The following is a 509399-nucleotide window of genomic DNA, read 5'->3' on the forward strand; positions in this document are numbered from 1 at the left end:
ACTTTTTTTTTCTGAATATAAAAATAAAAATTTGATCACAAAAAAACAAACAATGGACGGATAGAGTCTTGAAACGCTTCAGATGTAAAGTTATTCGCTGTCAAAGTGATGCCAAAATGAATGGCAGTCAATGGGATGCTAATGGCGGGTGATGGCTTTGCAGCATTAAAATGGCGCCATGGGAGCTATGCTTAGAGAGGACAGGCTGACCCCCTTGGGAACAATTGCCCCATATCGTCGTATGGTTGTTTTCTGAAATGTAATTGGTTAATATGGTTTTGACAGGCAGATTCTCTGAGCAGCCTAGAGCCAGCTATCTTAGATTAGATTAGATTAGATTAGATCATACTTTATTCATCCAACAGCGGGGAATTTCATTATTACAGCAGCAGCATTTTCTACAATAAGAGCAAAAACAAACAAATACACAGGTAAACACACAACAAGCAAACAGCAGACAGTGAGCAGAAGGCATGGCTAAAAAAGTGACATTAAATAAAAGGTTTCGTAAAGTGCGGTTGCAATGGTACAGAAAAACAATATTGCAGTGTAAGTAAGATCACGTGACGTTAAATTAAATTAAATATGTAATTAAAATAGTTTAGCAAAGTAGGTAACCATAAATAATATTGAAAAAGTAAGTACTTGTAACTGAAAAAATATATAAATATAGATAGTAAAGATATCCAGAGTGTGTGGAGTAAATGAAACACAGGAACAGAAACTCCAACATTATCATGTAGTGCAGGTGTTGTAGAGTCTGACAGAGGCCGGGATGAAGGACCTGCGGTACCTCTCCTTCTCACACCGGGGGTGTATCAGTCTGCTGCTGAAGGAGCACCTCAGGGACCCCACGGTGTTGTGCAGGGGGTGGGAGGTGTTGTCCATGATGGATGTCATCTTAGCTAACATCCTCCTCTCCCCTACTTTCTCTATGGGGTCCAGAGGACAGTCCAGGACAGAGCTCGCTCTCCTGATCAGTCTCTTTAGTCTGCTCCTGTCCCTGTCCGAGCTGCCCCCCCTCCAGCAGACCACAGCATAACGGATGGCAGAGGCCACCACAGAATCATAAAAAGCCCTGAGGAGAGTCCTGCACACGCCGAAGAACCTGAGTCTCCTCAGCAGATGGAGGCGACTCTGGCCCTTCTTGTAGAGTGCATTGGTGTTATCAGTCCAATCAGTTATTCAGTTCATTGTTTAGGTGAACACCCAGGAATCTGTAGCTCTACACTGCATCAATGTCCGATCCCCGGATGCTCACTGGTGAGAAATGGGATGTTTTCCTCCTAAAGTTGACAATCATCTCCTAAGTCTTGTTGGTGTTAAGCTGAAGCTGGTTGAGCTCACACCAGCTGACAAAGTCTAGCTAGCTGGCTGCTCAGCCAATGTGACGTTACCGCCACAGCAATGGCTAAACAGACGTTTACCCAGCAAAGCTAACAGTCCATTTGCATTTTTTTTAGTGTGTTGTTGTTTCTTAATTCAAAGAAAACAAAAACTCCCGCACTCACCGATATGGAATCTTCTTATTTAATTAGAAGACTAATTAAGACATGAACACTAATGGCAACTTCTAGCTGCAACGCGTTCGTGAAATAAGACATATCTGAGATTGACAGGGTATTTGTTTTTTTTTCTTGTTGTCACTGCCACGCACCTGATACGCTGTGCGGGCTACTGGAATATCTTTCCTAATTCAAACAATGCTCAAGTGGGTATTTTCAATTTTAGATTTAATTTTACTGTTACGCATGGAGGTAACAAATGCACAAGGGATATGTTAGAACTGTAATTTCCGTCTACGCTGTAAAACCACGAGGTACGGCGCATAACATATAGCAAGCACAGAGGTAAAGCGCGGCGTAGGTGTACTGCATCGTTGCTTCTGGCTTTGTTTCTGCCTTAGAAGGTCAGCGGCATGGCCGGGTTAGTTCTGTTGGTAGAGGAAGCGCCCATATGTGGAGGTTTTCTCCTTGACGCAGCAGTCGCGGGTTCAACTCCAACCTGCCGCCCTCTGCTGCATGTCATTCCTCCTCTCATTCCTTCATCTGTCCGGTGAATATAAAGGCCTAAAAATCAATTCCCCCCCAAAATTAAAAAAAAAATAAAGGCCAGCGGCAACAAGGTCAAAATTATATAAATCTTCACCTTTTTTTTCTGTTTGTCTAGGTTTGTCCTTTTTTCTACTTTTTTTTTTTTCTGGGAAAAGATGGCCCACTCACCGGCCACTAAAATACAATGTCTGCCTCCACCACTGGTTGGCTGTAGTCTATGAGGTGTGTTCAAGAGCAACGTCACAGGCGACGTGAGGCGACGGATCAGTCAGCATGTTGATGTCGGTTTGGTGTGTCTGGGCCTTTATATTCCAGGGGGTCCATGTCGTAATCTTTCAGTGTACGACTTCTCACTTCTTCTGTGTTCATTCAATCATTTATTGATCGATCCCAACCACGAGTGAGTTGCATCAGCATATGCTGTTTTACTGTATGAAAAACAAATTGAAGTTCTGTCTAAAAAAGGCTTTGTGCTAAATCAATTATTTAGTTTACCATGATACCAATGAAAGGGTTTTCTTACAGAAATCACAACCGTAATAGGTCTTCAGTCGGATCACTTCCATGCTTCATGAACTATTCTGTTATGGCAGGTTCCAGTTGTTCAGGTTCCGGGGCGGCTGTGGCTCAGTGGTAGAGCGGTTGCCTGCCAATTGGAAGGTTGGTGGTTCGATCCCCGCCCCTGCAGTCATTGTCGAAGTGTCCTTGGGCAAGACACTGAACCCCGGTGCTGCGCATCGGAGTGTGAATGTGTGTGAGTGTTTATCTGATGAGCAGGTGGCACCTTGTACGGCAGCCCCAGCCACAGTGTATGAATGTGTGTGAACGGTGAATGTTTCCTGTATGATGTAAAAGCGCTTTGAGCAGTTGTTAAGACTGGAAAAGCGCTATATAAATACAGCACATTTACATTCAGTGAAACAAGTTGACAACCTGTTGCTTTTTTACAAGGCAGCTGCTTAAGTAATTTCTGTAAAGGACACTGGTTTTACCCTCGTACTTTGTTTGTATTAGAGTACAAATTTGCCTTGAATTTGACGAACAGATGGGTCTTTTCCCAAGGAACAATAAATTAAATTGGGGTGGTGATCTTGTTTTGGGATTTCCAGCACTAGATGCTTTTTTAATGAAACCAATAGGGATAGAAACTTGATTAAAAGCATCCAATTTCGAAGCAGATATTGTGAAAGAAAAGCTTAAATACAAGAGATATGTTGCTGTTGTGTATCTCAGTAATTGGAAGAATATTTAATGAAGTGCCCTATGCTTTTAAATGTGTCAACCGGTAAAATACTGAAACAAATGTTATTCTTTGGGTCAGTTTTAAGAGCTAATTCTCAGTCTAGACTGCAGTAAAATAAGCCTGGAAACATGAGAGGTCATCCTATACCGAGTTATTGACAAGCACTTTATTCCAAGCTGTAACATACCAAAGTTGTTATGGCATCACTGATTTTTAAATTAGAATGCTTTAATGAGTTTCCGTGGCAGGCTATTGATAGTGGAGGATATGCAGAGGGAGTGATAATTACCCCATCATTTTGACACCATTAAAGAAGCCTGTAATAAGTTTGGTGTGACATGCACATGTTAATGTATTTTAAGGGGTTGCTAGTTGTCCTGCCTTTATTTCAAAGGCATGAAGCAAAACTGAATTTCATATATAATTTTTTATGTTTTGTGTTTAGAGATTTACTCCAAAACACACGAACAAAAAATCATTTCTGCCGGTATGACATTATCATAAATCATGAAGTTGTGGCAAACTCCCCACAATGACACATTTCAAGTGCTCTGATTTGGTTCTGGGGGTGATTGACAGTGCTCTGTGGCTCTTTCAACCAATGACGGACGGTCGAGGGCGGGAACGTCTATACTGTAATCAATCCTCTGATCAGCCCGTGAGCGTCTGCGTGTGTTTGTGTACTGTTGTAGCTGTCCAGTGTGTTCGCTCCCACTGAACCGCAGAGGTAAGCCGCAGGGTGTTTTTCCTCCATTAAAAGTGCGACAAGAGGGGAGAAGACGGACATGGGCGAAAGATTTGTGGTAGTCCCCGTTGACGGAGGAGTTGGGGTCGCCAGGGAGGGGGAGCACTTGGACGCGGTTGTCGCTGACCCGGCACCAGACACCGGCGGCGGCGGCGGCAGCAGCAGCAGCAGCGGCGGTGGAACCGTGGGAGAAAAAGAGGCGGGGGAGGACAGCGTGTTCGAGCCGCAGGACCCCAACGCTGTGGTGCCTATCTTAGAGTACAACAGGGAGCCCAACAAGTACGGTAAGTAAGACAGCTAGCCGTCACAAACTCCGTGTTCCACTTCTTATCTCATCTGTCTAACAGAGGATTAACTTTAGCCGTCACATTTCACTTGTTGTCTGGCTGTTGGTCCTCCCGGTTATGTAGGCTAATAAAGCCGGGGGGGGGGCGTCAGTAGGCTACCCGAAAAAACCGAAGCTGTGGCAACAGAAAAGATAACGTTACACCTAGCGTTAAAAGAGCCACGACACGTTTTGAACACTGCTTTAAACATTATTTGGTTAGGTTATTGTGAAAATGTCATTTGTCACCGAACGGTCCACTGAGAAGATAACCGACTCAGCTCAAATGTTGCTTCGCCTAAATGAGCTGCCTATGTTGAACTCCCTGTCCATTTCCTTTCTCTTCTTCTTATCAGAAGCGTGAGTAGAGGTTTAGCACTTGTTGTACTTCTTTTTTTTTTTTTAAATGTAGATTACCAATTTGAGTGTTCCAAAATTGAACACAAAAGAAACTTGAGGTAGGTTTAAAAGTTAGTTGTGCCTGTGGACATGTTGTGTGTTCATGAATGAGTTACGTAGTTATAAGAAATCTTTTGAAATGTATATAAACTAAACGAGCAGTGGATGTGTTACAGATCATAGCCTACAACCAAGTATTCGTTGTGGACTAGACCACTATTTGTTTATTTATTATTTATTTTAATCAAGTTTTTTATAATTCAGTTGTCTCTCTGTTATAGTCGGATATTAGTCTGTATTTGGTAATGCATGTATTAATCTTTAAATGAAGATTGTAATGGGCTGGATTTGCTAAATAAAGGTTGGATTGAAAAAGGGGGAAAAAAAGAAAAAAAGGTGTGCCTTTTTCACCTTGTCATTCTGAATGGTAACCTATTATTAGCTCAACAGGGGGTTTTATTTCTAAAGGAAATTTTAACTTGATATATGACGAGATATTTCCATTTCATCTTTTTTTATTTAGCATATTGAATATATCTTGTGCTCTGAACCATAATTTGGCTGCAGTCTTCATTCTCAATTCTTGTTTGACCAGTTGCTCACAAACAAGGTGCTCCTATAGCAACATGCTGAGGGCTAGAAGGTGCTGGAATAATTGCCTGGCACACAAGACAAGCAAGCATGCTGACTTCCAGTGTGCTGATGGCTAAGTGTGCGCACATCTGTTGTTGTGTAATGATTGTTGGTCGTCAACTGTTTAGTTAAATTGTACTGAGCTGCTGAAATAGGTCTCTTTTTAGAATATATAGAATCGTCTTTTTTAGAACACATTTGAATATTGTTTGCTTTGATGAACATGGGCCACTTCTTCACACTCGCCTTTAAATGTCACAATAATAATAATGATACCAATTGTAATAAAAAGGAAGACTTTTATATCACAAAACAAACAGAGGGTTTGAGCAATAAAAAAATCTGCATGGGAAAATGAGAAAGATCCCTCTGGTGATCATGTTGTACTGCTGCTTAATCAGGGCAACAGAACAGGGCGTTGTATCAGGGTGTCTCACAAGATACAGTGATTGGGATTTAGAGTCCTGTAAGAGTACTAATGTTTTCCATGTTTCGTAAAGACTCAGAACAATATTTGACATTAGGCTACACGAAATACAGATTATATTTTAATGCCTCTGTTTGTGTGACATGTAAAGTACTAGGGCTGGATGAGTAATCGGACATTTATTGACATAAAAGTTCTGAAGCTGTTTAGTAACGATAATTTTGAGTTTATTCCTGTTGATAGGGCTACTTTCTTACGTGTGTAGTCACGTGACTTCTGCGTGGAAAGCATAATGGAGGATAACTCAAACACCGAGTCAGCTGAGCAACTTGTGCCCAACGTGCAGCGTCCGTTGTCTGGGAACATTTTATTTTCAGAATCGATGATTTTAGAACAACGTGATTAATTATTGATCATTTGTCGTTAGCGAGGTACAATGTGCAATTAATTGTAATTTGGATTTTAGGTCATATTGTGCAGCCTTAAAAGCCTTAAATACAGACCTCCATGACTTGTGATTTTAGGGTTAAGGAAATAATTTTGACCCTGCTTGTATATGCAGTGTAATATCCAGCATGGGCATTAACGCTGGTGTAATCTCGACCTTATCTTAATTTAGAGTGTAGAAATGTTTTAAATCAAATCAATACTTCCACCTGAGAGTAGAAGAATCATATCCACATGATTTCCTCCTCTATGATACAAGGAGAGGTTGGCCTATTCAGCTTTAATTCATGGATTGAATTTAACTCTAAATCAGATTAAGTTACTTAGAAGAAGGTGGGTGTGCACGTGCACCACGCACTGGGAGCAGCTTGTGTCTGCACTGCTCGGGCTGGTTATGGCCTTCGCTTTGCATTTCTCTCAGCTACACAATGACAGAGAATATTGTTTGTGAGCCGTCATCAGCAAACAGTATGTTTCCACCCACACGTTTGTATGCAAATTAAGTTATATTAAGTGAAAAATGCCTTATGGAAACAGTAAAATTCGATTGAATTTCATGAATATCGACACAAAGTTTGTACACTCAACATCAACGGATTTTTTCCCTTAATTGGTAAAGATCTTATGGGATAAATGCTGATGGAAAAGTTATTTGCCGAAAAAAATGATGAATTGCGATTACGTTTGAGGTCTTGTTATGGTTGCAACCCACCGTTAAACAAAGCCGAGGAAGTTTTAGGTAATTTAGACTGTCTTTCCAGACATGGCGGATGTCAACAAGGACAGATATAAGTGGACGAACAAGAAGACGAGAGACTTTTTAAATTTAATTCACCAGCAAAATATATTGGTTATTGAGATTTCAAAAACCTAAGAAATGCCATAATTTACTAAGAACTCACCACTGAAATGGCCTCGTCTTATTATAGCTTAATAGGTCGCTATCAGCTGGCACATATTGGCACTGTTACAACTTAGCAATATTGATCATTTGTTGGTAAACGGTGCGATACATGAATGGAAAAACCTTAAAATGTCTAAAATCAATACGACATACAAATTTGATTTCAAAACAGCATGTGACGTCATTACACACAGGTTTTAATTTGCTTTAAAGCCGTGGGATGGAAACACACTTTCACCAGCTTTATTCGCATTAATGTTTTTAGCGTACTACAGATGAGTCGATTGACAAGTGGTTGGAACAAAGCAACAATAATCTTCGGAGTACATGTTACATATCCGTTCTGTGGACACAAACTTAAGTAGGTGGAGGCACAATGAAAGAATGTGGCTTTGTCATATGATTAGAATAATGGTGTCATGGTATTATTTGTTTTTGTTAATAGTTAGTTAATTAGGCTAAGTTAAGCTAATTCATACCTGCCGGGAATTTTGGCCCACCCTATCCGGACTATACTGAAGCAGAAGACACCATATCCCTTTCAAACGATGATCATTTGCTCTTTTTGATATTTTTATCTTTGGGTTTTGGACTGTTGAAGCTGTCACTGGGAAGTTGTGTTGGATATTTGACTACATTTTGACATTTAATAGACTGAACAGAGAAAAGTGAAATTGAAACCATCCTCTCCTTGCACTTGAACCTGAACTTATTTGAACACATTTTAGTCCTGGTTAAACTGTTAAAGTTAGGAAGATTTGGATGTTGGACAGTAAGGTTGATACTCAACAGATGGTGGAAGCCAGGTGGAGGACTGTTTCAAGCTTGTCAGCAACTCGTTCTATAGGTGGACCGATGCCGATCTTTCGACATCAGGGTAGGGCGGTAATCGGGTATACCGCGGGGTCTTCAAAATAGCAACGGTATCAGTGTCAATACCGTCATTAAAAAAATGCAATGCACTTATATAGGAGGCGAGGATTAAGTATTAAATATCTTTTATTTAATGCCTAAAAATGTGTATGTGTGGTTGTCATCGAGAGAGAGAGAGAGAGAGAGAGAGAGAGAGAGAGAGGGGACAAACAGCTTCCTTTTTTATTAGAGGAAGACAAAAACACAGCATGCCTAGCAGCTTCATAAGTCTTCTCCTGCCACAATACAAGGCAAAATAAATAGAGAATTTTATATATTATCATTTTTATTTTTCTATGATTTTTTTATTGTTTCAAAGTACACTTTGAGGGACATGCACGTTATTAGTTCAGTATCTACAATTATATCATAAGTATCCTGTTTACTTGTATTATTATATCAGATGGATTTGCTCATTGTTGTTGTTTATATGTATGTTTGTTCTTATGCTTTGGCAACACAGATGGATGTTTTGTCAAGCCAATAAAGCAACATGAAATTGAAAAATTTAAACTGTGTGAGAAAGAGAGAGAGATAGAAAGATGGCAAGTCTGTGCACCTGCGTGACCTGGTCTGGAAGAAGAACAGGACTTCTGCAGTTTGGCAGCCTTTGGGGTTCCTCCCTAACGAGAAGGGAGAGGTGCTACAGTATCAGGGTTCGGTATTCACGGTCTGAACGCTGGAGGCACAAGCCAACAGTTTGGGGACGCCGTCTTAGACTAACGCCGTCATTTTTAATTAGTCGCGGTAATACTGTGGTAGAATAAGGAGGAGGGTTTGACGGGATCAAAGTTTGTCTAAACATTTATTGAACACTTCACCAATCTACACTTGTATACTTAAATTAAAAAGGTATAATGTAAAAACATATATTGTACATATAATGTATAAAAAAATGAAATTATAAAACGGGTAAGAAGACAATAAGTTTAGTCAACTTTTCAATGAAAAAAATCATAAACAAATCTAAAACAAATCACACAAATCATAAAAAATAAATTAACAATTTTAACAATAGTAGTGGTGCACACAGTAGCAACCAGCAGCATTTCTTTGATTTAGGGCTGAAGAAAATGTATGTAATGATTGAACACAAACAGTCTTAGTGGATCTTCACTTCTGCCCTGAATACAGAACAAAACATGAATAAATAAATAAAAAAAAAATTTAAAAGAAAATTGGCTGATTATGAAAAAAATGCCAAATATCGGTTCACCGGTCAACCTCTACTCTTCATGGGAAATGCTGACATTAAAAGAAACCTGGACTGTGTTATCACTTGATAATGAAAACTGGACCACTTCAGCATCTTATTGACTATTGATTGACCCTTTGTTTTGTGAGTTATCCTGGATTTCAATTTCCTCAGTTCCTTCCTCTAGGCAAGGCAAGGCAAGGCAGCTTTATTTGTATAGCACATTTCAGCAACAAGGCAATTCAAAGTGCTTTACACAAAAATCAGTTAAACAGATAAAACACAAGTAAAAACAGTTAAAAATCACAAGCATTAAAAACCGGTTTAAACCACAGAATAGACAGTTAAAAACAAAGAGAAACATAAAACACAAGAATAAAATTTACAGTGCAGCATAAGAAATTTAAAAGAAAGATTAGTCATTTAAAGAAAGGCAGCATCAAATAGAAAGGTCTTCAGCCTTGATTTAAAAGAACTGAGAGTAGCAGCGGATCTACAGGTTTCTGGGAGTTTATTCCAGATATGAGGAGCATAGAAACTGAAAGCTGCTTCACCCTGTTTTGTTCTGACTCTGGGGACAGAAAGCAGACCTGTCCCAGAGACCTGAGAGGTCTGGGTGGTTCATAGTGTAGTAGCAGATCAGCAATATATTTTGGACCTAAAACCCTTAAGTGATTATAAACTAGCAAGAGTACTTTGAAATCAATTCTTTGAGACACAGGAAGCCAGTGTAAAGACTTCAGAACTGGAGTGATGTGATCCAGTTCTTGGTCTAGTGAGGACTCGAGAGCAGCGTTCTGAATCAGCTGCAGCTGTCTGATTGTTTTTTTTAGGGAGACCTGTAAAGACCGTTCCCGTAGTCAAGTTACTGAAATAAAGGATGGACAAGTTTTCCAAATCCTGTGACCACATAAGTCTTTAACCGTGAATTTCTTAAAGGTGATGGGAGGCTGATTTGTATTGTCTTAATGTGGCTGTTAAAGTTCAGGTCTGAGTCCAGGGACTTACACCAAGATTCTGGCTTGTCTGTTGTTTTTAACATTGTTGTTTAAAGCTGAGCGCAGATTTTTAATCTTTCCTCTCTTGCTCCAAAACAACCACCTCATTTTTTCCTCATTTAATTCAGGAAAGTTCGGCACATCCAGCTTAATTGTTCGAGCACTTAGTCATTTTTGATTGGACTATAGTCCCCTGGCGATAAGGTTATGTAAATTTGTGTGTCGTCCCCCATAACTATGGATTTTTTTGGGTTTTTCTCCTAATCGGCCAGTGGAAGCATGTAGATGTTAAACAGAAGAGGCCCCAGAATGGAGCCTTGCGGAACTCCGCACGTATATTTGTACGTCAGATGATAATTACCTATAGACACAAAGTAATCCCCATTCTTTAGGTAGGATTCAAACCAGTTTAGTACTGGCAGGAAAGGCCAACGCGTTTTCCAATCGGTCTAGTAGATATCGTGGTCGACCGTTGTCAAATGCCGCACTGAGATCAAGTAATACTAAGATTGAATTTTGCCATTTCTGTGTTAAGGTGGATGTCATTAAAGACTTTGACAAAGCCGTTTCAGTGCTGTGGTGTGGTCGGAAACCCGACTGAAAGGTATCAAAACTGTTGTTAGTGACAAAAATGGTTTAGTTGTTGAAAGATACTTTTTCAATGATTTTACTTAAAACGGAAAGGTTTGATATTGGCCTATAGTTGCTCATTAGTGACTTGTCTAGGTTGTTTTTTTAAGAGTGGCTTGATTACTGCAGTTTTCAGGGCCTGTGGAAAGATACCTGAAAGAAGAGATGTGTTCACAATCTGTAGAAGATCAGATCCTCTACTGCAATCATTGTACTACAATCAGTACATGACTCATAGCAGGGGATGCCTATTGTTTTGCTGTAATCTAGTTACTGATAGGCTACTGAATGCGTCTGTTAAATTGAATTCCTGGATGATGAAGTTGATAACCATAGCAGATAATGAGTGGCAATAATGTTAAGATTAGATACTGGATGGTCAGCCATTTTCCTTTGGAGAGGCACCCCCTATTTTTAGCACCACAGAGCCACTTCTACGTCCAAATAGGCTGTTGGAAAACATTGTTCTTCTGGCTCATGACAGAGTGTTATCAAATGGTAGATTGTGTTAAAAGAAGCACCTAAAGGTTCCTGATAAAGCAGACTGAGTGATGCCAGTTATCTAAAACGTACAGAAAGACGGTTTTCTTGACATTCGTAGGTCACTGATAAACAATCTAAGGTTTTCTTATGTGAATGTAGAGTTATCTTTTTGTCTAACTGGACTGGGAAACTGTGTCACACTTGTCGTTGAGGTTACACAACAGGGAAGATTAAGTAACATATTGTAAAGAGGAAGTAGCGGTTCATGAAAAAATGTCAATTACAGAAAAGACAGCTGTGTGAATCATAGTGGCTGTTTGTTTCACTGCCTTGTCCTAAATGTATAAATGTATTCTTGTTCCATGTTCAGTCTGTGTGAAGCCGAGTCTTAACAAGTGTTGTAATGAATATATATATACAGTATGTCAAGAGTTGAAATCACATGAAGAGGTTTCAGGGAATAGCAGATGATGCACTCTGCCGCCTGCCTCAGATACGTAGGGTGACTAAGATTACATTTGGATTTATGAGAGATTAAGCAGGCACTGAAATTTAAATGAGCTTCTACAGGGATAAGAGTCTCCAAAAGGTGTTGGATTTAAACTTCGAAAGAGCCAGACTGTCAGTCTACTGCTCTGGCAGTTCACACACTGGCAAATGTTTGGGGCTGGGAAACCCTATTGAGGCTTGTTGCAGAACAGTAGCACAGCAGACTTCATACTAATGCACGCCTCTTCTCCTCAGTGCTGTTATCATCAGATTTTCCTTATCTTGGACTGGGAAATTCAATGAATTCAGTGATGCTTATATGAATTATTTGTGTGAATGAACACAGTGATGCAGCTGTTTTTGTTTTTTTGTCAACTTTGTTTATTGGATACCATTAAATTGCAATGCCTGATCCAGAAAGACTTGAACTGACTATCCCTGATTTTTGCAGTTAGTTTGCTTCTCATGTCCAGTACAACTCAACAGTGGAATTTGGTCTTCTGTTGCTATGGAGAAGCTTTGTCAGATGGAAATGACCCTGGCGATGTCATCAGGGTTATTATGGCTCGGGCTTGGAGACTGCACATTTTAAATAGACAGCCTGCGTTACTAACAGGGGGTGTGGAATTTGAACGATGTTTGACAGGCAAGAAGGGTCTTATGAAAAGGTGCTATTAACTGCATTATGGGAAATGTAGGTGCCTGAGTTTCTGGAGCTTTAACCATATTAGGGAGTGCAAGTAGGAATGTCTGCTTTGATTTTAACTTTTAAAGATGTGTCTCTTGCAAGTCCCCCACCTTTATTGAAGTGGAATTGCCAGAGTAGCCCTATAACATTGGGGGTCATTGATGAACTACTTAAAAGCTGGACAAAACCAATCAAATCCAAAAGCTAGGCCTATGTTCTGCTTTACACATACTAATTTGGTAGGTTCATTTTATTAAAATTTAAAACTGTTTAAAGGTCCCATGACATGGTGCTCTTTGGATGATTTTATATAGACCTTGGTGGTCCCCTAATACTGTATCTGAAGTCTCTTTTATATAGACCTTAGTGGTCCCCTAATACTGTATCTGAAGTCTCTTTTATATAGACCTTAGTGGTCCCCTAATACTGTATCTGAAGTCTCTTTTATATAGACCTTAGTGGTCCCCTAATACTGTATCTGAAGTCTCTTTTAGATAGACCTTAGTGGTCCCCTAATACTGTATCTGAAGTCTCTTTTATATAGACCTTAGTGGTCCCCTTATACTGTATCTGAAGTCTCTTTTATATAGACCTTAGTGGTCCCCTAATACTGTATCTGAAGTCTCTTTTCCAAAATTCTGCCTTGGTGCAGAATTTCAGCCACTAGACCACTGGAGCCAATCCCACAATGAGCTTTTCTTAGTATGTGGCATTTGTTAGAGAAAGGGGAGGTAACCTTGCCCCTTATGACCTCATAAGGAGCAAGAATCCAGATCGGCCCATATGAGCTTTCATTTTTAAAATGCAGAGCAGTATACCCAGGGCTCGGTTTACACCTATCACTATTTCAAGCCACTGAGGGGGAACACATTTTAATGTTAAAAAACCTCATAAAGTGACATTTTCATGCCATGAGACCTTTTAAACATTTTTTTTACTGTAATAATTTCTGTTATACCTAGACCGCCTGTTAGTGTGACAGATGTGTCAAGGTCTTAGGGTCTCCTTCAGGTTAAGACATACAGATTTGGGTCTGTGATTGTTTTATGTCTGGACAGTGGACGGTAGTGATTTACTACCGTCCACGGTCCAGATGTATTGCAAAAAGAAAAAGAAAATATTTTTCAGATGGAGCCTGAGGTGACATAAAGCATAGATATTGTTAATGATTTGAGGAGGGTGCTATATAAATGGGTTAGGTTTGTTAAATGAATGTGAGTCTTCAGAATGTCCTCACTACACAGCAATATGTGTGTGTGTGCATTCATGTTTAAATAGGCATGCACCTTTGGCTATCATGTGCTGCCCTCTGCTTTATTTGGAGCCCTGCAGTCAGCACATGGACACCAACGGGGCCCTGCCGTCCATAATATGTGCTCCTGCTGCTGTGTGGTGCCACTTAGTCCACTGCGCTGGCTTCCCTGCCAATCCTGGGTGGGATGTTTGTTTCAGTTGCTCCGCATTTATACGCAACACTCAGGAGAAGGGGTGTGTCCCTCTCCAGTCAAACAGAAGGGTTTTCAGAGAACTTACCTTCTGTTTTGGAAAATGCAAACAGGCACAACAACTATCAATACCGAATTCAATCTAATTGGATGGGAATAGACGTTGCACTTGACGCACCATTACAAGACAACTCAACAGATTCAGCGGCATTCCCTCACGGCAAATCATAGCAGCTTGATGGTGGTAACGTTAGCACGTAGTAGTAGGATGGCGACATGATTGAAAATGAAGAAAACAGAGATCCCAGAGATTCAGCACACAAGCAGCAAGACATTCCCAATCATCCTTGTCCTTATGTGAGAGAGATGTTTGAGACAGTAGGCATCAAGAAGGACTCTTGGCCAATGTGCTGAGGAACTTCTTAATTAATGTCTAGTAATTCATATTTTATCCTTTATTTTCTTTCTGGAAGCCTTATTTGAACACACACACATATATTACTTTAAATGTTAAGGGGGAGATTAAGAGTTAAGAGTCACAACTGAATTCATATCTTGCTACTCAGTCAGAATCTTATTAACTTGGAGTCCCAGTCTTTGTCATAATAATCATATATGGGATGTTTTAGGCTTATTGGCAGACATCCATTTAAGGCTTTTCTCAGCGTGCTCTCTAGGAACATGTGTGGGGTCCAGGTAGCTTTGTATAAAAAATGGTTGTCATTCACAAGGCTACAGTACTTTTACTTTTATACTTTAAGTGAATTTTAAGCCTGTAATTTGTCATTTTTACTTAAGTAAAGAAATTAAATCAGAATTTCTACTTTTACCAGAGTATTTTTTTAACACACGTATCTGTACTTCTACTTGAGTACGGGAAGTAAGCACTTTTACCATCTCTGGCGAGACTATCCCGGAGCTGACTGGACAAAGACAGCAGATTTCATCAGACTCACGCTGGGTCTGTTAATGCAGTGTGCTGCTAACTAATACCATTACCATTGGCAAAATAGCCCCGCAGTTAAATCCATACTTTAACATTAGCAAGCCACTAAGCCTGTTTGGACATTTCATGAACACCTCTGCTGAAGTGTTAAATTCGTCAACGATAATATTGACGAGACAACACTGCCGTCAAAACGCTGACTGTGGCCAAATCAACATGCAATATCGTTGACGAAAAGACAACACTAAAATATAGTTGAACAAAAACTCTTTAATTGCATTGCCTTCCACCTTTTCTTCCACCCCGTGTCTCTCTCTCTCTCTTCCCCCCCCCCCCCCCCCACACACACACACACGCACACACGCACACAGTCCGGAGCCCGGTTGATGAATGCGTCTCTCTCTGTACACGATCCGGTTCTGGTCATTGGTTAACGCAGCTTACTGCTGATTGGCTCTCATAACGGGCCAGGTGGGTGGCACACTACCATGGGTCCATGAGGCTAATATCTGATTACTCCACATTTTTATTGGGATTTTTTGTGATTCAATTCTAAACCTGCAACCTTCTCTGTCAGGTAAATGTAGTAGTACAATGTCTTCGTTTTTGATGTAGAAGTACGCTGCGAGTCAGTTGTAGGCTATACAGTGGAGTTGCATATTAAGTGGTTTGGGGTCCTTCTGTATGTAATTTTGGGGTACAATTTAGTTCTGGAGAATGCTACAAGCAGTAATACCACAGGCCAAGTAACCTGCCAGTTCCAAACAGGCACATTTTGATAGGCACTGTACTAGTTTAACGTAACACACAATAAAGTACAGTAAAGTATACAGACACTTCAGTGAGTGAGTAATGAGTGACAGGCCAAAATGTAGCCTATATTTGGAGGGTTACTTAACCCCCTTCCCAACGTGTGTGTGCGTGTGCGTGCGTGAGTGAGTGTGTGTGTGTGCGTGTGTGTTTGTGTGTGTGTGTGTGTGTGTAATATTTAATATATACATATATATATATATATATATTATATATATATATATATATATATATATATATATATATATTAACAATATGGATTTTTTTGATTTTATTTTAAATACACTGGACAAAATTATAAACGTAGCACTTTTGTTTTTGACCCCATTTTTCCTGAGCTAACTCAAAGACCTAAGACTTTTACGACACAAAAGGCTTATTTCTCTCAAATATTGGTCACAAATGTGTCTAAATCTGCGTTAGTGAGCACTTCTCCTTTGCCGAGATAATCCATCCACCTCACAGGTGTTGCATAGCAAGATGCTGATTAGACAGCATGATTATTGCCCAGGTGTGCCTTAGGCTGGCCACAATGAAAGGCCACTCTAAAATGTGCAGTTTACTATTTAGTGTTTTATAATTTTGTTCCGTATACATAGCGAGACAGTGTAAAAATCAACTTGTCAGTGCTCTTTCTTAAATGGAACGGTGACACAAATTACCTACTGCATTTCTGTACTGCAATTTCTTGTTACTTATTGGCCGACATACACTATTATAATAAGCTAATATAGGCCTAGCAATTTTTTTGGTCTAGTTCTAGCTTGAGTATTTTTTTTGAGAAAAATGAGAAGCAGCTTCTCATTTTTAGCATCAAGTCACGGCACTGACCATCACACCTGGCTGTTAAAATGACAAATGTCGCGAATTATTCTTAATTCCGTATGAAACTTGCTCTGTCAATCCGGTGTCTGAATGGCCAAAGATCAGTGTTTCTGTAGTTCCAACAAATTGATTTGTCTTCTTTCTAGATGATTGTGTCACCTTTCAGTCACATTCCCCAGTAAAACTTTTATTCCCATCAATAATTTAAGCTTATATAGCTGATATAGTTTTGAACCAGGACCCTTGGTATTTGGATCAGATAGATCCAATCAGATCAGATAGGTGTGTGACATTTAGACGCTACAGCTGTGTCAGATACTTAATCTAAAGATTGTTGCACTCAGAATGGGCAGATACCTAATATTAAAGGGCTCGAATGGAGATCAGGCCCTAACTTGATTGGGTCATCCCTAAATAATATTATTGTGCACAATATCTGCTAATCAATGTGCCAGATGTACTGGATGTGGAACTGTAGTCAACCTGAAATCCTGTTGCTATCTCTTATTTCAGACACACAAAGCATGTGGCCAGACTGATAACAGTAACAATTTTCCAGCAGCTAAAAACCCCTGCTACTGAATAGACATTGAACAGACGTGGGGGAAAAAGACTACTTAACATGTTTTTCCCCTGGACGTTCTCTATATTTACTGTTGGTAGTCTTGGGGTTTTCCAGTTCTTGGTCAACATAATGCGTATGGCTAAGTAAGGCATTTACAGTGAGTCATTTTGGCCTTATTACCTTTGCTACTGCAATAAATACTGTTGTAGGGCAAAAATAATGTCATTTTGGCCTTATTACCTTTGCTACTGCAATAAATACTGTTGTAGGGCAAAAATAATGCCAAATGAGGCACGTTAAAACCGACCTTTAAAATTACAGCAGGAGCTGGCAAGGAATTTTTCAAATCAACATGCACATACAGGGATTGGACACATAAACATGAACAGATTATATTATACCTTTCCAGTACAATAGCCATGCAATTTTTGTAATTTTTTTGTAATTAAATAGAGTTGAATCATTGTCTCTGTTACTTTCTCAACAGAAATCAGGCATTCGTTTTATGTTTAATACCTGCCTTAGACTGTGTAGGTGTTCATGTTTTTGTGTCCACCCTAGGTATAGGCAAGAGGAAAAGACAGCTAGGTACAGTTGGTTGTGGTGCTAGTGGATATCAGATGTCAGAAATGTGAAGGCCAACATGTGAGTATCTTGTTCTGCTGGTAACTGAATGAAGGATAACTTTCTTAACCCGTCCCCTGTCACAAGCAACATAGTCTGGCATAGCCAGACCTAATTTCACTCTGTTTTAGCACTGGAAAAGGTCTAATTGAAGCTCCAAGTTAAAGAAAAAACACGCTGTTGTTATTTCTTGAAAACAAATCAGTCTTTTTGGGCAGCTGGGCGCTAAGGCCAGGGTGCAGCGGCGTCCTTCTAAAATTGTGTCGAGAGACATCTTGTTTTGGTGGAAAATCTGTACGCGGGGAGGCAAGCCCTGGCATTAAAAACGCCACATAAAATGTGTAGTCATAAAAGACGATGTTGACTATGTGATACAATGTTTACTGATAAAAAAATATCATTCATCATTGGTGCCCTAGAGAGGTGAAGCCTGTATATACTTTTTAGCTCTGGACTAGAAAATCATTTTTTACAGTGTGCCGACCACTTGGAGCACATCACAATAACATTGGCTAAGTATTAATAGCAGTAGCTGTACGTAGGCCACACATTCTGTCTGTGTGTCACTGAGACAACTTACAAGACACCAAAAATGCATACAGGTCAGTACCAGAGTGCAGCGTGTCTGGTAAGCACCACGTACCGATATTTTACAGAATGCATACTTCCATACTTTGAAAATATATTTTTGCAGTGCTGGAAAAAAACTGTAGCACCTAAAGTAATGTAAGAAATTATGGACTTAACGTGTAGGCGGATGTATCGACATGCAAAAGGGTGATTAGGGGTCTTTCTACATCCGTCTATGGCGAACAATTACAGGAGAAGATCACCTTACTTGCTCTTAAGACAATTCCTGGAGCCAAAACATAAAACTCAAGTTTCATCCATAATGTATAAGCACTAAGCGTATTATCTATTTTAAAGTAACTCTAAACTGGAAATGGAATCATGGTTTGAAATTAGCCCTGATCACAGAAGACCCAGCATCCATAGAAAAAGGTTTTAAAAAATGATACGAGGTACATGCCTTCGTCTACAAAAGGGTGTCACCTGAGCCCGTTGTGTCAAAAGCAGTTTAATGAAAGACTGGCAGGCAAGTGTGTTGTTACCTGAGATGGTCGAGGTGGGGCTGCCCATGTGTACAGTAAAGTTCTTACAGACTTCATGTTGCCCCATATCATGCAGTGAGTGGCGTTCACCTTTCCCTGGCTAATTCACTGGAGTGTACCTTGACTTTGAATAGCTGATTGTGAGTAGTGGGATTTTTCCATCATTGGATCATCATAGAATTTATGTCTGACTGCAGACTGCAGTTCACCTTCAACAGCCGGCTGAGGTCTCCTTTACAGACCAATAAAGAAAAGTCATGGAAATGTTTCAGAAAGGAAACTAAAAGGTTCAGTCTAACATTAGGAAAATCTGACTGAATATGATGGCTGGCATTGTTTCCCCTCAGTTTCACTTGAGTCAGTGCTTGTAAAAGAAAATAACCGTTGCATTTGCCAGTTTACCTGATTAATCAGGTTACTGTTAACACTGCTGTGACATGTTTTGTCTAGGTGTACAAATTATAGAACAAATAGTTTATCATTCCATAGCATGTCGTGATGGTGTTAAGTGGTGGGTGTATTTCCGGATGTGATCAAATGGGGGCAACAGAGGGTCATTATTAGTCTTCAGCTTTGTGTTGCATAATGAGGGGAGTCTAGTCAAATTTAAAAGCAGTCGCCAGTCAAAGATGAGCCTTTGCAAAGGTGTGAGTTTTTAGTTTTCTCTACTTTAACTGCCAACAGTTACGGCAACAGACATGTTGCATAGTAAATCAGGCTTATTCACTGGATGTGACTGTTCCAGCTTTCAAACTCCTGTGTTATCTTATTTACACACACTGTAAGTTCTATTCAAACGGCTTGTAGAAACACAGACTCTCACACAGACCAGTTGTACACCATCGGCCCTGCTCCAAAAAGCTTAGAGCTGAAGTAAACAGGCCTCTGGTTAACAGAGAGTAAAACGACCCAGAACATGTTATCAGAAGTTGTTGGAGTTAGTGGACCAATCCGGAGCTAGAATACTACAGAATATTAGTTTTTGCATCCATCAAGTGGCAAGAAAAACTACTCCAGTTAGATGCCCCAAGTGCAGGGCACTGCATTTGTGTTGGCTGTGTAAATGATGGTTATTATCTGAACCATAACGGCTTATAATCTCTTAGGAAAAAAGTAATGTAATGCAGTTTTAAGAGCAAGAGGAAGTAATAGAGAGACGAGTAGATGTGACAAAGGCCCAAACTCACATGACATGATAAAGAGATGATATTCTAGCTTGTTAACCACCACGATTTCCTTTGTGTTTTACAGTCATTCAGTATAATGATCTCAAGGGAAGGTTGACCTTCCTCATGGCAACTCCAGAGGGCGCTATCTCATACTAGTGAGGATTTAGTGTATCACTTAAAATCTTGAGTAGGGCAGATGATAATGTCCCAGACATATGGAGTGGCGTTTTCTGACTGTGTTACCTTGCTGATGTCAAACAGGTAGTTTTAACTTTTGCTCTGTCCTAGTCTTGCAGAACAATGTGTTCCACATGTTTTAAAACTGACAGTATGGGTCTTTTTTACTTCTGCATTTACTAAAGCAATCAAATCTTTTGCACAGGACTGGTATTACCAGGGATCGCCTCACGTCTGTATACTATCAGTACAGGATCATCTGTATTTACTGACATTATCCCACCCATATGATGTCAAGGCTCTGTTAAAACTTTCATATATGTAATTGCCAACACAGCCAACACAACTGTAAATCACAGAAATGTTGATTCACACGGGACTAATATTAATACACAACCTCTGTGTTTGGCGGGGTAGAATATTTAGTAGACAAATTGCAGACCTGGCAGATTGGCACGGGATTAATATTACCGTCGACTTCCGCAATTATTACAGACGTCTAGGTCCCCAGGTAATACTAGTCCTGTGCGAATAACGGCAACAAAACCCCTTTTTCCCCATTTTTGGCCCAAAACATCTCTTCACAGTTCATAAGAAGTGGATAGAAATCAGGGAGTTGAGAAAAAAACAGTGGAAAAAAACAGTGGAATTATTTTTTGGTTTGAAAGAAAGGAAGCATCCATGGGAAAAAAGAGCTGTGTCCTTGAGCTGTACTTGGTTTATCTGTTACAAATCCAGTCTCCTCCCATCTTCCCTTGTAGAATCAATCAATACATATATTTTGGGATGAGAAATCTGAGCCTACTGAGAAGAGGTTCAACTCAGTTGAACTGTTCTTTGCTGGGCACAGAAATCCATCGGGGAGTAGGAGGGGCTGATTGGCGATCGGATTGTATATTGATGATTTAAGGCTTGATTGTTTTTTCTCGGGCCGCATCATTAATGTAATCGCAAGTGCAATCACAATGTTGCTCTGTGCGATTACATAACCGCAAAAAAACACACGTTGTTACACCTTTCCTGTTTCACTGCGGTCAAGCAGCCGTCGCTCAGATGCTGTTTGAATGCATTTACCAGGAGTATCATGGGTGCACTGTAATTATAGCGTCAGCGGATTTGTCCACGGAGATCCAAGCAACGGCTGCCTTGACTGCAGTCCTGTATTAGGCTCCCCGATTGTGGTCGGTAGCACATGGGAGCCATTCCCTCCAGGGCCGATGCTCTGTTGGGGGCAACACCCTTCCCTTTACCGGCAGTACTCACTCAACGCACCTGCCACTCTCGCTCTCACTTACACTACCCTCGTCCACAAAGATATGACCAGTCAGTAGTCTCTGTTTAGACAGTGGTGTGTGTGTTGTGGATGGTCATATGAGTATCAGAAGTTTTATTTTGAATCTTCTTTTACTTTAAGAAGAGATTGTACAAAGTATATTTTGTTACTGAAACACTAGTTATCATATTACACCCATCTTAAATGTCATTGTTCATAAGGGCGTACAAAAACAATATACAGAATGTATGCAGGATAAAACATTACATTTTTCTTTGACACTAAGACTAAGTCGTCCGTGCTGGCGTTTCATCGGTGCCCTGTGTAACTCCCCTCATACTCCCAGCACCCACTGGCGATCTGATCGTCAATCATCGATCTTGAGAAATCACGATTGGACAATATGAAAATAGAAATGTTTGCCCAACCCTACTTTGGAGCTAGTTCAATCCAAAGACACAAATAATGTGTATGTCTCCTACCCCCCAATACGGAAGCTCCATTAACCTGTGTTTTTCCACGCCTTAGTGATCAGCTGTTTCTTGTTTAGAGTTTATAAATGGATTATTTCCTCCTCCTATGAATATTTTGGAGCAACAGATGAGTCTATAATGAAGTTATATAATAACTACCCTTGTGTTCCTGTGTTTTTATGTTGTGCTTTGGCTGGGAGACATTGAATCAAGCATGGCATGGTGAAAAATTGTCTGAGAACTGATTATATCACTACATTTTAGCCTAGTTTACAGTCCCCACTGTGGATCATTGTAAACTCTCTCATAAAAGGGGCATTGTCCTCCTGGCCTGGATGCACTGACTGTCCCTGAGAAGCAGTCTGACTGTCTGACCACTTAATCAACGGATGCCACATCACTGCTCATCCACTGAGCAGGAAGTAGATAAGTGCTCTCTTTGTTACCTTAGTAGCACCATAATGCTTTTGAACATTGAGTTGTCAGATCACAGTATTGATTGCTTTCCTTTCCCTATGCACAGGAACATTCCCTATGATTCTAGGAGCTGCCTCGGACAGTGTATTAGCTCTCAGACTTATTCACTAAACACTTGATTTGCCTGTAGCATGGAGCCAGTCCCATATCTGCAACCACACCAACTTAATGGACATGTTTCAATGAAACCTGACCTGCCATCTCCATAGCAGAAGGTTTCCAAGTATTTCTGAAATACCTGATTGCATGGTGCTTTATTGATGTGATATGTGAACATTGTTCTGGTAAGTTGAATTCTCCATGTCTCTCTCTCTCTCTCTCTCTCTCTCTCTCTCTCTCTCTCTCTCTCTTATAGAAAGAGACAGGATGAGTGGGGAAACTGGTAATTGTTGTGTGTGAGTGTGTGTTTGTGTCACTCTTTCTATCCGTCCCTTTCTCTCTCTCTCTCTCTCTCTCTCTGTGTGCCTGATCTTGTGTCTCACTGTGAGAAGTCAAGACAGACAAAATGACCATGAACGTAGATGTTTTATTTTGAAATGCTTTATTTCTGTAAAGTATCCAGCTGCACTGTGGTCTTCCTGTATGTGATTACCTGCCTGGTTTGACAAATACTCAATAGAACTAAAGGAGACGCTGAAACTATCGCTTCAGGACGCAGGCTGACGCGTATGCTTCGCGCATGCTACATGTCCGGGATGAATGGACAGATAGCATAACATGGGCGCCGAAATAAAAAGAGCTGCGCTACTCTGCTCTACCCGACGCTTACGCGCCTGGTGTGCTTTGGCTGTTAAAAGCAAGTCTTTCCTAGCCACTGTCGCACTAAATGCATGCTCTTGTGGAAATTGTTGGGTCTGTTTAAATTACAGAGTGTAGACCTACTCTATTTCATTTCAATTCAATTTTTATTTATAGTATCAAATCATAACAAGAGTTATATCAAGATACTTTACACATTGGTCTAGACCACACTAGACCACATATTTAACAAGGACCCAACAGTTCTAGTAGTTCCCTCCGGAGCAAGCAACAGTGCGACGGTGGGGAGGAAAAACTCCTATTTGAGGAAGAAACCTGGGACAGACCCAGGCTCCAAGTAGGCTGTGTCTGAAGACCGGTTGGGTTGAAATGAACAGTGGCAATAACAGTCACAATAAAAGATAATGGAACAGTGACTAAAAAAAATAGTAGTTTGTAGTAGTTATTGGCAAAGCAGGTCACGGTGCAGCATTACAAGGCACAGCAGAGTGTAGCAGGGCACCACAGAGCATAGCAGGATGTAGCAAGATGTAGCAGGATGTAGCAGGGCATTACAGGACGTGGAGCAGGACTAAGGCGACAGCTGCAGCCATGATTTTGGAGCCTCCCTGATCCAAGGAAACATGCTGGGGGGAAAAGAACATAAGCCCTCCGGGGAATGACTCCCCAAAGCTAGTAACAAGCATTACTGGTACATGGATGCACACAAATGGAAAAATAAAGGAGCTCAGTCTGTCAAAGGAAGTCCCCCGGCAGTCTAAAACTATTACAGCATAACTAAGAGGGATAGGGTAAAGAGAGGAGGCTGGTCGGGCCATTTAATCTGGTGGTGATCAGCCTCGATGCTGCGGTGAGTTCATTTTTAGACATTTAAGATGCAAACAAATACCATTAACACAATTTGATGGGAAAAAGAGAATTCCTTCCCCGTGACATTCAGAAACCCGTCCTTCCTCTCTCTCTTTAGTCTGTCCATAACAACTAGCATCTGTGACGCAGGTAAGCCACACCCACCTCAGCCTGGTAAGCCAATAGGAAAGATTTTGCTGTGACATAGGGGAAACGCATCTTAACTGGGAAACGGTCATTACACCGGCAGGACGAATAGTATTATAATCTTTACTATTCAAATGCTGAAATTTTTTAATAAATAGATTGGCTAACGTTAGCTAACCTCCCTCTTCTCATGTCACGTCTGATGAACAATAAGTTACGGGAGTGAGAAACACAAGGCGTTGTAAGCTAACTAACGTTATGTACCGACTAACATAAGTACAGGAGGGAGTGACAGGCTATGGCTGGAAATCAAAAGAAGGTTGGGAAATAGTTTCTTTAAAATTGACATCCACCAAGACAAAATGCTTATGATATCAATAGTCCTAACTGCGTCACATGTTATAGGAGCTTAGCTGGGAGCTTCATGGAGACAGCTAAAGTTAATGTTAGCTGCCCTACAGCTGTCAAAGTTAGCTTAGCTTCGTTGAGACAGCTAAAGTTAATGTTAGCTGCCCTACAGCTGTCAAAGTTAGCTTAGCTTCGTGGAGACAGCTAAAGTTAATGTTAGCTGCCCTACAGCTGTCAAAGTTAGCTTAGCCTCATGGAGACAGCTAAAGTTAATGTTAGCTGCCCTACAGCTGTCAAATTAAGCTTAGCTTGGAGCTTCATGGAGACAGCTAAAGTTAATGTTAGCTGTCTTACAGCTGTCAGACTTAGCTTAGCTTCATGGAGACTAGCTAAAGTTAATGTTAGCATCATGGCTAGCAGTATGAGAAATTGTTTTTGGCTGTGCTTACCAACATGATGTCATTGTGCTAACCAAGCACCGTTAGCCTCTACAACAGCTGTTTTAAGACAGTTATTTGTTGATTCATGTTTGTTGCTGCATGCTTGTGGTGGAAAATAATGTAAGTAATAATAAGGCTGCAACACATCTTTAAATTACTATTAGTATTAGTACTATTAGTATTAGTCCTTTTGGTGCCTTATCCCTGTTTTTGTCTGTTAAATATGGCTTACTTTAAAGACAGCCAAAAGTGAACGGTGGGGGGCTGTAATGATAGTGGCTGACTGCTAGCTGACTGGGGGCTGCCTTTCGATGTGTCCCAGAGGCTGTAATGATAGTTGCTGGCTGCTAGCTGACTGTGGATCATTACAGCCTTGGGGATACATCCGATGTATCCCCAAGGCTGTAATGATAGTTGCTGGCTGCTAGCTGTCTGTGGATGTATCCCAGAGGCTGTATTGATAGTTGATGGCTGCTGTGGATGGGACCCCGGGGCTGTAATGATAGCGGCTGACTGCTAGCTGGCAGGGGACTGCCTTTCAATGTGTCCCCGAGGCTGTAGTGATAGTTAAATGTAAATGTGCTATATTTATATAGCGCTTTTCTAGTCTTAACGACTACTCAAAGCGCTTTTTACATCATACAGGAAACATTCGCCATTCACACACATTCATACACTGTGGCCGAGGCTGCCGTACAAGGTGCCACCTGCTCATCAGATAAACACTCACGTACATTCACACTCCGATGCGCAACTCAGGGTTCAGTGTCTTGCCCAAGGACACTTTGACATGGGACTGCAGGGCCAGGGATTGAACCCCCAACCTTCTGATTGGCAGACAACCGCTCTACCACTGAGCCACAGCCACAGTTGCTGGCTGCTAGCTAACTGGGGTCTAAGGGCTGACTGTGGAATGGATTTGTCCCTGCGCCGGGGGTGTAATGATAGTGGATGGTTGCTATCTGGCTGGGGGCTGACTGGGGAAAGGATGTGCCCCCGGGGTTGTTGTCAGCTCTAATCCCAACAGAAGCTTTGCAGGGCCGGGAGAATGAGGCAGACAGACAGGAGTGTTTTATCTAGCTAGCTAAATTACCATTAGATTAGTCGTCTATCTATACAGTTAATGTTACTGATGAATTAGTGGGTTAGCCCAGAGTTATTAACTGTGGTCAAAACAATAATACTAAAAATAACTGAGCGTGTTGACTGATGTCTTAATCTTATGTTACCCACCAAGAATTTGCTAACGTTATAGACCAAGCATTAGCATTAGCTACTTGTCAACCAGCACCTTTTAATGTAGGCACCAAAGCACTTTTCCTTTTTGTTCCCCCTACAAGTAGGGAGTGGAATTGTCCATTACTGTTACCATTACCATTATTCTTGTGTCTCATTCCAACAAGTTAATGAACCACTTAAACGATTTTGGAAATATTATTTTAAGGTACAAAAGATTATTTGGTGTTATTGAATATTGATCGATTTCAATGTATTAGTGTTGCAAAGTCAGATGTAATCAAGGACAAAACGATGCAATGTGGCCGAAAAAAAGTTGTATTACGTTTACTGAGTGTATTTGCTTGGTCTTTAGCAAACTAAGGTGCAGTCTAGCTAGCCTCCTTGTGTCCCCGCCTGGAGCTATGCTAATTAACACCGAGACACCTGTCACTAGGCTACATTTATTTGTGTTGTATACACTGCGTGTGTGCAAGAAGACCTGTCACTAATTCACACTTCTGACATTCCTTAGAGATGATTCATCTAAGGGGTGCTATTTGGACAGACCTGTCCCCACTGCTAAAACAATATCCTAAAGGAAACACTGCACAGTATTGCCAAAGCACACTTACTCACTCAGTGATAGACTTTTAGGTTTATAGCGCTGGCTTCTGCGGTCCAGTGAAAAAAATGCAATGGCAATGCATTTTCTGTAATTTGGTCACTTTGTCTGCCCGTCTCTGTCTTTTTTCTTGCGTTCTTCTGCTCCACCTCCTGCCTTTCCTACACTACCAGTCCAAAGTTTGGACACACTTTCCAGTTCAAATGAATGAAGAGGCGGGTCCAAACTTTTGACTGTACTGTATATCCTGCCGCCCCCAACCTTCCCATGTTGGGGAACAAAAGGGGGAGAGGTGTGTTCTGGGTGGACCTTAATGACCTTTAATGTGGCTGTAGCATTATGAAAGAATGAAACATTTGCTGCTGTGGCTTTTTCCTTAAGCAGGCTTCCTTTCAGCATGTCCAGGTGAACCCATGGAGGTCAATACCATATGCTAGCTGTGTGGTGATGCTGGGCTTCAAAGCAGCGGGCTGTGGACCAGAAGACTGACGTTTTCTCCACATTAACATGTAAATCACGCTCCACACCAAAACAGTGTTAAAAAGATATGACACTGAAAAAATAGGGACGTGACACTGTCCCGAAAAATCTTTTTGCCACTGCACACATTTTCTTATAATTCTCCTGCTGTTTGTCTCTGTTGTCAACACTGCACCTCGTATTTCAGAGGTTGCTCTGAAGAGATAAAAGCATGAAGTTGACACATGCATTGATTTACTTCCCTCCCAACTCTTTGCCTCCCTCAGTCCCCCCCCCCCTCTTCCTGTGTGTTTAAGTTTTTTTTTACAGTAACATACATTACACTTTTAATGACATGTACATGCAGTGCAGAGGTTGAATGTGTGTGTTAGCATGTCCATGCATGTGTGCTAACCCTCTTCGGGGGTGTGTGTCTGAATGGCCAGTATGCATCTTTAAATCAGCCCTGCCCACTTCTGGTTATGCACATGGGCTCAAATAACACTGCATAGGAAGTGAGGAAATATAAATGTGTTTCTGGGTGCGCAGACCTTCCTCATTAGAACAACTCTGGAGTTCCTCCTCTCTTTGAACAAAGGCAGAGGCTCTGCCCTCAGGCACAGAAAGTGTACTCTCACACATACTCACAAGCACAAATGCATGTCATGTTTTTTTGCTAGTCTGTATCTTTGAGGGTACTGCCCCCATTGGGCGGGACAGTCGTGCTCTTCCTTATTTGGATAGTTGGTGCGTCGGGGCTCGGGGTCACATGGGTGAACAGCAGAATCCTAGCGATAGGGACAAAAACTCAGAAGTACGCCCTGACGTCTGCACACAGGAGTAAAGTAAACCAGGGCAGTAAGTCTCGCTGATAAAGCAAACAACTGAGAGGAGAGCATAAAAAGGAGAGGAGTGACAGCTGTTGGACAGAAGAAGAGAGAGAGGTGCAGCAGAACTGAGAGGGAGGGAGGGAAAGAGGAGAGAGGAGAAAGAGATAAGAGTGCGGCAAACAGGAGACGTTGAGAGGAAGCACATGGTGTAGAAAATGCCTACCAACTTCACTGTTGTCCCAGTGAAGGACAACACTAAAAAGGCGAAAAAGGGGAACGAGGAGGAGGATGTGGATGACAACAATGTGCTGAAAGAGGAAGAGGAAGACGCCACAGGTGAGATGTAGTCGTTTTTTTTTAGCTCCGTCAGGTGGGTGATTAACGCAGATGAGATATGTAATGCTAATTCAAAGTTCAAAACTTTTTAAGCTCACCTAAATGCACAGATCTCTATTCTGAAGTGAGACTTTACCAGCCCTGGCTCCTTTTGAAAGTTTGAAACGCATCTTTGGTTTTCTGTGACAGTAGATAGAGAAGCAGTCCCAGAAAGTTCCAGACTTTGCCGACAGTATCCAGGGACGCTGATAATGTGGCTTTATTTCAAGGGTTACTGTTTCCTATGTTTTTAAGAAAGAACTGTTTATGGGCTGTGTGTGGGTGGATAATGTGTAGGGAAGAGAGTGGATTTCAGGGAAGGCTTGTTCAGTTTCCAGCAACTGCGTGAGATGACGGTTTCCCCTCACACGCCACTGCCGATCAATGGAGTCGCATGTGAATTTTTGTTTCAAGCCAGTGTTTCCCATTTGGCCCAAATCTCTTTCCTAATTCCCTTTTATTTACCCCATTCCATACAATAGGTTGCCTTTCTTTTCTATACGTGTTTCTCTACAAACCATTTATTATTATTCTTTTGTTTTTCTATTTCTTATTGTTTCAATATACTGCCAGGTTGCCAGGTAGTGACAAAGCACATATACCAGCACATATGCTCTAATTGGGACACCCATGACTTTTGCATATCCTAACATCTCTCTGTGTTGGTTACCTTGCAACCTCAGACATGACTCACCCTCTGAAGACCTTTCTGTGAACTTTAGTGCGCAACAAACAACATGATAACCTTAGTCCATATCGACAACATTCCAATTCCGGGATTGTTCAGATTCCTGCCGGAAATTCCACCAGATGTCCCTCTTTTTAGGCCGTATGTCCGTCACTTTCCGCTTTGTTTGTATTGGCATTCTAAACTCTGGTGGATTTCTGAGGACTCCTGTTAACTGCTCCTCAGATCTCTGCAGGGTAAATCCAGACAGCTAGCTAGACTATCTGTCCAACATAAATGTTCTCTGTTGAACGTACACATTGTTCCACCAAAACCAATTCCCTCCTGAGGCTATTGCAGCTGCATTGTTGTGCCACCACCCATGACAATTGTGATTGGTTTAAAGAAATGCCAATAAACCAGAGCACGTTTTCCTCCCATCACGGAATGTGTGAACTAACCAGACCCTTATCCACAGCGCTGTGGGGGAAGGTCAGGCAATGCAAGACTAAGATAACCTTAACAAAGTGCCATTTGTCTCAAGCATGATACATATTCCTATGTGAACCTTCCTGAACAAGACAAAATACATCCATTAACATGAATAGCACTTGTGTATTATATGTGAAGTTCAGCAAATCTGCCCCCGTTACCAATTTGAAAACCTTTAAAAACCTTGCGAAGCCTGATATATTACCTGTTTTTAATGGTAGAAGGCCAGCTTTCTGGACTTTGCCCCTCTAATACCTTTTTCTTGACACGTAATTAATTCTACCTGGACATCAGTGTAACATTAGATATTTGGTGTTAGAACAAAATAGTTTCCCTTCTCTTTGGCTTCTGCCAAGAGCATCAGCCTAATACTTACCTGTTTTCCCCAGAGTATTGAGCAGGGAGAGGTCACGGAGTGCATATTTAACAAACTCCTCTCTAACACTCCATGTTTTGCCAGACTGTTGTTAGTGAAGTCTCTTCTTTTACAGCACTTCACGTTGCACTGAGCAAGTCAGTTGCCAGTATTTCATTTCTGCCGTGGAGCTGCAATTACAGCTGCATGCTGGGTAAGATTTTGCAGACAGTTGGAGTGAGAATGAGATTTTTATTATGATGGTAATGCAAGATATCCTACTGCGGCGTGCTTTGGTTTCCCACTGTGCATGTTTGTGTGCATGCAGCCATAACCAACATAATGTAACATAGCTACAGTGCAAGAACAACAAATACTTAAGTAGAAGTAAAGTGAGATCAGGTTAAAAAGTAAGAGTAGGTTAAAAGAATTGTGTTGCTAAAACAATGGATTGTACAAATGCTATTGTAGTGCAATGTGAACATTAAGTACAACATCAACATAGAGCAGGAACATAAAGTACAGGGTGAGCGTATGTAGCAGCAGTTCAAGAGAATGGTTCAGAATGGTTGAAGGGTTACTAGGGAGGGACCTTGATAGTGTAGTGTCATGTTGTGTTGGGAGGGCTGGGTCAAATAGCAGTCACTGTTATTGATTATCCCTCTGGCTCGCTTCCTGTTGGCTGAGTGTGGGGAGGTGAGACCCCACCCCCGTGCTGTAATGTAATGTCCAGTTATTCTCCTTCACTCTGAATTCATTGTTTGTCTTACCCTCCCTTTCTGTTCTGTCTCTATTCCCGTTGCCTTTTTCCTTCTATAAATGAGGTTTGTGCCCTAGCTATCTCTGCATCTAACCCACTATTTACAGGGCTTAAAAAGTCTAGTACTTTTGTGGCTCTTCATTTCTTTGTACTTTAATGTCGTGCTATAGCTCTTAAATTTTATTCATAACGATCTTAAAAGGGTCTCAAAAAGTCTTATTTGACTTTGTAAAACCTGCAGGAGCCTCAATTTAGGAAATCCAGTTTTGACTTCTGAGACATTTGTTTAGTGTCCTGGTAAAGTGAACGCATAGGGCAAACAATGTCAGACTTCGATCCGTTTTGGGCTGTTTTGTGTCACCCTCTTCTACTTTATGTCTGACAGTTAGCCATTCTTCTAACAAGAAAAAAGGTAAAATCTTAGAGTTTTGCTTTAATTGAAATAGAAGCCAATTTCACTTCTGCGTCAGCCATATAAATGTAAACTTTAACCAAATATCACCAGCTCAAGCTTCCTGGCCTGGCCCTTAGCTTTCACCTAAACTTTCCCTTTCCTCACCAAATGTACCTACACAAAGACAAACAACTACATCTTTTAGAAAACCATCAGCTGGTTCGGCGTTGTGTAGTGAAAGTGATTGTGGCGAGGCTGTCCACAACACAAGTTCATTGTAGCTGTGGCGGAAGGAAGGAAGTAACAAGTGTTCAAAAAAGAAAACAAGACTGTGTATGCCAACTTCAAATCTCGGCCAATTCAGTGCTATTTGTTCCCCTCTTCTATGTGGAGCCACATTAAAACACTTTTGCCAATGAAACACACATAAACAGTGTTATTGACTGTGCTTTTTAAAACATTTAAAAAGCAGTTCATTGTTGTTGGTGAGGCCTAACAGTGTCTGTGCACTGTAGGTTTCGCTGTGTGGAACTGAACTGAAAGTCTCTGACTATGTTTTGCTGAGTTGATGGTTCTATTATCCTGAGAATTCTTTGGCTTAAAAATCCTTCATCACCCTATTATTACCCCTCTTCTCGTTGGGGATTCCACCAGACTCTGGTTTATTGTTAATATGAGGGCCCAAATCTATAAGTTCACACTGGCTTTTGCTGAAGTTGTTTCTTTTTGGTTTCTAGTTATTTATAAAGGCGTACCTTCAGTTCATCTTCAGTTATCCAAAGCTGACATATTAGGCAACTGTATTTGTAATGGTTTAGATGAATAAAATCCATAAGGGTTTCATGTGTCTTATTTTCTCTGCCACATAGGGCAGACAGATTTTCGTGAGAACACAGGGTTGCATAGAGGCCACAATCAGACTCTCCATGGCAGTGGGACAGTGTGTGAGCAGGAGCGTACGTAATTGTCAGACATTCTGTGGCCAGCGTGGGATAAAAAAAAACAAACAGCCTTGTGTGGACCTCTAGTACTGACGCCCCAAGAGTGAATGTATGTTATAGTAGTATGTAGGCTCTATGCAGAGCCTTTGCCGTAGGAATTATACTTGTGTGCTGGTGTGTCTGCGTCGTTCTAGCGAATCTCGATAGGATATCTGTAGCAGGAAAAGTTAACCCTCTCCTTTGATTTTAATGTTGTTTATGGAGAAAGAGAACCCAAAAATGAGTAGGGGGAAATGCAACGCTACCAAGCTTAGCAAATCTGACTAACTGCAGTCAGGCTTTTTCCTGGCTCACTATGGGCATTTGGGGGGACAGATATTAAGCGGGAGGTCTGGGGGTCTTTCCTCCAAGTCATTTTGGGCATCAAAAGAGTATTTTCGGCAGTCTGATACATTTATAGGCACAAATTTAAGTTGGAAACTTCTTTATTTACATCAAGGAAAACACAAAATGTTGGTGGCAGGTAATAAATCTAAATATAAAAATAAAGAAGCTTTCGCACCCGACTCCACTTGACCACAAAGTCCAGTTCATTTGATTAATGTGAACAGGCCTTGAAGGCACATTTTGCTCCTAAGTTAGAGAGTGACTTGCATAAGGGGACTGCAATTACAGTTGGAGCTAATGTGTACCATAATACAATCGTGTTATGAATACAAAATGTGATGAAGTGTTATGTTTTGTGTTTTTTTAAATACATCCTATTGATCTAGAAGTTATTAGTGATGTTGAATATACAGTAGTAGTGTTAACCGCCCCTACTGTTCTGCATGCATATGGACTGCTGATTCATTGCAAGGTTTAATTTTCATAGGTGGTTGTGATGGAGCAGTGGACATAACATATGCCTTTGGTGTGGGAGAGAAGGGTTCGATTCCCACTGCGATACATCAACCAATGTGTCTCTGAACAAGACTCTTAGCCCCTAGTTGCTTATTATATAGCAAGTGTAAGTCGCTTTGGATGAAAGCGTCAGCTAAATGACTGTAATGTTATGTCATAGTGTCAAACACAGTTTAACTGCTGTTACGTAAACAGGGCCCAGCAGAAAGACTGCCTCTGCAGCTCGTTAAGATTTAGGCTTGAACCTGACGTTTTTCATGCATGCTATCGTACAGCTTGCATTAGGTGTTAAAACTAACTGTACCTAAACACGTAATTTAAATAAAAAAAACCCTGACAGTTGTTGCGGTCTGCGTCGCCGCGATGTGTGGATTTCTGGGGAGGTGCATGTCAGGCTACGGCATAGGCGGAGGGTTCGTATCTACGTGTACCTACGGCGTAGATTTCACGCAGAAACATGAGTCGGGCTTTAGTCTGTTGCGTTACAAAGGGTATATATTCACTATGCTGCTCAAAGTCACGCCTTTTGAATAAATGACACATAGTATGTGGAGCTTTTGGCTTTAGTAGCAGTACTTGTGTTTAAAGTGGTTGGTTGTGACCCAATAAAACCCTTGTTTACAAAGCTAAATGCAAAGCTGCTTTAGTAAAATGCAACTTTATTGTAGTGTTTAAGCTGAATAAAAGCAGGTGATTGGACTAAGTGCATGCGGGGGTGCTGCCTCTGTCCGTTGGTCCATCTGCCCATCTGTCCCAGTCATGTGTTTCCTGTTTTTTTCCCAAGCAGGTCGGGTTCTGTTCAAAGCTGCTGTCTGTATGTGGCTGTTTGTATTTTCTGTTTCTCCTTCTCTCCCTATTATGTCATTTAGTCTCTATGCTTTCTCATTCTGCCCACATCACTAGCTGTATTTTACAAGCGTCCTATGTTTTTAGCAAGCTACCATGCAATCATGATGGCAGCCTGATGTTGGGGTTTGAATCACATGTCTTAAACTAGTTTCTTACAATCTATGTCAGTGATGCATGTTCATCTGTAGTGTGAGAACCTAGATCATTTGTTTGGGTGACTTATCCCTTTTCAGTCGAATAGTTTACCCAATAATATTTCAGTCATTAGCATCAACTTTCTCACCGTGTACCATTGCATCAGAACTCACACGTTTGATTATCCTTGAATAATCCTTTAATCTCTAACCTAATCTTTTTTCACGTGTATATTTTTCCTCCTAGACAGTTGTTGTCCTTTTTTGGATCAAAACTTGCATTGAATCCTTGTGCAAATAATGTTCCTTTGCGTTGCATTAGCCTGCCAAGCTACCATCAGTGTGTAGAAATAAAGCAACAGGTTGCCAAAGGCGAGCTTCTCAAAATCCCCAACGGTCCAGGGAGGGCTCCTTCAGTGTGGGAACATAATGACCTGTGTTCATGCCTCTACATTCTGCTTCGGGTTATGAGTCCTATAGTCTTGCATTGCCAGACCGTCCTCCACAGCGCTGCGGAGGAGGGTCTGGTTGGTCCACACAACATTCTGTGACAGGAGGAAACTCTGGTTTATTGGCATTTCTTTAACCCTCATGTTCTCCTCGGGTCAAATTGACCCGTTTTCCTATATCAATGTTCTTTTTAATTCCCCAAAATAACATGATTGATTTCACACAACGCTCTTTGCCAAGTACACATCTCTACTTTCATTAATTTTGGGGCGTCTTATTCAATTTTATAGCATTTGAAAATATATTGAAGGGGTTTTGAAATAGTATTGAGTAAAAGTTGACATATTCCAGTCTGTGATTATCCATCAACATCCATTCCTTTAATTTTTTGTCTAAATAATTCCTAATTTCTGCTTTTCTAACTCAAACATTAGCTATAATTTCCTAAAAATAAGGTTTACTGAACATAAATTCCAAAAATAACTGTAAAACTAAAGTTAATAAGCGTTGTGGCAAAAAGTGACAAACATTGAAAAGAAAGCGTCAATTTTGAAGGGAAGACAACACAAGGGTTAAACCAATCAAAATTGTCATGGGCGGCACTAAGCGGTGGACAGAGGTACGGTGCCGCTGCAGAACAGCCCAAGTTGAAAATTCCAACACGAAGAAAGCAGACATCCGGCCTAAATCAGGGAAATCCGGTGGAATTTCCGCTGGCACCGGAGCAATCCCGGAAGTGGAACGTTGTGGACATAGACTATGACTGGTACGACTGTTTGAACTGTAAAGTTTGGAAAGAAGCTTTGAGACTGAGTTGAGGTTGATAATGACAGGTAAGGAAATGCATCATGGGATGTAAGAGGATTGGCTTATTAGCTATGTACTTTAGTTCCCAGTTTGGTTTGAGGGACGGGGGAGTCTTCCTGTGTCCTTGTGCAAGCATACCGTGTCTTTTTTTCTCTGTAAAGATGGTGTTCTAAAGTAACATTGGTTTCACTCAGGTCAATATACCTTTTGCAATCAATAAACACATTCAGATTTATTTATTACATATTATATAATACCCCACAATACTCACAATTATGCACAATCTATTCTGTATTACCATAGCCATAGTCATAGCCTGTTCATAACCTGCACATACCTGTAGTAATAGACACTCATATAGACACATATATTTATTTATCATTGCATACCTTGTACTCTGTATATACTAGCGTATGTTATTTAATCACTGCTTAAAGCACTTCTTGTTAGACGCTTACTACATTCCCTTGCTATGTCCTTGTGACATGTGCAATGACAATAAAGTTGAGTATTAGTCAAGGCTGCCCCTTGTCTCTATGGTGTAGTATGCTGACTGGTGTGTGTTGGATGTGAGTGGAGAATGAATGCAGGGAGGAGAAAAGGGGAGAGAGGGAAGATAGTTACTTTAGAAATGTAGGATGTGAGAGAAGGACCGGGACATGACACAATGTGCCGTGACATATAAGCCCACAGAATATTTGATTTAGCGAGGCCAGCCTTGAAACGTAATGTGTGTGTGTCTGTGCGTGTGCGTGTGTTACATGTTTAAAAAGAAATACAGCAGTTACAGCCATCTCTGTTAGACCTCAAGCATTTGCTTAAATACATATCAAACTAAAATGTAAACTTCACTGAGATATGGCCAAAAATGGGAGGTTCTCAAAGCTACATAACCAGTGTGAACACGTGGTTTGAGGTTTTGTTTTGAGGCTTGCAAAGATAAGTACAGGAACAATATTCAGGTTGAGACTCATCACTTGGCCTGTACCTGGGAAACAAAGTCCTACATATGATGTACATACATCAAATTGGGTCCAGATGTCAAAATTTGTATTGGAGAAATCCCTTCATAAAGCTATTGTCTCTTTCAGGCCTTCAACCTGGATACATTCCAAGGTAATGCTAAAAAGGAGTTAACAATCTTGAACCTTTCAGCTAAGAGAACATTTTAATTCCTAATTGGAGGGTTTAGAGCCAAGTTCTTTTCCAGGTTTTTGCCTTTAAAAGGACACCGTCGCACCAAGTGCCTGCTCATTGTGAAATGTTGGGTTTCTGTAAGACATAGTGTGCTCTATATGAAAAGTGTCCTGAAATAACTTCCGATTAGACACTATAAATAACATAAAATGGAATTGAGTTTAGTCAGACAGTCCTACCTGACAGCTGCTTCCTGCTTCCTGTTCAGTGATCTCCTCCCCACCGGTTCCCAGCTCTCAATATGGTGTCTCTGATAAGCCCTTAACCAATAAGCACACACATTTCTGTGGCTGTAGCTTTTCTCTAGATATACTCTGTAGCTACTGGCTGTAGTTTGTGTGAGGCCCTCAGGGGTCAAATGGCTTCCGTTCACATCGGTATATTGGCTGTACAAACATGGTGAACTCCAGTTCCTTTCACTTGACTAGGCTTGAACAAGCCAAACATTTCAAGTCTGTTTAGTTAGAAACTGGTCATTGCTCCCCCCAAACAGAAGCAAACCAACGACATGGTTTTCCTTTTTTTTGGGGCCCCAAAAAATGATGGGAACAAAAATATTTGCTGGTCCAGTTAAACAAAATCTAGTAAAAAAGTTTTGGCAAACAAGTACAATGTAATTTAAAAGGTCAATTGCGAGTTTTTTTTTTTATTCATAAGGCTTGGGTTTAGCTGCTAACACCCCAATTAATTTCTAATGTTTGACAACTTAAAAAGGATTTCAAAGGGGGGTCGACCTTTTCTGTTAAAAAATAAGATCCTTTTGAACATAACAACACCCCGAAAATTGCGTTCACTAAACCCCCCGCCCCCTTTTAAATAAAAACGTCATTTTTAGCACCCAAAACACTTTTCCCAAAGTCAACAGAAACAAAATAAAAATTGTTTGGGGTTTTTTTTTCCCATTTACCAACCATCAAAACTATTTTTTGGTTGAAAAAAACACAGTTTACCGTTTGCATGTGAAAAGACTTTGGCTCTATCACACTAAAAGTACTGTTTGGAATTTTGGGGGGTTTAGCGTTAGGGACTTCAGAGCTGTTTCTGGTTAAACAGAAAGGTCTTTGTGAGCTTTATTAACGGTGTATCTCTGTAGAGATCCTTTCCATAATGTTGTCAGACACTTAGAATAATAATCTGAGCTTTTCAGTGGCAAAAACAGCCCTTTTCATGGACAAACTATAGCTGAGCATTCGCCCCATAGGGTTACATTGCAGTCTGGTCTGTGACCAATGTCAAAGATTGTTGTTCCCATCAGTCACTTACACAATAAAACATAGGAAAAAACAGGTTGAAAAAAAGAGTAGTTACCCTCTTAAGTAGTTCTTTGGTTAAAGTCTTGTTAGAAGTAAATGTCCCCTTCCTTGAATGTAAACATAACAACATCCACGAAATTGCGTTTACTAAACCCACCAGACTTCATGTAAATCAACAGTTCACCAACAGCTTTTAGCAGTCTTACTTTCCACAGCTAAGTGCTGGGTCAGTGCTATGATGTCCCTACATTTCCCTTATCAAATGTGAGGGTACACTAGGCATTATAACACAATGATATTTATTTATAGTGGTGATTTTGGACAGTTGTTTAATGTGACGGTGAGTGCTTTTATATCTGTTTTACAAAGAGTAAATCTTCAGCAAATTACTAGGACATGATTGGTTTTGTACTAATGGTTTACCAGCCACAAAGCTGGCGGGGAGCCAAGACTTTTAGAAGAGTAGAGGTACAAGTTAGATGTCTCGTCAAGATTTGCATCATAGATGAGAGGCCAAAAAACCATGTCGGAGCAAGATGCAAACCTGCTCTCACTTGACATGAAATGTCTGACAACTTTAGAGACGCTATAGTATAGCTGACAACATCGTCACGTAGCTGAGCTTTGGTGTCGACGGCTTCTCGCAGCGCTGCAGGCCTGACTGATTTAGCTCCCTGACAAACAAAAAACATAATTTGGACATTGTACATTTACACTTAATCCAAAATAGATAGCATTTTTGGGAGCACTGAAAGGGCGACATCCCCCTCTTCCAAAGGCCATCATATCCCGCTAAATTGGCTTTGCTACACTTGAAGAAGACACTGGGAGTAATTAGAGAAGGGTTAGAGAAAGGTCTAATGTGATTCAGGATGAAATCCTAAGTTGTATTGTGAGATGTGTGTGTGTGTGTGTGTGTGTGTGTGTGTGCTTGTTTGCGTGTGATTTCCATAGTCCATTTCAAGTCCAGCTGTCAGATGATTTTGTTATCACATGACTGTGATTCATTTGCACTTTTGGCCAGAACAATTGGGAAGGACTCGGTGATACAACCAGATGCTGTTTCACTCGCTTATGATGACTTTGCAATGTAGAAGTACAGATGAATGTCAGCTGTCTAGAATTACATTGCTTCTGTGTGCCAACCAATATGTTTCCAGTTTCTGTTGCATTGATAATAATCTAAATGCTTTTGATGCTCTTGATTTGTAGTACCTTGAACTGCGAAAGATTCATTTCCATTTGATGTCTTTAGTACATGTCACTAGCTATAGCTATAGAAATGCAAGCGAAACGCAGACAAAAACCCAGATGCTCTATATCAAAACGGAACGGGAAACACAAAGTCTCAGGCTCTGTATCCATCTCAGCTCAAAAACAGGACTATTGTGTTACTAAGTATTTAGCATTGACAGTGGAGAGACATTTTTCAAAGCACCTAATCTGTGCCAACAATCACTATCTGTCATTGTGCGACCGATCTCATGCAGTGTTTACACAGGGGAGCGAGGATTCAGGTGTAAGCGGCGCTAAGTAACCTTGATCTTACAAGCCCTGGCAGACCCTTATTCTCTCACTCTTTCTCTCTCTTTTTCTTTCTGACATACTCCCACACTGTCTCAGCCGCGTCCACATATGTTTCCTCTTCTTATATACCTATACAAGTTCAATAAGTTCAATATAAAGTAGCTCCAGGATGAAAAGTTGACTTGAACATAGTCCTTATTCTGAAAGGTTTTGCACATCCCCTGCTACTATATTTTTGCACATGCTGCACTAAAGCTGTACATCTTCCAATTTTTAAACCGCTACGGTATATTGGCTCATGTTATAATATCTGTAATAGTATTTGCTTTAGTTCAATATGTGTATTGTATGCACCAAACAACAAAGCAAGTTCCTCGTATGTGATGATCTGATTCTCTTACTCAGCAGTTGAGCGAGTGTAACAGATCAATTTTCAGTGATTTCCCCAGTATGGATGTTTTAAAGTATGCAATAAACCCATAGCCCTAGACACTAGTACACACTGTCTGTAACCCCCCTCTCTGTCCCTTCACTCCTGCCCAAACTGTGTATTGCATAACAGATAACAGACAGTGTTGTTTACCTGAAGGGTTTAAAGGCTTAGAACGTCATTAAGTGCAACACAGACACTTGTGCGCATGCACACACACCCACACACACACACACACACAGACTCAAACGCCCACACACACACACACACACACACAAAGTAACAGACAGCCGCCATCTGACATCAGACCAAGTGGAAGTTGATACTACTAAATCCTTCTTACTGTGTTTTGAAAGTCCCTCTTTAAGCTCTGCTTTCTACACATCTGTCAATATAAGATGCAGACTTTGGATGTTCAGACGAGTGGAAGCTGGGTGGACATTTTTTTTAATTTAACTTGTCAGCAAATGTTATTTCTAGTAATATATCAGTTTTATTAAATTATTATTTATACATTGTTCTCCTGAGTCAAAACAGTTTATTCCCCAGCCCCAGGCTATCGTTCAAAAATATTCAATACCGATACCAATACTGGGACTCTGATACCGGTTCCTAAATAATACTTTTTTTTCGATTTTATAAATAAAAATTGAAGGCACACTTTTTTCAGCTACTACGTGAGCCCTGTCTGTGTTTGTAACGTAAAGTTTTGCCTGCGTGTCTCTTCGACGTGTAACGTTAGACAGCCAGTCACAGACATGATCAGATCTTGGTAGTAGCATGCTGCGTGCTGATTGGCTCACTGACACTAATGAGATTTACTCCTTAGGTTTTGAAATTGGGTATTGAATGACAAGGCATTTTTTGTGATATGAAACAACCAGAAACACAGTAAAAATGATTTGACGTGTAGCGTTAGTTTGGACCACGTCCCAACCACCAACATGGAGGGGGCGGGATTTTACTTGAAAGTTGACTTGACTTAGTTATAACCTATACTGGAGCCAGCCACCAGGGGGCGATCAGGTTTTACAGTCCATGCAGCGACCCGTGCACCTGACCGACGGTTGGCCAGAGGACGGCAGCAGAAACTGTCCGTGGCTTTAAAGCCGTGTCTTCCTTAACCCTGGAGCCTTGGCGTGGCTTCTGTGTTTTATAAAAAGTTCAGGATAAGCCTAATCTGGTTAAGTGATTACTGACCCCTTCACATGCTTTTAGACAGGAAGATCAATGGGTAGCCAAGACAAAGGTAGAGATCAGAGTGCTAGGTTCACGAAAGCTTTGGTGTAATAGCTGGGGCAGAGGCCGATCAGCCATTGTCTAGCCTAGATTGTGGGGCTGCAACACATCCTTAGCTCCTTTTAGCTATCCTCTAGCTCAGTCTATCTCACATACGTTCAAATTAGGGTTACATGAAATCAATCACCAACTATTTTGTTAATGGAGAAATGGGTTTGATTCCATTCTCTGATTCCAGCTTCCTACATGTTACAGTAAACTAAATATATTTGCCATTTGATTTGCAAAAACACTGATTGACAGTTTTCCCCATTTTATAGACCAAACAACTATTTGATTAATCGAGACAATAATGGACAGATTTAATGACTGTGAAAATAAGCGATAGTTGCAGCCTTAGACCAAAGGATGAACCAAAAGATTAATCTGAGAAATAGTCTACAGACTTATAGATAATGAAAACAATCCTTATTTGCAACCCTATTATTACCTTTATGGGGTTACCCAGGCCTACCCTAGTTAAGTTTACTATAATTATATTATAGCCTATATAATTGCCGTCTGTTGACATTAAAACGGTTGTAAAGATGCCTGTGATTGCATGGCTCCATACCAGTATCCTATAAAATCTAGTATACAATAGGGTTATTCAATTTAAATATCCTCCCAGCGAAGATCCATACCTTGTGATGTCTAAATTCTGTTCTAAAGCCTACTCCTACGTCTATTAAACAAACTTAACAACATACATTTCTATATCATTTCAACAATATTCATTGTCAATTTTCAAATGAGTGTCATATATTGAACTTGTATGTGATTGGCAAACAAATAAATATTTTAACCATAAATAAAAGTATTTTGAGCACAATAAACGTAAGGCCTACATTGCAAGTAGCAAGGAAGACAGAATTTTCCAAATAAATAAATAAAAAGTGCCTTTTTTTTTTAAAGTTCAAACAGAGCCCCTTTTTTCTTTATTTAATTTCATTTTAAATGTTGTTTCTAATTCCTTTCAGAGAGAGAGAGAGAAAGAGAGAGAGAGAGAATCCTGTGTCAGCCCTGCCACCGACGATGAATGTTGTATGTATGTTGTCGTAGCCTCCAGCTGTGTTGTCCTGTGCGCTCCCTGTGCTGTGCCGATTGATTGGCCATCTCCACACATGGCACCTCCACCCTGGAGGTCAGGCAGAAGGAGGTCTGATTGTAAATTACACCGCTCGCTGAGGCAGCAAAGGATTATTGATTCAAAAGATATACTGCACAGCTTTTACTTTGGATGACAAGCGTTTTCTCTGCTTTGTCAGTGCCACAATCTCACAAATGATTTCTGTAGAAAAGAAAATACATTATTGCATTGTTTGTGCGCTTCCATCCATCCTTCTCTGTCCTGCCACTGTCCCGTAAGGATGTCTGTCTGTTATACTGCTGCTTTCTGCTTCCCTCGCTGACTTTGCTCCTCCCTCTTTGTGTGTGTGTGTGTGTGTGTGTGTGTGTGTGTGTGTGTGTGTGTGTGTGTGGTGTGTGTTGTGTGTGTGTGTGTGTGTGTGTGTGTGTGTGTGTGTGTGTGTGTGTGTGTGTGTGTGTGTGTGTGTTCCAACACGCACATGCATGTGTGTGCTTGTATGTGTAGCAGGAATCAGAAGCTCAAGGAGGTTGAGGAAAGGGAGGTTTTGTGTGTGTGGTGTGTGTGTGTGTGTGTGTGTGTGTGTGTGTGTGTGTGTGTGTGTTTTGTGTGTGTGTGGTGTGTGTGGGTGGGTGCGTGCAGGTCTGTTGGTGCGAGGGTGCTTTGTGATGCATGGCTGATGTCACTGACATCATCGTCACAGGCCACTTTTCACTCTCACACACACACACACACACACACACACACACACACACACATGCTGTCACAGAAATAGCTGATCCTCACATTATCCACACAGCACAGGCAGTATTCCTGACTTCTGCACCTTACTAGCAGTATCTTTATACTTTGGACCCCCATAACTGGAGTTCCCCAGGGACCACTACTAGAACCCCCCTTCCTTCTGCCCCCTTTTTCAGCCCCGCTCCTTAGAATGGAGCAGAGGCGAGGCTCTCGACGGAAGGGTAAGTTTTTCAGAACTACAGTGCTCCTTCAGTTGCCCTTTAGTACTACCACTATATTTCGACTTTATTGGGGTTATTTGTAAGGATTTTTTTCTCTATTGAGGATTGATATTTAAGGGTTATTGTTTTATTATTGGGCTCTCTGTTGTGCACACATTTCTTTTTCGTCTTGTGTTATGATTCTCCTCAAGATCAATTGTTCCCCCAAAGACAAGTCTGGGTTAAAATGAGTTGTTGGTGTGTGAGTTTTGTGTCCCGATACTAGATTAGGTGTAAATTGTTCAATGATAAAAAGTATGATCAGCATGTAGGTTTGCAGTGCTTCTGTTGTTAGGTGCTCACTAAGTTAAAATCCTGTATGGATCACTGGGCAAAGCATTGCACTAACTCTGCCAATAAGAGTTGAGAAATTCATCCTAAACATGTATGCAATGTGCTGTCACGTAGTCTGCACTAAAGTACCTGTGAAGGAATTTGTTTGCTGCTGTGTGCTGCTTCTTTATCGTGAAGCTGAAACGTGTATCCTTTTTATGTTAACCTCGAGCTAAAGAAACTGATTTTTGACTTGCACTGTCTAGACCTCCTAAAGCTAACCCTTTTTTGTCTCCTATCCTTTTTTTTTTCTTGGTACAATGAGCCATGGGCTAACTCCGGCTGCGTTAGGCAGATTACAGTGTCGTCACAGTGTGCAGCTTAGTGGTTATAAATAGGATGCATGCTCATTTATTACCACAGTGACCATAGAGGCTGAGCCTGACCGTTAGCACATCCTCTGTACCCGCTGGTGAATCTGTACCAATCAGTAAGCAGAGCGCTGATGAAGTGTGGTTTAGCCCACGCAGCTTCTTTAGCCGGGGATGTGATTACACATGGAAAAAGCGCCGAGAAAAAACGGCACACATGACATGCAACATTAAGTCTTTCGTTAACAACAGATGACAGCTTGACAACTGTCCTGACTAATGACTTCTTTCAACTATGCAGGGGCAGGAAATCCCACTCCCTTATGCAACATCACTGACAGCACTGTAAATGTCAGATGTTGGGGCAGTCTAGCATGCGTCAGTAGTGAGGAGTTTCAAAACCCCATAATGCACCCATAATTGCTTTATCTTGCAATAAAACCATGACTTTGACCAAACACATTGTAATGGTGTGGAATGGTTCACTCTGGTACTTATATATTTCTATATGTGTGTACCTATTTTAAGTAAATTTAAGTTGAGGCAAGTTGATTGGCGTTGTGTGCTGGAATAAATTAAAAACAGTTTTTCCCCTAAAAGGCAGGAAATCACTTTAAAAATGTTTTGGAAAATGATTAACAGTATTGTAAAATATAGGTAATTTGACTAAAGCAACAGTAGTATGAGTTATTACCTCCTACTTGGTGGCAGTGGCTCAGCGGTAAAGTGGGCACCTGCCAATCGGAAGGTTAGGGGCTCGATCCCTGGTCCTGAAGTTCAATGGCAAAGTGTTCTTGGACAAGAAATTGCGGGTAAATGTGTGTGAGTGTTTATCTGATGATCAGGTGGCACCTTGCACAGCAGCCTCGGCCACAGTTTATGAATGTGTGTGAATGGTTTCTGTACTATGTGAAACCGCTTTGTGTAGTCGATGTAGTAACACTTTTCACTCTAAATGTTTTACTCATTTCCTGACTATGCTCAGAGCATAACAGTCTTGGCCAAAAGCTTGTGCTGTCCTTGGCAACAAGCTCTTTCATTAATTATAATTTATTAAGTGTGCAACCACTTCTCGCTAGAGTGCTCAACTAGAATACATAGTGATGGGCCACATCATAATTAGTTCCTGTCTAATGGCTTGTCCGTTGTTGTTTCTCTTCAGAATTATGCTGTGCTGTTTGTGTATAACTACTTTGAAATGTCTGCTCTAAATGGATCTTGTTTTTTTTTATATAAAACTTAACAAAAATAATTAAATGAATGTAATCAACAAAATATTGAACTGAAATGTCTCCAACTAAACTGACACAAATTTAGTTTGCCAGTTTGCATAGCTGACATATTTTTTGTCGTATCACGGCGTTCTACCACACTAGCCTTTGGTTTTACGGGAGAAGACAATGTTTATGTTTATCTAGTCCATATCCACAGCGTTCCACTTCCGGGATTGCTCCGGTGCCTCAGGAAATTCCGCCGGCTGTCTTTTTGCCGATGTCTGTTTCCTTCTGCTTTCTTTGTGTTGTAATTCTAACCTCTGGTGGGTTTCTGAGGACTATGGTTACCTGGTCCTCCGATCTCTGCAGGGTAACTCCAGACAGCTAGCTAGACTATCTGTCCAATCAGAGTTTTCTGTCGCACGACTAAAACAACCTTTGAACGTACACGTTCCACCAAAACAAGATCCTTCCTGAGGCTGTTTTGCAATGGCTCCGTGCGGAGCTTAGCATCGCCCATGACAGTTGTGATTGGTTTAAAGCAATGCCAATAAACCAGAGTGCGTTTTTCTCCTATCCCTGAATGCTGTGTGGACTAGCTGACCTTCCTCCGCAGCGCTGTGGAGGAAGGTCTGGTGAAGCAAGACTATGTTTTAACCAGAGAGGGGGTGATTTAATTTGCGTATGGTCATCGCCACTTACTGACTGGATCTCCTCTCACAAAGTGCGCTATAGCGCACCACACACACACACATGCACACACATACACACAAACCCACACACACACACACACCACTTCATGAATGACAGACCAACTGTTAATTGCAAAATTGCACAAATTATATATATATATATATATATATATATATATATATATATAAGGTAACATACTCTATAATGGTGCCACCTGCTAATCAAGAGCATGCAGAGCTGACTGTTGTACAGTTAGTGAATCACCTCTTACATACAGTAGGTGTAGGTAGTGTACATTTGGTTTGTCAGAGGTTGTTAAGAGATGAGAGTATTTGATACAAAATACAAATGTTGGCCTTGTTTGGCGCAGGCCTGGATTGTTGGATTAGCTTTGCTGACCACAGTGATGACACGGTGGGTAGTGGAGTTTTGTGTTCAGACATCAGTATGTTTATATGCGTGCAGAATGCAGAATAAGAAGGGGAAGTGTGGAGAAGAGGGCAAACACAATAAAATTAGAGATGCCCCAGTGAGGACATTTCCTCACCTTGCCTCTAGCTCACCCAGTCAGAGCGGGCTCCCCATGTAGGCAGAGTCCTTTGCAACGACCCGGGGTAGAGTCCGACCTTTGCTGTGTGTGTGTCCCCCCCCCCCATCTCACTCCCACCTATCCTGTTTATCCACTGTCACTATCAAATAAAGAAAAAAGCCCCAGACATAATCTTTTATCGGAGTTTACAGTTTACCAATTGCCTCATTAAAGTTATCAGGTTCCTCATAAGCATTGGGTTTAAATCTGAAGTGCATGTTCCCCAGGAAAGGGCCTCTCTGCTGTAGACTTATCCTGTTTTTTGAAAACTTGTCTTTAATTGGCGTATATGCACCTTTAGTTTTATTGTAGAACTAGATTGCCTAGTTCGACAGCTAAGTCCAAGTTTTGTGAGTCAGCTGCATCGCACTGGACAGACTTATTCTTCTTCTAATCAACAGTTGACTACACCTGAACTTTAATTAATGGGGATGCATAAATGGGTTTACAGTGTGATGTGATTCAACCATTGCAGCTGTAATGGAATATTGTCTTTGATGCTGTGCCACTTATTAATATATATAAATGTCTACATGCTTCGCGAGGGACGTCACTACGCCTGCTCTGCTTGGCCCTACTTGGCTCCCCTGTGTATTTCTGTGACAGAAACATTGCAAGCTGCTACAGTTTGCATCTTGTGATGCATAGCAGATTGCAAAGCACACCTGACTAGGAGCCGTTTAGCTCAAACTTGCGGAGTACGCCTGGTGGTTGGGTTGAATCAAGGTCAGATTACGTTCTCATCACCGAAGCATATCAGTGCTGGTTTGGAACTGGTTGTTTTGGTCTGCATCTGAGTGTGAGTGCTGTTTTCACACCTGACCAAACAAACCGCAACAAGGGGGTAAATGCTCCAGGGTTTGAACCAGACAGGTTTGAAAATGCCCTAAGATCCCTTTAGCTGGAGACAATGCTGGATTTTAGAGCTAGGACATCCTTTGCATTCATTCGGTTTCCCTTGAACACCTTCCTTGACATTATTCGCTCCTTACATGAACGACTTTGCTTGTGCAGTGCACTTTCAGCATTCCTGAACTCACATGAGAACAGCTGATGTCAGGACTTTTTTATGCCATGCGGGATAGCTAATAATATCAAACAGCAGGCTGACATCTTTGCAGTATGTACCTGTGCAGCCCTTATTATTGTGCTGGTTTTCTCAGGGGACAGCTGGACACGGTTGTGGTAAATTCAGCTCCTCAAAAAAAAAATGTATCCCAATTTGCAGCCTAAACCATACTTCTAATCATTCAGTTATTATTTTGTGATGCTGTAGCAATTATTCCGGGTTGTTCAGTTAACAGTCAGTCCTCCTGTACCTTTGTGTTGCCCCATAAGATAATGCTCAGGTATGTGTGTGTCATTTTTTGGTAAGAGGAAAAAAACATAAATTTCCAGGTAACAGAGTGAATTAGTCCAAGATAAATGGGTTTTATGCACAGAGACTAACATCTGTTAACTAGGCCAGGGTCTTGTCATTGCTACTGTATATGTATCTGGACCATGTCCCCGAGGACTGTTCAACGTCACACCGGAGCACACTCATTCACTAACTCACACACATGCAAACAAACACACACACACACACACACACACACACACACACACACACACACACACCACACACACTTTAACTTTTGGATAATATGTAGACAGAGTGACAGACAGACATGTACATACACCTTCTTCATCTTCCATAGAATCCCCCTATGTTCTTTTTCCATTTTTGCTTTTTGTTTTGTACACGACCTACAACATTTACTGCAGGAATTGCAGTATTTGGCATCTTCTGGGATTTGTAGCAGCTGGCACGTTTGTTAAGAATGGTGATGTGCAAGTGCAACTTAAGGTCATTGGAGGATTTAATGACATGGAGGTGGGACACAATCTGTTGCCACACATCACCATTTGATTTTAGGCCTTTCTAGCTTAAAGGGGCATGAGATCCCATAACATTTTAATTCCACATTAGGCAAACAAAAACAGGGATGCATAAAATGAAGCAGAGAAAAATATAAAAGCATAATAGCAGTATGATGTTTTTTTCAGTTGTCATGAATGACCATGAAAAGTCTTAGTTTGCTAATGTATTTACAACAGTCAGAAACTGCTGTTATCCTGGGGCGGCCTCTAGCTCACCCAGTAGCTGCAGCAGCCCGGGTTCGAATCAGATCTGTGACCCTTTGGTGCGTGTCATCCCCCATCTCTCTCCCCCTTTCATGTCTATCCTATACTACTACAGGGAAAAGTCCCCCCCCCCCCCCCAAATTTCCTATGACCTGTAGTAAATAATAGCTGTTTTGTGTTTCACAGTTGTAAACACACACATTCTAAATGGCCCCAAGTTGACTTCCTGTTGAAGTCTATATGAATGACATCAACTGACAGGAAGTTATCAAGGGGCAGGCTGTTGCCCAGAAATGGAATTCTATTGAAAGGGTCTCTAAAAATACTAGACATTTGTAACCAGAAATGTCCAAAACAAATTCTCAGAGCCCAAAATAACATATTTATCTGACCAATCATCCAAAACTCATAGATACTTTAAAATGTTCTCTCTTGTTCTGCATTACACATGAGAATTAACTTTAAAAAAACCGACAATCACGTGATTATGTGATGTACAACATTATAGATCGTGTTTGGCAATGCAGAATTGTTTTTTTCTGTCTTTTTTGGTGAAACAATGGGAGCCTTTGAGTTCCAGAGGCATTCTGTACCTCCAGTAATATTTTTATCGTGGCATTGTTTTCAAGAGTAACTAGAGAGACTCATCGTGGCAGATGTAATCTAACCCATACACTTGGTCGGTGACTCGTCATAGCTGAGTTAACGTTAACCGTTAGCTAATCTTAGATGAGTCAGTCTGACTGTATTATCAGTAACGTTACCCCAGGGTCATCAAACACTCTATTGTTATCCCACGTTCATTAAAGCTACTGTATATTAAGTGGATTGAACACTGGCTCCCTCTGTCTATTCGGCAGTATATAAAACTCAAAGCGTAACTCTCGTCAAAATGCAACCTAGGGTCTTTTTGTGAATGTACTTGAGTCAAAGTTTTGTTTAAGAGCATAATTAGGAGGGAACTTTAGGACTTTTAAGAATGTCCGTATTTTCGGTCAAATGGCCTTTTGAATGGGAGTCCTAGTTGCACTATTATGATAGTGTCAAAATCACTCATTTTAAAACCCACAAGCTCCTAAAGCTTAGTTCCAGATAAATACAGGGATAATTTGTTGTTTTGTCGTTAGTGAAAACCAATTTTGACCTTATGACATTTCCTCCTATGGAGTCCGTTCATTCACATCCGGAGATCGACACTTTTTAACTGGCGAGATGTCAGCAAGCGGAAAATCCAACAGCTACAGTGAGTTGTTAAAACCTTTCTTTTTAGGAAACTCTGTGAACACAAACAATGTTTTCAGTACTTGAGTTCATGTGTAACGCCCCTGGTGATACCTGGAGCAAAGTCTCATGTTGTGTCGAGCCTTCTTAGTGTTTTAAAAATAGTGATTTGGATGCGATCACAGTAGTGCCCTTAGCACTCCCATTCAAAAGGCCAATAGACCAAAAATACGGTCAATCTTTAGAGTGGCGCTTCCGTCCTAATTATGCTTTCAAACGCAAGTTTGAATTGGGTACATTCAGAAAAAGACCCTAGGTTGCATTTTGGCGAGAGTTACGCTTTAAGATCAGGATTTTTCATTTAGTTATTAGAGGCCCTGAAAGCCACACAGCAACTTTTTGGAATTGTACCAAGCAAAAAAAAAGCCAATCGTAAATATGACAAAGGGTAAAGATTAACCGCTAACAAGGGTGACACTCAGTAATTCTAATGGTTTGTTTTCCCCCACGGTATCAACGGAAATGAGATTTTAGTGGGCGTTCCCAGTAATGCCGACCAAGTCTATTACTATTCAACGATTCTGTTCACTCCCTGACTGACGTCTAAACCACCTTACACGTCGGCACATTCTAAAAGCAGAAACCTCACCTGATTTGGAAACAGTACTGCCAGTTTTATCCTGCCACCGGACCTCAAAGAGGATTTAGCTAGTATCATTTAAGACAATGATTACCTGTGGTGTGGCGCGTCCTACCAAGCTAAGCAGTGACTGACGGCATGATTTTACCATAGGCTGCATCCTTGCAGCACAATGACCGTTATCTTTAATTCATTCCCCATTATCCCAGCTTATTGAAACATTGTGCTCTCACCTAATATGATCTGCTATCAGACTGTGTTTTAAAGAGCTACACAGTACAAGGACATAGCGACTTTCCCTGTGATTACCACCGGGCTAAGCCACGCTACAAGCCTCTTATTCCCTCTGCAGCTGGATCAAGCAGTAAAAGTTCCCCATGAAATCTCCACTGTGGCCACAGCTCCATTGATGAATGAAGAAGACCCGGCAGAGAGCCTCGGTCAACAATGGACTCTCAAGAATGTGAGATAGTGGAACACTAAGATATTAGTCTATGGTTGTCGATGTTTCTTACTTGAGGCACTGCAGTGTTAAATTGTAGGGAACAATTAGCTTTAAACAAAACAGTTTAACTCTTCATGTCTGATAAAAGTCATAAATATGATAATAACAACATTAGATATGATCTTATTACTCTTTTAACATAAATCTAATGCCTAATATTCTCACGTATTAGATGCTCAAATTTGAGGATTTGGCAGTTTTCTTTGTACATTGATCTTTAGTGTTTTAACGGTTCATCATAAAAAAACAAACAATTTGAATAAGCCAGTAGGTCAACCTGCTCTGGGAAATAATTTTTCTGACATTTTACAGATGATTCTTTAATCACGCCTTCCATTTATCTCAGAACTCTGAAGTGAGAGCTGGGAATGACATCACACCCGAGTTGAATGCGTTCCATTAAAAAGTCTGATATTTATTGTGGGGTTAGCTCTAGCCAAGTTAGCCATTGTTACGTTACATTACATTTAGCTGACGCTTTTGTCCAAAGCAACTTACAATTGCTATATATGTCAGAGGTTGGAGCAACTAGGGGTTAGGTGTCTTGCTCTGGGACACATTGGTTGAAGTATCGCAGTGGGAATGGCACCCAGATCGAGACTCACCCAGATTGTTAGCAATCCCAGTTGATAACAACGCATTGCGTAGTTTTTTTGTGCGGATGGTAAGACAGTTAGACAGGACTGCGTTTACGACTTACGATTTAGTGAAACACAAATAAGACAGACGTGCTAATAACTGCATGTTACTACAGCTTTTACTACTGTCGGTGTACGAGGCAGCCATGTTGAATTTTTAGCTTGGGGTACTGCAAGGCTGTCAGAGTTCCGACCTCGGAAATCCGAGGTCAGGGGGGTGCGTTTCCAACTTTGACCTGGGAAAATCCGACTTCTGAGTGCAAACGAAACGCAACAATAGTTTAATTTTCTTAATTTTCTGAGTTCTTTGTTGGTGCTCCGGCAGTGGACTGCCATGTTATCCAGTTTATGACATTTATAGTCTCTCTGTTTTGTTTCCTGTTGTAGTTTTACTCTTTTATTCCTTTTGAACATAATGTTCATTGTTTTATTGTGTGTCGTATTGGCTTTAATTTTATAGTGTTTTCTTGTCTATGAAGCACAATGGACCATTTTGAAGAACCCATAATCTTTTGGAGTTCACTTTCGTTAACAATGCAACATAGGGCGTTTGGCCTTGGCGGAGCTCTGTGCTCTCCGACTGCCCTGCTGTTGTCTGTTTGGCTAAGGTTCATCCAGCAGAGTTTTATTATCACTCGTGTTGCTTTAAAGAAATGGATCTCTTCAACTGCTGACACTTTTTCTCACTCCTCCTTACTCAGAATCATAGCGTTGAGACAGCTTGTTATTTTGACTTATTTTGAACCCCTCAGATGGAACCGGCAAAATCTGGTAAAGCTGATTATGGAGAAGAAATGAGTGGATCTTCCCCCTGCTCAATTTGGATATTTTTTCTTCCTAAAACAAACAATTTATTTAAGTGTATAGAAAACTTTTCCGTTATAGTTATTCACATGTAGGTATCGTTTTGATTTTAACATATCTGATTCCAATTCTGATTCTTCCTTTTAATTCCGGTTCTTATCGATTACGATTCTTTGAGGTGTGGAGTTAAAACGGGTCTCATGGTTATTTCACAGATTATAAGAAGATCTTATTTTGCTTCAGATACAGCTTCAATGTTAAATAAAGCACCCCTTTAGAGAGCTTGTTGATGTGCTCTGTGGCTGAAACCCAACAAGTGCATGTACAGCAACCGCCACGGAAACCAAAACGTGCACGTGTTTAATTTGGAACCGATGATCAGATTCTAAACCAGATTCTACAAGCAATTCTAATAAAAAATGGAATTAAATGGAATTTTTGGAACAATTTTAAGTTGGAACCAGTTCTCGATGCCCAATCCTAATCACATGTGTAAATGCATATGGCATGATCACATGTATATTAAAAACCAAGAGAAACTTTTCCATCTTTCATATGATGGAGGAAAAGGAAGGCCACAGATAATCTTTACATGTTTAAGGTTATTTTGGGGCATTTTAGGCCATTAATGAGAGGACAGCTAAAGAAGTGAAAGGGGAGAGAGAGAGGGAAGGACATGCAGCAAAGGGCCGCAGGTTGGAGTTAAACCCGGGCCTGCTGCGTCGAGGTGTAAACCTCTACACACGGGCACCCGCTCTACCAACTGAGCCACCCACGCGCCCCCACAGGTAACCTGTAGCTCACGCATTGGTCTGGAAAAAGATCCCTCCCTGTTAACACTTGACTGCAGCATGTTGGGTATCTTAGCCCCTACACTCTGCTCACTCTGCTCACTCAAAACAGTTGCTCAGTCGGTTGCTGTGTAGGCTACCGGCCCCAGCAGCAAACACAGAATGTGGTTCACAGTTTGATGCTAGAATGTTGTCTCCGAAGATGACTCGGCGGCTGTGTGTGACGAAGGTCGGCTGTGTGGTTCTAAACAAAGCTACAACATCCGTGTGAACCAATTAAATGATCTTTATTGTGTCATTAGGCCTGTAACAATTAGTACATAACTTTCTATATTTTTTATATATATAATTGTGGCGTCTTTGTTTAACTGCAATGAGTTTGCTAACATAAGGTAAGGTCTTGAGACATATGACTGGTAATTGTTGATTTTGTTTAGATATGTCATATTGTAATTCTATAATTGATTTGTCAGACTATATCTATTCATTATTATTTCAAATGTTGGGACTTGAACCTAAGCAAACCTAAACAAAGGGGGGGGGGTACAGTTAGAAAATATGTTGTAATGTTATAATAATAATAACTGTTATAACAAAGAGGTGTAGTTTACGTCATAGGCTATGTCTTTGTGCTATTACATTATCTGGGTCACATGACACTGATAGTCCCAAAAGATGTATCCTGAGATTCATTCAAAACTTTAACTTGTTTAAAAAAGTAATAAATACATAAATAAATATTGTTAAATTTGACTGAAAGAGACAATTCATTTTAATTAGTTAATCACATTTTTTTCTCAGAATTTAATTACACAGCCAAATTCGGAAATGTTTCTGTTCTATGCGTCATATGGAGTTTTCGGTTCTTTAGGAAGACAAAATACATCATACATACATCAAAGCTAGAAAAATGACAACCACGCACCACAACAGTGATGATGCGTGGCTCTGTTAACCCTCTTTTCGACACGCAGTAGTTGACTCAGTTATGGAAATGATACGTAAGTTGTCAAAGCCACCTTGTACTATTGTTGCTCTGTCAGGCTCAAAAAAATGCCTTCTCATTTCCATTATTTTTATCAATGCGCTGTGTGATTGTCCACACATTGCTTGCTATTTGTTGACCAGTAGGAAAAGACAGATTATCAGCTGTTTTTAGGTAGTTTGCAGATGATCTGTATCGGCATTGGATCTGCCCTGGGCAGAGCAGGCTTGCCTCTACAAACATCAGTGTGATTCCTCCTGTCCACACTACAGAGAGCCAAACAGCCTTAAACATGGGGTCAGAGAGAGACACCACACTGGGAGAAGAAGAAACATTTTGCCGGAGAGTGTGGAAAAACACGAGAGATAGTTTTGTCTAGGGCTGCAGCTATATATTATTTAAGTAATCGAGTAATTGGATGAGAAATGCTTTTGCTTTATAGTAAATACCAATAGTAAATGTATAAAAGAGAGGTTTCATTTTTTAGAAAAAGCCAAAAAATCTATTGCTTAAATTACATACTGTAACCATAATAGGTGCTAATATTTTTAAGCACCAGCATCGTGGGCCACCCTGCTCCTAAATCAGGTTGCCAAAGTATGTTTTTGGTGGCCTGAATGTAATTCTTTTTTGCCCTTCTTCTCCTTCATGCCTCTGGTTTTTTACACTGCTTATACAAAAAAAGCTGTTCACTAGGCCCAGGTACATGCAGCTGTACGAAGATTACAGCAGGGCTATTCTGGGGGACACATTTTCAACAGGCTGATCTGAGTGAAGTTTAGAAAGCAGCTAAGTTTACCCACAGCTTTCATTTGAGCTTGTTTTCTAAAAAATAAAATCGCTACTGGCACAGTAGCATGCTGTAGTTGTGTAAAACGCTGGACGAGAGACTGCATGCAGACGTTCTTTGTCTGCTCCGTAGCACTCTGTCCAGAGTATTTTCAGCTTAAAGTGATCCTAAACCTTCCGCTGTCTTCTCCGCCTGTCTCGTCTCTTAGCCCTCACTATTTTCCTCTCTTCCTTCATTTTGTAATCTGCGGCATCAGTCTTCGCAGCTTGTGTTTACAGCGGTATACAACATTAGATAGATTGCTTTAAATTACGCTTTCGCATGGAGGATTTTTAGTAATCAAATTATTCGAGTAACTCGAGGAATCGTTTCAGTCCCAGTTTTGTCAAAGCTTTCATGGAAAGAGTGTTCTTTAACAGTGCTACAGGCAGACAGTCATTTGGATCTGGAGATAAACAACAGTTACGCTAATGATTAGAGGAGATAAATGTAACGTTTGGTGCGTCTGTGTTTAACATAGACCTGCTTACTACTGTTGCCAGGCAGCCTGCTTTCTTTTACTTCAGCTCTCTTCCTCTCTAATACTTCTTTTTCATTTTTATTTTATTTTGATTGTACGCCTTCTGGTGTTTCAGAGAATACCGCAACAAGTCAATGCGTTGAGCATTAACGTCTCCGTGCATGCTTGTAGCGCGCGCCATCTATGGAGGCCCTCACGTTGCCCTGGCGATTTAGCCAGGTCACAAGAGAGCCACCTATCAGATGTGCATAACCCTGGCTTTAGACTCAACATTAGGAGTGGGGTTGAAAATCGATACATCATAGTATTGCGATATTTTCAGTGGCAATACTGTCTCGATACACAGGTTCCAAGTATGGCTCTTTTATTATATATGTGTTGTCAGTTTGTCTGCTTGACAATCCCATTTTGCTGCAATATAATTAAAGTGAGATGAACAAACAGAGAGATGTTTCATTTTAGATGAAACATAAGTGACAAAGTTTCCTTTTGGGTACATCATTTGAAATTTGGAAAAATTTGAAGTTCAAAAGAAAGGTTATAAATTGCAGTATATCGCAAAATATTGCAATATGTTTAAAATCGCAATAATATCGTATGGTGGCAGAAGTACCGTGATGATGTTGTATCGGGAGGCGTCCGCTGATTCCCACCCCTACTCAGCATACCTCGCTAACCCACTAATCCCACTTGGTGGTACCCCCCTTGGGTCATAACAGGGCCTTTGATTCATAAGTAATGTGAAACAACGAAAGCACCTGCAGACTTCAGACCTGCACTACATTTGTAGTCTCAACTGTGTTATGTTTCCACAGGTGATGGCGTCCCAAAGGAAAACAGTCCTTTTATCAACAACACAGACAATGACAAAGGCAACAGCTACGATGGGACCAACTTGGCTCTTTTTGAGGTAACAATTTTGTCATTAGCTTGATATAACCCTTATACACAGGGCAGAGAGAGGTTGAATTGCACAAGGGAACTTGACAGTGAGATTTGTTTTGGCAAGAAGATAGAAAGAGAAACCCTTAAACTGTGGGGTAGAAGCTGCAAATACATCAATATCTTTTTCAAGTAAAGATTCACTGCCAGAACTATTTCTGCATTTGAAATTAGAACTGACCCATCAAAGCATTCATGAATGCGCAGTATGCTAAAGCATCGGGGTAAGCTGTGGGGGAAGTAAATAAATACACCAGGAGCTTTTCTTAGCTCAACAATGCGTCAAAGAGTTTATTTGCCATAAAAAGTTGGTGCGTTCCTTCAAGAGAATTCAGCTGAACTCTTTCCAGGTGCTTTGCTCTGCCATTTGGCCAACCCCGCCACTCTGTGGTTACTGGCCTTTGTGAAGAATCAATTAGACACTGCGGCTTCTGCGTTCCCCACTCTGCATGAAGCTGACCCTGCCATGTTATTCTAAGAATGCTTTGAACAGTTAATTAAATATTGCACTGTTCAATTTGGTCCTGGAAGAGTTTGTACCTTGTTAAGCATATGGTAACTGACCACTCAAAGGCCAAGTTTAAAGTTTAAATATGATTTTTAAAAATCCAAGTTTATTTTTATCTTGACGGAGGAACATGAAGTAAAAAAAAAAAAGATAAGTTGAAAAAAATGAAGTGTGTGATCCAGCTCTTGTAAAAAAAAAAGAAAGAAAATTCATTCACATTTTCTCTATTGCAGGAGGAGATGGACAGCAACCCCATGGTGTCATCTCTCCTCAATAAACTGGCAAACTACACCAACCTCACCCAGGGGGCCCAGGAGCATGAGGAGGCTGATGATGATGAAGGGGCCAAGAAGAAAGCTGTTAAGGTACGGCAGAGAGCCTTCTTCAATGCAATGTTCGTACCAGAGTTCTAAGGTGAAGGACAATAAGGTACTGTAGAGTTGCATATAAACTGTTGGGAATTATCTAGTCCATATCGACGACGTTTCGTTTACTGATCTAACAGCTGATTGGTTCAGAATCGACTCAACACGATGAAGTTTGATAAAAACGTTAATGTTTTTGTCTGAGATGAAGGTTTATTCCGTTAACAGAACGTGTTGTGTGGCCGATGGTGACCTTCACTAGTTAGAGAGACTACATCTGTTCCGATTACAGATCATCTGCAGTCATTTTGAAACAGGAAGTTGGAACTCAAATGTACATTGTCTCTAAATGTCTCATGCTTGGTAAGTGTCCTGGCGTCACAACATCTACAGGCTGGCATTGAGTCATAGTCATAGCGCCACCTAATGGCAGTAGTAAATCATGGGAAATGATGTGACAAAACAAATCACTGTATGTGACAAACATCCTCCTGTTTACATGAAATTTGCATTGAGTGGTCTACACTTGATATGGAGCAACATAATGCATGTTTAGTGCGTGTTAAATGCCACACAGTGGACACAGGAAGTGATCTGAAAATTTGCATCAAACCATGACATCATCTTTAGCTCCTCACACTCTGCGCGGCGTCCAGTGTTGCAGAAATGCACGGCCACGCCGACCACGATTGAGCTTCCCTGATGTGCATCGAGGTGCAGCGTTCATTGCTGCTTGCAGCTTTAGTTAAGTTCGTATTGTGTTTTGTTTGCACTGCAGAAAGCATGGTTTGGGATGGACAATAATACTTCCAAATCTGAAACAGTTGTCAACTTCACTTTAATTTGAGAACCTCAGGCGGTTACCTAAGCGTCCAGAAGATGAGAACAGTTTAATATTAACCATTGTTCTTTTAAACCCCCTGAACTATTATAACATAACAGGGTCTTTGCCCCTTGAAGCCCTGCTGTTTGTTTTATTCTCCAATCTTTCTGAGGTTATGCAAACCTAAGCACCCACTTTTTTTGTCCATAGCATTGTGTGTCCTTGCTCACCCTTCACGCTTACCGTAAAACTTTATCAGTGTTTGGCAAAAGATCTAAAGGTCAAACCATTGTAGAAATAGAAATATTAGAATTTGTACCATTTGTAAGTGTATAATAGTTATCCAGTTATTTTCTGCAAGTTGGTTACTGCAAAGGAGTTATTACGAAATCCAGTCATTAGGCTTTTTGTGCTTGAAAGTAAGACCTGAAAAAGTGGACTCTGGAATGGTATTTTATTCAGAAACAATGCTTTTTTACTCTATTACCAATAAACAGATACAATCTGTAGTTATCAAACAACAAGCTGCCTCAGAGGCATCAGTCTTATCTTAAAAACTATATTTCAAATAGAGCACATTATTTTTTTTACAAAATACATGTAGGTCTGTTATGTTAGACAGTTGTTGGTTGAGTCACAGAACAATGGTAAAAGTAAATGTAATAAAAAAAAAAAAAGTGCCGCTGGCTGCCCAGCAGCTACTTTCTCCTCTTTATGAGTCAGCACAGCCTACATGCTCTACATGCTCTACAGTGCATTCATGATGTTTCTCCTTTAGGATCCTTCAATGCTCATGTTGTGGTTTCTTTCAAAATAAATATTAAAAGTAGCCACAGTGCTGCCATGCGGCACATAGATGCCTGTGTAACCGCAGCTTGAGTCCCATGCCAGTTGCTCCATCTTGTCCCTTACATGGAAATAGGCCTGGGGCACCTCCCACTGGCTTGAAGGAACATCTTGGTAAAGAATTGTCGCCCCTCTTTCTCTGGACCAGTGGGACTAGGGCTGTACATTTGGAGATAGATGGCTCAAAAGGTCGCTGCTTGTCAATACGAGGGGATTGATTGAAAACGTTGGGTTTTTGTCAGAAACATTTTAATATGTTGCTGTTGCCTGCGCCTTCTTACATGCTGTTGGGAAACGAATGCTTTCTTTTGGGGTGGAAGCCTTGAAGGATTTTCCACACGCTCTGTTACTGGTTACTGGATAGTATAGTGGTTTATAAAAATGATGCCTGTGTCACTCAGATGTAAGTCTTAAATCCATATTAAATTTGTGTCGAACATTTATGTTGGGTTAAACATCGCTCCATCTTTATATTGCTAAGAGTAGGAGCTTATGCTTTTAGGAACTGGATTTCCCTGTTCACGTGTGATGCTGAGTAAAACCACAGCTTATAAATTACTAAGCATAGGAAAATAAATGCGGATCCTCACCAGTGTCTCAGATTAGAACACTATGTATATACAGTATGTATGTAGAACAGATGCAGTGTTGATTCAAGTTATGGACTGCATTGTAGTTAGTGGTTTGTTTTATCTTTAATCTTTAATTAACAACACTAACAATTAAACTGTATAGTCATGCTTTGTCCATTTTGTTGCAACTCTGAAAAGACATTTTGATTCATGATTTTATTTTATTTTTTACTAATAACTGAGTTGACTCATGCCACGTATTACCATGTCGGCGCAATTTCTTCTTCCCATTTCACTTCCCCTTTAGATATTCATTAGTTCCCCATTAATACGTCTTCTTTGGTCTTATTTTTATTTAGTTTTCCTTATTTTGTCTGACTTATCTTTTGCTAGCCTGTTGTTGCTGTCATTCTCTCACACTCATGCACATTCATAAATCTCATTTCTACTCTACTGTCTTTTCCCCTCTCCCCCACCCCCTCCCCTACTGTACATCCCAACCTCTCTACAGAGCCCTCAGATGGGGACCTTCATGGGTGTCTACCTCCCCTGCCTCCAGAATATACTGGGGGTCATCCTGTTTCTGCGTCTTACCTGGATTGTCGGCACTGCCGGCATCTTGGAGTCCCTGGCTATTGTCTGCTTGTGCTGCTCTTGTGTGAGTACTCAACCCCTATAACCTACATGTTTTTTTCTTCTTTTTACTCTTGTCCATCTTAGCATTAAAATGAAAGGACAAGTACAAACTGAAAAGATCTGTTGTCCTATATATAGGTTTTATAGTTTAATCCATTAGAGGATTCACGATTATGTAAGTGTACTTAATGTACACTTCCAGCGCTTTAATGCATTACCAATACATAAGAGTGGATATGTGCTCGAGTGTTGAGGTGACACTGGGCACTGTCACCTTAACTCTTAATGGCAGTCAGGTGCAAATGTTGGATTGACAGCAGTAATGAATGACAGGCAAGTTGACTTAGTGGTCATTGATCCCTCCTATATTTAGGCACTGTGACTGTCCATTTCCCATACACTTCTAGCTTCTAATAGTACCTGGCAAGCAGCTCCCGTGTAATCCCCCCCTTTCCAAAGTGTCAGAAACATAGCGACATGCACACCCACACAGTGGCTATATTTGCCAGGGCAGACAATGGATTACTTCAACTTAATCAGGGAAAGTACAAACAAAAACCTTGAATTCTATCTCAGTTGAATGCTTTTTGGTTTATAATGGAATGCTCTGATGGTATAACATGATCAATTAACAAAGCAACCACATTCCAGAATGCAAAAAAAAAAATGAAACCTGAAATTTAAGTTCATCCCCGTAAACTGAAAGAAGCAATCAAACCCATAACTCTGTTTGTTGTGTGTTTTATTTAATGAAACAAATGAATGAAACAAATGTAACCCAGAATACTGCATCTTTAAAGCTATGAATAAAAAAAAAAAATCAGATTTTGTTACTGTACAAACTGTTTGCCAAGAAAGATGGGGACGGCATTTCATATATTATAATCTAGCTAAAGTGCGTTTGGAGGGTTTACCATCCCCTGCATCACATCTGTTACATAATAAGAGACGCTTAGTCAAACAGATTAAGGTTTTCTCTGCTTAGACCACGTCTGACTTTGCACTGATGGTTCCACATCCGCTACCTGTTTATAGGTCATGTTTTGTGTGCTCTAAACCCAATATTGAAAATGTCTAAAAATAAACTTCAAAAAAATCCAGATGACTGGAATTTAGAGCCGTACTATTTACTGTGTGCACTTCAGAATATTTTACAGTATTTAAAATGTTCTCATAATCTCTTATTGTTCATCACTCACCTCCCTCCTTTTACTGTTGACATGGAAGCCATTGCAAACCGTTTTCTGTTTTATTGATTCACCAATAAAGAACTACAAATGGAGCAACACATCACATGAAAACAAAGAGGCTCAGTGAGTCAGAATGGGTCTAATGAGACCAGGGATGACGCTGACATACTGAGAGTACAAACACCCGTTTTCTTTAATTCAGCACACAGCACAGCATGCTAAATATTTTCCATCATGTAATGATTAGTCTGTTCTTTGAGCTGTGTATTGCTCAACAACATGTGTACATGTTGTGTTTTAAAGGTCACTGGCAGCACCTGGTTTTCTAAAATGTATCCACATCAGCATGATATCCACTCCAAAACAAACAAAAGAACAACTTTCAATGAAAGGGTAGGAACTGGATGATTTTGTTTTGGATTCTTGAGGACTTGATTTAATTCAAAGTTGACCACTGATTCTCGAGCAGCGCTGCCCCTTTTTTACTGTTCAAGGATTTTGGATGAAAAGTAACTATTTTTTGTATCATGACTGCCTCGTTCACTTGTCGACCAGTTATACTGGATATTTCCAACGATTGCAGTCACCTCAGCATAAGTTACTCTTTGTTTTATTATTTCATTTATCGTAAGATACAGTTGTGCTCATAAGTTTACATGCCCATGCTTAAGTTGACTAAAAAGAAGAATAAAAAAATCATGTTTTGGAAATTGATCTTAATGCCTTAATTAAAAAATGAGGTAAAATCCAACCTTTAAGGACACCAATTTTCTTTGTGAGTGAATAATGTATTGTAAATAAATTAATGTTCTTCCTTAAAATAAGGGGCATAAGTATACACACCCCTATGTTAAATTCCCATAGAGTCAGGCAGATTTTTATTATTACAGGCCAGTTATTTCATGGATCAGGATACTATGCATCCTGATAAAGTTCCTTTAGCCTTTGGAATTAAAATACCCCCCCCCCATCATCACGTACCCTTCACCAGATTGGCATGGGATACTTATAAATAACCCATAAAATCATCTCTCTATCCAAATCAAGAGAGGGAGAATGATTGACCCACGGGACAGCCCTCCGTTAGGAACTACAATGAACTTGAATTTGATTTTACCTAATATTATATGAAATGCATTTAGGGGATTATCAACATTAATTTTCCCCCGGCCATTATTTGAGGCCGGCCTTTATGTGTCCGTGTTGACCACGCCCCCGGCCACTATCAGAGGCCCAGCTTTTAATTACGGAATTACCGTAGCACATTTCAATAAATCCACTGACACTTTACACAAGTAAGGTTACAGGGGGACAAGGGGAAATAAAATAGTAATCTGCCACAAATCATTCTGTGATTTTGCAGGAGAGATCCCCAGGCAGAGGCCGTACTAAAAACTAAAAATAGCGTTCTTTTCACTGTTAGTTTCATTTACTGTTACAGGCCATTAATGATCATTGTTTGACAAATGACAGAGCTTTAGAAACATTAGAAAGTTACATATTGTCATATAAATTAACGTATAAAGTAACCACACAATAAATACAGAAACAAATATTTACATATAACTGTTTAGGCTTAAGTGTGTAGATTTTTGATATTTTCTATGTTACATTCTATCCATTGCCAAATGACTTGCTCCGAAGCTAATTAAGACAATCAGTTCCACGCAACTCTCTTTGTATTTCTCAGTATGACTATGTTCAGAAGATTGTGGCGTCTTTTTCACGCACAGAAAATCCAGTGAAGATAATGACATCATGGATTTTTAATCCTCCGTGTCTTCCTTGGCTACTAGCAACTGCGTGGAGGAGGGTTTGGGGTTGTGCGCTATCACGGAAGGCTTGTATGATGTGGATGCAACGATAGTTTTGTTGTCATAACTTAGAATTCCTTATGGGGGGGGACAGAAACTATGCGCTATAGCTTTAACCTTGAGATAAAAAGAAAAGGAAATTAGTCCTGTCAGAATTGTGTCCACATGACTTATAGAAAATGTCTGGTCATTTTAAACAGTGAGGACAGGCCTCCCAGTTGTTTCACTTGCTGTTAACATCTTTTGATTTATTTGTGGTCAAGACAAGCTAGTGTGTGCTTCCGTTTTCAGCGTAACTGGGAGGTCACATTTTCACTTAATTGGCTTTACTCCAGCTTGTCTGCCACTTTAAACCGGGCGTCCAGCACGAGGTCTATCTTGGTCTTGTCCTTGTCATTCCTCCTCCTTTTTCCTCCTCTTGCCTTTGTCTCCTATTCTCTCACCTTCACACGTTCTCCTCTCCCTCTTTCTTCTTTTAGCACGTCTTTCTTTCTTTTCTTTGTACCTCTTATCTTGTCTCGCTGCCTTTCTCTCTGCTCTGTCCTTTTCTCTCATCCAGAAGCACTATTAGGTAACAGGCTGATGTAAATTTCCTGGACTTCACCGAAAGATTTCATGGAAAAGCCGCGATCCATTACCAATCGGAACGATTTAGAGCCTAAGCCCCTAAGAAGTATTTGAAAAGGCTAAAATGCCACATTAAGCCCTCCAAGTATCCAGCCTAGGCAAAAAGAAATGTGTTAGAACGGTCACGTACTGTAGCTGGATTCTGCACACTGCCCCTTTATTCCAAACCCTGGAGTTATTAAACATATTTGACATCAACAAACTTCACATAGGTACCTTTTGTGTTTCATATCACTTTCCATTTCCTTTCACAGTTTCTTTGTAACTAGGTCTCAGATCCATTGTCATCACACCAGATGTGTTGATCTTCTATATAGTCAGTTCCACAGAACTAACCGTGGCCAGTTTTCAATCAGGTACAGAGGTCTACTTATACAGAACCGTTTTTCCGCTTCCCTTCGCAGTCACTCCTCATTTATGATTTATGTTAAAAAAAATGTATATATATCTTAAACAACTTCTGTTGGTGGTGTAAATTTAGTTATGATACAGTGTATGAACGCAGTGCATATATGTGTTGTATTTTTACTTTTTCTTCCTTGTTTTTTTTTTTTTTTAATCTGCAGTACCCCCAGTCTGGAATTTGTATTCTTTTCTTTCCTTTGAATATTGGTTTCTTTCCTTTAAGTATTTTTAAAATATTTCCTTATTTGTACATTTGTGGCAAGCATGTACAGCTGTCCCACCTGTGCATTGGTTTATGTTATTGTAGATTTCAGTTTTTTTGTTACAAAAAGAAAGAAGAATGAACTAAACAGTAAATACTCGCTATAAAAAAGAACTGACACTTCAAAGGAATATGAGGTGTGTTTAGATTTGAGTTTTGATGTCTGATGTCGTTTGTGTGGCTCTTCTCTTCATAGACCATGCTGACAGCCATATCCATGAGTGCAATCGCTACCAATGGTGTTGTTCCAGGTAAGTCCCTTTGGCACTCTGAGTCAGATATTCACAAACTTAAAGAAGGAATGTCCAGGGAAGAATATAAATGCACTAAAAAAAACACTTTCCTTTTTTATTTTTTATTGTAGTTTGATATGGGGATAAAAGGGAGTCAAAGGAATAGGCTGATCTTTTTTTTTTTTCAACATTTTGGTTGTGTTTTTCAAAACTTGTGTTGCCTTCACCCCCCTGATGTTTTTGTACCTTTTTTTTTCAGTGTTTTATGTAAATTTCTCTTATTGAAGCTTTTGCAGCTTTTGCGGCTGATCATTTATGATTATTTACTTATTTTTATGACAATTTGGTTAAAAGAAACACACTTTTCCTATTTTACTTTTTAGAAATTGGTCAAATTTGACCCGAGGACAAAAAATTCAAAGGCCTTAAAAAGTCTTAAATTGGCTGAAGTAATGTGTTCTATGCCTTAAATCATAAGAAACAGGTCTTAATTCCCCTACGTCCATGCAATGCTACCTCATTAGGCTAATTATTTATTTTAATTCTATGGTGCAGTATATATATATATATTATAATTTATACTGTATATATTATAATATATTATAACAACTACAAATTAGACCAGCATGCTACTTAAATTGCAGCCAATCAGCTTTCGTGTTGTTGGTGCGAGTCTCTTTTAGATTTTTCCACAGACATAAAACCGATTTTATTTTCCAGTTATGGGGAAGTTCAAATTTAGCGATACTTATTCAGGGCTTAGTTGATGTTGTGACACAGGTCTTAAATTTCATTCATAATGGTCTTAAAAATGTCTTTAAAAGTCTTAAATTTGTCTTAATGAAACCTTCAGAATCCCTGCATTTAATGTCTTTATGGATCTTTTATAAAATTCACAATTTCTTTCCACAAGTTCCTGAGAAGCTGACTTAAGAGAAGATTGTTTTCTTTTTCTCATATAACCCGTTCCCGCTACGCTCCCTCCTTTCTCCCCCAGCTGGAGGCTCCTACTATATGATTTCCAGATCTCTGGGGCCAGAGTTCGGTGGAGCTGTAGGTCTCTGTTTCTACCTGGGCACTACCTTCGCTGGCTCCATGTATATTCTTGGTACTATAGAGATTCTGCTGGTGAGTAAACATTGTGAGCCTACTACTTCTATAAAGTGGCTATCCTCCTTATGAATGTTATTCAGGCGCAGTGTTCTACGCAGAGATGTTCCGATACTGGTAGAGTTTATGTACCGATCACATACCACGTAATTAAGACCCGTAGAAAATGTAAATGAGTTTAATGATGTTCTTTTCCTGTTATGACTGAATGTCAAACTTGATAATAAAATAAAATTCTACAGCGTTCGTTGTTTCTGCTTCACAAAAAGTTAAACCTGCGCCAGAACATACAACAAAGATAGAAATCATACTACAACCATACAGGGATAGTAGTACACAGCTGTTAAAACATAATACAATCTATGAGACACTGGTATCGAGTCAGTACTCGGTATTGGCCGATACACAAGTTGAGGGATTGGTATCAGGAAGATTAAATTTAATCGGACCATCTCTAGTGTAGAAAAACCTAAAATAAGTTTTTTGTTTTTTTGGACTTGCCCTTCCCCATTCAGACCTACATTGTGCCTAAAGCAGCCATCTTTGTGGCTGAGAGAAAGGAGGACGAGGTGGATGCCCTGCTGAATAACATGCGTGTTTACGGCACCTGCTGTCTAGCGCTGATGTCCGTGGTCGTCTTCGTAGGGGTGAAATATGTCAACAAGCTGGCGCTAGTCTTCCTGGCCTGTGTCATCCTCTCCATCATCGCCATCTATGCTGGAGTCATCAAGACCATCTTTGAGCCGCCAGACTTTCCGTGAGTCCATGCAATGACCTCCAATGTTCTGTTGAACCATACGATGTAGAAATAGCATCAGACTAGATTTGTCAGCCTGCCATAGTGAAGACTATGAAGACGGCATTTCAATGCCGCCTACACATGAGAAGCGATTTGCTCTCTGTATTCGTCATCAAGGGTGGCAAGGAAGCTTCCTGTTGCTAGGTAACGGCAGCTGTTATTGGTTCTCATTGGTTGCACTTTCAAAAGGTCAGCAGTAGCGATATTATCGGCCAATATTACGCATTTCCCAAACTATCGGTATTGGCTTTTATAAACTTCAATAAATAATACTGATAAATGAATATTTAAAAAATAAAATTAAACGATGTTATGAGTTTCCACCAGAAGACACTCTACAACGTCCCAGTTGGCAACACTGATTTTTTTTTTTGTTATTGTGTCTTTGTTCAAAGGAGTTTTATTTTCATATCTTAAGTTTGTAGTTTTATACATTTTATTTATCAGAACATATTTTGATGTTCCTCTGTTCTGTTGTGACAATAAAATAAAATAATTATCATATTATTTGGTGAGAACTCATAAATACAACTACAAATAATTCATGTTAGGGACATCTGTTTATGTTTTGTTACGCATTTCTGGATATAAAATATTTAGATATATCGGAATATTCGATTTTTAAATAACCAAATATTTGTGTCGGTATCGGCCTTAAAAATCCTTTATAGGTCGGGCTCTAGTCAGCAGCAAGTGGGTCAAAGTTGAGAGTTGAGCGCAGTGCAAAGCGGCAAATCCGCGCGGTGTGCAACGCCAGGGGTAGAGCAGCGCGCAGTCAGCCCATAGGAAATCAATGGAACAGCCGGCGCAAAGCAGCTTTGCTGCCTATCATATGCAGGCGGCTCAATGAAGAAAAGAAAAAGTCAGGAGTGCTCAGAAGTTTAAGAAAATCATGAAGGCGCTTTTTGGAAGGGAAACACAAAAAAGAAAAAAGGTCCAAGGCACTTTTCTTGCAAATAACATAAAAACCCTTTGGCTATTTCATATCAAAGTCTTAGCAAAAATAGAACTGGCAGCAGCCCATGCATAGCGACACAAACGCCCTTCCTCAGAGTCTGTGTGTTACTCTTATCTTCTCTTCCTCCACACAGTGTTTGCATGTTGGGGAATCGCACTCTGCAGAACCACAACTTTGACAGTTGTCTCAAGACGGTGGATATAGGCAACGTGACCGTCACTACCAAGCTGTGGAAGCTGTTCTGTGACGGACCCGAGCTCAATGCCACCTGCAACGACTATTTTGTCCAAAACAATTTGACGGAGGTGCAGGGCATCCCAGGCCTGGCCAGCGGAGTCATTTCAGGTTGGAACCATAGGCCGTTAATAGTAATATATATATACACAGTCTATGGTTGGAACACAGTGTTTCCTCTGGAGGTCTGACTAGCAGTGGGTAGAGCTGGAACAATTCCAAATTTGGCTTTACAAACAGTTGTCTCAGAAATAAATAAGATTGGACGCCCGGATAGCTCAGCTGGTAGAGCGGGCGCACATATGTAGAGGTTTACTCCTTGACACAGCGTGCCCGGGTTTGACTCTGACCTGTGGCCCTTTGCTGGATGTCATTCCCCCCCTCTCTCTCCCCTTTCATGTCTTCAGCTGTCCTGTCAAACAAAGGCCTTAAAATGCCCAAAAAATATTTTTAAAATAAATGAGATTAACTGTATAATTCTCTTTCAGTCAAATTTACAAATATTTATTGATTTATTACTTATTAAACAAATTCAAGTTTTGGAAGAGATTATTTTGGGGCATTTCCGCCTTTATTTATCAGGACAGCGTAGATATGAACGGGGAGAGGGGGGGAAGACATGCAGGATATAGCCGCTGAGCTACCCTGGTGCCCCAGAGTACATATTTTGGGTATATCACAGCCTATGAAGTAAACCACGCCTCTTTATTGTTGTAAAACATCTAACTGCACACACACACACACACACACACACCATTGTCATTTATGTTGCCATGAACGTGTTGGTCAAGTGGCAACAACTAACAATTGAAAGTCTGACCAACACTCACTTATATAATTATAATTAACATATTTAAACAAAAACAACAATTACCAGTCATTTGTCATGTTATCAATTAATTGTGATTATACAAAGAAACCGCGATTATGTAAACAAATAATAATAATAATGTATTAATTGTTACAGGCCTAGCAGTGGGCAAATGGGGTGAAATTGGAAAGCGATCCATTTCCTCTACAATACTTTCAATTTTTTCAAATTCATCACACACAATTCACTTGCATATTTTTGTCAAAAATTGACCAGCATTTGTTTGTCACCTATCATACTGACATCAAATTTAATTATGACAAAAGAGATAAATGGAGAGGTTTCAGACAGTGTTTGTTAAATACTAACATCTCAGTAGGAATGTAGCCTTCATGGCCTGAAGTGCTTCATTAAGTACAGTGCAAACTCGGAACATTCCTCATGTTATGGAACTGTTGGCCATGACGAACTAGATTTACTCCAAACCTTCAGTGCGAATGCATTCCTGTCATATTTCTTTCTGATTGATTTTATATGTGATTATTGTACTCGCTTTGCTTTTCTCCTATCTCCATTTGCTTTCATTTTACTATATTAATTATAGTTCTGTTCCTCAACAGTCTCTCTCAAATATCCCCTTGACCATACTGTCATTATGACATTTGATCATCTGATCCTCTTTCTCTGAAATATAATTCCCCCTCTTCTGATTTAAAATAGTTTTACTTTTTGACTGTTTAGAAGTCTGGACTAGTGGAAACATGAGCTGCAATCAGTTTGCCTCCCTCACCTCCTTTAACTGTCAGTTCTCTCTTAGCACCAACTGTTGGATCAGTCTAATTCTATGGACACTGCTGCTGGATCGGCTGTCCAGTAGTTGTTTAGAAGTATTTCATTATGTGTAACGCAAACAGTGTGGTTGTCATTACTTAGAATTCCTCCTGAGGGCAATGTAAACTACATACTACAGCTTTAAGGCTAAAATGGCACAAAAATGGCTTTCTCGCTGCAACCGGTTTCTTGACTACCGCCACATTGTCAGTCAAGTGTATGTTACATATGTTACATGTCATTTAGCTGACGCTTTAATCCAAAGCAACTCAGGTCTTATTGACTCAGGTTTACAAAACTGAATGAACCTCTTGAAAACATGTTTGAGTCAGTGGCTGTTCCACAGCTACTAATTACTCTCTTTCTGTCTCTATTGTAGACAATTTGTGGTCAGAATATGGCCCTCTGGGTATGTTGGTAGAAAACAAGAAGTTGCAATCTATTGGGGAAGGTGACTCTTCCCAGGACATCTACATGCCCTATGTTGTCAATGACATCACCACCTTCTTCACACTGCTGGTCGGCATCTACTTCCCCTCAGTCACTGGTGAGACTGACACACCCACACACACAGTATGGTACAAAACCGGAGAATAGAGTTGTGTTTTGTTAAGACTCCATGTTTAATCTTCTGTTGTGACCCCCCCTTCCCAAACCCCACCCCCTTCCAGGTATCATGGCTGGTTCAAACCGGTCAGGTGACTTGCGGGATGCCCAGAAGTCTATCCCTATTGGGACCATCCTGGCTATCGCAACCACCTCCTTCATCTGTATCCTTAACCCTCATGTAGTCCTCAGGTTTTCAGATTTTAGAAATATGAAACAGAAATATGGGTTTCTTTTTAACCAAAATACACACAAATAAGATCCCACGTCCCCTTCGCAAATACAATTAATGATAACTATTTTCATTGAATTTGGAGTGTTTTATTCAATTTTATAGCATTTAGAAAAAAATTGAAATGGTTTCAAAACAGTACCCTGAAACTTTGACATACACTAGTCTCTGATTATCCATCAACATACGTTCTAATATTTGTCAAGATAATTCATGATTTCTGCTTTTTTAACTCAAACATTATGTATAATTTTATTTAAATTCATGGTCAATGAGTATTGACCATTAATTCCCCCCCCAAAAAGTGTAAAACTAGTGGTAATAGGTTGGTGTTAGTGGCTAATATACTGGTGGTATTAAAAAAGTGTCAAATGTCAAAAAAAGCAACAAAACATTAGAAAGGTGTAAAATAAAAGTCACAAAAAATTTCAAAATCACTGAAAAAAAAAGCATCAAAAAGTGTTAATATTTCTATTTTGACCTGTGAGGACATGTTGGGTGGGAAGACAACACAAGGGTTAAACCTTTTTGTGACACTGATACCAGAACACCTTCCCTTCACATGGATTACACATGTTGTTCTAGCTTAAACAGCTGGGCCTTCAGGTGCCTTGTATATAGCTTCTAAATCACAACTAATGTCGCCAAATATGGAATATTATCTTTTAGTTGCCACAGCTGGTAGGTGTATAGGTTGTAGGCAGGAATGGAACAATAATCCAAGCCGGCCAAAGGCCCAATGCAACAGAGCAGCAACCACCAGTTAAACTGTGGCTAGTGTGTGCACTGTGTCTAGCTTTACAGCAACATGGAAAGGAGAAGACTTTATCCAAGGATTCCCTTTACCCTTCCTGAACCGTGCTCCAGACATCACCTGTGTGATTCTATTCGGTGGCTGCATTGAGGGAGTTCTGCTGCGAGACAAGTGAGATTTCAACACAAAGCACATACTGTAAAATACTGTACACATGAACATGAAAAAATAGTGTCTGTTCAACTTCATGATTTTCTTACCCTTAACTGTCTTTATGAACCTTTCCAGTCTGGTTTTCGCCCCTCCCATAGTACTGAAACTGCCCTTATAACAATCACCAATGATCTCCTTACAGCTGCTGATTCCGGACTCATCTCTATTCTCATCCTCCTCGATCTCAGTGCGGCCTTTGATACCATTTCTCATTCCATTCTCCTCAATAGACTATCTTCTCTCGGCATCTCTCACACCCCTCTTGACTGGTTACGCTCATATCTCTCCGAACGCACTCAGTTTATTCAACTCAAATCTTTCACATCCCACCCTTCCCCTGTTACTACTGGCGTCCCTCAAGGTTCAGTTCTTGGCCCCCTTCTTTTCATCACCTACCTACTTCCCCTTGGCAATATCTTCCGCAAATTCAACATTCATTTTCATTGTTACGCAGACGACACCCAGCTCTACTTATCCAGCAAACCCACCTCCTCGCTCCCCCCCTTGTCCCTTACTAACTGCTTACTTGAAATAAAAGACTGGTTCACCTCAAATTTCCTTAAACTAAACAGTGATAAAACCGAACTCCTCCTCGTAGCCACCAAATCCACCCTATCCAAAATCAATAGTTTCTCTCTACCAATCGACAACTCCTTGGTCTCCCCTTCCCCTCAGGTCAAGAGTCTGGGCGTCATCCTCGATTCCTCCCTCTCCTTTCAGTCACACATAAATAATATCTGCCGGTCTGCATACTTCCACCTACGCAACCTTAACCGCCTCCGTCCGTCCCTTACCACTCACACTGCCTCCATCCTTATCCACAGCCTCATCACCTCCCGCCTTGACTACTGTAACTCTCTCCTTTTTGGCCTTCCTCAAAAATCCCTCCATAAACTTCAACTTCTTCAGAACTCAGCAGCTCGTGTCATCACCAGAACCCCCTCATTTCATCATATAACCCCGGTTCTTCAGCAGCTCCATTGGCTTCCAGTTCAATTCAGAATACAATTTAAAATCCTTCTCCATACTTTCAAAGCCATCCATAACCTTGCTCCTCCATATCTATCAGAACTCCTACACATTGCCGTCCCCTCCCGCTCCCTCAGATCTTCCTCCTCCCTCCACCTCACTGTCCCCCATGCTCGACTCATCACCGTGGGGAGCAGAGCCTTCAGCCGCTCTGCTCCCCAGCTCTGGAACTCACTCCCACCCGACCTCCGCAATATCAACTCTCTCCCCCTGTTCAAAACTAGACTAAAAACCCATCTGTTCCAGCTCGCTTATCTGTAAATACACTGTTCCTGTTCCTGTTTTGTTTTTGTTTGTTTTGTTTTTTGTTTTATTTGTTTTGTTATAACTACTTACACTTTTCTGTTCCCTGTATCTGTCTTTTATTGTCTGTAAAGCGTCCTTGAGTGTTAGAAAGGCGCTGTTAAATAAAATGTATTATTATTATTATTATGTTTTTATAAAAGACGTTTTTATAAAAAACTAGTTTAAAGAACTAAACATATTTTGTATCATTAAGGGTTTTGTTCCCCCTCTTCTCTTTTAATATTACCTCCTGAGGGCAGATGGATATAATTTCCCAGTCACTTAGCGCCCTCATCAAGAGGCTCAGATTTAGTGTTTGTTAGGAGTGACCCCGAATAGTCGAATATTCATTGCTTCGGTTGAAAGAGCCTGATTTGACTGCCGGTCTCACAGTCGAATCTTCGCAGCACCGTAAAGTCCAGCTCGAAATGCGAGGACCGAAGTACTTGCAATGCGTCCGTCAGCAATGTTCTGAAATCTTCCAGTTTACACCAATGAGACAAAATGAGACAATGTATCGTCTTTATAGCACACCTCTTTGTACTTTCAATCTTACTTCTGACTTTCAGGCTTTTTTGTAGATGGATATCATCCATTGCATCTAAATATGAATGTTCCTAACATTAGTGATAGTGAGATAGCATGAGGAATTAGATTTGTTTGATTCGCTGCCTTGTATTAACAACGCTCGCTCTCTTCAGTCACTCTATGTCGCTGGACCATAAACCTATGTACCTCCAAGCCAGTTCTGGCTTCTGCAACTTATCCCTGCATTGTTCTAAATCGGTTTTGTTGCGCCACAAATCTTTTTTAAGTTAATAAATAAATCCAACTCCCCAATGCCAGATTTAAGTTTCTCTTTCAATGATTAGCGATGTTCTGTTAAAATACCTACATGGTATCCATGTACTGTATGTTGCTATGTGCATGAAACCAACTGTTAAAAATCTGTCTGTCTATCTGGCTGGCTGTCTGCCTGCCTGTCTTCTATCTATGCGATATTATTAAAAGCATATGGTGAAATGAATGTACATGATTGTTTTTGCATTGCAGATTTGGTGACGCAGTGAAAGGGAACCTTGTCATAGGCACACTATCATGGCCCTCACCCTGGGTTATTGTGATTGGCTCGTTCTTCTCCTGCTGTGGGGCGGGGCTACAGAGTTTGACTGGCGCCCCGCGCCTGCTGCAGGCCATCGCACGAGATGGCATCGTGCCTTTCTTGCAGGTTAGACACACACACAGTCAACACAAATACAGTCAAAGCAGTCTTCATCCTCATCTGCTTAGTTTCTAACTTTGATACTGCACTGTGTGTGTTAGGTGTTTGGTCATGGGAAAGCTAATGGAGAACCTACCTGGGCTCTGCTGTTGACTGCTGGGATCTGTGAGATCGGTATCCTCATCGCCTCCCTGGACGCCGTGGCTCCCATTCTCTCCATGTCAGTATCTGTTTGCGTAGTACTATTACATGCTCTCTTTCCATAAAATCGGATTACCAGATAAAGTCTATGATCCCTCAAGTATTTGACTCCTTAATGCCACTTAAGGTCGGTCATAAAATGGAGATTTAGATGACAAGTGAGTAGTATTTTTCTTTCTTCCACAGGTTTTTCCTCATGTGCTACTTGTTTGTCAACCTGGCCTGTGCAGTTCAGACCCTGCTACGGACGCCGAACTGGAGACCACGTTTTAACTACTACCACTGGTGGGTGATGAATTATTCAGTGTGTACACTGTGTGTATATATATATATATATATATATATATATATATATATATATATATATATGTGTATATGTGTTTGTGTGTGTGTGGTGTGTGTGTGTGTGTGTGTGTGTTATTTTCTCATAACGGTCACACAATTACCTAGACAAATCAGCACTCAAAAAAAGAGAGCAGAAACATATGGGAAACAAAGAAAAAAGCACACACAGGTGGAGGGCCGCCAGAGTATCAGTAGCAGATTAAGGTAGTAGTGTATTAGCAAACATACAAATCAGGCGTTTAGGTATCAAAACAATTCTCTGCAGTTCACTCTTTACTTACTTACAGTGAAAGAAGGGGTAATTGAAAGTCTCGAAAGGTTAATCTGAGGACCAATTTGTCAGGCTTACAGTATGTGACCTGTCAGGGACCGACTGTCAAGATGATTTTAAGACCCATGCCAATAATCACACATAAACACAACCACTGAGCCCCATGTTCAGTGTGATGATAGCCTTTACTGAGTTCAGTTCCATGACAAAAGTTAAGCACAATAAAGAACAGCACTAGCGGACCAATCTGAACTGGTTTCCTTCATTAGGACATTCCCATGAACATGCAAAGAAACTGAAACAGTTCTGTAAATGGCTGGGTATATAGTTAAGAGGAGTGTGTGTTTTCTCCTACAGGGCTCTGTCCTTCCTGGGAATGAGCTTGTGTCTTGCTCTCATGTTCATCTGTTCCTGGTATTATGCTATTGTGGCCATGGCGATCGCTACCTGCATCTACAAATACATTGAATACAGAGGGTAAGATTTACTTTGTGTGCGATCATTTCTTTCTAGTCAATTCAGTAGTCTTGCATTGCCAGACCTTCCTCCACAGCCCTGCGGAGGAAGATCTGGCTAGTCCACACAGCATTCCTGGATAAGAGAATAATATGCTCTGGTTTATTGGCATTTCTTTAAACCAATCACAATAGTCTTGGAAGGGCGCTAAGCACCGCAATAACGGGGACTCTGCAAAATAGTCTCAGGAAGGAACTTGTTTTGCTGCAACGTGTGTATGTTCAAAAGTAGTTTTAGTCGAATGAGAGAAAACTCCGATTGGACAGATAGGCCAGCTAGCTGTCTGGAGTTACCCTGCAGAGATCTGAGGTAACCATAGTCCTCAGAAATCCACCACAGTTTAAAATTCCAACACAAAGAAAGCGAAAGGTAATGGACATCCCGCCAAAAAAGAGGGACGTCTGGCGTATCTTCTGGCGGCACCGGAACAATCCTGTAAATGAAACGTCGTCAATGAAGACTAGGCATACAGTAAATCCTTTACAAGGGAAGTTCATATATGACAGAAATTAGACTGTGCTTACAGAAAATGAACTGAATCAAAGTGGAATAAAGGTAAATGTACCAAACTGATACATTATACTTAAAGTGTACTTTAAGTGATCAGACATCTTGACACTGTCGTGGGTAAATAAGTGAGCATTTTAGGATCCTTTGCCTAATTCTAAAACGAGCTATGTGTTGTACAGTTTTTCTCAGCCAGCGAGGACAGTGTGTTCCTTCCGAATAAGATGTTGAAATCTAAAAATGTAGCAGTGAGATTAAGGCCTGCTAAGATTAACAAGAAAGGTACTTGTAGGAAGATGTTTTTGTACTGATATATGTTGAAACACAAAATGTTCTCACAGATGTAAAGGAACTAGACTTAATCAGCAAAACACACATTTAAACCACACCCACCCAACATGTGTGATAACATTTTTAGACTTTGTAAGAAATCCCACACTGGCTTTAGTTGTTTTATTTATCATACTGTGTGTTCTCATCTTTTTTGCTTCTTGGTAATGTTGATAATTCCTGGTCAATCATTTGTTGGCTTCAGGGCAGAGAAGGAGTGGGGAGATGGCATCCGGGGCCTGTCTCTCAATGCAGCACGTTATGCCCTCATTCGCCTCGAGGAGGCGCCACCACACACTAAGAACTGGAGGTACTGTGTGTGTGTGTGTGTGTGTGTGTGTGTGTGTGTTGTGTGTGTGTGTGTGTGTGTGTGTGTGTGTGTGTGTGTGTGTGTCTGTGTGTGTGTGTGTGTGTGTGTGTGTTAGTGTTAGGGCTGAACAATATATTGTTTTTTATCGTCATTGCAATATAAAATTAAACAATACACTGTACATATGGGGAACGGCTACATCATATCGCGATACACTCAGAGATTCTTTTTTGTTAGTAGAAAGAAAATATCAGTAGAAATCTCTCCTTCAGAATGGAACTTTCAATCTTTTTTAGTGCACTGTTCAATTTGTTCAAAAAAGAATGTTAGAAATGATTTTCTTTCATTTGTTTTAAATTCAACAAGCAATTTGTTTGTTTTTTAGAAGATTACGAAAAGCAGCAGAAATAGTAAACTGTGTACAATTGTACTGTTTATTTATCTCAAGTAATATTGCTATCGTGATATTCAACCCATCGCATACGTCCTTAATGTGTGTGTGTGCGTGCCTACGTGCGTGCGTGCATGCATGCCTGTGTTTCATATGGATGTGGTCCCAGTTGTCATAGTGCCACCTGTCACAGTTGCGGTGGACAATAGAGAGACAGGAATAGACCCGCAGGGTGACTTTGATTAATCTCGTGGTCCTCTACCTAATCTGACAGAAGAGGTTGATGAGCCTTTATACTGTACAGAGGCCTCCCCCGGCTGACCTTGTAGACTGCCTGTCCAAAAACCAAACTGTAGTGTACTCTCTTGGTATGTCCAGTGTGGATACTGGATGTTGTACAGATGGTTCTAATTGAAGGCAACTGTTTTCTGCCCCTCTTATGTAAGTCTTCTGCCAAACACATGTTTGTGTGTATTGGAGCATTGAAGCTGTTACAAGTAAAAATCCTGCATTGAAAATTTTACTTAAGTAAAAGTTTGTGAGTATCATCAGGAAAAAAAAGTGTTAAAAGTAAAAGTACTCAATGCAGAAACATCCTCCCATTTTAGAAACTGGAAACAATCCAAACTGTTGTGTTTAATGGTCTAATCATTTCAGATGACTTGTAGGCCGTCATATTGTCGGGTAGTTTACTTTACAATAAAACATCAGATTTTATAAACTACATATGTTTTGTGTGCTAAAATCGGAATTTGTAAATTACCTAGTAAGTAGAGCTGTCAGAAGTGGAGTAAAAAGTACAATATTTCTCTCTGAAATGTAGCAGAGTAGAAGTATTGGCATTAAAAGAAAATACTCAAGTAAAGTACAAGTACCTCAACATTTGTACTTAAGTACACTACTTGAGTAAATGTATTTAGTTACATTCCACCACTGCTATTCAACTCCAATTAAGGTCTCCCTTCATAGCTAGGTAAGAACCAATACTACTGTAATAATGTTGACACGCCTCTGTTGGTGTTACTTTACAAGCTAGTTGTATTAAATTATGACAGGCATTGAACATGTGTGACCACAAAGTAGTACATTTGTTTAGAGTTGTACACATAAAAACATATGTGTTGCTCTTCATGTACCTTCTGAGACGTAAAGATGAAGCATTTTTTCCCGCCCCCCGCCCCCTGCCCCCTTCTTTTTCTCTTCTTGTATCCAGGCCTCAGTTGCTGGTGCTCCTGAATGTTGACTCAGATCAAGGAGTCAAACACCCCCGCCTGCTGTCCCTCACCACTCAGCTGAAGGCGGGGAAAGGCCTCACGATAGCGGGGAATGTTTTAGAGGGAACCTATCTCACCAAAGATGCCGAGGCCAAGAAGGCTGAGCAGGTATATTGGAAAAGCATACACCAGCATGCAGCGTATGCATGCACTGTATTTTAGTGCACAAGCACACATGGGAAAAGCAAATGCGGGCACAAGTATATTGTCATTAATGTTGATGTTGCCTTTGCCCTCAACTCTGCACTCCACATGCAACTGTTTTCTACCAAAAGTGGAATGTCAGGTTTCACAGTTACTGATAAATCGCCAATTGTGTTTCATGCTGCTTCATGTATTATCTGTCCATCCATTGCTAAGCATTACATTCAGATCAACAGAATGGTATATTTCTTTTTCAGCAGTGTTTCATATGAGCCGCACGAGCAAATATGTTGTGTCAGTCAGGATTTACAAAATTAGGAAGCATTTTACACCCAAACTGCAGATGAACTCTGCCATCTACTGGCCAAATATAGTAGGTCATGTGATTTTTTTATTTTTTTGCAACCTGATTTGACAGGGTCCTCAAAGGCATTTTTAATCCTTGGATTACACTTTCTGCAAAAGCAATCATGTGCAGAAGCTGACTTCCAGATTACATAAACGTCTGTATTCGTGGGCGTTGTTGAGACCCACCATTATGAATTGTCCTGAATGGATACTAATGAGAGTGCTGAAGGTTAATTTGGAGTTAGTGGTCATAATGAAATAGGGAATATTTTGCCATCGAGTAGCCTTGGCATCTCTTTTTTTTTTTAAAGATGGGTTTTTCTCAATAATCAGTGCTGTATCAATAATGTCTGCTGTAGCTGCTCACCTCCAACAGCTTATCTTAGCACAAGACTAGCAAAGTGCAATAAATACACCAGCACGTTTTGCACTTTAGTTATTACAGTCACTTCTTAAGATGTCATATTGTTTGTACAGTCATAGGTGTCCTTCCTTTATGTCCTAAGATGCTTTTTTGACCTTGTGTTTAGGTTTTTCTGTTACATGTTTGTGTTGTGAAGCAACAGGTTGTAGCACTATGCCCCCAATTAATTTCCCCTCAGGGACAATAAAGTTTATTCTATCCATCTGTCAATTTCTATGACCTTCATACTTCATGTTTGCATGTGATTTTGTCTTTCCCTGTCCAGAACATCAAGTCTGCCATGTCAGCAGAGCGAACAAAGGGTTTCTGCCATGTCGTGGTGTCTTCCAACCTCAGAGATGGTGTCTCCCACCTCATCCAGTCTGCGGGACTGGGAGGAATGAAGCACAACACGGTCCTAATGGCTTGGCCTGGGAACTGGAGGCAGTCCAATGACCAGCAGTCATGGAAGAATTTCATAGGTACAGAACGGTGGACAGTTCAAAATAAAATGAATTGCATATGTATTTATAGAAATGCATAATCAGACATATAGTTATATTTTTATTTTGTAATATTGTCGTTACTGAAAATGACATTACTAATTGATTGTAAAGAAATGCATAGAAAGTATTGATAATACAGCTTACATTGCATATTATCACAACTGCGTATGCAATCTTTCAAATGAGATGCCAATAACGTCATGTCTCATAGACAACACATACTGAAGGATTAGTCTCGCTTGGCCAGACCTTCCTCCACAGCGCTGCGAAGGAGGGTCTGGCTAGTACACACAGCACAATGGGATGTGAGATTATTATTATAATTATTATTATTTAAACCAATCACAATAAGAATATATTACATTACATGTCATTTAGATGACACTTTTATCCAAAGCAATTTACAATTGTTAAATTGTTATATATGCCAAATGTTAGAGGTCACACGCTTCTGGAGCAACTAGGGGTTAAGTGTCCCGTTCAGGGATACATTGGTAGATATATTGCAGTGGGAATTGAACCCTGATCTCCCACACCAAAGGCATGTGTCATATCCATTGCGCCATCACCAATATGTAAAATTCTCTAAATATTTTGCCTTATATTTTGGCAGGAGAAGACATATGTAGCTGCTAGCCATCCAGTGCTTTATCTTCCCCTTATACAAAAGGGAGCTTTTTGTCCTCAGTGTAGGTAGTGAAGTCTGGTATGCATTTTTCAAATTGATTTTTTAAAAGATTTTTTCGGGCATTTAAGGCCTTTATTTATATAGGACAGCTGAAGACATGAAAAGGGAGAAAGAGGTGGAATGACATGCAGCAAAGGGCCGCGTGTCAGAGTCAAACCTGCGGCTGCTGCATCGAGGAATAAACCTCTATATTTGGGTCAGACACCCTTGTTTTAAATTTTTGGAAATATTTGGTTCTTAAGTCTTCATATTTGGGGACAAATACATAAGATGTGCAATTCTGATGTCCTGGCAACCTCTTTCAATTTTCAATTCTCTCTCTCTTTGTCTCTCTCTCTCTTTCTCTCTCACCTTCTATTCATCCAGAGACGGTGCGGGAGACCACAGCAACCCATCATGCCTTGCTTGTGGCCAAGAATGTGGACAGTTTCCCCACCAACCAAGAGCGCTTAGGGGAGGGCACCATCGACGTGTGGTGGGTGGTTCACGATGGAGGCATGCTGATGCTGCTGCCCTTCCTGCTGCGACAGCACAAGGTTGGTGTATCTTAGGTTGTGTTTATCTCTGAGATTGAACTCCTGGAAATCATTTTTATACATATTTTTCATGTCCATGCTTTTTCATACTCACCTATCTATCTGTCTGTCCAAGAATTCTCCATCTACAACTGACTGACTGACGGTCCTTTTTTCTGTCTTTCCATCCTCCAGGTGTGGAGGAAGTGTAAGATGCGTATCTTCACCGTGGCCCAGATGGATGACAACAGCATCCAAATGAAGAAAGATCTCCAGGTGTTCCTTTACCACCTGCGACTGGATGCAGAAGTGGAAGTGGTGGAGATGGTGAGACTTTGTTTGATAAAATTAGTGCATCTGCATCAGATCCTGTAATGGTAATGATGCATCCCTAAATTGGAATCTGGCTCATAGTCCTCTAATACAGTGGCTTCATATGTTGAGGATGTACTTTTAAATTCACAACTCAAATTTATATCCAGAAGCTGAAATGCATTCAGTTTGCCAATACTCTACTCTAACTTCATGTTACAGAACCTATCTCCACAGCGCTGTGGAGTACAACAAGTATGGGATAGGAAGAAAAAAAACGTTCCGGGTTGTTTCCATTTCTTTAACTCACTCACAATCGGCTCGGGCGGCGCTAAGACTTAATATCGCATAATATCGCAAATTTTCTGTGGCAATAGGGCATCGATACACAGACGCCAAGTATCGATCTTTTATTGTATATGCGTTGGTCAGTTTGTCTGCTTGACAATTTTTGCAGCAATAAAATTTAAGTGAGATGAAACAACAGAGAAATGTATCTTTTAGATAAAACAGATGTTGACACAATTTTGTTTTGGGGATGTCATTTGAAATTGTTAAAAAAAAGAAAAGGTAATACATTGCAATATATCGCAGAATATTGCAATATGTTAAAATCGCAATAATATTGTATTGTGAAATAAGTATTTGGACAATATCGTGAGGCCTCTGGTAAGTCCCACCCCTACTGTGAGCTATTTAAATTAGCTGATACATGGTTCAAACTCATTTGCCTCTCACCAGTGTATCTGGGTGTGTACTTCGTCCACAGCAATCCCACCAAAACGTCCCACTTAGAGAGGAAAGGCCGTAAACATAATCTCTGTAAATCTTTACCATCGTTACCGGAAGAACCAAGCAGGCCTGCCTTGTTGCACAATCCACACTTTCTTCAAATCTTGCCATTTTCAGCGAGAAGCTTGCTAGCTCGAAGTTTGTTGTTGTTCCCCGAAGTGAAGGGACAGGGCCTGACAGGGCCTACCATCCGGTGCGTAGCTCACACGTCCAATTTTAGTCAATTATCCTGGAAATGGACTACCATTGATCCAGACTACATATACTGTAGCATGAAGTAGGTAATTTATCAGTTTCAATACAAGCACCTGAAGACTTCCACAGTCAGATAAATCTCATATATTTTGTACTCTTAAAGGGCCAAGAACTTCCATCTGTGATTGTTGTGCAAATGAACAATATTTCTTGTACAGTAATTATTTATGTTGTCTTTTCTCTACACAATCTGGAAGTACTGTATGACAACCCTGTACCAGGGCACCCAGATAGCTCTGTTGGTAGAGCGGGTGACCATATATAGAGGTTTACTCCTCGACGCAGTGGGCCAGGGTTTAACTCCGGCTTGCGGCCCTTTGCTGCATGTCATTCCCCCTCTCTCTTCCCTTTCATGTCTTCATCTGTCCTGTCAAAAATAAAGGCTAAAATAATCTTAAAAATACATCCCTGTACCAAGGATCAGTAAATAGATGTGATTAATTCCAGACCTAGGACTTTTATTCTTTAGTTTGGATGCCAAACCGCAAGAGAAACCTGAAAGAGAAACAAGCAGTAACAAGCTGCCATGAGGAGTTGGCGTTGACATTGGAGAACTGTTCAGCATCAGCAGAGGTTTTGCACCAGGAGGTTTCCTGTTGCTCCAAAGTGCATTGAAAACTTTCTGTCCTCTCCTGTGCAGCATGATAACGACATCTCAGCCTTCACCTATGAGAAGACACTGGTGATGGAGCAGAGGTCTCAGATGCTGAAACAGATGCAACTTTCCAGGACGGAGAGGGAGAGAGAGGTAATGTTGGTCAACCTGAACACAACCCGCCAATCTCAGTCACTTTGTCTCCGTAGTTTCATTCTAATTCAACACAAGTGAATGCAGTATTTTCATCGTTGTCTTGACGATGGCATTGATTGTTACTGTATGCCGTTTGCAATTTGCGTCTTAAGCTTGATTTATGGTTCTGCGGGTTCCACACAGAATTTACACCGTAGCCTACGTTACGTGGCCTGAGGTTTATACTTGTGCGCTGGTGTCAGCGTCGTTCTAGCGTATCTCTTTAAGGGAATAGCAAAGCCGGCATGTGTGTATGTGTGGGGAATGTGTGGTTGAGCGAGTGACAGGGATTAGCTTCGAAACAAGTACCAACTTTGCAAGCACAGACGGTACTACGTTCGAAAATTTGGCGCAAGAAAATGTAACCCTCCCCTTAATTGGATGTTGTTTACGGAGGAGGACAACCTGGAAATGAGTAAAAGGAACCAAGCCCCGGCCGAGCAGATCCTATCACAGTTTTTGCGTTCATGACGTGTAGTCACGTCTATGAGAGGTGCACGTCAGGCTACGCGTAGGGTCCGTATCTACCCGTACCTACGACTTATTGTAGGTTTAACACAGGACCATAAATTGGGCTTTAGTGTGTTAGTTTTAACAGAATAGACATGTGAGTAGCTTTAATATCATACAGGTCTGATTATATAATCTGTAAAATGAGCTCTTTCTTTCCATAAATAACATCACCGTTAAATCCAACTAGTATTTTAGTAAATCTGGCCTACCGCTACGTTACATGACAATTGGCTCCTCTCCTTGTTCATCTGCCATCGCCTGTCTGGGCCACGCCTCCCCGCTCAGATTCAGAGTATCACTGACGAATCGCGTAGCTCGATCCGGAGGAAGAACCAGGGCGCTGCCCCGAGCACAGAACTCAGCACGCAGTCCTCAGCGGCGGAGGACACTCACGAGGACGAGGTAGCCAATGTTGTCAACCCCACTGTCCCTCCCTGTTAGACACCCAAACCTGCCTTCACAAAGCTGGATCTATGGCTACAGTTTTTGCTTGGCCTTTGACAGTTTGTATATATAATGACTTTTATCATCATGGTTTAAAATCTGGACTAAGAAATTAAACTTGTACGCCCATATTAGCACATAGTCAAAAATAGATGTGCAAGTGGTCAGTCATACATAAAGTAGATTCCACGTGCTAGTGTGGGCATCAGACTGTGATGTATACAGTATAATTAACCCACAGAGGGTAAAGGAAGGATGGAGGAGTAGGAATACCGCTATGGTTAAAAATGTGTGTGGATTTCAATTTACACTGTATGACATTTTTACTCAATTTGATTATGTCCTCCAAACTATTCCATGATTACAGATTGCATCCATCTTGTACATCTGACAATTAAAAAACCCCAAACCCCAAAAAGTCCAGACTGGCCCGACAGCAGTCCTACCTACTGTATAGTCACTAAGAGCTGCTTTGTGAACACCAGCACCATTGCACCTTGAAACTGCAGCCCGCCCTCCCAACACCTCCATAATCCCACCCCGTTCCCACGTGAGAGGAAGGAGTGGACAGAATTGTCTCAAATAGGCCTGTAACAATTATTACATTATTGTCAATTTTTTTTTTTTTTTTTTACTTAATCGCTGTTTCTTTGTTTAACCGCGATGAATTGCTAACATTAGCTAAGGTACAATAAGAGACAATTATATTGGTAATAACTATTTCTGAGACTATTAATTGTACAGCAAAATGTGGAATTGTTACAGCTCTGGCCTCAGAAACCTAACCTAACTTAAAGTTTGCATGTTTGCTGCTGTTGATTGAGCCAAACAGCCTGACAGGGCTGCGACCCAGGCTGATTTTACTCACCATTCTGCCTTGACAATACTGTACTCTCTTTGTGCACGTTAGCTTAACCCCCTGTCATCTCCCACCCTCCGGCCACTCATACCTGTAACCTATGTGCATACTGTAGAATAACAGTCGCAGCTGGTAGTCCACATGCATAACGGAAATGGTGTCTGTTCCAGAAACTAGCACATAGCCTCCCTTTCTCCGTGTACTGAAGGACAATAAAGACATTGAAAACTGAGTATTTGAATCAGTAAGCTCTATGTTTTCATAGTCAGCCTGTTTTATGAGCACTGCCTGCATTCTATGAAGATTTATTATGCCTTTATCAAATCTGGACTGGTACCAAGGAGCACAGAGGCCATAATCCATATCTTTTATGATGACAGAGAATAATAACACCATCATTTATTGTTATCCTTTGTACTCTGTAACACAGGCACAGTACCAGAAGAGAATAAAGTTGTGACCAGTGTAATGAATTATACGTTATATAATAATGATGTACAGTACGGTAATCCTAATCTGCCATGCTACTGCTGTGCTGTATTACCGCTGCACTATCCCTGCATTATAGGCTTCTTTATATTTGTTTGAGTAACATATTTTAAACATGTGTAGTAATCTTTGAAATCCCTGTATCACTTTTAAACACTTGGAATACATCATTTTGTACCTTAGTGGTGGAATGTAACTAAGCACATTTACACTAGTACTGTAGAAAAAGTACAAATGTTGAGGTACTTGTACTTTACTTGAGTCTTTTGTTTTCATGCCACATTCCACTTCTACTCTACTACATTTCAGAGAGGAATATTGTACTTTTTACTATTCATCTGACAGCTTTAAGTACTACTTACTTTACAAATTAAGATTTTTGCACATAAAATGCTTTGGTTTATAAAATATGATATATTATAAACTAAACAACTGATTTGATGAACCCATTAAACACTTAGTTGATGAGTTGAACTCTTTTCGTTTCCAGTTTCTAAAACTCAGCATTCAGTACTTTAAGATCATTTTTCTGATGATACCTTCAGACTTTTACCTAAGTAACATATTCAATGCATGACTTTTTCTTGTAACAGAGTATTTTTCCAGTGTGGTATTAGTACTTTTAAGTAAAGGATCTGAATTCTGAATTCCTCCACCACTGCTGTCCCTTCCCAGCCGGATCGTTCTCCCCTCCACTGCTCTGTTCCTGTCAGTCACCCATAAACGTTGTGTTTCAACCCTTAGCTTGGGCCTTCAGTCTGCCCACAGAAACTTTATCTTGTAATGTCCAATGTATATTTGTTCTTTTATGGTCCATGTGTGTTGTAATTGTTGTAACAGCTGAACAGGTTTGTAATTATTCTCATTCTCTAGCATGGTTTCACCCAACGTGCATCAACTTGTAGAAAAATAGTCGGTTGCATGTTGGTTTCCCTTCTTCCTAGGTCCCTGTTTTCTTTCTCACTGGCCAATTTGTAACTTTTTTTGCACCATTCATCCACTTCTTTTTTTATTTCTTACTCCTATTTCTGTCCATTAATTCCTTTGTGGTTCTGTGATTATCTTGGACTCCCTCCTTGCTATCCTCATTACTTCATTCATTAGAGTTCTGGATATTGTTTTGTACGGAAGAGGATAAGGGCCACATGTAAAAGAAATGTATTTGAGTTCTGAGTTTAATCTCAGAATTAATCTCAGAGTTCTGACTTTTTTTAAAGTCTTAAAACAAATTATTTGAAGTTTAATCTCAGAACTCAATACATTTATTCACATGTGGCCCTAATCCTATTCCGTAGTTTTGTTACCACCTTTCTGTTTCTTCTTCCATTCTGTCATCTCCCCTAAAATGTCTCCTGGTTAATTCTCGATTTCCTCATCCTTCTCTCTAGGCGCAGCTCATCCATGACAGAAACACAGCGTCTCACGCTGCCCTAAATGACAAGGCCGACGCTGGGCCCGATCGGGTTCACATGACCTGGACCAAGGACAAGCTCTTCACAGAGCGGAACCGCAACCGCGAGTGCAATGCCAACGTGGCTGTACGCGACATGTTCAACATGAAACCGTAAGTATGTTGTTAGTTTAAACACCACCCAAAAGACAACCTCTGTACATTCATAGCTTAGGGGGCTAAAAAGAAGGAAAAGTGAAGGGTTTTGCCTTGTGGATCTATAACTTTAAGTAGAGTGTCAAGTCTACTGTATGCTACTGAAAACTAATGAGACATTTGCACCATTTTGAATACCGTTTCACAAGTTTAAAATGTCAAAATATTTAGTATGTGTAAGTATTAAAAGGATGATAAAGTAGGGATGCTAAAACAATCCTAATCACACATCATTTTGGTCAGTATTGAAATCACGATTATTTAACACGATTACTCATTGCCTTTTGGGAATATGTTGCATTTATTGAACTCAGGGGGCTTTCACACCTACTTTTTATTATTATGGTTTTTTTTGTATTAACCTTTATTTTACCAGGAAATAAATCCATTGAGATCTCTTTTTCAAGGAAGTCCAAGACAGCAGTATAATAGTTCCATATTAAAATATACAGTAAAAACAAACAGTTGGCAATTTAACGTCATCTCAACATAATCACCAGCAGCGCTCAGCAACAGCACTTATGTGCATTTAGTACTCAAATAGTCCTTTAACCTAATTTTATACTGTGTCATTGTTGGTAGGTAGTCTAATTTAAGCTTATTTTGCAATGTGTACCTAGAGGAGGGTGCAAAAACTTTAAAGGCACTTCATTTGGTCCAGAATTTCTGACTTTTCAGTTTGATCCGCATCAAAATTCTAGGCGTGAAACCTCCCCCGGACCAAAAGAAGTGGTCTTGGTCCGGATTAAGCTGAACCAGGGTCTGGTTTGTTTCTAGTGTCAAAGATTTTTTGGGATGGTTCGGACTTTTGGACCAAATACAGGAAGCTCTGGCAGGGTAACACCATCGCGCCATAAGACCGGGGAATAGCTCAGTGCTTAGTGTCTACGTGAGGGAGAGACGGAAAATGTGGTCAGAGCAGACAGCTGAGAAGAAATCAACAGTTTACCTGTTAAGTGGTAGTAAATGCACAGCGAATGTTTCAGTTTGTCTCTGAATAAATGCTGCCGCTCCTCAAACACTGAGTAAAGTTCCCGTGTCTGGCTTCTCAACGCAACAAAACAGAAAGAGCCTCCAAAAACTCTGACACAGAGAGAGGATACGAGAGGACGGGGAAGGCCGTCTACAAACCAATCAGTTACAACTGACGGGAGAAGCCCGCATGTGTGTGACGACGACAGGACGTAGTTTTGTATAGATTTTTAGCGCGCTTGCATAACTGCAGTGTCAGAGTCGACTTGACCCTCTGAGTAACAACCGCACAATAGTTCAATAATGTGTGAAAACACAAATGGCAAATAAAGTTCTTGAATCTCTTGAATCTCTTGAATCGGGTGTGAAACCAAAACTTACCGGATCAGATGTATACAATGTAACATAAACATGAACCCTGGTCCGGACGTTCAGGTGTGAAAGCCCCCTTAAAAACAAGTGAAATATTCAAACAAATCAACATCTTAAGCTATGAAATCTCCCTTAATATTCTTGCCGTTTAAACTTTTTTCTACAAGTCAAAATAAGAGTTTACTTGTAAAATGTAATGTGCAAATGAATTGTCTTTTTTCTCGACTACTTGTGTTTTTTTGTGATTGATAGGAAATCGTACGTGCACGTGTAACATTTTCTTAAATACACAGTGCATAGTACTTCCCTAATGTGTAGAGTAAACCACATCACACTGAGTACTGCCAGTGCTTCAGGATGGTGCCGGAGCTTCTGAGCCTGACAGGCTGAAATGGGAGGACTCACTGCATGCCGTGTGCAATCAGGCTGCATTTGGCGTGGGGGGGCATGTGTGTACACTTTCAGCCATCTCAGTGTTGCGTGCCCAGACCACATGCACACCTCTTTGCTGTTCAGACTAACACCTTCTCATCCCATACTGTCCATACTACCAATGTGTGGACTTCATCAGGTGTCCCAGTCCACTTATATTGGCTCATAAAGTTTGTAACGTAAATTAGCAATAGTAAACACATTGTAGACTCTCACAGGACTAAGGCTGTAACAATTCCAGATCTTGTACAATTAATTGTCTCAGAAATAATTGCAGTTAACAATATAATTGTCTTATTCAGTCAAATAAAAAAAGAAATTCACTTATATATTAGTTTTATTTAAAGAATGAAGTTTTGAAGGAATCCCAGATATGTCTTTTGGTTAAATCACTGTTATGTGGCCCAGATACTGTAACAACACAAGTACCCAGCTTTAGAATCTTTATTATCATAAAACATTTTTCCGACCAATAATTACTGATATAATTACAATTTGGCACATCTAAACAAAATCAACAATTGCCATCAGCAGTCATACCCTTTAGGACCTTAGCTAATGTTAGCAATTAATTGGGGTTAAACGAAGAAACAGCGATTTATATAAATGAAATAAAAAAAGAAATTGACAATTATGTAATACTTGTTACAGGCCTAACACAGGACAGAAAGAAATGGAGGCTACTTTTTCATAAAGCCTCACCACACACATCAAACACTTCCATGTCACTTTTGAGAGGTTTCATGGGTCGCTCTTTGGTGTCACAACGACCCGCCTGGGACAGTTGGTAGCATGCGGTGTGGTGGAGGGACCTGGAGAGCTCATCTAGGAAGCATCTAAGCCTGTTTCTGTTGTTCTGTCCCATTTTCCTCCTTCTAGAGAGTGGGAGAGTCTGTAAGTCTCAGTTTTTTTGTTTTTTCTCTTGGCCGTATGTGTGTACTGCTTCTGTGGTGACTGTTGCTTTGTTCAGTGTCCTCCAGCTCGTGCTCGCACTTCTCTCTGTGTGTGTGTGTGTGTGTGTGTGTGTGTGTGTGTGTGTGTGTGTGGTGTGTGTGTGGTGTGTGGTGTGTGTGTGTGTGTGTGTGGTGTGTGTGTGTGTGTGTGTGTCGTTGTGTTGCGTGTGTGGCGTGCGTGGTGCGTGACTGAGTGCGTATGCGTCCTTGTTTGTGTGTCCTAATATGCATGGACTTCCGGTTCAAACAGTATGTTGGTGGGAAAGTCTTCATTTCCTTACTTTGCATGTACTGTTGAAGACATTGCATGTGTGCATGAACAACTTTGTGCTTTCCAGTTTCCTTTTTTATAAAGTGATGAGCAAAATACAAAAAAAAAACATTTTTAATTTGGTGTTGACATGAAAATCTACATATGTTTTTTTCTCATTCAGTAGCATGGAAAGCAGAATTTTGTGAATTAGTTTTCCTCCTAATGTAAGGTGGCTTCTGGCAGTCAACGTCATGTGCTTTTACGGCTTTTGCTTTAACAATGTGAAGGTGACGATAAAGAGGCAACATTTAAAGAGATAGGAGATGGGGGATGTTATTTTTGACAGTGGTAACTATTAACAGGATTTAATTCATTTAAAGGACTACAGCATGGACACTGACTATGACACACTCAGCAATAAGAAACACCAAACGACTGATAGCAGGGTGTGATGCTGCATGTCCCTTTTGTCTTAAAATGCTGCCTCTTTATTTGGAATTCAATACGCTTCAGTCTCTGTGCCTTGTGTTCTCATTTGTGTCTTTGGCTAACGTACAGAATGCTTAACTAAAATGTGGTTATGTGTATACTGGTTTTCTCTAGAAGTACACAGTGTGTTGGTGATGTTTTAATTCATAAGCAGGTCAGAAAAACATGTAGTTAGATTAGTTTTTCCGTTATATACGTAAGACTCCTGAGAAGCAGAGCTCGGTCTCGCTGAGTTTTCCAGGTGCTCGGTAAATGAAGGTATTATTCATTTAAAGAGGAAAGAATAATCAAGTACTGGCTTAAAGGTTTATGATTTTTAAAATGATTTTTTCCCAGTGCGCAGCTCCTGTCTTTTCCAGGAAAGCTGCCATAGTGCCACAATAGGCCATTGTCACAGAAGATATTTTGACATGCATGTAGGTAAGGCACAGGTGTAATCGGCAAAATAAATCGAGGCTGAATTCCATTTAACAGCTTCAGTTTCAGGGTCCTGGTATTTTTATCTTTTTTTATTTCACCTATTTCTTTTTTTCACATGCCAGTCAGGTTCTCATTTACGATGGCGGCCTGACAAGTGGCAAAGCCATTAGGGGAGGGGAAGGGGGGCTCGGAAATAAAGTACATCAGACACACATACAGTTTCAAAATGGCATTAATACAAATTCAAAATACAACACAGAGAGGAGTCAACACGTATAAAAAGAGAAGCACACATGGGTGAGTAATTGTACATGCCATAGGCATAATTTGGGGTGGGGTGTGCTCAATGTTTTTTTGTGGACCCTTTTTTGACGTTTTTGTCCCCTTTCTGTAGGTTTTTGTCACTTTGTCTGATACTTGTCACCTTTAGATTTACATGCATACGTGTCTCTCCCTAGATAGTTGGGGGAATCCCTCTGCCGCCCCCCCCAAAAAACACAAGAAAATTAAAAAGTTACGCTCTTGGTTCCTGCACTGTCACTCTGTCATAACTTACTGGGACACTTGAATAAAACCGAGCCATAGCTAATGTTATTAGCATCACCTGTGCTTTTCCTACTATGACAAGTCAAAAGCTGTGTGCCAAATCCATACTACTTCTATACAATGTGTATTACATACCAATCATCATATATACTTTATCTTTATATTTTTATATTTATATTAACAGTAGATGATACAACATATGTTAGATTTTTTAGTTTTCCAAGATGTTTTTGGAGCCGTTTCACCACCACCAAAAAGTATTGACTGAAGATAGAGTGACTTTTGTCACTTTTCTATTGTGAACACACTATAGACTCAAGCCCTCCTCCTAATCAGTAGGTAGTATGGAACTGAAAAAGGTATGGTATGGTCTAGGTATGCCATGAAAAAGGGCCTTTGTAGTTTTATATGATTTCCGAATCAAAGTCTTTCCAAACCTTCAGTGCACAGAGAGAAATGTCTAGTGTCACATTTTGATGGACCCCTGAAGGCTATAGTACAGCAGGACACATTCTCATGAGAACTGAAGTAGTCCCAGCAAACGCCTGCCACCACTGTTTCCCACCTTATGCCTAATGAGATGTAGGGTTTAGTTTAGTCATTAAAGTATTCTTCAGTGCTTTCCTTTCCCACTGTGACCTTCTCGTCAAAACTAGGAACCAGTCCAACGTTCGCCGGATGCACACAGCTGTCAAGATGAACGAGGTGGTGGTCAACAAGTCACAGGGGGCTCACCTGGTTCTGCTCAACATGCCCGGACCCCCGAGGAACAGGGGAGGAGACGAAAACTGTATCCTTTAGAGCAGCTATACTACATGCTTTTATAATAAAAACTGTATCAAATGAGTTTAACACCCCTGGTGTAGGGAATGCTCACAGGACAGTAGGAATGCTGCTGGGGGGGGGGGTAGAGGATGAAATTGTGCTTCTCACTGGAACTTCTCTGGACGTTTTTATTTCTTGACCTCTCTTCTCAGACATGGAGTTCCTGGAGGTTCTCCTCGAGGGTCTGAACCGGGTCCTCCTGGTGCGAGGCGGCGGCCGTGAAGTCATCACCATCTACTCTTAACAAAACAAAACAAAAACTCTCACGCCCCACCCTGCACACATGGGCTGCTGCCATGGATACCAGTCACCAGGCATTTTTGGGGGAAGAAGCCTAATTTGTTTTGTTTTTACGAAGGGCGGGATTGTTGGAAGGCGGGACCACTTGTGATTGACAGATGGTTTAAAGGACCCCAGGATGAAGGAAACAGCGTTGAATCGGTTGACTGGCTGAGAGAGCCGCCACAGTGTGTGTCCACGCTGGCTCACAGCAGCCCTGCATGTGGAAGATAGAGCATAGAGACACTTTATATTGTTTGTTTAACTCTGAAAAACCTTATGTCCTGTTACATGTTCATGTTCTTTCCCTCTTGTGTCGATGTTGTCATGCTACTGGCACTCACTCTTTAAAGAAAAGCAAAGAAGTGCGTGCTGATGATATGAACCTCGTAGTCTTTATCTTGTCCGGTGCACAGAGACGTTTACTGGGCCTGAGAAAAAAACATGCACAGACAGAACAAGTTACATAACAACTCGTACTGGATTTTTAATATTACAGTTTGGTGGTCTGTACGTTCTGCATCACCATTTGTGCTAAATGTTTCCATTTTAAATAATTAGGAAACTGGCTTCAGTCTGAACTAGCGAGAGGGCGGGCAGTCTGTTTAGAAGCTTCTGGAGCATCCTGGTTGGGGTTGCCGAGCCGTCAACGTCGTTCCTAAAGCGGCATTTGTAGTCGGAGTGTCCTGTAGTCGTTCGCCTTTTTAATGCTGTAGTGAAGGCCGGGGAGTCCGGAAGGATCCTGAACGTGCACCACATGTTGGACCACCTTCTGTTAAATGGATGGGAGCATTTTTAGATATCCGGTACCGATACGTGATCTTGAACATCTCCCACCCTCAAAGGACACTTCCATTAGGAAAAACAGCCATAGTTAATATTCTAGGGCCCTTTGTAAGCTTTATAGAATGGCATATTAAACGCACATGTATACATATTTATGGTGACTCAAGTAGTGTTCAGTTGGGAGTAACTATAGATGTTTTTTTTGTTGTTTTTTTTAATCCAAGGGCTGTTTGACAGCATGCAGTAACTTAATGAAATAGTCGATTGGCTAATTGGTTCGAACATGAAATGTTTATTTTGCCCTCAGAATTATTGTTGGCATTTAACAAATTGCTAAATGTAAAAGCACAAATCACACGTCTGTTAGTGTAGTTCTTCACCTACCGGCGTAGTTACAGCACTGTTGACTTTGCACTATCGATCGTTTAGGATTTAATTCATCGTGGACTCTCACCTGGTTCTATCGCCTACACTTGACCCTGGTCAAGACCCCGCGACGTTCTTCTTACATAGGCGGAGCGAGAGACTGATACAGGAGCTCCTGAAAAGAGGATGCACACCGCAAGTTATTCCATTCTACCTAATGCTTGTGTTGTTTTTATAATGTTTTACCGAACAACACTCTTTAGGCTTTGAGTCCCAGACTGAGTAGACTAATTATAATGAGCATGTGTAGAATTACAAGTGCCAAACATGACGTGACAACAACAAAAAAGAAACTGTGGGAGTATTATGCAGAAGCCACCGCTTTTTACATTGACAATCTTTAAAAGAAATTAAAAGCACAAGTTTTTTTTTAAATATTTTGATAGAGCTCATCCTTGCCTGCATTCTTTTAAAATTCAGCAAAGTATTAACTGAGTCAAAGGAACTCATAGTTAAATTCCCAGGGCATTTATACCCATCTCACATGGGCTAAATGCTGTAAAAAGATTTTGTTTAAGAATAAAAGAGCAAAAGCAAATTGTCTTTCTCGTGTAACCCCACAGTCTCTTTTTTTTTTAATTAGCTGTGCAGTATTTTGTAAAGCAGAAAGTTGTGTTATCCTGCGCTTCTTTGCAGGGAAATGAGGACTTCTGATTGTCAGTTATGCAACATCAGTGTTTTATTGTGTGTTGTTCAGTTTTTCATGTATGCCTGTGTCACTATATAGTTGTGGTCTATGTGGTATTTTTGTTACATTATAATTGATCCTCTGTAACTTTGTGTTGTTAATTTTCTGTGTGATTTTTACGGATGGAGACAGAGTGAGGCGGTATGTGTGAAGACGGCAGCAAATGTCAAGTGTTTTGTGTTTTGTTTCAATCTATCAGAAACACAGCATGCATAACACACAGGACTGGAACCCTGGACCGAAAGCATTAAGACACCAGGGTACAAATGAATGGTTTAAATAACTCTCACTATATGAAGTTCAAACTATTTCAGATTTCTTGTTCAGTTTTATATTTTTAGCCACCAAAGATAAAACCTAGTCCTGTATAAATCAACTTGACATTGTCTAGTTTTAATAAGTTTGAAAACATTGAAAGTTGTCAAGATAAATTATTAAAGAAGTTTCTTTGCTCTTGAATTTGGTGACTGAGCTGAATAGCAGTAGCTGGGCTTAAAGAAAACAAAGAAGACATGAAACCATGAAAAAGATGCTAAATAATAACCAAAACAAATGTTTATGGCGGTAAATAAGGATTGTCAGTAGTGCTGTCAAACGATAAAAATATTTAATCGCAATTAATCCCATTAATGTTATAGTTATCTCACAATTAATTGCACATTTTTATGTCCCTTAATTTATTTTTGTCTTATTATTTTTTCTCATTTTATTGCTCTTATCAACATGGAAAAGTGGATCCGCTTGCTTTGTGCAAATGTTTTTTTTTATTGAAAACAACATTGACATATAGCCTACTGTTGTGTTAAATTTCACACTAACATTCTCACTTGGAGCAACTAACCTCACACAATGTAACACCGGGGGGGGGGGGGGAGAACTGGCTTCAGCTGTGTGCTTGGCCACCAGGTGGTATTTCAGACTGGCCCTGCTGCAATGATAGCTCAGTTCACAACGACAAACACACAGATCACTTTGTTCTGGTCAATGGAACATTTGGTAACTTTTTACTAGGTAAACTTTCCATCCAGAATCCTATTGTCGTCCATTTCGGCGTCTCACGCTCGCCATCCACTCAAAACGGAACGTTACTACTCTTTGGCCGACTCACAAGCCCAAACGGCGTGTGTGCGGCGTGCCTGTAGTTTGGTTTCCGGTCCAACTAGATCCGGTGTGGCATGTGAAAAACTACAAAGTTTGCTAGGCCAAAAAGAATGTTAATCTTGCGATAAAAAAAATTGACGCCGTTAAAATGGGTGTGAGTTAACGCCGTTAATAACACGTTTAACTGACAGCACTAATTGTCGTCAGTTTGTGCTTCTCAGCTCTACTGTTCGAGGTGACTGGAGAACGTTATCTACCTCAAGGTGTCACTGAGGCTCGGCTGAAGAAACAAAAACGTGTTCAATCACATCTCCCTTTCAGAACTGATGTTATGGATTCATGAAAGGGAAAAAAAGCCTCTGTGATGTGAGAGGACTAGCAGAATTCTGTGTGTGTGTGCGTGTGTGTGTGTGTATGCTGTGTTCCCCGTGCACACTGTTGTGAGGTGAAGCTGTTTGTGTTTCTGCTGTTTTTTCTCAGCTGGCAGGCCTCACAGGCTGGAACAGGAAGTCACTTGTGGGCACACAGATAGAGGAAGGTAGCCCTGTAAATTGTATTTGTGCCTCTGAGTAATTATTAAAAGCGATGACATAAACCAAAATGTGTCTGATTCCTGATTCACAATTAAGTCACACTGGTTGAAGGAAAACCTCATTATTCGAGGTGCATGTTAGTTTTAACATGAATAATATGTCCTAATTATATGTCCTAATTATTTTATTAATGATTTCATTTTAAAGCTTAAGTGCGTAACTTTTTTATAATAATGAACGTCCATTTCAATCCATCCATCCACACATTATGACTATGTTCAGAAGACTGTGGCGTCCGGCGCCTTTCCCGTGCCCGTGCGAGTCCTCCTTGGCTACTAGCCAACGTGTGGAGGAGGGGTGGGGGCGCTTGTATCATGTCAACACGCCGACAGCTTTGTTGTCATTACTAAGAATTCCTCATAGGGGGGCAGAAGCGACGCACTATATCGTTAAGCCATTAAGGGCTAGTGGCCTTACCAAGGTTGCAGTGACACAAGACATGGTTTACTCAGCAGGTTAGAACTGTGTTTACTGTAGTCTACAGTCATGCTAGCAGCATGTGGCTGTACTCTGTGGTTTAAGCTAAATGCTAACCTGCTCAAAATGTCAGTGTTAACATAATGATGTGTAATAGGTAAGTTTACTTTGTTTACCATTTTAGTTTGGCATGTTAGCATGCTAACATTAGCCAACATCATCTTAGTTTGGCATGTTAGCATGCTAACATTAGCCAACATCATCTTAGTTTGGCATGTTAGCATGCTAACATTAGCCAACTATCACTATACACAAAGTACAGCTGAGACTAATGGTAATTTCATTAGTTTAACATGTCATAAACCAAATAAGTACACTTTTGTATTCCCTACTTGTATATATTCAAACATTTGTTCTTTTATTTTATCCTATTATTATTTTGTGTATATTGTATGTATGAATATTGTATCCTAGTATTTAATTTATAGTCTGTGCTGTGTGACTGAGTTTTCTGCTGTAACACTGTAATTTTCCATTTGATTGGGATCAGTATCTATCTATCTATCTATCTATCTATCTATCTATCTATCTATCTATCTATCTATCTATCTATCTATCTAATGAATTAATTTAAATCGAGAGGAAAAGCCAAGTTATCAGGATTCATTTTAACAGCCAGCACCATTAAATGGCAATCCAACCAATCCTGTTACCACTACTATTCCAGTCTGAGCCAAAGTGATGGACCAACATTGCAATCCAATAGCCGCTGCTAAACTGTTTTTGCATTCAATGATCTTCTCACATTTATCTTATTGTTCTACAAGCTGGTCCCAGGCAAGTGGGACTACACTAAAACCCTTTATGTACCCTTTACAAACAAGCTGTGAAAGCTCTTGACAAAAAACAACAAGAAATTACCATCACTGTACAATCATAAAAATTGAGCCATGATCTTGTAACAACCTCACTCACGCAAAGTGTGTTATTTTCAGAAATAATGTAAGTGTCTCCAGGGCCTCTGTAAGAGGTTACACTCATTTTAGGAAGACTACATTTGTTGCTATGTCGATTTAGCTTAATAAGGCTTACTCTCCATAGGTTAGCTGGACCACTGCTAGCCTAGAGTTTAGTTTCCTTTCCATTTGCTTGCTATTTTGTGCTTTTTTCAACACAGCAAAATAGAAAGAAAAGAGAAAATCCAGGCAGAGGGCCGGGTCTCTGAGGATACAGACTCCACCACACACTTCTAGTGGCTCATCAGTTCAGACTGAGAGGGATATTATTGGCCTGTATGTAACATAGTTAAAAAGGTTCAGGTTAAATCCTACTAAATGGGACTACTGTGCCACTTGCTGTTGTAAAGTTGTACCTGCAGCGAACGCTAGAAATGACAAAGGATTATGGGTAATCCTCAAAAGCAACAGAGGATTTACCCTTAGGTAATGTGTCTGTGAATGTCTGTGGACTAAACAATGCTAACTTATTTGAAATAGCACGTAAAAGTTCAGCTAGATTTATTTGGGTAAATATTATGTGTCTTTTATTAATTTTGCCATGTTTTTATGAAGTTAACCATCCGTTTATGTGTTTTATAGCCAGTAGAAAATCTCTCTCTGCACTATTTTTCTTGCTGTTACCCCAAACCTGACGGGCTCCGAGAGATTCAGTCGGGGATAAGAGACATATCACAGAGGTTACATATACAGGGTTTTTTATATATACCTTTAAACTAATTTGTGTTTAAACATGGGGGGTGCACGTAGCAGATTAATCCAGTGATAGATAGAATAAATTAGACTGACTTGCAGATTTTTTAGGATTTGTGAAATCTATCTGGGGGTGGTCTTTTCCCTCCTTCTGACAAACGTATTGCCACATTTAGATTAGACTGTTCATACAGAGAGGTTTCCAACCTGGGGATCAGGACCCTACAAGGGGTCACGAGATGAATCAGAAAAACTTAGCTTTCAATACACAAAATTATGCTTTTTTTTTTTTTATTTGGACTTTCCTCAAATCATTGCTTCTTTCTTGTGAAACACTAGTTTTAACCTTTCACTAAAATGATTCATATGAAACAATATGAGAAGGGAAATTAACTCTTCAGTTGCCCTGCTCACATAGATATGCAAAATATGATAGGTAGTCACAAGGAGATATAATTTAGATTGAGGGGTCACATGCAAAAAAAAAACCATATTGGTATTGGTGCTTTTACGTTAAGGATCTGGACAGTGGTGAATGTGCAGACTCATAGTCGCGTTGGTGGATCAGCTTTTATCCACCAGAGGGGGGCCTTCCCTTCCCTTTAAACCACCTTCAATCTGCAGCTCGATGCCTGACACCGATACAGAGATTTATCTCCGAGCCAAATCAAGCATGGGCACATTTTTTGTATCAGACGACGTCCAGAGAGATAGCACCACGTGCTTGTCAACACAGCGATGCGTTCACAGGCCTGTACTAGTCCACTCACAGCATCTCTGTTTGCAGCAGGCTGTCAGGTTATGGGGCAGCCCCTTTGCTGTGGGAGGTGTCGGCCCGCTCCTCCCCTCCTATCTAACTGGCTGATCAGCTATCCAGCGCCCACAGGCCTGACCCCGACTGGTGACACAATCCGTCTCACACAAACAAACTAACATCTGATTCAATTAGAGCGTGACAGAGGGAAAAAAAGAGGGACACTGTGTTGGAACATGATGATGTTTACAGAAGTTGTTGTTCATCCTTTAGTCACATCAGCTGGCCTGTCCCATTACTATTTTTGCATTTATTATGTATGGTGCAGGAAGAGGCATCGACTTCTTTTGAAAGCTAATAGTTGCTCTCTGGCTCGTCGTAAGTCATATTGCTGTAACGTGAGGAGGAAGTTATGTATAGCTGATTGCAACAACACCCTGAATCCTGTTACCAAATAATCCCCAGTTCAATAAGGCTCAGCTGCCAGGATTTTAAAGCAGAGAAATGCACAGTCACACATTCTGCCAAATAGTCTCTGATAAGAACACCCTTGAGCTTTGGTCTTTGCTGACCTTTCACCTCTTGCAGCCTGTGGTTGTCTTTTACCAAAGTACTGTCCCTCTCGTCTGTCTGTCCCGCTCTTTGTTGACCAGATCAATAGGAGAGGCTGGATGTTGACAGCGCGACCTGGTGTGTGTTAAAAAGCGTACAGATGTGTGTGTGTGTGTGAGACTAAGACTCCTCGATGATTCTCAGCAGCAGCACTGCACCATGGACAAAAACTAACAGTTACGTGACGGGTGCACTTCAGTGTCATGTTGTGTGCTTGTGCCCGTATTGATTCCAGCTATGACGCTCATTATTTTTCCATCCATTGAAATGTTGTTGATAATTCCATCACTATAGGTCAACAGAGGTCAACAGGCTGCCATTTGGATGTTTTGTGTGATATATGACAATGTGTAGCAGTATTTTCAGGTCAATTTGTACTAAACCACTGAGTCCTGAGTGAGACCACAGCGTGGGAGTTGGCTGCTTTATAAATGCGGAAGAAAGTGATGTGTGTTAGAAGGGGGGCACGCACCCCCACCCACCCCACCCTAATCTGTTGGGCTGTCACTCTGACAATTGTGATTTCCATTGGATCAGAGTACTGTCATTTGGCTGCCTTTTCTGTCAGGTTTCCCGGCCCTCGTCACATGACCAATTATTGTTTCCATGACGACTATCCAAAATTCTGATACCATGGAACCAGCACTGGAATTTTTTTTTGAAGTGGCAGACTGAGCCCATAGAGCATGTGTATTGTATTCAGATAATTCAGATAATAATATTCAGAAAACAAGTCAAACTAATAAATAAACTAATTAGCAGAATTACATTGGGTTGTTTTATCCTATCCAATATTTCCTATATTTCTAAGAAGAAGTTAATTATTGTATTCTGACAAACTGTTTCATTTGGACTTCTGGAACCACTGCCAATGATAAAATAGCACCTTTAAAAAAATGGCTCTGGTGTCACTTTCCCTTAAGGACAACAACACTATGACATTAACACACATGCTGAGATAAAGAGAAACATAAAGAGAAACAAGTGCACTTTAACTTTAACAGAACTATTATAAAAAAGCAGTGGTGGAATAAGTATAGTCCTGCATTAAAAATGTTACTTTAGTAAAAAGTATGCAAGTATCACAGGAAGATGTACTCAAAGTATTAAAAGTAAAAGTAGCCTACTCAATGCAGAAACATCCTCTCACTGTAGAAAGTGTAAAGGATCCAACCAGCTGTGTGTTTAATGGTCTGATCATACAGCTGGACCGGTAGGACCTTATACTGTTGGCTAGTTTACTTTATACTCTAATAAAACATTGTGTTTTATGAACTGCATGTGTTGTGTGTGCAAAAGCCTTCATTTATAAAGTAACTAAAGCTGTCCGATGAATGTAGAGGAGTAAAAAGTAGAATATTCCTCTCTGAAATGTAGCGGAGTAGAAATGATAAGAAAAGACTCAAGTGAAGTACAAGTACCTTTGTACACTTGTAGACCTATCTAAGTACAGTACTTGATTAAATGTTCTAACTAACAGTACACCCCTGATAGTGAAGGAGTATTAGAGTTATTGTTATTAAGAGAGATTATTAATTATTTCTCTACAGCAGCCGAAGGGTTAAACTGGGGAGTAAGCGCGGTAAAAGCGACGTAATTCGATACAAAGATCGATAGAAAAAGACCGGAAATTGTCCAAAGTTGTCAATAAAATAAAAGTGTAACATTTGTTGCCTAATTTATTTGTTATAATAATAATAACAATAATAATAACAATAATAATAATAACAATAATGATAATAATAATAATAACAATACTACTACTACTAATAATAATAATATTATTATTGATAATAACAATTATAACAACAACAACAATACTACTACTACTAATAGTAATAATTATTAATAATAATAACAACAATACTACTACTATAATAATAATAATTATTATTAATACTATTAATAATATTACTATTATAACAAAAACAAGTAGCTCACTGACTGTTTGGAAAGCCAAGGGCAATGCCGAATAACCAAAAAACGTCACTAAATAAATATGCACAGGAATAACAATGATAACAGGCAAAACATAACCAACACAATCTAAACTGTCCTCTCGTGATAATTAAAGAGACAATGCTAATAATTAAAGCAACAACAAAAAATGCAGTGTATTCTTATTGAATATATTCGTGTCATTGACGCTTTTATTTTGAAAAGCCTTTGCACGTAGCGCTTCCTGTTGCTGTGTCTAACTTGACAGCTCGGAGCTGTTTCGAAAGCTGCAACATCAACAGCAGCTCGGAGCCTCGTAGCGCCGCTGCAGCCGGGTCCCGCGGACAGAAAGCGGCGAGCCGGCTGATAAAGGTAAAGCCCCTTTCTGCCTCTCATTTTATTCCTTCTCCCTTTACCTGAAGAGGGGGGTGGGGGGGGGGGGGACCGCTCGAAAAGGAATACCAAACCCAGGAAGGAGTTGACATGCCCTTTGCCGCTTGGTGCAGTCAGTGCGCTGATCGCTGTCAGACGCGGACGAGGTAAAGGACCCGGAATGGTGCATTTAAATAGTTCTTTTTAACGCGGAGGAAGCCTGTCCCGGCTTTCAATCTGTTTTGGGATTATTTCCCGTGGGGTAATAACGACAGTACATGCCCGATCGCGGAGCCGGAGCGACGTGGGGAATGCAGAAGAGCGGGTGTTTGGCTGCAGGTGGATGGCCAACCTGACGGTCCCATCCGCGGCGTCGCTCCCGCTCATCCAGAGCTGTTTAGACAAACTGAAAACAGAGAAAACCAGATCAAGACACGCACACGAAACCCGAGCCATGCTTCCAGGGGTCGGCGTGTTCGGCACCAGCCTGACCACCAGGGTGATCATCCCGCTGCTGAAGAACGAGGGCTTCGCCGTCAAAGCGCTGTGGGGCCGCACGCAGGAGGAGGCGGAGGAGCTGGCCAAGGAGATGAACGTTCCGTTTTACACCAACCGGATCGACGACGTGCTGCTGCATCAGGATGTGGATCTGGTCTGCATCAACCTGCCGCCGCCTCTGACGCGGCAGATCGCAGTCAAAACGCTGGGTGAGTCCGGCAGCTGAGGGATGGATGCTGCGGCCCTGGTGCGGTGTGGTGGGGGTGTGGTGGGGCCGGGGTGGATGGTTTAATGCTGCTTGGAGCTGACAGCCAGTCGCATGGCAACTTTGGGGGTTTATTGTCCTGCAGTGGAGCAGACTTGAAGTCCAGTGAGTTTGGAGTTTAGGTCATGGGGGCATGGAGCTGGAGGTTAGGGCAGGTTGGTGCCATGAGCAGCCCCCCCCCTCCCCGTACTGATGAAGCTGCCCTCTTGGCTGACTTATGAGTTCTGCTGCTGTTGGCCTCAGGATTGCAGCTACAGTGCTCTTGAGCAATGCCCTGCCCTGGACTCAGGGCTGGGCAATATATCGATATATTGTGATCTGTAACTAAATATCGTCTACCATTTTGAATATTGTTATTACGCTTGTAATAGATAATCTAAAAGTAGAGCCTTACTTACCCAACGTGATAGCCAAAGAGGGCTTAAGTCTTGTCTTTTCCTGTTTTTTTAAAGGCTACTGACTTTAAGAGACTGTCCTAGCTTTCTATTATTTGCCTTTACCCACTTTAAAACATAATTGATGACTATTTATCTTGAATCCAATTTTGAGGAAATTTGGTTAAAGCACCATTTGTCAACCTTACAATATTGTCAACATCGAGGTATTTGTTTTACAATATCGTGATATTTGATTTCCTCCATATGGCCCAGCTCTACCTGGACTCGTCTTCAGGTGCAGCAGTGTGTGCAGTAGAACTGTCGAGTAGAGGCAAGAACGTCACTGGGACTTTATTGGGATTTATAGAGTCATCCTGCCACTTTTTTAGATACGTTTAGTTATTGATGTTATGCTTTGTACACTGGGAAATGTGAAAGTCGGTCACTAGTGACTATTGTTGGTCTTCTAGCCCACTGATATTTAATCACCTGCCATCTCCTTCTCTATTAGACAGATAGACAGACAGACAGACAGACTGACAGACAGACAGACAGACAGACAGACAGACAGATAGATATTGATCCCAATAAAATGGGAAATTACAGTGTTACAGCAGGAAAATCAGTCACACAGCACAGAATATATAAATATACATGAAATACAAGGATACAATGGACATACATACAATATACAGGAAATAATAATCCGAAAAAATTACAAGAACAAATATTTGAATATATACAAGTTGGGAATACAAAAATGTGCAAATGCTTAAATAGTATGATAATATATAAATAGACCAATTGTGCAGGTTGCACTGCAGTGCAGTATTGCGGTGTAGTATTGGGTGTAGTATTGTGGTGTAGTATTGTGGTGCAGTATTGCGATGTAGTATTGTGGTGCAGTATTGCGTGTAGTATTGTGGTGTAGTATTGTGGTGTAGTATTGTGGTGTAGTATTGTGGTGCAGTATTGCGGTGTAGTATTGTGGTGTAGTATTGTGGTGCAGTATTGTGGTGCAGTATTGTGGTGCAAGTATTGTGGTGTAGTATTGTGGTGTAGTATTGTGGTGCATTGTGGTATTGTGGTGTAGTATTGTGGTGTAGTATTGTGGTGTAGTGTTGTGGTGCAGTATTGTGGTGCAGTGTTGTGGTGCAGTGTTGTGGTGTAGTATTGTGGTGAGTGTTGTGGGTGTAGTTGTGGTGCAGTGTTGGGTGTAGTATTGTGGTGTAGTATTGTGGTGCAGTATTGTGGTGTAGTGTTGGTGAGTGTTGGTGCGTTTGGGTGTGTGTAGTATTGTGGTGTAGTATTGTGGTGCAGTATTGTGGTGTAGTATTGTGGTGCGTATTGTGGTTGCAGTATGTGTGGTGTAGTATTGTGGTGAGTATTGTGGTGCAGTATTGTGGTTAGTTGTTGTGTGGTGAGTATTGTGGTGTAGTATTGTGGTGCAGTATTGTGGTGCAGTATTGTGGTGCAGTATTGTGGTGTAGTATTGTGGTGTAGTATTGTGGTGCAGTATTGTGGTGCAGTATTGTGGTGCAGTATTGTGGTGTAGTATTGTGGTGCAGTATTGTGGTGTAGTATTGTGGTGTAGTATTGTGGTGCAGTATTGTGGTGCAGTATTGTGGTGCAGTATTGTGGTGCAGTATTGTGGTGTAGTATTGTGGTGTAGTATTGTGGTGTAGTATTGTGGTGCAGTATTGGGGTGCAGTATTGTGGTGCAGTATTGTGGTGTAGTATTGTGGTGTAGTATTGTGGTGTCTCAGAGCATTATATGTTGTTTTTGCTTTGCTGTAATTGCCCACAGGGGACAAAATAAAGTTGAATTTGTAATTCCCTCCCTTGAGCACAGGATTTAAATATTGTGACCTTCTCTGAAAGGATAGGCTACAGTTTCTCTCCCAGCACATCAAACATGTCCTGAGTGTGATGCTAATGTGTTTAAAGAGGCCTGATCGTCTTCACCCCACAGCACAACTGGATGTGGGTGGGGGGGACTCCCCGTGAAACAAAGCCTGTGGTTAAATGCTAAACTTGACCTGTGTTTGTGAAACTGGCAGCCACAGAAGAAGAACAGAGAGACGCACAAAGAGAGGTTGTTCTAGTTTAGATCTGGAGCAACGCAGCTTATTTTGGAGATCCCGTTCGGGAGCTGTGGAGCCGCTGTGAAAGAACGGAGGCAAGGACTTTATTTACCCCTCCGTTTGGCAGCAGAGCTCAGCTGGCAGGAAGCTTGAATAGGTCAGGGTTGTGGCTGAAAACCAAATGGGTCCAAAGATACTCAGCACCCGGGGAGTAACTGGGTGAGACACATTGGATCTTAGCTACACACCAGTTTGCTGGGGGAGGACAGCAGGGCTGCAAGTAGTGAGGATTTTCATTATTGATTCATCTGTGAATTTTTATGATTAACACATTTATAAAACACATCTCCCAGAGCCCAACTGTCTTAAAACCAGCCAACGGAGCCATTGTAGTTGTTCTGGAGCTTTCAATCATAACACGTGATTTTCATCACTAGATAGAAAAAACAATGGGAATTTTATCTGCAATCTAGGCTTTTGATTGCGGTTCTTTCATTTTTTTTTTAAAGATTGTGTTTTGGGGCATTTTGGCCTTTATTTTGACAGGACAGCTGAAGAAATGAAAAGGGGGAGAGAGGAGGGAATGACATGCGGCCAAGGGTCGAGGAGTAAACCTCTATATATGGGCGCCCGCTCTACCAACTGAGCCCTCCGGGCGCCCCTGATTCTGGTTCTTATTGATTCTCAATTCTTTGAGGTTTGGTGTTGAATCAGGTCACATGCTTACTTCACAGATTTTATTTGTAATCAAAGGTGATTTACAGTTTTACTGGGGCTTTTCAGCCACATGTTAGAGCGTTGCTTACTGTGCTCCATGTGCTACGGAGACCAAATGTTACGCATGTTAAATTTGAAACCAATGATCAGATTCAGAACCAAATTTTACAAATAATTCCAAATGATTCCAATTGTACTTTTTTAAATGATTCCAATATGGAACTGGTTCTCGATGCCCAATCTTACTGCAATCCCATGACTACTCTGCAAACCCCGTCTTCTGGTGAAGCCCATGTGAGATTTAAAGCACCAGAGTGGCTAAATGGACCTTGTAAACTACAGTTAGGGGCACTTTTGTCAACTGCAGTTTCCAAAGTAAAGTCCAAACTTTGAATCTCAATAATAGACTCATATTGCAGCCGCAGCATCTGTATTGCAACATATGCCTTCACAATCTATAAACCTGAATATAAGAAACCAAATATTACAAAAGAATAGATGTGTATGAATCCTGTTGCAGTGAGAACATGCTATGGACCTCACCTTTTTTATCCTGTCATGTACAGACAGAGCATGTGTGACAGAGACTGGGATCCACCAACCAAACTGCTGTGACTATAGAAGAAGTCTCGCACTGACAGACCTTCCTCCACAGCGCTGCTGAGGAGGGTCTGGGTAGTCCTCACAACATTCAGGGATGGGAGTGCTCTGGTTTATTGGCATTTCTTTAAACCAATCACAATCACCACGGGTGGCCCTAAGCATTGGACGGAGCCACGGCGCCTCTGCAAAATAGCCTCTGGAAGGATCTTGTTTTGGTGGAAAGTGTGTACGTTCAAAAGTAGTTTTAGTCGTGCGAGAGAAAATCTCAGCGGCATCGGAGCAATTCCGGAAGCGGAATGTGGGGAATATATACTACTATCAAAGCGATGCTCCCACTGTCAGTGGCCATCAGAGTGCCGGCATTAGCACTATCTCTGAAGTGTGTGAGGGACGGCGATGGAGAGGGAAGAGCTGCGGAGTGTGAGCTGCAGAGGGACTCTTATGGAGAAGGTCTTGTGACTGGACTCGGCTGACCTTAGCTGATTGTCATGGTTGGTCATCCAACTTCTTGATGCATAGCACGGGATGTTTTTCAATGTCATAAATGTCAAAAAAATTACTCTTAATAAGCATGCAGAGTTTGAATTAAAAGAGCCAGATCGTGATTACGCTTCCTAATCCTAACTATCACAAGACTAATTGAGAAAAAATATTCTTGTCTTTTGGTCTGAATGAAAAAAACAAGTTTATAGGGAAAAGTATAAAGGGAAATTTCTTAGTTCAAGGTCTTTTCACTGTTGATTTGTTCAACTTTTACGCTGTTTTTTTAGATTCAATAATTGCATCTTTCCAAAAGTCGTTAATCATGCTAAGTAATAGAGTAATCTTGTTAAAAAATTGTGATTTCAATGTTGACCAAAATAATAGAGGGATTATGATTTTTCCCATAATAGAGCAGAACTAGTTGAATCGGGTGTGTTTCTAAAGGGCTTCCGCATATTGCCGTGGTTGAAAAAGTGTCCATAAAGTATCCTGTGACTCCCAGTGCAAAGGTGTGACTTCTGCCCCGGCATCCCTGCGCTGAGATAAGACCTCTGTGGCTCCACTCACTCTGACACTGCTGCTACTGTTTGCTCTTTGGCTTCAGTTACATTCTGCGGAGCTAACAGGAGGGACAGGCCCTGAAGTACAGTAGACGGTGTTTGTTTATACCGTGACCACGCTAATGTCAATAGATACACCCGCTACACCATACTGCAGACACCCACTTTACTGTTGGGGAAAGAAATCTCTTTCCTAATCCCGTCAGTATGCATGCAGGGTTTTCTTTAACATTATGAGGTTTAATGTGTACGTTCAAAAGTAGTTGTAGCCGTGAAAACTCGACAGAAAACTCAGATTGGATTTACCCTGCAGAGATCTGAGGAGCATCTAACCATAGTCCCCATGTATCCACCAGAGTTTATAATGCCAACGCGAAGGCGGATTTCCAGCCCAAAATGAGTGAAATCCAGGCGGAATTTCCGTCGGCAACGGAGCAATCCCAGAAGTGGAACGACAAGGATATAGACTAGTCTCCACCTAAGCCGAATGAATCAGTCCCGAGGATCAAAACCTACTAAAAGACTTCTCTCAGATCTGATGATTGTAGTCGGTCCCCAGTGGACTTCTTTAGCAGGTTTTGTCTTTAAACTTAGTGTTTTTATTCATTATCTTCTCTAAGTTTTAGACACAAATACGATAATAATAATGGTCCAAAATAACGTGAAATTACATATTTCATTCATTGGAAATATGTACTGTAAGTACCTAAGTTTTCTACAAACCTAGGGAAGTGGGCACGTGTCAATGCTTGTGAAGTCCAGTTGTAACCCCGTCTGAACGTTGCACAAGCCAGCTGATCCTGAGTCAGAATCCCTAATCATGTTCCAGTGAACTTGACTCAACCTGCACCCCAGCCGCCGCAAACCAGCCAACGACCGTTCTTTCTCTCCTTCCTCTCAGCTCATTTCCTCACAGCTCATTGTTCCTTTCCCAACCTCCTCTCCCCCCCCCCCCCCCCCCCCCCCCAGCCAAGTCTGGTATCCAATCTTATTTATGTTCTGGTGGATTACAAACATAAAAACAGTATTTGCATATTCTGTTCAACCCGGTTTCAATTATCAGACAAGAAGTCAAAATTGGAGTCCACTGTGTACTCTACTGGCCGATATATTTGTCAGTATTTATATTATAATATGTTAACTAATCATTTATGATTATTTTTCAGTATGGATTGACTTGTTTATTTTTGATTAATCTATTGATTATTGTACCTATAAAGTGAAAAATGCTGCTCAAGTTGCCATCTTTATCAGATTAACAGAAAACTCAAAGTTCCTTTTTAATGATATAAAACTGAGGAAAGCATCGAATCATCACGTCGTAGAAGCTGAAATCAGAGAAAGTTTGACATTTCTGCTTAGCCTAATAAATGACCTTAAAGCTTCAGTGCGGAACTGTTTTATGTTAATGAGCGTCCGTTACATTCAAGCCATTGCTAAATGAGTTGCTCCAAAGCTAATGAAGACTATCAGCCCCACCCATCTCTCTCTGTGTTTCTCAGTTTGACTATGTTCAGAAGATTGTGGCGTCCGGCGACTTTCCCGCGCAGAAACTCAATTAAATGAAAATAATTCACCTTTTAAAATTTTTTTAACTCCGTGTCCTTCTTGTAACTGTGCGGAGGAGATGTGGGGGTGGTGCGCGATCACGGAAGGCTTGTATCATGTGGACACGCTGACATGTTTTGTTGTCATTACTTAGACACTTCCTCCCGGGGGGGAGACAGAAACTACGCGCTATAGCTTTAAGAACTCAGCGATTCAGCGGTATAAAGATATCCGTTCCCTCCCGAGGCTATTTTCACAGCAGCACTGTTGCGCCGTCCGGCCAGGACGATTGTGATTGGTTTAAAGAAACGTCAGTAAACCAGAGCATGTTTTTCTCCCATCCCAGAATGCTGTGTTGACTAGCCAAACCCTCTGGCAATGCGAGACTACTTCGGGGCTAACTCTTTTTCAGTTTACCTAACAATTGGGAAGCAAGACACTTTGCTGGGTCTTGATGGGCTGCAGCATTTAGTCATGAACAGATTGAAACCATGCATTTACTACCACAACGTTACCGTTAATTAGTTCTCAGCTCCTGTCTGCTCTGATCCGCCATCTTTCTCTAGCTGGCTCTGCCACACACTCACTACGTACACACTACGCATTGAGTAGGGCTGCACAATTAATCGAATTTTAATCGCGATCACGATTTGGACTTCCCACGATCAAATTTGCGTGATCAAGCGATTATTTTTTATAAAGCGTCATTTCATAGAACGCTCCGGGTTTTTTGCAAAGCCAATCTCCCGCTCCATAAAGCCGTCTGCTCATGAGGCAGTCAGAGTAGTTCACTGCACCCCGTGCAGCTAAGTTTCTAGATGTAGACAGTCCCAGAGGACAGAGTAGCGTGAGGAAAACTCAACAGATAGCAGTCGGTAATACGTCAGTCTCAAGGTTTACCAGTTTACCAGTAAACGCAACACTTTGTCCCATTTGTTGTTTTTCAGACAACAGCAGTGACCAGTGCTAGTTAGCGTCTGTTAGCTGTTAGCTCTTCTAGGACGCACCGGTGCTAATGTCCTCGCATCCGCTGCAATGCTGTTTATATGGATATGGTTTAATTTTGCGTTACATGACCCATTTCGTCTGTAAAGCCGTGCCTGTGTGCTCTCTCGTCCTACTCTCTCTCCTCTTACTCTCCGCGCCCCGCCACACAGCGGCCGCCGGTCCACACTTCTGATGTATGTCTACAGTTTTAATTTTTCATTAACACAGCTGTATATTGTTAAGTATGAGCAAACCTGTATTTGTACCAGTGTTTCCGCGGGTAACTCTGTTATCGCGGCCGCTACGGCGAAGAACACAGAAGAAGTTTTTGAATGCAGCTAACTTCAGTTGGTAGAGTAACAGCGTGGGAGACGGAGCTGCTGCACCGAAGCCTAGACCAGGACCAGAGATGTGACCCATGGCCAGAATATCATAGTTCATAAAAATGCAGCGCAGTGAAGATACAGACGTTTAATACACACGACGTGTGTATCCGCCGTTCGACCCGTGCTGGACCCGTTCATAATGATCAGCCGTCTCTCTGTGAGTAGCGTCCATCACACTCCCTCTCGCAGTTATAAATAGCCTATGTGACAATAAAATTAGTTTTGGTTAAAATCAACAAATAATCGTGAGAATAATCGCGATCAAAATTTTGATCAAAATAATCGCGATTATCATTTTGGCCATAATCGTGCAGCCCTAGCATTGAGCTATTTTTTAAAGGAGCCACGCTACTCTTACAAAAATCTTATGTGAGAACAAGTGGATTGCACTTAAATCCAGATCTCAGTCAAATCTCAGTAATACTGCTAGCCATAAACTTGCCATTTTACAAGTTTTTTTTTTCAGTTATCAGTTCTCATTCATATACTGTATGCCAGGTGTTTCCGACCCTGTTGTGGGTTAGATTGTGTAGCAAAGACAATCCAAACAATGCTTCTTTTTTGTTTTGTTTTATCGAAGCTTTTGCGGTTTGACAGTCTCGTTCTATTATATCGCAATGTCAGTTTGAATTAGATGAATCATTCAGAACTAGCAAAGACGTTTGCCAACACCGTTGATATACCAAACATATGTATTTAAATGCGTTCTTTTAAGGGTCCTACTTCTGATAAGATAAATAAACCAGTATAAAGTGAAACAAGCATTGTCAGAAAGCTGAAAACATGGCTGTTAGTCTGAGCTCATGAATATTTAAATCATAGATGTTTTAGAGAAACATGGTTTTCACAGGACAACAAGAATGTTACATGCATGTAACTGCATACGCTCTCAATAACAGTGTTTTAAAAGTCCAATAAAACCATTGTTTACAAAGTAGACACATAAGAAATAAATGCCATCTATATGAGTGTCAGGGGAAATGGCCAGTGTAATTATTCCCATAAACTGCAGTATGTATATTACATCACCGCAATGCATGACACCTCCAGGAAAAAGTCTCCCGCACTGGGAGTGAGAATGCAAAACTAACTTCCTCCTCTGTCAGAGTGTGTGAGCTGATATAATCTGCCCGTGGCTGGCTCATTGCTTACCCCGTGAGCTGAGTTAATAAGTGTGATCAGACTTTTTCAACAGAAGAATGTGAACACTGGCTCTGAAAACAGTTTTGTGTTATTTTCTGTCTTAAAGGTCTCATATAATGCTCATGTTATGGTTCATAGTTTGGTGGGTTTTTACTAGAACAATTTGAAATGCTACAAACACCAAAGATTCTTTTGTACTCTTTTTAAATAATTTTAATAATAATGTTTTCCTGTAAATCGTTTCAGTGGTTCATCAACTCGTAACAGGGGGAACTTCTGCATTCGCGGCTCTCTATCAGCTATAACCGCACTATGCAAGTCTGCCAGATCGCATAGTGATCTGTAGTTCCAATGAGACAATTCCGCTTCTAACCTGTAGGGGGACCAAAGAGAAAGAGTGCTTTGGTGTTGCTTTAATGTTAAAAAAAAACTTTATTTTTCTCATACTGTCTGTCTGAATATACTTCACCTGTGTTCCCTCTCTGTCTAAACTGCTCTGTTTTAGCGCCTGCCTTTTTAAGTCCCCTTCCTGAAAAAGCCCAGTCTGCTCTGATTGGTCAGCATTTCCAAGTCTTCACACCTGTGCTCTCAGAGTCTGCACTCACCCGTCATTGTAGCTGGGAATGACTGTAACGCCACTGTAGCATCACTTTCCACCTATATATATATATATATATATATATATATATATATATATATATATATATATATATATATAGTATACTTGTGACATCACAACTGTACAGAAGTCCTGACGGCTCATTTAAAGGCACAGTTTCTGAATACGGGCTGTGTACATTTGTCAGTGAAATGAGCATTTTTATACTTTGACAGTATTTAAATAGTACCTCAACCTGATTTATTATCTTATAAAAAAAGACATGGTTCAGGCGCTCAGATGGCTCAGTTGGTAGAGCGGGCCCATATACAGAGGTTTACTCCTCGATGCAGCGGGCCCATGTTCGATTCCGACCTGTGGCCCTTTGCTGCATGTCATCCCCCCCCCCCTTTCATTTCTTCACCTGTCCTGTCAAATAAATGCCCAAAATGATCTTAACTAAAAAAAAAAAACATGGAAATTTCACCTTTTACAATATGGGACCTTTAATTTTTCTTTTAGCCCATTTTAATTTTACACGACATATATATCCGGCCTTGAAGTCAATTATATTTATATTTTGCAAGTGAAATGCAAATGTCTCAGGTAATTTGGAATGTCCTTGTATTTGTATTATACCAACAACTCTAACAGAAAAGGTAAACTAAAAATCATCGCCCATAATATTAATGGATCAAAATGTGTTATTTGGCTTGTCTCTAGACCATATGATGCCCTATTCTTACTGAACTCCTCCATGTTGTTGGACACAGAGGGGTGGAATCTGGTCGGCCACTCCTGCCCCCCACCACCAGAACCAGAAGGGGATATTTAGTAGGTATACAAGTGTCATGGAGTATTGAGCTGGCCTACTGGGTAGAAACCCACGGGCCCTGGAACAGAACCTCTGAATGAACGACTGTCACCATTTAAATGACTTCAAAGAGCAAGCAGGCAAAACAGGATGAACAAGAAATGACGGAATAGAGACGTAAAATGACTAAAAGAAGTTAAGATGGCTAAAAAAGAGCCGTTAACCACTAAAACTTGACGCAGAACTACTAAAAGAGTGTACAATGACTAAAGAAAGGTAAAAAATGACAAAACAAAGAAACACAAAACTGGAAAAAAAGAGATGTCGCTTAAACGGGTTCCACAGGTTGTTCAGCTTTGACCAGAGTAGGCTCGCCCCCCCCCCCCCCCCCCCCAATCCATCATACCAGTCCGTCTTGTTGGGCCGCATCTCTCCTTCCATACTTTCTTTTCTTCCATTCTCTTTCTCACCACTATGGCATTCCTGAGGCGTCTCATGTCAAATCAGGCTTTCGTGGTGTGTTGGGAAGGCAGGGAACCTTACACACACACGCCACACACACACACACAAAGACAGACTTGTGTGAGGCAGAAGGATTGAAGGAAAGTAGGATTTCTTAAACCAGAGGATTTTGAAGGATGAAGGATTCTTTGGTCTGTTTTTTTTCAGATCCATTTGAATTCATTAGCATTTCCGACATACTGCAGCCTGATGAATTCAGACACCGTGTGTGTGTGTGTGTCAGAGCCTTAAGATACATTTTAGTATGGCCGATTGGAAGTTTCTCAGTAGAATTAGTTATTAACTATATTTAATGTCGCTTGAAGCAGTGGATCTTTAATGTACCAGAGCTGTTGTTTATTCATGGGATCAAGGCTTGTAAAAATTAGAAAAATGGGAACGCTGGTGCCCCAGTTTTTGGTCTTTTAGGTTTAGAGTACAGTTTTTGTTTTTAGGCATCATTTTAATGTCTTTAAAAAAATGTACAAAGTATCCAGCTTTAAAGTTACAATGAGTGGACAGATGCTTATGAACTCACAATACAGAAAGTATACTTTCTATACTGGAAGATAAAGTAACTCCAGACCCATTTTATATCTTTAGACAGAGCTTTTAACAACACCTTATGGTCTTCCTCTGCAGATGAAGTTTGCTTTGTCTCCTGAGGAAGACCATGCAATATGTCTGAAAGTTCCGGGCTGTAACTAATATTTCCTTTTCCAATTAATCAGGGGATTATTTTCTCAATTAACATTTGATCTATTGAATCTTAGCAACTAACATTTGATAGCCAACACTAAAAATATTCAGTTTAGTAGCACTTAAGACAAAAAATCAAGCCATCATCACAATCAAGAAGCTATAGGGAGTGTAAATTGATTAAAAGAATTAGTCATTTATTAGTCATTTGACTGATAGTTTCAGCTTCTTATTTTTGTTGACATCACTTTTTAACATTGGGCTCTAGTCGGGGTGCGTTTTCCTCCTGCTGTGTGTGAGCGGGGCGGCAGCTCTTGTGCCGGCCGCATGCTGAGAGGCAATCTGAGAGCTGAACTGAAAACGTTACACGAGCAAGAGTTTCATTTGCACTTTCTGTCCCTTTGTGCAGTTTAGGTTTGGCAGTGGGAGGAGGAAGTGGTGGGAGACATGCCCCGCAGCACCGTGCGACCTCTGGAGGGTTTTACACTGATGAGCAACAGGCACGGAAGTGTATCTTTTTATAGCAGTTCACCATACTTTATGACGTTTATGTAAAATCCCCTTCATCACGTTGCTCCGGTATTCATCATTTTGGAAAATAAAACAAATTCCGTCATCACATCAAGTGTAAATGTAACCACACCCACTCCCAGTGAAATCCAAAGAGCTGCCGAAAGGCTTCCCCAAACCTTTTCAGAGTATATCCAATGTGTGTGTGATCTCTCTCTCTCATGTCAGTGATAGAAACTATCAGGTATCAGGTCTGAGCCACTCGCCCCACCCACCCGGACTGTGCTGCTGTCTAAGAATAGCCTCTAATACTCATCACGCTCTGATAATATTTAGAAGCAAAGTACATGGGCAGTTTGGGTAATTACAGCCTGAATTACGTCGTACGAGGGCAATATCCTCTATGTTGATATACAGTAGGTAGTTTCATATCTCGATGACGATATGCATCACGATATAATGTGATTTGATAAATAATTATATTTATCTAGTGCAGATGCAGTAACCAACGTTGTAAAGCATGTTTTTGTATATTCCAGTGTGAATTACATATTTGACAAATGAAAGATTAAGAGTATTTTTCTCATTTTATTAATAACTTTAGTGCAAAATGGAAATAACAGAAGATCAGAACGTAAAGTGTCATCCAAATGACGTAAACATTGTAAACATTGCTGTATCCCAGTTAGGCTGCTTGTTGTTCGACATTGCGATAGAAACGGTTTAGAAAAATATGCACAATAAATATATACGACAGACATTGTTTTGACCAGATACTGTCATATTGTGCAGCCCCACTTTGTAAAGTTTCCCATTTCCTCTTAAAGCTATCAGCTAAAAGGTAAGAAATTCCCCTAAGGAGTAAGTGGAGACCAAAACAAAGCTGAAATGCGTGTGGATGTTGGCTTTACATTTGACCACGAGCAGATAGAAACAGGACTTTGAATGCTAATGCAGTCTGCTGGATGTGGAAAATATAAAAAACTGTTTGCTGACACTTTCACCTTAACACCTTTATAAAAGTTCTGCATTGAAAATGTTACGTAAGTAAAAGTACGTCGCTCAAGTCAAAGTATCATCAGAAAAATGTAATTAAAGTAGTATTCAATGCAGAAAAACTATCTTTAATGGTCTGATCATCCAGCCGGACTTGTAGGCCCTTTATATTGTTGGCTAGTTTCATTTAGAATAAAACATAGTATTTTAAGATTTAAAGTAACTAATACTGTCAGATGAATAGCGGAGTAAAAAGTAGAATATTTCTCTCTGAAATGTAGCGGAGTAGAAGTAGAAAGTGACGAGAAATGAAAAGACTCAAGTAAAGTACAAGTACCTCAACATTTGGAAGTACAGTACTTGAGTAAATGTTCTCAGTTACATTCCACCTGTTTTTTTTGGTTGTTGTGCTGTCCCCAATTGTCCAAAAAATTGATTGATACAAGGTTAAAGCTCTACCAGATTTTGTTAAGGCGCCTACTAGTGTTCCCCAGTTGTTAACCAGCTCACTGTCTGTGTTCTGAAACTTAACCTGAACTCTTTTGGGTAGCTGTAACACAATCAGGGCGCGTATCTTTAAGTTGCCTCAAGTGTTGCTGTAGCACAATAGTATACTGCATGTCCCAGGTTACTTGGTTATTTCACACAAAAGACAACATGAAAGAATTTAATGAAAGCAGTGCCAGTATTAATTAGATGAAGCTGAGAAAAGGGATTAAGATGTCAAATGCTATGAGGTTGATTAATGGCTGGGCTTTCTCACTAGGAGCTTATCTTGACAGCTGGGTTGTCATGGAAACTTTAAATTTGGTTATAATGACACCCAGTATTTTACCACATGTCCACATTGGGTGGACAGCAAGTGCGTAAGGGCACGTCGTCATACTCTGCTTCTGACTGGCTAGTTGTCTTTACCTAGCTACTGCTCATGTGAGACTCCCAACAAAGATGGAATAGAAGTGAGATGTCTCACTCTGTAGCTAAAACAAACCTATTGTGGTACAACCTCTAAATACAAATATTAGCATAATAGGAGCACTTTCAGGCCTATGAGTAAAGATGCATTGTTAACTTCATAGGCTGTGTATTTGTGTTACTACATTATCTGGGTCACATGACATGACATAAGAAAAGATGTTACCTGGAATTCATTCAAAACTTTATTTTGTTTAATAAAGTAATACAGTAATACATGGTTTGAAGTTTGACTGAAAGAGACAGTTTCATATTGTTAATCGAAATTATTTCTGAGAAAATGAATTGTACAGATACATTTGCAATTGTCACAGCTCTAACAATGAGATAATAGTAAGTCATTTATCAAAGCCTTAAATTGACTGATATATGGGGGCAAGACCAATTTTAAGTTGCTTTGTGTCACAGTCCATGAACGTGGAGCAGCACAAAAAGTGTGCGTTTATACCAAGTATTAGGGATTTTTTTCAGGTGTCTCATCATCCAGATGAGAGCTAGCCTGAGTGAGAGTAAGACGCATGTGACGTCTGAATGTTTTTTTTATTGACATGCATTGAATGGCAGCGATGGTTGATCCGCACTCTGATGAGCACACAGCCACCTGCTCTGAAGGGCCACCCAAAGGCAAAGAGCTATTTATAACCTGACTGCAAAGGGCACGCAGGCGTCATCATAAATACATGTTCCAACCGCCGATGCTCTTATGCAACTGCACTACCGACCGGTGATGAGCTCTTCAACAGCCAACTCAACTCTTTTTAGAAGGGCTAGTAGACCCAAAATGCACACTTTCTGGGTAACAAAATATGAAATATAATGCTCCAGCTGTTTTCCCATTTTCAGAAAAGGATAAAAACTATTTTGGACATATATTTGTGGAGCCTCTGGGTGGCCGTTTGTCATGACAGCAGATATTCAGTTTTTTTTTACTTGCAGCATGCAAGACTTTTTCTGCCATTTCTAACTCATTGAAAAGCAATTATTTTTCCCACTTATCAAAAACAGATGCCTTAGAATCTACCGACCAATTAAAGTATGTTTCATCCAACTTAATGTAACCAGGCTTGAAAAGACTTCCCGAGCCCCGAAAGGCTCCAATTTTTTTTGGGTTTGATTTTTCTGTGTGGTTAGGTCTTTCGGGTTGAGCGGGTTTTTTCCACAGGTTTAAAAAAAGAAAATGAACGCAGCCTAAGACATCACCAAAGAAAAACGCCGGGTAGAGGGGTACCTCCCTTTCCCCGGCCCTTCTTCCATTTGCTGCTCCTTTTTTTTTTTACCACCATTTCCCACTGGTTCCGTTTAGTTCCCCGGACTCCATCCCATGCAAATAAATGTGGTGAGTTGGGGTGTGAATCACCCGCGCGAGAAGGAGGGAAAGGTGAACGCGGGGAAATGAGAAAAAAAGGGGAGAAAAAAGCTTTTTTCCTTAAAATTGCCTTTGTTGGGGAAAAATGCAATGGGGGGGCTCTTCGCCCCCGCCACGCTCGCTGACAAGTGAGCTTCCCGAAGAAACAGTCAAAGTAGAAAACTCCCCGCCCCCCTTTCAAAGTGAGCTTTTTTTTCTGCATGAACCAAAAAGGAACTGCTGTGTGGCGGTGAACTTGGGTTTTGCAGGTTTTGGAGGGAGATCCGTTATATTTAAACCCCAAAGGGCAAGCGAGGGGGCAACTTTTGTTTGGGGAAATTTTTCCCAAATAAAAAAAAAGGGTGGGATTGGCGCGGGCTTTAAATAATAGGTGATTTTCTTTTTAAAACCGAGTTTAATAAAAATTCTTTTTTTTTGTTTTTAAAATTTTGAGAAAGGGAAAAGACGCTTTGGGCCCTTTGGGGCCTTTTTTTTCTTTTGCAACTTTTCCTTTATATTCAAAGTGGACAGGAAATGAGGGGAGAAAGAGAAAGGATGGCTGAAACAAAAACCTGAAAAAAAGATTTGAACGGGGGACTTGGGTTTTTTCAGGGACGTACGTTAAACCTTAGCCATCAGGGGAAGGTTTTGACATAACAAGTCCTTTTCAGTCTAATTTAATTTTGACCATGACGTCTGAACCTGAACCCTAACCCATTTAGATTGCAGTTATCCCCAGGACCAATATGGTGGAAATTTGTTTCAGAATAATAATTAAAAACAGAATCAGGGTGATTTGTAAAAAAAAAATACTTTTGTCCCCACCCAATTTTTTTTTATTTTATTGGTTATTTTTTAAGGGACAAAGCAATTTAGGAACATTGTTGTAAAAAAAACACCATGAAAAGTCCAGAAATTGTAAAAAAAACTAATTTTCCTCTGTGTCCCCGGCAGTGCTAGGATTAACAAAAGAACCAGCCTTAAAACACCCATTACTAAATTAAAAGGTACACATATTGGGGAATTTCTTTATAATTTTGACAAAACAACAGAAAAAAAATACTGATGACAAAGACATCTTCAACCCCCCTAACGCTTCATTTAACATGAAAGTGTATGTATGGGTTTATAAGTGTGTGCAGTTTAAAATGTAGAAAGAGTATAAGTTTTCCAGAAAGGGGGGGAAAACCCCCCAACCCCCCCGGCAAAATTGCACCCTGCAAAAGTGATTGGGAGAAATGAAATGAACCCAACTACTGTACTTTTTAGTAAGGGGGGTGGCTACCAAACCCAGAACTTTCATGCTACATCTAGGTCCTTTCACAGTACCCCTTGGGCCGTTTTAAAAAAAACCCCGGGAGCAATTTTGGTCAATAGGGGTTAGCTCTAGCTAATGTTCCTGTTCAGGGAGCTTGCGTCTGACTATGTTCTCCTGAGTCAGGTAGAGTAGCACGACTAATGTCTCCGGGTTTTCAGGTATTGGTCTGAGCTAATGTCTCCTGTACTCAGGTAGTTACAGCTGAGCAATGTTCCGTATCAGGTAGTTTGCAGTCTGAGCTAATGTTTCCCTTGTCCGGAGCTTGCATCGAGCTAATGTCTCCGGTTTTCAGTACTTACAGTCTGAGCTAATTCTCCGGACTCAGTACCTAGCGTCTAGAATTTCCCTGAGTTAGACTTAGCAGCTGACTAATGTTCCCCGTATCAGTACTTATAGTCTGACTAATGCTCCGGATCAGGTACCTAGCAGTCGAGTAAGCTCCTTGTCAGGTAGTTTGCATCTGAGTAAAGTCCCCAAGAGCAGGGAGCTTAGCTTGAGTATTCTCCCTGAGTCATAGTTGCATTTAGCTAAGTCCCTGCGTCAGGGAGCTTGCAGTCGATAATGTCTCCTGTTGGAGCTTTGCGTTGAGCTAAGTCCCGGGGTCGGAGCTTACAGTCGAGCAATGTCCCTGTATCAGGACTTAGCTCGAGAAGTTCCGGTTTTTTTAGGAGCTTGCATTGACTAAGTCTCCTTATCAGGTGCCTAGCAGTCTGAGTAATGTTCATAGTCGGGACTTACAGCTGAGAATTTTTCCTTCCCGAGCTTGGGGCTGACTAAGTTCCTGTATCGATAGCTTTGCCCGTCGACTAATTTCGGTTGTGGAGATATTTGTAGAAAATTGTCAAAAAACTTTAGGGTAGAACCACCCTTTTTTAATTAAAAATCTGTAAAATTATGCTTTATTTCAACTAAAAGAGTAGGATTTTTTGGGAAAAAAAAGGAAAAGTAAACCAAAAAAGGCTTTTATAGTTTTTTTTTTTTTGTGTTGTTGTTTTAAGAAAGGGTTTTTTCCCATGATGAAATAGTGTTTGTTTACATGTGTCGGTGGGTTTACGATACAATTTTTAGAATTTTTTTTTAAAAAAAAAAAAAATTTTTCTTTAAAAGAAGGTTGACCTCTTAGGAAAACCTTTTTTTTAAGTTTTCAACGCAAAACAAGCACTTTTTCAAAAAAAATATGAAGGTCCAATTTCCCTGAATTGTGGGTTTTTTCGTTTTTCAGATAAAAAATCATTTTTAAAAAATTGCTTGAGCCCAAATAATAAAAAAATTTTTTTATTTTAAGGGTAATTATTTTAGTAAGGGAAACCAACGTTTTGCTTCAACCTTGTAAATATTATTCCTGTTTTTACTGCAAGAAGGTTAAGCTGTCAAATTAAAAAACTTCCATGAACATAAAACAACCCCCTATATGGGTTGTGGGTTTGGGGTGTGGTGGTTGGGTGGTGTGGGTGTGTGTGTGTTTTGGGGGGTTTGTGGTGTTGTGACTGGCTGAGCCCAAATTGGGGCAGCCAAAAAAAACCGCAATCACTGTGGTATTGGAATTGGTTGTGAAATTTCCTCTTTCACAAAATTGCGTATGTGTGTTCCCATGAATTACTGTCCCCTCCCACAACTTTTGTCATTTTCTATTGTTTAAATGAGGGGCCTTGTAGAACTTTACTCTCTTTATTTCGTCCGGCTTATCCCTTTATTCCCAAGGGGAAGCCTTCCATTATTTAAAGGGGTTTTCAAGCCCCTTTTGCGCCCGTGTTTTGGAAAAGGCCTTCTTTTCTTAATAGCCCTTGGGGGCTGAGGACAAAGCAGCTGCAACTGAGAGCATGGGGGCGACACTACTGTCTTAGACTCCAACCAGGGTCTTGTTTCCCTTCTCCTGGCCGCCTTTTACTACAGTGTTTTTGTTTTTTTTTTTTTTTAGTATTTGTGCTTTTTAGATGGAAACACAAAACCTTACCATGGGTCAAGAATGAATTAACAGTTAAAGTTTTGAACTGCACAATAAAAATCTCAGCCTTCAGAAACCCACAGCAAAAGGAAGGGTTTTTGGATCTACCCAGGAAATTTTTTTGTTTTCCGTTACTGCTAAGGTGGGAAAAATTGTTTTGGGACATTAAGGTTCTTTTCCCTCTGTTCCTGCTAACAAAATGTAATGTTTCAGCATTATTGTTGCTCCCCGAGTTGGAATATAATCCGCCCAATTAGAGATGGAAGGATGTAAAGATGGAGTGAGCTGGAGTGAGCTACTGTAGCTCTCCATTTCTAAAATATACTCTTGGTTTCAGGTTCATGTTACTGAATGGTTCATAGCTCCGTCCATCCTTCTTAGTTTTGCCACAAAGAGCATCCAGCTTGTTCTCGTGCATGACTCAGTCATTCTGTAGCATCGGGCTAAGTATATTCCTGCTGTTTTCTACTGACTCAACTGTCGGTTAGTCAGTCACATGGGATAGCCAATCACAAACAGCAGCGTGTGCATCTCCCAGTAGAAATGAATGATAGTGATGTATCGGAGAGAAGAAGACTTTTCTGCAGGTGCAAGAAGCAGCCAGCTAAATTAAAATCTTGTGATTGAAGTGATTAAATGAAAGTTAAAAATACTGAGAAATACGTGCATTGATTTTCTTTCAGAAAATGCGATTACATGATCAATATTAATCTCGTGTCTACGAGATTAGGCAGAAAGAGTGACTCATCTCACATTACACATAGTCATTTAATCCACTGGTAATATAAAAATATTGTTTAGTGCAGTTTAAGTATGGAGCTGGAGGACTTGGAAGCAGGAGGGGAATTTTAAAAGGCCTGAAGTGAAAACAGACAAACACATTATTATGTTGTAACAACATTGTGGAAATATGAAATTTGTGTTTTAAAGGGGAGTTATGTGCAGGAACTGTTTATTGATGACAGGCAGGTGCAGGCAGACTGAGCTTGCCAAAGTCTTGCAATCAGGCCCTTTCATACATGCATTGTATCCCCAAAATATTTCAGGGCCTTTTTATGTGGAGTTTGCATGTTCTCCCAGTGTTTGCGTGGGTATCCTCTGGGTGCTCCTCCCACCATAAGGACATGCATGCTAAGTAGCTGTCCGGCTAATACTGGCACATTTACAAAAATGTGGAATATTGGGCATTGTCCTAATAAAAAAGAATATATAATAATAATACAACCTGTACTGGACATTAACAGACTTTACCCTGTCAGCTTACTAGTACAAAGTTTGTGTAATGTCCAGTTGAGCCCATGTGTAAATAGATTAGTTCAAGCGTGTGTTGAGGACGTTTTTATCACAGCTCACGCAAAACCGGGAGAAAACAAACATTGGAGGGCGAAGAAGTAGGGTCTCTTACACAAAGACGTCAACGTCAAGAGACATGATCAAATTACGAACCGGCTTCGTGGCCACAGTGTATTCCACGTCATGTCCTGCATCCTGCACGCCACCATTCTCATAAACAAAATGTACAACCATAATGTATAACCAGTTGAGAAAGTCTGAAACGGACAATCTTCTGTCGTGTGCTACATGTGTGAAAGGGCAACTTTAGACAATGTCTGGACCTGATTTGTCGGCCATTCTCTGTAGTTCACATGAGAGAATGGCTACAGTGACGTTTCAAGGTGTGGTACCATCATGTCTGTACAGGCGGAGAGCCAAAATCTGCTTTCACCGTATCTGGCAACCCACAGATACCTATCCACAATTCTTAATAAAGTAATTCTTAGTACATGGCAGATGGATACATTGTTGTTAGCCAAGAAATAGTTTCAGTGTGCAACTCAACTTAAAACCACTATTTTTTTGACATCTCTGTTGGAGTACATAAGAAACACACAAAGTACAATGTGTTAGTAAGTGAGCTTTAGATGAGTAAGCAATTTTTGAACTTTGAACAGAGCCAGGCTAGCGGTTTCCCCTGCTTAGCTAGGCTAACAACTAGGCTAGCTAGGCTATCTAGGTTAGCTGGGCTAACAACGTCCTAACTCCAGCTCCGTATTGAAAACACATGAAAACTTACTTATAATTATTCTTTAGAGACAGTACGGTAGTTCAGTTCACCTGCATCTGCCTGGTCTGTCTAGTCTCAGTACAAAGCTGCAGAGAGATGGAACCTGCATTTTAGACAGATGTGCTTCGTTCAGGAAAAATGAAAAAAAAAAAAAATGTATTTTAAGGAAAAAAAAATATTGAGGGCAAAGGTCACAAAAGAAAGACTCCTCATAAAAAACCCGAGGAAACCCAATCAGAAGTTAGAAATGAAACTAGGTAAATCCTCGGTCACATGAAAAATTTGCGGTTAAAAATTTGAACATGGAAAAAGCCAAAAAAATTTTGCAACCCGTTAAAGCAAGGGTTTTCTGTACGACTCAGGGTATTCAAATCCCCACAGGGGCCCACAACCCCTTTGGGGGGAGGAGGGGGAAGGGGGGGGCACAATACAGCATAGAAAAAACTGTTTTTTAAATTTAAATAAGGAAAGATTAAAATTTAACGTAATTTCATTGTCAGGGGTAAAAAAAACGAAACCAAATTTTAAAAAAAAAGCCCGGTTTTTGCGGGGGCCAACCAAAAAATTGGGCAAAAAAGGCAGGAAAAAAAATGCGGGGAACCTGTGATAAAATTCAAGGGGGTATAAAACCGGGTTTTTTGGGCCAAAAAGGGGCCAGGAAAAAAAGAAAATATTTAAAATTGCAAAGGGGAAAAAAGAAAGCAAAAAAAAAAAATATGGCATAAAATACTGTATGGCAGTGTCCCCAACAACATGGGGAAATGAAAAGCTATTTTTAAAAAAAAATGTGTCCACACACACAAAGAGCATAAACGGGCCCAGTTTTGGGAATCGTTTGGAGGGGGTTTTGGTGTTAAAAGTGAAATAAAGTCAAGGAAAAAGCATTCCCCCTACGGGGTGTTGCTTAGTCAAGGGGGGACCGGGCAGAAATTAAAGTGGGGAGAAAATGCCTTCCCCGTGCTCCTTTTTGGAGGGGAAATTGGGAAAGGGGGGGATGAAGGGGGGTAACCCCCGTTGGCCCCCGGGCACATGGGCCTTTGACATACATTAAATTTTAAGGAAAAATAAATTTTAACATTTGGTATTCCCAAACATTTCAAAAATTTTTTAGGGCTCTTTTTGGCAAAAATTTGGGAAAAATTCATTGGGAAAAATGAATTTTGGGCCGTGACAAGGGCTTGGGGAAAATTTTTTTTTTCCCTGAACCGCAAAAAATAAAGGCAATACACACAATAAATTTTGCCTCAAACTTCAACAAAAAAAACCCTTTGCTCTGCCCATTTTACCAAATAGGAAACTCAAAAATAAGGGCATAACCCACATCTTTATCTCTGGGGATATTTGTGAGTTCACAAAAAGCGGGTGGGATGAACCTCCACTACTTTTTTTTTGCTGTATTGGTTTTTTGTTTGCGCCCGTCTTGCCCGCTTTGTTTTTTTTCACCTTGCTTATCTCCCCCCCCAAAAAGGGGGCCGCCCCTAAACGATCATTGTGTTGGGCCCGTTGCTTACCCCCAAAAGGGTTATACCCGAAAACCCGCCAGGGCAGGCTGCCAAACCAATTGTGGCAAAAAAAACAAATAAAAAAAAGCTATGAAAGGCAGTATTTCAAACATCACGGGGAAAGTGTAAAAGTAAAGGGGGTATTCCCGGGTTTTTTATGTAACGTCATGGTTATTTAGTCCATGTTTGTGATGCAGGCCTCAAAATGAGGCCTTTTACACTGGGAATGTGTCAGTCCAGTAATACTGGGGAAATTTGGGCGGCGTTCCGGCTTACTTGTTTTTAAAAGACAGGAAACACTGTTCCCCTACTAGTGCAGGACCCCTAGGCTTAAAAAATTGGGAGTTTTAAGAGATATTCCTGTCACACTGATGTGTGTGAAATGATGTAAAACTGGTCGCGAGCTCTTTGTACTGTAAATTCAAACCAAACATAAGTGTTACAGAGTGAAGATTTTCACTTACTGAGTTACACAGATTGCACCATCGCAACTGAGCTTAACACTGAATGGCAGTTTCATAACATGTATGTGGGCGTCTTTAGTGCCATTTGTTACAGACAGGTTAAACTTGTTCTAGTTAGATAGCAGTGTCAAGGCAGTAACATAGTTGCTTAGTACTTCACACTGTTATGTGGTGTGGGTAAAGCGCAGTCATGTACTGATATTCACTACCAATGTGAGTCATCAATGTAGATTAGTCAACGCATTGCCCACTTTGTGACAATACTAAGATGTACAAAAGACTTCTGTATGTCATACAGTACAAATGGACTTACGTTCAGACTAGAGTTTACTTCACTTGCGTAGCCACAGCTTAGCAAGTCAACCAACAGAAGAGCCGCTGCGCCTTTGAATGACGTTTTGAGCTACGTAGCAAAAACCTTCTAGTTAGCTAAAAACGTTTTGAAAGATTGTATGCTTAGCTACAAGTAGCAATCAAACACAACACAGGCTGTCTCTTGAATGACGTTTTGAGCTAACGTTAGCAATAAACCAATCATAGTTAGCTAAAACGTTTTTGAAATGACTGCTAGCTTAGCTACAAGTTAGCAATCAAACACAACACAGGCTGTCTCTTGAATGACGTTTTGAGCTAACGTTAGCAATAAACCAATCATAGATAGCTAAAACGTTTTTGAAATGACTGCTAGCTTAGCTACAAGCTAGCAATCAAACACAACAAAGGCTGTCACTGTAATGGCGTTTTGAGCTAATGTTAGCAATCAAACAATCATAGATAGCTAAAACGTTTTTGAAATGATTTCCCTCTTCTGTTATTGTTTGTAATGAGAAGTTTATTGTTTTATGGATTTCACAAATTTCAGGATGACACATTACGCTGTAAACCGTTTAAACCAGAGCATGCGCGACTCATATCTGACTCGACTCACATCAGGTAGTGACAAGGGCACTTACTGTATTCACTTCATACTAAATCTAAATTAATACATAATACACTCCAACAATTAGTAGGCTTCACATTCCTGGATTCACACGATATAGAAATTACACACAATCACCAACTGAACAAATGATATCAATCAGTCAGCTACAGTATGTATACTGTATACAGTTGTGTATGTATATGACATACATGAATATATGTTCATGCTTGCTTCTTTATCGTGGCGATCTACAGATGTTTCTAGCTGGCACTACAGATGTTCCTAGCAACCGTTTTAAGTAGCAAATTTTTTAGGTTTTGCATGGTGTCCCAGTCCAGCAGTGTTCAGTACGTATATGCTTTCCTCCTCCATACTGATATTTATCCTCAACTGTCCTCCTATTACCTCAATCATCTCCTTTCCCTCTGCTCCACTTCTTCTTCTCTTGACCTCGGTGGCAGACAGAGAGCGCAAGGTGTCATCACAAAGCCAAACAATTGAGATTCAACCAAGCATCAATGAGCTTTCTCTCCTCTTCCCCTCCCCCTCTCTTTTTACCGAATTAAAAAGGGAAGTTCATCTGTCTCCTTTTCAGCGCTGCACTGACAGCGTGTTGGATAGCAGCGGTGCCTCACTGGCACACAGCTGTTCAGGAGGAGCATCCTCGCCCCGTGGCGAATGGGATTCAGTGAAAATGTCTCTATCCATTAGTTTGTGCCTGAAGTCACTCGGCTGCCTGTGCGCCTCAGGACAGTAATGGTTATTAATGAGAGCTTGCTGCTTTTTTTTGTTTTTACAATGTCAGCTTATGCCAAGTGTTTTCTCCCCCGTTCATGCCAGAGTTGGTTCTTGAGGCTCTGCTCAACATCCTAAATCAAAATATGGAATTCTTCTTCTTTTTTCTTCTTGTGCTCTCTGTCAGCACATAGTATGGAGCAGTGTTGTAGTTCTCGAGATTGGTCTTCTTTCCGATGGTCTCGGGGCTCGTCTCAGAACCGACCGCATTTTTGTCTTGGTCTCAGATAAGGAGGACTCTGGATTTTTATTTTAAGACCGGTCATAATCACAACTGCCTTTTGATTATTTTATCAAGGCATTTCTAATGATACACTGTAGAAATCATAGAAAAACAAGGCCAGTAGATTCTCTTTGGCTAATTAGGGCAATAAAAGAGGTGAATGAAGAAGAATCTTATTTTGTTTTCTGTGGGTTTTTTTATGGAAATGTGGATTTTTCGATCACTGCCTATGGTTAGCATTTTCCACATGTTATGGTGTTGTGTGGTGTGGGACTGGCACTGGTCTGCTCTTGGTCTTGACTCTAGGGCTGAAACAATTCCTCAAAGCAAAGTTCTTTGCCTCAAAGCTTTGTTTAATCAATGTAACTGAAGTGCTGCGCTGTTTTACACAACTACAGCATGTTACTCTGCAAATAGTGGTGTTTTACAAACAAGCTAAAACAATGAGTCTAACTGTTTATTAGGTTGCTACAAATCTAGAAATTTGGTGAAAAAAAAAATACATTTGGGCCACCAAACATGTACTTTTTTTTAAGGGTCCATTAATCGATGAAATAATAATAATAATAAAAATAATCTATACCTGCAGCCCTTGTCTCAACCCTTCAACGTCTTGGTCTTGTCTTGGTCTTGATACACTTTGGTCTTGATGATGACATAGTCTCGGTTTCGGTGGTCTTGACTACAACACTGGTATGGAGGTAATAAGCTCAAGAGGCATCTTAATAACGATCACGTGCAGTGAGTCGTGTGCTCGGTGTGTAGATGTGTATTAGTGCTCACAGCTGCGCCTATGAAAAAAAAAGTGCATAACTTTTAAGTGCCCAGTAACCGTTAACTCGCTGCTGCTAGTTAGCATTCAGAGCTTGGTCCCACCTCCTTCTTTCAGCCCTCAGCAGCCTCGCCGGACACAAAGATGTCCTTCATGGTCCCCGACAGAAGCCAACCAGAAAACAGGGGTCCAGCTCACCACTTGTTTGTCAGAGCCTGACTTTACCCATTGGGATCAACTGAAACAGAGTCCACTTTTCCTTTTATTGCTTCTGGATTCAGATATACATAGAGAAGTACAATGCAGGGTTTTCCCTACTGAATGAATCAATGATAATTTATTAACATGTCATGCCACTAAGTGGCCCAACCCACACGGAATTACAGTACATGACACCAATACAAAAGTAATTTAATCCACAGCTTCCGGTCCAATGTCCACACACAACATAGGCTACTCTACTGTTATAAAGGGCTTTTCACACGGGAAACAATTGTCGCGCTTTGTAATTGGTAAAAAAAACTATCTACATCTATCTACTAACTACATGCTGTTTTGAGTGAGATACGGGTTTCAGAATGTCCTCTGCCTTCAGTCTCCGGTTGAGCTGTTCAAACTCTCCACGGCTTTCTACGTCACTAGCCGAGACGAGGTGGCTAATTGTAGCATATGCTAGCCCTAGCATAACTCAATGTCTCACGCTGTAGCTAAAACAGACTTCTAGCTTCTACAGAAAGTTCCGTTTCACAGTCAAGTAGCTTGTGGTCAGTCTACCTCGGATGGTTTAGACATTATGGCTGATAAATAAATCAATGGCATTTTTACTACACTTTGGAGCTCTATGGTGTAGAACCTTTCCCTACGCGAGCGACGTGCCGTGCAAGTCGTGCCTGGTGTTTAATTGCACATAGCCAATTCGGTCTTTATTATTGTAGTTAGTCTTGATGTTGATTATGGTCAAGAAGGACTTACCGACGTCTTTTACCCTTTGTCTGTCTTGCATCCCCGGGGGCAAAGCATCACACGTCAGATTAGTTTTAGAGCTTCAGACATTTCAAAGCTTCCTACACTTTAGCTATACACTTTTCTTTAAATACATTGATATGATATTGATACTCCTTGGTGCAAAATCAATCATTTATTATTTACAACCTCCCCTCTCTGCCACTATTAACATATCTTACCGTGGCCAAACTCTGTCACCAGAACATAGGAGCAGTCTGGGCATGGTTTCTACGGGATAAAGAATCACTTACCTATATAATATTGATGAGGGCAGTCTCAGTAGGTGTTAACTGCAGCTTTCCTCAGGCGTGAGCAGTCTTGTTGTGAACACATTTCCAAGCTCTATCAATTAGGGCTGCACAGTAAATTGTTTTATTTTGTTGTCATTGCAACATAAACTGCCGCAGTAAACACATCGCGAAAGACATAAAGATTTTTATGTGTTAGTTGAAAGAAAATATCAGGAGAAAGCTGCATTAAAATGTAACTGTCATTCTTTTTTAGTGGTGCCTTTTTATATTCAATTAAAGGTTCAATTTGTTTAATAAAAGATTGTTAGAAATGATTTCCTTTTATTAGTTTTAAATTCACCGAGCAATTTGTTGCATTTCAGCACAATACTGAAAGCAAGTAAAGCAAATATCCCAGCCAGTTGCCATATTTTATCAGCATTTCGCTGGTGGATGGTGCTAATTTTGAACCCTGCCGCATATACACATGTTCACTTGTAACCCGCCGCAACCAGTCCGTATGGAAACTAGCTGAACTGCTCCTTTAATCATCATAATTTGGCAATTACACAACAAAAACAAGACCTCTTTCTAGACCGTCTTTCTGTTTGACCTGTACCTGACGAAGGCAAATAAAGGCTGTTCTGGTAGTAAAATGCAAATTGGAACAGGGAGGTGTGAGATGGGTCTTTGTGTAGAGCCAGACAGCTCTCTTTGGCAGCCATGTTTTCTTTCTCTCAGTTGTGTGTGTTATAGCGACGAGGCGAAGTGAGCTGATTAGGATGCTTTGTGTGTGTGTGTGTGTGTGTGTGTGTGGTGTGTGTGTGTGTGTGTGTGTGTGTGGTGTGTGGGTGGTGGTGTTGTGATTAGAAAGGAGGGGTAGCAGTTCAGCTCAGCAGTTAATTAGACCCCGGAGGAGCACAGGGGGTGCAGGTGGAGGCCTGATCCCACACAGACACACTCACATTTGCCTTTGAATGAGGTGTGTTTAAAAAGCAGCAGAATGTAAGTTTTTTTTTGTATTAAGTGTTTTTGTTGCTCCAATACAAAACCCGAAATCTAAATCCAGTTATATTGCTAGATACCACTAGAAGTAAAATAGCTTTCATGTAATTTGGATTAACTGACCCTTAAAATTGACTATGTTTTCATAAGAATAGTCTACACAACATTGCAATAAACCCTATACTGTAGCCTGTCTCTAGCACGGTTACTAATGTTAGAAGGTACAATGGGTCAAAGCTACTTCAGGAAGTTTTTACTGAATCAAACCTAAAATGATAATTCCCTAAAATCCATCAACAGTTTGTGGAGAAATTGAATCTGGTAAAAAGTCACAAATGAGTGTTTTGACAGCCTGTGCTAGAGTGGCTGTGCTGATGCAGCCGTCTCAGTGCACAATCATCATTAACATGTGCTTTTAGTGAATGCATTAGGAATCACATATCCAAAAGCCACTCTTTTGGATACTATTCATCTCCATAGTAGTCAGCGAGCCACTCTGGTGAAGGGGTTAATTGCAGCACTTAAACACACTTAGGAATGCTAAACTCTATGCTAGTCAATGGCATTAGCTGAAGGGGAAAGCCAGCTGAGTGAGACTAATGCTTATCATCATTCATAGTTCTGCTGTGCCCTAATGGATGTGAAGCTGCAACACAGACAATACAGACGTTGAATTCAATCTGCAGTAGTTTTTATTATTCCCATCGGTGGGTTAGTCCATTTGGTTGCTTTTCTTTCAAAGCCTACTGCTTTATGTGAACAAAAGGAAATCCAGAACACCACCAAAACCCATCTGCCTTATAGCTTTCAAGTCGGGCTGAACTATTGGAGGGAAACATCTAACTGTGATTGTTCTGACAAATATTGCGATTGTGAGTTAAATGGCAAGCATTTCCTAGTAAATTTCATTAGATACCTGTTTGTGTAGCTGACATTGTATTATGGCATGAAACGTTTGTACCAAGCATCATCATCAATATATCTTGTGTCTACATGTGGGTTTTGTTTAACTGGTCAGTCTGAGAAAAGTTAACTTCCACAAATTCTTATCTAGTTTTCTAGAGATAAATGGACCAATTAAGCCTTCATTTATCAGGATGTTACATTTGTGGTCAGGACTTTTCCTGACTCTGAATTGGCCTTTTGGGGGTGGTGATGGGGGAGGGGACTGCACACAACAGTGAGTATGATCGGTTCGCAGACAGTAGCAAATAGATAGATAGATAGATAGATAGATAGATAGATAGATAGATAGATAGATACTTTAGTCATTGCAAAGGAAAGTTCAGGCATCCATTAGCTTAGACAACCATAACACAACAAACACATACATGCACATATATCACACATACATAAGAATAAAAATAAAAATCACTCACAGAAATGCAATGACCATGATAATGTATGGTACTATGGTAGACTGTGTGCAAAAGTGAACAGTGCACGGGTTGAACAGTGTAGGAGATCATAATTAAATATTAACTATGACTATGACATATTAACATAATAACCTATAAACTGACAGATTTGAATAAGAATAAGAAAAACATATGACAAGGAATACGTTACAAGATGTAAGATGTAGATGTTATGACCACAGTCCAGATTGTGTAGGTGGGCTTGTTGACTGTGTTACCTTACTTGACAGAAATCTATATGCCTTTACCTGTCACAATTGACAATTTAATAAACATAAATATCTATTATGCTTGAGAAAATTAAACCACAATCAACAAAACTGCTTTGAAAAATAATATTAATATTAAAATACTGACTCTGAACGGTAAAACTGCAATAAGTGCTCCTATTCATGTTTCGGTTCTGCTTTTTCAATTGTTGTTTAGTGATTTGACACTTTTAATAAAATTGAATTGAATTGAATAGAAAATGTCACTCTTTGAAATTGTGATTTAGATAAAGAAACAAACATTCAGCACTTGTAAGCTGTTTGGATGTGACTTTTCTGACTAAAAGGGCCCCTTCAATCCTTAGTACAGTCCTATGTTACAGTGATAACAGATTAAGGTTAATTCATATAAAAAAATTTAAAAAAAAAAGATGTTAAAGTCCAACTGAAATTGCAATGCATTTGTGCTCTGTAAATCACTTGTCCTGTGTTCTCCTTGGAGACAAACCCCAGGCATTTATACATTGACTGTGTGTTCCTGCATAACAGTAGAGGGTTGTGCCTCTGCTTTTGCTTCAGCTGCAGGAGAAGGCAAACACGTTTCTGTGTTCATCCATCACCTCTATCAAGGTTGTTATTTACATGCTAATTTCAGACTGGGAACGCATGCCAGTCACACAAAAAGAGCAAATTAGTCAGCATGAAGCTTGTTTTCTCTGATTTACATCCAGCAGGAGACTACACGCTGATGAGATATGTTTGGATGTATAGCTCAACATGTCTCTCTGTTCCACTCCATCCTCCTTTTCTAATTGCTTTAAATTTAATTAGGTATAATCAGAAGAAAGATGGGCTTGTCCTCTGTACCAAGGCCAGTGTATACAATGCTTTTTTACATTGTTCCAACCAATGTTTTCTGCTCTAACAAGTACGAGACATCATAAACATTGTATCAAAACCATTAGCTATACCATACCGTATTATTACTATGATGATACAAGCTATTCCAATCTTAAATTCTAATGACATTTTATGGTAAACACTCTATTGGTCCAGTCTTGAGATTATTTGAGCTTCTAGTTTTATCAAGCAGACCACACAGAGCAGGCCCATTCTGCGAGGATGAGTCAGTTGACTGTCTTTGAGCATTTGTGAATGCCTCACTTGATTACACCCTTACTGTGTGTGTGTGTGTGTGTGTGTGTGTGTGTGTGTGTGTGTGTGTGTGTGTGTGTGTGTGGTGTGTGTGTGTGTGTGTTTTGTGTGTTTGTGTGTGTATGTGTGTGTTATGTGGGTCCGTGGGATTTCCAGAGCTTTTTCACCTTCACAGGATTACTAGACAAGCTAATTACTTTTCCAGTGCTTTGGTGGTGGAGGATGCTTTGTGATTCTGATTGCAGAGCTGCCACACACAGTATTTAACACTTGTTTAATCGTGCACACATTTCAACACAAACAAACAAACACACAACACACACACACACACACACACACACACACACACACACACACACACACTTACAACTGTAATGAAGTTGTTATAGTTGCCCATTAACACACGCAGCATTTACAGCGCAACATTAGTCGAGTTTGTGTCCACCTGACAAATATTGCACAATATTTACTCTGCTTTTGGCTCTGCTTTGGTCTCCACCAACTCTTGTAAAAAAATTCTCCACTTGTTCAATAGATAGTAGCATACTGTGTCTGTCTGCTGTTTGCTGCTGGGCCGGTGGTGCACAGTACAGGTAGCTGAAAACCGCTGCTTGTTGCTGCTGAAAAGAGAGTTGATGAGAGGAGCGAGAGATCTAAAAATTCAAAGTTGCACGTTGATAAATCAAATCAGTTAGCTAAAAGAAGCTAAATGCTGCGGAGGGCTCAGGGGAACTTTAGATCCAGGTGATAAGTCTTTGTGGTTTTGTCACATTACTTTTGATTCTTTAGCCTATCAATCAGTGCAGATTTAAAGTTTGTTTGTTTCTTTGGGGGCATACATGTAATTTGGCAGAGATGGAAAGTACTAAAATATTGTACTCAAGTAAAAGTACCAATACTTTGATAAGATATTACTCAAGTACCAGTGAAATTATCTATCTTAAAAATATGTAAAAGTAATAAGTAGTTAATTTAAAATGTCCTAGATGCTGATCCTTCTCCTACAGCAGGGGTTCTCAACCTTTTGCAAGCTGGGCCCCCCCAAAGCTGGTTCATTGTAGTTGGGGCCCTAGTGCCCAACGCCCCACACACCACGAACGATAGAACGATAGATAGATAGAACGATAGATAGATAGAACGATAGATAGATAGAACGATAGATAGATAGAACGATAGATAGATAGATAGATAGATAGATAGATAGATAGGCTATTATTTTTAGGCCCACATTATTATTATTAATATTATTATCATCATCAGTAGCGGTAGGTATGCCTATTATCATTACTAGGCTATTTTTATAATTGGCAGTAGTACCAGACTTCTAATGTGAGCTTGCAGATATTATATTAGTAGTAGTAGTATTATTATTAGTATTATTATGAGTAGTATTAGGCCTATCATCATTACTAGGCTATTGCTATATATTTATAGAGGTTACTGCTTATTGTTATTATTATTATTATTATTCATCATCATCATCATCATCATCATCATCATCATCAGTAGGCCTATTATCATTACTAGGCTATGCTATAATTGGGAATTGGCACCAGACCTCTGATATTATTTATGCTTTATATTGTTATTATCACTAGGTCTAATAGTAGGCATCATCTGCATTTGTAAAGAAGCTTGCAGGTGGTGATATTAATGTGAGACCTGAGCCTGCTTTGCCTTGCAAAGATCCTCAATTCTGTGGCTCAATGTTTGATAAACATAGCCTCAAATCATCCTCGATTTGTGCACGATTACGGAATTTAGTTGTTTTTTTAAAGTTGTTTTTCGTTTTTTTTTTCCCTTTATTAGATAGCGTGACAGTGAGTGTGTGAAAGGGGGAGAGAGGGGGGAGTGACATGCAGCAAAGGGGCCACCGGGTCCGCTGCGTCGAGGAGCAAGCCTCTGTACATGGGCACCGCTCTACCCACTGAGCTATCTGGGTGCCGGTATTTAGTTTTGAGTGCAGTCATTTTTGAGATCCTGCCTCACACAAATATGTTGACGCGAAAGGAAGGAGAATCTTCAAGGCGACGTCACAGAGTTCAGCGTATTCCTGCATCAATGATGCCAGAAGGACGAAAGAGGGCAGGAGCTAAAGAGTTCCTTCAGTCGACTGTCACTCTTCAGCTCAATAAGCTGTTCCTGCATATCCATTGATAGCTCGTTTGCTGTGCACGCAAACGGATCTCGAACCCACGCAAAAGATCAATAATCCTCTTTAAAGTACGTCGCAAATTGTTTTAAAATAGTTTGACTCACCAATCGGTAGATTTGTACATAAAATCCATCCGACGCTTTCTCGTGAAGACGTCGATCCCAGCGTTGTAAAACTCGTCTTTACGGCGCTTTAGTTTGCACGTCTCTGATCGGCGAGGGCTGAAGAGTGCTGGCCCGGTCCGGTTCCGACTGGATGTTTGATCCGTTTCAGGGGGAAAATGTGCGAAGCTGTAGTTGCCGGTATTATATGAGCTGACGGTTTTTCCTGCTTGGTTAAAGCTGCAGGCAGGTTGTTCGATCCAGGACCCCGTAGAGGTCCCGCCGCTCACTGTTAGCACGGCCACATAGCCACAGCTTTTCTTCCATACCAGTCAGTTTGAAACAATGCGCGAGTATTTGTCCCTTTTGCTGCAGGAGTCCATTTAAGGCTGGCGTAGACTCCATCTTGCTATCAGTTTTTTTTGAATTAAAATCGAGTTTAGAGAAATTCCTCACCGCTGTGATATCGGCGGACTCCGCTGCTGTCATTTCGACTTGTATTTCGCGGGGATTGCGCTTACAACGTAGCTGGTGTAATGACGTCAGCTACGCAAAGGGACAGTAAGATCTAGATTTTAATTGGTTCATGTTTGATATCTAACGGAGACGATTACTGGCATAACACATTTACGTACAAAGGCACGGCAGAGTTGTGCCTTTTGACGTACAGGTTAAAGAATACAGGATCGAAGTGCGCATGCGGAGGGGTGTGTGTCTTCTCTCTGCTCGACTGCAGGCTGTGCCTGCTGCGCGAGGCTACTGTGACTGTGAGTGCTTTTGGACGGGAGAGGGGCTCACGCATCTCCCGTGGTTGAGAACAGTAGGCTAACTGCAGAGTGATTCGTGCTTTCGAGTCTACAAACACTACAAAAGTCTCCAAAAACACCATTAAAAGTCGCTAGATTTTTAGCTTTTGAAGAAAAAAATAAAATAAATTATTAGTTATTTATTTTTTTCAGTTTTTTCCCCCCATCCTGTATTCTCCGCGCCCACCGTGAGAACCACTACAGAAAGACTTGGCTCCTGGTAGACAGCCTAGATGCTGATCCTTCTCCGACAGAAAGACTTGGCTCCTGGTAGACAGCCTAGATGCTGATCCTTCTCCTACAGAAAGACTTGGTGCCTGGTAGACAGCCTAGATGCTGATCCTTCTCCTACAGAAAGAGTTGGTGCCTGGTAGGCAGTCTAGATCCTGATCCTTCTCCTACAAAAAGACTTGGTGCCTGGTAGGCAGCCTAGATGCTGATCCTTCTCCTACAGAAAGACTTGGTTCTGGTAGGCAGTCTAGATGCTGAGTAGTGAGTAGTGACTACCTTACCCATAGGCCAGTAAGCTGCATAGACTCTGAGGACCACCTAGGGGTCCCAGACCCCCTGTTGAAGATCCTTGCTTTAGATGTAAAGATGCTGATGTAAGCATAAAAAACATAAAAAAAGGGTTTTTAAATCCATAGACTCCCTGACATCCCTGAGTGTACTTAAACACAAGATGATTCACTACTGCATGTAAATCATGAATGATGTGTTGACAGTGTTTCTCAGCCGCAACACTTCAAATGATTTTCATCAGTATGGAGGAATCTAAAAAGCTCCTCCCTGACTCCGCTCCTCCTCCTGACCCTCGGCCTACAGGAGCATGTGCACGGCACAGCGTGGCAGATGGCTGTCACTCCCAACCGGTTTCCCTTGCTTTTCTATTTCTGGCATCTTTATGAGGAGAGTCTATTGTGCGGGCGGCCATGATGCAGCATCCCTGCTAATCCACCTGGTTTTCCTCTGTGGTGATTTACAGCTTCCAGATTTTCCATCTGTTGCCACTGGGCCGCTTTAAAGTCAAGGTGGATTTAATATTAATTTTAGCATGAAAGCACATGGTCTTGTATTCATCTGTGAACATTGGTGATTTGTTTCCCAATGAAAAAAGAAGGGGAAAGGTGTGCGCCTCTATTATTTTTAACCCTTGTGTTGTCCTCAGGTCAAAATCAGCCCGCTTTCATAGTTTTTTTACATCAAATATTTGGGTTTCTTACAACTAAATTGCCCCAAAATAACATGGATGCATGGATGTACATTGTAGGAACCTATACAACATTCTTTGCAGGTAAAATGAATGATTACTTCCATTGAATTTTGGGTGTTTTATTCAATTTCATTCTATTTGGAGAAAAAAAAACAACGTTTAAATGGTTTTAAAACAGTATTCTGAAACTGAACTTTGACACAAATTAACTTCTTAGCTATTAGTCAAAATACTTCATAATAACTTAATTTGGTTTTTTTACTAAAAACTTTTGTATAATGTCATTTAAATTAGTTTTATTGACTATGAATTTAAAAAAGCGTTGAAAAAAAGCACCAAAAGCAAATGACAAAAATGTTTGAAAGGCACCAAATATTACATTTTGACTCAAGAGAACTAGTACATGATTGACAGGAAGACAACGCAAGGGTTAAAGCATTTATTTTTATTTCTCCATTGTCACGTCAAGTGTACCGTATCCCAGTTGCCGTGGAATGTTTCCATGTTGCCGTGATAAAATGTCCAACAACAAACAAGAAGTAATTGCACACTACGCAGGTCAGCTCTGCTGTCAAGAACAAATGTGTCAGCCGCGCCCTCGCTCACACCCACCGTGACCTTCCTGCACGTCCAGCCTTTCCTTCCTCAGCATTACTGCTCCTGCACACACTCACTGGAGGTGTGGACGCACAAAACGTCATGCAATGATGACGTTCCCTCTGCCGCACGCACACCTAAAGCCCTACCTTGCTCTATTGAGGCCATGTCGTGTGTGGTGTGTGGTGTGTGTGTGTGTGTGTGTGGTGTGTGTGTGTGTGTATTGCAGTCAATGTTGGTGTTCAGTAGAATACGCTGGAGCCATGCAGCGATGCCCAGATGATGTGTGTGGCAGTGAGCCGAGAGGAGCGTTGGACTGGAGAGGGTTGGCCTTCACTCGTAATGATGCAGCTGCTCTCTCTCACTCTCTACTCTCTTCTCTCTCTCTCTCTCTCTCTCTCTCTCTCTCTCTCTCTCTCTTCTCGGGCTTTCTTTATCTCTGCATGTCTCTCTCTCTCTCTCTCTTTCTCTTTCTCTCTCTCTCTCTCTTTCGGCCTTTCTTTATCTCTGCATGTCTCTCTCTCTCTCTCTTTCTCTTTCTCTCTCTCTCTCTCGGCCTTTCTTTATCTCTGCATGTCTCTCTCTGTCTCTCTCCCTCTCTTTCTCTTTCTCTCTCTCTCTCTCTTTCGGCCTGTCTTTATCTGTGCATGTCTCTCGCTGTCCCTGTCTCTGTTCCTTTCTCGGTAACTGTTTGCATTTTTTCTAAAAGAAGTGAAACCTGTTCTTCCTGCAGCAGTCTTAAAAAGATGGTAAAAATGTTTAAAAATAGACATACTGTACGTGCCTCTTAAACGCCCTAAAGTATTAGTTCATACACATGTTGTTTATTTAAGTTCAGTTCGCAATAATTAATTATCAGTAATATTATGCTTTAATCAAAGGCGCTCACTATAGCTTTTTCAACAACCAACATCAGTAATAGAATGTAACTAAGTACTGCACTTAAATACAAATTTAAGGTACTTGTACTTTAATTAAGTCTTTCCTTTAATGCCACTTTCTACTTTTACTCCGCTACATCTCAGAGAGAAATAATGTACTTTATAATCCACTACATTCATCTGACTGCCTTTAGTTACTTTACACATTAAGATTTTTGCACACAAAACACATGTAGTTTATAAAATCTGATGTTTTATTATAAACTAGCCAACAATATAGGGGCCTACCAGTCCAGCTCTATGATGAGACCATTAAACACACAGCTGGTAGTATCCTTTACACTTTCTACAATGGGAGGATTTTTCTGCATTGAGTACTTTTACTTTTAATACTTTAAGTACATTTTCCTGATGATACTTAAGTATAATTCTCAATGCAGGACTTTTACTTGTAACAGGGTATTTTACAACCTTAATTTGTTTGAGAAGTAATAAAAAGAAGTATATATATATGTATATTTCTTTTTTTTTTATTTGACTGAAAGAGACAATTATATTGTTAATCCCAATTATTTCTGAGACAATTAATATACAGCAAAATTTGGAATTGTTACAGCTCCATCATAAGACATGTACCACATTGATAGCATAGTGGAGACTAGTGATCTCTATCTCATAATATCATCAGTGGGGGCCAGATACACAGGTCTTTGTGTACATTTGGCCCCCAGCAAAGCTTTGTTTGTTTCAAGAGCAAATGAATTATGTATAATTATATATAATGTAATTTTTTGCCTTCATAAATGTCACTCCTTCCACTGTCTGCCACTGCCGGAATGGGCTGTTCCTAGAAGAACAGCGCCCTCTGCTTGTGCTGTAACCCTTTCAGCAGATTTCCTGCCCAATCAATCCTAGTTGCCCCAGTATAACAGGCTGCTATTGTGGCAGTGGTGTCATTTCTTATTTATTTTTAAGTGAATGTATGATAGCTGATACTTAAAACTGTAATGATGTGAAAATGCTGCACATGGCACATTTAATGAAGACTCAGTGAGTCATCTGATCAATCCTATTAATTAAAATGTCTCTCTTTCTCGTCTCTCTTTGATGAGATTAAAGAATTAACATTTGTTTTTCAGTGGGTGATCGTGAGCTGAATACGTGTTAGTATATTATCAAACAGCAGTCATGAGAAATGAGAAAAAGATTGTTTAGTTTGGGCGCTTTTTTGAAGAAAAAAGGGCCTCACTGCGAGCCACAATACACCGCTTTTTAACCACTTACCCTTGGATGTGTTGGAGGAGTTTTAGACCTCGGGTCTGTGGGACGGTAGGATGGGATTTCAGTCTGTGAGGTTAGCTGATTCTCTCTGACAGGACGTCAGTATTCTGCACGTCAAAGGCACCTGAAAGCAAGCAGGCTGCCACCATGCGCTGCTGCTGGTCTTAGAGCAGAGTGATGTGGTCGGGTACCACCTGTTCTGCAAAGTGTCCGTGATGTCCTTCATGCTGTACAACAGGGGTCTTCAATGTCTTTTAGCCCAAGGACCCCTAACCTGAAAGAGAGACAAGCAGGGACACCCCACTACATACATTGTATAAAATTGAGTTGCATATTGAACGGGGCCTACAATAACCTAACTACAATACTAAACTAATAATTATTTACATATTCATTTATCATTATGTTTTAATGTCAAACAGGCATGTGGAAGGCACAGTAAATCCATAAGCTTACCTGTATCTGTGGATTGCTACCATAGTGGCTACCATGCAGACCAGTCAGTGGATCCAGAGACAGTTTAGAATGGAGACGCCCCATCTCAGAGTAGTTTCCTGTCTCTGTGTCCCGGGGGCTCCGCCACGGCCACGCCTCTTTAGGACACTAGTGGCAGGTCTTGAGTGTATTGATTCCAACGGGAGATGTGAACGTGAACACAGATTTTGAGCGATTCTTTGAATTCCATAGTCACCAAAGTAGATATTGGAGCTAACATTCAAAAGCCACATATCTCCAGAACATTCTGGCACTAAAATGACATTTTTCAGATGGACACATCCGGAGGAAATTAATTTTTTTGAGATTTGTTTCTGTCTCAGGAACCAATTCTCGCGAGATCTGGCAACACAGAGAAGCTAACGTCCGCTAACAATAGCTAACGTTCGTGAACAAAACTAATCTCCGTGATGCTAAATATTAATGGTGGGGGAAAAATCAATACAGCATAGCATTGAGATAATACTGTATCGATACGCAGACGCCAAGTATTAATCTATTATTATACATACTGGATGTGTTGGTCAGTTTGTCCGCTTGACAATCCCATTTGTGCAGTAATAAAATTAAAGTGAGATGAACAAACAGCTAAATCAAACCTTTAAGATAAAACAGATGTTGACAAAGTTTCGGAAACAGAATTTGAATTTGGGAAATATTTAAAGTTGGAAAAAAGGTGATAAATTGCAATATATCGCAAAATATTGCGATATGTTTAAAAATCGCAACAATATCGTATCGCGACATACGTATCGTGACGATATCGTATCATGAGGCCTCTGGTGATTCCCACCCCTGACTAAAGCTGTGTCAATATCTAACGTTAGAAAAAGAACATATTGATACATTATTTAAATATAACTTTTCATCCATCCACACTACGCTCACTACACGTTCAAACGAGGCCACGCCCCTTTAGGAGAAAGGAAGTTTGTACCGTTTCATACCATTGGTATCTGTAGTGTAGAGACGATCTTTGATGTATGATGTTGTTGAGGTTGTTGCTAATATAATAATGGATTTGTTTTTTATTATTTTCAGACATATTTTAATGTAATGGCTCTGAAGATCCCTGTGAAGATCAATGCTTTACAAGATCCTCCATGCTTGCTGTTTTGCTTCTTCTTACTGTAAAAAAACAATATTTCTGCTTCAATAAGGAGTTTATAGTGACCTTTTAGTACCAAACCATGCTTCATTCTTTAAGTGAATCTGATTTTATCCATATTACCTTTTGTAACCTATATTTTTGCTGTACTTTACAATCTATAGGACAGCTGTTGTCTCTCTTTCTCTCCGTCTTTAAACTCTCTTGGTTAGATATGTCCTGCGTATGAATTATTGATGTTGAGGCACTGAGCTGCGGTGCAGTGAGGTTGTTCTGCTCCATTACTGTTCTCCCACTGGGCCAAGAGCTCTACCTGTCAGCAGACCTCCACTTCGCCCCGGCCATCACAGTGTCCCGTAGCTATTTCACTAGTCTATAACCACGACGTTCCACTTCCGGAATTGTTCAGGTGCGGTTGCAAATTCTGTCGGATGCCCGAATGTTCGTTACCTTCAGTGGATTTATGAGGACTATGAGGACTTTTTCTCCCATCTCGGAATGCTTCTTTGAGAAATACTGATGTCATCCTGTCTCTCAATTCCATGGGAATTGTTAGTGACAGATGCTCTTTCTGTCTCTCGGTTCCGTCTCCTCTAATGCCCTTTTTTTTGTTTCACTATCATCTCTCTGTTCTCAACTAGAGCCCAATTTTAATATTCATGCAATATTAAAATAATTAATAAATGAAATTAATATTCATTCATAGGAATACTTTAGAATGACAAATAAATGATTCTGATTAAGGAATATTTAAAAAATAAATTAAAAACGGACGGTCAACCATGTTATGAGTGTTGGCGTTGCATAGTTTGTCCACCAGAGGACGCTGTACAACGTCCCTGTTTGCAACACTGAGTTGTTGTTTTTTTATTGTGTTTTTGTTCAACGGACTTTAAGTTTCATATCTTAAGTTGGTATTTTTATAAATTTTATTTATCAGAACTTTAATATATTTTGATGTTTCTGTGATCTGTTGTGACAATAAAACAGATTATTGTCATATTATTTTAGTGAGAACTCATGAATAACTTCAAATAACTAATGTTAGGGAAATGTGTTTTTTTACGCATTTCTGGATTTTTGCCGGTATCGCCCTTAAAATCCTTTATCGGTCGGGCTCTTGTCCTCTCTACCAATGAAATTGTATTCCCCAGCTGTCAGTTTACTGCAGTAGCTGCTGGGATTTTACCTCGTGGTCAGGTGCATTTATTATCTGTTGGACACATGCACACACGCTGCATCATCTGACTGTATGAGGGAGGCTGTGGCTGAAGCTGATGACTCACCAGTGTGATCTGCAGAGGAGCTGTTTTTATCTCTGTGTAGGCCCAGGTCCAGTAGCAGTGAGTTGGAATGACACTGCATAAAAGGCCTTGAATTGGCTATAACTCAAATCAACTGGCGGCCAGGGGCCCACATATGGCCCGTCAAGGCGTATTCCACGTCAGCAGTTTTCCATATCAACTTTTCACTACAGGCTCTTTGATAATGACGTTCTTTGAGCGTTTTCTACCTCCACTGCAATAACGTTTCCGTATTCACCGATTTTGGCCATTACTCCTCAGTGAACTGCCTTCTTGGCAGAGACCTGAGAGCATTTTTTTTGTTAAGTAGTTAGTTAAAAATAACTAATTTAGGAAAAAAAAAAAAATCAAGCCATATTTGATCCAGACAGCTACCCACAACTTATGCAACAGCCAATATTCTCTGCCGGGTCATATTTGGCCCACATCAAGACATCAAGAAGTTACAAAAATGTTGACATATTTTGTTGTAAGATAAGATAACCTAAGATATGATAAGAAAACCTTTATTTGTCCCACAGTGGGGAAATTGCGGTTTGCAACAGCAAAGATAAGAGCAAAGATAGGTTAGTGTACAAAGATAGATAAGTGTCCAGAGATAGATAAGTGTCCAGAGATAGATAAGTGTCCAGAGATAGATAAGTGTCCAGAGATAGATAAGAGCAGAGATAGATAGGTGTCCAGAGATAGATAAATGTCCAGAGATAGATAAATGTCCAGAGATAGATAAGTGTCCAGAGATAGATAAGTGTCCAGAGATAGATAAGTGTCCAGAGATAGATAAGAGCAGAGATAGATAAGTGTCCAGAGATAGATAAGTGTCCAGAGATAGATAAGAGCAGAGATAGATAAGTGTCCAGAGATAGATAAGTGTCCAGAGATAGATAAGTGTCCAGAGATAGATAAGTGTCCAGAGATAGATAAGTGTCCAGAGATAGATAAGTGTCCAGAGATAGATAAGTGTCCAGAGATAGATAAGTGTCCAGAGATAGTACACTGTTGTGTTAGAATAGCTGTTTCTGAGGATATCATGAAGCCTTGTTCCAATCAAAACAAGTAAATAGTAAATAATACTTTTTACATATCTGAACTTGAAAACAGTGTCTACTTAGAAAAATTCTAGTTTATGATGCCTGGCTTAAATGATTTCACTCTTGGACCTTCCTGAAACATATATGTACTTTGGCCAACTCATGAAGAGAATCGCTTTTGGAAAGTAAAATCTGCCTTTAGGCATTTTAGTAGCTGGCCAAGCTTCGGCTCTGTACCGACATTGGATTCAAAATGAGCATTTAGGTTTCACCCAGAATGCCTAACCCAGGACAATGCATCTTTCCATCTTTCCAGGATCTATTGGTGTGTGCTTCTGCCAAAAAGAAGGGCACAGGGGTGCACTGTCGTTGCTTGGCTTTGTGTGTCTGCAAGGGTTGGGTGACGGGTGCCCCCCCCCCGTACGCTCCTTAGAACTGGGTCAGAGGGATTAATTTCCTGGCTAATGGCAGATTAACATGGGAAGTTTCACTTCCAAAACAGCCCCTCCACCCACAAGCCTCGGCCAGGACTGGAAGCAAAGCAGCATGGTGCTTTTCACACTCCCGTGTCACAAGGAATGTGTGTCTAGTCTAGAGTGTACACTAGATTTGGACATTTTCAGCCTTTAGTTCTGACAGGACAGCTGAAGAAAAGGGAGAGAGGGGGGGAATGACATGCAGCAAAGGGCCGCAGGTCGAACCCGGGCCCGCTGCGTTGTGGAGTAAACCTCCATATTTAGATGGCCGCTCTACCAACTGAGCTATCTGGCCGCCCATCATGCCCCTTTTAATGTGTGTACATTAGGAGTGTGAATCTTAACTGGTATCACAATCTGATTATGATTATCATATCCACGACTCAAATCAATTTGGTATCACAATGCATCCCCAATATTATTACATATTGCTACATGCGTATTGATCATGGTTTTCCATCAACAAATTCAAGCAGTCCAACACACATGAATTCCCCTTTTTATTGTATCTGCTGTTAAAAAGGAGTTTGAACACCGCAAACAACAGACAAAATGAAAAAATAACCCAAAAAGCAGCTGGAAAATTTAAAATTGACATCTTTAGGCAATAATCAATAAAGGTCTGCTGATGCAGAATCGTCTAGGTCCGCATCGCGATGCAGTGATTGATTTCAACACCTCTAGTGTACATGTGCTTTCTGTCTGACTCCCTGCTGACCGCGTGTGGCCATCGCAATGAAAGTCAATATAATATAATAACAGCAGCAGTGGCCACAAGACCATTTCAAAGTGACATTTATCAAAATGAATCCTTTATAGTAATAATCTCACACAGCTAAAACCTTTAGCCAACCAATAGTTTGCTTGCTTTTTCCTACTTACAGTACATTCATTGTTTTTTTTCTGCTACAGCCTTATTGGTTTGGTATGCCCAGTGGATGATGGTGGCTAATGCTAGATGCTAGAATGGGGAAGTTAACGATACATTTGACAAATCGACCAACCTGTTGACACATTCTTTTTCATGAAACCCAAACGGCCAGCGCAGCCAGCGTTCTCAGCTACCATAAACGCCCATCTTGCAGTTTTACAAGGGAAAAACTTCCAGGTGTGGACTAAGATGTTGATAATCCAAATGCATGTCTGGTTAACCTCCCCACCTTTGACAATAAGCAGTGAATAGCTGCTTTCCAAAGCTTTTCAATTGAGATTGTCTGCAATGGACAGGCTCAAACAGGACTAGGCTAATATTATCTTATGTTAGCATGGTGTAGATGTTGCTGTAAAATGGCCATTACTGAGTCAGTATGCTGACTTTACAACTCTTCACTCATTGTGCTACTATTGCATTGCATTTTTGCATTGTCCAGTCCCATAAATGTCACTTGTGGCCACAGTTCACTTCACACTTCAGGCACTCATAACATTGTTTTTTGGGAGAAAAGGCTGTATTGTTAACCAAGTAACCGACACATATTTACATACTAGTTTGCATATTGTACTCCTTCCTTTTGAAGATTCTAAGAATTGCTCAATTGGTAAGCGTTGATTGGAACATTTTTTTGTATATTCTGAAAATCTACATCTTGAATGATTCGTCCGTTAAATAAAAGAATAATCAACAGATGAATCATTAAGGTAAAGGATTGCTAGTTGCAGAACCAATCCTAAGGAACAGACTGTGCTCCTGTGAAATTGGAGGGTCAAGTTCAATTCCAGTTAATGATGCATTCTGCATGCCATTCACTGGCTCCCGTCTGTCTCCTTCGAGTCAACTGTCCAGTAAAAAGGAAGAATAGAAAAGACGATATGTTTCTGTCTGTCTGTCTCTCTCTCTTCACGTTACTGTCTAACCTCTTCTTGTTCTAGTGCTTGGGTGTTGCTGGCCCCAGTGGACCTTTTAATGGACAGGAAGTCATTTTAATTTGGTTTCATACAGTGGCTACAGAATCTTTATTTCTTCCCTTCTCCCTCTATCTCCTGGTTCTCTATTTTAATTGTAAAAATAGGTCTGAATGTTATTATTCTGGTTATTTTAGCATTGTTCCAGCAACTCAACAAGGAGTCTCCCTCATATGTTATTATATGTTCCCTGTGGACAATACATATACGTTGGGTCTTTTTGCAAGAACTCTCCTTTGTCTTAAAGTTCCCATGACTCGGAGATGAAAGCCCAGAAAGTTCTGGAATTCTTGAGTCAGCTTTTCTGGGAGTTGCCACATTTTGCAGCAATCTATTGTTTCTTCAGGGGATGTTTTCATGCTCAGGAGGATATTGTGTCTGCTAGTGTAGCAGAAGCTGACTACATTCCTTCTCTCTCTCTTCCTTTCTTGTTGAATACCTACTCATTCATCTCAACAAAGACGGTATCGAGGAAAACAGTACTGTCAAAACAAGGAAATTCTACAGCGAAACAGAAAGGCTCAGTTGGCTCAAACCTCAAACTCTCTCTCTCTCTCCTCTCTTTTGTAAGGTATTGGAAAGAACGTCATCTGCGACCGGACTGCAACGCCTCTGGATGCCTTCCGAATGATGTCGGCGGCCCAGTACTACCCCAAGTTGCTGAGCATTATGGGGAATGTGTTACGTTTCTTGCCTGCCTTTGTGCGAATGAAGGAGCTGGTAGAGGAGGGCTACATTGGTGAGCTTCTGGTCTGTGAGGCCCAGGTATGACAAAAACTCTGAGTGCTTCTCTTTTCAGTTCAAATAATGTTTGACTTAATGTCCTCCCCCCCCCCACAACACTATCTGATTCTCTGTTACTGGGTATTATGTTGAAAGTATTAAATAATTGCTTAAAGCATTTAAACAAAGTTCTGTGTTGGAGTTTGGTATATTCCAAAATCTAAATTTTGACTTAAAGGTTTTAATTTTCACTATAAATGCATATTGGTTCCAAATATTGGAACTACTATTGGTTTCCTAAACTACTAATAATCTGTATTGACCTTTAAAAAAAAAAAAAGTATCAGTCCATCCCTGGTCTTGATCACATTCAAGTGAAATAAGACCTAATACTGCATGACATTTAAAGTTTTAAGTTGAAGTTCTCCTATTTGCCTAAAGGTCCACAGCGGTAGTCTGTTGGGGAAAAAATACAACTGGAGCTGCGATGACCTGATGGGAGGCGGGGGTCTGCATTCGGTGGGCAGCTACATCATCGACCTGCTCACGTTTCTGACCGGTCAGCGTGCACTAAAGGTGCACGGCTTCCTCAAGACCTTTGTCAAACAAACGGATCACATTCGGGGCATCCGTCAGATCACCAGCGATGACTTCTGCACGTTCCAGATGGCACTGGAGGGGGGCGCCTGCTGCACCGTCACGCTCAACTTCAACGTTCCCGGGGAGTTTCGGCAGGAGGTGATCGTCGTGGGGACCGTCGGGAGGTTGACGGTCACAGGGACCGACCTGTACGGACAGAAGAACAACGGGAGTGGAGGAAGCAGCGGCGGAGGACCTGAACTCCTGCTCAAAGACACCACACCTCTTGAGAAGAGCTCTTTACCGGAGAAGGCTTTCAGTGACATTCCATCCCCGTATCTCACAGGAACCATCCGCATGATCCAGGCTGTGCGGCAGGCCTTTCAGGACCAGGACGACAGGCGGACGTGGGACGGGAGGCCTCTGACAATGGCCGCTACCTTTGAGGACTGTCTCTATGCTCTTTGCGTGGTGGATACCATCAAGAAATCTAACCAGAGCGGAGAGTGGCAGAACATTGAGGTGATGACTGAGGAACCTGAGATCAGCCCGGCCTATTTGATCAGCGAGGCCATGCGGCGGAGTAGGATGTCACTCTACTGTTAGCATCAGCTGATGTGCTGACCCCTTAAAAAATGGCTTTACTGGAGGCGGCACCGGAAAAGGCCTGGGTGTTGTTGAAATGTTATTCACACAGCTTCCGGGTTCAGCTCTTTAATTCAACACCTGTTTATTTAAATACTGTCAAAATTATGTTGCTACTGTTACAGAAAGAGAGGCTACGCCACTATGACACAGAGAGTTATAGTTTCCTGAAACCCTGCCTCAGGAGTAGGGAAAAAGCAATGTGACCAATAATCAAACCTTTATTTATAAGGAAACCTTTTTCTGTTTTTATCCTTTTGACACAAGACTTGAGTCCTTCTTGGGAGACGCACTTGTAACTCAAACCGATTCATACAACAGAAAGATATAGTTCTACAGCGGAGGCAGATCAGGGAATAAAAACTAATGCTACTGTGTTCGGCTCGACCATAAGGGTATCGCGCCTCTCATCTCTGCTTCTGCTTCTCTGCTATTTGACTGGGTCTGGAAGACAACACCTCACACTGTGGGTCCAAACGAGGACAGCCAAGGAAGAACGATAGTCCTCTGGGTTGAAACGGTGCCGCTGTATTGTTGCTGTAGTCCGAAGCACTCGCTAGTTTTACCAAGTGAATGTTAAAAACAAATCAGTATGCTTGATAGCTTCAGTCTCTGTCTGCTCTGTATGCTTCCTCTATGTGTGTGAGAAACAAAGAGAGAAAAGAAATCAATAGTTTGGCTGGTGGGTTTTTTAGAAGGGTTTACCTTCTGGTTTATGTATGCAATATATCCAGGCTGTAGTCCGCAGCAGGAACACTTTAATCTTCCAGCTTGGAGTTAAGGGTTAAAATACACTATGGTATGCCTTTATGCAAATACAGTAACCTGTGTATCCGTTTGCGAGTTCTGTATAAGTGGCCAGTGCAGTGATACTTTGTAGTGTCCGTTTCAAAGTGGGCCGATTGCGTGGCCCCCCCGAAGCCCTGCTTGCAGCTATCTCAAAAACTACTAACCCGATCACCTTCACACTCGACACTGCCCTTCCGTGGATCCTCAGCAATACACCTGCCAAGTGTTAGGTTGATTGGATGAATGTTTTTTTAGATAAATGGGCAGTCATATAGGGCTGGGCAATACGGAGAAAATCAAATATCACGATATCTTTGACCAAATACCTTGAAATCGATACCGCAACGGTATTGTAGTGTTGACTATTGGTGCTTTTAACAAAATATTTACACAATGAGATTTTATAAATAATCATCAGTAATGTGGATATAATGACTCAGTTGGGTAAAGGCAAATAATAGAACCGTTACAACAGTCTGGTAAGTCCAGAAAAGGACATCACTTTACTGTAATGCAGCCTTTAAAACCAGGAAAAGACAACACTTATGCCATATTACAACATTACAATATCCAAAAATGAAGATATTGATATGACATTGATATATTGCCCAGCTCTACAGTCATATCTGCATACATACAAAGATAGAGATTCCTTCCTTTGTAGTTAGATGGTGCTAAGACAGCGCCACCTATTGGCCAAATGGCACCAGGTTTGTCATGGCCGTTCAGATATCATATCTACAAACATCCACTAAATGTGGTGGCAATCGCACAAAGCATCCAGGAGATATGACATTTTCTTTTAATGTAAGCCCTGCCCACTGCATTTGAGTAAATGTTGGGGACCTGTATGGAATATCACAAATCCGACAAAGTAACTTTTTGTCTGGCTTGGTTTCAGAGAGGTTCATTTGGTGACGATTGCTAAAACTTTGTAGAAGGAGTAGAGAAAAAAAACAGATGGCGGAAAATCCTACAGAATCCAGGGAAGGAATAATTTTGCTCCTGAGACTTCAGTTCATATTTTACTGGCCAAAACTTAAAGTTTGTTGTTATAGCATTTCCAAGTTGCACCACATTAGACACTGCCCTCCATTGGGTCCCCGGCATTACCCGAGCCGAGTGTGTATTAGACCGGATGAACAGTCCTCGAGATATTCAAACAACACACTCACACAGATTCATCGCTTTACAGTTAGATGCTGTTTCCATTGTCGTGAAACATGGCCATGGAATAGATGGAATTCTGTGTGGTGTGCTTATGTCTGTACTGAGCCTTAACTGTGGATACTAATACAGTCTTGCACTAAGTTGCGAGTAAATACCGAGCAACGTGGCTTTTTTTAATTTTTTAAATAATTGAATGAAATGCAACGGGTTACACTTGCATCGAGCTACCGCCATTTAGCATTTAGCATGCTTTATAAAGCTTCTTTAACGTGCACAGTGAAATGCAGGTTTGTCAGTATACATCACATGCCAGTTCAATTTGGACCCACGGCCACAGTAAGACTGGAAACATGCAGCTAACTGGGTAGCACAGTGGGGTTGATAGTGGAGTAGAGGTGTTAAATGTGAAGGCTGCTGTCAAGGTTTTTTTTTTTGGAAATGTAAATCTTTAAAGCTTCACCAATCAATATTTGTTTTCATTGGCAATAGGTCGGATGGCTATGTGATGATGTGGGTTTAATGTGTAAAGTGTCCCTAGTAGGAATCAGCCTACAGATTGTTATCACCTGACAGTTCCCCACTCTACGTTGTGTTCTAGCCTATTTCAGATCATTGTTTAGGTTCACTCTCAGTGCTCTATATAACCCTGTTTCCCGCCATGGCAGAAAGTTGTAATTCATTTTTTTAGATCATTTTTTGGGCATTTTCAGGCATTTATTTTGACAGGACAGCTGAAGACATGAAAGGGGAGAGAGAGGGGAATGACATGCAGCAAAAGGCCGCAGGTCGGAGTCCAACCCGCGGCCGCTGCATCCGAGGAGTAAACCTCTACATGTCTACCAGTTGAGCTAACCCGCCACAGGCAGCTTTTTTAAACAAAAAATGTCTGATACACCCACGGGTGCTACTTTACAGCACCATAGACTGACAAAATTTAGCAGGAAAAACAGAGCTAAAAAAAGAATGAATGTTGGACTTACAACACATTACTAACATGTTAAAAACAGCTCACAAATATATAATGTCATCTTTTTTTGTAAAGACTTATTTCCCAAAACAATTAAGTACTTTCATTTTTTTGCTCATGTTCCCCATCAGGGGTGAATAAAGCACATGCTGGGGGGGGGCTAGTCCTTCCAGAAAAAGTTTTTTTTGTGATTGTTGCAAGCAAAAATCCTTGATTATGCGGCACGTTTTCTTAAAAAATGCAATGGAATATGCAGGATATTTATGCAGTTTTATGCAATGAAATTGCGGGAACCTGCAAAAATTATGGTTTGGGTATGGGATATGGGTATGGGGTATGGGAAAATGGCTGCTCTTGTGTGAAGTAAATGCAACATTTTTCAACTTTCTGCTAAGAGATTTGTGGATTTGATATTTGGGTATTATGAAATCATGTTAACCCTGCAATATTGTGCGGAAATTGGCTATATTTGCAGCGAAAGTGCGGCGTATTTGAAAAAATGCGGCTCATGCATAAATATGCAGACTTTGGCTCATGATGCTTGAATAATGCGATCGCATAATCACGTTTTTCTGGAGGGACTGGCTAGTTGCCACTCTTAAGTAATCCAGATGGTGCTCCAGTAAGAAACTAAAGAATATCACCACCTTATCTTTTAAGCATACATCACATGCATGCACTGTTACGAGTGCAGCCGGCCTTCAGACCTTCTGTGCAACAGGATCCAAATAGAAGAATATAATAAAAGAAAGGCAATTAAGAAGAATATGAGCAAGAGTGAGAACAAAAGAAGGGATTTGACACAAGCATCACAGTTTTTGACCCTTGTACTGTCTTCGCTTTCGGGACCCTCTCGTATCCCTCGGGTCATATTGACCCGTAACTTATTTGTGGTTTTTTAAAACAATTCTGAAAGAAAATTGTACTTCATAATCTATTAACAAATATTGTCTTTATCTCAATTTCAAACAATTGAGATAACATATACTGTATGTTTAGGGAATGCAATCAGTCTCTACTAGAACACAGTTAAAAATGGAAGTGGGGTTCGTCTTTTGTCGTAAGGTTATAATTCATGTTCTGAATTGAGTCAGAATACATGTTTATCACAGAAAATAAGGTAAGGCCATGGATTTTCAGGTACAAAAAATGTATACTCAAATGGGAACACCATACAAGGGTTAAAATCGTGATACCAATTGAAAGGGATGTTTCGTGTGATTTTTATGACACATACAAAATCCCACCTGACTCTCAACAGTGTTCGGATCCACACATTCTCACTCTCATCGCGGCAAAAAGCGACCCCTGGTCAGGTGCCTATGGCGTTTGTTATTGATGCAAAAAGTCCCCTTTAGCGTCATATATAGACGCGCTCGGTCATCACTTTTTGTCTCTCCGGGTCGGGACTATAGGCGTCACTATTAGATACTCTCGGGACTGGCGTCTAGACCATTGGCGTCACTATTTGACGCTCTGGCTCGGGACGGAGGTTTAGCTGACATGAGAGTGGGACAGTTAGGTTTAGGAAAAGATGGTGGGTGGGGTAACAAAATGTACATTTCAGTGACACGCGGGACAACAACTGAACATGAACCCTGGTCTCCTGGGTGAAATTCCTGTATTTTAGGTCTTTCGTACTACTCGCTACCGTCGTCTCTTAATACTACGTCGTCTTACAGCGCTGCGACCACGCTGCTGCTCCGCCCGGTACGTCCCGTACAGTTTTTTTGAAGAATCTAAAACAAACTGTCAGAGAGTATTGCAAATACAGTCTGACTCAACGTTTGGTACCAGTGAATCCAGGTGAAAGAAACAACAGCGCCGACCTACAAGCCAAAAGATTGATTTTTTTGATGCGTCTCTGTGTAGTTTGAAGTTCTTAAACTGTGCTGAAATACTATCTATGTAATGACTACTGAAAACGTAAAATATTATATAACAACAATATGGGTTTGTCTAAAGAAACAAATACTGTATGTATTTTATTTGTAAAAAAAAAAAAAAAAAAAAAAAAGAAACTGGACATGTTTCGGTGAGCGTTAAAGGTATTTATTCGTTGTTTTTGCTGTTTACGGGCTGACCTGCAGTGTATTTGGGAGATGAACAGTAGACTGAGGCCTTGGAGCATTCACCTTCTTATCCCTTATCTGTAAATTATTGACCATAATACTCTTCTTTTAACACTGTTATGAAAAAGCTTTATGTTTGCTCTTAAGATGCATCATAAATCGTCCCAGTCCCAATCCAACAGAGCTACGATGTAGCTGTTTCAGTACTGTCTGAGCTCTTTTCATGTTCAGTGTTTTGTGTATTTGATGTGTCACACCATGGTTTATTAATGTCAGGACACTGCTGGGGTGCGATCAGCCACACAAAACTAACCCAAGTCACACATTTTACTAAACGAAAACCACTCATGTTAACGAGTCTGTGTGGAAACGCTCCCAGGTCAACACTGATAAGCTATCACTCTAAGATAACCCAGGTTTTAGTATTGTGTACCCATGCCTTATCAAATCTGCTTATAGACTTTCCCCTCCTTGTCTGATAACAGTTTTCAAAATATGAATGATTTAAACATAGACACCGGAACTCCCTGTTCTTGTTTAATCATAGTTTTTTATCTCTTTTCATGATCAAGCTGGATATTTATGATTTATGAGACCTGAATGACCTGAATTAATGCTATGATTTAAACCGGAATTCAGGTTAGGCAACCTCGACAGGCCATCGCTGTGGGGGGAAAGAAAAGAAAGAAAAAAGAAAGAAAAGAAAGGGAAAGAATTGATCCAGGATCCATATTACAGTGCTACAGTAGAGGATTAGGGCCGAACATTTTATTTCAGTTCTGAGAATAAAATAAAAATTCAGATTTTTAAAGTCTGAATTCTGAGAATAAAGTCGTAATTCTACTGAATTCTGCATATTTAAACAGTTTATTATTTACATTATTGACATTACAGAGCTGCTTGATTTCTGTCTGTTGTCTGTTATGAACATTGTAGTTACTACCGCATTGCATTGTGGTATATTTATGCTGGCGTAGTGTCGATTATTGCATACCTTTAATATTTTACCGGAAATAGTATGCAATTGCGTACTATTGGTTTTAATACTAAGGTTTTGGACATACTAAAAAAAATCCTACATACTGTTTTAGCTACTAAATAAAATGTTAATGTGGAATTTTGGACGTAGCCTGACATTAATCTCAGAATCTTTATTTCAGAATTCTGAGATTAAAGTCCGAATTCTGACTTTAAATTCAGAATTGAAATCAACTGTTCACCTGGCCCTAATCCTCTACCATACAGTTCCTACGTTCGACTGTCACAAGACGGTTTCCTCTCCCTCATTTAGTACTGTCTGATTTAAAGCTCTGTGCTGGAATAGCTTCGGCTGATGTCTGAGTCTGAATTGGATGGAAATGACCTCCCACTGGCTAACTGATAGATATGGACAGGGAATCTAAGGCGAGACACCGCAGTCGGAAAGCCTATCAAGTCTTTACCCTGAATCCCCCTAAGCTTGGTCTCATGCTAAGAATTAACTATAATTAGCTTCCCAGGGGAGAAAATGTGACAGCGACTAACAAGCGACTCACAACATTAGCTCTAGCAGACCTCCTTGAGTCCTTTTTCAGTGTCTGGAACATGGATTTCCTCTGTTTGTGTAGTCCTGCTGTCCACACAGACCCGTCCTCCTCCAGGGAGATGCAAACAGCAGACACACATCCGCAGCCACATGTGTCGGCTTCTGCTTCAAATCTAGAACATCACGAGACCAGAGGGATTTTTCATTTTAAGCAGATATTTGGCCAAACACTGAAACACAAGGGCAGAAGTTCAATTGAAACGGCGTGGGACGACATGCTTTTGTCCCGATTCGATTCTTACATGATACGGGAGTGCCGATTGGATTTGTGTTGTTGCAGTTTTCATTTATTGGGATTCTAGAAGTATCGGGATACGATAGTATTGGGTATTGGGATTTTTTTTTCCTTCTTTAACAAAAAAATATATATATACTGACAATATATCATGAGACATAAATTGTTTTCTAAGAAGAATGCACATTACACATCAGTCAGTCATGACATTTATTATTTCATTTGTAAAGAACAATATTACATGGATAATCGGCATGTTCTGCTTTCGGTCTGCGATACAATTCAATTCAATTTTATTTATAGTATCAATTCATAACAAGAGTTATCTCAAGACACTTTACAGATAGACCACACTCCAGAATTTACAAGGACCCAACAGTTCTAGTAGTCTCCTCCAGAGCAAGCAACAGTGCGACAGTGGCGAGGAAAAACTTCCTTTTAGGCAGAAACCTCGGACAGACCCAGGCTCTTGGTAGGCGGTGTCTGACGGGCCGGTTGGGGTTAGAATGAAGAGTGGCAATAACAAAATAGAAAAAATTAGTAGTTTGTAGCAGTTCTTTGTAGCGTAATAGATACACAGGAACTATTACGCTCCATTTAAAAATGGTCGCAAAAAAAATCTCTATACGTACATTAATTCCTTTATTAATTTATTTATTAATTTAGCGTTTTATTGATGCTATTCCAATGATAGTAATGCAATATTCTCACATCCCAACCTCAATCCTTAGAGTATAACCCTTAACTGCATACTAGTGAAGCATCTGCAAAGGCTTTTTAGCAACATCAGCCCCAAGTATGCATAGACTCACACTCATCTTAGCGTGGAGCGGCAGTCTGAACCAGATGAGCCAACATCTGGGTTTGAAGCACTGCATGTTTAATGAGTGGAATTTGAATGAGATGATACAGTACAGCACGGGGTAAGGATTCCATACTCGACACAGTTCTTCTGTTTTCTTTGAAATGTCCAATCACTGAATATTTCATTTTATGTCTACTGAAAAGTTGTCCCATGTCATAGCTCATCTTCATGCGTCAGTGCATGTGTCGCCAGTGCAAAAGAGAACTGTGGACAATTCAGGTTATGTTTCGCCATAATAAAGATGTTGTGCTGTGATTTTTTGTTGTTTTGTTTTTTTTTGCCACTGACTTTGTCATTGAGCTTGCTGCTTGTGGCCTGTTGAGGATGCACCAACTGCAGCAAAAAAAGGACATTGCAGAAACAAAATAGCCCAGTTCCAACTTTGCACTTTGACTGCGTTGCCGGTCGGGACTAGGAATGGCTTGGCCGTGCTTTGCCGGCATTCACTAACAGTTGAGGAAAGGCTTTCCCTTCACTGGGAGAGAGAGGGCTGAAGGGAGGTGGGACGGGTTGCAAATTGTTCATTTTGGAGACGAACGACCTCAAAGAGGCACTTCTTCTGCCCTTGGAGACCGTTTCTTAGCAACCGGAAGCCACGTTGCCAAAACTAGGTCCTTTTTTCTTGTTCACTTTCACTCACACAGTCACACGCTACCCTCACTTCCTCTCTCCACGTCTACACACCTCTTTCACACATTCTTCTTCCATTTCTCGCCATCTTTCTGTCCCTGACCTGTGAAAGGGGGAAGGCTTTCACAATCGGAGAGAAAGGTAACGGCTTTTGATCTGCTGGTCGTTTCACATTTCTCACAGTGCAATCTTTGTTTTTTTTTTACCTCCACTCTCTCCCCGTTTTTTTCTATTGTGAGTCAGGTTGAAGCCTGGAGGACAAGCTCACTGGTGCTTCTTCAGACCCCCACCACCTCCACCAAACACTTTCTCTTTCTTCTTTTCTTGTCTCTTCTTCTCTTCAGTGGCAGCTCTAGACCATTTCAAATGGAGATTTTAGGGATACCAGATACATTAAGAAGAAGTGTTACATACCTCAAACCCTCGATAGGTCTGGTTCTCCAAAAGACTAACGATACGCATACGGTAGGGACGTAGCACGCATGCATGGTGGTGTTAGAGCGTAGCCCCCACCCTCTGAAGCGCTTTGAGTGTCTATGGTAAAGCGCTATGTAAATTTAATTATTATTATAACAATAAACACAATAATACTCATTCAGTTTGAACCTACATTTTATCCATCACTGCACGTGAATAATACCCCCTCTGAGGATAAAGGTGGGGTTAAAAATGTAGAAAAGGCTTAATATTAAGGGGGGCACTGGCCATCTTCCCCCCCCCCCCCCCCCCAGAACTGCCCCTGCTTCTCTCCTTTTCTCTGCTCTACTCTTCTTTTCATCTGTTCTTTCATCTTCTCTTCTCGCATGTTCTCTTATCTCCTCTTCTCATGTTCTCTCATCTTCTCTTCTTCTCTTCTCTCCTCTCATCTTCTCTTCTCTCATCTTCTCTTCTCCTCTTCTCTCCTCTCGTCTTCTCTTCTCTCGTCTTCTCTTTTCTCGTCATAGCTTCTCTCCTGTTCTCTTCTATCATGTTCTCTTCTCTCACCTTCTCTTCTCTCATCTTCTCCCCTCTTCTCTCATTTTCCCTTTTCCTATCATCTTCTCTTCTCTCATCTTCTCCCCTCTTCTCTCATTTTCCCTTTTCCTATCATCTTGTCTTCTCTCATCTTCTCTTCTCCTCTGATATTCTCTTCTCTTCTTTTTTCTTCTTCTCTTCTCATGCTTTAGTAGCCAAGACAGGGGTTTCCAAGGCAACCCCTTTATGATAAAAACTAATCTGTCTACCAGACAGGTACAGGTTGTGAATGTCTTTCCTCAGCTGGTTTATGAATGTTGACCCCTGCAGTGTCTTGCTGTACCTGTAACTTGTTCAAAGAAAAAAAACAATATCCATCTTAATGCTGTATTGTGACTATATCTGATATTTATTGTTATGTACGTATATTGTGGACTCATGGACCTCTGTAGATAGAGTAATTTGAGCTCTCAAACGCATATTGATGGGTCTCAATCTAGAGAATGTACTTACTGTAGGAATAATTTATATTTTCTATCCGTTAAGGACAATATGCCGTTTTTAGGAGGTCTGTGTGTCACATGAAATAAAAGCCCCTCGGGGTTCTCTGCGTGCTGTACAGTGTGACGTGCACTTCTGTTGAATGGCTCCCTCCCTCTTTTTTGTGTGTGACTCCAACTTTAGTGTTTTACTGTCTCATCTCCCTGCACCAGTGCTCTACATTGATTGTTTGTGTGTGTGTGTGTGTGTGTGTGTGTGTGTGTGTGTGTGTGTGTGTGTGTGTGTGTGTGTGTGTGTGTGTCTGCAACATGGTTTACGGCTTCAGCACTTGTCCTATGCTGCAGTTTCTATGGAATAAAAAAAATGTGTACATCCATAATGACTCTGATTTCATTTTCTTATTAAATATATTTTCATTACAGGATTGATGTCACAGCTAAAATGAGTTTCTCATCCTCATGCATAGGGTTTTGATGAGAGTAATGTATATTATACATTAATGATATAATAATCATAGATCTTTATTGTCATTGCATATATTTACACAACAGAACTTAGTTGGAGTAATCCAGTTGGCAGCATTAAAATAAATACACCCAAATAAATACAATATGAAATATATGCACACACCTCACACCACCACATACATTACTCATACTATACAAAACGCCTCCTATTTTTAGATTTCTTTTGTTTCATGTTACTAAAGGAATACTTTTTTCAGGGGAGTCCTTATATGCACTCAGCGTATGGAAAGCTTCTGCTGACCTCTGCTGGCTGCTGTACACACTGCACAGTATATCATTCTGCTGCATGTTGTTGCCCTGGGAAACAGAAAGGCACACACCATCCCATTAACAAATGGAACACCTGTCCCATGTAGCTCTATAGTCTCTAGTGTAGTAGTACTATGGGAAGGCGCCTGGGTTGTTGGTGTTGTTTTACCTTAGATGGCGCTATTACCGATACTAACTAATGTTTGTTAGCAATCTGATTCTCAATAACATTAAATTAACTAGCGGGAATAGGAATAGGAATTAGGTAACTTTTGTGTTAACCTTGAACAAAAATCTAGACCCAAAAAGTATACTTTAAGTACAATAAACCCAGATAAGGAAATTGATTTAGTTAAAGTACAAAAATAATATCAAAACTACGGAAGAGGATTAGGGCCACTAGTGAAAAATGTATGTGAGTTCTGACTTTATTCTCAGAATTCAAATTCAGACTTTATTCTCAGAATTCAGACTTTATTCTCAGAATTCTGACTTTAATCTCAGAATTCTGACTTTATTCTCAGAATTCAAATTCAGACTTTATTCTCAGAATTCTGACTTTAATCTCAGAATTCTGACTTTATTCTTAGAATTCTGACTTTAATCTCAGAATTCTGACTTTATTCTCAGAATTCTGACTTTAATCTCAGAATTCTGACTTTATTCTCAGAATTCAAATTCTGACTTTATTCTCAGAATTCTGACTTTAATCTCAGAATTCTGACTTTAATCTCAGAATTCTGACTTTATTCTCAGAATTCTAAGAATTGAACACACATACATTTTTCACCAGTGGCCCTGATCCTCTTCCACTCGCAAAACCAAAGTTGCAAGTGTACAAACCACTTTATTGATTGAAGCACACAGTTTGTAGAACTTTAAACACTTCTCATGTGGTTAGACACAGCTAGCAAATCGGAATCGCTCTTTGTGCAAAACTGTAAACACATTGTCATTCAAAAAGCACATGTAGCATTTTGGTGCACTTCAACTCAGAATGGCACAACACAGCCCCAAAAGTGAAATACAAGTAACACACTGTTGTCATCAGTAACACACAAGCACTCAAAATTTAACACACCTGTTTCAAATCAGTAATGTGTTGCACCCAATCAGTAATGGGGATATAAAGCCAGGTCAAATCCAAATGGGATGTGTGATTTTCACAATGGAGGGCAGGAGAGAAGGTGGAAGTAGAAGTGGACGTGGACGTGGACGTGGACGTGGACGTGGACGTGGACGTGGACGTGGATGAGAAGGAAGAGGAAGAGAAGGAAGAGGAAGAGGAGGAGGAGGAGGAAGAAGAGACGGAGGAGGAGGAGGAGGAGGAGGAAGAAGAGACGGAGGAGGAAGAGGAGGAGGAGGAGGAAGAGGAGGAGGAGGAGGAGGAGGAGGAGGAGGAGGAGGAGGAGGAAGAACAAGAGCCATCATTTCCAATGAAATTAGAGCAACAATCATGCACCATGTTCTGGTTCATGGAATGAGTATGAGGGAAGCAGGACTACATGTTCAACCAAATATAAGCAGGTTCTCTGTGGCCTCCATTGTCAGGACATTCAGAGAACACAACCGGTAAGTGTACTATCATTTGTGGTCCCTCAAACTTACAGTACAGTATGTACAGTTGTGGAATGTCTCAGTAAATTACTGTAACATCTCTAAAAATTGGCCCTTTTCTTGCAGTATTACAGTAAAACTAATAATAGTATTACATAAAAATATATATTTTATGTATTTTACATATTTGGTTACATTGCATTAGGTCTGTCTGTACAATTCTAACAAGATGTTTTATTTGCTAGAATTGAAAGACTGCCACATGCCGGTGGAAGGAGAGGTATATTCTCACAAGAGCAGGAGACCATTACAGTTTTTTCCATTTGCTAACACACTAAAATGACATGCACAGCACAATTATTTAAACTGACACACAGAGAGCAAAACTTCCTCTCAAGTCTCCGAAAGTCTAAACACATTTTCTGCTTTACACACATTTTGCATTTTAAAATGGCACTTTTTAAAATGAACTGAACACAGTTTCCTGCATAAGACACAAAAATCTGACACAAAGTCACATGTTTGCCATTTCAAAACACTGCCATTCAAAATGACACTACATGAGCTATTTGGCTAATTACATGTGCCACCTGGCCAAACACCTCATTGGTTAATTGCCAACACTCCAATCAAGACGACACCATGGTGGAGGAAGGGGCCGAATGTTCACCGGGGTACAGGAAGCTGGAATTGTAAACTTGGTTTTGGAACATAATGAAATCAGATTACGAGAAATTCAAAGCCACATCATCCAAGACAACACCTTGTTCCACAACATTCAACGAGTCAGTCTGTCCACATTGGCTCGCATTCTCAAGCGAAACCAAATTAGAATGAAACAACTTTATACAGGTGCCGTTTGAGAGAAACTCTCAAGAAACAAAGAGGTCAGACGAGCATATGTGGATGTAAGTACTGTATTGACTGTTATCCAGTAGAACGGATAACACCATATTGACAGATTTTGGTTATTTGTTTTCAGGGAGTACTGGAAATGGATGCTCATGCAATCCCACATGAGTTCATCTTTATAGATGAGGCTGGGTTTAACCTGGGAAAGACCAGAAGAAGGGGAGAAACGTCATTGGCCACAGAGCCACTATAAATGTTCCTGGCCACGTGGTGGGAACATCCACAATGTGCGCTGCCATCTCCAGTATGCTGTGTCCTTCACCGTCATGCCAACCTTGGACCTTACAACACAGCCCATATTCTCACATTTCTGGACAGACTTCACAACATTCTCATACCACCAGAGCGTATGAATGATGCAGACCCTCAGGAAACCGGTACGTTGTAGTATGGGACACGTGAGCTTTCATCGTGCCGCCGCAGTCCAAAACTGGTTTGCTGACCACCCACCATTTCTCATGCAATACCTGCCACCATACTCACCATTTCTGAACCCCTAGAAAGAGTTCTTTTCGGCATGGCGGTGGAAGGTATACGACCGGCAGCCCTTTGTAAATGTAAATGTGCTGTATTTATATAGCGCTTTTCCAGTCTTAACAACTGCTCAAAGCGCTTTTACATCTACAGGAAACATTCACCATTCACACACATTCATACACTGTGGCCGGGGCTGCCATACAAGGTGCCACCTGCTCATCAGATAAACATTCATACACATTTACACTCCGATGCGCAGCACCGGGGGCAACTCGGGGTTCAGTGTCTTGCCCAAGGACACTTCGACAATAACTGCAGGGGGCAGGGATCGAACCACCAACCTTCTGATTGGCAGGCAACCACTCTACCACTGAGCCACAGCCGCCCCTTTGTGCGCGTGCCTCTTGTGCAGGCGATGGAAGAGGCATGTGATGACATTGATGTCATTTTTGAATGCCTTATCAAGGATGGATAAGGCATTCAAGGCGCTTCTTCCCTCAATGTCTGGCAGGAGAAGATATTGCCTGTGATGTTGACGAGGCGTTTGTGGCCAGACCCGGCTGTGCGGCAAATGCTGCCTAATTATTTTTTGTGCCTCTGTTTTTTTACTGTAATATTTTTTCTGAATTTTCTTTTCTACGAATATTTTTGTTTGGTCCCATGTGAATATATCCGCTGTGCATATGTTGAATTGACTTGTTTACTGTAGTGAAACAATAAAATGTTCTAACAGCGTGTGTGTGTAAATATTTCTGTGCATGTGAACAATCTGATACATATTTTAGTATTATGGCAATGCATAGTAAAGATGAGGGTGCTTTTCATTATGCCCAACAGTGTGTAGTTGGTTAGGCAAAACTCTGGTAATATGAATGAAGTGTGTGTCGTTTCATGCAAAAGTTTGATTTTGATAATGCTATGTGTAGTTTTGGTTGCAGTGCTTCATTTTGCAGGATATATGAGGTATTTTGCAGTTTGGGTGTGTGGTTTTGTGAATTGTGTTAAGTATTTTGATAAAACCAGACTAGTTTGCAAAATTGTGTGTTAGCAATAGGAAAAAACTGTATTGTCAATATGGTCCTTCAAAATAATCTCATTCGTCTGCGAGAAATACAACAGCGAGTTGAGGAAGACAACGAGAACTTTGAAGGAATCAACAGTGTGAGTCTCTCCACAATTGACCGTGTCCTGAAACGCAACCTGATAAGTCTCAAACAAGTCTACAGAGTACCATTTGAGAGAAATTCTGAGAGGGTAAAAGAGCTACGATATCAATATGTACAAGTAAGTAATACGTAATGTCCAGAGATTATAAAGCACTATTGAGTTACTGTACATCTTTACTGTGTTGAATGTAATGCAGCACATGTATACAGAGTCATGAAGCCTGGAATGCTATGTCATTTACGTTATATCAAAAATGAACTTTTTCTCATTTCTATAGAGAATGTTTCAACTGGATTCCATGGAGAGGCCTCATGAGTGCATCTTCTTGGATGAAGCTGGCTTCAATCTCACCAAGAGGAGAAGGAGAGGCCGCAATATTATTGGTCAACGAGCCATTGTAGAGTTGCCAGGGCAGCGTGGTGGCAACGTGACCATATGTGCTGCCATCAGCAGCTACGGGGTTATTCACCGCCATGTGACTTTAGGACCTTACAACACTGCCCATCTTATAACGTTTCTGTATGCTCTACAGGAAGCATTACTGAGACGTGAAGAGAGAGGTGATGAGCAGGCAGAGCATCCCATGTACGTGGTAATCTGGGACAATGTGAACTTTCACCGTGGTCCTAGAATCCGTGAGTGGTTTGAAAATAACCCACGTTTTATAAATGTGTGCCTCCCACCATACTCGCCCTTCCTTAATCCCATTGAAGAATTTTTTTCTGCATGGAGGTGGAAGGTCTATGACAGAACTCCTTATGCACAGGAAAATCTCCTTCAGTCAATGGATGCAGCATGTGACAACATTGGAGTGGAATCGATTCAAGGTTGGATTCGTCATGCTAAAGGATTCTTTCCCCGTTGTTTAGCAAGGGACAGGATTGCCTGTGACGTTGATGAGGTCCTGTGGCCTGACCATGCCCAGAGGCATGATGCTGAGGCAGAATGATTCCAAGACATTGCTATCGATCTGCTGCATATTTTGTTTGTGACTATTTGTGTGCAGGATTGTGCAAGCACTTCATAATATATCAAATTTTTCCCCTGCTCTGCTTTGAGTGCAGTGTTTTGCATTTATCTCTGTAGTGTGTAATGACTGCTGTGTAGTGTTTATGCATTAGCTGGATGTGTGTGATATCTGAAAACAGTGTTTGGTTTTGGGTAAAGATAACATAGTTCTGAAGCAATTGTTTGATATAGCAAGACAAGTCAAAGGTTTTGACAGTGTAGCTTAAGTTTGGTGATTTGTGTTTAAGGTTTTGGGAAAGCGAGAGAAATGTTCAAAAAATGTGTTTTAGCAACTCAGAAATACTGTAAATTAACACAAAAATGGATTGGATACTATACAACGCTCTTTGAAACTACAATTGATCACTTTCATTCCTGACTAAGCTCATCTGTACGTTCCTCTGATCTTAACTATTAGTCAAAAAAAATAATGACTAATTTCTGCTTTTTTTTAAACTCAAATATAATTCTATATAAATGAGGGTTATTGACCATGAATTCCAAAAAGTAGGCCTACTGTGAAACTAGTGGTAGTAAAGTGGTGTTAGTGAAAACTAACAAACAAGTCTGGAAAAGGGACACAAATGTCAACTTTTTGTCCCTTTTGGGAGGACAACACAAGGGTTGAGGTGTTCTAACTGTACCCCTGTACCTGGTCTACCCTACTGTCAGGTTGGTGCACCAACCATTTGGAAATGAATCTTTTGCCTGTAAATAATGTAACGTTACTCCAACACAGTTAGTCCACTGGAATAGCAGCTGGGTAGGCTACACCTTCTCTGTGGGGGCGCGGCATCCTCTTTGGCTCCCTGTGTTTGTCTCTGTAGCCTATCTGGCAGAGAGAGTGTACCGGGAGGACGGAGGGTCTGGGTCACGGAGCACACCCCCATCCACAGCGGCGGAGATGGCGGACCCCGCAGCGCAGACCACCATCAAGGTTGTATGCCGTTTCAGGCCGCTGAACAAATCGGAGTTGGCTCGGGGGGACAAGTACATCCCGACATTTCAAGGGGACGACTGTGTGCAGATTGCGGTGAGTGTTTTTCTCTATGTCACAGCTCTGGGGTCAGAAGCTTATCAGCCTTTATTCTTCCACCTTTCATTTCGGCTAGTGAAAGTCAGAACATTTTCAATAAAAAATATGCTTAAGTGTCCTTAAGGCTAGCCTAATTATAATGCAGATATATATGTTTCCTTACTTATATATCTTTAGTTCTGGTTTTAAAATGACTCTTTTGGTGTTGTAAATAGCCTGCAAAACACTGCTTTAAAATTAAGTTAAACCTCTAAATCCTCTTTGCCAACATGGACCAAACTTTATTCAAAATTTTAGCAATTTAATCTGACTTTGGTAATCAACAATAGCTACTCCAAATACATATGGTTAAACATTTTCTGAATTAGTTAGAGTTATTTTAGCTTATTTGCCTTGCTTGTTACAATGTTTGCTCTAAATACATCCACTGTTTTAGTAGTGTGCTTGTAGTGAGTTTAACGTTAGCTCCGCATTAGCATTAGTTTCCAGGGGATTTTTAGGAAGGGACTTTTTTTCCGATAGTTGGCAGATATATTGTTGATTTAAAGACGTCTCAGTCAACGTCAGACTTTTTTCAACACGAACCAGTCTTTACTTGAATCAGTAAAGATAAAATGTGTCAGTTTTATCTAAATTTAATCAGTTTCACCTGCGCCTATCGGCCTCTGCAGTACACTAACGCTAGCTACTTTGAGGTTAATGCTAACCTTAGCATGCTAATGTCTTGGCAGAGTCATGATAATGCTAGCGTGCTATGTTAGCTATAAAAGCTAACTAGACACAGCTTAGGTTGGATATTGAGCTGAGCATTTAAAAGAAACGCTTATAGTCTGATGAAAGTGGTCCTTTGATGATTCTGACCAATGTTGCCAGATCTTGCGAGACAAATAAGCAACCAGACCTGTGAAAACAAGCCCAAAACAAGCCACTTGTTCTACAGAGCCCCCTAAGATCCTGGAAGAGATAAATAAATAAACTGTGTGCACAGTTTTACAATCTATGTGGACAGATTGGTAAACTGTAGACACGTTAGAGTTTTATTTTCTTCCACTGAGCTTCAGGACAATGACAACAGAGGGAGTTATACCACCTTTTAACATTATTTAACATTAGAAAACTGATGGGACATCAAATATACACTTTTTCACAGTGATTTTGAGTTGATCCCCACGACGGGTTGGATCCATTCTTTTCCTCCTTTCTCTTTCTCCCAGTCTTTGCTACATTTCTTCCCGTATTTCCCCCTCTTTATTCCGGGCATTTATGCCTCCAAAACCTCTCCTACAGTCCAGTCACCTTCACATCATCGTTACTCACGCATTTTCCTAACCAGAAAAAAAAACACGACTGCCCTGCTCTGCCTCTGATTGGCTGGTAGCCTACTCGATGCCATCTGGGTCAGAGTCAATTAGAAGCAGAGGTGGGTGGAAAATAACTCCGTTGTCTCCGGTGTGTATGGGGAAAGGGCGGGACCGATGGAACAGGCAAGACAAACTCTACGTTAAATAACATATAAATACCCGCTTGACTACTTATTATGGAGCTGGGAACAAGCCCAAATAAGCAACTACACTTTAGTAACAAGCCAAGAAAACCGCAACCCGCGACTACCAATATTTGTACGCGACTTTACGGAAAAACAAGCCCAAAGTCGCTTAGAATAAGCGGACTTGGCAACACTGATTCTGACAAGATGAATTTAAAAAGTTTCAAAATGGACACTGTACAGCCCTGTGACTAAAAGACTAAATTAATGAATGTGTGAAAAGCTCGATAGTGAGGCCATACATTGGTAACAAAAACTTAAAAATAAATGTGTAGAGGAACCTAACAAATGCAGTCTTCCACACAGGGCACAATGTGAATGGTTCAATGAGTATGAATAATGAGAATCATATTCATGGATTTCACAGTAAAAACACCTATACTATGGGAGCTCTTTGCACTATACATCACATTAAATATCACAACATGTTTGACCAAATTCCTCAATATCGATATTACAATACTAATACAGGGTTGATAGTGCTTTCACAAATTATTTACACAATGAGATTGGCCTTTAAAAACCAGGAAAAGACAACACTTGACATATAACGATATTACGATATCTAAAATCTAAGAAATCTAGTCTCATATCACGATAACGATTCATATCAAATTATAGTCCAGCTCTATTTCACACTCTCCATTACTGTCATCAAAACATTAATGAGTGAATATATTTTTTAGAAGAATGGTGCTTAAACCTCCACTACACTGATACGACACTATGCTCTGAAGGCTCGTGATGGAACAACACCTTACTAACATACTTTATGTTGGTTTTTCCTTTCATTTTTCACCCTGAAGTTTAATTGCTGTATGCATTTAGACTCAGCTTTTATAGGACATATGGCAGGGGTTGCAGTAGCCTTTTTTTCAGCCTGATGTTCATAACCATTGCAAAATAAAAAAAATAAAAAGATGAATGGTTGCTTTGTTTAGAGGTAATCGACTCCCAGTCATAGGCCAACAAATAACCAATTATGTCATGTGGAAAAGTGTTGTACTGTTTTACTGCTATTTGTAGTGCAGATCATATCTAAAGCAGCATAAGGCCAGGCCTCAGATATGCGTTGCTTTCTTTCCCCTCCACTATTTAAATAATGTAACATATGAACAGCTGTGACAAAAAGATTCAGAATGTGATCCAGATTTTTGGGTATTGCTATCTGCCAATAAGAAAACTGTACGTTTGTTGCTGATTAGCCAGAAAACTTTTTATTTTGACAAAGAAATGTAACTCAACGTCTACTAGCTTTTTCCAGAGCTCAGCAGAAGGATTTTACTCAGTTGTCATGGCAATAGCTCATTTGTCATCACACACCTTTTTTCCAAGGTCAAGAAATACATTTCGTTATTTTGATATTGCTATAATCTAAAAATCTTAGTTTGTGAAATATGTGCGCCTTGTTCATGTGCCAAGCTAGGTATTGACTCAGTCAGACAAAATAACAATTATAATATGACAACATTTACCACAATTATCAGTACTGTTAAAAATGACAGTCAGCCTGTCATCTTTATATTTAATTATTAGGATTGATTGTTTATTGCACATAATCAAATACTGACCCTGATGAACAAATTTGGGAGATCAGCATGTGTGTGTATGTAGTGGTTCTCTATAATGTGACATACTGTAATATATATATATATTTTTTTCACCTTTATTTCTAGAGGCAAGTCATTAAGAACAAGTTATTATTTACAATGGCGGCCTGACAAGTGGCTTAGCCACTTAGCGAAAGGGAAGGAGGGCTAGAAAACAAATACATTAGAAATGAATGGAGTTTATAAATTACATAAAACACTTTTTGAAATAGTACACAGTAAAGAGTAAACACTTATACGAGTGCCCAGGTTCATGGCTGAGTAAGAGAGGGAGAATCCATTACCATATTTAGCTAGGGAAAGTATTATGTAGAGAAGCAACTACATATATCAGTGAACAAGGGTGATATGATGGTTTTGTGTGAAATGGAAATGAGTTTGTCTAGTTTGACAATCTTTTGCAGAGCGCGAGCGGCGGCAGATTGAAAAGATGCGAGAGCAGAGTTGTTTTGGGAATGCTTGAAATAAAAAAAAGATGAAGATGAAGATGAAGTGAGGACCGGGTGTTGTATGTGACAGACTTTGACTGCAGCTAAGCTGACCTAAGTTAGAAGGTGATCGGCCAAGAGGGGTCTTGTAAATTAAAGTGAACCAGTAAATCTTACGTCAAATGTGAAGGGAGGGCCTGTTGACAGATGCAGTGGTGTGTATAAATACATAATAACGCAGTACAGTATTATACAGTAATGAATCCATTCCTGGTTTTTCACTTCAGTGCCATGAACAAGCTTGATGACTTGGCTGTACAGGGACAGACTCTGAAGACCTTTACTCGGCAGCCATTAGAACATTAGGCCACACCGTAAGGATGACTCATTTATTAAAGATGGGCCTGACAATCACAGACTCTACTTCTGTGTCATTTTTCTCCATCTACGACATTCCACTTCCGGGAATGCTACGGTGCCGGCGTACATTCTGCCGGATCATGCTCTTTTCGCCTTCCAATCTCTGCAGGGTAAATCCAGACAGCTATCTAGACTTTCTGTCAAATCTGAGTTTTCTGTTTCACGACTAAAACAGCTTTTGAACGTGCTTATGTTGAGCTATGTCGGCCTATCATCTTGTAGCAATATGAAAATTCCTTCAAATTCACTCCCCCTCCCCCTCCTCTTCACTTCACAGGGTAAACCGTACTACTTTGACCGTGTGTTCCAGTCCAATACAACTCAGGTGCAGTTCTACAACGCTGTGGCTCAGCAGATTGTCAAAGGTAAGGTGTACAGCAGAATGCAGATGTAGTCTCAGAGGCAGTGATACACTAAAACCCTGGCAATTTCTTATTTCCTTGTCTGGCTGTGTACAGATGTGCTAGGGGGCTACAATGGCACAATATTTGCCTACGGGCAGACATCCTCTGGTAAAACACACACAATGGAGGTAACATTTTAACTGTTGCTTTTACCCTTGAGCAAAAATACAAAACATAGTGACTGAAAAGCCTAAAGATCAGTGCTGTGCTGTCTTGTTCACACTTTTTTTTTTATATCCATACTGTATATATGTAATCGTGTGCTAAAGGGAGATCTCCACGACCCAGAGATGATGGGAATCATTCCCAGAATTGTTCAAGACATCTTTAACTACATTTATTCCATGGATGAGAACCTGGAGTTTCACATCAAAGTACGTTCCTCTCCGGGAATCAGGGGCTTTTAAACATCAAGCAGGGTTTCCCCGGGGTCTTAAAATTAAAATTAAAAAAATTTCAAAATTTAAATTTTAGTCCTTAAAAATTCTTACATTTGCTCAAGTATGTGTTCTAGGTCTTAAATAATTAAAAATGTATTTTCTCTACGTCCATGCAACGCAAACTCTAACGCAAATTTTTTGTTGTAGTTCTTTGCCTACTACAAATATAATTTTGCTGTATTACGACTACAAATGAGACCAACATGCTACTTATATTGCAGCCAATCAGCTTTCGTGGTATTGGGGCGAGTCTCTTTTAGATGGTACCACAGGCATAAAACTGATTTTATTCTTCAGCCTCGGGGAAGTGCAAATTTAGATACTTGGATACTTGAATAAAAGGGCTCAGTTGATTTTGTGATAAATATCTTACATTTCATTCATAATGGTCTTAAAATGGTCTAAAAAAAGTCTTAAATTTAATTTGGCGAAACTTGCAGAAACTCTGTCAAGTGCACGCCGTAACGTTGGTCAAGTCTCACTGGAAGCTTTTCTTTGCAGGTTTCATATTTTGAAATCTATTTGGACAAAATCAAGGACTGCTTGGATGGTATGTTTCAAGTCTCTCGTGGCTCCTTATCATTGTCATTCCGGCCCTGATGCAGACAACATCATCGACCTGATGTGCACTTTCCTTCTCCTCCACAGTGTCAAAGATCAACCTGTCTGTACACGAAGATAAAAACAGGGTGCCCTATGTCAAGGTGAGACAAATGGTGATTTATTTCTGTGTTGAGAATGTTATTTGAAGTTGCAACACTGATTCGGATGCAGTCACACAGTCACAAGTTTGTCCCCGCCAGTTGTAATGCATTAGCTACGAATGACATAAGAGATAAGATATGATGTAGAAAACATTGGCACATCTGTGATCTGCACGATAAGAAGAGGGTGTATGTCAGCCTTTCTCCAGTCTATAGTCTCGACGTTCCACTTATGCATGTCTTTTTGCCGATGTTGGTTTCCTTCCGCTTTCTCTGTGTTGGAAAACTCCGGTGGATTTCTGAGGACTATCGTTACCTGGTCCTCAGATCTCTGCAGGGTAAATCCACACAGCTAGCTAAACTATCTGTCCAATCAGAGATTTCTGTCGCACAACTAAAACAACCTTTGAACGTACACACGTTCCACCAAAACAAGTTCCTACCCGAGGCTATTTTGCAGAGTCCCCTTGGCTCCGTGCAGAGTGGAGTGGATTGGTTTAAAGAAATGCCAGTAAACCAGAGCACTGTCTCCTATCCTGGAATGCTGTGTGGACTAGCCAAACCTTCCTCTGTAGTGCTGTGGAGGAAGGTCTGGCAAAGCAAGACTAGCCTTTTCTCAAACTGTGGGCGCCAGGCCGCGGAGCAATGCCTATTGGGTTGCGGGACCCTACCAGAAAATAAAATAGGCTCCATAACCGGGCATGGGCTGCTGTGGCACCACTTTATTAGAAGATAAGGGCGACACATTAATGGGCCTTTGCACAAAAAAGTTTGACTATTATATGTTATTATTATGTAATCTGCTCAATATAGACATTTACAATAATTGTTTTTAGTGGAATGAGTATAAGATAATAAAATCTTCTATATTGCTTTAAAGTGTGAGTTTTATTTAAGTAGATGGGGGAATGAAGATAGAGTATAAAATACACTGAGAAAACAAGGTAATAGGATCCCTCTCTCTTCATAACTTTCCCACTGAAAGCATCAGCCTAATTTAGTATGTCCTTCTCCTCAGCTCTATAATTGTCTGACTGTGAAGCCGGGCCGCTGCAGGGCTGTTGAACACAGCTTTTCTTTGTGACTGCATGTGTCTCCAGGGGTGTACCGAGCGTTTTGTGAGCACTCCTGAGGAGGTCATGGACGCCATAGACGAAGGCAAAAACAACAGGCATGTGGCGGTCACAAGTGAGTTGGTACACTGAGAGCCTTCAGGGGCTGCAGCCTCTCATGGGTTCAACATCAAGTCTCCTGACTGCAGTGAGACTCATCCGCCGAGGCGCGATGTTTCTGTCTCATTACCACGCACTGTACTGAGACAGAAAAGTTCAAACAGGCATGGTTTGTAAAACACACAATTAGATCTGTAACAATTCCACTTTTTGTTGTGCAATTAATTGTCTAAGAAATAATTGCAAATAATAATATAATTGCCTCAGTCAAATTTAAAAATATGTATTTATTTATTACTTTTGTAAAAAAATTTAAGTTTTAAATGAATCCCAGCATACGTCATTTACGTTATATATCACATCATATGACTTAGATAATGCACTAACAGCAGCCTATGAAGTTAACAATGCCCCTTATTGCTACAAAAAGAATTGTAACTGAACCCCCCCCCCCCCTTGTCATTTTTGTTGCTATGAACTTGTATAGGGTCAAGTGCCAACAACTAACAATTGAAATAATAAAACAAATATATTGTCCGACTGATACTCATCTAACTTATCTAATTACAATTTGGCATATCTAAACAAAATCAGCAGTTACCAATCATACCTTGGCACCTCAGCTAATTTGAGCAATTCATTGCGGTTAAACAAAGAAATCGTGATTACCTAAAAAATATTGACAATTAGACAGTTATGTAATAATTGTTACAGGCCTAGTGACACGATGTGATGTCATGTGTTTCTATTCCTGGACACTGGCCCTAAACTGTAGTTACACTGTGTTTAATTTTACTCTTTGGTGCATCTTCTGAGAATCTTTGATTTCACATGACTTTTGTTTTACATTTAATATTTTCTAAAATAAAAGGTTTAGTTATCTAATCACTAAACATCAGACTGTCACTGCGTGGATACAATTGTAAAACTATTATATTTATTTTTCATGAACTATGTGTTCCCACACAAGTAAATAGTATGTGGAAAAAGTAGACAATAACATGCACATAATATTTTGGTTTTTGCCCTTAATCCCGAAAAAGACATATTCCGACCAACTGTTTACATGGCTAATGAAAGGGAGTTCTCCATTAATATTCCTATTTACATGTAGCCGTGCAAAACAGAATTCTTTCAAAGGTTACTTGCGGTGGCGGACTTGTTGGACCATGTAAACACAGGGTCTCTCTTTCATTTCTTAAACCAAATGCTTTAAAAAGTCGGCGTAGCGATGTGTATGCATATCCAAAAACCTGTTGATATTCAAGTGATGATGTTTAAAAGTAGCAGTTTTTCGGGTCTGCAGCCTTACAAACTGTTGGCTGGTTGGTTTGTGTACAGAAACCATAGCAATGCACAGATCTGACCATTAAGCCTGCAGTGAAAACCCTGATTGAGAAGCATATTGCTAATGCATTGTATACATGTCCAAACAATGCCTGTCAGTGCCAGAACAATACCGGAATATCCCACATGTCTTAATCGAAAAATGCTATATTCAGAAAAAAGGCCTTGGAATACCCAACCGGAATATGCTGTGTACATGACGTGTATCAAATTCAGAATATTGTCATATTCGGAATAATAAGTGGAATATTGGTGTGCATGTAAACATACCGAGTGTCGTTCTCTAGATCTCCAGATCGCGGGTATTATCGGCCCCTCGCAAGTTGCAGTGTAGATGTAAGAGGAAACCAGGAAATCAGTAATTAAAAAGCAGACACTGTGAAATGGGCTAATTACCCATAATTCTGTTAGCTTTAGCTGAGTTTTCTACAGGAGCCTATAGCCTAAATATTACACATGACGTGTATGGGTACTCCCCTGATTTAGTATTTCACCTCCATAACGTTGTTTGTTTTGTGAGAGATGGATTCAGAAATAAATAAAAAAAAGCATGGCCAAAATTGAGGCAGAACAGGTCCAGTTATCCTGACTTTTAGTCCCTAAATTCTACCTTTCCCCCAATTCCCCTGGACAGCGTTAATAGTAGACCTTCCCACACCCATGTCTTTAAAGTTCTACACCTTCCAACCTGTTCCTCACAAAAAACTGTTTTTTGTTAATCAATTTTTGTATTTCTTGATTCTAGTGCGGTGACCTGCCTTAATCTTTTTTTTTTTTTACAAACACTAATTGGCAAGATGGCACCGTGTTCCACGTTGTAAAAAGAAAAGGTTTTAGGACGCAGTTGTACACAGAAAGGATTTGATTAGCAGAAATCAGACTGCATGTTAATGGGGCTTGGAGAGTTAGAACCATTGCAAAATAGTGTGTCAATGTGTTTTATTTTACTCATAGCATACTAAATATTAATATTAATAATATTCTTACTTTCACTATTATAAATAATTGCTATTATTCATAGATAATTCTAATAATGCATGGTTAGCACATTGCTACTTATGCTTCTCTGTTTCTTAGTGTTTCTGTGTGTGTGTGTGTGTGTGTCAGACATGAATGAACACAGTTCCAGGAGTCACAGCATCTTCCTCATCAACATCAAGCAGGAAAACTCTCAGACTGGACAGAAATTCACCGGCAAGCTCTACCTCGTCGATCTGGCTGGGAGTGAAAAAGTACGTTTCCATCCTGCACCTGTCCTCCACCTCTCTCCATCTCCTCTCTGCCTCTGGGGCTTCCCAGTTTCTCCATCTGCATTTTTATATATCTGTCCTATCTGAAATTTCTCTGAGATTTCTCTCGCATGACTATTTTGCAGTGGCTCTGTGCGGAGCGTAGCACCGCCCAACACGATTCTGATTGGTTTAAAGAAATGCCAATAAACCAGAGCATGTTTAATAGCTGTCTTTTTGCAATATTCAACAACATTCTCACATACTGCCTATTTTCCTCATATCGTGCAGCCCTAACTCAAAGCGCTTTATACACTCCAGGCACCATTCACACACTTTCATGCACTGTTGGAAGAGGCTGTCATACAAGGTGCAACGTGCTCATCAGATAAACATTCACCCACTGATAGCGCATTATTTGGGTTTCAGTATCTTGCCCAAATGACGGTGCTGTGACTCTGAGAAACATTGACCAATCAGAGCCGACTGTGCTAAAACTGAGTTTTTCAGACTGAGGGTGAAAACCATAGACAGTTAAAGATCCCGTTGTTCTGGACGGAGACCAGTGAAGTCTGTTAGAAGCACTTTTCCGGTGATGGCTGAGCGTTACTGCGCAGCCTCCAACTGAGCTTGACGACGTAGATGTGACGTGAGCAACCTGTCTGAAAGTTGTAAGTCTTCTGGTAGCTGTGTAAGACAAATGTCAATCATTCCCAATCAGCAGAGACGGAGAGTGTAGCTATATGTTAGGAGATAACATAGGCACAGGGTAATTACTGCTAACTAACATGCTAGTTAACATTAGTAATTAAACCTAAACAGCTAATGGAAATCCAAACTGTCTGTGAGCTTACCCTGTACTATACGGTGATTCCTCTACTGTGCGACAGTTAGTTGCGTGGTTATGACACAATCGCTAGCCTATTTTTACAAAAACGTCTGCTATGGAGCCATAACGTGAGCTACAAGGTAATACAATGTAATGGAGCCTTTTATATATTGTCGTGTTTCTTTAGAAATAAACAATGGACAAATGGAGTCTTTAAACACTTCACATGTAAAGTTATTTGCTGTCAAAGTGGCGCCAAAATGAATGGCAGTCAATGGGATGCTAACGGCTGGTGATGGCTTGGTAGCATTAAAATGGCGCCATGGGAGCTACGCTTAGAGAGGAGAGGCTTAGCCCCTTGGTCAAAACAGGTATACTGAGATAGACAGTATGAGAAAAAAAAAAGATATATCGTGTAAACCTGTTGTAGTAGAAACACAAAATACAAGTGAGCATAGTATTGTACCTTTTTAAACCAATAACATGATTAAAAAAAGAGAAACTTTTTTTCTGATACCTTCTTTAAACTTGATAGTTTGACTTTTACTCTTATCTCTAAAGTTGCTCTTGAAGGGAATTTGCGATTGTGTCATAACCACGCGACTTACTGTTGCATAGTCAACAAATTACCGTATTGTCAGGAGAAGTACGCAGATAGATGTTTAGGTTTAATTACTAATGTTAACTACCTTTTTATTTAGCAGTAATTAGCCTGTGCGCACGCTTCTGGGACGCCAGCATTGACTTGAATGGCTGAGATTGCTCGCGGGGTCCACGGGGCCTCCGCTCAGTGGAGAATAGGGGTTATGCTTTTAGTTGTACAGAATAATCCTGTCAAATAATATTGGGGCTTTCTAATGCTACAGTCTGGTTCCAGCCTGATTAAGAGAGCTCATTGTGTGTTTCCCAGGTGGGTAAAACGGGAGCGGAGGGCACAGTGCTGGATGAAGCCAAGATGATCAACAAGTCCCTGTCTTCACTGGGAAATGTCATTTCAGCTCTGGCAGAGGGCTCGGTGAGGCAGGCAGCACTTCCTGGTGGATGTTTGGTCCTATTAGTGTTAATAAATAAACAATGTGTGTGTTAAAATGGAACTCATAGTTTATGATAAGGATCCCTAGAAGAAAGAATGATGTAAACACTGTCTGCATTTCTTTAGGCCAATGGCTGAGGTTCTTGTATATATGCATATTCACAGGGTTTTCCTGCATAGAGAAAGTTTTCGCGCCCCCCCCCCAATGAGATTTTAGCCAGCGGAAAAGGAAAATCATGGCAAAAAGTTTTTTTTAGGGAAAAAAATACTGTTATGCTGTTGATACTAGTCTAATGAACTGGACTTTGTGTAGTCGTATGGAAAAACTCCCTACTGCATTTATTCCATTGTATTTTATATTTTAAATTGTTACCTGCCACCAGAGTTTTGCGTTTTCTTTGACATTAATTAGGATGTTTTCACCATAGATTTCCGCCTGACAATGTGTCAAAATGCAGGCAATGAAGTCTTTGACGCTCAAATTTCCCAAAAATGATGGCTGTGAAAATGACTCTTACAAACACAGTATACCTAGGAATTAAATATGAACTTGATGTCAGTAGGAACCCATGTGTGTGCTGTGGATTCTAATTTGTGTCCTCTGTCAGAGCTATGTGCCGTACAGAGACAGTAAGATGACCAGGATCCTGCAGGACTCCCTGGGAGGGAACTGTCGGACCACCATGGTCATCTGCTGCTCCCCCTCCGCTTTTAACGACGCTGAGACCAGGTCCACCCTGCTGTTCGGACAGAGGTACCACACACACACACACACACCACACACACACACACCCACACACACACACACACACACACACACACACACAACACCACACACACACACACCCACACACACACACACACACACACCACACACACACACACACACACACACAACCACACACACACACACAACACACCACACACACACCACACACACACACACACACCACACACACACACACACACACACACACACACACACACGGGTGGCTCAGTGGTAGAGCGTTGCCTGCCAATCGAAGGTTGGTGGTTCGATCCCTGGCCCTAATCGAAGGGTCGTTGGGCAAGACACTGAAGCCTGAGTTGCCCCGGTGCTGCGCATCGGAGTGTGAATGTGTGTGAGTGTTTATCTGATGAGCGGGTGGCACCTTGTACGGCAGCCCCGGCCACAGAGTATAAATGCGTGTGAATGGTGAATGTTTCCTGTAGATGTAAAAGTGTTTTGAGTAGTTGTTAAGACTGGAAAAGCACTATATAAATACAGCACATTTACATACTGGGAGGCAATACAATCTCTGAACCATGGGAATCATTTTCATGGACGGCAACATGAGGACAATCCAGCAGATCTGGCTGATGCATCGCTACTTTTTGGGAAAAAAATAGTAAAGATTCTGTTGTATCCAACAACCCATTTGTGTTTTAACCAGTACAATAATAAAAAGCACTTATAGTTGTGCTTTCATGTGGCTCTTTGTAGTTTGCCTTTTTTGAAACTCATGCACTTACTTCTTGCTTGTCCTGTTTGTTCCTTTTAGGTAGCTTTAAGCTCTTAATGTTGCTTTGGATAAAAGCATCAGCTAAATGACATGTAATGTAATGTATACAAAAGTAACGGTTTAAAGTACAAATGCTACCTCTAATGCATATTAGCACATTACATTTCCATTGCAATGTTCACAATTAAAAATTGGGTTGAGGGTAAAATTAAACATGTTCACAACCATACCACTTTCCTGAAATGACCAGGCACATACAGATAAAGACCTAAAGACCTTGCTTACCACAGCAGAGGTTTCCACAATTGGCCTGTTCACGTGGGAAGCCAGTGAGGGATCATGTTCTTGTTGCTGCACAAGTCAGTACCATGAAACCCACAGACACTTTACACATGTACAAAGGGACAAGGGAAAAAAGAATAGTAGGGGAACTCAAACATGGACTAAAAGGAATAAAATGGCCGCGCTAAATTGAAGGGGGGGGCATAATTTAATGTTGACTCCTGACGTACAACCACATGGCGCATTGTAAAGTTATCTATGTAATAAAGCAAGATGTATCTGTATGTACTGTATGTACCGTATGTGTGTCTGGGGAAGTGCGTGGGGGGAAGGTAACCAGCACGTCACACACAGACGCCAAATGCAGAACCCTTTACAACAGCGTCTGAGCGGATAGCTGACAGGAACATCGCGACTGTTGTGTTGAATAAGGTTGGTGAAAAAAATGGTGTCAGTGTCTATTATTTTGCTGAGGGGAAACTCAATAAAAAGCCATTTGCCAACACTAAATATCAAACAAAAGCCAGACACTATATCGTATTAAGTTGCTGTGAGCTGTACTTTCACCACTTTTAAACTGAAACTGAACATAACCTAATCTCAGAGATTATTCCTTCACAGCACAGACTATCTCAGAGTTGAACCGGCCTGCCCCAGCAGTTTACATCAGACTCGCCCTGTGTCCGGTTAATTAAGTCTACTGCTAACTTACAAGACTACACGTGACCGTCGCCCGCCCCGTTTGGCTTACAATTTGGTTTTGAAGAATTCTACAAGCAGCACTGCCAAAGGCCAAGCAGTCGGCCCGTTCCAAACTGGAACATTTTCAGCAAGCACTGTAGGCTACTAGTTTTATGAATGAAGTACACATATTACCTGAGGGCCAACTCGGGGTGGGTTTTGAATCATTTACAATCCCGTAATTGTCTCCATCTGTTGAAAAAAGAGTGACTTGGTTTTGCCAAATGTCTTTTAGTTTCCCTTTTAGCTTTTAGTTGTTCTTCTATTCATTTCCCTCTTTCCTGTGGAGGTCCTGCCCCAGTATCAGCTATAACTACAACTATTCTAAAATAACATTAAAATACAATTAGGTCTATATAAATACATATCCTGCTGCCTTGTACCTGGCTGGATACACAAACACAGGCATTTCTGGTGTTCAGGCCGATCTGAATGTGTTACTGTAGCGCCGTCTACCTGCCGTGAATCATTCTGTGACTTTGCGGGGAAAATCTGACCCAGGCAGAGACATTGATAAAAACTATATAAAACTAGCGTTCTTTTCACTGTTGGTCTCGTTTGCTGTTACAGGACATTTATGATCATTAGATGGAACAACACACAGTTTCAGAAACATGGAAAAGTTACATACCACACTGTAAAAATACTCTGTTACAAGTAAAAGTCCTGCATAGAGAATGCTACTTAAGTAAAAGTATGTAAATATCATCAGGAACATTTACTAAAAGTATTAGTAAAAGTAATTAATGCAGAAACCCATCCTCCCATTTCAGAAAGTGTGAAGGATCCAACCAGTTGTGTGTTTAATGATCTAATCATATTATATACTATACTATATACTATATATTAACAGTTATACTGTTGGCTAGTTTCGATAAAATAAGATAAGATAAGATGAGATAAGATAGACTTTATTAATTCCACATTGGGGACATTCCTGTGCTACAGCAGCTCAAAAGAAAAAAAATGTACACACATCAGAAAAACACAAATACACATTAAATAGACATGGGAGACAAATATACAGAATGTATTAGAAGAAATAGAGTTAGTTATAATAATGGTAATAATACAAACATATTTACACAATAAACACCTTTATATGAACATACAGTATATATACACACACACACACGAGTAAGGTGCAGATCAATAGAAATTACACATTGCAAGTTGGAGGGGACACAGTAGTTTATTATAAAACATTGTATTTTATTAACCAATTTTAATTTGTAAAGTAACTAATAACTAAAGCTGTCAGATGAATGTAGGGGAGTAAAAAGTACAGTATTTCTCTTTGAAATGTAGGGGAGTAGAAGTAGAAACATTTGTACTTAAGTACAGTACTTGAGTAAATGTACTTAGTTACATTCCACCACTGCATTCTTGTGATGGAATGCTTACACATAAAGTTGTTAAAAATAAGAAATCCATTCCTTTAATGCCCTACTGGAAAATCTAGCTGGCAACTCCAAATCTATCAGAGAAAACCCACGTTTTTAAATATAAAATCCTTTCCACTTGACAGCCACAGGGGGCCGTTTCAGTGTGTTCTGCAGTGAAAGCAAGTGGCTGGGCTGCTGATGCTAGCGTCCTGTCTCCCCAGGGCAAAGACCATCAAGAACACGGTGAGTCTGAATGTGGAGCTGACGGCAGAGCAGTGGAAAAAAAAGTGGGAGAAGGAGAAGGAGAGGAACAAGACGCTGAAAAACACCGTCACCTGGCTGGAGGCCGAGCTCAACCGCTGGAGGAGTGGTGAGGACTATCGTCAGATAACATCTCTTTTTATGTGCTCCATAGTAGGGCTTAGGATTTAAATCTAATTATAGTACAAGCAATATAACGTCAAGATGTAATATTATGCATACCATTTTTTAAGTTGTTATTTAAATGTTGTCATTATTTTTAGCATTAAAGAAGAATTACAGACAATTTTTACCCGAATCTTGATTGCTAGATGTCTAGCAGGCCGAGCTAGCTACTTGTTTTCTTCACAGTGTCTGAGTTTAAAACGCATCTTGTTGTCACGTAAGGATCCTGCTCATGTTCCACAGAAATTTTAATAAGTTAAGAGGCACAAAGGCACTCTTTAGAACATGCCCCCACAACTGGCATTGTAGCTAACCGGGAGCTCTGGTCATTAGCTGCTGTAACTCCAGTTTGCTAGCACCGATTTTGGTCATTTATTTTCCTATTTACAGTTCTCAGTGACGTCTAACAATCAAGATTCAAGTAAAAAATCGGCCGCAATTCTCCTTTAATTTTGATTGGAAAGTTTGTAAGTACACCAGGAGTTTATGTAAATAACACTTTCCTGCTGGCTTCTGCTCTCTGCTGCTACCATCACCTGCAGATAGACGAGTGCTGAGGGACGGCTACAAATTAGCACACCGAAAAGACATACAACAAACATATTTATCAATTTAATCATTAAATAACGTAGCGTCTCCAAACTTACCTTACTTATAACCTGTCTCCTGGTAGTTGTACTACAGCATTAACTTTTTAAAAATAAATTAAAATTTCGGTGTTGTAATTCGTAGTCATCCCTTAGCCCTCGTCTTACTGCCGGTAGCAGTAGCAGCAGAGAGCAGAAGCCAGCAGGCAAGTGTTATTTAAATAAACTCCTGGTGTACTTACTAACTTTCCAATCCATCGTTTTATGAGTACAGAACCTATTTGTACGACTGTAGAACTTTGGTATAATTTTGGGCATTATTAGTGGGGTAATTCACAAGATACACAGTTGGTTCCTTTAGCGCCTGTGCTAAGCTAACCAGCTGATAATGCTAACTCGCCCAATGTTTGACCAAGGTGAAAAAAGCTTCTGGGGGGTTGGTTTGGCTCGAGATCATGGTGCAAAGGACCCTAGGGTGAAATTACTCCTAACCATCACTTTAACTTACTTTGGTCCTTCTTACATGAAGTATTTCTATTGGCCGGCAGCTGGCGTGATTGGCTGCTGTTCAGTATTGCCTGTTGCTGCCGTGGAAATAAATGAGTAATATGTTATATTTCTGATCTGCCTTAGTTTAACAGCAGCGTCTACATATTGCACCTTCTATCATCATGTTAAATAAAGTTAAAAATAAAAATAAATCAAAAATCCACTGAAAATAGGACATTTCTGTTAACAATCTGTGATATGTAACATTATTCCAGCATTTATCTTGTGAAAAAACATAAATATAATAATTAAAAGAGGAATAAAAAATGTTAAAACCAAATGTTACAACCAACATTCACATTTGATTGAGCTTCTTTCTATTAACCATTCAATCCTACTACATATGCTGCACTATGACATTTAAACAAGGGCAGATGAGCTTGAAGGGACCGTACACTTGACACCCATCCCGGAAGTGGAAGGTCGTCCATATAGACTAGGGTTGTGTTGGTCGACAAGGGGTGACAGACACCCACAGAGACTGGAGCTGATGTCCCTTTTGCTTCTGCCCCCTGCAGGAGAGAGTGTGCCAGTGGAGGAACAGTTTAATAAAGAAACGGCCAAAGCAGAGGTCCAGGCCCTGGACAGTGCGCTCAACAATGACAAGACAGCACCCACACCTGCCCTCAGCACCCTCCCTGGAGTCAAACTCACAGATGCAGAGAAAGAGAAGTATGTTGCAGAAATGGCCAAGCTTTACAAAGAGATGGATGACAAGGTGAGGAAAGTGTTCCCATAAACAAAAAAAACAAAAAGAATAAGATCTCTCATTTGCGTCTTTGCATGAAGTATTGCTATTGGCCAGCAGATGGCGAGATTGGCTGCTGTTCAGGATCGTCTGTCGCTGTTGTGGAAATAAATGAGTGATATCTTACATGTCTCCCCCACCCTACCCTCCACCCCCCCCCCCCCCCACCACACACACACACACACACCACCACCACCACCATCCTCCCCCTCCGTCAGGACGAGGAGATCACCAGCAGTCTCAAATGATGGAGTCGCTGAAGCAACAGATGTTGGACCAGGAGGAGGTGAGACTTCCACCCCTTTCCTCTCCCTCTCCTCCCTTCCCTTCCCTTCCCTTCCCTTCCCTTCCCTTCCCTTCCCTTCCCTTCCCTTCCCTTCCCTTCCTTCCCTTCCCCACTGCGTCTCAGCCCTCCAGCCGTTCCTGTTAGCACAAACCCAGTCTGACAGCTGACAGCAGACCATTAGTAGCACGTAGTGGTCACCACGAGAAAGCAACAGTGGATACTTACAGACTGAACGCGTTTTTTTAGCTACAGAAAGGTAGTACAGAAATAAGATAAGATAGATTATATTGTTTCCAGAGGGAAGTTTGTATATCTGCTTATTAAAGCAGAGATCTTTGACAGGGGTCCTCAGAGTTACTGTAGGGGTGGGGGACAAAAATGTCTTAACATGAAATATTAATCAGACTATTTGTAAAAAAAAAAAACTATTGATGATAGGCGAACGGGCCCGTAGCATGAATCTAACATATTAGCAAATAAAAATCTGCCTATATAGGGGAAAAACATGAATTATAGTCTTACTGGCCCACAGGTTGCCATCCACAAACACAGTTACTCCTGAGGATTCACTGGGCCACATGTATGTTTAACATTAGGAGATGATTAATAAAATCATGCCAACAATTAATATTTTAATAGCTTGGTATTCTTTGCATCATTCTGTCATTAAAGTATTTCTCAACATATAAACATTTACAAATAACAAAAAAAAAACCACAAAGCAAAAAGCAGTAACAGCTAAACTTAAAGGAGAACACCCCTTGCACCACTACATTGTTTGTGATTATATTGACAGTGTTATGTTTAAGCATGTGTCAACACAGGAATGTGCTCTTCCAATTCGTCAATATCAGCCTTGCTGCAGTGATGAGGCCTGCATGTTGTCCTTTGTTGGTTCCCTGCGGCAAAAGTGTGCAATCTCCCAAGAGACAGAACAGTGGAGATTCCGATAACCTTTTTCCCAAACAATCTCCCAATTTACTTAATCCTGCTTTCCAGAATGGTAATACCACAGGACATTCCCAAAAGGCATGCAAAAATGTACTATTTTCTCCCTTACACTTCCAACACCTTTTGTCTTCTACAGTTCATTCTGAAAAGCTTCATAGGAGTATAGTAGCATCAATGAATGATTTTGTAATGAGTAAATTTGCTTCGAACATCCCTAGTGGCCCAGCCAACCTTGGAAACTATATTACGCCATTTCTCCTTATCTACTTCACACCCTAAATCACTTTGCCATATTAATCTAAGATTCTCAGTGCTCACAATTTGTAATTCCAATATATTTTTGTAAAATGTTGAAGCGCTATGCATTGTATTTGGCAAGAATCCCAACAAAAGGAGTGTTTACCTATCGCCATACGTGGATTATCCCATATGCTGGAGGACCCCTGTTTGTAATGTGATTTCCCCATCAACCTATGCACCTCAGACCACACCCATTGAGAGTGCTTCAGAATGGGATTCCCCCCCCCCCCCCCCCCCCCCCACCTAAGTCTGAGACAGAGCCTGTATGGTTCTGGAGGGAGCCACCACGGCCATTTCTATCTTTACCCAATCCGGTTGAGAACCATAGTCAGCCCAATGCCTCACCAATTAAGCCAATTCAAAAGCTAAGTTATATATTTCTACATTTGGAAGGGCCAAGCCTCCATTTTCCCTATTAGTCTTTGCATCATTCTGCATGGACATGCTCATGTTGCATGCAGAGACTGCCACTGGGGAACACAATTGCACTCTTCCCATTGAACAACACATCATAATAGTCATCATAGTTTGTGCAGTAAAGGTTTGACGCCTTATCAACATAAAAGAAAAGAAATGTATTTTGTAGATCCTGTTAGGAACTTGACTCCCATTTCACCTCCCCCCTTCCCTTCCTAGGCTGAGCATCAACTGTCTTCTTCTTCCCTCCCTATCCACACCCGTAGCTCTTAGCGTCCTCCCGCCGGGACCACGACACCCTGCAGACGGAACTCAACCGGCTGCTGTCGGAGAACGAAGCCTCCAAGGAGGAGGTGAAGGAGGTGCTGCAGGCCCTGGAGGAGCTGGCGCTCAACTACGACCTGAAGAGCCAGGAAGTCGAGGACAAGGCGCAAGAGTTTGAGGCTCTCAGTGAGGAACTGAACGAGAAATCGGTACTTTTAAATTTTTCACATCTCAATCCATTGGAAACGATAGCGCCGATTACACATGATCAGCTTGTCAGGCGTGTCTTTCTTCATGTCACCATCCCCCACCAGAGCTCCTTGGCCTCCATTGACTCGGAACTCCAGAAGCTGAAGGAGATGACCAACCACCAGAAGAAGAGGTTCACTGAGATGATGTCATCACTACTCAAAGACCTGGCCGAGATCGGCATCGCCGTGGGGAGCAACGACATTAAGGTTACCAGCCGTGGGGATGACCACTGTTTCAAATTCAGAAATATACTATAAACTAAGAGTCATTTCACACATTGGCATAGCCAACCGTGGCCTGTTGAAAGAAGGATTTTTGTGACATTACCATAGCAGCTGAAACATCCACTGTCTGCCTTACATGTGTCCTTTGGGCCACATGTTTCCAGTTGATAGTTATTGTTTGCATCATGCTCCTTTAATTTAAAATCGTATGCACTTGGGATGAATAATTTTCTTAAGTATCCAGGCAATAATAATAATAATGATAATAAAAAAATGGGGATGGATTTATGTAGGGCTGCAGCATACATTTATGTCTCTTGTCAGTTAATCTGTCATTCAGGCCATTATCGCCTGGAGGGGGTCATGCATTCGGTGTGTGTGTGTGTGTGTGTGTGTGTGTGTGTGTGTTGTGTGTGTGATTATGTCTGTGTCTGTCTTGAGATGAATAATCCCCATTTTTGTTATTTTCGCTGCCATTTTAACTGTTAAGCGTGATTAATATATATATACGTGGAGACACGGACCTCTGCCTCACTCTCTCACTCGCTCTACCACACACTCCCCACGCACACACACACGCCGGCCCTGCTATTCTCATAAAGAGATCAACGCTCACCTCAACGCTCAATTATAAACTTCAGGCCGCTTACGTAGGCTACGGCTAAAGCTCTGCGTGCAGCCTCCGCAGGACCTTAAATCACACTTAAGGGAACCAGGTGCAACAATTGAGTGAGAACCAACTCTTCTTCGTTTGACACACATTTTGCCTTTAACAAATATTGCACTAGTCCTTTTTTTCATTTAAATTTCAAGTTGTAGCACTTTATTGTCACTGTGTAGCACAGCGAGATTACTTTGTGACAGTCCAAGGGTCAGCTACAAGTGATAAAATATGTACGATAGTACTGGAACAATTTAAATGAATATAAATAAATCTAATAATAAAAGAAATGTCAGTATGTCTATCTAGAATAACATAAACTGTAACATAAAAGCGCAGCGGCGGTGGGTTTGACTCCTCCCTGCGGCCCTTTGCTGCACATTAAAAATATTGGAATTGTTACAGCTCTACAAGAGACACATACAGTACTTTTTTAATTATATTTTTAAGATTTTTGGGGGGCATTTCTAGGCCTTTATGGATGGACAGGACAGCTGATGAAATGAAAGGAGAGAGAGGGGGGATGACATGCAGTAAAGGGCCGTATGTCAGCGTCAAACCCAGACCCGCTGCATCGAGGAGGAAACCTCTATACACGGGCGCCCGCCCTACCAACTGAGCTATCCGGGCGCACATACAGTACATTTCAAAGAAAACATCATTTACTGTTACTTTGCCTTCTGCCCTCCCAGCAACAAGAGAGCAGTGGTCTAATTGACGAAGAGTTCACGATGGCGCGTCTCTACATCAGCAAGATGAAGTCGGAGGTGAAGAGCATGGTGAAGCGCAGCAAGCAGCTGGAGAGCTCCAAGGCCGAGAGCAGCCAGAAGATGGACGAGACGGAGATGGAGCTCGTTGCCTGCCAGCTCCGCGTCTCCCAGGTAACCGCTGCTTACCACTGCTGCCTCTGCCGCCATGGATACTGTCACCCTAGTGACAAATAGTGGTGGTTAGTTGTGGTTATATGAGGTTATCAATCAATCAAGCAGCTCAACAAGTTGACGGGTTTCTGCATATATATTTTTTTGTTTTGATGGGATTAACATGTTGTTGTTTTTTTAAACGTACAATTCGCAACATGAACATATCTTCCCCCCCCCGCCCCTTTGTCATCACCACCCACCCAAACACAAATGAAGAAAAGAGAACATAGTAACTACAATATTCAAGATTATACAGCAAAATGTTAACAAGATAGACACTAAACCAAATAAACCTATGTTTTTATGACAAAACCAGACGTTTTTTTGAATTCACACACGTCTCTCCCCAGCACAAAGCTTCTTAGGAGCCCTCCAGAAAGTTCAGGCCCTTTCCTCATTTTCTCTTATAGACATCCAATCTGGCAAAACCTTTTCAACATTTTTTTCAAACGCCGCCACCTTAGCCATGTCACAAGCCCACTCCTGGATAGACGGCCGCCCTTCATTCTTCCATCTCCTTAGTTTAACTAGTCTGGACCCAGCTTCTTATGTGCTCATCCATCCTGTTTAGGATAGACCCATCTCCCAGAACAAACAATGTTGGACTGAGTGGAACCTGGGTCCCTGCAATCAAACATAGGTTATCATGTATCCCAGTCCAAAATAGTTTTTATTTTTTGCATATTCATGCACATCTTTGTTCTGCGTTTGTGTGGGTTTTACAGTATAAAATCATTTTCCAGCATGAAGCTAAAATCAAGTCCCTGACGGACACCCTCCAGAATGTGGAGCAGAAGAAAAGACAGCTGGAGGAAACGGTGGACTCTCTCAATGAGGAAATACTCAGGATCAAAGCCCAAGGTGAGCATAACTCACTGTGCTGTTGTATAACAAATCCAGAGCGCATTTTTAAGTTGTGATGTCATGTTGAAAACGAGTCGGACTGAGCCCACACAATCCCCCGGGTGCACTCAATTTTCAGTGCTAGACCTGTCAGATGTCTGTCACCCTTGGCATGTTTATGGTGTAGATTTATATTTTTGCTTTGTAATATTGTTGAATTTTGTAATGTTTTATTAATATTTTTTTGAAACATCCAGCAATGTTTAAAAAAAAATCCGTTATTGGTAAAGGTGTTATTTTTAATGTCTTTTTAGCTAATAGCTAAGTTCTATAATAATCTGTATCAGTTTCACGTAATGTTATTCCATTTGATATTTGTTTAAATTATTACAGTATATCCGTGTCACTTGGTGGCTGTTGAATGAAAATAGTCATTGGTGAGGTAAATCCAGGAAGCTACAGACTTATTTAAACATAACAACAATTGTTGACTTTGACATCTTCACTGAAAGTGCGAGGGAAACTATTGTTGTGGTACAGATTATCATCATTATTATTATAGTCCTTCGTCACATTTTTGAGGGAATTAGAATGCACGAAAACTCACAAAAATGTGCACACGCGTGAGACCTGGTAAAAGTTCTGTTGTGATTGGTCTCGGGCGTACGCCATGATCCGGAAAAAATGAGATGTTAACATACCAAATTTTGAGGGAACATAGGTCTCATCTTGAAACCATGTAGCATTTTTTGGTTTATTTTTCCACCTGACAGGAAGTCGGACATCTTGTTTTTTTGTGCAGAGTTTTTCATTTTATGAACAGGTGTTTTAGGACTTTAGGATGCACCAAAACACTCAAAAGTTGGCGCCCACATAAACACCTGGGAGCTTTGTGAGGCTGTACAGCGATTTGGACCATACCTGTAAGCGGGCTCCATAGCGCCCCCTAATGTGTGGAAGCCCTTAATGTGGACATAGTTGCTCTGGTCTTCACCAGATTAAGTACACACATTGCTCTCATCACCTATTTCCTATTTACTTTTATTAGTTCCGCCCAACCAGAAGTCTGCCATTTTGAATTGTATGCATTTTCCATGTGTTTACATTCTGTTGAATTTTGATAGTTAAACAAATGTGCACGTGTGAAGGTGACAGTCTAAACAGGAAGAGTTGCATGTCTTGGCAACAATTATTCTGAATCAGAGGAAACTTGGCACAGCTATTCCCAGTGCTACGCTGTTCCATGTGCATGTGTCCCAACATTTTAATTTAATGGACCTGGCGTCCCGCCGGTACCCCCGACGTGCTGGGAGGGGCGAGGGCCCGTTCAATGCTGCTTGCAGCTTTAATTTTTCTTTTTGGAAATAAATCTCAGCACTCTACTGTTTGATAGATAAACATAGTTGGGACTATTACAGTAAATGTCGCAGCAGCTGTAGCAGTATTCGCAGAATGATAGTGATACCTTATCAGTTTGTCTCCTTCCAGAGAAAGTCAACACCATGGAGAAGGAGAATGAGATCCAGTCTGCCCATGAAGTCAAGGTACTGTAAGGCAGTGTTGAAGCTGCCAGCATCTGTTTTACATTATAATCCTATGGAGTAAACCATGTTTTCCAAAACGTCCTGAGCTCTTTTTTTCTATGCCCTGCTACACCCTGAACTACTATTTCTATACTACTAATTCCATTATCTTTATTGTCACAATAATTGCTGTGTGTGTGTGTGTGTGTGTGGGGGGGGGGGGTGTGGGTGTGTGTGTGTATACATGCTCGTGTGTATGTGCACGTGCGTACGTGTGTGTGTTTGTCTGTGTGTGCGTGTGTGTCTGTGCGTGCATGAGTGTGTATGTATGTATGCGTTCGTGTGTGTGTGTCTGTGCGTGCGTGTGTTTGTGAGTGTATGTATGTATGCGTATGTGTGTCTGCGTGCGTGCGTCCGTGTGTGTGTGTGTGTGTGTGTGTGTGTGTGTGTGTGTGTGTGTGTGTCTTCAGGAAGCTGTGGAGATGCAGATCCAGTCTCACAGGGAGAACCATCAGAAACAGATCAGCAGCCTGAGAGACGAGCTGGACAACAAGGATAAACTCATGACAGAGCTACAGGAGTGAGACACAACATTGGCAAACACCTCTCTCTCTGAATGTTGAATATAAGGAGTTACATACTGATACTGATACTGTTACCATTACCAACATGTGTGCAGTCTGAACCAGAAGATCATGCTGGAGCAGGAGAGGCTGAGGGTGGAGCACGAGAAGCTCAAGGCTGCCGACCAGGAGAAGAGCCGCCAGCTGCAGGAGCTCACGTAATGGCTCTGCGTTGAGTTAGGGGGCATGGTTTCCCATCATGCTTCCTACATTAACGTACATCTATTTTACATTGTGCAGGGTGATGCAGGACAGGCGGGAGCAGGCCAAACAAGACCTGAAGGGACTGGAAGAGACCGTGGTCAGTTATTGGCATGTCCATTTAAATCTGTATTTAATTGAAGGGTAACTTTGTTTTTTTTCATCCTATTTTTTTTGTGTCTCAGTGACTGATGTTAGCAACAATCTTTGACATTGGTTTAATATTAAGCGAGACCGCTGCTGATGACCTTTTAGAAAGGATTTCTAAGGAGGTCAACCTTTCTGTTAAAGAGTAAGGTCCTTCTTTTAAACATGACAACCTCCCTGAGATCGCTATCGCTAAATCCACCAGACTCCATGTAGATGAACAACCATTTTATCTTTATAAAATATGCATTTTTCTTTTTTTTAATTCAAAGACAACAGGTACAAAATAAAACTATGAAAAGCTGTTTTGGTTCATCTCTCCACTTTTTAACAGTCACAACTCTAGTTTTGGTTGAAATAAACACATAATTTATCAATTTACATGTGAAAATATGCTGGCTCTATTCACACTAAAAGTGTTGTTATCTTTAAATGGAATCTGGTGGGTTAGCAAAAGCAATCTTGGAGCTGTTTCTGGTTAAACAAAGAGGATTTTACTCTTTAAAAAAGGACTATCTCCGTAGGGATCCTTTTCATAAAGTTGTCAGTGGCAAAGATAGCACTTTTAGTGGACAAAATTGTCAATGCACATTTCCCTTATAGGGTTACATTGCAGCTTGATTTGTTGCTGCTGATCGCAGAGTTCTCCCTTATAACTGGAGCAGTTTCAAAGATTTTTGTTCCCATCAGTCACTTTCTCACAAAAACATAGGAAAATAGGGTCTAGGTTGAAATAGTAACCCTTTAAATTAGGAAAAAGAAAGAAGGATTTGATTAATTTCTTCAATTTAAGAATTGACTAAGTGACATATTAAAAAATTCAGTTGGAAGAACTCGATCCAGAAACAGTGTCCCATTTACTCTGAAAAACTGACATAGTAGAGTATACTAAAAACAGTAAAACAATGAGTCAGTACCAAAAACAGCACTTTTAGTCAACATAAGTGAGTGCGTATTTGCCCTATAGGCTTACATTGTATCCTGTTCGCAGCAGCAATGCCACAGGCGAGGATATCTCAAACCTGGACAGAATCTGGGTGTAATTGTACCAACCCTTTAATATCTCTAAGCATTTGTTGTCTTCTTCTATGAATTGGGTTTGCTTGCTGTCACTCAGGCCCGAGAGCTGCAGACACTCCACAACCTCAGGAGGCTTTTTGTCCAAGACTTGGTCACTCGAGTCAAAAAGGTAAAAACCCCGACAGTGTGTACATATCCTCCTGTACTCTGGACGCTACTCACGGCACACTACTGCTGTAACTATCCATCTGTTTAATGTGTGATTTAATCTCCTAGCTAGTGCAATATCACATGAGCTTGTGTTGTCCCGACCACAACATTTACCAGGAATGAGACAAACCGAAGCATTGCACCGGCTGCACCATGATGAAATTTTAATGAATCCAGGGAACACAACAGAAAGTGTGTGTAATAAGTAGGCCATCTGATTCTTCAAAAGGTAGCAGCTGTAAATTAGGGACCCGGGCTCTCAGCGTGGCGCTCATCTCCAGCCCTCAGGCTGAGGCTTGATGAGCTCAACAAAGGCAAAGCAGGAGGACAGAGACTATGCCACGGTGTGGTACACGTCCCAAATCTGCTGATTATCATCTCATTAATCCACAAATAGAAGGCTTTGGATTCAGGCGTTTTGGTTACAGCCTTTCTTTTAAGACACTGGGTTGGACTAAATGCAACAAATCAGTTGTGCACAGGTAAATGGATGGATGAAGGATGGATGGATGGATGGATGGATGGATGGATGTGTTCTCAGTTCTGCCTTGATTCTGCTAAAATACAGCAAATTGCTTGTTGAATTTATAAACCAAAAATAAATAATTTCCAACATTCTTTTATTTAACAAATTTAACATTGAACTAAACACAAAATGCACCTCTAAAAAAGGACAGTTACATTTTTAAGTTGTCTACTGTTACTCTCTTTAACTAACTCACAAAATCTCTAAGGGTCTTTTGGGATACGTTGCAACCAGGGCTTGACATTCATTTTTTATTCACCAGCCACTGTGGCTAGTTGTTTTCCAAAGCTACTAGCCCTTGAGCATCTTAACAAGCCGCTATTTTGTGGAAAATTATGTTTCATTAGATTTTATTTAATTAGACTTGTCTACGGTGCGCTATAATTAACTAGAAGAACCAAATTAACAACCCTCTTAAATGGAAATGAGCAATGAAAACACCGAAATCAAGACTACACAAAATATAACAATGCACTCATCAAATATTCAGCTCTCATTATATGTGTAAAGCTCCTTTTTATATGAAAACATGCCACTGAATACTTAACAGACATAAAAATAGGAGCTTCTCATTGCATAGGCAAGGTGGTGCGAGGGGAGATTAGCGTAAAGTGAAAGTAGCTAAGATTCTATCCACTTGTCAACCAAATTATCTGAAGTTCGGTAAAGGAACTCATGCGAATAAAGCCGGTGAAAGCGAACAAAAACCTGTGTATAATGACGCCACATGCTGTTTTGAAATCAAATTGGTATATTGTATTAATTCGAGACATTTTATGGTGTTTCCATTCATTTTCGTACTAAATTGCACAACACTCAAGCAAAAACATTTGCGAACAAAGTTTTTCAAGACAAAATGGATCGCGCCGTCTACCAACACATGAACAAATTTGGACAAGTTGGAATAGTGCTAACGTAGCAGCTGATAGCGACACACTGTATCAAGCTATAATGACAAAATAACAACACTATCAACACATCGCTATGATGATGCAGATGCAACTTGGCTTTAATTTTCCCTCCGGCACCGAGACAATTTTCTGTTTTGAGACATGTCCCGCAGTTTGAGTGCCTTCCATTTACTCCGGAGGACGTCCCACGGCTTGTCCTAACCTTTGTTGACCATCGTCCATCCACTTCCATCTGTCTTTGTTGACGTCCGCCATGTGTGCAAACAGATCGGAAACACTGGACGGAAATGAACTAAAACTTCTTCTTTTTCGTTTTGTGGCGGGTTGTAACCATAAAATTACCTAAAAATTACGAATTTTACTCTTTCCATAAGGTATTTTTCATTCAATATCACTTAATTCGGATAAAAACGTGTGGATGGAAGCATAGCTAAAGATAGAATGTGCAGCCATAAACAGCAGAGATCTGCCACATTATTGTTCAATTTTTTGAAGATTTGAAGAAAATGTAAACAACTTAATATGAATCCAATATATTATTAGCAAATGTAAGTCAGAGTTACAATTTGTAAAAAAATAAATAAAAGAAAAGTCTTACTGGCCCATAAGTAAGATCGTCACTAAGATCCACAGATACAGTTCATCCCAAAGATTCTCTCTGACACAGAGATGACACATATTTTACATTAAAACATGATTTTATAAAATCAACAATTATTATTTTATTAGCTTAGTATTCTTTACACTAAAGATGTGTGTATAAAGGCTTAGGCCGCCAACACGTTATTGAAGGCACAGTATGAAATGCAACTCAGTTTAATACAAAGTATGTAGTAGGGGCTCCCTGCTCCGTCTGTCTTTCAGTAAAGGGGTCCTTGGCTCAAAAACCGTTGACGACCTTTGCTATACCGATAAAGCTGTGTGTTCTTCATTAGAAGGCTCAGGTGGACTCAGATGACATAGAAGGCAGCGCAGCCCAGAAACAGAAGATCTGCTTCCTGGAGAGCAACCTCGCGCAGCTCACCAAAGTTCACAAGCAGGTAAAAAAAGAAAAGTGAAAACACACAATTACCACAGTGCTTCCTACTGTACCTGAAATAACCCTATAGGTGGTTTTCAACAGATTCTGTGTCTAAATGTTCTACTCCCTTTCCTCTCACGCTCACGCTCTTTCTTCTAAAGAGTAAGGTCCTTCTTTTGAACTTAACAACATCCCTGAGATCACTATCTCTAAATGCACCAGACTCCATGTAAATAGACAGCCATTTTATCTTCATAAAATACAAGTTTTGACTTTTTGACAAAATGAAAAGTTGCTTTGGTTCATCTTTCCACTTTATCAACAATCAACTCTAGTTCTAGTTCTGAGAAATTAACACATAATTTATCGATTTACTTGTGAAAATATGCTGGCAAAGAGGATTTTACTCACTAGTGGACAAATCTGACAATGCACATTTGCGCCATAGAGTTACATAGCAACTCTTGTGTTTTTCTGCTTTGTGTAGCTGCTACGGGACAACGCTGACCTCCGCGGCGAGCTGCCTAAACTGGAGAAGCGCCTGCGGGCCACCGCTGAGCGGGTCAAAGCCCTGGAGGCGGCTCTGCGGGAGGCCAAAGAGAACGCAGCCCACGACCGAAAGCGCTACGAGGAGGAGATGGGGCGCATTAAGGACGCTGTCAAGCCCAAAAACATGGGCAGGAGAGCCTCCATAGGTAGGCGAACACACATATGGTATCTTGCAGAGGATTAAAAAACTTGACAACGTTTAGAATTATATGTGTGCATTGCCAGACCTTCCGTCACAGCGCTGCGGAGGAGGGTCTGACAGCGTTACAGGATGGGAGCTTATTGGCATTTCTTTAAACCAATCACAATCGTCTTGTTCAGCGCTAAGCTCCATACACGATGGCGGTGCCTCTGCAAAAGCAAGGAACTTGTTTTGATGGAACATGTGTACGTTCAAAAGTAGTTTTAGTCGTGCGAGAGAAAACTCCGATTGGACAGATAGTCTAGCTAGCTGTCTGGATTTACCCTGCAGAGATCTGGGGAGCAGTTAACCACAGTCCTCAGAAACCCACCGGAGGTTAGAACACCAACACAAAGAAAGTGGAAGGAAGCAGACATCCAACCTAAAAAGAGGGACATGGGCACCTAAGCAATCCCGGAAGTGGAACGTCGTCGATATAGACTAGGAAACATCTGGCTTTGCTTTGTCTAAATTTCAAACATACATCTACCTTTAAAGTTCAAGCTAACGTCTTCTAGGTCTTTTGTTTCCTTTAAATTCAAATGAAGAAATATAACTGTATGTGCACTCTGGATAACATGTGACGCCTCAACTTGCTCTCTGTATGTGGCTCATGTTACCTCTCTGTGTCCGACCCAGCCAAGCCCATCCGGCCAGGCCAGCTGCCGGGAGCCTCTCCCTTGAACCCCAGCGTCAACAGGTCCAACCTCATCCAGAACATCCTGCCAGCCGGCATCAAGGGAGGAGGGAACAACAGGTGAGAGGAGAATACACACTCTTCAGAGCGGCTGCTCCATTGTAGCTGGATAAGGCTACATTAGCATTGCTACATTTTGGTTTAAAAAACAATATCTTTTGCTACGTTGACACCTTGCATTCCCACTGCTTTGGCATTTCCGAGCCCCTGAAACCAGAGACATCTGAAAACTCTTCGGGACATTGGTTTGGAATCTGCGGAGTTGTGTTGCTGCAAACTGACCTTTAGCAACAGCGACACAGACCCCAACCTTTCTCCGCCTCATTGGGTCGTGACATCTCGTTCTCTGAGACTAAGCTAATAACGATGCCATGGCAACTACCAGCAACGGGCGGAGTAAATATTGCTGCCTCCGGTTTAACCCGGCATGTGCATGCCCAGTATGCCAGAATGTTGATGAGATATTCTGGTTTGGGCGTGTTAGTTTGAACGGAAATTAGTTTTGGGCTCAAAACTTGGCTTAAAAACCAAAACGTAGCGGTGTAAATGTAGCCTCAGTACACAGAATTACTCCCTTATGATTGGCTAAAGACCTGAGATTTTTTAATTTGTATTCTTACAGTATGTACTCCTTATTGAGGTAAGATAACATGTACATTCCTCTCCATTCCTTTTCTCTTCTGCTTTCCCCTACAGCCCCTGAGGATGAAGCACAACAAACTGCTAGCCAAAGTTCCAAAACCCAGAGACCTTCTCATTCCTAAATACTAAACTTACACATGGAACCACTGCACCATTCTGCCAACATCTAAGTGTGTATTTATAAGTGTGTATATATAAGTGTGTATATAAGTATGGCATGTACTGTTCAGTCCTTCAAGCCTCTGGCTCTATGAGACAACCGGACCTTAGTGCCTCGCAAATTTAACACATTATGTCACAGGGGATGGATGGGTGGAGGGAGGGAGGGAGGGATGGATGAAGGTAGGGATGGATGGGTGGAGGGAGGGAGGGAGGGATGGATAAAGGTAGGGATGGATGGGTGGAGGGAGGGAGGGAGGGATGGATGGAGGTAGGGATGGATGGAGGGAGGGATGGATGATAGAGTTCGGGATGGATGGGTGTAGGGATGGGTGGACGGGTGGAGGGAGGGAGGGAGGGATGGATGAATGTAGGGATGAGCGGAGGGAGGGATGGATATATAGAGTTAGGGATGGATGAGTGGACAGGTGGAGGTAGGAAGGGATGGATGAATGGAGGGATAGATGGGTAAAAAGGAGGGAGGGAGGGATGGATAGAGGTAAGGATGGATAGGTGTAGGGAGGGAGGGAGGGATGGGTGGACAGGTGGAGGTAGGGAGGGATGGGCGGATGGAGAGAGGGATGGGTGTAGGGAGGGAGGGAGGGATGGTGGACAGGTGGAGGTAGGGAGGGATGGGCGGATGGAGAGAGGATGGGTGTAGGGAGGGAGGGAGGGATGGGTGGACAGGTGGAGGTAGGGAGGGATGGGCGGATGGAGAGAGGGATGGGTGTAGGGAGGGAGGGAGGGATGGGTGGACAGGTGGAGGCAGGGAGGGATGGGCGGATGGATGTAATTTATTGATCCCAAATTGGGAAATTCTTCTGTTGCAGCAGAAGATTATCCAGGCATTGCATGGAAAAATATTTATCAACAGAAAGTAAACACAAAAAATATTCTAAATTAAAACAGCAATTCAATGCAGATTACAAGAAAAAATATGGTTTACCACAAAATATAATACAGCACTTTACATGTACAGTGTCTAGAAAACGTAGGTGGATTTCTCAGCATTTTTGCATAATTTGGTTTTAAAATGTGTCCCGATATTGTCTAAAGTCACAATATTAACGGAGGAATTGCTTGAAGATTCAAAGTCAGGTTGGAAGAAGAATGGGAACCATGTGTTTTAGGTCAACCTTGATGTGTTGATCACATCTCCACATTGGTCAGGTGGAATTTTAGACAACTTCCCCGTACAAAATGGTTTTATTATAATGATATTTCAGGAATGTCTTTCACAAATGACACTCTTCAGTTCATTTGAGGATTTCAGCATTGATCAAATCCATTCTGAAACATTTCTTTTCTAATGTCTCACTTTGTAGTTTGACTGTGTTTAGGAGCTTTTTCGTGTTAGATCTACGGACAGCTACCCTGAAACTTCTGAAACATGTAAAAAGGATTTTCATACATTTGAGTGCCCAGTTTTCTCAATGAGTAATGTTTGTTCAGGCCCAGGGGCATCCTGGTGATTCCTACTCTATGCCTCACTTTAAGGATGTTGGGTTATATATACGTTCCAAACAAAGTGTAACAAAATAAAATAAAATTCAAGTTTTCACAGAACATTGTCCCAGCACCAAATTAGAACATTCACGTTGCCAATTTAATTTTACGATGTCATCAGTTTATTCTAAGGGAGAACCTCCGTGGTGCCCTTCCTTTATTTTTCTTCTTGCTGAAGCTTAATGGTTGTTGAGATATTTTGACAGATCCATAACTGTAACCATGTAAGGCAGGGGTGTCCAACTCAATTTCACTAAAGGCCACACATGGAAAATGAAAATCCTAAAGGACAAGTGTAATGTTTGGTAATTGACATGCTTTTATTTACTGGAAGAAGTAAGCCTTATTTTTGACTGTGTTATTGCAGCTCTCATATAGCTTTCTCACTGATAGTTTGGGCCACACAAAGCCCTCAAAAAGTCCCCAAAAACGTTCATTAGCCATCAAAGACTTCAGCAAATAGCAAAACAATGAATTTTTTTACATTTTTGAATGCAGACAACAACACAGACAACTCACGACAACCTTATTTTACAGGCTTGAATGTGCAAACTCCCTGGTTGTGTGAAAATGTCTGGGTCTCAAAGTTGGCAAATCTGCCAAATTCTGCTCTGAGTGTCGCACAATTACAGTGTCTTTTTGGTCTGGCACACATGTAGGCGAGTCTGAATTATGATTTTTCTGATTTCTGATTGTGAAACTGAATTGTTATGTGGGCCAGATCAAAATGTGCGTGGGGCTGGATTTGGCCCGCGGGCCTTGAGTTTGACACCTGTGCTGTAAGGGTTTACTTACTCTTTAAACCTTTCTTTGTCTCCTTGAGTGTCAGTTACCAATGTGTTTCATGTGTTTGGTACAGAACAAGGTTCACCGAACCACAAACCACATTTTCAACTCACGCATGAGGAAATCTGACTCAGTCTTTTTAGAGCTCAAAGTGAAGGTGTTACATACTTTTTTCCTATTTGTTTTTATTATATATTAATATTATTTAATAAACATGCCAATCCGGAAAACATTTATTTCAACGTTAGTAGTTTAAATGGAGTGTATTTGTCTCTATAGTGACTTTAATGAAGATCAGACCACATTTTATGTATGAATTATGCATAAATGTAGGTCATTCCAAAGAGTACCTTACAAACCCAGCAGCCTGTTTCCACAAGAGCTTTCTGTAGACTTGGATGTCAAGTTAAGTCTTTTCTATGCAGCTAATAAACAGCTGGACAGCTGTTTGTCCACATCAATATGAGTTTTTGGGTCTAAAGTAGGCTATTGTCTAAAGAAACACTGCATGCTAAACACAAGTTTGAGCTTTTAGAGTAAGCACGGTTTTTTGCTAACCGGTAGAAATGAAACGCTGTGTATGAAAATGAATGGAAAGCCCTGAAACTGCCAATTAAAAAGAATTATTTTGAATGAAAATGAAAGAATTCCCTTTGTTATCTTGACAAAAAAAAAGTTAGTGGGTTGAGATCAGTGTGGTGTTAAATTACGATCATTTACATACCACAAAACATTCACGTTATCAGTCGTTGCATCTCAAAACAATACTTAAATCCACATGTCTGTCATTTCCCTGCTTACACCAACAGGGTGTGCTTTCACACACACATGCTAATACGCACTGAGAAGGGATGCACAGTGCAGACATTCATATATATATATATATATATATATATATATATATATTATTCTGAAATAATGTAAATGTTGAGTTTTATTGCCTATGACTATTCAATTCAACGCTATTTCAGGCACAAATGTCCATTCGGTATAAAAATATGATAAACACAACAACACAGACAAGACCTAAAAGTTACATAAATTGAAGTTTATAAGAACACACACAGACATTTGTTCCAATGTTTCCCGAAGCAAGACGTGTACCTTGTGTCACTCTGTGTGGGGTCAGTCAAAGACCTTATAATTACATTTTTGGAATGACAACACAGCATGAAAGGGAACATGACTAGTCACAAACATATGACTCGCTCTTGTCCTTATTGGCAGTTTGAGAAAGATCCTACAAACTGTAATTATAGTATCTGGTTTTTAAGAATAGGACAAACGGGCGCCTGGACTGCTCACCTGGTGGAGCGCGCGCCCCATGTGCAAAGGCTTAGTCCTTGTCGCAGCGGCCGCAGGTTCAACTCTGACCTGCGGCCCTGTGGTGCATGTCATTCCCCCCCCCCCTCTTTCTCCCCTTTCACATCTTCAGCTGTCCTATATAATAAAGGCCTAAAATACACAAACATATCTTAATACATAGGATGTTGAATAGGACAATAAAAATCATGTATCTGTAATTTATTTTCTTGTAAAACACTTTTTTAAAAAGGGCTATAAAAAAAGGCCTAATGTATTATTAATATTATTATTATTAATATTATTATCATCAAATAATGAAACCAATGACATGACTCTGAGGGTAAAGACTTATACTAAGTTCCAATGTTGTTTTTAAATTTCTTTTTCGGAAGTAAAGTTTGAACTGTTCCAGATTTCCCTCCCCTGACAGGGGGGCGGGGATCTGGGCCGCCGTCGATCAGCGCTGACAGACGGGTGGGGTGGGAGCGACAGACCCGCGTCTCTGGGGTTAAAGACCCCGACTGCATCACGCTGAACGGAAACACACAGATTGGAACCGGGATTTAGCAGAATTCGCCTTCAAAATAAAATAAACTTTGGTCAAAATAAAATGTAGCCCAACAAAAATAAAACAAAGACCTACCGTTGCATGGACACAATGTATTCAATAGTGGCAAAATTTGATCACATATAGAGTCAAGAACTTGTCTCCAAAATAACTTGTCTCCATATGTACATAAAATGTAATATAGCACAATTTATAATACTGAATGAAGCTTTATGTTACATGCAGGCCTATTATAAAGTTGTAAACGCCTTTTAAATTGCCTTTTGACAACAGATTGTACAAAATAGGTTTTGACATGTAAATAAAACTATAATTCTTGTGATAAATATGAGCATTTTCAAAAGCTTACTTATGACTTCGGGACATTTCAGTGTTTAAAATAACAGAAAGGTATATACATAATTAGTTGTGATTGTTTGGTTGTACCTTCTGTGACACTTTTAGACTTATTAATGTTTAAATTAAATTGAAAAAGTATCACCAATATTAGCAACACACCTCACCCAACCAACAAAGTTTCCTACATTCCCTTAATCAAACTTTAGAAAGACTTTAGGGGAATGAAACCCTTAAAAATGCTTTCAAACAACATAACTGAAAATAATTTAATGTAATACACAACATTTTTTTTAACATTTTAAAGCTGCTATTATGCTTCATTATTTTTTTACAAAACAAATAATACAAATTCAGTACAAGCAGATCGAAATTAATGAACAATACAGATGAACTTGAGACTTAATGTTTGAAAAATATTGATAAAAAGGTACAGTACACTAGATTATAAGTAGACAGAGTAAAAAAAACACAAATAAATTCCATAAATAAGAGTGTGAAAGATTGACAAGGGTTTAAAATGGTAACAAACATAAGTTTATAAACAAGGATAACTAAAATAAATTAGCTTTTTATTAGTTATTAAATATTTAAGCTGCTTTACTTTGATGGTTTGGACCGGATATGGCGTTTGTTACCGCAGCGCGCTTGACAGCGTGCAGAGAGGCGGGGGATTGCGAACACACTCCGACTGACTGGAGCTCCGCTGCGGTATACGGCGGAGCACCCGACGCTGAAGTAGGTGGCAAAAAGTTGCTCCTAACTAACTTTTCGGTCGACGCATAACACCGAGAGACGCCACTGGAGTTTGTAAAGGTTAGTGAGCTGTGTTTCATTTTAGTGTGGAGCTTTTCCGTCGCCTGGTCAGCGAGAGGCTATTGGCTTCTGTCGGAGTTACTTTGTTGCTATGCACGCTGTTGCAGATCTGAGTATCCGAGTGAACCTGCAGTGCTTTAGTCCAAGCCCGAAGCTTCTGGAAATTGTCACTAAAATGTCTCCCACGGGTAAAATAACCACAAATGCCAACCTTGGTTTTGTTCGGCTTTGTTTAAGATATTTAAACGGCTGTGTAATTATACATTCCACGTGATGGCATCATTCTGTGTGGCACGCACCTACAGATTTGCTGAGCTTATTTTCTCGCAGTGTTTGGCTGTTTGTCCCCGTTAGAGGGGGGCTTTCTCCGGCAGCCACGTCCCTGCCCTCCCCCTGGTCATGGGAATCCTTGGTGATGTCGAGTCAAATTCCTTTGTTACGAATGCACATGGATTAAACTCCTTTGTGTGGCATTTCTGCAGTCTGTGGGGCTGGAAGGGACCCTGCCCCCCACCTATGGTGTGTCCCTCCCCTCATCCCCTAACCACCTCCACCCGCCCAGGCGTGCTCTGGCCGCTCAGCCCCCAACGATTTATAGACCCAAAGTGCATGTTGTCAGGGCTTTTGCAGTGCATAATTACTAAAGAACAGCGTTTTGGTGCGATGCATAGGCGACACATTCATCAAATAACCCGCCTAGATGGAGAGAAATGCAGCAGCACATGTTGGAGTGGATGCTGCTCGGCCACATCTGTTTTTAATGAAGCCCAGGGACAAAGGCAGTCCGAGTCTCAGGGTGTTTTGCAGCTACAGTGGCTGGTCTGCAGATGTATACAGACAAAAACACAGCTGCCAGCTACACCCCTGATTGAGTGCTGTGTTCCAGTGCTTTGCCACTATGCCATTCATACAAGTGTTATCTAAATGACACTGATTTGTAGATGTCCCTGTCATACAACCTGAAAAAAAACCCATTTCAGTAGGGGCTCAACATTATATTGTATTCAATCGGAACAGTCACCCTTACGATTATTCCCAAGGAAACCTGTCTGTCATCCGATTTCTGCTATTTGTTAAGGTTTTCTATAGAATTACATATCTGTCTACAGATCAAATAGAATCACACCTGTAAACTCTGGTCTGGTCAGCAGCACCATCTACATAATCATAATCATAATAATCATGTCATGAAAACATCGGGTAGCCTAAAGTTTTAAGAAGTTGCTTAATTAATTTAAGATGATCTAATAGTTGGGCTATGTTGGAGGGTAATAATGTAGTAGTCTACATACAGCAAAAATAGTCTTAAGACACGCTGTTATTGTCGCCTTGGGCCCCACTTTGAAAACTGACAATCGATTCCTAAATAGTAGCAAAACAACAACAGTGAGGCTTTGTTCCAAATAGACAGATGGACCATAGTCTTTCAGTCATTGTTGTGCTGAGCTGTGCCAACATGTTTCTAAACCGGGGCAATTTCCATAAAGTCTCCATGGAGCAACAAGTTGGCTAGTGCACTCCTCTGAGACTTCACTTTACTCTGACACCATGCGGGGACGGGGTATCTATTGCAGCAAAATTTACTCTCTCTGGTCCTCTGCCAAAATTCTGAGACACAGCAGCAGTAGAGAGAGAGAGAGGGAGGGAGGGAGGGAGGGAGGGGGTTGTACATTTCTGCTGTATTGTGCCCATGGAGCCAGTTTTCGTTTATTACCGTTAAGTTTTTGTCATAGTGACTCGGTTGTGGGGCACTGCAAAGGTGAGTAATGTCATGCTTGATCTGTCGCCAGCTTCTGTTTCTTCAGACATTTCATATGTTTCTCCTTCTGGCTCTTCGACCCTGTGTGGGACGTGGTTTGGCTCTCTTGGTGCAGATTTGGGAGCCTTAATCTTTTGGATAAGTGTCTCCAACTTCAGATGCTAATGGTCTGAAGAGGTTGCTGCTAATCCAACAGACAGTTATCTTTGGACAAACCAACAGCATGACATGCTCACTCTGTGGCACCGTCATGTCACTTATTGCAGTTTTTTTAATCTTTTATCTTAGAACACCGTACACACCAGTAACCCAATCCGTATTTGCGTCAGTGCAGCAGCACAGTGGAGCCAGTGTGAGGAGGTCCCGACAGTGGCTGTCGTGCAACATCAGCGATAGCGCTGTTATCTTGTGCGTGACTCGAAGCTCTGACAGACGCCTGCCTACATCTCTGGCACCTCTGGTGATGGTGTCAATTGTAGCTTGTGTCTGTGTGGTGTTAGAGGTGGGGTTACATGAGGATTTGGGTCTGATTCCCAACACTCCATCTAATTCACACACCAATTAAAACAGACATTGACTGTTCCTTGAGAGACAGTCATTCATAAAGGCTTGGACATGTGCGTGTTGACATCATGGCTGAAGCTCGTCAGACTGGGCTGCTGTCAGGCGCGCGCGCACACACAAACACACACACACACCACACACACACACTCACTAAACGCCCTGGCATGATGCAACACTGCGTGTGTGCTCCGTGGTGTTGAAACAGATGAAACAAACAATTTACGCCCATTATGAACACACCACTCATGGGCTCCTGCTCTGGCCCAGACGGCTCTCACCACTGTAAATCTATTCCTGGGTGCGTAGCTGTCAGTCTGAGCCTCAGAGTGTGTGTACGTATTCCTTTACATAAGGATGAGCTCCTTATAGATTCACTGGCGTGTTCTCACGCCTCACTAAAAGCCCCTGCTTTTACTGCTTTCACTTCCAGGATGTCTCGGTCCACGGTGGCTGCTATTTCAGGGAGGAAGAGGGAGAATTTGATATGAGGGGAGCCGCGGCTGGGTAGCCGCTCCTCTGCTATGGGAGCACCCTGTTATTTATTTAGGTTAACCGACGAAGGGAGACTCTCTGACAGACGGATCAATGACAGGCCTCATCCCAAAACAAACCCTACAGGAATGGCGAGAGCCCAGCTGTCCTCTGACTCACACCCAGTGTATATCGAGAAGATCACCCCGAGCTTTTTAAAGGTTTCTGACTGCGTTGTGTAGCTGCATTAATGAGTAATGATTCCAAACTGCAGAGCTGATCTCTATGAAACGACGCACACTTTATTTCTGGATGCAGACTCTGAGGGAATGTAAGCTCCAGGGAGTCACTGTAGTCATTGGATCGCATGAGCGTGTGGGGGGGTCATGTTGTCATCGCCTTTACCTCCGCAGAGGGTGATAAGGTGACCGGGCTGGATACCCGTAGCAGTGGTATCGGTTAGCAGAGCAATCAGTGGGACTGTCTGTTGTGGTTTTCGATGATCAGAGGGAGGAGTTGTCATGTGGTGTTCTTTTCTTGCCTTGCTAACTGAGTATGTCTGCCTGGTGGTAATAGATCAAGTCAGAATGTGAGTGTGGTACAGCAGTAACACTTTGTGGTTGTGGAGTAATCAGGTGAGTAATATTGCAGGGTGTGACAGGCTGGGAGGGTTACACGGCTAAGTAGGAGCATGTCTGTGTGTGATTTGGTGGGTGTATGTTCATGTCTCTGAGTTTGCTAAAAGTCTCGTGCCTCGTAAATGTAGCTTGTGACATTCAACTGAAAAAGCCTTTCCCTTTCTTATCTCCTGCAGCCAAAAGTCCCCCCCCCCCCCCCCAGTCGGACATGAGGAGCCCTCCAGGCTCGGGCCACTGAGCTGCTGAGGTCAGAGTTCAAGTGCTTGTTCCAGCAGTCATGGCTGACACGGAGGGGCTGCCCATGGCCCCGGGCCAGATCTACATTGAGGTGGAGTACGACTACGAGTATAAGGCAAAGGACAAGACGGTGATCATCCGCCAGGGAGAGTGCTACATGCTGGTGAAGAAGACCAATGAGGACTGGTGGCAGGTCAGGAAGGAGGAGGGCATGAAGGCCTTTTACGTGCCGGCGCAGTACGTCAGGGAGGTGCGCCGGGCGCTCTTGCCCCCCCAGAAGCCCACCTTGAGGGCCAAGCCCACCGTTTTGGATATCTGCCAGGCATCCGATGAAAACCTCAACAGACCCCAGCCGGAAATGTCCAGCTTCGGGCGGCCGTCGCCTTCCTCTACCCCGTCGCCGTCCTCTGATCGCGTCGCGCCGCCGGTTCTATCCAAGGACGCCAACCAGAACCCGGGGAGTCCACATCACTGCAAGTTGGTAGCTGAACTGGTACTTCTTCACAACAACAACAACCATCACCACGCCAACAATTCCACATTGCCAAGGACACGGGCAGACTCGCCTCCGCTCAAAGTGGGGAACAACCACAACAAAAGCCCAGACAGTGACAAGGCGTCCCCACCGAGCGACCTGCCGGGGGATCGCCTGAACAAGCTCCACAATGACTCGGAGTCTGGGGACGAGCTGAGCAGCAGCTCAACAGAACACATGCAGGTAAGTTGCTACTGTACTCTTTTTTTTTTTTTTTTTTCTTAGAAATGGCTTCCTTCCGGTGATCAGATTCATTTTAAAGCATTTGGGAGCTTTCTTCTTGTGCATTCTTTGCTATATGGTTTTTAGTAGTTTCTTGGTAGTGTAGAATATAATACTTAAAATATCTGTCGCCATGTCAGATTTTATAGGGACACTGAACACAATGCATGGTAGCTTCCACAGTCCTGTCTCTGCTGGCTTCCAGACAGGACATTTGGAGTGCTGACTCTCTTGAGCAGCATTGCTTTTATTCTTCTTTGTACTCTCAATTGTTCCTTGTGTTCCTTTTGCTTTTCCCACCAATGTGCTCATATTTGTCTCTTGGGCTGGCTGCAAATAAGATCCCTTGTCCAGTTCAGATTCATCAGAATTGAATTGGGTGCGCGTTGGGTTGCCGATTTTATAAAAAAGTGGCAACAGTTGCAGGTCCCTATTAAAATTCTACTGTTGCCTTAGAAGCATAATTTGTCTGGCTTGGTCAGCTGTTTTTTGGGGGGGGGGGGGGCGGGGCTGTTGCATTTGGATCAATACACTAAACGGCCTGTTCACAGCATCACTGTTTAATGGAGGGTCATGTAATTGAGAGTCTGCTTGGATGTGTAGTAGTTTTGTAGCGCTGCTGTCATTTGTGCTTCATAAACCTGCTGATTGTCTTTGTACTACAGGAATGTGTGCAAAGGTATTATTATCACACCCAAAACTAATACTCTGAGGCAGATAATCTCTGCAAGGATTCTGGTAGAGGGGTAGCCCTACGTAGGGATCCATTCCTGATGCAAGGATCCAAACTTCCTGATGTCCCCCGTTGAAAACATCAAATATATTCTCTCCCTCCCCATGTTCCTGCAGTCCCTAGTTTGATAACACTTCCCACTTCCATGATACGCGTCTTCATCATGAGATGGGAGAATGGGTGGAAGGCTACAGGAACTGGGGCCTATCCTCCCTCGTCTGCAGCGGAGCTCGATCAAAGTAGAAAACGGAGGCGCTTTCCAGACAGTGGGAGCAGTGCTCTTAGTGAGCCCTTTTTGGGGTGGCTGCTTCTTTGGCAGGGTCGGCCTGTTTGAAGGCTCCAAGTGCTGCTTGTGTTCTTTGTTCCACAGGATGCTGCAGCCTCCTCCACCATGGAGTGAACAAAGAGAGACGGGCTTGACTAGAAACTAGGTCATATCAGCGGAGGATCAGTCTGTACCCCCCCTAGTTGCCTCGCCATGGGGACTACTGTGTGAGTGTGAATACCACGTGTGATGTGCCATATCAAGGAAATGAAAGTGAGAATGGAAGCACACTTACACATTTCACAACTTCAGAGCCCCACATATAGAAATGGCTAAATGGTTTGTGGGTCAGAATTGACACAACTCAAAAGCCCCCATCAAGGCAAGAAAAGGGTTGTTTTCTGTGTTGCTGCCTGCCTTCACCCACCCTGTTTGAATTAATTTCACGCTGGTAAAATCACACGGGGCAAAAATAAACACACATTATATGTTGATCATTTGCATTTGCATGGGCGGATTTTTGGAGTGCTTTTTGTCAGGCTACAGTAGTGCTGGAGGGGCGGATAAGAAACAGACAGCAGACAGGATTCAGCCAAAACTCCCTGTGAAGCTCTGTAGTCGCCGGGGCAGGTGGAACCCACACCCTCGCTCTTTGTGCCTTTTGTGGCGTGGTGTTATTTTGGCCTGTTGCCACGCAAGCAAGAATGACCCTGCAAAATAAAAAACAATTCTTCCAGCTCCTCTACTTCCCCTGCTTCCTGTCACTGCTCGGGCGCAGGCAAGCTGTGCCTTTGGGAGAGAGTTGTTAGGGCTCACGAGAGCCTGGCCGATACTAGATTTGTTTAGGCGGATGCTGATATTTGAGTTAAGAAAATCTGACTTTTTTGTTGTCTTCATAACTGTTCAAAATTTTAATGATTAATAAATGCTGCTAAGTGCACTAAACGTTTACACGTTTTTCCATTATACCTTTTTAATTTAAGTGTAGATTGGCGAAGTGTTCAATAAATGTTTTTGAGAAATTTTGTGTATATTAGTGTTACATTTTATCTTTCAAAAAGAAAAGTACATACCGGCCAAAATGAATCGGCGGCATTTATCAACCATCGGCTGACCCTGATGTCTAAAGAGACCGAGACCTCTAATGTAGGGCTGTCCAATAGGAAACGCCGTGGTGCGGTGTTGACACGCAGCTCTAGGCCATCAGTGTGTTTTGCCCTTTAGGGTAACACTTTACTTGAAGGTATCTACACAAGCGTGACATGACACTGTAATGAACACATGACGCTGCCATGACACGTGAACCCTAACCATCCAACCAACCAACTTGTCATGACAAAAACCGAAGGACACAAAAGAAACGTTATGTGATAAAGTTTTAGCACTTGTTTATATTTATGACACGTATATGACAGTGTCATGTCACTCTTATGTAGATACCTTTTTATGTTGACTACTCAACTAGCTGATCGACATATCGGTAAAACTGAGTTTCATGTAAACGCGCCACTTTCAATCTTTAAATGAGGCCATAAGGTTCTTGGTAATAAGTTATTGTGCATGAAAAAGCATAACAAATTACGAATAAACTATAAAAATCTTAGTTGACTAAGACCAAAATGACCGAATAGCTGCCTAATTAGTCTAATTAAGCCTTACCTAATTGGGCAAAGGGGAATGTGCCACTGTCGCACCATGCTTGCTCTTGGGGGAATTTCTTGAAATGTTGGAGCTTTATAAATTATTCAGTGTGGTTTACACCTACTCTATCTTTAAAGTGTCTTAAATAACTCTTGTTATGATTTGATACTATAATTAAAATTGAATTGAAAAAGAAGGCATGGCAAAACATTGTTTCACCCTCATTTCTACTCACCACTACAATGCTTTCAAATGGGATTTTATTACTGAATTAGGATTAAAACGGTCCTTTTATTTATTTGACTGTACGCATCATGTTAGATGCCAGAAAACAGTTGTTTTTTTACCGGCTGCTTTGCAGGTGCACTGTACGGCAAAGCAATTAGGCCGATGAACAATAGTTAAGGTACTGCTCATAATTAAGGATGTATCGGTATGAAAATTCAACCTCACTCTCATAGTGACCAAAATTATCACGGTTTGTGGTATTCTCCCGCTATTTTAAAAAGTGTGTTCAACATGTTCAGAAAGCACTGAAAGGCCTACTCAAGCTGAAATAGTTTCAAAAAGTTTAACAGTGTTTTTTACACTACAAAATATAGGCAAAACCTTATCAAAAGTGCAACTTTTAACATCAAAGCAACAAGGGTGCAGCATGTAAACAGCTTATTTGTCAGGAACATTTCCAGTAGTGCAGGTTTAAATGATACAGACAGTGTATATATATATATATATATATATATATATATATATATATATATATATATATATATATATATAATATTACACCACACGCACAAACATTCAAGCTAAGACCTAAAGAACACCACTAATTATTAGGGGTGTACCATTCAAAAAATGTTGCGATTCCAATTTTTAGGCTCACAATTCGATAACAACTTTTGGGATTGAATCCAGAATCTATACCAAAAACCACACACACACCACTATCTGGCTCTCTGTTACTGTTTTTTTGTTGTTGAAAGATTGTCATTTATTAAATAATTGCCTAAAGCGTATTACCTGGTTTATTAACTACTGCTGATCTGTATCGGCCTTGAACAGCCAGCATCGGTCCATCCCCAGCTGTAGTGCTTTCATGCTATTTTCCTGTTAGCCATCCACCATAGCAGTTCACCTTCAGCCTCCCCTCCCTCCCACATCCACTCCGTAAAGGAGAGAATGAGCTGCTGGATGATTGGGCGGATGCCGGGCTAGATGGATGGATCTGTTAGAAGGATTTGTCGCTGACATGCCTCCGCTCGAGTGCCAGCTGGCCACCTCTAATTGATTAGATTTGATCTCGGGGTGACGATTAACGCCCATTGTGTCTCTCCATGCGTTCCATATGGAATTTGCTCATCTTCAGGGCTCTCCCGGTGGCAAGCCCAGACTATCCACTCCCCTGACTCCTCAGCACCTTAAGGGGTTGCTTAGGTTTGTGGTCACACCGCCATCCTACTGAATCCTACTTACCAAGTTGTCCCCCCCTTCCCCTCTCCTCTAAAATCACAGCTCCAATGCTCTTAAGGGATTGGCATAGTAAACCTCTTTTCCTCACTTCTCAAGAGCCTGGCAACAGGATAGATATAGTGGTTATTTTCTTTAAAGAATGTGGTAAAAGCCTGTTTTCTACTTAAACATGTTGTGTTTCTCTACATCTACTCCTCTGTTTATAAGACACTGGTGTTTGTTGCCTATTTTGTCGCTCTGTTGAACTATGCTTGCTCTTGGGGGAATTACTAGAATTGTTGTGACTTTATAAATTATAGAGTGTGGTCTAGACCTACTCTATCTGTGTTGCGAGATAACCCTTGTTATGATACTTTGAAACTATAAATAAAATTGAATTGTAAAATTTCAGCAGAAAAACATGACCACACAAAGCCTCTACGGCCACAAAGGAAGTTATTTTGAGTCGGGTTGTTTTGGAATACTTTGCAATATCTGCTATTGAATGGGGAAAGCTGAGAATCATACATTTTATGGGGGAAGGCTCCGTTTTCTTTCCAAAGCCCAGTGGCTTTATGAGCGGAGGAAGGGTGCTCCGTGGGACTGTCTGCGAGGCCACATGGTTGTTTTCTTCTTCTGAGATGTGTCACCGAGGGGAAGATGTGGTGGCCATGGATGTGTTTGTGTCTGTGGCTTTGCTGCCCTGCGCTCGCTTCCTGTCGGATTGGAAAGACCTTGAGAGCCCCCCCCCCCCCGCCTATTATACCCTTTCACACAATCACACACCACACAAGGGATCAGCCCCTCCCTTTTTTTTACAATTCCGACACATTTATCTGGTAAGTAATGCTGCGTGTTATTGATTAAAAACTAGTAATTCCCAGAGAATACAAGCTGGATCAGTCACTCCACTAAAGTAAGCAGCCTTCTATCACATGTCTTTGAAAGGACCGCTTTAGGGTCATTACAAAGAAATTATGCCTAGAGTCATTACATTACATGTCATTTAGCTTTACACAACTTATACTATCTATCTATCTATCTATCTATCTATCTATCTATCTATCTATCTATCTATCTATCTATCTATCTATCTATCTATCAGAGCACCGCCTCTGGAGCAACTAGGGGTTCAGTGTCTCGCTCAGGGACACATTGGCTGATGTATTGCAGTGGGAATCGAACCCTGGTCTCCCACACCAAAGGCATGTGACATATCTAATCCCCCATCACCACCCACCCAATCACAATGACACAGGTTTTTTTTTGCAAATAGGACTCTTTGCACCCCCCAAAGAGGTTTTAGCAAGCACCAAAGGACCACCAGTGCTAAAATTATAAGAATTGTGAAAAGATAGCTATTCAAATTCATCTCTAAGTGTGTCTGTCAGCAATTTACATTAGAGCAGTGCTAATCTCAGTTTTATATCCAGAGTCAGACTGTACCACACTCTGGATGATTCCCCCCTCTCAAAAAAAAAAAAACCCACATTTTTTTGAGTAAGGTAAAACCCTGTGACATAACTGGCTAGTAAATTTATTTGTATTGTATTACAGCAAACTCAAGGCCAGAGTTTGTCTGCCTTCAACCTGCTGTGTGGTCTTCTTGCTAGTGAGGAGGAGGAGGAGGAGGAGGAGTTTGCAGGCGTAGCAAGACGGGGACAAAGTGCCATGGCCCTGGGCCCTGACTGAGCCGCTGTAACCCCCTGTGCGATGGCAGAGACCTGGGGACAGAAAGCCAGACAGATGTTTTTTGGGTGAATCTGAAGATTAGTTGATTAGTCGTAGCCTGTGAGCCGTAAAACCTCCGGACCGCTGCCATGGCGAGAATGAACGAGCAACTGTACAAGGCCTCCATTAGAGATGGAGAAGAACATTTAAAACGGGATGTCTGTTGAAAGGTTCTTGAATGCAGAGGGATTGTTCATTGTTTCCTTCAACATGCTCTTTTGGCTTCTGCTAAGTTATATGTTTACTCACTTGTGCAACAGAGCAAAGGCTGAGAATGAGTGTACCAGGGGCCTAGCAGTGCATTGAAATAGACTGCTATGTGGGGGTGGCTGGGACTCCTAGGGGCACTTTGAAAATGTATTCAGTCCTAGAAAGGTTTGACCAATTTACTGCTGCTATTTTGGGGCAGGGAATTGGATCATTACTGTCTAGTGACGTGAGCTGTCTCCCACGTGAAGCAGAATGTGTGTGTGTTGTTCGTATGAAGGACAGCATGGTGGCTGTGGAGAGAGCCTTTGTGTCGCACTCGAGGGTCCTGGGAAGCGCTTCAGTTTACTGTTCAGAAAGGACCTGTTCCTAAACATCCCAAAGCCACAATAACCTGCTAATTACATGTTGGGTTAAATGGGTTCATTGCCTGTGGAGTCTGAAATTGGCTGCAGAGCACACACTCCTTCTCCAAATGAGCTGAGCTATTCTGATGCAAGTACAAGAAGGCCTGTGCTCAGGCTGACACTAACAACCATTTTCACTGTCGGTTAATCTGTCGGATAAACCGATGGGTTGTTTGGTCTTTAAAATGTCAGAATATGGCAACCTGTGTTTTCCAAAGCCCAAGACGATGCCTTGTTTTGATTCACAACTCAAAGATATTCATTTTCATCACAGAGGAGTAAAGAAACTAGAACATATTCACATTTAACATGCTGGAATCAGAGAATGTTGGCTTTAATAAAAGGGACTAAAAAAAGAGCGATGAGTTGATTATTAGTTAGTTAATCAAAGAATCTTTGCAGTTGTAATCAGTGCTCCTATTATATAATGACCCAGTAAATACCAAAAAAATGGAGTGCAAGCTGTGATGTGCAACCATCTTCTGCCTGTTGTGCCCTGTAATCTGGAGCTGTGCTCAGAGTCTTACTTTCGGACCGGCTGAAAAGGAGGCCACTGCTTGTTTTCCAGTGCATACTTGACATTCCTCAGTGCCTTCGCACACAGACACACACACAACACACACACACACACACACACACATACTTGGATACAGGGAGGCAACAGGCTAGCTAAGTCAATGAATGTCTGCTTTACCCCTCTACAGCAATGCACTGTGGACTTTTTGGTAATTTAATATTAAACTCAAGCAAATTATACATCCGCCGTGTTCATGTGAGAGTCTTCCCCTCTCTGCTTATCTGCCTGCTGGCAGTCCTCTATCCTACTGCTCTTCTCTTTCCTGTCTGGGCCTTTTACTTTCTCTTCTACTTTTCCCAGCTCCCTCCGTCTCCATCCTCTTCTGCTGTCAGCCTCGCATCCCCCCGCAACTCTCACCTGTCTGTCCCTTCAACCTTTCTCCTGAATCGTGTTGTCAGATGAGCTCTCAGTGAAGGGTGAGGAAACTCACAGCTCCTGGTCCAAACTGGGACTGAGCTGGGACGATTCCACATTTTGCTGAACAATAAATTGTCTTAGATATAATTGTGATTAACAATATAATAGAATTTATTAATGTAATACTTTTGAAAAAATATTGAATGAATTCCTGGCTATATCTTTTTGTTATATCACTGTTATGTGATCCAGATAATACAATATAACACAGGTGCATGGCCTATAAGTAAACATGCCTGTTTATTATCATAGGTTTTTTCCTATTTGTACACCCCCCCCCCTTCATTTTTGTTGCTATGAATGTGTTTAGGGTCAAGTGCCAACAACTAATGATTGAAATAATAATAAAAATATATAGTCCGACCAATATTCACTTATATTACAATATGATATATCTAATCAAAATCAACCAGCCAGCCACACAGCTTAAGATCGTAGCTAATGTTAGCAATTAATTTAGACAAAGGACAATTATGTAATAATTGTTACAGCCCTACCTGTAACCCCCGATTTTTGTCTTCCCCACATCCACCCTGAACCCCGCCTTCCGTGACACAACAATAGGATTACAGCCCCAAGCCCCCAGGGTGGAGGTTGACAAATCCGGCTAGGGGTTACTGGGAATCATGTCTGTTGTGTAAGGTGCAGGATTGAACCTGTTTAATTCTTTCCATGGGGTGTTTGCTAAAGGTGAGCCAGACAGAATGGTTTACTTACATTTAGGGCAATAGATTCAGATTATATAGATACCGAGATATGAGGCTAGATACCACCTTAAAATTGATTAAAAAATCAGAATAAGGCCTATTGTCTAAGTGTCAATTATTTGACATAATTGCGGTGTCTTTGTTTACAACAACATTAGGGAAGGTCTTAAAACGTATGACTGGTAGTTGTGATATAAGTGATTATTTGCCAGACTACATATTCTTACTATTCTTTCTTACTATTTTGTACTATTGTTAGTTGATGGAACTTAAGTCTACACACATTCATAGCAACTAAAATCTCTGGAACGATTAGAGAATACGTTTTATGTTAATAAAGAGAAGTAGTAGTTTACTTCATAGGCAATGCATCTGTGTTGTTACATTATCTGGGTCACATGACACTGATATACCCAAAAGATGTAACCTGGAATTAATTTAATAAAGTGATAAAATTAAAAAAAGTAATACATAAATACATATATATTTTTTTAAATACTTGACATAAAGAGACACTTTATATTTTGAATCTCAATTTTTTCTGAGACAATTAATTGTACAGCAAAATTTGGAATCGTTACAGCTCTAATGGTGATATGACACGAGTGTTGTCTTGTCCTGGTTTTAAAGGCGGCATTACAGTAAAGTGATGTCATTCTCTCAACTTACCAAACTGTTCTAACTGTTCTGTGTTTGCCTTTACCCGCCTAGTCATTAAATCCACATTACTGACAATTACAGAAGTCTCATTGTGTAAATATTTTGTGAAAGCACCAATAGTCAGTATCACGGCATGTCGGCATCAATGTATTTGGGCCAAAATATCGTGATATTTGATTTTCTCCATTTCGCCCAGCTTTACTTACATTCTATTTTTTTCTTTGTTTAGATTTAGGTTCCAGGCATAGGCATCTAAGACCAAAAGTTTTGGAATGAAGCTGCCAGTTATGACAAGAAAGCCATCAAATATTCAGCGTTTGGCACACAGTTTTGACACAGATGATCATTTGATACTCCCATGCCAATGAAACTGTTGACGCTGGAGTAGCAGCTACTTAATGCTGCATCAGGCAGGCCACTGCACGCTGTCAGTGCTGATAAAATCTCCTCCTAACTGCAAGGATTACTCCTACCTTTGGAAATGAAACTAATGAAAAGCATATTAGCTGTGGATGACTCTATTGTCTCAGCTTAGATAAAAGGCTAAAATCTGCCAGAGATATCTGTTTAAGGGCTCGGTCACACCAGAATTAATGCAGAAGATATTAGGCTGAAATCAGGTAATTTCAACGGAATCCCAGTGATGACAGGATCAGCGTGGGGAGATTAAAGGTGCGCTGTAAACAAGCAAACCGCTGTTACTCACTAAAGTACATTGTGTGCATTAGAGCCTGACCGAAATAAGGATTTTTAAGGTCAATACCGATACGAATGTTTGGTTATTTAAAAATCAAAAATGCCGATTTACCGACTGATATACTGTATATATTTAAAAAAATAATAATCCAGGAACGCGTTATAAAACAGATTTCCCTAACATTAGTTATTTGTAGTTATTTATGAGTTCTCACTAAAATATTTTTTTTTAATGTCACAACAGAACGGAGAAACATCAAAATATATTAAAGTTCGGATAAATAAAATGTATAAAAATACAAACTTTACATATGAAACTTAAAGTCCTTTTGAACAAAAACGCAGAAACCAAAAAAATCGGTGTTGCCAACAGGGACGTCGTAGAGCGTCCTCTGGTGGACAAACTATGCTACGCCAACACTCAGAACATGGTTGACTCTCCGTTTTCAGTTTTGAAATATTCTTTTATCAGAATCATTTATTTGTCGTTATAATGATTCTGATGAAAACGGCCATTGTAAATGCCGATGCCTAATAGCTGCCAAAAATATCGGCCAGCCGATATATCGGTCGGGTTCTAGTCTGCGTCCAACAGATGTATTGAATGCATTTCCTATCTCCATTAAACATGTGCAAAGCTTTATGCTTTTAATAGAGCCCGATCGATATATTGGCGGGCCAATATTGGGAATTTCAAGAGCTATCTGTATTTTTTTACTTTTTTTATATTCATGATTCTGATAAATATTTAAAAAATAAAATAAAAACGGACTGTCAACCATGTTATGAGTGTTGGCGTTGCATAGTTTGTCCACCAGAGGGCGCTTTACAAGTTTTATGTTTTTTTTATTGTGTTTTTGTTCAAAGGACTTTAAGTTTCATATCTTAAGTTTGTATTTTTATGCATTTTATTTATTAGAACTCTCATATATTTAAAAGTGCCTCTGTACTGTTGTAACAAAACAAGTTCTTATTCCATTTCAGTAAGAACTCGTAAATAACTACAAATAACTAATGTTAGGAAAATCTATTTGCTTTGTTACGTGTTTCTGGATTTTTTTTTATATATATCGGATTTTTAAATAACCAAATATTTGTACTGGTATCAGCCTTAAAAATCGGTTGGGCTCTAATTTTTTAATCTAGCTTTGTTTGCATCCATGTTTGCAGTCTTTTTCTTCACTGTCTGCAGCATATCTTGGCATGGTATTGCCACCTGTTGGAATAGTGCTTCCTCTTGATCATGCATGAGATAAACAAAACAGGGACCCACTCATTCAAACCCAGCTCCATAGCACCACACCACCAAGCTTCCAGCACCACCATTTTTGCGAAGACAAATTAATAGACTTTTTGACTGTTATGGTATGTCTAGGGGACTCGAGTTGTCAAGATTTTGATCTCAAATCGAAAATTAATCTAAATGACATTTCAGTTATCGAAACTATTGAAATCAAAAGCAAGATCGGGGATTCTCACAATATTTTTTTTTTTCTCCACCCCCGCCTACTTGCACCTGTCCATAAAAAAACCAGTAGCATGCAGCTAAAGACACTGGGTAATGCTAGCTTACCAGTAGCCTGCAGCGGCTCTCCTTCGGACACCATGGCCACTGCCGGAGTCTGAGATGACGGAGAAACAACAGAACTGGAAAATCTTCCTACTCCTAAACTAATGGTGCTTTTAATTGCACTTTGTTAATTTTAAGAAAAGGACAAATCAAAAATCAAATTGACCTTTAAAATTTAGTCTAATCGTGGATTTGGAGTATCGAGACACCGCCTGGGCACTACCTGTTAGACTCAGAGTGTCCCCAAAATACACCGTTGTCTAGACAAAACATTAAGGTAGAATTAAGGTGTACAAGCATATCACCTGACTTCTTTGGCTTCTTTGCAGCTCTATCAATGTGAGATAATAAATGTTATTATGAGCATTAACTATAGACATGATTGTTCAGACCAAACTGGGAACGTGTTCATGGTTCATGTAATCAAAGAACACAGCTGACAGTGGAGAGACTTTGTGATTGGAAGCTTTCTCGCACTCTGTAGTTCTCTCTACTACTCTGTCCATAAAGCCGCTCTGCCTGTCAGCCTGTGATGCAGCGTGGCATTTAGAGCGGATGACGGGGACACATCACCTATTTAATTTGCTCGCTTTTTCCTCTCTCTCTTTCCCTCTTCACTACATTGCTCTCTGTGGTTTATTCAGTCCCTCCCACGTCGTTCACTGCCCCTCTCTCTGGGCTTCAGTGCTGTGGCTTGGTGCACCGGGACAGCATGCACCCAGAGAAGGTAAGAACCTCTAGCTGACCGGCTCTTGATAGCACTGTTCTTAATTTCCCTCTGCTCCTCTCTCTATCTTTCAACCAGCACCCTCCCAACATCTTTCCCTGCCCTGGCTGTTCTGGATGCAGTGTGTTTCCTTTCTAACCACCAGAGCCCCTTCCCAGAGTTTTTTTTACTGGCTCAGAGTGGGCATTTGGGGGGGGGTTACTACACGGCACTAAGCATGATGGGTCCTCGTACAGTAAAGGCAATAAGTCTGTGTTACTTTATTTGACAGAAATATAATGCATTTTCCTGTTATTTCTGACAAGTTGATAAACAGAACTGCATGTTATGCTAGAGTTAATAAAACTAAAAAATTAATATATAAACAAATAATCGCTACATTCTGATTCTGGAGAAAAAACTAAGATTAACACTCTTAAGTTTATGGTAAATTGCTCTTAAACACATTTAGAGGATTTGAATTGCTACTTTTATTGTCAGTTCTTAACATTTTGGTGCTGGTGATTTACCTTTGGGGCTGGAATAAAACCTCTTGGGGGGGGGGGGGGGGGGGCATTGAAACATTCAGACTGACGGCACCAACTGTTGTGCGCACTATTGTGTGTTTTGATATGGCGTCGGGCACGTGTGGTCGTTGTTGTGTGGGATGTATTTAGCTAGTAACTTGACCGCCCCCCCCCCTTCCCGCTGGGTTCTTGTGTTTTGCATACAAGTGATGTTGCTCCGTGCACTGGGCTCTCAATGCACGCTTACATAACTGAGGCAGGCGGTGTCCAGAGACTTGAACAGCTGCTTGTCATTTCTTATGCTTATTTTTTAATGTTTACACTCAACCCTCTGAGAACAGTGATCACGGTCTAAGGATCTGTTTCCCTTTTGGTATCTTTTATGAAGCGGCCTGTGTTAGCTTTAAGTGGCTATTAGCACGATGCAGGTGAAGTCATTTAGACAGCACTTTCCAGGTATAAAAGGCCCTGGCTGCGTTATACAGTTTTTTTTGTTTTTTTTTGCGTGGTGTTTCTGATTTCTCCCATTAAATCCGAATCCACCTTGGGACTCCGAGTCAGCACAGCGCTGAAGTGGAGTGCTGTCACTGTCGTTCCCCACAGTGCTCGTTTTCGTGTTTCTTTCATTTTCCTTTTTTCCGCCCACACTGCTGTTTCTTTGTCTGCCTAGGACATCACTGAAATATGAAAATTTCATCAAACCATACATAGTTAGCATAGAATTCTTGTTGTCTGTGCAAGAACTGTTGTCTTTTGTTTCACATATTTTCCAAGAGACACAGACACAAGTTATGTGATTGAGGATGTTGCGTGTGACATGGGGCAGGGGGGGGCTCCTTCTCACCCACAACAGCTTGACTCCCAAAGTGATTTAGTGTAACAGTACAGCCCGTTGCTGCAGATCAGAGCCATATTAGCGAGCCATCCAGTGTTTCTCTGCTCTCACTGCTGTCCTCAGGGGAGGGGCAGCTGCTGCTGGTTGCCAGTGGGTGGGAGGGCAGGTGGAAGCATCTTAGCGTGGGCGTCTTGAGCATCACGGGGCAGGTACTGTCTCGGTCATATGCCACTGCTAACAATAATTGCTTGGCGTGGCTGGCAAAGAGACAAAGGATGAGATGTGAATCCATCAGTGCTGAAATGGTCCCGCTATGGTGGTCCCGGTATCGAATTCAATACTTTTTTAGGCACTGACCGAATTGCCTCTAAAGTATTAAGAAACAAAAAATGCCTTATCAATCAATACCCAATTTCAGTACTTAAGGAGTCAAATCGCGCAGTGTGCTTGGTCTGCACGATTCAAGGGAAAATATGAAGCACGATATACATATTTTTAGCTTAGAATTGATCACTATTCTCTGCCAAGATTTTTTTTTTTCTCACAAAGTTGAATGTTTATTGCACACATGAACCATAACAAAACCAATTGGCTGTACCAAACAGATTTAGTTTGACACCTGTAGCACATTGCTCATCACCACAAGCCTGTGAACACAGAGGCTTCAATGAAGAGAAGGGAGAGCACTGCAGAGCTTGGTAACGCTTTAAAACCTATTTTAAACAGTCTATGTTTAAAACTCCCAGAAGAAAGCAGAAGCATTTTGGATGCAGTCAGCAGTCAGCATTCTAAATGGCGATTTTTATAACGATTCATTGTGCAGGCCTACAGCATGCTTCCACCAAGATCTCATAATGTTTATGGTTGGCGGTCTAACGTTACACGTCTTAGAGACACTAAGGAAAAAAATCTACGTTACACAGAGACTGGGCTCAAGTAGTCAAAGCTGAACCATAAATAAAAAGATTTGTGTCAAAATGTGTTCTGTTGTAATTTCTTTTTGCTCCATACAATTTGTTTGGAATCGTTTAGGAACCGTTATCGAAGTCTCGGTATTGGAAGTCTTTCTGTGCATTCTGTGGAAGCCACTTTGCTGCTCAGATGGATCTTCAATAAGTGGAGTTTGTTTTACTGTTGTGTTTTATCACCAGTCTGGGCTTTGGTATAGGAAAACATGCGACAACAGTGTTCAGTATTGCGATAACACAAACCGATCTTGTGTGTAAAGTGTGCTCAGTTCTGCATTTCTGCTGCTTTCAGCATTCTGCTAGAATACAACAAACTGCTGGTTGAATATAAAACAAATGACAGGAAATAATTTCCAACATTCTTTTAATTGAACAAATTGAACATTGAATTGACATTTTTAAAAGGCAGTTTTCTACTGGCGTTTTCTTTCGACTAACACAAGAAAATGTCGGACTGTCTTTAGCGATATTGCGCAGCCTTTCGCAATGTGTTTATTGCGGTGGTTGATATTGCGGTAATGTTAAAAAAAATACAGATTTTGCGGCCCAAGTTTTGTAGGTCACTTGTGAGCCAGTAGTTAAAGATGTGCCACTCCTACAGCCTTGTGATATGTTTTGTTTTGTATTTGTCCTTAGAACTTTCCACTAGCATCTGTTGCTGAACAGACACACTACAGTGATAAACAAAAGGGGATATACAGAGAGAGAGAGAGCGAGAGAGCGCTGTGGATCAGTCTGGATCCTTCTGCCGGCTTAACAGCTCTGTACCCAAACAACCCAAAGTCATTTCAAACAGCAAATCCCACAAACATTTAACACAACATCTAAACACTCCGATTGGCTTTCAGCTCAGTAGCGAGCGTGCCAACCCAGCTCTACCTTTTGGGGATACAGTACTTGTCTCAGTGCATTTCCTCAAAGCTGGACAGAAATAGCTCCCAGATTAAACCGAGACACTAGGAGGCGGTTCAGTGGTATTTCTAGTAAACGGGAGAGACTTCCAAGGTCAGCAGACTTTCCGTGCCCTTGTATTTGGTTGGCAGAGAGGCACTGCCGTGTCCATTAGTGAAATGGATATGCCGCTTGGTAACGGATGTCTCAGTGTTCCCGTCGTACGCCGCTGGCTCTGCAACGTGATTGGCTGGTTTGAACCCACTCTCTGTATAGTTGCCTGACAGCTTTTTGATTTTTCTGTCAGAAAGGGATTACAAAGTTCCAGTCTTAAATGCATAGAACAGCTAGCATCGAATGTGGAATGTGTGAGAAACGAGGAACGTTGAAAATCTTTCAGAATTGAACTATGTGCTGTCGATCTGGTTTCCTTTTATTCGGGATGGACCTTGGTCGGGTTAGCGTTATCTTGTCAGAGTGGAAGCTAAACAAACATGTATCTGGGAGTGTGAGTGTTAGTGCTGGCTTCCATTCTCTTTCTGTAGACTCTAGTTTCCCTTTTCCACTTCTTTTGAAGCGTTAACACACCAGTTCATCATATAGAGTTCCAATGGTGACACTCATATTTTGACATGAATTTAATTGTGTAACTTAATGAGGAAAACCTTGAAATGGTGTCTTTTTAAGCATGAGGCTGGTCTCAGATAAACACACATACATTGGATAGTCTTAAAGGCAAACATTTCAAAATTAAAATTTTAAGCCTTAAAAAGTCTTCAATTTGCTGAAATATTGTCTTCTATTCTGATCTTAAATCCTTTTAAACAGGTCTTAATTTTCCTACGTCCATGCAACGCTACCTCGTTGTGCAAATTTTTTTTAAAATCCCATGGTGTTGTGGTTCTTTCTTTCCCTTCTCCAATTATAATCTTTCTGTATTACAACTACAAAGACCAACATGCTACTGATATTGCAGCCAATCAGCTTTCGTGATGCGAGTCTCTTTTAGATTTCACCACAGACATAAAACAGATTTCATTTTAAAGCTATGGGGAAGTTCAAGTTTAAAGATAATTGGCATGAAATAACTGAATTTAGGGCATCGTGGATGTGATAAAGGTCTTAAATTCATGGTCTTAAAAAGTCTTAAATTTGACTGGTGAAACCTGCAGAAACCCTGGCCCATCTTTACACAACCTACTTACAGAAAGACAAACCTCTCCATGCAATCGATATGCATACAAAAAAAGTACTAATGAAACATATTTAATAATGACTTGATTATAATATAATTGACCAAGCCTGTCTCACTTGTCCTGCAGTTTCTCTTCGTTTTGTCTCCGTTGTCGACCACACAGTGGGTGTTCACCGCTGACGGAGGTTACATGGACTAAATACATTGTGCTCATGTTTCCACAGTGAAGGGACACCAGATAGTTGAGGTTATTTGACCACAGTCCTGATAACCATCTGCTTAGTGCTCACACAAGCAGACCTCATTAATGCTGGTTTACATGTGAGCAGTTCATTTCCTTGTTATAAGAGCATAACTAGTTTTGTCACTGACTGATATGTTTATGCCCGCTGTATACAGCGTAGACATAGACCCGGATAGCTCAAAATGCGTGCAGGTGTCACGCCACTTGGCTTTAGAAAGTTGGCGTGTATGTACGCAAAGTCATGCTGTCAAGTTGTTTTATCAGTATGTGGAGTCTCTGACTCTCCTAAGTTTTCATTGAGCTAATTTTTCCGGGTCACCTTTTAGATTTGTTCAGTATGTGACTGAGGTGGGAAACCTTACCTAGTGTATACACAGATGTAATGCTATTTTTGGATTCAACAATAACCAATTTTAAGGTCCTATGGAATGAATTTTCACTTTTTTAACATTTAATATGAGTTCCCCCAGCCTGCCTATGGTCCCCCAGTGGCTACAAATGGTGATAGGTGTAAACCGAGCCCTGGGTATCCTGCTCTGCCTTTGAGAAAATGAAAGTTCAGATGGGCTGATCTGGATTCTTCTCCCTATGATGTCATAAGGGGCAAGGTTACCTCTCCTTTCTCTGCTTTGCCCGCCCATGAGAGAGAGACATTGTGGATTTCAAACAAGCAAAGTGGCAGTTGGTCGAGGCCACACCCCCATCCTTCACCTTGCCCCCTCTCTCTCCTCCTCAAAAACTACAGACTCAGAAATGGCACATACTAAGGAAAGCTCATTGTGGGACTGGCTGTAGTGGCTGTAATGCTGCACCAAAGCTGAATTTTAGGAAAGGGACTTCAGATACAGTATTAGGGGACCACTAAGGTCTATATAAAAGAGACTTCAGATACAGTATTAGAGGACCACTAAGGTCTATATAAAAGAGACTTCAGATACAGTATTAGGGGACCACTAAGGTCTATATAAAAGAGACTTCAGATACAGTATTAGGGGACCACTAAGGTCTATATAAAAGAGACTTCAGATACAGTATTAGAGGACCAAAGCATCCAAAGAGCACCATGTGATGGGACCTTTTAAGATATGAATGATTAAGAAAATTATTCTGGGCAACCCTAGTCATGACAAAGGCCAGTTGTCTGAGTACACTAGATTCCACTCCCCTGTTGTACTTTCTGTATGAGAGTCTGTTGTTTTGGGCGCATCAGCGAATAAGCCCGTACATATGTATGGTACTCTGAAGTGTGTTTTATTTTTTGCTCCTAAAACATTGTTTTGTATGGATCAAACCACCAAAGCAGACCAGCCCAGAGTGCCACAATCCTCCAAAAAGTGTTAGAGGCTTCGCTGGCTAAGCTTTATGCACCAGCAACTGTGGGACAGAGGGGCTTACAGGTCAAACCCCATCCCCCCCATCCTCCCCCCCCCCCCCCCCCCACAATGCAATCTTCTTACATATCTGGATTTAGATGTTGTTTACAGTACATTCCTGGGTTAAACCCCTTCCGTGCCCACCCCCCCAAACGCATGTTCATCCCGAACCAACATGTTCCAGCGTTTCTCATCTTGTTGAACAATGGGCTTATTTGCTGTGCTATTGGTCCTGACCCTGATTGTAGTGCTGGAGGTGTCCAGCACCACGTGTGCCATACTGTTGACTCCCTAAGACCGCTCGGGGGATCGAGAGGTTCGCTGCTTAGCTCAATGTCTTCATTGTTGCCTAATTCACAAATTCATTCTCCTTACTTGTGTCTCTCACTTGAAGGCCCTGGTGTTAATTGAAAGGCGAGTAATCGGTCTTTCGTTGAGTTTTTTGGTTGTGCTGCTGCTCCGTGGCCCGGGCCAGGACCCCCTCTCGATTGGCAGTAGAGAGGTTTGTTGTTGATCTGCCAGCCAATCCTCAGGCCCTTGAGCCCCTGTTGATCTAAAATGAGTGGGTGTTTGCAACCATGGTGACAATTTCAAATGAGACTGCAGCCACTCCAGTGCCAATTGGGTTTGCGGTGCTTTGCATATGGTTAACATGCTCTGTTTGAGATGATGTCAAAGAGAGAACCGCTACTTCACACAAAGATCCTTAAATTAGTGAATAATTAAAAAAGGGGATGAAAGGAGAATCGTTTTTATTCCTTATCTAAGAAATTCTCAGGGAAGATCTACATTAGAATAGATTTGCATACATGCTAAATGTGCACAATGTAAGGCGTACCTGCTTCTTAAAATGATATGGTAAATGTAGGTAAAATCTATAAATTCTAATTGATTTGGGCCCTGATCCAGTATCCCTCTGTTACCGTGAAGCAAACCCACTGACCCTGTTTTCCACTCCCATCCAACCCAGCAGCACCATCGCTCCAGGACCCTGTCAGCACCACTCAGCAGGAGAGGACCACCTCGTGGTTCTAGGTTACCTAGGGCCCCGTGCCCTGTCCCGCCTGATGCACATTCTGTCAGTGGACCGTGGACAATTTGGCGGACAGAGTTGCCTTTACGTGCCATTGCTGGCTCGACAAAACAATAGCACCATTCTTGCTAATGTGGCAAGATGTGCCCAGTGGAAATTGCATTGCTTTCCACAAACTCTCTCTGTGATGATCAATTACCCAACCAAGAGCCTCTTACGGGTCACTCAGAGGGCAAACAGGGGACAAGGCCGTTCGCTTGGATGAATCAAAGCCTGGGAAAGTACGGCTCTATGTGACAGTTGGTTCTGACGTGGTACTTTGGTGCGGCATGATTCATTTTTTGGGGAAAAAACATACATAAGATCCAGTTAAATAAAGCATAGGATGTTTTATCTTATTTCTTGACCCAAATGCAGGAAGTGGGTCAAGTTGATTGAGTTTGTTGAATCTGAGATCTCACGCTTCATGCAGCAGGTGGGTGTCAGGTCGCCAAGAACATGTTGGAAAATCAGGAGGTTGTAGGCTGTCCAGAGTTCAGCATGTGGTCATGTTTTCAGTGTGACATGCAGAACCGGGGGCCAGCTGATGATGCAGTTTGTTTTTCTAAAGACCCCAATCATGTGACTGGGCAGTATAGATGACAAGGCAGCCCTCTCTCTGACAGGAGCAGTACACAACAATGGCTTTACAGTGGCTGGTCCGCTACTGGAACTTTTCTCTGGATGGATATAGAGAGGGAAGGGGCACGAAGAGGGGGGGGGGGGGGGGGCTGGCTGGTTTGGCAGTCTCTGGGTAGTGGGCCGTGTGACCCATGACCCATACCAATGGGACACAATGCACCTTTCTGTCACTGCACACACACACACACACACACACACACACACACACACACACACACACACACACACACACACACACACACACAACACACACACTCTGAGTCATGGTATGTGGGCCAATGGGTAGATGGGCTGGAGATTTAAATGTGCCCTTTTAATTGTTTGTAGCCCACTTTCCCATGTGTCATTGCTCTGTCAACACAAGGCTGTAGTCATTATTATTCATTAATCCACTATGACAAATGCCCGTCACAAGTAACCAGTTCCCAAAGTAATGTCCACTTATAGCCAAATAACACAGTGTGTTTTGACAAGCAAGCATCTTCTCACCCACGGCCCCTGCCGCGGCTTTGGCCTCTGGTCCTTGTAGCAGGTCAGTGCTGCCATCCACTCATGGAGACGCTAGAGGCCGTGTGAGAGGAAACGTAAACATGGCAAACGGGCACATGTGCTAGGCTAAAGGCTAACCCCCAGCAGACCAGCTCTCCTGACTGTTGTCACAGCCAATGTCCACTCCTTGGACAATAAACTTTTTTTTGTTTTTGTTTTTACAAAATGTCTTTCTGTATTTAGAGTATGTAGATGAATTACAATAAAGTATCTCTTATCGAATAGTTTGGCTGAAGGCCTAAATTAGCTGAAGGCCTGTGCCTTGGGTCACGGTTAGCAGCTTTTTCACCAGAGGGATGCACTTGTGCATCTGCATTTGTGGAACTAATGGCTTGTGATTGGCCCCCCGCCACAGGCTACTTCTTCATGAATTAAGTTAATTATATACATGATTGCAGTCTTGTTCTTCCTTGCCTTTGTTGGAGCATTTCAGCATTTCTTTGGTTGTAACCACAACCAACAATAATGCATGCAGCAATAATATATATATCTCCCGCCATGTGAATAGTCATACAACCACTGCTTTTTTCTTTTTTGTGGCTAATCGCAGGTATGTCTTCCAAAGGTCGGTCTCCTCTCTCCTCTTCTCTCTCTCTCTCTCTCTCCCTCTCTCTCTCTCTCTCTCTCTCTCCTCTCTCTCTCTCCTCTCTCTCTCTCTCTTCTACTCTCTATATATATATATATATATAATATATATATATATATAGATATATATATATAATATATATATATATATATACACACACACACCACACAACACACGGGGGAAGGGGATTGCTTTGCGGTTAGAGCACCAGGTTAATGATGCTACTGATTTGCAGTTGCTGGGGCTGAAATAACCAGTCAGAACTGATCCTAAAGAAGCAGTGCTGACCCTACTGAATGATACTACTGCATTCCTAACCGTTTTCTATTAATTATTGCATACCCTGTACCAACGCCAGCATCCCATCCACTAAATTTGTTCTGCTAGGCCTCAGTCAGCAGTGATTAGCAAATACATCATCATTTGTTTCTGCCAGAACAGAAATCTGCGTTGTTGTAGATATGCAGTTTTCTCGTTCCTCCAAGTCTCCTCCTGCGCTGTGCCCGAGGCAGAGGAAGAGAATGAGTTGTCCAAACCACCCGCTGTGCTTTTGGTTCTCTCTCGGCTCAGGTAATTCCATTTCCTCATTGTAGATGTGCTGGGAATGCAGCCGTCCCCTCTGTAGGAGCCCCCCACTGTCAGTCGGTCTCAGCCCAGATGGGACGTTGCTGCCTGCTGGGCCCAAAACGTCCCACCCCCCTTCATCCTCTCTCCTTTTACCTTTCTTTCTTCTCTCTCTAGGGGAGAGCCGGGACAGTTGAAACACTTTTTAATTAAACGTAATTTACAAAGCGGTCGTATCGTACTGAAAGCTGATATTTTGTCACTAGCAACCTACACTTGTCATCTGTCAAATACAGTTGTATTTTCAGCTTTGGACAAAACCGTTCAGGAGTTATTGCAGCAAGAGTGGGACGTGCGTAATGTTTCATCTGTCCCTCCTGGACGGGACAAATGAAACAGCATGCGGGGACAAATGAAACATACAGTTTAAGCCATGTAAACTTCTCCTTCCACTACTTTAATAGTTTACTGTATATCATGGATGGTACTTCCAAAATGTGTTGTTATAGATAGATTGTTGCAGGACTATGCGTCTTTGTGAATGTCTGTTAATAACTAATTGCCGTCATCCTGAAGCGCGTATGAAGCGGTTATTGAAATATCATGCACTGTGAATGACTGTGCTATATTTATAGCTAGAACAGTAAGTTTTTCTATTTATATCATGTTTCTATTGTGGGAAATGTTGTTTCACTAGGTTTTTACATGGGTTAGACCACTGGAAATCCAAAAAAACGCCCCCCAACCCGTCCGTCTCCATAGGATAACATGGGAAAACTCGACCCCCCCCCTACCTGGTGGGCTCAAATATATTTTCATCTTTCTAAAACTGCTTTTCCATGTCTCGCCTCCATAAATAATTGTATGAACACAGATATTTGTGCATTTACTTAAAATCCATGGAGTTCCAGCCAGGTCGGGGACGGTTGAAACAGCTCTACGACACGGACATATGACATTACAGCCTGTTTTGCTTCTCATGTAAACAAGCATGAAATATGAAAGTCTGGGATTGTGGAGAACACTAACTGGTCTACTGAATAAGCATGTAGTCAAACCTTTAAATGAAAAACACTCGTTAATAATCAAAAAAATGTGACCGCTAATGAAGTTTACTTTTGACCATCAAAACGCGTTTATCGGCTGTAACTCCGTGATGAAAGGAAATAACAGGAAGATATTTGGCTGATAGGAGGAGGTTAACATGCTCTATGTTCAGACCTGAGGAAGTCTGTCTATCATCATTACACTCGGAGAAAACTGGAATGTTTCATCCGTCCCGCGTTTCAATCGTCCCGGCTCTCCCCTACTCTTCACCCTCATTCCCTTACCTGACATTAAATGTCCTATGGCGTGAAAATTTAACTTGGAGGTTTTTTAACGTTAATGTGCGTTCCCCCAACCTGCCTATGGTCCCCCATTGACGATCTGGATTCTAATAATGATCTAATCTTACCTCCCCTTTCTTGGCTTTGCCCGCCCAGAGAATTTGGCCCACCCATGAGAGAGAGACATCATGTCTTTCAATGGAACATAGTTGCAGTTGGTCAAGCCCCCCCCCCCCCCCCCCCATTGTGGGACTGGCTCTAGTGGCTGTAATTCTGCACCTAGGCTGAATTTTGGGAAAAAGTCTTAGGGGACCACTAAGGTCTAGATAAAAGAGACTTCAGATACAGTAATACCGGACATTCACACCCCCACCAACTGGTGCGTCTAAAGTTACCGGAAGTCATTAATTTTCAATGGAAGCCGGCTTCTCTCAGCTGTGAGTAGGGGCAAATCTGTCGGCGTCGCGTTTTGGGCATTTTGAGCATGTTGAGTGTCAATCAGAAAGTTGAAATTTTATGGTAATGAGCTATGACGCGGCTTAGCGGCAAGCAGCGGCAATATAGACGTCCTTCGCGCTGGCTGATCCCGGAGAAACATACAATGTAAACTTTCGTTCCCACCAAAACATTAATTCTGAGGACAAGCTCATAATGGCAGTTGCTAGGTTACCTATCGGTCCCATCGTCTCTAATGGTCCTCTCACAGTGACGTCCTGCACGGGTCACTAGATTAATCCGACGGCTGCTCGCTCTGCCTGGACGCCGCTACGGCTCAGCGGCTAACGAGCAAGCTAACTGCTAACAGACCCCGCTGCGACCAATTAACAATACAACTTCTGTCATTACATATGTAATTTATAAGGGTTTCTAGTGTCCGTGTATTGACCGTGGCTGTGTGAGCTTCTCCCGGCCGAACAGAGAACGCCGCCATGTCAGAGGCCAAAGCGTCAAAAAGCGTCCCCGTACTTTTTGACAAGCGTCCTTGTCGGAGCGGCCAGAGCTTTTTTGCAGCTCAAGTTAGTGGCGGTGTGTACGTACGGTTAGGGGACCACTAAGGTCTATATTAAAGAGACTTCAGACACAGTATTAGGGGACCACTACGGTCTATATAAAAGAGACTTCAGATACAGTATTAGGGGACCACTAAGGTCTATATTAAAGAGACTTCAGACACAGTATTAGGGGACCACTACGGTCTATATAAAAGAGACTTCAGATACAGTATTAGGGGACCACTACGGTCTATATAAAAGAGACTTCAGATACAGTATTAGGGGACCACTAAGGTCTATAAAAGAGACTTCAGACACAGTATTAGGGGACCACTAGCCTACAGTCTATATAAAAGAGACTTCAGATACAGTATTAGGGGACCACTAAGGTCTATATAAAAGAGACTTCAGATACAGTATTAGGGGACCACTAAGGTCTATATAAAAGAGACTTCAGATACAGTATTAGGGGACCTCTAAGGTCTATATAAAAGAGACTTCAGATACAGTATTAGGGGACCACTAAGGTCTATATAAAAGAATCCAAAGAACACCATGTCATGGGACCTTTAAACGGATCCATTGTTTCTGCTCTTGGAGTACGATGATTAGTTAACTCTGGGTATCCTAAAGGTCCTGTGTTGTCCTTTAATGGAAATTAAGATGCCTTATAGGCAGAATTTAATTTGCTGCCCTCCGGTTTCCGTTTCAGTCAGCCACCAGCCAAAACTAATAGGTACAAATTCTCCTTTGTCCCCTCTGCTATCTCTCTACTTAACTCTGGAAAGACTAGGTAACGTTGGCACATAAGGTACACTGGGATTTGAACTTTTAATGTTGTGGTATTTATTTTCTCTGTTTGGGTTGATACTGTATTTTAATTGATGTTGCCGTCTTTGTTGTCATGTACTGTGTGTCAATTTCCTGCTACTGCAGCAAAATGGGGGTGGGGGTCGGTGGTTTGAGGGTTTCGGCTGTGAGGAAGTTTTCATTTCCCTTGTGGGTGTCTATTGCCTGTTGAAGTGGTACGCGTTGTCCCTCAGCACTATGTTCCACCACAGATTCAGCCTGAGTATTTCAGCCAGGGTTTGCATGCTAACGTGCACGGCTGCGCACACACACTGTTGAATCTCTTGAAACAGCACCCTAAAGCACTCCACCAAGGGTTAAAGGGTTATGTTGGAGTGTGGCAGCAGAGGAGGAAAGAGTGAGAGATGTGTGAAACTATGCCACTTGAACCTCCAGGGCGTCAGGATGGCGCTTATCTGGGTCACATTCTGGAGAGGAGGATCATTAAATTTGGAGCTTTAGAAATCAGCTACATGAGAGCAAACACACACTAATGCATATGCATGGTTCACACACAAATTACACAGTAACACAAAGTGCAAGCTACACTCTGCCTGAGCGTGCCATCCTTTTTTTATTTTGCTGCTGTACCTGAAGCTGAAATTGGCATTGTGAGATAAAAGCACCCCTCACTGTGTTTGGTTTCTGATTAACCCGGTCCACTGGGGTTAATACCCCGATGCACCACAGCCAGCGAGCTCGGCGGCTCCAAGGCACTCCCACTCCGTTCTCACCAGTAATGAGTCATCCTCTGTTTGCGCACATACTGAGACACCCGTCTTTGTCTCTGCCATGGGAAATAAAGCAGGACTAATGCGCAGACATGAAGATAAATAAAAACTCAGTTTTTTAATTTAAACTCAAAGTTGACTTTGTCGTCAGGCTCGGTGTTCTGGTAAACTGAATCATAGCCGGGCCATCTCCTTCCATGCAAGATGATGATTACAAGGATGTTCCCATGTGGGTGCAGCACAATTTAACAGTAGAAATTATATCTTTGGGACTAAGAAGTTGAAAGGGTGACTCATCCATAATTAATTATTTGCCAGCTCCTGTAAGCAGCCTGAAGCTATTGTTAGGGATTCATTATTGATTTCAAAGCTGCATTGATGCATCAGCATGCTCTGGTAAGCCATATATTATATATATATATATATATATATATATATATATATATATATATATATATATATATATATATTAGTGTGTGTGTATATATATATATATTAGTATTGATGTTCAGTATACAGCGCTAGTCTATACTGAAGTGGTTTTTAAAGTGGGGTCAGGGGACCCCCAGGGATCCTTGAGGGTGTTTCAGGGGGGGGTCACCAGCAAAAAGAGGAACCACTTATTTTCACTATAATTCCATCCATAAGTGATAACTAAATGCATATGAATATTTTAGTCATGGGTTTCATACACTTAATGTAATGAAAAATCTAAAAGCAAACTCCTATCAGATGGGGGGGCGAGAGCTCTAATATGTGACAGTTTAGTTTGGAAACCACTGCTATGCTCCACCTCTTGTCCTGTACCGTCTGTGTGTGTGACTGTGCGTGTGAGACTGTGTGTGTAGAAGTAGAGTCTAGGTTTACGACCACTCTCACCTGGCTCAGCACAGCAAAGTTGTGACGTTCCCATGACGGACAACTCCTCCCACCAATCTGCCACTCCACTAACGAGGTAGCTGATGGCTGTAATGTGTCATCCTTGTATGTTTTGGCTGACCTTTCCACTGACAGACTGGGAGGAAGCTGGGGTGTCGGGATCAGCTGTGATCACTTTGTTTTCACACGCAGCTGGTGGTCAGACTTAACCACAACTCCAAAAATCTAATCTCGATAATCTCCTTCCCGCGCTCGGCAGCGGAGAGAAAACGCAGCGGAGGTTGGAAAAGTTGGTGATTGCAGCCTGGTTGGAAGTTGTTTGCTGGGTAAAATTGGGCTGTCAAATGGCTTTTGTTGAGCTGTTTTTGTGTTGCTCACACATCGCTGTGATTAGGGCCCCCAGAGTTCTTTTTGGCTGGGCTCCTGGGTAGCTCACCTGGTAGATCACGCGCCCCCATATAGAGGTTTACCCCTCGTCGCAGCGGGCATGAGTTTGACTCCGACCTGCGGCCCTTTACTGCATGTTGTTCCCCCTCTCTCGCCCCTTTCATGTGTTCAGCTGTCCTGTATAAATAAAGCCCTAAAATGCCCAAAATATAACATTTAAAAAACAACAACAAAGAAGACAAAAAGAGAGTTGATTTTGGCTAATATCTCGGTTACATTCACAACAGTTTTTCACTGCAGCGTCTGTTGGTGAGACTGGAGCGTGTGAATCACAGACTTAATGACCCCAGGGTCGTGAACTCATGGCCCTATAGGGGAACTATAAGCATGGCCACCCGTCAAGTAATCCACTCCGTCTTTCTTGTCCTTCATCTGCTGTCTCTCTCCCTCCCTCTCTCTCTCAGCCCCCGCCCCCCGTGTCTCTGAGAGGCTCAGGCCATTCAACTAATGAGTGCTCCTATTGGAGGTGAGCAACATGGCCCTAAATAGATCTTAAGATCCTTTAATCGGCGGCTGAGGCCTCTTCTGTTCTTGTGTGACAACAGTGTGAAGGCAGTGAGGCAGACACAGAAGCCATCGCCTGCCACATACACATCCTGTACCGCTGGGGACACCCCGGTCCTGATTGGACTCCTCTCTCCCTCTCTTTTTGGACCATGTTTTCATACCTGAGGACCCCCCACTACATTGTGAGTAGCTGTCGTGTAGTGAATGTGACCGGCCGTGTTAAGGCTCAGGCTACTTGGCTGAGGGACAAGTAGATAAGGTGGTCTTGGTTCTTGTTGTGGTCTCTGGTAGTGACTGTAGAGCTTCACTGAAGAGCTGTGTTTCTGATTGACCCGTGTGTATTCCAAGAGATTTTTTATTTGGACATCAATAGTGGTGGAAATGTGCAAAGTACATTTATTCAAGTTCTGTTCAATGTTGACATTCTTGTGTTAAGTCCATTTAATGCTACTTCACATTTGCACTCCACTACATTTCAGAGGACAGTGTATACATGTTTCTCCACTAGAGTTGTGTAGGTTACCGTTACTAGCATTTCAGATTAAAATGTCAACAATGGCATGATTGCTTATTTAGGGACATTTTCAGTATGTAAAAAGACTTGCTGGAAAGAAGTAAAATTACATATTTGATGTACATTTTTATAAGGCCCTCACTCATTTTCACACTTGTGAAAATGACACATGGAATTCAAGGGAGAAAGCAGATTATGCAACGTTCTTGCAGGTAGCGAGAAATGATTAAACATAGAGCCCGACAAACTTTGACACTATTCGTTAAACACCAACAAGAACATTAACACTGTGTAATCTTAAATTGTGCATATTGAGCTAAAACGAAAATGTTATTAGTTAATTGACAGAAAATGAATCTACAGTATGGATTTTTGGACTGGTAATCAGACAAAACAAGCGATTGGAAGACGTTGCCTCGGGCTCTGAGAAATTATAATATAGATGATTCTACAACTTTTCCACATTCAAAGATGAAGCGAGAATTTTAAATGCAAATGAATTGAGTTCATAGAGAAAACATTGAGCATTTTCTCATTTCTTATAATATTGAACATGATATTTGTGGTTCATGCACATGGCACAAAAGCAACTCCTCGTGTTGATCTTCCAATAAGCTCTCAGTGATTCTGGTTTTTCTCACTCAGAAACGCGTCTGTAGCTTATCATAATTAGCACCACCTTAACCAGCTGCACCATTAATATGCTTTCAATATATAATCATATATAGTTTTCTGGAAGAGGCCATTGGGCGTAATGACAATGAATTGCTTTTTATTCTCATGTAGGGCTGCATGATATTTTGTTTCGTTGTCGACATCGCAGGGCGTTGCGATGTTGACGCTAAAGCTTTCTTGCTGCTTGATAGATGCGTGTGAATGCGACGTTGGTCCGAGCGAGTTTATTGTTCTGGGAAGTGAGGCTCTCCGTGTGTAGAAGGGTGCCGCAGGCGGCAGCTGCTGCTGACGCAGTGATGCGCATACTTTTCCGTGGGTAGTGAAGCAACAGTGGTCAGTGTGTTGTGTTCCCACTGACTGGCCCACAGGTAAGGTAGTCACTAAGGTCGCCCTCCACAGACACCGTTACTCCTGAGGATTCACTGGGCCACATGTATGTTTAACATTAAAACATGATTTATAAAATCATGCCAACAATTATTATTTTAATAGATTAGTATTCTATTCACTAAAAGGCATGCGTAAAAGCTTTAGTCCGCCCTATTCTTTTTGGTGCAACATCATTTTATACAATGTATGTATACTCCATCTCTCTTTCATTTAAGGGGTCCTTAGCTTTAAAACGTTGAAGACCCCTGGTCTAAATACATATTCTGACTTTCATTCTCTTCTAGGGACACACACATTGTAGGAGCTCTTTTGTTAAAGGATTCTGGTTGAATAAGGTGTACTTTGGACAGGGTTGGTGGATATTGCCCTCAGGAGTACTAGCAAACCTTGGCTGTGTGTTGTAAAGGGTTTTGTGTTGCATAAGAGAGCAGAGGCTGCTGCTTGTTTGTAGTGTTCTCTTTCAGCATCAAAAGGAGTCCATAACTGGTTCACAGAGAGAGGATAAAGCGGATCTGACCTTCACTTGACCGCAGGGCGAATGCTGTTCAACTTGAATGGCTTGCTGACGTGGATCGAGTCCGTCAGTGCAACACAGCTGATATTGGGAGATGTGACAGTGCCTCGAGGTTTTGCCTGGGCGCTCGTGTCGGAGCACGCAGGTGATTGTATTCGTGATTGAAGCTTTTCTTTAACATATAAAAGGTTAAAGGCTCCTTTCTCCTCAGCCCTGACACACCTGTCCTCCTCAGAGAACAGTAACAACTAGGGAAGGATTTAAGCCATGTTGGCTTAAAGCCTCTACCCACCCACTCACCACTGTAACCACGGCTGTCACTTCTACCTACTGTGGCTTCATCATTCTCTATAGAGCTCAACAGTGTGGTTCCAGAAGTGAAAATCCTGTTAATTTTCTCCTTTTAAGGATGTAGATTATCAGCCGTAACGTGTCAAACTCAATGTATGGTTTATTGAAGTGCTGTTATGTCATTGGAAAAGTCAAATATTTTTGTTTGCATTGTTGCGTGTCTCACATAGTATATTCACTTAATTTGGTCGGCACAACCCTCTGGAAAAGTCAACAAAAGGTCCTTCACCGAGTTTAGCAAATCAAGCAAAACAATGATTTCATTTTTAAAAGAAGGCTACGTCTCACAGCAACCTGTTTCACAGCCAGAATATGCATGGCGTTGTGGCCTCTACTCCTGTCATTGTCAGCTGCTCAGCTGTTCTGACTGAAGGCTGACTGGCCATTGTTTTCCTCTGTACCAAGAGCCCTTCTGTCCCACGCTGTGTCTGCACTTCATGTGGCTCGGCATCAATAGACCTCAGGCTTCTGCCACCGGGCCCCCTGGGCCTGCTTCGTCATGCCCGGGGGTCAGCAACCTTTACTATCAAAAGAGAAATTCTCTCCCCACAAGAAATATCTGTAAATGTACAGCACGTATGTAATATTGAGGTTCTGGGCCATAGACATACGTAGGCCATATTGTAGTTAAGTGAAATGTTATCTAAATGGAGAATGTAGGAACCGTGTTTCCTTTCTGATTTTTTTATTGCAGTTGGGGCAGGTCTGTCTGCTCAGAAAATAGTTAAAATGATAACCGCGACTACAACTTTGCCATGCCCTATTTCTGATACTGTGGCGGCAGAAGGTTTGCCATGGCGGGCCCCTACTACAAAATCAACATAGAGGAAACACTGAAGAATCACTTCAGACCTACAACAATGACTTTCAGGTTTATGAAAGTGTCATAAACCTGGCTCTAGGTCATGGCAAAAGATGGAAAAGCAACACAAGATACCAATAGTGTTAACAGTTGATTACAGAAAAGATGCATCTGTGGTTTAACTAAATATTTACCAACCGAGGCTCCTAGTAAAGCAAAGAAATGAAGCACCCAAAGTCCAGGAAGCTGGGCTTTCATCTCACGTGGAGGCCTGAGCCCAGCTGCCCCAAATCAGGCTGCATCAGCTGATATCCTGAACACAATCACACCGAGTTAGAGCCAACAAACGCACAGCTAGCAACAGCTAAAAGCTAAAATCATTTCCATATACTTTTTTGTCCAAGCCACTGGGAGGGGCTAAGGAGCCGCTGGTTGCAGACCAACAGTCAGGATTCAAATAAATTAGGACACCTTCCAATAAAGGGTCACTTCACCCAAATACAGTAATTATCATGCATGCTAACTGTTTTCTGTGGAATAACGGCGTCTCTAGTGGAAGTAGTATAGTAATATACATGTAGAAGGCTGTAGAAGAGCCATGCAGGGATGCTGATGTAAAACCACAGCTGTTTTGCCAGAGTTACCATGTGTTTTACGACCAAATGGCAAACATGACATGACACATACTAGGGATGTTCTGCAAGGGCTGCAACTAATTAATTTCACCCCCCCTCAGTTAATTATTTTCTCAATTAATTAGTTAATCATTTAGTCCAAAACATGTCAGAAAAAGCCCAAGTGTAATTTCCCAGAGGCCAAAGTGTGTTCTTCATTCTATTTTTATCGGAATAATAATCCGACATAATAATATTTCCTCTGTCATACATGACAAAGAAACAATTGATAGCATTGACATGTTGACGTGGCGTGTCCGTTTTTATTTTGACTCCCATGTTAACAGGTTAGAGCTTGCACACTGCCCGCGTGACACGCACGCCTCAGGTGTGCCAAACACGCGTGCATGCTAGGAATAGAACCACCGCCTATTTATCACGCGACACGCAAGCGTTTCTATGTATTCCAGATGTCATTTTGATACAAATACAATAAATGACATTTTGATGTTTGTAAGGTTTTGACATAAATGCAGATATTATGTAATTTAAAAAAAAGGATAAGTATTTCCAAATATTGCACCTGTCAATACAGAACAAAATATCCTGTAGTCTATTTTGCTGTCAATACTGCCGGCATTGTCTTTGCTATTAGTAAATCGGTATACATACCATATATTTAGTAAGTGTACTACTGCTCTCTCTCCCCGTATGTTGAACAAGGTTGATCCAAATCACATGACTTTTTTTCCAGCAGCAGCGCCCCAGGAGACCCGTTTCTGATGTGCAAAGACATGGAAAACGCCACGCATTAGAAACGCCACGCAGGCAGTGTGCAGGAGGCCAAAGGCTACAACTAGTAATTATCAATATCAATAATCACTCTAGAAAATGTTTAAAATTCCCATCACAATTTACAATGCTCCAGTGTTATCTCTCAGATTGCTTGTTTTGTCTGACCAACAGTCCAAACCCCCCAAAATTCTCACATTGCTATAATTTCAAACTAGAAAAAACCTGCAAATCCTCACATTTGAGAAGCTGGAAGCATTAAAATGCTGTTCTTTCTGCTTTAGTCATATTGGTAAGTAGGGGTGTCCCGATTCTCCAAATCCTCGATTACATTTTCGATTCTAAGGTCACAATTTGATGATCGATTTTTTCTTTTTTTTTCCTTTTTTTTTTTTAAAGCACAGGTTGAATACCATTTTTAGACTAGACTTGTATGTAATGTAATGTCTGACCTTTGTTTGCAATGTACCACACTACATTGTCAAATTTAAAACATTTATTAAAAACATAATGTAGCAATAACATAGCTTCAGTCAATTGGAACTTGACACCCTTATCGGTTATTGATTATCAAAATAGTTGTCTGTGGCCACCGCTGAACAGATCCGCTGCTTTTACCTCTGCCCCACCCCTCCGACCAGCCACTCAGCACCCAGGGAAAGGAGCTAGTGTAATTAGCTTGAACCAATCACGGCCAAGGCATGAGGACAGGATTAGTCGTTAATGGAGGGCTTAGCTGTCAGCTGTCAGCCACAGGAATGCTGCTAAGTCTCTGCTTCAGCCCTGTGCTCCAAGCCACCAAGAAACAGAGAAAAATAATAATTGTGGGAGCCAAGTAGAGTAAAATACAGCGGCACGTCTGCTGTCTGTCTGTTAATAGCCAGAGCCACGGGTGGATGGATCAGATACCAGCAGCTGTAAATGTCTCTGTCGCATGTGTAGCCTGGGTGTTTCCCTTTTCATGTTCCTGAACATGATATTGCTGTAGTTATTCTACACTCTCCCCCCCCCAACCTGTTTGCGACTAAACAGAAGAAATTGATGCTGTCAGGGCGCTGGCAGGTCATTTGACTTCTGCAGCCGGAATTCATAAATCAGGCCCTTTCTCTCAAGAACGTATGCAGCATCCATCACATCCTGTTCTTCCCTTTTGGATGGTTGGACGGTAACAGATTGCAGTGCTGCTTCGTCACCCCGTCCCACAAGTCTGGCTGTCCGTCTCGCACTTTGATCAGAGAGTACAGACGCTGGCTCGCGGCTGTTGTGCAGCTTTAGAGAAGTGGTGTATCGGATGCTAGGGTTGGCACAAAGGGAAGAGGAGGAGGAGGAGGAAGGAGGAGTGCAGCACCCAAACTGGACAGACTGCTGGGGGTCTGGGGGTCACTCCTGCTGCGTGGATCCCCCCCCCGGAGAGAAAAGTAGGAGTCTCTGCAAAGCATGCACATGTGCTCAAGCAGTCTCTTTGTCTCTGTTTCACCCTGTCACCCACACACTCCCTTTCTCTCTGTGTCTCAGAGGAACGGCCTGGTCAGGCCAGTATTTGAAGTCTCCAAATGTCATGGCAAAGTCAGTCAATTCCAATGGAATTGCAGTGATAGTGGGATTTCATCCTCACAGATGTTTTACATCAAATTCAAATATGGTGAAGTTTGACACTGCTAACTTTTAAAGGGACAGAGTCCAAAATAGAGGCGTCTATTGTAGCTGACCTGATTGTATCTTATTCGCCGTGTTGACCTTTTCTGACGGATTATAAGATGCTCCACAAAAGAGGAATGGCTCCAGACAGGAGAGTGTTGAGAAGACAGCAGATGATGGTATACGTTAAATTAGGGCTGCATGATATGAGGAAAATATGCAATATGCAATAACATTGTGGTAACAAATGGTGTGCAATGGTACGTGCAGAGCGAAGTGAACAGTAGAGAGGAAGTAAAGAGAGAAGCCCAAGAGCTATTGTGATTGACTAGTGCTAGCCCAGCTAGCTAGCTAGCTGTAGCGAATATAGTCTCTACGTCACAAAGCTTCAAGAGCCAAATATTTTCTCCATCGTGGATTAGTTTCTCCCTCCCACTTTGGGTGTGCCCAGAAGCTGCGTGTGCCCAGGCTGCACAATCCGATCCAGTAATGCTCCATGATTAAAATAATAACTATCATAATTATAATTTACTCCTGCATACTTTGCACTCTTCATTGCACTATAATCTCAACCTGTCCATATTGTTTCTGTTTATATTGCGTGTATATATTGTTTGTTTTGCATGTGTAAGTGCATTGTGAGCACAATTTTTGCTTTTAATGATCCAAAGCAAAATTTCCCGCATGTGTCCTCATACCTGGCAAATAAAGCGGATTCTGATTCTGAAGAAGGAAACACACCAGGGGACACTGAACCCTGATTTCCAACAACTGCGGAACGGCTGCGGATACGCCTCGGAGGAATGGCGGCGGAGTCATCAGGTTCCCATTAAAATCGGTGTGTATTTTTACTGACTGTAGAGCGACTGCGTCCCAACTCCGTCCCAGCTCGGCGGTCCCCAGTCCTCCGGAGCAGATACGCAGAGCTTCTATTTTTGCCGGACGCCGGAGAGCTCCGTAGCAATTCATCAAACGGCAGATAGAAAGTCGAGCACAGAAACAAAATCAAACATCCGGGTAATTTTTTATAATAAAATACACCGTACTCACAAAGAATCATATTTCCCTGCACTACACCATGAACATGTCATAATGGGCGGAGACAGGTCAGAGGTTTTGTGGTTTTGTTTATAGAAACTAAGTCCTGTGATATCGCGCGATCATACGTGAATTTGCAAGATCTCGTTGGTCCTCGTAACTTCAGCTATCAGTCATGGCCGCAACCGTTGCGCAACCAAACTGGACCTGGTGGGTACTGAAGGACAGCAGAGCACGGAGCCGACACGCAGCGGAGCCGACCCGCAGTTGGTGGAAATTAAGGGTGAGACAAAGCACGGGAACAGGTGGCGCCGCCTCAAGCTGCTCAGTTTCACAAATGACCATGCACGCTGACAGTAAGCAGCATATGCATTAACATGGCGTCTGATTCTGTGTCTTGCGAGAGTGTGCACACACCTTCACACACAAACTCACACATGCTCCTATGCTGCACAGACACCCAGACATTTCAAATTCTCCAGGAATGTCTCCATATGCTTTAAAGAGAGGGACTGTACTATAAAAGGAGATGTCTGGCTGAATCTGGCTCGTCTGTGTTTGCTTTCACGCTCCGATTCAAGTTTAGCCCCAAATAGACGCCGAACCCTGTGATCCATTGGGTGTCTAAGACATCACTATGGAGTGTTGTCCCAGATTTGAATTGTTTGAATCCCTCGCTCTAGTTAAGCTTACTTACTGGCACACCCATACTGCAGAATCTGCGGCCTAGTGCGACAGACTGGTTTTTGGCCAATGAAAGCATCTCCCCATATGCACATGAGACTGCAGGCTTCCCCTGTCCTCGAAATCCTGCCCTCTCCCTTGCTCATTAACATTTTAAGAGGAAAACCTGATTGGAGAGGCAGCTGTTACCCACATAGAAGACAAGAAAACAGCAGAGCTGTTTGAACAATCCTTTGAGTTTCGAATTGTATCTAAAATTATGCAAAACAGGTCGTTTTGACCTAGAAACTCTAGATTGGCTGTCAGTTGCAGCTTGTTTTTATACACCTTTAAGCCATTGTGTGCTTCAATCTAGTGAATTGCCTTTTCCTGCAGCCATGAAGCTTCTTTTTCTGTAGTATCCAAGCAGCAGCCGTGTCTATTAGACCAGTTGTTTTCTCTGCTGAGCTACCAGCACTTTATCAGAAGCAGGGTGCATTTCCACAGACACAAACACTATCGGCTCAAGACCAAAAGGTTAATTGCTCGCGTCTCTGTCAGGTTGAGCCTCGCTGAATCCTCTGATGCATGAAATGAAAGTAGCTGCCGTCATCCTGACCAGAGAAAAAGATGCTGACTCACTTTCACCGCACGGTTTCTCCGATTTTAGTTGATTTATTTTTGTGTGTGTGTGTGCTTTCACTCACAAACCCTGACCACGTTTTGCTGACCAATGCATGTGTGAGTTGCATTGGATGAGGGAAGTCAATGTTCCAATTCCATTACCCCCCCCCCCCCCCCCAAAAAAAAGCTGAATATTAGGTCTTTTTTTAACACGGTGAACGGCTGGAACTGGTTGCTAAGGGAAGTGAGGAGTTGTGGGTGCCATTGTAAGCATCTGTTCTTGTGTTCCTACACTGCCTGTTGATACATTTCTGTGTCAGTCACTGCTTGTTAAGAGTGATGGGGGGGGGGGGGGGGGATGCCACAAATGTGATGACGGGAGTGGGCAATGTGCTCTGACAACCAGCGAGGTGGAAATGTAGGTTAATCTGGTCATATGGACACAACCTCATGATCAGCATCATACCTCTCGTAGCAGAAGGGGGGGGGGGGGACAGTGGGGCGTGGCTGAGTCTGAGGAGTGGCAGGTTTGGTGCATGATTATCAGAGATGCAGCGGAGGAAAAGGGCAGGGTGTGTGTGTTGTGTGTGTGGTGTGTGTGTGGTGGGTGTGTGTGGTGTGTGTGTGGTGTGTGTGTGTGTGGTGTGTGTGTGTGTGTGGTGTGTGGTTGTGTGTGTGTGTGTGTGTGTGTGTGTGTGTGTGTGTGTGTGTGTGTGTGTGTGTGTGTGTGTGTGAGAACAGGGTTTAAGACAGGGGAAACAGAAAGGAGAGGTGGAGGAGGTCAGCGGAGGAGGATGGGAGGACTGAGAACAAAAGGGAGCAGAGTGGATTGATGCATTGGCCTCGGAGGTGGTGCACTTCCCCACCCCTCCCATCCCCGCTAACCCCCCGGCAGCCAATCTTCCAACACACTCCTCTGCTCGCACGCCTGATTGGCTTGAGTGTAGTCATGGCCACGGATGCAGCTCTGGCAGTCACCATGCCACCCTGGCCCCCGCCACCCCACCACACTTCCTTTAAAACCTGCTTTCATCTGATTCGATCACACAACCATTGACGTTACGTTGGAAGGGGGGGATGCACACTCGCTCTGAGGTGGGACATTGATGGAGTCGCCATCTGTGATGGAAGATAGGCAGACCTCTTAAAACTAAACACAGAATCCTTATTTTAGCATTACCGCTGTGATAATGTCACCATGGGAGTTATGCTTCTATTTATCCATTTAATTGTGTCTGCGGCCTTTAACATGAAATGCGCCTTTTCGATTAGATCTGTGTTGGGGTCTGACTAATGCGTCTACATGTACAGGGGCTTGCATAAGTTTACACACCCATGCAAAAGTTGATTAGAAAGAGGAATAAAAAAACATCTTAATGCCTGAATAAAAAAAGAAAATTTACAACTAATAATCTACCCTCATTGCCGTATTGTTAATGGGGTGGACAAAATACCCGAACTCTTCAATAATAACGCAATTTAAATCAACAGCACTAGAAACTGCTGCCTACAAAATGACCATACCAGTTGAATCAACACCTCTTTAAACAGATGGAATCATGAAGGGAGGATGTCTTGCTTAACAGTAACATTCCTTTTAGCTAGGTGTACCTTTAATAGACTGGCAACGTGAGTGGTTTTTAAAGTTAGACCTGGGGCACACCTTACAATCTCTTGTAATACACTGTAAAACACTGAGATCCAATTGCGCGCTGGAGATTGTTTCGTAATGATTTCATTCTTCTTCTTGTTCCAGCCGTAAAATAATAAGAATTAGCACTGCCGTTACTAAATTGTAACGTTACCTGGTGAGTAGAAATGATTGCGTCAGTGCGGCGGCAGTAGTTAGTCAACAGGAAAGTGTTCACTCCCAGGCTCACACCCTCCGTCAACCCCCCCCCCCAAATCACATATCACATCCGCTTAAAAAGCCGTGAAAACGCCCACCACCTACAATATAATCGCACAACACAACAAACACAAATGAGACCACGAACAACACACAATATGTGGCTCCTACATTACCCACAGATGAACCTAAACGCACCATTTTTGATATTTGAGATGTTTTATTTTTTTTTAAGGATACTCCTGAAATAGTTTTATTTGCCCTTGGCTTTCTTAAGCTCTTTCTCTTCTTTCTGTAACCTTTTATGGGCTCAACCAAGTGCAACAGTTTGTACGTTCCTTGCATACAAAAACAGGCAGAAGACATACGAGGGTTCTTGAAGAGAGATGTGGGAGGCAGTGAGATGCAGCCAGGGCGATGCTGGGACGGAAGGCTTTTTAATCTTTTTATTCACAGAAGATATGGTCAAATGACGCTGTCCGCAGTTCATTTCAAGCATACCTACTAAAACCTTAACCCTTGTGTTGTCTTCTCGTTAACCATGAACTTGTCCTTCCAGGTCAAAATTGGAAATGAACATTTTGTTTTGTGCTTTTCCAGTGTTTTTGTTGCTTTTTCTGATTTGTCACTTTTTCTATGCTCTTTTAAAAATCTGACCTGGTGTAATAATAGGTTTTACATTTATTCTTGGAATTCATGGTCAACAAAGTTCATTTATATCAAATTATACAGAAGATTTTAGTTAAAAAAGGGAGAAATGTTTTGAATTATTTTGACTAATAGGATCAAAGATTGATATATGTCGAAGTTTACTCCGGATACTGATTAAAAAACACCCAAAAAATTCAATGAAAGTAATCATTCATTTCACCTTAAGAATGTTGTATGGAATCATCCATTTTTGGGCAATTCTGTTGAAAGAAATCCATATTTCGGATATAAAACACTTTGAAACGGGTCAATTTGACCCGAGGACAACACCAGGGTTAAGAGCCTTGTCAGTTTCATATTGTACCAGCAGGTCGGGGATATATGTTGGAGCCGAGACATTTAGGGATTTACTGTACGTAAAGGACAAGCATTGAGATTTTTGGTTCTGTGACAAACTAGAGGCCTTTGTGCCGTCTGGAGAATGGCTGTATGTCTTCCACTGTCTTTGTCTCTGTGAGGATCCTGGCAGCAGCACTGTGAATAAGCGTCATATTCTGATCGGCTGCAGCAAGATGACTAAATATGTCCCAAGATGACAGATAACAAAAAGAATGAAGCGATGCTGCTTCTGTGTGTAGAGTGTAGAAAGTATGGCTCTATGCATGCTGCTGCAGCACTAATGTCTCTAATAATAATAACTAATGTCTCAAAGATGCAGCAGAGTAGGTTGCCATGTTTGCCCCCCCCCCCCACACTCTCTTCATAGCCAGATGCATTTTGATGGACACTCCCACCCACTCACCAGCGCCCCTTGCTCCAGTCCTCCCGTCCCAGCCCGAGAGAGACACCCAGTGGACTCGTGGTGCTACTACAGAGCCACATACCTGCTGCCCTCATCCCGACCTTTGCTTCTATTACACAGAAGAATTTATGGTGCAAGGCACCGGCATTTTCTAGTAATTATACAAGTGCAGTGGGACAGCAGGCTGGATATCTAGAGGAGGAGGAGGAGGAGGAGGAGGAGGAGGAGGAGGAGAAGGGGGGGCGTTATATTCCCAACACGGTTATAAACACAAGGGCTATAGTAAGCTGTGTTCCACATGGCAGAGCATAGTCTTATAGGGCTCCATTAGCGAGCCAACTCTCATCAGTCCTTTTGCTTCTCCGTCTGTTCCCCTCTCCCTTCATACTCCATTAGACCCCCGACTTGAATTATAAGACATTTCTATAACCCACTCTCCAGGCCGCATAATGCATTCTAATGTGTTTTGTGGCGATCCTATGCTGTTTCAGCCTGTTGTCTGAAATTCATTTATCAGTGCCGTGCAGACAGGCTGCTGCTCCTGTGAAGACTGTTCTGCATTCAACAGCACATGTCTTCCTCTCTCCTTCCCTGTATCGCTCACTATATCCATCCCTTATATTCTTAATAATTGCCTGTTGTGACCTGTTGCTTTTAGGGAAAGTGTTTGTAGGGAAAGTTGCGTTCATAGTGTGGCACAGCAATGTTTTAAATGTTCCTGTTTTTGAAATTAGCCCTTCCTAAGGCGTGGCGATATACATAAAATCAAATATAACAAAATCCTTGACCAAATACTTCAATGTCGATATTGCAACGATATTTTACGGTTGACTATTGGTGCTTTAACACATTGTTATTTACACAATGGGCTTGTGTGGGCTTCTCTCTTTACTTCCTCTCTACTGTTCACTTCGCTCTGCACGTACCATTGCACACCATTTGTTACCACAATGTTATTGCATATTGCAGATGACAATATTCTCCAGAAATGATTTAATGACTTAGTGGGTAAAGGGTAATATTAAAACAGCTAGAACAGTCTGGTAAGTTCAGAAAAGGACATCTCTACTGTAATGCAGCCTGTAAAACCAGGTAAAGACCACACTTACCATTTTTATTATACCATTTTATATTCAGGGTAGGTTCACTGAGAGGAAGCCTCTCTTTTGCCCTGATCACATTCACACCGTTGCACCCATTCATACCTGGAAGCTGCCCAGTACTACCACAGTCTGGTCTGCTGGCCGTGGAGCAGCTCCACCGGAGCGGTCGAGGTTAAGGGCCTTGCTCAATGGCACCTCAGTGGTGGAAATGAGGGAGGGACAAGCGCTGCTCTTTCACTTTCCCCACCCACGTTTTTATCCTGTCGGTCTGGGGATTGAACTGACAACCTCCCGGTCTCAGGCCACCACTGCCCCATATTACGATATCTCCACAATCTAAGACGATATCTAGTCTCATATCGCGATATCGATACAACATCAATATATTGCCCAGCCCCAGTCCTTCCTGTTAGTGATTAAAATGATAAATAATCCAACCAAAAATCAGATATACTACCTGTAAAAAAGACAAAAAACAAGCACTGCATTGTTGCAAAATATGTTACATTACAACAGTTATTACAAAATGTTTAGGGAAATGTTGAAGCTGATAATAATAACACAACTCTAGCATGCTCCTTGTCAGCGCATGATTTGCACTAAAATCCTTCATCACTTCTTAATCTTAATCGGTTTTCTGCTACATTACTTTGTCTTCCTTCCTCTTGCTTTCTCCTTCTGCACTTCTGTCTTAATCTTTTATTTCTTTTTTTTGCCTCAAACTAGGCAACAACTTTGCCAACACACTGTTGCTCAATCCCCTCCTAAGCACTCATTGGTTCATCTGAAAGATGAGAGCAGGACGAAAGCGATTGCACAGTCAGTGATGAGCTGTGTTGTCCCTACACACTCAGTCTCTCTGCTCTGGTGTGTTGAGTGTAGCGGCCAGGTCTAGACCACGGACCACTTCATATTGCCCGGTTTGTCTGTCAACACGGCTGTCAGTGCCCGGTTTGACCCAAACACGCAGAAACACGCGCGCAAAGAGGAAGCTCTGAGTTTTTCAGTGCCATTTCCTGTTGTGTCAGATTAGTTTAGTGCGCTGCGTGTTTCTGAGGTAGAAAGAGAGATCCGGTTCCCCTTTTCCTCTGTCACAGGCGGTCTCAAATTCCCCTGCTATGTTCAACTGCACCGTCCATTCCACAGCCAGACGGACGGAGAGAAAGCATGGAGCTTGTCTGTGTTGGAGGGAGGTGAAGCCCCAGGGGGTCAGCGTGTGTCCTGTCCCGCTCGACGGGCGCCGTCTATCGCCATGCGTCGTGCGTTCAGTATATTCCGAGGTTACAGGAGAGCCGGGGAGGACGATGACGAGGTGTTTGTGTGCAGCCCCGGACACAAGGTGACACAACAGATAGGGACCTGAAAAGAATCTCCTTGGACTTCAAAAATATGTGGACTTTGTTTTTTCCTAAATAGGGCTGGGTATCGGTCACTGATGATGACCAAGTGGAATGGTGTTTTTTAAATTTTTATTTAATATATATTAGTTGGCGACTTTTTCTAAAGCATTGCAAAAAAAAGTTGAAGTTATGGTGTGTCTTGGTATCTGGTCCCTTGCTTTAAGTAATGGTGTCTTTTTGTGTGCAAAATAAGTCATACACCGTGATTCCATGACCAATCCTTTTCTCGATACCAATTTTATAAATTTCACTTCAATAAAAAGAAATGGCAACATTGCTCAAATCTTTTTATTTATTTTCAGCTCCTACTCTGTGCGCAAGGTAGAGTTTTTCCTGGCTGTCTTAATAAGGTGTAACATTAGACAGCCAATCACCAGCATTATTAGAACTTGGTAGAAGCATGCTGCGTGCTCATTGGCTCATTGACACCAATGGGGATTTACTCCCTAGGTACTGAAATTTGGTATTGAATGACCAGGCCTTTTTTCGATACTCCATACTGAGGAGGCAATTCGCTCAGCGCCTAAAAAATATTGAATTCCATACCCAGCCCTACTCGTAAAACTGTCAGGTATCTTTGCACTGTGTCCACTCACAGATTAATATAGAAGAGGGGGTGTCTACTTTGCCAACAGATGGGTTTCATGTCCCGTAACAATTAATTTTCCCGTGTCCTTTTTCCTCGTTATCCAAATTATTAGATCTTTCCATCAGACGCTGGCAGGCATTGCCGGCTTTGTTCTGCTCACACTGTTAAATTGAATTCCAGGTAGCATTAATAAGGTCCTAACAAAAGTTTGCCTGTCTGAAATTAGCAGATACTAACTGACTGCCTTCTGCCAGTAAAACACTTGATGTTGAGTTCAGTTCAACATGTACTGTAGAAAAGCGCCTTTTCTGTCTTCTGCTATTCCAGGCATGTGTTGGACTTCTCTCTGAGCATATGGTGCACATTGCATAAGGTGTTTCAATCTGACACTGAATAGTCCATTTGTTTTTGCAAAAGAGGGCACCCATTGTCTCTTGACATCACTTCTAGTTTGAGTTTGTTGCTTAGTTTCATTGGAACAGTTAGTCATCTTTTTTTTTTTAAATAAAAAATAGCTAAGAGAGGTTTTTTAAAGGTAAAGTGCTATAGCCTTGGCTGGGTCAGTGTTTTTGGCCCATTTCATCAGAATATTTTTCCATTGTTATTGTCTGAGATTATTGGATCATTGATCATTAGAGAGCACTGATTGACAGAACTGTTGCTCAGAATTCATCTTCACCACTATTCTTTAATAACCAGGTTTGAGGGATCCCTTTCAAAGGTTTTTACTTATGGTATGTGTTCATTTTTTGAGGTCTTAACTTATAACTGAGACCAAACCTTTTACCCAAGTTAGGACAAGTCCAAATTGCCCCTAGGCTCTGTAAGTACAGTTTGAGACATACTCCCTGTAACGGCACCATGAATAGTAGGAGGTTAAATGTTTGGGACATGTGCAGTATGCATCTTAACAGTGGGCCTCTGCGCAGTAATAGCCTGTGTGCACGCTCCACAATGTCCAAAATGATGGTTAAATTACAGTGTGGATGAAAGTGGAGACCTCGGGCAAAGGTTTTGGTTTAACTTTGGTCAAAGTGGACGTTAAAGTTGTTATTTCTCCACTCGATGCAGTTTGGTTAGTGTGGCCTGAGTGGAATCTAAATGGATTTGACCCTAGCCTCACACTCAGGACACACTCAATCATCTGCATATAGACTTGATCTTTACCACATTGTTCCATTAAAAAAAAAAAAAAAAACTAATTAAAGCTGCAGAGCACTGGCTCCCTTCTTGTTGGAACTGATGAGTCTGAACCGGAGTTCAGCCAAACCGTCATCTCTCAGCGGTTTGCCGCCATGCTCGAGAACGTGCTGTGTGTTGGACTGAAACCGAGAAACAGCGGGTACATCTAACTGAAAACAGCAGGACCACTGAATCGGTTTCTTTCTGCTCCCGCATGTGTGCAGGAAATTAAATAATCATTTCTATGAAAAATATTCCTGTTATTCCAAGACCGGCAGGAAGTCCCATCTGTGTCCCGAGAACAGTTCAAATCCTCTGACTGTAGTGTGTCCCTACCCCCCCCACACACACACACACACACATTCCTCACCTGTAACAAACATAGGGGAGAGGTGCGGTGCTGGCACAGCCTCTGATATCTGACTTCTTTTTCTTGTCGGCCATTTAGCTGCTCTGTCTTCTACAGCATGTTTGGGTGCTGGATCTCGTCCAGAGAGACACAAAGCTGGCATCAGTCTGAGACTCAGCTCTGCTCCAAAACCCCAAAGCTCTGAGCTCTACCTAGCTTTCTGGCTTCTGTGGATTGACATTTCGGATGCTGCACAAGTTTTTAAAGACTGCTTTTATCTGTCTTTTGTGTGTCTGTGCACTGACAGTGCGGGGCCACATTTGTGTTTAAGTTTGTGGCGTTTACTATTGTCAGTTGTTGTCTGCAGCAAGTCTAGTAGGGATGGGGGAAAATGTATCAATTGTTTTTGACAAAACATTTCTTTAAATAGATTTTTTTTTCTCCTATAACCTATATTTTTTAATTACTATTTGTTTAACAATTTACCAAAATATTTTCTGTTTATATGGTAGCGCCGATGGCGGCTACATCAAAAATGTAAATTCTTGAAAAAGGAATAAATGTCATACTGTCTGAGTGGCATGATGTGCATTCTTCTTAGAAAATAATTAGTTTGTAGAAATGACTCATGATATATTGTGTCTAGACGTGTATTATTTAACTTGTGTTTTGACGTTAAAAAAGGAAAAAGAAATCGCATTACTGAAAACTATCAAATCGTTATACTTTTGGAATTGCAGTACAGTTTGAATCGGCACCCATGTATTGTGAAAGAATCAAATCAAAACAAAAGCATATGCTTCCATGAAGTTATAATGTGCATGCTGTTGATTAGTAACCCTCTTTTAGAGTCTAATGCAGCTCATTTAGGTTTCCTTAAACACCTCAACACATGACACCAGCCTAGGGCCGCACACTTAATCGCAATTGTATCAACACAGTTGTATCCCTACCCCAGCCCTTTCTTCAGAAGGTAGAAGTTAGCTCCCTTTCCACTTAGCTTGTCGTTGCTGTGCATTATGCATATTCTGCTTGTTTCCTCTCTCTTATCTTCTTTATTTTAACTAGTCTCGCTTTGCCAGGCCATCCACACACTGCGCTGGGGAGGAGGCTCTGGCCACTCCACACGGCATTATGGGAAAAAAACCTTATTTATTTATTGGCATTTCTTTAAACCAATTACAATCGTCATGCGAGAGGAAACTCTGATTGGACAGAGAGTCTAGCCAGCTGTCTGGATTTACCTTCAAGCAGAGATCTGAGGAGCAGGTAACCATAGTCCTCGGAAATCCACCAGAAGTTAGAACGTCAACACAGAGAAAGCGTAAGAAAACGGAAATCGCCACAAAGACATGCATCCGGCAGACTTTCCTGCAGCTCCGGATCAATCCTGGAAGTGTATCGTCGAGGATATAGACTAATTTTAACTCATCTTTTCATGCAATTGTAAGCAGGGTTTATAGCATTACGGCTTCTAAATTAGCTTGTTGTGTCACAGGAAAATGTCAGGTTCAATTCCTGCAGCCTGTGTCCGGCCCGAATACTCAATCTACAATCTGCTCACTGTCAGCAGGTCGTTGTCAGGGAAATGGACACATTTGTTATCTTTTAGTTTACAAATGATTATAGACACAATGCAACTTCAGCCTACAGGACCAATCAAATACATGCAGGGACACATTTCTGGCAAATTCAACCAATCACTGTGACTTTGGTGTGACTCGCAATTTTTAACAAATCACCGCAACCTTTTCGCAAATTTTGACCAATAACTGAAGTTTCACATGACTTCAACCAATCAAATTCAACCAATTACTTGCCAGATTAATCAACGATGAAAATAATCATTAGTTGTAGCCCTAATACTAACACCAGTAGCCCGTAGTGTATCTCTGGTCTCCAAGTAGAAAGTTAAATGATCACGTAACTGTGTTGAATCCATCTGTTTTGCGGACCTGGTTAGAATCAGACTGGTATGCTTTTAAAGTACCTGCACGCCTCATTTGATTTGAATAGCAGCTGCGTCCTGCTGTGCAGCCTGTCAGAGGGACTCATAACTCACCTTCATGCTCTTAGGAGGAGAAGTTTGCTTTATGTACAGCAGGGCTGGGATTTTACAGCTACAAGTGCATGTTCGTGATTTTAACTGCGACAAACGGCATAGTCTGTTGCATTCAATAGTCCAGTCCAGGATGTGAGAGCTGTTGGTTTCTGTACTGGACAGGATCAACATTACAGATAGTTGGATCTCAGCAGACTCTGGAGTCATTTCAGTGCAGTTTCACTGATTATGGAATTCCTGGAATTTTATTGCCCGTTCAGAGGAAAATCAGGACACTCTTAAAGTCTCTGGCTGTGTTGGAAACCATTCCCTATCACGGAAATAGTTCACCCTATAGTGTGTTCGCCATTTTGTAGTGGTGTTCAAATTCGCTGAGGATAATTTTGTTCACTATACCTATAGTCCATTAAAAAATACCCACAATGCACAGTGTGCATGCAATGTACCGTACTACTACTCCTGTATACCACAATACAGGGGCCGTGTTTTCCCGGATAGAAGTAAAAGCAGACTCACATGCAAAAACTAAGAAGGAGAAATGGATCGGGCATTCTTTTCTGAACAGTAGAAATATATACACACACACACACACACACACACACACACACACACACACACACACACACACACACCACACACCCCACAACACACAACAGTGTTTTCAGTGAGGGTCCAAAATCTTATTTGGTTGTTTCCTATACTACATTACATGTCATTTAGCCGACATTTTCACCCAAAGTGACTTACGATTAAGTGAATATATAGTTCACTATTTAATAAACACTACATAGGGAATAGTAAGTGAGTGAATGAGGGAACAGGTACACACACAGCTTCTGTAGAAGTTAAGTAGAATGTTTAGATCTTAAAGAAACCTTTTAAGCTTCATATTTGTACACTTGGGGTCTCCTAGAAAAGGTTTTCATGCTTTGATGTTCAAAACAAAGGTATAATGTTTCTCACACTGCCCATTGGTGCAGGGCCTCCACCTGGAACGCTCCTTCTGAGCTCTTGGTCCGTTTTCCTAAAAAGCCCAGTCTGCTCTGATTGGTCAGCGGGCCCACTCTGTTGTGATTGGTCAACCAATTTCAAACAAGCCACTGGGTGGACTGTGCTTGCTCAGGCACCACCAATGGGATGATAAACTGGGCTGGCTTTCTCAATCAATGACATCACTAATTGATGAATTTCAAACAGGAATGTGGACGAGGCGTTTTCAGGCAGTTGGGAGAAAGTGTTGTCTGTGGGAGAGAAAACACCATTTAGAGTGAAATGTGTTTTTTTTCACTATACGACACACTAAAATGTGGGGACAATCTAAAAAAAACAATTATCTGACCTCCTCTTCTTCTCTCCTTTCCTCCTCCAGACAACATCCCCTACAGGTCCGGGCCGGTCCGACTCGCCGGTCTACACCAACCTGCAGGAGCTGAAGATCTCTCAGTCCAGCTTGCCGCCCGTCCCATCCAGCTCCCCTCTCCACATCTTGGGCGACTGGGAGACCCACAAAGACCTGAGCGGCAGGCACTTCTACTACAACCGCGCCAGCGGGGAGCGGACCTGGAAGCCCCCGCGCACCCGGGACGCCAGCGGCAGCACCAGCAGTATCCGAGGAGACAGCCAGGGCACAGCGGAGAGTGAGGTGAGGGATGCTTAAACCAGCTCAAGCTTGCATGGTATATAGATTTTTCAGATAGAACGCGGGTTTAAGGCCCTTCCACATTTGCAGCACTTCGCCCAACCGGATGCTTTGTCCATTACTATTTACAGTCTATGGTTGTGATCCGGCCTGTATATTAAATTAAGTTCACATGAAACGTTGGCCCGCCTAGTTGTGCACTAAAACAAAAAGACGGAAAACTGTTTTTTAAACTGCAACTACACAACATTTAGAGTAGAAGTTGATAGATCAAAAAATTTCTACAGAACCAGAGAGTTTTGTTTTCAAGATGGGAAACCGGTTGGTTTTCTTTTAAAATGTCATTTTAGCTTTGCTTGATTTGCTAAACTCTAAGATTGACACCCCTGGTTTAGGACCACAGAAACACAACAGTAGGTTTTCCACTGACGTGGTATTAGCTGATGTGGCTCTAAACTGCTTTTGGTTTTCCATTACGAACAAAACTCCTGGCCGCTACCAGGCTTTTTGTAGTACTCCGTATCAGGTCCAAGCTTTTTTTTTTTTTTTTAGTCGAGGTTCCAAGCGAGCCGACGCATACCAAAAGGTGACGTGTTACCTGCAGACTGCTGGTTGGTCGGAGAAATCGTCACTTATGACTGGTTGTTAGCAGAAGAGTGCGAATGTGTTTCCAGAACAAACGGGAGCATTAAAAAAATCTAGCCAGACACGACAGAATTATCCACTCTACACTATTCTCACTTTTAACTGTTTCGGGCTACTATGGCTTCATGTCGTTTCCATATCGCACACTGTTTACTTTAAAAAACAGACAATATATTAACAAAAGTTTTATTTAGCTTTTCAAGTATGGCATCAAACCCTCCCAAACTTCCCGACCTTCTCCTCTGCACCCTGGGACAGTGTCCCCCCCCGCTCTGCTGGCCCAGATACATCCCAGTCGTTGTCATAAGCCTCTCCGTGACTCTCATACAGATTATACGAAGCCCAGTAGGTCGAACCAGAGATCTCACCGGTCGGACATCGCCCCACCAACGGTCTGCGGCGGCGATTTGCAAAGCGTGAATGCTCTGAACACAAACGGTACACAGCACACATGTTGGTGTGTAATCATGTTGCTAAAGTTCATGTACTTTATTAGCGTATAGTAAATACTGACCTGCGACGCTGAACACATGCAGATGTTAGCTAACGTTACCAGGAAACTTAACTTACCCTTTTGTGTCGGCGAACAACCGTCATGTCCAACGTCTGAACTCCGTCAGAATTCCCAAACTCGCGTTTTTTTAGCAGTGATTTTTGTTGCTTCCTTCAGTTTCTTTTGAAAAAAACATTTGTTGTGGCTGCGGCAAGTAGCCGACGTGCTGTTGTGAGTCACGTTGAAAATTACGTCATCACGCGTTGCTATGGTGACCAGCCCACGCTGAGGCGTACTCAATCTGTAATGGAAAACGGAAATAGAATGGGCCGAGGCGAGGCGAGCCGAGCCGAGCCGAGCCAAGCCGAGGCGAGCCGTTACCACAATGGAAAAAACGCCATAGGTGTGATCACATGAAACAGGGTTCAGGTATTTAGTTAGTATGTGAGGAAAACTCTAAGCTGTTGCCACCGTTGTGGAGGAGTCTGTACATGGACTCCCTGGCAGTCGGTCTTAAATCAACAGGCTGTGGTGAAGGTGTGGTGGACCTCAAAGGACTTCTTACATGGAGCTGTGGTTACTGAAGGTAGAAAACCATGACTTCCCCATATCAAAGGCACTCTTGTTTCCCTGTCAGGTTGTAGTTCTCTGCCTAACTGTCCACCACTGCCCCCATGTGGAGGTTTGGTTTATTGCATTATTTTGTTAAGGAGAGTAAAGGTGGCTATTGGAATATCATTGGTGGATTGATTTGAGTCAATCAACAACAAAAGACTCCACATACATTTAGAAATGTGATTAATTGTGCCTGCTAGTTCCAGCTTCTCAAATGTGAAGATTTTCTGTTTTTTCTGTTTTCTATCATTTATAAACTGATCAGTTATACATTTTGATAATCATTTGTAGCTGTGCTTAGTACTAAAAATGTGTCATTGTGTATGAATTTGAATGCTGAAGCTGGTCGAGGTGGAAATAATTTTAAGGGAATAATCTGACATTTTGGAAAAATACTCATTTATTCAATTATATCCCACATACTCATATTAAATTTTTATTTGTATTTTTTTCTGATATTTTCACAGTGGATTACGTTTTTAGGTCGCCAACACACGTAGTGAACAGGTGATTTTTGTGCAGACAGACGCTCTTATAGTTTCGTTCTCCTCCGCTGCATTTCATTCATTGCAGGTGCAGCAGTAAACTAGGATGTAGACTACTCTACTATCAATTTATAGCCGTTTTGAAACAATTCTAAAGTTGACTAAAAAGAGCAATATAAAAAAATACATTTTTGGAAATCGATCTTAATGCCTTAATTTAAAAAATTAGGAAAAATCAAACCTTTAAGGACACCAATTTTCTTGGGAATTTAACATAGGGTGTGTATAACTATGCCCCCTGCAGTATAAGGAAGAATATTTATTTATTTGAGATACATTATTCATTCACAAAGATATTGGTGTCCTGGAAGGTTGAATTTCTTTTTAAATTAAGGCATTAAGATCAATTTCTAAAAGATGATTTATTTATTTTTGTCAACTTTATAATCACTTTATGACCTTATTAATTTGCAATTTCTGTCTTGCACTGTGTAATATTACCTTATTATGTCATATTTTATTATGTGATATTGTAATCCCTGCATTTCACTATTTAATGTCTTATGTCTTATAACATTCTCATTAATTTTTTTAACCTGTGATTTTCAACAATCTTAAGTAGCATTGTTGAGGAGCCTGACACCCAACATTTTTATTGGCAATGATTGCTTCTGTAATTGTTGTACATTTGACAATAAATAATGTGAAACTTGAATAACATTCCTGCTAAGGTAGTTGGCAAACCTGCTATGTAGGACTTGATACTGAAGTAGAGTGGATGGGTTGTAATGTCTTGATGGGTGTATTTGTTGTGTCTGCTAATGAACCACCTTAAACCTGTGTCAATAAGTCCTCCGTCTCTCTTTTTTTTGTCCTCCACAGCCGCTGTCTTCTGAGGAAAACTGTCACAGCACCAACTCGAGTCAGTCTGACAGCCAGTACGGGTCGTCCCCGAGAGGCTGGTCTGAGGAGCTGGATGAACATGGACACACGCTCTACGTCTCTGAATACACACAGGAGAAGGTGCGAACCAGCCAACTCAGTCACAGTCGTCCAGGGGCATCATCGCTTGCATGTTATGTTAAATTTATCCCTGTAAATAACAACAACAAAAAAAAGACAAAGCTCATTGATCCCCCAAGGGGAATTTACGTTTTTTACTCTGTCAGTCAGTCTTGTTAGTTTTCCTTTTTCTTGGATCCTGACTAGGGTTTTTGTTCACAGTGGATAAAACATGTGGATGAACAAGGTCGGCCCTACTACTACAGCGCCGATGGATCCAGGTCAGAATGGGAGCTGCCCAAGGTAAGATTATCCTATGACAATATAGGGCCCCGCAGGTGCGCTTAGGGCGCGTCCAAATCCACTGTTGCTAGTTTGACGGCAGAAAAAAAGGGTCTGTGGTGCAACATGCAATAACCAATTGGTGTCATCTCTCATTCCCTTTAAAAGCCAGGCGCATTTGTACAATGGTGCATTGCTACTATGATGGCAGATTTGCATCTTTTCCATGTGTGTGTGCTGCTGTGCTTCCCAACAAGCATAATGTGTGCACGCTGTGCACAAGTCGAGGCACATTTTACTAATGGACAGTTAAAATAACAATGAAATGCAGCGTTACTGACTTTAGACTTTCAGCACAATTGCTTCCCGCTGTTTCAAGACAGCAATATGCCAAGAATTCACCTAAAGACACCTCCCTGTAAGACTAGCACGCCCATGGGTGCACCGATAGGCACAGGTGCATTTGCTATTTAAACAACATGGGCACTGGACAGGAAATCGACAACTGCATCAGTCTTAAACTAGCCAAGACACTTGCATCAGGCTTTACGCTGCGCCACGTCTGGTGCAAGATCAAATATTTACACTTATATAAAGTGCTTTACATAAGTATAAACATACTAATGAAAATAACACTGAAAATTTGAGAGGTTTTAGTAAGAGAGAGAGAAAAATAAAAAGCATTGGAGTTTAGGTATGACCAAGACAAAACAAAACTGCTGCACTCGCCGTGCCCACGGTAAATAAGAAGTCTACTTATCTGTAAATTATCCTACAAGCATTAGCTGTCCATGTGCCTCGTCTTATCTATCCGTTATAATTTAAAAGTATAATATGCAGTATTTTACTAAAAAAACAAAACAATGTATAGACCAGGGGTCAGAACCCTTTTTTATATGCAGTGCCATTTTAAAATGTTCTTAGTTCATCAGTGTGTCAAATCAGTATTAAGCCTGCCAACATCTCCCGAGCTTGCTCAGGCAGTGTTTTTTTTGTTTTTGGCAACGAGTACTAACCAATTAGAGGCAGAGTAAGGCGGTTCATGTCAACATAAGGATCGGGAAAAAGATAATCAAACTACCATAAATAGCAGGCTGTGCTCCTGCCAATGGCTATGAAAGACCTGGAAACATAGAGGCTTCAATGAAGAGAAGGGAGAGCACTGTGGCGCTTTAAAACCTCTTTTATACTGTCTAGGTTTAAAACTCACAGTAGCGTTTGTGAAGCAGTCGGCTCGTAAAATTAAATGAGAATCAAAGTCATTTAAAAATTAAATCGTGACCAGGGTGAATCGAGAAAACGATTTTATAACGATTAATCGTGCAGGCCTACTACTTTGTCACGCCCCTCATGTTTAACCGACAGACACAGACAAGATGGAGCTCTGTATTCACACATGCTCCTGTTATTGTAGGGGGATAAGTGTCTGACGAGTTCATGCACAAGCCAAGTTTGAGTTGGACTCCTGGTGACAGCCTATTACAGGCTCTTTACCTGCTAATCTGGGGAGCTGCTGAGAATGCAGCGGTCTATTCTCACAGTGCATGGACACTAGTGTGGACATGGATACATTCAGTGGAGCAGTGGAGGGTTGAAGATGCCTGGGCTGTGGACGGTAAAAGGAGAGGTAGGGGAGAGGACAGGGAAGATACTGCAGGGTGTGCTAGAAGAACTCTGTGGTGTTTAAACCTAGAGCTCTTGTCTCTTGTGTCTGCAGTACAACATGTCCCCTCAGTCCGGCGAGGTTCCCAAGAGTCGCAGTCTGGAGAGGAAGCAGCAGGATCCCATCGTCCTCACCAAGTGGAGACACAGCACCTACGTCTTAGACCTCAACGACAAGGTAAGACAACGAAGACGGCAGGATAGAGACGGCGTGGACTAATGAGGTTACACGGACTGGTGGGTCCAGTTGGTGTGGCAACGGCCACTCTTGTTGCTGCAGGTTTTCTGGCAGGCTCTTCTGCTCCTTCCATTACCTGCCTTATTGGCAGCGAGTGTAATCCCAGAGCAGCTTTCAGCTTCAGTTTCAGAGAAACAGGCTTACAACGGATAAACCTGTCTCTTCAATTTTGGAACCTTGACAAAGGATGGTATTATTCAAGTGAGAAAAACAGGTCTTCCTTACATGTGTATTAAACCAACATGTTATCAGACAGTGAAACGCTACTTTGGGTTTCTGTTTTGCATAAATCCCAGCTAGTTTCTGTTCAGACTGAGGCTGCACAGAGCAAGGTAATCCATTGCAGCAGACGTGATTTCTTAAAAGAGATCTGTAGTGTAAGGATTGTGCTCCTGTGAAGTTTTGGACCTTAGAAGAGACAAATCATAAACGAATTTTAGCAGCAGAGGCTGAATATCCGTCTACTTTTAGTCCCTGGTGTGAGTCAAGATCCAGAAACATTGGATAGTATTCTACTATTTTACTATTTTCCACACCAGCATTTGTGTTTACACCAGTGTGTGTACCATACATCATGCAGTGTTAATTACCTGACATGACACCATGAAGAAAAGCACCTTACTCTCATATATTTTATGAAGGTTAAACTCTGGGGCATACATTTCAAGATAACTGGGAGGGGGTGTTTGAATTACACACCAAGTTTTCAAGGAACTATATTGGAGGCTAACTGTGTGGGGGGCGGGGTTTCATTGCAGTTCTCGTTCAAACTCCGGCGGTTCACTTCCAACTCGCACAGGAGGAGATTCCATCTCTCTCTTTGCCGTGATAAAGTTGGTACCACACAGAGCCTTTCCTCTGCGGCCCCTTCTCTAATCAACAGATGATCCGTATCGCTTCACTGCCAGTGTGTCCTTCCTGTAGAATGCCTTGTTAAATAGCTGTGGTGATATAACAATCAAAGCCATGCGGTCACTCAATCAAAGATGTCTGATTTTGTTCTTATGGTGGATTGGATCAAGAGGAAGGAAGCAGCATCTACGCATGAATCTCTAAGCTCTAAATTACCTTTCATCAGAAGCTCAAACGCCTAAATCCTAACTTCTCTTTCCTTTTCCCGAATCCTTTGATGACTTACACTAACATCCAACACAACCCCGTGACTGCTCTCCATGTTCCTGATGCATTTCCTTCCCCTCACTGACCTCAGACTGACTGTCTCTGATGTGTCTCGTAGTTAGCCGGTAGCTGTTAGCGACTCACCATGTTGTGCCTCTTGTTGTTAGGAGTGTGCTCCGGTGCCCAAGCAGAGCTCTCCAGACTCTGGCTCCTGTCCCTCATCTCCTAAGCACCCGTCGACCGTTAGTATTTCAGCTGACACTTCTCACCGCCTTCCTACTTTTACCTGCATCCACATACAAACACGTCCTTCTCCTCATCTTCTCAACTCTCTGCCTGCATTGCATTTGGGTCCTCTCATCCAGTGGTGGAATGTACCTTTACTCTGTACTGTACTTTAGTACAAATTTGCGGTATTTATCATGCCTTTTCTGCTTCTACTCCGCTACATTTCAAAGAGAAATATTGTATTTTTTACTCCACTACATTCATCTTTACTTAGTTTACACATTCAGATTTTTGCACACAAAACACATGTAGTGTATGAAATAATAATGTTTTATTATAAACTAAAGTACACAACACTACACAGGCCTACAAGTAGAGCTGAAATGATTAGCTGATTAAACACTTAGTTGATTGACAGAACTGTTTGTGTAAGGATTTGTCTGCAATGAGTAGTTTTACTTTTAGTACTTAAAGTACATTTTCCTAATTGTACTTACATACTTTTACTTAAGTAACATTTTAATGCAGGACTTTTACTTGTAACAGAGTAGTTTTTGCGCTCATCTGCTGCATGCATCCACATCTAACACCATGCCTGAACATTTCAGCAAATACGCAGAAATTCTGACGCTTTGCATCAGTGTGAGGGAGCCCTCTGCTGGTGACATTTGGGCAAAAGATCAGGCAGCACAGCCACTTCCAGCCTCCAGCATTGTCCCATTTGCTTCTCAAGCTTCGGCGTGTGCGTTTGGATGAATGTGTGTTTCCGTGTGTTATGTGTTCTATCAGCTTCTTACTCGCGTCTGTGTCTCCTCAGCCCTCGGAGAAGTGCGGAGTCCTCAATGTCACCAAAATCACAGAGAACGGAAAGAAAGTCAGGTAGGAATCTTTAATGGCTCCACATAAAAATGACCTCTTTTTTTTCTCAAAATTGTGACAAGCTTAAAAAAAGAGTTTGTCTTTGTTTTATTGCGACATACAGGAAGAACTGGACCTCCTCGTGGACAGTGCTGCAGGGTTCCTCCCTGCTCTTCGCAAAGGGTCAGGGGGGCAGCACCAGCTGGGTATGTATCCCATCAGCCCCAAGAGGCCCAAGTTTCTGATCTTTTTTCCCCTTTTTTTAAGCATTCCATTCATCTCTGTGTTATTTCTCTCTTCCTCATGTCTGCTTAGTCACCAGTCACCTGTGCTTTGGGATTTGTCATCCTCTGTTTATTGCTTTTGTTCCTCTCCTCTCTCCTTCCTGAAGTCATACTACCGCAGTGGCTCCATCCCTGAGCTGCTCCTCACTCTCCTTAGCAACTGGAAGCGCTCAGTCAAGCCCCGTCCTGCTGTCTCCTATGTGAACTGTAGTCCTGTGCAGGCGGCCGCTGTATGTTCCTTCTCTCTGCATGCGTCGCTGCTCCTGCCCGTCTTTCATTCTTTCATTCCCTCCTGCTTTAACTGACTGGGACTGTGTGTGTGTGTCTGGGTGTCTGGGTGTGTGTCTGAGTGTGTGTGTGTATGGGTGTGTGTTAGGGCTGCACAGTATATCGTTTCCCCATCGTCATTGCCATAATAGCTGGCGTCGCAAACCCATCACGAAAAGCTGCGACACATTGTTTAAGACTCAGCGATTTTTGTTGTTGTTGTGTCAGTAGCTATCAGTAGAAAACTGCACTTTAAATTGTAACTGTCATTCTTTTTTAAATGTTGCGTTTTATTTCAATTCAGTGTCCAATATGGGTCGATAAAAGAGTCAGAAATGATTTAATTTGATTTAAATTCAACAAGCAGTTTGTTGTATTATTTTAGCAAAATACTGGAAGCAGCAGAACTGAGTAAAACATTATTGCATATTTTCCTCAAATCGTGCAGCCCTAGTGTGTGTTCGTGCGTGCATGTGTGTGGTGTTGGATTTAGCAGATCTACCAAATGTTAAAAAGTTTCACTAACCAATATTTTTATATTAACAATGAATCCAATGACTGTGTAAAAAGGGTTGTTATAATGAATCCACAGACACTTTAAACCAGTTTTGCAGTTTCCCTCAGCTCAAAGTTTTCCGTTTGCAGCCCAAAGCTTTGCTGTTTTAGTGTAGTCCGTCTCCCCCCTCTCATCGGCGTTGTTTCAGGAGCAGCAGGCAGCTGTTTACAGTGACAAGGCTCTGTTAAAGCTACGGTACACTACCTTCTCGAGCCAAACCGCAAACAGTATTGCGATCACAGTGGAGCTAAGGCTGAGGCTAAGCTAAAGAGCCCAGAGCTCTCAGTACTCGGTAGTAGAGCTGTAACAATTCCAAATGTTGCTCTACAATTTATTATCTCAGAAATAATTGCGATTTAAAAAAACAAAAAACAAATTGAAGTTTTGCAAAAATCCCTGGTTACATCTTTGGTTATATGGGTACATGGTTATATCACTGTTATGTGACCCAGATAATGTAACACAGGTACACAGCCTGTGAATAAATAAATGATTCCCCCCTCCCCCGTCATTTTTGTTGCTATGAAAGTGTATAGGGTCAACTGCTAGCAACTAGCATAGCTTTAGCTCAACAGTCCAACCAATAATCATGTTCATAATTATAAAAGAGTGCGTTAGAAACAAAGAACCGTGATTACGTAAAAAAAAAAGACAATTAGACATTTATTAATAATTGCTTGCACAGCTGGTGTAGACCAATGAAGCTATAAGGACTTAGAATTCCAATACTTGTCTATTTACCTACACTTTGACCAATGCATTACACAATGCTATATACCTAAGCAGGGTCTAATGCATTACTGGGCGTGCAAGTAGAGGTTGGTTGGCTGGGCCGATCAAGGACAAAAAACCTCTATTCCTCACAATGGGAACTGAATCGTGTTACTCCACAGAAGCCATTGTGCATTCCATCCACACCCAACATCACTTCAACATTAATGCGAAAAAGGTACAGCTGCAATGACACTAATGTCGCTCTGTCAGTGAAATTTTTAATAGCAATTGGCTAATTACAAAACAACTTTATAAGTGATACGCATAACATTATTTGGTTCAAAGAAGGGCAAAAATCATTGGGGACGAATGCACAAGCTTCACTCTTGAAGGCCGTGTAAGAGAAGTCTCTGGTTGTGTCTCTTTAAGACCAATGAGATATACAGGGAAATTGGAACTGCACCACAACGCCAGTGTCTCACTCCCAAATCCATCCATCAAGATTATCGTCAAAAATGACTCAAACCATGAAATAGTCTAGATCGCACGTTTAAAAGTCCAATTGCACTTTACAAACTTTAAAAATGATAGGTGTTGGTGTAACAGAAAAAAGAATCATGAAGTTGACTGGAAGGACAGATGAAGAAAACTAGAATCCAAGTTTCATGGAAAGTCGTGAAGTAAAATTCTTGTGTTGCATGACTTTTAAATGCCCAATAGCAGAGATATGACAGGAGAGACAGATGGGGAAAGACATGCAACCACAACGCCAGTGTCTCACTCCAAATCATGTCCATCAAGATTTCTTCAAAACTGTGTGATAACCTGGAAGAATAGTCTAGAATAGCACTGGTCTAAAGCCAGATTTCCCAACTTGCACTTTTAATGACATTAAACAATATTGGTGGGGCTGAAACACAAGCAGAATAGAAAGAATCATCAACTTCAACCCTAGCAGCAACAAAAAATACATGGAAAAACTGAGAATGCCAAGTTTCAGAAGAAAGTCATTGAAATGGCTTTAGTTTTATTTAATATTAAGAATCTTACCAAATGTCTGTCACTTAATATGCTAATAATATAATAACATCTAACATTGTTTTTGCTTTTCTTGTAACACAGTACTAAAGATGTGTGTGTATTCGTGAACAGTTCCAAAACGAGATTCACAGTGTTTCAAATTGTGACAACAAAACACTGAGCATGTCGGGCAGAAATCCACACGCCAAATAGTTTCTTGGTTGTTGACATGAACACAAAAAATCCTCCTTCAACAACAACGCGTCCCCTCTTCATCGTTCATCTCTCATCTTTGTGTCAGACAAGGACTCTCACACTGTTTTCGTTGGTTCCAGAAGTTTGGGAGCAACCAGTCGAAGCCTGAGTTCACTGTGGATCTGCGAGGGGGGTCGGTGGATTGGGCATCCAAGGACAAGTCCAGCAAGAAACACGTCATCGAGGTACTGCACACCGCTGATCTGCTGTCAAGTTTCACTGTGGATCAACCTGCGCTTTGGGCATTTTAATGTGGTCAATTAGTAGGGGTGGGGGGGGAGAATCCCCAAATCCTTTGTATCGTGATTTTCTTTGCTACGATTTTTAAAAAATGGATTCTTTTCCCTATGTTCGTATATTATATTTTCTGTTTATGCGGTACTGCCAACGGCAACTAGATCATATCCGTTTCCTGTAAAACAGAGCGTAAGCAGAAAATACACGTTACGTTCTTCTTTACTAATGAAATAAATCAGGTCTTCAGAAAATTTCAAAATTTTTTGTAAACATCAGTTGGCGGCCCCCCTGCACTAACTCTGAGGACTCCCTAGTGGTCACGGACCCCTTGCTGAATATCTCTGAAATAAATGTCCCACTGACGTGATGTGCATTCTTCTTAGAAAACAATCTGTTTTTAGAAATGTCTCAAGATATATTGTCTCTAAAAGTGTGTTATTCAACATTTGTTTTTTTGTCAAATAAGGAAAACAAAACCAAAGTACTGAATACTATTGAATTGCGATCTAGAATCACAATAAATGAAAATCGCAATACAAATCGAATTGGCACCTATGTATCATGAAAGAATGGAATCAGGACAGAGCCCTAGGTCCCAGCCCTAGTCCATAGTAATGTTGACTTCTTGTCCCTCAGCTGAAGACTCGTCAAGGGACGGAGCTGCTGATCCAGTCAGAGATCGACAGCGTCATCAACGACTGGTACCGGGCTCTCACAGAGACCATCAACACACATGTGAGGAGACATCTTTCATTAGCAAGATCTTGTCAGAAGTTTTACTTTTAAGATAAGATGAGCCTTTTTTTGTCTCCTATAGAATACATTTGTTGCAATTGCACAATAAATCGCACATAAACACAATAATAATGCATTCAATAAACATCCGATAAACCCCCCTACCTTTCCCCCATACTCACAGTAGAAAGAGAAAGAACCCACGGCACATCCTCCCCTCATATTGCACTTAATTCTACCCCGTATTGCACCTTTCCCGTTACATCATGCTGTGATCAATAACTTATGTATTGATTAAAGGATTTACTTTTGTGTTCAACTGATGGATCAACAATCTTTGAAAGTTACCCATTTTTAAGCAAGATTGCTGCAGTCAACAGCAACCTACAATGTAACGTTGATGGGCAATTGCGCACCTTCATTTTACGTCCACAAAAACTGGTGTTTTACCTCTGACAGGCTCAGATTATTGTTCCAAGTGTTTGCTAAAGTTATAGAAAAGATCCCGGCAGAGAAACCTTTTTGTTAAAGAGTAAAACGTTTTTGTATAACATGAAACAGACCCAAACTCGATATCTGCAAAGTCACCAGACTCCATTGAAATAAACAGCAATTTTATTATTAATAAATGTATTATTCATTGTAAAACACACTTCATTCAAAGTCCACAGAAACAAAATAAATCTACCGAAAGCCGTCTTGGTGCGTCTGTCCACTGTTCCAACAATCACCAATCTGGTTTGGTTGAAATAAACCCTTAATTCAGCCATTTACATGTCTTTACATAATGTTGTCAGAATAATAATCCGAGCCTAAATGTATCCGAATGAAACATCTGTCTTAAATCTGAATCCAACACTACGTATCTGTGTCTCCTATCCAGGCCTGGGAGTCAGACGAGGCCATTGAGGAAGACATGCCCGAGTCTCCAGGAGCTGAGAAACAAGACAAGGAGAAAGACCACCGGGACTCCAAGAAAAACAGAGGTGAGACTGGTGGAGAATGTCCCAACATACTGTTGATTTGTTTATTGTTAGTGTCTTTAGGAAACACAATCATAAAAGACACACCAAATTGTTGGAAATGTGAGACAGAGGACGGCCAATTACTTCATATCTTATGGTCCTACGATGAAGTCGTTTGTACCGGGATAGGTGATAACTTATGTCTGATAGCAGGTACCCAGGTTCCACTCAGCCCAAGATTATTTGTTCTGGGAGATGGGTCAATCCTAAACGGGATCAAACCAGTTATATACTGAACAAAATTATAAACTGCAATCAGAGAGAGCGAGAGAGAGAGGAGAGAGAGAGAGAGATTAACCCTAACACCAGATACTGATTGTTTTTTGGATGCCCCCAATACAGTAAAACTGCACATTTTAGAGTGGCCTTTTATTGTGGCCAGTCTAAGGCACACCTGTGCAATAATCATGCTGTCTAATCAGCATCTTGTTATAACACGCCTGTGAGGTGGATGGATTATCTCGGCAAAGGAGAAGTGTTCACTAACGCAGATTTAGACAGATTTGTCTACACATAGAAAAAGTCTTAGATCTTTGAGTTCAACTCATGAAAAATGGGGGCAAAAACAAAAGTGTTGCGTTTGAATTTTGTTCAACAAAAAACCCCGAAATCCATTCATATTGTGCCTGTCTTCCTCAGTGATGAAGACGTCTGTGAGTATGGACTCATCAGACCAGAAGAAAACCAGGTTGAAGCTTAAGAAGTTCCTGACCCGTCGACCCACCTATCAGGCTGTCCGAGACAAGGGATATATCAAAGGTACTTGGACAGAAGACGGCGCTTTGCTGATCAATTCCCAAATGTGGCTTTGTGCCACTGTTTGAACAATGTAACAGCAGACAGCGTTTCCTCGGCCACCTTCCACTGGACGGATGAAAGAAAGAAAATTGATGTGTGTTTGTTGATTCACAGATCAGGTGTTTGGCTGCAGCCTGAGCAGTCTGTGCCAGCGGGAGAACACATCCGTACCCAACTTTGTCACAATGTGTATCGACCATGTGGAGAACACAGGTATGAGTAGTGTTGTAATGTAACTAAGCACAAATACTTTGTTATTGTACTTAGGTAGAATTTGCACATATCTGTTCTAAACGTTATTTATATTTCTGGAAACTTTCACTTTTACTCCACTACATTTCCCATAAGCATCTTAATTACTTGCAAGCATTGTGTACGTTGGAGTGAACAAAAAAAAATATATAATTTTGTTTCTGAAGTCATTATGGAAAGAATCCCTATAAAGACAGAACTTTCTGTTAAAATCCCATAGTTTAACCAGAAACAGCCCTGAAATTGCTATCACTACACTCACCAGACTCCATTTAAATAAACAACACTTTTAGCATGTACAGAGCCTGCATATTTTCACATGTGGAAGGGCGAATTAAGGGTTTACTTTAACCACGACGTTCCACTTTCGGGATTGTTCCGTTGCTGATGGAAAATCTGCCCGGTGTCTCTTTTCGGCCGAAAGTCTGTTTCCTTCCGCTTTCTTTGTGTTGTAATTCTAAACTCCGATGGATTTATGAGGATGATGGTTAACTGCTCCTCAGATCTCTGCAGGGTAAATCCAGACACATGTTCCACCAAATCCAGCTCCTTCCCGAGGTGCCGTGGCTCTGCCCGGTGCTTAGTACCGCCCATGCCGATTGTGATTGGTTTAAAGAAATGCCAATAGACTAGAGCACTTTTATCTCCTATCCCGAAATGCTATGTGGACTAGCCAGACCCTCCTCCACGGGGCTGTGGTGGAAGGTCTGGCGTTGTGAGACTAATTTCAACCAAACCGGAGTGAATTGTTGAACAGGTTTATTTCTTTCCCTTTAAATCCACTACATATCCTAAATAACATGTATACTTTTACTCCACTACGTATTCCACTTACTAGTTTTTTTCATTGAGGACATCCAAAGCCTCGCTGCCCGTCCGGACCACGTGACTGCTTTATGAAGTGGTTCGATTCTACCCGGTTGTATTATTCATCCATGATCTCCACGAGCACATTCACTGAAGGCCTCTTTGCAGTCGCCGTTTGCGCAATAATTTGACATCAAAATGATGGATTTTAAGTGTGCGACCAGAGCTCGTGCGCCACTCTGTTTTTTTCAGCGGCGCGCGACAAAGCGGAAACAGGAAGCACGGACGAGTTTGAGGGCAACCGGATGCCAGGAGTCTCGGAGTGACTGCAAGTCTCTCCTGTAAACTCACTGGGTCAAGATGAGTTCTTTTATGGTGAATGAAAGGCTTGATCTGACGAAGTAGGTCATCGACTCGTGCAGACATTCAGAAATATTCAAAGTGCTTCTCTTCGCCATTGTTTACCTATTTCTTCTTCTTCTAGTGAGTAGAAATGGAAAAGTTGGTAGCCTTTCCCCAACCACCAGGCACGAGTATAAATAGTTACGGCGTTCCCATGACGTCACACTGTTGTGCGACAGGTCAGGAACAGCGAGTATAGACGCCTAATGTTGCCCCTCCTTCTATTATGACCAAAAGGATTTGATAGCCGCATTGCTCTCAAGGAAATCCATTTATTATGCAGTTATATTGTTATCATACCACCAGAAAATGGGCCACACACTATTGATATTAATGGATTACTTGAACATTTAATTTTTTTTGTCTTTTAAGTCTTTACTGGTGCTAAATTCAGTCAAAAACCGTCTCTGAAACAGTATATCACGGATTACAGATAGCGCATCTGTATTACATCTGCCTGTTTTACACTCTTTAACCAGCGGATGGTATTGTGAGCAAATAAAGGCCTCATCAAACATAGACAGCCCTATATATTGAATCTATAGTGGAGCCTGTTCAGCCTGGTGACTCAGTGATTTCACACAACGCAATTTCCCCATTCCCTTTTTTTAATTTCCATATATATGCATATATGTATTCTGATGGTCCACTAGATGTCAGCTGTAGTGCTTGCAGTGTGTTCCACTGCAACAGAGGACACAAGTGGACGCGAGGAAATTCATTTAACCTTTATTTAAACTCAAAAGATTATCGAGGGGTGGCCCTCATTCAAAATGACAGAGTAATTACAAAAAAAAGGAATACACCATCATAAGGAAGGTAAAAGACAATACAACTTAAAAAAAAACTTTCTGAATTGAAGAATTGTAAATAAAATAAAGCAAGTATAAGTGAAAAATAAGTTAGGGTAATACTGATACATAATAAAGTACAGTTATGTAAACACATAAGTTTGCAGGTTTAAAGCCAGATTTCCAAAAGGCTCAAGTGAGTTGATTTGAAAAAAGGGCTGTAATTTGTTCCAGGACTCAGGGGCACTAAAGTTAAAAGCCGTTTTTCCAAGTTCAGAGTGAGCTTGTGGGACATAAAACAAAAGCCAGTCAGCGGAGCCAATGTTTTCCCTAGCTATGCCGAAGACTCTGCATCCTTCCTCAAGAAAACTTTACGTTTAATTTCTTTATTTTAAATGTCATTTCCCCATACATTTTGTATCTCTTTGTGGGATTTTGTGTCTCTTTGCAGTCGGGTTGCGTTATGTGCGTTTTGCTTTTTCACATAATTTTGCACCGTTATCACCATATTTGTGTTTTCTTTTGTGTCTCTTATTTGTAGTCCGTGTCCCTTTCTGTGGTAGTTTTGCGTCTCTTTTTAACGTCACTTTGGACCGTTATCATTTTATCTGTGTCTGAAATGTTGAAAAAGCTAGAGCAGTTAAATAAATAGCACACAAAAAGCTTTAAGACAAAACTTAAAGCTAAAGAAGTCCGACTACAATCATTAGATCTGAGAAAAGTCTTTAAGCTACATTCTTTTGGCTTAGGTGCTGCCCAAAACGGCTCTGGTGCTGCACCTAAACCTTTTTAAAGAGCAAGTCTGATAGTGTCCCAATGCAAACCGTTTGATCGTTGATCTTTGTCGGTGCTGTCTGTTTGACGTCAACTTGGCAGTCAGGACCCATGGTTTCCACTCACTGCTTTCGTCCCTTTGCCCCTCTTCTCATCCTTGTCCTGCAGGTCTCAGTATTGATGGCTTATACAGAGTGAGCGGGAACTTGGCAGTGATCCAGAAGCTCCGCTTTGCTGTCAATCATGGTAGGACTCTTGTCTGCTGGCGGACCAATATAAAGACTGTCATAAATAATATGTAAAGACTGGGGATCTTGCAGGGTCACACATTGCAAGATTGAAAGATTGAACCAAGCTAGCTAGCTACCACGAGCGTTAGCCAGTAACTTAAGGTAAAGTTAGCTGATTTCTGTTCTGCCGTACATGCAGGTGAATGTCTCCAGTACCCAGAGGTCTGTGTTTATCCACCAGTCAATTCCAACCGTTTGCTGCTTCCTGTTTGGGGCTGGAGGAAGTGCATCCATTGGTTGTTGACAATTTTCTTGTGACATAACTTTACTACCATGACTTAAAACCTACGATAATATCAAACTCGTTTTGATTTTGTCAGAACGTCCAGACGGGTAAAAGACTGGATTGGACTGAGTTTTATGACCATTAGGGTTGGGCGATGTCCCCTAAATTGATAGTTGATGATGTTTGCATTCAAACATCGCAATGGATGATGATGACATCATTATTACATAAATAATTTTTTATACCACAATGGGCTAACAGTTAACATAGAACCGATCAGACTTACATTTAAATGCCCTCTGTAAATAGACAGTATTACATGCTGCCACTGGTAGGGGGCAGTAAATTACAAGTTGGCCCACTTTCACTTAACTACGGTGCCGTGCTGCACGTACACAGTAGAGTCCACAAAGTTAGTCCAATGAGGGGATAAAGGAAAGTGTGATAGAGTTGCACGTTAACGCTCGACACCGCTGTGTCCAAGCCGAGGCTCAGAGCATGACCTTACCGCATGCTGATGTGTTACTAGTCCGGGTAGAGCGAGCTACTACGGACATGGAGCGAGAGAGACACAAATAGGTTGCACGTAAGGGGGGGGGGGGGGGAGTAGCTTCCACTTAAGGGGCCCTATCTTGCACTCTGCGCAGCAGACGACAGGAGAGCGATTTCGTGTAAAGCACTTTGAATTGCCCTGTTGCTGAAATGTGCTATACAAATAAAGCTGCCTTGCCTTGCCTTGCCCACCCTACCAAGACTCACAATGCTAGTCTGATATTGGAAATTAGTCTGCAACAGTTACAGCTGGGTACCGAATTCCATACTTTCTAGGCACCGACGGAATTGCCTTTAGAGTATCGAGTATCAAAAAATGCCTCGTCACTGAATACCCAATTTCAATACCTAAGGATCTCATGCGAATCAGTGAGCCAATAAGCATGCAGTATGCTTCTACCAAGATCTAATAATGTTTGTGATTGGCTGTCTAACATTACACTTTGCAGAGGTATGCAGGAAAAACTCTACGTTACACAGAGACGGGGCTCACATAGTAGCAGCTGGAAAATACATAAAAAGATTTGTGCGTAATATTGTAAATTATTTTTGTTAAAATGGATTTTATAAAACTGGTATCAAAAAACATATTGTTCAGGAACCGGTATCACACTATAGTATTGGCACCGGTGTCGACATTAATTTAACCATACCCAGCCCTAGCAACAGTGGAATCACTTGAAAAGTTGTGTGATGTAAGGTCGGCATAACATCTTTTTATAGAATGAATGAATGGTTTATGAATAAATACTTAGAATAATACAATACAAAAAATAAACAAACTTGAAATATAAGACAGTATTTCACTTTAAGAAAAAGCAAGAACAAACTAAATTAATTATTTTGTCTGAAAAGGAGTGGGAAGAAGCAAAGTGCTTTCACATCCTACCCTTTTTGAAATGTCCATACCCTTATCAAAGTGTTTTTAATGTATTGTTTTTCAATAAACAACCATACTGCCCTATACCCAAAACATTGTCAAATTGCAAATTAAAAAAAAAACATTTACAGATCAATTATTGATCAAGTTACTGTTCTGTAATTTTTGTAAATAAATGTAATGTCCTTAAAGTACTGTCCATCCATTATATTTATCAAGCACAATTGGCTCCTTAATAGAGCAGAACAAAACTGAAACAAGTTAATATAATATTCATTTATAGAGGATGATACAGTTCACGTCTGTGGGACGTTAGTCTATATCCACAACCTTTAACTTCCCGGATTGCTCCGGTGCCGCCCTAAATTCCGGCGTATGTCCTCGTTTTAGGCCGGAGGTCCATTACCTTCCTCTTACTTTGTGTTGTAATTCTAACCTCCGGTAACCATAGTCCTCAGATCTCTGCAGGGTAAATCCAGACAGTCTAGCTAGACTATCTGTCCAATCAGAGTTTTCTGTTGCATGACTAAAACAACCTTTGAACATACACACGTTCCACCAAAACAAGGATTGGCACTTGGGACCGGCCAAGACGATTGTGATTGGTTTAAAGAAACGCCAATAAACCAGAGCATGTGTTTCTCCCATCCTGGAATGCTATGTGGACTAGCTAGACCCTCCTTTGCAGCGCTGTGGAGGAAGGTCTGGCAAAGCGAGACTAGTGGTACATATGCTGACCTCTTACACACTTGTAACATCCTTCTTTTTTCCGTCACCCCTGTGTTGTTTGTCTTCCCTCCCTCCGTCAGATGAGAAGGTGGATCTGAATGACAGTAAGTGGGAGGACATCCACGTCACCACGGGAGCTCTCAAGATGTTCTTCAGGGAGCTTCCCGAGCCTCTCTTCACATACGGGTCCTTTGACGACTTTGTCGACGCCATCAGTGAGTGAGACTTGATTCAACTGTGTCAAATGGCCACTGTTCAGATACACTATGACAAGACAGTTTGAGTGCCCTGTCACTAGTTTAGCCACAAGATGGAGCTCTGCACACGTGCATTCAAAGACTTGCTTTTTTTTACAGAATGCTCCGACTACAAGCAGCGAGTGAATTCAATCAAAGACTTAATAAAGAAGTTGCCAAAACCCAACCACGACACAATGCAAGGCCTCTTCCAGCACCTGCGGAGGTAAGAAAATCCCACTCACACTATTAATAATCTCTTTCATTAAAACAATGAGAAACACTTTTATTTATAATCCATAAATATGAACTGCTTATCAACAATATTATTTTATCTTAATTACATACTTGTCAAGTCAACTTTATGTCAATTCTGCAATATGTGCCAGACATGCAGAGCAATTGAAAATATGCTTTTCTCCAAACCACGGTGCAATAAGGACACATACAACAGGTATAATATACAAGATAAGAAATATATACAAATAAAGATAAAAAAGTAATGTGTACAAATAAGATGAAGAAAGATAAGTAGTGTATAAAAAAAATAAAGATACAGTAAGTAATACAAACTGTAGTCTTACTTGGTCACGTGCGTTGAACTTCAATACGGACACAGTACACAATGTGCACATAGCATTGAATTTTTGACTATATTTCACTTTGGCAAATTTCTTTCTACAGTGATGTAGTTCACAACTATTAGTACAGATACGGAACATTTTAAAAGACCCTGAAAAGCCACAGAATATATTTTTCTCATTGGAGTTTCTAGGAACTTATGTTCATACAATATATATACTGTATGTAAAGTGTACAAAAACTGAGAGGCCATCACATCATATAATATTAGATTGATCAGTCACTAAATGAGAATGGGTAACTACCACCTTCCAGTTAATTTAAATAGCAAGGGGACAGCCCCGGTTTTAAACTTCCTGTGCACTTGTTTCACGTCCTGTGCCGTTTTTTTAGTCACTGTGTGAAACCTCTCAATTAGGCTTGGGCAATGTATCGATTTTATATTAATATCGTGGCATGAGACTAGATATCATCTTAGATTTTGGATATCGTAATATCATAATAGTGAGATAAAAAGTCTTTTCCTGGTTTTAAAGGCTGCATTACAGTAAAGTGATGTCATTTTCTGCACTTACCAGACTGTTGTAACTGTTCTATTATTTGCCTTTACCCACTTAGTCATTATATCCACATTACTGATGATTATTTATCACTAATCACATTGTGTAAATATTTTATTAAAGCACCATTTGTCAACACTACAATATTGTTGTAATATTGTTATTGAGGTATTAGGACAAACATCTTGCGATATTTGATATTCTCCATATCACTGTTACTCTGGTCAGGACCTAAAAGGACCTTCCAAATGGCAGGTGACCGCTTTACCACTGAGCCATAGCCTCTCAAGCAATGTTTGACAAAACTCCTACTCAAAAAGCAAAATTACAAAATTTCATTTTAGACATTTAATAAGAACATATGTATACTTTATTAATCCCACAAGGGGAAATTACAATTTACACACAAATGCACTAAATGGAGAGATGTCAGAGTGGGGGGGGCTGCCCATGGAAAGGCGCCCCAAGCAGAAGGGGTTTCGGTGCATTGCTCAAGAGCACCTTGGCAGTGCCCCGGTGGTGAACTGGCTCCTCTCCAGCTACCAGTCCACCACCATACTTGGTCCGTATGTGGACTTGAACCAGTGACCCCCCGGTTCCCAACCCAACTCCCTACGGACTGAGTTATTGCCATTTAAATACTATTTTATTCATATATTATGCTAGTTTTATCGATTTGAATTTAGATTTGTTTTCACTAGAGATTTGAGAAATTTCAAACAAGCTAACATCAACTTTTCAGCTTTAGGGCCAAATTATATCTGGATACAGGATTGTTCAGGAACAATGATGAGCAATACTATACAGAAAGCTGAGCTTGTTCTGAACATTTTGATATGAAACACATGGGGATCAGGCTATACATAAAACCCTTAAAATGTGAATTAAAAACTCCTGTGACATAGTGCCGATTCCATTATTGATCTTCCTTGAACAATCTGACTATTCTTATGATATGGTCCGCTGATATGGTTTTGATTTGGCTAGCTCCTAAACACATCCCACGTACCAATTGAAAGCTCTCTGCTTAACTTTGACAACATCCAACACAACTCCAACTCTGTTCAGATTACCCTCCAACTCTACACTTTCATGCACTCGGATCATAAATGACACCGATGATGTCTTACCAGCTCCGGTCCAAATCTGTGTGTTTACCTTTCCTCTGACTGATCAGCCTGTGGGCAAACACAAACTACAGCCAGGTTTAACGGGGATTCTTAGCCCACTGGAGCCACTGGCAATATCATATGTTCACAATGACATTTGCCTAGGTTTCCAATTTGCATTTATATGGCGCCGTGTTTGCTGTAATTCAGTACCTATGAAGTGGTGTTTCTTGAGGAAATTTATAGCGTGACATTCAGTGTATGGAGGTCTAGATATATCAGCGGGCGGATTTAATCTTCCTTTTTTTTTTTGTCTCCCTTCCATGAATATGTTATTGTTTTGTGCATCTGCATGCAAGGATGTAGATTCTATTTAAAAAGACTATTATGCTCTGGCCTGGAGCGTTGAGCACTGTTACACGGTGAGCGTCGCGAGGCTTGCCTCAGCGCTAGATCTCAGGCCCTAAAGATGTGTGGAAAGACCATAATGTTGTTTTTCTAGATGAAACCCTGAGGCTGCACTCAATTGTCTACAACAACAACGCACACCTAAAGCCATTTATGACACATTCCATCTTAAAATCTCCTCCCCCCCTGCCCCTACTGCTTCCCTCTCCCCCACTCCCCAGGGTGATTGACCACGGGGAGGCCAACCGCATGACCACCCAGAGCGTGGCCATAGTGTTCGGACCCACGCTGCTCCGGCCCGAGACCGAGACGGGCAACATCGCGGTCCACATGGTCTACCAGAACCAGATAGTGGAGCTCATACTGCTCGAGTACGAAAGCATCTTCGGCAGGTAGAAGGCACCCCACTCGAAAAAGGGATGCTGGGCTTTTTCAAAACAGACTTCTTTTTCCCCCCCTCCCCCTCTTTTCTTTCAATAAACTGAACATTGCTGTGGACCAAGCAGTTGTGGGAGAATTTAACCTTCATTGACAGGACAGTTTATGGAAGTGATGCACTTATAGTTTTGGAGAATAAAAAAAAAATAAAATAAAAAAGGTGTACAGATTTCCCTTGCTTTTTCAGTTGCCATTCCTGCTGCGAGTAGCAGGCCGGACAGCAGACAGTGTTTCAGAGTGATGACGTGTGGACGTCCGTGTGATTTGGTGGATTCGAGCATTCAGGTGTTTTCACATACACTGGATCCCTGTGGCCAGTAATTTACAACGGTGGAACTCTTCGCCTTCTGGTGGAAACCGACCAAGCTTTGGATCGGGGGGTGGGGGGGCGCGCATGGCATTAACCAGCCAAAACCAGCAACCTCATCACCTCGCTGAAGGATATGAGCTGAATCTGAACTGAAGAGGTTCTTCTGTGTCGTGGAGCTTTGTCTGTGATGTATAAGCCCTGTGTGGTTATGGATCAGGTGGGGGAAAATAATAATCAGTGTTATGTTAACAGACTGTCATTTGGCACTTGGATGAACTGGATCATGTTCCCAACTCACCTTAGCGACACCATCACCACCCATCCCTCATCCCCCTTTTAGCCAGTGTTAACCATTAACCCTGTGATAATGAGTGTCCTGTGACTTGAATGATGGAGGACAAGCCCTGTGTGTGTGTGTGTGTGTGTGTGTGTGTGTGTGTGTGTGTGTGTGTGTGTGTGTGTGGGTGTGTGTGTGTGTGTGTGTGTGTGTGTGTGTGTGTGTGTGTGTGTGTGTGTGTGTGTGTGTGTGTGTGTGTGTGTGTGTGTGTGTGTGTGGTGTGTGTGTGTGTGTGTGTGTGTGTGTGTGTGTGTGTGTTAAATGGAATAAAACCTGAGCAGAAGCATCCTCGTCTTGCCACTTTGTACAAACTGTGTGTTGTGTAGTCTTACGTGCTTTGGTCAAGTTTCCGTTAAGCTGCCGGCGTCATCGTCTCATCAACTTCAGTGTTGGTTTCTTCAGTGGCAGGAAACGTCACCGAGGTCCTGGCGTTACTGGACAAAAAGAAAAAGTGGATTTGTGGGGACTGCAATGTTACCAATTGTAGATGAATTGTCTCTGTCGACTCTTCTCTTCAACTAAGCTAATATTAACGAGTATTCAGAGAAGGGAAAACGGTACTGAAAATATTTCAAAGGTTGATGAATGGGAGCGTATGGTTGTTAAAATGCAAAGGAGAGCCTTCAAAAAACCTTTCAGAGCATATTTACAGTGACAGAAACTAGTTGTTAAAATGTGTTATAGTGACTGAGGTATGTATGCTTTGATGGTGAATTAGTGAAAGATGATTTTTTTTTTGTAAATTTGAATTAAAACATGACAATAAGTGGATTGTGGAGGAAAAAAAAAACACATGATCAACTGTTACTTTTGTTTGAAGGTGTATCTGGAGTGTTTGCGCATGGTCAGCTGCACATTTTGAATGTAATTTTCAGGCTAACTGCTGTTTGTGAAACTGCTATGTCTAATAAAAAAGACAAACTAAATGTCGAGTGTGGAGTTCAATGTTCCCGGTGGGTGGAGACGATAAAGAAGAGGTGAGACTGCTGTTTAACCTTCAATCAACTAAAGCTTCACCTTTCCCTCGACTTTAATTACTGAATTGAATTAATCTACTCAACACTGATCTCCTGCTTATTGAATTGAGTGATTAAGCTTTCACATCTCAATCAATTATATTCCTACCTGTTAATTATGAAATGAGCTGCGGTATATTTCTGGAGATTTCTCAAATGCAGCACAACCTCTGCCGCTCAGCTTCCATTAATCTGATTTCTCCGTTCTTTGAAGGCATTTTTTGTCATTACTCCGCAGGTCAAACGTGGCTGCAGACCTGAAGGGTGTGGATTAATTGATGTCTAATTAGGTAATTGCCGTGGTGCCAGTTTTGATTAAGAAGCGCAAGTGCTGAGCAAAGCTGCTTGCTGCAAGCGGTGCAGAGCAAAAAAAAGAGACTCTGTTTGGTTTTGTTTTTATTTTTGCTGCAAATTGTTTTGTTTTTTCAAAGCCCTGGCTTTAGCATCTGCAGAATGGCAGCCATGTATGGAAGCCCATTTCTGCCAAAAAAGGAGAGAAAAAATACATTCAAAGTTAGGAATGATAGAAATAAAAAGGCCCACATTAGGATACGGACTCACGCATTTATGAGACACTATTTAGAGATAGCACGTCAAAATGTCCTTGAGTCAAATGATAACAAGCAACATTTGGACTTCTAGTCCTAAATTGTTGTAAGTGGAAAGTTTGACCATCAGCCAAACCAATAACATCAATGTTCAAAATTTGTTAACATTATGATGGTGACCTTTGACTTATTATTTTGATTTAACATGCCACAATTAAGGATTTTTTTTTCTTATAAGTTAAACATTTGTATCATATGGATTTAAAAGGAAGAAGTGATATTGATACCAGATGAAGGTCTGGATTTAAAGGACTGGGTTGCTTTTGTGACTGCTAGCTTCGTATTTGTCCAGGCTTTCAGATATCCGTGCCTGAGCACTTGCAAGATCTCCTCAAAATTGTCTCAAATTTTGACTTATCGGCATTCTCATCACTTGGTATGTAAAGATTTTGACTTATCTCATAATTGTAATTTTGTATCCCATAACTAAGTGACTCTTAATCGATGAATATCTAGGGGTGTATACAAGGTTTCGATAGTGTGCAATAGTGTTTCAACAATGAAGTTTCTCATCATACACATACAAGACTTTTTGGTTTGCTTTTGTCATAAATACACTTTAAAGGCAAGATTTTGTAAGTAACTTTTAATGTTGACTAAGTATCTTACAATGTTCACTTCCCAAGGGTATTTTGCTTTTGTCATAACTAACATTTCAACTATTTATACTGTAGGTTTCCATATATTATCGGAGGACCCAGAAATGCTCATCAAATCCCCAGGTTTGTTTCATGTGTATTTACCACCGCATGTGCCCTCCTCCCTCCTCTAATCACAACCATTCCCCCCTCCCTCCCTCCTCTGTCTTGCTTATGTGTTAATTTACAGCAACAGGTTGGACTCGTACCTCAGGGCCGGCTCTGTTTTGACGGGACGGACCACCTTGGATTCAACAAATGTGTTGGGCGTAGGTAGCACTGAATCATGTGCCCCATTGGAAACCACAGGCCGTTAAAACTGAGACGCAGAGACGAGGGCCCCCAGTATTTCCAAATGAGAAAACAATTAGATCATTTCTATAATTCATGGGTGCGACCACAGCTCAGGCCCAGGGAGGCTTTGAGTGTTTGAAGTGCTCCATATGTTCCCGGTGGTTTCCAGGGCCTGATCTGCTCAGTGCTGGCCCGGTTTGCTCTGTGGAGGTTGAGGTGTGGGCAGGTAATGTGAACACGCCATTATGGAGCATAAAAGATTTATGGGTCTTTAGTGCTCCCCCCCGCTTCATTTACAGGTGGGCTGTCTGCAAAGTGGTTGGATGAGAACCAAAATGGTTGGGAGGTTTTGCAACTCTGTGGTAAAAAACATAAAAAAAAACTGTACTTTACCCACTACTTTTTACTCATAACTCTATGAGCAAATGGCAGCTTATCCAAGTGAAGTGCTGTTAGTTGCAGAAACCGCATTTTAGAAGACACATCAGAATTTGCAATGTAGGAATCAAATAGCACGTTGGCGAAGTTGTTAGCAAGCAGTTGTCCATACCTAGCGTTCATTTAGAATTGTGTTTCTGGCCACCTGATGAATGAAAAGTCCCAATATTCACTCTCCTTTAGCTCTGTTTTTGGTCTCCAACTCCTGTAAAAATGTCTCTTTAGCTGCCAAATGCTCCGTGCTTTTTGAAACTAAGCAGGTAGCACACAGTCAGTTTATCTGAGCTTTTTGGGATGAAAACCTCTGCTGTTAATGAGGATCATAAAAGTTGTGAAACTGAACCAAAACAGTAAAGTTGCACAAAGGGCCGGGGCTAGAAGGGGGGCAAGGGGTGGCACTGGCCCTCATGTTCTATCCAATCCAATATTTCCTATGTTTCTAAGCATTTATATGGTGTATTCTGATGAAATGCCAAAAAAAAGTTAAATCCGGGACAATCACTGAGACTTATAAATAAAATATCAAACAAATTTGAAACAGGATTTTCAAAAGTAGGGGGGGACATGTCCCCAGTGGAAATTACGCCCTAGCCTATAAACACTGTTGACATTTTATTCAATTGATTATTCAATTCACTACTACCATGTAGTATTGCACTTCTATTAGGTTATGAGGCAGAAGAAGAAGAAAGATTGGTCAAAATCAATGGAGCTTTGGCCAAGATGTAGTGTTATATTTAAACAGTGGATCCCACAATTATGCCTTTCACCTTAGACCCTTGTTGTGTGGTAAAGGCCGACATATTTCTTTGTAGTTCATAACACTGAGATAACCCTGCTGACATGGGGTTATCGTCAGTTATTTCCTCAGACATTAAAGAGCTCCACAGTTATGGAAGACATTCTGCAACTGTTCTTGGTCATTTGTTCTCTTCAGCTCTTGTTTAATGTCGGATAGCTTTACCCCGTTATTTTTTCTAAACTCCCATACTTTGTTGAGAATACATCGTAAACTAATGTTGGGGTTAGCTTCGCCCTGTGCATGTTCATTCTGAGGGTTGCTACGGCTGCCTTGCCTCGCTTCGGTATCGTTCTTTGGCATGTTCATTTTTCTGCATTGTCTAGTATTAACCTCTTTTGTCATTATTTAATAGGCTAAGTGATCACTGGGGTTGGTCACATTTAAAGTGGACATATGCTTTTTTCGTAGTTTGTCATATATGCAATGTTATGTTGGATTTTCATGTGAAACGTGGCTAAATAATGAGGTTGGAGGAGGAAAGAACGCATTTTGGAGAAATCCCCATGAGCTAAAACGTTCAGATTTCCAACTGTTCTGCCATTGTTGCATGTAGCTACATGCTAATGGCAGTAAAATGTCACCTAGGCTGGGCATGTTGTTAAATTTTTCCCAGGGTCACATTACTCCTGAAACATTACCGTTTATGTAGTAAATTTGGTTAAAAAGCCTTTATCTGCCTATTTTTGACTGTAGAATGTGCTGCTATATTCAATTAGTGTCCAGTGCTAACTGTATTAGCTACATGCTACCAGCAGTAAAATATGTAATCTTTGGTGCCAATTTCTCCCCAATTTTGTGTCCCTTTTAATGCTGGAACATGTCCGGTTGTGTAGTATTTGGTTTAGAAGTCTTTATTAATTAAAGACATATACAAAGCAACGCCATCATACTTTGACGGAGACCAGTGAAGTCTTTTAGAAGCACTTCTCCGGTGATGGGTGAGAGTTACTGCGCAGCCTCCAACTGAGCTTGAAGACGTAGATGTGACGTGAGCAACCTGTCTGAAAGTTGTAAGTCTTCTGGTAGCTGTAAGAGAAATCTCAATCATTCCCAATCAGCAGAGACGGAGAGGTAGGTATATGTTAGGAGATAACATAGGCACCGGCTAATTACTGCTAACTAACATGCTAGTTAACATTAGTAATTCAATTGTTAGCCTATTTTTACAAAAACACATGCTACAGAGCCCATGACGTGAGCTACAAGGTAATGGAGCCTTATAAACATTGTCATGTATCTTTAGAAATAAAGGATGGACAAATAGAGTCTTGAAGATGTAAAGTTATTCCATGTTAAAGTGACTTCAAAATGAATGGCAGTCAATGGGATGCTAACTTAGGAGGTACGCATTGCGGAGGCTGGCTTACCCCCTTATGAAACAGAGTGTAGTTTTCAGGAAACACTCCGGCCAATCAGAGCCAACTGGGCTTTGTTGCGAGGGGGGCTTCAAGAGACAGGCGCTCCAACATAACGTCTCATATAGAGGGTGAATACAGGTGCAGCAGCCATGGGCAGTATGAGAAAAATAAAGTTTTTTTGTTTTTTTTAACATTAACGCACGTTAACATGTTCTAGTATAAACACAAAATACAAACATTATCCCGAAATGCTATTTAATAGTTGCCATTTAAGCTGTGGGACATTATTTTCAAAACCTTCGGGGAGCTTGAGAATAAGGCTGTCATCCTCTCAGCAACGGAACCCGAAACCCCTACACAACTGTTTTAACAGGCAGGACAAGTTAACTGATCTCCGTGAGTACAATTAGTGGAGTGGCCCTTTAAATGCTTAAAAACTGTGAGCACTGCAAACGTAATTCCATTTACCTCCATTGTTTTGGGGTGAAAGTAGGAATCTCAGTAACAGGCCTCTCAAAACCCCCCAACACTTAAACCCAAACTATTTTCATGGCTGCAAACCGTTAGAGGTAAGTGAGAAAACCGTGTTCGTTTATCATTTGTGTGAACTGCTCCTTTAAAACCAACTGTAACAATATCATATCTAGTACCTTGTGCTAGTCATGTTAAAATAATGCTGGATTTCAGGGTAATCAGGCTGTTTCTGCAAACACGTACAAAGTAGAAGCCTGGCAGACTTCCTGCTCTCCTCTCTGCATGATCAAAGATAGCGTGAGCACTTACACGGATAACATCATGCGCGAGAAGAAGAACCTGTTCCTGTTGCAGAAATAACTCATTTGCCAGCGCACTTTAATTCAAAGCCATCCTTTTTCCAAATGTGCTGTCATAGCTGCAGCGCAATGGCAGACTGGGCTGTGTTCTCGCATGCACGGCAATGCTAAGTAAGCGTGTAAGTATTTCAAATGTCAGCCCGACTCATCGCTGTTATTAATGAGCTTCAGTCGGCAGGACTGGATCATTTTCCATGGAAATTCAATGCATTTTAAATAGCAGTGGATCAAAATTCCAGGCCGGGATTTACATAAGGTAATTGCAGGATGCTGAAAGTACCTTGTTGCTGGCAATGGATTTTTCCCCACCCTCCTTACCTTCAGTAATACAATCAAATCCATTAAGTAGGCCATAAATACAAGGCAAGACTGTATGGTTTCGCACCATGACAGATAACGGCCCCTCTCCAGAATATCTATTTATTTACCCTTGGACAGTTACAGCTGCTGTTCAATCAGACACACTCCTCTATAGTCTGAGTTAGTGTCCTTTTCTTCACCTGCTAAAGAACATCTGACAACCTCTGTCTCACGTGCTGTTGTTTCCTGCTGTGATTGGTTAGCTGTTTGCAAAGGAGGGCGTGTAGGAGAATTGAGATGAGGCCCCGTGTTACACCTCTCTGAGGTCTACCTGAGGCAGCTGCAATAGGGGTCTGGGGAAATTAACTGTAGATAGAGTGAGAACACAAAGACAACAGTGCCATGCTGTAGGTATGCAGAGGTGGAGAGGGACTTCAATCAACTGAACACTCCTAAAAAGAAAAGATACATTGTCTTCTTTGGCTTAGTCAACTGGTGGTTATAACCTCTTTCTGCAGCTCGGATTATTAACATGTCTACCTTTTTCCTAGTCTCGCTTTGCCAGACCTTCCTCCACAGCGCTGAGGAGAAAGGTCGTTCTAGTCCACACCATTCCGGGATGGCAGAACAACGTGCTCTGGTTTATTGCCATTTCTTTAATCCTTGTGTTGTCTTCCCTGTGACCATGAAAAACATGTTCCCCTTATCGCAACGTTTTTGTTGCTGTTGACAAAGTTTTTTTATGAAGTTTTTGCATTTTGGGGTATTTTTAGATTTTTTTTCCCATATATTTTGCGCTTTTTCCAACATTTTTCACCCAAGTTTTGAATTCCTTTATTTCAGATATTAAAAAAAACTTTGAAAACGGGTCAAATTTGACCCAAAGACAACATGAGGGTTAAACCAATCCCGATCGCCTTGGGGTAAGGGTTAGCCGTGCAAGAGAAACCTCAAATTGGACAGATAGTCTAGCTCGACTGGAGTTTAACACAAAGGAAGCGGAAGGTGACAGACATCTGGCCAAAAATGAGGGACATCCATCAGAATTTCGGCGGCTCCTGAAAATTCCTTTACCCACCAAGACCCTGGGTCTGTCCAGGGTTTCTTCCTTAAAGGAAGTTCCTCTTCACCACTGCAGCACATGCTTGCTCGTGGGAAATTGTTGGGTCTTCTGTAAAGTGTCTTGAGAAATCTCCTGTTATGATTTGATACTATAAGTGAATTTAAATTGAATTGAACAATTCCCGAGAGGAAACGTTGATATAGACGAGCCTTCTCCATGAATTGGAGTGCCATGGTCCTCAGGTTGTCAAAGTTGGCCATGATAAGAACTGACAGTCAGACAGGAAGAACTAGGTGCTCTGATTAATATGAAAGGGAAGGGGGGGGGGGGGTGTCTGTCTGTTTTCCTCTGTCTTTCTCTGTCTCATTAACACTGTTGGCTCCAGAAGGTGTTAGCTAACAGCGCATGTATTCCCCTGGTGGAGCCATTTCTCCACTGAGGCTGTAATTAGGACATTTCCTTCACATTCTTTTCAACACAGCTGTCTGATTGGAGGAAAAGGTCCCATGTAATCACAGAGCCCCCCCCCCTCACAACATGGATGTAGATATATATCAGATATCAGCTATGCATATCTGGTCAGACAATTCTTGATCGCGAATATTTTCTGATCCCAAGTCAAGTAGAAGTTTTCTTTCTCTCACCGCAGGTAGACCTTACAGAGGCACAGCCCGACGACTTTGCCAGCTCTCTCATAAGCTCATTGGATTTGCTCTCATGCCAACGTCTTACTTAATTAGCCTGCACATTTTTTACGGGCATAAATCGCTTTTACATCACTGCCAGCGGAGCGCACCGCAAAGTGGGTCGATCATATATTATGTTGATCCTCCTTGGCGCAGTTAAAGCCATACATTACATTTGAATTTGTCGAAGAGCTGAGAGCCGCTGGCATAATTCTTCTTTGTTGTGCTGTCAGCGCTAATCTCTCCCCAGGGGTCTCCACATCAGCTTTCTCTTTCTCTCTCTCGATGCTGCCCCCAGATCGGATGAGTAAAGGGACGCAGGGATTGAGGCGAGCCAGGAGGGCACCCACACATCTCTCCGTCACCCCACCGCCCCTCCCAACACGTAAACCTGCCTCCCCCTCACTCCTTCATCGACGAGCTCAACGACTCAAGTTGAACTGAAGATTTCACAAACTTTGAAGCTGCGCTAATCTTCACATGACGCTATGTTTTCTAGAAACAGTGGATTAACTGGCTACGTGTAACGTGGACAGTGTCGTCCAGTTCAATACTTTTTAGGCAGCGACCGGATTGCCTCTAAAAAGTCAAGCATTGAAAAATGCCTCGTCATTCAATACCCAATTTCAATAATAATTAAGGAGTAAATCTCATCAGTGTCAGTGAGCCAATCAGCACGCAGCATGCTCCTCCCAAGATCTGATAATGCTGCTGATCAGGGATGGAATGTAACAAAGTAAATTGACTTAAGTACTTAAGTACAAATGTTGAGGTACTTGTACTTTAAGTGTCTTTTATTTTCATGCCACTTTCTACTTCTACTCCGCTACATTTCAGAGAAATATTCAACTTTTTACTCCAGTACATTCATCTGACAGCTTTAGTTACTTTACGCGTTCCGATTTTCGCACGCAAAACACGTGTAGGCCCCTAGTTTATAAAATACAATGCTTTATTATAAATTAAACTACCCAACAACATACAGCTGGAATGATCAGCTGATTAAACACTTAAGTTTACACTTTCTAAAATGTAAGGATTGTCTGCAATGAGTACTTTTACTTTTAATACTTTAAGTTAATTTTCCGGATTTACTTAAGTGACACTTTCAATGCAGGTTGTTTACTTGTAACTGAGTATTTTTTCATAATGTGGTATTAGTACTTTCTGTAGTACTTTCCTCATCTGAATAACTTCTAACTTTGTAGAAACACGCAGGAAAAACTCTACGTTACACAGAGACAGGGCTCACGTAGTGCTGAAGATAAAAAGATTTGAGCCGTAATGTGGAATGTTGTAATTTCTTTTTGTTTAATAAAATTGGTATCCAAAAAAAGGATGGTTCAGGAACCCGAGGAGGTGCAGGAGTCTAGTTTTCTCTCAGACCACTTGGGTTATTGGACAATAAGCATCAGTAGGACACAAAACACGATTACAAATAAATGCTGAATTTGTAAATAGGCAAGAGTCTGCTAACAAGTTTACCTGATCGACTTTATAAGGTGATTATATATCAACGCTGTAATTATGACTTGTTGCACTGCCCCGGAATGACCTAAAGCTGCTGCTGATTTACAATTTAAACTAATCTGTAAACACAGAGATCATATTATGCTCATTTTCAGGTCCATAATTATGGGGTTGTAACAGAATAGGTTGATGTGATTAACTCTGTCAAAAAAAACAACATATATTTGTTGTACTGCACATTGCTGTGGCTCCTCTTTTCACCCTGTGTGTTGAGCTCTCTGTTTTAGCTACAGAGTGAGGCATGTCGGTACACGATCCGTCCTGCCTGCACGATCCGTTCTGCGCGTGTTCAAGATGTTCGCGCATGCGCAGATGATGTAACGAACTCGGATTTACGACACTGCACGATCTGTTCCCATAGACAGTTAAAGAAAGTCTGTTCTCCTCCACCGGAAAGCTAATGTTAGTTTAGCTAACGACTAATTTGGCTAACCACTAGCGTTAGCTGAGACAGCATGTAAAAGACCCTCAAAACTTAAGTTAACTGTTTTAATATATAACAGCTGTTACGTCAGTTATACTTTACTTGTGCTCATATAAAATACAATCACGCAATACTTGTCATTATTACGGTAAAGTCTCAATTTAGCTGTAGCTGCTTTTTGCACTGTTTAGTTTGAGTAACCTTATTTTAATCAAGCTGTCAGCCTGTTAGCCAAAATAGCTGTTAGCTAAACTAGCGTCAGCTTCCCGGTAGAGGCTAAACGTTCTCTTAGCTAATACAGTACACGATCTGTCATAGTTGTAGCCGTTAGCCGTTAGCCTCATGGATTTATTAACAGGACGGTTAGCCTCCACCGCCGTTAGCTTCCAGGCTAACCGCTAGCTGTTTAGTCTACGTTACTCAAACTAAACAGTGGGAAAAGCAGCTACAGCTAAATTAAGACTTTACAGTAATAATAAAGACAGGATTGAGTGATTTTGTTTTAATTGAGCACAAGTAAAGTAGAACTGACGTAACCACTATTATATATAATATATAACGCTGTTACGTTATCTAGTATGTGTGTGTGTATATATATATATATTGTATTTGAGGGTCTTTGCTGTCTCAGCTAGCGTTTAGCCGAATTAACTGTTAGCTAAACTAACGTTAGCCTTCCGGTGGAGGCTAAAAGCAGACCGCTACTGTGGATCGTGCAGTGCCCTGAATCCCTGGTAAATCCTCGTACGTCATGATTATCATCTGCGCGTGCGCAAACATATTGCACATGCGCAGAACGGATCGTGCAGGCAGGACGGATCGTGTACCGACAGAACCCACGTCACTTCTAGGAAAGGCCCGCCCTGCGAAGCAGCCTGATTGGTTGGGGTTAGACATTGACCTTGAGTGGTTAAGGTTAGGATAAGCAATTGGTCAGGTGATAGGATCTGAACAAATCAGGTTAAGTTACCTTGTTTAAGCACGGACGCCAGGCCAATAGTGTTTGAATGCTATTGAAGGGGGCGGGCCTTTCATAGCAGTTGCGTAGGTCCCATAATAACCATAGAGTATACAGTCTATGATAATAACGCATCAGAAGCAGGGTATGAGGCCACGCTGTTACAAAGTGATGCACAGCTGTCTCTGAACTGAAGGCTGGACTACAATAGAGCTGTTTGGAGCAGTTTGTTAACAGTGTACATGAAATTGTTTTATCTAAAAAAATCAATTCATATTATCTTTTTAGTTTCAACTAATCCTATTCTATGCTTTAAATGTCCTAAATTCTTATTTATTCTTTTTTTGTAAATCTTTATCATTGTTTGTGCTAATGGAAAGCATTTTTGTGTTACATGTTATGCTTGAATCATGATTAAGCAATAAGGTTTACTGTAGTTTACTTTTGCTGGCTTACCTATATGGTCGATACACCACGCTGTCTTTTCGTCTGTGTGGACATTTTTCAACTTGAACTTAAACTTTTCTTCTTTACAAGTGTTTGTGCATAATCAAGTTCAAATCATTCTATTTTTGATATATTTAACAGTCCTTTTGAGTTTTTTGTGATTATTGTGAGCAAAAGTCCTTGATTACGCGGCATGATATTACTGCAATTTTATGCAATGAAATTGCGGGAAACAGTGGTTTGATGAAAAAGACTGTGTTTGTCTTGTTGCATGAAAAGATACATAACAGCTACAAGTGTACGCAGTATACAGGATTCACCCAAGGGGGTAAGCCTCTTCTCTCTAAGCGTAGCTCCCATGGCGCCTTTTTAATGCTACGAAGCCATCACCGCTGTTAGCATCCCATTGACTGCCATTCATTTTGGCGCCACTTTGACAGCAAATTACTTTACATCTGAAGCGTTTAAAGACTCTATTTGTCCATTGTTTATTTCTAAAGAAACACAGCAATGTATAAAAGGCTCCATTATCTTGTAACTCACGTTATGGCTCTATAGCAGATGTTTTTGTAAAAATAGGTTAACGATTGTTTCATAACCACGCAACTTACCGTCGCGTAGACAAATCATAAATTGTCAGGAGAAGCACGCAGACAGTTTTAAGTTACATTAGCTGTTCAGGTTTCACTACTAATGTTAACTAGCATGTTAGTTAGCAGTAATTACCCTGCGCCTATGTTATCTCCTAACATATACCTACGCTCTCCGTCTCTGCTGATTGGGAATGATTGAGATTTCTCTTGCACAGCTACCAGAAGACTTACAACTTTCAGACAGGTTGCTCACGTCACATTTACGTCTTCAAGCTCAGTTGGAGGCTGCGCAGTAACGCTCAGCCATCACCGGAGAAGTGCTTCTAAAAGACTTCAGAGGTCTCTGTCCAGAACAACGGGATCTGTTGGTCCATTTCTTTAACTGTCTATGGATTGACCCTATTATTCTTTATCGACAGGAAATAATAGGTCAAACTGCAAACAGCCACCCATAAATAGTCTATAAGCAAAGCATCAGGCTGTCTTTGAGATTTCACATGATCAACGGTTAAAGTTACTCAGGCTTCCTTCATTCACTAAGGCCTAAGCAATGCACCCCCGAGCTTCCATACAGCTTCCAAACTTACAGACAGCCATGTATATCAGCTCTTCCAGCCTCTCCACTGCTGGCTGTTCCAGTTTAACGGGGGTGAGGAGCGAGAGGGGTTAGGATGGGGGCCGGCCTCTAGCTGTTACCACCAACATCTTCTCCAGAGAGACCAGAGAGGACATTACTTCTCCAGCTTCTTCTTGAGTTGTCACCCCAGTGAGAAGTGTGCTAACTGCATGCAGCAGGTCAATCGGTCGGGCTATTAACGTCACAATTTCTTAGTAAAACCAAATGAACTAAACTGCCTTGTTTGATTTTTGCCACGGCTATATGATGCCAACTGCAGAATGGATTTCTAGAATGGATTGCGCCGATTAATGGCCTCCAACGCTGACATTCTTTCTACGAATCTTTGAGTTAACATGTACTAAACATGAGTTGAATTTGCACCGCAGCACTGCCACACCTTGATGCTCATGACAAGACTAGCATGTATAGTTATCTTTATTGAAGTGAATAAGGTTTAAATTGCCACTATGCATGAATGAATGATAATTTTGCATTTTTACACATAATAATCTACAATGATCATATTGCAAAAAACTGAAATTGCATGTCTAAATGAAACATTGTCAATATTTTTAGAGACCCCCCCCCCCCCCCCCCCCCCCAAATTTCACAAAACACGTTTTCAGGGGAGCCCATGTCTTATTAAGGGGAGCTGAGCCCCCCCCAGTCGTTTGCACCCTGCTTGCACTGACAGTCTTGCACTATGATACCATTTCACCTTTCTGAATTTTCTTGCTTTGTACTGTTGTACTATGCATGTCATATGTCTCTGTGTATGTATAGTATGTTGTGCATAAGCTAGACACATTCATTTCCTTCTGGATAAATAAAGTGTCTATATCTACTATTATTATTATTATTATTATTATTATTATTATTATTATTATTATTATTAGTCCCTTTTCTAGTACTCAGTACGCAACACATTTAGGATTTGTGTCAAATCTCAATTTCAAGGTCCAATACTCGACAGTGGTGGAAGAAGTATTCAGATCCCTAACTTAAGTAAAAGTACTAATACCACACTGTAAAAGTAAAAGTCTTGCATTGAAAGTGTTGCTTAAGTAAAAGTATGTGAGTATCATCAGGAAAATGTACTTAAAGTATTAAAAGTAAAAGTATCAATGCAGAAATATCCTCCCATTGTAGAAAGTGTAAAGAATCCAACCACGTGTGTGTTTAAAGGTCTGATCATTTCAGCTGGTTTAATTCATAGAAAACATTGTATTTTATAAACTACACGTGTTTTGTATGCAGAGATCCGAATGTGTAAAGTAACTAAAGCTGTCAGATGAATGGAGTGGAGTAAAAAGTCCAATATTCTTCTCAGAAATGTAGCGGAGTAGGAAGTGGCATGATGAGAAAAGACTACAAAAAAGAAAAGACTACAACATACAGTACATCATTTGATATTTTTTGTTTCACAGCATGCATTTGTAACTCCAATCAAATCTCCCACTGACAATTCATCAGGAATTTCCCTTAAAAAGAAGAACCTCCATCTCAGTGAGTGGTAGTAACGGTGTCCATCTTCCTCCTGCAGTGTCTGCCCTCTCCCACTAGGGGGTAGCGAAGAACACGGATTCTCCCTGTGAGTCTCCCTCTCCTCCGCGACCCAGATGCATACCTGCTCCAGGCTGCGCTGTTTATTCTCCTTGGATTAACTTCCCCAAACGTCCATCCTCCTCCAACTCCTCATCTTCCTCATCTTCCTCCTCCTCTCCCACCTCCACACAGAGGAGGAAAAACAACTAGAGACACTTGGCTCTTCAGCACATGGCAAATCTGCTCTGACTGAGCTTGTAAAACACACACAGAGACACACACACACACACACACACACACACACACACACACACACACACACACACACACACACACACACACACACACACACTAGAAATCAAGCTTTTGCCACTGTTTCCTCTCCGGTCCCCTTTGCATTAGCAAGGAAGTCATCCATATTGATGCTAGGTGATTCATGTGCTGCCAGCCTCTTTGTTTCATTTTTTTTTTCTTCTTTTTCCTTGCCTCCTCGCCCTCTCTACCAAGGCAAAGCTTTCTGGGGATCAGGGGGGGTGATTAAGGCGAGGAGAGATGGAGGGGTGGTCGTGCGAGGACCCCAGGGTGGTGGGGGCGGAGGCGGACAGGTTTGTAGCCCCGGTCCCCCCGGTGATGAGGTGGAGCCTAATTGATTTGTCAATGTGGAGCCATCTGGCACAGAAAGATGGGGCTCCAACCTGTTCTCCTTCCTGAGGTGGGAGGGGGGAGCATCAGGAGAGACGGGTTGGATTGCACATGCACACACGCACACACACACGCACACACTCCTTTGGGATTTTATGATATCTCTCTCTTATTTTTTCCCCTAAACCTTCGTTGGGGTCAAAGTGTGTCTTCCTGCGCTGCTTCTTCTAGATCAGAGATCTTCAACAGTTACTGTGGGGGGGGGAACTAAATCTTTGTTAATTTATTGTAGTTAAATCTCAACATAAATCCAACATATTATTAGCAAATGTAAAGCAGCCTATTTGTGAAAATACCCATTAATGATGATAGTCTTACTGACCCACAGGTATGGTGGTCACTAAGGCCGCCATCCACAGACTCAGTTAGTCCAGTTCAAAGAGAAGTTCCTGGACCGGAGCGACTCCTGGAAAACACAAAGTCCCCCAAAAACGGACGACCACACCGCTGATCAAAAGGTAATAACACCTACTTCAGTATCATGAGTCTTATTGCTATGGTCAGTGTGGTACAGAGTATAATGTACAGCAGATATATCTTCTACAGGGGATCTGGGACCAAACTACTGTTACTTTTTCGAAATTTTTATTTAAAATTTTTATGTGTTAACATGAATCCAACACATTAATAGCAAAAAATAAATGAAAAAAAACAAAAACGTGAATGATAGTCCTTCTGGCCCATAGGTGAGATGGTTACTAAGGTTGCCATCCACAGACAGTTACTCCTGAGGATTCACTGGGGCACATGTAGGTTTAACATTAACGTGATTTATAAAATCATGCCAACAATTACAATTGAATAGCTTAGTATTCCATGCGTTGTAAATATATGTATTTAAGCTTTAGGCCGCCCACACGTTATTGTAGGCCCAGTTTAACATGCAACTTATACAATATTTGTAGTAGAGGGTCCCTGCTCTGTCTCTTAAGGGGTCCTCCTTTTACAACTATCCAGTGTACTGGTTCCATCCCCCGCGGCCCACAATGCCTCTGGGCGCACACAGTGAATGAGAACAGGGACAGAAGGCATGACGGAGGCCACAAGGAGGGGTAGACCCCCAGCCAAAAAGGAAACGCACACATGTCTACCCTCACACAGACACCCCCCCCCCCCCGGGTATTATAAGGTCAGGGGTGCTGATGGACGCCGGTGCAGAAAGCAAGCCTCTGGTGTCTTAATGGAAAGAGCTTGAGGAAATGGGGACAGACAGAGACAGAAGGAGAGAATAGATGCTGCCCGCACTGATTAGGATCCCTCCTCATCATCTCGCTTTATCCCCCCCCCCCTTTCCTTATTTCATTTCTCTCTATCGCCCTTTCTCTGACTGGGAGCCTCCTTTCTCGGGTCATTTTTAAAGGTTATGATAAGAAAAGCAAATGAAGTGTGTCTGTATGATCGATACTTTGAGTAATGGTAGGAATTTGCTTTCATTTCTGTCATTTTAGTGCATTTTAAGCACAAAAATCACTGTCTGAATCTGTGCCCTCATTGATACAGAGAAAGCATCTCTCTACTGATGTGTGGAAACCTCATAATTCATATTTTGGCACTTACACTTAATTTAAAGGAACAGCGGAAGATGAAGTGGCATCCCTGGGGCGAGGTGATGATGTCTCCGAGTAAGACTTGTACATATATTTCAGGATGTTGTGCATCACTGGAAATCTTCTGATTATTTCTAAAATATTCACTTTGAAAAAAACTGTCTGGCTCGAGTTGTTGCCCAAGGTGGGTGGGGGGGAGTGTAGCCAAAGCAGAAATTGCTTTGAAAACATCGACTGACATGCAACAGCAGAACAGGAACTAAAATGTTAGTGATACCTTAGCTTGATGTACATTGGAAATACACAGTTTGAGTAATAGGTTTTCTAAATGCCTCCTAATACATCTCCCACCAAAGGAGCTAGTTCTCTCTTTTCTGAAACCAGTGGTTCTTTAAAGCGGCACTAATCAATAGGCCCATTAATACACATGCACAATGGGTCAAAAGGCTTTGCATACTATGAAAGATGTTGTCATAGTGATGAACGGTTGTTGAATGTAACTAACTACAATCTGGGCATGCTGGTCTTACAGCAAGGTGTGTTCAGGGGCATTCTGGGCGTGCTGGTCTTACAGGGAGGTGTGTTCAGGTGCATTCTGGGCGTGCTGGTCTTACAGGGAGATGTGTTCAGGTACATTCTGGGTGTGCTGTTCGTACAGGGAGGTGTGTTCAGATAAATTCTGGGCGTGCTGGTCTTACAGGGAGGTGTGTTCAGGTACAATCTGGGCATGCTGGTCTTACAGCAAGGTGTGTTCAGGGGCATTCTGGGCATGGTGGTCTTACAGGGAGGTGTGTTCAGGTACATTCTGGGCATGCTGGTCGTACAGGGAGGTGTGTTCATGTACATTCTGGGCGTGCTGGTCTTACAGGGAGGTGTGTTCAGGTACATTCTTGGCGTGCTGATCTTACAGCGAGGTGTGTTTAGGGGCATTCTGGGTGTGCTTGTCTTAAAGGGAGATGTGTTCAGGGGCATTCTGGGCGTGCTGGTCTTACAGGGAGGTGTGTTCAGGTGCCTTCTGGGCGTGCTGGTCTTACAGGGAGGTGTGTTCAGGTACATTCTGGGCGTGCTGGTCTTACAGGGAGGTGTGTTTAGGTACATTCTGGGCATGCTGGTCTTACAGGGAGGTGTGTTCAGGTACATTCTTGGCGTGCTGGTCTTACAGGGAGGTGTGTTTAGGTGCATTCTGGGTGTGCTGGTCTTACAGGAAGATGTGTTCAGGTGAATTCTTGGCGTATTGCTATCTTGAGGCAGCAGGAAGTGATGCTTGTTACCAGGCCCGGCCCTAAACAATTTGGTGCCCTAGGCAAGATTTTAGGTGGCGCCCCCTTGCATCACTGTACAGTACTTGCATGTCTGCTGGTGTACATATACTCACAAGAAACTAAAAAGCTTTGTCTTGGACATTTTTTATTTACATAAAACAATATTCACATTAAAAAAACTTAAAAATAATTAAAGAACAAAACAAATGAACTCAATATCTGAAATACAATATAAAGCTTATAGAAGTATTAAATTAAAATACTACCAAAAAAGTTTAAACAAGTGACCTTATCAGTTAAAGGATGTGGCCAGTCAGCCGGGTCTCCTGGAGCAACAGGAGGGGCACTTGATGCTGCTTCTTCAGTGCTGGGTGGTGCTGCTGAGGTGGGGCAACAGGAGGGGCACTTGATGCTGCTTCTTCAGTGCTGGGTGGTGCTGCTGAGGTGGAGGAAACAGGAGGGCACTGATGCTGCTTCTTCAGTGCTGGGTGGTGCTGCTGAGGTGAGATGATTAGCAGGGGTTGACTGAGAAACCTCAGCAGTGCATCTGAAGACAGAAGAGGAATATGTGACCCCAGTCTATAATAAACACATTATTTCAAGAATAAAGTAAAATTAAATTAAATAATATAAACAAAAAGAGATGCATGCATGATGTACACTATGTTTATAATATACAATATAAATTTGGATTAGAAAAATTATTACTGTATTTATTGTTATTACAGTGAAATGCTAATTAGAATAATGCAATGATCGGTAACGCAGAATAATATAGCATGTGAGAATGCTAACTTTGCTGTAACATTAATGATGTACACTTTAACACTACATAGTTTAACATGATGAACACACTTAAGATAATATGAGCTATAACTCAACTAATAGCTAGGCTAAGTATGAAAAATCTATAGTATTTGAACGACTATTACCACCTGGGAAAAGGTAAAATAACCATGTCAAGCATTATAATATATGCTTAATACATCTAATATATACACATTTGCCTGAGGGATGGCAAAGGGGGGGGGGGGGGGGGCATTTAAATCACTATTTTCCAACAACTGGGCCCTTCCAAACATTAACTGATGTTAAAACTAACAGATAGCGCTCGCTATTTATTGATTAGCCAACTATGTCATGCTAACGGCTAATGCTATTATCGATCATTGTTCTGCAACAGCAAAATAATATCATTATCATCATCACCTTTACTGTAACATTACATCTGTCTTTGTCACGATTTTCCTCCTCTTCTTTTCTTTTTTTCCTCCCCTGGGCCCCAGACAGTTTAGGACGCTTTGACATTATGAGATTAAGATGCAGGTAAAAGAAGTCGGGCTTGTTTTTTTTTAATTAAGGTGACGTTATAGGTACAGCACAGGCCGGGCGCCCCCTGCTGGTTTGCGCCCTTAGCATTTGCCTACACTGCCTAAGCCACAGTCCGGCCCTGCTTGTTACACATAGGGAAGCACAGCACACACACACGCAAAAAAGATTACATATAAAAATATGACCAAGGTACAAACACACCTGGCTTTTAAAGGGAATGGGATGGAATGGAAATGACATTGTGATTGGTTGATTGCATGTTACGCCTAGAACACACCTATAATTAATGAAGACACTAAGTACAACCCTTTTGAACCATGCGCCCGGAACCTTTTTTCCCTCCGTCAAACTAGCTAAAGTGGATTTGGACATGCCCTAAACGCACCAGCGCTATATCGTTGAAATAGGAACCCTGGAGTCTTTCCTTTCATGCCACTTTCTACTTCTACTCCGCTTCAGAAAGACATATTGTGTAACAGTCATTTAGTCACTAGTTCTTTTACAAATGAATGATTAGTTAACAAAACGGTTAGGCGCCTGACAGAAAAATAATTGTGAACTATTAATTTTGTAAGTTTTCATTTAAAAATACAATACATTGGTAAAACACGGAGAGGAACTGCAACACGCAGGGCACGATGCCCTGTCTCCGTGACATGTCCACAAACTAATAAATCAAAATAACGTGACAATTTCACCAACTGGCGGAAAACCGGGTTGCGTTTGAAATTATAATTAGGACCGAATCGCCACTTTTAAGATTGACCGTATTTTCGGTCTATTGGCCTTTTGAATGGGAGCGCTAGGGGAGCTACTATGATCGCATCAAAATCACTATTTTTAAAACCCTAAGAAGGCTCGACACAACATGAGACTTTGCTCCAGGTATCACACATGAATTCAAGTATTGAGAACATTGTTGGTGTACGGAGTTTAATAAAAAGAAAGGTTTTAACATCTCACTGTAGCCGTTGGTTTTTCCGCTCGCCGCCATCTCGCCAGTTAAGAGTCGATCTCCGAATGCAACATAACAGGGAGGAGAGTAAAGATGGAAAGATCCTAAAGCTGTGTTCCATATAAATACAGGGATCATTTGTTGATTTGTCGTTAGTGAAAACCAATATTGAGCCTCATATAACAATGACATTTCCTCCTATGGAGTCCGTTCATTCGCATTTGGAGATCGACAAACCACCCCCCCCCAAACAAAAATGACAGAAACAAGCGCAAAAAGCGTTGGAAACAGCAACAGAAACAGCTGAAATCCTTTCTTTTTTTTTAAATTGTTTTTATTTTTTTAGAGAAGGTACAAGATACAGTGCAACATTACAATGTCAATTGTAACAAGACATCCTTCTATAAAACCCCTCCCAACCACAACAAACCCTTATGCCAAAAAAAGGACATTAAAAAAAAATTATTTAATTTATTTTAAAAAGAAATGAATACAAAAAAGTGAACAAATAATATACAATTTAAAATAATAATAGACAAAACCACCTTTCTTTTGTTACTCCTGATAACGTATAATGTAGTCATTTTGCTCCAATTTTATGGTCCTAGCAGTTATAAAGAGGGAAGAGTAAGAAACGGCTGAAATCATACCTAGGGCACCAAATGAGTAAAGGTCGGCTCTGCTAATACGCTGTGTCTGCTTTATGTGTAAATAAGCAAAATAGTCTGCTAACAGGGTTACAAATATCAGCTTAACAAGGCCGTAACATGTCAGACTTGATATTGTACTGACCTTCCTTGATTATAAATGTCATTGTCATTATCAATTACATCTCCATATTTTATTTACTGTTGATCTATTGTCTTTAGTGCATGTTTGACTGTTTTAAATCAGGCCTGTGTCCCAGTGGCATTAGAGTGCTTAAACTAGTAACATGCTGCACTTGTCATTTCCAAATAACCTCTTACTAGTTTGCATGCTTCATTGCACTGTGCTTCTTAAAGGTCCAATGGGTGGGAATTTCTCCCATCTAGCGTTGAGAGCACATATCGCGATCAATTCTCTCGCACCACGCAGTTCAAGGTACGTATTACAGCTACGGTAGGCTTCTCTTGCTCTTTTCAATATCCTTTTTTCTTTTTCTGGGCAAAGAAGAAGACTCCTGTTCCTAAAATTTACAAAAAAATCTATCGGGAAATTTTGTAAACCACCGGCCCTCGGGTGGCGGGGAGAGATGAAGGTTGGGAAATAAGAGGCTGCTGAGGCCCGCCATGGAAGTTAGTCTGACCAGCGGGCGGCGGCGGCCGGACTGGGCAATCAGACCGACCGGAGCGGCCTCAAAACACTACCGGCCCACCGGGAAAATTCTTGATTCTCCCGATTGCCTCATGCATGTGTTCAAAATCCACACATTGGACCTTTAAGTCGTGGTAGTGAAGTTAAATCCCAGGGTTCCCGCAACTCCTTAAAACGTCTTAAATGGACTGTAAATTTTCTGTAGGTATTACATCTGCTGACCGTGTTTTTAAGATGATGGGGTCCTTTTTCTCCAATGGTCTACTGTAAGTCACCTGATATGTCTTTGGTTACCTCACCTTCGTAGCCATTTGTAGTCTTTTAGAGATGAGGCCTTGCAATATTTTCAGGAGTTTTACGTTGTTGTTGTATATCTTTTTTGTGCACATTATAGGTTTACAAAGTCCCCCCCTAAAGGGAGTTGCCATCTCCAACAGAAAACACCATTCCAAACAGCTCTGTTGTAGTCCAGCCTTTAGTTCAGAGACAAACATGTTACTTTGTAACAGACGTTATAATACTCGCTTAGCTGCTAGCATGGCACGTCCTCATACTCTGCTTCTGACTGGCTAGTAGTCCTTACCTAGGTACTGTCAGGACACGCCCTCATACTCTGCTTCTGACTGGCTAGTAGTCCTTACCTAGGTACTGTCAGGACACGCCCTCATACTCTGCTTCTGACTGGCTAGTAGTCCTTACCTAGGTACTGTCAGGGCCCTCATACTCTGCTTCTGACTGGCTAGTAGTCCTTACCTAGGTACTGTCAGGACACGCCCTCATACTCTGCTTCTGACTGGCTAGTAGTCCTTACCTAGGTACTGTCAGGGCACATCCTCATACTCTGCTTCTGACTGGCTAGTAGTCCTTACCTAGGTACTGTCAGGGCACATCCTTATACTCTGCTTCTGACTGGCTAGTAGTCCTTACCCAGGTACCGTCAGGGCATGCCCTCATACTCTGCTTCTGACTGGCTAGTAGTCCTTACCTAGGTACTGTCAGGGCACATCCTCATACTCTGCTTCTGACTGGCTAGTAGTCCTTACCTAGGTACTGTCAGGGCACATCCTCATACTCTGCTTCTGACTGGCTAGTAGTCCTTACCCAGGTACTGTCAGGGCACGCCCTCATACTCTGCTTCTTACTGGCTAGTAGTCCTTACCTCGGTACTGTCAGGACACGTCCTCATACTCTGCTTCTGACTGGCTAGTAGTCCTTACCTAGGTACTGTCAGGGCACATCCTCATACTCTGCTTCTGACTGGCTAGTAGTCCTTACCTAGGTACTGTCAGGGCACATCCTCATACTCTGCTTCTGACTGGCTAGTAGTCCTTACCTAGGTACTGTCAGGGCACATCCTCATACTCTGCTTCTGACTGGCTAGTAGTCCTTACCTAGGTACTGTCAGGGCACATCCTCATACTCTGCTTCTGACTGGCTAGTAGTCCTTACCCAGGTACTGTCAGGGCACGCCCTCATACTCTGCTTCTGACTGGCTAGTAGTCCTTACCTAGGTACTGTCAGGGCACATCCTCATACTCTGCTTCTGACTGGCTAGTAGTCCTTACCTAGGTACTGTCAGGACACACCCTCATACTCTGCTTCTGACTGGCTAGTAGAGAGTGCTTTGTGACCGTCTACAAACTACAACCCCAAAAAGAAATACAGAACTATTTTTAAAGTAAGTGCTGTAGTATAACTAGCAGGAGGTACTGCTAGGAGGTATAATGAGGTACATTTGGAGGCACTACCTTATTTAATCATTAAATTAATAGACATTTTTGTATCTCTTTTTGTTGTAGTACTTTGTAGACGGTCCCTAAGCACTGTCTTGCCATCTCAACACCGGAACTAAACATCGCTGAATAAGCAGAACTTTTATGCATTTCTTTCACATCTACAGCAGTCAAATTCACTGGGTTCACTCGGACAGAATCACTTCACATGGGTAGGCACTTGTAATGACAATTTGATCACGATTAAAACGGTCTCAGCGTCTTGTGTGCTAGCGCTAGCAGGAGAATAACACGGTGTAGGCGACACACGGTTTTCTTGCTGCCGGCAGCACTGCAAATTTAAAAACAACAGAGCTACGTGTTGAAATCAACCGTAATTCTCCTTTAAGGGTTGCATTTGGTCTTGAGTCCATAAATACAGTTAATGGATAAAGGCTCCAGTCAGCTCTGGTTAGCTCCATTATAAAGATATGGAGCGGAGGAAACTGCACTTGATTCCGTCTGTTTTTATAAAGTAGATAGAGATAGATAGACTGTATTCATCCCGTAGGAAATTGGGGTAATTGTTTTACTTATCATCCTCCTTACAGGTTCTATAGATATTGGTGTACAACTATTCCAATCTATTTCACTGCAATAAGTGTTACACAATCAACATTTAAGATTACTGCTACCATAAACTATTATCACAATAATACTCATCGCCATCAGAGTGAGTGAGTTGCACCAGGCCTTATAACCATTTTAAACAACATCCAGCAATTTAGTGACAACCCCATGCTAACAACTTACTCTAATGGCTTATTTCCATTAATGGTCCGTGCTCGACTCGGCCGCGGTGCCCCGTCCTCCTTTTTCCATTGCAGATTAGTACCGCCTCATATGTGAGGCGAGCCGTGGCTGGTCATCATACCAGGAACCTGCCGTGACCTAACACGACACACACACACACACACACACACAGAACGTCAAAGGTGTGTTGTTTTTGATTCTTGGCATGTGCCACAAGACAAATTTAGTTTCAAAAGAAACTGGAAGCAGAAAAAAACACTACTAGCTAAACTATTTAAAGGTTCCATGACATGGTGCTCTTTGGATCCTTTTATATGGACCTTAATGGTCCCCTAATACTGTATCTGAAGTCTCTTTTATATAGACCTTAATGGTCCCCTAATACTGTATCTGAAGTCTCTTTTATATAGACCTTAGTGGTCCCCTAATACTGTATCTGAAGTGTCTTTTATATAGACCTTAATGGTCCCCTAATACTGTATCTGAAGTCTCTTTTATATAGACCTTATTGGTCCCCTAATACTGTATCCGAAGTCTTTTATATAGACCTCAGTGGTCCCCTAATACTGTATCTGAAGTGTCTTTTATATAGACCTTAGTGGTCCCCTAATACTGTATCTGAAGTCTCTTTTAAATAGACCTTAGTGGTCCCCTAATACTGTGTCTGAAGTCTCTTTTATATAGACCTTAGTGGTCCCCTAATACTGTATCTGAAGTCTCTTTTATTTAGACCTTAGTGGTCCCCTAATACTGTATCTGAAGTCTCTTTTTTTTTTTTTAAGATTATTTTTTGGGCATTTTAGGCCTTTAATTGACAGGAGAGTCGAATATATGAAAGGGGAGAGAGAGGGGGAGTGACATGCAGCAAAGGGCCGCAGGCCAGATTCGAACCCGGGCCGGCTGCGTTGAGGAGTAAACCTCTATACATGGGCACCCGCTCTACCAACTGAGCTATCCGGGTGCCCATCTGAAGTCTCTTTTAAATAGACCTTAGTGGTCCCCTAATACTGTATCTGAGGTCTCTTTTAAATAGACCTTAGTGGTCCTCTAATACTGTATCTACTGTCATACTGGCCTTGACACTTTGCAAGTTTGAAAGTCATGATGTCTCTCTCTCATGGACGGGCCAAATTCTCTGGGTGAGCAAAGCAGAGAAAGGGGAGGTAACCTTTCCCCTTATTTATTTTATTTTTTTGGGGGGGGTGTCCCTTTATTCAATAGTGACAGTGGCTAGATAGGAATGGGGCAGAGAAGGAGACGTGAGGACACGCAGCATAGGACCGAAGGTTGGATTCGAACCTGGTCCGCTGCCAAGGACTACAGCCTGCATGGGGCACACACTCCTACTGGGTGAGCTAGAGGCCGCCCCAACCTTTACCCTTATGACCTCATAAGGAGCAAGGTTCCAGATCGGGTACCCAGGGCTCAGTTTACACCTATCAACATTTCTAGTCACTGGGGGACCATAGGCAGGCTGGGGGAACGTGTAGTCATGTTAAAACACTTTCATACCATGGGACCTTTAAACACTACAGGTTGGTTCAGAACCCCCCCCCCCCCGTCTGTTAGCAATGGTGACGCAGTGAACAGGTTTTGGAGGGTGGAGAGGAGACCCTCCAATGCTTGCTGCCTCTCTCTCTTTCTTTGTCTTCCTCCGTAATGTTGTAGCCTACTCTGGCTAAAATGAATAGCCTATGGTCATCCAACTATAACAACCTCATCCACATTGAAATCATTTCAATATTGAGCCATTACATTGGAAATCTTTTCGATAACAGGAGCATGTAATTTCTGTAGCTTACTCTGTAACAACAGACCACCTGAACCCCTTTTCCTTGTCTCTCTCCACACCGCTGTCTTCAGACTTTTGCGTTTTTTTCCCTTTAGACGGGAACGCAATGCTGGCTCGTTTTAAGATGTCCACTCTGGAGGGTGGTTTCACTTTTTTTTGCGTTTTTAAGCCCCAAAAACGCTGCCGGCGTCTACACAAACGGCACATCTGATAAAATATTTTTACGTTTTCAACCAAGAGCGTTCTCATGTAAACGGGCTGAATCCCATGGCAAGACCGCCAGCAGCATGCTAACAAACGATAGCCTCTGAGCCTGAAGTGCAAAGTTGTTAATGCTTTCATGCACATGGTGCATAACTTCGCGAAGGGGCGTGGCTGAAGGAATGTATCTGGATTTATGTCCCTGGGCGGGTCTCAATCTACTTGGGTTAGGGATGCCCCCGAATCCAGGATTCGGCTGAATTTTGGGCTTTTTGACGGGGTTGGGTTTCTGCCGAACCCTACACTTGCACTATGGGTGCTACGCTGGTTGATGTAATGACGCCGCCGTTGATTACGGGACGGTGTTAACGTAGGTGGACCGCTCAAAGCAGTAGGCTGTGAAAAAGAGAACATGGAACTCGTGAGCAGAAATAGTGATGTCTGGCAGTCAAAAGACTTTCAGTCAGAAGAAAGCGTTTCAAGTCGAGCTACATGTTCAATTAGCAATGCCGATTTGTCTCGTGTTGGCAAGGACCCTAAACAATACACAACATCGCCGCTGTTAAAACATTTGCGTATGAAACAATACGAGTTGTGCATGAAGGACTCTACAGAAAGCAGCCAAAAGGCAGCAACTTCAGGTACGGCAAAGGAAGGACAGTCACAGCTAAAAACTTGTATCAAAGTGTTTTTAATTGCTAAACAACTGAAGCCACGTGCAAAACTCAAACTACAGTCTGCACTACCAACAGTCACCTGACCTAAACAGTTCACATCCCCTAAAAAAAACTCATTCACAGCCACACAACTCTTACCACACGTCTCAGAACAGGCTCGGTGCACCAGACACTGTGACCAGTCCTCACTGAGATAACACACACTCTGTCACTGGGAACACACTGACGGTAAAAACACTAGCATCACACACACCAATACAGAAACGTTCTCATCTCTACAGAACACTTTGAGTGACTTCACACTACTCAATAGTTTCTTTAAAGAAAAGATACAGATTTCATTATACACCAATTTTCACATAAGGTAAAGAAGAAGGAATGAAAATCAGCAGTTTGCTTCAATATAGTATTTTGTCTCTAGTTATTTTTGGAATTACTGGAAAATAAAACTAAAGGTACATAACAGTAACAGAGACTAGGGTGACTGAGCCTTCCTCTCTCCAGCATCACGAGGCGAGTTTTCCTCACCCCATTGGTCTGCATCATCTCTAAATACTAATGATTGGGGTGTTTTTAATGCTTTCACCTCCATTACTTTCTGAAAAACTGTAATACGCTGCTTTACTATTGTAAAGATGGTGTTTTTCACATTTAGTTTTTATAGCTGTGTATGTAACCTCCGACATCTGACCTGGACATGTTAGTATCTTTGCTCTTGTGTATTATGGTTTGTAATTATTATTTGGTGTATGTATACAAAAAAAAGCCTTTCTCTATATAAATACCATACAGCATGTGTTCACTAACTAGTCTAAAACAAGACCCAAATTGCAATCAGCAGAGTTTGATGGACACCAGACTGAGATCTGTCACGGGACGTGGAAGGAGGACCCAAATGCAGAGTAGCAAGTTATAAGGATTTATCTTACAGTCCAAAAACCAAGGGAGCAAAAGGCAAAGTCCAAACAAAACATGCAAACCAGACACGGGGGAGGTGGAGATCCAGGCCAATGGAAAATCCAAAACGGCACAGGGGAAGACAGCGACACACGGGCAGGGTAGAAAGTGCCTGCAGACCACTCACGGGGGAAAACAGGAACACTGGCAGGAACACAAGGACAGGTAACGCCGACGAGACACGCTGCAGTGCAGACAGGCAGACAGACTGGAATGATCCGACAAGAGACAAAGGAAACACTGGGGTTAAATACAGGAGGTAATGAGGTAACGGGGGACAGGTGAGACATCAGGTGAATAACATTAGGGCGGGGCTAGACAATCGGACAAGCCAAAGGAAAGCTAGACAATCACAATAGAACAAGAAGTAGAACAAACACTTACCGGGGAGAAGACTGGGACAAAGACACAAGGAGGACAAGGAAAAGGAAAAAATAACCCCACACCAAAACCCCAAACCACCACAGAGATCTATTGTGATTTGAATGCGTGGTTAACAGTTGGGACAGCAGTGTGTTAGCATCTGAACAAAGTGCACGTTGTGGTTAAGTCATGGGATAAGTGTGTAGAGTTTTAGTGTAGTGTTCAAGCAATGAAAAAGGAACTAGAGTTTGGTCCCCGTGAACTGCTGCTGTGCAGACTGGAGTTAGAGTTTTGCACATGTGGCTCCAGTTGAGCCCACTGTCCTTTAGCAATGGAAAAAGACTGTAACCAGACGGAGCCTCTCCCGGGCTGTCAGCTATTCTCTCGCTAAATGAGAGGAGCGGAGCGACCGAACAGCCGGCTGCTGCTCGTTAGCTAACGTTAGCGTTCATGCAGGAGAATTCTTAGTCTGGTCACAGCAGAAAGGTCCTTTGTTTCATTTGTTTCAACAGACATCAGTAACAATAATGCCACCAAGGCAGGGAGATATAGTTCTTGTAGCACAGAGGCCCTGTGAGGACAAAAAGGTGAATATTTAAAGGAGTGTAAAGAGATGTCACGCCTTTTTATGGGCTTATCCAGTGACCTCCAGCAGCCAATCAGGTGGCAGCTTTGGAGACGACACTTGAAGGTCTAGGCTTCTCTCAGGAGGACGGGACAATGGGATTACACGGCACACACACACGGCAGAGTTATGTGTTTGTGTGTGCGTGTGTGCGTGTAGGTGTGTGTGTGTAAGGACCAACGCATATAATAGTGGGTAGTTGGGTGAAGGTGTGTGTTTGTGTGCGGGCAGGTGGGTGGTAGCTTTACAAAGAGAAGAACATTTAATTGAACTCTGTGCAGCTCCTTGTTATTCTAGTCATGACTGAGAGCCGCTGCATGTTGTCCCAGCACTGTGGGAGGGCCAGCCGTACCTGCAAACGCGTGTGTGTGTGTGTCTGTCTGTCTGTCTGTCTGTGTGTGTCTGTGTGTGTGAGTGAGGTGATTGTGGTTGCACTGGTGTTTTTCTAGCGCAACTTGAGTCCCAATGTGGTAACGAGGAGGGGAAGTGGTGAAAGTCAGCCCTGAACCTCACCCTGAAAAGTAAGCATAAAACTGCCAGCACATAGTACATTAATACTAAACACACACACACACACACATTTATGTATACATTCACACACACACACTGTAATGTGTATATATGTGTGTGTGTTTGCGTGTGAGAGAGAGAGTGAAAGTGAGAGAATGTGATTTGAGAATAGGGCTTGGCAATATGGAGAAAATCAAATATGACGATATTCTTGACAAATACCTTGATATCTACATATTGCGGCTATATTGTAGTGTTGACAACTGATGCTGCGACAAAATATCTTCACACTTAGATTTAAGATAAATAATCTTCAATAATGTGGATATAATGACTAAATGGGAAAAATGCAAACAATAGAACAGCCAGAACAGTCTGGTAAGTTCAGAAAATGACATCACTTTACTGTAATGCAGCCTGTTACCATATCCCAGATCGAAGACAATATCTAGTCTCATATCACGATATTGATATAATATTGATATATTGCCCAGCCCTATTTGAGAATGAGTTCATGTGAAGCTATCAACTCTGTCCTTATTACAAAGCAACCTAAAGTGCACAAAAGAAGACAAAACACAGTTCACTTCAGCAATAGAGAAGATATGCTGTCTAATGAAATGAATAGCGTCTCTAAGCAATTACAAGCCTAAATGATGCATACATTTCATTTATAGATAGATTTCACCGGGGCTTATCTCTGAGCCACACTGTAATAGGATTCAGCTGGAAGGCAAGAGAAGAAAGGTGTGTGTACGTGTGCGTGTGTGTGTGTGTGTGTGTGCTTGCGTGCTGTAAGAAAGAAGTGAAGCTTTATTTGTGATTGAGATGATTGGTAAAAGGTGACCAGGATTTGAATAATGACTCCCTGCAAAACAAGGACACCTAAAACCTTAGTGGATCTGAACATGGTTAACGATTGGTCTCATATTCCTGTAGCTGAAGGGTAATTCTCCGGGGAGATGTTTATGGTACGAGCTAAATACAGCACAATGACAATCCAATCAACCCTTTGGTCACACACACACACACACACACACACACAACACACACACACACACACACACACACACACACACACACACACACACACACACTCTTAAGGATGTTCTCACTGACCTCCTCAATTGTTGACCTTGGAGTCCTTTGACCGCTGGACACACGCTTGTGTTTTGTGGATGTGTTGCAGAATGTTTCTTGAAATCAAAGGAAACAGGATGACACAATGTGAAGAGCAACTGTTCCAAAGTGGCAGAAGCTTAAACATCTGTTAAATGTATTATTACAACATCTGTAAAGGTATTATTGGTGACATTTTAATGTCCTGAAGCAAACCAGATAGGTGACATCTCCATTCCTTTTTGCTTTTCATAATGAGCAATTAATGTGATTTCAGTTTTGGACTAGTCTGGATCAATGGAAGTACATTTCTAGGATAAAGCCTGATTTCCAGTACGTAGCTCCCGCGCTTGTCTCGCATTGCCAGACCCATCTCCACAGCGCTGCGGAGGAAGGTCTCAGCAACAGGAGCATACACTCTGGGATAGGAGACAAAACGGTCAGGGGTTGTTTGCATTTTCTTTAAACTATCACAGTCGTCTTGGGCGGCGCTAGGCTCCGGATTCAGCGAGCGTGGCTCTGCAAAGTGATCTCGGGAAGGAACTTGTTGAGGTGGAACATTTGCACCAGCTTGCCATTTTGAACATGTAACGTTGCTCAGGGGTTCCGGTTGCTGTTCATCGATACGACCAGAGTTTAGCATCAACGCAAAGAAAGCGGAAAGTGAGGGACATCCAGCGGAACTTCTGGCAACGCCGCAACTATCCGGGAAATGAACCGTCGGCGATTCAGACTACTCACATGCTGGATGTCTCTGTGAGTTCGCTTCGGAAAACAGCAACAGCCTTCGAGCTAGCAAGATACACACTGAAAATGGCAAGTTTTGAGACAATTTGGATCCTGCAATAAGACAGGCCTTTACGGCATCTTACTGCAACACTTTGGGACCAATTGGTGGGATTGCTGTGGAGGAAATTCACACGTGACACACTGGTGACGTTAGCCATGTATCCAGCTAATTTAAATAGCTTACATTGCTGCACTGTGTGAATAGTTCAGGCTTTGCCTAGGCTTTAATGTAACAGACGTTCATTAATATCAAAAAGTTACGCACTAAAACTTTTACTTCATTTAATATTTTATGTGGTGTTACGAGACCTTACTCCACAGCACTGTGGAGGTCTGGCAATGTGAGACTACTGATTGGACTGATTTTCTCTACATCTCTTAAATGCATCCCTTATGTACGGTGGCCGACAGGGGCAAACGCTCTGCAACTTAAAGGTGCCATGACATGGTGCTCTTTGGATGCTTTTATACAGACCTTAGTGGTCCCCCACTACTGTATCTGAAGTCTCTTTTATACAGACCTTAGTGGTCCTCTAATACTGTATCTGAAGTCTCTTTTATATAGACCTTAGTGGTCCCCTAATACTGTATCTAAAGTCTCTTTTATATAGACCTTAGTGGTCCCCTAATACTGTATCTAAAGTCTCTTTTATATAGACCTTAGTGGTCCCCTAATACTGTATCTGAAGTCTCTTTTATATAGACCTTAGTGGTCCCTAATACTATATCTGAAGTCTCTTTTATATAGACCTTAGTGGTCCCCTAATACTATATCTGAAGTCTCTTTTATATAGACCTTAGTGGTCCTCTAATACTGTATCTGAAGTCTCTTTTATATAGACCTTAGTGGTCCCCTAATACTGTATCTGAAGTCTCTTTCCCAAAATTCAGTCTTGGTGCAGAATTCCAGCCACTAGATCCAGTCCCACAATGAGCTTTCCTTAGTTATGTGCCATTTCTGAGTCCGTAGCTTTTGAGGAGGGGGGGGGGGGGGGGGGGTTGCTCGATGGAAAGCCATGATGTCTCTCTCTCTGTCATGGGCGGGCAATGCAGAGAAAGGGGAGGTAACCTTGCCCCTTATGACCTTATAATGTCATGTCATTTTCCAAATCGGCCCATCTGAGCTTTCATCAAAGGCAGTGCAGGATACCCAGGGCTCGGTAGCTAGCCACTGGGGGACCATAGGCAGGCTGGGGAAACTCATTTTAAGGTTTAAAAAACCTCATTAAGTGAAATTTTTCTGCCATGGGACCTTTAATACCACGAGTTTACCGACACGTCTCTGCTGATTGGGTATCCCCTTCTGACCTGAGCCAATGAACTAGAGACACACCCACCAAACGAGAGAAAACATATCTCAAACATAGACTTAATATTTACAGTCTCTGACCTCCAAGCAGTTACACACCGTTTCACAACGGGGCACACCGTTCTGAGATTGAACTCTCTCTCTCTCTCTGTCTCTCTCTCTCCCACCGTGGGGTCAAATATCAAGCTGTTCCACTTAGCGCTCCCCCTAGAGGTCTGGAGAACATGTGATGTGTAAACTGGATGCAGTGTTTTTTTCGGGGTTTGTGTGCTTTTCTTTTTGCAGCGTTTCTGTATCTGCAGCGCGTTATGTATTTAGTTGGGTTGTGTGTATTTGCCGTGCGTTTGCTAAATGCTGCGCATGTGTTGTCAAATGAATGAAGATATTTTCTTAATTAGCTTGTGTTTTGTCTGTTTGGTATGTGTTATCTGAAGTCGCAGGGCGTACCGTACTTATGTTACAGTGTTTCCAACAGGTAGAGCATTTACTGTGTTGTGTGTTGGTAAAGGCGCACCGCGTGATGGCTGGGTTCAGTAATAATGGGTTCACTTAGAAACTAGTCCAACAAAGGTGAAAACAATACTACATAACATAATCATATAATTTAAAAAGAAAAAACTATTTACATATTTAACAAATTAGACTAAAAGATGATACAGATTAAAATGCACCATTAAAAGTGCAACACTACGCTGCGTCTGACACAATTTCAGGGTAGTCATTAGGGCTTTATCCAATGAGAAAATATGCAAAATGTCCTAACGTTGTTGAATATTGCAATAATGACATATAACTTGTGATAAATAAATAAATAGATATTACAATTTAGCCTACTCAGTTCTGTTTTCTGCTGCTTTCAGTATTCTGCTAAAATACAACAAGTTGCCCGTTACATTTTAAACAAATGACAAAAGAGTGTAGCCATGATGTGCTTTGTCAATTAACTATTGTTTTTTTTTTGTTGCCAAATGTTAACATTAACATGTTAATATTAACAGAAAGTTCCATGTTATTATTAATCTTAACACAGTTCCCTCCTAACTCCTGTTAAATATGAAGACTTGGGCTATCTAAAGTAAATTCGTGTTCATTTTATTTGTTTTTTGAAGTGTAGTAATCTTTGTTTTGGGGGTCCTTAACATGCTGTTTTGTACTATAGGTAACGTTACATGTTCTGTTGCACTCACTAAGATCTTATTTGAGCAGATTTCTGTCATTCAAACACCTCCAAGTTGTAGATTAAAATTTTACAGACAAAAAAATGAAGGGTTTTATGTGATCTCGGGTCCATAAATGCAGTTAATGGAGTCAGGTAGGGAGGAGTGAAGGCTCGGTTAGCAAGCGTTAGCGGTTAGCCCCAGTCGGCTCCGGTTAGTTAGCTAGCTCCGTTACAAAATAACAACCAGACTCTGATAAATGACGTTCAGGGAGTTTTCACAGCAGCGTGGCCGCGGTGTTTCTATGTTTTATTACAGTTAATCCCACATTAAGACCACTAGCAGCACGCTACTGCTAACGTAACGTTAGCCTCTCTGAGCAAGTGCAACGTGGACGCTTTCAATAGTCATGCACACGGCACGCAACTTCACGAGGGGGAGGGGCTGGAGGGCAGCCATCTGTGTGTGCTATAAAAATACATTGTTGTTGGGGGGAAAAAATCTAATTTGGATTTTATCTACCTGGGTGGTGCGCCCAAGCAGCACCTATGTATGGGAAACTGTGTTATGTTATGCAAGTCATGTTTTGATTGTGACTTGAATGTGTAATTGTTCGTTCAACAAGTCTATCATAAAGAGCAGAAATGTAAATAATAAATTGATTTTCAGATGTACGTGTACATGTGAGTTTATGCTGAGCAGCGGGTTAAAAAGGGAGCTCTGAAACAGCAATTTGTCAGATGAAGTGACATTAACCCGCCCCTTTACAAATATACACACACACACACACACACACACACACACACACACACACACACACACACACACACACATCTCTGTGTACATTCTGCTATTTAGTGGTTGAGTAAATGAACATGATATTTAAGTGACTGCTATTTCCTGAGAGCAGGCTTTTCTTTCCTCCTCCTCCTCTTGGCTTTTCTCTAAATTTCCCCGGGGAGCTTCAGCCCCGTGGGTTTGGCTTGGTGTCAGAGTCCCGGCAGCCATGATACTTCATCAGGCTTTTGCACCATTATTGGCAAGAGCACTCCATATCCTCTTAGCAGTTATAGCTTTTCAATTTTCCTTTGAAATGCTGAGCCCAGCAGAACATATGGCAATATCTTGGCTTTAAGTCGCGGATTGGACTGAAAGCCCGTAAAACGGCCCCGCATCCTGAACATGCAGCCACAGGCTACACACTCTTTGACCTCTTTGGAGTTTCAGAGCGGTGCCTCCGCGCTGCTGTTACCACTGTTAAAGACATTTATAATAGGCACAATTACAAGATGCTGTTGGAACAGTTTGACACAGTAATGTTATGGTGTGATCTGTCCTATAAAGCATTATTCCACCACCAACCCCCACTGGCGAGTGTCTCTTGGGACCCATCCAACATTCTGACAGAGTCAAACCCTCTCTGTCACACTGCATTCCCCAAAGACGCACTTCCAAACACTCTCCTGCAAGCTCAGGTAGTTAAAGACCGACTCCAACCCGTGGAAAGAGAGAGGCTGTGGCATGCTGAATCCTGGCCCACTCGCACCTGCTTTCCCTTCTTAAGACTTAAGTACTTTCCTGAAAATGTCCCCCAAAAACTATCCTTTGAAGGCAGAGTGAGGCAGTGCTTCTGGGAAGACAAAAACCATCAGAGAGAGAGAGAACTATCAAATATGTTCACCAGCTATTGTATCATGTTTAACTCCTCAACAGACTATGGATTTTTAGTCCATTCCATTACTAATTAATGCTGGTGGAGGGGCTGGGGGGGCGAGGGGGGCAGGAAACCTAATCTGGATCAATAGGTTTGACCTTGGGCTGGGCTGCTAACGGGCAGACCAGACTGAAATGTGTTATCATTCACTGATGCTTTATTTATATATACAGTACCTATAATGGAGTTTAGTTGAAACGAGTTTTTGGATCTAAGCTCTTTTGCTTTCTTTAGGTTTAGATGAGACTGTGTGTATGCTAAATAAGATGCTACAGCCAGCAGTTGGTTAAAAAGCTGGTTAGCTTTACCACTAGCTTAGCTAACCAGCTGCTAGCCTGGCTCTGCCTAAAATAAAATTAATTATTACACTCTATCTTACTCATTCTCTTTATTTTGTGGCGGGGTCTAGTCCCCTCCTGGTCTCTTAACCTGCTTCCAGTCTTTATGCTAAGCTAAGCTAACTGGCTGCTGGCTGTAGCTTCATATTTAGCACAGTATTGATCTTAAAGGAAAGAAGCCTTTTTTTAACAAAATGTGAAACTTTTTCTGTAAACCTGTTGTTCTGATGGCATTGGCTTCACTTCCTCATTCTTCATCATCTCATGTTTTGTGTGTTGTGTGTATTCCTCATCAAAAAGTCATTCATAAAGACATCTTAAGAAGATGTCACAAAAACAATGCTAAGTATTTTTTTTTTTAGCTGGTTAAGATGCCCAGGGTCTAAAATGTTAATTATGGTATGTCCCCTACTTTCTTTTTACATTTCTTCACTGGTCCCTTATGGGATAATTAATGGTAAAATTGACTTGAATATTGCAGTACAATCACCATCTTAACATGTGATTTTAAAACTCTTATAAGAATATCATCACAAATCCAGCATCTTGTAATTGATGTATTTTATTGTGAGATGGGGAGTCATAAAAAAAAATCAACAAAAAAAAGAAAACAAACAAAAACAATCACTATAAAAAGATGAGGGAGTTAAAGGAAGGAGGGGCATATACAAGTGGGCGTGGCACTGACAAAAAAAGTAACAAATTGGCACAAATAAAAACAAAGAACAAACGTCAATATTATTTTGGCTTGGCAAAAAAAAAGGACAGTTTGTGTGGTTAGGGTAATCCTTCAATAAAACAGGCCACACTCATGCTATTAGACATACGATTAGTTTTCAAAAGTTCAGTAGCTTCATATTAGAGAGGGGAAAGAAAACTAACATGAGAATGGATGCACAGAGGTCACAGGTTCCAATCTTCAGGCTTGCAGGGTGCGAGTTTTTTACCCAAGGAAAAAAACGTAATTTCATTTGTTCGAAAAACATACTTCAGTATGCTGGAGTCTCATTTTTCCAGACTTGTAGTTGTTTGCCTTTGAATCTTTTATCCATACTAAAATATATTATCGTATTAATACAAACTACAGTATTGTACACTAGATAGTGTAATAAATAACCATAAAGAAATATAAAAAAAATAAGAAACATAAATATAAAAGTTCTCTATGACTAAACAGACATACCCATCTCCTTGGGGGTGGGGATAATACTGCCATCGCTGAAAACGTACAGTACACACACTGAAACAGAACATAAAACAACATGAGGGACAAACAATAATACTGACAGGTAAACACATGGTTGAATTAAACTCCCGGGATTCATATTTGCCTACGTTTTGTTACCTGAAGACACATCTGAGCATTTCATGGTGTGTTAAACAAGTGCACTGAATAAGCTTTGCAAAGGCAGGACACAACAATTAGAAATCATACTTCATCATCATCATCATCATCATCATCATCATCATTGGAACACATGTGCATTGTAATTCTTTTAGCTGCTCAGATTAGAAATAAAAGCAACTTCTCTAAAATCTAGGAAACATGAATATGTGGTAGGCTAAACTCGACTTTCTTAGGTGTGGCGGCAAGCCAAAGTCAACAGTATTCCGGTGCATTGGTTGATCTGGGACCCGGCAATACCTGATCGTAGCTGCTTAGCTTCAACAGCAATATTCAATGGCACTTTTGATATGCATGTTTCTCTTGTTCTAGTTTGATTTTCTTTTTTTGCATATGGCTCGGAGTGGTTTGTAGGCATAGGGAGGGGACAGTTTTCCAAATCCCCTGCTCGCTCTGAACATAGCAACAGTTTGACTTTTTTTAATTCATTTTTAATATGCTTGTTTGGTTGCTAGATGAGAATTAGATGAGAAGATTAATACCACTCTCCTATCTGTCGGGGTAAAAATGCAGCTAAATATTAGATGCCTAAAAACAACCTGCCTGGCTCTTTATGGAAGTCACAACCAGTGTTGCCAACTCTTTTCCAATGAAGGTGGCTAGCACAAGCTCCAAAAGTTGCTAGATGCGCCAGATGACGTCATTTAAACATTGTTGACATCATCACTTAACATTTGCATACATGTAATGCAGTAGGAGAAGCAGAGAGACCAAATGCTGCTGACTGGGATTACTCTGAGCAGCTTGCATGGGAATGAATTACAATATAATATATCTTGCTTTTTTCCCCTGGTGGTCGTGTCCATACAGGCGTTGTTTTCACGGCGGCTGTCGCCCCACTTCCCAGCATTGCATGGCAGTGGGCTTGCCACCAGCAGTTATCAGTTTCTCTTCACTGACCACTGACATGCAAAGAAAATAGGCTACACCCGATGGCTGCACCTGATTGGGCGAACGCGTCACATGGGGTTGTCTGCTCCCGGATTTCAAAACAGACCATAATTGTCGTTTGGAATACAATACGAGGTGGAGGCTGGGGGGGTGTAGCCTTGACCAACTGCCACTTTTGTTTGAAAGCCATGAACGCCAGCGGTTTCCCCCTGTTCCGGTGCTCAGGCTAAGCTAAGCTAAGCTAAGCTAAGTGGCTGCTGGCTGTAGCCGTATATTTATCGGACAGTTATGTGGGTTCGATCCTCTCATCTAACTCTCCTTAAAAACAGAACAAAGTACATTTCCCAAAATGTCAAACTATTCCTATGAAACACTGATTTGTATAAGAAACTTTAACAACAATGAGCCTAAAAGTCTAAAAGGAAGTAAATGACGACGGGAAAGCCCAGTCCGCTCTCCATTGTTTTTCTTCTTAAGGCTCACAATCCAATCAAAAGAACATCAAAAAGAAACGTAATGCTAACATATGCTAGCGTGATGGCGTGGTATATCTAGTGCGGTAATACTGAAGGGTAGACAACACGACTCAACTGCTCAATCCATAGGTAAACCAAGCCATTTGTAGTGCACAGGATTTTTCTTATTTTCCTTCCAACTTAATAAAATACTGACTTTTTTGTTCATTGGCAATAAAAAGGTATAGAAATATCTCCCAACTGTACAGCTTTTAAAGGTTAAAATATGAGTGATAAAATTAGTAACACTGATAAAAAGAAAAGACCCAAGGTGTTTTAGTAATAAAACATTATCTAAAACGTGTCGGCTCTAGCTTCCAAAGTCTGTATAATGCATTTCCTTCGTTTGTTAAAATTTGTGTTCATCTTCATCTTTTTTTTCTTTACAAACTGATTCTTTTCTAGCAGTGAGAAAACCGTTCTCCTGCGAAAAAAGTCACTAGTATTTTTTCAGGCACACCTGGATTTCTACACAGTAGTGAACTGAAATGGACTGTCAGAGTGACCAGACATCATCTCCTGCGTTCTTCCTCTGCACGGGGAGAGGAGGAATCTGATTGTGTCTCACGGAGGAGTCGGATTCCTCCCTCAGTCAGTATCTCCTTTCTCCTGCGGCGTCAGGTTCTGCTCTTCAGAAACTGTGTTCTCGTGTGTCTCGCCTCCGCTCTCCTCCGTCACCTCCCCCTCTTCCATCCGCCCCTCTTCTGTATCCATCTGGACTTCCTCCTCTTCCCGAATGCTCCCGAGCAACTCTTCCTGCCTTGTGTCAGCCTCCTCTTCTTTCTCCTCCACATCGACTTCTGTCTTCTCCTCCTCTCCTAACTCCACCAACACTCTCTCTATCTCCTTCCCATTCCTCTCTTCTTCTTCTTCCTCCTCCTCCTCCTCCTCATCCCCTCCTTCGTCCCCTATCTGCACCACCTGAATGTCGTCCATGTCCACCACACCGTCCTCCTCCTCCTCTTCCTCGCTCTCCTCATCCTCCCTGGTGCTGCTCCCTCGCTCGTCCAGGTCCAGCTGGGCGGCGGCCAGGTGCCGCGGCGCCCGGCCCAGGGCCTCCATCTCGGCCGGGGCCTCGGCGTACGCCTCGGGGCTGTCGCGGCCCTCGCCTTGGCCCTGCGTCTCCTTCTTGCAGTAGGAGTAGCGGTGGTTCATGTGTTGGGAGTAGGAGCCCGAGTGGGAGAAGCGCTTGCCGCACTTGTCACACTGGTAAGGCTTCTCCCCCGAGTGGAGCCGCATGTGTTCGATCAAGTGGTGTTTGTGTTTGAAGGCCTTGCTGCAGATGCCACACTCGTGAGGCCGTTTCCCTGCAGAGGAAGAGAAAATAAATGCGCATCAACACCTCTGTTTAAAGGAAAATGGAAATGCCGTTGAGTAAAAAGGCAAAAAACATAGATGGAAAACTAAAAAAAAAAACACTCCAGTGCAATCGCAGTGAATCCTCCCACATTGCAGCGAGTAAGGAGAGGCCCAGAACAGTATCTATCATCAGTGTTTCCAAGGAGAACTTTTCAAAACAATACAACAACATCACAACATTTGCGCTTGCAAACCTTCAAGGAAACTTCATCCAGGCAGGGAACAGCTAGTTTCATCTAAGATGAGGTCATTTGGAGTTGAAAAATATGTTTGCAAGCCAGGTATCAGAGTAATAAAGAAAAAAAAACTGACACGCCTCTGAGAGCGTTGACCTACACTTGGCCACGGAGTCATCATCTTAGAGCAATCCAAATCACTACCAGAGCTCGCCTCTTGCAACATTTGGGGCGTCACATGGGAAGCTGGCAGTGTAGAGGTGGGGAGTTGGCGGAAAGAAATTCTCAGACCTCTTCTGTGCATGTTGAGTAATACCTGCTGGATTGGAGGTGTCCACCCTTCGTTACACTGTAGCTCAAAATCCCCCCTTCACTCACACTATGACTCATCTTTCCCAAGACCCAACAGCGTGGGATGTTGAGACAAGTTCCGGTTCTGGGTATTTTGTGGTCCATCTGTGACTTCTGGCCGTGTTTGGGTATAGTCCTAGAGAAAACATGAGAGTGTGTGTTTACCTGTGTGTTCGTATTTGTGTCTCAGCAGCGAGCTGCTCTTCTGGAAGATCTTGTCGCACAGGTCGCAGGCGTACATGCCGCTGTCCGTCTTCTTCATCTTCTTCCTCGGAGGGCCCGAGTCGGAGTCGTTCTGCTCCTCTACGGTGGACACGCCCTCTGATCCTGTGTCGTGTTTCTCCTCCTGGAGAATATGAGAAATCCCAGATGTATTGGTTGAAATTCAGAATGCTTGACAATGGAATGGCTCAGGAAAGTACCAGTACTCGTAAACAACGTGTGTGTGTGTGTGTGTGTGTGTGTGTGTGTGTGTGCATTGCAGGAAATGATGCCGTGTCATTTCCTACTCCTAGCTCTCTTGAGGCAGTTGTGAAAGTAAAATCACGCTGAATTTTCACATTATGGATGAGCAATCTTTTCCTCGGCCCGAAACATAACCGTACTGTTCACTTACGCTGTATGAGCACACCTACAGATTTCCCCTGTCCCTGGCCTGGTTAAACTCATCTACTGATGCAGTGAAAGTGGATGTGGGTCAATATTAAGGAGACGATATATACACAGAGCTCTTTTTTTTTTTTTTACAAGGCAGGTCTATGCCAATCCACTTAACACGAAGGTATAATACAACAACAATAAATCAATGAGGCAGGCTGAGGTGTGCCGTTTAAACAGATTCCAGCAGATCAATAGTGGCTCTGCAGTAAAGTGCAGCCTCATGTCCTCTGGGTGACAGCCCAGGAAGATCACTCATACACCCAGGGAAAATCTACATCCATCATTACGGGCCCATTAGGTGTCTGCACAATAAAGAACTATTAGGGGCTATCATTTTTACAAAGAGCTGAATTCTGACATTTCTATATATGACTTATTGATTACATTTAGGATGGAGTCACACTATCTATCATGTTCTGGTGGTTTTGAACAATAAGAAGTAATGATCTGGACTGGATGGTATAACTGATCGCTCCAAAAAGAGAAAAGCCAACTTGATTCCAACCCACTTGCTTCTCAAAATGGCTGCCAGATAGGCACAGAAGTCAAATGATTCACAAACAGCGCAGGGAAGAATTCAGAGTCAGACCTGTTTGCTGTGGCGGTCCTGATGTCTTGACTCTAGCAACACTATAGTATAAAGAACAACTTTATTGTCAGACCTGATCCGGGGAATCTAGAGAATGAAGCTAAGAAAAGCTGTGAACGTAGGCAAGTTGTGTTAACTTTGGACAGAGCCAGTGCTAAGCCAACTGGCTGCTGGCTGTAGCTTGATATTTAGCATACAGATATGGGACGCTCTCCAACTCTAGGCAACAAATCATATAAACATATTTCAGAAAATGTTAAAGTATACTTTAAACAAAGACAGAAGCTAAATACAGTAACGTAATTGAGAGCAAACCTTTACTCCGTTGAGGTGGATGGTTTCCTGCGTCTCCGTCCCCGCCGGGCTGTTGGCTGTAGTGGTATAGGTGTAAGCCAGCTGGGGGATCAGGATAGTCTGTTTGTTGTTAGTGGCTAGTGCCCTTAGGCATTGCATTGTGGTCACAATGTCGAGGGGTTTGGCACTTGGCTGGCTGGCGTACAGTGCGATGGGGCTGGGGCCCATGGCTGAGAGGGCCGATGCCTCTTTCTTTGTGCAAGTTAAGTTTAGAGGTTCATCCGCATTGGTGGAGCCAGAGGAAGAGAAGGGGTGAGCGCAGGCTTTAGCCACCCCTCTCTCCGCTTCCTCTCTGGCAGGCTTTGGCAGCGACAGGTCTAGGGGTCCCTCAGTGCTCAAGGGAGACTGGCCTGGGACGGGACTGCCAGATCTCAGGTTTAGTGGCGATGGAGGGTCCGGCGAGCTGTGAGTGCCGTTGACCTCTGCTGGAGTGGCTTCTGTAGGGCTGTCCTGGGTCATGGAAGGGCTCATATTGACCATGTTCTTCCCTGGGACCAGAGACACCACACTGTTAGCTTCACAGGTGTCCTCTTCCTCAGAGGGAGGTGTTGGGGCACCCAGTGATATCTGACCCTCTTGCATTTTGTCGAACCACTTCTTTACCACATGGGTTGGCAGGCTGACTGAGTCAGAGATCTTAGCCAGCTCGTCCTTGGTGGGCTCTGCATTTAGGGCAAAGTAGGCCTTGAGGAGGGACAACAGGTTCTTGGGCTGGTTACAAAGTCCTCCTTCTGACAGTAAGGCAGCGACAGCAGACTCAGACTCCAGGCCTGCTCCGTTCAGCCGGAGACCATCCTTCTTGCAGTGCTTAAGGGCATGGAGTGCTTCCAGCCCGCCGGGACAGTTATCACACAGGAGACACGTTTTAGTGGTCTTTTCCTCTTTATCTTTAGTCTCATTGGGCCTGGCGCCTCTGGTGGTTAGATCCTCTGGGAGTTTCTGGGACTTGAAGTTGTCAATGGTGGTCTGACCTGGTGATGTGGGCTCAGGCTCTTTCTTTAGGTTATGGGCAGTGAGCTGGCCCTGGTTGGGGTCCAAACTGTAGTTTATAATAATTTTTGCATTTCCATCCTGACCCACAATAGGCAGACTGATGGCTGAGATGAGCTGCTGCTGTCCAGGATGGAGCATTCCAGTGGTTAACCCCGAGTTCACCTGCCCCTGACCTTTGGCATTGTTTTCCAGCACCTGGCGAATTATGTTACCGTCCACCGCCACTTTCAGAGCATTCTGCAGGTCTGCCAGATTGATGCTGATGGGTGACACCAACCCCACAGTGGGCAAGACCATGGCCTGCACTGTGCCCTGTAGAGGAGCTGCAGCACCTCCACTGAAAACCCCCCCGTTCATGGCTGCCATAGACGGGGATGTCATCACCGTTGGCTTGTACTCGTAGTCCACAGGCTCGGTCTTGATCTGATTGAGTGGCAGCTGCTCCTGCAGGGGCTTGCTGTGCTCCAGCTTCTCCCTAATCTGGGTGCGGAGGACTGAGGGGGGCGTGGGGGACACTGGCGATTGACCCTGGGCCTGGGTTTTGGCGTTCCCCTGGCGCGGTCTGCCGTTAAATGAGATGATGCCGATGCACTTCTTACTGCTGATGTGGGAGCTGTAGGAGCCTGAGTGGGAGAAGCGCTTCTTGCAGTTGGAGCACTCGTAGGGTTTCTCTCCTGAATAAAACCACAATGTGTATAACAGAGAGGGAAAGATAGAGGGCGGGGGGAAGAAAGAGAAACAGATTTCCATTAGTGAATGAAGCTAAATGAGCAAACCCAGCTATGAGCAGTGCGGTAGGAAAAAGCTCTAATGCATTTCAATGATGCTTAAACGTTGAGGTAATGGCACCATTGGGAATTGCCCTTCTCTAATTGCTGTCCCATAATGCCAAAAGAAACACAATTATGGCACGTTAAGGAAGAGCACACAATGGGTCAAAAAACAGTGAAGGATATCTAAATGCAGGGAACTGGCTAAACATAAATATATATTATATAATAATATAATATTGGTTCAATGGACACTGAAACATCTGAGGCCAACAGAGAATCATAGCAAAAACGTTTACAGTAGACCTTCTCACACACACACACACACACACACACACACACACACACACACACACACACACACACACACACACTTAAATGCTGCCATGGTGACAGGGGTTGTCCACTCACCGCTGTGGATGCGTAGGTGCTCCTTCAGATGGTGCTTGTATTTAAATGCTTTGCCACATTCAGTGCACTTGAATTTACGATTGCCTCCCGACTGTGTGATGTGTCTCTGTCAGACGAGGGGAGAGGGGACATGCAGTGAGACACACAATGAAAACACAACCTTTGAACTGCTACTAATTCATGTCACAATGTCATTAATCAATCGAGGGCAAAAGTTCTTGTTTATTTATCATGTTTGGAAGCGAGCTGCTAAAGAAATGGGACTAAGCCTCCATGTAGGTTTGCATCATTTAGAATCACTTTGTCACGGTGTATAATTACTACAGCACTACAGAAGTAGTATGCTACTGAAACCCATCACAAGTTATCCAGCCACACTGACTATTTGCTTAGACTAAAAAATATTAGAATAGTAAACTGAAGCAGAGAATATCTTTCAAACTAAATATATTTAATGTTTACTAGTTTCTCACTACCTGGTTTCAGTCAATCTAGCAAAATGTTTTACTCTAATGAGTAGACTTTATTATTATAGTACCAGACTGTGTAGTATGCTCTTAAAAGAGGATTCAAGGTTTTACAAATCATCTAGCTGCATGAGGTACTTAAGTTAGCCAAAAACTGCATTTCAACTTACAACTCAGAAGAGCAGATAAGACTATTCAAATCATTAGAGCATTTGAAGATATCAGATTGGAGATTTTTCCGTTTAACCGGTGAAGGTGTTTGATCGGTATCCAGTTCTGACCAGTTTGTCATTCCGTTTTTACCTGATCCCTTCCGCTCTTGTGGACTGTCATATGCCTCTCCAGTTGAGCTCGGTATGCAAAGCTGTAGCTGCACTCGGGGCAGTTGAAGCTCTCCTCGGTCTTCTCGTGCCGGTACTTGATGTGCTCTTTCAGGGAGCTGTAACGCTTGTAGCCACGTGCGCAGTACGGGCAGGTGAGTAGCTGAGAGAAGGAATCAGGAGTTCCTGGGTAAAAAAAAACAACACAAGAGCAAAGTGGTGTAATGACATATGTGAGAGTTGGGGGAGGATGGGTCAATAGGGAGGGTCCTTTGATGCCACAGTAACACTCATCTGTTAGTTCACCAATCACTGAGAGATCCTCCCCCACAGGTAAACAGCAACCAGGTGACCAAATGGATAATTGCTGACTAGTGATCCACAGTAATGCCTTCCTTCCTTCCTTGTAAAAAAAAATAGCATGCTGGCTTGCTAATGCAGGACTGGAATTCATGTTTTGCTTTTGTAGTTGTTGACCAGTAATTATGGCTTTCACATGCCTCAAATTCCATCATTTGATTGCCTATTGTGCATTTGGAGCGTTTCAAAAACACCCACGCATGTTAAGGAATAACAGCCGCCTGCCGAGCTCCAAGCTGGTGAACAGAGGGTCTCAGATGCCTGGCTCCCACACAGGTAAAGCATTACTTTGTTAACAGGTGATGTATTAAGTTCCCCTGCGGGACAGGTGAGGGCCTCGGGATGGGAATGCACACACACTATCGCCCAGGTAGCCGTGAGTCAGGGCTCGCACGGACGTGACAAATTTACTCAGGTGTTGCTGTTTCTCATCCTCCCCTCTCCCTCCGGCCCTCCCCTCCTCCCTCATGTTTTTCCCCTCTGTGGCAGCAGGTAAAAGCCAAAAGCCTGGGAGCAATAAAGGCCCCAGTGAGCTGCACTTAACAAATAGCAGTGTGTGTAATCATGTCGAAGAGTGGCGTTAATGGGGTGGAGTTAACACCTAAGGTGAGACAGGGAGCAGGTAGAGCCATCCCCAGGGGGCGAGTAATTACTGGGTAGGTGCAGTAATAGTGTGAGAGCTCAGTGACTCTGAGCTCTTGGGTGGAATAGTGGTGTGTGTGCGTGTGTGCGTGCATGATTTAGGGACACTACACATTGCTTGTGTGCACTACTAATAGAGATAAAGATGACATTAAAGCAGTAAATGCATAAAGCACATAACAGTAATCCTGAGGGATGTGTACACAACAATGAGTGTTTAGAAAGTTTTTTGTATAACATGAATTGACTGCGAATGCTGTGTGGTGATGTCTTGTACCATTCTCGTCATGGACACTGGCGTCAGGGGTACCCTGACGTGGCTCATCCTCTGGGGCTTCTGGGTAAATGACGGCCGTGTCTCCTTGCTGGAGCATCTCCTCCACTAGGGCGTCTGTGCTCACATCATCCTCAGCGTCTGACACACAATCCTCCTTGACTGTGAAGGGACAAACACACACTGATTAGAGTAATGCCTGCAAAAGCAGACATTATTGATTACCTCATTATTTCAAGACGTACATGTTTTTCTATCGACGCAGGCTGTACATATGAAACCTTAACCTTTGTATATGAAATGTGATAATCCATTAATGTCACAGCGAGTGTCATTATAGCTGAACTGGATCTTACAGTCCAGTTCTTGATCATGGCATGTTCCCCAGCCTGGAATGAGGCATGTGATGCCAGTAAAAAAAAAGAAAAAAAAAAAAGAGAGAAAACACATCCTGAATGCTCGTCACAATAGAATGAGAAAACTAATTAGCATCAAAGGCCACAGGCTACTACATGAGCATCAAGCTCTTTGTAAGAACTGAATGGCAAGCATCTATTCACAGTGTTAGGTAAGGTACTTGCTGAGACTGGGACAGATAATTAGGTGATGTATCTTGTCCTGATGTATTGCGGCGGATAGATATTACGCAGCATGCACACATGCTAACACACCATGCTCTGCTCTCTGGAGAGGCTTGGCCTTCTTACTGTGTTTAATACTCCAGCAAATGAGAGCCTACATGTGGGAGCCGAGCGTGCTCTTACCCCACATCACATGAGCCTGGCTAACGAGTCTAACGAGCACTAATTACCAAGCTGTGGATCATAGGAAGTGTAACCTGACGATGGAGTTTAGGATGCACAGACGCTTCCTTCCCTCTTTCTGGCTCTGCTCTTCCAGAGCTTCCTGAAGTGGATACCGGAACCAAGTATAGTGTGTCGGCGATTAAACCGAGCATTGTTCCTCTATGGATATGTTAGTGTGCTTATGTGATTCATTACAGGGAATGAGTACAAGGGTGAGCTATCAGCTAAAAGCAAAGTTAGACCACAGTGGATACTGTGGTAGTGTTTACTGGGCAGACGTTTTACGGATGGATTTAAGCACTCCTCCAGCTTAGAGGAGATTTGAGAATTGTGTTTTGTGAATTGTGTGTGTGTTGAAAGACGGGGCCAGCTGTGTTCTCCTAGGAGATGGGAACAGGTGTAGCTCTTCATGACTCACCGACACACTGTGAATACCAGTGCTCTTACATAAAGCGCTGCTCTGGCTTCCCCTGGTGCACCTCAACAAAAGCCATGAAATAGTCATTTGTTGCTAGGGTTATTAAAGACCATTCGATGAAAACCCAGAGATAATAGATAATACAGAGGAAAAGCAGTGTGTTAGTGAACGTGTGTGTGTGTGTGTAATGCAGAAGGCCAACAGCAGGTGCTGAGAAAGTGGAATTGTGGAATTCTCATCATACAGTGAAGGGTCTGGGGGATGGTAACCCCCATATATCACACAGCTTTTGTCACATGACCAACAACACCCCCCAGACAAGTTTAAATACCAACTTAAAGAAACAGTTTGACAAAATGGGAAATACGCTTACCATTCTATTTTTAAAGATATAATATGTAGGATTTTACTAAAAAACAATGTGTAGACTAAAGCAAAAGTGATCCCTCTCAATCATCAATTACTGTATGTCCCACGAGAAATGTCTCTGTACACGCAGCACGACAAAACCAACTTTTGAACGTACAAACGTTCCACCAAACCAAACCAGCTCCTGTCCGAGGCTATTTTGCAGGGGCACCGGGGCTCCGTCTGGCACTGCCCACGACGTTTGTGATTGGTTTAAAGAAATGCCAATAAACCCGAGCACGTTTTTCTCCCATCCCAGAATGCTGTGTGGACTAGCCAGACCTTCCTTTGCAGCGCTGTGGAGAATGTGAGACTAGCAGAGACCCCAGCCTTCTGCCTACATGTTCTCTTTTCTTCTTAATTTGCGGTGTGTGAGACGTTTATGGGCGTCAGTAAAGAGCCTTTGGGTCCCACGTGGTTGTGTAACCCCCAGCAATAACAGTGCAGTGCTCACTCTCTTAATTCACTCTCTAGCTCGCTTGACCTCTGCTCCCGCCCTCTCTCTCACACTCGCTCTCATTCTCTGTGTTTACACACAGTAAGCGATAGTCACTACACATTACACCTTTAATACGTTGTCTTATATTTTTTTCACGGTTCTGTTGGCCGTTGACAAGACATTGTCAAACACTGTTGCATGTGGGGAAGTGCTGCTCTGTGTTCAGCTCCCATCCACTGCTCAAAGGCAGCATCTAAACACTCAAGCACACCTCTAGGCTACTAAATGTTGAGCATGTGTGTGAAGCAGAGTCCCAGCTGGGGGTATGTGGTGCAAAGGTATGACAAGCGGTTGTTTTTTACTCTGTGTGTGTGTGTGTGTCTCTCTCTCTCTCGGCTCTTTGTTAAGTACAGAGCGAGGTCAGAGGGGTTCACAGCCTCGCTGAGGCGGCTCCGTGTTATCAGGCTGCTCCCCTGACATGAAACATCACACAGGCCATTTATGTGCTGACGCAGGGATGTGAATGCACCACTGCACAAGTGGAAAATCAGTTCAAAAACCCCAGAACGAAGGCCCCGTGAGGTTGGAGCAGGACATACTGTTGCAGCTCTGATGTACCAATAAAAAAAAAAGTTTTTTCTTTGTTTATTTTACAATATAACCTAACTTTAGTACATCTAAGAACAAAATTACCAGACCACCCACTTTCTCCTCCTCTCTTTCCCCCTCTCCTTTCTCATCCTTCTCTTCCCACATCTCTGCAACATGATACAACGGTATCCCATGAAGCATTTCCTGCCCTGGCCAACCTTTGCCCCCGCCATTTCCTGTGGTTGTGCATCCAGACCTGTTTGTAGGTTCTATCTTGGATGGGAGAGACATCAGCGATAAGGAGTTGCACAAACAGCCCAAATAGTCCGGCGTCATTAGTGAAGATGTTGTGCGTTATCTCCCATCAACAGGAGGGAAGTTGGAGAATACATGTAGGGTATTTCCAAATCTAGGATGATTTGCTTATCCTTGGCTTAGTGCTATCAAGTATTTGTGCTGTGTGTCTCCACTGGACAATCTTCCTCTGGAGATTCTTCCTTTCCTGTCCAGAAGGGTGGCTCAGTTTTAACCTCACATGGTGACATAAGGCACACAGGAATGTAGGTGTTCCTGTGTGTCCACAGAGTCCCTGATGTACAAATGGATTTGAGACAGATTCTAAAGAACATCAAATATCATTGCATGTCAGGCTAACAGTGAGGAAATACTAAGTGTCACTGTGCGTGAGAGCCAAGCAACTTCACTGCTGGTTGGAATAATGCAGCACAGCACTCCACTAACAACCTTAGGCTATATTTTCACTCAGTTAAACTCTTTTGCCGTCATTTAGTACCATTGCAGCCTCATGATATCAAAGCTCTCCAGGTCCACCCTGCAGGTAATCATGCTCTTCAACTCAATCAAATATGAAGGAGAAGCCCTCCCAGGTCAACGCTCTCTCTACCTTTCTATCTTCCGGAGTTAGTCAGCCTGTTCTTAGAGGAAAACGGGCTGTAGTCTACTGCAAAGACACTGGGCTGCTCCACCACTATCATTTAGGAGTGAATGAGTAATGACAGCGAGCAGGGTGCCCGTGATACCATATAATCAAGAGGAAGGATGCAGAACAAGAGAAACAGTGAGAGAGAACGGGAGTGTTCAAAAAAGAAAAGGAGCGGAAGAAAGGAGAGATGGCAAAGCATTGAAAAACCACCTTTTTGGTTTTGAAGCACGGCCTATTAGGAGAAATGGTGTCAAGCTTTTAGTTTGAAGCAAACTTAACTATGCTGAGGAGAAGATGAGTGGGTGGTGGTCACTTTTCAAGGCTGCACCAGGGACTTCTCTGTTCTCAGGAGTGAAACCAACAGACGGAGGGATGAGAGAGAGATGAGAGAAGTGTTTGTTTAAAAGACTGTGGCTTTCGCCATGTTTCATCTGTCCGACTTAAAGTGACAAGAAAGATGTTGCTTGATGTATGATATGGGGGTTAGAGACAGTGAGAGAGCAAGAAAGAGAGGTGTGTGTGTGTGTGCGTGTGTGTGAGCGCTCATGAGTGAAGTCAAAAGAAAATATGCCTGATCAGGCATAACTGCAGAGCGCCGCCAGCTCACTGAGCTGTTTCAGTGTAACTCATGCTTTTGAAGTGTTTAATGTTCACGAGCCCTGGCCAAAACCAATGACATTATTCTTCCTCCAACTTTCCCTTTATGCAAGGAGGTACAGCTGGAGAGAAGTGATGAAAATGACAGCATCGTCTGGGGAATAGGTGGTTAGGCCTGTGGTTTCAGTGTGTACACGTATGTGCAACCAAAACCTTGCAACTGAAACGTGCTGAGCTGAAACTCATTGGAGAGGAATTTCAACAACAAAAAAATCCCTCCCTAAACTGAAAGTGATAGGTGGACATTTTCGCATGTGCGAACTTGACCTCTTGCTAAATTAAAGCCCCCCCCCTCGGTCTCACACATCCCTCACCATGAAAAATCCAGCCAAAATCTGCAAAGAGCAACACCCTAAAATAAATATTCTTGTGGCTGAATATCTAATTCATATGGGCCTGTCACAGCGTTGCACATACTGTACTTGGCACAGGCCCGAAACTAACAGTGTCTCTCACACACACACACACACCACACACACACACACACCACACACACACACACACACACACACACAAACACACAGATTTATATGCACGTGCAGCATGAGGTCAGGGGAGCAGCGCAGAGGCCTTGGGCCCAGATTGAAACACCAATATCCTTCAGCACCTGCAATTGTTGTTTTGGAGGGGGGAGGGGTGCGATGTCAGCCCTTCCTGTAGCGGTGAGCCGACTCTGATGTCACTTCCACATGGTTTGAGGTAAAAAGAAGTTCACGGCTGCCCCTCAAATGCCCACCAGTGCCATAAAACTCTCCACTGGCTCTTTGGCTGTGAGGCTATTTTCTGTGCTTGAAGGTCTCTCCCTCTGTTGGCATTGTCTTTGTTTAATATCGTGCTTCCTGCCTTAGTTAGAAACCCACCACGTGTAGTACCTGTTTCCTTACACTCTGTTTCACAATGAGACAAAAGCCTGGTACTTAACTGTGCACAGACGTCAGCGAGACGTTTCTTAACTTAGCCTGTTTAACGTCAGCTGAGGCCAAAATGAGACAGCACCAGTCAAACAATTAATGTCATAACAATACATAAAGAGGCTGCATGATATTTGCATTTGTGTGCGGGAGGCATTTTAAAAGTAGTGCTCTTATCCTGAGCAGATAGGACTAAGAACCACGTTTAGAGACACTTGGCAGCCTAACAATGCCAAGACTGACTGTGAAAGGAGACACTATGAAAATTTAAATCTTAAAACGTAATTTGTTCTGATACTGAAAAATGTGTCTGTGTAATACAGATGATATTAGTGGTATGAAAGTACCTTACTGTGCCTTGTCTCAATTAACTGGCACTTGTCTAAATACAAGTCTGGCAAATAGATAATTAAGTGCTGTTATCCCCCACTGGCATCATTTTAAAGTAGAAAACGAGATTAAATGAGCACTGGCTGAAGTTTTTCACAATGCAGAAAAGTGGAACACAAGTCACAGGACATTGCGTATTTGGTGGGTAGGGAGAACAGGTGTGTATTTGCACGGCTCACTCCAGCTGTGTTTAGGACTGGGTCTCGGTCAAAAAATGTCATACCAGTACCAATACCTTGACTTTGATACTGGTTACTAAACCATTCTTTTTTATACCAATTTTGTAAAACAAAGAAATTACAACATTACACATTGCGGCGCTAATCCTTTTATTCATGTCTCATCTCCGACTACGTGTGCCGTCTCTGTGTAACTTCGAGTTTCTCCTGCGTGCCTCTACGAAGTGTAATGGTAGACAGCCAATCACTGACATTGTTAGAGCTCGGTAGTAGCATGCTGCATGCTTATTGGCTCGCTGACGCTGAAGAGATTTACTCCTTAGGTAATGAAATTGGGTATTGAATGATGAGGCATTTTTCAATAGTTGATACTTTAGAGGCATTTCAGTCGTTGTCTAAAAAGTATGAAAGTACCCAGCCCTGGCTGTGTGATAATAAAAATATATCCTTGGATGTGCGTCTGGTCTCACCTCCATCCCAGCAGCGCTCCCTGGGGTGCTCGTCGTCTGGCAAGGTGCTGTCGCAGTCGGCCAGGCTGCCTTCCTCCTCCACGATGTGCAGCTTGTCTTCATCATCCGAGTCTGAGCCGGCCTCCACCACCTTATTGTAGTTAGTCACTGTGCAAGGAGACATGGAGGACAGAGGTTAAAGTGACTGGTCAGATTGTGTCTGTTGTTTTTTTTTAAAGTAGTCTTTAAACAGCTTACACACATTTAGTCATTTTTATCCATGATAACGATAACAAGAGGTGGACTTGTATGTTCTGCTTTAAAATGAGCACTGAATGCGAAAGGCCATGAGTCGGAGAGGTTAAATATATGTTCTATGTCACTTAAATGTCAAAACTATTAAAAGGGATGGATGAAGGGGGAGGGGGTAAGGAGCTGGAAACACCACTTAAACAGACCACGGCCTAACTTCCATAGATGAGATGGAACTTTAAATGATCCCCATGGGCAAATTGGGTTGTTAAAGCAGGAGAGGATAAAACAGCTTGGGCACTAACCCCAGACTGAATGGAAGGCTATTAAAAAAATACTGCAAGTGCTGATTTTTGATCCATGTATGCAATTGAAAATTTAAGAAAATATATAAATCCACAGCCAAAACAATCTGTAACAACAGGCTCCGTGTTGCCGAGAAACAGAAAAATCACACTTAGTAAGTTGCAGACACACATGCAGTACCAGTGTGTGAGATCATTCGATTTCAGGCTGAAGTGGTGTGTGTGTGTGTGTGTGTGTGTGTGTGTGTGTTGTGTGGGAGTCAGTGTGACCTGGGCGGTTGTATTATGGGCTGAAGGAGCCAGGAGAGACAGCCAGCCTACAGAGAGGGTTATTACGAGGAGTAAATTTTCCTGACCAACTGTCTGCCTCAGATGTGTGCGTGTGTGTGTGTGTTCCTGTGTCTTCTTTTCATTTCCACCTGGTTCCTCCATCTCTCAACTCCACCTGTGTTACTTCCACCCACTCTCCTTCCATCCCCCCTCCACCCCTTATGTTCCACTGAGAGAGCTACAGATCCTCTTGGAGGCCAAATCAATTCTCCGGTGAGAGCAGCCCAGTCAGCAGAGGGCCTGGGCTGCACTGAAACTACCTCTCCAACTACTCTCTCTCACATCACACACACTGCACACAGCGCTCGCACATACACACATCACCTGCATTCACACGCTGAATATGCACTGCCAGTACAAAGCACCTGAACTTTTTTTTTCTTCTTTCTATCTTCCCTCACCCCCCAACCCCGCTCGCCCACCTCTTTCTGAAGTGGCTGCTAATGTCGGGAGGAGGCGTTCCTGGGAGAACCATGATCCTCCGTTTCAATCAATGAGAATTGTTTTGGTGAGGTCTCTCCCTTTCTCTCCGCATTGTGCAGGTCATTACAAACCGGGTGGTGTTCACGCACACTCGGTAGACGCGCAGGGTTCAGGCTGAGGGGGAGGCGGGAGGAAGGAGTTGAGGGGGCGGAGGGATGAAAGGTGGTGGAGGAGGGAGAAGCGCTGTTATTTGCCGAGTCTTTTGCGGGGTCAACACCGCTGTGCCGCAGCTGCAAAATCCAACCGGGGTTCATCAGAAGAGCTATTTAATTCTCCACCTCTCTTCCCTCTATTCCTCACTCCACAATACACTGTGTGCACAATTATTAGGCAAGTAAGTATTTTGAACTTATTGTCATTTTAATGTATATTTTCCAATTCCAAGCTATATAAACTTAAATGCTAATTTGATTTAAGCATTATCAGGTGATGTGTATTTGTTTAATGAGGAAGGATGGGGCCTAAAGTGATCAACGCCCTATATCCAGGTGTGCATGATTATCAGACAAAATAGGCAAAAAAAGAGATTTAACAGACTCTGAAAAGCCCAAAATTGTAAAATGCCTTTCAGAGGGATGCAGCACACTTGACGTAGCAAAGATATCGAGGCGTGATCACCAAACAATCAAACGTTTTGTTGCAAATAGTCAACAAGGTCGCAAGAAACGTGTGGAGAAAAAAAGATGCAGATTAACTGCTAGAGACTTGAGAAGAATTAAACGAGAAGTTACCAAGACCCCATTGACCTCCAGTGCTGCCATACAGAAATGCAGCTTACCTGGAGTGTCCAGTAGTACAAGGTGTTCAGTGCTCAGAGACATGGCCCAGGTAAGACAGGCTTAACAAGACTCATAATTTGAAACGGTTGAGACCAGATGGATGGGCCCGTGGCTGGATCTCACTGAGCTCCACTTCAAGTCACATGCTTTTATTAAGGATGAGCTAGTTGGACCTTTTCGGGTTGAAGATGGACTTAAAATTGACTCCCAAAACTACTGCCAGTTTTTAGAAGATACTTTCTTCAAGCAGTGGTACAGAAAAAAAGTCTATATCCTTCAAGAAGACCATGCTTTTTATCCAGGCCAATGCTCCATCACATGCATCCAAGTACTTGACTGCGTGGATAGCCAGCAAAGACCTTAAAGATGACAGAATAATGACATAGCCCCCTTCCTCACCAGACCTAAACCCCATTGAGAACTTGTGGGCCCTTATCAAACGTGAGATTTACACTGAGGGAAGACAATAGACCTCTTTGGACATCTACAGATCAAGAAACTAACAGATTCCATGGATGGCTCATGAAAGATATTGAAAAGAAGGGTGGCTATATTGGTCATTGAATATTTCTTGAAATGTCAGAAGTGTTTATTTGTACATTTTGGGTTTTATTCTTACTCTAAGAAATTAAAATAAACAAGTGAGATGGGGAAATTTTAGTTTTTCATTTAGTTGCATAATAATTCTGCACACTAATAGTTGCCTAACATTTATACATTCTCCAGAGAAAGCCAAAACTCACTTTTCCTTTGTTAAATATCGCCACCATGTTGTAGTTTTCAAAAGATAGATTCAGGGGTTATGCACGTCCTTTGTACCTGGATTGCTATCCAGGCTAGCCAATATGACAAGTGAAGACCCGGGAGCACTCCCATTCAAATAAACTGATAATTAATTGGATTTCTATAGCATTGAGAGACTATAAACTAGTTCCTTTCTCCCCTCTCCCTTGTCTGCCTTCCGCCGCCTCTCTCCCTATCCCTACCTCTCTTTTCTGTCTGACAGACACTGCCAGGTGATGTATTGTCCGTTCGGCAGCCCAAACAGGGTGCAGCACTTCATTCTGAAACAGGAGGTGATTTGGGACGAGTCTGAGAGGCTGTTTAGGGCCACAGCCACTCAGGTGTGGAGCTGAGGTCAGCGATTACAAAGGCAACACTCTCCACTGGCAGTGTCAAGAGAAAATGATCAAATATAAAGCTGTAGAGAGAAAATCAATGTGCTGCTGTGTGCAGACGGGACCATAAAAGTGGGAGCTGCAAAGTACAGCAAAGGGGGTGAGAGAAGGAGTAAAGGATGACGAGTGGTGTTGGTGGTGGCGGGGTGAACGGAGACGGTCTTCCTGTGCCAAATGGTTGGCGGTGTTGAAACAAAAATGTGTGTTCCAACAGGAGATGTAACACCTAGCATAAACAAAGGCTGCAGTCCCTTCTGGCTTGACCGGCTGAGCGTTTGGACAGCTGGCCTCATTAGCGCTAACATGCTAGCACACAACAGGAGGACGACTCCTACGCAGCTGAGACAGAAAGCATTGGTAGTTGGAGGAGGTGAAGCACTTACTTCTTAAAGTTTGTTTTCCTCCATTGGATGCAGTGTGTTGAACACCTGATAAAATAATAGCCTGTAACCATTGGTTTGGGCTTTAAGTTAGTCGGTAACCCCTGGCCATAGGCCCCACTTTTACAAAACCCTCCCACACACAAACAGTCTATGTATTTGGGTAATAGGGCAACAGCAAAGCAAGCCCAATAGCCCCAACGTAACATGACAGTTATCCACATCACATGATAAGCCAGGCCTTTACCTCGGAAGACCTGATGCATCCTGGTCCCAATTCCAACTGTTATTGATGGTAGCCGACAAGCTGATATGAAACAAAAACCTTCAATGTGTTATTTACTCTTCACCTACACATGCTACAACATGCTACAGATATGTGCTGTAGCTGACCATGGCTGGAGTAAATGACTGAAGCCAATGCTGCTTGAATTTCACCACCTAACCATCACTCGTCACCCTCTTGCCCTCTTGCAGAGTTCCCAGAGTCTATTGAAAGGCAGTGCCAGACAGTCCATGTCAGCCACACTTAAATATGCCTGCTGGAGAGAGGGCTGTGTTGTTATGACACCTGCCAGGCTATATCAATTACTGACAAAGGAATGGGTGATTGGGCGGGTTAGTCCCAGAGCAGGCCCAATGTTACCCCATTGGAGGGGATCACCTTGGCAGACATATTATCACTGATCTGTCAGCCCAGAACATCAAGCGCCATGTGTCCCTTGACACAGGTTCCTTTTGTGGATTCTGTCCTGTAATTATGTAAACTCGCTGGCACTTATTTTAGGCCCGTGCTATTTGATCCTGACCTGATTGATGAATAAGAGACATTAGGAACTTAAAATCACTGTGCAGTCATGTTTGTACCACAGCAGATGGCTTGGTTTGTGCTTTCACACTAAGGCGTGCCAGATAGGAATGGCAGTATCTCAACCTCTGTGGGAGTGAGCTATCTCTGTGCTCTGAGGCCCTGAAGGTGTGAGTGACTGGCTTAATAACTGCGCTTTAGATGAGGACACAGAGGAACATATATATAGCCTGTGAACAAACACATTACCGTCTGAAGTGAGCTTTGTCTTGATTCATTACCTATAAGGACGTCTACAAACCTATACGTCTTACGTGCAGGGCAAGAGCCCCATACCAGAATGTGTAGGAGGTATGTCAGGAATGTCCAACCAAAACACTTTTCCGTGTCTTAAAGAGACGGATCAAAGGGTGTGCCCTCCCTGCTTCTAATTTCAGCCAGCTGACTGATGTATTCTGAGGTCTGCTGTCGTTCTAGTTGTGATTAAACATATTGACTCATCATAGGCAGCAGACCTACTTGTCTGCCCTTCTACCTCTCTTCTCTCTCTATATTTAGCTTTGGTACAGGCTCCCTTATTGAGGTACGCCACTTATCTCATTCAGAGCTCAGGGCCAGGCAGGCAGCGGTGAAACCACCACAGGCATCCTAAAAGAGTACAGACCCTGTCGTCACAGAGTCTGCCCTTGTGGCTCTGCAATGCCATTTTCTTAGGGAAGCCAACCACTACAAAAAAAAACCAAGCTCGAACCAAAGTATAACAAAGCCGTGCCATTCAAAACCTCAAGTATGCCGTCTCAAGGTGAGGTGCCTCATTCAGCACAGGGGTAAACGCTGCTGGTTTTGTTAAAACAACAGGCTTCCTCCCACAGAGTCAGGAAGGTCAACTCAAGTGCCTATAACAAAACAAAAGAGTTGGGGATTTTTTTCTTGGTTGGTTTGTTTGCAGGCTGCCTCAAACTTGCTCGGCCATTTAAGTCAGGCAAAAGGCTGTTTGGTTCCAGTAGTTAAGATATGGAGCTGTGGACATATCTGTATCCCTTCACGCAGTCAGTAAGCTGGAGAGGGCACTAGGGGTCCCAAGAGACTGTTTACTGACAGCTAATCTCAAGTCCCTACCACCACCAGTGTGAGCCAACCCTACCACAAGGTAGTCACATCTAGGACCAGACATGTCTTACATACACAGGATCAACATTCAGCTTCAAAAACTCCCCAAACGACCAGTGACTCTTACTCATTTTTCTAAGTTAGGCTTGAAGGGCAAAAAAGCAGAAGCACCTCAAGTCCATGCTGACTTGCGGTAAAAATAGTCCTGAGAAACAGTCACTTTTGATGTAGTTCTGTATTTCTGTGTGCCACAACTATTAGAGATGTAAAATGCTCCATTGATAGTCAGGTGTTCTATTAGGCAAATAACAATACACTGCTAACAGACAATTGGTTAAGATTATCCCATCAAAGTACTTTGACAACCTGTGGAGCACAGCCCTTAGTAGGAATCATTTCAGAGGTGAGCTAGAAGACAATGGGCTCTTGTCTTCCTAATGTCGCTGATCAAGGTTTTAGCATGTGAGCTAATGGTCCTCCACAGGTCACTCACCTCCTATCTGATGAGCACTTTCCATGATAACACTAATGCTAATGGGGGCTATTGTTCTCTTAATAAGCATGATGACACTTTCAAGTGTAAAGGAAGTCAGCGGTTGTTAATGAGCGTTAGGAAAAGCAAGAAAAGGACTTAACTTCACCTCAGAGATTGTGGAATGCTTTTCAAAAAAAGAAAATGACTAAAACCTTTATTACTCAGGGTTAGTCCTGATAGTGTTGCTGTGCCTCAATGACAACCAGATAATAGGCTGTATTTCTAGTGAGGGGAAGTCACAGGCTGTTCTGTGTACCAATCCTAGTGTTGCAAACGAGCGTGGTGATGAACCACACACATTCTGTTGCACTGGGCGTCCTCGGAGAATTGCTGCATCTGGCACCTCAGCTCTTCTAAATAAGGCCAGTGGGCTGGTAGGGACCGGAGGGTGTGATCATACCACACACACACACACACACACATACACACACACAGAGCAATGCCCCGGCCACCAAGTATACACTTGTCTCCCAACCCATGTTTATGTTGGAGGTGAGACAGCCCCATCAAAGGTAATAACAGCGGTATACCTAAGTGAGAGAGAGAGTGTGTGTGTGTGTGTGTGTTTCTTCTGTATGTTAAGCCGTTAAAAGGCATGCTTGGCATGTAGAGGGCTTTCCATCCTCATGGGTGGTCACTAAGGACTGGGCATCGAGACCTGGTTCTAACAAAAGAATCAGGATTCCAATGGAATAATTTTTTTATTGGAATGGTTTTGAATCCGATCATCAGTTCAAAATGTAACTCAAGTAACCAAGTTTTGGTTTCTGTAGCGACCACCGTACCTCCAGAATGAATTTTACCTTATAAAAGCCCCCTAGAACTGTAAATCACATCTGAATATCTGTGGAATAATCATGTAAACCGTTTTTCAAGGAATCCAGAATCGATGAGAACCGGAATCAAAAAGCAAGAATCGGAATTGAAATTAGAATTGTTACTATCAAAATTATGACCGTACCGGCCAACAAAATGTATCCTACAGACTACAGAAAATCTCTGTTTGGTACAGATCCCCAAAAATCACGCTATCATCATTTACATTTCTTTCAATATTAATCATTTGAAATTAAAATGAGAATAACAATAAAAAATGATCATTCCTTCCAAAATTGTGAATCATATCGCAATCGCAATATCAGTCAAAATAATTGTAATAAAATATTTTCCTCATATCGTGCAGCCCAGTTATTTCTACCAATTATTTATTATTTTGAGCTAAACTTCTGTGCTCGCTGGCTTAATTGTTACATAACTGCAACATGTAGTGTTCAGGTGTTACAGTTGACTTCCTGTTGATATGTGGATATGTTCTTCTAATCAAATTGTGTTTTCTATTTTTTGAGCTACGGAATATTCTACGTACCCCCTGGCAACAGCAGAAGTGACCCCTGAGGTACCCCTTACCCTGGTTGGGAATCACTGTATTAGATGATTAGCCAAAGGCCTTATGTTCTTTTCCCCCCAGCATGTTTCCTTGGATTAGGGAGGCTCCAAAATCATGGCTGCAGCTGTTGCCGTGGTCCTGCTCCACGTCCTGCGATGCCCTGCTACATCCTGTCACGCTCTACTGTGTCTTGTGACGCCCTGCAGTGCCCTGCTATGCTATGAACTAGTCACTGTTCCATTCTCTTTATTGTGACTGTTAGTGCCACTATTCATTACACCCCCAACCGGCCCCGTCAGACACCGCCTACCAAGAGCCAGGGTCTGTCCCAGGTTTCTTCCTAAAAGGGAGTTTTTCCTCACCACTGCTTGCTCTTGGGAGAATTACTAGACTTGTTGGGGCTTTGTAAATTATAGTGTGGTCTAGACCTACATTCTGTCTATCGTGCCTACATTGTGTCTCATACTTCCCATACACACACACACACTCACATCCACGGCACCAAATATTCCTTCACGTATGTAGTCTTGTGCATTGTGTTGTTATGTCTTGTATTATCTAGCTATCTGCATGTATCCTTTTCAGAGTGCATGTGGCGGCGCTTTCACTAGCTGCGGCTCGGAGGCTCTCTAAACTCTCTAAACTGTGTTTCGTTGCATTGTACCTGTACATGTGTAATGACAATAAAGTTGAATCTAATCTAATCTAATCTGTAAAGTGTCTTGAGATAACTCTTGTTATGAATTGATACTATAAATGCAATTAAATTAAATTTAATTTAATTAACCTAACAAAAAGTCCTGAAAACCTTTACAAAATGTCCACAACACCATGCACCTAATGCACCCTATGTTACCCACTTAACCCTTATGTTGTCCTCCAGTCTAATCTGACCCGTTTTCAAGGCACTTCTTCAGAAAATAGTTTTGCTTTTACTTTTTGTTTGCTCTTTTGTTTGGGAAAAACATGCATCCGTTTGTTTTGACCTGAGGATATCCTGGCTAATATTTGACATTTACCAGTCTATTATAATCCAAAACAACTAATACTTTCTCCTCATTTTGCACAGAAATTACGTATAATTTTCACGTTTTATTGACCATGAATGCAAAAAGTAAGTGTACAACTAGTTCAAATGAGTTGGAATGATGGCGTAAGTCAGAATTTGGTGATACTTTTTTTATGCTTGATAAACAGACAAACCAGACCGGGTCAGTTTTGCTGAGAGAGGACAAGAAGTCCATGGTTGACGGGAAGACAACGCGAGAGTTAGAGTGTCTGTGCACCATCCCTCCCTCCCTCCGTGCAGCATGAAGAGGCCTGCTCCAGTTCTCCAACACTCAGCAGGTCGGTGGTGAGAGAATGCCCACCCAGTGAACTAGTCCAGCTGTACACAGTGTAGGCAAGTGACTGAGAAAGCAGTGATGTAGAAGGTGGGTTAGAGGCGAGCGAGCGGGGCGGGGCGGGGGGGGGGGGGGGGCGGATAAAAAGAAAAAGAGAGGAAACACCTGCTGTAGATTCTGGTAAGCCCAGATAACCTGCAGCCATGCTTCCTTCTGCTCTCTTTTTAATCTCTCTGTTCTGTTTTTGTGCTTTTTCACGGTTGAGCTGTCACTGTTTTCTCCCCTTCAGACCCATTCGCCAAGTAAAAAAGAAACTGTGTTACCTGAAATCACCTCTAAACAACACCAACAACAACACAATTAGTTAGCCCGCACAGGAAAGCATCAGCACACACACAGGTAAACAGTTGTTTCCCTTTCTGTTAGCGACTGTTTCTAGTTCTGTAAGACCAGGCTGGCAACCAAACACAGACCTGCCTAATGTTACATTAGCCTCCGTCAAACCCCATCGGAGTGTCGCAAGCCAAATGAAATGTCCCTGTCACCTCTGCTGTCAGACTCCATTCAGGCTGCAGTTATGGACTGATAGCTTTTGAAAGCTGCGCGGTGGTGTAATGGTCGTCTTCCCCTTTGATTTTGCCAGTTTGTGTCCAGGGTTGACATTTTGAGTGGAGGCTCTGTGAGGATATTATTAGAGCAACTGCCTAAAAGGTATTCAGCCTGTTTAAATGTAGTCAGTTACATCAGTAGCATCATTACATCACTACATTTACATAGCTTGTGTCCTTTTCCTCCAACCACTTCAGCGCTAATGACGGCTACGCCGGGCCAGCAGATACTGTGTGAAAATCATCCACTCGTGCACCACGGCTGGACAATAGGCAGATGTATTCAGATGTGTGGTAATCATTTGTCAAGTGGAAGGCCAAACTGTTCTATGTGTGTGTTCAGACAACAGAATCCAATTTCCCAGCTTGATCCAACTCTGTCAGTAATACACACGGGTCAGACGGCTGATCGCTTCCAAGCTATGGCTAACATGCTGCAAATGCAACCAGTCTTTCTTCTGGCCAGAGGTGGAGCCGGATGTTGTAAACAACAGGTGGGGGGGGGGGGCTTACAACACCTATATGCACTATTTTTCAAGCCCTTTGATTATAGAAAAATATTTGGGAAAAACCTGATAGTTGCCAAGGAAAAGGATCATCCTGTACAGCCTGCATCCTGTTTTGTCTTCATCTTTCTGAAACCCGAACACAACAGATGTTGAGAAAAGAGGTTTCTATTTTGAAGTTACATAACATACATTACATATTTGGGTATGAGGCTGACGTAAACAGCATTACTAATCTTGAAACGAAGGCGATATTTCCCCAGTAGTAAAACTTTGGCTCCATTCATTCGCTGGCCCAGTTGAAGACACTTGAGGGGAAATGACACAAAGTGGAAGTCTTTTAAAGCTGAAAGATCCGGGGCTTTTGAGGAAATATTTTGGTGCTGGTGCTCTAGACGCCATCCCCTCGCTCCGCCACTGCTTCATGCCTGTCTGCACTGCACAATAGTACAAGATCATGATGTGTAAAGTATCATTCATACTACTAATTTGTACATTATTTACGAAGAAACAGGCACAACACAAAAATCTATTCCCATCAACTTTGGTTATTCTGACACATACTGACTTTGATGCGTGATTTTAGTTTCAACAGCTGAGATGGGGCACGCTGAGGTGTGTGTATAAATATATGCAATGAGCAATAACGGCGTTATCCAACCTGCTTGTGTAGTGCAGGTCTATATTAAGGTTAGTGTAGCACAGGGCTGTTGCATTTTAGGAGCAGGTGACTGGACATTCCTGCCTGTATTAGGCCTGACAGTTTACTGTGGGGGAGTACAGAGCAGGGAGAATTACACTGGCCTACGAAGAGGGAGGGGGAGGCACACTGACAAACAATTCTCCAAATAAATCTCATTAAATCTTGCTTACCTGCAAGTATAGCTCAGATTTATCACTGGCATCAGTAAATTCAACCCAACACCTCAGTTCATTAAGGAGACTGAACATCGGCGTCATCAGCTCTGTCACATATTTACACACGTCAACTCTTCACCCGAGTCGAGACCGTGTTTGTTATGTAGATTAATACAAACATGGGGCGAAGAGGGCAGAAAAGGTAAACGGAGAGGAAAACGGTGGCAAGGTGGGAGGAGAGGAACAGCTAATGGCTTAAAAAGACAAAGCTGGCCTGTCACATGCGATGCTCATCTGAACTGATGGCCGCCCCAGGCAGGGAGTGTCACACACTGTCAGAGAGAGAAAGACAGAGAGAGAACAGAGGAGAGACAAAAAAAAGGAGACAAAAAAGGAGACAAAAAAAGGTTGCAAGAGGAAAATCAAGTGATAAAAAGAATGAAATAATAAGAGATGACAAGAAGGTGACAGGAGGAATGAGAGATAGAAACTAAAAGAGTGAGGGCGATGGACAATATTTACATTGGTCCGTGCATTCTCTGGTTGCCTGCCCCTCGGTAAAGGTCGCCTGGTTGACGCTGTGGCTTTATGTGACAGATGTCTCGGTGAGGGGACAGGCTGTAGGGCAACAGGCAACACACACACACTTGTACACACGTTTGTGCACACATTCACGGACAGGTGGAAGTGCAGAAATAACCCTTTTTGTTTATTGGTTACATCTAATTTTACAACCGTTGCAAGTTCCCCATTTATAGCAATCAGCAGGTCAGCACACCTCAGCGAAGCCATGGCCCAGATCCATGTTGACAACCTACTGTGCCTTCACTAATTCTGACACTAACACGCAAAAGTGCATTGAGAGTGCTTCTTTTTTGTAGAAAATCCTTCTCTTTGTGGCATTTTGACAACAGCTGACCACTCTCTCATTTCTCCAGAATGTCAGCTCGGTCACAAGACACCCGAGGCCAACCCCTGACACAGACACACACATACAGACACACAGACACACAGACACACACGCAGTGCATTATCAAACGCACTGCCCGGGGCTATTGCTCAGTTGTCACAGTGGCTTCTTGTTATTCATGTGAAGCAGCAAGAGAAAGAGGTTAACGCCATAAACTTGCATCCACAAAAGCTCTTTTGTCACCTCAGTCCCCCCACATATACCCCCCCCCCCCCCCCCAGCCCCCTTACATCTCTTCTTTCTCCCCGGGCAAAGTGGCTTTTCCTCATGTGATCAGGAAGGGTTAGCCCCTTCTCCCCACAACACCAGCCTCCAGGGTGACTACAAACTGAAGAGCAGTCAACCAGCAGCATTCACACCATTACCCTGCTGTTAAATGACCACGAGGGCGGATTACAAGCGGCCCGTCGGATGGACAGCGACACATTTTTCCTTGCTGAACCAGGTGGGACAGAAAGGGTACATGTTGCAAGACCTCACCTAAAGTCTGTGTAAGGAGGTCAAATTACACATCCTCCCTTCAATATGACTGTACTTGCAATGACTAACACGTGAACTATGATTTGTAGAACAGGGGCGGACAGATGAAAAATCACAGGCTGAGTGAGCAGCGCTGTTTTTAATGCACCTTCTCATTGCAGGGCTGATGAGTGAAATGGCTGAGGCAGCAGGTAAATGAAGGCCGTCATGTATTGATGTATTGATGGGCCCCCTTTTTGTCCATTACACCCAGAGGTGCTAGGATGGTGCGTAGGCGTGCGTCTGGTAGCCACCGGCCTGGAAGACCATTAGTTCGCTGTGTCAGAATTCGAAGGGGAGTATCGACAGTCCAGCTGGGACAATCGATAGGCACAGATCTCTCACTCCCCTCTGCCATCTATGGTAATGGCACTACAGTGAGTCAAACACTGCTGCTGTGGGACTCTTGTGTACTCTGTTATATCACCTCACTTAGTGTATCCCAGCACTGTAAACAGGAGAAAATGAACTGTTGCTTTTGAGCTTTGAAGGGCAACGCACATCAGCCAGACTCAATGCTTAACTGATTATATGTGTGTGAATAGTTTGAACTAATACAACTGCCAACAAATGAAGGATGTTACTTTCTGACTGGATGCAAGTTACAAACAGCTATCTCGTCCTTCATTTAGCTTAGTCATGTTCTTTTCTGCTCTGGTCAGATGCTGGCTGCTGCTCCCTGAGGCTGAAAGATGAAGGCCAGACCAGGGTTTCTCGCCAGCCAACAGGGTGGGACCTCCATTACCCAAGCACACTGCAGTCATTGGACAGGACTCTTGGGACTATCCCATGTGATGTCACCCCTACTGTGAAGTCATTCAACAGCCAGATGTTTTCTGGGATAGAGCCTCCCCTCTTTTTCATGTCAAGTATCCCCAAGTAGAAACACTTAACTATCTGATGACAGTTTTGTCCTAGGGTCAAAACTTACATCTTTTAAGATTATGGCTGTCTATTTTCTGGTGAACCCTTGACTTGTGCATGGGATCTCAATATTTTGAATTTTTTAATACCACTCAATGTAGGAAAATATCCCTTTTGGTTTTACTTCTTCCAAGGACAGATACATAGGGATGCAGTGACTTGCTCAAGGGCGCATACTTTAGGCATAGTTTCGCCAAGGACCGTGTAGCCCAAACCCCTGCTTTAGGGCAGCAAACATAAGTGCTGATACAACCAGTCACGTTACTAGTGCATCCATAGGACTCATCTCTGCTGCTCAGTTGTAAGGGTAATGTAGGACTCCACGAGAGCTACAACAGTTTGAGGGTAAAACCACTGTGGAGAGAAGAGGAGCTTGCTCTTTGTCTCTTTGACTCTACAGTGGCTGAACTGGGTCAAACAGAGCTGTGTTGTACCCCTGTGTGGTCCCTGTGGTTCAGGGGGGACTCAATTGGGAAGTGCATGTCCCTGAACACTGGCCTTCCTGTCCGACTGTGGTAATGTGCTCTTTATCCGAGAGGAAGACTGAAGAAAGACAGATCTGTCCAATGACTAACTCTTCTTGTCACACCACAAGTGTGACTTACTTCTGTTAATGGTTGTGTTAGAGCTGTGTGTGCGTGCGTACGTGCGTGCGTGTAGCTGTTGTACAGATCAGTGATAATACTTTTTAATAAACTCAGAAGGAGTGTGTATGTGTGTTGGTGTCTTAGAGAGAGTGTGGTGTGTGTGTGTGTGTGTGTGAGTGGGGGTGTGTCCTTGCTAAAAAGCGTCCTGGGCGTGTGATTGATGGGAGCTTTAACGAAGTAAACACACACAGACAGGAGGTGGGTGGAGAGAGGGGTGGTCATATTCAGCATTGCTCAGCTAACATTATTCATCCTGTGTTCATCTGTGTGAGCCGAGCCCACCGATCCCCATATTAATGAGCCAGGGAGTGTGTATTAGTCACTTTATTTACATGGCTACGCACACACATTAAGGGCTGAGAAGGGAGGCAATTTAGAGCATTTGGGCTTTTTTTCTCTTGCCCTTCTTCTTTTTGTCCCTCTTATATCGGGGACTTCTTATATTTGTTGTTTTGATGATGGGGTGATTCAGAGAAAGGAAGGCTGGGAGAAGGCGGCGGAGAAGGAGAGAATGGGGGACGAGAAAGGGCAGGGGGGGGGGTTTTTTTGGAGTCTGACTTAATCACCACCTACAGCGCTTCCTCCCAGGGGGGCCCCAAACGGACCAACCGAAAGGGAGGGAAAAAGTAAGAAGGGAGAACAGAGAGAAAGCTTCTCTCCGAGGGAAAAAGAAAATTCCTCTGTAGTAAGGGCGGCATTTGTTTGTTTTAAAGCCAATTCCTGTTAAAAAAACCCCAACCGCACTAAAATCTCCCTTTCCCCGAGCCCGATTTCAGTGTTTTCCCAGTCTCCTCTGAGCCCCTGAGCAAGGGAAATTTTTTTCTTTGGATCGGAGAATTAAGGGGCTTCACAGGCTGACACAACACTTCCAGTCCCTGCCAGAAGAAGACAGGATGGTGACTACTTTAAGAGGAAGCGAGTGAACGGCTGTGAATTATGCCAGACAGAATGCGACTGGCACAAACACAGCCAATGAGCTACAGGTGAGACCGAAGAACCAGCTGCTTTTTGTCTCTGTGTGACCTGGTCTACACATTTCTTCTCGTCACATTGAATTGTAATATAATGAATGAATGGATTACCATAGTTGATGAATAAATGTGTGTAGAATACGTCACATGAAGTTACCGTGTCAATCTATACTTTATTCCACAGGGTAATACCGTGCAGGTGCATGTCTAGGTTAATCTGATAACCTAACAGTATTAACTCATTAGCTTGCTCATTTCATCCCAAGTTCAAATAATGAACTTCTGAGTCCTGACTTCCTCCACGGCACCCCCACTGTCCAACTTAAATGGGTTCAACATGCAGAACACAGCAATAACATTAAGTTTTATTGGACTTAACATTTTAGCAGCTTGTCACAACATGAGAACTACATGAGACCCGTGCAAAATGCTCCACTATGAGGCAAAATCACACACACAAACACACACACACGCACACACACACAGTTATAAAAAATCCATCATCCGATGTTTCACATGCGTTCTAGCAGAACCTTCCACAGTTGCTCACCAAGCGCCTGTGTTCATATAAAACCCCTCCATAAGGAAGGTTGCGGGCGTGTCCCTGTAAGTCATCCATGGCAGCATCCCATTATTGTCCAATAAAAGCAGTCGGCGCCATGTGAGCCGTCCACGTCACCACCATCAGCTCCACTGTCTGCTGCATTTCCAGCCTGCACATAGTAACATGGCGGATCCAGCAAATCTGGATTAATAACACCACTGTAGTAAATCCACAAACCCCCAGCACAAACTAGATTACAGCGAGGGAGATGGGAATGCATTACACATGCATCCTCATGTATAATGTTTAGGAGGCAGCCTGCCTGTTTAACTCTGAATTACCAGCCCAGATTGGGTACCCTCTTAGGCATCGACTGGTATTGTTTTTTCAAGGCTGGTACTGATACCTAACATTAGTAGTCAATGAAACCGATAACCCATTTTTGGAACCGAAATGCATTTACAGTGAAAATGAAACAAATTTTGTCAAAGTTAGGATTTTGGAATGTTAAATACTCCAACACAAAACTTATTTTAAATGCTTAAAAGCTACATTATGTGAGAATTTCTCCCATGTAGCTGTGAAATTGAATACGTCAACCAACTGAATATTACTTGCTAGCCCGTCCCGTTATGATTCCGCATTTTAACTCTTACGGTGGCCGTATCATTCCAAGAAGTACAACTTCGTCCGTGAGCGTTCCTTCCATTGTAATAATAGTTTCACGTTTTTGTTATTTTGGTGCCATTTCATTGCTAACATAAGCTATCAGGTTCCCAAACCAATGCAAGCTAATGTTAGTAGAGTATCAGCGTGATCCTCCATCTTCAACAGGTTTTCCAATCTGTGCCACTGAGTGTAAAAGCAAAAAACGTGGAGGTATGTCCCTCTTTGGCTCACGTATTTTAAAGCTAGAGGCGCAACATGGCAGAATTTATACGAGCGAGTTGCTCATATCTATTCTGAATGATTCTGAATGGCAGATTCTAAGCATACGAGAATACTTGGATTAGTTGGTGCAAGTAATTACACATGAATGAGCACATAGTTGAGTAAGAACAAAGTTTTTTTTTACTGAGAATCAACTCAAAATATTACACAATGGAGCTTTAAACAAATATTTAATAAAAGAGAAACTTTCAACAAAATCCCCAGTAGCATAGAGTCATATGGTGTTGGGGGGGGCATTAAGTCTGCAGAGGGACAGACACAGAGCTGTAGACAGGCCAACGAAGGACATTATTTAATTCATTCACTTTATCGGTTATCAGGCAAATAAAACGAGGATACAGAAAATTGGCAAACTGCCCAAAAAATGCCCCGATAATTGACCAGTGCCGATAATTAGTCTATCCATAGGATCCTGTACTAAAGACAGACAAACAGCACGGCAAAATACTCAAAATCGTAGGAAATAATTTTAAGCTTCAGGTCGGGCCTAAATGAGTCATTGCATATTTACATATTTAGTAATGTGACATTGGAGCCGTCAACTGACAAAAAAAACTCCCCCCAGTGAAATGCCTGTGCGCACACATACCCCGCACAGCCATCAACCCATGCATGTGTGAATAAAAACAGCGGCAATGAAGCTGCTTTTCAAAAAACAGCAAAGGTTAATCGTGCAACATTGTCATCCTGTTAAATCTGGCGCTCTGAGCCTGGCCAAACAAACCTGGCTGATAAGCACGGCGGTGGCATCAAAGCCTTTCAGATTATAGATTACCATCAAATCAGCCGGGGCTCTGCTGCGATGGACAGGCACCTGCTACTTTACTGTAATGCCCCTTATCCGTGGGGCTGGTGATTAGTGTGTGTGTGTGTGTGTGTGTGTGTGTGCGTGTGTTTGCGTGTGTGTACACGTGCGTGCGTGTGTGTACACACTAGTTTTTTCATCAATGAGAGAGGTCTCTGTGAAACAATAGGACGGTGCGTGATATCTGAACAAGCTGGACTGTTGTTTTAAGCTCCGATGTTTGCCTGGCTGTGTGTGAGTGTGTGCCAGCATGTTTCTGCAGATGCCAGCTATTTTTTTTTTTTACACACATCTGAGGGTATATATACATCTGGTCTGCGGTTATGTGTTTGTATTTGTGCAGCCATGTCACCTCAGTGTCGTTCTAACTGACTATAATTAGTGCCCGGTGTTTGTTTAATATACAGTGTTACGGTGGCCCAGTGCCAGCCTCGGGCCTTCCAAAGCACACGCTGACCGTAGTGCAGTTTGCTGCCTCTCTGCCTCCGTCACTCTCCTCTGGCAGCAGCACTGTGAGGATTAAAGGAAAGTCCTGACCTCCTCAGACACCTCTCTTTAATGCCTCCGCTCAATTTAAATGGCTCCTCCAAAACCAACTGGCTGGATTACAGCGCAGGTACTCACCCGGTCCCCCACCTACCTCTGCCGAACACAACACACATTTTGTGTAAACAAACACCGATGCACCATATGACACACATTCCCTACAGCCAAAGATGAGTAAAAATTAATACATTGTGTTAATACACAATAGAATCTCTCAATTCCAAGAATCATCAATGATCTTTATTTGGTATTCAACGCATTGTACCATTTATGTAAATGGATTGAGATGCTGCAAGTACAGTCCAGCAAGAGAGAGAGAGAGAGAGAAACTGTAAGGATGACAGTCCACACAATGTGCTGATATTCAATATACCTGTCCCCCCCCCCCCCCCCCCCACACACACACACACACACACACGCACGTACACACCTCTCCCTACACTCTCAAAATTCCACCAGCGGGGCAGAAATGCTCACTCCTGTCTGTCTCCCTGCCGGAGTCGCTGGCGTAGCACTTTTCTCCATTTTCATCACCATTCTTAACCTTTATCTCACTCCTCTCCTCCCATCATCTGCTGTCCTCCTCTTTTTATCTTTCCTTTTTTTCCATACAAACAGGCTCCTCATAGGGAAACAAGGTTGTAAAGGTGGGAGATGCTGATATTGTTTGGCCTTGTGTGTGTGTGTGTGTGTGTGTGTGTGTGTGTGTGTGTGTGTGTGTACTCTACTCTACATGAGGTACTATATAAGAGAGCCTCGGGGCTTATATCGTAAGGACGATTTTGGCCCACTGCCAGCTAAATGGCACTGCTGGAGGCATTTGTTTGCACATGTGTGCTCTGGGAGTGTGCGTGGTGTGGTTTTTGTGTCTTTGTGCCGCTGTTTTACAATATCAATATTTCAAGATTGCAAGCTTCCTAAAATGAGGATGTCAAGGTTTTTACCACATTTGTATGCCACTTTGAGAGTAGCTTGAGACCAAATTTAATAAACTAGAAAACAATTACGACTGCAGACGTATGTGAAAATGGATCTAAACTGAATACAGAGTGGGTGTACCAAACAAAATATATATTTAAACATCAGAAAACTACTGCTCAAGACGTACGTACAGATTTTTTTCTTCCAACACCTATACCCCTGTATTGTTCAGCCTCACCATTTGGTCTGTCTTGCCCCAAACTGGACACACAGGTATCAGAAGAGCCCCACCATGCACGTTTCATTCACGCCCCACCCATTAGTTATGTAAGGAAGACTAGGTAGATACGCTCGCACTGCGGCCGTTTGTCTTTCTAATGGAGGGGGAACGGCAGCGGTTACAGGCAGAGAACAACTCTCATGCTCCTTTAATGGGAATGAATAAAGGATGAGTCGAGACTCAGACACCAGGTTAAGACGCTGTTTAGCACCTCTGGCCCAGCGCCCGGTGTTGGAGGCAGGGATGGAGGGAGGGGGGGAAAAAGAGATGCTAACGGGAGGACAAAGAGAAGGATGAGAAAAGGACATCAGGTAGAATATCAGGATAGATTGATGAGCTGGTGGCCAAAAGAATAGATATATTGGCTGGCTTACATTTAAGTGCAACATGGTGTACGATGAGGACATTGTGGCAAAGAGATGGCTGGATTACAGCGACCCCTGTTAATAAATATATAGCGTTCGGAAGCTGTACAGGGATACCTTTCCACAGTAAATTCCAGCTAAGTAAGAAGCGGAGAATGCAGAAAAAAGCTTCTTGTTGACACAGAGTCTGGTTCCATACGCCTCCACAGACCTCATTTCTTTGATCCACCTCGGGAGAAAATGAAAGGCATTGAGAGGGAGAGTAAAAAGGAAAACAGTGAAGGACAGGGACCTGATAGGAGGGTGCCTTTAAGAAGTGCTGTTGTTAGGAAGGGACGAGTGGCAGTGGGACACTGTGCCATGCCAGCGCAGCTTACTCAGCCATGTCCACAGTTGTCCATCGGTAGCCATTGTGGGCTGGGAGAGCAGAACAAGCTGTGGGACGCAGGGGCGATGCCAGGATTTTTTAAGTGGGGTGGCACAGGGGGGGTGGGGTGGAAGCCAATCATATTACCCCAGGGGTGGGTGGTGGCCCCCTTCTAACCCCACCCCTGGTGGGACGGTGACAACTAAATCTGCCAGTCTGCTACCTCAGACAGAGTGGTAATGGCTGCCACCTGCCCCGGGTTATGGTAACCAGAAAGACTTCATGGCAGCAGCCGGGCAGCACCTGTGCTCAACAGTCAGATCACCACATTAAAACAAGCCTGAAGGGTTAGACTACAAGTGTGGGAGGGGGGGGGGGGAGTCACAGGGCGCCTGAAGACGCCACAGACAGAGAGACGCAGGGAGCCTGCAGAAAGACGACTGTCAGTGTTGTGAAGGCCAAGCAATTTAAAATAGCGTAATAATGTAAAAATAAATGATCTTTGGCATTGTACCATCACTATAAACAGCTTTTCACCCCATGCAACACCTGACAGTCTTCTAGGGCTGGGACAATATGTTTTTGTCCCAGTTCCATTCTGTCAAGATTCATGGGTACGATTGTCATTCGCTTCAATAAAGAAGTATAGCGATGCGATAGTACTGAGTATAGCGAATATATATATATCACAAAAGTTGAATAAGACTCTTCTAGAGACGAAATTGAATTGACATGTCACGAGGCATTTCTAAAAACTTCACATCACATGTCAGACTTTTTATTTCATTTGTAAAGAAGAACATAACAAAGTGTGAAGTCCTGTTTGCTAATAATGACAGTATAATGCTGCAGGATATGAGGAAAATATGCAATAACGTTGTTGAATATCGCGCTAACAATATTACACGAAACACATCAAAGTGTACTCGGTTCTGCTGCTTTCAGTATGCTACTAAAAAAAATACTGCTTGTTGTTTGTAAAACAAGTGAAATAAAGTCATTTCCACCATTGTTTTGTTGAACTAATGTAACATGGAATTGACTATAAAAAGCACCACTTAAAAAAAAATGATAGCGACATTTTTAAGGGGCAGTTTTCTACATTTTCTTTCAATTAAACACAAAAAAATCTCTGACTGTGTTTAGCGATGTGTCGCAGCCTTTCGTGACGTGTTTATTGCATCGTTTGATATTGCGGAAACAGTAAAAAAACGACATGTTGTGCAACCCTGAATGAGTGCACCTTTTTCACGTAAAATGCCGGCCGGCGTGACGCAGCCTCCTGCACGTCGAAGCTTCCCAGAGTCTGCAGAGTATTTGAGGAGCTGTGGGTGATGTCTGCTGCCATGTGACATGGCGTGAGTGCATCTTATTTTAGAGTGAGAGGTTGAGATAAGGTGTTAAAAGGAGGGGAGGGAGAGGAATGCTGAGCTGTCCTTGTAAGCCGATGCACCGTGGATGTCTGTCGCCTCCCCTCCCAGGTTCAATTCTTTGATTGCAACCGCTGCATACTATTGGTCAAAGAAAAAAGCCTCCTGGTTTCATTTGTCCTGATTCAGAATCCTTTAGTCTGACATAGACAGCCTCGTATAAAGCACTTGAAATCAATACTTAAGCAAAAGCACATGTACTGTATCTTACCAGAAAATGACTTTGGTAGAAGTTAAAGTCACCTTTTAGAACACTACTTGAGTAAAAGTCTTCAAGTATGGGGTATTTACTGTAGTAATTGTAAACTAAATGTACTATTAGAAGTAAAAGTTAAAAGAAAAACATTGATTATCAACTGAAATTCAAATGTTTTTGTTCGCCCCAATGCGCAAAAACATTTACTTAGGAACGAGTAACGAAGATGCTTCACGGAAATGTCGTGGAGTAAAAGTATACATGGTATTTAGGAGGTGTAGTGGAGTAAAACGTGAAAGTTTCCAGAAAAATCAATAACCAAGTAAAGTATGAACAGCTGACAATTCTACTTAGGTACATAACAAAGTAGAAATAGAGAGATGGATTCCAATTCAAAATGCAAAGATGTAGCCTGTCATAGTTGGTCCTGAGTGATCCCGAACCCCCCACCCCCCCCCTCTCTCTCTCTCTGTCCCACACAGCAGTTTATTTAGCTGCCATGTTTACATTCCTGTTCAGTCTGCCTCTCCCAGGGGAGGAGGACTGGATCGGAGCACTGGATCTCTCTCTCTCTCTCTCTCTCTCTCTCTCTCTCTCTCTCAATCTCAATCACTCTCTCTCATTGCTCTCTAAAGTCAGTTCCATGACAGTTCCTACAGGTACTTGTGGCCGACACACACAAACATACAGTCGAGGCTTACGGAGCAAAATGCATGCACAATTAGTAAACCAGGTTTTAAGGAAATGGAAGAGGAGGAAAAATCAGTTCAGAGACTTGTTGCTCTGTACATGGCAAAGAGAAGCAGTGGTGGAATGTAACTAAGTACATTTACTCAAGTACTGTACTTTGCGGTACTTCACTTGAGTCTTTTCTTATCATGCCACTTTCTACTTCTACTCCGCAACATCTCAGAGAGAAATATTCTACTTTTGACTCCACTACATTCATGTGACAGCTTTAGTTACTTTACAACTTAAGATTCTTGCAAAAAAACACACGTAGTTTATAAAATCGGATGTATTTATTATACAGGAAACTACCCAACAGTATAACGGCTTACAAGCACAGCTGAAACACTTTTCACACGTTTTCCAATCTTCTTAAATGGGAGGATTTTTTTTTGCATCGAGTACTTTTGTAATTGCGTATTAATTAAGTACATTTTCCTGATGATACTAGCATACTTTCACTTAAGTAGCATTTTTTAATGCAGGACCTTTACTCGTAACAGAGTATCTTTATAGTGGGGTATTAGTAATTTGACTTCAGCCAAAGATCTGTAGAGAAGCACTCAGTAGATCTTTTTCATGCATGTGGAGACCTTAATGTGCGTCTCTCTGCTGTCCTGCGTGGTCAAAGTAATGGTGACTATGGGCGGGGCCGGGGGGGGCTAATTGGATGGAGCTATAGGACGTCCTGAGCGCTCTTCCCTGGCCTCATCATTAGACTGACTGGCTCCTGTGGCCTCCGGCAGAGTGCTGTCTGCACGCCCTAATGACCGCTGACTCACTCAGCACGCAGCACCGCCGCCACATTAGTCCAGCCCAGAATAGCCCCAAATAAAGAGAGATGGGAGGGGAGTTGGGATGTTAGGCGCCCCTAAAGTCTTGTAAGACATTACTCTAGGCTACGTACGATTTTTGTCGTGTTCAGTTCTATTCTCACCTGATCATGTGTTCATGCTAAGTCTGGCTGCTGCGTCTAATTAAGCAATATTACCTTTAGCTGTGGTGGAAGAAGTATTCAAACTAAGAAGTAAAAGTACTAATACCACACTGTAAACATACTCCGTTACAAGAAAAAGTCCTGCATTAAAAATGTTACTTAGTTAATGTGAGTATCATTAGGAAAATGTACTTACAGTTCAAATTTAAAAGTAAACTCAATGCTCAATGAAGACAAATCCTCAAATTATAGACACTGGAAACGATCCAAACAGTTTAGTGTGTTTAAAGGTCTGATCATTTCAGCTGGTTTAATTCATAAGAAAACATTGTATTTTATAAACTACATGTGTTTTGTGTGCAATGATCTGAATGTATAAGGTAACTAGTAACTAAAGCTGTCAGATGAATGGAGTGGAGTAAAAAGTAAACGCTTTCTGTGGCCGGGTTGGTTCAGTGGGCAGAGTAGGTGCACGTATACTTCGAGGTTCATGCCTTGATGCAGAGGTCCAGGGTTTGAATCCAAGCTGTAACAATATCCTGCATGTCCCCCCCCCCTTTCCCCTAGCTATCCTGTCAGATAAAGGCAGAAAAGCCCAAAAAATAATCTTATTAAAAATATATATTTATATTTCTCTCTGAGGTGTAGAAAAGTAGAAGTAAAAAGTGGCATGAAGACAAAAGACTCAAGTAAAGTACAAGCACCTCAACATGTACACTTAAGTACAATTTACTAAGTTCCATTCTACCACTGATCTTCAGTATAAACTCAGTCACTGTTGTTATAACCGCGGTGGTTACGGCGCCAAGTCCTGCCGGTTGTGGTTCGTTGTTATGACTCACTAAGTGATGCATGCACACTACTGGTTCATACAGGAAACAATACCAAAGTGCCCCCATCAGTCAATAAATAAAGAAATAGCCAATCAAGTGGATTTCTGTCATACATTTGTTTTGCCGTGCTGTATCATCAACGGTGTGAACCAACTCATACTGAGCAGGGTTTGGACACCTACCCTTGGCTCCGTCTGAAGGTGGTAAAACCCACCCACCAGCACCTCTAACGCTCACTAATGAACATTCGTTGTTACTGGCCTGACGCAGTGACAGAAAATCACTACGCCCGGCCGAGAAATAGTCCGACGTAAAGCCCGTCTAACTCCTCATAAAACCGCAAATTGTTGTTCTTACTCTTGGGTTTCTTCTAAGAAAAAAAACCTTCACATGTTAATGAGGGAGTTTTAGAGATGCTACTAGACAGATTGTGCTACCTTTGGACAGAGCCAGGCCAGCTGTTTCCCCATGTTTACAGTCTTTATTCTAAGCTAAGCTAAAACTGGCTTCTAACTGCAGCTTAATGTTACCAAACAGGCATTAGAGCGGTGGCGATCTAATCATCTGTCCCTCGGCAAGAAAGCAAATACAGATAATTACCAAAAATGAACTAAGTATATACAACTGAATATAACTACCTCTGTAAGTGCCTAAGCCAAAAATGAGATACTGAAAGTCACTAAAAGTGTGGTGTGAAACAATAAAGAGCGTGGCTCAGCAGATAGCTGGGGGTTAACCAGGCTGTAAAAGCCACATGATGGCAGGACAGAGGAGTGCTCTGTGTTGGACTGACCGCGGGAGGTAGGAGGAAGCGACTGAGAGGGAGGGATGGAGACAGGGAGAGTCTTGTACTGTTGTCCTTTCAATATGAAGATAGCAGTAGATCTCCTCCGGCCACACACCCTACCAATCTCAATCTAAAGTGTCCTTTAGGTGATGGATCGGACAGTCCCAACAGGAATAAATAAGTCAAGTAAAAAAAAAAAAATGCAAATAATAACAAATGAGGTAGAAAATCCTTAAATTAAAAAAAATATTCTGAATGATCACTTGCATCTAAATGTGTGTATAGCTATATTTCCATCCACATGTTTTAACGCGAATGAAGTGATATTGAATGAAAAATGCGTAAGTAAATTTGACTGAATTTTCTACTTTTCTACGTTTGGATTTTATCTTGATCAATATATATATCTGTATATATAGTATATAAATAATGAATTGCGATTATGTTTTAGGCCATTTTATGGTTAAACAGAGACACCTGTGGAGATCTCATGCGCCTCATCCGCTCCAGGTGTGTTACCTATGTAGACCTTTGCGTCGTCCTCGTCAGTATGGCCTACCACTCTCTACTCTAGGCATGTAGCCAGTTTGTTGAGCGCAATTGTAATACGCTTCTCGGTTGGAACCGGAGGGCCACGGCTTTTCTGGGTCAAGGGACGGGCCAATAACATTACACAACAGGTCAAATCCGAAAAATGCGTCAACCAAAAGTGTCTCTAAACCGCGATCTTCCAGAACAGTTTGGAGCGCTCTCGTTCCCACACCACAGGCCGCCGCCGCCGCTGTTGTCGGGCATTTACGTGCATCTGCATCACCATAGCGATGTGTTGATAGCGTCATTATGATAGCTTGATATGTCGCTATCAGCTGGCACATAAGCACTGTTACACTGTTACTGTTGGCGCAATCCACGTTGTCTGGCAAAACTTTGTCACAAATGTTGGCTTAAGTGTTGTCCGATTCAGCGCGAAGATGAATGGAAACACCTTAAAATGTCTCAAATCATTTCGATATACCGATTTGATCGCAAAACAGCATGTGATGTCATTACACACAGGTTTTGTTTCGCTTTAAAGCCGTTGGATGGAAACACACTGTCACCAGCTTTATTCGCATGAATTATTTTACTGAACTTAAACTAATTCGATTGACAAGTGGATGGAAACCAATCTTATGACAGCTAGAGAGAGAGAGTGAGAGAGAGAGAGAGAGAGAGAGAGAGAGAGAGAGAGAGAGAGAGAGAAAGGGAGGACACATCTGCTAGAGATTTGGGACAGGGCAATTTCACCTTTTGCCAGGAGAGAGAAAGAAACGGAGGGAGGGAGGGGGAGTGAGTGTGAAAGAGACATGGCCTGTCTAAGATACACCAATTGCGTGCGGTATCAGCCAAAAATACTCCTCCTAACAAGTCAATACTGCGTATTGATTACCTCTGTGCCGGGCTTATGCAACATCACCACCTCGGTGTACAATCATGGTGAAGTCACTGCGTGCACGCGAGGGTTTGGACCACAGAGACAGGAGAGTAAACTCTTCATGTGTGCCACAGGGTCCCTAAATCCAACTGCACAATGTGAACTAATGGCCTGGAAACACTGAGAGAACTGGGCTCTCGCTGACCCGTGTACAGAGACAGACGCACCGGGGGAGGGACACACGGGCGCGTTAAATGTTTGCAGGGTTCCGCGAAGGCCTCGACCATGGAAATGACTCGGTGATGAGAAATACTGTGTATTCGTAGATCTGGACGACATTCGGAGCAACATGGAGCTGAGGTCCGGTTTAGGAGGCCCGAGCCAAAGTGTTGGGGGAGACACATGACGCATTCACCCTTCGCACTCATCCTTCCTCTCTCTTTACCTGCTACTCGTTTCCCCTCTTCTCCTCTCCTGAAACCCAACGCATCACCATTTCCACCGGGACTCTGATGTGAGCTTGGAGACGGCCGCGCTTAATCAATAGTGCCAGGTTGCCAAGACAACCTTGATTTCCTGTCGCTGCTTTTGCCGAGCGACGGTGATTGTGCTGGGTGTCCGTTGCACCTGCCGCCCTCTCCTCCTCCTCCTCCTCTTCCACTGTCTCATCAAGCGCTCCTTATCCCTCGCCTCCCTCCCTCCCTCCCTCCCTCACGCCATATAGCCACCATAGACAAAAGAGGAAGACAGATATACAAAGGCAAAACGGATTAAACCCAAGAGGTTGGGTTTGGGCAATCAAAACACAATACTGTGTGTGGGGCCACATGTCCACGCACCCACCCGCACGCACACACACACACACACACACACACACACACACACACACACACACACACACACACACACACACACACACACTCACACGTGCATGCAAACACACTTAAACAAACACAAACGCCCTGTCATCCTGAACAAAAGCGAGCTTTGACAGTTATCACATCTACCTTGGAGGGTGATGTCATTGCACCTGGAGAGCGTTTACTATCAGCCCCCCTGACACACACACACACACACAAACACAAATACACACACTCCCCCCTTGCCTCTCTCTCTTCTACAGGAGGGGTTGGCCCCTCCTCTTCTTTTTTCAGTTTTTTTCATTAATGGAGAGCTCATTAATCGTGGCTGATAACGAGGACGCGGGACAGGGACATGATTAAGGGTCTCTCTCTCCTTTAGCTGGTCGCCCTTGGGGATAAACAGCCCAGAGTGTGTGTGTGTGTGTGTGTATGTGTGTGTGTGTGTGTGTTTCTGTGTGGGCCGCATGTTAATACAGGTAAAGGACACACACCAAGTGCTATCTCTAGGACATCTGTGGGCCAGGATACTACACATGTTTTCACTTTTTAGTGATTATAGCCTCAGCCAGTTTAGTCACTCGTAGCCCACTGGGAATTTCACTTCTGTGTCTGTCAATTAATCCATCTTCCCTTAAAGATCTGCATCTGTCTTTATGAGGATTCCCCTATGGCTACAGCTAATGCTGAAGGAGAAGTTGGGACTAACTTCTGCAGAATGTGAGCATGGTGACTATATAGAGAGAGAAACGTCTTTAAGGAAATGCATATTTCTGCAGGACACATATTCCCACAGGAGTAAACAAATACATATATTAAATATTCTGTGATTACTGTTTTGATCTAAGTCTGTGCTTTTGACGGAGCCTTGTTTTTGTGCATTATCTAGTAATTTGTCAATTCAATAGTGCGTCAGGCTGAAATGGAGTTGCTAGACTGAACAATAGGTATGCCAGACTGGGACTAATTTCTCAGTGTCGCGCATGCTGTAGACTATGAAATTGTTGATTGCGAGTTAAGAGAGTCATATGATTTTCTATTTGCTACTGTGTGTGTTCGTTTCCTGTTCTGTTGTTATTTGAGTCCAAATTGATCTGTTTCAGACTTGAATGTCGCTGAGACGTCCATAGACAACATAAACCTGAGGTTAGGCTATCCACAACAGCAAAGGTATGTGAGAGAACGGCCGTTTTATAAAGGCTCCGCAGCATTCTGCCGCAAGGTACTGGACAGGTTACTGTCTGAAAGGCTTTGGAAACTTTATTTCTGTATCTTATATAGTGTTATACACTAATAGTTGTTATTCTTAGTTCGGCATCTACAGGCTTGCTTCAAACGACATTCCAGTGTACTAATAAAACCTGTTATCTTTTAGGACCACGACTAACGATTATTTCCATTGTCGATCAATCTTATTTTCTCAGAGGTAGCTCAGAAACGAGAAAATAATAACAGTTCAAAAGCTGTAAGTGGAGATTTTTTTCTTCTTTTTTTTTACAAAATAATGATTTAAACCGGCAAGCGGATTATCAAAACAGTCGTCAATTAATTGAACAGTTGACAACTAATCGATGAATCCACTAATCTTTGCAGCTCTATTATCTTTAACCGGGACAGGTGGCTGTGCTTATGGGTGACTTGCAGTTAACTAATGTACAGTTGTACAATTTGATACTTTTTATGATTTATGAGAAAGTTGGAGTATTGAAAATGATACATATATTACACAAAAAATGAAAGTTCACAAATGCTACAAAGAGGCCCTCAAATTCACTCTTGCAAAGCTGCATGTTTGGTCGAGCAAACAAGTGTTGTATAATACTGCAAATATGGTTAGTACAGGCTGTGAAGCAGAAACATGTGGAATTGCAGATGACTGACTAAGCGGCATGGTACACCAAAATAGAGGATGCAACGATAGTACTTTAATAGTTTCTTTCTGAACAGAACTGACACACAAATGTAACGGATGTAACTGATCCACAAACACAACAGGATGCTGTGACGTCTCAGCCATAGAGCAGAGATCACCCCGCACATACATGAGGGCTTTGTAGAACAGCAATCGTTTAGTCTTACACACACATTAAATCCAATCTGTCTGGACCAGGACCCTAATCCCCTCTCCACGGCCATGGAGACAAGCAGACAGTAATCCTCCATATTTGTATATTAATAGCCGGAGTCTCAGAGGGGGCCTCTCTATATATCGTGGTGTCTGTTTTATTAGTTGGTTAATCTGCTTGTCGATCAGAGGACCCGGCCCATTTAAACCTGGGTTTTAATAAAAACACAACCAGCCCTGCCTGAGGGATAAGCTCCCCAAGGACAAGAGAAAGAGCATGGCTGGGTTCAATAGACTCATCATCAACAATAAACAGCTTTACATCAGTGTTATCTGTTGCGAGGCAATACAATTATTAGGTGGAATTCAGCCCCTGGGCCTCTTGCCTTTTCCTAGATAAAGCCTGACCCAAATACAAGCCTGCTACCTTGTTACCATAACGCTTCAATCAACTCTAATGGCATTTTCTCAGAGTGCACTTCAGAATCATTGGTTGTGTGTCCATAATAAGCCACATTGGCCTGAGAGAGTCTCCCTGTCCTCCTGAGGACTTGACCCCCTCAGACACTCAGGTGGAACAGATTCGGTTAAAATGCCACTCCACGTCAGCGGTCACAACCAGCTGAGTAAAGGGATGAGATTCCTTTGGATCTGAATCTCGTTGGGAGGCGTCTGCTCACCTCTCAGCTCCGTCTAGACGCTGTGTCACTGCCACACCCCGCCGGACATCTGTCCTGATTTGTAGATTTATCAGACAGCCATTCGATTAGAAGGGCACTGCTTTAAATTAGCTGGCGAGTCGGGGAATGATGGAGGTGGGCTGGACAGGAGGGCCATTACCGTCTAAGGGACACTTTCCCTCTTGCTTACCGCAGTCGCCAGCGGACACAACGGCTGTGGACAACTTCTGATGCAATTTAGCTTTTGTTTGATTAATAGGATTTAAAGTATTTCACCCTAATACAGAGGTATGTGGCATCAGCGTGCACGCACTGTTTTATAGTAGGCATCAATCAAAGTGACTTGGATAAACAAACAAACAGCTTTCAAACATCTGGTTAGGAGAGATAGAGAGGGAACGAGAGAGGCACCCTGGAGAGATGTGTGGTTTTCCTCTGAGATCTGTTGATTAGGAGGAAGGATGGAGGGAAGGCCAGAAAATGAAACCCCCCCCAAAAAAAGAGCCAGGAAGAGACAGTTCACACTTGGGTCAGAATTCAGGTGGCGGTCAGGAATGCACTTACAAACCACGCTTAACACACTGAGAGACAGACACACACACACACACACAGACACACACACACAGAAAGACACAAAAAACATGGCCTTTAAATGCATTGCAGCCAGACCATGTGACTCTCACGGGGTAGTCTCATGGGAGCATCCCCCACCCCTGATCTCCCTGATGGACTGTAACAACAGGAAGTCAGCTTGGCCTGCAACATCACAGCACACCACACCTACAGATAACGGCTCCCTCTCTCACACACGGTGCATAACGCAGAAACCTTTTGCACACATGCAGAAAGGCACATAGGCGCCCCCTGCCCCGCACCACTCCAGGCTTCCTCATCATTCATACGTCGCATTAGCGGCCGCCGTTCGTCGCATCATTTATCGTGTCATCGCAGTCAAGTCTAAGTTTAATCTCTCTGAAAGTGTGCTGTGTGGTGCAGAAGAATCAGTGGCACGGTGCCACACTGCTGCTGGCGTCGGTGGCGAGCGAGACGCGCCGCAGCCTGGCACTGAAACAAGGAGAGACCAAGGCTGGCAGGGGGCGGGCTTTTCAGGGACTGAATAGTCCTTGTTTATCTAGGCCCCTCTGGGAAGTCAGGACACTGCAGTGAATAGGAGCCAGTTAGCAGCAATGGCATAATAGGCCTAAGACCAGGGGAAGATGGGGGGGGGGGTCATTGAAATTCTACGCAGGATACTGTCAAGACAAACTAGCCTTGCCAGCTGTGGCAGCAACTCAAAGCTTTTTTCTGTGGCTAGGGTTTTTGGGTTAACCACACAACATTAGGCGAGAAACCAGATTGTGACGTGCCACTGCTTACTCGTCAAAATCAGCAGGTGAGAAATCGTATAGTGAAAGTGAGAGGAGGGATATTTGTGTCTCACTAAATCTGAACCAAAGAGGCGCAAGTCATGTGTTAAGACACGTCATATGAAGGGAACTATTTTCTTTGTATCGTACTGTGCCCACGTCTTTTACTCTTTAAGGTAGGCAGAAGTGACTGGAAGCATTGGGAGCCACTGGGTTGACCCCGTCGTAGTGTTCTTCAGCCAAAGTCTCAACAGGAGAGCGAGGTGCTCCGCAGAAAGAAAAGCGACCTTTCCTTTCCCCAGCTGACACCCTTAGATGTACAGAGCCAAATCTTTTTTATGTGTCTGAAGAGAGTTGCTGGTTTTCTTTGCGCTCTGCGTGGTGTGAGACGGACGGGTCTACAGTAGAGCCGAGCTATAGGCTGGGTTATTTTTCCCAGGCTTTCATGTTTTCTGCCCCCGGTTTGTGGTCTCCCCTGACGAGGAGCCTTAAATAGGCTGCCACAGGTGCTGGGGGCCGGGTAGGTGAAGGAGGGGAAGGTGGCCTGGATGGGAGCAGGGCCGCAGGAAGCCTCTTGTTTTCACAGAGATAAAGGGGCTTTCAGGTTGCATCCTGGGCCGTAATCTCTCACACACTTCCTGGTTTTGTTCACGGTGAGGCTAGAGAAAATGACAAACTAACCTTCGCCCTGAGACGCTGATCGATAGCTTCTGATGAGACAGGATGTGTTTCTGGGGTCGCTGGATTTGGAGAGCGTAACATGACAAAGAGACAGCCCCGACTTGAATATGAGCTGTGTTCATTAATAGTCCTTGATCGGGGCTGATTTATGGGTTCATTTATTCCGAGTGCTGGTTCATTACTGACGACGATTATAAAAATGTGCATACAATTCCTTTCCTGACCTCTTCATTTGCTTTTAGAGCACAATTAACATTGTACCGAGCTCTTACATCCTAATTAAAGAAAAGATAACGCTCCCTTCCTTCAAATCCAGTCACTAAGTGCTGGCCTTGGGTCTAAAAAGGTCCATTTACGAGACATTTGCATGAGGGGTTTATTGAAAAGTTGGCACTGAGGGGAAGCCCAAACTTCAGAAGAACAAGCACCACATTCACACATTTACAGTGAAAAGAAAGCTCACATTCTTTCTTTTTCTCTCTTCCGCTCTCACGTTTTCATTCTCCATTCTGAACATGTCCTTCTTGAGAAGGCCAGCATTTGACCGTGGGCCACACCCTGTTCTCCTGCCAGAGGAAACTTTCAATCTCCACCTCTCGCCCTCTCTCTCTCTCTCTCTCTCTCTCTCTCTCTCTCTCTCGCTATAGCTTTGGCTCTCTCCTACTTTTGTCAGGTGTTATTTATGAGTGCTGTACAGCTGAATTGCTGCATGCCTACAGCACCTGCTGGTGTTGGGAGAATCAGAGCCAAGGCAGCTGCCAGAGCGAGAGAGAGGAATGGGAGAAAGAGAGATAGCGAAAAAAAAGAAGAATACATAGGGAGTCAAAGAAGTGAGACGCTTAATGAGAAAAGAATTAGAGGGTCAGCGATGGAAAGCGGAGGCAAATAGCTGATGGGGGGGCAGTATCGTGTGGCTTTGCTGATGTCCTAAGCACACTGGCATGCAGCTAACAGATCACGCAACTACTCATGGGTGTATGGGTGTTATGATGGGGACGGCAGGACAAACAAACATGTGAGGAGCAAGCACTAATTGATAGCGTCGTGCAACTCCGGGCAGGATCAATTAAAGGCCACGCTTCATTGACTCGCAGGCGAAAAAAGCGCCGGCGCCAGTGTAACGAGAGAGGGGAGGGCCCTGTCAGCATGATTAAGAAGACAGATGTACGATCGCCTGGCTACGGACATCCGAGGGCATCTATCCACATCCTTCCCTTTGGTACGTACAACACACACATTCCACCCGCACGCTGTGTGTTTGTGGAACGTGCTTGGGGAGGGCCCAGTATGTTTGGACTGTAAACACCTGGACGCTGGCAGCGCTGGGCCGAGCCAGGACAGACAGGTGGGCTGAGTAAGGGTCAAAGGTCACTGGCTTAATTCCACTTCCCAGAGTCATTAACCCTCTGAGGTCTCACGGCATTTTGACATTTCTTCTTGAATTCCCCTTTTAAGGATATTTGCATAAAACCTGATACCAATGTGTTTCATATATCCAAATGTTCCAAACTAACCCAGCTTTCAGTCTAGTGATGCCCACATTTGCACCCTATAAAATGTAGCCCTAAAGCGGAAAAGTTGTTTTGAAATGTCTCAAATCTCTTGTAAAAACATACCTACACACAATTGTTTTGGTGCTAGAAAGGAGTTGACAGAAGTCTTAGCTTATGCAAATGTCTAAAATTAAGTTTTGTAATATCAAAAAAAAATAAAACAATAAATAAAATTCAATTTAAAAAAAATAGTGAATCATATGTTTCTCGCTGGTAAAAGTGAGAAACAGTGAGGAGTGATGTAACAAGGGAATAATAAACTTTTTAAAGCAGTGATTAGATGAATGCATCATTCAGTGACAGGCCAGCCCTGTTGGTTTCTCTTTGAGTCAAAAGTCAAGTAACGTACAGTAGGGCTCTTATCCACTGCATGGTTCGGCCGGGGGTACTTTTCTCTTTTCGTTTCCATGGCGGATAGTACCTTTGTAGGATTGCAGCTGATCGCCATAGCGTACGCCGTGTGAAACTGCCTCAACATTATTTTCCACACTTTGGCTAAATCATTTGGCTAAATCTTATAATTGGCAACGGTGTCTGCACTTCGTCACTAGTACACCATTGTGTATGTAGTGTACGCCGTGGTGTACGTCATAGTTTTGCGGGCTGTCATTTTTTTTTCAAATCTGGGGTGATTAAATAAAAAAATTACGGCTGCTATTGACAGTAGCTTGGCTATTTAAACAACAATAAAATTAATAAAAGAAATGACTCACATATTGGAAATGCTATGCTATGCTTGCTCTAGGGGGAATTACTAGAATCTGGGACTTTATACTTTATCAATTATAGAATGTGGTCTAGACCTACTCTATCTGTAAAGTGTCTCGAGATAACTCTTGTTATGATTTGATACTATAAATAAAATTGAATTGATTGACAGCATATGCAGTATATACAGCTGTACATAGCATTATTCCTTCCTTTGCCTTTTGTTCATGCACTGGTTTGTATTTGTCATTCACAAAGACATACTGTATGTATCTCGTGTCTTATAACTGATGAGCCAATGAGCGTGTCTAGGCTTGGCTGCCTCCTTTGGTCGGGTCACGCTGGCGGGGTCATGGGGAGCCCTACAAAACACTCATGAGTTAAATGGGGCGATGCGGATGCTCCATGCCTCCCTCCATTCTGCCCTCCCCTCTGTTTTCAGGCTGACCATTCTTCTCTCATTAATCCTGTGTGGATGTTTATCCATGTTGACATTCAACATAGCAGCTGGCCTTCTCTCGGAGTAACAAACAGGGTGACTAAGGGTTTTCTTTTTCTTTTCTTTTTTTTATGCCGGAGCTGTCACAGGGCTAGCTTAGCCTAGCTGGCTCAATACACGGACGAGGGGGACAGAGAGGGGCACTGATTTGTCAGTCACATCACAGTCAGGCTGTGCAACTGGAATCGGTATGTGAATATGAATGCATAACCCCGCAGGAAGGCCATTATCAGTTCTGTGTGCTACGGAGAGGAAAATCAATATGGTCATCATAAGGGACTGGCAAAAAGCCAGCCACTAGGCTGTGTTCAAGGCACAATACACGGCAGCGGATTACTCCTCATCTGATGCCATCTAATTTAATCCCTGTAGACGGTGACACGGTGAGACTATAGTAAGGTCAAGCACGTTTAAAAACGGACTAGACATCCAACATCTGTGTCAAAAACAAGACAACAAAAAGACACAAACGGACAGTCAGGTGGTCTGCAGTGAGGCTACAGCAGAGGTTTGCCCTGATGGGTTTTTGCCATAAACACAAGCTGGCCTAAGAGCCCCTTACCGGGCCCGCCTTCTGCCTATTGTGTCAGTCCAGTCTTTTTCATTAACCGCTCCACTGAGGACCACAAGGGAGGGGAGGGGATAGATGGGCGGGAAGGGAAAGAAGGAGGTGGCGGTGGTGATGATGGGGGGGGGACTCACTGTGGACCTGAAGAGAAGCCACCAAATACATGATTAAAAACACACATCAGCAAGCAGCACTGGGCATACCATACACAATATTTACCTCCGCCTGGATGGCAATTTAGAGGTAATCTCTCCCTCAAGTATACACACACTACTAAGAATATTATCTCTCACCCCCACACTTGTGGGGAGGGGCTGAGAAGGAGGGAGAGGCCGAGAGGGATCAAGGGACAGTTGATGTGAAAGAAAAGAAGAAAAGAAAAGAAAAGGAGAACATTGGAGAGATTGTGAGCTCTAAGTCATCTTGCAAACACACCTGTCTGCCCATGACTCACTGCTTTGGAGCCACGAAAGGAGAGGAGGGCAGAGGAGGCTTTCTGCTCAGTTAGCTCACATGATACACTTAACTAAGCTCTCCTCCCTACATTGCACTGCAACAAACACTTGCCTACCCCACTCTCTGTGTCAGTATCAGTGTCTAGGGTCAAGGCTGTCAGAGCTTTTACAGACCAACACAACTCCTTCAACAACAACAGGCATGTCGCTATGGATGCTGCACCACGTGGTGTGTTGCATAAAGGCAGCAGTCCTGGTTACACCAGTACCTACATGATTTGAAACACTGACGAGAAGCAACTCAAGCTGCTAATCTGGGTGGGGAGGGGGGGGGGGCGCAAATTTTGCCCCAGAGCAACGGTTGTGTTTTTGTTCAGTTCACTGAGCTGATGCGTCGCTACAAGCTCCCACTGCCGCCTCATCCCTGTATTACCCCCTGTGCTCAATATTTTTGTCCTTACAGGGAGAGTGTTGGGCGATCTGCGGATGGCTGCGTCAGCGTCAGTTAGGGAGCCTCCGAGGCGTGCGACCCCATCACATTGTCCTGTCATGCAGATGGACCCCTCATGGCCCATGTTGGGGATTTGGGGAAACTCCTGCCTGCTGTGCCAAATTAAGCCTTCACCCTGACATTAAAAATAGCACACTGGGTAGCACATTTCCACTTTTAAAATACACGGGACATATAAATGCCACGGGGATGCGTCGGCGATAACGTTAAAGCGAGCAAGCGTGACGCAGACGCAAGCCACATTGCCGAGACAAAAATGTCAAACACGAGTGCTGCAAAGCGGGCTCTTGAGGGCCGGAGGGCTGCGTGAGAGAGGGATTTTGATGAATTCTGCGAACGTTCCGCGGATTCCTCCCTCACGGGGACCTTTGGGAAAAGAATGGGTCATATGCAAATGGCATGCACAGTATGGAGGAGAAGTTTCCCACAAGCCGAGTGTGAAAAGGGCTTTCCCTCCCCATGCCGGACCCGCTGAATGGGCCTTTTCTTCTGCCACTGAAAGTGTATGAGGTAGAGCAGGCAAACTGCAAAGGTAACTAGGCTCTTTCTCCTCAGGCTTTCTCACTAAGGCCTGAACACACAATGGTTCATTTAAGCATTCAGCCACACAAACCCCAATAAAGCACATCCAAGCGCAGTTAAGGGGGTTACTGAAACTGACTCTGGGTTTAAAACTCCTTCTTTACGAAGGGAGAGCACCTTTTTATAGGCTAATGCTCTCAGCCTCCATGGGAGCAGCTAATCATTAAGCTGCCTTAACAGGGGTGGGAGTGTGGTCGTACATCACTTCATTTTTATTCCGCCGAATGGTCAGATGAGGACAGGCCTTTTCCCACCCTGATGGACATGTTGAGGGATGAAGCTTATCCAGAAACACAACTTTTCTTTCCCAGATGGGTTGATAAAAAAAAAAAGTTAAAAAGTTTTGATCTTTACTTGCATCTAAAAGTAATTTTATATCTTGTTTTGCTGATGTACAGTTTGTGCAAAACATCCTGTACATCACATGGTTTTGACCCTAAAATCTGTGACGGTCTGGGAGATAGCTGCCATGTGTGTCGAGCTTTTCATCTGCCAGCACCAGTCCCCCAGTTGTCACCTGTTGTAAAATTCTTTAGTCACCTCGGCCAATTCTCACCAACTCTCTCTCTCTCTCCATCCCCCCTCCCGGCTCCACAGGGAACGCGAAGCCCACAGTTTTAGGGGTCAGAGAGGAATGGACGGAGAGGAGGAGGGAGTGGAGAAAAAAGCTGCAGCCCCCCCCCACGACCCCCTCCTCCTCCTCCTCTCTTCCCTTTTCATTGAACAGACTTTAACACAAACACAATTGGACATGCTGGAAGCCTCACAATGGCACAGGGGGGGGAAAGTGAAGTCATACTCTAGGCACGCATGGGTGCCCAGGTCAGGGGGCAATCAACAGCACCCCTGGCTACTGTGTCTTAACCCCTCAAAATAAAGGACAAGTTCTGGAAGGAGGAGAGAGAGAGAGAGAGAGAGAGAGCGGAGGCGGGGGGGATTTTCTTCTTACTTGGCACTTTTAAATGAAGCTGCTGAGGAAGTTGGTGAAAAGCAGTGAGATAAATGAAAAATTTCCTCCTCTGCTAAACTCTTCACACAACAGGGGTGGACCTTTTAAATGTAAACAGATGTCTTTTAAAAACATCCAAGTGGCATGTGGAGTGTCAGAGCCAATCCCCACCTCCTCCGAAGCCTTCACTCTCGCCCATAACACTGTTTGTTTCACCTAACAAACTGTAGCTATAGCTAAACCATTGTTTTTTTTTATTGTTCAACCACAAACTTACAGCATGTGGTTGGATTGTATCGTTTTTAGACAGGCTGAGTGAGTCCAGGGCACTAAGCATAGTTTAAGTATAGTTTTACCGGGCCAATAAACATGCTCTTCAACATTACATGAGTTGTTGCCAAGCGCCAAGCCTAATTTTCCCTATTTGATGGATGATTCACCAAGGTGCAAGTGTGTGCGAGTATGCCTCAGAGAGAGGGAGGGTGGGGGGATTAGAGGATGAGACAAATGTGCGGTATTGTCAAACAAATAGAAATTCTATAGCTACCTGTATGCACACCCGTTTCAAGGTGTCTCTGTAACCCAGCCACTGAGCCTGGGTACAAAGCTGTCCCGGCACAGCCCTGTTTATTTTTTGCAAAGAATGTTACCACCGGGTGCATTCCTCTTTTCCCAAATTGGCGTGTTAAATTACCGTTGCAGGGTACGGCTGCTGTTCCTTAGGGGAGCCGACTGAGGGGAAGCGACAAAAGGAAGCTGTAGTATCCCGCCGACTGCAAACACCTGTCGTCCCGCAGGCTGTTAACGCCTCTCTGTTTACAGCAGGGAATGGGGCTCACCTTGATCTCAGCTCGCCCTGCTCGCCAGGGACCATAGCAGGCCAGGCACAACTTAAGGGCTCGCTTAATCTGTCAGAGTCCAAGCAATGGCTAATGAAACTTTTTTTTTTTCATTGTGAAAAAGTAAGTCATTAGGCTGGAGTTGGTTTATTAAGATGCCAACTTGTTTGTAAAATTGTAACAAAACCAAAGGGTTTGACAACGAGCAACCGACACCAGCCTTTAATCGAGCTTTACTGAGGAACTCAAAATGCAGAGATGTTGATTTACATGATAGATGCCCAGCCTTGTCAGGAAGGTGGTAGGAAGTGAAGACTTAAAAGCAGACCTTGACGGCTCTTTGAAGCAAATGCAAATGAGGCAAAGTAACAGGGGGAACACATCTGTTTGGTTAAGGATGTGACTTTAAATATCAATAGGCTAGGGCTGTGTCATTATTTAATAACACCCTGTTAAGTTAGAGAAAGAAAGAAAGAAAGCAACAAATGACAGGTAGACAAGTCTTTTTTTAAGAGTGATATCAAACTGACTCCCTTTCTATCACAAGGCAGAGACATGTCCACACCTTGACAGTAGGACCGTTATTTAAGGTGTGTCCATACCTTGCACTCATTAAACTGCACACACGCTCCAGGGAGGGAATGCATGGCTTAACACGCCCCATGAAGGAACGACATGACAGTGGAAAGCATCGATCGCACCCATCAAAACATGCCACTCTTCACTCATCAGATACATATCCACAGAAAATGAACACGAAAACACCGTTTGGTCGCCTTTCCTTAGACGAAATACTGGTTTTAGTATCACAGAAAGTAGCGGCTATTACTATTACTCCGTCTATCCCATAGCCTGTCTGTGTGATCGCAGGTTTTCTTTTGACAGAAATAACGCAGAATTTCCTGTGTTGCCCCAGTTCCCTTGAGAGACACTGGGTGGCTCAATACATGAACACGAGTTGATAGACAACACATAAAAGGCTTAATTACAAACAGTAAAGGCCGTGAAAGATGTCGCTCTAAGGATTCACAACAGCTCACAACGTAAATACATGAATAGGCTACGTAGCAAGAAAAACAGACGTTATCAACTCGCAAAAGTCCATTAGATTTAGCCTACATTGAAATTAAGCTAAATTACCATGTGGGCTTACGCGTGTGATACAAAAAAAGTAGAAGATTTCAAAATATAGCCTTGTAGAGAGCCCTGTAAACTACTTTGTAGGCTAACCATAAAGCCAACACACCACACACAGCACAACAAGCACAATAAGGTGGGTGAAATCCCGTTGAGCTTCGCATACCGAAACGCAGTTTATGCCTGCTTAGGCTCTCGACTTGTATTATTAGTATCCGGGATGTATTAAAATAAGCAATAACAGAATAGACAAGAAAAACGGAGTGTGTTTAAAGGTTCGCTCGCGTCCAAGAATCAGGATTCCCAGCGCGCGACTGGAGAGGATCCGCTGCCCTTATATGGGCTGCGCTCTCCCTGCTCACACTAACAGCGCGTGAGATATTCCTCGTTCTCCGGAACCTCTGTTACCCCAACCGTGTTGCTATCCTAGGCTTTCTGTCGTTACTTTACAACCAAAGACCCGTGTTAAAACATTCAACGTGAACAGTCTGAGCAGCACAGAACTAAAACTAAAATAAGTTGGAGGATGAAGGGGGAAAAAAAGAGACCTGCCCAGAACGTGCTTCAGTACAACAACACGCAATTTTTTTCTCTTTTCTGCCTTTTAAACATTGTAATGGTGTCGTCGATGTTATACAGCTAATTCGAATCATATAGCGGGCAGGATTAAACCGGGAAAAATGAATTTTGTCAGCCCCTGTGGTGCAGCAACAGTGTCCTGTCGCTACCTGCTATGAGTGAGCAAAAGAGAAGGACAAACCAAACAGTTGTGTTCTCTGTGTTTCACAAACACAAACGACGTCCATGTCGTTTTTGACAAAAGCAAAGCTAGGCTACATATCGTGTTTCCCCCCCCCCCCCCAACCCAAAGTGTTAAAAACAAGCCGTCTATCGAGGTCCGCAATAACAATCAGGTAGCCCGTTTCCCCCACAGAAACAGGTCCGAGTTTTGTGGTGGGCTCAAAAACTCGACAGAATAAAACAAAATCAATGAATGCAGAGTCTATAAAGAGGGTCAAAGTGTTTTTGAATTACTAAAGAAGTATAAAGTGCAGACAAAAGCTGGTCCACTCATAACAGGGTGAGGTGCGTATAACGGTCCCCGGTGCAGCGGACCGCTAGGCGGAGGGAGAGACGCGACCCAGGTATAACGGTACACCACATAGGGCTGTAATAGGCTACAGCGCTCACTTGCTACTTCCCAGCACTTTCAGTTACTAAAAACCGGACTTATGGGCTGCCAAACTTTTCGGTGAAATTACCGGGAGACAGAACAGCTTCAAGACCGTTTCCCCGAAAGAAAAGCTCCGCGTCGGAAGTAGTTTAACTCACCGTTGTTCCTCCTCGGGTTCGCCTGCTTTCTGCGCTTACACCTGGGGCCATCCGCCATGATCCTTTCGTTGTGTCTAAATGCTGCCGGAGAGTCACCTCCTCTCTCACCCCCTCTCCCCCTCCTCCTTCTCCTCCCTCCCCTTCACCTCCCCTTCTCCGCACCTGGTTTACGACACTCAGCTTTACGACATCACCTTCCCGCACCTCCCCAACCCACGCTGCCAGTAGGCCGACCATTCATAGTATGTAGTACAGGAATGAGAGGGATGACTGCATGCGCACTGTACCTGCCCAGCCGTTTACTAATGTGGCATGCATTTCTTTCTGTCTTTTTATAGTAGGTAAAAGGTATAGACCTAGGTGATAGTGGTTAGGGGATGTACATTGTTTACATGAAAAAACTACCAACTGTATCTAATTTATTTATATTTTTGTTTGTTTTGTTCACACACACACACACACACACACACACACACACACACACACACACACCACACACACACACACACACACACACACACACACACTATAACTATTTTTTTTAAAGGTAATGTTGTTCTGCTCACACACACCATAGCCTAAGTAATTGGTTGAAGATAAATCTCTGATTCTGACATAAGTATGCCATTTTGTTACCTACAGATCCGTTGTTTACATCATTTGTATATATGTGTGTGTGTGTGTGCGTGTGTGTGTGTGTGTGTGTGTGTGCATATGTGGCAGAGTGGGATAGAAATTCAGCAGACAAAGTGTGTATGTGTGTGTGTGTCATAGAGAGGAAGATGTCATGGGACTGTCATCACTGATTCGATCCTCCACCTAAAGAAAAACCCTGCTGTTCTCCTGAGCCAAGTGAGTGCAGACAAACACACACACAAACACACACACACACACCTATTTTCTATTTACACAGTTGGCTCTGTGTAAATAGAAATGAAATAAAATCCAGGATCACGTGTTTGAGGTGAATTTTTCTGGAAACTTATAGTGACAGGCAAAAAATGAAGTTTATAAACTCAGCAATGAATAAAATGTTGCTTCAGATCCCATAAATGTTGTCCCCATTCAATCTGTTGTGGCAGCTAGACTGTGTAGCCCGGTCTTGATTGTTAAATGAGGCCATGGCATTTCATTATTACTGGGATTGTTTAAAGGAGCTAGCAGAAGTTACCACTTTGACTGCTGTCTTTCTACAGGATATGTTTAGATTACAGTTCCAAGATTTCATTTTGTAACCATATATATATATATATATATATATATATATATATATATATACACCATCTAGCCTTGATATAAATTTGCCTATCAAGTATTTAGGCTTGAGGTAACAAAATCCTCATTGCTCTTTGGATAATGTTGGGTCTTTGTAAATGATGAGTTTGGTCTAGACCTACTGTAACTGTAAAGTGTCCTCAGATAATGTCTGTTATGATTTGACACCATAAATAAAATTGAATTGGACAATCGGCCTATCTTTCAGCTACGTGTGACAGCTTGTATACATAGGATGGCTGAATAATTCAGTAGCTGTAAAGCAGTCCAGCTAGCAGGGCAGGCTGCCCAGACAGAGAGTAATAGCTTTAGCATAAACAACACCTCCAAACTTGCTCCAGGTGGCCTCTTCCACCAATAGACAGCCTGCCTGAGCGGGACATGGTGAGGGGAGGGTGCCCACTCTCTCTCTCTCTCTGTCTTTGCCTTCCCTGATGAAAAAGGCCCCAGAAACAGTCTGCATCAGCAAAAGATCAATGATGAGACGCTCGGCTAGCCGTGCAGTCGTAGCGGCGCTTCCTGCACACCGAGCCTGGAAAAATTGGATGCTTGTCATCCAATGGAAAGACAGATCTTTCCCATTTTCCTTGGATCACGCCGCTATTAGCATGAAGTCATTTTTCAGCGTCTGTGGAAAACAAAGAATAACAATTATACGACCACTACTCGTTCGAAATAGCCTGAAGACATCTCCGCTGTGCTTACTGGCGTAAAACTGGGTGATTTTATTTTTTCTGGCAAATCCTGGTGTATTTTGTACTGGAGCAAATTCATACACCAGCAAATGAGAAATTCATGGGGCTGGGTATGTTGTTGGATCCCGATGACCCCTCGATGATTTGGATGAATGCAGGGTCAGAGAAGTCAATTACAAGACATTAATCTAAAACCATAAAATGACACCTCACTCCAAAACTAAGACCTCTGATTAGCAAAGGTATTAGTTTAGGAGTGAGGTGCCAGGGTACTGCGAGCCGCCGATATTGCTTAAGACGCTGGTATCGGTGTTGGAAAGGACTGGAGTTTATGCACCGATCTGCTACTACTGGCCCTGAAGAGTCTTCTAGAAATCTACTGCCAAACCGGATAGTAAAAGACATTTCTATGGCATTTATTGTTTGCGTTTGTTCATGTTTCATAAAAAGTTGAACCTGAGCAAGGCCAACAGCAAAGATACAACTCATATATCACATCCAAACAGGGATAGTAGGCTACGCCGTAAACCTTTGATTATCAATTTACAGCTAAAATCTCACAGTATCGCACTGTTTTAATGTTATACAGGATCAGACTGCGAATGGCAATGCATTTTGGGAGAAAGTAATATTACAGCACTATCTGCGAATGTTACAGACTACAGGTATTTACTGTTAAGACCAATCAGGGATGGGAATAACGGCGTTATAAGTAACGGCGTTACTTTTTCACTGACGAGCAAGCTAATTGATTACTCTTCCCATCTTAATAAGGATGTTACCGTCACTGCCGAAAAATGCGGCGTGTTACTGTAATTGAAGTTGTATTTTTCATCAGACCAACTTGACCTCTGAGCCGAGAGGCAAAGACTTTTTTTTCTTCGTTGGTTAGTGGGCCGTGCACGAGACAAGCGCGTAAATTCTGACGATTGGCTGAGGTTGAGTACAATTTCATGGTAAGCCAATCAGAGGTAGAGTTGGGCGGGTGTTCGAAAGCACGCAAAGTCGGACACAATGAACCACACAAGCGAGTCAGTCAACCAGAGACAATTATGGCGAGCCCAAATGAGGAGCACTAAATATCAAAAGCTCCAAAACATCTATGTTATTTGTATGGATCCACTATATGAACATAATATCTACATACATGGCATCTGATTGGAGGCTAGTCTCACTTTGTCCCACAGCAACATTAAAAGAGTTTAGATTATTGTACAGTTTCTCTTAATAATGTATTCTTGCACGTGTCCATTTCATTAAGATATTCAGATTTATCTTGAATAAATGAACATGCACATGTATTTTAAGTTCCATTAAAAAGGAGTGGAGGTGGGGTCACATTTGAGCATTTAAAAAAGTACTTTAACGTAATGCAATAGTTACTTTCTGAAGTAACTACTTTTATAATTTGTAACTGAGTAACACATTTTGTTACTTTTTGGAAGAAGCAACTAGTAACTGTAACTAATTACCTTTTAACACCTTTTAATTTACCTTTGCCCAGCACTGATACCAATGCATCTTGGGAAAATAAAGGAAACAGCGCGAGTTACATTACAGCCAGTACATTACTGTAAATGCAAAAAATACGGTAATAAACTATGTCTATTTACAGTAAAATACCATAAAATGTAAAAACCAGTATGCTTGCTGTAATTAAACAGTAGTTTATTGGCAAAACTGCTGCCAGTATAATACTTTATTATTTTTAAAAGATTGCTTTTCGGGGCTTTTCAGCCTTTATTTGACAGGACAGCTAGGTGAGAGAAGGGAAATCCTCACAGGTCGGACTGAACCCTGGACCTCTGAGTCAAGACATAAACCTCTCAGTGTGTGCCACTGATACTGTACATTTACGGTGAAAAGTTTTAGTATACAACTTTAAAAAAAATAATAAAATATATGTTGAATTGGTACTCGGTATTGGCCGATACGCAAGTTCAGGGATCGGAATCGGTCTCGGGAAGCAGAAAATGGGATCGGACCATCGCTACAAATAGACCTTTAGGTGTTATTCTCCTGAACAACAGCATCAGCTGTAAAACCGAGATGTTGTCCTAACTAAAGTGGGCCATGAGCTAGAATGTAACGCTGACTCCTGCTCCTCCTGTGGGGAGGTTGGGGAGAGAGTGAGGGATAAGCAGCCATCCTCCACTACATTAAGGGATCATGCTGCTCCCTGAAAATGAGTATTGATCCTCTTAGGTCCAGGATCGTTTAGGAGATTAATGTGAGCAGTGGTTGAGCTCCATGGTGCTCCACGCAGGACCAGGGGATCAGCTCAGTGGGACGGCCGAGACAAAGCAGCCTCCGAGGGTGGACAGAGGGGCTGGTGTGCAGCTGGGGGGGGGGCACATTAAACCACAAACCCCACTAGCTCTGTGCCATCTGGGCTGTCAGCTAAGAGAATCAGCTGGACGGGAACGGGGAGGGGGGGAGGGGGGGGGGGGGTAAAATAGAAAAGGTCTGGAGGTAAGCGCTAGAGCTCCTTGTGTCAGAAGCGGGCATGTGTGGTAGGAAAGTGAGCGGGCAAAGGAAGAGGGGAAACGAGAGTAGAAGAGAGGAACAGAAAGTGCAAAAGGAGGACGACGGAAAAAGGTTCACCCTGTCCTGCTCCAAATAGAGAGGAGAAGTAGCAGGCGGTGATAGAGAGAGACACACAGCAAAGACTAAACTGCTTAATCTCTCCCGAGGGACGGCAGCTAAATGTGAGGTCCTCCTCCTCCTCCCCTTTTCACAGACCAGCAACCCCCACTATCACTGCCATGGCACTCTGCTCAGCTGCAGCTTCAGTTATCTAGCTAAAGGAGATACACACTCACACACCTACACACACACACACACACACTTTAAAAGTGCCCAGGTGGAGCCTACATTGCAACTGATACTGGGGGAGAAGAGAAGAGATCAATTTCAGCCAAGACGTGAATGACCACACTGCGCAAAAATAGAGCTGCGAGAGTGAGCAGAGTTTGAAGGGGAAACCCTGTTTCTGATTTGTGAACTCTGCTGCTTACAACAATCTGGCTTACAGCAAAAAAAATCCTACTGCGAGCCTGAGAATTTTCTCATGTCTCTATCTTGAGGTTGACTCGGCCCCTTGGGGGAAACTCCTGAAACAAACGGCAGCCAAAGTATTCAACAGCAGTTGAATGCATGCCGTCGCAATCTGAAAAACCCAACAATACAATGTTTTCAGGACTAGATGTCAATCTCTCGTTGTTTTTTTTCTCCACCAAGCGACGCACTTCCGTCTTCTTCTATGGATTTTTTCTCAAGACAGGAAGTAGCTGACACACTCGCTGGAGTGAGTCACACCCCAAACATCTTAGTCAGAGGGAAAGGTGAACAGGACGGAACCAAAACACTAGTCAGACATCCCAAAGTATACCAGTACTCCTCCTCTGTCAAAAGCACTCCAAAGACGGTTAAACGGTTCCATTTACTTGTCACGAGGAGTACTAATCAGCCGATTACTGCAACTCAATAATGGCTTTTTGTGGCTGTAGAAGGAGCGCTCCAATGGCTGAAAAGAATTACCCTATTGATGTCATCGGTCTTACCCCCCCCCCCCCCCCCCCTCCCTACATCTTCCTTGACATCGGTTAAAGAATATTTGCATCCAGACGGCTCCATCTACAAATGACCCAACACGCTACTCCCTATTCCAGGCCTATAGGTGGCGCTGTTTCTGTTACAGTAATTCACCAACAACCAGAGAAGAAGAGGCCGAGCATGCGCATAAACTTGCACGCTGTATACACGCAGTCAGTAGGAGAAGAAAGTAAAGCACAATAAGGAGCGTCATATTTTGCCCTAGTAACCCTAATGGGCTCAGGCGCTGTTGTCCTTATGAGACGCCGTTACGTGGGAAGAGGTCGAAGGCTAGAGGTCAAGGGGTGGGGTGATGACATCATCGGTTCGCAAGTATGCGGCTTCGCAGGGGCCCCGCGTTCGAATTTTTTCCCCCTGGGACCAGTGCGTCTTCAGGTTTTTAACAGAAATCCTGCATGACAAACTGTAAGCATGGAGGAATGTGGTGGTGGAAAGGAATAAAGTACATTTACTCAATTACCGTATTACAACTTGAGGTACAGTACTGTAGTAACTATTCCACTTTACATATTAGGATTTTACACAAAAAACACGTCATGATTTTGTAAAATAGGATGCCTTACAATTGACGAAACTACCCAAGAGTACTTCAAATGGTTCAAATGTATCTGTAGTGAAATGTGCTTTATTTACTCAAATAAAATTGCTGCCTTATCCAACCACAACAGTAAAATACTGTTTACAGATAAACACATCAATAAGAATATTCTGATGATATACTGTAATATGTATCCTTATATAATTACAGGAGACATTTTCTTGCATCAAATACTTTGACTTTAAGTACATTTTGTTGATAATGCTTGTATACTTTTACTAACTTGCTTTCAATTAGTAGTATCATTGTAGAGTATTTTTACAGTGTGATGTTTACTTCAGTGAAGGATCTGAATATTACACTTAATAGACAGGGAGGATTAAAGATGCTGTCAAATTGTATTATGGGAAGTGTATTTTTGGTTCTTGATCCATAGGGAGTGAAAGTCAGGATATGTTGGCCTCTGCTGCCTTGATTTGGGCCAAATGTCTCTTGGGAATCCATTATGGAAATCGAACGATGTGATTGGCTTGGGGGTACAACACAAGACCAACAAGCCAATCATCAACAAGGAGTTCACATGATCCTGCGAGCCCTCATGGCTTTCAAACTGCTGTAAGGCCTTCTGTTAAATTACAATTGTGTGACCAACGTGACCATTATTGTGTGATTGTTGTTGTAAAACGCCACAACCCGAGATAACCCTGATGACATCAATTCAATTCAATTTTATTTATAGTATCAAATCATAACAAAAGTTATCTCAAGACATTTTACAGATAGGGTAGGTCTAGACCCCACTATAATTTACAAAGACCCAACAATTCCAAAGCATTTAGTGTGACAGTGGCGAGAAAAAAATTAATTTTAGGAAGAAACCTGGGACGGACCCAGGCTCTTGGTAGGTGGTGTCTGACGGGGCCGGTTGGGGGTGTGATGAACAGTGGCAATAATAGTCACAATAAAGATAATGGAACTATGACTAGCAGCAGTAGTTCATGGTGTAGCAGGGCTCAGCAGGGCATAGCAAGGTGTAGCAGGGCAATGCAGGGCATAGCATGGTGTAGCAGGGCACTGCAGGGCATAGCATGGTGTAGCAGGGCACTGCAGGGCATAGCATGGTGTAGCAGGGCACTGCAGAGCATAGCATGGTGTAGCAGGGCACTGCAGGGCATAGCATGGTGTAGCAGGGCACTGCAGGGCATAGCAGGGCGTAGCAGGACACTGCAGGGCATAGCATGGTGTAGCAGGACACTGCAGGGCATAGCATGGTGTAGCAGGGCACTGCAGGGCATAGCATGGTGTACCAGGGAACCGCAGGGCATAGCATGGTGTAGCAGGGCACTGCAGAGCATAGCATGGTGTACCAGGGAACCGCAGGGCATAGCATGGCGTAGCAGGGCACTGCAGGGCATAGCATGGTGTACCAGGGAACCGCAGGGCATAGCATGGTGTAGCAGGGCACTGCAGGGCATAGCATGGTGTAGCAGGGAACCGCAGGGCATAGCATGGTGTACCAGGTAACCGCAGAGCATAGCATGGTGTAGCAGGGCACTGCAGAGCATAGCATGGTGTAGCAGGGCACTGCAGAGCATAGCATGGTGTAGCAGGTAACCGCAGAGCATAGCATGGTGTAGCAGGGCACTGCAGAGCATAGCATGGCGTAGCAGGGCACTGCAGAGCATAGCATGGTGTAGCAGGGCACTGCAGAGCATAGCAGGATGTAGCATGGTGTAGCATCACCATCACCAGGGTTATTTTCTCCGATTTTACAAAGCTCCTCCTGAGCTAAGGAAGACATTGCAGAACTGTTTCCACATGCTGAGTAGAACTGCCCATGACATATTTGTAAAAATCTGTGTAATGCGTCTTTAATCTAAAACCAAAGTGAAGAGAAACACCTTTTTTTATTTTTTTCATTTCTTCCTTCACTTAAATGTCAAAAATTTAGATAATAACTCTCAGGGAGGATTGGCAACAAAACAAACAAAAAAAAACCCTGCTCCCATGATTCCACGGGGGTGGGTGGCCATGAGGCTTGAGAGCTCCTGACCTGCGGCTGAACGTAACGCTGCCTGTCTCCACGGCAGGCCAAGATATATACTTGTTTTGGCTAGGCAGACGTGTGTGTCTGAAGTTAACCCTAACACACACACACACAACACACACACACACACACAACACACACACCACACACACACACACACACACACACACACACACAGTGCTTGCCCCAGTCTTCTCCCTCCTCTTGTGACTGTCAAAAGGAGACAGCCATCTTCTGGAAAAGCCCAGTGTAAATTTAAACTGTATTCATTGGAGCTCCTGTTGCATTTTACTGTTCATTTGTCCTTGCGGCTGGAACAGCATTTGTGCGCTCCGTGAAGACGCCAGACTCAGTCGATCGGGGCGTTATTTTTGGAGACATCGTCCTCACAGTTGTGGGGTGAAATAATACGTGTGAACTGAGGTTTACTGCAGTGACAAGATGATGTTGTTCATCAGGCGATGCAGCATGATAGTGAGGGTTTTTACACTCTTTTTTTGCTTCTATCTTTACAGGTTTTTTTTGGTTTTCCAATTGGTTAAGCACTATTTTTTAAACAGGGCCCGGGTTTTCAGAACACCTCAGACCCTTTGCAAAATGAAATGGCGTTTTTCCATCACAGGGTACCTACTCGTCTCACCTTTTCTGGTTTTCCATTACAAAAAAAAAGTTGCCGGTACTGAGGCGGACGAGGGTGTCCCGCTGTGTTTGAATAGTTTAGCCAGCGGTGAGGTTTTTTTTTTCTGCCTCCAGCTTCTTTTGAAACTAAACTTGTCTTCTGGCTGTGGCAACAGCCACATGCCGAGAATCAAAAACAACACACCTTCGACGTTCATTGTATTGGAGTAGAGGCAGAAAATCTCAGAAAGTAAGTCAGCTTCGCTAACCGAAACGACATGTGGCAGCTCACAAAATAAGACGGAGCTGACTTTTCATTGATGAATAATGTGACCTTTTCATACCCATTAATAGGCTGCGATCACCTATGTGAGTGTATTTATCTAGACATCACATTTCCATTAGAAGGGAAACACATCTGAGACAAAGTGGCTATATGGGTACAATGGTGAGGCTCTGAGTGAACAGCGTGTGGGTGGTTTATGTTTGTGTATGTGCTTAGGTTTCAATCTGTGATAGGCCACTGCTGTTTTCACTGGATGAATATGAATACCGCACACCTACTCTTTTCCCACACACGTACACACACACACACACACACTCACGGAACATCAGAACATTTTTCTCTGTACACGAATAGCAGCAGAGCACTATAAATGAACATCCAAAATGCCAACCAATTACTATGGTGTCCCTTTACTCAACCTCTCCATATTAAGCCCCGGTTGTCAAACAGATTGTCTCCGGTGCTCCGAGCAGCCTGCGCTGTGAAACAGTTTTCATTAAGGGAGGATTGCCATGGGCCTTAGGCTGGCGGCTTAATGTAATTTCACAGCTCAGCGTCCGTGCAGCCACTTCAGGGTCCAACCATGGCCACCCACACCTTTACGAGAGCCGGCGAGAGGTGCTGAAAGGGTGACAGGCCGCTAGTAAGTTTTAGGAGCGAGGAGGGAGCACCAAAATGAAATTCCAGAACAGGAAATGACTGCAATAATAACATAACAGCCAGTACGGCTTTGGAAATAAACATGTACAGAGATAGTCCTCATTTCATGTTTGCGATGAAGTGTTCGGGATGGGTGAACTCACTTAGCAGTGATCAGTAAGCTGATGTGGAAGTGGGATTCTTTTAGTTATGTTATGGAAATGATCAGTGATACATTCCAAGATTTGTTTTGAACATTGAATTCCTCTAAAGCTTTTCCTGGCTATATTTAAAAGGACAGTATTATGTGTAGAATATGGCATTATGCTCATACCGTGGGCTTTAAAAACTCAATGTGTGCTCGTTGATGAAATTAAGTACAGATGCCTAGAAAGATGTTCATAAAGGACAGAACATACTTACATTACCAAATCACAAATATGATCTAACTTGTCATAATAGATGCTTATGTGTGGGCATGTTCCTGTATCCAGTGTGCATACATGTGCAGATTTGTACACGTGTATATTCTACCGCGATCACCTCTCGAGTTATTCACCCCAAAGGTGTAAGGCAAGCGTGCCCAAGAGTCCCTATTAGAAACATGTGGAGGGCATAACATGCTCCGTGTCACATCTGGACAAAACTGAAAGTGAGAAAGACTAGTGTTTCATTTTCGTGTTTTACAACGTTGGAAAGAGCGACGGGGCTTTGACTTCATGGCTCAGGAAAGAGAAGAGGTCCAAAGAGCAACAAGCCAGGCTGTTGGAAACCCCACAAACACATATACACACATTAGGCCACACACACGCACACACACAAAAAGGAGAAAGAAAATAAATATCATTTGTACCTTCCTTCATTTTGCAGATATTTCAGCTGTCTCCCTTTTTTTCTGGTTCTCAGCCCTTAATGCCCTGGGATTAGTTGTTAAAAAGTAATCTAATTTTCTTTCTGAGATTGCAATGAGAAGATTCATATTCATCTAATGTTGCGTTCGACACGTTAGGGAATACCCATATTCTCTTTCCCCGCCGAGAGTTGGATGACAATATTGACACCGTTCTCATGTCTGTGCTGTAAATATGCCAGGAGAGGGTTAACGTGGGAGGTACTGTGCTGGATCAGTTCTGGACCGAGAGTGTCACTATATGCCTGATATAGTGCTGTTACTGGGAGGTTGCCAGAAGACCAGCAGAAACTCCAGTAAACCCAGTGTGGAATCACCGGTGAAATCACCAAGTGTTATTTTTCCACTTCCACTTTAGTACGGATTGAAGGAACAGGATATGATGTGTTAATAAGTGAGCTTTAGAGGTGTTGGTACATGCATTGGATTGTACCTTTGTACAGAGCCATGCTAGATGTTTCCCACTTTTTCTTAGTCTTTATGCTAAGCTAAGATAACATTTTAAACAGATATCTGCTCTCTGCAAAACTATGTCTCCTTTTTTCAAAACTCTACACACCATTACCAAAGCTGCACGCACACATCTCTTTCAAAATGAAACACTACATTTAAATGCTGCATTTAAAATGCCATAAACACATCTCAAAATGAAGCATTTGCATTAAATGGCAAACACTTTTTTCCTAATAGTACATTTTTGGATACACCATGACAAACAGTGTTGTTCTAAATCTAAAGCTTTTTTGTTTTTCATAGGTTTGGCCCTGATCTCATCAGAGATGGCTCTCCTTCTCTCTCTTCTTCCCTCCTCCTCCTCGTAGTCATCCCCTGTCTCTCCCTCCTCCTCCCTTTGCTCTCTGTCTATTGTTGCCATCCATTGTTCAAAACAGGTAATCTGACCTTTGACCTATGTTTAGGCCTATACTAAAGCCGTGATTGGTTAGTGTTCAGTTAAGCATGATGTGTTTCCACGTGTGTGTGTGCCCTGGTAAATAATTGTAGCTATTTGATTGGTTGAGTTTGGAAAAGGAAAGCAAGTCACTTCCTGATAGATTTGTGTGTCTTAGGTGGAGGAACGTGTGTAGTGTTTTGAAAAAAAAAAGTGTTTTATGCAATTGAAAACTGAGTGAAAAGGCTGAGAAAAAGCTCATGGGTTTGGAGATTTGGTGTGTTGTTTTGCACTTTAAGTGAGAGGTTTCAAGAATCGTGTGACATGAAAAGAGTTTGTGTAAGCAGTTGGAAAAAACTGTAATGTTAAATGTTGAGAATGTCACTGTTCAGAGGCTGTTTTAAAACCTGTCTGCATGTCGTCTTCCTGTTAGAGTGAGCTACGGGAGATTATACACCTGCAGTTGGCTGAGAGGTAAGGGTGTGTGTGCAGTGTGTGGTGTGTGGTGTGTGTGTGTGTGTGTGTGTGTGTGTGTGTGTGTGTGTGTGTGTGTGTGTGTTACGCTGTGTTTTGTGTGCATACAAACGTATGGTAACAACATGTCCACAGATAGAAGTTGGACAGGACCGTGTGTACAACTGATTTAGTGAGACACAAATAAGACAGACGTGCTTCCGACTTTGACCTCGGAAAATCTGTGAACTAATGGAACGCAATGCTATTCCTGCAAGGAAGAAAGGATTTCACTTTAGAGTACGGGGAGCTAGCATGCGGCTGGCAATGTCAGAAATTGACAGTTTGTGTCTCTGTTTTGGCGTTGGCTATGACTCAATTCAATTTTATGTATAGTATCAAATCATAAGAAGAGTTAAAAATCCAAAAAGAGGTAAGTTTTTTTTTCTTACAGATAGAGTAGGTCTAGACAACACTCTATAATTTACAAAGCCCCAACAATTCTAGTAACTCCCCCAAGAGCAAGCATTTAGTGTGACAGCGGTGAGGAAAAACTCCCTTTTAGGAAGAAACCTGGGACAGACCCTGGCTCTTGGGAGTTGGGGTGTGATGAATAGTGGCAACAATAGTCACAATAAAGATAATGGAACTATGTCTAGAAATAGTAGTTATAGTAGCCCATGTTCCAGTCAGTTATATAACTGCAGTAAACGGGCTAACGTCTCAACGACTTCTTATTGAGGGACGTCCCAGTATTTCCTGAGAGTACGGAGCTGGAGTCAGGGCAAGCTTATATTAGAAAAAATTATACATAAATACTTTTTTGACCCCTAATAATTGTGACACGAATTACACATGTGATGTTCACCAATCTAAAAGATAATTTTACAAGTCAAGAACGTCCCAGTTTGTTTTTTAATGGGTTGGAACGTTACTTTGTTTTCCGGCTGGTAAAAAGACACTGGACACATCAGACAAACACTCACACACATTCACACTCCGATGCGCAGCATCGGGGGCAACTCGGGGTTCAGTGTCTTGCCCAAGGACACTTTGACATGGGACTGCAAGGCAGGGGATTGAATCCCCAACCTTCGATTGGCAGGCAACCGCTCCACCACTGAGCCACAGTCGCCCAAAGTCACCTACCTAGCTTCTTATCTTGCTAGGTAGGTGAGTTAGCTGTGTAAAAAAGGATTTCTCTTGCCGTTGACCACAGTAAATATTTTTCAGAAATAAGGTCCCATGGAGGACACCTGAAGGGGAGGGAATTCACCTCTCTATTTGCCCAGCCCTTCTGTCCAGTGTCCAGCATGGTTTTCCCAATATGGTTGGCGAGGTTGCAGGAATGCAGAGCAGAGCTAGATTTTCCCATTTGTTCTAAGACTACGTTTACCTGTGGGCGGCTAGTTTCATAAACGGACATTTCAACCTCTCCGGTTTCAAAAATAACATCGTGCACAGCTGTCAGTTTTCAGAAAGGTGAGACAAACGTGCAAAAGAAGACTTCAAAAATCTCCACTCTGGCGGGTGACTTAAGAAAGAATCGTTTTCAGAGGCAAATTTTTTGTTGCGTGTAAACGAAGGGAAATGTCTCTGTTTGTCAAAAATAACAAGGTACGTGGAAATAGGCTCAGTCTTTATGCTAAGCTAAGATAGCTCGCTGCTAGCTGTACCTTCATTTTAAACAGATATCTACTCTCTACAAGTAGGCAAAGTGGATCGTAACAGAAAAACATTCTCTGAGTAGTGTCTATGGCTAACATGGTTTTCCATATAGACTGGGAGGGGGTTTCGGAAAAGCAATCCCAAAACTGTTGATTCACCCTATTACTGTTTTTTTCATGTTCTCGTGAATGGATTATAGTTTCAAGTCAACATTTAGTTGGTAAGCTTTAAAAGGGGTAGGCCTTTTTTTAATTTGGCAAGCAAGGGTAGCAGTACCCTTTTTTCCATTTTTAACTAAACATGGCAAAAAATCCCAACCCCCAATCCCGAATATATAGGAATGGTAAAGATTTTAGAAAACATGCTTTTTAGTTGTTTTTGGGGAAGGTTAGATTTAAAACCAAACAACAATATCCTCTATTCGTCCCAACTAAGCTAGGCTAGCGAGTGGTTAGCTTAGCTTTCTAAAGAGAAAAGGGGAAAAAATTGCCTGGCTCTTTCTCGGTAACAAATTTCCTAAAGAAACCCTAAAGCTGTAATTTAACATGTATATTTGTCTTTGCTTTCCCATTTTCTTCTTTAAAGCTTAGTAAGGGGTGCTAGCTTTAGCAATAGTACTGTCACCTGATGGGTCTGGATCTTTTGATTTTTTCAAAAAGGCCCTTTTAAAAAAAAACCCCCCAAGGAGACCTGCTGATTATTCACATGCCCCAAAAAACCACACACACACCACAACACACACAAACCCAAAAAACCCCCCAACAACCACACAAAACACCACAAACACACACACAGGACGGACTTTGATGTTTAAAAAAATTTTCCCCAAGGCCCCCCGCCCCTTTTAATCCAGAGCACAAATCTTTTATCACGTTGGAATAAAATTTTTTTAAATAAAAGAAAAAAGATACAGGTATTCTTGTTATATGACAAGAATAGACAAGTCTTGGCTAAAACAAAGGATAGCATAAAATGAGTAAAAAACAAAAAAACGACAATCACCCCAAACCCTTCACTTTATGAGTCACGAACAATGCTCATGCTTATTCAGTGTGTCCACTGAGGTGTGCAGCCTCTTCATTTAATATTTCCATAAGGTTGCATTTGAGTGTACGCCAGGCAATTCCTGTAATAAGGAGGTAATGTATTCTGTGCCAATGGCAAAAAGGTACGCTTGAAACATCCCTCACAGGAGCAGCAGTTTCCAACTTGACAGTGGACACATACATAATTAAGCCAACTAAAAAAAAAAAAAAATGAATATTTCATCTCAAAGCATTTTCATCTCCAAACATCAAAACACCTCAACGTCTCACATAATGAGCAAGGTAAATTACTTCTATTCACAGAGGGAATACGCAACAAGGAATGCTCGCTCAAAGTACCTTGCTTAAAAAATACATCAGCTTGAAAAGAAGAGGAAGAACTTACTTCTTTTGGATTTGGCGAGAATTCTTTGTGTCCTCAACCCAAGGAAGCGGTTGTTTCAACATGCCAAAAAAGAGCTAATTCTGGTTGTTTGCCTAACCATTATTTCTAAGCTGTAATTGGGTTATTATGTCATATTACAGTGTCTAACCAACAGTGTAGCCTAACCTGACCATAACTTATACTGACCTGTCAGGACAAATCATCCATGAGTCACCTGAGGACTTTTGGGTGAAATTGAAATTGAGATTTCAGAATATCTACTGCTTTTATTCACAATTCTACAGACTGTGATAGAAGATATTACTTTATATCACCCAATGGAGAGGCTTGGTTATTCCTTAACCTTGCAGTAGTTGAATTGTACTAGTGTGGTCTATGTCTGCGTTTCCATAGAAGATGTTGTGAATTGCATTGCAGTCTAGCTTAAAGTGGAAGCGTGGTACAGATGGAAAGTTGGTGCTGTGCACAGTGCTACAGCAGCACCACGCTGGAGAGAATTACTTTGACCGTCAAACCTGACTCAGACTGGCTCCCTGAACACCTTCATAGATGGGAATTAACCCCGCCGCAGCTTGAAACGCTTTACTGAGCGCTGGTCGATACTGTCATTATCCTAAAGCAATTCTTAATTTTATTTGGCCCTGAGCTAAAGATCCTTGTATTGATCCCAAAGCAGGGATGCCACAACTATTTTTTTTCAACAGTTAAGACCTTTAAGCGTTGTTTAAAAGAAGGAGCTCTTAGCTCATACAGCCAAGAGTTCAATATACAGCCACACACACACACACACACACACACACTGAGAATCCAATATCATTTTTGAATGTTTAAACATATGTTTCACAGTGATACCTAAGACTTTATTTCAAGTGTTGCTTACAGTAATGAGGCACAAATGCCAGTGAGTGATACCTCAGTGTTTCATCAAGGGTAACAGAAAAAGGCAACTCTCTTTCATATCCTGTTTTGGGAGATGAGAAGGGCTGATATTACTCGCCGAGCACTATCAGCATGAAACAGAGCCTTTCAGAAACGCAGCAGTGACAACACCTGTACTGAAGTTCCTGATTACACGTCTTTGTTCTCAAGGCTTCTGTCACTGCTGCTGTGTGAGAGAGACTAACAGGGAGACAGAGAAAGACAGAGACATCCTAAGTAGCATGAATACATCTTTTTCTGTCTGTCTGTCATATATACACACACACGCACACACATACACGGTCACAGGCAGAAAGTGTCACCACCTGCCACAGACTATACACTGAGGCCTGTGACAGTGGTTAACAGAACAGGACATGTGTAGCCCCAGGTGACTCAAATTGCAAAACTAACAACACCATGCTTCATTGCATCAGGAACGTTGTGTGAAATACCAGTAAAAAGGGCGAATGTGTGTGTGTGGTGCGCATGTTTGTGTGTCAATTCACATGCATGTCTAAATGTGTGTGTTTATGGGTATGCATTTGTGTCATAACAGATCCTATAATGTATCGCAAGATTTCACACACATCATAAAAACTGACAAACAATAAAATAGAATATCAGTATAACTGTTAATTAATCATAATTAATCTTTCTGTCATCATTGCAGTAAGAATAAAATATGCAATAAGAATGCAACTTTAGTGGAAACAGTTGGATATACTGTGGTACTCAGTAGCAATTACAGCATAACACTCCTTGCAATGTATACAGTACGTACCCTACTGTACTAATACTAGCATACTTGTGGGCATAAATGAAAGCTAGATTTTGTGACACGGCCCCTCTACTAAACATGGCCAAGCTATTAGGAGGAGGGCCGGTTTTGGGTGGAGATTTGTCCCGTCTGCCGTAGCAGGATTAAATGAAATGCCCTCAATTATTAAAATTATTATTGCCCTCAAGTATTATCCTATAACCATACACAGATGTGTGTGTGTGTGTGTGTATATATAACAGTACTGTGCAAAAGTCTTGGGAAGGGGTGGAATGCTTTCAAAAATATAACTAATGATCAATTATTTTGATCAATTTACAAAATGCAAAGTAAGTGAACAAAAGAAAAATCTAAATCACATCAATATTTGGTGTTACTAGCCTTTGCCTTCAAACCAGCATCAATTCCTATAGGTACACGTGCAAAACGTCGGGCAACGTTGAGGATCGTAGACGCAGTGGTCGGCCAAGGAACCTTCGTGCAGCAGATGTAAAACACATCAAGCTTATTCCCCTTCGAAATCTGAAGATGTCCAGCAGTGACATCAGCTCAGAACTGGCAGAAACCAGAGGGACCCGGGTACACCATCTACTGTCTGGAGAGGTCTGGCCAGAAGTGGTCTTCATGGAAGAGCTGCAGCCGGAAAGCCAGACCTCCGACATGGAAACAAGGCCAAGTAACTCAACTATGCCTGAAAACATTGGAACTGGGAGGCAGAAACATGGCAGCAGGTGCTCTGGACTCATGACTCCACATTTGAAATATTTGGCTGTAGCAGCAGGCGGCTTGTTTGCCAAAGGGCTGGAGACCGGGACAATAATGAGTGTCCGCAGGCAACAGGGAAGCATGGTGGAGGTTCCTTGCAAGTTAGGACTGCATTTCTGCAAATGGAGTTGGAGATTTGGTCAGGATTAATGGTGTCCTCAATGCTGAGAAAGACAGGCAGATACTAACCCAAACATAGAGCCAAAGTCATTAAGATCGATCTTCAGTGTAAAGAAGAACAAGAAGTCCTGGAAGTGATGGCATGGCCCCCCACAAAGCCATACAGCTATTCTGCAACAGCTAAATATTTCATTTCATTTAATTTTGAGTTTTCGGTCCAGAGCACCTGCTGCCATTTGTCTGCAAGGTTCCTTGGCCGACCACTGCGTCTACGATCCTCAACGTTGCCCGACCTTTTGCACGTGTACCTATAGGAATTGATGCTGGTTTGAAGGCAAAGGCTAGTAACACCAAATATTGATGTGATTGAGATTTTTCTTTTGTTTGCTCACTTTGCATTTTGTAAATTGATAAAAAATAAAAATGTTCACTTCAAAATTCACACCTGCCTAACCGGACATTCACACCCCCACCAACTGGAGCATCTAAAGTTACCGGAAGTCATTCATTTTCAATGGAAGCCGGCTTCTCTCAGCTGTGAGGAGCATGTTGAGCGTCAATCAGAAAGTTGACATTTTTTTAACTTTATGGTAATGAGCTATGACGCGGTTCAGCGGCTAACGCCAGCCGCCAATCGGAACATAGACGTCCTTCGCGCTGGCTGATCCCGGAGAAACATACGATGTAAACTTTGGTTCCCACCAAAACATTAATTCTGAGGACAAGCTCATAATTGCCGTTGCTAGGTTACCTATAATTTATAATATAACGTTGTTTGTACATGGGGACCAGTTAACGTTAGCTGCCGGTCCCATCGTCTCTAATGGTCCTCTCACAGTGACGTCCTGCACGGGTCACTAGATTAATCCGACGGCTGCTCGCTCTGCCTGGACGCCGCTACGGCTCAGCGGCTAACGAGCAAGCTAACTGCTAACAGACCCCGCTGCGACCAATTAACAATCACTCATTAGTTATGTAATTTATAAAGGGTTTCTAGTGTCCGTGTATTGGCCATGTCATATGCCAAAGCGTCAAAAAACGTCCCCGTACTTTTTGACAAGCGTCCTTGGTGGAGCGGCCAGAGCTTTTTTGCAGCTCAAGTTAGTGGCGGTGTGTACGTACGGTAAGACTTTTGCACAGTATATATGTATAAATGTATATATATATATATACATCAACATACATATATATGTGTTGTGTGTGTATGACAATATGTCCAATGTATGGATGTCTTGTGAGACATAAACATGTGCAGGCTTTGAAAACAACTCCCTCCTGGGACAAGAAGGATCATCTGCACTGTTTATATCTGCATCTTGCACTACTTACCTTGACTAGTATATCAATTTGCACTGCTGACTGTTTATTTACAGTACCAATTGTTTACATATACATTTCAATACCGTATTTTAACTGTAATATGCAAATACTCTCCACTGCACTTTAATTTGGATAGCTTCTACCCAAACTTTATATACTACCTTTAATCCATTGTTACACTGCTCATTTTAGCCTGAACTTATCATATGTATCAATCTGTAAAAATTGTGTTTACAGTAATAGCCATCTGTATATATATTCATAGTACATATTCACCTGTAACAATTCTATTTGTAGTAATATCCACCTGTATATTATATTCAGTACATATACAGCTGTAAATCTTGCTCACAATACTTGTTATCTATATATTATATTCATAGGACTGTATCTGTCTGTAAAATTCGGTTTATAATAGTATTCATTTCTATATTTATTCAGTACATATCCATGTGCTGCACTTATGAAACCATTGTATATCCTGCACTTACTGCTATTGCACTTCTGGTTAGACCCAAACTGCATTTCGTTGCCTTGTACCTGTACTGTGTAATGACAATAAAGTTGAATCTAATCTAATCTATGTAAGTAATAAATCAAATCTTGCCTTAGGTGGTTCTGTATTTCAATGGTGCAAATTCCCAAACAAATTTGCAATAAATTAAATTATCATATCCAACTGACATGGGATTTGGGTTGTAATACAGGGAACTAAATTGCCCACTATTAAACGAAGACCTTTTCAATTATGTATGCTCAGATCTGATGTACTGGATTGGTATCAACATCGATATTGGTCATATTAAGGAGCTTGGGTGTTAGCCGTGACATAATCATCTTATAATCCGAATCAGTATGAGCAGAGGAAAAGCCTAATGAGCTCATCACTCACACAAATCCAGTCATCAATACAGAACAACATAACAACGACAGAGGCCATTTATCCTGCATAAGAGCATTTTTTCTTTTGATACTTCCCTTTCTGCAGCCTACTTCTTAAAAAGGATGCTCGGGTGAATTAGTACTGCACTCCCGTAAATTGGGGAACTTTTGAGCAACAGAAAAAATAGTTTGTAAAACCGGTGGAGTGCCCCTTTAATTTCAGCTTTATATGCTGGACTTTTACCTTCAATGAAGTATTACATTTTTTTTAAATTTTATTTTATTTTAACGGCGTGTTACATTATGGTGCTGAAATAAAGGAACTGGCGTCATGTGTGAGTGTATGTTTATTTTTTGTAAAAATGTATTAAAACATGTGGACATACAGTAGGAAACATCATCTTCTGTACATCCTAACAGTCTACGTTCTAAACCAGCCAGGGGGTTACTAAAAGAAAAGAAAAAACAAAAAAAAACAAGCAAAACACTTCAAATTAATATTTTGTAAAACTTACAAAGGTCATATGATCTAACAGCTTTTTTGTTTGTACAGGTAGAAATGGAAACACTGTATTGTTTAACAAAGCTTGGCTTCTTTTCAAAAACTTCGACTTACAGTATGTAAATACAATTTGGTTAGAATAATTATTAAATGTATTGTGTAATACTCTATAAATAAAGCTTCCTATCATATTCATTGTCCCAAAGTAATGTACATTGAGGGTGAATATGAACAGCAATAAAATGTGATAATCTGCTCCATAGTTTTTTATAGTATATTGGCAAGACCAAAATAAATGCACCAGTGCTTTATTTAGTTCTCCACAAAAAGTACAGCTGTATGTGGGGCTACGGTAACGTTACATTGTTGTTACTACGTCCTAAATTCCCCATTTCCCAGACGGCTTTGACGTAGCCGACGTCCTCTCAGCTGTCTGACAGCGACAGCGCTGTGTTGTTCCGCTACAGGTTACTACACGGCCGCTCATTGGCTGAATGGACCGAGCAGAGCAAAGTAGGTCCCCGGAATTTTACGAGCCGTACCATTTCTGTCTACACGGGGTTTCACAGGAAATTGCGACTGCAGGATGAAGCTTCCTCACCCTTTTCAAACACACATTGTTCACTATTAACACCTACGCGGTGTCTCTTTGACTCTATTTATTATTTTGGTACGCATAAGACGAGAAATGCAATTTATTAATAACTTTGTCATATTTGTTCCACCCGCCGGATCAAGTTGACGGTTTGGCTCAAAATGGCTGGAGAGAAACAGAGTTATGAGGATCGACGGTTTTTACGAAAAAATGAGCCTGTCGTAGCTTGAAGGCGCTTCCTCCACATATCTGGGGATCCAGGTGAGACATGTTTAAAGTTAATCCATCATTTACACCCGGCCCGCTGCTGTTAGAGAGAGAAAACGAAGCCGAACAGGGCTCGTTTGCAATGTTATCACGGTAGCATTAACATGCAGCAGTAAGGACCTCTGGCTTTGGTCTGTAATAAACACAACGAATAGCAGCTTGGAACTCAAACAACAGTCTTCACTAAGGTTGACTTTACGTGAAAGTGCACGTGAAAGAAACAGCGGAGAGATATCAAGTGTGTGTGTGTGTGTGTGTGTGTGGTGTGTGTGTGTGTGTGTGTGTGTGTGTGTGTGTGTGTGTGTGTGTGGCTAATGAAGAGCAGGCCTGCAGCTAACCCTGCAGCTGTGCATCGCAGACATACGTCATCAGGCTAGGATTCCCTGCAGTGAGCTCTTACACACACACACACACACACACACACACCACACACACACACACCACACACACACACACACACACACCACACACACACCAACGACCTGAGACATGTGCAAACAGACATTGCACTGCCTGTTACTGTGCTGGAAACAAGCTAAAGACCGGCTTTACCTCAACTGAATGTCAGCAATAATAATAATAAACTGACTTTATATAGCGCTTTTCTAGAACTCAAAGCCGCTTTACAGGGCAGGAAGAATAGAATAGAATAGGATTCCTTTATTGTTATTATTCACAAGTGCAGTACCTGTGCAGTGAGATTAAAGCAACCCATTTACAATGTCAACACAAAATATAAAAACATAAATATAAGTAGTGCAGAAGAAGAAGATAAAAACTATATGTGAGCAACTATATAAAATAGTAAGAAAGATAAAGGGTTTGTATACACATTATGCAATTAATACAGTTATTGGTGTATCAAAAGTACTGAGTATTAAATATTGCACAGTAATGAGATTAAGTGATTACTAAGTCAGCAGTGCTGATGAGTCATGATAAGAAGTCAGCAGTGCTGGGTGTGCACCTCTACGTTGTGTCTATATTTTGGGAAAGCATCATTTGTCAACCCGACAAAATCCGCGCAATATCAACATCGAGGTATTTGGTCGGAAAATATCGGGATGTTTGAATTCCTCCGTATCGCCCAGCTCTAGTTGCTATGGATACAAAAATAAACTCTAAATGCAGTGTTGCCCAGTTAGAGCAGGAATGGAAATGAGCAAACACGTGATCCTGTTGACACAGAAGACGTACTACAGTTGTACTCAGTTGTGTAATTCAATTCAATTTTCAATTTTATTTATAGTATCAATTCATAACAAGAGTTATCTCAAGACGTGTAAGATGATGCAGATTTTGAACTCGGAGAGATGTTGCCGGTAGATGTTAATACGGTGTTTATGGCTGTGTAGGGCATCGCAAGAAATGTTACAAACTATGCAGCAGGACTGGGTTTACAGTATGTTTTGCATTAAATTGATGCCGTTCATTGAAGTTTTTTTTTGGGTGCAAAACTGATTATTTTGATTTATATAATGTATGTATGGCTTCCAAATAGAGATTTCAGAATATCTACTGTATTGTTATTCACAATTCTATAGACTGTGATAGAAGATATTACTTATATCACCCATCCCCACTAAAGGGTCTTTATCACCTAAACGGCTATTTCACCGTTGAAAAGATGAGTAGATCTTTAAATTGGGTCACTTATGTAGTAGAAATGTGAAATTCTTCTAAAAAATCGGTGCCTTCTAGGCTGAGAAAAGCCAGTATGGTGTTTTGGGCTAATGTAGATGAAAGACACCAAGTCCCAGAATGCACTTGCTTTGCTGCTCAAATAGTCCACTCCCAAGCCACGCCTACCATTTACTGACTTAGGCAGACAGTGAGGCATTCAACTCTAGTGTGTTTTATTGTCGTTTCAACCATACACACAAAACAACGTTTCACCGTGGCTCAAGTGGTGTCACACATTTAAAATAAATAAAAACGACATTATATAAAAACGACACACAAAACAGGCTACACTTAGTGCACACACATTATAGGCTCCGTAAAGTTCAGCTAACGCAATGGTAGCATTAGCGCTGGGAGTACAGCTGTGAATTTGCGTGGAATGTAGAATGGTCGGCATTTAACAGTCACGAACTCCACCAGCAGTTAGCAGTAGTTGGATAAAAGCCCCATGTTGCATGTAGTCCAGTTTGTTGTCTAATGAGCTGACATTTGCAAGCAGGATGGGTGGGACAGGTGGCCAGCTAGCGTTAGCTCTCCACCTAGCTGGAATTAGGCGTTTCCATGGATGTTCCCTTACTCGGCTAGAGGCATCGGCCGACACCGCTGGCTGAAGTGCTAGTCTCCGTAGTGTGTTGAGTATTCCGTTGTAGCTTAGCTCCAAGATGGCTGACATGCGACTCGCTTCGGGTCCAATCCCATATAGGCGAGTTGAAAACCTGTGGAACTAGCTGGCTTGTAGTCTAAAGCCGCTGGGCAAAAATGCCTCCGATGACGCAAAATGATGATTTTTACGTCATCTGAGTTTTTTTTCCCCCAGACACGCAATACAGAGATCTGTCGTCTCAGCGGGACATGAGGGAGGGAAGCACGGTCATTCATAAATACTACCGGCTTTCTACTGATACAAAGCTTAATGCTAAATCGGTGGAGTATTCCTTTAATAACTGTGGTTGGAGTTGTATTCTCAGATCCTGTCAGTTTTGGGGTTTTTTTGCCCAAAAAAGCCCAAAATAAATTGCCTACCGCAGCTTTAAGAACCAGAGGGGAAAAGGTACAATTGGTTTGTGATGAATGGAGAAAAGTTCTTTTCCTGTGTTTCCTAATAGACTCTGGCACTTCTGCACAGGGAGGTCAAAGGTTAGAGGCAGCTTCAGGACAGCTCGCCTAGAGGGAGTTTTTGTGTTGTCATTGAAATGTTGCTGACATGTTGCTTTTGTAGCTGAGTGAACCCGGTGCTCCACATGAGCTAACAGAGGACAGATACTGCACTTCCTTGGTATGCTTTTCAGGCCCACTGTAGGACAAGCTCTACTGGAAGAGCATGATTTCATCTTTGGGGTGATCTGGTCTAGGGGATGGACTGATAAGGTTTTTTAAGGCCGATAGCAACACCAGTTATTAGTAGTTAATGAAACTGATAACTGATATTAGGCTTTCCATCATTGTGCCCCTCCCCCACTGAATGATTTCTTTCAAAGATTTGGGAGTGGTGGTAGTACAAGGGCCTCCACCAAAGGGGACTGTGTAATACCTTTTAGGCGCACCACTTTAGGACAACCTAATTTGTCAATAAAGGGAAATAACTATCGGAATAGCCTATCCTCCACAATAAGGGACCGTCCCACATACATCAATTTTAAAACTCATTCAAAAATTCTGGCTTTTAAAACCAAAGCTGCACTCACTTTTAACGTTGAACTGCCTCCCACATGTTACTCTGCAGTCTTTTGAGGTTGTTGTGAAACTTTTGTAAAAAATTGCAATAAAAGTTGCAATGTTTTTTGTATGTTTGTTACAACGAAGTTGCGGGAGGCATTTGTTTTTGTATGTATATATTTTTTTAAATAAAAAGGAAACTTGTTTCGGGGAGAATAAAACTACTTTAGGCTGAGTTTTCCTAGTAACATAACCAAAAAGGCTCAGGATGCTGCAAATGTTGGCAAAAAAATAGTATGAATATTATTATTATTATTATAATATATTATTGAATGAATAACATTTGAACACGTCTTTCAGGGGCTTGTTGAGCTTTTCATTGTTAGTTAGTTTCCTATCCTGGGCCGGGACACATTCATACGGTTTGATAAAGGACTTAGTGGACTTTAACTTATCATTGCACTTACAATAATTAGTGTACCTGTCCTAAAATTAGGTCATCCTGTACGTCTCATCTCTGGTTTTTCCTGCATCCTGTGTGTGTGTGTGTGTGTGTGTGTGGTGTGTGTGTGTGTGTGTGTGTGTGTGTGGTGTGTGTGTGGTGTGTGTGTGGTGTGTGTGTGTTGTGTGTGTGTGTGTGTGTGCGCGTGTGTGGTGACAGACGGAGAAGAGTAGTTAAAGGAAATGCAGCTGAATGAATGCGTGTTTTAAATACTGTTAAAAAAGATCAATAACAAAATGAAATGTATGGCAGCCGGTGTTGATTAGTCTATGTGTGAGAAATTCTTTACACATAGTGTGTGAAACACTGTTAAAAATAAAATAAAAACAATTTGGAACCGATATGTATTTACCGTGGAAATGAAAATCTTTACGTCAAAATTGCGATTTTTGAATTGTCACAAACTCCAACGCAAAACTTTGTTTAAATACTTTAAGCAATTTAATAAATGAGAAACTTTCAATGTAAACCCCCAGTAACAGGGAGTCAGATAGTGTTGGGGGGGGGGGGGGACCTACTTCTAGGCCTACTGTTACATACTAGGAAAAAGCTTCAGAGCATGCTTCCATTTGGCTTTTTACATTCGCGGGACTTTGGAGTGATCTGGTCCCAGTGAACGGGCTGTGTGACTGCCAGTCTGAGAGAATTCCCCTTAAGTGTCTGACCCAAGATCAGGGGGGACATTTGGATTAAACACCTCCTAAAATGTTAAAAACGAGGAATAGGATCCGCTGGAGGTGAAGTGAAGATTCTGGTAAAGGAGAAAATTCCCCTCACTGGGGTGTACAGTATATTCCAGAGAATGTTCTTGAATTTCCTATTCCAGATACAACAGTACAATAATAATTGTTTATAATCATTATTATAACAAAAGGTGAGCCAACCCCACGTTTCTTGGGTCTTTTATGCAGGAAAAGTTGACTGGAAAAAAACTAAACAATTTTCTTTATAATGATGGTTTCACTTTTACAGTTAACACTCACTCAGAGCTGGTAGGTTCCAAGAACAAACACACTGTTTCAGTTGCTTGTGTGAGTCAGACTGTGACAAACTCATTTTAGGGCAACATTATTAGGACCTGTAGAGAGAACAACACTTTCACTATTTTCATCTTTTTTTGTTGTTTTTTTGTGTAGAAAAACTGCTGTATCAGCAGTATTTAGTGCCGATGATGGAAAGCAGGTCACACCACACAAATCAGAAAACACTCTTTCGCATTTGGGACAACTTACACACTCATACCAGAAACTCCCACGACACAGCCAACACCTGCTCCATGCCGATTCTTGATTACCATAGTTTAACACAGTTGACACCTACTTTCCCTCCAGCACACGCTCCAGTTTGATTGTGGTTGTCGTTATCAGTAAAAAAACAAATTATGTTCGGGTTATGGCAATACCCCGATTTCTCAAACGCCACGCAAACACCCAACCCCGTTTAAAATCGGAGTTCTCATAACCCGGTTAACAGAGGTAGAGAACTTCTTTAGTAACCGGGGTGTTACCATAGACAGTTAAAGAGGTGGACCAACAGATCCCGTTGTTCTGGACGGAGACCAGTGAAGTCTATTGGAAGCACTTTTCCGGTGATGGCTGAGAGTTACTGCGCAGCCTCCAACTGAGCTTGACAACGTAGATGTGACGTGGGCAACGTGTCTGAAAGTTGTAAGTCTTCTGGTAGCTGTGCAAGAGAAATGTCAATCATTCCCAATCAGCAGAGACGGAGAGAAAAGCTTTATGTTAGGAGATAACATTGGCGCAGGCTAATTACTGCTAACTAACATGCTAGTTAACATTAGTAATTAAACCTGAACAGCTAATGTAACTTGAAACTGTCTGCGTGCTTCTCCTGACAATATGAGGATTTGTCGACCACGCAACGATAAGTTGCGTGGTTATGATGCAATTATTAGCCTATTATTACAAAAACATCTGCTACGGAGCCATAACGTGAGCTACAAGATAATGGAGCCTTTTATACATTGTCGTGTTTCTTTAGAAATAAACGGACAAACCGAGTCTTTAAACGCTTCAGATGTAAAGTTATTTGCTGTCAAAGTGGCGCCAAAATGAATGGCAGTCAATGGGATGCTAACAGCGGGTGATGGCTTCGTAGCATTAAAAAGGCGCCATGGGAGCTACGCTTAGAGAGGAGATGCTGGGTATTACTCCATGTAAACACCTTAACCGGGCTACCCCTCCCCCTGGTTTTTAAACAGGAATCTATTCCGTCGACGCTGTGAATCGTGTCAGTCACCAATGTGAGTCGAGTACAGATTTGAATCACGCATGCTCAGATTTAAACGGTTTACGACATAACGTGTCATACTGAAATTTGTGAAATCCATAAAATAATAAACTTTTCTAATTATAAACAATAACAGAAGATGGGAATCATTTCAAAAATGTTTTAGCTATCTGGTTGTTTGATTGCTAACGTTAGCTCAAAACGCCATTCCATTGACAGCCTTTGTTGTGTTTGATTGCTAGCTTGTAGCTAAGCTAGCAGTCATTTCAAAAACGTTTTAGTTATGGTTGTTTGATTGCAAACGTTAGCTCAAAACGTCATTCAACTGACAGCCTTTGTTGTGTTTGATGAACTTGTAGCCAGCAGTGATTGAACTTGGTTAAGTCGGTCCATTTTTACTGTATTGACATTACAGAAGTCTCTCGTTAGCATCTTATATGCTACTTGTCGCAAAGTGACGCATGCGCAACTCACAGCTTCACTCGCCGCAAAGTGACGCATGCACGAGTCAAATCTGCACTTGACTTACATCGGGGAATGACAAGTAATAGTTGTTGCTCTGACACCATACAAATAAACCGCATTGACCAAATTAGCGGGCCATTGGCGGCAAAGAGCCTGTAGTTTCCTTGTTTTACTCCCCGCCGAGGCAACAGCGGACATCGGGGAATTGGCTAAATAGGTTGTCCACCTTCGGGGATGTCAGTGTCAACGCTGTGTCTCGGCAAAAAAGTGGAGGGACCGAGCAGCACCCCCGCTGCGGCTGCCGGCTGACGTTGATGTTAGCTAACGCTAAAAACGTTAGCTTGCTAATTCCACTCGACACTGGTTAGATATGAGTTGATCAAGTTGTCATCTAGCGAGAACGCTGTGCTGTCCTGTGCTGTGACAATGTGTAAATGAAACAATTTGACTAATTTAGTGGCGGTCTGTGTAATTTTGGCATTGGTCAACCAGAAGAAACAGCTAGTTGTGCGTTGGCAGAGCGCCATCTACAGTAGCAGAGGTAGAGTTACTGTGTCATTCGTCTCGGCTCATGTATACGGGGAGAACTGGCATAATCTGGTTACTGCTGTGCATGGAAACCCACTGTGTGGGGAGTCCTGCTTTCTGTTTGGCTCACGAAAACATCATGTAAACTTCCAAAAAGGATAAAGGGCCAGTTCACTTGGTTTTATTTGTCCAGGTTTTGTAGATATGTGTCACTGAGACTTCTCCCTCCAGCAAAACTGGACATGTGATCGCAACATTTGCATAAATCCATGACAACAGTCCTGGTTCCAGGTAACTTTAGGTAATCCACACAACACACTGTTGTGTTCTACTTTCTACTAGGGTTGCACAATATTGACAAAATGTGATATTGCGACATCGATTATAAATATTGCGATACCAATAACAATTTTGATATATTTTAACATGTAAAATTTCAAATGTTTTGGGAAAAAAACATCACAGTCAATTCATAACAAATAAAACAAGTTAAACACAAGGTTTATTTAAACTGACAGTCATATTGGATTGGTTCAACAAGAAGAAATAAATAAGGACCATGTCTACAGAACAGGACATGTTTTACTGGTTGGACAGTATAAATATATAAATAAGGACCATGTCTACAGAACAGGACATGTTTTACTGGTAGGACAGTATAAATACATAAATAAGGACCATGTCTACAGAACAGGACATGTTTTACTGGTTGGACAGTATAAATACATAAATAAGGACCATGTCTACAGAACAGGACATTTACTGGTAGGACAGTATAGATATATAAATAGGGACCATGTCTACAGAACAGGACATGTTTTACTGGTTGGACAGTATAAATATATAAATAAGGACCATGTCTACAGAACAGGACATTTACTGGTTGGACAGTATAACATATATAAATAAGGACCATGTCTACAGAACAGGACATTTACTGGTTGGACAGTATAACATATTTAAATAAGGACCATGTCTACAGAACAGGACATTTACTGGTTGGACAGTATAAATATATAAATAAGGACCATGTCTACAGAACAGGACATGTTTTACTGGTTGGAAAGTGTAAATTATATAAATAAGGACAATGTCTACAGAACAGGACATGTTTTACTGGTTGGACAGTGTAAATTATATAAATAAGGACAATGTCTACAGAACAGGACATTTACTGGTAGGACAGTATAAATATATAAATAAGGACCATGTCTACAGAGCTGGGGCCTGTTGCACAAAAGTAGAATAAAGATATCCAGGATAATTGAAAAAGCGCAGCTTGACTTAGTGTGATCTGCTCATCGCGGCTTAATCGGTTGCACGTTTACCGAGCCAGGATAAACAGGTGGAGCTATGTCAGGCCAGGTGGAGATAGCTGGGATAAGTGCACGTTCACGGCTTTCTCAAACAGACCACGTTATTGATCACAGATTTACTGCTGCAGAATTGAGAAGACGCATGCGCCATATGTTTCACCCAATGAGCAGCAGCTTCTAATGGAAAGCAACGAGGAGGGGAAGAATATGCAAAAAGGGAAATACGGCTCTTATCAAACTGAGAGAAAAAGCCCAACATAGCGGTCCCGACTGAATGTGTGAGGGTGTAAAAATATAGCCTTTGCCTCAAAAATGAGCAGAGGGAATTTATGTTCCTCGGGAAATGGACCATGAGGAATTTAGGCTTAATTTCAAACCCTTATTCACAACGCGAAAACATGTTTTACAACCACGCACAAATCTCTATAAGCTATATCTAATTCTTTGTATAATTAATGTTCATACAGAACAATCAGAAAGGGACAACAACTAGAAAAAGAAGTAAGTGACTTCAATACACGCTGTGAGCATATGTAAAACAATATTCATGTTTTTTTATTCTTCTGACAAGTGACCGCACCAAAATAAAAACATGAAGAAGCATTGTGGTGTTCCCGGTGTGATGAATGTAAACTACACTGTAAATGACCAGTCTGCCATTAATATCATCTTGGAATATCGCTACATTAATATCGTCACACTTAATCTTCGGAGCGCGTCCTGTATGAACCTCAAGCTGAGACCACGGACGCTGCGCTGCTCATCTCTACTTTTACAGAGAGAGTGGACACTGACGGGACTCGCAGGTCTGCCACCGGCCACCGGGCAGCAGCCGCACGCCAGGCGGCCTCGACACACTACCGTTCCACCGGGAAAAGTCCCACTCCGCATCAGGGTGGCAGTGCAACTATTTCTAACCATCTAAACAGCTGTAGTAGGGTTTAAATCAAACTCGCGACAACAATAGTGACAAGTAGGCTAATGGATGTTGATGGAAGCAGAACACATGCAGAAGACAACGGAATAACTGTTAAACACGTTTATTTCGGATCAGAGCCGCAGCTGATTTGACACATGAGACTCCAGGATTCATTTTAGCCTGGCTGTTAGCCTGCTCTGGACCAGGCTAGCCGCGAAGAATAAATCTCCATGGTTACTTGGCTGGGTTTAATTCAATCTGGTTTCGTGCAACCGAGTCGAAGCTAAATTCATCCAGGATAACTTGAATATCCCGGCTTAATCCCTTATCCTAGTTTCGTGCAACAGGCCCCAGGACATGTTTTACTAGTTGGACAGTATAACATATAGAAATAAGGACCATGTCTACAGAACAGGACATGTTTTACTGGTTTGACAGTATAAAATATATAAATAAGGACCATGTCTACAGAACAGGACATTGACTGGTTGGACAGTATAACATATATAAATAAGGACCATGTCTACAGAACAGGACATTGACTGGTTGGACAGTATAACATATATAAGTAAGGACCATGTCTACAGAACAGGACATTTACTGGTTGGACAGTATAACATATAGAAATAAGGACCATGTCTACAGAACAGGACATTTACTGGTTGGACAGTATAACATATAGAAATAAAGAGAACAGGACACAACTTGTCTTTCCCTTCTCTGATTCATTTAGTCTTTTTTGTCTCTCACTTACACTGTCACTCTGTTGAAATATGCACACACACGGTGCGCTCCATAGTGTTTGTCACGTAGTGGCCCCGTGCGCTGACGTGCACATACGTGTGCAAGTGGCCCGGTAACTGGCCAATGAAACGTGATCATTATAGCGTTTCAGGCGGGCTCTAAATCAAACACAACTAAGACACACAGTCAACGGACGATATTGCATACTTATTGTGATACTTTCTATAAAATATTGCACAATGTGATGTGACGATATTGAGTTGATATATCATGCACACCCTACTTTCAACCAAAGAAATTATCCCTGGGAAAACTAAAGCTGAAAGAAAGAAAATTAATCGGCAACTATTTTGAAAACCCATAAATAAGGCCAATACATTTTATAAAGCAAAAATGCCCAAAATTTGATAGTTTCCAGGTTCTAAAATGTGAGAATTTGCTACATTTCTTAGTTTGATATTATAGTAAATTGAATATTTGGGGATTTGGACTGTTGGTTGGAGAAAACAAGACATTTAAAGATGTCTCCTAATGCTCTGGAATATTGTGATTGGTATCTCTCACTGTTTTCTGATATTTTGACGTTTTACAGACCAAATAATAACCAAATGGCACGTCAATTTATAACAAAAGTGGTTGTTAGTTGCGTCCCTATTGACAACGGCCGGCCGTGTGTTCTGTGGATTATAAAAAGAAGGAAGTTGTGATAGCTGCTGAAACCTCCTTGGTTTTGTTTTTAAATCTGGTCAAATAAAAATGAACGCCACTAAAGCGAAGTGGCAAAATGTGTTTTTTAATTTGGGTGAACTGACTCTTTATTGCTCTTGACTTTACAAAATGTCCCTCTCTGACTTGAGTGGCCGCCTTGTTTGTTTGTTTGTTTGCCTTGTACGAACGTGTCATGTTACACAAGCGCGGGTCACTTCAGTGACAGTTCATTTTAAGGCCCATGCCCAGCCGGTCAGAAACACATTAATCAGCTTTTTATTGTGGATACAGTTCCTCTGATGAAGCACGTAGCATTTACATTCATTCTTCTTTTCCGAGCTGCTCGCTTGGAAAATTGGTTAGCCTATACATACATTTTTAAAAGATTTTTTTGCAGACACAGAGCAGCTCTCTGCCTTTTTATAGATGAGTCAGTGTGAGGAACACACACACACACACACACACACACACACACACACACAACACACACACACACACACACACACACACACACACACACACACACACACACACACACACACTCTCTCTCTCTCTTTAGAGTTTGGCTGCGGTGGCATTCTTTATCTTGCAGCTAACTGTGGGAAACGTCTCACACTTTAAGGTTCATCGCATACAATGATTATAAAAGACGAATTCCACTATGTGATATCATTAATCACCAGGATATGAGTAAAGGGTTGGCATGTAACACAGAATCCAGTGTAAACACATGCCATGTGACCAACAGGAGCGTTTACTTTGGCTGGCGAGCAGTGTGGTTTCACATGTGGCTAGATGGGGGGGGGTGGGAGCAGGCAGAGGAAACTTAGATGCTTGTCTAGCATTTCCGCTCAATCATAACGAAGATCATGTTACCATGACCCACAAGATTTTTTTTTTTTTTTACATGACGCGCCACTCATTGCAGGCTTTGAAGTAAGAGTCTTAAGTGGTAGGTAATACCGAACAAGCCGAGAGCGTTCCCAAATCTTGTTTTGCACGATGAGTATGATAATACAGAAAACAGCGGCTTGCAGGGAAGTAAGTCTTGGCCTACTTTTTCCAATTATGGCATCTCTACGTTATGGGCATAATATTGACCGAATTAAAATGCAACACTCCCCTAAAAACATTAATACTCGGGCTAATTCATTGAGGCATTCAAAGACAGAATCCCCTTGTGTAGGTTTTGGAAGAAAACCTAGAACCAAATTAGAAAGTCCATCAGCCTATTTAGCCTAATTGATTAAAACCACTGAAGTGGTCTTTTCACATTTTTTTGGTTGTTGTTATACCTGAATTCTAAGCAGCTGATATATAACCCATCGGTTAAGTGCTGCCGAAAGATGTCACGAGGGGAGAGTTGAGGAACAAGGAAAGTGCATCTCTAGTCTGAATAATGAATGGAGACCATATTGTGGATGGAAAAAGGGAGGATGTGGTTGGGGTAATAGTCTGGTGAACGTTTCTTTCTCTGCTAAGTTGGTGCTCTTGCTAGACTCCTGTTTCCAAGAAAAGTTAATGAAAACTACATGTGAAGCCTAACGACTGACTTTTACTGGATTTGTAGGCTGCAGGCAGCGATGGCACATTCTTATATTAGGCTGCTCCTCTGAGCATTAGCGTGGTTGCTGGCTATGTTCCACTTCTAGCAAACCGTTTTGTTCATCGTTGTGGGTTCGCATCATGCGAGGTGGATGCAGCGTCGGACCTGGACGGTCATTGCAGCTGGCTGCTACTTTTCACATCTGTCATTTCCCTTACTGTAATAATGCCTTCATGATGCATCAAAGAAAAGTGAAATCCGACATTTTTTAAAATGGACTTCAGTAGAGCCCGACAGATAAAGGATTTCTAACCCTTGTGTTGTCTTCCCGTCAGCCATGAAAAAAAACCCCTCTTTTGGTCACTTTTTTAACATCCTTATCGCTTTTTCCAACATTTTTGTCACTTTTTCAATGTTGTGGGTGCTTTTTTGTTGTTGATTTTGGTGTTTTTTCCCACGTTTTCTTATATTTTTAACATAACACTTATTTTGACGGCCAATTTTTTGTGACAAAAAAACTCACATTTAACTGAAAACGGGTCAAATTTGACCCAAGGACAACATGAGCGTTAAGGCCGATATCGATACAAATATTTGGTGATTTAAAAAAATCTGATTTTCCAATATATCTGCTGATATATATATTTGAAAAAGAAGAAAAAAAATCCAGAAACGCTTAACACACGAGTCCTCACTAAAATAATATGATCATTTGTTTTACTATCACAACGGAACATCTGATAATTTTTTTTTTTTTTTATAAAAACACACACTTGTGATATGAAACTTAAAGTCCTTTGAAAAAAACCCCACAAATATCAAAGAGTGTGGCCAACAGGGACGTTGTAGAGCGCCCTTTGGTGGACAGACTATACAACGCCAACACGCATAACACGGTCGAAGGGTAATTCGTCCTCTCCTATTTTATTTTTTAAATATTCATTTTTCAGAATCATTTATTCGTCATTATAAATGCCCATACCGATACTTTGGAAAAGACCTAATATCGGCCGATAATATCGGTCCCCGACATATCGGTCGTGCTCTAGACTTCAGTAAATGCCACTTTTTATTAGTCTGGGTAGTGGAGTGGGAGATCAGCCCCTTGAGCCCGGCCAACAGCAGAATGGACGATTTGTAAGAGATGCTTCGATACCGATATGGAGTTTAGGCACCGATCCGATACCTCATTATTTACCCCAGAAGAAAAGCTACTTTAAAGGATTTTAGTATCAGAGTAGATATAAGAATGTGTTGTGGACTGTAACGTAGGTATTTGTGTTATTTTTGTTTCACAAAGAGTTCAAGCGGAGCCAGGTGATACAATAAACATCAAATTCCTATCACATCCATACAGGGATAGTAGTGTACAGCCGTTTAATTGTAATAAATTATATATTTTTGGTATCGGATCGTTATTGGTATCAGCCCTCATGCAAGTTCAGGTATCGAGAAGGAAAATACGGCATCAGAACATCTCTACTTTTTGCACGGACCAGTTTCAAGGAGGAAGTAGTGAGCGGGCTGTTGCTAACACAATTTGTTCTGAGTGAATAAAGACTAAAAAAAAAAAAAAAAAAAAAGGAAGTTGAGTTCTGCCACTATCATGAAGAAATGCCGCTATGAGAGTTATTGCAATCAGGGGGTTTTCAACATTTTCTATTTTTGTGTAGATATTATTAAATGTACAGTACGTAGCCATAGTTGGGATTGCCGTTTGTTAACCCTTGTGTTGTCTTCCCGTCAGCCACGGAAAAAAAAACAATTGGTCACTTTTTTTCAACATTATCATCACTTTTTCCGACATTTTTGTCACTTTTTCAATGTTGGGGGTGCTTTTTTTAAAATGTTTTTGCCAACGTTTTGGGATATTTTTATTGTTGACATTTTCAGTGCTTACATCGACAGCCCATTTAATGTGCCAAAAGAAAAAAAAACTGAAAGGAGATCAAATTTGACCCAAGAACAACATGAGGTTCAAATGTCTTTTCTTCAGGGATATTTGTAAACTTATCCTTTTTTAATGCCTTAAAATGTGATTTTGACACAGGGGCTGTCTTCAGTCAGTAATAGTTTTCAATGAAATTAGCACAATAACATGTTGGCACACAGTAAGCCGGAGCTCACAGGGCCCTTGGAGTTCTGGGAGTTGTCTGACTGTTTGCTGACTTCCTGTTGGATATAAGGGATGTCCCCAAGAGGAATTTATTTTATTTTGGACATGATACTGTCCATATGTCTACCATACCGACCACTATGCCCCCTTGGAACCACCCAAGCACCAGAATAAAAATATCAACATTTTGACCAATTGTGATGCATGTGCACAGTTTGGACATTTTCAAGCACCGTTAGCCCCTCAAAAACAGATTCATTTGGCAGAATATTAATAACAATCCTATCAATTTCAATAGGAACTTTGCCGACCGATGGCTGGTTGGTGCTCGGGCCCTAATAATTAGGGTTGGGTACCATTTTTCGCTCCTATGTCAGTCAGTCAACAGGGCTCAGTGAACACTGTGGTGCCTGGCTGTCCCAGAGGAAGTGGAACGTTAACCCGGACCACCTCGGCCCGTTATATACGCTGTCTACGTGGAGTTTTTAAAAGTGTAACCACACTGGCAACCGCTTTATCGCCATGACTCACTGTGACTTTAACAGTCGACATTCCGCTCCGTCTGCACCACACCTCTGCATGCGTGTCTGTCGGAGCTCCGCTCTCTGTGGACGCGCAGAGAGGACAGACGAGCTCGAGCTGATGCGCTCTCGGGTACCGCACTTTGGGACCATATGATTTCACCTGAATCGGTCCTCGGTAGTTCCAACGTAACTCGGTCGCTACCGAAAAAAAAGTACAGAGTTTGGTTCCCAACCCTACTAATAATAGGAATTTAAATAAGGTATGCCCCAGGTTAGGGATGTCCCTGTCGGATCAAAAATATTGGAATGGAGCCGATATGGTCACTTTTTAAATTCTACATCATTCTAAGTAGCTTTATATGTGAGTTTTACAAAAATGGCTAGTTGCACTAAGTTAAAAGTGTGACTTGTTATAGTCACTAAGATTAAGAGCCTGACAGATATATTGGCGAGCCGATATTAGACATTTCCCAAACTACTGGTATCAGCATTTATAATGGCCGTTCATTTAAAAAAAATTAGAATTATTTATAATGACAAATGATTCAGATTTTTTTTTAAACGGAGGGTTAACCGTGTTGGTGTCGGTGTTGCATAGATTGTCCACCAGAGGACGCTCTACAACGTCCCTATTGGCAACACTTTTTTTTTTTTTTGTTGTTGATGTTTTTCTACAAGTTTCATATCTTAAGTTTGTATTTTTATACATTTTATTTATCAGAACTTTAATATATTTTGATCTTCCTCTGTTCTGTTGTGACAATAACACAAATTTTTATTTTATTTTGGTGAGAACTCATAAATAACTACAAATAACTAATGTTAGGGAAATCGGTTTGTGTTTAACACTTTTCGGGATTTAAAAAAAATATATATATATCGGAATATTGGATTTTTTAATAACCAAATTGGTATCGGCCATTAAAAATCCTTTACCGGTCCGGCTCTACTTTGTTTAATTTGTTATTTTTGTAATGAATAAAAAACCTGGTGTGCAGCTTTATTGTCTAGCAAAATACAAGTATCGGATCACGACTCGTTTTTCGGCAGATACTCAATATTTTAAAAAGAGAATCAGGATTGGGGGGGCCAAAACAGCTGGTTGGGACATCCTACACCAGATGTATTGAAAGGATTTTCCATTGCTGTAGAGACAGGTTAATTCCTGGTGCATTTTATTAATATCTACCAACCTAAATTTCTCAATAAGTGTCAGACATTAGGGAAAATCCGAGTCATTTTGGGCCTGTGTGTGTTTGTTCTGTCTGAGACAGGCTTGTGAAATTGAAAACCAAGCCCACGCCGTGTCATTCCTCTCTGGTCCCTCCTACCCAGCGGTGGGTGCAGCACGTGCAGGAAAGGCGTTCACTTTCATCCCCCTGTCATTTGGCTGCTTCCCAAATATACTGTCTAACTGCAGCTCGTTTCTGCTGCTCGATCCCACCCACTGTCTCCTCAGCCTCTCATCCCCCTGCGTATCTTTCTTGCAAACACATTTGTGTGTCTCCCTCTCTCCATCCCACAGCTATGATTTTGGCGTAGGGTTGCTCCACTCCCTCCCTGCCTTTGGATCATGTTACCCTGCCATTACTCAGTAGTTCCCCCTGCGAGGGTGCTCCATGTCAGGCATAGCGGAGCCCGCCTGCTCGCTGCCTGCCTCTCCGGACCTGCGGACTCGCTCAGTTCAACCACAGACGCCCCTGGTCTGTGGAGTCGCTCCAGCTATGGCACAGAGTCCCTGGAAAATGATGTCGACGAGCGAGCGGCGGGCGGCGGGGTTAGCTGCAGTTTTAGAACTGTAATTTCAATATCATGGAAACTAAAGCATATAGGCATATGCAGTGTGTATATGTGTGTGTGTGTGTGTGTGTGTGTGTGTGTGTGTGTTGTGTGTGTGTGTTATGAGTTATGTATGTATGTATATGTATATATGTATGTGTATATGTATATATGTATGTTTGTATATATATGTATGTATATGTATGTATGTGTATATGTATGTATGTGTATATAGCGTATATATATGTATGTATTTATATGTATGTATGTATGTGTGTATGTATGTATGTATGTATGTATGTGTATATATATATGTGTGTGTGTGTGTGTGTGTGTGTGTGTGTGTATGTATGTTTACCCTTACACCCACAAACACAAAAGTGTTTAGGGGCAGGGTCGTGAGCAGCACAACAAGTCCAGCCCTCTACTGTGCCTCACAAGTCGACTGGTGATTTGTGGACCTCATCGTTTTATGGTTATGTAATGTCGGTTCCCTCGACGAGTAAAACCGCTTGTTAAACCCCACGCCGCCCTATTCCCATAAAAGTGAGTGATGCAGGCAGTGGTACGAGGGCCTTGCTACCCCGTTAAGGTGGGTCTGTCTTCCTACAGTACAATTCACGGGATCTGTACAGGTGGCTTAGCCAAAGCATGACACTGCAGAAACGTCACTGACTTGGCTTTATTGCTTGATTAATTCACGCTGAGTAAAACTACTAAATCTGCGGAGGAATTGTGGGATCCTATAGGTCTAATTTACGGAGAGCCATTGAGGGAAGGTGTGCACCTGTGTCTCTACCCATGCCTTTTCATAGGGTGTCAACTTTTATAGAGGCTACAGCATCCTCCTCTATTAAGCCTGTTGTGCACTCTAGTGGAGCCATAACTTCCTCCCCTGCTCCTGCCAAGCTTTCAGTTCCTCAGTAATTTATTTAGGTCCGACATATGGCTGTCCTTTGCAATGCAAGGTAACGTATCACAGCACAGGAAGGCCCGCTCAGGCTAGGCTAATCCTTTCTAATTGAAAGGGAGGCAGCGTTTTGGGCCAGTGGCTTGTATGTCGCTCATCTCTCTGCTTGTTTTACAGTAATGAGACATCTGGGGCTGGAGAGCAGAGCTGTTTGTAGAGGGAGAAACGTCTCTTGAGCCCCAGGGCTTGTAGGGCTGTCACAGACAGAACAGTAAAGCTGACTGCATATTTACTCGTGTCTGTACGTGGGCATTTCTTTCTGCCCTGACACTGTTCCAGCACAGTCTCATTCGCCATGCTAATGTTAGATTAGATTTGTTTCACTGGAAAGAACAGTACGTTTAGGCCCACGGTAAGGCTATTTAAGGGTAAGGGTACTGAGGATATCTCCTTGCCCAGAAGAGATAGTCTGCTAATATTAGGCTCACGTTCCCTTCATCTCCAGTATGTAAGTCCATAGTGTTTTCTTTGGGTATAAAATGTGTTAGCTGTCACTGCAGGTATAGGGACACTGTATTATTATTACTAGGGATAGACGTTCTGTTTTAGTTTTCACAATTACAATAATGGGTTTAACTCTGTCTCTGACTGTGGAGCGTGCTGGTTGTGTATATGAAAACCGAATACTTTTAATAGAACTACTACATTTTTAGTTTATTTTGGCACATTAACTAGATCCTCATGAGCACCTGAGCACAGTAAACAAATGCCCTGTAATTACAGGGTGCACTCATTGTCTCATCTGTCTTTATGAGCAATATATATAAAATAAAATTCTATTCTACTTTTTCCCCAAAGTGATGCCATATGTCTGCCTATCCTTTCAGTGTAATTTGCCACTGTTTTGGGTGTATCAAGTTGCGGTCGAATCTCAGAGGCCCTTGGTTCATGTTGCCTGAACATGTGGATTATGAGCATGTCATTCTTTCTGGAAAAGAGATGTTGTTACTGAGCTTTTCAGATGTCGTTTATTGGGATTTGAGAATACACACACCGTTTGCCCATTGTACTGGGATGTGGTATTCTTAAACCTCATTAAGTCACATCAAAATACTGTATCTGGATGGATATGTTCGGAAAAACACAGTTAAATGTGTTACAGCCCGTCCTAGTCCAGTAGTGTACTGGTAACTAACCTGGAACAGTAGATAATGTGTTATTGTGGTTACTGTTGGCAGTCTGGACTGTGGGATGACCCCCCCAATCACTAAGACCATTATGTTACCCCTAAACCGAGCCAGCACCTGGCCTTCAGTGTGCCTTCAATGCTTCTTCTTTCTGGCACAGTTGCACAGTACCACAGCAACATTTGTCTGTATTCATGGCTGCACCCTGACATGGTTTCATAGTACTTAGGTGTCGTACCTCCGGTGGTCCTGGCTAAACACAGTGCTTTAGCGGTGCAAACAACAAGGGCAGTGGCACTCAGTATATAGTGGATTTTCTTAGCTTTTAGCTTGTACCACCACCTTGTTTATGTGCCCAAAGCTACAAGCAGCCATACTGGCCTTGTATTGCCATTTTCACACACTAACAGTAACCTGGCAGTGCATTAAGGCTGGTCTGCAGCTACACTCCAGATCCAGTTGGACACGCTAAGCCCTTTAACAGCTCACCAGAGACCTTTTAAATTACTTCTTTTTTACGAGCAGGAAAGCACCTCACATGTTTGAGGAGAGATTTTTCTGTGTTTTTGCCGTTACGTTTTTATTTTCTTCGGTCTCAGCGGCAACTGCAGTACACACAAATACAAATGGTTTGTACATCTGATATCTTCGCTCGTGCGAGTAAAATCTCTCTCGCGTATCACGTGTGTGCACCACACCAGTATTACTTCATGTTTTATCCTACTCAGGAAAAAAATAGGCTCACACTCTGAAAGGTAGGAACCTGACTAACCTTGGCAAAGATACTTGAGAGGCTTAAGGTTAATACTAAACCACTGTAATCCATTATTTTTGTTGGTTTGAGAGCCGAGATAGCAGTGGTTCAGCATGTACCTGTCAGTACTAAATGATTGCTTATTTCCTGCCAGAGGAGGGGGTGGTGGGAAGGGGGGGGGGGTGGTAATAGCAAGCAGCTGCTTCAGCTGGACCTTACCTTTTCTTTCTGTCAGCCTGCTGTTCTACCGAGATGGCCCGCATGCCAAAACACCTACTTGTGTTCAGATTCTGCCCTGCCTGTTCGAGAGACCAACTGCCGTAGGTGGTGTGTAATCAGGATGGAGTGCAAGGAGAAGCTAGATCCACCTTCATGAGTGGTAACTTCCTGCGAGGCAGTGTTGGAGTAACTAAGCAGTACGAGCAAACTAAAAGCATAGTTGTTTGTCCAGCGAGTTCGCTCAGCCCTTACTACTTCTGGCAGACCTTTTTTTTATTCTTCCCTACTGTGGCTTTCCTTTGTGATTAGCTAAATGCTCCATCGATCTGCCAAGTTGCGGCACCCGGAGCGAGGGAGACATATTTATCACACAGCGAGAGGAGCATGCAGGATTGTTGCACCGGCTGTCCCTTTTTCATTGGGAAACAATAAACATAAATCTGCGGAATGCGTCCGTGTGATATAAGTGATATAAGTCTACGGCGGACTGGGGAAGAAGAGAGGGTGGGGGGGCTGATATGCACCGTTTTCCTCAGGCAGTAGAATTAGAGAGCCGGAGCTCTGTGGGGTTTGCTGACATTTGAGGAAAAAAAGCCCACCTTCAGCAAAGGCAGACTTGCAAATCAGTGTCACAAGTGCAGGATTGTTGCTCTGAAATGGGAGCGAGGATGTGAGGGCTTCCGAGGAGGCCCCTCAGCAATGCAGAGGGACTGTGGATAGGGCAAGGCTTCTCCCTCTGAATCACAGCTAATTAACGAAGTAATTAAGATCAGAATCTCTGCTCAGAGAAGGACTCCAAATTGTCTATACATTCAAATAGGCCATCAAAATGAAATCCCTCCCATTCACGAAAGGGGTAAATGAAAGCGTTCAGACCCTTTCCTCTCTATTATCCCCGTCGTGTGTCACACAAGGGACATCTGTTGAAAAGAGCAAGCCTGTGTTACGGTGAGTTAAAGCCCTCTGTGCTCCATCAGAAGCACTGTTCATAATGCATTTGCTATACATATTTCAGCTTGAGTGAATGCATTTCAATAAATAATGTCAGTCCAAGGACACGCTTCGATCTTTCCACGGCGGCCACGCTGACTGTAAGCCACACCATATTGTTATCTCATTCCTCTTGTGGCAAGTGGTAGATTAACAAACACTTTATAAACAGGGCACTGAGCATGTCCACAGTTTTTATCATCACTTTACACTGCCAGAATAACCTCTTCCTATGACGGATGTTTTTTTTCCAGGTTTATTCTGCTGCAAGCTGCAAGGATGTCTATGGGTACGGCCATAATGTTAGGGTTTACAGGGATTTCACATAGTGGGCGCACACTGGATGGGATTTATGGCTGGGATTAGGGCCAGTGGGCTTTTTTTTGGAGGCAGTGTTTAGGTGGCACTGTCCTCTACTCTGTGTTTTAAAGCCTGCATCTTTTCCCTGAGTAGAATGCATCATGGGACTGCAGCTAGGCCTGTAAAAAGTTTAGCATAATTATCCAAATGCAATATTTTCTAAGTATGGGCATTTCATTGTGTAACCGCAATTATTGGTTAACATTAGCTAAGGTCCTATGGGTATGACTGATGGTAATTATCGGTATCATTTCAAGGGAAAATTCAAAAAGTTTAATTAGTCTGAAAAATTAATACATAATTAAAGCTGCAAGCAGCGATGAATGGGCCCTCGTCCCTCCCAGCACGTCCGGGGTGCCGGCGGGACACCCTGGCGATTTACTTCAGCTACAGCTGTGCCAAGTTTCCCCTGATTCAGAGATACGCAACACTTCCTGTTTGGACTGCCATGTACAGGAAGTTGGTCATCTATAACTTACGCAAAATTCTTTTGATATATTTTTGTCTTGAGCCAATTTTTGTGCAGATGTGACTCACGCTCAAGGAGGAGGTCCATATAAAAGAGACTTCAGATACCGTATTAGGGGACCACTAAGGTCTATATAAAGAGACTTCAGATACAGTATTAGGGGACCACTAAGGTCTATATAAAGAGACTTCAGATACAGTATTAGGGACCACTAAGGTCTATAAAAAGAGACTTCAGATACAGTATTAAGGGACCATTAAGGTCTATCTAAAAGAGACTTCAGATACAGTATTAGGGACTACTAAGGCCTATATAAAAGAGACTTCAGATACAGTATTAGGGGACCACTAAGGTCTATATAAAAGAGACTTCAGATACAGTATTAGGGGACTACTAAGGTCTATATAAAAGAGACTTCAGATACAGTATTAGGGGACCACTAAGGTCTATATAAAGAATTTCAGATACAGTATTAGGGACCACTAAGGTCTATATAAAGAGATTTCAGATACAGTATTGGGGGACCACTAAGGCCTATATAAAGAGACTTCAGATACAGTATTAGGGGACCACTAAGGTCTATATAAAAGATTTCAGATACAGTATTGGGGACCACTAAGGTCTATATAAAGAGACTTCAGATACAGTATTAGGGACCGCTAAGGTCTATATAAAAGAGATTTCAGATACGTATTAGGGGACCACTAAGGTCTATATAAAGAGACTTCAGATACAGTATTAGGGGACCACTAAGGTCTATATAAAAGAGACTTCATATACAGTATTGGGGACCACTAAGTCTATATAAAAGATTTCAGATACAGTATAAGGGACCACTAAGGCCTATATAAAAGAGACTTCAGATACAGTATTAGAGACCACTAAGGTCTATATAAAGAGACTTCAGATACAGTATTAGGGGACCATTAAGGCCTATATAAAAGAGAGTTCAGATACAGTATTAGGACCACTAAGGTCTATATAAAAGAGACTTCAGATACAGTATTAAGGGACCACTAAGGTCTATATAAAGAGACTTCAGATACAGTATTAGGGGACCACTAAGGTCTATATAAAAGAGACTTCAGATACAGTATTAGGGGACCACTAAGGCCTATACAAAGAGACTTCAGATCAGTTAAGGGCCATTAAGGCCTATATAAAAGAGAGTTCAGATACTATTAGGGGACCACTAAGGTCTATATAAAAGAGACTTCAGATACAGTATTAGGGACCACTAAGGTCTAAATAAAAGAGACTTCAGATACAGATAGGGGACCACTAAGGTCTATAAAAGGACTTCAGATACAGTATTAGGGGACCACTAAGGTCTATATAAAAGAGACTTCAGTACAGTATTAGGGGACCACTAAGGTCTTATAAAGAGATTTCAGATACGTATCAAGGGACCACTAAGGCCTATATAAAGAGACTTCATACAGTATTGAGACCACTAAGGTCTATATAAAGAGACTTCAGATACAGTATTAGGGACACTAGGTCTTATAAAGAGACTTCAGATACAGTATTAGTTGGCCACTAAGGTCTATACAAAGAACTTCAATACAGTTTAGGGACCACTAAGTCTATTAAAAGAGTTTCATACGTATTAGGGGACCACTAAGGTCTATATAAAAGAGACTTCAGATACAGTATTAGGGGACCACTAAGGTCTATATAAAAGAGATTTCAGATACAGTATTAGGGGACCACTAAGGTCTATATAAAAGATTCAGATACAGTATTAGGGGACCACTAAGGTCTATATAAAAGAGATTCAGATACAGTATTAAGGGACCACTAAGGCCTATATAAAAGAGACTTCAGATACAGTATTAGAGACCACTAAGGTCTATATAAAAGAGACTTCAGATACAGTATTAGGGGACCATTAAGGCCTCTATAAAAGAGAGTTCAGATACAGTATTAGGGGACCACTAAGGTCTATATAAAAGAGACTTCAGATACAGTATTAAGGGACCACTAAGGTCTATATAAAGAGACTTCAGATACAGTATTAGGGGACCACTAAGGTCTATATAAAAGACTTCAGATACAGTATTAGGGGACCACTAAGGCCTATAAAAAGAGACTTCAGATACAGTATTAAGGGACCACTAAGGTATATATAAAAGAGACTTCAGATACAGTATAGGGGACCACTAAGGTCCTATATAAAAGAGACTTCAGATACAGTATTAGGGGACCACTAAGGCCTATACAAAAGAGACTTCAGATACAGTATTAGGGGACCACTAAGGCCTATACAAAAGAGACTTCAGATACAGTATTAGGGGACCACTAAGGTCTATAAAAAGAGACTTCAGATACAGTATTAGGGGACCATTAAGGTCATATAAAAGCATCCAAAAAGCAGCATGTGATAGGACCTTTAAAAAAAAAAAAAAAAAAAAATCAAAATCGTGCCATCTAAAGGCCGATTGACTTCAGATTTGGCCCAGAGCCTCAGTGGCCCATGACAACCGTGTTAAAGGAGAATTCTGGTCGAGTCCAACACGTAGCTCTGTTGTTTGTATATTGGAGTGCTGTCAGTAGAGAGAAAACTAAACCAGTCGTGTGCCTACACCGTGTTATCCTCCTGCCGGAGTTAGCACCCAACAAGCACACAGGAAATAAACAGAGGTATGGATTAACACAACTTGTATGCCTTTCTGTCACATCTACATCAGTCAGATTTACCGTGTTACTCTGAAGGAATCACTGCACATGGGTAGGCACTTGTAATGACATTTTGAACATATTAAGAGGCTAAAAACAGGTTTAACACTTGCCCCGTTTAAGCCTGTTGGGTGCTAACTCTAGCAGGAGGATAACACGGTGTAGGCAGCACCGACTGGTTTAGTTTTTCTCTCTACTGACAGCACTCCAGATATACAAACAACAGAGCTACGTGTTGGAATCTACTGGAATTCTCCTTAAGTTTCTGTGTCAACCTATAAAGGTAAAAAACTAAACATGCACTCAACTGCTTCATCTCTCGCTTCATCTCTCGCTTTGTCGCCTTTTATTTTCTCTCTTTTTCACGAAATAAAGCTGCCTTCAAGTGCGGTCGCAAATGTTGGTTTCCCCTGAAGCTTTGAATAGATGCTGTTGAAAGCACCGAAGCTACAAAGCTCAAAAAATGGTATTTGTTACAGCCCAAATTGATTTACCAGACGGCTATTTATGCCATTGCCTCCCTCATTAAATATGCAGCCTTTGATGTGTGATATAGTGCCACTGTGAGTTTTTTTTGTAGCCTAATAAGCCTAAAATTATTTCCCATAAAGAAGTAATTTCTTCTGACATTAGAGGAGGCATGTTGTGGGGAAACTAATCCACAGGACACCACTTAACTAAAATTAGGCAATCAAACAATGTTTACAGGTTCTGTAGTAACCTGGGTAATATGTGTATACATGCACCGTGTCAGTTGTCAGAATGCTGGCCTACCCCTTGTTTGAACCATGGCTTGGTTATGTTCACTTGTGTAGCTGTAGACTACATTTGGGTGCTACTCTTTTGTTTGTGTGTATTAAACTGCTTTTCCCCAGCTGGGTCACAGGACAGCGCTGGAATGGGCCTCTTACATTGGGACATACTGGTTGATAAGTGGTTTCTGCTCAGGGTACAAAGCAAACCCCTGTTTCCTGAGCTGTCTTGTGCAATTTGTGCTGAGTTCAGTGTAGTGCCAGCACATTTCCACTTATGTTTCACCTCAGTCCGTATACTCTGCCGAAAGACACACCAGGCCAAGACAGTGATGGGGAAATTCAAGCGGCGTCTATGTTGAGTTTAGAGGCCACTACCTTTTTTTTTTTTTCTTTTTTCAGTGCTTTTCTTGTATCACTTTTTTTGCCCTGGGTCTTCACACGTCTCCTTTATGAACACTGATGTAGGTATCGGATCAGGCTCTCGAAGCTAAAAAGTGTTACCGTCAAGAGAAGTGAAACTCAAGTTCTTACAAAGTCTTGCTAAATTAAGCATTTGAAAAATCGAGTATACCTATACATGCCAACAGGCAATTTGTAATCTTTCAGGTTGCATTTGAAATTCGTCACCTAACCCAAAATCACTTCCTCTTCTCTTTCCTCTCAGGCAGGAAGGGGTTACTCTCCATGTTTCCTGTCCAATTCCCCGAGCTCCGGCTACATTCTGATTGCTTTCTTGATGTTAAACATTCCCAGGCTCCTATAACCTTCTAGCTCGCCTCCGCCGTCCAAGAGCCGTCCCAGGTGAACGAGTGGGTGGACCTCCTGTTTTTAAGGATAAAATCTCTACACATTTATTTTTTTTTTTCTCTCACAGGGGGTGGGAGATACAGGGACTGAAAGGGCAGGGAGCCGTGCGATGGGAAAGCATTCTTTCTTTGCATTCCATTTGGTTGGTGTAAGGCTGTGGGAAAGTAGGTTGTCTCGAACTATGGCTCGTTTAAGACGGTGTTTCTTAATTCAAACATACTGCTGTATTCGAGTTGACGGTATGATTGTGAAAAACCCGGACACAGCATGTCGACCCATTTAAAGCGTCATGGAATAACTAAATGTGAGTCAGTCAAACTTGAGGAACATGCTTCTCCTACTCATATTTTCTGGATATCGAGGTTAACATGTGCTTCCTTTTCAAACGTCATCCCTTTTATTTTTTCTTCCACGACTCCTTCCCACTTACTTCCTTCCCACCCGAGACACCTGATCGACGGCTGAGTTATGTTATCTCGTCTGAGTCAGCGGAGCCTTCACATCAGTCATAAAACAAACGGGATCCAGATTGAACCAACATGTCTGTGTGGAGGCTGTGGTGTGTGTGTGTATGACCCAGGAGCAGAGCTGGGCCAAGCCGGACTATATTTAGCCCAGCGCTGCTCAGGCTAATTGCCCTCCCAGGCCTAATCATTTCCAGGCTCTGCAGCTCACAAACGACTGGAGGGGAGGCCAAACACCCACTAACCTCATGTTAAAGAGATGTCGGCATCAATGGGGCTGTCAGAGCGCTCCGCAGACAAGACAAATTAGCACAATATCCTTCCTCCTCGTATGCTATTAGATCTTCTATAAGCGGATTGGAGAGTTCAGTATTGGTGTCTGTCGTAGTGTATTAATTGAATATGTTTTCCTGCTACTGTATCATTAATGACAAGAGTCTTGGCAGCATCCTGTACAGGCGACATTGGGAGGTTGTCTTCAGTTCATCTCTGCTTTCGAGGCCGACTTGAGCAGTACCTCGTGAATGAGAAATCCCTCCACTGCTGCCTCCCACTGCCAGCTTAGCTCCTCAATGTGGGCCTAACCTGGGCTGAAAAGAGAAATGCACCAGTGCCTCTGCCCCGCTAAGCTCGGCCTAGCTGTACTGTGGCGTTGGTGGAAAAGTTAACTTTGTGTTATTTGGTTCTCACCACCCCCCTGCGTGAGTTCCTGTTCGTGTCGAGTTGCGCCGTTTCCTGTGTGGTTCCTGTCCCCGAGACTTTCCCAGGTTAAGCAGCGGGCACACGATGGCCCGGGTCGGGTGAACAGGTTGGGTTGCCTCTCTGCCTGATAATCGACCCCAAGCTTCCTTCCTGGTCTAGTTCCCAAAAGGCATGCTGGAAAAACCTGATGTTGTTGCAAATCCTTTTTTATTATGCACACCTGGAATGACACCAGGTGGACCGTCAGTGATGGCAATGATGATATCATTAAATTGGCTGTTACTGAAAAAGAGCACATCTGACAAATTTAAAGTAAAAACCTGATCACTGCAGACTCGTCCAGGATGACAATGCCCCCCTCTACAGATCAGTAACGTCAGATAGGAAGAGTCATGCAAGCAGACACGTTTTCAAATACACTCCTGCCGTTTCAAATCTGTATGACCTGTCCTTAAATATAGTAAGTTTTCTCGTCTTTAGCATATAACGTTTCTCATTGCTAGCAGATCAAGGGGCTCATGACCTTGACATCAGGGTTCTTCAATGTTTTTTAGGCCAAAGCCTCAACTGAGACAGAAATGGAGTTGGGGCCCCCCCTACCACAAATTAAGTAGCATAATAAACTGGGCCTACCGTAACGTGTGGGTGGGCTTAGGCTTGAATGCATACCTTTTTAGTGCATAGAATACGTAGCTATTAAATAATTGTGGGCATGATTTTATAAATCATGTTTTACTGTTAAAAGTACACGTGGCACTGTGATACTTAGGAGTAACTGGATCTGTGGATGGCGACCTCAGTGACTACCTTACCTATGGGCCAGTACGTCTATCATCAGAAGGCTGGTTTTATATTTTCTGATTATATCTTAGATTCATGTTAAGACATTCTTGAAAGATCCTTAAAAAATGTATGAGAAGTTGGTGCCCCCCCCCCCCGGCAGACCCCCTTGGGGCCCAGGACCATCTGTTGAAGATCTCTGCTCTACTTGAATACTGTCCCTGATAATGAGTGCAGCATTGAGTACCCCAAATTTAGGAACCATGTGGATCATGTCCTAGAGATTCAGTGGTGGTGATCACAGGTTTTTCTAGGATTGTCTGGATGTCCAGTATGGGATAGTTTGCCTCTAGAAAAAGCTTTTATTGCCTAGTATGTTTTTTTTTTTTTTTTTATTTTTTTTTTTATAACACATACAACAATTTGTTTTGGTGTTGTAGGTGCACGTCACACATTCTCTAAATATAAAATCAAGTATCAGAATATAAACAGTATAAGTATAAATATACTGTATATACACAGTATGTATTACAAATTATAAATAAAACCAGAAAGAGCAGTACAGCAGAGTAAGTACGGTGGCATGTAGAGCCAGGGCTGGGGGGTGGAGAGGGTCAGGGTGGGTTCCGGGCCTTGTTGATAAAGCTAGTAGCGGATGGGGAAAAACTGTTGTTGTGGCGTGTGGTTTTGGTTCTGATGGACCTCAGTCTCCGGCCAGAGGGGGGGGGGGGGGGGGGACCCAAAGTGTTTGGTGCCAGGGTGGGAGGGCTCAGCCACAGTCTGTCCAGCACGCTTCAGAGTCCTGGTGGCGTACAGGTCCTGGAGCAGCTATGCTAGTTTGACTACAAAAACCATGTATTGTCTAAAAAAGTTTACAATTTACAAAGAATAACTGTGCATCAGTAAGAGGAAATTGATTGATCCTCATGTTGGTCTCGGGTCAAATTGACCCATTTTCCTATATCGGTGTTCTTTTTACCTACGCAACGCTCTGTGGCAAGTACAAATCTCTACTTTCATTCATTTTGGGGCGTCTTATACAATTTAATAGCATTTGAAAAAACAAATTGAAGTGGTTTTGAAATAGTATTGAGTAAAAGTTGACATATTCCAGTCTGTGATTATCCATCAACATCTATTCCTTTTAATTTTAGTCTAAATAATTCCTAATTTCTGCTTTTCTAACTCAAACATTAGGTATAATTTCCTACGAATGAGGTTTATTGACCATAAATTCCAACAATAACTGTAAAACGAAAGTTAACAAGTTAGTGTTACATAGTGTTGAATTGTCTGACAATTGTGGGACAAAAATGTAAGAAAAAAGTTAAAAACATTGATAAAAAGCGTCAACAAAAGTGTTGATTTTCAATTTTCAAGGGTTAAGATATGAGTCATGTATTTTTGAGAGCTTAGCCCAACTCAGACTAGAACTGTCTGAGAACGCCCCATCATTATTTAAACTGTTGTGTTGTTGAATAGACTCTAATTAGGCTCGACATGGAAGAGCTATTGGGAAGGTGAAAATCGGAGCTTGCCTCCATTTAAAAAAAAAAAAAAAAAAAAAAAAAAAAAAAAAATCCCCCATATGTTGTAGGCTGTATAGTCAAAAGGTGAGCTGAGAGCCAGAGGCAGAGAGAGAGAATACGTGAACTGTGTTTGTCAGCTTTTTAAACCCTGAAATTGATTCTTCTTCTGCGCTCTTTATTCTAATGACGAGCTAATCCCCCCTCTCCTGTTTCCCTCTGTTATTAATAGAGCCTCTTATTCCCCCTGCTCTGTCGTGCACTGCTTTTGAAAATTAGAACTCATGATGAGCCTGCGCTCTCAGCAATCAATTTGCCACACTAAGTCCCTCCAAAAAGGTTACCTGCGGCAACCGAGGCCCGGTCACGTAACTTGGAATTCGCCTCTCCTGCCAGTTTTTATTCAGCTAGTTAAATAAATGGTGCTGTCTGGAGAGTCAGCTGAATGAAATGTCAAAATATTGATGTTGAATAGTTATGTGATTTCAGGGCGTTTTGTCACAGGCAGAGGAGCGGGGTTGGTGCAGGTGGTGCGCAGGGATAAGGGGGTGTGTCAGCCCCAGGGTTACTTTAATGATATTAGTAGAGATCTGCTTATTTATGAGGCTGTAAGTTATTCATGCTCAGCACTCGCTATCCATCACAGCTAGGAATGGCTTACTGCAGCCAGCAACAGTACCAGAGCGAAGTGGTGCTACCACAGTACCCATTAATCACACACTTTGATCATTCACAACTTTAATACCTAGACATTCAGGTTAGAATGCAGGATTGATACGCTGATGATTAGCCAGTCCAAGTGCTGCGTTGCAAAAGTCTTTCTTCGCTCAGCTTTCTTCTTAGTTGTCCTCAGTATCTGAGGTGGAGGAACGCTGCCTGCCGTTTGTGGTGTAGTAGTTCCCTCTGACTTCACCTGCCACCACACAGACACATTCATACACATTCTGTATGCTTGAAAACCATCTAGTTTGTAAAATGAGTCCACCCACGTCTAAAGGTAAACGTGTTTCTAGTTGATCTCAATGTCCATAGTTGAACGCGCTGCAAAACGCCTGCCACTGCCTCCCCAACCTCAGCCTTTTTTGTGTCTTTGTAGTTTTGAAGCAACGAATCGTACAAATAGTATACTCCAGACAGTATACCCCAACAGGACTGCTTACCACATGGTCCCCCACACCTTTACATAGGGTTGGGTACACATTAAAACATTTATCACATGCCGCTAATCCTTACGCGTATACCCTGACCCACACTTCTCTTCAAAGACATGGTGTCATGGTGTTGCACTTTATCGGACATAAAATAACTTGAAATTCTTTTGTTTTTTTTATCCTGTGCTACTTTTGGTGTTTGTGCCCAGTAAAGAGCTCCATCTCCAGAGATCCAGCTCCTAGACATACTGCCCTGACCTGGGAAGACACCTCACATGTTTTTACCAGCAAGACCTTGACAGGCTCAGGACAAAAAGTAGCATTAGAACTTCTAAACACTTCTGTGAAAAGTGTAAATTCCAAATGGTTCTCAGCCCTTTTTTGTAATATAATTTCAGAAATATGTTACATTTAAAGCGTATTGTATTCAGGGAAAAGAACAAAATATGAATTTGAAATGCAAGAATGTACTTGCAACATGTGTCTGCACATAAATTGAATTAGGTTATGTATTTTGGCTATTTTGCCACCATTTTCTAGTCATATCTCAACTGTAGTAGAAACCAGACTGTTTAGCCCTTCAGCGCATTCGGAGGAGGCCACTGTACCTCATGTACATGGTCATGGAAGCGGTTGAACCGTGTTTTGGAAAGGCATGAAAAAAAGTTGGGGAATTTGTAATATTAAGGCCACAGGAGGTGAAAGTGATTGAAAAAGAAATACATGTATTGTTCAACCCTACTCATTGGCAGATAACTACTGGCTCTTCCAGCTTCTGTCACGACATTTGAGAGCACAAGAGTGGATTTGTTATTGAATTTTCTCTCTTTTGATGACTGTGGAGCCCCAGTGATAATGACTTGATATTGTACCATAAAACACGTGGAATTGAAGCGGAGACACACACACACACACACACACACACACACACCACACACCACCTTATTGTGTGTTGTGTGCTCCTGTTGGTGACTGGGCAGGTCTGCGGTGTGTCTGGCAGGCTGCGGGGTCTCTGGGTTGCTCTGATAGCGCTTGTTCCTTTGAGGCCCCAACAGGCTGTGGATAACGACACCAGCCTCGTCCAGAGTCTGATCTCAGGCCAGCACCAAACCATCCAACGTTTGCGCTGCCAGGAACTGGGCAGGATAAAGATACACCCGTGGTGGATTGGTTGAGCCCATCATCAGACGTGTAACACAGGTTTGATAGCTGATAGCACCGGCCCTCCCTGCTCGGGCTCTTTGCTGGCACACACCGCTGCCTGGATGCACCCTCGGAGAATGAGCCCACCCCTCTTGTCTCCCTCATCTCCCCTTGATCTGCCTCAACTGGCTGCTCTCCCCCCACAGTTCCCCTCTGTTCTTTCTGTGCCTCCCCCCCCACCCCCCCCCCCACCAAAAAAAATCTGTCTTTCTTCTTTGCCTTCTCCCCTCCCAGTTCCTCTTCAGATCCACAGGGCCAGATTTTTATCGCTTTTCTGTGAGTCCTGCAAGGGGAACCTTGAGGGTCTCAGTGGGATCAATTTAAAAGGGAAGCTCTTGTCTCTCCTCTCCTTGGCCCTCTCGGCTGATTGGGTCCGTTCGCCAGAAACTTGCAGGCTTTTGATCTCAGCCACCCCCCCCCTCACCGCACCCACCAACCCCTGCTCGAAGTTTTTTGTCGGAGCTGTTCCACTTTCTGAGAACTGTGGGCCCCATCCCCTTTCTCTGCACCTGTGAGAGAACGAGTACAAAGTTTAGTAAACCCACTGGGTGGTACTAACAATCTATGGCGTGATTGACTTCTCTTTGAAGATGTGAGAGCGATCCGTCTCTTCAGGTGGAGGTACACCGAAGAGGACTCGCGGTCCTCGGGCCGCTTGCTTGAACAACTGGTGAATTATGCATCGCCGCTCCCAGCAACTTCTCACCAGCGTGGGGAACGGCTCTCTCTGTTACAAAGAGGAGAAAGGTACAAGGTGGTGCCTGGGAGCGTTCTCATGCTGAGCTGTGTTGAAGTCGCTCCCTCCTTTTGTACCACATGAAGGAACAGTGACCCTGCAGCAAGAGGGACTACATCAGACTAAAATAACCAGCCAGGGAGTGCTGTGTCCAGGCTTTTGTTTCTGTTTTTGTTGGAAACCTGAAGCACTGCTAAAGGATAATCCAGGTTTATGACAACATGGGTCTCTTGTTTTAGTATTCTTGGCCATCATTCCAATGGTTATGATGACATTGTATTTAGCAAAGTAATGGCTGAGAACTGGGAACACAGTAACATCACTACAACAAAGTTTGACAGGACAGGAAACCTAAGCAGGGCAAGGCTGCATGTGACTTAGAGCCAAAGATTACACCGAGTGTTTTGGGGGGCGGGGGGGGGGGGGGGGCATCCCTACACTGACAAGACTTTCTATCTAAGTATCAGATTATACCCGGCCCTTATCCTTAGTAATGATGGCTAAACTTATTAAACATAAGACCCCCCGTTGCAATAAAAACAGGAATATTCAAGCTTAGCTCAGTGTCTGAAGCAACAAACCAAATTTCCTTCAGCACATGATTTATTTACGCTTGTTGTGTGTTAGAACTGCTTTTCTGTGGAATGGGCTGTAGAAACACTCGGCCAGTGTTTGGACAGGAGCCAGCCCCCCCCAGTCTCCTGCCAGGTCACTGGAGGTGAAACAGGAGTTTTTCTTGTCCCACCTCACTGACCTCTCGTCTCTTAAGAAAACTCCAGTCACGACTCCAGGATTAAAATTCTTGGTTTAGCCAAACCTAGCCACAGGTTCCTGAGCTCTTGTTTTTTTTCTTTCTTTTCTTCAGGCCGTATCAAAAAAACATCACCTTATTTCTTGCCAGCTGGATGGAATAACCTTCCTCCGCCGCTGAGGACCTGGAAGTTTGAGGTGGTTCATAAAGCAAAGCACCCTTTACTTTCAGGGCTCTTGGGTCCCTCGGTGATGACATCATCGGTGTAGTTGTGCACTAATTGAGGTTTAATGCTAGAGTAGAGAGAGCAGGGCTGTAATTTTCCCGCCCCGGCCTGGAATAGAGACGACAGCTTTTCATGTGGTCCGGGCTAATTTAGGTTGCAGGGCTGCAGCTGTGGGACACCTCACACTTTTTGTCCTTCCCATTCTGCCTAGAGATGGAAAAAAAAAATATGGAGCTTGTTTGTATTATTATTAAATAATGTAAAGGCTTTTGGCCATGCCAAGATTAAGACATCCAGTAGAAGTGAAATGCTAAGACATTAGAAGACTTTTTATCCTACAAAACACTGACATGGAAATTGGACTTTAAAAAGGTTTTTGGTAATTTTCTTTCCAGTGCCTGTTGCAAAACCACCAACGTTCTTACGTAAGCCTCAAAGAAATAAATCTATTCCAACCACCTCTGCCTAAAAGCTGCACTCATTCTGAATATAAAGCAACACAATGGGGTTTACATAGGCCTATGTAGGTGGAGGAGGAGGAGCATGAGGAACATGCAGCTGTTATATGCAGATTGGCATTTTGTGTGTCATTATGATTGTATGTCCACAGAGCCTGGGCGTAATGACATTCATCCTCCCATCTAGGTAAACAAACATGCACGCATGCACACCGACACAAACACAGAGCTGTACCTGCTCTTTATCCCATGCGCCATATCAGGGTAAACATCAGGCCGTTTGAAGTGGAAAGCCGTAATCACAAGTGTAATCATTGACATTGCTGGGTGGTTACTGGACTGAGAGAGGAGGGGCAGGAGAGGCTAGGGATACCATCAAGGCCTGCAGAGACACCTGATAGCAGCTAAGACCAGACAAGCCTTATGTTCTGTCTCTAGGGATGAACCAGAGAACAGCTTGATGTTACTTCTAAATCTTGAAATCAATGATAGTGATGTAACTGCTTATACTAAAACTAATCCCATACAAGTGTCCTTTGTTGATGTAGTAAGTATTGAGGTAGGGCTGGGCAAAATCACATATTATGATATTTTCGACCAAATGCCTCAATAACAATATTGCGACAATATGTAGGGTTGACCGTTGGTGCTTTAACAACATTTTTACACAATGAGATTTGTGATAAATAATCAGGAATGTGGATATAGTGACTAAGTGGGTAAAGGCAAATAATAGAACAGCTGGAACCGTCTGAACTTGACTGTAATGCAGCTTGTAAAAACCAGGAAAAGACAACACTTGTCATGTTGCAATATCCAAAATCTATCCAAGATGATATCTAGTCTCGTTGCCCCCAGCCCTATATTAGTCCCTCCAGGATTTTGTGGTCTTTCTTTGAGATTGTTGAGGCCCAGAAGGACTGATGTTGCGGGAGCTTTTGTAAAAGATTGTGATGAAAGTTGCAATGTTTTTTTCATGTTTGTTGCAATAAACTTGAGGGAGACAGAGAAAGTTGCAAGTTGTGTAGTTCTTTAAAAATAAAGCTAGTGACCTAACCAAAAAGGCTCAGGGTGCTGCAAATGTTGGTATAATATGAAATCAGCTGGTGGATTTGAGACCAAAAAATAATAATTTATTGAATGAATCAAATTTGACATGTCTGTCAGGGGCTTGTTGATCTTGTCATTGTTAGTTAGTTTCCTATCCTGGGCCGGGACACATTCATACGGTTTGATTAAGGACTTATTGGACTTTAACTTATCATTGCACTTACAATAACGAGCGTAGCTGTCCTCAGTTTAGGTCATCCTGTTTGTCTCATCTCCAGTCTCCACGCGTGCGTGCGTCCGTTGCGGGGGGGACTGAGCAGCCCCGCCCGCTGCAGAGAGCCGACAGCATTGAACCAGCAGCCGCTTTCAGCAACTTCAGAGTGAAAAATCGTTACAGCGTACATTGATGTTAAAATGTTTACAGGTTGGCAGGACGGTCTGACATGTTTTGCACCGTCTTTCGCTGAACGTTTTGTTGGTAAATGTGAGATGTTCGAGTCACACACGTCTTGGAAAACAAGGAAATGAATTTGGCGACGTACTGTACGTGTGACGTCAACCCGTTCTCACTCCCAGTCACATACTGATACAAATTTTTGGGGGCATTTTAGGCCTTTAGTGACAGGAGAGCTGAAGACATAAAAGGGGAGAGCGAGGGGGAATGACATGCAGCAAAAGGCCGCAGGTCAGAGTCAACCCCGGACCCGCTGCGTCGAGGACTAAACCTCTATATATGGGCGTCTGCTCTACCAGCTGAGCTACCGGGGCGTCCGCCCAGCCCAATATTAAGGTGTTAATAAACTGTCAAATAACAGCGTTCAGTTTGCATTCTGCCAGAGAGAGAGAGGGAGAGCTGTAAAATCCTGTTCTACAACAGGCTTTGGAGTCTTTCTTGGTCTGTAAATTCAGAATTTTGAGGCACTTGTACTTTACTTGAGTATTTTCATTTCATGCTGCGTTATACTTCTACTCCACTACATCTTAGAGGGAAATATTGTAAATATTGCATTATTATAGATTAAGCTACCCAGCAGCAGTACATGAAGTAATTAAAATTAGCTCCGCCTTTACCGCTGCAACATTAGAAGTGATGATAGTGATGTATAGTGATGAAATGTTATTCTGAAATGGGTCATTCTGCATAATGAGTACTTCTACTTTTGGTACATAAAGTATATTTTCATTTTAGTACTTTTTGAGTATGATTTTTAAAACCGGACTTCTTACCCTTGTCTTCACTTTCGAGCCCCTCTTGTATCCCTCGGGTCAAATTGACCCGTGACTTATTTGGGGTTTTAAAAACAATTCTGAGATAAAATTTTACTTCGTAATATATTAACAAATATTGTCTTTATCTCAGTTTCAGACAGTTGAGATAACATATGTCTAGGGAATGCATTCAGTCTCTACTAGAACGCAATTAAAAAGTGTGGTTCGTTTGTTGTCATAAGGTTATAATTCATGTTAAAAATCTACTATGGAAAAAACATAAGTGGTCATATCCAGAATACTTTTCTGAATCGAGTAAGGAATACATGTTTATCACAGAAAATAAGGTAAGGCCATTGACTTTCAGGTAGAAAAAAATGTACTTGTACCATTTTCCTTCTTGTAAAGATCTGAAATGGGTCAATTTGACCCGAATACCACACAAGGGTTAAGACTACAGTGTTCCTACTATAACTGTACAAGCCAGGCAGCCTGCCACTGGCCAATGGGAACCACTGCCAGGCCAGAAAACTAAGATGTTAAGGCCAAAAATAACGGCAAATATCCATTGTGTTGTCCTACATTCATTCAGTGTCGCCCTGCCATGAGTCCCTGACTGAGGCCACTGTCTGTGGTGAGTTCACGGCAGGACAGTCGAGTGTGTTATCCACACTGCTAGTCCGTTGAACAGGTGAAGTGAAGATAACGTTGTCTGGAGCCTAACAGGCGTGGTAACGAACGACCCACTAACATGCCAACCCATTCATTGTTTTCCACTGGGTTGGCCCAGGGAATATTCGGTTAAAACAGTTAGATGATGCTGTTCTGCCCTGATTGCTCTCTGTGGAGTTGTAAGCTGGAAGTGATGTCATGAAGCGTTTCATGGGGAGTGACCACAACCCCTCCGCCACTTTTAGGAGAAAGTAAGTAAAGTGTCTGAGTACGTTGGCCGCCATTGAGAATTGAAAACCCGGTTCCATGAGATGCCATTGACACACATATACCGTAGTAACATGCTGAATTGAATTACATGGTATTGGTAGTAGAGGTATTTGTGTTTCGTCCTTTAAAGCATAGACTTGTCTAATGTGTAGGGCTGCAGTTATCGAGCTTTTTTTTTAGTAATCGAGTATTCTACCAATGATTCCATTGAATAATTGAGTCTTTGGATAAGAAATACTTAGCAAGAATATAACTAGTAAACACCAATAGTAAATATATTTTTTAGTGCCAGCCCTATAAAGAATTGTTAAGGGCGATACTGAAACAAATATTTGGTTATTTAAAAATCTGAAATTCCGATATATCGGCCGATATATTTTTAAAAAGAAATCCAGAAACGCGTTACAAAACAAACAGATTTCCCTAAGATTAGTTATTTGTAGTTATGAGTTCTCACTTAAATAATATGATAATTTGAATAGAGGAACATCAAAATGTATTAAAGTTCTGATAAATAAAATGTATAAAAATACAAACTTTAGATATAAAACTTAAAGTCCTTTGAAAAAAACCCACATGGACATTGTAGAGCGCCCTCTGGTGGACAAACTATGCAACACCAACACTCTTAACATGGTTGACTGTCCGTTTTTTTTTCATTTTTTAAATATTCATTTATCAGGATCATGTATTTATTATAAATGATTCTGATTAATGAATATTAAAAATGGATACTGATAGTTTGGGAAATGCCTAATATGGGCCTGCCGATATATTGGTGGTGCTCTAATTATTATTGCTCTTTACCATAAAGGCAACCTGTCTGTTCCGTATATATAAAAGACCTTTAGAAAAAGCAACATTTTTTTTAACAGCCAAATTCCAAGACCCTTAAAAAGTACATTTTTGGTGACCCATGTTAATCTTTGTCACCCCCTTCTTGCCTCTGGCTCTTTGCACTGAATATGCAAAAGAGCTGTTCACTGAGCCGAGGGTAAAAGGGCCGGTGCAACGCTTACAGGAAGTCCATTCAACTACACCGTTCAGGGGGACACACTTTCAGAAGCCTAACACTGAGTGAGGAGAAAGAATAAAGAATGCAGGCAGCACCGACATGGTCTGGTGACGTCATTCACGTGCATATTAAGTAGCCATGCTGGGGGGAGGGGCTGGTTGGTTTCTGTCCTCTCCTCTCGCCTGTCTCTTCTCTTACACCCCTCACTACTGTCACTGTCTTCCTTCATTTGTAATCTGCGCCGTCAGTCTTGTGTCCACAGAAGCGTCAGCCTGTTGTGCGCTAGTCATAATCCTCCGTGTGGAAACAGTGAGCCGTAACGAAGAATTTAGCTTCGAGGATTTTTTTTGTAATCGAATTATTCGAGGACTCGTTTCAGCCCTAGTACTGTGCGAACTCTTAGGAGCTAAGCCCAATGTCATCCACTGAGTTAGGTGGTGGAAAGGGGGCACAGTGGCACATGTACAAACTCAAACAGTTTGGCAGCAGGATGCTGTGATCAGCCCTCATATGGAGAAGTTTGTCAGTGAAAATGAAAAGAAGCAGTAGATGTCACTGTACATTGTGTATCGCTGCCTCTGTAATGGACAGTGGCCTCGGGGTGTGATTTGGAAATGAATGAGCGTTTTGTGATTAACTCTCAGCATGTGCTCGCACGCACAACACACACACACACACCACCACACACACACCCACAACACACACACACAACACACACACACACACACACACACACACAACACACACACACACACACCACACACTGATCCCATTGTACCAGGTCTAGCTAGCCTCTGTCTGGGCCAAAGCCTGTTAACTCCAATTCAGAGCGTAGAGGCTGGTAATGAGCACTGTCAGAGTTGACATAACAACCTCCCGCTCTGGGGCTGAACACTGGAGTCATACTCCGAGAGAGAGACAGAGAGAGAGAGAGAGAGAGAGAGGAGGAGAGGGGGGGGGGGGGGGGGAGGGTTCTGTCTGTGCTGTGTTGATCCTGGGACTATCTGCAAATGAATCATTGAAATTCCCACTCAGATTCCACTGTGTTTTGATCATTTTGTTGGTGTCAATCGCCATTTTGCCTTCAGTCTAGCCCTAGACTTTTAGATTTAAAGGCCCTTTTTCTACAAACTATACCTTGGTTGGAGGTAGGTCATGTTAACTCAGACTTATAGTGACTGCTTTTGCATTTAATTCCCCTCACACCTCCAACGAATTCCCCTTTACTTTCAAGCTTAGTACTCAAGCATCAACGGTTTTCAAGTATTAGTGGTTAAGTCTTATTTCAATGCAGTTTGGTTTCTGACTTCGCTGGGTTCAACATACAGGAGTGGATAATAATAGTTGCCCTCAATGGGCTTTTTAAATATTTGAATAGAAGTTGTGTGTATGTGCATAACTTAAGAATACTTGTAGTTATTGTACACCCTAATTCACCTTGAAAAAAAACATCTTTTTGGGTTGTGCCATGAATAATGGAGAGAGATGAATGAATACAGTTAGCCTACATATGGGGAGCGTGGAATACCGAGCAGCGTCGTTGACATTAAGGCTAAACAAACGTTAGCTGTTCCGTGCATTTGTACTCTAGGTTAATACCCAGAACAGTTAGTTCCTTCACAATAAGCATTTTTGTGTGTGTCCCCATCCCGGCTCATTAGAATCAGCTTGTTTAGAGGGGATGACTTGCTGTGTTGTCTGATTTGAGTTCAGGCCGCTCCCGCATTCCAGCATTGCGTGTTCTGGAGCCTCACGCTTCTCAATAATTTATCCAGACAACTAGAATGATTATTCTATGAATATGCACTAAAAAAGGGCCTTTCTCGTGCTCTTTCTCTCTAAATTTGTGCATGCCAGTGTGTGCGCAAATGCGTGCGCACGTGAGCAAAAGTGTTGCTGTGCGTATGCAGCTCTTTTTCGGCCTGAAACAAAGGAGGTGTCAGGGTGAATTAGGCCCCCTACGACTGAACGCCCAGAGAGCTTAGAGATGCACCACAGGTTCTGCTGAGTCGCACATGAGCCGCGGTGTCTGCCTTCCCCTCCGCCCCCCCAACCCCCCCCCCCCCTTTGCCCCTCCCTGCTCTCGCCCTCCTCTTCACTCCTGAGTTGCTCTAACAAGGTTGTTGGAAGAGGATAAGGCGTGTTAAATGAATAATTTACACAGAAGAGCGCTCCTTATTTATTTAATACGGCTGGATCTGACTGAATGGTCAGCCTGCGTCCCCAACTGCCAAGACACCGGCTAAACGAGCGCTCGCTCGCTCGCTCGGCTTAATGGAGGGCCAAAGCGACAGGCATTTAGAGAGAGTGAGGGGGTGCATCAGAGACCTTGTAGATTGTGTGTGTGTGTGTGTGTGTGTGTGTGTGTGTGGTGTGTGTGAGAGGGAGAGAAACAGGCCATGCAGAGCCATGCTAGTATGTGAATCTTGTCGCTGCTGTATGTATTTTGTCCCATTTTTTAAATTGTTTTTATAAATGCGTCCAATTTATGGAACACTGCTCCTCCCTCTGACAAATGCGTGAGAAACCACAATTTTATAGACGCCATATTTTTGGTGCTAGTTTATGGAGCCCCAAATTGGTCAATATTGAATAGACTTTTAATCATATTTAAATTATGAATGATAATTATATCATTTACTATATTTATGCATAAAGTTAAATATATTGAAAAACCAATAAATGATGACATCATTTGATACATTTTTTAAACTTTGTTATGAAACTTTTTATCACAATGTCTTCTGTTCCTTTTCATTTCAAACTGCCCTTTTTTATTAATGGTATTTTTCACAATGATGTTCTTATGTCATATGTCACTGTTTGTGGTAGTGGAGTTGTTGCCACTACTGTGTGTGAATGTTTTGAAATGAGAATTTCTATAATTAAATACAAATTATTTTATAATAATTAATAAGAAAGACTTTCTTTTTTTTTAGATTTTGTGTTTTTATTATTTATTTTGTCTTGTTTATGTATTGACCACGTTAGGGTTTCACACTAATGGCATAGCTAATGTGTTACAGCGATTTCCTTGTGATTGCTGTGGGTTTTCTTATTTTGTACTCTTTATCTTAAAGGTTTGTGTTGATGTCTTTACAGGGGGAGTGTGGAGAGGGGCGGACGGGACCACAACCCGGGCACCACCCAGAAAGAGGAGGAGCGAGGGAGCAGCCGAGGAGGACGGATCATCCAATCGGTAAACACCTTTTGGTTGGACGGTTGTCAGTTGTTTTTCGGGTACAGTAAGGCACATTTTAGCGCTGTTTTCTGTCATGATGTTTGCACACTTTAAAGGATGCAACACAGTGGGACTCATGGGAGTGGAGAAATTAGTTTGTTTGTTGAAACGAACACAAGATAGGTGAGTGTCAGTGTTGTGTCCTAGCACTACAAGGAGAAATAAAGACCGCTTCAGCCAATCAGGTCATGATGAAAATTTGTTCCCTCCTCCTCCTATTCCTCTTCTTTTTTTTTCTTCTGTGGACAGAAGCTGCTCCGCTTAGCTTGAGAGATACATCGCCACAGTTCTGTGTGTGTGTGTGTGTGTGTGTCTCTGTGTGTGTGTGTGTGTGTGTGTGTGTGTGTGTGTGTGTCTCACTCTCCCCCTCCCAGGAGAATGAAATCCCACAGCTCACACTGACCTCATTATAAAAATAGCTCATCTATCTCGCCATCACATTTCCCTCCATTTACCCTCTCCTCCGCAATCTCTTAGATATCTATTGTGATCCTCTCCACCTTCCACTCACCCCTCTCCATCTCTCCATCTCTCCATCAGTGTTTGTGCTGGATTTCACGTGAGATTAAAAGCTTATGCAAGACCTTGTAACGTCAAGCCGCGGCCCCCCCTTCCTCCTTCCCTCCCCTTGCACCTGTCATTACCAATCTGGCCATAATCTGGGATCATAAGATGTCTTTTAATCATGAAACATCTCTGAGTAACATTAAAGACGTTGTTTACATGACCTGTTAACGTTTCTTGCTGAGGTAGTCGTCCCACCCTTTCTCTGGGCTTCTTTTTTTTTTCTTTTTTACTCTTTTGTACCTGGCCCACCGCCTCTCCTCCCTTCCCCTGCCAGTGGAGCGATATCCCCCCTATCAGAGGGAACAGCGCTCACGTCTGGTTAATTTAACAGCATCAGTCATTACGGTCCAAGGCTGGCTTTGATCCTGCCAGACAGTGTTTCCTACGGTTTTAATAACCCAACAAAGACACCTTAGCAGATGCTAAATTTATGGAGACGGACAGACGTGAAGGATTCTCCCTTCAGGAATAAGAATTGCTTTGTAAGATTCTTTTAAAAAAACAACCAAAAAAACTCTCTTTTGGAGCCTTTTTTTTCCAGCCAGAAAAAAGGTGATTGAGCGTTCATGCTGTTTTTCAGTAAAGCCCTGTTTTACATTCCCAGTTAAACACACAGTCACCCCTGGGAGCTGTTTATACAAGCGCAGCACCGTTGGCCACTGAGCCACTCCACTGGAGCAGCTCGGAGTACTGAAGATCTGCAGAACTAATAATAATTACAATACAAATGATTATAAATAGCAAGTGTTCCGCAGTAAAGTGTGCAACCAAAGTGATTAGGGGTGTGGGGGAGTGTGTGGAATACACCGTAACATTGGTCAGGGGCATGGAATAACAAACGTCTTTGATTTTACACAGAACCTTTGTAATCTAGAGGACAGAAGTATTAATGTGTGCAGTATTTAGTCATCTGATCAGCATTCACAGGTCTCTTACCTGAAGCATCACACCTCCACAAACACAGCCCTAAGTTCAGTCTGAAAGCCCACTAATCTTTGGAAAAAAGTTCCACTCAAGTTTCAGTTAATGCCTACCATACACTAAAAGACTTTAAACAGACTAGAGATGTTCCGACACCGATACCAGTATCGCCTCCGATACTGCCTAAAACGCTGGTATCGGGAAGTACTGGAGGTGAAACACCGATCCGATACCACATAATAAAGAAAAAGTAAGAAAGAGTTTAACCTGAGCCAGACCGACAACAAAGATAGAAATCCTATCACATCCATGCAGGGATAGATACACAAGTTCAGGTATCAGAACCGGATCAGGAAGCAAAAAATGGAATCGGACCATCTCTGTTACCATCTCACATCTAAAGACAAACATCTCACATCTAACGTCAAAGACGTTCATAACATGTAAAGACTGGGGATAATAGATAAATGGGTGGATAGACAGACAGATAGATAGATAGACAGATAGATAGATAGACAGATATTGATCCCAATAAAATGGGAAATTACAGTGTTACAGCAGGAAACTCAGTCACACAGCACAGAATATCAATATAAATGAAATACTAGGCTACAATATACATACATACAATATACAGGAAATAATAATAGGATAAAATACAAGGACAATATTTGAATACATACAAGTTGGGAATACAAAATGTGCAACTGCTTAAATAGTATGATAAAATATGTGTATTGTATGCAGTATTGCGGTGTCTCAGAGTCTTATCTAGCACCCACTGATGAAGTGTAAAAAAGTTTTATTGCAGGGTTTTATTTTGCAGGGTTCCACATTGTACTGTATTCGTTTTGAAAGATTGAACCAAGCTAGCTAGCTAGCGCAAGCGTTAGCCGGTAACTTAAGGTAAAGCTAGCTGATTTCTGTTCTACCGTACATGCAGATGAATGCCTCCAGTACCCAGAGGTCTGCCAGTAAGTTCCAGCTGGATGACGCGCTTCAGAAGGGTTGAAAATGGACAACTTTCCCACTGTTAGTGCTGCGCCATAGCAACCATAAACACCACCGGCTCTAGCCAGTTTGCTGCTTCCTGTTTGGTGCTGGAGGAAGCGCACCCATTGGTTGTTTACAATGTTCAAGGGATTTAACTTTACTACCAAGACTTTCGGTAATATCAGACTTGTTTGATTTCGTTGGAACGTCCAGACGAAAATCGACATTGAATCGAATCGTGACATTTTCTGAATCGTACACCCCTTAATTAATTTAATAGCTGACCACAGATTGATTGATTTATTAATCTTGGCAGATCTACGTTTGTTGAAGGGTTATAACAAGTGTAAGCATAGTTGTTTGTGTTCCTCTCTCCTTTGTAACATTACCTTCTCACCTGCATATCCAGCAGCGTATTCCCTCCAGGCAGGCCAGCTTATGTTAAATAAGGACGAGCTGCCTCACATTGACCTGCTTTTAGAAGCTCAGGCTCACCTCAACAGGAGAAGAAACGGATCATCTGCATATACCTTTGATCTTGCACCGGGTCTCTAGGAGCAGCCGTCATTAAGGAAGTTTGTGCGACGTTTCCTCTCTTCCTCTCATCGTGGCTGAAGCTCCACCACGTGCCCCCTTCTCTGCTAGTGCCCTTCACTCCATCACCAGCCCCTTCCAAACCCTCTACCTTTCTACCGCCCTTCGCTTCAAAGCCGCCCCAAGTTGGGTTGAAAGCAAAAACCACTCTTGTCCTTCACCGCTATGCTGATGTGTTTGAGTCTATGTTGTGTTGCCCTTGGGTGGGTTACCCCCCCCACACACACACACACACACACACACACACACACACACACACACACACCTCCTCCGTCTCATCTCTTCTCCTCCCCACCTTGCTGTTTATCTGTCTCTGGGCTCATCACGTCCCTGAACCTGCTCTAATTAGCATCCCACACAACACTGTGTATTTACTCAGGTACCGACAGAAAGGGGAGGGAGGTGAGAATGAAAGCGAGAGTCGGGGGGAAAGGGAGAAAGAGACAGCAAAAGCTAGAGAGAGAGACAGAGAGAGAGAGAGAGAGAGAGAGGATGGTAACAGGAAGAGAGGGAAAAATGATTCAGAGAATCAAAGAGCTTTGAGACTCTCTCTCATAGCGGATGCAGGGGGTAATGATAGTTGGAAAGACATGGTGCAGAAAGTCGAGAAAGTGAGAGACGGAGAACTTTCCCGCCTCTCCACGCCTCCTCTCTGCCTTCTCCAGCGTTTCATCTGTGATGCAGAGTGCCTAAAATTAGCAAGCTGGCAGCTTCCTTCCTTCCTTCCTTCCTTCCCTCTTTCCAGGGCCCCCATTAAAGTGCCCCCATTGCGTTGAGTGATCATTAAGGTGGGACCGGGAACGCAGGTGTTATCTTAGTGTCCCAGTCGAAGCTGCAGTGGCTTCCCTTTTCCTCGGCAGGGCAACAACTATTCTTTGCAAACTGGGCAGTGTTTGTGTGTCTGAACAGGTTTTCTGTTTGTGAGGGTATGTGTATGAGAGTGTTACAGCGTGCGTTGCACATCTGTCAGTAGAGACGGAGGAGCAGGTTAATAAATGAAGGCGAAAGTGATGGAGCGGATAGATGAACAGGTTCTGTTTGCTTCTGCAGGCAGTGGAAAGGAGTATACATTATAAATATTAGGGTTGGGCGATATATTGATTATATTTGATTTATTGTGACTTGTTCTAACTGGGATGTAGTAAATGATTATATTGCAAACATCGCATCACTTTTCTTGTGTTCTCCTATGGCTCTCTCCCTTACTCAGACCGACACAGCAACGGACCATTCTGTGAGTAGCCCTTTCTGTCCATGGAGGAAGGATTGAAATTGGCTTCAGCTGTGTGCTTGGCCACCAGGTGGTATTTCAGACTGGCCCTGCTGTGATGATAGCTCAGTTCACAACGACCAAACACACAGATCACTTTGGTCTCGTCAATGGAACATTTGGTAACTTAAAAAAGTAAACTTTCCATCCAGAATCCTATTTCCATCCAGTTTGGCGTCTCACGTTCGCCATCCACTCAAAACGTAAAGTTACTACTCTTTGGTCGGCTCGCAAGCCCAAACGGTTTGTGCGGCGGGCCTGTTGTTTGGTTTCCGGTCTAGCTAGATCCGGTGGGGTGTTGTAGTTTTTCTAACGTTGTTGCAACAGCATGTGAAAAATCCCCGATCTTACTTTTCACCATTGTTGTTCTTTCTCTGTATTTTCAACTTATACATCCATGATTTTCAACCACAGCGTCACATCAGGCAATCTGCTTCTGGTTTACACCAGCACGTGCATGCCCAGGGTGTAAATGGCCATGCGATACGCGTTGTCAGACGAGTTAAAATGGGCGGAGATTAGTTCTCCTGCTGGTGGCAAAACTCGTGTCCAAGTCCACTTCTGGTCCAAGTAGAGACACTGTTTACTTTTGTATCCGCACGCCATGACAAACAGTTTGTTTCCTGTTCCTCCTCACATCCTACAGCACATCCGATTTTTTTAATCTGCGTTGGCACTGGTACACAAGTCCCCCTTGTACTGTATAGCCTCTTCTCGACCAAGTACTTACAGGAACGTAGTTCTAGGAAAAGTCCACTTCTAAACACCTCTAGTAACTACTCTTCCCCAAAAACCGGTTTTGCCATTTGAAAGTGCCAGGTGATCATAGGAATTGGTAGGAGGGGTCTTTATAGCGTTGTCACTTGACTTTATCGCCACATACAACAACAAACCTTTGCAGTGTTTAAAGACTCGGCTCGAGTACTTAACAGAGAAACACAGAAGACGAGGGCTCCAGCGTAATATGATCTTAATTAATATGATGGCAGAAGATAGGCGAGCAGAGCGCAACAGGCAAACGAAACGATGGGTGAGTTTAACTAGCATTAGCTGGTTGAATGGTGTTGGTCTTATGAGTTAGCATACGTAGGTGAATTGCAAAAGACAGTGAAGAATGTGTACTATTTGTGTTTCAGACGTTGCTAGGTCACTAAGGGTTCCTAGGTGGGAAAGGGAAAAGACCCTGCCCTGAAGCAGGAGTTGAAAAGAGTTACAGGAACTGCGGTCAGAGGAACTTAATAATCCCCAAATTGGTCTATTCGGAACATGAGAAAAAAAGGGTTTTAAGAACCAGTTTCCCCTTTTTCATGTGTTTGTTACCTTACTCTGTAGCAATCCTACCAGCATATCATCACTTCCTGCCTTGTTCCTGTTGGTCACTCATGAAAATATGCGTGCAGCAACTTCCTGACATCAGTGACTCTGCACATTTCTGAAACGTCAGATTTGACTCTGCCAGTGTTTTTTTTTCTTTCACAGACTAGACTCCAGCTGAGTAGCATTTTAAGTGGCCCATTCTCATATGCATTCACACTGAATGATGGCTGCCTCCCTCGGCCTGTTCACAACCAAACAACTTACCCACCATGACAAAATTTGGTCCGAGATAGTAAAATCATGACAGAAATAATCCCTTATGAGGTTTTGATTGTGGGAATTTCAGTGATTGATGGTTCTGTCGCTCACACATTCCCAAGCAGCATCAGTTGTCACATCCCTGCACTGACAGCCATTATTTCTTTCTCCTCCAGCTCCCCTCTATTTCTCCACCACTCTTTAGTGCTGTTTGACCTATTCTATTCTGCTGTCACCTCCGCTCCACGTCGCCGCCACTCAGCTCGGGGCCGCCAGCCATGTCATATGTGTGCATGTGAGTGTGTTTGTGTCTCGTGCTCATTTGGTTCATCTGTGAACATGGATGATTGAAGATGTTACTGCTTCCCGGGGATGACACATGGGCTTGTTGGACATCGGGTCAAAGGTCATTGGTTGTCAGGGGTTTTACAGCATCCTGCCTTCAAAAGGCAATGCCTCGTTTTTTTTATTGAGGATCCAGCATATCTGTAGTGAACACTCGTTCTAAAATCCTTAAACTGCAGAGAGATGTTTTTTTTTGCCTTACCTTAAAGAAAATGATTCGGGAATACAGTTTTATTTCTAAGTCAATGAAAGCAAAACATCCAGAGTCTTATTTAAGTGCATTCTCTGAGAGGAACGGCGGGTTAGCAGTGGGATTTCTCTATCGATTAATCTACATCCACATGCAGGGCAGAGCAGCGGGATCCTAATTGGAATGGATTTCTCAGTTGCATTGATTTGCTCAGGTGACAGTGGATGACATACGTGTGTGTGTCTGTGTGTGTGTGTGTGATGTGTGTGTGTGTGTGTGTGTGTGTGTGTGTGTGTGTGTGGTGTGTGTAGGGGAATACCATATGATGCTGGAAGGTTCTCTCTTGCAACCTCTTTCACTGTTGGTTGTCTGGTAAAGGGGAAAGGAGCACCTTGATGCTACCAAATCACAAGGTGTGTGTGTGTACTCATTTAGTAGAGCTCTAGGATGAAACAAGGACCTCTGCAAACACTGATTTGATTTTCCCCATGACCGCCTTCGTTTCACAACCTACGTCCCCTGCACGCACACACACACACACACACACACCACACACACACACACACACACACACACACAAACACACCACACCAACGTACACCTCAGGCTGAGGAGCAAAGATGAGCAGTTAGAATGCGTGCAGGAAGAAGCAATCAAGCACAGGTAACAGTAGGGTTCACTCAGGAGGAAAAAACAAATGGAAATGATTTAATTTTTTTATTTGGACCGCAAGATTCAGTGTGTGTGGTGTGTGTGTGTGTTGTGTGTGTGTGTGTGTGTGTGTGTGTGTGTGTGTGTGTGTGTGTGTGTGGTGTGTGTGTGTGTGTGTGTGTGTGTGGTGTGTGTGTGTGTGTTGTGTGGTGTGTGTGTGTGTGTTGGTGTGTGTGTGTAAGTGTGTGTGTGTGTTAAGTGTGTAAGGTGTAAGTAACGAGAGGAGGTTGGTGGAAGATGGCCGCTGGACATGGCTTCTCACAGCCGGCTGGCCCCGGCCCCCTGTGATCTGCCCTCTTATCTAGCCCAGATCCTGGCCTTTCATCTGGGCTAAAAACCTGGGGGAGCTTGGCCTCTGCTGGGTTTTTAGCCCACACACACACACACAGACTTCATTCCAGACCCCCTCCATCTCCGGGCTCTATCTTCAAGTCCCAGATGAGCATAGCTCTCACCAACAAGGGAGATAACAAACCTCACACTACTCTGCTCACTGCTCTTTGGATTTTTTTTAAAAACTCTCCACAAGAGAAACTACTTTCTTTTCCCCATTGTGGTAGCAAAATGCAGGACTCTGCAGTTTAAACAGCAGTTGGCCTAAAGCGAGACAAACCAGAATCAGAGAATGCATCAGGGATGCTACCAAAACACTGCACTCTCCGCGTTTTGACATTTCACAGAGCAGTGCTTTCACCTCTCACTAAATTGCATTACCGGCTAACAATAGGCGGGTTGTTTTAGCTGGTCAGCCCATCGGTCTTGGCTGGACCACCTCTGCATGTGACCCAGGTCCAAGTTTGAGGGTGTGAGCTGAAGGTTGTGTGTGTGTGTGTGTGTGTGTGTGTGAGTGTGTGTCTGCGGCAGTTCACTTCATACCATTTCATTCCATTCCAGGTGGATGCCTGGTCCGTCCCCACACTGCCCTTCTGCTCAACCCTGACCTGTTTCCAGCATAAACAGCAGATCCTCACCTCTCACCCCTCCGGCTTTACCTGATAATCTCTCTCAGTGGATCACCCCCACCCTTCATTTCTTCTCTTTCTCCCTCAGTCTCACATTCTCTCCAGGAACCAGGTTTTTGCATCACCCCAGCCCTGACCTCTGACCCCAGTCAGATTAAAGAGGTTGGCGTTTCAAATCCAGCGGTAGATTGAGTAGCGTCTGTGACCTCCATGCACATTTCTCCCCTGGCCCCGCTGTGTTATACCCTTTTGAATCAAGACGGGGCCCGTCAGATCTCAGTACCAATTAACGAAACACAAGTTTGCAGTGGAGGGCATTTTCAGGCAATAAAACAGTACCTTGGTAAATGTGCTAGTGCTAGTTTAAATGAAAAGAAAAGGTTTTACAGTTATCTAAATGCTTCAGTATGTATTTCTAATGTCAGAGAAGCTACAACTAAACGTATTGATAAAATTAGATTCACCATCTTTTCTGAATCTGTTCAAGCTTTTCCTGTAATTCTGTGCTAGAGAGTGGCAAGACACTGAACCTCGAGTTGCTGCGACATCGAAGTGTAAATGTGTGAGTGTGTGTGTGTTTTTATCTGATGAGCAGGTGGCACCTTGTAGCCTACAGCCTCGGCCACAGTGTATGAATGTGTGTGAATGGTTCCTGTACTATGTAAACGCGCTTTGAGTGGTCATTAAGACTAGAAAAGCTCTATATAAAACAGTCTGTCTACACTGACTCTGGTGTCTTCTTGATTTGGTGGTGTGATTTTGAGGTAACCTACTATGACTATACATCACTCGTCGTCTGTGTGACAACACATCAAAATCTCTCTAATCAACCTTCACTCTTTGTCTGCTGCTCATATTGTTTTCCTTCTTTTAAAATATTAGAAGTGCCAAAGAAAAAACTGAAATTCTATATATTTGGCAAGTGTCGGCCAGTTTCCCTTGGATATTCTGTCCACTAGACCGCAGACCGTTTCGACCGTGTGTAAATAATCCTGTAGAACTTGACTGGAGCTAAATTTAATTGATTGGACATGATTTAGTAAGACACACACCTGTAGCTTACAATCCACAGTGCTTGTCAAACCCCCAGCCAAGTCCATTTATCTTGGCACGGTTGTAAAACCAGTTCTTAAGCTTTGATTGTTCCTGGGAGCACATACGTAAGTTTGGAACTACCAGGACAATTTTTTAGTGTCAGGAGAACCTGAGCTCCAAGTGCTCCGTCTGGCAAAAACCAGGTACTGCTACCATACCTGTGATAAACCATGATGGTGGCAGCATCACACTATCAGGGTGCATCTAGCAACAAGTGAAGGGGTCTGAAAACATCATTTGTGTGGCTTTGACAAATACAGAAAATAGCATAGACCTCTCTTATATTTCCTTAACTAGAGAAAAACATTTAAACCACGGTAGCGTGTTGTCTTGTTTTGAATTGAACAACTGTCGTTAAGCATCTCTAGCTCTCTGGCTTTCTCCCAGACCTTTTTTCTCTTCCCTCTGCGTCTCACTGTGCACAAGAATCAGCTCACAGGGAATAAAGAATGATGATGGCAGGGCAAACTGACAGTCTCTGGTAGATGAACAAGTTAATAATGCTTTCCCTTCTTAGCCTCCCTCCTCTCCTGTCCTTCCCTTTCCCTCTACCTTCTCCCATGTGGATGAACTGGAGGAGAGAGTAGTTAGACAGAAAAGGGTTAGCCTTTTTCAAATAGTAATATTGGTTGATTGCCCCATTCTGAATATTGAATAACTAGGTGTTGCCTTTAGGACAATGTATGCACCTGCGCCCTGTGGGTAAGTGGAGATACGGGCTCTACTACGTACCAAAACAACGCAGACTGCAACATCTGTGATTAGTCCGTTTGGCCGTGGCTTAGTAGCGTTGCACCCCCCCGTTCTCCTTCTCCATAAACAACATGAAATCACGGAGAATGTTAACTTTTCCTGCTACAGATTTTGCACTGTTGTCAGAAAGCACAGGGGAGACCCTTTTTCTTCCTCTACGCCTCAGAAACTAATGCCTGCCACTCTCTCACTCGTTCAACCACACACACTCACATACCCTAGAACGACACGCAGACACCAGCGCCCAGGTCTAAACTTCCGGTCTGCATTAAGCGTGTGCGTACATCCGCCTTAAGGCTGTCATCACCTGTTGCATCTGCATACTTCTTGTAGTAGAGCTCAGAGAGTTTTAAACCAGTCAGGGCATCCATAAGTCAGTACTATGAAAATACCAGCTGTTGTAGGATCACTTACTGATGCAGTTGGTTTCTAGCAACTTTTTCTTACCCTTGTCCAACTCTTCCATATGAATTTGAAAATCTGGCCTGCTAAATGTTGTTGTAAATGTTTTTATGCTACATAATTAGTCACTCTCTGTCTGTTCTGAACCAGTCTGATTGATGTGCACTTTTGGGGATTACTTAGTGGTCTTCTTCTGTTATTAGCTACATTAGCGGGAATGGCAATGTAAGTTGGCCCACCACTTTGTTTCAGACTGAAACTGAAATAGAGACACAAATATTGTATGGATTGCCACGAACTTTCCCCTGATCCCCTAAATTTTCTGCTAGTGCCACCATCAGATCAAGCTTTCACTTCTCAACATCTGCTAGAGGGATTGGCACAAAATGTGATGCACTTAGTGCCCAAATGGGATAAAACAGTAGCATTGATAGAACAAACGGATCAGCAATCCAAATCAATGCCGTTAGAAAAATTGATTCAGGCATTCATAAATCCCAGATATTAGACTATTGAAGTTTAGTTAAACATGTCCAACACTTGATAGTTAATGTCCAAATACATAAAAGCTCAGCTGTCCTTTGTGTTTATTGCTTATCAGCAAATGTTCACCTGGCAGTACATAGGGTGCCCTGGTAGTTCACCTGGTAGAGCGCACGCTGGATATACCAAGGCTATAGTCCTTACCGCAGCGATCCGCGGCCTTTTGCTGCATACCGTCCCCTCTTTTTCACCCTCTTCTTGTCAGTTGTTAGCTATATTAGCAATAAAGACAAAGAGAATGGTTGCATATGCTCAAGGATACGGTAATTGTGCAAAAAACACGGTTGTTATTGTACACCCTGTTATTGTTACTGACAAGATTCTAATATTTACTGTCTAGATCAGGGGTATTCAATTAAAATTCCAAGAGGTCCAGATGGAGAAGATTTCAAAAAGCAAAGGTCCACAACATCACAATGACTAACTTGCGTTATGATTCAGTACCACAGCCTAATAGTTGTATGAAAATATGTAAGTATCCTAGTCAACAAACTACTCAAAATAAAAGTACAATTCAATAATATTTTAACAATATTTATCTTCAGTTTATATATTGAACTGTAGGGATCATAAATAATAAGTACTCTAATAATACATTTAAAAAAAATCTTAATAAAAAAAGGCTGCATTTAAAATAAATTATAAATACATCTCAAAATAAAGTGCTGAATTTTATAAAAATGAAATAAAAAGTATAGCTTGAGTTTCCCTTTTACTCTTTAGTTAACTCCCTTTTACATCTTAAGTTTGAACAAATTTATAATCTCAACAGCTTTAACACGTCTTTTTCTCTTTCTTTCCCTTTTATATCCCACTTCCCAAATTTATTTTAATAATTTAATTTATTAAAACCTTATCCCAAAATCCAGGCAACTTTAAGGGAACATTCATTTGCACGTTGTTGAGCAGTGAATGAATGTGTTAGGATTCTGCTGGATCGATCTAATTGGGCTTTTAGATCGTTTATTTTCTGTGCCCTCAGTCCGGATGTCAGTGGGTATATTTGGTCAAAAGATTTGTGCTTTGTCTCATATAGTGGCGCTTCACATTGCTGCTTTTAATAATTGCAACAATCTCTGAACATATGAGACATACCGGTTTTGAACTGCCCGTGGGAAGAATGAACATGTAAGAATCTGTCCATTCTTGATTGAAAGCTCTGTTTTCGCTGTCCACTTTCTTTTTTAGAGCACGCCATGTAATACATTGTCTCTTTTTCGTTTCGTCTCTCCCTGTGTGTTATCTCACTCTCGCTCGAGTTGCAGCGGTTATCGATATGCACAGATTTGATTGGCTAAATAGCGTCACATGACATGCTTTACAACGCATACTAGTGCTGAACCAGTACCATAATTACCAGAAAGGCTACGCAGGTTAAAATAGAAGCGCTCCGTCAAAAGTCAATAATTCTCAATAATGTATGGATTTTGATCCGGGTCCGGACAGTTCGGCGGCTGGGTCCGGATCCGGACCGCGGTCCGCCTATTAGTGACCTCTGGTCTAGATGCTCCTGTTTCTTCCTGTCCCAACTTCCTCCTGCCACATGCTCGTCATTCAATTCAATTTACAGATACAGTAGGTCTAGACCACACTCTATGATTTACAAACACCCAACAACTCCAGTGATTCCCCTTGTCAGTAAGTGATGGGGGCATGTGTCTGTGCAAACACATCAGCGTACAGACACAATAGAAACATCCGTGTGCATGATCAGATTAAATGTTGGATCCCCTTGCTGAACACGTTTCCATAGTAATGAGGGAAAAGTGTCAGCACAGACTTTGTGTTCGAGTGCTTCTCGACTTCCCATCTAATGACTGGGATGATGGCGATGAATTCAATGAGGTCTAATTGTCTCATTTAAAATGTCAAACTCCAAGAACTAAATTTCAAACATGATACCCCCCCAACACTGGCCAAGCTACTCCAGTTCTATTCCAATCTTTCCAGGTGAAATAGGACAAAGTCATATATTAAAGCTGATCTTTCTTTTTTCTTTTTTTGAGTTACAGGGTCAGGTGACGTCGACTGAATCACCTGTGACAAAAGGGTTATAGGCCAGCTGGCTGCTTCTCCAGCTGTTGACACACACCTCACGCCCACCCCACCGCCCCTCCCCACCTTCAGTCCAACTGTAAAGCTTCACATGGCGCAATTAATCGCCAAGCGTTGCCTCCACCCCAATCTCCCACTATCCATAGCCACATAAAATGCCCAGAGGAACACGCATCCCATGGTTTTATTCCACTCGGTGTTCAGCCAAAGTCACAGTCAAACTGGAGTCAACTATCCACACAGAGAAGGAATATCTCCGGTTTTATGGAGTCGTAATGCGGTAGGGGTACTGTATAAATAATCTCTCCGCACAGAAACACTTCCAGCTGTTAAACAATATGCCCTTTGCAGTTTTTCTTTTTTTCTCCTTCTTAAAAGCACCAGACTGCTTTGAAAATGAATACAGAGGGTTTTTTTTTTTGTATTGAGAAATTCTGGTAATGAATATTTGCCTTTTGTGACACCTCCAGATTGTTGCACTTTATGCTGATTATTATTACAGAGTGGAGTTGGAACGCTGCTTGTATCAAACGCTGTTATTGAAAGTCGGGGTCATAATTGTGAAATTCAAACCTCAGTCTGTTTACAATTAGGCCCTTTTGAAGCATTCCTCTGAAATCTCTCCCTCCTTTTGATATAAAGATTCAGTATTGGTATAAACAAAGGAAATTTTGCCTTTGTTTTTAAAGCCATACCTGTGGCTCTTGATTGATGGATGGAAACTGCACGGTAGATTTATATAATATAGACTTGTTTAAAACCTCACTCCGAGGTTAAAGTTTCCCCATTGACTTCAGCAGTATTTAGTATCAACACAGTCAGAATGGCGATCCACAGAGTGGAAAAGCCTCAGCCATGCTGGAAAACCATGAAACGTTGTTTGTGAACAAGGGACGATAAAGAAAATCCAGGGTTTTTTTTCAGGGTCATCCTCATTGCCTTTGGCCAGGTTGCAATGCTGGTCGATGGAGGGGGAGATGAGATCTTCTTCATCTAGTAAAGATCCTGCTGTTGGGCAGCTTTCATGCTCCACTGGCTGATCCTTCCAGGAAGTGAGGAGGGGGTAAAAGGAGCCCCCTGCAGGGCCCCAGCATGTACCACGGCTGCATGCTGAGCTTAAATCAAAGGGGACAGTATGTCCTTAGCCTGGGGCAGAGTGACTCTGCCGTGTGTGACCAGAGAGACATGGACAGCTTGTCACACTTGTGCAGATGCCTGTTTTTTTGTTTTTGTTTTTTACTGTGTTTGCTTCTTTGCTTGGGTTGCACAGTAATGACACCATCAACAAATCACATTTACAGTCCTGATCTTGGCAGCTTTCAGAAGAGACCACAGGAAGTCATGTAACCATCAGTTATTTCTATTGAGTATGTTAGATCCAACAGATTAATGACTGCAATCGAACGGTGTTGCAATGGTGTCAGTAATTGTTTATGTGGAAAGTTAAGGTTAGAGGGTTGAAGATAAAAGGGCAAGTTAAGGCTGAAAAGGCTCGCTAGGCTCAGTGCAGTTACTCATAAAACTCTTTTGTGATTGTGTTTCAGTTGGTAGCCATTAAGTCCAGCCCTTGAGATGAAGAGCCTTCAGTTCCGGAGCATCGCCCCTAAGGCCCCGGCTGTGGTGCCCTCCCCTTCCCCTGCAGTCCTGTCCTGCCAGCCTCCCTCTGCCCTCCCTGAGGCTACCACTGCCTCCAGCCCCAAGTCCATCATTGTGCCCACCCAAAACTATGCACTGATGCAAATAGCAGGTCAGGATGGCACTTTCTCTCTGGTGGCACTGCCTCCTTCTGTCTCCTCTCAGACGCCACAGCAACCAACCCAAAAGAACCTCAAGTTGCCCATTCCCAGGTACCAGCCAGTAAGGAGCAAGGGGACCACAGATAAGGTCAAGTCACCACCACTAGCTGCGAGGGTGAAAACAGCCTCCAAGGTTGCTGTGACAGCACAAACCAAGTCGGCGTTGAGTGGGGCATCAACAGTGATGAAGAAAAAACAACTGGAGTCCAAGCACACAACGGAAAACCTAGTGGCCAAAGAGGAGTCTTCGGAGCAGGTCATTCTGATTGACCCAGCTTCCTCTGACATCTCGGTCACTGCTCTACTCCCAGAAAATGCTGTCCTGTACCCAGGTTCTCAGCTAGAGCGAGCACCAGACTGCTCTGAACGATCTGCTACAACTAGCCTGATTCAGAACCTCCAGTTCCCCCCCGCTGCTGGCTCCCCAAGTAAATCCCCAGAGGAAAGTAAGACTACAGTGAGGCTGTGCCAATCTAAGTCCACTGCAGCCCAGCCCCAGAGCAGTATAACTGTCCTCTCCTCAGCCATCTTCAGCAAAGCAGTCCAGATTATCCCGTCCCCACCTAAGGGTAAACTGCCCATTCTGCCCTACTCTAAAATGAAGAGCGCCCTCATCCCAGCTGCAAAGCTTAGCAATTTGTCCCCAGAGAAGGGTTTCTCTAGCCAGACAGCAGGACTCACCAGCCCCTTAGATCCTACACCGAAGCCCCACGAGACAGCTAAAGCCTTGGGTCACAACCAGGTGCCAAACTCCACTCTCCAGCCCCAAGCAAAGACCACACTCATGCCTGTGTTGGGAACCCTCCAGAAACCACCTGGGAGGAAGAGGGGGCGGAAGAGAAAGACGATGGAGGACATCTTGGCATTTGAGGCTAGAAAGAAGAGGTCTTTGTCTTTCTTCTGTAGAAGGGTCCCAGAGAAACCGCCAGCAGTTATTCCAGGCTCTAAACAAAAAGAAGTTGATATTTCAAAGAAGTACCGCAGCATCCGACCCAAGCCCATGTTGGTAATGGAGACAGTTCCCCAACTGGTTAGTTTGCCTGCCATTACCCCAGATGGCCAAGAACAGGAGCTTGTACTTGGTCATCAGCTCCCCACCACTAGCACAACCAAGACCCTGGACTGTCCTCCCCAACCAGCTCCAGTAACCCTCCACCTGAGAGGTGCCTCCCATCCAAGAGTGTTCATAGGCAGCCGTCCGCTCCACCGTTGCCCCACCTGCAGCCGCTGTTTCCAGTTCAAGCATCACCTCCAGAGCCACATGAACAGTCACACCAACAGCCGGCCCTACGTCTGCCCAGTCTGCCGCAAAGCCTACGCTCACTCCGGCAGCCTGAGCACCCACATGAAGCTTCACCACTCTGAGGTACGCCCACGTCGGTCTCTGTGCTGCGAGTTCTGCGAGAAGGCCTTTGGATATGTTGGGGTTTACTTCAGTCACCTGAGAGAGGTCCACAAGGTGGTGCTGACTGTGGAGCCTTCCATCAGCCATCATGAGGATCACCTGTCTGGGGAGAGGTCAGCTCATTATTGATCAAGCACCTACTTTACCGTGACCTTTATCTTGTAGCAGGTTATATTTAGAGATGTCAACTTATAAATGAAAGGGCTAAAGATATTGATTGATTGCCAGGTAACTGGCAACCTTTCTAAACGGTCAAAACTACGTTTTAAATAAGCACTGTTCATTGTTTTCCTCACCAGGGCCAACTCCCCAGAGCCATCAGATGAGCAGGATCGGGAAGACCCTGTAGAGCTGCAGATTAAATGCGGCCGCTGCCAGGCCATCACTCCGACCTTTGCCGACATGAAGATGCACCTGCTGTATGTGCACGGGGAGGAGGTCCAGGTTCCACTTCACAAGGGCCAGGCACCGCGCAGTGGCCGCGAGGCCGAGAACGAGCTGGTAAAGCACGCCGCCCACTACTGGCGCCAGCTCAACGAGAAACGCAACCTGGTCAGGTGCGGCAGCTGCGACGAGGAGTTCTTCTCCTTCTCCAAGCTCAAGAGACACATCATGTCCCACCACCACAGAATGGAGGGGGAGTACAGCGGGGCCCTCGCATCACCAGATAGTTGCAGAGGCCATGGGGTCCTTGCAGCAGGTGCATCCTTTAACTGTGTGCTTTGCAGCGAGATATTGGACACTAAAGAGGGGGTTATGGAGCACTGGAGGAGTCGCCACCACTGTGAGCAACCCAGCCTTCTATGGGACGCACTGAGCTCCTACTCTGGCCAGGAAGAGGGTGAAGCAGACGGGGATCTGGACACTCCTGCTCCAAGCCCACACTATCCAGCTTAGTCCTCGAGTGGGCATGGAGCCCTTCACTGTGGCACCTCACACACACTCAGTACTATCAATCAGCAGCACAGGGATGGAGAGTTTCTCTGATGTTTATTATCACTAGTTTCATCTTTCACCAGTTGAGGCATTTGACTTGGTTCAAATGAAAATAGAAAAAGAATATCAAGCCAATGGTGAAAATTGATCTTTGTGTTACATAAGGGATACTCTCTCTAGGTCAGATAATTCAGTTTTATTTCCCATGTTATTTTGATTGCACTGTTCTGTTTTTTGACATTTTGTTTGTTGGTATGTATTTATTATCCTGTTGGATAATTTTTCTACTGCTTATTTAAATCATATTAAAATGGTTATTTATAACCTAGCTGACGCATTAATACTGGTAAAGGGTCATTTCACCTAAATCCTTAGTTCTTATGGTATCTAGCCATGCAGATAATTTAGTTTTTTGTGCTGAGTTGTGCCTTCACCCCAATGAAAATTACATTTCAAAAGTTTAATGACTACTTCTCATTGCGGAAACTATCGGAAGACTATCCAGAGGAAACTATTTTTTTTTGTGTAATACCGTGAACACCATAAAAAAAATTCCATTTGTGTCATTTTATAAGGTTGAAGTCAAAAATCCTAAAAGATAATTTTATCTAAAACTGCCAAATGTGCATGGCTATATACCACTATTGGAGAAAATGTAGTTTCTAATTAGGGTGACCCAGTTTAAAATACCAAGAAATGTAAATCTTATAACAAGGGCACACTGTCTACTGTCACACTGGCTGACAATGTATCTATTGGCCTTGCATTATACAGTTGAACATTAATTGGTATGATTACACAATCCTTTGATGTAATATTGTTCTTGTAATGCACCCTGAAAATCAATAGTTCAGTTATGACTTGAACTTTCACAGTCCGATTAAGGGCAGTATTGGGGTCGTCTGTCAATCCGGACCCATGAAGGAACACACTTTACCAGCACCCAAGTGACATCCTTGTGGCCTTCTGAAAAAAAAGAATCGGTGTACGTGCGTGGTGTGGCTTACCGTCAGTACGGTCCTCTGTCGGCCAAGTTCTAATCCTCGACTTGTTGATTAATGCCTGTTTGTGTACTCCGTGATATGCCAAGGGTCAATTTACACTAGTGATTGTAAAAGTGAGTTTTGCATTGAAGCTTTTAACCACTAACGGAATCATTTTTGGTGACTTAGTAAGTACGCAAAGAAAATTATTGAATTGCCTACATGTTGCCAGCTCATGTACGCACCTGTGGAATTGTGTGCACCCAGACTCTATTATTAGAGTTATTATAAACCGTTGTCAAGTCCAGAAAATATGCTATTTTATACTAGATTAATACAGAGGTCTTTTTAGTATAGTCCTGCTTGTTGTTGGTCCTTAAAGATTTATGTTTGATACTTCTAAGTCGGGGGGGTGCTTAACGTCTTGTTTTTTGATGGGAGGCCATTTCTACATGGCAAGTATCTCTGCTAACATTTGTCTGTGGTTATCTTTCATATGAAGAAAAAAAAAACATCACAGGGTCAAGTGAATGTACCTGAATCTTTTCAAAACCCTACCAAAAGTACATATATACATATATATATATGCTATATAGACTTATTCCATAGATAGAATATATAGATATATTGAGAAAAAATATATATATATTTACATAGAGTAACTTGTGAATCAGCTGCTGTGTGCTGTCATAGTGGAGGAGGGAAACAAGAGATGAATATATAATTGCCACTGGCAACAAAAGCCATGTAGAGCTGTCCTTATGTGTCTGACACAAAATGCAGGACTGTGAATGAAGGGCAAAGCACTGGTGTGTACATGTCGCACTGAGTGGGTAACCTACAGTATAGTGCACTACTGTTTACTGAATGCCATGTTTAAGTGTTCATCAGTGAAGTGTCCTTTGTTTTCAAGCCCTCACCACAAACCAGGAAGTGACAGAATTAAGGATCAGACTCTTCTTTCCTCAGTTAGATAAGAAACGTACTTGTGACTGTCAGCACAAGTCGATAAGTGAAAAATCCCACATTAGGTGATGTGATGTGTTTGACTCACTTAATATGTTGACTGTGTTTGTGCTCGTGACTGTGTACCCGAAGAACCCGATGCTTATGAGAATAAAGTTATGCTTTGTTGACTATATTGTGATGTGTTTTTTATTTTTTATTTTAATGCAAGTCATTGACCAGATTTCCACACTGCCATGGAATCAAAAAAGGTGGATATTTTTGTTGAAGACTTTAGAACTGTCTACACAAAAAGAATGTCACCTAACTGGGAATCCTACCAAATGGGCATCTCATAACGTTTTCCTTCCCTTGGGTAAAACTGCTTGTGAACGCTGAAAAGCTAAATGGCTAAAGCTAAACTTGATTGCTGGCATACTGTAATTGCATAAGAAGTAGTGAGAATAGTTCTACGAAAAGTGGGAAGGATTTTAATAAGTATGAATTTCATTGAAATGTTGAATAACACAATAGTGAAATATTTTAAGTTTATTTTTTTATTATTTGTTTTTTAATAAAAGCCACATGTAAAAAATGTAATAAAAAAGTCATAGTATAGTGTGTTGAGAAAAATATTTAAAAGTCTTAGTATAGTAGGTTGAAAAAAGTCATGAAATAATCATAATGTAGGATGTTTGGAAAAAAAGTATGACAAAAAAGTATTAACAAAGTCATAGTATAGTATGTCAAAAAGTCATATGATAATATGTTTAAAAAAGTCGTGAAAAAATCATAGTATACAATTTTGAAAAAGTAATACAAAAGTAATAGTATAATATGTCGAAATAAGTTGCAGTATAGTGTGTTGAAAAAAGTGATCAAAAAGTCATTTTATAGTATGTCAAAAGTCATAGTATAGTATTTTGAAAAACTTATAATTTCTTTAAATGGTTTGTCGACAAAACTATCTAAAAGTCATAGTATAGTATGTCAAAAAAGTGGCAAAAATCATATAGTGTGATAAAAAAAGTATAGTATAGTCTAGTATGTCAAAAAAGTCATAGTATAGTGTGTCAAAAAAGTTATCAAAAAAGTCATAGTATAATGTGTTGAGAAAAATATAAAAAGTCATAAAATAATTATAATATAGTATGTAAAACGTCATAGCATAGTATCTCGAAAAAAAGAATGAAAAGTCATAGTATAGTACATCAAAAAAGTCATACTATAGTATGTTGAAAACCTCATAGTATGGTATGTCAAAAAGTCACAGTATAGTATGTCAAAAAAGTCATAGGATGGTATGTCAAAAAAACTGACAAAAAAGTCATAATGTATATTGAAAAAATAAAGTCATAGTATAGTATGTCAAAACAGTCATGGTATGGTATGTCAAAAAAGTGATCATTGTATAGTATGTCAAAACAGTCATGGTATGGTATGTCAAAAAAGTGATCATTGTATAGTATGTTGAGAAAAATATAAAAAAAAGTCATATAATAGATTGTTGAAAAAAGTCATAGTTTATATGAAAAAGTAAAAGTATAGTATGTCAAAAAATTATAGCATGTCGAAATAAGTCACAGTATATTGTGTTGAAAAAAGTAATACAAAAGTCATAGAATAGTACTTATAATGTAGTATGTTCAATTTTCAATTTTATCTATATAGCACTAAATCACAACAACAGTTATCTCATTGCGCTTTCCATAAAACTGTTGAAAAACTTATAATGTAGTATGTTCAATTTTATCTATATAGCGCTAAATCACAACAGTTACCTCATTGCGCTTTTCATAAAGAGCAGGTCTAGACCATACTCTGTGATGTTATTTACAGAAACCCAACAGTTCCCACCAAGAGCAAGCACTAGGCCACAGAGACAAGGAAACACTTCCTTTAAGAGGCAGAAACCTGGAGCAGAACCATGGCTCAGGGTGGGGGGGCATCTGCTGTTGGGGGTGAGAGAAAGAGACAGAGAGAGAGCGAGAGAGAGAGTATGTTGAAAAACTTGTAATATAGTATGTCAAAAAAGTGTAGGTAGTAGGTTAAAAAGGCATGAAGTAATCATAACATTGTATGTTTAAAAAAGTCATAGTATAGTATGTCTAAAAAAGTCATAGTATTGTATGTCTAAAAGTCATAGTCTAGTATGTCTAAAAAAGTCATAGTATAGTATGTCTAAAAAAGTCATAGTATGTCTGAAAGTCATAGTATAGTATGTATAAAATTCATAGTATAGTAAGTCTAAAAGTCATAGTATAGTATGTCTGAAAAAGTCATAGTATAGTATGTCTAAAAGTCATAGTATAGTATGTCTAAAAAAGTCACAGTATAGTGTGTCTAAAAGTCATAGTATAGTATGTCTAAAAATGTCATAGTATAGTATGTCTAAAAAAGTCATAGTATAGTATGTCTAAAAATGTCATAGTATAGTATGTCTAAAAATGTCATAGTATAGTATGTCTAAAAATGTCATAGTATAGTATGTCTAAAAAAGTCATAGTATGTCTGAAAATCATAGTATAGTATGTATAATATTCATAGTATAGTATGTCTAAAAGTCATTGTATAGTATGTCTAAAAGTCATAGTACAGTATGTCTGAAAAAGTCATAGTATGTCTGAAAGTCATGGTATAGTGTGTCAAAATATGTCACAGTATATTGTGTTGAAAAAAGTCACAAAAAGTCTTTGAATAGTTAGTCAAAAATGTATAGTATAGTATGTTGAGAAACTTGTAATGTAGTATGTAAAAAAAGTCTTTGGATGGTTTGTCGACAAATGTGACAAAAAAGTCATAGTATAGTGTGTCTAAAAGTCATGGTATAGCATGTCTAAAAAAGTCATAGTATAGTATGTCTAAAAAAGTCATAGTATAGTATGTCTAAAAAAGTCATAGTATAGTATGTCTAAAAAAGTCATAGTATAGTATGTCTAAAAAAGTCATAGTATAGTATGTATAAAATTCATAGTATAGTATGTCTAATAGTATGTCTAAAAGTCATAGTATAGTATGTCTAAAAAAGTCATAGTATAGTATGTATAAAATTCATAGTATAGTATGTCTAATAGTATGTCTAAAAGTCATAGTATAGTATGTCTGAAATGTCTGGGCATTTAAAACCTTAAGATTGACATCACCTGGTCCTTCCGGACGATGATTGAGAACAATCCATGACACTGTCAGGTCTCAGCTTTCTAAAGCCCAAACTTTTGCAGACACCATTTTTTAGTTTTCTGTTATTTTCAAAGTGTAAATGATGGAAATAAAATCTAACTTTTTGTGACATATTACATGAATGTCTAATCTGTCATTTGATGCCTTTTGGCGACTTTTCCATCTTTTCTTAGTTTCTCAATGCACATTATTAAAAATGTTTACCTGGGGGGGGGGCCACACATTTGAACCCCACTCTATGTCACAAAAGTGATTAAAAAAAAAGTCATAGTATGTTGAGAAACATATAAAAATGTCATAGTATGTCAAAATGAATCTCAGTATGTTGAAAACAGTAATGAAAAAATCATGGTGACGTATGGTAAAAAGTCATTGTATAGTATGTTGAAAAACTTATAATACAGTATGTCAAAAGGTCTTTGGATGGGTTTTTTAACAAAAATAATAAAAAAAGTCATAGTATAGTATGTCAAAAAGTCATAGTATGGTATCTCGAAAAAAGTGATTAAAAAAGTCAAAGTATAGTATGTTGTGAAAAAAAAAAAAATCATAGTATGTTGAAAAAGTCATAAAAAAATCATGATATAGTATGTTGAAATAAGTCATAGTATAGTATGACAAAAGAGTAATTAAAAAGTAATAGTATAGTATGTTGAAAACGTCATACTGTAGTATAACAAAAAAGTAGTGAAGTATGTTGAAAAAAGTGATAAAATAGTAATAGTATGGGATATCAAAAAGTCATGAAAATGTGTTAACAAGTCATAGTATTGTATGTCCAAAAAGGCCATTAAAATGTCACAGTATAGAATTTAAAAAAAAAAAAATATATATATAAAAAAGTCCTGACATGCTAGATATATTTGAGATTAACTGAAAGGGCTCCGGTAACCTTCCAACTGAAGAATCCTGAAAAAGCCTAAACAACATGTCGTATCAATATAATTATCACAGTGATCACTTGAAAGCATTCATACACGTATTAATATATATTATTTTAATGAAAACCTGGTACTCTGCGTTTGTCCAGGAACGTCCAGGATGTTTAAGAAGGGCTGTCAATGAAGGAATGCCTGTGGCTCTTGTGACTCACTGAGCCAAATGTATACTTCCTTTTACTTAATAATTTAAGCAATAGGCACATAGGCTATAAGTAGACAGTGTATCTTCTAAAAAGGTGGAGCTGGCTCACAGCAGCAGCAGTACAGTACAACGTTAGCAGCTTTGTGAAGCAGAATGATAACATCAGCATGCTGACATGCTCACAAGGACAATGCTACGCCATGAATATGTTAAGCAGGTATACTGTCTGGCATGCAAACATTTGCTAATTGGAACAAATTAAGAATTTGACCTTCAAGTTGGTACAACTCATTCTGAGGTGGACATGAACTTGTGTCCCAATTGTTCTGCCAATCCATTCTATTTGTTGAGATATTGCACACACAACAATATGTTTCCACCTCTTGTCATTAGTCATTAGGATAAATCGTGCAATGCATGCACCAAATTATGTACCATTCTTTTAGATGTTGAGATATTTCACTGGATGAGTGACACCTTTAACATGTTGGTGGAGCAAGATGAAAAGTCAGGGCTTATCCTCTGGGAAGAACAAATATATCTGTGCAAAATTGTCATGGCAATCCTTCCAGCATTTCAAATATTTCTGTCTTGACCAACATGGTGAACAGACCAAAGTAGTCATCCACAGAGCCATGGCTACCATGGCTTTCAACAAAGACAAATCAGCAAATCCTCTCATTTGAAAGCTTTGACCAGAGAATGTTTGCTTGGTTAATGAATAACCATTATGGAAAATTGCCTATTCATTTGATCTTGACCGATTAATCAACTAATCTTTTCAGCTCTAGTATGAAGCAGAAACACAGAATAAAGCCACCCACATACATACTTAATACCCTGCAGATGCAATGGCTCATCTACTGCAGCAACAAGGCCAGGGAGAGTGCAGGGCTGAGGCAGACAGGAGGGCAGAGAAGAGATCCAGATAGCAGGATTAATTGATATTGCTCTGGAAAGGTGTGTGCATGTATGCAGTACGTAAGTGTCATGCAAAGTGGGTTAGCCAAGGGGCTTTTAAGAGCATACATATGCCATACCTCTGTGCCCCTCCCCTCCCAACAGACTCTCCATCTGTCTACTTTAGCATTGAAACATTATCAAATGTGCATGCATATGTTTCTACCTTTCAATGATGTCTTAGTGTCTGTAATGGCAAGTCTTTTCTTCTAGCCAGACCATACATGACGCACAAACGACGCACATGATAGTGTGTTGGAGACCATTTTCAAGATTGCTGAAAGGTTTCCATGTTCTGACTGGAGCACACGAACAATGGCTCCATGTCTTGTGACGGCTTCATATTTAATGAATGGAGATGACATTAGTACTGATCTCCATTTTGCCTCTGCTTGTCTTTTTTCTGCATTGCAGGATGCATTTGGAGTAAAAAAAAAGAAAAAAAAGAAGCACTAAACCACTCTTTTTGAACCAAGAGGGACAAATAGGTTTGAGAATGTGCTTTCTATTTGTAACCATGCCGTCAGAACCAAATGCTCTCTGCTCTGCTGCAGACACAGCCCCGGTAGTCATTGACACACCATTGTGGAATGCAGGTCCTCAGCTCTAATTGATTTGGAGGCACATGACCCAGTATCAAAGGTCAAAGGTCACACAGGCAACAGCCCGAGAGAGAGAGAGAGAGAGAGAGAGAGAGAGAGAGAGAGAGAGAGAGAGAGAGAGCAACAACCTCAGCTAGGTTTAAGTCAACTCCTTAACTTCTTCAAACTAACTTAACGTGGCCTCAAATCTTTCAAATGAGAGTGACTCGACTCCACGTGTCTTTCAGATGAAGCCGTGACATCAGTACATATCGGGGCCCAACCTGGCGTCGCCATCGCACCACATCGCAGGCGCAGATAAAAAGGAAAGCGCTATACGGTGTTGCATATTTCCCTTTAATCAGAGCTAACGTGTACCACAGCCGTCACATTGCACTCCCACCTCGCTGTGGCTCTCAGGGGGGACAAGGGGAGATCAAAGCCCCCCCCCCCCCCCCCTCCCCCCACACTTGTACATGATCAGTGGGAAAGGAGAACTGCTCCCTTTCTTTCTCTTGTTCTTTCTGTCTTTCTTTGGCTCTTTGAGCTACACTGCCTTCAACACTAACGTGGCCCCCAGAAGTGTTGCGATTGAGCACGAAAGGTGTGGGACAAACAGTATGTCTAAAAAGATATGTACTTATGTTGTGTGTGTACCTGTTGAGATCTTTATCATCTAGCAGGGAGGAAACAAGCAACACGCAGGGAGATGGGAAATTACAAAACTGGCGTCACTGAGGAAAATGTCGGGCGCGATTTATGGGACAGTAAAAACGTGACCCACGCTGACCACAGATGTTCTTGAGAACAACTTTGGTGGGGTGTAATGTGAGTGCAACGAGCACTCTTTTGACTAACGGAAGCTGCACTCCCACCTTCTCACTTCACTTCTCACTCTGTCGCCCATCTGTCTTAATACACTAACATCCGTGAAGCCTCTGTCGGCACATGCAGTATGTTGGTGATACGTGTGCACATTCATCAAAGTGATTCTATGGTTTCATCAAAGATTTATAAACCCTCCTGGATGTCAGGACTTAGATGTACAAATCGGTAATGCCACATCTATGAACTCTTCCTCCATCTCTCTCTCTCTCTCGATCTGGAGACGTGATCCTCCCTTCCCTTCCCTGCTGCCTCTCGGCCTCAGGTTTCAAAGCGTCCCGTCTCTCCTCACCCACCCAGATTAGTCATCTAATGAGCAGCAGGGCTGATCAGGTGAATAATTGATGACAGGCGGCTGGAGAAAGGCATCGATCCGAGCCAGGCTGCGGCTCCAAATGGAGCAGGGGTGGAGACACCTCGGGAGGATAAGCAGGCGCAGGTACATCACTGCAACACTGCCATGTACGCGCTGGTTGGGATTTAGATTCATGAAGTTAAACAGAAACCTCTGGAGTACGTGGGCCTCTTCAGAATTTCTCAAAAACATGCAATGGATTCCCGTTTGATGAAACCAGAGCACCACATTATGGAACAATGTTTATTAGTGTTGACTTATGTTTGGATTTCATTTGTTCACACTCTGCTGCTGATGTAACTTCACATCTGCCTTCATTTTCACATAAGCAACATGAATGCGGAATACGCAGGGTAAGCTGGGATACTATTCTGGGAACACACTAGACATCTCAACGAAAAGCAAACAATGCAACCACAGGATTTTATAGTTGTGGATATGTGAATCCATCTTCTGATTGTGAACCCCTGATTGTAAAGCCATCTTATATTGTGTAAAGTATTCAATGTCAAATTTTACACATATGTTCGAGTATGAGGGACGTTTTTTTATCCAAGGTGTGTGGCAATTGTATCCTACTCTGTGCACTTTGACAGTTTAATAAGTCCATTAAAAAGTAAGTGACATAGTGTCCCCACCGCAATCACCCCATTTTAAAAAACTGCACATACTGCACGCCTCTTTTTCAACCTGACTAACTGTCATTATCAGGAAGGAGTTTAATGCCACAGTAGTTACAGTATATAACAAAAACAGCTGTTTAGTATAAGAAAAAGGAGGCTGAATAGGATAAGTGCAGAATACAAAAAAATATATATATAGTCTTTGCAATGGGCAGATGTGTAGTCTAGGATTATTTGTAACATGGCCAATTTGAAGTCTATGACTACTGATAATGCACATAAACAGTTATTACCTTTGTAAGCCAGAATACACATGAGAAGCATTAAAGTGCAGCATGACGCCACTTTAGAAACTCCTGCAAGTCTATCTGACAATACATCCTGCCAACATCATTATGTATTAGTATCAGCCTAGATAACATGAATGGTTGAATGGTGGAGTCAGCCCCTTTCTGACTAAAAACCTCCATATTAAGGACAGATAGTGTGGGCTGCTTCAAATCAAGTAACAAAATACACATCCTTCTCTCCTGTTCCGTTCCCAGTCTGGATCCAATAGTTGCAGGCTCTTCAGCCTGAGAGGTGACTGCACATCTTACCATGCCAAATCAAAAATATGCTTTAGATTTTAAGAACACACTGTTTCTTCCAAAGGAGCAAGTTTAACCAACCGCTCAGACTTCATACATTCCAGCAAGTGCTTACATGGAACTAGAAACAGCTCAGAGTAGAGTATCCTTGCATCTGTCCTGCTTTGGAAACACAAGATTCTTTTCTGCAGGATTAAGCATGTACAGTAAGCACAGAGACTAAATGGTCATGGAGTTATGGGGGCGGCTGTGGCTCAGTGTTAGAGCGGTTGCCTGCCAAATGGAAGGTTGGTGGTTCGATCCCTTGCCCTGCAGTCCCATGTTGAAATGTCTCTGGGCAAGACACTGAACCCCGAGTTGCCCCCGGTGCTGCGCATCGGAGTGTGAATGTGTGTGAATGTTTATCTGATGAGCAGGTGGCACCTTGTACGGCAGCCTTGGCCGCAGTGCATGAATGTGTGTGAATGGTGAATGTTTCCTGTATGATGTAAAAGCGCTTTGAGTAATCGTTAAGACTAGAAAAGCGCTATATAAATACAGCACATTTACACTTATCTCTGTGTTTAAATTTCAGGGAAAGCACGCAGTTGAGCCTCCAGATCTGATCACCCTGCAGTGTGTATGTGAAACACTTATTCTGACATGGAGCTGATGGACAGTATGTTGGTGACATTGCTCCGAGGACACCCGCCTCTTCCTTTCCATGTCGCTTCGATGGGGGAATCCTACTACAAGGGGGGGGCTGCTCATTGCCTTTTGGTCCAGATGGTCAGTGTTCAGCGGGGTAGGCGCCGTTCGCCCAGGGGGACTCCTACCATCTGTTCCAATCCTCGGCTCTCTCTGCATTTAACTCAAACTCAAGCCTCAATCCACTTAATGTAAAGGTCTGCCCCATCCCGTGTCTCTCCCCGACTGATGAGTAATAAAATCAGCACACCTTAAGATCAAAACATCAGCACAGACGTGCCAGGAGCTGATTAGAAAGTGTGGTTGTCCATTCTGTCATCTGTCGTGATGGGGCCTGTTTTACCCCTGTCTTATCCACATTCCTTGCTGTGACATCAGCTTCTATTTCTCCTACCTGTGTGTGTGTGTGTGTGTGTGTGTGTGTGTGTGTGTGTGTGTGTGTGTGTGTGTGGTTGTCCGGCAGAATTCAAACGAGACAGCGAGCATCTTTCTGTACTCATTTTAGCTCCGGGGAATGTGGGGAGATAACGGGATGCTAATGCCGTTCTTCGCCTTTGGGGAATTACGTCTGCCTGAGTAGTAACCTACATTTACAGAGCAGTCTTACACATAAGGTTAATGAATCAGGCCTACTGGAAGACGACCTTTCACGTGAGCATACACAAACAGATATAACATTCGTCAATACAATCATATCCGACACACACACACACAAGGAGGTTTCTGTTTGCTCTAGTGCAAAGGCTAACAAGGTTAGCAAGTAAGCAGGCATCTGAATCTGTAATTTATTTATTTTGTCTGGCTCCAAGGAGCCGTGGGCGTGGACTAATAAGAGGAAGAAGGTTCTTCTGTACTGAATTGTGTGCAATTATGTGCGTGTGTGTGTGAGTGTGTGTGTGTTTGATAGAGAAAGCAGTGAGGTTTTTTATTTGGGAGCTGAAGCCCATCATCCACCCATGGTTTCTTCTCACTCCCACCTGCAATTAAGACAAGAAGTGGGGAAATTCCCAACACTGATTTGATAGGTCAATTAGTAGTTAAACTAAATATTGAGAAGATTAAGGAGGGTGGCTGAGATTTAGTGCATTTTGTCCAAAGCATGATGGGAAGGGGATGTGTTGGATTACATGGTGAGTGGGTTGAGTGTGTGTGTGTGTACGTGTGTGTGTGTGTAAAACAGAGAGAGAGAGATATGCTCATACCTCCACCTCCACCCCTTTCTCATCCCCTGTCCCTTCCCCCACAACGGCAACTCTCACTGGGATCCGCTCACCGTCTCCCCCCTGGGGAAGACCGCCATCCAACTCAGTTTGTCAGAATCAATTATACTCATCTCCCTTTTTCCTCCTCGGCAGAGTTAACGTGAGTCACATTTTTCAGACCCTTTCTTAAGCATCCATTTGCCTTCCTTCCTTCCCTGCTTCCTCCTTCCTTCCCACCCCTGCCCACCACCCTGAGGCCCCTCTGTCAGGACCCAGGAATAATTCCCCTCCTATCCGACGCTTTAGGAAGGAAAACGGCGCGGGGTGATAAATATGCGGCGATGTACTGAAGAAAAAAAAATTAAATGAAAGCGATGGGAAGCCGCAAGGCTCAGCCTTCTTGCTCAGCAAAGCAGAAAAAAGAACAGTCCATCTCAGAAGGATGGAGATGGCGGGATTAAAAAAAAAAAAGGAGTGACAGGGTGAAATGGGACAGTAAAAGAGAGTTACTCACCTTGGACCCTGGGTGCATTATCCCCAAGGCAGCTGACTTTGTTTGCAGGATATCACACATCTGGAAGCCTTCAGCACTGCTCCTTAGCCAGAACTATAAAAACATTTTCCAACATGAATGCAAAGCAGAATCACCTTTGACCTGCAATGCTCGGCTGTTGAAACGTGTTCAGGTATAACAGATCTTATTGAGAAGAAAACAATAGATCTATGACCGAGGGCTGATATGTGGGAGGGTTTCTGTCCCTCAAGATAATCAATACCATGTTTCTTGCTAGAGCACAGCCAAGAAGAGGTTCTGGTGGGCTCAACATTTCCCATATTTAATGCCTGACTGCTTTTAACAGCTCACAGAAAGAGGGGTTTGATACCAACTATACGGGTCATCCACAGGCACCACGAACATACTCAGGGAGCAAACCTGGAGTGTTTACCTGCCCCAATGAGTAACAGAAAATTCAAACAATGCAGGGCGTAATTGGCATTGATGCGCTTTAAAAGCCCTCCTCCTCCCCTGCAAACACCTGCAGCCCATGAAGCCGGGCGGCCCCCTGGGAAATCACACATTAGCATTTAGCCGTTTCATCAGCTGCACTAATCAGCGCCAAACGTTTCAATAATACAACACAAGAGCAGTTACGCAACCCAAAGAAAGGGGTGAGAGAGAGAAAGAGCACTCGTGGAGAGGTATTTCTAGAGGTTGCGAAGCATTTGGCACCTGCTTTAAATGGTTGGATAAGTCTGGGTGGAGAGGAGGGTGAGCCAGTGACCCCATGACTGACTGATTGTTTTCCATGTAACCACAGTGTGTTGAAATCTGTGAGATTTACCAACTACCACAGCTGCTCCAAAGATGACTGGACAGTCTACAAGCACGCTTTTGGCTCCGCGATGCTGTGCTCTGGCGAGTTGGGCTTTGTTCAAAAACATGCTAGAATGAATAGGGGTGGATGTGGGGAGGGGCCCATAGAAAATGCCTTTCTACAGGCCCCAGCCTTTTGTGCTACGCCCCTTGTGAGGGTTTTAAAGTTTACCATGGTTAACAACTTTGCTTAGCATGTTAGCATGCTAACGTAAGCTAATTAACACTGCATGCAAAGTACATCTGAAGCTGATGGGAATATCATTAGTTTTGTAGGTATTTTGGTCAAGAATTGAACTAATGGACCAAATACAATTATGACATGATGATGGCGCTAGATGAAGTTATGAGATCACTAAAGTGATTACAGTTTATTCTGACGGGAACATGAAAATCTTTGACTTGTTGGTGGTGCTAGAAGTCAAGCGATCACCAAAGCCAATAGAATTTGTGCTCTGGGTACCATAGAGGTCTGTACGCTTCTCCTCTTCCTCCCACTGTACAAATGTGCAGCCTAAATATCCCGGATATGGGCCCTCTCCTCTTGTAATTTTGGAGCCAGAGCATCAAAGTCCCGCCCACACATGACAATGACCAACCGCAAGTCAACCCCAGCTGTTTCACCCTGTTTTCATAGCATCAAATAACTAATAAAAAAACAAACATCAGTGTACTACCTAAAATGACAGATACCATCTTTGGGAAAATTGTATTTGACGTGTACTTTGATTTTTGTTGTTGTCCAATCCACGATCCAGATGTTTTGGCTTAACTTACAGTCTATGCATCAATCCGTGATTTGTAACAAAATGTAATGGCAATTTTGTCAATAGTTATTTAATAGACATTTCGGTCTTAATGTGGTGGACTGACAGACTCACATTGCAATAGAGTCATGGCGTTGGCTAGCTTGGCCCAAAAAAAAGAGCTATATGTAAAGTTATGAACACGTGTTTCTGTTCAAATCCTACCTGAAACACACTCCGTTACTGTTGTTGCTCACACTAACTGGCAGGTTAGTTCAGGTTGCACCCACTCTGGAACCACCTACACAACAATTCATCAACTTCATACAGTTCCCCCCTTTAGACGCCAACCTCTCCTGCAGTCTGTGCTCCCTTCCTGGAGCTTGGCAGCCCCCTGATCAGCCTCTCTGGCCTGCAGAGAGCAGGAAATGGCCTATTGTTCTGAGATAATGTGAAATATAATGTTCCCCTGCACTTTTGGAAGGCATTCTGCCCTGACAGCCTCATCGCTGTGGGCAACAGTAGGCGCCAAGTATATGAGCACCTGCCAAACAGAGACGTCCATCAGCGGTGCGGTGATGCTGGTTTACAGCAGAGAGAGGAGAGGGGAATCCCCTGAAGACTAGCGAGAAAACAAGCACCTCTCACACAGCCATTTCACCAAAACTCACCTCCTCCTACTCAATACAACCTGGGAGATTTTCTATCATCTTCCGATGCACATGTGAAAAAAACACCTCTGAGTGCATTTGAGGCGATGCTTTGAGGGTGAAACTAAAACGTTGCAGGAGAGCTTTTTTTTGTGTGTAATTGTTCCCGCAGGAAAGACAGAACCAGAGTCAAATACTTACATCACCGAATCAGTTCATCAGTCCTCATGCTAAGAGCTACGGCAGACAAGCCAACGAGAATCACAGGTTGTGAATTCACACCCTCGCAGACGCATGTAAGAAATTAGACTGTTTCCAAATGTGACCACGCAGGCTGATTCGGAGAGGCCTAGCGGCACAGCTCTATATGACAAGGTCCTGCATTTAGTCAGACGTTGAAACCCTCATCGATCATTACAATACGCTGCGGAGCAACAGTCTCCCTGCTGTGGAAACAGTGAGGGAGTTTGTTTATTGGAATGAATCACTAGCCAAAAACTCATAAATATCCTTGGCAACGGTACAGATTAACAAAGCAGTTTGCAGAACGAGAACATAAGAGAGCGAGAGAGGGACCTTCCACATTTTGTAATGGAAATAGAGCAATATTTAAACCTAAATGCCCGCAGGAATAGGTTTATGAGCATGACATGTGCAACCACAATTTGTCATTCTACCTTATTCTGCTCCCCATGAGTATATAGTCAGTAATGCTCATGCATTAGCAGGTTATTACTGTCATCTTTCCTAAACTTACAATAATACAGCTCCTCTGAAGGATAATTATGGGGCTTGTATTTCAAGTCCTGATGGAATAATAACTGTATCCAAGAAACTTTAGGATCAGGTCAAGAGCTGGCAGGACCTTAAAAGTTAAAAGGCCTTTACTGGTGCTTGAGGTAGCGTAGCACCTTTTCCTATTCAGCTCTTGTCTGAGATAACACGTTCTCCAAAACCATGAAGAAATGCTCCAGCAACTTATACATTTTTCAAATGGGATTCTCCGAGAGGTGGAATATGTAGAGGGCGGCATATTCAGGTAATAAAAGGGAGTAAATCTGTCAGATTAGTGACAAAAATGAGAGTGTGTGGGATTAAGGTAAAGCATGGATGTGGCTCTTTTTTGCTTTATTACTCATCGTACATTCAAGGGATCTTTTTTGGAGGAGGTACGCACCTAAATGGATTAAAGTCACAATTCACTCCATATACAAAACCGACATTCAGGCATATATCCTCTTCACTGTATCTCTGTGACTGTGTGCTTTGATGTTCAACCAGCCGCCCACTATGACTTTCTTACAGTGCCTGAATTGTCTGTTCAGCTGGGCTTTGGCTAAGACATTTGGAGGTGCCGAACACTGCCATCTATTGTTCTTCTTCTAAAGGCTCTTAGGTTGTGCTTCACAGTTGGAAGTGTATTGTTTTCAAGATTAAAGGAGGCTTCCCAGCACAGGGCATAAGTTTGGTAAAATAACTTTTATGTGACAGTGCGTCTCACCTGGGTAGTTGTTTCAAACTTTTGGGATAATAGGATTTTCTATCAGCACCTTGTAATTGTCAGATGAAAATGCCAGTTCTAAGAGTTACTTAGCTTTACTTTGAGCATCCACCGACTGCTCTACTGATTGGTTATGAACCATTACAATGGATGTTAACTGCATTTCGCAAAGTGAGCAAACAGCCTTGAGTTTCTCCTCATTGTTACGTTGATGGTTTTGATTCAAACTGCTTCCACATATTACTTTCCTGATGGTTTGTTGTCATAATGATCCACTTAGCACAGCCTGCTCCATTTTGCATTAGCAAAGACAAATACAATAGCCCAGATTACTGATAGGGCACGCAATAATGTTCCCTGCTTGTGTGCAAGGCATGGCCTGTAGCTCATAACTGATGTACAAAGCATTAGTAAATGATTTATTAAGCATTGATAGAGCCATAGTTACAACTTATAGACTCTCAATAAAGGGTGTCTTGTTACAAATGGTACTGTACATGTACGTATATAAATATATGTATATATATATGCAGTTATGGTAAAATAAAAAAATGTGCTGGATTCAATCTTTTCGTAATGTTCACACCATTACGGCCTCTTGCATCTCCAAACAGAACAATATCATAATTTTCCCAGGAATGGATGCAGAAAGGCCACAAACCTGCACACAGGAGCAAATGAAAGTGAAAACAGGCCAATAAACTTGTAAGCAGACATAAACAACAAAGCCTTGCCTGTCGTAGACCCTCACCGCCTCACGCGGTTAACTCGGCTATAATTACTGCGCCGTGCACCAGGCTATCTGAGATTACAGGAGTGAGTTACACCTGATGCCAAGGGAAAGCACTCCATACTTTAAATATTTAATCAGCCCCTTTCACCGTGAAGCAAATGAGGTGAGGCAAAAGTTGCCGAGTGGCTGAGGAGAGTCGGGAGGGAGGGGGCCGCCCTGGATGCTTTTTGTGCACATGTGAACATAAGTGAGCACACACACATGTGAACGCATGTAGAACACACACTGGGGCAGAGATCTTCTACAGGGGGTCCTCAGAGTTACTTTAAGGGTGCCGCAAAATCTTTAAAAAAAATACAACATAATGATCATGCCAACTGTTGTTATTTTAATAGCTTACTATTCTATGCAACTTAATTGTATACAATATATGTATATATGTATGTGTTAAGGGGTCCTTGGCTTAAAAAAAACATTGAAGACCCCTGCTCTAGGGAGTATGTCATCACCGCCTGAATTTTCTCTTTTGCCAGTGTCTCATTTCGGGGGAACCTGAGAACCTCTATGAGTATGTACAGTACGCGTGTGTCGTAGTTGTGTGTGAGCTTGGGGGGGATGGGGGAGGGTCTGCAAACCTACCCAGGGTCACGGCCAAGTCTCTTTGAGGCTCGGCCACATTGAGCCGCCGGTGGCGCGAGGACACAAAGGGGCAATTCTTCTTCACGCTAAGCCGGTTAGAGCTCAACCTGCTACACTTGAGCTGCGCAGGAAGTGACACAATCAGGCGCTAAATCCTGCGTGCCTTGTATGTTCAAGTGACCATGAAATGAACCGTTGGCAGAGGTATATTTAAAGCGTTACACGATACGGTCCGAGGTGCAGATCACAGAGAGGGCTTGTCTGAGACGTGCAACCTGATGTCGGCAGAAAAGATAAAGAGAGGGCGTGCTGTTCCTCACCTTATTCACACAGAAGCCATGGATTCATTACACTGCTTTTACTCTGTGTGTATACTTGGCATTCTACTCCATTTTGTTTATTTTGCTGCACTGTGCTATACACGTTATGTTGTATTGCTACCTCACTTTATATCTCATGTCCTGCACTATGTCATCATTTACCATGTTATACTATGTTATTTTAATGTTGTTGTAATGTTTAATGTAACAAATATTAGGAGTGCTAATTTTTCAGCTGGATGATATTGTGCATAGTAACAGATGGATGGAAACATACTTCTTTTTGTTATTTCATTAATCAATCTTGTTATGCCTCCTTTGTCTTGATGGATGAAAAGATAAAATATAGAACAGCTGACCAAACCCCATGCTATGTCATCATTTACCATGTTATACTATAGTCTTTAAACAGATGGTTATATGCTACCCATTTTTTGTATCATATTCTATATTTATATCTCTATATACCGTAATAGAGACAAACACTAAGTGCCGTTACTTACTCATCATAAAGTAGCATAGACTTGGAGACTGCTGCTATCACAACCTATTGTATCACACTACTGTCACTTGCCCTTTTTTGTCTCCATATGCTCTGTAGTTATTTATTCTAGTTTCTTTCTTTCTTTTACTTTCTCTGTTTATCTGAACTTTTTCTGTCTTTGAACTCACCACTGTACTCTGTATAACAAAGTTAGTTGGACCTCTCTGGCACAACGGCATCATAAACATATGTATCTTTTCATCCATAAATCTCTCATCAGACTGTCGCCATCATGTATACATACTGTAGCCAGAGGTGTAAAAAGTAATAAAATATTGTACTCAAGTAAAAGTAATAAGTGTTTCATTTTAAATGTACTTTAAGTAAAAGTTACTTAGTTACATTGGGGAAAAAACTGTAAAATTGGGCAGAGAGATCTCTCTAATGCTGCAAAAATAGGACAAGGGGTAATAAATCCAAAACTATTTTGTTTCTAATTGAAGAAAAATTTTAAGAAAAATCTATAAAAATGTATACACATATATACAACTGTATACACATGTAATAGCAACATCACACATGTCACACATGGCATTGCATAATTAACCTATTGGTTCTCTTGAAATTAAACGAAAAAGAGTCTTTCAAATGTGGCTTCTTGTTGTTTAGTGCAGCAGACTTTGTTGTTTTAGCTAGCATTTCTACTGAAACAGTCTCCGAACTGTTGTTGCTCGCCTGATCCACCTCCATCTCGTTCTCAATCTCCTACAGAAAGACTTGGTGCCTGGTAGACGGCCTAGATGCTGATCTTTCTCCTACAGAAAGACTTGGTGCCTGGTAGGCAGCCTAGATGCTGATCCTTCTCCTACAGAAAGACTTGGTTCCTGGTAGGCAGTCTAGATGCTGATCCTTCTCCTACAGAAAGACTTGGTTCCTGGTAAACAGCCTAGATGCTGATCCTTCTCCTACAGAAAGACTTGGTGCCTGGTAGACAGCCTAGATGCTGATCCTTCTCCTACAGAAAGACTTGGTGCCTGGTAGACAGCCTAGATGCTGATCCTTCTCCTACAGAAAGACTTGGTGCCTGGTAGGCAGCCTAGATGCTGATCCTTCTCCCACAGAAAGACTTGGCTCCTGGTAGACAGTCTAGATGCTGATCCTTCTCCTACAGAAAGACTTGGTGCCTGGTAGGCAGCCTAGATGCTGATCCTTCTCCTACAGAAAGACTTGGTGCCTGGTAGGCAGCCTAGATGCTGATCCTTCTCCTACAGAAAGACTTGGCTCCTGGTAGACAGTCTAGATGCTGATCCTTCTCCTACAGAAAGACTTGGTTCCAGGTAGGCAGTCTAGATGCTGATCCTTCTCCTACAGAAAGACTTGGCACCTGGTAGACAGCCTAGATGCTGATCCTTCTCCTACAAGAAGACTTGGTGCCTGGTAGACAGTCTAGATGCTGATCTTTCTCCTACAGAAAGTAATTAAAATACAAAATACACAATTACTCAGTAAAGTAACGTGAGGAAATGTATTTTGTACCTTTCCACCTCGGACTGTAGCATATTTCTACTGTGTGCTAAAGTGGACTACAGGACCTTACCAAACTGTAGCTCAACAAACTGCCTTATGCTTCCAGAAGTTCCACAGCTTTCTGAGTTTGGCAAATCTGCTTTTGGTTTCTATTCACCAAAATCAAGGAACTACCCTTAACCATTACTTATGCTGGACGCTCTTACTACCCCGGAGCATTTCAAGATTACTTTAAAATAATTTTACCTCAGTGTGTAATTGTTTTCATTGAGGATTGCAGCTTTTCAGAATTGCTAACACACTACACCCCAATCTCTAAACCAGAGGCGGCATCAGACGATTTTGCCAAGGCTTCAACCTCCAATGTTATAAGTGTAGCCCCAAATGCATTTTGAAAAGTTGACTGACAAATATGAAACCAGACAACTGCCTGTATAAACCCCAAACATCATAAGTTGCCTTTATCACTGTGCTAGAACTCATGGTGGAACTGGAACTGACCAGTTCCTTTTTCCGAGGCAAACGGAACAGGCAGCTACGGGCCTGGAAACGCCCCTGCTCTGCATCAAACGCTCAGTGGCCAAAGCCCATTTGTCGAATCATTCCCTCTTCTTGCTAAACTCTAAACACATTCTCGCTCGCTAAAACACATTTCACACCGCGATGCACTTGTGTTGCAAAATGGTTAAACAACTTCGACACAGTTGTCGTCGTTTACGCACGACAAATCAACATTGTCAACATTGTACGCATGAGGTGATCCGTGCAGTTGGAGAGAATACGCTGTGAGCCAGTTCAGAGTATGCACACACGTGAGGCCGAATACATCTTTCATTGACTTTGATTTTGCGGTTTCACATTATCTATTAGTGTACCATTATGTGCTTTTCATTTCGTGTTCTTGGTTCTTTGGCATTTTGCAGTTGGACTACTGTATTGTTCTACAAGTGCCTCATATAGAGACCTTCTATATTCTAGTATTTGGACTACTTGCAGTGTACAAGATATTCACTCCACAAGTTGTGTATGTATTTTTAGTTTTCATTGCAAAATGTGTTTATTATATGAAATAAAAAAAATAAAAAAAATGCCCTAGACACTGTGTTCTCAAATGTTTGAGGTAATGTCTAATGAATGCTCTGTAGTGTTTAGTCATTGACCGGCTGTGTGTGTATGATCTGAGAGCATTGTTTAATTTTGCCAGCAAAGTCCGGTGTTTTGTGAGTATAGTTTGAGAATATGCTTCTGTGTTTGCAGTTTTGAGAAGGCCGAACTGAACTGAGCTTTCTGTAACAACATAGACAGTCTGACGCCTAATACTTCACATGCACAAACTCATCTTACTCCACACCATACATCCCCCGTCCCTATCCCTCCCCCCCCTTCACACTGATTGCCTCGGAAACCTTTCTTTTTGTGTTTTCCACCCTCCCAAGTCACCTCAAAAAATCCCTTCATGTGACCACATGTACTGTGTGTTGTCCTATGCATTATGTTGTTATGTTGTTATGTATTGTATGCTATGTTGCTGTCTGCATTAATCCTTTTCGGGAGAGCATGTGGCGGCGCTGTATATAGTCAAAGTCAAATTCCTCGTATGTGTCCTCATACCTGGCGAATAAAGCTGATTCTGATCCTGAAAATGGGTGAGGATTTCAAGAAATGTGTCTTAGCAATCAAGAAAAACTATATTGATTATTATTATTTTATGCATACGTGTTTGTTTCTTGTATCTTATGGATTTTCCAGATATTTCTGTGAAATAAAGGTTATGTACTGTGCAACAAGCCTTCTATTTACAGCAGGGGTCTTTAATGTTTTTTAAGCCAAGGACCCCTTAACGGAAAGCAGGGACCCCCTACTACATATATTGCATAAAAAGTTGCATATTAAACTGGGCCTACAATAACGTGTAGATGGCCTAAAGCCTTTATACATACCTTTTCATGCATAGAATACTAAGCTTTTAAAATAGCCTAGTAATTGTTGGCATGATTTTATGAATCATGTTTTGATGTTGAACATACATGGATGGGCTTAGTGACTGTCTCACCTATGGGTCAGTAAGCAGTGGGGATTCATATTTGCTATTAATATGTTGGATTCGTGTTTAAAGATGTTCATTTTTAAAATAAATTAAATTAACAATAATTTTGAGGCCCCCCCCCCTGCATTGTCTCTGAGGACCCTCCAGGGGGTTCTGGACCCCCTGAAGATACCTGTTCACCAATATTCATGTAACATTTGATATATATCTGAGGTCTCCTTCTCCATGGTGTTTCCCACCCTGAGTAATAACACAAGCAAGATATTCACATTGTACATTTCCAAGTTTGACCGCATTGTCAATAACCGGGGGGGGGGGGGTTTCGGGGAATGGTTCCCAAGTGCTCAGTCATGCCACGCTGGAATATGTGCTTGCATAATGATTTCATCACGTGCTGACATCATCTAGCGCCTCTGTCAGCCCAGAGTGATGAGTCCAAGGTCTGACGCCATACCCACTCTGTTTACCTGTCTGCCCTGTCTGTCAAGATGACATCAACAGCAGCAGCAGCAGCTTCACCCCCCCCCCCCCCCCGACAAGAGTGAGTCAGCCTCTCCTGTCTGTTGGGAAGAAGAGAGGTGATGGGAGAGGAAAAGAGGAGAGGAGAGGACAGAAGAGATGAGGAGGAAAGAGGAGAGGAGAGACAAGACATGAGAGAAAAGAGGAAAGGTGGAGATGAGAGAGGAAAAAGAGCAGAGGAAAGGAGATGGGAAAAATGAGAGACAAGAAAAGGACAGAGGAGAAGAGGAGAGAGGAAAAAAGGAGAGAAGAAAAGAGGAGAGACAAGAAATGACAAGAGAGGGGAAAATAGGAGAGGCAAGGTAAGGAGAGAGAAAAAGAGGAGAGAGGAGAGAAGAGGAGATACAAGAAATGAGAGGAGAGGAAAGAAGAGACACAAGAGGTAAATAGAGGAGAAGTTTTGGTTTGCCGGCATTGGACAATAGTAAAACTCACAATCATAAAACTCAGAGACAAGTCAAGCAAAAGAAAAACCTAATTAAACTAAAAATAACAACAAAACTTGTCAAACAAATAAAAATGTGTTTTTTTAATCACAAATTAACCACCTACCCTCCACCCCCCAGCAGAGCAGAGGAGAGGAAAGACAAGAGAGGGGAGGAAAAGCAGAAGGGTAGATGATGAAATGACAAGGATGAAGATGGTGAAAGGCGTTGGAAAGGCGTGAAAAGTGAGAAGTATATGAAAAGTATGAGCGACAGCTTTCACCTTACCCCAACACTCACCATGATTGCCCTTATTTGGAATTCAACACTGGTCAGGTTTCCGTCCAAACTTAGCGCCACAATTTCCAGAAAATCTTCTAAAGAAAATGGGAATCCATGCATGTTTCCATCCACTGCTGTTACGCAAATATTAGGAGTGCTAATTTTCCAGCTGGGTGATATTATGCATATTAAGAGAATGATGGAAACACACTTTTTTTGGTTATTTCATCAATCAATCCCGGCCCTTTTTACCTCCTGTGCTCAAAGTGGGCCAGTACTCACCGGTACGCGGTACCGGCACTTCTTCATTTTACTCTTAAGCATGCCTTCACTCTTTCTTGCGTAACACTAATTCTTGCATGTAGCCGGTACTCTACCAGTGTCAGAGAGATTGGTAGTGACCGTCACATAAACTACACTACCCAGAGGGTATTGCGTAACTTACCTCACATCTTGACGAATCACCTAAAGGCAAGCACTCGGCCCACCCTATCAGAAGTTCGCTTCTCCACGGACGCTAGTTCGAAAAAGCGGTCTGATGCCTCTGGCCTGACCCTAACAGCCGAAAACCTAGAAACTGAAAAGAAGTGTGTTGAGTTGGTAAGTGGTTCTGTCAGCCTGGCTTCAGAAAGGTGCTAAAAGAACGCGTGTTCCCGAGCCAGACACGTCAACAGAGGTCCAAGTCCAACCAGAAACATCAGGTACGATTCATTCATCAAACTAACTTTGATGCGAGCGGAACAGCTAGCGTTAATGAGGAGTGTGAAGCTACCAACCTTAACCCTCATGTTGTCCTCGGGTCAAATTGACCTGTTTTTCTATATCAACATTCTTTTTAATTATCCAAAATAACATGACTGATTCCACACAATGCTCTTTGGCAAGTACAAATCTCTGCTTTCATTCATTTTGGGGTGGAAATTAAAGTGCTTTTGAAATAGTATTGAGTAAAAGTTGTTAAGTTGACATATTCCAGTCTGGGATTATCCATCAACATCCATTCCTTTAATTTTAGTCAAAATAATTCCTAACTTCTGCTTTTATAACTCAAACATTAGGTATAATTTCCCATTAATGAGGTTTACTGACCATAAATTTCAAAAAATACTTGTAAAACTAAAGTTAATCAGTTAGTGTTACATAGTGTGCAAAAAGTAAAAAAAAGTGACAAATATTGATTTAAAAAGCGTCAACAAAAGTGCTGACTTTCACTTTTGACGGGAAGACAACACGTTACCTCAGTCAATGACACCGGCGTCAAAAATAACGGGAGTAACACAACACATGGGTGGCCTGACTGTTGGTCAAGGGACCAAATGAATGCTCATTTTTTTAAGGTAACAAACGGGGCTGCAAAACATGTAGCAGCATGCCGTCACATGCAAATACTCTTTAAATTAAAATGACCTAACAATAAATTTGTCGTTTGTTTTTCACTATAGGAGTCTCAAACGTCGTAATGATTTGCCAATGCAAGAGAGTACCGGCACCTTTTTTCCCACTTCAAGCAATGGTCTTGATGGATAAAAGGATCAAATATAACGCAGCTGATCAAACCGAAAGGACCGCAGGAGATAAGAGAGAGACTGACCCAGGCCTGTGGGCCTCTGCAGGGACCACATCATTTCTGGGAGAGAGGTGAGGGTGTGACATGAAGGGCAGAAGGAGGTTATGGCTGCTTTAAAACCTTAATCTAAGCCCTTTAAGAGTTTTAGTGAGCAGATAGGTAAATGAAAGCCTTTTTTTGACAGGAAAAAAAAAGGTTGAAATTTGGCAGGATCGTCTGCAGGGCCTCAATGTTGTCATTCGGCAGTTTTTAACCTGCGCGGTGCACTATTTCTCCCGGGAGAGAGTAAGCGGAGACGGCTGGAGGAGAGTGATGCTCTTTAGACAGTGGATCAGTTATCGCTGAGCCGAGGAGGCAGAACCTGTGATAGATGCAGCTCCAGGAGAGAGAGCGTGGAGAGGAGGGAAACAAGGAAACAAGGAAGGAAGGAAGGAAGGAAGGAAGGAAGGAAGGACTAAAGGGTGAAGGGTTTAAAAAGAAAGATCTCTGATCTCTGAAGAACTTTTTCCTCTGAGACCTTCCTCCGCTCAGTCAGAAGTGACTCTGCACTCTTTATTACAGTACATGTGATACAATCTACTCGTGGGAGTCAAGTTGCAGGCAACATGTCGTCAAGTACAGCACGATCAAATAAAGACGCGAGAGCTACTGAACTCAGAGAGCCTCTCATGTCTTTGCCTCTTTCTCTTTGTTTTCCTCAACATTCTTATTTGTGCCAGTGTGTGTGTCAAAAGGAAGAAAGGCGAAGGGTTTGTTTCCGTACAGAAACTCTCCGTGATTCATGTTTCCTCTGCTTTGATCTGTGAGCTGTGCACAGCCGCGGGATAAACCATTTCAGGTTGTCTAAACAATTTCCAATCACTGTTTCCATATTTAGGTTCTTATATGGAGGCGAGAAGAGAGGGCCTCACATGCTAACATGCTCCTCTCTGAGCAGCAGGGAGGAGGGCAGTACCTGATTCTCTCCATTAAGAGTGAAGCCAGACATTGATTTGTGCAGACGGAACACGCATGCACAAACAAACATGCGTATGTGCACACAACACACACATCTGCACAACCATATGCCCCGTGAGGTCAGCTTACCGGCAAACCGAGACCCCCCTGAAAACACCCACCTCAATCTCTCATCTCGCTCTCCCTCACACATCTGCTCCCCCCCCCTCCTCCTAACCCTCTGTGAAATCAACCCAGGCTCTTATTAGTAAACCCCACCCACCTTTTCTCTGCTCACCTTCCCAATTACCCAACATCCCGCTCTGCAAAAAAAAACCTCAAACAATTCAAAAACTGCAGAACAACAACAGCTTGATTGCATGGACAACATGCTTGTGTGTGTGTGTGTGTGTGTGTGTGTGTGTGTGTGTGTGTGTGTGTGTGTGTGTGTGTGTGTGTGTGTGTGTGTGTGTGTGCTGCATGACATCATTCAGCTGTTCCTCTGGGCAGGACTCCATCCAACTAAATAATCCAGGCCAGCTCCATAAAGCAGGGAGTGCCGCCACATTCCCCCAGCCATGAAATATCAAGTGGTATTAAGTCACCATAACTGTCTGCCTCCTTCCTTCCTCATGCTTCCTCCTGCACTCACACATGCAAAAGTACTAACACACAAGCATGCACACTGCGTTTGTTTCAAAGCAATTGCAAAATGTAAAGAAAACCGACAGAGAAACTCTCCAAGACTTTAGTCTCTCTGTGTTTGTGCGCCAGTATCAGATGTGCAGTGAGCACGCAGCAGGTGGCTCCACATTAACCTTCGGCCACAGTCGGAGCAGCAGAGCAAAGCGCAGCTCAGAGATCTGGTTTCGGCCCCTCACTCTCCCCTCCATCCCTGCGGACCATTATACATGACATCAGAGCCTCTCGACAGCCTCGCACAGCTGTGGCCAGAGCAGAGCGGAGCAACACCCCAGGTCCACCCAACCATCTACATGCTCTATCTGCAGCGCAGGCAACTGGGATTCTTGCTTAACGGGGACATTTAAACTCTAACTATATTTTTCACATAGCCTAATATTGAATACATTTATGCTGATGTTTTTCACAGAAAAGCTCACTTGAAACAAAAATAAAAACAGGGCAATTTCTAACACGTCAAAATGTCTCAATTCTGCACCCTACTGTGGTCAAAAACAAGCAGCTTTGCTAATTCAAATGGTTTGAACCTACTGAGTCAATGCTTTCTGTCCAAACTGGAAGGATTGCAATGATTAAGTCAGGCAAGACAATCAAGACCAAGTGTAGCTGGGATGCACTGACAGGAGTGAGGTTGAATTAGCTTGTGTGATTTTTAACAAGTGCCTTCATTAACTGTAACCTCAATCAGTCCCATTGCTTTCAGTTAACAGGTAATGTGTCTGCACAAACGACAAAACCCAACTCTCGTAATAGTTTTCCTTTCTTTTTTTTAATGTCATTCCTTTTCTTCTTCAGTTCCTGTGTGAGACATTTGAATTTCGCCACAGTGCTCGGTCTGTTTTTTGTCCTGCATTTCTACTGAGGAATGTTAACAGGTGCTGGCTCCTCTTTCAATCCGCAAGAAGCGTAATGGGACAAAAGAACAACTGGCGAGAGCACCTGTTTTCTACCAGGCTGGGAAACTGGAACCCATTCCCTAATCACACATGAGAGTCAAAAACAAAAGGCCGTTTCTTTTGTCACAGCTGAAGATAAGCGCATACAGTTTTCATCCAGTTAACCCCTTAAGTTCTGTTTGATAGACAGCCTCTGTGTGGCGAAGACGGAGGGTACAGTTGCAGTTCTCAGATGTGCTTCACACCTTTCTGGGCTGCACTACAGAGACACCGTGTGGTGACAAATCACAAGCCAGATCCCAAACATTAACATAATATATGCATAATTGAAGAGATGTTCCATTAATCCTCCACTGCATTGTGACTCTGTGCGTCAGAATAACTAATCATTGAGTGTATTTTAGGTATTGATTTATTTTCAATCAAGGGAACAAATGTACATATTCAGAGGTTGACATTCCACAAAAAAAATGGTTTCAGTTGGAAAAGAATTAAAGAATAAAATGAGATGGAGTGGCAACCCATGTAATACATTGTAAGGGTGCAGGAAAAAATAGAATTGATATTCAAGATAAGTTTGTAGACATGACTGAAAAATCTTGAGTTGAGATCACCTGAGAAGCATAAGGTCAGCCGTTCCCCTGAGAGCTCTGCAGGAGACAGCTGTTACAGCTAGTCCACACACACACACACACACACACACACACACACACACACACACACACACACACACACACACACACACACACACACACACACGGCTGGGTGGATCCTCTCCATGGCCATAGGTGCTGTGGGGCCATATGGTCGTTCCGGGTCACCACCTCCACTCAGGGTTCAGAGGGGCCTCATTTCTCATTGACATTAGATTAGACACATTCAACAGGACTGAAGCAGACACAGCCCACCCTGACCCTGCTCCCATCCTGCATTCATTATACAGTAAGAAAAATACGATATGCCATGACAATCTTAAAGTGCACTAATTTCTTCCTTTGTGATGCTTTCAGTATACTGCTCAAATACAAATACAAATACACAGACACAGGCAGAGCAGAGGGAAGTCTATTCACTGACCCAATGGAACTTTTTACCGGCCACAGGCCAGTGGCCAATCCTGATTGTTGGACCCTACTTATCAGCACTCTAGGCACTGGTACCTCTCTGGCAGTCGCTCTCTCCTCCTTTAACCACGCAGCACCAGTCTAACAAACGTTGCATGCAGATTCTGACCAATCAGACGATGCCTTACGGCTCTGTCTTTCTGACTTATTGGCCAGAGAGTTAACAGGACACATATATGTCCAAATAGCGCCTACAGACAGAATGCAATTTAATTTTTTTAATGCTATATTCAAAGTGCAAAATCTGTCTTTTGCAATGTGTTTATCACGCAAGTTGACATCCCAATGATGACAAAAAACTATATATTGTGCAGTCTGCTTTGATGTACTGAAAGTGTAGAAGAGTGCATGTCAAAAGGGCTTTCGAAATGGTTCAAAAATCCTTCGTTCCCCATCGTCCAGTAAATTTGACTTGCTGCAAAGAGAAATGTAAAGTCTCCTAGAAGAGAGATGCAAAAAGACTCAGAAGCATAAGCGCACACGTGCGTGTGTGCGTGTGTGTGTGTGTGTGTGTGTGTGTGTGTGTGTCATGAGTACAGCTTGCATGCAGTGAGAACTGGCAGAACATGCCCCTCTGAGGTTAGACACACTAGATGGAAAATACCCCTCAAAGACCTCCAAAATAATTCAACACTCTCTCCTTCTTCTCCTTTCCAGCACTATCTTTGATCTCTCCAACCCAAGGCTTCTCCTGTTCCTGATTCATCTGCCTGTTCCTGCCTCTTTACGCCACCACCCTCGTGCTGACTCTGTCTCTTTTCACTGAAATTGGATTCGGAGGCTGCTTTATTCACAGAGGGATCGACTTCAATGCCTGTCTTTTTTTTTTTTTCTTTCCTTTCCTTCTTCTTTTCTCTTCTGGCAAATGCCACAGTGAGAGGAGAAAAGGGGAGAGAAGTAGCAGGTGGAGGAGGGAAAAGACTGGTCTCTTCTGGATTGTATCTTCATCAGCTCGGCCGGGTGGTGCTGCTGCCGCAGCCTGGGGCAGCCCTTACTGCGTTTTGTCTTTTCAGTCCACTCCGTCCACGTGAGACCAGGAAATATTCGTCTCTTTGAGAATAAGATTCTTGTACTTGAAAAAGATGTGTTTTCTGTTTGTCTACTTTAGTGGGAAAACAAAATAGACGTGACGTGTCAGACAAAAGCAGGGATGCGATATGTTGCTCTGAGACCTCTCGGGGGGGTTTCCTGATTGGAGATGATTGAGTGGCATCCTCGGGTTTAAGCTTTGCATCTCCTGAAGAGGCCCCCATCTCCCTGCTCCTCACCTGAGTAAATGGCCTCTTGTCTACTGCCGGCTCTTGATTACTACTCTTCATCTGAGCTGTTGAAGAGCATGGATGGAGGGCACAGAGGAGGGAACTGTGTGTTTCAGGAATAAATAAAACCAGGAGGTGCAGAGAGACCGTCTGACTGGCCTCTCCAAGCCAGGCGAACACACCGTATTTATGTATCGGTGTTTCTTTCGTGAATTTGAATACAACCAAAATGATTCGTTATCCTTTTTTTGTCTTCTTGCCAACCTGGAAATTTTTGTTTTTTGGAGTCAAACCTTTTATCGAGGTTATGGTCATCTTTTTCTACCCTTTTGTGATTTTCCTCCAATGATTTTGTCACTTTTTCAAGTTTTGTCGACTTTTTCTGAGCCTTTTTTGACATTTTAGTTACTTTTCACATTCGTATGACTTTATTTGATATTTTTTCACATTTTAGTCACTTTTATTGACATTCTGCTCTCTTTTTTATACACTTTGTTTTACCAATTATTTTTCTCCAAATGCTAAAAAATTGACAAAAACACACAAATTTAATAAAAGTAGTGAACTGATTATTCATTTACCTTGTGAGGAACGTTGTTGGGAACCATCCGTGTTACTTTTTTGGATAATCTGTTTGAAAGAAACCCAAATTTCTGATATAGAAAGGGTCAAACTTGAGGGTTAAATGACAATAGCAAAATGATAAGTAACATTTAAAAACTTCAAAACTACGACAAAATGTTTTACAATTCTCAAATAAAAGGGATACAAATGAATTAAGTACTGTAAAACAGTATCCCACACCACCCCGAACTGTCTCTTCTTTAAATGAGCAGCGTTTCAGGGATGTTATAAATCTGCCAGTAATGTTAGCTAACATTGCAGATTCTTAGGGGAAAAACTGATTTATGGACCAAATTCATTGACGATCCCACTGAAAACAACCACAAGAACAGGCATAGGCTAAGCTAACAGTACAGTATGCTGATACCGTCAGCTTAAAGGGATGCTAAGGGGGCATTGGCACCAAGGTTATAATACGGTCCTCACTTCCTGTCTCCTAAAGGGGCGTGGCCTCGCTTGAACGTGTAGTGAACATCATGTGGATGGATGAAAAGTTGTATTTGTAAAATTTACTAATAGTTTCTTTAGCTAATTTTAGATATTTAAACGGATAAAATACATATTTAGCATCACGGAGATTAGTCTTTTTACGGCGTTCCGGAATGTTAGCTGACGTTAGCATCTCTGTGTTGCCAGATCTCGCGAGAGTTTGGTCATGAGACAGAAACGTGTCTCAAACAAAGAGATCTGTCCATCTGAAAGACAGAAGATTAAGATTAATGTATCTTTTATTAGTCCCACAAGGGGAAATTACAATTTTCTGCTATCACACACAGGCCTGAGTTATACACACATGCTCAGTACCTGTACTAAATAGAGAGATGTCAGAGTGGGGGGGGCTACCCTTTGGAAAGGCACCCCGAGCAGTTGGGGGTTTGGTGCATTGCTCAAGAGCACCTTGACAGTGCCCAGGAGGTGAACTGGCTTCTCTCCAGCTACCAGTCCACCACCATACTTTGGTCTGTATGTGGACTTGAACCAGTGACCCTCCGGTTCCCAACCCAACTCCCTACAGACTGAGTTCTGCCACCCCCATGTTAGTGACAGAATGTTCAGATATGTGGCTAATGAAAAATGGCTCCAATATTTACTTTGGTGACTACGGGGAGAAAGAATTCTCCCGTCGGAATCTTAACACTCCCACGCGACACAGAGACAGCGTCTCAGTTCTAAACCGTCTCTGATATACTGTAAGGTAAAGGTACTTTATTGTCACATACACATACATGTAGAAAAAGTCATGCTCTGCATTTAACCCGTCCCTTAAGGGAGCAGGGGGTTGCCATTTACATCGCCCGGTGACCAGCTCCAGATCTGAGTTCTGAGAAATCCAGAGTTCTTGCGTGAGCACAATTTGAATTTGCTCAGCGAGTCACTCTGCTAATCAGTAATCCTGCTCATTAACTGTGCCCTGTAGCCGAGCTGCACCAATCACATCAGTTTATCTGATACAGGGTGAGATGACGACAGCGCTGCAACGTCAAAGTCATCAGTAAACATTGCAAGATGGCTTCAGGTGTTTGAAACGGCTTTGGCCGCTACGATGAAGGAGTTATGGCTGTTTCAGGATTCTGGGGAGGCTCCACACAGAGCCTACGTAGGTGGCCTGGTATTTCAACTTGGGCGCTGGTGTGTGCGTCGAGCCGGCATGTGTGTGTGTGTAGGTGTGTGTGTGTGTTTGTGGGGGGGTGGAGTGCAGTGGTGGAATGTGACAAAGTTCAAATACTTCATTACTCTCGTACATTTTTCAGGTATTTGTACTTTACCTAAGTAGAATGAATAGTGCATACTTTTGACTTTTACTTTGTTACATTTTGCACCAATTATCTATACATATACATATTGCAGTCTGCAGAAAAGCCTTCAGCAACGGCTCCTGCACCGGCGGCAGTGCCTCCAGCTCTCAATACCGCTTGCGATATCATGAATCCCACTATAGCCACGCCAAGACCCGCCCTTCAATAGCATTTATTGGCCAGTTGCGTCCTTCCTGGTACTACTGCTGTTCCCGTTACTGCTGCTGCTCCCGATACTCTGCTTGGTCACATGTGAAGCATCCGTTCACACAGGGTTAACACACGACTGGTATATATTTTTATACATACCTGTATGTTTATCTTAAAAACACTCATGGTCCTCCTCAGTTGTGAAGCCTCGTCGCCTACTTGCTGTCCAAGCCCGTACACTTACACTTACCGCCAAATGTCACTCCTTCGACTCTGAGTACACCTCCAGTAACGCTTTAGTTTAGACGTTAACTCTGTCCATCCGCTTCCAGAAACATTTCACCCAGAACTTTAGAGATCTAGAAGAGTTCAGAGTTCTAGAAGTTTTTATGATTTCTGTTCTAAAGACAGTGTTTGAATGACAACAACAAAAAACAGCTCTTCCTGTAATCAAATTTAAATGCCAACAGTTGGGTGCAGGGCTGCAACTGACATTGATTAAAAAATTTTTTAGACATTGTTCCATTCTTTTTAGACCTATTTTGAAAGATGTTCCCTTTTATACTTTTTGTAGTTTTTTTTAAAAACATTTTGTGAGACCACTACGTGTGAGTTCACGTAGAAAAAGCAATAAAAACACGTAAACACATGAAAAACGTCAAAAACACTGACAAAAATGTCAAAAAAATAGAAAGACATAACAATTAGCTCTCAGCAACAAACATGGAGACTAAATAAGTCGAAGAGTTAAAACAGAATTTAACCCTTAAATGACTTCTGTCTATTTCAGTTTAAGCAGCTCAGCAAAGTGCCCAGAACAATAAAACATCAGTCCAGCACAGAGCGGCTGAGTGAATGTGGTCTGGACTCTGTGGAGGCGAGTCATGGTTTCAGAGACGCTGTAGAAGGACACCTGCACTGTGATCCAGGTACACTCCTACTCTGGAAGACACTGGACCTGAGACGGGAGTATAGACGGGAATGTTGTCACAATCTAACGCCAAAGATTTGTCTATTTGTCCAAATACACATTAAAATCAACCTCTCTGCTTGTTTGTCACCCTTCTCCCTCAGAACGTCCTGTAGCTGATCGCTGACTTCTGACACTGTCACAAGGGCGAATATGGATGCTGGATGCTGATTGGCTGAGTGAGGGGTAGTTGTGGATAAACTGGTTGTACTCCTCTGTGTGTGAGAGCTTCTTCAGCTCAATGATGTCCTGCTCCACCTTCTCCTGAAGCTCTTTGACTCAACTCGCCTCTCTTTCCTGCCGGGATATTTACTGACCTGTTGCTTTACATCAGAGCTTCTTTTCTTCATGAGACCGATCAGCTGAGGGAAGATCTTCTTGCTGTCCTTCACTGCTTTAATAGCAGAGCACTTGATAGCCTCCGCCTGCTGTTGAAGCAGCTTCACGTCGTTCTCTCTGTCCTGGATTCTCTGCTGGATGATTTCTTGACTCCCTTTGAGCTCTCTCTGCCTCTCAGCTCTCATGCCGTGGCCTTTTGGTTCCTCCATTAATCCGAGAAAACAGATAAGTTGCTGATCAGTTCGACAGAAAATCTATACCATCTCATCATGATGAGACGTTCTTCTGGAGCTTCTTGGACAGCTCCAGCAGCTTGTGTTTCTTCAATGTCTCTGAAGGTGTTGGTCACAGAAAGAAGCCAGAACGACAAGACAGGACTTGTGTGCTCTAAGTTTTCTCCCATTGCAGACATCACAGGCCACATCTTCAGCTCCAGCATAGCAGTGATCAACAGGAGCAGCTTGGATTCCCGTCTTCTTCAGCTCCTCCACTAAATCTGCTAACATGGTGCTTTTCAGCAGGACAGGCCTGGGTGTGAAGCTCTGCCTGCACTGAGGGCAGCTGTAGGGGTACTTACCATCCTCTCCATCCCAGTGGCTTTAACACAGTTTATACTGTAGCTGTGTCCACAGGGACCAGTCATCGGATCCTTCAGTAGATCCAGACAGGTGGAACAAGAGATGGTTTCCCGGTCCCGCTGAACTCCTTTCTCCATTTTACCTCTCGCTCAGTGGTAACAACTGTCTGTGTGTCTCTGTCTGTCTCTCTGTCCATCTCTGTCTCTGCAGGTCAAACCCTCCAAGCACAGCTGGGAGACACACCTGTCTGACCGTATATGGACTTCCATCTGCAGACTATTACATGTCGAAGGATCACGTGCGTTTACATCTCGCAGCGTGGAAACAACACTGTGCAATCAGTGTGTTTCTCAAGATGACTCGGCGCTAATCTGCTGGACATGAAAACAGGGTTTTACAGTCATTACCACTTCAGGGCAAGAGTCGGACATTTACAGACATAATGAATGAAAAATATACACTTTGTATCCCTGATTTATCAGTATTTATCCTCCACCCTGACGACACCTTTAAGTATCATTACACTGGACGGCAGCCTGTTTTAAGTCAAACAAACGTCTTCTTTTACTGACAAATCACTGATCCTCTGCAGTTTTCACACTAGCCTTTGTGTAAGTATACAGTGGTTCTAAACACATCAATATAACCGAACACATTCAGATATATATTTCAAAAATCTGGCATTGAATAACAAAAATAACCATTATCACATCAGTTCACACACCATGTTAGCCTAACAGAAAAAGCACAGACTTAAACTAGCTAAGAGTAGTAACAGACATTAGTAATAGTAGTAAAACTAACTATTGGTTTGAACTGTGTAAACAACAAGACAAGGCTATTCGCTAAATTACCAACACTAACATATAATGACACAAACATATCACAACACATTTCATAACACTAACATATCACGTATCGATTCATACTGTTATTTATGGCCTCCGTTTAAAGAAACAACCCAAGGCTCCAAACGGATTGGAGGATGCAACATATAAAAAAAGGATGCCAGACACAAGGTCAACAATTAACCAACAAGCTTTATTAAATATTGCAAAAACTATTCCCAAAAGTAGCAAACAAAGAGAAACAAAAGGGACTAGAGACCCCGGCCAAAACGAACAAACAACAGGAAGACGCTGGACCAACCTCGCAACGGGCCATCGCTCCCGGTGTTATGAAGGTAAATATGTTGCAGAATGGGAGAGCTTGTAGGGTACGATGTGAGAACTTGGCAGAACAAGAAATCTGAACTTGTATGTTCAAATGTGCACTTGTAAAAAAAGGTTCACACGCATCTGGATTTGAAGTCACACAAAGAAAAGAAACACGTGAGAGCTTGTAGAAGAAATCTAAAATATTCACACACCTGTATTCATAGTGTGAAGTCACCAAAAAAAATATTCACAAATGTGTAGATTGATATTTACATAAACACGATGACAGCTGCAAACTTGTAATGCAAAAGTTACTCCTACACTTTATTTTTTATTTTTATGTTTTACTCCGGTTAATTTTCCATCACAACCACAACTCAGTAAATTAAAATTGAACTGAATTGAATTGAATTAGTAAATTCAACCTCTCGAATCCATCATTGTAACTTCCCATTTGTGCCCTATCGCGTCACAGTGTGGCAAATCTGCAACTTTTGCAACACTTTCGTGGATACATTTGGTTCAAAACTAATTAGTACCTGTGGAGCTCTGAGCCAACAGAACGGGGAGAGCAGGGTTTCCATCGCCAGAGGAGGGCCAACTCTGTCCATGCCCTGTGTGTAACATGGACGCTTGGTGGAATAGCAAGCTAGCGTTAGCCAACTAACCAGCCAGCCACTTCTAAATAAATACCTTTTTATTATCAAAACATTTTTTAACAGTCATACTGAAACACTGGAGGTGAGCTCCAGGTCAAGCGTACACAAGACGTAATACATCTCAATAACAGCAGGCGGAGCAGATCTGTGTTGCTGCTCAAAAACAACCAAAACCAGACCATAATGGTGGCTTGTTCGGAATACGATCTTGTATTTTACGAAAATTGTTCACTGAAATGTGTTTCTGAAAAACGTGTTAACCCTGCTGTTGTCCTCGGGTCAAATTTGACCCATTTTCAAAATGTTTCTATATCAGAAAATTGGGTTCCTTTTAACCAAAATGTAGTTCACTACTCTTACTGAATACTGTTTAATTTGTGTTATGGCATTTAAAAAAAAAAAAAAAGGTAAAAGAACTTGACGTTGTCGCCCAAAAAAATAAACGTAAAAAAAAAGCACAGAAAAAAAACAACGTACTTAAAGCTTACAAAAACATCGGGAAAAGCTCAAAAACATAAGGTGACAAAAAGTGAAAAAAAAGGTTCCAACAAAAGTTTGACCCAGAAAAACAAATGGTCAATGGGAAGACAACACAAGGGTTAAGCGAGAAATAGGCCGTGCAGTTGCTGAATCTGTCTTTCAGATTGATAAAGGTCGGTTTGAAAGATGTTCGTCATATTTTGAGAGGCGTTGGACATGCTCGTCCTGCTGGTTATTTACGGGTTAGCACTCCACCGATCAGATTGGTCATTGAGTCCGACTGCCCGCCTTCCGATTCAACATGTCAAATCGGCCCAATTTAAAGCAGACGGCTCATCCGGCTGTCAACAGCACGGATACAGACCGAAACACCGACCCCCCCCCCCAGACTGCCCGACGGCCGATTATCGGCTTGGTGTGTCAGCGCCTTAATAGATAAAACGTGAACGTTACCATGCCTGCTCCGGCCTGTTTTAAAGCTCAACATGTCTTTATTCCTTTACTTTATACTCACTGGCTACACAAAGAAAAGTATCTCTGGTCATTTAAAAACACCATATTAGTTGAATAGTTTCCATATTTGAAGAAATATCAAAAATTAAGACTTAATTGTGACTAAAAATAAATTGACATCGAAAGACTACAATTAAATCAAGTGTAACACAGGTCTGTATTGTGTGTGACGAAACGTAATGAGGATTCATCTGACAGAACGTAAAAAAAACCTCCGGCTCTCGTTTATCTCCACCAACACTCACCTAGCTCCCAACTTCCTCTCTCAGTTGTCTAATCACTCTTTCCACTTGGTTCCAAACTCCTGTAGAGATAGCTGCTACATTTGTGTTTGTGTGGAAAATGTGTGAAAGACAGCACACACCTGGCCGGGCGTCTCTCTTTGAGTACGGTTGAATAAGATCTGTGCTCTGTATGACGGACCTTGGGCTACCTGTGCGTGCTGATAAACACCAGCAGACACAGGAAACACAGCGGCAGCGGACCGTCAACTCCAACCTGCTCACAACGCCGACCGGCCTCCATCTGTCGCCACTTTTGAAAAGAGCGGCTGAGAACACGTTTGTGTAATTTGGCATGTTCTTTCAAATGGAAATAATCCGCCTGTTTCTCTTTCCGAAGGGGAGGCTCCCCTCTGTCGTGGCTTTCAAGGTAAGATTAAGAGGACGTTTTTATCGTGCAGGGTTTAGCTCTCTCTCTTCCTCTGGTGATTTCTCTGCCCTCAATCTGGCTGTTTGAAAATAAACAGAAGGCTTTTCTGAGCTGCACTCTTTGCCCGCTATCAGCCTGTGAGGAGAGAGCCGTGAATGTATAAACTGTCAGATCTAAAAAGAAATAAATTTATACAATTTGATGACAAAGATGTGGCATGAAAATCAAAGGAACATGAAATAACTTCCTCACTATTTTCTGCATCCAATTTTCTCTGTGATGTGAATGAAAGGGTTTGGAGTTTGGAATTCGTGGCATGGTTGAAATGAAAGGAAGCGTCTCAGTTGCAGCATTGCATCTTCAATTCATCACGATTAGTTGAATTAAGAGATGTTCATTGTCCTTTTTAGTGTATATATTTGCATTAGTTGTTTGCCAAATCGTCTAATTACATTTTGCACCAATTATCTATACATGTACATGTTGCAGTCTGCAGGAAAGCCTTCAGCAGATTATAGCTTCTTGCATATACTTTCATTATTAAAACTGATATTGCCTCCAAAGCTCTAAAACTTCATTTTGAAAGACAAAGAATGTTTCAAGTTGCACGTTTAGAGCAGGAAATGTTGACCCGGCGACGTTGTTTGTCACCTCCTGGCAGGAGAACGGGCTAAACAGATTGAAGCTCTGTTGCACCGGCCAACATGACCAGCAGTGCAAATAAGCGTGACTCAGATAGGACCATATGATAAACAGTCTGATCCCACTGATGAGGGAAGTAGAGGTCAAATTCAGTGTGCGTGTGTGTGTGTGTGTGTGTGGTGGGGGGGGGACAGAAAGAATCATGTCTGCAGTAGATGAATATGTCTGTTTTACATCTCATTAGGGGCTGTCTGTGCTAACACAAGTTAGCATGTTTCCCCCTAGAGCAGCCTGATACAACTGCACCCCGCTTTAGCAACCCCTGATTTCCACCAACTGCAGAATGACTGTGAATCTGCTCCGTTGACGGCTCCGTGCTCCGCTGCTCGTCCAGATTTGTTGGCTGCGGCCATGACTGACAGCTAAAGTCACAAGGACCCACGAGATCTCGTGAATTCCCGTATGATCGCGAGATACAACAGGATGTAGTTCCTATAAACAGAACCACAAAACCTCTGACCTGTTGACTTCAGGCCTGTCTCCTTTTTTTAAATTCTGAAATAATGTATCACTAGGCCTTCCTGCAGCTATAGTCAAATGCTTGCTACAATAGTAATATTCCCAGTGTTCCTCCTATAACCTTCATCTCATCATAACTGAACATTCCAGTAGTCAGATGATCAAATCAGGGGCTAACTGTATCTTTGCCAACCAAACGGTTTGGAATGCACGAGGTGCTCACTGCCGTTCACTCATGTCCGTGATCTGCCAGCTGCTGACATTTAGTGGCATACATCACAGCTTACGGCGTTCACACAAATGGAAACATGCAAGGAAGCATTCACACGTGGACAAATACCCACATCACACGCTGAACCCGGGATAAAACTACAGTGAGACTGTCGCGGAACAACACACTCTACGCTATGCTTCTCAGAGGTTTGGATAGGGAACCTGGGCTCCAGTCTAACCCAGTCAGCCGGTTCTGACCACGCTGCTGGAGCAGATGGGAAACAGCGACACTATGCTGCTCCGGCTCCAAGGTGAGACTGGATGTCCAAGAAAGGTGAAGAAAGGAATGCTTGTTTCTAACAGCTCCCAAAAGACAACTTTTCAAAATCAAACGCTGCATTTGACTTTAACAATGGCATGAGTGCTAGTGCAGAAGTTCCCTTTCTAACATCTTTATTCAACCAGGATATGCCTCTGGCCAAATAAGACACTATCAGTCAACATTGTTGCCCTAATGTGACACCAGAAGGACCATAGAGGGGCATCATTAGTTTAGACTGTAGCTGGACCAGGAAGGATGGATTAATGAGGTGGCGCTACACTTCACTTTGGGATGCAGGCTTGGACCCAAATGTGCAGAGACAAGGAGGTTGTGGAAGACATGGAAGCCTTAATAAATTAAAGGTGCAGTAGGTAAAACTTATAAAGCTTACTTTTTGTACTATTTGCTGAAACTGATCCCATGTTTGAGTAGAACTACATGAAGGAGGTAATTAAAAATAAAAATAAAATCCAGCTCCTCTGGCAACACCTACAACCTACACCTACGGGGGTGGGTTTGGGGGGGGGCTAACTGTATGTCAATCACTGCTCATGCACACGCATTAATTCTCCCTTGTGGGGGGATGGGCTTAGGAGACCGTTTTGGGCTTTAGCAGAAAGGGAGGAGGATTTTCACAATCCTACCTACAGCACCTTTAGACGGCTTACAAACGAGGGGAGTCCTGAGGCAGGCCAACAGGCAAAAGGAGTTCAGAAAACTGAAGACACAAGGAACAGAGAGACATCGGAAGCAACGAACACAATGATTTGACAACGGACAAGGGAAGCTCAGAATCTCATACACGAGGTAACGAGGGATAGGTGACAGGAGGGTTCATGACCAGGTGAGACATGGCACAGGAGAAACAGACACTACAAAGTCAAACAGGAGACCAAAGCATGAAAACACACACAGGGACGGAAATGGGAAAACAAACACAGAACAAACCCGAGTATAAGAAAACCATGAACAAATGACATGGAAACAGTAACACACAGGAAATGAATTGACGAACTAAAACGTGAAAAACCACAACTGAAAACCACAACCACGACTCACTTTCAGTTTACTATGGCCCTGCATAAGCAGTTGTACAGAATGTCTGTGACTGTCATCTTCCATGAGGCTGTGACTCATCTAAAACTTAGAATGTATGGGATGCAGGAAAACCTGTGCTTCGTTCGCCCAACTACCAACCTTGACTTTGTGTAAGGATGTCAAATTTCATGTGTTTTTGACAAAACATTGAAACTTGATTTGGTTATTTTGGTTTATTATACTTGGAAAACCGCTGACATTCCCATCGGCCTCAGTTGCTCTTTGTGTTTAATGCTAATTGTCTAACTTCAGCATGATAACAGGCTAAACTAACATGGTGAACATACATGATAGTTAATATTACGCCTGCTAAACATCAGTATATTAGCATTGTCATTGCGAGAATGTTAGCATTCAATTAAAAAGTACAGCCTCACAGCGCAGCCGGCATAGCTATAGACTTTGGATTTCCTTTTTGCACATTCCCCTTAAAGTAGGGACATACATTACAACTGCAGATTGAGAATATGATTTGGGTGTGACGACTCATTGGAACAAGATGGACCGGGTCAGGTGAATAAACAAAAGAAGAGACATGGCGATGCTAAAACAAAAAGTGCAAATGAAACCTGTTCAAAATAACAATAAAAACATCAGAATTTTGTTTAGTTTTTTTTTTCATATTGGCTGTTTTCCATCTGTTTCATGGAAATCTTGGAGTCTTTACAAATGAATTGACTCAGCCTCATGTTAGATGACAGCTCATCAAGCTGAGTGACAGCAGTGAGTGTGCTTTAACAGGTGGACACATGCACAGAATACAGTATGTAAACAAGCCGCAGACACACACACACACACACACACACACACACACACACACACACACACACACACACACACACTCACAATTGCATGCTCCTCACCTCTATTACTCCTCACCTTCTGGTCCCTGCAGGACAGTTGGATGGCAGCCTTCATCTTCATCTAGTAAACATACACTCTCGCTGTCAGGATAACATGCTTTCCAAAATCCATGCTGAGCCTGAACAAATGCACACGGTCTCACAAACGAACACTCACAACACCCCACAGACAGGCGAACAAGTACACACACACGCGACCCCCACAGAGGAAGTGAGATTAGCTTTTTGCTGTTACTGTAATTCAGTTATCCCTCGCTGCCGGAGGCCAAATGGTGGGCAGGGAGTAGGATTCTGCTGTGTCTGTACTTTGTGTGTCTGGCGGCTTGCTTATCCCTCTCATACATAGGTGAATGCCTTTTTGCCCGCCTGTCTACTCAACACCTCGTCCCCTACTGTCTTCCCACAACCTCGGGACACCGTGGGTGCCCCCTCGCTGCTAAGCTGCCATTTCAAATCCACTATTGTGACGCTTAATTTCAGACATAGTTTACCCCTCAAGAATTTTGCCATTGGCAGGGTGTTTTCACTCATGCCACCTCTGTTTGTCACAATTGTCGAGACATAAGTCTGAGTGGGCAGGAGGGAGGCGACACTGTGCGGCGACACTGTGACAAGGCCCACCAATGGTTACCAATAAACCAGTGGAGCCAGTGAGTACTTGTCTGTGCCAGAGCCCACGTCATTAATCTGCGAACCCGCACGCAAATGCACACACACCATCCATGAAGTGAGTCATGAGCACACATATGCATGCGTGCACACAGTGGGAGGCAGATTCTGGCGCAGGTTAGCCACAATCCGGGGCTTTTCCTCCCTCCATCACGGACCCCTTGCCAGGCCAGGCTTGGAAAGAGGTCATATTCTCCAAGGTGTGTCTAAACAGAGATGACATGTGGATGTGCTGGCACGAGCACCGCTCTCGGCTCCCAACCACCGCATCTCACGCCCCTGCCAGAAAAGCAGCCGCGGTTGTTTTCTTTCCCCTCTTTTTTCTTCTCTTTTTCTTCTCTTTCCCCCCGAAAAGCAGCTCTCTGCCAGAGAAAACAGAATCATTGTTTGTTTTAATGGTTGTTCCATTCCTCAGGTTTATCCTGACTTAAAAATACCAATAAAGTAGAGAGCAGGCTTGACAACTGGAATGATGCTTGTGTTAATTTGGGTACGTTATTGCCTCCATTGCCTGAGGAGTTCTAGCTGTCACTTTTCATTAAACCATTTTTCTACTGACTGACATGTTTGTGGAAATGTATCCCCGTGACTTATTCCCATCCTAACATGACAGCGTAGTATTTACAGTATGTGATGTATCATCAGATCTTTCCCAGGGCAAACATCCAATTGCACAATGACAGACATTATAATAACAAATGCATGAATTAGGAAAACACACAAACTATTATGGTTTCCTTTAACATACTTTTTTGTTTTTTAATTATGTGTAAGGTTAGATGTTGGTACTGGCCAGATTCCTGGTTATGTAACTGAAGTTTGATTTGCGAGTGACACTTTCCTGTGAAAGAGGATGTCTACATAAGGACCATAAACTGTTTTCTAAGATTAATACTGACTCACAATACAAGGCACCTATTAAAGATTCCCTCCAGACATTTCCCTCCAGACTATTATATATATATATATATATATATATATATATATATATATATATATATATATATATATATATATATATATATATATATCCATACACATAATATAAACACTTTGTCCTAGTTTGTCTGAAATAGTGTTGACACAGAGCAACATAAGCATGTATTGGGAGTTGTGTTCCTTTAAGTCTTCAATATTAGTAGTCTCCTTCAATTTCTCTCTCTCCATCTTTTAAGCTGCTAAATGCTCCACTTTACCAACTAGTCTTTCACTAGTCTGCCTGCTGTTTGGTGCTGGGCAGGTCGTGCACAGTGAGTTTATCAGGACTTTACCCCTGAAAAAGCTGCTTCGTTCTGACAGAAAATAAGGTCAATGCGATGAGTGATTGAACCAAAACGGTAAAGATGTGGGACGGGAAAACATTAGAACCAAAACAGAGAGCCGAAAGATGCTGAAAACACCGAGGGAGACAGAGTCAGATGATAATTAACTGTGGGTTTGTCACCACAAGCTGCACCTTTTACATTAGTCATTTGATACATTTCTGTTATAAAACATTGATTAGTGTATTTAAATGTTTACCTACTCCAGCTATTGACATGCAATATCAACTCATGCCAAATTTAGAAAGAATTACTTAAAGGAAATTAACTGCCCCCAAGGAGAACTTTTAGTACTATGAAAATGAGCAATGAGTAACATCTTCATTTTTCATGTCACAAGCCCAACACCGCTCCTGTGCCTCTCCAGCCGATAAGCTTTTTTAAGCTGACAGAGCAGGATCACAGCTATCTGGTAAATGGGAATGCAATGAAAGCTACCCACACTCAGCGGATTGCTTTGGCTTGCATCATTTTGCGTCCCTGGCTGAATTAGTGCTTACTAGGTGGTAATAAAACAACTGTGGGCTGTAGCATTGAGTTCAGGGTTCAGGGTGAAGGCAGCACAGTGCAGACCCCCGGGGGAATCTAAAGCCCTGAGCCCATAGGTACAGTATGTCCACAGGTCCCCGGCCAAGACCTGACTGGGTGTCAGGTTCATTGCAGAGCTCATCAGATTCAGACCTGTCCTGGTTTTGATTTACAGAACACGGAACATCCCCTGCATCTGGTTTGCACGGACAAATCAAACCCAGTTGTACTGTAGTGGGAAGGCCCGGAGTTAACCAAAATAGGGACTTTAATCATTTTTATGGATGGTAGGAGTTTACAGGTTTTAAAAAGATATTTATGTGTTCTGGCACTCAGGTATATAAAAAAAAAAAGGAAAAATCCCAGCAGTGATCAGGCTGTGAGGAGGCCACAGGGACCTGCAGGGAGGCCAGGTGTTATGCAGAGCTGAACACAGAATAGATATGAGGCACTGATGTAGATTTCTGAGGGGGGGAGGGCGGAGCAGCGGATATGTTCTCTCTAATATTTAGAAGATATATATATTTCTGTCCCCTTAAAAAAAAATTAAAGACAACCCACTCCCCACAAGAAGTAAAAACAACAGTTTAGGGGGCTCAAAACAGGAACTGAGTCTACTTGTGCTACATTGGGGGGGTTAAAGAACACAAATATTTATGTAGATTTAAACTTTTTGTTTAAATCAACTTTTGTTGTTGTTGTTGTTGTTGAGATATACTACATGATTCCTGAAAAAAAATCCTGAAATACAGTACGTGAAAAAAATATGGAGAACGTTTGGAATAATATAGGAGGATAATTGACATTTGCACCATCAATTAATGCAGAAAACACAGAAATTGTTGCATAAATATTCACCAGAATGCAGGACATGAAGTGTACGCCATGTGGTCCATCAGTGTTACTTTAATCAGAACATAAACACTGGAAAGCATGGAATGCGATGTCCTGTTTGCACACTAATATTTCTGCTTGTAACAGCTGTGTTATGTATTTGCAAATCATAACATATTGTGTGTGTTTTCTGCAAACTTCCCTATTAGGCATTATATGGACCTGACTAAGAGCAGCTTTAAAGAGCCCCTGTTATGTGCCTTTTCAGCTTCATATTTGTACACTTGGGGTCTCCTAGAAAAGGTTTTCATGCTTTGATGTTCAAAACAAAGGTATAATGTTTCTCATACTGCCCATTGGTGCAGGGCCTCCACCTGGAACGCTCCGTCTGAGCTCTTGGTCTGCCTTCCTAAAAAGCCCAGTCTGCTCTGATTGGTCAGCGGGCCAACCCTGTTGTGATTGGTCAACCAATTTCAAACAAGCCACTGGGTGGACTGTGCTTGCTCAGGCACCACCAATGGGATGATAAACTGGGCTGGCTTTCTCAATCAATGACATCACTAATTGATGAATTTCAAACAGGAATGTGGACGAGGCGTTTTCAGGCAGTTGGGAAAAAGTGTTGTCTGTGGGAGAGTTGCCGTAAGGAGCATTACAAAAAACTCAGAAGAAAGGATAGGATTGACATCACTGTAAAATCAGCAGTATGAAAAGAAAAGGCTGCTTATTACATTGTGATCCTTTTAAGGATTTTGGTCTTATGGTTTGTACCATGGGTCTTCAGAGACCTGGAACCATATCACACTCCAATTAATTTGACTAATTTAAGTGAGAATGCGTTTTCTCCACACAGTTGCTCTCTGCTATTCCTCAAACTATTTGTTTTGTCAAAATTGAAGCATTACGCGTAAAACGTTTATGGCTCCATAGGAGACCTGAGGTATGTAACAGTGCCACTTTTTGTATGCAGGTGATGTTTCCCTGTTTACTTGTGTTATGACACTGATACTGTAAATCCCATTTCACACATGCATTGTAACCCTGAATGTATCTGGACATGACCTGGAGGATCTGTATGTGCGAACGCAAATGTCCGAATCAGCAGAACTGGACATTAAACAGACTTAACCCTGCCAGCTCTCTAGTACAACGCCAGTGTAATGGCCAATTGAGCCATCTTCTGTTAGTAAGGGTCAACAATGAATTGATTGGACAAATTAAGGTAATGGCAAAAGACTCAATGACCAAAGTACGAACCGGCGGTAAAATCTGCATCATGTCCTGCCTGCACACTCTACCCTGGCGTCCCTCTCCTTGCCTAAAGCAAACAGAGTATTTCTAGTAATTGACAATGCGTTGAGCACACACAATTACCTTTTGTCTGCTACACGTGTGAAAGAGTTCATATAACAAAAAAGATTCCACAGACACACAGTGACAATTAGTTAGTGCCAAGTTGCTAATTAGCACTAATTGCTAAGATGGGGCTGATGGGAATGTCAATGCACACACACACACACACACACACACACACACACACACAACACACACACACACACACACACACACACACACACACACACACACACACACACACACTATTGTAAAAATGCCTGAGAAAACAAGAAGGTTCTTTGGTCACACATGTCAACCTCATGGTGGTGCTAGAGGAAAAGCCAGGGTAGGATTCCTCCTCTGAGGACCATGAACGTCCAATCCATCCAATAGGTGAGATATTTCAACCTAAACCAAAGTGGCAGACCAAATGAATGACCGACTTTCCCATCTCTAGAGCCACGCTGGTAGCGGGATTAAAAAGTGAGGAGGAACTCAACTGTCTTGCATGACATATGCAGCGTTATAGCGGAATCCACAGAAGTTACATTCCACTCCATTTTTTCCTTTCTATTGGCATTTATCTCATTTCCAATCCCATAATGGTATAAATAATAGTTTCTGTCTCCCCCATGAGGAAACGTTAGTAATGACAACAACACTGTCCTTGCATCCACATGAGGCAAGCCTTCAGTGATTGTGCACCATCCCTAACCTTTCTCCACACAGTGGCTAGTAGTCAAGGAGGACAGGGGAGTTTTGTGAAGCTGATACGCTTAATTAGCTTTGTATCAACTCATCTGTCTTTGGCTTGAATATAACGGACGTTCAATAATATACAGTAAAATAGCTGCGCACTAAAGTAGAAAAAGTTTGCTTCCGATGTTAAAGCAGCTTTGGAGGACATGTGTAGGTCCCACATTCAGTCCAATCAGCCTGCTAGACCCCGTAGATCCTCTTCTCCTCTCCGACTAATTTTATTTAGCTATTGACTATTGAAGGTAAGTCCTTATTAGCCTCTTTTATTAACCACTAATTATGCTTCAGACAGCAGCCAGCTGTTTGCATGATGCAGCTTTGCCTCCAGTTAGCGTGAGGGTGTGTGGATGTGTATCTGTGTGTGTAGGTCGGGGAGGGGGCCTTAAATGAGCCTGTTTGTCACCTGAGGGTGAACTGTGCCATAACAATGATGAAAATGGGCTGTTAGGGGCCCCAGAGTTTTCATGTTTTCTCCTCATCAGTCTTTACAGCGAGACTGAGCAGTTGGAGCAGGATAACACACCATTTGGAGTTGAACTAAAGAGAGGAGCCCGGTGTTTTTGTTTCCCCGGCTTTGGGTTTTGGAGTGCACAACAGCGAGTCCTGAGGCTGACTCACTCTCTCCTCTTGGTTACGGCTTTATGTGTTTTTGTTTGGATCCGTGTGCGTCTCAAATTATACACCTGACCCTCCTCTTTTCCCTGCAAACACACACACACACACACACACACACACACACACACACACACACACACACACCAAAAAAGGTTAATGTCAAGCTTATTTAAGTTCTGACCGGCATATATTTTCTATATGACATATTTAACCTCTTCCCGCTTTACAACTTCAAAAACTCATGTCTGGCCAACTGGTCAAGGAGAAAATAACTTCTACAGTGAGCTGGTGAACAGAAAACAACCACAATTAAAGCTGCAAGAAGCGTTGGACGCTATGACCAAAAGTCAATATTGGCCTGTATATGCCCTCAGGCTTGGACCCAAACGTGAAAAATTTTGGGCAGATATGATAATGTACACTCAAGTTACAACAATTTCAATAGTTTCAATAGAGCCTTCGCTGCTGTCGGTGCTCGGGCCCTAATCATCACATATGTGATTGGAACTGCATTGCGGTTTTCTAAATGTTGTCCACATCCCTCCACCACCACCACCCCCCAGCATGCTGTCAGCTGGGTCGGCTCTCATCATCACCCACCTGGTTAGCAGCACCCTCCCCCACCCCCCAAAAAGCCAATCCACTTGTCTCCTCTCCACAGCAGGCTGCCAGGCCCGGGGCCGGGCCACGAGATGGAGAGGTGGAGGGGAGGATGGATGGATGGAGGAGGGGAGTGTGTTTGTCGGTGTTGATTAGAGGATCAGAGCCTCTAATGATGCCAGGTGGCGGTGGGAGGGCAGTCTCTTGACTCCGGTCCAAAGGCTGCGATTTGGAGGTGTGGTGCGCACTTGGAAGTGCACACGCACGCACGCACACGCACACACACACACACACACACACGCACACACACACACACACACACACACACACACACACACACACACACACAAGTGCGTAGTAGGGGAGCTCTTCGAAAAGGCGAAGATGCTTTTGACTGATTCAGTGATTGGCAGAATCTTCAAGTGCAGCAGTTATCCAGGATGAACCTGGATGGATGGAATAATGTGACTTAGCGTTCCATTTCCATTCACATTCACCTGTCATAGTCTATATTCACGTGTTACTGTCAGCGTGCTGACGCTGGAACAACAAAATAAACAAATGCCAACATGCAGGCTATCAAAATCCTCAATTCTTTTTCTACAATCTTTTGAGTTTGTTATCGTGCAAAAACATTCTGGAATGTCTTTTGGACTGTTGGTTGGACAAAACAAGTCATCAGATGCTCTAGGAAACTTTAATGGGACTCTATTATTTGAAAGTTTACGGGGGGCGCTAGTGAGCAATGGAGGAGTAGGCAGCGTTTCCCTGGAGCTCCTGCAAATTTAGAAATATTTTTGGTACTAAATCGACATTTGGACAACTCTATTATAGATTGGGAGAGAGGAAAGTCTAGTCTTCATTTAATTGCATTAGGACATGAAGAAAGCAAGTTTGAGGATGCATCCTTCCAGCAAGGACAAGAAAGCGAAAGAATCGGGCCCAGCCGCCCCGGACTCGCCTGAAGGTAGCTACCCGATGGCTAATGCTACCATCCTAGATGCTATAAACTCTCTCCGCACAGAGCTACAAGCCACCAAATTCGAGATTTGTCAGACAATTGACCTCTCGCATCGAAGAGGTGTCCGCCACTATTAGAGGAGAACTCCTCACCCTCAAGACCGAGACTCAAATGCTATTCAAGTCCTGAAAACGTCCAACGAACAACATGGCGCAACCATAGCTGAGCTAGAACGAGCGGCCACACAGTCAGCAGATGCCATAACAAGCTAGAGTCGGAGATAAAACGTCTACGCACAGAAACGAATCAGCTAACAGAAAAGTACATGGATCTTGAAGGAAGGTCCAGACGACAAATATACGGATTGCAAGTTAAAAGAATGGGCAGAGAAAGGCGTAGAACTGAACGTATTCGTCTCACAGCTCCTCAAAGACGTGCTGACGCTGGATGACTTACCGCTGGTGGACCGCGCTCATAGAGCCTACGAAGGCGCCCAGACGACACGGGACCTCCTCGGGCGTTGGTGGTGAGACTCCATTATTACCGCGACGTTACAATGATCCTCCGGAAGGCCATGACTCAGAGAGACCTCGCCTACCGCGGACAGAAGATCCACATCTTTCCTGACTTCACCCCCGAGATTGCGAAACGCAGAGCTGCATTTAACGGTGTCAGAGCACTTCTTCGGGACAAGCCGGGAGTTCGGTATGGACTTTTGTATCCCGCAAAGCTGAGAGTGACTTTCAGAGGTACAGAAACAATGTTCACAGACGCGAAGGAGGCCCAGAAATTCGCGGAGCTCCACTTTGGTACGGGTGGAGGCGATGCAGATGACCCCGTGGCGGACACCTAACGAGGATGTGGAGTGGCGGATTCTGGTAGTACTCAATGTTGGACTTTCCTGGGATGTTTATCCAGCTAATTTTATATAATGTTTAGATTCTTCATCTTGTTACGTAGTTAGCTGCCTTAAGTTTCGTTGACAATCTGAAGAGGGCTGATAGTTTAAATAGGTAGTTTATATATCTTGATATATGTTTTTCGGACCCTTTTTTTTTTTTTTTTTCAACCGTTCAGATGTCGGTTTGGTGCTTAAATTTTATATTCTTGCAGAGCTCTTTCAACTTCTAATTAGGAGTTAGTGGTAAGGGAAGTTGTTAGTTAAGTAGGTTAATGTGTCTTTGTTGTGTGAGTGTTTCGGTTATCTTTTTCTTTATAACTTCCTTAGAGGGGTCGCGCCTTACTTTGCAGATTCTTCTTAGTATAGGCAAGACAGTGAGTATTTTGTTTGGGGTGGGCTGGGACTTACATATGATGTATAATCATCCCTTTTACACTTATGAGGACCTCTATATTCTTTTTCATTCTATTCTGAGCTATGCAGGTTAATACAACACAAACAAAGAAAGGCGGACAAATTACCTTGGTCACATGGAATGTTAAAGGTTTGAATAATCCTGTTAAGAGGGGTAAGATATTAGCGCACCTAAAAACACTGTCCAGTGATGTAATTTTCCTTCAGGAAACTCACCTTAATAAAATGAGCACATTAACTGAGATGCAGGTGGACAGGGCAAGCTTATCATTCTACTTGTGCAGTGAGAGCTAGAGGCGTGGCAATATTATTCAAAAAAGGTACACCTTTTACCCATAGGTCAACCATATCTGACAGGGAAGGCAGATATTTAATATTAGTAGGAGAATTGTACTCTGTTCCTATAACTCTGGTCAATATATATGGCCCCAACATAGACTCTCCACTTTTTTACAAACATGTTTTAGCCCAGATACCTGACATCTCGCAGACCAATCTAATTATTGGAGGGGACCTGAATCTTGTTTTAGATCCATATTTAGACCGCTCGTCAACACGTAGAGCATCGACCTCTAATGCTAGTATCTTCCTTAAGGAATATTTAAATAATTCTAATTTGTTTGATAGCTGGAGGATCTTTAACCCTCAAGGGAGAGCCTACTCATTCCACTCACATGTTCACAATGTGTACACACGAATTGATTACTTAATGATAGATGCAAAGTTATTGCCCTATACTAGTGAAGTACAATATCACAATATAGCAATTTCAGACCACGCCCCACTCTCTCTAAATTTACAATTAGATCATGTGAACCAAACTGGAAGAACATGGAAATTAGATCCACAACTATTGAAAGAACCAGAATTCTGTAAGTTTGTCAGAGAGCAAATTACGTTTTTCTTTGAAATGAATGACCTTCCGGGAACGTCTCCTTCAATACTGTGGGAAACTATGAAAGCCTACTTAAGGGGAGGAATTATATCTTTTCGAGCAGCAAAGAGGAAAAAGAATCGTGCAGAATTGGTGGATTTAGAGCAACAAATTAGGCGTCTGGACAAGGATAATGCTACGCAACCTTCCACAGAAACTCACAAAAAAATTCTCTCGCTGAGGTACAATATAATCAATTGTTGTCAGACCACATCACTAGAGCTTTCATTTTTACTCAACAGAAGTATTTTGAAATTGGGGAAAACCTAATAAGTTATTGGCTAGGCAATTAAGGAAAAAGGGAAAGTGACCGCACAATTAACAAAATTAAATCAGAAAATGGAGAAGTCTTAACTTCACACAAAGACATTAATCATAGCTTTAAACAGTTTTACGAATCACTGTACCTTCAAGGCTGTGAAAGATGATTTAACTATACAGACGTTTTTAGATAGCTGTGATCTCCAAACTTTAACTCAGGAAGATAAGAGCTCTCTTAATGCAAATCTCTCATGCATAGATATTCAGGTTGCTATCAAATCACTGAAAAGTGGGAGAACAGCTGGTCCTGATGGATATCCTGGGGAATTTTATAAAGAATTTAGCGACCTATTATCACCTTATTTGCTAAAAATGTACACCCAAGCAAACTCAGATAATATCCTACCGCCTACTATGAGAGAAGCCACAATAATATTAATACCAAAAAAGGATAAGGATCCTGAGGAAATAGGTAATTACAGGCCAATTTCACTATTAACCTATGATCAAAAGATTCTAGCCAAAATTCTAGCTAATAGATTGACTTTATTAATGGATAAACTGATTCACCCCGATCAGACGGGTTTTATACCTAACAGACACTCTTTCTTTAATTTGCGACGTCTTTATAATGTGATCTACTCTCAGAAAGAGGAAACTTCTGATTTGGCTGTCCTTTCCCTCGACGCGGAAAAGGCTTTTGACCAAATAGAATGGCCCTACCTTTTTGCAACCCTGAGAAGATATGATCTTGGTGAACACTTTGAAAAATGGTTAAAAATCCTTTATCATAAACCTTGTGCTAGAATTATTACTAATAAGACACTATCTCCTGCATTTCAATTACATAGGGGCACCAGACAGGGCTGCTCGCTCTCGCCCTTACTTTTTGTCTTGGCCCTAGAACCCCTTGCTCAATCAATTCGTGCCAACCCGCTTGTGCAGGGATACATTACTAAAGGGACTATAAATAAAATTTCCTTATATGCGGATGATATCCTACTGTTCATAACCAATCTTCAGTGTACCATACCAACGCTCCTAGACACAATCTCTCAGTTTGGGAGGTTTTCTGGTTATAGGATTAACTGGTCTAAGAGTGAACTGATGCCAATTAAGCTCAAAGACTCTTCGATCTTGGAAAGTACGCCATTTAAAATTGCTAATGATAAGATTACTTACCTTGGAATAGAGATTACGAGGGACTTTAATTCACTTTATGAAGCTAACTTCTCACCCCTTATGGTGAATCTACAAAATAGCATCCAGTTTTGGAAATCTCTTCCCATTTCCCTAGTGGGTAGAGTCAATGCAATAAAAATGGTTTTTCTCCCTCAGATCCTTTACCTGTTTCAAAATATTCCCATCTTTTTACCTAAGAAATTTTTTAAGAAACTTGATTCTATAATTGTTCCATTTCTGTGGGACTATAAAACACACCGAATTAGCAAAGCTCATCTCTGCAAGGCAAAAGTAGAGGGCGGACTGTCCCTCCCAAACTTTTCATTTTACTATTACTCTTGTACGCTGCGCACCATTACAATTTGGTTAGATCGTAATTTTACACAATCCAATTGGATCACAATGGAAAAGGAAGACTGCAGCCCTTATGAAATTAGCGCTCTTATTCTGTCACCCACAAGTACAGATACCTTGGCATACAACAATAACTGCATCATTCACAGTACTATACGTATTTGGAAACAGATAAAATCCCAGTTTGGTATTGAATCCATTTCTACCTTAATACCAATAGCAAAGAATCCTTCATTCGTTCCTTCCACTTTAGATTCAGGTTATACACAATGGAAAGATTTAGGTATCAGGACTATTGGTGACTTGCTGGTGGGTGGTAACTTTGCCTCTTTCTCTCAACTTCAGGCCAAATTTGGTCTCCATAAACACAATCATTTTAGATATCTACAGGTCAGAGCATATGTCAAAAAACACATGCGCACTTTAGAGAATATATTACCTAACGAATTTGACGAACTCTTTAAGCTGGGTGGTGGAGGAAGACATCTGATCTCCCAGATTTATAATGTGTTATTATCCAGCTCCTCGCCGTCCATGCAAGGCCTTAGATCAGGCTGGGAGCAGGAATTAGGAACGGAGATAAGTGATGAACTTTGGAAGGCTGCACTGGAGAATATTCACAAGTGTTCTGCCAATTCTAGACACTGTCTTATTCAATTTAAAATTATTCACAGGCTTCATTACTGTAAGGTGAAGTTGCATAAAATTTTTCCTAACACATCCCCACTGTGTGACAAATGCCATATTGCAGAAGCTACGCTTCTCCATTCTTACTCTTTGTGTACAAAATTAACCCCATTTTGGTCTGGCGTATTTAAAACTTTATCAGATATGCTCCGTATAGAGTTAAGGCTGGACCCACTTCTGATTGTACTCGGAGTTTCTGTTCAGCTTTCTCAATTTAATAAATACCAACGACAATTGTTGTCTTATGCCTTTATCATAGGAAAAAAGCTAGTGTTGATGTTCTGGAAGAAACCAGAGGCTCCATCGGTTAAATTGTGGCTGGATGAACTGGTAAGGCTCTCTCATTTGGAAAGAGTACGGTTCTCATTAGCAAATAACTTAAAGCGATTCAACAGAACTTGGCAACCCCTTCAGCAATATATTAATAACCCTATTTGAAGATGATTTGTTTTGATTATCGATGTGATCTGATGTAAGTCCCAGGAAAGGGGAGGAGGGTGGGCTGGGGGAGGTGATTGGGTCTTGAGAATGTCCTTATTTATGTCACTTTTGTTTTGTTTTAATTTTGTATTGTCTTTATGTTTTATGTTCACATAAAAGAGAAAACAGACATGTATTGTTGAGGTTGTAATTCTCATGTCTGATTTCTCAATAAAACAGTTTAACAAGAAAGTTTACAAAAATGTATTATTTGAAAACACAAAAAGTTCAATAATGAAAACAATCAGTAAGTAATTTACTAAGTAATGTATAAGACTATACTAGCTATAGCTGTACACCTAGACCGGTGGGGGAGGGTTTATGGCTGCAGACACGGCACCCCTTCTCTTCTTCTCTTCATAATCATCAGATTCATTTACCATATAACCAATAATATAATGAAACTAGAGGGAGGCAGGGGGGTACAGCCCGATCCGGGAGGGGAGAGTTCTAGCCTGATCAAGCTCTTCTATTGACCCTGTCTCTCTTAGTTATGCTGTAACAGTTTTAGACTGCGGGGGGACTTCCTTTAACACACTGTGCGCCTCTCTCCTCTATCTTTCCATTTGTCCATGTCCCAGAAATGCCTATTACTAACCTAGCTCTGGGGAGTCATTCCCCGGAGTCCTTATGTTCTGAGCCCTGCTGCGTCCTACTACGTCCAGCTATGCCCTGCTGTGCCACACTACATATTGTAACGCTCTGCAGCACCCTGCTATGACATGAACTACTTCTACCATTTTTTAGCCAATGTTCTATTTTCTTTGTTGTGATTGTTGTTGCTACTGTGCATCACACCCCCAACCGGCCCCGTCAGACACCGCCTACCAAGAGTCTGGGTCTGACCGAGAGTATTTCATTGCTAGTGTGCATGGTCTCACTGTAGCACCATGCTTGCTCTTGGGGGATTTAATAGAATTAGACCTACTCTATCTTAGTGTCTCATGATGACGGTTGTCATGATTTGATACTATAAATAAAATTGAATTGAATTGACATTGGAAAAAAGTGTTTGACAAACCAAGTCTACCACAAAGTCTACATCAGCACAGATTCTTTATGGTCTTAATAATTGAGGATTTTTGTTAAGAATTTTTCCCAAAGGTCTGTAATCATTTGCATTCACTTTAAATGAATTAGATGAAAATTTGCCAGCACTACACTGAGTCAACCGAACATGCAACACGCAGAATTTATCTGAAGGAGAGCACACAATTCAACAAAAAGAATAACGTTTCCAATAATAAATGAATCAGGACTGAATAGCAGGAAGGAACTTTCCCCATAATTAGTACCAGTTTACAAAAAAACCTTTCTAGGAAAAGTCCCAGGAAATAAGTAGGAAATGATTGGAACATTACAGATCTGTAAAATAAAACAGTTGGTCTCTGCAATGTAATTTTAAGTAGCTGATAACGCTCACAAGCTGCCTGTTTTCTAAACATGTCTTTAATAACGGACCTTACTATGACACCTGCAATGTTTGTTAAAAGATTTTTTTTAGTACTTTCACTGGAGGACACTGACATTTTGGAATGAAACTTCTCAATTGTTCTACTTTGTTCAAGCTTTTGGACGGCCATGGAAAGGCCGTTCACATACAGCAGCAACAAGAAAAGTTGAAGTCAAGACCACCTGAACCGAGACCAAGTCATCACCAAGACCAGAGTGTATCGAGACCAAGACAATATCAAGACTTTGTTATGTTGAGACCGAGTCAAGACCAAGACCAAGGCAAGACCAGACCGAGTCAAGACCAAGACCAAGGCAGGACCAGACAGAGTCAAGACCAAGACCAAGGCAGGGCCAAACAGAGTCAAGACCAAGACCAAGGCAGGGCCAAACAGAATCAAGACCAAGACCAAGGAAGGGCCAAACAGAGTCAAGACCAAGGCAGGACCAGACCAAGTCAAAACCAAGACCAAGGCAGGACCAGACCGAGTCAAGACCAAGACCAAGACCAAGGCAGGGCCAAAAAGAATCAAGACCAAGACCAAGGCAGGACCAAACAGAGTCAAGACCAAGGCAGGGCCAGACCGAGTTAAGACCAAGACCAAGGCAGGGCCAGACCGAGTTAAGACCAAGACAAAGGCAGGGCCAGACCGAGTTAAGACCAAGACCGAGGCAGGGCCAGACCGAGTCAAGACCAAGGCAGGGCCAAACAGAGTCAACACCAAGACCAAGGCATGGCCAGATCGAGTCAAGACCAAGACCAAGCCAGGTGAAGACAGCCAGAGTTTCCCCTGTCTCCCGCACTAATTTTCTTGAGATTGTGTTTTATAGTAAGGGGGATGGGAGAGGGGGGTTAACAGTAACACATTTTAAATTAGAAATTAGCCAAGTTATTGGTTGCAAGCATGAAGTTTTACATCCTAGTAATGATGTTAACACATAAATCAGAAAATGCACAGGCATCTTAGTGATATCCCTGCAGTTGTGGTCTCAAAATCCAGTAAAGGCCAGAGTCTTCTTTATCCAAGCACGACACTGAGAACAAATGCGGTAGATTCAGAGACGAGACCTAGAAGAAGTGGTCTTGAGACCGGTCTTAAGACCAAGACCGATCTCTAATACTACAACACTAGCAACAAGTTTAAAAGATTTTGTGCAAAAATAATCTGTATAGCTGGCAAGAATGAACACATGGTAGTCATGGTCTGAAATGCAATTAATACCTATGGAAAAAGCTACGAAGTGCCCTGAGATTGAAGACTGTTTTGTCAAAAGATAATCCCTTAGTTGCAGACCTGTCCATAACATACTTTTACTTTTTTAATATTTTCCATCTCGAGGATAATTCCATCATAAACCTGAGGAATAAAAGCTGAACTTTTGTAGAGCTTAGACGGTGGTGTGTGGGCTGCTGGAGCTGATGTGCCCCAGGCGGTGCAGAGCCTCCATCCAGCCTTTACACTGACCTTCCAGGTCTAAATTGGACAGGAGACCGTGAGCGAGGGGACCTGAGGCACGTGGCTGCGCTCCACATTATATAAATCCACACCACTTTTATGGGCTCCATCAGGGTAGAGATCTAAATCTGGGTTAACAAGCAGAGCTTATCACTAAGAGCCCAGGGCACCAGAATAGAGAAGAAAAGTCTTCTTTCTGAAATTCATTTCCCATAAATCATCTGAGGCCCGAGTCTTTGAAGTGGCTTTCCTAGACTCTGGACAGGAAGTTTGGGGCTTAGAGCTTTTTTTCCAACCCAAAGTCGGAGAGGAGAGGAGAGGTGAGGTGAGGTTTTTAAAATCCTTTTCAAAGAAATAACACAATTACAAAATCAAACATAAGACAAGAAAAGAAGAAAACTTGAATATGAAAAATAAACAACACAACCAGAAGAAGAAGCGGAGAAAAGGGAAGAAGAATCAGATGGGGAGAAGAGGAATCAAAATCATAAAAGGGAAGGCAGTAAAAGAGGAGAGTAGATGTAAGTAAAAGACAGGAGGAGAGGAGAAGAGGAACCAGTAAAGGAATCAGAAAGAGGAATCAGAAGAGGTAAAGAAAAAAGGACAGGAGAGAGGAGAGGAAGAATCAATAGAGGAGAGTAATCAGATGAAAGGGGGGGAATCAGAAAGGAGAAGAGATGAATCAGAGGAGGAGACGAGAGCAATCAGAAGAGAAGAGAGGAAAGGAATCAGAAGAGGAGAGGAATAAGAAGAGGAGAAGAGGAATCAGAAGAGGAGAATAATCAGATGAAGGGGGGAATCAGAAAGGAGAAGAGATGAATCAGAGGAGGAGACAAGAGCAATCAGAGGAGAAGAGAGGAAAGGAATCAGAAGAGGAGCAAGGAGGATCAGAAGAGAAGAGGAATCAGAAGAGAAGAGGAATCAGAAAAGGAGAAGAGGAATCAGAGGTTAGAGGAGGAATCAGAAGAAAGGAATCAGAGGAGGACAAGAGGAATCAGAAGAGAGGAATCAGAGGAGAGAGGAGGAATCAGAAGAGGAGAGTAATCAGATGAAAGGGGGGGAATCAGAAAGGAGAAGAGATGAATCAGAGAAGGAGACGAGAGCAATCAGAAGAGAAGAGAAGAAAGGAATCAGAAGAGGAGAGGAATCCAAAAAGGAGAAGAGGAATCAGAGGTTAGAGGAGGAATCAGAAGAGAGGAATCAGAGGAGGACAAGAGGAATCAGAAGAGAGGAATCAGAGGAGAGAGGAGGAATCAGAAGGGAAGAATTAAAGGAGGAGAAGAGGAATCAGAAGAGAGGAATCAGAGGAGGAGAGATGGGGAATCAAAAGAGGAGAAGAGTCAGAAAAGGAGAAGAAGAATCAGAAGGGGACAGGAATCAGTGGAGGAGAGAGGAGGAATCAGAAGAGGGGATCAGAGGAGGAGAGGAATCAGAAGAGAGGAATCAGAGGAGGAGAAGAGGAATCAGAAGAGAGGAATCAGAGGAGGAGAGGAACCTACAGCTCCTTTGTGATGCTGAGAGCGACTGATAATCTCCACATAAATAGACACTGTGAACAAAAAGGAGACAGAGCATGCAGAAGAATACGTGCTAAGCCTTATTTGGACTCTCATTGTTCACTGCTTGTCATCTTCTGTGGACTGAGGAGGAGGAGGGGAGGGGGGGGGGGGGGGGGGGGGGTTAGTGCTGCTGAGCCGGCACGCCGCCAAATGCAATATTGTGGAATAAATGGTGCTAACGCTCAACTGTGCCACTTTGCACCTAAGCCTGTGTTGAATTAACACTGTTATCATTTACAAAACATTACGTTAGTGTGGAAGTGGGCTGAGCGGCGACAGATGGTTAAGAGCATTAGGGAGATACCTGCCAAAGGGCGCCTTTCTCCCCGTTTGGGATATTAAAATTCACAGGCAAGCCATGGCTGCAAACGCGCCTGTGGCATATGGCCCGGTAAATATTGACTGATATTTTAATTACCCTTTGCATAATCTAATAATTAATCACAAACATTACAGTTTCACCTTTCCACAGCGTCGCTTCAGTGGCGCAGATACTGGGTGGAGACTCAGTAAGAGGTGCTGTCACGTACATTTTTTTGATTGATGGATATCTTTATTTTGAACATGTAAATAAAAATAAAAAAGCAGGAAAATAGTAATAAGAAAACATTTAAACAGCAAAAATAAAAACTCCATTATTTCCGGTACTTAAAAGCCGCTATTTACACATGCAGAAAGGAGTAAGCTGAAGGATTTCAATGAAATTAATTACTACAAAATAATGAGTCTGCAAGGATAATACATCTATGATCATACGGATCAGGGATGTGATGCTTTTGTCTAACTTCCAGTTATTTTTGTCCCATAATACAATATAAACATACATTACGAATGAAGCCTTTGCTTAGTTGTTGAGCCCTTTGATTATTATATTGAATGTATAATATGTGTTATCTCATTATTACTAGTTAATGTGTTAGCAGGATTTTCATGTTGCACCTGGTTCATTCAATCAGATTTTGTTTATACGGCACTGTCATACATTTCATACGCAGCACAAAGAAAACTGGAAACCCTTTCTATCATATTTCTAGTGTTTGTGTTTGTGTACCGGGGTAGGTGCTGGCACATGCATGGTCATGTACAGTGGTGGACCGTAACTAAGTACATTTACTCAAGTACTGTACTTAAGTCCAAATGTTGAGGTACTTGTACTTCACTTGAGTCTTTTCTTTTCATGCCACTTTCTACTTCTACTCCGCTACATCTCAGAGAGAAATATTTGTACTCCTCTACATTCATCTGACAGCTTTAATTACTTTATAAATTAAGATTTGTGCGCACAAAACACATGTTTTATTATAAATGCAACTAGCCAACAGTATAAGGTCCTACCAGTCCAGCTGCATAATGAGACCATTAATCACACAACTTCTACAATGGGAGGATGTTTATGCATCAAGTACTTTCACTTTTAATATTTAAATTACAATTTCCTGATGTTACTCACGTACTTTTACTTAAGCAACATTTTCAATGCAGGACAGAGATCTCAGATTAACAGAGAACTTAGAGGAACTCTATTCTCTAATCTATTTTGGTACATGTGTTAGGAAGCCCTGAAATGAACTGCACGAGGGGTTAACTGTGCTCGATGTGACACATTAAACTTTGGGGGATTTTGAAATCATTTGAAACCAAGGACTAACATTTCACATCTGACAGGAAATTGATGGTAACATGGAAATATTATCTACCTAAGAAATACTCCCTTTGAAACCTCATGACGGCGACTTCTACAGCTTATCAAGCATTAATTGATTGTGATTTTTTTTAATGTACTTCTCGTTAATGTGAACTACAACTTTGGGTATTTTTGGGTGAACTGAGCCTTTATCACCCGAATAAACATACCCGTACTGGATTACATTCCACCACTGATTTAGTTTGTTTGATTTCTTTGTCCTCTGACTGCTAGAGTCTTTGTGTGTGCGTCGCGTTTGTAGGTGTGTGTGTGTGTGTGTGTGTGTGTGTGTGTGTGTGTGTGTGTGTGTGTGTGTGTGTGCGTGTGTCATGGTGTTAGGCATACATGTTTCTGCAGTAAAGTTTCTGTAAAGAGATTGTTTTCAAAAGAAAGGCATGAAGGAGCTCAGCACAGAAACTGGGCCGAGCTCCTACAGCAACGCACCGTGCATCCTGCTGTCTTCCTGGAGACAGGGAAGTGTTTGGGGGGGGGGGGGAGGTTGGAGCATGTTGCACCGAGTGGGTGTGGATGAGCGGGTGGGTGGATATGCTCCGTGTCGCACATCAAACCCCTCGCAGGCCAGAGGAGTTCAGAGGAGGCATGTGGGTACAGCGTAATCCAGCACAGACTCACTCAGCATCCCACAAGTTAGCACGCAAGAGAGGGCGAGCAGATGAAAAACAGCGAGAAGCATGCAGCGCCTTGCCAACCCTTTTGGGAACAGGCAGCAACTTCTTCTCTCTCTCTCTCACATTGTGCAACACTAGAGCAACAGTTGGATGAACAGAAACCTGCTGTGTATATTGTTCTACTGTGATTGCATGAAATTCCCCTCTAATTGCTCTTGTTCCTCAACACAGGCCAACGGCTGATATTGAGAACATCTGAGAGCTTTCAGTGTGTGTGTGTGTGTGTGTGTGTGTGTGTGTGTGGAGTTGGAGGACAGCCTGGAAAATGAGGCTGTTATGTTTGACAAGTTGGACGGCTGATTGTAGCTTTTACCTGTGACTTCACATAATGAAGCTTTTAACAGAATCCATAAAGCTGCCACATGTGAGCCGAGCAGACCGAATGGAAGGTTGTCACCGCATGTCAAAGCCCGGAGGTGACGGAGGTGACGGAGGTGTTAATA

At 42.0% G+C, this 509399-nt stretch overlaps 7 protein-coding genes and 4 long non-coding RNA genes across 28 annotated transcripts; 8 read left to right on the forward strand and 3 right to left on the reverse strand.

Annotated features, from left to right (window-relative positions):
- The first annotated feature begins 3973 nt into the window (after window positions 1-3973).
- On the forward strand, window positions 3974-94197 carry slc12a7b (solute carrier family 12 member 7b). 6 transcript variants are annotated; one of them, XM_032503362.1, is made up of 26 exons: window positions 3974-4326; window positions 56020-56114; window positions 56888-57019; window positions 59772-59918; window positions 64391-64445; window positions 65425-65555; window positions 66053-66294; window positions 67428-67639; window positions 69550-69717; window positions 69842-69940; window positions 70876-70933; window positions 73343-73517; window positions 73613-73731; window positions 73899-73997; window positions 74686-74805; window positions 75887-75991; window positions 77596-77764; window positions 78838-79033; window positions 80112-80281; window positions 80456-80587; window positions 82260-82367; window positions 83208-83324; window positions 86103-86278; window positions 88976-88990; window positions 91414-91547; window positions 91735-94197. In XM_032503362.1, the coding sequence occupies exons 1-26, from the start codon at window positions 4083-4085 to the stop codon at window positions 91824-91826; spliced, it is 3510 nt and encodes a 1169-aa protein (XP_032359253.1). In that variant the 5' UTR covers window positions 3974-4082; the 3' UTR covers window positions 91827-94197. The 6 variants fall into 6 exon arrangements, with proteins under 6 accessions (XP_032359253.1, XP_032359255.1, XP_032359258.1 ...); XM_032503366.1 differs by lacking the exon at window positions 3974-4326 and adding an exon at window positions 28068-28476; XM_032503368.1 differs by lacking the exon at window positions 3974-4326 and adding an exon at window positions 42746-43004.
- Window positions 94198-101196: 6999 nt separating this feature from the next.
- On the forward strand, window positions 101197-150910 carry gfod1 (glucose-fructose oxidoreductase domain containing 1). The gene is made up of 3 exons (XM_032503386.1): window positions 101197-101964; window positions 146296-146489; window positions 146889-150910. Exons 1-3 carry the CDS (start codon window positions 101601-101603, stop codon window positions 147630-147632), a joined length of 1302 nt encoding a protein of 433 aa, XP_032359277.1. The 5' UTR covers window positions 101197-101600; the 3' UTR covers window positions 147633-150910.
- An 11322-nt stretch (window positions 150911-162232) lies between these two features.
- LOC116671902 (uncharacterized) lies at window positions 162233-163639 on the forward strand. The gene is made up of 2 exons (XM_032503388.1): window positions 162233-162445; window positions 162606-163639. Exons 1-2 carry the CDS (start codon window positions 162236-162238, stop codon window positions 163275-163277), a joined length of 882 nt encoding a protein of 293 aa, XP_032359279.1. The 5' UTR covers window positions 162233-162235; the 3' UTR covers window positions 163278-163639.
- A 416-nt stretch (window positions 163640-164055) lies between these two features.
- On the forward strand, window positions 164056-195430 carry LOC116671897 (kinesin-1 heavy chain). The gene is given in 27 exon segments (XM_032503372.1): window positions 164056-164369; window positions 168654-168741; window positions 168835-168908; window positions 169050-169154; window positions 169722-169770; window positions 169869-169924; window positions 171025-171112; window positions 173551-173675; window positions 175412-175516; window positions 176143-176288; window positions 179666-179814; window positions 181525-181724; window positions 181973-181982; window positions 181985-182040; window positions 183975-184181; window positions 184287-184430; window positions 185802-185990; window positions 186776-186893; window positions 188364-188419; window positions 188869-188978; window positions 189078-189179; window positions 189262-189322; window positions 190487-190558; window positions 192972-193076; window positions 193545-193752; window positions 194427-194544; window positions 195181-195430. Coding segments are annotated over 27 exon segments (2877 nt in total). The 5' UTR covers window positions 164056-164240; the 3' UTR covers window positions 195188-195430.
- Window positions 195431-200464: 5034 nt separating this feature from the next.
- Window positions 200465-276344, forward strand: arhgap12b (Rho GTPase activating protein 12b). Of its 11 annotated transcripts, XM_032503374.1 has the most exons (20): window positions 200465-200602; window positions 204211-204989; window positions 251948-252220; window positions 255338-255478; window positions 255680-255760; window positions 257457-257579; window positions 258398-258472; window positions 258926-259000; window positions 259804-259865; window positions 259969-260050; window positions 260236-260358; window positions 263021-263125; window positions 263814-263912; window positions 264796-264898; window positions 265577-265696; window positions 265850-265948; window positions 268930-269007; window positions 271519-271653; window positions 271795-271900; window positions 274555-276344. In XM_032503374.1, the coding sequence occupies exons 2-20, from the start codon at window positions 204312-204314 to the stop codon at window positions 274727-274729; spliced, it is 2733 nt and encodes a 910-aa protein (XP_032359265.1). In that variant the 5' UTR covers window positions 200465-200602; window positions 204211-204311; the 3' UTR covers window positions 274730-276344. The 11 variants fall into 11 exon arrangements, with proteins under 11 accessions (XP_032359265.1, XP_032359267.1, XP_032359268.1 ...); XM_032503376.1 differs by lacking the exon at window positions 260236-260358 and having other exon boundaries at window positions 200466-200602; XM_032503377.1 differs by lacking the exon at window positions 260236-260358 and having other exon boundaries at window positions 200466-200602; window positions 263024-263125.
- LOC116671903 (uncharacterized) lies at window positions 222071-229136 on the forward strand. Its single transcript, XR_004327398.1, has 2 exons — window positions 222071-222323; window positions 229091-229136. It is a non-coding gene; the product is annotated as an uncharacterized LOC116671903 (long non-coding RNA).
- On the reverse strand, window positions 233512-249648 carry LOC116671904 (uncharacterized). The gene is made up of 3 exons (XR_004327399.1): window positions 249582-249648; window positions 236529-236530; window positions 233512-233522 (listed from the first exon to the last, which is right to left on the reverse strand). It is a non-coding gene; the product is annotated as an uncharacterized LOC116671904 (long non-coding RNA).
- Window positions 276345-312403: 36059 nt separating the features above from the next.
- zeb1b (zinc finger E-box binding homeobox 1b) lies at window positions 312404-368390 on the reverse strand. Of its 3 annotated transcripts, XM_032503371.1 has the most exons (9): window positions 342656-342660; window positions 340290-340294; window positions 327490-327636; window positions 321281-321439; window positions 319985-320187; window positions 319215-319320; window positions 317002-318707; window positions 315603-315783; window positions 312404-314858 (listed from the first exon to the last, which is right to left on the reverse strand). In XM_032503371.1, coding segments are annotated over exons 2-9 (3222 nt in total). In that variant the 5' UTR covers window positions 340291-340294; window positions 342656-342660; the 3' UTR covers window positions 312404-314139. The 3 variants fall into 3 exon arrangements, with proteins under 3 accessions (XP_032359262.1, XP_032359260.1, XP_032359261.1); XM_032503369.1 differs by lacking the exons at window positions 340290-340294; window positions 342656-342660 and adding an exon at window positions 368253-368390; XM_032503370.1 differs by lacking the exons at window positions 340290-340294; window positions 342656-342660 and adding an exon at window positions 327731-328040.
- Window positions 368391-389168: 20778 nt separating this feature from the next.
- znf438 (zinc finger protein 438) lies at window positions 389169-449434 on the forward strand. Its single transcript, XM_032503385.1, has 4 exons — window positions 389169-389460; window positions 430648-430744; window positions 445307-447076; window positions 447263-449434. Exons 3-4 carry the CDS (start codon window positions 445335-445337, stop codon window positions 447858-447860), a joined length of 2340 nt encoding a protein of 779 aa, XP_032359276.1. The 5' UTR covers window positions 389169-389460; window positions 430648-430744; window positions 445307-445334; the 3' UTR covers window positions 447861-449434.
- Window positions 449435-459544: 10110 nt separating this feature from the next.
- Window positions 459545-460545, reverse strand: LOC116671906 (uncharacterized). Its single transcript, XR_004327401.1, has 2 exons — window positions 460488-460545; window positions 459545-459748 (listed from the first exon to the last, which is right to left on the reverse strand). It is a non-coding gene; the product is annotated as an uncharacterized LOC116671906 (long non-coding RNA).
- A 7444-nt stretch (window positions 460546-467989) lies between these two features.
- LOC116671905 (uncharacterized) lies at window positions 467990-479875 on the forward strand. Its single transcript, XR_004327400.1, has 3 exons — window positions 467990-467999; window positions 474524-474526; window positions 479790-479875. It is a non-coding gene; the product is annotated as an uncharacterized LOC116671905 (long non-coding RNA).
- The last annotated feature ends 29524 nt before the right edge of the window (window positions 479876-509399 follow it).

Source organism: Etheostoma spectabile, chromosome 22, assembly GCF_008692095.1.
Source record: "Etheostoma spectabile isolate EspeVRDwgs_2016 chromosome 22, UIUC_Espe_1.0, whole genome shotgun sequence".
Lineage (NCBI taxonomy): Eukaryota > Metazoa > Chordata > Actinopteri > Perciformes > Percidae > Etheostoma > Etheostoma spectabile.

Excerpts from the sequence above, each read along its gene's own strand:
- slc12a7b (XM_032503362.1), top strand. The coding sequence starts at position 4,083 with ATGGGCGAAAGATTTGTGGTAGTCCCCGTTGACGGAGGAGTTGGGGTC. Across the intron at positions 69,718-69,841 it reads CTACTTCCCCTCAGTCACTG|GTATCATGGCTGGTTCAAAC; the intron begins GTGAGACTGACA and ends ACCCCCTTCCAG. Across the intron at positions 73,518-73,612 it reads GCATCGTGCCTTTCTTGCAG|GTGTTTGGTCATGGGAAAGC; the intron begins GTTAGACACACA and ends TGTGTGTGTTAG.
- gfod1 (XM_032503386.1), top strand. The coding sequence starts at position 101,601 with ATGGCCAACCTGACGGTCCCATCCGCGGCGTCGCTCCCGCTCATCCAG. Across the intron at positions 101,965-146,295 it reads GATCGCAGTCAAAACGCTGG|GTATTGGAAAGAACGTCATC; the intron begins GTGAGTCCGGCA and ends CTCTTTTGTAAG. Across the intron at positions 146,490-146,888 it reads TTCTGGTCTGTGAGGCCCAG|GTCCACAGCGGTAGTCTGTT; the intron begins GTATGACAAAAA and ends ATTTGCCTAAAG.
- LOC116671902 (XM_032503388.1), top strand. The coding sequence starts at position 162,236 with ATGGTCCTTCAAAATAATCTCATTCGTCTGCGAGAAATACAACAGCGA. Across the intron at positions 162,446-162,605 it reads TACGATATCAATATGTACAA|AGAATGTTTCAACTGGATTC; the intron begins GTAAGTAATACG and ends TCATTTCTATAG.
- arhgap12b (XM_032503374.1), top strand. The coding sequence starts at position 204,312 with ATGGCTGACACGGAGGGGCTGCCCATGGCCCCGGGCCAGATCTACATT. Across the intron at positions 264,899-265,576 it reads GGACTCCAAGAAAAACAGAG|TGATGAAGACGTCTGTGAGT; the intron begins GTGAGACTGGTG and ends TGTCTTCCTCAG. Across the intron at positions 269,008-271,518 it reads CCGCTTTGCTGTCAATCATG|ATGAGAAGGTGGATCTGAAT; the intron begins GTAGGACTCTTG and ends TCCCTCCGTCAG.
- zeb1b (XM_032503369.1), bottom strand. The coding sequence starts at position 368,310 with ATGGCGGATGGCCCCAGGTGTAAGCGCAGAAAGCAGGCGAACCCGAGG. Across the intron at positions 320,188-321,280 it reads CAGTGTCCATGACGAGAATG|GAACTCCTGATTCCTTCTCT; the intron begins GTACAAGACATC and ends TTTTTTACCCAG. Across the intron at positions 315,784-317,001 it reads TCCACCTCAACGGAGTAAAG|GAGGAGAAACACGACACAGG; the intron begins GTTTGCTCTCAA and ends CATATTCTCCAG.
- znf438 (XM_032503385.1), top strand. The coding sequence starts at position 445,335 with ATGAAGAGCCTTCAGTTCCGGAGCATCGCCCCTAAGGCCCCGGCTGTG. Across the intron at positions 447,077-447,262 it reads GATCACCTGTCTGGGGAGAG|GGCCAACTCCCCAGAGCCAT; the intron begins GTCAGCTCATTA and ends TTTCCTCACCAG.